Source organism: Hyperolius riggenbachi, chromosome 2 (assembly GCF_040937935.1).
Source record: "Hyperolius riggenbachi isolate aHypRig1 chromosome 2, aHypRig1.pri, whole genome shotgun sequence".
Classification (NCBI taxonomy): domain Eukaryota; kingdom Metazoa; phylum Chordata; class Amphibia; order Anura; family Hyperoliidae; genus Hyperolius; species Hyperolius riggenbachi.
Genome location: NC_090647.1, coordinates 258408802 through 258985517, shown reverse-complemented (window position 1 = coordinate 258985517; position 576716 = coordinate 258408802). Strand labels below are relative to the sequence as shown.

The 576716-nt window shown below is 42.9% G+C and overlaps 2 protein-coding genes across 9 annotated transcripts; both read left to right on the top strand.

Moving 5' to 3' along the window:
* Nucleotides 1–76762: 76762 nt before the first annotated feature.
* Nucleotides 76763–85542, top strand: LOC137544952 (uncharacterized). The gene is made up of 5 exons (XM_068266046.1): nt 76763–76781; nt 78215–78724; nt 78837–79471; nt 79615–80479; nt 85436–85542. The coding sequence occupies exons 1-5, from the start codon at nt 76763–76765 to the stop codon at nt 85540–85542; spliced, it is 2136 nt and encodes a 711-aa protein (XP_068122147.1).
* A 20274-nt stretch (nt 85543–105816) lies between these two features.
* On the top strand, nt 105817–522321 carry CALN1 (calneuron 1). 8 transcript variants are annotated; one of them, XM_068265345.1, is made up of 7 exons: nt 105817–106229; nt 106362–106416; nt 246379–246506; nt 310078–310221; nt 343578–343690; nt 499214–499370; nt 521953–522321. In XM_068265345.1, exons 3-7 carry the CDS (start codon nt 246386–246388, stop codon nt 522078–522080), a joined length of 663 nt encoding a protein of 220 aa, XP_068121446.1. In that variant the 5' UTR covers nt 105817–106229; nt 106362–106416; nt 246379–246385; the 3' UTR covers nt 522081–522321. The 8 variants fall into 8 exon arrangements, with proteins under 8 accessions (XP_068121446.1, XP_068121443.1, XP_068121441.1 ...); XM_068265346.1 differs by lacking the exons at nt 105817–106229; nt 106362–106416 and adding exons at nt 106810–106879; nt 226026–226188; XM_068265348.1 differs by lacking the exons at nt 105817–106229; nt 106362–106416 and adding exons at nt 244369–244397; nt 244977–245036.
* Nucleotides 522322–576716: the final 54395 nt, after the last annotated feature.

The following is a 576716-nucleotide window of genomic DNA, read 5'->3' as shown; positions in this document are numbered from 1 at the left end:
CCAGCAATGTTAACAGAAATGAAATATAAAAGTTACAAACGCCAGTGACAGCAGTATTTACATTTCTGTCCCCACTGATTTTCAGCTAATCACTGCTGTTTACCACTAAATCAGCCTTAGCGTACATACGGATTATGCACAATAACATTTACAGAAATAATTTCAGGTGTTTCTGCTGATGTGGTAGGTAGCACATACAAGGAAACGAAAATCTGTTGTCTTTTCTGGGCATTGCTATTCATTTTTTCTTGGCTGTATATTTATTCCTATGTCTGCTGACTCTAACAGGGCCCTATGGAAATGTAGCGTAAGTGCATCCAAAGCTCAAATAAATGCAGCTGTACGATGTCTAACAAAGGTATTCTGGAAAATTAAATTGCATGCTGGAAGCCTAACTGTGCATTCTAATTTTCAAAACTCGTGACTTAACCAGACAGAGAATGCAACAATATAAACAAGAAACAATGGAAGTAGATACATTGATATGTGAGTGTAATAAGTTATGTAGGTCTCTTATTCTCAATTCTGCTGTTATCTATAAAAGAGTGCAGGCCCCACAGTATATTATTTCAGTTAATTACAATATTATGAAGAGTTCTGTGTGAAAAAAAAATGAAATACAATTACAATATAGAGTTCTTCTTCCCCAGTCCTCTTTTTATAGCACTAATGGCTCCACTCAGATATTTGGTTGCCTTTAGGGCCCTTGCACACTGTGATGGTGCTGTGCGGCAAGTTGCCGCACTGTTACCGCAGCCTAATGAAAGTCTATGGGGAAGTTCATACTTCCCACGTTGCGGTACGCTGCGCCTGAAGTGCTAGCGTGCTCCTGTGGCGATGTGCGTTGGTCCGGAAGTCATGTTAATCTATGGCAACGCAGGGTTCTTTAAACACGTTGGCGTTGTGACATTGTGGCGCGCATGCGTGGAAGTGTATTTTTACAATACTCTTCCATGCACTTCCACACACATGAGACAGGAAGAGACCACAAGCGCATCACTTAAGACAGATGCCAAACAAGGAACACCGTGTACTTATGCGGTGTTCCCTGAAGGCCTGTTTTTGGTGCTGCGATTCAGTAACGCCAATGAGCAGTGTGAAACCAGCCTGTAACCTTTAGCCCTGATGAAGCCTCGTATCTAGAGGTGAACTATGTTGGGATTTCTTTTCTTGCTATTTCCTCTGTCTTTTTGTATTGAAATGAAGTAATGAGAGAGTCATCAGCTACCAGTGAAGAACTGCATAAGGCTCTGGAGAGCGTTCGAGAGTCTATGAGATGTGGGAATGTATGACAGATTGTGTTGTGCATAGAAGGAGATGGTGCCAGTTCTGCAGACACAGATAGCATTACTATTTTGGAGCTCTTAAGAGTTTAGTAGCCAACATCGGCATTCTGATGTAGCTACACTAGTATCAGCCTTCAATATAGTTTAATGGGGAATTGTTCATTCTAGCAATGATGTGACTTATTTTCTATTAGTATTATGTAGTTGACATAATTTGAATATCTTGAAGAAGATTCTCCCTTGGACTCGTTCAGGACCCTCCTGTTGATCTACCACTTGTTCTCATTATATTTAAGTTATTTCTTTGATGAAGAGAGATTTTTTTTTTTTTACTGAAGTACAACAATGCCACCACCCAGTAGGAATAGCCACAATGTATAACCTATGATTTTGCATCTGTATACTGTTGTGAAGCTCTTTCTCCTGCTTCTCCTTCTATATTCTACTCTCCTCTAGGGATGGTCAATGACATGCAGCTTGGACATGGATCAATTGAAAGAAGCCAAGGAGGGATTTGATTGGTCCATTCTCAATAATCCTTGCTTCCCATTGACCTTCCCTACTCTTCTTACCTTTCATTGCCACGATGCACAAGATTTATTCTTCAAGTAAAAATGAAGAAATTGAAAACTTACCGTGTACTTTGAGGGAAAAAATGCCAAAGATAGATACTAATGTGAGTAGAGGGAAACCTCTGGGTTATCCCCCATCCTACTCACCAACACTGATCCTGCACTGGGACCCCATGACCATATTCAGCAAGGGATGTAGTCCTGTCCATGTATGAGCACAGTTGTGCTCAGCAGGCACAATAATGGCCCACGCCTGTCCTGCACACTTGGGAAGTGTTTAGCATGCAGACCAATCCTGTCGAGAGTCAATACAGTGTTATCGTTTTTTTCTCATGTCACTTGGACTTTTCTTTGATCAAGTCAAAATGCTGTTGTGGAACTTTTGTAATGGTTACTTAACTTTTATAGTAAGGGTAGAAATATATAAGGAAATTTAGTTTCAACATTGCAGACTGCAGTACAGCTGGCTGCAGATCTAAGTTTATTTGAATTTACTGTGGTTCCTCTTGTACATTTTGTTTAAAGATCAAAAGCAAGTCAAGTAGAGGCAAATGCCTACTCACACATCCTTCTTTATTATTTTATATATTTTGATATAGTAACATTTTTACATAAGCACTTATTTTAAGAGCATGCCTTTGTTGTAAGCTAATTCTACAATATCCTTGCACTTACTTTTATTAAGAAAAAAACTTTGCCATGGAACAATTTAGCTGTGGGTTGTAAACGGCAGAGCCGTGCTGTGTTAGGTTGCTTAATTTATCTTAGTATTCGATACAAGACTGCAAAGTTACAACATGCTATGTGACAAGTCATCTTGTTGGCTAGAGGACACATTTTAAAACTGTAGCATTTGGCAACTTAATAAACTCACTCACTGCCAACTCAACCGGACAGCCAAACAATTTTCTGGAGCTTGTTAGTAAGTGGGAAAGGAAAACAGATTTCTTCTTAATTTTTTTTTCTGTTTTGTTAAAAGAAATATATATTTTTCAAATGTTGAAAGCCAGTAGCATTTTTGTAGTGATGCAGAATAATCAGGTTCAGGGATAAAAAGACAAAGTATATTTTTATACGGGTTTTGCAGGAGACTGTATTTGCACCATGGTAGATTGGCATAGCAGCAGACTGCAGGTGTGATTTTATTGGATTTTTACTTTATGTACAAAAAGGGAATGTGTGTTTTTGGCCGTTTATACATGTTTGAGATAAACGCTGTTGAAGCAGAGCAGCTCTGCTCAATGAATGAACAATGCTTTATTACATTGCAGAACCTTTCCATTGGACAGTGTCCAAACTGTTTCCTTTGGAACAGCATAAACAATGACTTCATGTAACCCTGAAAAATCAGTGTTCTCTAGGATCCAATTAAAGGAACCTTTAGTGAAAGGGATATGGAGGGTGCCATGTTCATTACACAGATAGCCAGGCAGTCATGGCTACTAGTATCGTATCTGAGTATTCACAAACGGTGGCCACTAACAATACAATTTGCCGAATGATCGTTTAACCATGATTATTCTTATGAATGATCAGAAATGATTGTTTGGGACTACTAACGGACAAAAATCACCTAACCAATCTGATCAGATTGATCAGAAAATTGAATCAATTTCATTAATCTGATTGGATTGGTTAGGATTTTTTTGTCATCCCAAATGGTCATTTCCTATCTTTCATACGAATAGTCATTTGTAAACAATTGTTTGGCAAATTGTATTGTTAGTTGCCACCTTAAGATCACACTTCATGACATGCACCACAACATCATCTGCTTAGAGATGCTATTGTGTATTTTTATGTAAATATTAATCATTCATGACGATGTTCTCAGTGCATACAGGACCGAGGCAGAGGTGAGAGAGGCTCCAGCATCAGGGCGCAGTGTAGGAGGGGGGGTGCACAACTCACTCAGCTATCATTCCCCTATTGTGTTTAAAGAGAATCTGTATTGTTAAAATCGCACAAAAGTAAACATACCAGTGCGTTAGGGGACTTCTCCTATTACCCTCTGTCACAATTTCGCCGCTCCCTGCCGCATTAAAAGTAGTCAAAAACAGTTTTAAAAAGTTTGTTTATAAACAAACATAATGGCCACCAAAACAGGAAGTAGGTTGATGTACAGTATGTCCACACATAGAAAATACATCCATACACAAGCAGGCTGTATACAGCCTTCCTTTTGAATCTCAAGAGATCATTTGTGTGTTTACCTTCTGTCCCCCTGCAGCTCTCATCCACTGAATACTAGTGACAGACTGATCATTTCTTCCTGCAGACAGCTCTGCCCTGTCTGTAATTCCTCAGTATGTGTCAGCCAGCTCCTTTCACAGCCTAACAGAGGAGGGTTTTTATCCAGCTCTCTTCTCCCACTGATAAGAGAGCAGAGATGCTGCTGGCTTATGTAAATAACACACACACTGGAGTGTGCATAGAGAGGCCTGGAGAGGAGTGTGCATAACAGATCAGCATGGAAGAGTTGGCAGCCTTTCAGACACAGGGCGACAAGTCCGACAGGGGAAAGATACATTGATTTATTACAGAGACGGTGATAGTAGAGAGTGCTGCAGTAAGCCAGAGCACATTAGAATAGGTTTAGGAACTTGTAGGATGGTAGAAAAAAGGATGACATTTTTGTTACAGAGTCTCTTTAAAGCAGAGAGAAATAAGAAAAGGGGATACATTGCAGTGACTGGAAGCCAGATAGCTAGTGGTCAAGGTGTTGGTGGCCCTGGGGAGCTTCTTAGTCTAATAGCAATCAGTGTGTGACGGCTGGGATGGGAAGGATGGAGGGGCGCACTTTGGTGTCTCAGCCTTGGGTGCCTGAGGACCTTCTCCCAGTGCATGAATTGTAATGTGGCTTAAAGCAATGCATATAGTTTACACAACATAAATAAGTTGCTTCTTGCATAGAAAACAGTATCCAGCATTCCCATTTATGCATGCTTTTTTATGCAGTGTATTCTCAGAATGTACTATGGCATATTCATTCAATTGCGTCACATTTGCTGTGCGCTGGTGGCACACACAGAAATTGCACTGATATGTCCACCAGTTACCTAGTGCACATTGCTCAAATTAGCGCAACCTTAGTTACCTTGGAAGCGTGTGTTGTGCTAGCAAGTAGAGTAGAGTCAGTGGCGTAGCTAAGCAGCTATGGGCCCCAGTGCAAGTTTTGCATGGGGTCCCCCATATCAATTGATATGGCACACCAAAACCTGCCAAGGACAGCCACAGTGTCAGAGGTACAAGAAGGGGATGGGTAACAGCTTGTTAATGATTACTACCATTCAAAGCACCTTTAGTAGTGATTATTACAAGCACAGGACCAATAAAGAGCTAATACTGCAGTTGAGAGAGGGCCCTATGGGGTCCCTCTGGCCCTAGGTCCCCGATGCGGTCACTACCTCTGCAACCCCTATTGCTACGCCACTGAGTAGAGAGCAGTACCCTAGCAATAAGTGCTTTAGCTAGATAACAAGGGTGGCCCCTTTGCATAGAGTCTGCACTGCAGCAGGGAGCAACAAGCATTGGTCTATACATAGCCAGCCGTGTTGTTTAGTGTAAATGAGCTTTCTTTGAAAATTACTGCAAGTACAGTTGTGGCCAAATTTGTTGGTAAAAAGTAGTCTATTTGTTGAAAATGTAGTTTATGCATACTAAAAATTGATTTGAATCATGTCAAAGATCTATGCAAAGAACCGTAACATGCAGTCTGGAAAAGGTAACCTTGAAACCTGACAGAGCTAGAGCAGTTTGCCCAGGAAGAGTGGGCCATAAACCTTGTTGAGAGGTGCAGACATTTCAGTGAGAATCACAGGAATTGGTTATTTGCTTTTTTGCCTCTAAAAGTTATTTGATAAAATATTGTGTAAAAGGTCTCATTATTTTATTCATACCATTTTCATGTGTGTCATTAAAAAAAAGTGTTCCTTGCGCTTTCAGCTCCAGGCCACCTTAACCAGTCAGATCCAGAAAGTCTCTAGTCCACACCAGGAATTCACAGATTGTGCTGCTCCCTAAAAGGGAGTGTGCAAAGTGATATCTAGAAAAGAAGGAGCGCTCTAAGTGCGTTACCAAGGTGGGACTTTATTTGCGCATAAAAGTATTTACTTACAGGATAGTAGATTAAAAACGCTTATCAGCAGGTAGGCAACCCGCTACACTCCTCTGCAGGCAAGGTTGCACGCGCCGTGGCCAGCAGCAGCGTGTCCGATGGGATCAGGAAGCCCGTCTTGTGAGGCAGTGGGCGGGGCCTAGGATCGTGGTGCGTGTGACGTCATGACGCGTTTCGGCGCTCTGCGCCTTCAGCAGATCATGATCCCATCGGACACGCTGCTGCTGGCCACGGCGCGTGCAACCTTGCCGCAGAGGAGTGTAGCGGGTTTTTAATCTACTATCCTGTAAGTAAATACTTTTATGCGCAAATAAAGTCCCACCTTGGTAACGCACTTAGAGCGCTCCTTCTTTTCTAGATATCATGTGTGTCATTATTTGAAATACTCTGTGGAGTCAAACATCTAAACCAAGTCTGATTTTAGTTATACAGAAAATATACAATAATGGCTGTTCAATTTATTTCACGAACAACTGTGGTTTCTTTTGTGTGTGTAAGATTACTAACAAATTTGGCCCTGTCTGTAGATATCGGTGCTCCACAAGACATTTTGTAATTTAATATTATTAAAAAGTGTCTTTTCATTCCAATTTGCTGTCAGCTAAGAATTTACAAAGTGGAGTAAAACTTAAAATGTGCCTATTTGCAAGTCTGGAACCTGTGCTGTCTTTTATGGGATTACAGCTAGCCTAGAAACTTTTCATGTTTTGCTGCAGGAGTAATTTGCCGCACAGAGTGGGAGTTTGTTACACATCTGTCCAGCAGGAGACCGACAACCTTGCAACAGCTTATGAGCTAGTGGATGGTCTGATGGACGTGCTCCTGGAAATGACAGCAAGAGCTTTAGTAAGGTGAATCCTCTTTGCCAGATATTCCTGAGGCTTGGTCGTAGGAAGATAGTGTTAATGTGCTGGTGATGGAGTTTGAGTTGATAGTAGAACTAAAATTTACCTGAAATTTACATAAGTTAAAAATTAATTGATGAGATAAACAACTGTATCTGTCCTCCTAATAACATGTTTTTTTTAAAGATATCTCCCAGTTTTATTTTATGTTTAAAAACTTAAAAAGTCGATCTAATGTTTTATTGTCTCTGCTTAATGACAGTTTTTCAAGTTTTCCAGAGCTAAAATAATTAACTACTGATTTTTTATTTCTTTCTGTAATGATCGGTGTAACACAGAGAGGGTCTGATTACCGGTGAACTGCAGTATCACCGAGAATACAGAATATACCCGATTATTGGTGATCTGCAGTATCACCGATAATCAGATATATCGACTAACCTCTGGACACCAAGTAACAAGTGAGTGTTTTAGATGCAACAGTATACTTTGAGTACTTCTCCAGAAGTATGTTCCTTCCTCTGGCCTAGACTCTCCAGGGGGGAGGAGCTAGGCTGAGGGGAGGAAGGACAGAGCGAGAGTGACACCCGTGGGAGAGGGTGTCACTGACAGGTCTGTGAACTGCCTCTAACAATAAGGCCAGTTCTCGGGGTCGGCAAGCCAGGTCGTTAACACACGGACAGATAAGGTACAGATACAGGAGGCAGATACGGAATCCAATAAACAGACAGGGTTTGGCAACGGAGTATCAGAATAGCACAGTACAGAATCAGGAGGCCAATACAGAGTCCAGGAACGAGCAGAGATTGGCAACAGGGTAACAGAAATAGCGAGGTACAGAATCAGAGTTCAGAGGAATGGTCAGACAGGCAGAAGGTCATAACAAATAATACAGTTCAATATTCCTATTGCTAAGGTGTGAACTCCTTGATGTCAACACCTTTGGAAACTATGCTAGAACACAGATACAGACAAGGTCTGAGTGCTACCACGTAGTGATCGCAACGGCAGACAACCAGAGAATGACCAGCACCCAGTATATATAGCAAAGTGCTCTCCAGCTCCTCCCCTAAGTGCTGGACCAATGGCAGGTGGTGAAAATGTCAGCTGACCCGCCTTGTCAGCTGACCCTTTTCTGGCTGTCATAAAAGCTCTGCCTCTCAGCGCGCGCCCTTCTGAACCTGTGTGGACTAGCAGTCCCAGCCACACCAGACATGTCTTGCAATGTGACCACTGATTCAGGCGCGGGGACCGCCGCCCCACTCTCTAAGCGAGTGGCGGTTTCCCCGCGTCCAGCCGCAATGCCATCTGCTTTGCCATGCGTACAATCCGCCGCATTCAACGCGGACTCCACCGCTCTGCCCATGCGGCCTGCGGCGGTTTCTTCGCGTTGTGCCGCCATGTTAGACGCGGAAACAGCCACCTCACTCTGAGCCCTTGCGGCGGCTTTTCCGCGTTTCCTCACACTTTCCTGCAGAAATTGTTCTCTTCCAGGCAAGAGTTTTATGGCTTTAATTTCTTAACAGTGAGTTTTATGCCATAGTCTGACTAGGTCCTGACTGAAGAGAAGATGTCACTGAATGTTAACTCTTTCAGAAAAAGAAAAGAAGCACAGCTAAGTTATTTGTATGCTTGCCACTGTACATACACATGTCTATCTCATCATGCCACTTGTCACCTTGTGTACACTTTAAAGGGGACAATTTAGTCTTAAAGGGAACCTTAACTCTAAAAAAGAAAAATGAGTTTCACTTACCTAGAGCATCTACCAGCCCTCTGCAGCCATCCTGTGCCCTCGGAGTCACTCACGGCTCCTTCGGTCCCCCGCCACCAGCTTGTTTTCGTTTTTGCCGACTCTGAGTCGGCGGGCCGCCACGCGTACCTTTTACACGCATTCAAACTGGTGTAGGAAGCTAGCGCAAACATCAACACGTACATTTTTACACATTGCAGATGCAATAGCGATAGCTTCCTACACTAGCGGGAATTTGTGCAGAGGTACACGTGGTGGCCCGCCGACTCCAAATTGGCAAAAACGAAACTAGCTGGTGGCGGGGGACTGAAGGAGCCTTGAGTGACTGGAGAGGGCACAGGATGGCTGCAGGGGGCTGGTAAATGCCCCAGGTAAGTGAAACTCAATTATTTTTTATATAGTTTCCCTTTAAAGGGGAACTGAAGAGAGAGGGATATGGAGGCTGCCATGTTTATTTCCTTCTAAGCAATACCAGTTGCCTGGCAGCCCTGCTGATCCTCTGCCTCTAATACTATTAGCCATAGCCCCTGAACAAGCATGCAGCAGATCAGATGTTTCAGACTTTAAAGTCAGATCTGACCAGACTAGCTGCATGCTTGTTTCTGGTGTTATTCAGATACTACCGCAGAGAAATAGACCAGCAGGGCTGCCAGGCAACTGGTATTGATTAAAAGGAAATAAATATGGCAGCCTCCGTATACCTCTTACTTCAGTTCCCCTTTAAGGAATTGCCTTGGCAATCCTGATATGCAAGCTTTAGTGGTTCCTGATATGGACCCATTTTTACTTTCTGTAATAACCATGAAGGCTTGTTTATAGGATTTAGTTGATTTAAAATTGAAAAATTTAAAATTCTGATGCAGCAGGTCCCCTGTTATTCATGCATACCAGGGCAAAAAAGGAGGGTGACATTGCTACCAACCAGTCATCAAACCTTTACTTAAATGACTTAAACTTTCTAAAGCATCTAGAAGAACTTTTTTCAATATTGTTTAGACTTATATTTCTAAGATCTAAGAGCCAACTGTCTTCCATCTGTGAGTATGCTGGATGAAGCTCCTAAATATTCTGAATAGCGACATTTTTAATATGGGACTGAATTTATTCAGAATGTCAAGCGATTTAACTGTTCTGACCTTAAAAATTCTGTACTTTCCTCCACAAAGAATATTTTTGACAGGAGGAATGTCCTGATGACAGGACCCAGGTGATAAACAGTGATAAATTCCAGGGTCATTTCAGGAGATTCACAGCAGGGTCATTCCAGAAGATTCTCACTGGGGCTCAGACCAATCAGCTTCCTTCACAAGAAATTCTAGAAGAGTAAAGTTTTCTGATAAATATCTATGTTTCCTTTCCAGTCATTCATTTGATTTTATCTTGCTTGGAAATAATATGCTAAGACCAATAGGTACTATGAGTTGTAAAGAGAGGGTTGTCTCTTCCTCTCATCAAGTTTCTATTCTAATTCAGAAAACAAACAGCGATTACAAACAAATCCATCACATAGCATTTATTGTTAGGCCTGTCACTTCCCCTTACCATGCTTCTGTCCTGGCTCCACCATTAACATGTCTATGCACCATTCTCTGTATTAGTGTAGAGGGCAGAATGAAGGTGCTGTACAACATGGTGATCCCAGGCCATCTCCCTGCATGTTGTGTGTGATGATGGGTTGCATCACTTGCGTACGTGCTGCGGAACATGAAGGGGGTCACGCAGAGCAGACCCGAGGCAGAGGTGGTAGAGGCCCTAACCTCAGGGCGCAGTGTAGGAGGGGGGGGGGGGGGCGCACAACTCACTCAGCTATCATTCCCCTATTGTGTTTGAAACAGAGAGAAATAAGAAAAGGGGATACATGGCAGCGACTGCAAGACAGATAACTAGAGATTAAGGTGTTGGGGGCCCTGGGGTGCCTCATAGTCTAATAGCAATCCGTGTGTGACGGTTGAGGTGGGAGGGATGGAGGGGTACACTTTGGTGTCTCAGCCTTGGGTGCTGGAGGACCTTGTCCCGACTCTGGGGTCACAGATCAGGGTTAGTGAAGGGCACAGCAGATTAAGGTTCCTCACATGTAAACTACTGTATCCTAAACATCACAGAAGACGGTCTATCTAAATTTGACAAATGATTCCTAGTAGAGACATTTTTTGCAGCTAAACAGTGTGTGGCCTTTAGGTGGATGTCTCCGATATGTCCCACTCTGGATGATTGGAAATCCAAGGTCAAGGCTACCCCTCCATACAAAAAAAACTTGTTTATAATCATAAGAGGTGTCCTGCTAAATTTCTCCTGAGTAACCCCCGTATGTTGGCTCTAGATTTTTTGTTCAAGTCATGACATCCTCCCTTTGATCTCTGGGTGTGTGCCCCCCTCTTGCACACCTGTCCCCTTTGAAATATAATTACGCTCTATGTATATTAGTCTTCAATGGTCACTCTGCTCCCACCACTATACCTATTCGTCTGATATATTGTAGTATTTGCACCTTATATATTGTCTATGGATCATATAATTTGTTATCATGTTTTATTTATTTGTTATTATGTTTTAATACTATTTGTATGACATTTTGACATTCAATAAAATAAAACCTTTGCTTAATGGCAAAAAAAGGTTCCACAGATGCAGCTCAATCAATGCAGATTAAGGTTTCTCAGATGTGCTTACATGTGATATATATATATATATATATATATATATATATATATATATATATATATATATATATATATATTTTTTTTTTGTTTTGTTTTTTTTTTGTTTTGTTTTTTTTTAAACAGGAACTTTAAGTTCCTGATTTTAGCTCTGTTTCATAATACTAGCATAATATTAACATGAGACTCATCATTGGTCATACTCATCTATGCTTTGTGTGTGCTGGAATTAATAGATGCTATAGAGGAATTATAAGAAGCAGTAGAGACAAACAAAAGTAATGGCAACCTAAAACCAGAAACTGCAAAAAAAACAAAAAAAAAAAACAACCCAAAAGGTAAGAAGCTAAGATTTCAAGCAGGGCCAAAGTTACACTGCAACTAATTTATTATATTGCATTACCACAGAAAAGCATGCAATGTAGATGACGTGCATGTGATATCAAATGGGGCTAAAATCAATAATGGAAGTATTTTATCAAGACCCAATTTTAAGAATTTTCAAGAACACTTCCGTATAAGTACATGAATAGTTCAAGCAAGCACCATGCATAGCTGTCTTTTTAACATTTTGAATTGTTGTAGATCCCCTCCGCTGCTATATTTAGGGCTGTTTCGCTTAACTTAATGTACAACTTAGTGATGCTCCTGGATGACTGCTGAGTTTATACACTGTTATAGATGTGAAGCAGGATTTTTGGGTGAAAGTATAAAAGACAGATTGTCTCTGTAAGTGAGAACAATCTTCTCTAAAGTGAAAAAACTTATAATGAAAAGCTGCCAACTGAAAAAGGTTATTCTTAGATCTCATATAGTTCATTACTTTTTATGCCCACTTTGCAAACTATTCAAGAGTTAACAGCATGAAATGAGCCTTCCCATTTCCTATAACTGCTTTAGCTGCGGCACCAAGTCTGCTCTTAGCATAGTAATCGTCTATAACTGACAGAACATAAAGCTGTAGCATAGGGAATGTTTCACTTGGTTAACTGATTGTTAGGAAGCAGGTAGTACTAGCAAGCACAAAACAACCTGGTAGATAGCAGAAAGCACATAAAGTGGCATACAACTCTGACATAACATTCAATGAAAATGTGTTTTCCTACTTTTTATTACCCATTCAGTTACCAGATTTGCTTTTGTGCACAAGTAATATAGGGCCTGATGCAATTAACTTTTTCTCCTAAGTTTTCTCCCAGGTTTCACAGCTTGTCAATAAAATGCCTTTTAAGCCACCAGCACACAAGAAAATACTCAGAATAATTTTGTCAGTATTTCTTTAATTTCTTTTAGGTACTTTTTCAATTGCACTGCACTGAAAAGCTATTTAAACAGAAGATACAAAAAAAATCTTCTAGGAGAAAACTTAGGAGAAAAAGTGAATTACATCAGGCCCATTGTCTGTTTACAAATTTAAAGTTCCCAAAGTAGAGATTATCTGCTCTGAAAGTTGCCATTGAACTTTCTTGCATAGCTGCTGTTGTATTAATACATTAAAATCTATCACTTTTCTGCTCTCTGCTTCTACAAGAGAGATGACTCTTTTTCAGCACAGCTAGGAATGTAGAAGACAAAGCAGTGCAAATAAAATATAATGTCACCTATTAGGATGCAGCCAGAAGCTGCCCCCTGAAGAACAAAGTGCTGTGTTTAACTGTATGAATGCTGTTCTGCTACAATTTTTTTATAGTAGATTTTATGCTGTAAATAACCTTTTAGAGCAATGAAGAAATGCTGAGTTTCATACCACTTTAATAAGGTTTGATCAGAACAGGTGATTTCTATATGTTCTAACCTACAGATTAGGGTCTATTTACATATGAATGAATGCACTGCATCAGAACAGCCATTCCTTTTTAACCATTTACTGACATCCTAACGTATTAAAACGTCATGCTTACCGCTACTAACAGCAACATGACGTTTTAATACGTCTCGCGTTCCCGCCGATGCTACCGCCGTGTGTGCGCCGCTACCGCCGCTGTTTCCGTGCTGGGTGATTGGGGAAGAGGACCGAACGGTCCTCTACCCAATCGCAGTGCCTGGAGTGAATGGACGTGACCGCGAACAGCGGCTACGTCCATTCACAATAACAGGAAATGTAACAATTAAATAAAGTGAAGAAAAAAAAGTGAACATTTCCTATTAGTGTTCACTAGCGCCATCTTGTGGCCAAAAAGTATATTACACCTACAAAATACATTCATTTTCAAGTACATACAGATCTTAATAAAATTACACTTCCAACCCTCCCCCCTCCCCCCCAAAAAAAACACTTGTAAAAAAAAAAATCAGCTAAAAAAATAAATAAATAGTTGCCTTAGGGGCTCAGCTTTGTTAATTTATATTTTATGGGGGGAAATTAATTTTAATTTATTACATAGGGGCTTGTAATTATGGCCAGAATAAAAAAACACAACAGAAAAATAACACTTCTATTTCAAAATAATATACTGTCGCCATACATTGTGATAGGGACATCATTTAAACTGTTTAATAATTGGGACAACTTGGCAAATAAAACGTGTTTGTTTTATCCACAGGAGAATGTTTAATTTTAAAACTATAATGGTTGAAAACTGAGAAATAATGATTTTTTTTCTTTTTTTTCTGTTTTTCTCATTAAAACGCATTTAGAATAAAAAAATTCTTAGCAAAATGTACTATCCACAGAAAGCCTAATTGGTGGCGAAAAAAACGAGGTATAGATCATTTTCTTGTGATAAGTAGTAATAAAGTTATTAGGGAATAAAAGGGAGGAGCACTGACAACTGAAAATTGCTCTGGTCCGTTAGGATAAAAACCCTTGGGGGTGAACTGGTTAAAAACATTTTTTTTCTATTTGTATCTTATCTGTGTAATCCCATATATTAACCAAGGAAGTACGGTATGTAACAGGCCCTTCTTATTTGTACCTTATAAATCATATTGCATAGATTTGGTTTATTCTCTTGGTATTTTGTGTAGGACGTTGCTGGGTAGCTTCATACAGTCCAGGAAAACACCGGCAAGTTAAGTATCTTCCATCAGTTTTGGTTCTAGTGTCTACAACATGTTTGCTGTAAACCCATTATACTATTGCCTTTATACAGTGTTGCACACAAAGCAAGGGGCCCGCCACAGCACTCCACTATGGCACATTCTAATACACCACTACTAATTAAATTACTTATAGTTACGGTATCTCTGGCCCCATCCACTCTCATGAAAGTCTGCAGCTGTGGAGTAGAGATAATCAGCTCTTATGAAGAATTTCTTGCATGAACAAACCATTCACATGACAGGTGATCAGTATTTACTTCTCTGACTGGCTGGTCATGATCAGCCTACACAGGAAACTAAAGTGATACATGAGCACATAATTGTTACTAGCCAATTGTAAAAGTCCATATTGATCATTTAATTCAGTAGGTCAGTAGCTCTCAGTAGCTTAGTAAAGAGAACTGTTTTCTCATCAATAGGTTGTGGACAAAGATGATCACCTCTATAAGCATTTCTGTTCCTCTCTTTAACTCTACTTTGAGGGGTCAACCGGTGCAGGCTTTTGTAAGTTGTAGAAGGCTGTAATATTTTTTATTTTGTTTTTTATTTTTAGGATGATGGTATGTTTCCCAAACAAAGGAAAGGGTACTTTTGTTTAGAAAAATAAGTTATCTAAATAGCAAGTAGCAGCTGTGAGGCTTTTGTGTTTTAAGACTGGTTAAAGGTACCCTGAGCAGATTGCATGGATATGCATTTAAGTGAATACTTAATAACCTCTTACTTACCGCCTCTGAAGTAAAGCTATCTGTAGATTACATTGGGGTCGGCGACTCTCAGCAAAGTCTTGCTGTGACCCCGGAAGCGGAAGCAGAATCATGCGGTCTGCTCATGCTCCGGCTTTCGTCATTCTCCTCTAAGCCTATCCCTGCACGAGTAGCACCTCATTGTTCTCAGTGCAGGAGAGGAGTTCCGGGGTCACAGCGTGACTTTGCGGAGAATCAGCCCCAATGTAATTTACACTTGATGGACCTGGGGGGGGGGGGGGGGGGTTACAGAGCTTTACTTCTGGGGCGGTGAGGGGGTATTCTTAAGTATTCGTGGGTTGCATACCCATGTGACCTGCTTAAAGAAAACCTGAACTGAAAAATAAAAGTCAAAATAAGCATACATAAGTCATACTTACCCGCGTCCTGTTTGTTCACTGTGATCAAGGGAATTTTTCGTCCTCCATTTTGAAAATGGCCATTACACCATAACAGCTTTCTGGTCAGCACACAGTTAAACTGTAACATCGCTCACTTGAGCCGTAGGGAAACATGGACACATCAGTTCTCCTCCTCTCAGCTATAACTGACAGCAACTGATATGTAACTTACAGCAACTGATACACTTCAGTTCTGACAAAATATTGTCAGAACTGGAAGGGATCATTGTCAGAAGAAAATGGTGAGCTTCTGAGAGGAACTGATGGCAAGGTAACTATGTAATGTTCATTTGAGGTTACCTCATGTGTTTATTTTAAATATTTTTACTCAGTACAGGTTCTCTTTAAGGTCCCTTTAAATATGTTTTTATATATTTAAGGGGGACTCTGCATGTGTATGGCTAAGGATATATATTTTAATAATATATAATATCACTAATATATATAATGACCAGGGGCATTTTGCTGTAACTGTTCAAGGGGCAAATAAATGTAGTTTTGTATGGGCTTTAAACTATTCTTGTGATTACATTTATGCTCTTGAATTTCCTTTATGCCTATCTTCCATGCAATATGTACGGTGGATATTTGGATACTTTGCTGAGATCACTTTAGTATGTCCGCCACACTAACACTAACAAGTGGAGCAGAGGTTCTTGAGTTACATCCTGCGTCTAATGAGACGACCTCCTGCTGACTTTTGTATCCTTTGATTTTACACTCCTTTGAGCATATTTTTCTCACAGAGGAAGTAATAATATCCTCAATTTTTAGAGCCCTTTGCATTTTTTGATGATATTCAAATTATCGTTACATTTTAATAATGTGGTCAACGACTGAATCTACTTAATGTAATAAAATAGTTTTAGTTTTTTTTTGGTTGCAGCATGGCCAGGCTCAGCTACCGTGCATATATTCTTCATAAGCAAAGGGGTTTGGATTTACACTTAAAGAGGAACTGTAACTAAGGATTGAACTTCATCCCAATCAGTAGCTGATACCCCTTTTCCCATAAGAAATGTTTACCTTTTCTTGAATAGATCATCAGTAACGTCTCTATGGCTGATATTGCAATGAAACCCCTCTCACAGTGGGATGTCAGCACTTAGGACCTGACATCACCCTGTGGGGAGCCTTGTTGCATTCTGGGACATAATGGCTGTTTACAAATGCCTAGCAACCACTATCTCTCTGTGCATATGTATAGCTATAAAAAAAAACAAAAAAACTTTTAACTTATCGCATTGTTAGTGAGTGTGGTTATAGATAATGGCAGTTGGTGTTGTCTGTTTTTTTCATGTCTGCCAGTAGTAAAAATGATTATATGCAGGCTGATTGTGGATCAAATAATATGAACAAATTACAGGGCGAATATTGCAAAGTATTGATTTATTTTTTTCCCCTTCTCGCTAATTTTCCTCTTTAACATGGTATCTAAACACTGAAAAATTGCTGATAATCTAATTGGTGAGTTTGTTATCAGAATATGAAAATAGGTAAATGACAAGCTAACCAAACAAATTCACTAGTCCTGATAAATGCATTGTTTTAATGGCCTAAGCCAGGTGCAAGGATATAAATAGATGATCAGTAATGGAGTAAAATCGCATATGATTTTATAATGTACTGTAGGTAAAAGGGGGGGGGGGTTACTTTATTAAATCTTAAAGTAAGGGTGCCTGAAAAACTAAGGTCAACACCCAGAAAGTAGTAAAATGCACCCTGACCCTATGTACCAAACCCCTAGTGCTGACCTTCTTTGCTTCAAACTCAGATACATCAGAGATGGATTATGATTTAATGGGGTCCTAGGCAAGAGAGCTAGTTTTGCTCCTCCTACTTGTAACATGAGTTCAGATAGTAGAAGGGATCAAAAGAGGTGCCAGCCGGGTCCCTGGACAACCACCAGGCCCTAGGCACTTGACAACCACCAGGCCCTAGGAACTATCTAGTGCTTATCTTATACACACACACACACACACAAAATGCAAAACACAAAGAGGAGATCAAGAGAGCAAAATGTCTGAAAGCCAATGTTTTGAATAAGATCTAGAAAAGAAGCTGAAGCAGTGAATACAATTGCAAGAACGTCCAAATGTATGCACATTTTTGCGCACTTGTTAAAAATATGTATGTGGAGATGCCCTATCTGTCTGTTTATAATAATATTTCTCAGCTTAAGCGTATAAACCTGAGACACTGCTAGTGCTGAAAGTGTTTGGTAGAGATCCTTGAGGGTTCTATTTTCCAATTTATCCTTAAATCAAAGGATCAGGGAGGCTCTGGAGACAGAAGCTCTCTATTTCACTGAACATAATTACAGTATTTCTATTCACCAGCTAGGAGGAAGTCTGCTGCTACCGATTCCCAGCACATTTTTGTTTTTAATAGTATAATATCCAGGTCACACACTTACAATTGTGCTCTTACAGTAAAGAGAGAAAGAGGAATACTGAGGCTGCCATCATCATTCTCTAACAAACACTGCCAGTTGTTAATTTACTGGTCCAGAATGAGCATGCAGACTCAACTGGCTCCAGAGCCGGGACAAGGTCCTCCAACACCCAAGGCTGAGACACCAAAGTGCGCCCCCCCATCCCTCACACCCCAACCCAACCTAACTGTCACACACTGATTACTGTTAGACTAAAGGGGCCCATACACCTAACGGTTTTCCCTTCCGATATACAGCAGATTCGATCACTGTGATTGAATCTGCTGTGAAATCGTTGTGCAAACGCAGACGATTGATTTCCTCCTGAAATCAATTGTTCCCGTCGATTCCCATTGAGCCGTCTGTGCGGAAGATATTGCTCAATCGCTGGCGGATCGGGAGAGCGTCAATAGCGTCGTTCGAATGCCCGATTACTGACGCAATACAGCGGCAATACATTACCTGCTCCGGACGGCGCGAGTCCCCCGGGTCACTGTCTCTTCTCCGCTGGGCTCCAGGGCTGCAGCTTCACTGAACTTCCTGTCCCGGCAGGAAGTTTAAACAGGACAGGAAGAAGTAAAGCCTGACGGTCCGGAACCCAGCGACGAAGTGACAGTGGTGACCAGGGGGACTCGCGCCGGCCGGAGCAGCTAATGTATGTGGGGGGGGGGGGGGGGAGCGGCAGTGGCAGCACCACCACAGATTGTGATCAGTTTCATGCTGAAATCGATTCACAATCTGTTTGCAGTAAAGGCAGCCATACGATCCGTCTCTGATCAGATTCGATCAAAGAAGGATCTATCTGTTGGTTGAATCTGATGGCAAATTGACCAGTGTATGGGCCAACTTAAGAGACACCCCAGGGCCCCAGACCCCTCCAACACCTTAATCGCTCGTTATCCGGCTTGCAGTCACTGCTATGTATCCCCTTTTCTTCTTTCTCCTTGCTTCAAACACAATAGGGGAATGATAGCTGAGTGATTTGTGTGCCCCCTCCTACACTGCACCCTGAGGCTGGAGCCTCTCTTGCCTCAGCCGGGCCCTGAATGGCTCTATGCTTCTTGCAGGTGTGTGCATCAAAAACCTGAAGCTCAGTATGATATTCAGGCAGGGGAGCCTCTAGGCATAGGCAGTACAGGCCATTGCCTGGAGTGCCATTGGTCCTGGGGGGCGCCATATTGATGGATTAAGCCCTGCCCCCAAATTAAGCCCACCCCGGACTAAGCCCCACCCCATATGTGTTCTTTTACTTGCTTCTGCTGCATCTACTTAGCGTATGTTGGAGGCAACTGCCACCTCTGTTCCTTGTGCATCCTTCTTTCCCCCTTTGTGCCTCCTTTTGTCTCCTCGTGCCTCCTTCGGTCCCTTGTACCATGTCTGACCCCCGGTTTGTCCTTCTGTCTCCCTTTGTGCCTCCTTATTTCTCCATGTGCCTCCTCTGCCTCCTTCTGTGCCCCTTTGTGCCTCTTTCTGTCCCCCTGTGCCGCCTTATGTCCGTTTGCCTTTATTTGCCCCCTTGTGCTACATCTGCCCCCTGTTCTTCCTTCAGTCCCACTCTGCCTTCTTCTTTCCTCCTGTGCCCCCTTCTGTCTCCATGTGCCTATTCAGTCCCCATGTGTCACCTCTATCCCCTGCGCCTTCCTCTGTCCCCCTGTGCCTCCTTTTGTGCCCCTTTGTGCTATCTTCTGTTTCCCTGTGGCTCTTTCTGTCCCCCTCTGCCTTCTTCTGCCTTCCTGTGCCTCTTTACATCCCCCTCTGCCTTCTTCTGCCCCCCTTTTGTGCCTCCTTCTGTCCCCCTTTGTACATACTTCTTTCCCCCTTTGTGCCTACTGCTGTCTCCCTGTGCTTCCTTCTGCCCCCCTTCGTGCTTTTTTCTGTCCCCCATTGTGCCTCCTTCTGTCCCCTGTGTGCCTCCTTCTGTCCCCTGTGTGCCTCCTTCTTTCATCCTGTGCCTTCTTTTGTCCTTCTTTGTGCCTCAATCTGTCCCCATTGTGCCACCTCCTGCCCCACTTTGTGCCTCCTTCTGCCACACTTTGTGCCTCCTTCTGCCACACTTTGTGCCTCCTTCTGTCCCCCTGTCCCTCCTTCTGTCCTATTTTTCACCTCCTTCTGGCCCTCATGTCTTCTTCTGTCCCCCTGTACCTCCCACTGCCCCTCTGTGTGTACCTCCTTCTGTCCTCCTGTGTCTCATTCTGCCCCCCATTGTGCCTCCTATTGTCCACAATTGTACATAATTCTGTCCCCCGGTGTGCTTCTTGCTGTCCCCGTGTGCCTTCTTCTGTCTTCCTTTGACTTCTTCTGACCCTCATTCCTCCTTCTGTCCCCCTGTGCCTCCCTATGTCCCCCTGTGTGCCTGCTTCCTTACATGTGTTTTCTTTCTGAAATGTATTTTCTGGTAAAACACTGCCGCAATAAGTGTAATTTCTGGTGAAACCCTGCAGCATTACAATTATTTTCTGGTGAAACATTGGCGCATTACGGTTATTTCTTGGTGAAACTGCCGCATTACGATTATTTTCATGGGGGCGCCACAGGTTTTCTCCCCTGGAGTGACAAAATGGCTAGAGCTGCCCCTGTATTCAGGCAACTAGCATTGTTCATAAGGGAATTAAGTTGGCAGCCTTCGTACTCCTCTCACTTTAGGTTCCCTTTAATCATTGTTTTTTTCCAGTATTGATTTTTGTGGATCATTTAAGCATATTTTTTCCACAATAATGCCTCTTGTACATCATCTTATTATCTGTTGCGTGGCACCTATTTAATTTCCCATCACAAAATTATTTGCTGGTTGAATAAAAGTAACTTTATATCAAAATTTGCCAGGGGTATGAAGAATTATGGGCAGCACTGTACATACAGTATATGGTGAAGGCCAGTGAAGTTTCTGCAGTGGAAACTCTCTACTCTCCAACTGCCATAAAACAGGCCATCCTACAACCTTGAATAAATGCCTAGTCCTAATCAAGGTCTTAATCGAACAAAATAACATTAGCCCATAAGGAAAACATAACCCTAACCTAAACCTAATCCTAAACAGACCTTGTGCTGATCACTCATTTACCCCACAACTTGAACTTTCCTGACCTTCATAACCAGATGTTGAGGATGGCAAATCCCAGTAATTGCCTTGATTTGACTCTGTGTTCTGAAAACCATAAATAAAAATTGAATCCAATATAGGTGAAATATTAAGATATTTGCTTTGTAGTTATTAAGCATAAGAATGTAGCTGGAACACAATGATGTATATTTTAGGGGTACATAAAGAAAATGTGCATGTTAATGGGCACTTTTAGTAAACGGATAAACTCTAGGGTGTGCTTGGAAAACATTGACTCTTGACAAATAGAGACCTCATTAAATATATTTGAGAAGCACTGCTTTACAGCACTCCCTTCCTCATCCGGCTATGGGATCTGATATTATTATGTCTTTAAGCAGCCATCAAACTGTGTATAGCGATGCCGCAAGTTCATCGCTTATTTTTCATGCTGGTGAATTACATTAAATGACAGCTGCTAAGAATGTTAACAATGCTTTAAAAAGGGCAGACTAGTGAAATCTGATTTTTATGACTCACACTATAAAAGAAAATGTATTGGGGAAGTAAAATAAGTCAGGACCGTTGTGTTGGAGCTGCTGGCAAAATTAGATCTGGCAGAGCAATGAAATAGAAGCCACAGCATAAGAACTGAATATGTAAATATGCATAAACACACTACAAACCTGAACAATAATACTGAATGATAGTACATTTCTGGTCACATACGGACACATGCTACTTCTCATTTGAAAAAAACCCTTGCAGAGACAAGGATATGTTCATCTGAACCAAGTCATTCTTATTCTTGGCACTGTTTTCAGAACCTAGTCGCTCATCTTCACAGTCTGTACAGACACTTTTCTTAAAGGAGGCCCAAAAATTCCACTGCTGGAAATCCTTTGTGGTAATATTCTAACCACTGCACCGGTACAGAGGCCCTCAGTATGATGTAATTGGGTGCATGCCTCCACTTCCACTGCTTGTAAGTAAGGGTATAATGGGTGAAGCTGGTATTCATTGGAGCCCTGTTATAGAAAACGGGTGGTTCAGAATGGTAAGTAAGGTCTATATCAGATGCAATATTCCTTGTTTGTAACTACAGATGGTCAGTGATATGAAAATACATTTAGTATGTAGCTTTCAAATGGGCAAGTCAAATTCACTTGCTGTCAGTTTTGATTGTCCTAATACAAGCTGCATGCAAGCTGGAATTACTTGAATCTCAATAACTGCATGATAATAGCAGGATGCAATAAATTACATGCAATGCACTACCCTCTACTTATTATGTGTAAGGCTTTATGTACAAAATTCTGCTTATCGCAGTTCATTCAGGGCCAGTTTTAGACTTTTTGCTGTCTGATGTAAACTTGTGAGGATGACCCCCCCCCCCCCAATTTGGAACGATGGCACGGCACCCACACATTTTCACCCTCACTATAGGTAGGTAGCCAGGTATAGGTGCCCCATTATAGGTAGCTAGTGTAGTTGCCCCTAGTATAGTTGCCCCAGTATAGGTAGTATAATTGCCACCCATATAGGTAGTATAATTGCCCCAGTATAGGTAGCTAGTATAGTTGCCCCAGTACAGGTGGTATAGTTGCCCCGTATAGGTAGTATAATTGCCCCTGTATAGGTAGCTTGTATAGTTGCCCCAGTACAGGTAGTATAGATGCCCTCGTATAGGTAGTATAATTGCCCCCAGTATAGGTAGCCTGGAGGGGTAGAAGTCAGGAAGGGGGGGGGGGGCAGCAGACACAGCTGTGGGCAGGGGGATCGGACCTCCCCTTCCCTCACCTAGGTCCCCCCGGTCCTTGCTCCCCCTCTAGCTATTATCGCTATGTATAAGTGTCAGGCAGTGGGCGGGGAAGCAATGACTCACCTCCCTCCACGTTCCAGGCGCTGCATTTCACAAGCTCTTCACTTCCAGCAATGCTGCCCACTGTACTTCCAAAGTGCCCCCCTTCTTAGCTGCTACCCCTTCCAGTGCTCAACTTGCAGTGCCCCCCCCCCCACAGCCAGGTGGTCAGCTATTAACTGAGTGGCGGCAGGCCAGGCACGCTTCCTGGTCCTGCCTGACGCCACCCCCAGACTTCCGCCACCTGAGGAAGACGCCTCACCTGGCGTCGTAGGTGGGATGGCACTGGGTTTACTGCATATACCTCATAGAATGGAGCAAACAGTCCATAGAGGGATGCTTACAATGTGTTATTCCAACAGAATCCGTCACCCTAACTGTTAATGCGCCAATGTGAAAGCACCATTGCAATATTATATAATGTTTGTAATGTGATTATATAGTCCATTGCACAGCAACAGATGCAGTGTAAAAAGGACCCTTAGCCACTTACAATGGAGCAACAAGCGCTCTGATCACTAACTAACAACCATTACAGCGGTGGCATTGCCCATGTGAGTAGGGACTAAGGCTGTTTGATAATTTTTTTTGCCTGAAACTTTATTTCTACTTTTTTGAATCAGTTGACAATTCAGGGTCTAAATCGGTATCCCTCCCCCATCCCCCCAACATCGGTTCCTTCGTCCTCAGAAATCTGCCAAGTCTGATAGTGATCTGCACACTGCTATTGGTCAGAAGAATTTGTTTTAGATGATAGTTATTTAACACATGTACAAAGCTTTACTGTTTATTTACAGTTCTTAATGTTAGCTGACATCTACCATCTCTAACATAAATAAGAAGCCAGAGGGAGAACAGTTGCTGTACAATCAAAAAGAAAACATTAGTACTGAACCTTGAAGTGAAGTGCTTGTAGAAAACATTTTCTTCTTCTAAACTTACCAGAAAAAGACAAGGAAAAAGCACACACTGTTATTTAACTGATTACCATAAAGGCCACTCGATAGCCCAGCTTAAACCTGCGTATTTCACAGATGTGCTGCTAGCAAGCAAAGAAATAAGTGTATTTATTGACCTTGGTGGACCCCATGAGTCTACTTATTTCCAACCTAAGAAAACGTTTGTCACGCCATATTGCGCCAACATAAATCAATGAGAAAGGGCCACATGTGGCATTCCGGTTACCCTCTTTCATCCGCATACACATAATTATAACTCATAATTATGCCTCCATGCTGATCCATTAGCAACTGTAAATTGTGAATGGTTAATTTGCTCCAGCATGCTTCCAGTTCTTTCCTCATTTCTTCTCCTAGATAAACAATTTTTGCCAATATAAGCTAAAAACGGAATCCTATTCCATTACTGTTCAACATTTATAAAACATATTGCACTTATTAATATTTAACCGCAGTTTACAATTTTACACTGTGCTCCCCCAGTCAGTCAAGCAATGTTACTTCCATTATTCAACAGAATCAGATTAGCAGATGCTGCAGAATGTTTCATTACATCGGAAGGTTAGACAATCGTAATCTTGGAGATCCATGAAAGCTGACCGAATTGGTGGCTTGTGAATGGCTTGTATTATCCTAGAGACAGGGGAAGTGGGCAATCATTTCATGAATTAGTTAAGCACTGAGCTTATAGAAACAACCCTTTTCTCATTTCCCAGCAGAGCATTTTATCAGCTCTGCAATGTTTCTGGATAAGATATGCAGGTATTTCTGAATGAAGTATTTTTTTTATGTCAGTCTAGATTAAATCCAGAGCATACAATAGTCATTGTGAAAACCTGTAAACATTAATCAGAGGAAACTTATATCCTATGTATGTAAGGTCTGAGTAAATATTTAATGAAACATAACATGGGAATACATTGTTCCAAAATGACATTTATTGTATTGTACATTTTGTTTTTGCAGTAACAGTATACATATACTGTGTGTATGTGTGTGTGTATATATATATATATATATATATATATATATATATATATATATATATATATATATATATATATATATATATATATATATATATATATTTATATACACAAGCAAAGTTGTCTCCATATGCAAAATATTGATTACTGCTTGTTACTACTTATCATTCTTGTTACACGTTACAGTATTGTATAACATGTTGAAAATAATTCAAGTACATTAAAGTACAACTTAAAGAGGAACTCCAGTGAAAATAATGTAATAAAAAAGTGCTTCATTTTTACAATAATTATGTATAAATGATGTAGTCAGTGTTTGCTCATTGTAAAATCTTTCCTCTCCCAGATTCACATTCTGACATGTATTACATGGTGACATTGTTACTGTGGGCAGGTTATGTAGCTGTTTCTAGCTGTTCTTGCTGTTACAGACAGCTGTAAACAGCCATTTCCTGTCTGTGAACATTGTTACATTGTGGCAGTTTGCCCAGAGTACCGCGGTACTCAGAGCTTCTTGTGGGAGGGGTTTCACCACAATATCAGTAATACAGCGCCCCCTGATGGTCTGTTTGTGAAATGCAATAGATTTGTCATGTAAAAGGGGGTATCAGCTACTGATTGGGATAAAGTTAAATTCTTGGTCTGAGTTTCTCTTTAAGTGAGAGGTAAATGGAGGCTGCCATACTTATTTCCTTTTAAGCAATATCAGTTGCCTGGCAGCCCTGCTGGTCTATTTAGCTGCAGTAATGTCTGAATCACACCAGAAACAAGCATGCATTAATCTTGTCAGATCTGACAATAATGTTAGAAACATCTAATCTGCTGCATGCTTGTTCAGGGTCTATGGCTAAAAGTAGAGGCTGAGGATCAGCAGGATAGCCAGACAACTTGTATTGCTTAACCACTTGCCGACCGCGCACTCATACCGCGCGTCGGCAAAGTGGCAGCTGCAGGACCAGCGACGCAGTACTGCGTCGCCAGCTGCAGGCTGATTAATCAGGAAGCAGCCACTCGCGCGAGCGGCTGCTTCCTGTCAATTCACGGCGGGGGGCTCCGTGAATAGCCTGCGGGCCGCCGATGGCGGCTCGCAGGCTAAATGTAAACACAAGCGGAAATAATCCGCTTTGTTTACATTGTACGGCGCTGCTGCGCAGCAGCGCCGTAAGGCAGATCGGCGATCCCCGGCCAATCAGCGGCCGGGGATCGCCGCCATGTGACAGGGGATGTCCTGTCACTGGCGGCACAGGACGGATAGCGTCCTGTGCAGCCCGGAACACCAGGGGGGCCAGGTAGGAGAGGGAGGGGGGGGGGATTTCGCTGCGGAGGGGGGCTTTGAGGTGCCCCCCCCCCCCCCGCAACACCGGCAGGCAGGAGCGATCAGACCCCCCCAGCACATCATCCCCATAGTGGGGGAAAAAGGGGGGCGATCTGATCGCTCTGGATGCACCCTGATCTGTGCTGGGGGCTGTAGAGCCCACCCAGCACAGATCACAAATAACAGCGCTGGTCCTTAAGGGGGGGTAAAGGGTGGGTCCTCAAGTGGTTAAAAGGAAATACTGTAAATATAGCAGCCTCCACATACCTTTCACTTCAGTTGTCCTTTAAAAACAGTAAAAAAAAAATCAAAAAACACTGTTCATGCTATACTGTATGTCCAAATCCAGAGTAGATCAAACGAATCCTTGTTCCTCTATGTATACAGTAACATATGACTTACAAACAATCTCCTGCAACATAACTGGTTTGTAAGTAGGCTGACCGCCTGTATACACACATGCACACACATCAATTTCACATTAATTTAAAGAGAATCTGTACTGTCCGATTTGTACAATAAAAAACATACCAATCGAGTCACTGTGATCTCCTAGATCCCTCTTTGCCATTTCCAACATACCCCGCCATGATCCTGGCTTTTAATCGCCAGTTTTAGGCAGTGTTTACAAACAAAAAACACGGGCGCTAACCAGGAAGTGATGTTTGTATGTATATATATATATATATATATATATATATATATATATATATATATATACACATAGTGGTTTGCAGAAGTATTCGTACCCCTTGACATTTTGTCATATTACTGCCACAAACATGAATCCATTTTATTGGAATTCCGCGTGAAAGACCAACACAAAGTGGTGTACACGTGAGAAGTGGAACGAAAATCATACATGATTCCAAACATTTTTTTAAAAAAATAACTGCAATGTGGGGTGTGCGTAGTTATTCAGCCCCCTGAGTCAATACTTAGTAGAACCACCTTTTGCTGCAATTACAGCTGCCAGTCTTTTAGGGTATGTCTCTACCAGCTTTGCACATCTAGAGACTGAAATCCTTGCTCATTCTTCTTTGCAAAACAGCTCCAGCTCAGTCAGATTAGATGGACAGCGTTTGTGAACAGCAGTTTTTTTAGATCTTGCCACAGATTCTCGATTGGATTTAGGTCTGGACTTTGACTGGGCCATTCTAACACATGGATATGTTTTGTTTTAAACCATTCCATTGTTCCCTGGCTTTATGTTTAGGGTCGTTGTCCTGCTGGAAGGTGAACCTCAGCCCCAGTATCCAGTCTTTTACAGACTCCAAGAGGTTTTCTTCCAAGATTGCCCTGTATTTGGCTCCATCCTTCTTCCCATCAGCTCTGACCAGCTTCCCTCTCCCTGCTGAAGAGAAGCACCCCCAGAGCATGATGTTGAAACCACCATATTTGACAGTGGGGATGGTGTGTCCTGAGTGATGTGCAGTGTTAGTTTTCAGCCACACATAGCGTTTTGCATTTTGGCCAAAAAGTTCAATTTTGGTCTCGTCTGATCAGAGCACCTTCTTCCACATGTTTGCTGTGTCCCCCACATGGCTTGTGGCAAACTGCAAATGGGACTTCTTATGCTTTTCTGTTAACAATGGCTTTCTTCTTGCCACTTTTCCATAAAGTGCAACTTTGTGCAGTGCATGACTAATAGTTGTCCTATGGACAGATTCCCCCACCTGAGCTGTAGATCTCTGCAGCTTGTCCAGAGTCACCATGGGCCTCTTGACTGCATTTCTTATCAGCGCTCTCCTTGTTCGGCCTGTGAGTTTAGGTGGACGGCCTTGTCTTGGTAGGTTTACAGTTGTGCCATACTCCTTCCATTTCTGAATGATCGCTTGAACAGTGCTCCATGGGATGTTTAAGGCTTTGGAAATCTTTTTGTAGACTAAGCCTGCTTTACATTTCTCAATAACTTTATCCCTGACCTGTCTGGTGTGTTCTTTGGACTTCATGGTGTTGTTGCTCTCAATATTCTCTTAGACAACCTCCGAGGCCATCACAGAGCAGCTGTATTTGTATTGGCATTAGATTACACACAGGTGCACTCTATTTAGTCATTAGCACTCATCAGGCAATGTCTATGGGCAACTGACTGCACTCAGACCGAAGGGGGCTGAATAATTACGCACACCCCACTTTGCAGTTATTTATTTGTAAAACATGTTTGGAATCATGTATGATTTTCGTTCCACTTCTCACGTGTACACCACTTTGTATTGGTCTTTAACGTGGAATTCCAATAAAATTGATTCGTGTTTGTGGCAGTAATATGACAAAATGTGGAAAACTTCAAGGGGGCCAAATACTTTTGCAAACCACTGTATACACACACACGCTTATGTATATACTGTATTTGTGTGTTTATTTATATATCATGTTACAGTATACTACACGTTTGTATTACATAGTGAATTATCTGCACTCCAGTCTGAGATTCTCACAGTTTCTCAGCATGCGACAGGCAGCTCCCTCCCCCCCTCAGCCTCACAAACTGCATCACAGACAAGCTGAAACTGAGAGCAGTCTGTGAGGAGTAAACAAAGCACACAGAGCCTGCAGGAGGTGTGCATAACTTGTATTCATTACAGTAGAGGCAGCCCATCCAGAGGAGGCTTCAACTACTAACCTTTACCTCAAAGGCTCCATCCTTTAGACCAGGTGTTTTTGTGGCTACACTTGTTATGGATGTGACGATTATGATGGCTGCACTTGTTTTATTTATGATGCCTATAATCTGACACCCTTGATTTCACATCCTCAGAGGAAATAAAGGATCTGGCTGTTGGAGGCCACCTTCCCCGTTACTTGTCTAATCAATCTGAAAATTTGTGACCAGAAGAATCTTGTCAGATTAACCAGTAAGCATCACAAGCAGTTGATTGAGGTCAGAGTCACGTAACCTGGTCCTGGTATCCTTTATATACATTACCTGGCTGGTGCGCTGTGTTTTTTTCTGAGCAAGCAGTACCTGATGCCATGTGATGGCGGTGCAGCGCGCCAGCTTAGTTCTCTTCAGTCTGGCCCGTGCAGAGAGTCAGCGTGGGTCACATCAGCGGTAGCCTACCCTGCTCACTTTGGCTGATGTCAGTGTCCCGTCCACTTCTCCTAATGTCTTCAGTGTCCCAGGAGTCAGGACTCTGCTGGCAAATGCGGCCATACAAAGTAGTGATTGAGTAAAGATTAGGGGGTTGGGGGGCCCAAATCGGCTACTTTGCTTTTGGCCCCATGTGGCCTTAATGTGGCTCTGGTCAGCATGGTGCAGAATTAGAATATGTGTACTATAACCCAAACTGGAGCAAGGCAAAGTGGGCCAGTCTCATGAGTACCCAGTACCACCAAAGTAACACTTCATACACCACTTTCACTAATACTAGATTCATTGATAAATGAGGGACTACCTGCCATACTATTCCCCAATCTTCCGTGTCTCCTGTTATATTAAGATCGGATTCCCATGTGTTTACATAGTTATGTCTAAAGTTTAAAGAGGGACTAAGGGCAAATACTTTTATTTTTTTTTATAAACGGTCTCAGAAGGTATTATGTCTGTCTTTTATGTATGTACTGCATAAGAATATGAATGTCATTAACCTGCAATGTCTCTGCTTTTTTTTTTTTTAACCCCTTTTAACATGCAGACCGGTATGGAGTGGTAGAAGACAATTCAAACATTTTTGTTTTCTTTAACATAACCAACAACTACTTGCAGTAGCAGACATGGATTGGTCTACTGTATGCTTGCAATAGACAGCAGAAGAGAGCTAAAAGGCAGTGCTTGGCAAATAAATCTGATTCTCATTTTTGGCAAGCTCAGTACGTCAAATCACTCAACTTGCTCTTCAAGCTTAATGCCATAGCAATCACTAAAATAATGTTACAGGACCACTATCACCAAAAATGTTAGAATTTTAAATACATTTGTGTGCATATGTATGAAATGTAGTTTTCTCTCAGAGTAAAATGCATTATAATTTTTTCCTGTGTTGCTATTGCTTACAGTATGTTGTAAAAGCCAAGTTTTGGACCTGTCCAACTGTCAATAGAGTATGCAAACATGTAGGAGGCTGGATAGTGGATAACATCCTTGTTTATATACTTTCCAGGAAATGCTCTTGCAAAAAATGAAGGAAATGCTAAGACTCCTATGAGGAGATGGACTAGGTAAAAAACCTGTTAGATCTGTGAGACTTTGATTATCTACTGCAAGAAACAGCAACATTGAACTCATTTATTTTGCATTTTAATCACATTTTGAGATAGATGTCCTTCAGTTATACATGCAAGCGTACAGTAGCAATGAAAGGCTAATTCAAAAGAAATGAAAGTATTCATAGAGGAGACATAACTAGAATAGGGTTGTGAAGTTTTTTCCTAGAAAGTTCATAATGTTGAATTATAAAACAGTAACATTTGATGTCAGCTGTTTGCCTCTGAATCTATTACCTGTAAGTGTAGGGAATTGCTTACTGTACAGCAGTGTTTCCCAAACCTATCCTCACAGCTTATCAACCATACATTTCTCAGCTATGTGGATTCTACATACTTGATACATAATTACCCCATCTGTGCATATGGGAGATGTTGATAGGCTGTGAATGGTTTGGAAAACACAGGTATACTTTAACAAATGCTTAGTTATAACATAGTGGCTAGCAGGACAGATAAAACTCACAGAGTTTTAATGAATCAGGCATACTGTAAGCTTCAATACTTGGTGGTGATGAATACACAGGGTACCAATGCTGACTGCCTTACTGAAACAACCCTTGGGCCCATATGTAATTCCCTTTTTCACCTGAGTTTTCTCCTAGGTGATAATTTCACCGCTTGTCATAAAATGCCTTTTTAGCCACCAGCAAGCAAGAAATTACTCAAAATCTGATAGTACGTACTTTTTCAGTTGTAAAATGCTGCAAAACTAGTTGAAAGAGAAGATGAAAATTATCTCCTAGGAGATAACTCAGTTGAAAAAGTTAATTACATATATCCCTTAGAGAGAAAAAGGGCAAAACAGTGGATGTACATTGACTGTAAAATAATATATTCACCAAAATACTAAAAAGAAAGGGTAAAAGAATATAGAGCACAGGGGCATCACTAGGATCCCAGAACATTTGGGGTTGATCCCAATCATAATTAAGCATAATAAGTCAGTGTGCCCCCAAAATGTCAATAGGCAATGCATCCTTAACATGTAACTGGGCAGTGTATCCCCCCAAAATTAAGGCAGTGAGCTCCTCCCCCTTAACTCCTTGGTGGTCAGTGGTAATACCCTTAAAGAGAAACTCCAACCAAGAATTGAACTTTATCCCAATCAGTAGCTGATACCCCCTTTTACATGAGAAATTGAATGATTTTCACAAACAGACCATCAGGGGGCGCTGTGTGACTAATTTTGTGCTGAAACCCCTCCCACAAGAGGCTCTGAATACCGCGGTACTCTGGGCAAACTGCCACAATGTAACAATGTTCACAGACAGGAAATGGCTGTTTAAAGCTGTCTGTAACAGCCAGAGCAGCTAGAAACAGCTACATAACTTGCCCACAGTAACAATGTCACCATGTAATACATGTCAGAATGTGAATCTGGGAGAGGAAAGATTTTACAATGAGCAAACACTGACTAAATCATTTATACATAATTATTGTAAAAATGAAACACTTTTTTTTATTAAATTATTTTCACTGGAGTTCCTCTTTAAGTGAAAAAAACAAACACCATATTCACTTTGTAGTTCACTCACATTCATCAGCTTCTTACACGCTGGGTCTATGCTGAGAGACTTGTAGATGCAGCCTAGTAACGCATATCTGCATCCCCGAGTTGGTCATAGACAGCTTTAGCACGTAGACGCATTGTGTGCTGCGCTATCTCTTGCCTGTCTGCACACAGTCGGTCCCAAAGGAAGACACAAATTTAGTTCCACAAATGCATTGGGGAGACCTCTGCAAAGTATGTATGGGCAGGTGGGACGCCACTGACAACATAAAATGACATGAAAATGATTTGCTTACCTTTTCATGGAATATTGAGTTCTTTTCTGTACACATTTGGTTTGCATATTGATGGCTGCATATATTGCAGCACAGCCCATGCATGGTAGAGCCACTTTTGGTTCCTTATTTTTAAAACAAAAGGCCTCAATTCACTAAGCTTACCTCCTGTCTTTAATAACTCTTCTGAGCGGTTTTACAGTTATCACAATTATATCACCATGGTGATAACTGTAAAACAGCTCAGAAGAGGTATTAAAGACAGGAGTTAAGCTTAGTGAATTGAGGCTAATTGTTTCCCAGTGTGTGTGTGCTCCATTGTTATTACTAAATGTTCTTATTTTTAATGGCATATCCTATGATGAAGCCGCGTGACCTGCTATATTTTTTCTGGACTGACAGGTATTATTATCAACAACATATAGCCAAGTTGAAGACAAGTTATTTTTCTTGTTCTGATGTGTAAAGAAAAAGTACTAGAAATCTTCAAAGGTACGTAGATGGTCTGAATTTTATCAGGGCCATAATTTAAAGGTAAATATTTTTTGAGGGCACACTGGCCTTAAAAATTTACTATAGAGGAGTGTATCTCATCTTTAGCTCTCTAATACTTTAAAGAGACACTCAACTCTCCTAAAAATCATGTTTTTATTTAAAAAATGTGTTTAACATTACTGTCCTACCTAAACTGCCGCATCCACGCAGCTGAAATCTAACTTAACCCCCCCTAATTCCCCCCTTCCTCTCCCACGTAAAATCCACGACTTTCTTGGTTGTGGATTTTGCTGCTAGAGGAGGCAGAGCTATGAGCCGCAGCTCTGCCTCCTTACGCATCAATCAGCCGCGTATCTCAGCCACTCCCCCGTCCCTCTCAGTGAAGGAAGACTGAGAGGGGTGGGGGAGAGGCGGTGATCCGGGCTGATAGACGCGCTGAGAGGCAGAGCTGTGGCTCATAGCTCTGCCTCTCACAGAAGCGCTGCCCGGATTGCCCCCCGGTGAGTTAGGGGGAATTTAGTTAGATTACAGCGGCGGGGATGCAGCGGTTTATGTAGGACAGTAATGTTAAACACATTTTTTAAATAAAAACAGGATTTTTACGAGACTTCAGAGTCTCTTTAAACTGGTCTTGTTTCTGATTTTCCTGAGTAATTTAATCAAAATAATGGGACACGTAATTGTCACAGCTGAGGGAAAGCGGGAAAATGACGAATTCGCCTGCAACAGATGCGCCCCTTGCATGAAATTATGTGCTTAAGGCGTGCTGCAGAATACCCCTTTACATTTTTAGGTTTGCTTAAAAAGAAATGTTTGTTAGTCCAGGCTCTTTACATAAGAAGTCCCTCTTTACTAGGGGAGTCAGCTCTGGTTCTATTTGGACTTACAATTCCCAAAGGACACAGTAATTCTATAGACTTCTCAGACTATATCCAGTTATCATTTTCGCTTTGTATCCCTATTATCTTACTATATCAATCTGTTCATTGTTATATAATTTTTTGACATTTTTCTGTACTCATTTTTATGCATGGATTTTATTATAAAATAAATGATTAAACATCAGTTGTCTAAGTACTTGTGCTGGATAGTGTACTGGTTAAGGGGTCTGCCTCTGACACAGGAGACCTCGGCTCTTTCTGTTCAGGTAGCCTTTTTCTTACAGGACTAGCTAGGGGTTGATTTGTGTATTCACACACTAATTCGAGTGGCATCTTGCCTGATCTCTACATGAGATCGCAGATTGTATTGATTGTACATACAATCGAAGTTGTATTGTGTGTGGACCCACAAACCAATCCAGACAGACACTGGTTGGGTCTGATGCCACTGAACAATGAATCTGCATTTCTGATGCTTCCAGTGACCTCCACCATAAACACATGTTGGGCCACACACAAGGATTATATACAGAACCTTCGAAATAAAAGGATTGGTGGCAACATAAAGGCAGATATAGCAGAATGGCATAATTCGATTGTGGCTGTAGTGTCGAGATTTCTGTATATTTTATCAACATGTTCCTCTCCAAGACATCTATGTGCACTTACGCATCAAAATATCCAAAACTTCACTTCCTTTTTATAGAAGAAAAAAACTCCTTTGCTGCTGAACATAAAACAGCAGTACATTCCAGGGAATGTTTCAAGGTGAGAAATAACAGATGAAGTTGATTTTTTTTGGATTGATGGCCTGTCACTGATAACTTCAATACACTAGAAATACTCTTGGGAAATCAAGGGCAGAAAGCATTCAGGCAATAACTCATAATGACACTTTATTAAACTCACGTATGTGAAAAGAAATAAAATCAGCATGCTAAATCAAGGTAGATTCATTGGTTGTATAGCGGTCACTACACATAAGATTATGGAACCGCTAAAGGTCCAAGTTCAGTTTTAATATTTCTGCTGGTTCGGGAGTTTTGGGCATAAAGGATCACTTTGAGCCACAAGGTCTGTTATCTAAAGTGAAACTATCTATGAACTGTTTGACCCTGGGGCAGATGATGATTTAGTGGCTGATAATAAAATATAGGTGCCAATTTACGACAATGAGGGCAGGACAGGACTCAAGAAAGGAGAAAGTGTTACACCAACCTGACATATAAATAAGACCAATGACCAATTGTTCACAGGCACAGCATTAGCTGTCACACCCTGTTGTCATACAGAGTTACGATACAGCTGGTGTTTTCTCTATAGAGGCACACTTGTCATCATTAATGTAGTGATCTTGGAGTCCTCTTCATTTTTTTTGCCATCAATCAGGTCCTCATGTCAACATAACATTCTTATTTGCTGCAGAAATTTGATGCAGCCCTACCCATAAATCCTCCCCCACCGCTCGCCAGCTCTTCATGTTTCTATTTTTATTGTTCTCCCCTCCTCCAAGTGACACGCGGACTCCTCCCGGCTCTAACCTGCAGCTCACACATGCCTGGCTATTTACTGTAGTACTAGACAGAGGAGAGCGATCATCTGAGCTGCGCACCAGGACAGGAAATAGCCGACACACGCCTGGTAAGCACTTGGAACGCAGGTGGTGACGTCACTACCGGCGGATGAGGAGGGAGACGGAATTGGTGTCTCCCCGCAAGACTTGAATCTTGCTGCGCTTAAGGAACCCTTCCCCACTTCGGGATGGACTGAATGCTACTAGAGAAGACGTCTTCCATATTGGGGAGGTATTTTTTATACACACCCCATAGAGGTATTGTGCCTAGACGTTCCACTATACGATTAACCCCATTACAGTTGGGGAGAAGCACTACTGCTGCTATATATTGCTCTTTGAAATAGACATTCATGAGACTGTGCTATTTTGATCATATTGATCCTATTTTACTTATTGAGCGCCAGGTGCACTAGTTTTTAGCTTTGATTTCTTTTTTAGGGGGCTTGAGGACTGGCCCTGAGTACACCCGGGCTGCTCTGTTTCTACCAGTGCGCGACTGCTCTGTTGTATTGTAAATCACCAATATTCCACTACTGAATTCCAACAGTAAAATATTGGGTAATCTTTACCAATATTTTACTATGACTTAACCTAACCTTACTCTCATACAGAACCCTCCCTCTACCGATTTCTAACCCTGTACCCTCCCCCTACCTAGGCCTAATCTTTAACTTCCCTGGTGGCCTAAACCTTAACCCCCCCCCCCCCACACACACACACACACACACTGCCGCAAAGCTGAGATTTGCAGAAATGTAAGGAAATTTGGGTGCACAGAGGTGCATGGTAAAATAGTAGGCGCTGAGTCTTCCCGCTATGCAAATTGCGGTTTTGCATAGTGTGGAGACTCAGCACCCGCTAGTTTATCGGGCACCTACAGTATGTGCGACCAAATTTCCTTACGTTGCTGCAAATCACAGCTTTTATAATGGGGGGCTATGGCAGTGCCCTTCTTTCTAAACTTTGAAGTAAAGGAGATATTGAAAAAGGGGCTCAGGCTTGAAGGAAAATGTTAAAAATCACAGTTTCCAGAGGACAAATATTTCTTAGCCTTTCACCTAAACAACTGAAAAGCATTAGTCAGCAAGAGATGTCCTTTTTTCTATTATAGGATACTTCAGATATTGCAAACAAATCAGCTCTCAGCCACATATCCAACAGGCAGGTGGGTTAAGCCCCTTCGCCGGCATTAAGGCCACTCTCCTAGTTGGATATGTGGCACCAACAATCTTGTTTATTTTGAGATGTTGTGTTAGCCACTGGTGATCTGTGAGTTTTGAGCCCAGATCCCTTTAAATTTAGCTCTGTGTATTTGCCCAGCCTTGTGAACTCCTCATATGATGGTTATTTTGTTATGTATTGAAATCAATAGAATGCCTCCTAATAGCAAGATAATAAAGGGAAAGAGAGTAGAGGAAGAAGAAAAAGAAGAGGAGGAGTTGGATAAGCAACTAGTCTACCAAGCCTGCCATCTTCATCAGAGCAACACAATTCTTAAATCTCCAAGTTAAAGCATACAGTATGCTGCTTATAGTGGTCAGAATCTTTGAACTTTATCCAAAAGCCCATGTAAATATATATTTATTTGTAATATCTGTAATTGTTCCAGCGCTGACATTTTGTACATTTGTTGGAACTATTTCTTAATGGTTGGGAAATTGTTGGATTACCACTGCAGCTGAATTATTGTCCTAACCAGATTAATCAGATGTACAATATGAGATTTCTTAGGTATTTTCAATTGCAAATGATATCATGTAAAAGGTTGTATTCAAGGTTAAACAATATTTTAACTGTTGAAATATTGAAATTGTCATGTATCTCCAACAGCAAGTTATCAATAAGAATTGCTCCCCCCCCTCCCCCTCACCTCTTCAGCATAGATGTGTTGTATTGGGGAAGAGCAGGAGCTCTTTATCATCTGGTGTGGATTTGATACTTGGTTTCCTGCACTAATGTGCTGACAGACCTTTGATGTAGAAGTGTGAAGACCTCCCACAGAGAGTTCCTCTACAGTACTCAAATATTGGTCAACATTCTTTCATATAAATGTACATTTTTCTCTGAAAAAATGCACTATAAATTACTTTTTCCTATGCAGCTGCCACTTACAGTAGGCAGTTAAAATCTGATAGATCTGTCAGGTTTTGGACTAGTCCATCTTTACATGGGGTTTCTGAATTATTTCTTTATTTACAAAAGCACTTCCTAAACTGCAGTTGCTCAGTCCAACTGACAAAATAGTGTGCAAAAGAGTAGGGAAAGCCGGCTAACACATTTGTATAGATCCTTTCCAGGGCGTGCTTTTGTAAAGATAGAAAGATAGCCTAGAATCTACTATGAGGATATGGACTAGTCCAAAGTCTGTCATTAGACAAAGCACTGGAAAAATCTTCTGATATATGATAGTGCTGTTTTTGTAAACAATTAGTGCAAAAAGATTTATGGGTAAGTCCTCAATCCTTAGTTAATGTGCCTATTTCCTTTGGTTTTGTGAAATTGAGTTCTTACAATCATTTATCATTTTCTGCAAATAGAAAATTGGCAGGTGGTCTGCAAGAAAGGAATAGAATGTCTGGGATGATTTCCTTAAGGCAATTGTGCTTATGAAGTATAGATCGCAGGTCCTTCGAATAAAGTGTGTGCGTGCGTGCGTGCGTGTGTGTGTGTGTGTATATACTGTATGTGTGTCCGTGTACAGATGCTGGCCCTGACATATGAAAGATTGTCACCTGCAACTTGTAATTCCAAAGGGAGAAAAGCAAGATGGAAAATGGAGGAGAAAAGCAATTTCACGGTTTCCTTGGCAAACACCTTTGTTGCCTTTATAATATCTTTTATTTAAACATCTTTTTAAATGTATGTCTTGAGAGGGGATACCAAACTCAGTATAGAGCATAGTTTGCCATACAATCCATCGTTCCTTCCATGTGCCCAATGTACAGTCATTTATTTGCGCTCACTTTAATGTCCAATCACAGCAGTGTTCTGTGTTTAAACATATGTTGTGGTATATATGACACTTTAATGCAGTTCATTAACTGTCATCTGATGAAATAATTTGACAGTTAGTTGCATTGCTATGTCATTTTTCTTCTGTGGTGTTCACTGACCGAGAAAATGGCCATACGTCCTGGTATGTTTGGATTCTGGTCCTTGTACTGATGACCCCCATTATTATACACTGTATTACTAGTACAGGGCTGCATGTACACAGGGAATTAGTGCACAGATTATAATTTGAAACCAATCCTTAGAACAATCCTAAAACTAGTTCAATATCTCTCAGTGCAATTGACAAATTAAGGTAACATTCAGTACATGCTATGAATAGCAATGCCTGTGGGGAAAAAATATGTACCGTATATACTCGCATATAAGCCGACCCCCCAACTTTCACCTCAGATATCAGGATAAAGTGATTGACATATAGGCCGAGGGTAGGACATTGCAAAAGCCACCCCTATATACATTGAAACAATCACTCCATGTAAAATGCAAGAATCACTCCAGTATAACTGGCATAAGGTTTCTATAACCCCCAAATTAATTGCAACAACCACCCAAAATGAAGCTATCGCCTCTTTGCGCAATGCAAGGAACAGATGTCTGCAGCACTGTAATAAGATCTATTAATGGTACCTGTAGGAGCACAAGATAGTATAGTATAGCAGTTATGAGGCTGACAGGCGGCCGTGGACACACACACACACACACACACACACACACACACACACACACACACACACACACACACACACACTCACACTCACACTCACACACACTCTGTACCGCCTACTTTTTCCCTGCTCTCACAGGACAGCTATCCTGCCTGCTTTTGTTCCCCAGAGTGGCCGTGTGTGCAGGATTGCCTAATTTTGTCCCCCCGGGTGGCCGTGTGTGTTCAGGCTTGTCTGCTTTTGTCCCCCTGAGTCGCCGTGTGTGCAGGCTCACCTGTTCGGGATCTGCACCTGCTGGATCCATGGGTGATTGCGCTGGAAAGAGGGACATGAGCTCCTCCACCTGCGCATCCAGCGGGTCCCGCTTTCCCTGCACGTGGGTGGCCAGGGCGCTTGAAGAATCCGATCGGGGGAGCAGAGAGGAGAGAGAGCAGGACGAGTGCTGCACCATACAAATCACTGTGCGCTCGTCCATTCGTCACCGCCGCATCGCGTCACCGTGAGCAGTGTCCCACATATGCTTTGCCCATTGGCTGGAATTGCAATTATATTTTAAATATAGATTTAAAGGTCATTTCTGCTACCTAAAGTTTTATATTCCAACTCAGTAAAACTAAGGCTTATTGAGCTTTGCACATAATGAAACAAATAGCACAATAAATGAAACAAAATGCTACCCCCCCTTTTTTAACCCTCTGGGCGATACAATTATATCGCCAAGGAGGTGGCGCAGCACTATTTTTTTACATTTTTTATTTTTTAAATCATGTAGCGAGCCCAGGGCTCGCTACATGATAGCCGCAGCGGCATCCCCCCACCCACTCCGATCGCCTTCGGCGATCAGAGTAAGCAGGAAATCCCGTTCAGAACGGGATTTCCTGCTGGGCTTCCCCGGTCGCCATGGCGACGGGGCGGGATGACGTCACCGACGTCATGGACGTCGTGACGTCAGAGGGAGTCCCGATCCACCCCTCAGCGCTGCCTGGCACTAATTGGCCAGGCTGCGCAAGGGGTCGAGGAGGGGGGAGCTGCGCGGGACGGCGAGCGGCGGCAGATCGGCGGCGAGCGGCGGCGATCGGAAGTTACACGCAGCTAGCAAAGTGCTAGCTGCGTGTAACAAAAAAAAATTATGCAAATCGGCCGAACCAGGGCCTGAGAAATCCTCCTGCGCGATATACCCCAAGCTCAGCTCGGGATTATCGCTCAGGAGGTTAAAGTAAAAAGTTCATATAGCACCACAGAATATACTGGTGCTTTATAAATTAATAGTAGTAGTAGTAATAATAATATCTTTTGAAGGAAAGCTAAATGTTTGTTTATAGAAAACTGATATAATTTAATATTACTTGCAACCATAACAACAATACACAGTTTGCATCACAAAACACCCCATATCCTCTTTGCATGCACTCTGATCAGTTTATCTGCAGACACCCAATCATCACATTCTGCAAGGTGGTCAGTCAGCTCAGGAGGGAATTGCTTTTCCTTCTTTCACCAAAGTTTAGATTTCCTTTAACTCAAACCATCAACAACGATTACTTTCTTGATCAGTGGATTTTATTTTCTTTATTGTATTTTTTTTAGCTCATCACAACTGTGTCATTCTGTGATCTCTGACTGTTGCTCAATTTTTTCCTGACTGATAGGAAAATGTTGAAAGGTTGACAGGTGGCACGATGATCCCTCCACGTCTTCATCCAGAATTAGGTCATATTCATCATCGATAGTGGTACTTGTATTTCTTCTCTGTGCTCCCATACATTGTAAAAGAAAGAAAGAGAAAAAAATACTACTTGCAAACTTATAGACCTAGTTATAAAATTCATAATTTATGATATGATTCTCAAGGCCTTTTAATTATGTTGCATACGGTTTGTCCTGACTCATTTATTAAGCTCCAAATAGAATAAAAAGATCCAGGTGAATGATGCAAAAAACTATTACTGCCAGCCTGGAAATTTGTCTACAAGGACTGTCCCTTTAAACGCATTACTGGAGACATGTAGCTAGAGTTTTCGATGGATTTGCTCATTTACATTACAAAGGTGTTCGGGGACCTGAACATACTACTGTATATAATGTATTGCTAAAAATGATAATTTTGTTAAGATGCAGCAAAGTATTAAACAAATGCATTGATGATTACATTAAGTGGGTGTTTCTTCATCCTCTACCTGCAGTTTGAACAGTTACCTTATTTTGTAAGTGTTTAGAAAGCTTGCCAAGTACTTAGCTTACATCTGTAGTCTACACCCATGTGAATGAGACCTTCGTTATTTATTTTTGAGGAGTTAGATGCTGGGACTGGAACTTGGAGAGCAGGCTCCAGAAAAAATATCTCTAGCTTCCAGGAGTACTGTATTTTTTGGACTAAAAGACACTCCTGAGTAATAGACGCACCTAGGTGTAGAGGACAAAAAACGTGGAAAAATATATGTACTAAACCTGGTGCATCCATGGTAAAGGGGCATGTTGTGGATTATGCCCCCTTTGTACTTCATGCCCCCTTGTACCTCTTGTGTCTCCCTGTGTCCTCCTCTTTCCCCCTTGTGTCCTCCTTTTTCCCCCCTGTGTCCACCTCTGTCCTCCTTATGTCCTCCTCTATGCCCCTTTGTGTCCCCCTTGTGTCCTCCTCTATGCCCCTTTGTGTCCCCCTGTGTCCTCAGTTTGTCCCAGTGTCCTTGTGTGAATGGGCACAGTACAGGGAGTCCCCAACATTGCAGCGGTTTGGAGGTTAGTATTGGCAGGCGTTCACAAGTCAGGAACTCCCTCCATTTGGACTATAAGACGCAGTGACTTTTTCCCCCCACTTTCGGGGGAGAAAAAGTGAGTCTTATAGTCCAAAAAATACTGTATATCATAAAAATCATATTGTTAAAAATACTACTAGACAACAACTGGGATAACTCACAAAAATACTATGAGCCAGAAGCATACCAGCACAAAGTCCTCCAGATGCCAGAAGATTAATACGAGAACTTCTGAATGCTTGGATGAATATAGACACAAAACTAATGAATATGGAGGTAGTAAAAAGGAGCACACAACGGGCCATATACAATTAACTTTTTCACCTGGGTTTTCTCCTAGGTAATATGTTCACAACTTGAAAAAAAAATCCATTGAAACCACCGGTAAGCAAGAAAATACTCAAAATAATTGTGATAGTACTTTTTCACCTATTTTTTGGTACTTTTTCATTTGCAAAAAATGTTGAAAAATTATTTTAAATACAACATGAATTATCTCCTAGGAGAAAACTCAGGAGAAAAGGTGAATTGCATATGGCCCTATGACTGTATTGCAACTAGTGCATCAAACCGGTCAGAAACCATTAAGACTGGCAAACTCTGATTCTATCCAATGGATTTTTGACTGTAAATATTTACACTTTGCCTTAAAGGACCACTATAGCGAAATTTACAAAAAAAAAATAAATAAAAATCTGAAACTGTAGAGAAAGGAAGTAGTCGAAAGAGAACTGGGTCAATAGATAGTTAATTTAACCACTTGCCGACCAGTGGATTTTACACTGATCGGTGCTGCGTGGGCTCTACAGCCCGCAGCACCGATCAGGAGTCCAGCAGGGCGATCAGACTACCCCCCTTTTTTCCCCACTAGGGGGATGTCCTGCTGGGGGGGTCTGATCGCCGCCGGCCATCTGCATTTTGCGGGGGGGGGCTTCTCAAAGCCCCCCTCCGCAGCCATTTCTGCCCTCACCCTTCTTACCTCCCTCCCTCCCTCTCTCCGTAATGCGCAGGACGGAGTTCCGTCCTGCGCATTGAAGGATAGGCTTCAGCCTATCATATGCCGGCGATCCCCGGCCAATCAGAGGCCGGGGATCGCCGATCTGCCTTACGGCGCTGCTGCGCAGCAGCGCCGTATGATGTAAACAGCGGGGATTTCTTCCCCGCCTGTTTACATTTTGCCGGAGAGCTGCGATTGGCGGCTCTCCGGCTGTTCACGGAGACACCCTCCGTGAACTGACATGGAAAGGCCGCTCTATCGAGCGGCCGTTTCCATGGTAACCCGCAGACGACCAGTTTACGCCAATCGGCGTTAGCTGGACGTCAAGAGGTTAAACAACAAGTGATTTATTTTTTAACGTGAAATTCTGACGGTAAATGCTGTTACTGACCGGTTGTGGATGACTTTCTTGTGGCCATAGGGAAGTCATTATTCATGCTTATTCATTCCTATATTGATAGAGGAGATTCCCCTTTTGTTAAACTGTTAGGCTGTTGGACTATCCCAAAGACATATATAGACAGCTCCCATGGGCACTGTAGTGTAATTGTCGTCTGCTTCTGTGAAGATAAGCAGAAGTTCCAGCATCATAGCAGTTGAAGGGCCCCATCCAGCTTGAGACAGGCACAGCAGCGGACAGCCTCTGCATTCAAAACCTGATGAAGCGTATTGCACATGCCCCGTTCTACTACATGCATATTGCATTGCAGTTCATTGTGAGTTAATTCCTGCTTCTGAGCAACGACTTGGAAATGTGAAAGATTCTTAAAGACCTTTTTAAAGTCATAAATCATTAAAAAGTGCTTTTAACTATAAAATTACTGATCAGTGCAGTCACATGACCCACACTACTGCATTTTTTTGGAGCTCTAATTAGCAGGCTTCCTTTGACACTGTGAGGGAAATGGTTGCCAATACTTTAACCCCCTCTCTAATGTCAGAGGCACTCTTTCCATTTCCCCTCATGAGGGGCAGGTAGTGAAGCCATGCCACTTAAAAAAAAAATACATTTCTAACTTATATTTTACTGTTGAAGGGCAGAGCAAGGGAGAGGTAGAAAAACAATGCTGGAGATGAGCTTTACTAAACAGTATCCAATGCTCAATTTCTGAATACACCACATTTTATGTTTGGGAAGTGTCCATTTAGAATGTCTACTTGAGTATGTATATAGAAAGCCAAGGACCCCTCTCATCCTGGCTATTGCTACTTCAGTCGCCTATGTTCAGGTCGTAGATTCCGGGTCATCCCCATCAGGACCACAAGGCACAGGAACTTTTTTTTCCCTTCTGCCGTCAACCTCTTGAACTCTACCCACGTTCCACCTCCACCCCCTCCTTCTTAGGTTCACAGACTTGGCCCTGTCACAGACATTCTGTCTGCTTGGAACTTATGGCACTGGCTGCCCTCATGGGCTCAGTCCTCATAAACTGTCATCACTAACTGTAGTATCTTGTTAAATGCTTTGTCATGTGTGTGTCTTGTATATTGCACTATGGTCATGTCCTTGTAGATGCTGAGCTCTGTATGTGCCAAACCCAATTCCAGGCATGATCTTGTCATGCTTGGCAAAATAAATGATTCTGAATCTATTACCTAACTTTAATTGAAAAAATGTAATAAATGTGCTTATTCAACAAATGTGATTCTCTGTTATAGAGTTCCCACCATTTTGTTTTCTGAAACTTCTTGTTAGTGGCATTAAATAAAATTACGGCCTTGAAATGCCCTTTACTGAGCTAAATGTATTCATCGATGAAGGCTGCTTCCGCTGGAAATTTTCAAGAGATAATGCTAAAAATACATGGCCAAGCCAAACACAGCATAGCAACTAGTTTTATATTAGGAGGTTAATGCCAGTTGACCTGAAGGAGATGATATATGCTTATTCTTAAAAGTTTATTTTTTAATTTATTTTTTATGCTTTTCACAGTATGCCCGTTCAAATTTGCATTTATTGACTGTGGTACTGGTGTTATTTCTTTCGTTATATTCCAGTTCATCTTTTGCATTTGCTTACATCTGTGAGGAAAGAGATTTCATGTCTTTAATAATATTCCAGTTCACATTTGCCTTTATACACCAGGGATGTGGGGGTGAGGTGAAGATTTTCCAAGAAAAGGTGAATTCTCAATCTGTGAATATTGGGAACTGCACACTTACCAAATAAAAGTGGTCTGGGATGGCAGTTTGGAAGTTCCCTGCCCCCACTACACTGCCAGCTATGGCTGCAGTCATCACCTGTTAATTAGCTGACGAGGCTGCGATGGAGGCAAATTTAGTACGGGCTGGGATGTGCTGTAAACTTTATGCGGTCACATTTTTGTCAGAGAAAATGTTTATAAAGCATGCATGCATGCAAGGCAAATCCTGAAAAAAGCATAATTACCCCTCCCATCCCTATCTCCTAAGCAGGTTGGTATTCCCAAGTGAATTGTGGAACCTGAAAACATGGAGCCCTACTCCCAAAGCAATGGCAGCACACATATTCTATAACATCACAGCACCCTTGTCCTAATGTTAACCAGTTGGGAAACACCAATAGTTAAAACTACGCCGCACTGGCTGCCTACGTCTGATGCAGCAGAGTTTTAACGCCGGCAGCTCCCATGCACGGGACTCAATAGCACGACCCTGCTGGCACACATCTTCCCTACATCAGTCAGGAGCTGTTTTGATTAGTTCCTGACCACCTGATCACTGTGAGCCAATCACAGAAACTGTAAAATTAAAAAAAGGCTGTGGTCCTTAAGGGACCAGAGCATGTTGGTCCCAAATGAGTTAAGTGCAAGAGACTCAGATAGGTATTATAGATTGCCACTCAACCAAATTTATTGGAAAGCATTGCAGGCTCGCAGGAAATGAAGCATGCCTTTCATTTCCTGCAAGTCTGAAAATGTTAGAATGCAAAATGTTGCAAAGAAAAAAAAATAGTACTTGATCAATCTAAGGAGAACCATCACATTACTTTGTTGAGCAACCACACAATTAATGAGAGCAAATTTTTGATCAATGGTTGCCAGCACTGGAACTGTTAGGTGTAAGAAAATTGTACAGTCTACAGAGGTTTCTAGTTTTTTTAATGACTTCAGGTACACTTTAAGATCTTACAAACATATACTGACCATATCCATACTGACCATTTCTTCATTCTCATAGTGAGTTTCCCACACACGCTTATGGTGGAGGGCTATCACCCCTGTTTGGATATAACTGGATAAAACATTTCTACTAACTGAGTAGGTACTAGGGGATGCGGTTTGCTGTCAGGCTTGAGAATAAATTGTTTTAGGGGGATGTAAATGTGCCCTAGTATTCTTTTTTTACTTTTATATTGGCAATATTAGCAACTTGATTGATGCACAGCATCTTCAAAAACAGAGACACCGCAATTGTATTTATTTTTATTGACTTTTATGAATTTATTTTTGCTTATTTAGCATTTTTGTTATGTGTTCTTTCCATTCATATCGTCAGATACCTGAAAAATAAAGAAAAACAGAGAAATGTCTTCCATAAAATGATATATAATATTTAACAATATCTTCTACTGTTACAACCAACATTGTCTTAGACGGTTATATTTTCTTGGATGCCCACATTACTCTTCTTGTATCTCTTGGCAATGATCACCGTTGCCATCCCACATTTCTAAAATACTGCTTAGCCGTTGTTCTCGTGTCACTGTGACAAGTGAATGGCTGTCCAAAGCACTAAAAATCTTGTTTGCTAGCTTTTCTTATGTCACAGAAAAAGGTAAATGGCAATGGGATGTCAATCCTCCCATATTCACAGGCGACAGGTATTTAGTGTTTGTATTTAGTTTTCCTACTTGTGAAACATGGTTGCTTTAATAGCCTACAGATAAAATCCTAAGGCAGCAGGAGAGCATGAGTCATGCGTGACAAACTACAATTAGGATTATGCAAGTAATGTCTTTCCTTTAGTGAAAGAAGAAAATGTTACGGCATTCATAGGAGCACGGAGATTAAAAGTGAGAATGTTAAACATGAAATTGCAAAGCAATGGGTTTCTTTAATTCAGCATACAGGATTTTCTACATGTACAGTGTCAAATGGATTTTAGGGATTTGATAGACATAGATAGTATGATGTTTCATACTCCGAAAAGCAAAGTACAGATTTTTATAATACAAGCATACCAATCGTATTATTTATAATGTGGGGATGAGTTAAAACCTCTGTCAAGTTGTTATTGCTGTTTGCAGACTCAACGCTCCCTCCGTGCATGAGACCTTTCCTTGGCTGGGCAGGCAGGAAACATACTTGTGCATGCCCTCATTTACTTGTTCACGGCTGCGCTCCCGGCCAGAATAAGCCTATTTGACCTTCTGGGTTGAATAGGTATAGAGTGACCCATCACTGGATTGGTGGGCTGGAGAAGGATCTGTGGACTATCCAGATGCTTCCATTAATGTGGTAAATATCTAACTTCTACACTTCAAAAGTATGTTATCCTTCATGTTATGTCCAGTTTTAATCATCTGCTAGTATTATTTAGTGAGATTTTTATGTTAAAGCAGACCTAAACTTTTATAGAAGTTTTGTTCTAAGCTACTTATGCATTAGGCAATGGTAGAAGGCAGCATTAGTATCTGTATAATCCTATGTGCCAGTCAGGGCAGGTTCTAGTCTTTTTTGCTGACTGAAGCAAACATTGTGAAGATGACATTTAAAATTCAGACAGGAGGTCAACTTTTTTTTATGTGCAATTTGTGTTTCAATGTAAGTGAATGGGAAATTCATCCAATAAGAAAGTACTTATTTAGCTTTCATATCCTTTTGTTTTTAGTGTCCTCTGTCAGATTTAGGAGAAATGTGATATGAAAAAGAAGAAAATGATACTTCTGCTGGTTTCCATCTTTACTTACTGTTTCTCTTTGATGCCATCACTTCACCCTTTTCTTCAACCTAATTCAATGTTAATTGTCCCTCCTTACCGCCACAGCGTACTATCCCTTCCACTATACCCAACTAGAAAACAGGCTCTTCTAAGGAAAGGGGGGGGGGGGGGGAGATATTCAATGACCTCCTGGTCATAGTGTTCTTATCTTATCCAAAGTAGGAAATGTTTTGTTATTTGCTTGCTGAGATATGCATGTTACTGTAGCACAACAACAACAACAAACATTTCCACTATCTTGCTGGCACTGCACAGTTCCTGCAAAGGCACCTAGACCAGGTAAAAAAATAAAATAAAAAATAAATAAAAGAAAACATAGAAAACATAGTGGTCCTATTTAGAGTAAAAAATTGGTTTACAAATATTTTGCGGGCCCTAACTATGTTTTGGCAATTTTTTTATTTTTGGATGTTACAACTGCTTTTAAGATGCTTCAAGCAATATAAAACTCTGACATAATATTCAATAAAAAACATGTTTTCCTACTTTTTATATCCCATACAGTTATCATATTTGCTTTTGTGCATAAGTTTTAGTATTCATTTAGAAATTACAAGTTCCCAAAGTAACATTTTTTTTTGCTCTGAGAGCTGACATTGCATTTTATTCATAACTGGTGTATTCATATTGCAATGTACCCAGAAATGCTTTCTGAGTATCTGTCTGTGTTCTGGAATGTCTGAATTGCCCGAGAATGTTTACATTCTTCACTTAGTAAAGATAAGTAAACACAAGATAATGTTATCTCCAGTTTTGATGCGTCCAGCTTTTCCTACAGGGAGCCTGTAAGTCCTGTGTTTAACTAGTTGAATGCTGTTCTAGTAAAAAAAAATGGTGGTAGTATATAATATGCTGTAAATAATCTTTTAGAGCAAAGAAGAAATGCTGGGTTTTATACCACTTTAAAAGGGTATCAGTAATGGCTTTTTCCATATTTGTTTTGGTTAAATCGGATCCGAGATGAAAAACTAACTACAACAAGTAACTTGTCTATATGTCTTATCTAAAGTTTAGATAGTTTACACAGCAAATCTAGCTGCATTCAGCTTCAATAGAATATGGTTATGTCTTCCTGTGATACAAAGACAGCAGTCATGTTGTTTGTAAATATTACACAGAGGCAGGCTTATCTGCATCTTGAGCACTCAGCCTGTGAAAAAAAACGAATCCTCGCTCCTCCTCCTTTCTCCCCTCTGCCTCTGAAATCTGTGGCTAGTAACACCTCCCCCTCCTCCTGCCCAGACTGAGCTCCCATGAGCCCTTGCCACTGTCTAAAAAAATCCTTTTCTATCTGAAAACCAGTGGGCGTGGCTTGTTTAGTTTATAGGGAATTAGAGTATTAAAACAAAAAACAAAAAAGTATTTGGCTTGAGGAATGCCCTATAAACAATAGGAAAGGAACACAATTATGCAATGAGCAAAAGTTCATCTCGGATGCACTTTAACTTTTTTTTCAAACAATTTTGTTTTTTTCATACAGAGCAGTTGCTACATGAAAATTCCAATATGTATATAATGTAAAGGCATTTTAAGTGAACCCGAGATGAAAATAAACTGATGAGACAAAACTGTCCTACTGCTACAAATAACTTTTTTCAATATCTCATGGTTGTATTTTATGTATAAACACTTACAAAGCAGACTCAGTGTTTTATAGTCTGCTGAATTGCAGTGTTTCAAGCAGGGGCGGACTGACCATTAGGGCACTCGGGCACGGACCGAGGGCCCGTGGTCAGGGGGGGCCCGCCACCCGCAAGAGAACCCTGAGCAGGAGGGGAGACAGCCAGTGAAGGAGGGCGATGGGCATAGCAGCGGAGAAGGGGGGAAGTTTCCCCCCCCTTCTCTCACCTTGGGGCCCCCCTTCCTGGCTCTCCCCTCCGTAATCTGCATAGTGCAAAGTAAACAGCTGGAAGCGGCTGACAGCGGGTGGAGATTTACCGCTGTTCAGCCATTGGAGGGATCGCTGATCTGTGTGCAGCTAGTGTGGGCTTGAGAAGCCCAGACTAGCGGCTCACAGATCAGCGCTCCCTCCGGTGGCTGAACAGCGGTAAGTTTCCGCCCGCTGTCAGCCGCTTCCAGCTGTTTGCACTTTGCAGATTACGGAGGGGAGAGCCAGGAAGGGGGGGCCCAAGGTGAGAGAGGGGGGGGGGGGGGAGAAACTTCCCCCTTCTCCGCTGCTATGCAAATCGCCCTTCTTCACTGGCTGTCTCCCCTCCTGAAGAAACTACAAGCCTGGCTGCATATACTGGGGGCACTTACAGACCTGGCTATACTGGGGGCACCTATACACCTGGCTGCATATACTGGGGGCACCTATACACCTGACTACATATACTGGGGGCACTTATAGACCTAGCTACATATACTGGGGGCACCTATACACCTGGCTGCATATACTGGGGGCACCTATACACCTGGCTGCATATACTGGGTAGACCTATACACCTGGCTACATATACTGGGGGCACCTATACACCTGGTTGCATATACTGGGGAGACCTATATACCTGGCTATACTGGGGGCACCTATATACCTGACTGCATATACTGGGGAGACCTATACACCTGGCTACATATACTGGGGGCACCTATACACCTGGCTGCATATACTGGGGGCACCTATATACCTGGCTATACTGGGGGCACCTATATACCTGGCTGCATATACTGGGGAGACCTATACACCTGGCTATACTGGGGAGACCTATACACCTGGCTGCATATACTGGGGGCACCTATACACCTGGCTGCATATACTGGGGAGACCTATACACCTGACTACATATACTAGGGGCACTTATAGACCTAGCTACATATACTGGGGGCACCTATACACCTGGCTGCATATACTGGGGGCACCTATACACCTGGCTGCATATACTGGGGAGACCTATACACCTGGCTACATATACTGGGGGCACCTATACACCTGGCTGCATATACTGGGGGCACCTATATACCTGGCTGCATATACTGGGGGCACCTATATATCTGGCTGCATATACTGGGGGCACCTATACACCTGGCTGCATATACTGGGGAGACCTATACACCTGGCTGCATATACTGGGGCACCTATACACCTGGCTGCATATACTGGGGGCACTTATACACCTGACTACATATACTGGGGGCTCTTATAGACCTAGCTACATATACTGGGGGCACCTATAGACCTGGCTGTATATACTGGGGGCACCTATAGACCTGACTGTATATACTGGGGACCCCTATAGACCTGGCTATACTGGGGACACCTATAGACCTGGCTATACTGGGGACACCTATACACCTGGCTACATATACTGGGGACATCTAAAGACCTGGCTATCTATACAGGAGACACCTATAGACCTGGCTATCTGTACTGGGGACACCTATAGGCCTGGCTACCTATTCTGGAGACACCTGTAGACCTGGCTACCTATACTGGGGAAACTTATAGACCTGGCTATCTTAACTGGGGACATCTATAGACCTGGCTATCTTAAATGGGGACATCTATAGACCTGGTTATCTATTCTGGGGACACCTGTAGATTAGGCTACTTATACTGGGGACACCTATAGACCTGGATACCTGCACTGGGAAAACCTATAGACCTGGATACTTCCACTGGGGATACCTTTTGACCTGGTTACCTATACTGGGGGCACCTATTTTGGGGGAACTGCTGCCAGATTAACTATTTTTGGGAAACTGCTGCTGCCAGATTAAGTGTACTTTGAGAAACAGCTGCCAGATTATGTGTATTTTTGGGGAACCGCTGCCAGATTGTGTATAATGGGGGTACTGCTGCTTCCAGATTCTGTATATTTTGGGGGAACCACTGCTGCTACATGTATTTTTGGTGATCCGCTGCCAAATTATGTGTATTTGGGGGAACCGCTGCTGCCAGATAACGTCTATTTTGGGGGAACGACTGCCATATTATCTGTATTTTGGAGGAACCTCTGCCAAATTGCATGGATTTTTGGTGAAATGCTGTCAGATTACATGTATTTTGGGGGGAAACACTATGGCAGAGTTCAAACTTCCCCGGCAGACCTTTTACACCACTGCTAAGGTCATGTATATTTTGCCCCACCCATGACCACGCCTACATTCTGTTGCGTGACCACACCCATTTTTTGGCACGCTACGCGCGGCGCAGGGGTTTTTGTCAGTGTACAATATAACATATTTACTGTTGTCAATAAATTATTATATCTTAGTCTGTAAAAATATAACGTGAAAGGTGGGAAACACTGGTATGGGGGCCCCATAATCTCCTATTGCCCGGGGGCCCCATGAGTTGTCAGTCCGCCCCTGGTTTCAAGAGTCCCAGATTAAAAATACAAACTATTGACCTTGTTATCTTTCCCTTTGCAGCCAACACATTTCTGCTTCTTTATAGGGGTGATAAGTATTTACAGCTAGAAGACTATCAAAATCCCACATCTGTTCACAATTTGGAATTGATCATGCTCACACCAGCGGTATAGCTAACGAGCTCTGGGTTCCAATGCAAGTATTACATTGCACCCCCCCCCCCCTACAATTGATACGGCACACCGAAACCTGCCAAAGACATCTATAGTATCAGAGTTGCAAGAAGATGATGGAGAACAGTTTGTTAATGATTACTACTTTTTAAAACAGTATTAAATGTAACAGTGTTGTGCCAATTGATCAGCAGCTGCACTTGGAATTGGAGTTTCCAAAAAATCTCCCGACTGCTATATAGTACAGAGAAATGGATATCCAAACAGTGCTTATATTGAATATGCAATATTTTATTCATAAAATCTCACTCCAATAAAATTGCAAATGCAACACTGAACTGGCACAAGATCATTAAACTAGCATGCATAATAAGTAACAATTTATCACATAATCATTAAATTAGCATGCATAATACGTAACATGCTAAAAAGTCACCTCACACATCCTTACACACTATATCACATCCACCTCACCACTGCAGTGGAATTTTTTTTGCATGCAAAAATATTAAAAAATTAACGCTAATGTGGACATTGGGAATGCTGTAGATGTGATATACTTGGACTTTGTAAAGGCCTTCGACACTGTTCCCCACAGAAGTCTGGTGCAAAAGTTGAGGATGCAAGGACTGGGGAAGAGTCTGTGTGCATGGATAGGGAACTGGCTAATGGACAGAAAACAAAGAGTTGTGGTCAATGGATCATACTCAAAATGGGTGACTGTTAGCAGTGGGGTCCCACAGGGGTCAGTACTAAGTCCAGTGCTCTTCAATTTATTTATAAATTGACCTAGTAGATGCAGTAGAAAGCAATGTTGCTATTTTTGCAGATGATACAAAATTGTGCAGAATCATCAACTCTCAGGAAGATAGTGACAAATTGGAACAGGATCTGGATAAAATGGCAATATGGGCACATAAATGGGAGATGAAATTCAATATTGAAAAATGTAAAGTCATGCATTTTGGTCGTACCAATGGTCTAGCACCATACAAAATAAACGGGATACAGATGGGGACATCAAACTTGGAGAAGAACTTAGGAGTACTAATCGACAGCAAGTTAAATAATCGTATTCAATGCCAAGCCGCTGCAGATAAAGCTAAAAATTTTGGGATGCATTGAAAGGGAAATAAAAACTTGAGATGCTAGCATAATATTGCCCGTTTAATTCTCTAGCAAGGCCACATCTGAAATATGAAATTCAGTTCTGGGCACCACATTACAGGAAAGATATTTCAGTTTTAGAGCAGGTGTAGAGACGAGCAACTAAATTGATACGAGGGATGGAAGGTCTCATTTACCAAGAAATTAGATAAACTGGGTTTATTTAGTCTAGAGAAAAGACACCTTAGAGAGGATCTAATTAACATGTATAAATACATCAGAGGGCAATATAAAAGTTTGGCGGATGAGCTTTTCGTCCCTAGGCCTTCACAAAGGACTAGAGGACATGATCTGCGCATGGAGGAAAAACGTTTTAGCCATTTATTTAGGAAAGGGCTCTTTACAGTAAGAGTGATAAAGATGTGGAATGCATTGCCACAGGAAGTAGTTATGGCAAATTCTATATCTGCATTTAAAGGGGGTTAGATGCTTTCCTTGCATTGAAATACATCCATGGCTATCAGAGGCGTGTCTTTAGGGGTGCACATAGGGCACCTGCTATGGGCGCCCCCTTGTCACTCACCTGGGGGGGCGCATCCCCAGTAAGCAATTTAATAAATCACCCCTCCGGTCAATTCAGGCACGCACCTCTTTCCCATGTTGCTGGCGCACCGCCAGCGCTGTTATCTATGCCGCCCGCCCGCCTGCCTGCAGAGGTAGAGAAGATGGAGAGGGACTGTGTGTGACTTGCGTTTACCTGCGGTCCTACCGCTGCAGTGCCCAGCATTTTTGATCGCCATAGTAACTTTGGTGACAACAAGCACTGCCTCACATCCGCGATCCCCCCTCCTGATTGGCCACCTCTGTGCTGCTGGGGATGATGGGGGTGGGAGAGGAAACAGTCCGTGGATGGAGCTGCAAGAGGTCAGATGACATGCACGCCGACTGTAAGCAGCTAGGCTGGTTGGGCTGCGGGCAGCAGAGATCACATCTTGCTGCTGGCTGGAAGCAGTGAAATAATAAAACAAGGTATTTAATAAGTTATAAGTAAGTTACCAGAAGGTAACCAGAGCCGATTCAGCTTGCTCAGAGATTGCTTGTCACTGAGCGATAGACAGCACTCAGCTCACTCTGCTCACCCATTAACATTACCCCATATAACTGGTGCCGTTTCCCAATCTCCACGCTCCTCTCCTCTCACTACAATCTTCACCCAGCTGACTTGAGCCGTCTATTTAGTTAGCAGACAGAACGCGACAATAAGAACACGCCAGCATGAGTGAGACAAGTAAGTTACTGTAATTCACTTTGTGCAGTGCAGGGGGTGGGAGATCCTGGCTGCTGGGAGACACGAATTACACATGGAAGGGAAACTTCTGATATGCAGGTATCCTCCAGACCAGCTGTGACCTGGGGTCAGCTCTCTTCCTTTCACTTCTTTTTTCTAGGCTTTCTTAACCCTTAAAGGTAATATCCAGTCTCTCTCAGTCTCCATTTTATGTGGATTTGTTGTGACACACAGGCCCATATGCAATTCTCTTTTTCACCTGAGTTTTCTCCTAGGTGATAATTTTAAACTTGTCAATAAAATGCATTTTAAGCCACCAGCAAGCAAGAAAATACTCAAAATAATTTTAATAGTACTTTCTCGCCTACTTTTTGGTACTTTTTTAGTTGAAAAGTGCTGGAAAATTATTTTAAATTGAAGATGAAAAATTATCTCCTAGGAGAAAACTCAGGTGAAAAAGTGAATTGCATATGGCCCACAGCCTTCTAGGTGCTGGGAAAAGCCCCAGGTAAGTTAAGGGCTATCATTTTTTTTATATAGCCTGAATATTACCTTTAAGTGATTGTTAAAAAAAACGTTACTTACCTGGGGCTTCTTCCAGCACCTAGAAGCCTGTGTATCACAACAGCACAACAGATCCACAGAAAATGGAGACTGTATATTACAATACACAGTGAGTTTTTTTTTTTCAAATTTAAAAGTGTGAATTAAAAGGAACCTAAATTGAAAAAAGAAAAAGTTTCACTTACCTGGGGCTTCTACCAGCCCCCTGCATCAGCCCTGTGCCTGCTTTGTCACAGATTAAATCTTTCAGCCCCACCCCCCCTACTTAGTTTCATACTTATTGACTGGCCAGTCGATGGCCACTGCACCTGTGCAGCCTTGGCCATGCGGGTCCTCAATCACACTCCCATGGCCAGGAGCGTCCCAGCACATGTGCAGTATGAGATTTTCACAGTGGCCATCCACATGGCTGAGTCAGCAAGAAAGTGGTAGCGAGGGAGCAGAGACTCGATCCCTGACAGTGCAGGCGCGGGACAGCTGCACTGGGCTGGTAGAAGCTCCAGGTAACAAACTTTTTTTCTTTTCAATTCAGGTTCCCTTTAATTCATACATTTGAATATGAAAAAAAAACAAAAAACGGGGGGGGGGGGGGCGGGGGGGAGCGGGGGGAGCGCAATTTCAGTACTTGCCATAGGCGCTATCTTCCCTAGATACGCATCTGATGGCTATAATTACTAGGTAATTCCCAGTGGTGTTGATCCAGGGATTTTATCTGATTGCCGTCTGGAGTCTGGAAGGAGTTTATCCCTTTTGGGGCTAATTGGACCATGCCTTGTAAGGGTTTTTCACCTTCCTCTGGATCAACCGGGATATGTGAGGGAGCAGGCTGGTGTTGTATACTTTATTTACTGGTTGAACTTGATGGACACATGTCTTTTTTCAACCCAAATAACTATGTAACTATTAAAATAAGGAAAAAAATAGAAATAAAAGATGATCTCTAGGGTTTGGCACAGTCAATAGCTTCTTGTTGCTACTATTAGATTTCAAATTGTACAATATGAATATGATGATTGGTCATGTGGAACATCTTACTGTTAATTAAGCTGAAATGGGTTGCAATAAAAAGTGCTTACGTGATTCCAGTTATCCTTAAAATAACTTGGTTATTCCGCTGTTAATACAGAGCAATGTAGCAGTACTTACTCCCTTAGGGATCAGGCGAGATGCAGATGGAGCCGCTTGATCCTGTCCGCCTTGGCCGGCAGCGTGACAGGAGAGACTGGACGCTTTTAGATGGTAAATCAGTGCGTCGGGTTGGCTTGCCCGGCTCCCTCGCGCGGTCACTTCTGTGTTGCAAAGACCAGCAGCCTTAGTCCTAAGGTTGTACTTTTTTAGTTTTTACCCTGATTAAGAGTCTATCTGTAAGTACTCCCTATTCTGAGGAACTTAATCATCTGGAGAGAGCCCCCCAAGGGTGGAAACACTAACCCAAGTGGAAGCGGGAAACTTGAAAGTGGTTGCCATCTATTGCAACCCGCAAATCATGAATATAACACCTAATCTCCATCTTGCAAGGTGTTATTGACAGTTTGCACTATAGGCACCATATATATATATTCAAACAATTAAGCTTTGTAAATTAATAATTTACGGTGCATGTAAAAGATCAAGGGTAGCCTATAAAGTATATTATATAAACTGCCATAAAAAGGGCCTGGACGGTTACTGTCTGTACCACAAGAGCTTCCTCTTGGCACAGAGGTAAAGACTATAAACTAGATACATACTTCTAATCTCATTTAACGTGCAGTGCTACACAATCTTTATCTGCACCTCTCAACCTGACTTGTAGTCAACATATAACAAAGCCCTTTCAAAGGACAAATTCACTGAATAGCTGTCACACAGTTTAAATGGGTATCATACTATATGGTGGTAGTCTATTTACCTATTAAGTGCTATAGATATACTGAATGCAGTACTAAGCAATGCACTGTCCAAACGTTTTATGTATTAATCTGTAAGAGAAAATATTTATATTGGTTCTATTATTATTACTGAGATAAAGACAAATGCACATTATAAATGTTTTGATTCTGTGTAATATACTGTTTTGGTTATAATTGGCAAATTTTAAATGAAAATTATATGTTTAATTACTTATTTTTTTTAGGTAAAATCAATATGTATACTGAATTGTAAAGTTAAATTTAATATGCTGGGTCTATCAGACAAAATCTATTGATCCTGTTTCTTAATCAATACTGATAAAAAATTTAAAATGAGTAAAAAGAGAAACAACAGCTATACAAATGTACGTCCTGTTATTATATAAATATACAAATTTATTATACGATACCCCACAACGGAAATGCTGCATTTCCGTTGTGGGGTATCGTATAATAAATTTGTATATTTATATAATAACAGGACGTCTGTTTTTTTGTGGAGGCTAGTCCACCACTTCCTCCATACATATTTTAAAAATTTTATGAGTTTTTATCCTGCTGGTGCCTCTGTACAACATACATATCCATTGCGTCCACTCCTGGTGGATGGGAGTGCCACCTCCTTTTCTCTATCCTACAGAGAGCGACTTCTTAGCCCTGAGTGAGGACAGGCTTAATCTCCTCACCTGCCTTCATAGTGGTTGCCTGCACGGCAACCCATGTTTGTGAGTATAATTTTTCTCACTTGATCATTTTACCATACTATTCTGACATACTGCACTATATTGGGCTCTCGGTGTCCCGTTTTATTAACAGCTATACAAAGGCTATCAGAGGATGCAAAGAGCAAATGGCAGTACCACTTTTTGACAGTCAAGTAACCAACCAGTCAGAATTCTTGTACTAGTGTGTATAATATGGTAAACAAAATAATTTGGTTATCGTGACTTTCTGGGGTTTACTCCTTGCAATGTTTACTTAATAAGCCTGTAAAAGTGGTATTCCATCTTCTGTAAAAATATTAATAAAAAATACCTAGATAATGAAGTGCATGTGTAGCATGGATGATACATTAGTAGTATATTAGTACATTAGTAGTATAGAAAAGAGTTATCATTTTTATAACATTAATATTACTTTTAAGACTGCATCCGTTTAGAATTCAATCTCTGCTTTGTTTAGCTGAAAAGGATACAGAAGTAATGATACTTTGAACTTTCCTGCAGTAAAACCTCATTATCTTTCTTCCCCTGACGGATATTAGCCTTTTAGCTTTTGTTAACTATTTAGGAAGTAATGAATGTGACAAGTTCTTTTACAAAGATAACAGTTCCTGTTTTTTTAACTCTTGCTTGACTGGTAAACACTAAGGGACTTCTGATAGTTTCCTCATTAGGACTAGTATAATATGTGTATATGTTTATACCCTCATGCCACATAACTTCAGATACACTTTAATTGAGTGATTGCTGATTTCTCAAGATGAGCTATAAAATAGCTAAAGCCTAGCACTGATTACGCACTCACACCGCCTGCTGCACCAGAAGCTGCAGTTTGGCTGTATAATAGCCAAACTCTGCCTACCAATTTACTCAGTTGGCATCCCCATAGTGGCAAATTACAATTGTGGTCTATGGCTGTGCTTAACTTAATAGCTACAAAAATGAATAACTTTATGATTAACCACTTCACCTCAAAGGGTTTTTCCCCTTAAAAAAAACAGAACAATTTTCACCTATCAGCACTCTTTCCATTCATTTGCCTATAACTTTATTGCTACATATCATAACGAAACAATCTATATCTTGTTTTTTTCGCCGCCAATTAGGCTTTCTTTGGGGAGTACTTTTTGCTAAGAATTATTTTATTCTAAAAATGTTTTATCAGGAAAATAAGAATTTTTTTTTTTTAGAAAATTCATTATTTCTCAGTTTGTGGCCATTATAGTTTTAAAATAATACATGCCAATGGAATTAAAACCCACATATTTTATTTGCCCATTTGTCCCGGTTATTGCAACATTTAAAATTTTTCACTAGTACAATGTATGGCGCCAATATTTCATTTGGACATAAAGGTGTATTTTTTCAGTTTTGCGTCCATCCCTGATTACAAGCCCATAATTTAAAAAGTTATATTAACCTCTTGACGACCAGCTAACGCCGATTGGCGTAAACTGGTCGTCTGCGGGTTACCATGGAAACGGCCGCTCGATCGAGCGGCCTTTCCATGTCAGTTCACGGAGGGTGTCTCTGTGAACAGCCAGAGAGCCGCCGATAGCGGCTCGCCGGCAAAATGTAAACAGGCGGGGAAGAAATCCCCGCTGTTTACATGATACGGCGCTGCTGCGCAGCAGCGCCGTAAGGCAGATCGGCGATCCCCGGCCTCTGATTGGCCGGGGATTGCCGGCATATGATAGGCTGAAGCCTATCCCACAATGCGCAGGACGGATATCCGTCCTGCGCAGCCCAGCAAGGGAGAGGGAGGTAAGGGGAGGGAGGGAGCGCACAAAACGCTGCGGAGGGGGGCTTTGAGGAGCCCCCCCCGCTACCCACTAATGGCCGGCGGCGATCAGACCCCCCCAGCAGGACATCCCCCTAGTGGGGAAAAAAGGGGGGTAGTCTGATCGCCCTGCTGCACTCCTGATCGGTGCTGCGGGCTGTAGAGCCCACGCAGCACCGATCAGTGAAAATTCCCCTGGTCGGCAAGTGGTTAATATACCTGATTGACGTACATATTAACAAAGTTCAGTCCCTAAAGTAACTATTTATGTATTTTTTTTGTAATTTTTATTTTTTTTATTAAAAAAAAAAAAAAAGTGTTTGCCAATCAATGGGAGTGTGGGAGGTCAGGAGTCAATTTAAATAGAAAAAACAAGGTAACTAGGGATTGTTTGCTAAAAAAAAAAAAGGGGGGATGTAATTTTACAATTTGGCCATAAGATGTCCTCAGTGGTGTATTCAGTCTCCATACTATTGGTACGGAAACAAAAGGACAACGTAGCTGGGATTTGTGAATGGCAGAGCCATTTGAATAGATGGCTGCAGTCATTCACACGGGGAATTAGATCAATGAATGGGATCTGTTTTCCCATTCATTGATCTAGCGGCTGACGATTGGCAGTAATGAGCGGCGGTACCGAGCACGGGGCGGGGGGGGGGGGAGCGGGGGGGGGGGGAGGGAGGTAGTACCTACACCCCTGCCCAGAGTTGTGGCATTTTGCAGGGGCTTAGTTTACTCTGCCCGGTAGAGGGGAAATGTTTAAAACCAGAAAAAAAGTTTGTCCCAAATGTATGGAGTCTTAGATAAACTGACAAATAGAGCTCTTCCTGGGAATCAGAAGAGGGAGCACACTTTGAGGATAAAACCTGGGTCAAAGCTTTCACATAAAATGGACAGTATCCTGGCAGTTTTAGGGATCACCAGGCTCGGATTTACATCACTGGAGCCTATAGGCACAGAAATCCTGGCACCCTAAATGTCACCCTCCATTAACCTACAAACCCCTCCGAACTGCACTGCAAGTGTGCTGACTTGTCCAGCTGTCACTTCTCCCTTACTTCCCCTGTTCATCTTAGGTAGCTACAGGTGTCCCTCATCATTAGGTAGGCTTAGGGACCTCAGAATTAAGAAGCTAGTGGTGCCCCCGGCAGAGAGGAGATCTCGTCAGTGGAATGCAGAGAGCTGGGTGAGTAGCCTCTCATTTATGATCTGATTGGACTGTATAGGGAAGGAGGGAGGGAGGCCCTAGGGGAGAGGAGTAAGTCGCCTTTCCCTCATCAGGTGCCTGTAGGCACATGCCTTATGGTAAATCTGGCCCTGGGGATCAGAGGTGGGTAGCGCCGGGGTAGATGGGACACTGGCCATACTTGGAACCAGGGTTACCAGGAGACTGATAATCAAGAGTTGGAAGGAGTCTATGCCTCCTACTTTAAATGATCGGGTAGCAGCAATGTTTGCATTCTTCAAGAATTACATTTAGGAAAAGGAGAATCTCATTAGTTAGAGCAATGGAGAAATGATGATTGATAGCAACTAAATTGGAATGCTACAGGCAACATAGACTGTAGGATGATTGGGGCAGGAAAGGGAGAAAGAAAAAAATGTGTACGAATGAAAGATTGCAAAGGAATGAACGCAAACTGAATGGGCTTGAATGAAAAATGAAAGGATGAATGTGTAATTTCCAGAAGGATGAGGGTATATGATCTTAAAGAATGCCTACCTGGGATGGAATGGCCATATATTACCACAAATCTTGTTTGCATTATGTATAATCAGTTTAGACAAAAAATAACATTTGTGCTTTGTGTGTTTGTTTGTTCTTGTTTATGGTTCTTTTTCCAGCTATGATGCCAATTACCCATCTAAAGAGGGAACTGATGAAAACTGATGAAGCCCATTTTAGAGTTGGTTGGGTCCATTTCATCTAGGCTGAGTTGGAAAGAAAAAATATTGAAAGGGGTGTGTGCTCAAATTAACTGGTCTTTCATTAGATGTTTATAAATCTGGCTTGCATGCAAATTTCATGCTGCTTGGAATTGAGCCAACAAGTGTGCCTTCTGTTGGCCCAGGTCCAAGCTGCATCCAATTTACATATTAGCATCTCATTGGCCATCTCTAACTGCCACATGTTTACTTCACTGCAGACTTGTCGCACATGGTTAAAATATTGAGTTACAATGCTAATTATTGCAATTAATTATTTGTTATTGTTGTGAAAATATCTAAAAGCTTGCTTCGTTTTTGTTTTATCTTGCTTTTACTCCTCTCCTTGGATTCAACTTTCCTCTATGATGGCACATGATTTATATCCCAAAATGTAGAATCAAGCAGAACCAATTTAAAGATATCCCAGTAGTGCTTGCTGGGAAAGGATCCAAGTCCTGAGATAGAGGGAGCATATTCTATGGGAATCTGTGTTTCTATGACTGCACATCAACATGATTGTTATTGAATGATCTCTTCAATTCATTAAACACTTGAAAAGTTATTTGCTTAACCTGTTTATTTTTCTTGCAGATACTTTAAAACTGAATTACCTAATTTGATCATAACGTGTGAAGAAGTTCAATGAAACATTGTGCTGTGCAGTGGAATGCCTTGCTGCATCGCATTTAACAAAGCATATATCAGGGCGGCTGTATATAGCTGAAGTAATTCAGAAAATTCTGTTTTGGCTTTAGTAAACATTACCTGTTCAGCAAGTTAGAACAAGAAAGCTAATATTTGGTTTAAGTCATAGGGGTTCATTCATCAAACATTGATAATATTACAGCGCACGGCAATATTACCGTTACTTAGGTGCAAGTACCGCAAGATACACTAGTCGTGGGACCCGCGATACTCCAGCAGCATGCCAGCTACTACATTAATGGTAACATTGCTGCTTGCTGTGTTTGCGCGGCAATATTACAGTTACTTACGCGCAAGTAATGCGAGATACACTAGTCGTGGGACCCGCGATACTCCAGCAGCATGCCAGCTACTACGTTAATGGCAACATTGCTGCTTGCTGTGTTTGCACGGCAATATTACAGTTACTTACGCACAAGTAATGCGAGATACACTAGTCGTGGGACCCGCGATACTCCAGCAGCATGCCAGCTACTATGGTAATGGTAATGGTAACATTGCTGCTTGCTGTGTTTACACGGCAATATTACAGTTACTTACGCGCAAGTAATGCGAGATACACTAGTCGTGGGACCCGCGATACTCCAGCAGCATGCCAGCTACTATGGTAATGGTAATGGTAACATTGCTGCTTGCTGTGTTTGCACGGCAATATTACAGTTACTTACGCGCAAGTAATGCGAGATACACTAGTCGTGGGACCCGCGATACTCCAGCAGCATGCCAGCTACTACGTTAATGGTAACATTGCTGCTTGCTGTGTTTGCACGGCAATATTACAGTTACTTACGCACAAGTAATGCGAGATACACTAGTCGTGGGACCCGCGATACTCCAGCAGCATGCCAGCTACTATGGTAATGGTAACATTGCTGCTTGCTGTGTTTACACGGCAATATTACAGTTACTTACGCGCAAGTAATGCGAGATACACTAGTCGTGGGACCCGCGATACTCCAGCAGCATGCCAGCTACTACGTTAATGGTAACATTGCTGCTTGCTGTGTTTGCACGGCAATATTACAGTTACTTACGCGCAAGTAATGCGAGATACACTAGTCGTGGGACCCGCGATACTCCAGCAGCATGCCAGCTACTATGGTAATGGTAATGGTAACATTGCTGTGTGCTGTGTGTGCGCAGCAATATTACAGTTACTTACGTGCAAGTAATGCGAGATACACTAGTCGTGGGACCCACGATACTCCAGCAGCATGCCAGCTACTATGGTAATGGTAACATTGCTGCGTGCAATGTGATATACACTAGTCGTGGGATCCACGATACTCCAGCAGCATGCCAGCTAGTATAGTAATGGTAACATTGCTGCTTGCCGTGCGTGCATGAGCTTACATTCTAATTGCTACCATAGTCATTGCCTGATGCCCTACCACTGATGTCCTGCCTACCATATTTTGTACTTATATAGCACTGACCACGTTCTGCAACACTTTAGAGTACATAGCCATGTCACTGACTGTCCTCAGAGGAGCTCACAATCTAATCCCCAGCATAGTCATAGTCTAATGTCCTACCATATTATTATGTATTTATATAGCACTGACATTTTATGCAGCACTTTACAGAGTACATAGTCATGTCACTGACTATCCTCAGAGAAGCTCAAAATCGAATCCTACCATAGTCACTGAATGTTAATCTAATTCTAATATAGTCATAGTCTAATGTTCTACCATATTATTATTATATACAGTATTTATATAGTGCTGACATCTTCTGCAGCACTTTACAGAGTACATAGTCATGCCACTGACTATCCTCAGAGAAGCTCAAAATCGAATCCTACCATAGTCACTGAATGTTAATCTAATTCTAATATAGTCATAGTCTAATGTCCTACCATATTATTATTATATACAGTATTTATATAGTGCTGACATCTTCTGCAGCACTTTACAGAGTACATAGTCATGCCACTGGCTGTCCTCAGAGGAGTTCACAACCCCCCCTCTCACCCCCCTCGCCTGAGTCCCCTCCTCTCGCGCTCCCCCTCCAGATATTAGAGTCAGCGGCAGCAGGCAGCAAATGACTCATCCGACTTCCACGTTCCAGATACCATAGCGCTGAATGCCACAGATCTTCTCTGCCTTCAGTGCCGTTCACTGTACTTCCTGATTAGCAGAAGTACAGTGAGCAGCATTGAAGGCGGAAAAGACCTGTGGCATGCAGCGCTCTGTATCTGGAACGTGGAAGTGAGGGGAGTCATTCCCTGCCTGCTGCCACTGACATTGCTAACATATACTGGGGCTGCTATACTACCTATACTTGGTCAACTATACTACCTATCTATGCTAGGACAACTAAGCTACCTATACTGGGGGCAGCTATACTACCTATACTGGGGTAACTATACTAGCTAACTATACTGGGGCAACTATACTAGCTACCTATACTGGGGCAACTATACTAGCTACCTATATTGGGGGCAACTATACCTGGATACCCTCGACTGGGGGGCACCTATACCTTGCTACCTACCTGCCTATACTGAGGGTGAAAGTTTTTGGGCGCTGTACGAGCATTTCCAATCCGGGGGGGGGGGGGGGGGGACAGGTCTGATGACTTCTGATGGTGGCCCTGCGTGGGTGTATCTGTATGTCTGCATCTGTGTGTGTAATGCATAGCAATCATTTTGGAAATGTCCTGCCCTAAATGGGGTGTGGCATGTTAAGGTGGGAGTATGTTAAGGGTGGAGTGTAGGGCATCAGGTTTAATGTGTCTGCAGGCATCTGAGATATAAGGCTTCATTCACACATAAGATGGTTCTCAGCCAAGGTGCAGCACATGACTGGAGCAGGACAGGTAAAGAGAAGAGCAATGACACTTAGAGGAGTTGATCTGGCAGCCCAGATCCCTTGTTGACGCATTGGGGTTGCTGTACACATGCTACATGGGTTGGTGATTTGCACTGCTAGTTCATCTCGTCCAAGCACGGCTCCTGCTTTGTTGTGTCTCTGCAGTTTAGCAAAGTGTCTGCACTGCACTCAGTCCTAAACTGGTCAATCGAAGGATTGGAACTTTAAGTGAACCTGAAGTGTAAATAAAATTATGAAATAGGTATGTGTAGTATGGATGATAAATAGAACATTAATAACAATGGAATAACAATGGAAATGAGTCTTAGTTTTATTTTCATTTGTATGACTTAATTTTTTTAAACTGCTTCAGACTGGCTGCTATTTAGAATCCACACTCTGCCTTGTTAAGCTGAAAGAGAAAGCAAAGTAATGGCCCTTTGAACTTTCCTGCACTTAAACTTTATTAGAAACCTTATCTCCCTGATTCTCAGCTGTTTTATCCTCTATTTACTTTTCAGGAAACCTTACTAAATTCGACAAGCTGTTGACCAGCTCTTTTGCATCAATAGCAACTCTAGTTCTTTACCGCTTGCTGTACTGTAAAACAGAATAGGAACTTCAGGCAATTTCTTATTAGGGCTAGTATTATATTTTGCTATGTTTATCTCATCATTTCACTCCTGGTATGCTTTAAGGATCGTGTGCAGGGGCATAACAATGGACCCTGCAAGGGATGCCTCCACAGGGGGGCTCAAAAGCCACAGGGGGCCCGTGGGGGGAAACGTTTGAGAGACTTACAGCTAAGGGCATGGAGAGAAAAAACGTATTCTGCCCTCGCACCATTGTTATATTGACTGCATGTGTCCACAACACAGATAAGGACTCATACACACTTTGGAATTTGTACACTGTCCCTGCTCCCTAGGGTTTGTAAAAAACATCTGTCTCTCGCTGCTGCAAAGTTCTGATGACTTCATGTACAACCTTACAAACAAAGGAGTCACATTTTGAAAAAAGGTGTAGACTTTCCCTTTTCAGCAATTACACCTAAAGGATTCCTAGATTCTTATCACACACAGGCGAATGACCTTATGGCATCTGATTACTTTTACAACACAGTGGAGTGGAGATTGATGTCTGACTGTTGCTGCCTCATTGAGAGCTTGTTGTCTCAAATGGAGTCCAAGCTCCTGTAATAACAGTATCAATCAGTGACACTCTGAATGTTTTGCCACAGTTACAGTGAATACTATATTGTCAGGCCTGCGGAGCTTACCTCCGCTGCAGCGACCAGCAGCGCGTCTACGACTTCCGGGTCACCTGGGTGTGTTGCCAGAGATGATGTCAGCGGCTCGTCAGCTGGGCTTCACTCGCAGGGAGAGAAAGAGGGTGGATGCACACGCTGTTTGCGTCGCCGGTTTGCGACAGCCGGTCAGCTGACACACAGGGCTCCACCTCCATATGCTGATTGCTGGGCAGGATGGAGGCGTGGTTGCACTCCCACCTCGGGCTATTTAGCCTCACTCTGCCAGTCTATCATTGTCTGTTGTAGCTAACACTTCACTGTGAAGGCTTCAAACCTTAGTCAGATCCGTGTGTGCTTTGAACCGGCAGGACCCCGGGGATTTCACACTAGCTCAGGAATGAATATTTATCATTGTGATTGTATTATTTGACCTCAGCTTTGCTCTTACTACTCTTTTGCCTAACCATTCTGTACCTCTGCCTATCTGATCTGTTGCCGACCTCTGCCTGAATACTAACTCTGGTTTTGCCTAACGATTTTGTACCTTATCTGTCAGATCTGTTACCGATTTGTTGACCACTCTATTATCTAACTGAGACAGTATTGCCTTCTACTGTCTGCAGGCGATTCCCATATTGGGAACCTCTGATACCTGTCTGTCTGCTAGTGCTCACACACTAGCAGATCGTTACATTACAACAGACCAAACGATAATATGGAAGAGCTTTGTAAACAAGTTCAAGCTCTCACGCTGGCGGTTGGTAACCTAAGCGATATGGTAACTAACCAGCAGCAGCAATTGGACACTTTGTCTCGGGCTGTTCGCGGACTGCAGTCACAGCAGCCAGGACAATCTTCTCCACCGGTACACTCGGCAACTGAGTCAAAAATGCCATTGCCAGAAAAGTTCTCAGGTCTTAGAAGCGATTTCCATAACTTCAGGAGTCGCTGTCTGTCATACTTTGAAGTAAGACCCATTTCTTCTGGCAGTGAGCATCAGAGGGTCACGTTAGTTAAAACACTCCTGCAGGGGGCTTCACAGACGTGGGCCTATAATTTACCACCTGAACATGAGGCTTAAAAATCAGTGAAAGATTTTTTTGAGGCTATGGCTATCATTTACGATGACCCCGATATAGACGCCACTGCTGTCATGAAACTGCGTAGTCTCTGTCAGGGACGTAACTCTGCAGAGGACTATGCAGCAGAATTCAGGAAGTGGGCCAGTGCTTCTAGGTGGGAAAACTATGCATTATTGGATCCATTTCTAATGGGCTTGTCTGACAAGGTCTCAGAATTATTAATCGGTCATCCTGAGCCCCGATCTCTAGATGAGGCCATCTCCCTAGCTATTAAAGTTGACCGAAGAATTCGTTACCACCAACACAGCAGATCTCGGTCGTTTCTTCGTCCTCCTGTGTCATCGGCCAGTCCCACCTCTGCTCAGGTTGATGAACTCATGCAGTTAGGGCATGCCAAACTCTCAGACAGTGAGAAACAGAGAAGGAGACAGGAGGGTCTGTGTTTATACTGCGGGGAGAAAGGGCATCTGGTACAGAATTGTATTAAGAAAGCGGGAAACTCCTCCGCCTAGGTTCTGTTGGGGTGTACTCCTAGGCGTCCTTCAGACACCCCAAAATTTTGATAAGTTACTGCTACCCATTAAAGTCTGGCTGAAGGATTCTGAGTTTTCCTCACAAACCTTTATAGACTCGGGAGCGGCTGGAAATGTTATCGATTTCACTCTTGTAGAGAGATGGGGTATTCCTTTAATACCAATGCAGAAAAAACTGTATGTCACAGGAATTGATGATTCTCCTCTACAGGATAAACAACCTATTTCCCAAACAGCTCCACTCACTTGCCAGATTGGCCTTTTTCATGTAGAGGAGATGCAATTTTATGTTCTCAGAATGTCGTCTTGTTCCTTTGTACTTGGCCTTCCCTGGCTACAGAAACACTCTCCTCACTTTGATTGGGGAACTGGACAACTCATGTCCTGGTCTCCATTTTGTCAGAAAAATTGCCTACAAAATTTGCCTTTACATTCTGTTGAGCTGTCAGGAGAGGGGATGCCTAAGCAGTATGTTCAGTTTACTGACGTATTTTCACCTCAATCTGCTGATAGACTGCCTCCTCATCGTTCCTTCGATTGTCCTATTGAGTTACGCCCTGGCACTATGCCTCCCAGAGGTCATATCTACCCCCTGTCTGGTCCTGAAAAAAGAGCTATGCAGGAATATATTAAGGAAAATTTAGAGAAGGGTTTCATCCGCCCTTCTAACTCTCCAGCCGCAGCAGGGTTCTTCTTCGTTCAGAAGAAAGATGGTGGTCTCAGACCATGTGTGGATTACAGGGGTCTGAATAACATCACGGTGAAAAACAGATATCCTCTACGCCTCATTGAGGATCTGTTTTCACAGGTTTCTGGAGCTCAGATATTCTCCAAATTGGATCTGAGAGGAGCTTATAATTTAATCAGGATCAGACAGGGGGATGAGTGGAAGACCGCATTCAATACGCAAGATGGCCATTATGAATACTTAGTCATGCCATTCGGGTTATGCAATGCACCTGCTGTCTTCCAGGAGTTTAACGAGATTTTTCGGTATGTATTGGGGAGATTTGTTATTGTATATCTTGATGACATCCTTATCTTCTCCAAATCTCTAGACATTCATCACCAGCATGTGAGGTTTGTCTTACAGAAATTGAGAGAAAATTTGCTTTATGCTAAACTTGAAAAATGTATTTTCGAAGTCAGGGAGATCCCATTCCTTGGGTACATTATCTTTGACTTAGGTCTGTCAATGGACCAAAAGAAGGTTGATGCAGTTTTGCAGTGGCCTCAACCTCTTGGTCTTAAACAATTACAGTGATTTATAGGTTTCGTGAACTATTATCGCAAGTTTATTCGTAACTTCTCGACCATTGTGGCTCCTCTGACTGATATGACCAAAAAAGGAGCCGATCCTTCTAAATGGTCTGTGAAGGCTTCTCAAGCATTTCAGACCCTAAAGGAGGCCTTCTGCTCTGCCCCTATTCTAATGCACGCCAGTTTTTAGGTCAGCCGAACGCTTACACCGTGTGCATTTTTCTCAAGAAAGTTTAGCTCGGCCGAGCACAATTATGACATTGGTAATAGGGAGCTCTTAGCTGTGAAAATGGCCTTTGAGGAATGGAGGCATTGGCTGGAAGGGGCAGAGCACAACAGACCACACAAATCTTGAGTATATAGAAGGAGCTAAAAGACTGAACCCTAGACAGGCCCGGTGGGCTTTGTTCTTTTCTCATTTTAAATTCATTATAACGTATAAGCCTGGTAGTAAGAATGTGAAGGCTGACACTCTACTATCCAGATGTTTTGAACCTGAGGAGTCTAAACCTGTTACACCTACTAACATACTCTCTGATCATGTCGTTATCTCTGCAACTGAGTTATCAGTAGATTTGCTAGAATCACTGGCTCAATTTCAGACAGAGGCCTCTGCTGGGAAACCTCCTGACTGTTCATTTGTTTCTTTACATTTGCGGTTGTCTGTTCTGAAACACTGTCACTGCAGTAAGATAGCCAGACACCAGAACTCTAAACTTACTCCAGCGTCATTTCTGGTGGCCTTCCATGCGAAATGACTGCAAGAGTTTTGTAGCAGCATGTAGTGTATGTGCTAGAAGCAAAGCTACCAGGAATGCTCCTGCTGGTACTTTGCAGCCTTTGCCAATTCTCAGTTCTCCTTGGAAGCACATTTCCATGGATTTTGTGGTGGATCTTCCTATTTCCCAATGGAAGACGGTGGTCTGGGTTGTTGTAGACAGATTCAGCAAAATGGCACATTTCGTACCCTTGGAGAAGTTACCTTCTGCCAAAGAGTTGTCTGATTTATTCATTGAGCACATTTTTAGTTTACACTGTATTCCCGAAAATGTTGTTTCCGACAGAGGAGTTCAATTCGTGTCTCAGTTCTGGAAAAACTTCTGTGCACATCTTGGAATGTCTTTGTCATTCTCTTCAGGGTTCCATCCTCAGACAAATGGTCAGACAGAGAGAATAAATCAGTCTTTAGAGCAGTTTCTACGTTGTTATGTCTCTGAGTCTCAGGAAGATTGGGTGCAGTTCCTGCCGTTTGTAGAGTTTTCCCATAATAATTTGTTGGATGCCTCATCTAAACTTTCTCCTTTTCAAGTAGTTTATGGGAGATCCCCTAGGTTCTATTTTGCTCCCTCTTCTTCTTCACCCTTTCCAGTCCTGCAGGATTGGGTGGTCAAGATGCAGGAGGTCTGGTCCTCGGTCAACCAGAATTTAAGAGAGGCTGCCGCTTCTCAGAAGTGACAGGCCGATCGCCATCGTTCTCCTCATAAGCAGTTCTCTCCCGGAGATCGAGTGTGGGTGTCCACAAAAAACATTGCGCTGCGTCAGCCATCAGCTAAACTAGGTCCTAAGTTTATTGGTCTATACGTCATTTCTGAAAGGATTAATGAGGTGACCTATAAAGTGTCCCTGCCGGCTTCTATGAGAGGAACCAGATCTTTCCATGTGTCCCTTCTGAAATGCTGATGCTGATACTGACTCTCCTCCCTCTCCTGTTATAATTGATGGTGAGCCTGAATATGAAGTGGAGAGGATACTGGATTCCAGGAGAAACAGAAATTCTTTACAGTATCTAGTACATTGGAAGGGCTATGGTCCGGAGGAAAGATTGTGGATTCCGGCTCACAGACTTCATGTTGATGAGTTAATTTCTGAGTTTCATACTTCTCACCCTGACAAACCTGCTCTGGCGTGTTCGGAGACCACGCCTCAGGGGAGGGGTAATGTTCAGGCCTGCGGAGCTTACCTCCGCTGCGTCGACCAGCAGCACGTCTGCGACTTCCAGGTCACCTGGCTGCGTTGCCAGAGATGACATCAGCGGCTCGTCAGCTGGGCTTCACTCGCAAGGAGAGAAAGAGGATGGACGCACACACTGTTTGTGTCGAACCTCTTATGCCCTTAGGAAGCATGTCAGCTGACAGCCGGTCAGCTGACACGCAGGGCTACATGGGTCCACAACACAGATAAGGACTCATACACACTTTGGAATTTGTACACTGTCCCTGCTCCCTAGGGTTCGTAAAAAACATCTGTCTCTCACTGCTGCAAAGTTCTGATGACTTCATGTACAACCTAACAAACAAAGGAGTCACATTTTGAAAAAAGGTGTAGACTTTCCCTTTTCAGCAATCACACCGAAAGGATTCCTAGATTCTTATCACACACAGGCGAATGACCTTATGGAATCTGATTACTTTTACAACACAGTGGAGTGGAGATTGATGTCTGACTGTTGCTGCCTCATTGAGAGCTTGTTGTCTCAAATGGAGTCCAAGCTCCTGTAATAACAGTATCAATCAGTGACACTCTGAATGTTTTGCCACAATTACAGTGAATACTATATTGTCAGGCCTGCGGAGCTTACCTCCGCTGCAGCGACCAGCAGCGCGTCTACGACTTCCGGGTCACCTGGCTGTGTTGCCAGAGATGACGTCAGCGGCTCGTCAGCTGGGCTTCACTCGCAGGGAGAGAAAGAGGGTGGATGCACACGCTGTTTGCGTCGCACCTCTTATGCCCTTAGGAAGCGTGTCAGCTGACACGCAGGGCTCCACCTCCATATGCTGATTGCTGGGCAGGATGGAGGCGTGGTTGCACTCCCACCTCGGGCTATTTAGCCTCACTCTGCCAGTCTATCATTGTCTGTTGTAGCTAACACTTCACTGTGAAGGCTTCAAACCTTAGTCAGATCCGTGTGTGCTTTGAACCAGCAGGACCCCGGGGATTTCACACTAGCTCAGGAATGAATATTTATCATTGTGATTGTATTATTTGACCTCAGCTTTGCTCTTACTACTCTTTTGCCTAACCATTCTGTACCTCTGCCTATCTGATCTGTTGCCGACCTCTGCCTGTATACTCACTCTGATTTTGCCTAACGATTTTGTACCTTATCTGTCAGATCTGTTACCAACCCGATTTGTTGACCACTCTATTATCTAACCGAGACAGTATTGCCTTCTACTGTCTGCAGGCGATTCCCTTATTGGGAACCTCTGATACCTGTGATACCTGCTCACATACTAGCAGATCGTTACATATATCTTATGTTCAGCATGTCATTGTTGTTCCCAATACAGCATGTGCTCTCATGTAGTAAAATAATATGGCTGTGTGTGTATGTATGTACTGGGAGCAGAGCTGCGACAAAGGACTTGTCGGCTGCAAGGGCTAGAGGAAGCCATGGGTAAGTAGATCTAGGGGAAGCATAGATTGCCTGACGTTTCCTTTAACGCGTCACTCTCCGGACTCCTCCTCCTCACTCACTTCACAGTGCCACTGCCAGCCACTACCACCGGTACTATTTTACTTTCCTTAAACTTTTGTATGGGGAAGCGGGCAGAGGGGGGAGCGCTAGCGGAGGGGGTGGGGGGAATTTCCGACCCCCCCCGCGATCGGGGCATGCTCCCCCCTTATGCCTGCAACCCCATAGGGCCCCCAAAAGCGGGATGTTCGGGGAGTTCGGGGTTCGGCCCGAACATACCGAACATTGCGGCCATGTTCGGCGAACGTTCCCGAACCCGAACATCCAGGTATTCGCCCAACACTAATTGTGGCCAGGAACGCGAAGAATCACTCGCGTCCCCAGCCTGTCAGCTCCTGTCACCGAAACAGGAAGTGGCTGCCGGCGGGGCCAGGAGGATCGGAGGGAGACGGCGAGGGCACCGGACAGCTGCAGCGGGCTATTGGAAGCCCCAGGTGAGTAAAACTCATTTTTTTTGTTTGACTTAAGTGTCCCTTTAAAGAGGAACTGAACCAAAAAAAAGTCACTAAATTGAGTCTCCTTATCCCTTTGAAATGAATGATTAGACACAAAACACTTGTGAAGGGCAATATAAAAGTAGACATATTTGTGCAATACAACTATGAATAAAAGAGAATGGCAGGCTCCATCTTGCAACTCTCTCCCTCCATTTTGCAGCTCTCACTCCATGGGAGGTGCAGAGTCTGATTCTGTGGGCGGTGTTACAGTTGGAGTTAGACATGCCCATTCACGCCCACAGAATGAGATTTGCAGCCCAGTGTCATGAGGTCATCATCAGTCGCCCTGTTACAGGAAAGTGACAGCTGTGGCTTCTGCTGCTGCCCTGCACTATATTGGCACATGCCTTGATAAAGTATTATTATTTTTTCTCTAACTATGCCTCCTGCAGTGTGAGATCGTCTGCTTGTCATCCTGTAGCTCCCCATATATATATATATATATATATATATATGTATATATATATATATTCATATATATATATATATATATATATATATATATATATATATATATATATATATATATATATATATATATATATATATACACACTCTTATATACGTCACTCTTATATACGTCACTCTTTATAAAACTAACCAAATGTACACAAAAAAAATGACAGCCACGCATATGCTTCACTGATATTACTTCACTCTTGCTAATTTCAGGAAAATTTTTTTTTGACAGAAAACAACCCTTTTAGATACACAATCGCCCCCTCTCGTTATCAATTTACATACGTACACCCTAAGAGAGGTTTGGTACTTCACAGTATAAAAAAGACTGAACAGGTTTTTCCCAAAAATCATAAATATATATGCTTCACTGTTAATGCTTCACTCTTTATAAAACTGACCAAATGTCCACTAAAAAAATATGCAAGCACGCATATGCTTCACGGTTATTATTTCACTCCTGTTAATATCAGGAAAAACTTATATTTTTGCCAAAAAGCAACCCACAATCTCCCCCTCTTGCTATTAGTTCACATACACACTAATAGAGGTTTGGCGCTTCACAGTGTAAAAAGGACTGTTATATTTTTTTATTGGATACTTGTTTAGTTTTATATAGAGTGAAGCACTAACAGTGAAGCATATATATGTAGTCATGTTTTTTTCTGGGAAAAACTTGTTCAGTCCTTTTTACACTGTGAAGCGCTTCACTGATATTACTTCACTCTTGCTAATTTCAGTAAAAACATTTTTTTGCCAAAAAGCAACCCCTTTAGATACACAATGGGCTTGATTCACAAAGCCATGCTAACTGTTTAGCACGGGCGTGCTAAACAGTTAGCACGTGAAGTGCTGCTTGTGGACTTTTGCGTGCGCAAAGTGCCGCGATCGCAGACAAAAGTCCGCGTTATCGCACGCAAATGTTCGCGATCGCGGCACTTCACGTGCTAACTGTTTAGCACACCCGTGCTAAACAGTTAGCACGGCTTTGTGAATCAAGCCCAATGTCCCCCTCTCGTTATCAGTTCACATACACAGAGAGGTTTGGTGCTTCACAGTGTAAGGAGGACTGTTATATGTTTTTAGTGGACATTTGTTTAGTTTTATATAGAGTGAAGCATTAACAGTGAAGCACATAAATGTATTCATTTTTTTCCAGGGAAAAACTTGTTCAGTCCTTTTTACACTGTGAAGCACTATAAGCGCTTTTATAAGCACTTTTTAGCCATCAGAACTTTCTGAAAGCTTTTTAAAAAGGGCTCCCATTGACTTACATTAAAATCGCGATCACGGTAAAATCGCTCAGAAAAGTGCTTATAGTGTGTCTGAGCCCTTATGCAGAGAAGGGGAGAAATGGTGAGGAGAGAAAAGCTGAAAGAGAAGGAAAAAGATAGTTAAGTGACAGGACAATATGCTCTGTACAGCACTGCAAAAGATGGCGCTATATAAATCCTATATAATAATAGGCAACTGTCCCTGCGTACAGCAGGGACAGTTGTCTCTGTGTAGCTGGGTCCGTGCTTTTTGCTACTGCGCATGTGCATAGCACGGACCCAGCCTCTCACACACAGGAGGACGGGGCCAGGGAGCCGAGCGGGCGGCGTGTGAGCGGACAGCCGGATGTAAAATCGACAGTGATTTGAAAAGCGCATGGCTAATGTTACCCTATGACTGTGTTCTCACATTAGCGTAGTGATTTTTTTTAAAAGCGCAAACACACTGCATGTAGCATTTTTTGGAGCGATTCATTCAAAAATCGCTCTAAAAATCGCACTCACAAATTGCTAGTGATTGCTATTGTGATTTTGGCGTGCTCTAGTCCAGAAAGAAGAGGTATAGGGACAAATTGAGAATAGCCTGAGATGGAGCAGAGATCTTATCTGTATTGCAGACCCACATCACACAGAGGCTACTTGCTTGTAATGTGACTCCCTGCCAGACACTCACACAAGTCAGAAAGCAGCCCTCCTGGAGTCTAGGGACTGTCAAAAACTTTTCAATTTGTTTAACACCTTATCCAAACATGCAGTCATTATAACAATGGGGAGAGACCAGACAGATTTTTGCCCATGGACCCTCCATGCACAGCTCTACATCATGCTGCCCTCTAATTGCACTTTTATCAGCTAGCCCAGTGTTTCCCATTGCCTTACAACAAAGTTAAGTTTCTAAAGTCCCTCAGCTGGCTGTCAGGATTCTCTTTTCACAGTCACAGAGCCTCCTGATGACTCACTGTGTCAACAAACAAAGCTGCATGGGGATTTGCATAAGCAGGAGAAAATCTCCCATTGATCTCTGGGAGCCTTGCCCAGGCAGAGTAAGTCACAGAGGGTGTGGCTTATCAATATAATTGTATATTATAGTTTATTCACATATTTTATACATATATTGTACTGTTTTTGCCTACAATTTTTAACATGGATTGCAATGCTCTGTTTTCATATTCTGAGTTCAGTTCCTAAGTGTTTTTATCTGCATGGGGAAAACACATTGGTCCTCAGTTTTCCTGTGCAGAAAGCGAGGGGGGTGGGGGGGCCCCATCCAAAGTTTTGCAGGGAGAGGGGCCCATCCAATGTTTCGCAGGAGGGCCCAGTGATGTCTAGTTACGCCCCTGATCGTGTGTATGAGGTATACGTTTCTATCAATGAGGGAAGGTTTTTAATGTGTGGATAAAATGCATCTCTGATCTGTGACAGTTTTATCAAAGCTCGCTATCAAATCCAACACTCAATGCAAAACTCCAATGTCAAAGCAATTTAAGAATGAGAATTTGTATTCTTAGAAACGTCCATGTGTGAATGATTAATCACTGAGACAGCTTTTGGCTCTAGCAGAGGGACTGTAGCGGTCAGTGTAGAGTCTTCCTGTGATCATCGCTCTCAGATTTTTTCCTCCCTTGGCCAAGAATAATCTGATTCTTAATACAGTGTATGTGAAAATGTGATAATCTTTGATCATTGACGACAGATTCTGGGACTGAATTTGTGCTTTTGGCCAGCTATGGTGGAGTCACAGATTTCGGTCAAAGCCACTTCACGTTTCAGATTTGCTTTCTTTCCACAGTATTGCTTTTTGAAATATTTTCTGTAATCATAATTCCATCAAGAGTTACAGCACTGCTTAGATTTGTTTTCTGAAAAAAAAAAGTTATTAAAAAATAGAAATAACGTTTTGCAGATGCAATATGAGCACTAGACATCTTTTCTAGCATAATTACATTGGGACTTCAGAGGATAAGCTGCATACATGAATTCAGCATCAAAACATCTTGTCTGCAAATATATCTGGAAATTGGCTTCATTTTGTTTTTATTTTTTAATTTACGTCAGTTTATCTAGTTATTCTTCACTGTCATGTGAGCTACAAAATCAATCGCATAAGAAGTTTTCCTCTTTGCAGCATTGGTGGCTGGTGTGCGTGTGTGCGTGCGTGTGATTAAAAACTGCCTTGGGTGAGAATTTAACTTGGATCTAGCATGTGTACATTGACCCATTGACATTGCCCTAAAATTTAGTAGGCCAGATTTAGAATGACATTTCCAATGTCTGAATGACAGTCCTGAGCATCTAGCTGTGGGAGGGGTTTCAATATAGGCCACACAGACAGCCCGATGGTCTGTTTGAGAAAAGGTAAAGATTTCCTTTGAGAAAGGTGGATAGGCTACTGATTAAGAAGAAGTTCAATCCCGGGTTAAAGTTCCTCTTTAAAGAGTAACTGTTAGGCATTAAATACAAAATTAATTTTCTAGTGCAGGCTGTTACAATAGTCAAGAGGATGCTAATCAGGCAAATCCAAACTTTAAAATCAATCTTACTGTGCTCCTTCTCTCCCCATGCCCCCAGGCTCTAAGATGGTACGCAGACTAACAGAGACGCAAAAGAGAAGTGACATGCTATGCTGTATCAGCCTGATTGGCCTGAGCCTCTGACACTCACCTCTCTGCGCTGTGATTGGATGCCTGCTCTCCCCTTCACTCTCTATGTTTCAGCCGCGTTAGTGCACAGGGAGGGGGGCCAGAGGTTGTCTCCTGTCACAGTCCTCGACCCCCTCCTCCAGAGGCATGCATCTGCCGCCCGCCGCACGCAGAATTCTCCCTTTTCCCCGTGCTGAATATTGGGGAAGGATAAAGGAGCTGCACACAGACTTCCTGAATAATGGTACCAGGCGCTGCAGTTCCCTTCTATACTCTCTGCACTGCCTCCGGTGGTAGTGCATTGAACAGATGGGAACGCCAGCACTTGGATACATTATTAGGTGAGGCTGTGCCTGCTGCCTTTATCCTCCCCGCTGTGCTCTGAATCAGTGTGGGGAGGAGGGGGAAGCGGAGGGGGGCATTCTTTAACCTGGAGGGCACAAGATGGCCCCTGCTAGGAAAATAATATAAATTTAAGATTAAAAGAAACCAAAACATGGACAGTGCATTACATCTGATATGTAAGTAGAGCAAGCATTTATCTACTTACATATGTATTTTGTGTGGGGGGCATATGATGGCTAACAGTTGTTCTTTAAGAGCTCTTTACTGGGGGTAATTTCAGGATCCGATTTACAGTCTTTTTAATCAAATGTTCTGTCCTGTTCTCCCTCCTCTTTATGCCATACTATTTCTTACTATTTTTTTCACCCCTCCAGGGTCAGAGTTAAAAAAACAAACCCAAAATACCCCCCAAAAAACCTAACAACATAGCACCTAAAACCCCCAAACATCAATGCATACATACACCTGCAATAGAGCTGTCAAACAGGGCAGTATTTGTTTTTATATAATTTTTAATGTAGCCTATTGTAGCAAGGACCTGTTCAGGTGTATTATATCTTACGATTTTGCTGCACACAAATGGAGTATAATAATGTTAAATTCTGTACTTTTTTATATGCTTAAGCAGAGGTGTAACACCAAACCTTGTGGTACCCTTGCAAAAATCTAATGGGAACCCCCCTCTTTACTTCCTAATAGCAAGTGTGTCTAGTATAACATTTCAAGCAAATGAGCCAGTACGGCACCCTCCTATCATTCCTATAGCAAGTTAGCCACTACGGCACCCGCTTATTACTCCTAAAGCAAGAGAGCCAGTACGGCACCCGCTTATTACTCCTATAGCAAGTGAGCCAGTACGGCACCCGCTTGTTACTCCTATAGCAAGTGAGCCAGTACGGCACCCTCTTATTACTCCTATAGCAAGTGAGCCAGTACGGCACCCTCTTATTACTCCTATAGCAAGTGAGCCAGTACGGCACCCGCTTGTTACTCCTATAGCAAGTGAGCCAGTACGGCACCCTCTTATTACTCCTATAGCAAGTGAGCCAGTACGGCACCCTCTTATTACTCCTATAGCAAGTGAGCCAGTACGGCACCCTCTTATTACTCCTATAGCAAGTGAGCCAGTACGGCACCCTCTTATTACTCCTATAGCAAGTGAGCCAGTACGGCACCCTCTTATTACTCCTATAGCAAGTGAGCCAGTACGGCACCCTCCTATCATTCCTATGGCAAGTGAGCCAGTACGGCACCCTCTTATTACTCCTATAGCAAGTGAGCCAGTATGGCACTCTTCTATAACTCCTATAGCAAGTGAGCCAGTACGGTACCCTCTTATTACTCCTAGCAAGTGAGCCAGTATGGCACTCTTCTATAACTCCTATAGCAAGTTAGCCAGTACGGTACCCTCTTATTACTCCTATAGCAAGTGATCCAGTACGGCACTCTTTTATTACTCCTATAGCAAGCAAGCCAGTACAGCACCATTCTATCACTCCTATAGCAAGTGAGCCAGTACGGCACCCTCTTATTACTTCTATAGCAAGTGAGCCAGTACGGCACCCTCTTGTTACTCCTATAGCAAGTGAGCCAGTACGGCACTCCTTTATCACTCCTATAGCAAGTGAGCCAGTACGGCACTCTTCTATAACTCCTATAGCAAGTGAGCCAGTACGGCACCCTCTTATTACTCCTATAGCAAGTGAGCCAGTACGGCACTCTTCTATAACTCCTATAGCAAGTGAGCCAGTACGGCACCCTCTTATTACTCCTATAGCAAGTGAGCCAGTACGGCACCCTCTTATTACTCCTATAGCAAGTGAGCCAGTACGGCACCCTCTTATTACTCCTATAGCAAGTGAGCCAGTACGGCACCCTCTTATTACTCCTATAGCAAGTGAGCCAGTACGGCACCCTCCTATCATTCCTATGGCAAGTGAGCCAGTACGGCACCCTCTTATTACTCCTATAGCAAGTGAGCCAGTACGGCACCCTCTTATTACTCCTATAGCAAGTGAGCCAGTATGGCACTCTTCTATAACTCCTATAGCAAGTGAGCCAGTACGGTACCCTCTTATTACTCCTAGCAAGTGAGCCAGTATGGCACTCTTCTATAACTCCTATAGCAAGTTAGCCAGTACGGTACCCTCTTATTACTCCTATAGCAAGTGATCCAGTACGGCACTCTTTTATTACTCCTATAGCAAGCAAGCAAGCCAGTACAGCACCATTTTATCACTCCTATAGCAAGTGAGCCAGTACGGCACCCTCTTATTACTTCTATAGCAAGTGAGCCAGTACGGCACCCTCTTGTTACTCCTATAGCAAGTGAGCCAGTACGGCACTCCTCTATCACTCCTATAGCAAGTGAGCCAGTACGGCACTCTTTTATAACTCCTATAGCAAGTGAGCCAGTACGGCACCCTCTTATTACTCCTATAGCAAGTGAGCCAGTACGGCACTCTTCTATAACTCCTATAGCAAGTGAGCCAGTACGGCACCCTCTTATTACTCCTATAGCAAGTGAGCCAGTACGGCACTCCTCTGTCACTCCTATAGCAAGTGAGCCAGTATGGCACTCTTCTATAACTCCTATAGCAAGCGAGCCAGTACAGCACCATTCTATCACTCCTATAGCAAGTGAGCCAGTACGGCACCCTCCTATTACTCCTATAGCAAGTGATCCAGTACGGCACCCTCCTATTACTCCTATAGCAAGTGAGCCAGTACGGCACTCCTCTGTCACTCCTATAGCAAGTGAGCCAGTATGGCACTCTTCTATAACTCCTATAGCAAGCGAGCCAGTACAGCACCATTCTATCACTCCTATAGCAAGTGAGCCAGTACGGCACCCTCCTATTACTCCTATAGCAAGTGATCCAGTACGGCACTCCTCTGTCACTCCTATAGCAAGTGAGCCAGTATGGCACTCTTCTATAACTCCTATAGCAAGCGAGCCAGTACAGCACCATTCTATCACTCCTATAGCAAGTGAGCCAGTACGGCACCCTCCTATTACTCCTATAGCAAGTGAGCCAGTACGGCACCATTCTATCACCCCTATAGCAAGTGAGCCAGTACGGCACCCTCCTATCACTCCTAGCAAGTGAGCCAGTACGGCACCCTCCTATCACTTCTATAGCAAGTGAGTCAGTACGGCACCCTCCTATCACTCCTATAGCAAGTGAGTCAGTACGGCACCATTCTATCACTCCTATAGCAAGTGAGTCAGTACGGCACTCTTCCATCACTCCTATAGCAAGTGAGTCAGTACGGCACCCTCCTATCACTCCTATAGCAAGTGAACCAGTACAGCACCCTTCCATCACCCCAATGGCAAGTGTAGCCAGTACAGTACCCTTCTATAACTCCTATAGCAAGTAAGCCAGAACAACACCCTTCCATCATTCATATAGCAAATGAGCCACTACAGCACCCTTCCATCACCCCTATAGCAAGTGTAACTAGTACAGCACCCTTCCATCATTCCTATAGCAAGAGTGGCCAGTACAGCACTCTTCAATAATCCCCAATAGCAAGTAAGCCAGTACAACACCCTTCCATCATCCCCATAGAAAGTGTAGCTAGTACAGTAACCTTCCATCATTCCTATAATAAGTGCGGCCAGTACAGCACCCTTCCATCGCCCCTATAGCAAGTGTGACCAGTACAGCACTCTTCTATCACCCCTATAGCAAGTGTGTGTGGCCAATACAGCACCCTTCCATCATTCCTATAGAAAGTGTGGCCTGTACGGCACCCTCCTATCACTCTTATAGCAAGTGAGCCAGTACAGCACCCTTCCATCACCCCTACAGCAAGTGTGGCCAGTACGACACCCTCCTATCACTCTTATAGCAAGTGAGCCAGTACAGCACCCTCCTATCACTCCTATAGCAAGTGAGCCAGTACTGCACCATTCTATCACTCCTATAGCAAGTGAGCCAGTACGGCACTCTCCTATAACTCCTATAGCAAGTGAACCAGTACAGCACCCGTCCATCACCCCAATAGCAAGTGTAGCCAGTACAGTACCCTTCTACCATTCCTATAGCAAGTAAGCCAGAACAGCACCCTTCCATCATTAATATAGCAAATGCACCACTACAGCACCCTTCCATCACCCCTATAGCAAGTGTGGCCAGTACAGCACTCTTCAATAACCCCCAATATCAAATGATCCAGTACAGCACCCTTCCATCATCCCTATAGAAAGTGTAGCCAGTACAGTAACCTTCCATCATTCCTATAACAAGTGTGGCCTGTACAGCACTCTTCCATCAGCCCTATAGCAAGTGTAGACAGTACAGCACCCTTCCATCGCCCCTATAGCAAGTGTGGCCTGTACAGCACTCTTCCATCACCCCTATAGCAAATGTGGCCAATACAGCACCCTTCCATCTTCCCTATAGAAAGTGTAGCCAGTACAGTAACCTTCCATCATTCCTATAACAAGTTTGGCCAGTACAGCACCCTTCCATCACCCCTACAGCAAGTGTGGCCAGTACGGCACCCTCCTATCACTCTTATAGCAAGTGAGCCAGTACAGCACCCTTCCATCACCCCAATAGCAAGTGTAACCAGTACAGTACCCTTCCATCATTCCTATAACAAGTGTGGCCAGTACAGCACCCTCGCATCGCCCTTCCATCACCCCTATAGCAAGTGTGGCCAGTACAGCACCCTTCCATTATCTTTATAGCAAGTGTGGCCAGTACAGGACCCTTCCATCACCCTTATGGCAAGTGTGGCCAGTACAGCACTTTTTCATTATCTTTATAGCAAGTGTGGCCAGTACAGGACCTTTCCATCACCCCTATGGCAAGTGTGGTCAGTACAGCACACCCGTGCATGTCCATCTCTGTTGTACCTCATACAGTTGGTATTTCCCTTTTATAGGGACTCAGCAACAACAAAGTCCATATTTGGGCAATGATGTCCTTAATATCAAAGCTGAAACTTACCCTGCTGGCATCTATGTATAAGGTTAGCAAAACAATTGTAATGTGGGAGATGTTGTTTTAAAGGTGCATTGTATCCCATTTTATTTAATTTGAAGAGCAAGCAGCAATGTGGGGCCCTCCCTATAACGCATTTTATATTCCTTATCACACATGCAGGGTGGTATTTCCCAGGGCATTTGGAGTCATTTAAAATAGCTCCTGCGAAAAGCAAATTTATTTATGTAGCCTACTGTTTATGGGACAGCTGTGGAGCATTGTTTTGTAATGATTTTTCCATATCCATAGAGGCTGATGAAATCATACTTGCTCCATATCATTAATGGGATACCATTGTTCCATCATAATTAAGACTCTACAGGGACACTTATTTGAGTCAGAGAGTGTATCAATGCAATAAACATATGGAAACTATGACAAGGACATGCTATAAAGATTGCACCAATGGGCAACTAGTGACTACAGAGCTACCCATGACAGTACTTCATATCGGAGACATCTGATCTGTTTGTAACATACCTCATGGCTCAGAAAATTTAATTAACATGTCTTCTCTGCTGACACTTTCTGTCAGTGATGAGCACACTGGGAACTGTCACTGAAGCTGAAGAGCTAATAAATAATAATAATGCATATGATTAATTTAATTAGGAAACCTTTTAAAATAAAAAGTTAAATACTTGTCTGTGTAAGCTAGGCATGCACTATTAGATTAGTGGTAGATCAGGTAAACTATATTTACTTGATGTTGATTGTGTGCCTGGGGTACCACCATGTATCAGTAGGTGTTAGATAAGATTTAATTTGCGATACAGTGGCCAGGTGGGGTGGTTGGTAAGTAATTTGTCAAAAAAAAAAAAGCACCAAAAGCAAATAAAGCACAATGTGCTCATACCCCTACATCCCCATAAAATATGTCAGTTGGCAACTAAAAAAGGGTCCATATTGCGAGACTTTAACAGGGATAAAACACTGCATACATGTAAAAACAATAAAGACTTTATTGGTACATATTTAAAAAAACCACCAACAAAAAACGAAATGGCTCATACAGAAAAAATACAAATAGATATGGGTGAGCAAAAGAGTCCACCAATGCATAACCAAGGTCCTATATCAACAAATAGCATTCAACGTTTAACAGCACAAGGTACTTTTTTAATCATGCAGCAAACCCAGACGGCTGGAGAGTGGAGGTCTTTTTTTTGTTAACCCTGACAGACACCTAATATCAAGCCTATTAATTATTCTATCTTGCCATTCATGTTACAACTACTAAGAAAACAACCTTTCTTCCAACACGCAGGCAATCTAATGCATTTTCTTGGGGTGGGAACAGCCTTGTGCCAAGTTGCAAACAATATACATAAAAGTTGCTTGCAAGCTGCAATCATTTGCATCTCATTGGCCAACTATATTAATAACTTAGTATGTATTTTGTTTTGTTTTTTCATTTTTCCCCCCTACATCTTGAGGTACCTATAGACTACGTTGATTTCCTGCTGATATACAGCAGATTCGATCACTGTGATAGAATCTGCTGTGAAATCGATGACGCAAACGGTGACCGATCAACCAATTTCCATCCGAAATCGATCTATTCAGTCGATCTGTCCAGGCAGAAAATTTTGTTCGATCACCAGCGGGTCGGGAGTGTGTAATTAGCGGCATTCAATTTGGCCTGAACCGACGCAGCAATACATCACCTGTCTGCTGGTGCTAGTCCCCGGGTCTGTGCTTTCCCTTTCTCCAGCTGGTCTTCTTCTGCATCTTCTCTTCACTTCCTGTTCCGTCCTGTGAGAAGGGAAGTTAAAACAGTAGAGCGCCCTCTACTGTTTGAATTTCCGGCTTGTCACAGGACAGGACAGGAAGTGAAGAGGAGATGCAGAAGAAGACCAGCTGGAGAAAGGGAAAGCACAGACCCGGGGACTAGCACCAGCAGACAGGTGATGTATTGCTGCTGGCCGGAGGAGCAGGGGCAGCGAGGCAGGCAGTGGCATCGGCAGCTCCACAGGTTGTGAATCGATTTCATGCTAAAACAATTCAAAATCTGTGTGCAGTGTATGGACAGCCAGTAGATCCCTCTCCGATCAAATTTGATCAGTGAGGGATCTCTATCTGTTGGTCGATCTGGTGGCAATCAACCAGTGTTAAGGCAGCCTAGTGATGATTACAAGTAGCCCAGTAATGTATGGGTAAACAGAGTGTGCACATTATATTTACCTACTCCAGGGCAGCATTGGCTCATCTCAGTTCTTCCCAGCAGTTGCAAACTCTTGGCTTCTGTATCGCATGCTTCTGATACATATCACATGATTAGGTGATGGAGGTATACAGCATAAGAGTGAGCGGCTGCTGGAAAAACTGAGGAGACTTTACTCAGCACTGAAACAGATTATTATTACACTACTCTCTGCTCCTCAGCAACTTTGCAGAAATGCCAAGAGGAGTGGGCCTCCATAGCTCCCAGGTGCCCCCGCGATTGCCTGGGTCACGGCCTGGGATGTAGTTATGCCCATGGGCTACATTCACATTTGAATAACTATTATTATATTTCTAGTGCTTGAAATGAGCAAATAACTTCTATTGTTGTGTAATTATTTAATTATATACAAATTATGTTGATTGCCCCATAGGTGTGTCTGTTTGTATGTATGTATGTATGTATGTATGTATGTATGTTTGTATGTATGTATGTATGTATGTATGTATGTTTGTATGTATGTATGTATGTATGTATGTATGTAGTGGTGCTGCTGCTGGTAAAATTATCCTTGCTGGGGGCACCAGATAGGTCAGAAATGGCTCTGCATATGAAAACTATTACAGTTGCTGATCATCTTTGTGCAATTTCATCTCTAAACATGCACGGGTATACAGGTGAAAATTAGCAGCATATTGAACACTTCATTCTAGCACCTATTGTATATAAAACAAATCTCACTTGAGATAACTTCATACAGACATTAATCTCAAAGAAATGGAATTGATTTTTTAACTGGGTGTCATTATTTTATGTACCTAGTTTTCATTTCTTTTAATGTTTTCTTTTTTTCCTTTCTAGAGCTTCATTGTACCAAACAATTTATGACTGCTGTCCTACTTATGATGAATAGTGTTTTGAAGCTGAACCAGTCAATAAATTCCAAGAAATTAAATGCATCTCATTAGAACATGCTCCTCCCAGTCTATAAAACACTAAGCAGGGTACACGGCTGGCTTCTCACAAGTCTTTTGTAATATATGACTTTCGTGTTCCCAAGCCTTTTATTTTTTTGCTGTATCACTCAATAAGGATTGTCAGACAATATTATGTGCTAAATCCCTTTCAGCTCATGAAATGATTAACAATATATCAATCACAGCTACAGTAGATACACACCTGACAAAATAAGATGCGGCAGGAGTTGTTAAGAAAGCATTTTAACAAGTCAAATCCTTAAAAATGCTGTCCTTTAATTTTATAGACTTGTTTACAGATGTTTCATTTTGCATTTGCGTTGCATTTCTGAAGAACTTTGAATACAGTACATCTTAAATTCAGGGTTTCTGTAACGATCGGTGTAACACAGAGAGGGTCTGATTACCGGTGATCTGCAGTATCACCGAGAATGCAGAATATACCCGATTATTGATGATCTGCAGTATCACCGATAATCAGATATATCTTCTAACCTCTGGACACCTGAGACATGAGAGTGTTTGGTGCAACAGTAATACTTTGAGGAAAGCACCCGTGGGATGGGTGCTAGACAGTAGGGGTAACTGTTATGGATCAGCTTCCTTCCACAGGCCTGATGCTCCCCAAGGGGCGGAGCCAGGCTGAGATAATGGGAAGGACAGAACGTGAGTGACACCAAGGAGAAGTGTCACTGACAGATCTGTGAACTATCTCCTAACAGGAGAGATAGTTTTCGAGGTCGAACAAGCCAGGTCGTTAACACACGGACAGATACAGTACAGAGAAAGTAGGCAATCGAAACACGATCATTGCTGAAAATCTGTATGCAGTGCGTTTGCGAATTGTATGTTCCCATTGTCACATTGTATGATACATTGTTACAACACTTTGCTGATCACTGGTGAAAAGCACTGTTGAAAAGCACCCTTAAGGCCTCATGCACACTACATGCGATTCCGATTTGTGATTTTTAATCGATTTTCACATGCGATTCCGATTTCCGATTTTTAATCGGTACTGCGTGCTGAGTTTTTTTCTCCATTTTTCTTTTGATAGCATCCAGGGAAAATCGGAAGCGCAAATTGAAATCGTAAATCGGATTTGCAATGTGCAGGGGGCCTTAGTGTGAACCAGCTGAGTGCAGCTGTGTTTGCAGGAATAGCTGGGTGAGACGCATGGTTCAGAAAATGTACAAGAACTGGTCCAGAACGTATCACAAAGGTCCTGAGCATACGCTTCACTTTCAAACTCTCCTGAAGCTATCAGCGGCACCATCAGTAACAATGCATCCGTCAGCAGAAGGTGTCCCGGAAATTAAATATTTTAGTTAATTCCACTTTTGCAGGTCAGAGCAGCCAGGTGCCTACAACACAAACGTAACATATAACCAATTAAAAAAATGACACAAAGTTTTTTTTGCAAGTACTGAAAATGTTGGAACATAGTAACACAGAGTGCTATTACAGCCAGTGTGATCACATAAGTGAAAATGAAGTGCATGGTTGCATGCACATTTAATGCACATTGTATGCAGTTTGGAATTGGGCCGATTAAAATCATCAAGAGCAGGGCCGGGCCGAGGCAGAGGCGAAAGAGGATCTAGCCTCAGGGCGCAGTGTAGGAGGGGACACACAACTCAATCAGCTATCATTCTCCTATTGTGTTTGAAGCAGAGAAAAATAAGAAAAGGGGATACATGGCAGTGACTGCAAGCCAGATAACTAGAGATTAAGGTGTTGGGGGCCTGGGGTACCTCTTAGTCTAATAGCAATCAGTGTGTGACGGCTGGGGTGGAAGGGATGCAGGGGCGCACTTTAAAGTCTCAGCCTTGGGTGCTGGAGGACCTGTCCCAGCTCTGATCAAGAGATACATTTCATCGGCTCAGCTCCAAGCTATGTACAATCTGTACATAAATCAGAGTAATTAGCATCTCATTAACAATTCTACTTTATGCTGTCATTCTTTTTAAATTATTATTATTATCATGTGATTCACATCTAATCAGCAAACTTAAAGAACTCTGCGTAGAGAAATAAACACAGTTCATTTAAGTAAACAGGTAAAACTAAAACTGAAATTTTTCACAGAGAACTTTTGCTTTATACTGTATATACAATCACATATCTATGAGAAATGAAATCTCAAATAACTGTCTATTTATGCTCAAAACATAATAAACACTCCCTGTTGTTTACAACGGTTGTTACTTTCTTTATTATGCTGTTTTCCATCTGGTAGCAGAAGCAGCTCTTTACTAACTTACAGGAATAATATAAAAGAATTACTTTGTGACAATATTCTATTCTAGTTGCTTCTGATGTTTTATTGAAACATCCTTTAGGATATGCCATAGTGTAAGTCTTGTGACCTCTCTTTCCTCAGCAGCATTTAGTCACAGTGTGGATGTAGGAATGGTTGTAGACTGAAGTGCCCAGATTTACCAGATAGCATGTATCGGCAATGACCTGCAGGCGCATCCAATAATTTCACAGGCAATACCAGTCAGGTGCATTTTGTTTTAAAAGGACTCATGAAAAACACGGCATTCCACTTATAGTTTTATAGTTGCTTTTCTAAATAGCAGTGTCTAGCTTATTAAAAATAATGTGTCTCCTTAGCTTCTATTAGCACACTTGTTCATTGTCTAGTCTGCTGTCATACCAGGACAATGGTGGCCACCATACATGGATTGAAGTGAATGTCTAATCTGAGCATTTCATCAGATTGAATTGGTAGAAATTGATTATGCAGCACAGTTTAAAAGATTAAATGTAATATTTCTAGATTGTCTGATATTTTTCAAAGAAAATTATTCCGATGCTTCAAATCAGTTCTTTTTAAGTAACCATTAAGTAACCAGTATGAGGGATTTAAAGATGGATTATATAGTGACCGCCTCTGAGGGACTGGTAGTGACAAGACTGTATACATGTAAACCCCGGTGTATGGATGTTAGACAAATGAATGACCCGTCGGTACGAACGCAACAACCTGTGGCGATGACATAACATCGACGCCAAAGACAACAGGGCTGAGAATGCAGAGCACCTCCCGGAGTGGCTAATGGACATCGGAGATGAGAACAGGACAAAGGGGAATGGAAAGAGGCACAGAGGGGGAACAGTGAGGCACAGAAAGACAGGGGGAAGCACAGAGGGGACACAGAGGGACAGTAGGAAGCACAGGGGGGACAAAGAGGGACAGTAGGAAGCACAGGGGTGACACAGAGGGACAGGAGGAAGCACAGAGGCGACACAGAGGGACAGGAGGAAGCACAGAGGGGACAAAGAGCGTCAGGAGAAGCACAGATGCGACACAAAGGGGCAGGAGGAAGCACAGAGGCGACACAGAGCCGTAGGAGGAAACACAGGAGGGACAAAGAGGGACAGTAGGAAGCACAGGGGTGACACAGAGGGACAGGAGGAAGCACAGAGGGGACAAAGAGCGTCAGGAGGAAGCACAGAGGGGACACAGAGGGTCAGGAGGAAGCACAGATGCGACACAAAGGGGCAGGAGGAAGCACAAAGGGGGCAACTGAAGATATTCTTCATCATCAGAAATAAGAGGATGCGAAGAAAAAGGTTTTCAATTGCATTGCCAAGTTGAAAAACAATTTTTTTGGTGAGGATTTGGGCTTTTATGAATTATGTTTAACTCCCTCCCCCATCTTATTAAAAATAAAAAGTCTTCCTCTGTTCAAACTTTTATCCTTCAAGCAGGCTGGTGTTGCTCATAATCACATATGACCACAATCAATTCTGAAAAATTCAAAGAATAACTATATTTCAGCTAGTCAAGCAGTGCGATGTAAGAAGTGATGTATGGTACTGCAGTAAGCTCATCAGCAGTACATCTAAAAGCCACAACCAGGGCCGGTTCTCTCATGAAGCAGGGTGAAACATTTGCATCAGGTGCAGACTTTACAGGGGCAGCATGTTTATACTGTGAGTTTACACTAACAGCATGCAGTCAGAGTAGGAGGAGAAATAATAGGAAAGCAAGGTTTCCTTGGAGAAAAGCAGCGTGTTGTGCTGTGTGAGGAGTGTGAAAGTAAATGAGGAGGGGGAGGCAGGAGAGCAATCAATGTTTCACTTGACTTGAACAGCAGAAGGGAGGAAGTGGCTTTGCTGTCCTGAATGAGGAGGAAAGGAGTGGCCATGGGTGAGCAGTTTGTCAGAATCACAGCCAGCTATTGTGTTGAGTTGCAGAATGTCACATGAGAACATTAAATGAAGCAGAGTACTCTCAAGTCTGCCTCAGGCAGCAAAAAGTCTAGAATTGGCCCTGGTCACAACCCAACTCGGAAAACTATTGTGGGATGCATAGTTTACTTCTACTGCTCCTCTAATTAAATCAGGCCCTGTGACCCTAAACATTCTAGTAAATGTACCAAGATATGGTTGATAAAAGAAATGGATAGTTCTAAAATGGCCACATAAAAGTCTGGAGAAAGTGCATGTGAATCTGTACTACTAGATGTGAACAGTTTATAATTTTCCAGTTCCACCATAGAGAGAACAAACTGGCAGGCACACTAGGCTTAAAAGTCTCACCACATTTACTAGCACAAGCATGAAGTGCATGAAATGCATCCGAGCCACTCTGGCAACATGTATTAGCATTAGAATGTGAAGCCTTGCATGCAGACTAAATTCATATCTGTATAAGCTAGCTCAGAGCAAAGCAATAAAAGCATGCGAGGAGCCATGGAGTTGGCAGTGCAGGATACTTGTGAGACCTAGTGCAGGCTGATGCGGACTGGGTGGAGGCATGGAACACTGGGGTGCTGAGGTGGATCCAGGTTGGCTGCCCTTAGCTTTTGATAGCTTGAACTCCAGTCTTTCCAAAACAACATCCCTTCCATCTACTGCCAATTCGTCCACAAAAAAATCCTTCCACTGGTCTCTTCCTGCCTGCACTGCCTCCATCTCTTCTAGATCCATTTGACCAAACTCCGGAATAAACTCCTGCTCCAACTCATTCATGCTTTCACCATCAACTACCTCTTGTAAAGACATCGCCACTGCAAGCAATGAAATGCAAAAAATAGAAGCATCGATTGAGACAGAGTGGTGCTACGCTCTAATTAACTGCATAGTCCAAGTGCCACAATCCACAGAATAAAGATTCTAAATTCCACCATAGAGAGAACAAACTGGCAGGCACACTAGGCTTAAAGAGAAACTCCAACCAAGAATTGAACTTTATCCCAATCAGTAGCTGATACCCCATTTTACATGAGAAATACAATGATTTTCACAAACAGACCATCAGGGGGCGCTGTGTGACTGATTTTGTGCTGAAACCCCTCCCACAAGAGGCTCTGAATACCGCGGTACTGCTGGCAAACTGCCACAATGTAACAATGTTCACAGACAGGAAATAGCTGTTATTAGCTGTCTGTAACAGACAGAACAGCTAGAAACAGCTAAATAACCTGCCCACAGTAACAATGTCACCATGTAATACATGTCAGAATGTGAATCTGGGAGAGGAAAGATTTTACAATGAGCAAACACTGACTAAATCATTTATACATAATTATTGTAAAAATGAAGCACTTTTTTTTATTACATTATTTTCACTGGAGTTCCTCTTTAAAAGTCTCACCACATTTATTAGCACAAGCATGAAGTGCATGAAATGCATCCGAGCCACTCTGGCAACATGTATTAGCATTAGAATGCGAAGCCTTGCATGCAGACTAAATGCATATCTGTATAAGCTAGCTCAGAGCAAAGCAGCTTTACTACTATTTTACTATTTTCAAGAACTAGATATAGGCCAAATATTACCCACTGACAAGGTTCTGTACATCCAAACAGTGTTTGCCTTAGACATAATTTATGTATATAATATCTGCTAATGTTTTGTGCACCTAGTGCCCATACATCAGACGATGTATAGGCAGATCGACCAAGAGATAGAGATGGCCCGAACGGTTCGCCGGCGAACAGTTCCAGGCGAACTTTCGATGGTTCGCGTTCGCCAGGGAACGCAAACTTTTGCGGAAGTTTGGTTCGCCCCCATAATGCACCATTAGGGTCAACTTTGACCCTCTACATCACAGTCAGCAGGCACATTGTAGCCAATTAGGCTACACTCTCTCCTGGAGCCACTCCCCCCCCCCTTATAAAAGGCAGGCAGCGCTGGCCATTACACTCACTCGTGTACCTGCAGTAATTAGTGAAGGGACAGCTGCTGGCAGACTCTCATAGGGAAAGATTAGTTAGGCTCTTGTAGGCTTGTTGCTCCTGGCTGATTGTTATTGCTAAAATAGCACCCCTCAACAGCTCTTTTGAGAGCTATTGTTCTCCTGATGTGTTTTTTTTTGTGTTGCCCACTGACACTGCATTATACAGCCCTATCTGTTACAGCTGGACCTTGATAATTGCTATTGCTGTGCCAGCCAGACCCTGCCTAACTATCTATACTGGGACACCTACCTATGCCTACCTAACTACTGGGGCACCTACTTACCTATACGGGGACACCTACCTACCTATACTAGAGCACCTACCTATGCCTACCTACCTATACTAGGGCACCTACCTATGCCTGCCTACCTACCTATACTGGGTCTCCTACCTATGCCTAGCTAACTACTGGGGCACCTACCTATGCCTATCTACTTATACTGGGACATCTACCTATGCCTGCCTACCTACACTGGGACTCCTACCTATGCCTAGCTAACTACTGGGGCACCTAACTATGCCTATCTACCTATACTGGGACTCCTACCTATGCCTAGCTAACTACTGGGGCACCTCCCTATGCCTACCTAACTACTGGGGCACCTACTCACCTATACGGGGACACCTACCTATGCCTACCTACCTATACTGGGGCACCTACCAATGCCTACCTACATACAAGAAGATAATAAGATCGTTGCTTCATTGTGGACAGACCAAATTCGATCAGCTAGACACTCAGTCACTGTTGTTCTGTCATTCAGCTACCTCAGCCCGACCATATGGGCTTGAAAACTGCCATGGCCTGCACTCTCGCCATGGCGCGCACCAGTCCAGCATGGCCGTCACTACACAAACAGCTGTTTGCGGTGCGTTACACAGTGAGTTTGGTGTGTCAGTGTGAAGCAGTACTCTAATTACACTCCCTGATTGATGTATACACATGCAAGATGTTTTACAGCACTTTAGGCCTGCAATTTAGAATTCAATGGGATTTCTGCCCTTAAAACGCTGCTTTGTGTCCAATCCAGATTTTTCCCCGGGACTTTTGATGTGTACCCCACTTCCCCATGCCCTCCTCCAGGTGTTAGACCCCTTGAAACATCTTTTCCATCACTTTTGTGGCCAGCATATTTTTTTGGATTTTTCAAAGTTCGCCTCCCCTTTGAAGTCTGTTGCAGTTCGCGGACGTTCACGCAAACCGAACTTTTTGAAAATCGGAGGTTCGGGCCATCTCTACCAAGAGACAGATGTCTCTATGAGTGAATCTGATTGGAGTGAGATCTGTTGGCTGCCCATACACCAGAGGCCAATTCTGATTGATTTCAGCATTAAAGAGAAACTCTAGTGAACATTTTACTGTTGGCAGGTGATATAGCTGCTGCATGGTTTTTGGCAGTTGGAAACAGCTGTAAACAGCTATTTTCCACAATGCAACAAGGTTCACAGACAGGAAACTGCCAAAAGTTTGAACCTTTCTAGTGGGAGGGGTTTCTTGTGGGAGGGATTTTACCACAATATCAGCCATACAGCGCCCCCTGATGGTCTGTTTATGAAAAGGAGTAGATTTCTCATGTAAAAGGGGGTATCAGCTACTTTAAATCTCTTGGGAATGAGCCTAGTGACACCACATCCGCTGCCTTACCAACCCCAGCATTGTCTCCCCAGTGTAAAATGTCTCCCGCTGGCTCCATGCTCCGCCCTTCATCCACTCCACGTGGCTGCCAGGGTAACATGGGGGCAAGTATGTGGATGGAGCATGGAGCCAGCGACGGACACCGTCAGATAAAAGTGTTCACGCATGGTGCACTGGGGGCACATTTTACACTTGGGGGAAAGAGCTGGGGGTTTCATCATGGTAACCCTACATCTTGTAGCATGTCCGATCGATACATGCATCCAATGTCTCCCAGGAAATTGGGCGCATTGTCGACCAGGAATTCTCTTGGCAGCACCCTTTTTCATCTGATTTCATCTGATTTGATTATAATAATCAAATTGGATGGTTGATCAACTCCCAAGTCACCTGATGTATGGCCCCCTTTATCCTTATAACCAGCTGCCTTTAAATAATTTAACAAATATTTGTCAGCTATTTAATTTGTTGCACCTCAATTCTTCTAGAGTAAACGTATTTACTTCTCCAATTACTTTGCCAAATATTAGCCAGTGAATAGGTTCTGTGTACCTAAATACTTGTAAAATAATCTTTTTTCCTTTCAAAATAATTGAGCAAATATTAGCCAGTGAACCGGCTCTGTGTACCTAACTTATAAAATATTCTATTTCTGAATAATTTAGGATATTATCTTACACTTTAAGTAGTGTCTCTGCAAATAAAACGATTTGACTGGTGTCTCCTGAGGAAATAATATATACTGTGCTGTGCAGATACGATTGCAAGTTGCCTCTGGTTCTTTGCATTTGGAAGCAGGGACCCACTTAGATTTTAAAACATCCGTGCTTAATTTGTTGAACTTGTCAAATTGCTACAATGTTGCTGCAAGCTATGCTGTGTTCAGAGGCTGATGACATCTCAGCATGTGCTTAAATTGAGGAAACTATAAGAATAAATAATAGTAATGATCATTATACATGTGTTTAATATTTTACATCGGTTTGTAAGAGAACGTTGTCTACTTATCCATCCTGCATTGCAGGCTAAATTTATCTGAAGCTAAAGGGCTAAAATGGGTTGTGTATTATAATTTTCTTACTGAGAATAACTGCCCTAGACTTCTTACACAAAATAATTAGCTTAGTAGTTTTCAACTTGTAGTAAATCAATACTGAATACTGTATATGGGGGAAAGTAAAGACACACCCTTTTTTCGGAAAACTACCTTTGCAGTTTTCAACCTTTGCATAAGTGCAAAGACTAGGGATGCTCATTCGGATTCCCCGGAATTGAAATCTCCGACTATCCAATCAGAAATCTGAATCTCTGATCATAACTCGAAAATTGGATTTCTACGGAAATACTGCATTACTGCAATTCAGTAATTTTAGCCCAATCACAGAAGTTGAAATCAATGGACAATCGGACAATCCAGAAACACCTCGGAAGTATTTGGCAAATCAGAGAATGCAAAAAAAATGAGAATGCAAAAAATTAACTGCGTGTGAAAATAACTACAGAGGAGGTAACTTAACTACAGAGGAGGTAATTTAAGGAATGAAGAGAAAAGATAACTCTTTCACTGTGTGGTGGCAAGATTTCTCTTACCTTATTATCTCCAGCATGATCTTAGTGAATCCACCACACAGTGAGAGAGTTATCTTTTCTCTTCATTCCTTAAATTACCTCCTCTTTAGTTAAGTTACTTCCTCTGTAGTTATTTTCACTCACAGTTAATTAACAGCCTGTCTTTAACTTTAGAATTCTGGAGTTATTTTAAGGATTGAAGTGTTAACTTAAAGACAGAAGAGTTAACTTTAGGTTTGCGTGAGGTAAAATGTTTCCTGAATACTACATGCCTTATCACCATGGTGATAACTCTAGAAATGTTAAAGACAGGAAATAAGCTTAGTGAATTGAGGCCATTGTGTCATCTGAGGAGCCTCATAGTGTAGCCTGAGGGGTACTCTGCTTCTACCTGTGCCACTGAACCAGCCTATCTCGGAGAAGTTCGGTGAAGAGAGAAGTGCAGTGCCAGCCACAGTATGTTGCATTGCAGACCTGCCACAATGCTTTTCTCAAGTGGTCAGCCATTCCTTTATTGGGTAAAAAAAAGAGGGAAACAATTGTAATATCATTCTGGTTCTTTTTCCCTTTGGAATTTACAATGGACATCCACTTTCATGAGTATATTCCCATGACATATTTTGTTATATCCTCTTCTTCCTTATTTGGTGCTATCCCTCAAATACTAGTGCACTATTTGTGTATTTAACCCTATTAAACGTTGATGTTTTCGGGATTATGCTCCTCAATCTCCATGTGTCTACTGTCTACCTCACAGGTTCTCTGATCTTACCTTCATCATCAGTTGCTCTCATCTTAATCCAAACCCCTTGTGAACCTTCTTCTGGCCCTCCCACAGTCCATAGTCACTATGGACCTTCTTTTCAAGGTTGTCCGTGGTTGGAGACCATTAGAGAACATAACTGGTTCTGTAAATCTGGCTTGAAGTTACAAAAATGTTACAAAAATGTTTCTCTTGGTTTTATCCACTTGTAGTTACTGTTGTGTCCTTTCCCTTCCTGTGTAGTGAATATGTTTTCCCAGCTTGATTTGCTTCTTGGTGTCTTTTCATCTCCCTGGTGTCACCATCATGCTACTTGATCTACTATTGTCTCTCTCTTATGGCCCATACTCACGAGGGACTTTTGTCGCCTCAACACGCGGCGCGCGCGTGTTGCGGCGACAGGTCGCCCGTGAGTATGGGCCGTTGCACGCGCGCGCACCCCGAACTGTCGCCCGTCGCTCATGTCGCCATGCGATTGAAAGTTTCAATCGTATGGCGACAGTGAGTACGCGGACTAGCGACAGCAACCTCCATTAAAGTATATGGAGCTTCCGGCGGAGGGAGGAGGAACGTCGGCGACAGCTTCCGCCTCGCCGCTGGTCCCTCTTCCGCGTGTGTACGCGGAGGGACCTGGCGATGAGCTGTCGCTGGCCTGTCGCCCACACGCTCACGTGTGCTGGCGACAGGCAACATTTGCAGCCCGTGAGTACGGGCCATTACTGTCTAGTGTTCCAGTCTTTTATGGAACACTAGCCTATTCTGTCACAGCACACTATAACCTTCCCCTTTTCCCATGTGCTACTTCTGCACAACCTACTTTCTGCAGCATCCAGCAGTTCCCACTTCCTTTCCCTCAATGACCACTCTGGACCTTATTTCCTAAAGTTCTCCAAGTCTGCAGAACATGGGAGGACAGTAAAAAAACTGAAGTGATCTAGCAAGCATGTGGATTATTTAATCTACTTAATAGTAGGTAATGTTATGGAAGAACCATGAAGAAAGGAAATCGGTTTTATGATTGTGTTTCATGATTCCAATCTAAATAGAATGTCTAGGGACAGCACAGAGAAAAAACCTGGGGTCTACCTATTCATGTGGCTGCAGCTTTTATCCTGCGAGGACAATATTTTTCTTTAATTACTGGGAAAAAAAGAATCTTCCCTTTAGCAGACCACTAGCAGCCAAGTGTGAACCCTACCAACAAAAGGACCAAATGGTCCTCTTTTATGGCAGAGGAAGCCTGAGCACAGCTCCAACCCAGCAGGAGACCACACTTGTTGGAACCTCTCTGGCCATGTTTAAAATAATGGTATTGTATGATTTTTGCCTTTTTTTAGAGATCATGTGGCTTTAACAGTTACTTTTACCTACTTTTGATGGTATTATGGAAATGTGACTTTGCACAGTCTCTACGCTCAGATTAAGCACAATTAAGTACAATCCTTCAGCGCCAAAGGTAGAAGAACTATCGGTTCACTTGTAATAACGTGACACATGTTCACTTTTTTTTTTTGTGCTTGTACATCAAAACGTTGCCTGTATATCAAGTCAAAATTTCACAAAGATGTTTGCTTGTATTGCAAAGCGCTCTTAAACTAAGTTACTCTCAATCCAAGGTTTTACTGTATATTAATTATTAATATTGCATTTACAATAAAAAACATAAAGTCATTTTCTCAGCTGTATACCTGCTTTAAGCAGCACAGAAATAATCCTCTCTGAAGATTTGCTACCTTAAGGACTGTATTGTTTAGCCAGAGCAGAGTGGTTAAAGCAGATCTGAACTCAGAACGTCCTCTCTGCTCTAAAAGATGCACAACAGCATAATGATCTTTAAACAAAAAACATTTCTTTGTTAGACCTGATACAAATCCTAAAATAAATCTGCACTGTTTCTACTTCCTGATTCTTCAAAGCAGACATATTGTTAACAGCCTGTGCTTTCAAATGAGCTTATCTGCCATCTCTGCTGTGGTAGTCATATGGCACGGGAGAGATCACATTAGAACTTGTGATTAGACACAAATGAGGGGGAATTAAACAGACTAAACTCTCTAAATATATACAGTGTGCATTTCTCTAGGTTTTCCTTTTATCCTGTGCAAGATTTCAGGTCTACTTTAACAATTTTCATTCAAAAGTTTAGAACAGTCAGTAGGTCCTCTGTCTTTCACAGAGGTGGCATCAGCCCTGTATCCGAAATATTGTGTGTGTGTGTGTGTGTGTGTGTATGTCACTCGCACACACCCTCCTAATCTCTCTGCTGCCCAGTCCCAGCGGTTTCAGTGCATCGATTGCATCCACGAGGTTGGATGGTCAATGTGTTGAAATACATTAGAAGGCATTGTGGGGTCCGGCCACTAGGGGGTGTGTGACAGGCAATTTAAAAAATAAATAATCTAAAAGTTGGGTTTGAGGATTTTGTTAAAGGACCACGCCAGCAAAAAAGTAGGTTGTTAAAATGTGACAGAACTGACAAGTTTTGGACCAGTCCATCTCCTCATTGGGGATTCTCAGGGTTTTCTTTGTTTTCAAAAGCATTTCCTGAATGGCAGTTTAACTGCCAAAATAGTAAGATACCAGCCAGCCTCCCTACTCACTTGCACACTATTTTGTCAGGGCCTGAGCCCACTGACTCAGTTGTGTCCGCTTTTCAGTTACACATCAATGCTATAGATGCTGAAAAGTGGACAGAAGCAAATACAACTGCGTTAGTGGGCTCAGGCCCTCAGTTAGACTTAGCAACTGCCATTCAGGAAATGCTTTTGAAAACAAAGAACCCTGCAAAATCCCCATGAGGAGATGACCTATTCCAAAACCTTTTGGTTCTGTTGGGTTTCAACTGCTTACTTTTTTTTTTCCTGGAGTGGTCCTTAAAGAGGAGCTGTCAGCCATACTATCTCAGGAAAAAAAACAAATATATAAGTAGATAAATACTTGCTCTACTTACATAACAAATGTATTGCACTGTCCACGTTATGATTCCTGTGAATTTTATAAAGAAAAAGTAGAGAATCCTATTCTAGACTGTGGCGGGATGGTGTAATGGTTAAGGGCTCTGCCTCTGATGCAGGAGACCAGGGTTCGAATCTCGGCTCTGCCTGTTCAGTAAGCCAGCACCTATTCAGTAGGAGACCTTAGGCAAGTCTCCCTAACACTGCTACTGCCTATAGAGCGCGTCCTAGTGACTGCAGCTCTAGTGCTTTGAGTCCGCCAGGAGAAAAACGCGATATAAGTGTTATTTGTCTTGTCTTGTCTAGACAGTTTCCATATTTACTGTGGCTATTTTGAAGCCAGTCATGATGTAATATCTGCCCTTAGTCTTCTCTGACTGATTTGCCTGCCCTTCCCTATAGAAAGTGCATTGTTTCAGCCTGAGAAATTTTGGCCAATCAGAGAGGAACAGAGGTGTGGGAGGGGAAAACAGAAGGGAAAGAGGCTTTAGCCAATCAGGCTGCATTAGTTAAGTCTGAGGGGAAGTAGAGAAACAAAAAAAGACAACCCAGCATGCCCTGCAACTTCTCCTTTGTGTACCAAATTTTCTGTGTACCAAATAAGAGTCATGTAAACTGGGGAATGATAATTTATCAACAAGAAAAGTAATAGTGATTTTAACTATTGGATTACCTGATTAGCATCCTTATTACTTGTTTACCAGATAAAAATAAATAATTGATTTTTTATTTTATGCCCGACAGTTACTCTTTAAAGCTTCCCAGCTTTCTTTGGCCTGAAAACCTTAGTAAATCGGTACTATATGTCAAGCAACACTGATCACAAAATTCCTGCTTTCCAATGTCTTCTGTCACTCCTCTTCACTAAGGAATAGATTCAAATAATCTCTATTATAATTATAATTAGCATCATTACTAACATCCTCAATGGCACCACACAAGTTTACAGCATGTAATAAATACAATTTGCATTGACAGACAAGGACCATACAGACAAGACACAGTTACATAGCTCACCTTGTACAATATACAGTATATTTGCATGAGACAGCAATGTCAAACAGCGATAACAAGGAACAATAGGAGAGAATGCCCTGTCCATATGAGCTTACAGTCTGTATTTGTCTAACTTCGATAAGGAGCAATTAATAAGGGCAGCAGGATTCCAAGGGGCTGTTAATAGACCGCTGTGTATGTAGGAAGGGTGTGTGGTACCCTGTATGTAAGTGAATTCAACAGTGTTTAAGTATTGGTAATAAAGGGCTTGTTTTGATGTACCGTATGTATGCATGTTTTGACCATTCTTTTCAAATCATGATCTGACCATTCTTTTCAAATCAGTCTGCACTTAAACTATACCACCATATGAACTTTTCATGTATGTAGTGTAAAATAGCTAGCACTGTTTTATCCAGATAGCAGTATTAGGTAGCTTTTCTCTCCGAACTCCAGAGAGTAGTAATAGGTAGCCTTTTTGTGTGTCATCTCAACTTCCCATAGCAGTACTAGTTAGCCTTTGTGCCTCCCATCACCCCTACAGTACTATGAGGTAGCCTTTGTTCACCCTCTCTTCACCCTGTTACGGTAGCAGTATTAGGTAGCCTTTGTGTTAACCCCCCCCAGCAGTATTAGGTAGTGTCACCTCCTGTCGATTCCCACTACGCTCTGCATTGATCTCTTGGATGGAGAGCTGGCAGGAGTATTGCTGCCACCCAGTGACAGCTCTAGGTATTGCTGGATGTATCCTGGTTCTCACTAGCTAATTATGATTCTGATTAGCTTGTTGGCGGGTCGCACTTTCTGCCTAAACTCACAATGAGCTGATTATTTCCCAGGAGAGTTATAGTAACATGTGTTTTCTGATTGGTTGCTACTCACATAAAATCTCTTCCTGTTTGAGCACCATGCCTGTGATATAGCTAAACTGCTGGATGTGATTTGGCTTGATTATTGTTATGACACCTGCTTGACCTTTGACTACTTATTAGATTTCCACATGCCTTGACCTCTGCTATTATGACTACGCTTGTGTCTCACCAAGGGATTTGACAGGTATCTGAATCGTATTGTCCCTAGGCCTGATTCCTGGACTCTGTTTATCTTCAGTTTCTTCACTGGTTCTTCTCAGCCTCTGGTTTTATATCTTACATGCACAAGTCCTGGGGCAAGTGAAGTCAGGTAGACATGTTCAGTCTCCCGTTCAAGTAGGGGGTTGAAGATGAAGAGCATGGTGAATATTGCGACATAGTTTCTGAAGAGAAACTGGTGATTGCCCGGAAATCTAACAGGTAGCCTTTGTTCCTCCCCCCCTCCCCCCATGGTAACCTTTGTGCCTCACCTCCCCACCTCTTCACCCAGCAGTATTATTATTAATTTTATTTATACAGCACCAACATATTCCATAGAGCTGTACAATGTACAAAACATGCAACAATGTAGAGCATAGTTACATGAGCAGTTTGAATAACATCACCAATAGTGATAGATGTTCAGTTGATAAATTGCACAGAAACAGGAAACAAAAGGGGGAGGTCCCTGCCCTTTGCACAGAAACAGGAAACAAAAGGGGGAGGTCCCTGCCCTTTGCGAGTTTACAATCTAGAAGGTAGTGGGGTTGAGACACTGGAGAAGACAAAGGGGTTAGCAGATGAGGCAGTGAGATTTAAATTCTAGCTAAAGCGGATTATAAGATTGTCTGAAAAGGTGTGTCTTAAAGGGACACTTAAGTCTGTGGAAAAAAATGAGTTTTACTCACCTGGGGCTTCCAGCAGCCCCCTGCAGCTGTATTGTGCCCACACAGACTCCATCAGATGCTCCTGGCCCCGCCGGTAGCCACTTCTGGTTTCGGCGACAGGAGCCGACAGGCCGGGAACGTGTGTGATTCTTCGCGTTCCCAGCAACAAAAGCACCCTCTATGCTGCTATATGATATATATTCTATGCTATAGCAGCATAGAGGGCGCTATTGTGGCTGGGAATGCGAAGAATCACTCGCGTTCCCGGCCTGTCGGCTCCTGTCGCCGAAACCGGAAGTGAGTAAAACTCATTTTTTCTCACAGACTTAAGTGTCCCTTTAAGGGTACATTTAAAAATTTCCAGGCTTGGAGCATGAGGGATAGGCTGTGGTAGAGAGATCCAAAGTACAGGTGACACTCGTGAGAAGTCCTGGATGCGAGAGTGAGAGGAGGTTACAAAGTTGGATAACAAAAGGGTCTCTTAGGAGCAGAAAAGGTTCCGGGATGGATGATATCTGGAGATAGATAGGGAAATGTATCAAGGGGATAGCCTCCATTACTGGTTTGGTGAGGGACACCTTTGATAAAAAATTACACCTATGTACAGGCTTTTAGCTACAATCACATAAGGGATAAATGTTACCAATCTATCATGATCTCATGATCAGTATGCAGATGACCTCCTTGGTAGTCAGGTAAGAAGTCCATTCTGTTCTATGACAGAGGGTGGAGAGAGGATGAGCAGGGGGGGGGGGGTATGTTTGGTTGCCCAAGCACCCCCCCCCCTCTTTAAATCCCCATAAAAAGGTCCCTTTGGCTGTAAAAACAAAGCTCTGCCTCCAGTGGTGATAAGTCCCTCCCCCTCCCACAAGAAGCCCCACCCACACCAGCAGGAAGTTCCTCCCTATCTGGGACACTTTGGAGTAAAGAGGTGCCATATAGGAGTCCTAGTGTAATTATCCCCACAGCTGTGTGGGAGCAGGTAAAATAGTGTCTTTGACAGCAGTGACCTCTCTCTCCTCCAGCATCCACAGTGACTTCTCCCTCAACCTTGCACCCACAGGGACCTCTCCCTCCACCTAGGAACCATACTGACCTCTCCCTCCACAGCATTAGCACTGCAGTGATCCTGCCTCCCCCAGCACCCGTACTGACCCCTCCCTTCCCCAGAACCTACATTGACTTTTCCCTCCCCAAGCAGCTCCCTTCCTGTCCCTGCAGTATCCTTCCTGTCCCCAGCAGCACCCATAGTGACCTCCTCCAGCACCTAAACTGACCTCTAGCACCCCCAATGACTTCCCCTTCCTGCAGCACCCACACTGACCTCTACTTCTTACTTCTCCCAACATCCACCCCTTCCCCCCATAGCTGGCACCCAGTACTCACACTCACATGACACCAAGTACCTGCACCCAGGCCTGACATTACACCCATAGTCCCCAACCGTCCCGTTTTCGTCGGGATTCTCCCGATTTGGGGGGGCTCTCCCGCTATCCCGGTAAGAGCCCTCCAAGTCCCGGGCGGCTGTCAGTATTGACAGCCGCCCTTAGCAGGAGGAGAGCAGCGCAGTGGAGGGAAAGCAGTGGGCAGCGGCAGAGAAGGGGGCCATCTCCCCCCCTTCTCTCACCTTAGGGTGCTCTCCCTCCCTCGCTCTCTCCTCCGATCTGTGTGTGCGGCAGCGTTTGGCAGCGGGCGGGACTTATCTTCCGTGTCGCTCCATGGCCGGAAGTTCTGGTGCCGCAGCCGCTGCTCTGGTCTGGATCAGACCAGAGTAGTGGCAAATCATCCCGCGCCGGCGACGAGACCAGACGGAGGACACGGAAGGTAAGTTCCGCCCCTCTGCCAGCCACCGCACTTCATTCCGGAGGGGACAGCGAGAGCACCCTAAGGTGAGGGAAGGGGGGGAGATGGCCACCCTTCTCCACCGCTCTCCTTCCCTCGCTCTCTCCTCCTGGAGGGGACGGGACAACACCTGGCTACCTATTCTGGGCACATATACCGCTGGCTATACTGGGGCACATATACACCTGGCTACAATATACTGGGGCACATATACACCTGGCTACAATATACTGGGACACATATACACCTGGCTACAATATACTGGGGCACATATACACCTGGCTACAATATACTGGGGCACATATACACCTGGCTACAATATACTGGGGCACATATACACCTGGCTACAATATACTGGGGCACATATACACCTGGCTACATATACTGGGGACATATACCTCTGGCTACATATACTGGGGCACATATACACCTGCCTACATATACTGGGCACATATACACCTGCCTACATATACTGGGCACATATACCCCTGCCTACATATACTGGGCACATATACCTCTGGCTACATATACTGGGCACATATACCCCTGCCTACATATACTGGGGACGTATACCCCTGGCTACATATACTGGGGACAACTGGCTGTTTGTCATTATGTGCATTTACTGGTGAAAAGCTGTCTCTTCTTATGTGCATTTACTGGTGAAAAGCTGTCTCTTATTATGTGCAATTACTGGTGAAAAGCTGTCTCTCATTATGTGCATTTACTGGTGAAAAGCTGTCTCTTATTATGTGCATTTACTGGTGAAAAGCTGTCTCTTATTATGTGCATTCACTGGTGAAAAGCTGTCTCTTATTATGTGCATTTACTGGTGAAAAACGGTCTCTTATTATGTGCATTTACTGGTGAAAAGCGGTCTCTTATTATGTGCATTTACTGGTGAAAAGCGGTCTCTCATTATGTGCATTCACTGATGAAAAGCTGTCTCTTATTATGTGCATTTACTGGGGAAACGCTGTCTCTCATTACGTGCATTTACTGGTGAAACGCTGTCTCTTATGTGCATTTAGTGGGGAAATGCTGTCTCTCATTTCATGCATTTACTGGGGAAACGCTGTCTGTCATGTGCATTTACTTCATATTTTATTTATGTAACTACATTAGCTGGTATAACTACATTACAGTTAGCCCCACCCACGGGCAGGGTATATGAGGGATATATTTATTAAAAAATATAAGGGCATCAATATTAAAAAAAAAAAATCTTAAAAAAAACTTTATGGTAGGCGTGACTTGGGGGTGTTTAGGGGGTGTGGCTAGGGGTGTGGCCTGTGTCCCGATTTCTAATTTTAAAATGTTGGGAGGTATGTTACACCCAGTACTCACACCTGCACTCAGCCTCCACATGGCCCCCACTATCTGTACCAAGCATCCACTTAACCAGTACCAGCACCCAAAGTATCTACATTCAGAACCCATGTGACGTCCAAAGCCCACCCATAGACAGCACCCAGTACAGGCATGGCGCCAAGTATTTACACCCATGTAACACCCAATACCTGCACCCAGCGCCCACATGACATCCAGTACATGCACCCAGATCTCACATGGCACTAAGTACTTGCAATCAACACCGCCACCCACCTAACACTCGATACCCACCCATAGCCAGAACCCACATGACACTCAGTGCTCACACCCAAAATCCACATGGCACCCAGCACCTGCATTCAGCACCCACATGACAACCAATACCCTCTAGCCAGAAACGAGGAGGAGGGGGTCCTGCGGGGGGAGGGGGGGGGAGTGTTGCAAGCCCCCTTTTATATATTTGAGCACCTCCCACTTAAGGACCCTCTGAACGGCCCTATGGGGGGAGATAGATCAGAGATTACCTCTACTCACACTAGACAGAGCATCACCAAAAATGATCATGAATACTAGGAAATGAAGCTCTAATATGTATGCGAAGCTTCATATCCGCAACATGTAATTAGTGTAAACAGACTAAATCTGAAAAGATTAAGAAGCTCATGGATGTTGTAAGTTTCCTGGCTGGTAAAATGATCCTGTGTCTATATATTGCTTACTGTCTGACAGATTCAGCACGCATATCTGGGTCTCCGAGTGAATCCAATCTATTTCTCTGGCTGAAAGCTTCTTCCAGTCAGTGACTCAAATTTAATCAAAGTCAGGAGATACAATAGAAAATACTAGGATTTTAGCAGGGGGTCAGCAAAGGCACTGCATATATTCCACTTGTTAGCTCTCAAATTAATTAAAAATATGCTGAAAATGACTCAGTATCAGGGGAAACCTGTAGAATAAAAAAATACAATTTGAAACATCATGATTGCTGCAGGTTTCTGGATTTATGCAGTGCTTTTTTTCTGATTATAATGGTGAATCATAAAGCCAAAGCAACCCACAGCAGCTTCCATGCAGTGCACAGGAGACAGATGTGGAGGGTGTGAACATTACACACTAGTTGAAGTACATTTCTACAAATGCATGTGAATGTCAGCTCTTGCTCCTCCTTCTCCCCTGATGAATACAGTTCAGTAGATTCTCACTGTTCACTTCCCCATGCGGCAGGCAGCTATCTGAAACACACATGCTATCTACTATATGACTGACTGTCTGAGCATCACTGAAGCATTCCTGACTTGTAACAGCCTCAGTCTCCCCCCCACCCTTGCAGCTCCCTCTGTGCCATCCAGAGACCTGAACATCGCGCAGTTCTTTGAATTGCCCGCTTCTCTGGTCAGTGATCTCCAGCTTTTGTGTCTCTCACCTCTCTGTGTCCCCCCAGACAATACATCTAGCTCTTCTTCACATAAGAAAACGGCTGAAGGATTATCTCCAGGAGTATGCAGTTGTGGAATGGAGTTTACAGCAAGTGTAACTCATAGTTTGCCATCACAACCCTTGGATGTATGGAGTATTGATGCTCCTTGGTATACAGCTCATGACTGATTGGGACACCTGTCTGACACACGACACACAGAGGACTGGCTCAAGGTAATGGGCAGGAGGGGTCCCAGTGGCAGGTGCCTGGCTTGAACTGAATGCACACCTCTGATCCAATATTTCATCCAATCAAGGGCAAAGGACACTGACCTGGATAATCAGACCAATTTTATTTTTTTTCAGGATCCAAAGAAAAAAAACACTGATTAGGATTAACCAAGTAGCAGAACACAGACAGGTAAGGCATCCATTCCTTTATGACATTGGCATTTATTCTGTTAATAAGGAGGCTGACTGCATGAGACCACATGGAGCTGACGCAAAGGGTTAATAATGGGCTGGTAGGTGCTTTCCAAGTGTTCCAGCCAGAGATCTCCATCCTGTTAGTCCTCAGAAAAAACATGATTTCTTGTAACCTGTTGTCATAGTACTGGCAGGCAGCAGCCAGCGGCAAGGCTGTGCCTTAGGATCTTATGTGTAGACTAGTTCCCTGCTCTTTTAATTAAGAAAATGTGTTTTTTGGCTTGCAGTGTGTAGGTTGTTAGGAGAAGTGTCCAGTAATTTAGCTTTTCGTTATAACTGACCTGTCTGTGGGCTGCAGTGAGTGGAAGTATGGACCTGTTCATCAGTCTGGTTATGGAGCAGGCTTCAGATTGTGAGTCAGAAGCAGCATCAGCCTCCCAGCATGGACTGGAAAAACTGTAAGCATTTTACCCTTATACTTGGCATGCTGGAGACGGGGACATTATGCTCTGCAATACACCTGAGGAATATGTTCCTATCACAGATATAGGGGATCAGTCCTGATGCCACCCCGTGAGTTCCATCATAAAGGCTTGGCTTAGGCAGGCAGCAGACCTTGATGGACAGGTGGCTGAGGCTCCTTGGCGTGTTTTGGAAGATCTGACTGTCCCAAATGCAAATGTGCTGCTGAGGTTGGGGATGGATAATGGAAGGATGAGTTCAGCACACTGCTGGCAGCTGTCTGGAGAGATGGCTTTGGCATTCACAATGATACTGGCCAGTCACCTACATAGCAACGTCCAGTCCTAAAATTGTCAGGCTGTGCATGAACTCTTTGCTCCCCAACATCAGACTGAGCTCATTCTGGCTCTGCTAGGGTTAACAGGCTGCAGTGCGTTCAACTTTGGTACCCTGTGCATGTGAGAGCAGGCAGAGCAGCGGATCATGCGTGACACTGTGATGTTACCCAGTGTACTGGCCAGCCAGGCAGGTGCTGCTGCTTCACTTGCTCAGTATCCTGTGTTGCAGAGCTCTTCGCCTGCAAATTACGCTGATTAAACTCGCCTCACATCCTCTCGTGGAGTTCATTGGTCTTTGAGTAAACGTACGTGTTCAAATCAGTGTGTGTGCAAAGGTAAATATCGGATAATGGCGTGCAATGAAGCATGGCTAGTGTCCTATTAAAAGAGATACTGTGTGTATGTAAAAAAAAGCCCCAGTCCTCCTAGTAAATGACTTAATAAACAGCCAGCCAAATAAATCAATATACCAGATAGTCTAAACTAGATTAGAATAGATAGACCTACTCATCATTGTATTATTATTCGTTTTGTTTTTTTAGTAAATAGAGGTTTAAGGGTCAGATATAATTGAGGGGTGGGTTGTTTTGTTTTTGTACACATTTATACAGTTCAGATTTTACAGTGCTGACTCTTGATTTTAGCAGTCCTTACAGGAAACATTGAACCAATCAAACTACTCACTGTCTGTAAGTAATGATTAGGCTCCAAGCTAAAGGTGCTCACTTATAGTACAATTTTCAGCGAAGAATCACCCAATTGATCAGAAGCATGCGATCAAATTGGCACACAAAAAAACCTCATTGATGTCTACTTTGAACGATTTTAAGGTGATTGTTCAAAGAAAATGTAGTCAATCGCGATAACATTTTTTATAATTGTTTTTGATGAATAAGAAGTTCAGATTGGTTTGTTGATGGTGAAATGATCAATATATTATTACATTATATTTGAGCATATTGTCTAATTTTTTCGAGCAATTATTTGCTAAAGATGTTACTGTGTTGGGCTCCTTAAAGGTGATCATTCGATTTGTAAAAATGTTTTTTATAATCAGTTGTGATGGATAGGAAGTACAGATTGGTTTGTTGATGGTGAAACAATCAATCTATTATAATATTTTATTGTCAATCATTCTTATCACTTGGGTGATTGTTTGCTGAGAGGTATATTGTTAGTGGGCACCTTTAGTCACACTATGTGGGTTGCATAACACTCATGCTATAATGCGGGCGTAACTCAACGCACACTATACAAGTTATAATGTGCATGTTATTAGCATTAGGAATTTCTATATAACATGGTCGTTATCGCGCAGGTTATCCAGGAACACACTGTAGAAAGTACATTTGGATAACATGCTCTTTCAAAACACAATGAAGTCAAAATGACCATACAAATGTATGGATAGTGCATTTACATGCAGCAGTGCACATAGGTTGCATTGCACATCCTGAAAAAAAGGATCACTTCACATCATTGTGGTTAAAGAAACACTGAAGTCTCAAAAAATATGTTTGCCCTACCTAAACCGCCGCATTCCGGCCACTGTAATCTATCTAAATCCCCCCTAACTCGCCCTCCCTCTCCCCTGCAAAATCCACTACTTTCTCGGTTGTGGATTTTGCTGCCCTCTACTCTTCCATGTGAGGCAGGGCTATGAGCTGCATCCCTGCTTCATACGCGTCTGTCAGTGGCGGATCTCTGCCTCTCCCCCGCCCCTCTCAGTGAAGGAAGACTGAGATGGGCGGGGGAGAGGCGGCGATCCGGGCTGACAGACGCACTGAGAGGCAGAGCTACGGCTCATAGCTCTGCCTCTCATGGATGCGCTGCCCGGTTTGCCCCCCGGGGAGTTAGGGGGATTTAGATAGCGTACAGTGGCGGGGATGCGGCGGTTTAGTTAGGGGAATCATATTAAACATATTTGTTAAAGAGACACTGAAGCGAGAATAATTCTCGCTTCAGAGCTCATAGTTAGCAGGGGCACGTGTGCCCCTGCTAAAACGCCGCTATCCCGCGGCTAAACGGGGGTCCCTTCACCCCCAAACCCCCCCTGCAAAATCAACGACCAAATTGGTCGTAAATTTTGCTCTTCCTGGAGGCAGGGCTAACGGCTGCAGCCCTGCCTCTCAGCGCGTCTATCAGACGCACATCGCAGCCTCTCCCCCGCCCCTCTCAGTGAAGGAAGACTGAGAGGGGCGGGGGAGAGGCGGAGGTACGCGTCTGATAGACGCGCGGGAGGCAAGGCTGCGGCGGTTAGCCCTGCCCCAATGCGGAAGAGATTCCGCGATGTACGGAGGGGATTTGGGGGTGAAGGGACCCCCGTTAAGCCGCGGGATAGCAGCGTTTTAGCAGGGGCACACATGCCCTTGCTAACTATGAGGTCTGAAGCGAGATTTATTCTCGCTTCAGACTCTCTTTAAATAAAAAGATGTTTTTTTTGAGACTTCAGAGTTTCTTTAAGTTGCAGTGTGCACACTGTGGCTTGATTCACTAAACCGTGATATGACAAATAGCACACTTTATCAAAGATATCATACCTTATCAAATATATCACACCTTATCAAAGATAGCACACCTTATCAAAGTTAACATGCCTTATAGAGAATAGCATAGCTAGTGCTACAAACTTATGCCTGTTAATTGGCAATGGCACTCATCCTGCCCTGAGCCCCTGCGGGTTTGTAGAGCTCGCTATGCTACTCTGATAAGGTGTGTTAACTTTGATAAGGTGTGCTATCTTTGATAAGGTGTGATATCTTTGATAAAGTGTGCTATTTGTCTTATCATAGTTTAGTGAATCAAGCCCTGTGTGTGCTGCGACACATACAGTAAATCATACAGTCCATTATGTATGCAGAACACCACAACCGTTAATGTGCACATGGTCCATTAACGCACAGCAAGCTGCACGTTATTCTGATGGAATCCACCACTTTGCACTAGTAAGATACAGATTTGAATGTACCATTACGACCTTGCATTGCAATAGGATTATATTGTCCATCACAACATAACACAATGGGCTTGATTCACAAAGCGGTGCTAACCTACTTAGCACGTCTAAAGTCTTAAGGCACGCTAACCAGGGTGCTAAGTAGGTTATCACCGGTTTTCTCAATTGAGAAATCCGGTGCTAACCTACTTAGCACCCTGGTTAGCACGTCTAAAGACTTTAGACATGCTAAGTAGGTTAGCACCGCTTTGTGAATCAAGCCCATTGTATGCAGTGTGAAAGTAACCTTAATGTCCCTACCACAATCTAGGGACAATTTTGGGAGTGGGGTGGGATGGGGCTGTGGGAGGGAACTGGGAAAACAAGGTAGAACCCATTAAATTATGGAAGGAACATACAAAAACTGTTCAGATGTGTAGCATGGTGACTAAGTGGCGTAGATCTCAAAAAATATACTACGATGTTCATTGATTTCCACTTAAAACTGGTTCTAGAATGGGATTGGGACATTAGACTGTGCGCCCTGGTGAATAAAAATGTACATTGTTGTTTATAAACAGCGGTGTCAGTGATATATAAAATACTACTGCTACTAATAATACTAATACCATTTTTGGGTGTAAATTAAGTCCAGGGCTCTAGAGCCACCAGGCCTGAATGCTATATCCACCTACCTGTCGCCTGCCCTGCATCAGTTTTTCATAACAGAAGTTAGGAATCACTCATGCATGTTTTTTTTTTCTGTGCAGTTCAAGGATTTAAACATTTTCCAAAAGGCAAAATGATTCTGCATTCCTGGAGCATTTTATTTAAGGCCGAACATTACACAACATGTCACACCAACAGTGCTACAGCGTGGAAATATGCAGAGAAGTCTATGTACATTTTATACCAGTTTTTGCCATATTTAAACCTTAGCTCCTTTATAACTGATTGCACACACGACTCTCTGGCTGGCACAAAGACACTGAGCATTAAACATATCCCCTTTTTTGCTGCTGAAATGAGTGTGTTTCAGCTTGTGTGGTGTTGGAGACGTTTGGCTCTCTCTGAACGGTTTTTGATTCTTTTGTTTGAAATAGAATCCAGTGAGCAGAGTGCTATTCAATATTTTACAGAACATACACTGGCACCTGAGCTCTGCTTCAGTCTTCATTGCAAGGGGGCTGAGGCGGTACAGGCAGAGAGGAGGTAGCAGCCTGCATCTAGGCAAGAGCTGTTTTTTAGATGGAAATGATTTCCAGTAGATGCTGCTGACCCAGGCCAAGTTCCAACTTGCTTCCTGTAGGTATAAAAGCCACACATCTCAGTGCCAATCTATTGAGGCATCAGCGCTGTTACTCATGCTCTGTGTTGCTTCAGCTGGGAGCCAAAGATGAGTCATCACATTTGGGCACAGTGGCATGCTGATTAAGATGCAGCTTTATCAGGATGAAAACTTTCATCACTGGATTGTGATGTGGCTCTTTGAAATGAAACACAGGTTCCTCAGTGAGGCAGACAAAGACTTAAAGAAGGGATCCCTGAAACCATGGAAATGGCAGACATGAGATTGAATGCGTCATGTCTGGATGACATTGACAAGTACTCTTAAATGCTGTATGCTATTTTAAATGGAAATTTAGAGGAAAAGAAAATCCTCTAATGTAACATAATCTAATTTGAATTTAAGAACGTGTGACTTGCCATGAGTCATTTGCTTTATGTTAGCAATTCTGACTATACACTTATGTCTGACCTGTTGGAACATTTCCATGGAAACATTTAAAATTTTGGTCTGTGAGCGGTAAACCTGGCAATGGTATTTATGGCAAGCGGGCATCATCATGGTTTATTTATATGCCCTATAGATTTTGAATTTACCTATTGAGTATATATAAAACTTTCAGCTACAATATTTAGCTGAAAGTAGTTTTGTTAAAACATTAATACAATGTATCAGTGCTTCACAGGACGCTTTGTAACTTTGTAACATAGGTAAAGATGTTCCTTTTATATTTCAGTTTGCAGCCAGCTATGATTTTTCAGATATAGCAGATGATTCAAAAGTATACTTCCTTGTAAACATGATGCAGATCACCAAAATGGGGATTGGAATTTTTACAGTCAGTGGTTCTTAATCCAGCTCCTGTTTAGTAAGGAGACATTGGACAAGACTCACTAACACTGATACTGCCTACTGAATGTACCCTAGTGGCTGCAGCTCTGGCGCTTTGAGTCCGCCAGGAGAAAAATGCAATATAAATGTTCTGTGTCTTGTCTTTATATGGCTAGATATTCTGTACATGCACGTGTGCATTTAAAAATGTAGCCGGAATTTAGACACCTGAGATAGCCACAAGTACTACAGCTGTACATTACCAGTATTTTAGTGTGAATCAGTGAGTGATTCCGATCAGCAATTTTTACTGATATTTTACTATGGCCTAACCTAAACTTTTTCTCACACAAGCCTTCCCTCTCAATCCCTTACCCCTACCAACTACAACTCCCCCCCAGCGCATACCTAACCCTAAGGGCCCCTGCCAATGCCTAACCTTAAGGAACCCCTCTAAGGATTACCCCCCAGTTGATGCCTGACCACTATTTGTAACCATAGCTGGTATAGCAAGTAGCCCCAGCTATCAAGCTTAAAGAGAAATCGTAACCAAGAATCGAACTTCATCCCAATCAGTAGCTGCTAACCCCTTTCGCATGAGAAATCTATGGCTTTTCTCAAATGGATCATCAGGGGGCTCTGTATGGCTGATTTTGGGGTGAAACCCCTCCTACAGTGTGATGTCAGCGCCTCACAGCACTGAGGTACTGACATCACACTGTGGGAGCCTTGTTGCATTGTGGGCAATAACAGCTGTTTACAACTGCCAAAAAAGCAAGCAGCATCTCCTTCCACTGACATCACCTGCCAGCAGTAAAAATTTCACCATGCGATAAATGTGTAAATGTAAATCAGAGAGAGGAAAGATTTTACAATGAGCAAATAATGACTTAATCATTTATACATAATTATTGTTAAAATTAAGCACCTTTTTATTACATTATTTTCACTGGAGTTCCTCGTTAACTGCTTCGTTCTGTGCACCTAAATGGATCTTTGGATATGAAATTTGCCTGTAGGTTTTTCGGGTACATGTGAATCAATAGACAGAAGGTAACACTGTTCTGATTTAAATGCTTTTAAGTAGTTGTCCTGGAAGGAACTGATGTTTTTTATTTCCACAAAAATTTAGGTATTCTTTAAAATGTTGCTGTTCTTTTCCATGGACGCACAAAGAGTTGAATTTATTCTGTTCTATGAATGAATAACTTATTTATAGTAGAGCAGAAAGCTTTCCACACTTCATATGCCACACTGAAGGCAGACTTTCTACATGTAGTCCTATGTCAATGAATGGGAAGGGAGGAATGCTCCCTAGTGGCAACCTGGAGTAAGGCCCGGTTCACATGGCCGATTGCCAATGGCTTTTCTGTTACCGGGCAGAAAAATGATTGGCATTGGTTCCTGACAGTCCATTGTTGCAGTGTCTTGATGTAGGAAGCTGTGGATTGTGTTACTAAAAGACGTGGATGGTCCCCGGCAGATGTCCATCTGAACTGGCCCTAAAGCTGCTTTTACACTGTAAATCGCAATTCCAATTTGCTATTTTAACTGGATAGTAACATAAGAAGAAAAACACTGAAAAAAACGCAGCTGCAGGACTTTTTTAAATCGCATTAAAAATCTAAATTTTGTGTAGTGTAAAAGAGCCCTGATACTGATGTTAATTAGCAGATTTCTGTAGAATTTCTGCAGCCTGTCTGAAGGTTGTCCTTAAATTTAATGGTGAAGCTTGTTAACTTACTTACTTTCACTGCTTTGTACTCTACACTTGTTACTTAGCCGAATTCTCTCTTTAGAATAGGCTATGTCAGGCACTTGTGTGGTGAGGTGAGAAGATTATATTAAGGCCAGTTTTGATATTTATAAGCAAATTCAAGACTTTTAATTCCTTTTATCACAGTTGTTGTTATTGTTATGAAATAATGCCTGAAAATGCATGCACACAGGGTGATCATATTCCTTCACTCTCTTTTTTAACCTAAATTGGCTAAATTGGGTTATATGATACTGGAAAACAATAAAAAATAACAACCTGTGACAAAACGTGAGAATATACTGCCATCGCCCAGTGGCTGTGATTGGTGTGGGATGAGTGAGTATTACATAAATGCAACGATAACCAGCAGATGACCACACACCAGCAAGTACTAAGGGCTATACACCAGATTATTTAGAAACTAATATTTATTTGGAATAGTGTATATGATATAAAATGCTGACCACTTGAGCATACACAATACAATCAAAACCTACCTAACTAACTAGTGCAACATTACATGGGGCAGGAACTTGGTGGATAAATGGGTGATCTGTTGTTGGAGCAGACCCCACCACCATTGGGAGGATGAGTAGCTGGCAACAGATGGCTTTTTCCCTCTCTTCCTCTAATCCAGGGACGCTCTTCAGCAAAACGGGATAAGGTCACCAGAGCTGCCCTGGTTATAAGGATGCCACCACAGGCAGCAATGATAAAAGCCATGGTTAGTGGCATTAAATGGAAATTTAAATATGATGATGAAATAGCTGGTGCCGGGACAAACCCACTTTTAATTACAAGTAGCCCGGCGCCCACTATTTTATTGTGCTCTTCTATGCACCCTGCACCCACATTTTTATATAATGCCGCTGAACACAACTTTTCTGAATGGAGGAAGTGTTAGGCAATGGAGGAAGTGTTAGGCATCACCGGGGGAGGGGGGGGGGGTTGTTAAGGATTAGGCACCATTGGGGGGAGACATCAGCAGAGGCAGGGTTAAGGGTTAAGCATTGGTAGAGGGAGGGTTAAGGGTTAGGTATCTGTAGAGGGAGTGTTAAAGTGGAGCTGAACTCTTGCACAGGGCAGGAGGAAAACATATAAAAAAAAACACCCTGTATGTATTTAGAGAGTTTAATCTGCCTAGTTCCCAGCAGTCAGATGTCCCTGGGGGTAAGTTGATCCGCTGGGTGGATTGCTTGCGTGATCAGCGGTCGGGGGTCTTCAACCAAGCGCATGTAGGAGGCTCAAGTCTCCTGGGATTTCTCACATCATGGCTCTACTCTGCTACTCTGCACATATGTTTGTGGTGGTGGTGGTGGTGGTGGGGGGGGGGAGTGTTATGTTTTGAGGTTATGCCTCTGAGCTTCACATAAAACTTTTGGATTATGTCCTTGTACTGTACTTTCTAGGAAATATATTTCCAAGTTAGCTAAAATCTTTTCTCTAATGATGAGGTCTATTAACAGGGAATCATTAAGCCTCCAATTGGCTTGAGAGTAAGCTAAGCATTATCTTGAAAAAAAAAAAACTGACGCTCAAAAAGACAAGGTCAGGCGAGGGTTTCCAGGGAATAATAGAAGATGTGAAATTACTTAAATTAACAGCAGAATGGAAAAGATAATCAAGCCTGGCATAAATATCTTAAGTATGCCAATAATGTGAATTATTTGTCTGCTACAATGTCTATTCTCAAAATGTCTCATAGCTACATTTTAAAGAAAATTTAAAAGGATCTTGAGAACACTGTGGCACTAGGGCATCATGCTCTCAAAGCGGTATAAAACCCTGACATAATATTCAATAAAAACATGTTTTCCTACTTTTTATATGCCATACGGTTATCATATTTGCTTTTGTGCATAAGTATTATTATTTATTTAGAAATTATATGTTCCCAAAGTACACTTTTTTCTCTCAGAGCTGACTTTGCATTTTATTTCTAACTGCTTTATTCATGTTCTAACGTAAGCAGAAATGCTTTCTGATTGTCTGACTTTGTTCAGCAGAGCCTTCAGTGTCAGAGAAGTGTTTATTTACATTCCTCACTTGATACAATTAAATACAAGATAACATTATCTAAAGTTCAGATGCGTCCAGCTTTCCAGGCAAAGAACTTCTAAGTCCTGTGTGAAACCCTTTAAATGCTGTTCTAGTAAAAAAAAATGCTGGTTGTATATAATATGCTGTAAATAATCTATTAGAGCAAAGAAGAAATGCTGGATTTCATCCAGCTTTAAATTAAGACTTGTTCTAGAAAACATATCCTGCAGAAAATACAAGTGAGGCTGGGTAATGCTACAATTCCTCAAAGAAAGCCTTATACAATTGGGCATGTAAGGTCTGTGGGTGTACAGTGACTACCTCACTTGCTATCTATTTGTCCATTATTATGAGACTGCTCTCAGCATCCCTATTCATTCTAAATGGCTCATTTGGAAACGTTATGTACTTTTCTGGATAAGTACTACTATAACATCTATAAAAAAGGCATCAAAATATCTTAGGCGATAAACCTCTGAAGAGTGTGTTTGAAACAATATCAAATCAGCCTCTGCTTGTTGTATTCCTTAATTGCCTACCTCCTTTTCAGTTTAAACTAAATCCCTGCACACTATAATTATTGATTATTGAGAAGCTCATGTCACTCCTTCGGTACTTAAGATCCAACTAAATGACACACTGCTGCTTAAAATTGGGGGTATGACAACCAGGAGACATAGTTACTTCCTATTACCTTGTTTGCAGTTGCTATTTATAAAATATCAATACAGTGTTATAGACCACTGTACACCAGCTTGTCCAATATTTCTGCTTGGTTACTGTTGTGGGCATATAAAACAAATTTAACAAAAACTTGACATACAGGAGTGTTAACATTTGCTGCTAGTCATTTGATTTCTGCAGGTACTGAATATGTGCAATGTTGCCTTCTGCTTTGTGTAGAGAATAACTCATGTAGCTAGGTAGGAAATTATAGACATCTTATACATCAGTTGCCTTGACTGCAAGGTTGTACATTTTGAACTGGGAATTTTGAAATTCCCAGCTATAAATTGGAATGGAGAGATATTTTTTAATTACATTAAATAAAAAACCAAAACAAAAAATATTTGTTTGGTGTTATTTTATATTTTTGACAATGTTATAATAAAAGTGGGATTTTCTTTAAATGATTCCAAAAGTCTAATTAGTGAAACAGAATACTAGAGAGGAAAAAGACAAAACCCCTCCTGACAGCCATACAGATGTGATCAGCCATTCTGAACAGTGCTTGTTTGTGGCTGTTGCCAAAAATAATGACTGAATATACGGGGTTACAAATGTTACTTTAGCTAGGACCTAGCCTTTACCCCCCCTTAAGGACCAGCGCTGCTTTTTCAGATCTGTGCTGGGTGGGCTCTACAGTCCCCAGCACAGATCTAATGACAGGCAGAGCGACCAGACTGCCCCCTTTTTTTCCCCACTAGGGGGTGGTTGTGCTGGGGGGGTCTGATCGCTCCTGCATGCTGTGGGTGGCGGGGGGGGGGGGGGGCACCTCAAAGCCCCCTCCACCGCAGGATTCCCCCTCTCCCTCTCCTCCCTCCCTTCCCCGAGAGATCGGAGGCTGCACAGGAACGGATCTGTCCTGTGCAGCCTCTAACAGGCTCCCCGCTGTCATGTGACAGCGATCCCCGGCCGCTGATTGGCTGGGGATCGCTGATCTACTACAACGCTGCTACTGTAGCAGCGTTGTAAAAATGTAAACAAAGCGGATTATTTCCGCTTGTGTTTACATTTAGCCTGCGAGCCGCAATCGGCGGCCCGCAGGCTAATCACGGAGCCCCCAGCCGTGAAATGACAGGAAACAGCCGCTCGCGCGAGCGGCTGTTTCCTGATTAATTAGCCTGCAGCCGGCGACGCAGAACTGCGTCGCTGGTCCTGCAGCTGCCACTTTGCCGACGCGCGGTATGAGTGCGCGGTCGGCAAGTGGTTAAAGGGATACTGTAGGGGGTCAGGGGAAAATAAGTTGAACTTACCTGGGGCTTCTAATGGTCCCCCGCAGACATCCTGTGCCCACGCAGCCACTCACCGATGCTCCAGCCCCGCCTCTGGTTCACTTTTGGAATTTCAGACTTTAAAGTCTGAAAACCACTGCGCCTGCGTTGCCGTGTTCTCCCTCCCGCTGATGTCGCCAGGAGCGTACTGCACAGTCGCAGACCATACTGGGCCTGCGCAGTACGCTCCTGGTGACATCAGCGGGAGTGAGGACACGGCAACGCAGGCGCAGTGGTTTTCAGACTTTAAAGTCTGAAATTCCAGAAGGGAACTGGAGGCGGGACCGGAGCATCAGTGAGTGGCTGCGCGGGCACAGGATGTCTGCGGGGGAGCATTAGACGCCCCGGGTAAGTTCAACTCATTTCCCCCCCGACCCCCTACAGTATCCCTTTAAAGTAAAATTCATTAGGTGTTAAACATATTCTTTCCCCAGCACCCAAATTACCATGGTACCCTTTTTTTGCGTACGCCCATCTGAAGTGTGCTGCTTTTTTCCTGAAGGGCCTCAAATAATATTTTTCAAGAATTACATTTGCATATTTTAGTGCTCTGTGTAAAGTATGAACTGCCTTATAATGCCTCAAGAACGCCCCTCACCTCATAAGAAGCCGCAGGTTGAGGTGGTCCTTGTAATTCTTGGCCAGGGCCCCATTTTGTATAGAAATGGCCCTGGCTGTCTCTTAAAATGAAACCAAGATAACAAATTTGAAATAATGGCTGAAAACCCCTTTCTATAGATCTGAACTGAGGTGATTGCATTTTATTTAGGAGTAGAACATAACGTAAACTGTTTTGTGCTGTCTTTATCATTGTGATGTAGATTTATATAAACATTACTAAAGGTCCAATATTACTTTAGTTACTGATTGTGTGAGTTTGTGGCTAAATGCATAAATGTCCTCAAATTGTTCTATTGACCATATAGTATTGCCGAGGCCGATTGTACCCATTGTCATTTGGAATTCCAGGTGGATGTTATTAAAGGTGTGATCTAAGCATTATTGCTGGCTGGTGCCCGGATTGCTTTTTCTCTTACAAGTATCCTATTAGTGTCCATATAGTATTGCACTGTACATGCAAACTGTCAGCTGACTCCCGCTTTATGAGTCATCCCCAGTCTAAACATACAGCTGTAGTGGGTGTAATACAAAGTCTTTCTCTTTGTGTTGAAAGTAGGCTTCTTGTAGTGCCAGTCATATGTCGGTCAGGATTCTATGTATAACAAAGGAGGCATAGCAGCATACATCAAACAAATGAACATGTCTAGTAATGTAAAGAATAACAATAGCATTAGGAAGAAATGTGTTCTTTGATGGAGTGTGTATATATTACAGTAATCATAAGTACATTAACATCATGAATATTTATTGGAAAGACTTGCCCATGCCCAGAGATGTACACATCATAGAACGATTCGCTATGCATAGAAACTCATTTAAACAGGGCGATTTTACTGGAGCAGTGTTTCATGTCTGATATGCTTTGTGGTTGCCATTCACGTTTGACAGGCTTAATCATGTATGAGAATGACATTTCATTATAAATATTTATGACAGTGTCCGCTGTAATGTTTTGTTGGGTAAAGATGAATTATGTCACGTTCTATAGGTGACAACGTTATTTGTTGGTTGTCTGCACCAATAATTTGAAAAAAAGTACCTTCAGTGTGCTTTGAATATGTTAGTGTTTCTTGTACAGAAGCAGCCAGAAGACGTTATATTTGGTCTTTCAGTCATGGTGACACAAAGGTCTGATAACTGTCCTTGCCAGGTAACAGTAGCTGCTCCTAATCCTTCCTCCTGATTCACTTTGTTAACCTGGAACTATCACAAAAACCACTTTGTGCGATTCAAAAGAACACATCAGTGTAATAAATTACATTGCTATTTCGATTTTTTCTTTAGCTATACATACTGTATTTCTTGTTGGACTAAAACTGTTGTTCCTAAGCACTGACTTCCTTTTTGTACTTGTATGAGAAAGCGCTATAAGGAAGCTCAGGAGATGCTCTACCATTGGAAGTACTCCATTCATGAGTTAGCATAATCATATTTGTAAACAAGGCCAGCGCTACCATAGAGGCAAAGGAGGCAATTGCCCCAGGGCCCCAGAGCCTGTAGGGGCCCCCAGTGGCTACAAGAGGAAAACATTTTTTTTCAAAAAGACCTTATAGTTTTTGAGAAAATCGATTTTAAAGTTTCAAAGGAAAAAAATACACATTTAAAAACCTGCCGACTTTAACGGTTAATAGCAAACCCACCTTAAATGCTAGAAACCCTAAATTTGCAGGATATGTTAAGGAGATCATTGGGAATAAGAGGAAAAACTATTTTTCAAAAAGACCTTATAGTTTTTGAGAAAATTGATTTTAAGCACATCCGAGCAATGTTCACCTCCCATTCATTCGCCTATAACTTTATCACTACTTATCACAATGAACAGATCTATATCTTGTTTTTTCCGCCACCAATTAGGCTTTCTTTGGGAGGTACATTTTGCTAAGAGCTACCTTACTGTAAATGCATTTTGACAGTAAGAATAAGAAAAAAACGGAAACAATTCCTTATTTCTCAGTTTTCGGCCATTATAGTTTTAAAATAATACATGCCTCTATAATTAAAACCCACGTATTGTAATTGCCCATTTGTCACGGTTATTTCACCATTTCAATTATGTCCCTATCACAATGTATGGCGACAATATTTTATTTGGAAATAAAAGAGCATTTTTCCCGTTTTGCATCCACCACTATTTACAAGCTTATAAAAAAAAATATATATAGAAATATTTCATCTTTACATAGATATTTAAATAGTTTAAACCCTTAGGTAAATATTTATGTGTTGTTTTTTTTTTTAAATTGTAATTTTTTTTATTTTTTATTAAACATTTTATGTGGGTATTTTTGGGAGGGGGGGGGGGGGGGGGAGGTAAATAGTGTTTTATTTAGGGAAAAGTGTGTGTAATGTAATTTTTTTTTACTTTTAGATGTAGTTTTAGACTTTTAGATTTTTTACTTTTAGATGTAGCGTACAATGTACGCTTAGAGGGACATAGTCTCAGAAAAAGCGTAGCTTCCGAGAGAAGCTGTCGCTTTTTCAGCGGGGGAGAGGAATCAGTGATCGGGCACCATAGCCCGATACATTGATTCCTGGGCTACCGAATCTGCGGCCGGGAGTGCGCGTGCACGCGCGCGATCGGCCGTGGGAGCGCGCGGGAGAGCGCCTGTCCTCCTTGACGTTTTTATACGTCAAGGAGGACAAAGTGGTTAAAGTTTCAAAGGAAAAAAGTATATTTAAATGCGGTAAATGTCACTTTTAGTAGCAAACCTAAACGGTAGTGTAATTTTACATGTATCAAAAGAAAGAGCAATAAATTTCCTGACGGGGTTTCCAGGGGGTCCAAACGCAGTACGTATGGACCTCCTGGAAACCCCTCTGCAGCCGCATCGCTTTGGCCAGAGATCGCTATACAGCCGCAATATGGCTGTATGAAGATCCCTGGCATTTTTTCCTATTTTCTCAGAGTATTTCCTATTTTCTCAGAGTAAAAATTTGTCAAATCGATTGATCATACTTAACAGAAAATGTCAATCGGGAGCAGTGGTAGATGGGCCGGGAGCAGTGGTAGATGGGCAGCTAAAAGTGTTGAAATGGATTAAAAATGTAGCTATAGTGTCTCTTTTCGATCAGTTTTTGATCTGAGAAGGATCTATCTTTTGGCTGCATCAGGTGTCCATGTATTTGTGTATGGGCTCCTTAACCCATTCGCGTTCCGTCGTTTTCACTTGACCAATGTTCACCTCCCATTGATTAGCCTATAACTTTATCACTACTTATCACAATGAACTGATGTATATCTTGTTTTTTCCGCCACCAATTAGGCTTTCTTTGGGGGGTACATTTTGCTAAGAGCCACTTTACTGTAAATGCGTTTTAACAGGAAGAATAAGAAAAAACGGAAAAAATTCATTATTTCTCAGTGTTCAGCCATTATAGTTTTCAAATAATACATGCCTCCATAATTAACACTCACATATTGTATTTGCCCATATGTCCCGGTTATTACACCGTTAAAATTATGTCCCTATCACAATGTATGGCGACAATATTTTATTTGGAAATAAAGGTGCATTTTTTCCGTTTTCCATCTATCACTATTTACAAGTTTAAAATAAAAAAAATATAGAAATATTTCATCTTTACATTGATATTTAAAAAGTTTAGACCCTTAGGTAAATATTTACATGTTTTTTTTTTATTTACATGTTTTTTTTTTATATTAAACTTTTTATTTAGGTATTTTTGGGAGGGTGGCATGTAAACTATAGTTTTATAATGTAAATGTGTGTTTAGTTTTATTTTTTTTACTTTTAGTTGTAGTTTTACTTTTTGGCCACAAGATGGCGGCCATGAGTTTGTTTACATGACGTCACTCTAAGCGTACAATGTACGCTTAGAGGGACATAGTCTCAGAAAAAGCGTAGCTTCCGAGAGAAGCTGTCGCTTTTTCAGCGGGGGAGAGGAATCAGTGATCGGGCACCATAGCCCGATACATTGATTCCTGGGCTACCGAATCTGCGGCCGGGAGTGCGCGTGCACGCGCGCGATCGGCCGCGGGAGCGCACGGGAGAGCGCCTGTCCTCCATGACGTTTTTATACGTCAAGGAGGACAAAGTGGTTAAAGTTTCGAAGGAAAAAAGTATATTTAAATGCGGTAAATGTCACTTTTAGTAGCAAACCTAAACGGTAGTGTAATTTTACATGTATCAAAAGAAAGAGCAATAAATTTCCTGACGGGGTTTCCAGGGGGTCCAAACGCAGTACGTATGGACCTCCTGGAAACCCTTCCGCAGCCGCATCGCTTTGGCCAGGGATCGCTATACAGCCGCAATATGGCATATCCCTGGCATTTTTTCCTATTTTCTCAGAGTGTGGGAATTTTTTTTTTACCCTCCTTGCCGGTTTTCCCGACCTGAGCTCAGGGTAGAAAAAAGAAGCTATTAGCGGTGATCCCGAGCTCAGGTCGGGGTAGGCATTCCAGAGCTTTACTTGTAGTTGTGGAGTCCCGCGCGCGATCTCGCTGCGCAGCGGGACTCCAGCCTCTCTCCCCAGCAGTGTGGGGTCTTTCCCTGGCCGCCGGGATCCCCCATGTCCCCGCTATTCTTCCGGGGACCCGGCAGCCAGTTGGAGCAGCGCAGCCGTGGTGGTGGCAGCAGAGCGGTGGTGGCAGCGTGACGTCATCAGGGGCGGGGCTAATATTGAAAACAAACTTCTCTATATTAGAGAAATATAGAGAAGTTCGTTTATATGTATATTAGCGCCATCTTGTGGGCAAAGAGAAAACTGCAGCACAGGAGCCCAGGAAGGTACATTTTTTTTTTATTTTGCTGCAGATCTCCCTGCCAGAATGATTTTTTTCAGGTTTTAGGGTCTGAAAGAGTAGAAAAAAATTGCACCGCTTTTAGACCCTAAAATCTGGAAAAAATCAGACCGCCAAGGAGGTTAATTATGTGGGTTCCCCCCACCTGAAACTTTTTAACCCCTTGTCCCCATGCAGGCTGGGATAGCCAGAATGTGGCGCTCCGACCCATTGGGGCTTCACACCCTGACTATACCAGCTGCAAAAAAGGTCCCTTAATGCCGATTTTTGTTCCGGGGTATCTGTTGGGGGGGCCCCCCAGGTTTATTTTGCCCTGGGGCCCCATTGTTGCTTAAACCGGCCCTGCTTGTAAACGTATTTGTATAAGATAGACTCATACACATATGTATCTTATTTTGTAGTCAATCAATGTATTTACCATTCCTGCATACCTATTTGTAATTGTACTGTTAATGTAACTTCTCTTGTTGATTTTTCCATCTTAATCCTAGTACGACATGATTTTCGGGACAATTTTTCCACGTCAAACAATTTTTTTGCGATATTGCATAACATTGTTTAATAAAAATTTGTTAAACAATGTTTCACGATGCAGTCCACCTGCAGCGATCATTTATTTTTAAATGACAGCCTTGTTGGTTGATATTGCAGAGAATTATTTTGATCCCCATTGATTTTCACAGTGATTTGCGTCGTTTGTCTAAATGATCCACGATCGTTCATTTCCGTGGTCAGTGGACATTTGCAGAGCCAGCCAGAAGGATTGGGAAATTATTGTTCGTTGTCAGAAGATACCCAATCCATCTGTCCATGGATAGATAGCTTGACTTTCCAAAGAGTTTTATGTCCAGAAAAGACCTGCTGAGAATAAATGCTAGTGAGCAGATCCTTAGTATTTATGAATGCTCTTTTTTTTGGTTTATTATAGCTCACAAATCTTTACCTTTTATTTTAAGTGTGAATAGCATCTTGAATCTGATTATGTAATGTCTGTAGAGCAGAATTGTCCATTCATTTTGCACAGGGCACAGTTTTGTGGGATAGCATGTGTTTATGACAGCCAAAGAGGTCTGGTTCTGTAGACCTGTACCTGACCCCTAACTACATATAGTTTCAGAGTTCCAATAAGTTCTGTATGCTCTAATGTTCCCATAATACAAGCAAACTGTATGCTCTAATGTTCCCATAATGGTCCAATGTTTGTAAATCAGTGAAGGACCTCTTCCTCAAAACTCAGTCAACATACCAATATTTCAAAGTCTGGAGGGGGACAGTGCATTCACTGTCAGTGATGTGTCCACTTCAAGTGGATGCTACATATATTATTCACCGCCACTTGAAGGAGATAAATTGGCCATGAATTATTATGTACTTTAGTCTAACTCAATCTTAAAGAGAACCTGTACTGAGTAAAAATATTTAAAATAAACACATGAGGTAACTTCAAATGAACATTACAGAGTTACCTTGCCATCAGTTCCTCTCAGAAGCTCACCTTTTTCTTCTGACAATAATCCCTTCCAGTTCTGACAACATTTTGTCAGATCTGAAATATATCAGTTGCTGTCAGTAAAATATCAGTTGCTGGCAGTTATAGCTGAGAGGAAAAGTGATGTACCAGGTAATGTCCATGTTTCCCTATGGCTCAAGTGGGCGGTGTTACAGTTTAACTGTGTGCTGACCAGAAAGCTGTTATGGGTAATGGCCATTTTCAAAATGGAGGACGGAAAATTCCCTTGATCACAGTGAACAAATAGGATGTGGGACAGGAGAAAGACACTGAGGAGTAGACTACATGGAAGGTAAGTATGACTTGTGTATGCTTATTTTGACTTTTAATTTTCAGTTCAGGTTTTCTTTAAAGGGACTCCGAGCTCATCTAAAAAATAAAAGTTGTACTCACCAGGGGCTTTCTCCAGCCCAGTGCTGGTCGGGAGGTCCCACACCGGCGTCCTGGCTCCTCTCCTTCTCCCTGCTCCGGAATGGCTGACAGGCCGCAGCCCGGGCGACACTCTCCCGAGTGTCGGGCTGCTCCTTCCGCATATGACGCGGATTACGTCACACGCTGGCCGCCTCGCGTCATCACGGTGGCCGGCGTGAAAGTACTGCGCATGCGCGATTAAAGCGCGCATGCGCAGTACTTTCACGCCGGCCGCCGTGATGACGCGAGGCGGCCGGCGTTTGACGTAATCCGCGTCATATGCGGAAGGAGCAGCCCGACACTCGGGAGAGTGTCGCCCGGGCTGCGGCCTGTCAGCCATTCCGGAGTGGGGAGAAGGAGAGGAGCCAGGACGCTGGCGTGGGACCTCCCGACCAGCACTGGGCTGGAGAAATCCCCAGGTGAGTACAAATTTCATTTTTTTGATGAGCTCGGAGTCACTTTAAAGCAAATCTGAACTGAAAGATAGATTATTACTTCTAAATAGGGCTTTCCTAGAATTCCACAGTGTGAGCCAGTTAATTTGGGCACCACAGCCCAACTGAAAATTACAGATTAGTGTTAGGAATTTAGAGTTACAGGTTAGTGTTAGACTTAGTTATAGGAGAGCTAGTGTTAGGCTTACTTATTGGACGGTTATGGTTAGGCTGTAGAGTTAGTGTTAGGCATTTGCTATAGTAGAGTTAGTGTTAGGGTATAGGGTAGGGGGAGGTTAGATTTGATAGTATTAGGGAGTACGTTAATGTTAGAAAGCAATGGCAATAGCCACACACAAATTCCTGTCGCTAAGCCTTCTTTAGAATATTGTTAAAAGCGGTATCGTCACCGTAAAAATCAAATTTCAACAGCAACTGGTCTGAGTGTATTAAGTGATAAAGATGCTAATCCTGCATTCAAAACTTTCAAAACTTTTTCTGCTGTTATGATTTGGAATTATCACATACTTAAGGAACACTGGCCCTTTAGTCGTGCCAAAGAATTGCATGCTGGGGGGTATTTTTATCTATAATCTATTCCTCCTCTTCCCTTTATTTCCCTGCCAGCTTCTTATCTGAAACCTAATCCCCTACTCACTTGTGTTTACAAGCAAGGCTGAGGCGACTCAGCGATTGGAGGAGACAAGAAAAAAAGTAAAGGGCAGAAATGACATCACGAGTTAGCCTTAACTGTGGGCAAAAGACATGGCCCCCACCACTAACAGAATTCTCGTCATTTACTAAATAACATTCACTGAAATCAAAACGTGGACAGTATAATACATGTGTTATGTAAGTAGGTCAAGTATTTATCTACTTATATATGTGTTTTTTCCCTGGCATAGTATGGCTGATCCTACTGCTTTAACAATAATCAAAATAACATCAAATCCCAGCACCCAAATTAACACCCCCTTGTTTTTTATTGAATGTTTTTGGTATCTCAACTGCATGACACAGTTTTTTAACGTTTCACAACTTGTGGATTTTTCTGGCTTGTAATTAGTTATCAGTGAGCATTACATTTCAAGTCTGACTGGAGAGAAAGTGTCATTTGCTGTTTCTCCTTAGTTTTTTTTTTTTTGCTAGGTGATATTTACACACCTCGTCAATATAATAGCTTTTAAACAAAGAAGAAAAGGTCCAGTGATCTGGATGTGTGAGAATCATTCTTGAGGAGGATTCACATTGATCAGATCAATCAGCAATGGGTGGAAAGCCCTAGAGGAAAATTCAAGGATACTGTATGCCAGTGCTCACTTCTCTCTGTAATGCAGTGAAATACTGAATGTTCTTGGAACCCTGGCAAAAACATCTTTGAATCTCTCCTCCATGGTGGATTCTTAGTTGTGTACTGAACTGACCAACTGAAGTCCTCAGTTAAAAAAATGTATAGTAAGACAGATACAATTGCAAATTGTACTTTGCTTTATGGTAGCAAAACTACTACAGTGTTACCTGTTTCTGAATCATAGATTTCCCATGTTTGTGCATTCAGACTCATTAAAACTTTATATTTTGCACCTTTTGTCCTTTTGTCAAAGGATGACATTTGAAGGTCATTATGAAAGTGTTCACTGAAAACACCCCTTTGTCTCTTATTATTATAGTTTTATCTTGAGTGTTTTTTTTCTTCTTAATTTGGACCTCTGGATGTGATCCAACAATTCTTACAGTTTAAAGCCTACGTCTATGTAACGATTGTGGAACTTTCTCCGTGATCAGCGCACAACGCGTGCGCTGACACGGCGGAAATCCTCCACAAGCGTATATTTGCAGGCACCCAGCAAAAGGTGCTACGCACCTGTAGAGGGAAATTCCTGTCGGCAGATGGCGCTGGGGAGTGCAGAGGAACCAATCCTCTGTACCTCCACAAGTGCCAGACAGGAATTGTACGAAGCGCAGAACGCAATCGCAAGAGAGGCGATTGCGAATGAGATTGAGCAAAGGGATAGGTTGTATGTGTGTGCGCCAATCCAGTCGCCACCCCGTGACCGCGCACACACAACAGCAGATACGAAATAGGAACGCGATCACGAGAGGTGCGATCGCCAGACGTGACACAAGGCAGATCAGAATAGAATATGAGGGTAGCAAAGGCACAGCAAACACAATAAGGAGATACGGAAAATAACAAACGCTAGCTAACCGCGAACACCGCACTCATTCGCAACAGTGCACGCGGTTATGCGCGATCTCCACGTGATAAGCACAATAGAGACAAGCACGCCTAACTAACCATTAACAGACAAACATGAAACAGAGGACGCGAGCGCTTGCTTAACGGTTACCTCACCGAGCCTGCAGCAAGCGTAGCGGACAAGACAGACACACGAAAACAGGGAGAAACGAGAGATAGGATCCACAGCACTAGCGAAAAGTGGCCAGCGTGATCCAGGTACAGAGTAGCAGAACAGAAGGATCCCCAGCGCTAGCGAAAAGTAGCTAGCGTGATCCCAGAAGACAGAACAGAAGGATCCCCAGCGCTAGCGAAAAGTAGCTAGCGCGATCCCAGAAGACAGAACAGAAGGATCCCCAGCGCTAGCGAAAAGTAGCTAGCGCGATCCCAGGAGACAGAACAGAAGAGATAGCTGGTAGCAACCGCTGCACCAGCTATACTCCAAGAACAGAGATCAGAACCATTTCCTGTCGACCACCTTTGGGGCAGGACAATGGCAACAGGCAAGACAAGACAGAACAGGCAATACAGATAATACAACCTGACTGGGCTAGAAGGGGAGCCTAAAGCAACCCCCAGGAATTAACTATACTAGATAGCAATGGCTGACACTTCAGCAGTGTCCATCAGGAACAGACCATGGAAAGGAAATGACCAGCAAAGCCTTCTGGGAAACATAAAGCTCTTATAGTGCCAGTCATCAAAGAAGGCAGGTAGGGGATTTGCATAACGAATGTATGCAAATTCCCCAGCAAGAGAACAGACCAGAAACTTGCAATGGAAAGACAGGTCTCTGTTCCAGAGACCTGCAGCCCACAGACTAGAGGAATGGACAAACAGCTGTCTGCCTGTGCAGCCAGCTAAGCGGATTATCACAGTCTAGCTATATATTTGTATATCTATAGCTGTTTTAAATACCAGACCACGCATATTCTTATATTTTTCTTCAAGGCATTGATTATTGATCTGATAAAAGAACATAAGATGATTGTGTACTTTCCGAACCGTGTAACATTCAACTGGTCTCGCTTTTAATTATTATATAATTAATTAATAATTACAGTAGAAAAAAGGAATATGCGCACTCTCTGAGTCCTTAATCAGTCATAGCCCCTGTACATAATTTGCACTGTAGTTATAACTTAAAGTGATATTCTACCCACCCTTTGGTGGAAATAACATTGTGCAAAAGACCCTTAGCCACTTCCTGCAAAATAAACATCCTACTTCTGCCCCTTAGGGAAATATGGCATTTATAAAAGTCCAGCAATTTTGCTAAAGCTCACATGCATGCGCACTGTGGGAGCGCACAAGCATGCACATTTGAACCCTTCAGTCCAGGACCTCTATTGCAAAAATGTGTAAAATGTGAAATACACACATATTAAATATAAGTTTGTCCTAGACTAAAATGCACTATATATATATTTTATTCCTGTGGTGAAGGTAGTAAAAATCTCAAAGGTCTGGCAGATTTTGGACTTGTCCATCTTCTCATAGAAGATTCTCAGTATCTCCTTTATTCTTTACAAATGCACTCCCTGGAAAGGATCTATGGAATAATGCTGGCTGGCCTCCCTACTCGCTTGCACACTTTTCTGGCTGTTAGACTGAGACTCTACCATTCAGTATGCTTTCGTAAATAAAAAAATCCCCAATGAGGAAATAACAATACTTTACAAACATACTGTGAATCTGTGATTTGTCCGTGTTTATTTTAACCCTCAACATTTTCTCAAATTTTATTTTTTTCGCTGAATGTAACATCATTTCACATGACCATTTACATTAATCTGGAATGCTCTTTCAATTACATTGCCTGCCTCGAAGCAATTTATTGTGTTCTGATTAAGGACAGACTTGTGGCCTCTGTGTGTAATCTGCGAAGCATTTTACCATTTTAAAGTTAGGACTGTGTAATCATTTCTTTGATTTTGAAAATGTAAACACATCTTGGAAACTCTGTCAAAAATAGCCCAAAACAAAGTACAGCAACCCTAAATAAATCAAGCCCTCATTTGAAATGTAGATCTGTTAATGAACTGCTACTATGGCTTCAATTCATCAAAGGGTGTTCGATAACAAAACCCCAGTCCTTAAAATACCGCATTCGGTATTTACACTTCACTGTGCTAATTCATCAATATTTTCCCATGTGTGGTAGAGGTTCCTTAAGTTACGGAACTACTAGGCTTCAATTCATCAAAGGCTGTTCGATAACAGCAGAGTGGTGCAGAGCAGCTTGGAATGTCTCTGTGTTGTTACAAGCTGATAACAATAGAAGGCATCCAGACATCCCTTTAGATGTAAAGGTGTTATAGTTACTGTTATTTATACTGCCTCTGCTGCTCTGAATCTGTCGATCAGTCTTTCTTAACATTTTATTTATTTGCCACAACGTAGATGAACTTCCTGGAGACATTACAAATGCCATGCTTGGTGATTTCACCACCAGCATCTTTGCATTATCAAACAGGGCCTGAAAGGGTTACACCACCGAAGGGAATCTGGGGATATATTTTGACCCGTTCTCTCTGCTCACTGCCTGGGGGGTCTGAAAGCTCCTGTGGAGAAGCCTGTGTGACCTATCAACGGCACTTGCAGGAGAACAGGGGCTGTTTCTATTGGCTGCCTGCTCCTGCTAATCATGAAAACATTCACACAGAAGGCTTTCGAAGCCTGTAACGACAGGGGAGAGCTTGAGATAAACACCGAATGTGTTAGCGAATGTGGGAACCTTGATGAATTAACATTTGTTGAGCACATGTCGGTAATTTATCTCATTGCTGTGTCATTTCAGCTTCTCATTCGGTAACAGCTTTGATGAATTAACATTTTCTAAAGTGCTTCGTTAAGTCAGCTGTTTTCAGCATTACCGAATGCGGTAATGCTTGATGAATTGAAGCCTATGGCTTCAATTCATCAAAGGGTGTTCGATAACAAAACCCCAGTCCTTAAAATACCGCATTCGGTATTTTACACTTCACTGTGCTAATTCATCAATATTTTCCCATGTGTGGTAGAGGTTCGTTAAGTTACGGAACTACTAGGCTTCAATTCATCAAAGGCTGTTCGATAACAGCAGAGTGGTGCAGAGCAGCTTGGAATGTCCGTGTGTTGTTACAAGCTGATAACAATAGAAGGCATCCAGACATCCCTTTAGATGTAAAGGTGTTATAGTTACTGTTATTTATACTGCCTCTGCTGCTCTGAATCTGTCGATCAGTCTTTCTTAACATTTTATTTATTTGCCACAACGTAGATGAACTTCCTGGAGACATTACAAATGCCATGCTTGGTGATTTCACCACCAGCATCTTTGCATTATCAAACAGGGCCTGAAAGGGTTACACCACCGAAGGGAATCTGGGGATATATTTTGACCCGTTCTCTCTGCTCACTGCTTGGGGGGTCTGAAAGCTTGTGTGGAGAAGCCTGTGTGACCTATCAGCGGCACTTGCAGGAGAACAGGGGCTGTTTCTATTGGCTGCCTGCTCCTGCTAATCATGAAAACATTCACACAGAAGGCTTTCGAAGCCTGTAACTACAGGGGAGAGCTTGAGATAAACACCGAATGTGTTATCGAATGTGGGAACCTTGATGAATTAACATTTGTTGAGCACATGTCGGTAATTTATCTCATTGCTGTGTCATTTCAGCTTCTCATTCGGTAACAGCTTTGATGAATTAACATTTTCTAAAGTGCTTCGTTAAGTCAGCTGTTTTCAGCATTACCGAATGCGGTAATGCTTGATGAATTGAAGCCTATATCTATTTTTGGGAATCTGATGATTATTATTTTTACTAAGCATTTGTGTAGTGCTTACATTTTACACAGAACTTTATAGAGTATACAGAGCACATAGTCATGTTGTTAACGGTCCCTTAGAGGTGCTCACAATCTAACCCATACCATGACATAGACCCGTACACTTGACACATTTTCTGGTTGATTTTCAGCAGATTTGATCACTCTGAATCGGCTAATAATTTGATGCACCAATATGCTGGCCTGATCATTAATTCAATGCATTAAGGCCAAAAATGTGTCAAATCGATTGATCATACTTAACAGAAAATGTAAATCGGGAGCAGTGGTAGATGGGCCGGGAGCAGTGGTAGATGGGCGGCTAAAAGTGTTGCCCTGCATCAAGGAGCACTGCAATGCTGCAGTTCAGTTGATTTTTAATAGGTTTCATGCTGAAATGTATTAAAAATGTAGGTATAGTGTCTCTTTTTGATCAGTTTTTGATCTGAGAAGGATCTATCTTTTGGCTGCATCAGGTGTCCATGTATTTGTGTATGGGCTCCTTAACCCATTCACGTTCCGTCGTTTCCACTTGAGCAATGTTCACCTCCCATTGATTAGCCTATAACTTTATCACTACTTATCACAATGAACTGATCTATATCTTGTTTTTTCCGCCACCAATTAGGCTTTCTTTGGGGGGAACATTTTGCTAAGAGCCACTTTACTGTAAATGCATTTTAACAGGAAGAATAAGAAAAAACGGAAAAAATTCATTATTTCTCAGTTTTCAGCCATTGCAGTTTTAAAATAATACATAATTAAAACTCACGTATTGTATTTGCCCATATGTCCCAGTTATTACACCATTAAAATTATGTCCCTATCACAATGTATGGCGACAATATTTTATTTGGAAATAAAGGTGCATTTTTTTCCGTTTTCCATCTATCACTATTTAAAAGTAAAATAAAAAAAAAATAGAAATATTTCATCTTTACATTGATATTTAAAAAGTTTAGACCCTTAGGTAAATATTTACATGTTTTTTTTTTATTGTAATGTTGTTTTTTTTTATATTAAACATTTTATTTAGGTATTTTTGGGAGGGTGGCATGTAAACTATAGTTTTATAATGTAAATGTGTGTTTAGTTTTATTTTGTTTACTTTTAGTTGTAGTTTTACTTTTTGGCCACAAGATGGCGGCCATGAGTTTGTTTACATGACGTCACTCTAAGCGTAACATACGCTTAGAGAGATGCGTGGGGGACGCTACAGCCAGAAAAGGCGCAGCTTCCGAGAGAAGCTGTCGCTTTTTCAGCGGGGGAGAGGAATCAGTGATCGGGCACCATAGCCCGATTCACTGATTGCCTGGCTAACGAACCGCGGGCCGGGAGCGCGCGTGCATGCGCATGGTTCCTGGACGTAGTTTCTACGTCCAGGAACTAAAATAGGTTAACCACTTTACCCCCCCCAGTGCTAAATTTCTCCGTCCCTCTGCGCACAGCTTCACCCCCAGGGACGGAGAAAGGCGTTTACTGGCTGGGAGTGGGCGGGGAACTCGCGCGCACACTCCAGCCAGCCAGCAAAGCAGGTGACTAATTGGACGTTAGGAACAAGCGTTCCTAAATCCAATTAGACTCGCCGATTGCGAATAGAATGAAGACTGCTTCAAACAGAAGCAGTCTTCATTCATAACAACGTAAAGTAAACAAACGCGTGCGCACACACACCCCCGCTCTGCAGTCCAATGATTGCTTATAGGGACCCCAGTCCCCAATAACCAATCATATTACAGTAAAAAATGAATGGAAGCAGCGCTGCAAGGTAAAAATCGCGCTGGTGTTTCAGGGGTAAAACCCCTCCGTTGTGAAGTGGTTAAAGAGGAACTGTAGTAAAAATAACATCTATACATATAGAATCAGACACGTGTGTGCTGCCATCACTCAAAAACTCCTAGACCAATTTCAACAAAACTTGGTATACAGATCCCTTACTACCTGGAATGATATGCTCTGGGGGTCTCACATCCCCCTGCACACGTGGGCGGAACCGCAAACAACTAGTTAGATTTCACCCATTTTTGTCAATGGAAAAAATGTAAAAGGCTGCCATTCTCACCGTAATAAAGCCAGAGTCCCCATACTTGGCACAGTAGGTCACTTGGTGACAGAGGTTAAAAATTCAGGAAAAGTGGGTGGAGCATAAAACAGCCAATCACATTTCAGCAATTAATTTTAATTAGGAAAATGTAATCTGCAGTCATTCTTAGACTGTTAATCGTAGACTTCTCAAACTTGGCACAGTTGGTCACTGGCTGAATGGGTTTAATACTCAGGAAAGTGGGTGGAGCCTACAGCAGTCAGTTAAATTTCACCTATTGATTTTCAAGGGGAATATTTAAATGGCTGCCATTCCTACACTGTTAATGGCAGATGCCTCAAACCTGCTACAGCCAGTCATTGGGTGACTGGGGATCAAATTCTGAAAAGAAGAGGTGGGGCCACAAACAACCAATCCGATGTGTTTAATTGATTTTAATGGGAAAATTTCAACTGCTTCCACTCTCACATTGATCTCAAGGAACCCAAAGTTCACAAACATGGTCATTGAGTGAATGTGTGTCAAGGTTAGAAAAAATAGTCGGAACCAACAACAACCAAATACATACCCAGGCTATGCCGGGTCTTCAGCTAGTACTGAAAAAAATGCATTTTTTTTTACAATATTAATTTATAGATTATTTAATCAGTGTTTGCCCAAATCGTTCATCTCCCTGATTTATATTCTGAAATTTATCACTGGTGGTGACATCTTTAGTTCTGCCAGGTGATCTGTACGGAATGTTCATTACTTAGCGTTCTATGCACAGAGGGAGATACTGCTTGCTTGGCAGTTGGAAACAGCTGTTATTTCCCACAATGTAACAAGGTCCACAGACAGCAAACTGCCAGGACCTAGGTCCTGACATCACACTGTGGGAGGGGATTCACCACAATATCAGCCATATAGACCTCCCTGATGATCTATTTAAGAAATGTTAACATTCTTGTGCTAAAGGGGGTAGATTGGAATGAAGTTCAATCCTTGGTTAAAGTTCCTCTTTAGGTGTAATCTGATGAATAAATCTGTAGTTTGATGTTAGGAGGCAAGAATGGCGAGAAAAGTTAATTTAAGAAATCTAAAGATGTAAGGAACTATATTTAATAACAAAAACAAAAACTGAAACATGAACATAGTAGCATATATAGTTTAGAAAATAATAACCAACAGTAAATGTATTTTGCCTAATTAAAGTGGCAAAAAAAAGAACAAGTTAGATAGGTACTTAAGTATTATACTGTCTGAAGAGTTTGGCAGTTCCTTGTTTAAGTTCTGTTTGCTCCACTACCAAGATTTAACCCTGAAGTCCTGGCTCTCCATTACACCAGGTCCCGTGTCAGTGTAATGCTCTATTGCCAAATTAAAGGGTTTTGAAGGAGGGGTGTCCCCTGCATCTTGAGAGGTGAAGAGGGTGTACAGCTGGGCTGCTCCTTCGTCTTAATAGAGTCTCCAGCCACGGCCAGTAACGCACAGATAGAGGTCAGGAGGGTGTATAGCTTGTCTGCTCCTTCGTCTTCTGTAATGAGACCTCTGTGACAGAAGACGACCTCCCAGGGGTGCTGATGATCATCTATGTCGGGTGTGTCCGGTACTTCTGCAATCACGCTTTGTGCAGCCAAGATGCAGGGGACACCTCTCCTTCAAAACCCTTTAACTTGGCAACAGAGCATTACACTGACACAGGACCTGGGGTAATGGAAAGCCAGGACTTTCAGCTTTTCAAACAGGGTTAAATCTTGGTAGTGGAGCAAACAATACTTAAACACGAAACGGCTAAACTCTTCAGACGTTATAAAAGGTAAGTACCGTTAGAGACTGGATATAAATGTCAAACAATTATTACTAAAAATCTGTACTTTTCTTTTATCAGTTTGATAACTATACTTGGAGATTTTCATTTTTTCTGATCACTATGTAAGTCTTCTCTAGTAAATCTCACAGCCCATTTGCTGCAGCTCGCAGGGCACTCCGATTGTGTGTGATCTCTGCTATCCTCCAGAGACACAAAGTATCTCTCTGGTGGATACAGATTCCAAAGCTCACTCAGGCAGCTCATACTGCTGCTGTGGGTTACTGCACTTTGAATAATGTGTATCCAATAAAGCCAAGCACCTCCAGATTCTGTTTCCTCGCAACTCCACTGTATCCTGTGTTCCTCCACCTCTTAGATCAGTGATGGCTTACCCTGGCACTCCAGCTGTGGTGGAACTACAAGTCCTATGAGGCACTGCAATAATATGACAGCTCTTAGCATAACTCAGGGAAGCAGAGGCATGATGGAATTTGTAGTTTTGTCACAGCTGTAGTGCCAAGGTTAGCCATCACTGTCTTAGATTGTAAGCTTCGTGCAAGAGGTTCCTCTTCCACTTCCTCTTCTGTGTCATTTTCTCTGATAGCTTGTCTCGCAGTTGTAATTGTGTACATTCATTGGTTTCTGTGTAGTGTAGAAGTATTTTATTGCAGTCTCACAGGGAAAAATGTTATTACTTATTGCTACTCACCGCCCTAATTAAAAAAAATAGTTATTGTAGCCAAACGGAGAAAAAAGTTATTACTTCATGCTACTCACGTCACCTCCCCAATTAAAAAAAAAAAGTCAGAATGTCAAATAACATATAAAGTAAAGTCCTTTGATAAATGTCACCCACTATATTTAGTTTAAACTGTTTTGTGACCACTACTGCACCAAAACTAAATCTTTTGCCTGAACAAAAGTATTTTTCTGATGAAAACCTATGGACATGTTTAGGTAGAATGTTTTGTAGCTGTTTTGCATCTTGGTCCACCAACAGCTGACAACAAAACAACTGTCGATCCACTGCCCTCACAAAAAGCGTGGAATACTCACTCTGACCATTAAGTGGTGCCATACACACTTGGCTAGGGAGCCTAGGCAGCCATTGGACAGAAATATTGTTTTGGATGAAAACAAAATATCTCTGATATTAAGAGGGATTTACTGTCACATACTTTTACCTGCCAGTGTTTATGATTTTGTCTATCCTCTATAATAAAACCCCTTTGTCTCTGCCTCCCGTGTCCCTGTGTGTGTGTGTTTTTGTTGTGTGCATGTGCATGGAGGGACACAGAGACACAAAAGAGCTGGGAGAATGATGCAGGGGGCCAGAAGTGGCGGGCATGTGCGTGCACAGCGTGCGTGTGTGTGCGCGCAGGGCAGGTGTGCATGGGCAGGTGTACAGTGACAGACCTAGCCCGTTTTTAAACGGGCTAAGGTCACTAATTCAATTTCAACACACTGCGCTGACCAATATGAGAGTCTGCTTTATATATATGGTGGTGCGCTTCTTAAGCAATTAAAATTAATACACATATAAAAGTTAGCGCTCCTGCTGTGTCCACAGTCCACAAAATCAATTTGTAAAGTTCTGTATATCCTGTTCTGTGCTGAACTTTATCTCCAGAGAACTAATGGAATGACCACCATCACCTCACCCTCAGAAGTGGGCACTCACCCTTAGTAGATGACCCTCGGCTAGATGGGTACCTCCCTAAAATGTGATGACAATGTGTGCCCTCTTAGACCCTTATTAGCATTGCGTATATGCTCTCCTATGCGTTCTCTCAAAGGTCTAGTAGTCCTTCCTATATACTGAAGACCACACGGGCACCATATCATATATACAACATTTTTATCATTACATGAGATAAACTGACGTATTTTTGTTCTTTTGTTATTAGCATATCCCACTACTTCCTGCATACGACTTGTATTTATCTCCCTACACCCCTTGCACTTTCTACAGGGGAAGAAACCTGGTTGCTGCCACCCCTGTAGTCTTTCTCCTCTACTTTTAGGTTCCACACAGCTTGGCGCTAAATAATTTCTCAAATTGCGGCCTTTTCTATATATAAAATTCGGTTTGGGAGGTAGGATCTGTCTAAGCTCTGTATCAGACGTAAGAATGTCCCAATACTTACCTATTATCCCTTGCACCGTCCTATATTGTTCATTATAGTCAGAGATAAATGCTACTTCATACTTCTTATTTACTCCTCCCCTTTTATTATCCTGCAATAGTTCCCTTCTATCTTTTTCCCTAACATCTGTTAGTTGTGTTCGTAAAAATTCCTCACTATACCCTTTTTCTATAAATCTATCTATCAACACCTGTGCCTGTGAATCAAAATCTTCTACCCCAGTGCAGTTACGTTTTACCCTCATCAGTTGACCTTTAGGGACATTCTTTATCCAACTTGGATGATGTCCACTATGTACTGAAATATACCCATTCCGGTCTGTCTCTTTAAAGTAATTTTTTGAAACCACTACCCCTTCCACTATAGACAGTGATAAATCCAAAAAGTGAATCGTTTCACTATGAGCCTCATATGACAATGTGATATTTACTTCATTTTTATTAAGTGCTTCAATATATTGTGCCAAACCCTCTTTAGTGCCCCCCATATTATAAACAAGTCATCTATATACCTTTTTCAGGTTAGAACCTGGTTAGACCCCTCCTGTGCCAACACCTCTTGTTCCCATTTTCCCATAAAGAGGTTTGCCAAACTAGGGGCAAACCCCGCCCCCATGGCACAACCCCTGTGTTGCTTGTAATACTCACCTCCGTGCCAAAAATAATTTTTTTCCATAGCAAATCTCAAAATTTTCATAAGGAACTTAATTTGATCCTCGGGTATTTCCCTTTTTTGCTTCATAAAATATTCTACAGCCTGAATCCCCTTGTCTTGAGGTATATTCGTGTACAATGAGGATACGTCGGCAGTGACCAACAAGGCCCCGTGCCTGACCGACGTACCCTCAATGCACTGCAATGTGTGTTTGGTGTCCCTTAACACATATGGCAATGATTCCACCAATGGTTGCAAGAAATTATCAAGATATTGTCCCAGCCGATGTGTTAATGAATCGATTCCGCTGACAATGGGCCTTCCTGGGGGGTTCTGCATGTCCTTGTGTATCTTCGGTATTTGATATATAACCGGGATGCGTGGTGCCGAGGGGAGCAAGTACCTAAACTCACTATCCCCCAGGAACCCAGCATCCAACCCCTCCCGTAAGAGTAGTCTAAGCTCACCATAGTACTTCTGCGTGGGATCCCCTTTAAGTTTAGTATAAGTACTCTGGTCCCACACCAATCTGTTTAATTCATTGTTATACTGATCTTTATTTAAGACTACGACCCCTCCCCCCTTGTCAGCAGGACGTATCACCAAGTTTTTTTCTTCTAGTAAAGACCTAGCCACATTCTGTACCCCTGGGTATTTCCTTTCCGGAATAGCATCTATCTCATCCATCACCAATTTTTTGAAAACACCTATCGCATGAAAACCAGTTTCTTGTGGGTTGAAGGTTGAATTATTCTTAAGTGTTGTATGTTTATACTGTGCTGTCCCCCCCAAATGCTGGACAGGTGGATTTATCCTTCCTGTAGGTCCTTCTTTTTAAAAAAAGTATTTCTTTAAATTTAATTTGCGTGTGAATTTTTCCAAGTCTATATACGTATTGAACTTATTTATACCTCTTTTAGGGGCAAATTTAAGACCTTCATTTAAGGTTTTAATCTCGGGTTTGGACAGCCCCACGCCACTAAGATTAAAGATACCCTGGGCTTCTACTCTTTTCTTTTTTTCGAATTGCTTTCGCCCTCCCCTTTGTTCCCCTTCTGGTCCTCTTTTTCCGGGGATTGGTCTGTTGTATCCTTCTATTCCCCAATCCGTTTGATTGTACCCCCTGCTCATCCCTAAAAAAGGCTCGAACTGCACTTCCTGTCTGATGGGGTCATACCTATTTTGAATGGGCACATTATATCCTATTTGTCTGGGATTTTGTCCCCTCCCTCCCTGGCCCGGTGGTCTTACCCATTGTGATCCATCATTATGCTGGGGGTTGTAATTACCATAATGGGGTTTACCCCCTCCGTACCCCCTCCCTCCTCTATACGGGGCCCGCTTATTTCCCCTATACGGTCTTCCCCCACCTCCCATTGGCCTAGGCACATGGTTACCCCCTGGATTATTTGGGTTCCCACCATTATTGATTACCTCCTGCTTAGGGGCCCCTCCCGTTGATGCATTTTCCAATTCCTGTGCCGCCATTTTTTTCTTAATTTGCCATCTGTATGCTTCTTTATTTTTATGAGCCTGATAGTCTCTAAAGAATTTTTTCCTTTTTTCCACTACTATTTCCCGTTCATTTTTTTGGAGAATTTCCATGATTTTTTGTGTCTTTTTGTTATACTCATCTGTGCCCTTCCCAACCTCCAATCTCTTTCTAATAACTTCGATTTTCCCTCCTAACCTTTCCATTCTTCTATTTTTTCTTTTCATCAGTAATTTGACTAGACCCACACCGCATTTATCAAAATATTCCTCCCATTCTGCATCATTTTCCTCACTGTCCTCTCCATCATTGGCTATAAGATCCCACCTCAGTCGCTTAGGAACAATCTGCTCCTTCTCATATATAGCGAGTGTGGAGAGATCCCACCATGTGGATTGTTCTTTAACCATAAGATTCTGCAAACATTTAAAATCATTATCTACAGATGGAATGTGTTCATCCTGTACATTAAAAATATCTTCCAGGTTTACCCGCTTATTCAATCTCATCTCAAACAAATCCATGTCTGCTGCAATGTAAACAATACAATATACAAATTCAATTTCAACACACTGCGCTGACCAATATGAGAGTCCGCTTTATATATATGGTGGTGCGCTTCTTAAGCAATTAAAATTAATACACATATAAAAGTTAGCGCTCCTGCTGTGTCCATAGTCCACAAAATCAATTTGTAAAGTTCTGTATATCCTGTTCTGTGCCGAACTTTATCTCCAGAGAACTAATGGAATGACCACCATCACCTCACCCTCAGAAGTAAGCACTCACCCTTAGTAGATGACCCTCGGCTAGATGGGTCTCAAACGCCTCTGGGATATTTTCAGGCAATCCCTCGCCTATATTGGCTCTTTATACAGTGCTTTATCCGACTTCAAGTCCACAGCATTCACCTCAAATAAAACACATATTCCTTCCCATAGCGTAAAACCATACGAAAAGTTTAATTTATATTAAAAATGCACACTCACATTCCAATAGTATTTTGAAGAGCATGGAGTTTTATAGGGCTCTACCCCTTCACGTTGGCCACCTGGCTGGCTCTCTGTGTCCGCATGGATGACCGTGCTCTGGTCTCCCCGCACGCCACGCCGGCTAACTTCCGCTTCTGCAGATCACGCCCTACTAGTTTCGTCCTATTGGACTCATCAGGAGCATGCGCAGAAGCTTCCGTAAAGCGTATTTATAGCCGCATGCCCACCCCGTTCCTTCCCCAAACAACTAATTAGTTTTGCCGCTGCTTCCGCGTTCTAGCCACCTTGGAGCGCAGGCTTCCAATTAGAAGTATTATACGTACCCTCCCACCAGAGGGACGTATGTTCAACATCCTCACTCCCATTGAGAGTGGAAATGCCTTTTCTAAACAAACGCATATAGCGCTAAAAACCGCTTAAAAAAGACGCATAAAACGCCTAAAAAAACGCTTAAAAAACTAAAAAAGTTTGCAGAAATTAATGCAAAATCGTGGAGCCAGCCATCTGACCCTTATGACATGCATCAAGATTACAATATGCTTATACATTTCACATCATTTCCATCTTCAACCCACCAACTTCTAGAAATACATATACAATCCAGATCTACCGATTTCTCCAATTTATATACACATACAATCCATAATATCAGTGAGGCCAAGTAATTCTAGTATGCAAAATTATAGTGGAGAGAGCCAATCGTGCAATAAACTGAATCCCCAATCCCCAACGTTGAAACTCTCATAATCCTTTCCAACTTGAAAAAACATATATAACCCCCCCCCCCCCCATAAAAAGTGTTTGTATTAAGGGGTATACAACCCTTTATATCTAGTTAGTGTTCAAAAAATGCTCGTCCACTTTATTCTGCATACTTTTATCACCGGACTACGATGTGTTTATACGATCCCTATCAATCATTACTGAGATAACATATAAGGTCAATCTCCGCATTTAGCCCTTTTGGCTTAAGAGAATTAATGTGATGTATCCACCATGTTTCCCGTCTAGAGACCTCTCTAGTCATGTTCCCACCCCTCCAATGTGCATTCACCTTCTCCAAACCACAAAAAGACATTACTGATGAATCACAGTCATGTACCTCCCTAAAATGTGATGACAATGTGTGCCCTCTTAGACCCTTATTAGCATTGCGTATATGCTCTCCTATGCGTTCTCTCAAAGGTCTAGTAGTCCTTCCTATATACTGAAGACCACACGGGCACCATATCATATATACAACATTTTTATCATTACATGAGATAAACTGACGTATTTTTGTTCTTTTGTTATTAGCATATCCCACTACTTCCTGCATACCTGCATACGACTAGTATTTATCTCCCTACACCCCTTACACTTTCTACAGGGGAAGAAACCTGGTTGCTGCCACCCCTGTAGTCTTTCTCCTCTACTTTTAGGTTCCACACAGCTTGGCGCTAAATAATTTCTCAAATTGCGGCCTTTTCTATATATAAAATTCGGTTTGGGAGGTAGGATCTGTCTAAGCTCTGTATCAGACGTAAGAATGTCCCAATACTTACCTATTATCCCTTGCACCGTCCTATATTGTTCATTATAGTCAGAGATAAATGCTACTTCATACTTCTTATAGGTGGCTAGAACGCGGAAGCAGCGGCAAAACTAATTAGTTGTTTGGGGAAGGAACGGGGCGGGCATGCGGCTATAAATACGCTTTACGGAAGCTTCTGCGCATGCTCCTGATGAGTCCAATAGGACGAAACTAGTAGGGCGTGATCTGCAGAAGCGGAAGTTAGCCGGCGTGGCGTGCGGGGAGACCAGAGCACGGTCATCCATGCGGACACAGAGAGCCAGCCAGGTGGCCAACGTGAAGGGGTAGAGCCCTATAAAACTCCATGCTCTTCAAAATACTATTGGAATGTGAGTGTGCATTTTTAATATAAATTAAACTTTTCATATGGTTTTACGCTATGGGAAGGAATATGTGTTTTATTTGAGGTGAATGCTGTGGACTTGAAGTCGGATAAAGCACTGTATAAAGAGCCAATATAGGCGAGGGATTGCCTGAAAATATCCCAGAGGCGTTTGAGACCCATCTAGCCGAGGGTCATCTACTAAGGGTGAGTGCCCACTTCTGAGGGTGAGGTGATGGTGGTCATTCCATTAGTTCTCTGGAGATAAAGTTCGGCACAGAACAGGATATACAGAACTTTACAAATTGATTTTGTGGACTGTGGACACAGCAGGAGCGCTAACTTTTATATGTCGGCTAAGGTCACTAGTTGAAAATAATAACAGCTTAAAAATTCAATTTGTATTTGATATTTCCAGAAAATAGTACCATCATGGTACACAGTACAGATTATTTTAGTTTATATTGTTTGGATAGAAATAGGAATGTCCTTCTATACTAAATGACAAATCTAAAAATTATCTGCATGATTCCTGATTTTTAAGGGTTAAGGTCCCCCCCCCAAAAAAAAAAAAGAAAAAAAGAATCACATTCACTGAATTTGCGAATTACCTTTTGGACTTCCTCCACTGGGGAGGAAAGAGCATGCTAGTTGCCTATAGATAAACTGAATAGGGCCAGAAACAGACACTGCTGAAGCTTTCCCCGGATAGTGGATTTACTGATGTATTTCCAAGCTGTTTCACTAAATCCCACCTTCTGAACATCACCTTTTTTTAGCCAAAGAGCAACAGTGGATGGTAATGGTCCAGGAGAGTTGGAACCTTCCTGATATTTATCACAGCAGATCTGTTCATCATAGAATCCACATAAGACAGTTTGATTAATTTGTTTAATTTTGTCATTAATGAAGCCTGGCAATCTGCAAGTATTTTATACCAATATTTTACAGCATGATTAAACAGAGAAGTGTCATGGCCTGATTCTAGGTGAAAAATGTTTGTCACTTGTTTAAAAAGAGAAATTCCATACCATATCTGTCCTACATTGACATACTTGCTTTTATATACTCTTCTGTTTTGGTAACTACATTGTGTTTGGCAAGCCCATAAAAACCCTACTTAAAGGACCACTATCCAGAAAATATATAACAATTAAAATATATAAAATACATACAAATAAGAAGTATATTTTTTTTCAGAGTAAAATGTTTTTCTTCTATGTTGCTGTCAATTATAGGAGGTGCTCTGAGGGGGTAGAAATCTGACAGAACTGTCAGGTTTTGGACTATTACATCTCATCATGGGGGATTATCAGTATTTAGTTTTTTTCCTTACAAATGCACTTTCTGGAAAGGATCTATGCAGCCCCACACACACTTGTTTGCACACTATTGTGGCAGGTAGACTGAGCAACTGCCATTCACTAGTATTTGTGAAAATACAGAAAACCTTGAGAATCCCCCATGAAGAAATGTGCTAGTCCAAAACATGTCGGTTCTGTAAGATTTTTACTACCTACTGTAAGTGACAGCAACACAGGAGAAAAGTAATTTATAGCTTATTTTACTTTGGAAGAAATGTACTTCATATTTGTATGTGATTACATGTTTTTACATTTTATAATTATTCATGATAGTGGTTCTTTACAGTACACCTGAAGTGAGAGGGATATGGAGGCTGCCATATTTATTTCCCTTTAAACAATACCAGTTGCTTGGCAGTCCTTCTGAGCTGTCTGGCATCATTAGTGTCTGAATCAGACACCTGAAACATGCATGCAGCAAATCCAGTCACATCCGGACCAAATCCGGCCGACATGCGCTGTACATTTCTCTGTACATGTGCTGTTCCTCTCTTTCCCCCCTCCCTCCCTGCAGAGTAGCGAGCTGGCAATTGGCAGGGCTTGCTCACCTACTCACCACTTCCTGCGTCGTGTCTCCAAGGCAACAGGGCGTCACATGACCTGGCATCGGGACCTGCCAGCGTATTATACGCTGGCTGCCAGCGTGTGATACGCAAGCGTGTCATGTGATGTGTGTCACGTGACAGCCTGTTACCATGGAGAAACTACGAGAAAGTGGTGAGTAGGTGAGTAACCCCCTCTAATCACCCGCTTGCGACTCTGCAGGGAGGAGGGGGGTGGAAACAGAAAGGAGGCGGCCAGGAATGTTAGGAATGTGGCCTGAGGTCCGCAGAATGCAGCCTAGGGTGCGCAAAGTTTGCCCAGGCCTGATATATAGGATGAGTTTGAAATACTGTTCAAAGTCCTTGTTACATAAAAGATGACAGCTGCCAGGTTGTCATAGTAATCTCTAAGCTTCTGGGTCCTTGCATAATTAAAACTTAATGTATTAATGTTATATAGATGTATGAGTGGACTCCCATCTTAGTGGGGCAATGGTTGGTGGTATGTAAGAAAACCCAAATGTGTCTTCACTGTTTTCACATCTACTTCAATAACATGCAGGGCTTCACTAGTAGATGGTGAAAGTATGATAGCTCTCACCTCTGCATTGCCATTTGCCTAATGCAAATTCTGATTGTGACAGAGGCTGCAAGCTACTATCTCCTGCCTCAATAAATGTATTTGTAACAATATTTGTGATCATTCAAAACACTCTTTCCTAAACTATAAATATTCTTCAATTACAACAACATAGTTTTTATACATTCCGATGTTCTCTTGTGGCACAGTGGATGGTTTGCTTGAATGCTATTCAAATAAGGAAAGGAAAACATGTACACGAATGTAAGCTTTGTTTCATGTTGTGCTAATTGGATTTCCTGGGAGTTTAATAATATATACACTAAAATTCATGTAGAGATGGAGCTAGTCTGAGGCTTCTGGATGCCTTTTGTACTTTCTGTGCTGTGAAGTTGCCAGCACATTTCTGGGCCTGTGTAACTGTACCTATTAAACCGTTATTTAGCCATTATAATGTAATGTCATAAACATCAAGACTTATTTCTAAAGAAAATAGAGAATCGGCAATATAATCGTTTATCATTAAATTACAGATTAAACTGCCAATAATCCAATCTTCTAGCTAAAATCTTCAAAGCACAAACATTAATCCTGGCTGCACATTGTTTTGCATTTTTTTCTAGTATCACAAATGAATGATTTGTTGTAATTTTGTAGTTACTCAAGCAGGGGGGCATTGCTAGGATCCTAAGAGATCCGGGCAGCTTTTGGCCACGCCATCTGAAAAATGAGTGTGGCCACACACCAGAATGTGGGTGTGGTCATGGGTGGAGCAAGATAAACATGAACTTACCAGTGGCCTAAGTAGGCCTGCCCAGCAAAATGTTGGATGAACCCCACCTCCTTTGATAAGAAAACAAAAATGCAGCATGTCACATACATAGGTGCCACTTAAACATAACTAGGCAGAGATACCGGCTTCTGTGCTGGCTGGTCAGGCTTTCTGCTGGGCAGGCTGGCCTGATGCAGAGTTGTCTGGCAGTCCCCCCATAGCATTCCCTAACTTTTTAGTGGACCCCCTCCCATGCTCCCACAGTCCTCCCATTGAAGCACCTCAGCTCCTAGCATGTCCCCACAGAAGAACCACAGCTCCCTGCTTGCCCCCATACAGGCATCACAGCACCCAGTATGGTACCACAGCACTCAGCATACCTCCATTGATGCACCACAGCACACCCCCATTGATGTGCCACAGCTTGCAGCATACCCCCATAGAGGCTCTATAGCTCTATGGGGGTATGCTGAAAGCTGTGGTGCCTCTATGGTCATCTCCATCCACTCCCCAAGACATCCTCTGTAGCTGGCGATTCTCCCCCTAGCATCCAAAAGTCAGACGCTAGGAGCTATAGCATCTGACTCATTCTCAGACACTAGGCGGAGAAGCCCGGAAGAGAAGTTGTCTACAGAATCTGGAGACCAAGCAGCTGGAGATGAATATTGCCACCAGATGCCTGGGGAAGATAATATAAGAAAAATATCAAAGGCTTGCTCAATATATCAATATCAATACCATACTCCCATATTTTCACTAGAAGCTAATGTCCATAAAGAATGTATTTTTGATATAGTATGCTCCTTTCCAGGTACCTCAGAAAATTCCACCGTAATCCTTGTATTACTTTATGTGCTTTTTTGTATAACCTGCATTGCAAATCTCCCCTGACGTAAATGCTGGCCATTATTTATGTGAATTCTTGATAATCTGATGCGCACTGTCTGTTATTGCATAATTTGTTATTTCCTTTTTTAAATTAAGTATTAAAAAAAGACAAGCATACATTCTTGCCTAGGCATTTCACTTCAGTCTGTGACCAAACTCTGGTTATTGACAAATATCAAAAGTCTTTAAAGAACAACTGTTAGCCATCATATGCCCCCCACAAAAAATACATATGTAAGTAGATAAATGCTTGCTCTACTTACATATCAGATGTAATGCACTGTCCACGTTTTGGTTTCTTTTAGTTTTCAATTTATATTATTTTCCTGGCAGGAGCCATCTTGTGCCCTCCAGGTTAAAAAATCGCCCCCCCCCCTCCGCTTAACCCTCCTCCCCACACTGATTCAGAGCACAGCGGGGAGACTAAAGGCACCAGGCACAGCCTCACCTAATAATGTATCCAAGTGCTGGCGTTCCCATCTGTTCTCTGCACTACCACCAGAGGCAGTGCAGAGAGTATAGAAGGGAACTGCAACGCCTGGAACCATTATTCAGGGAGTCTGTGTGCAGCTCCTTTATCCTTCCCCAATATTCAGCACGGGGGAAGAGGGAGAATTCTGCGGGTGGCAGGCGGCAGATGCAGCAGAGAGGGAGCCCACATGCCTCTGGAGGAGGGGGGCCGAGGACAGTGACAGGACACAGCCTCTGGCCCCCCTCCCTGTGCACTAACACGGCTGAAACATAGAGAGTGAAAGGGAGAACAGGCATCCAATCACAGCGCAGAGAGGTGAGTGACAGAGGCGTCAGCCAATCAGGCTGATACAGCATAGCATGTCACTTCTATTTTGTAAAAAAAATGCATAGTTAATGTGCCCCTGCCCATGTTTGTGTAGTTTCCCCTGAGTGCTGAAGTTTCCTTCAGTATCCTAACATACTGCCAGATCAGCTGATCTCTGAGGTAGACTATCCTTACAGTGTAAATGCTTGTGTGATTGTGGATACAATGTTTGTATTATCTACTGGGACTACAGAATGTAAATATCTAGATCATTATGCTTATACTGGCACTATATATTTATAGGAAATGAGCCACTTGTATTAAATTAACACATCACTTGCTTCCTAGTTATTGAGATCCACAGGTATCCAGGAAAACTGGTCATCAGCACAAAGAAGATATCACATATTGTTGTACAAAATAATGAGAACTTAATTTTCAAGCGAATAATCCAAGGGCAGCACTTTCAAGACCTTACAATTTGATAGAAAGTAAAGAAATTACATCTCAGAAGTAGAAAAGCAGAAATTTAACAGTAATTACAATGATCACAGAGTTTAGTGTGTAATGCTGGCAGGCATACATAAAACGAAATGATGACACACGGGTCATTCTGCTACTTTGTAAGGCTTCTTTCTTCTCTTGGCTCAAGCATGGCAGGCTTCTTAATTTGGCTTTATGCACTATTTTATTTGGCTTTTTCCTGCACGTTAACCACTTCCGGGTTTCGGGTGGTTTTGATGATCTGTGCTGCGGGGACTCTTCAGCCCGCAGCACAGATCAGATAGCAGGCAGGGCGATCAGACTTCCCCCGTTTTTTCCCCACCAGGGGGATGTCCTGCTGGGGGGGTCTGATCGCCACCACGCTGCTGTGCCTAGCGGGGGGGGGGCTCCTCAAAGCCCCCCTCCGCAGGGCTATTCCTCCCTCTGCCTCCTTCCCTCCCTCCCCTCTTCATTATGGGATTTCCGTCCTGCGCCGCCTTAGATAGGCTTCAGCTTATCAGATGCTGGCGATCCCCGGCCAATCAGAGGCCGGGGATCGCCAATCTCCTCTACGGCGCTGCTGTGCAGCAGTGCCGTATGTATGTAAACAGCGGGGAAGATCTTCCCCGTGTGTTTACATTTACCCTGCGAGCCGCGATCGGAGGCTCGCAGGGTGTTCACGGAGACACCCTCCGTGAACTGACATAGAACGGCCGCTCATACGAGCGGCCATTTCCATGGAAACCGCTTCAGGATTCAGGGGCGTACTTATGCGTACGCAGAATCCTGAAGTGGTTAATGCATTGGTTGGGTAACAGCCCATTGCTTGTGAATTCATAACACAACAAGGTTCCAGCAGCAGGCACTCCCATGTATTCTTCAGTGCGAGCTTTCATTAACGAACTCAACATTTCGGAGCCACAATGGGCCCCTTTATTAAGGATAACAATCACAAGCCCATAAGAGAACTGACTCCCAGATTCTTCTCCAGACAAGGGGCTTGATTCACAAAGCGGTGCTAACTGTTAGCACGCCTGTGAAAACCCCCTTAGCACGTCTAAACAAGCATTTCGCGCATAAAACTTTACGCGAGCAAAACTTTATGCGCGTAAAACTTTATGAGCGTAAAACTTTACGCGCGTACTGCACAGAGCACAGGGTGCACCGCGCGAAGTGCCCATTAAAGCCTATGGGACTTAGCGCGCGTAAAACTTTGCGCGCGTAAAACTTTACGCGTGCAAAGTTAGCGCACGATCTGATTGAGAAATCCGGTGCTAACCTACTTAGCACCCTGGTTAGCGCGTCTAAAGACTTTAGACGTGCTAAGTAGGTTAGCACCGCTTTGTGAATCAAGCCCAAGGTGTCTTAATCTACATTTTTCATGGAAAGAAAACAATTCCTTTCAAAACAACTGACTGTATGCGAATATTTTAGCAAACTTTATTATAAAACGCTTATCTCTGTTTATTGTATATCCCAGGGCCGGATTTACCATAAGGCATTTTAGGCACGCGCCTACAGGCGCTTGATGATGGAGGGGTGGCTCACTCCCCTCCCGTAGTGCCTCCCTCTTTCCTTATGCAGAGTCCTTAACAGAGCATAAATGAGAGTTTAGTCACCTGGCTCTTGACATTTCACTGACAAGAGCTCCTTTCAGTCAGGGCACCTGTAGCTACCTATGACTGCTAAGGGAGAAGCCACAGCTGGGTCAGCCAGCTCACTTGCAGTGCAGTTCAGTGGGGGTTTGTAGGTTTCTGGAGGGTGAAGTCTAGGAAGCCAGGACATCTGTGCCTATAGGCTACTGCAATGTAAATCCGGGCCTTGTATAACCTGTAAGAAGAGATTGTGAGAGGGATGATCGAGACAGTGTTAAGAAAACAGTTTCGTAATATCCTCTTTTCTTATATAAATGAAACTAACAGCAGAATACCTAACAGCCTAATAGTGAACAGCCCACTTGTGTTACATTGCTGTGCGTTGGGGGAACTAACGTGCGCCTGTAACGTCTTAGTGTGTAAGCAGCCTTAGTAAACGATGACTTTACATGTTACATTAATCAAACTATTATGTAATCTGTTATTTAAATTAACGTTGTGTTTTCTGTACCCAGATTTTGTAGACCTGAACCATGCTTCCATGCCGCTATAATAACAGTCCATTTCATTTTCACATCTTTATTTCATGCAAGTATTTCATTTGTGTAGGTTGGATTATTTCTTATAAGTATATATAAGTACCACATGTCTGTTCATAGCTAATGTTCTTCAACATCCATCCACTTAAGTTTTTGCTCAGTAAACATGGGACTTCCATGTGAAAAAGACTGGAGGAGGCAAGAAATAATATTTGGTCCAATCTTTGCAATGCTACACTTGTATCTCTCTTACAACAAGAAGACATAGCTAAAAGAATAGCTGTCGAGATTTATCAATATTTTGCGCTTAATGTGAATCACCTTACTCCCACAAGTGTGTGATTAGGGGGATATTAATAAAAGAGGGAAGTAGACTAAAGAGGGGAAGAAAAAGCAACAATTGAGAGCTTAGCAAGGATAGCTAGATGAGAAAGGTAGCATAAAAATACCCGTCCAGGGGTATGGCAGCTGGCAGAAGGAAGCTTGAGTTAGAAGAAGCTATATTGAGAGCCCCCAGCAAGATCTGTATGGACACTGCATTTTGTGGGGCAACCAGTGGAGGGGCAACCAGAGTGGTGGGACAGAGTGGTGTGAGGACAACTGGTGGGAACCAATGTGATGGCAGTACAGGCTGGGGTTCACAATATAATTGGCTCAACCAAGGACACCTGAAGTGAGAGTTATACGGAGGCTGCCATATTTTTTCTTAAACAATACAAATTGCTTGTCTGTCCTGCTGATCCTCTGCCTCTAATAATTTTAGCCGTAGCTCCTGGACAAGAATGCAGATCAGATGTTTGACTGGATTTGGTGCGTGCTTTGGGTGTGTGATTCAGACACTACTGATGCATGAAAGATCGGCAGGACTACCAGGCAACTGGTATTGTGTAAAAGGTAATAATAAATACAGCAGTCTCCATATCCCTCTCATGCCTGTTGTCCTTTAACATTCACGTATGTATGGTATTTGTATTCTGATTTGTTATGTAAGACATGTCTGCCACCCTGATGCTACTTTAATTTATTGCAGTTGATTAGATAATAAAATATTCTGACCAGATATATTTCTTACATTTTAAGGGATAATCAGTAATAATGTATTCTTAGCAGGTGCAGCTCACTCATGGATTGTTTCTTTTGACAGCATTTTTTTTCTCTTCACTGTAAGACATTAATAAAACATAAAGGCATTTTTTAACAAAGTATTTCAGTGTAATAATGCTGTGTGATGAGGAAACAAGGTCGTATATTGGAGAATCCTGGTGGAGCATTTCCATAATGAAGAAATATGCAAAACCATATTGCTGATAAATTTTCTAGACAAGAACAAATTTCTTTGAAAGTCATTGAGAATTGAAAACAGCAAAGGCTGCTTAGAGAAAGGAGCCAACGCCGATTTATGTGTTCTGTGATCTGAATTAGATTTGCTGCTCGTGATATATAGCCAGAAATTATAACCCTTACCACCCACACTATTTGTTTAGAGATATGCAAAAAATAACATCTGATGTTATCCCAGTGGTAAGCCTTAGTATAAAATGAGTGGTCTTTGCCAGAGATTGAACTCAAGCCTAGTTATTGGCTGAGAATAGCTATGTCCTCTGCGCATTTGGAAACTGGTTAGCTTGTCCACCTGGACCAATCTGGCATGTAAGTTGTGTATTTATTTGTGTGCTTATAAGAGCTCCGCTGGGTCCTTTACATAAGTATACAAAGTTGTTTAGTTACAAACACACTACATTAGATTGTGAGCTCCTTCGGCAACAAGAGCACATAAAAAATAGTTTGCTTTACATGCTGTTGCTATATAAATATAGAAAATAAAACAAACACTTTGCTAGTGTATATACAGCAATGTGAATGTAAAAATGTATATGGCTGTGCAGTGTCATTGCTAGAATCCTGAACGGAAAAAGGATGACCATGGCAGGATGTAAGTGGAGCCAACTGTAATGTAATAGTGTAGCTAAAATGCAGTAGGTGCTAGTTTCCTCCCAAAACACAGTTAGGCAAATTGACCCTAAGAGTATTTAGACAATGTTTTCCAACCAAAGAACACAAACATGGTGCCATCCCCCCCCCCCCCCAAAAAAAAAAAACGGTAAAAAACAAACCCCCCACAAAATAAAGCAGAGTTTCTACCATGGTGAGGTGCAATGGGAGATTTGCATCATGGATGTGCAGCTGAAAAATTTGCAGAACCTTTATGATGCTATCATGCCAATATGGAACAAAAACTCTGAGGAATGCTATGAAGAATTGAGGCATTTCTGAAGGCAAACACGGGTCCAATGCAGTACTAGCAAGATGTACTTAAAGAGACTCTGTAACAAAATTTTCAGCCTTAGTTCTTTTATCCTATATGTTCCTTTGCCTGTTCTAATGTGCTCTGGCTTACTGCAGCCTTTCCTAATTGCACAGTGGCTGTGGTATCTCTGTTACATGATCTAATCTGTTTTCTTCTGTCGGCTCTGTCGGGCAAAGGCTGGAATGTGTGGAATGTGCAAGGCTGCTTGTGATTGGATAGAAGCAATACAAACCCTCTGCAGGCCCCCTGCAGGCTCTGTATGACTCACACACTCTGCTTATGTGAGCCTATCACAAGCTGGTTAGTTTGTTTGTAAACCCTGCCTAAAACTGTTAATTACAAGCCAGGTTTGCAGCAGAGAGTGGCAGAAACAGCACAGAGGGGCCCAGGAGAACATAATGAATAGAATGGTATGCTTTTTGCTGTAACAATTTTAGAGTACAGATTCTCTTTAATAAAATTGCAAGTAAAATATATCAATTTTCCTGTCATTGCATTTGGTTTTTGTATTAGCCTGCTATTTAGTAATTATGAGACCCCAAAATGGCAAATGTTACAACACTAACCCCAAAATATCAAATGCAGCTATTAGGGCCATCAAATAATAAATGCAGCAAACGTTAACCACATATGAATGCAGCAAACACTATGGCATGCAAGAAATGCACAAACATGATGCTACATAAGAAATTAAGAAATGCAGCATACATTACCCCCATATGAAATGCAGCAAACACACAAATACACCACATAAGAAATGCTGAAAACATTACACACCTGTGAAATGCAGCAAACATTACACTCCACACAAAAATGCAGCAAACATTACCTCCCATATGAAATGTAGAAAACATGAAACATAGGAATTACAGCAAATGTTACCCCACCTAGGAAATGCAGTAAACATGACACCACATAAAAAAGCCAGCAATCATCACACCCCATAATTAATGCAACAAATATTACACCCCATGTGAAATGCAAACGCAGCAAATAGTACCCCTCGTATGAAATGCAGCAAGTGTTACATGCCATATGTAATGTAGTAAACATTAACCCCCCATATGAAGTGCAGCAAACATGATGGCACATAATAAATAGAGATGGCCCGAAAGGTTTGCATGCGAACTTGTTTGCGCAAACAACGCGAGTTCGCAACGAAATGAGAACTTTATGCGAGTTCGACCTGCCCCCTATACTACATCATTGCGCTAAACTTTGACCCTCTATATCACAGTCAGCAGACACATGGCAGCCAATCAGGCTGCACTCCCTCCTGGAGCCCCCCTATATAAGGCAGCAGCATTGGCCATTTTCTCACTCTGTGTGCTGCTGTATTAGTGACAGAAGGGAGAGACATTGGAGAGATAGGGAAAGCAATAGTTAGGAGGTCTGTTAGCTTGCTCCTTGCTGATATTTGTTGATAAAAAGCACCCCAAAACAGCTCTTTTGAGAGCTAATGTTCTTGTGATGTGTTTTTTTGTGTGTGGCCCACTGACACTGCATATACAGCCCTGTCTGTTGCAGCTGGCCATTGCTAATTGCTATACTGTGCCAGGCCCAGCCAGCACATTCAGTGCTAGTGTGACTGCTGCACATTGTATTATAATACCAGTCACTGCATACCTTTCACTGCACCTGTGTGACTGCACGCTGTTTTATATACCAGTCATTGCATACCTTTCACTGCATCTGTGTGACCGCATGCTGCTGTTTTATATACGAGCAGTCAGTGCATCCATTTTCACTGCACCTGTGTGACTGCACATTGTTATACCAACAGTCACTGCATACCTTTCACTGCACCTGTGTGACTGCACATTGTTATACCAACAGTCACTGCATACCTTTCATTGCACCTGTGTGACTGCACATTGTTATACCAGCAGTCACTGCAGCCTTTTCACTGCACCTGTGTGACTACACATTGTTATACCAGCAGTCACTGCAACCTGTTCACTTTACCTGTGTGACTGCACATTGTTATACCAGCAGACACTGCATACCTTTCACTTCACCTGTGTGACTGCACATTGTATTATACCAGCAGTCACTGCAACCTTTTCACTGCACCTGTGTGACTGCACATTGTTATACCAGCAGTCACTGCATACATTTTCACTGCACCTGTGTGACTGCATATTGTTATGCCAGCAGTCACTGCATACCTTTCACTGCACCTGCGTGACTGCACATTGTTATACCAGCAGTCACTGCATACCTTTCACTGCACCTGTGTGACTGCACATTTTTATACCAGCAGTCACTGCAACTTTTTCACTGCACCTGTGGGACTACACATTGTTATATCAGCAGTCACTGCATACCTTTTCACTGCACCTGTGTGACTGCTGCACATTGTATTATAATTCCAGTCACTGCATACCTTTCACTGCATCTGTGTGACTGCACACTGTTTTATATACCGGTCACTGCATACCTTTCACTGCATCTGTGTGACTGCACGCTGTTTTATACACCAGCAGTCAGTGTATCCATTTTCACTGCACCTGTGTGACTGCACATTGTTATACCAGCAGTCACTGCATACTTTTCACTGCACCTATGTGACTGCAAACTGTTTTATATACCAGTCAGTGCATAATTTTCACTGCACCTGTGTGACTGCACATTGTATTATACCAGCAGTCAGTCAGCCAGGCGCAATTATTTTTCAAAAAAGGCGATACCCACACTGTACCGTGATGTTGAAAGGCAAGTGGTGTCATCTCTGGCACACAGCGTTGGGTCAAGGGGGGTCCATCTGACCACAGGTGCCTGGTCTGCAAAGCACGGTCAGGGCAGGTACATTACTTATACAGCACATTGGGTGCTTTCTTGGATGTGTGGTGGTAGCCGTTTCTCAGGCTCAGACCGAAATCAAACCCTGATTCCCCGGCAGTTACCTATGGTCACCATGGTACTGAGAAAGTAATATGGAAAGTTAATCACACAGTTGAATGAATGTCAGACTTGCCCTCCATAACAGATTCTCATTGAAGGAACTGAACAGACAGCAGAAAAAGTAGTTAAAAAATAGATGTAAGCTTTAACAATGGTAGAGAAAGAACCATCGAAAGTCGATAAGGCAGTCAAACATTACCTGACATCACTGAGGAAGAGTTCAGGCTTTGTAAATTGTTATTTGATCACTGAGGAAGAGCAATCTCACCATGGTGCACACCATTCCAGCACGGCCATCACTACACAAACAGCTGTTGGCGGTGTGTTACACAGTGAGTTTGGTCTGTCAGTGTGAAGCAGTACAATAATTATACTACCTGATTAAATTATACACATGCAAGATGTTTTAAAGCAATTTATGCCTCCTATTTAGTAATGCAATGTGATTTCTGCCCTTAAAACCCTGCTGTGCGTCAAATCCATAATTTTCCCTGGGACTTTTGGCATGAATCCCACTCCGCCTTGCCCCCCTCCAGGTGTTAGACCCCTTGAAACAGCTTTCCATCACTTTTGTGGCCAGAATTAGTGTTTGTAGTTTTATAAGTTCGCCTGCCCATTGAAGTCTGTTGCAGTTCGTGAAGTTCGCAGGTTCGCAAACTTTTGCAGAAGTTCACAGTCAAGGTTCACGAACCTAAAATCGGAGGTTCAAGCCATCTCTAATAAGAAATTCAGCAAAATGAATGCTGTACAAGAAATGCAGCAAACATTACCCCACCACAAAAATGAAATACATCCACACACACTCACTGTATCTGCAATATCTCTCACTTTCCTCTGGCATGCTGGAATATATGGGGGGGGGGGGGCTACCTTGGCTGCAGCCATTAAGAGATCTGGCACTGGGTGGTCTACATAGAGTGACACCCTAGCACCAAGTAGAGGATTGTGATGTGCAGTCCCCCCATTTTAGGGTAGGCACACACTCTAGATTTATGTCTGCTGAATGATAGTGAGTACAGCTCCCCCTTGACCTTGCTTAAGAAGTCTCTACTGCTCTTCCCTTTTGGATCACACATAGACCTACCGCTGTTCTCCTACTGCAGCAGGGTACCTCTCAGTCATCCTTCCTCCTCCAGTCTCCATAAAACACAACAGCCTGACAAGCACTGTGTCTCTATAAAGATTGGTCCCTGAATGTTCCAAGAAAGATCTTTCCTGGGGAAAGTTATTGATAGTGGTTGTGCACCTTCTAAAAGTAGTAGAATATTAAAATGTTCTCTATGGTGTAGCTTTTAAAATGGAACAAACAGATTTTGTGCCTCTCCTTACGCTACTGTATTAGTAGATAGGTTAAATGCCACTCTATCATTTTCCAAGTTTCTATGCTGGACTTAATCCAGGGAAGCTGGCAAATTTCCCTCATGCCTGATGACAGTATAAAATCGGTTCACTCTTCCCACTTGGCCTGTAACATTCTTTGTAATGCCAGTTGGAGCAGAGGCTACAATCCAGTAGCTGATTAGTTGATCAAAATTACAAGAATATTCACATGCCTTCTGTATCTCTGTATTCACATGCCACATTGTATCTCTAAATGGGATTGTTACATAGCCACATTATTCCACTGCTTATATGCTTTTATTTTCTCAAGCAATGCCTGACACAAGGCTGGATTTACACTTTTTGCCTCGATGACTAGGGCCATCTTTCATCTACAGCAACCTCCCACGCCTTCCATGTGCAGCCGTACCCCTTCGTGTGCTGCAGCCTCCGCATTTGTATGAAATGCATGTGCAGCTATTACTGTACAAGACTGCCTGAATCTAAAGAGGCTGTGCTTACTTTTATTTAAAGATTTTTTTTAAGTAAACCTGAATTGAAAATTAACCTTTGAGATAACATATTTTATGTGTTTTGTTAATGGTAAAAAGAACATTGGTAACATAGAACAGAGTCTTATAGTTCTATTTTCAGTTTAAGGGCTTCATTCTTAAGACTAAAAAATAATTATTATTTTTTAAATAGTAGCCATTACAGTCTGATGTAATATCTGCTTTGTTGAGTTGCAAAACAAATGCAAATAATGGCCCTTTGAAATCTGAAGCTCTTAAACCTTTACCAGTATTGTTTTCTCAATCTCTCATCCGGATAACAAGGCTTTTACCTTCTACTTATACATTATTAAATTACATTACATTATTAATTACATTATTATCTATTTAACATTTTGTAGCCCCCCCCCCCCCCCTGTATATTCACAACAGTATCAACAGCATGACCATCATCCCTACCTTTCAGGCCCATTACCTGGGTGTCACCCTGGACTCATCTCTCACCTTCAGCCCCCACGTCCAAAATGTTACCAGAGCCTGCAATTTCCACCGCTGCAACATCTCCAAGATCCTTCCAGACCTCAGACACTACGGAGCATCTCATCCATGCCCTCATTATCTCCCTCCTTGACTATTGCAATGCCCAGCTGTCAGGTCTCCTCTTGAACTGCATTGCCCCCCTTCAATCAGGCATAAATGCGGAAGTTAGACGCATCTCTTCTTCACATCCTCTTATTCCACATCTTCCCATTGCAAAACCCTACACTGTCTCTCCATCTGCTTCAGGATCAGTTTGAGGCAGGGAACACACTTGTCTTTCAGTTATCTGCGCACGGTTTTCTGCGTACATTTTCTGAACACCAAGTGTGTTTCTATGTAGGAAAACGTGCACGGTTTTTCACAGCAGCTAATGTAATTGATAAAAAAAACTGAAAAATGTGCAGAATCATAATGCAGAATGTCAGTTTTTTTTCTGTGTGAAAAACACATTAAGGGTGACCTAGCCCATTGATTAACATGAGTTCTCAGTTTTTCTGTGCAGAAAACGCATACGAAAACTGTCAAGTGTGTTCTCTGCCTCAAAGTTTGGTGCCTGGCCTAAAATCTGTGCACAAGACCTGTGAGCTTCACACAGATATCACATTCTGCTTCAGGTACACTTAAATAAAGGTAAAGCTTTTGCATATGGGACTTGCTTGTTGCTGCCAGGGTTTAAGTGCTTGTATTTATAAGGTGATCCGTGTGATTAATGCTCTGCTTGCCATACAAATGTACTGTTTTGCTTTCTGTCTCTCAGGCTGTTAGAATGAGTTTATTTCCAGTGATACTGCATAGAAACCTGCTCTGGTATTTTTCCTGTCTCTTAACCCTAACTAACAGTAAGGAGGTCTGTCCCTCCAATACAGTCTTTGTTATACTCATGGGAACCTATAAAGTATCAGTGATGTTATGTCACTGTCCACCCCCTTCATAGTGCTATTCCCTTTAGTATTACCCTATATAGTTCTGTCCTTTAAAGGAACACTATCGATTTACATATTTTTTTCAATTGAGATAGGAATTGTTTGGGAAGTGCTGCTAAGTACTGGTGTACATATTTCACCAGCAACCTCTTTGTTTACTGTTATCAAAATACATTTACACTTTACTGACACCAAAACTGACCGCAAAATGAACCATGAGGGGAGGGGAAATCCCCCTCACACTTCATTAGTTAACCCTGTGTATAACTATGGGTGTGTGTGAGAGAAAGCACCCAACAACTGCAGCTTCTGTGTCTGACTGGAGTGTGTGAAGAGAGCAGAGGAAATGTAACTTGTTAACCTTTGTAATTGTCACAGCTTTGATACTGTTTTTGCTTTTAGAGAAAAATACTCTGTGGTCTGATATGCAACACTGGCTGTGCATTGAAGCAGACACCCCTTCTGCAATTGATTTGTCCCAATAAAGCTAAATCCTACCCTCAATAAGTTAAAGCTTTTGCCTCTGATATTTAACATGAAAAGTAGGAAAATGTTTACACTGCTGCTCAGACATTATTTGTACATGCCATTTTAGAGCACTTGAGTATTGATAGTATTCCTTTAAGTGTCCCCAGTATAGAAATGTTCCCCCAGCATTGCCATGCCCCCCCTACCAGTGCCCCCTTTAATATTGTAGTTTGTTTACCCCATGAAATTACCCTTCCCCAGTATTACACAATGCCATCCCAAACATAGCCACATTCCTACCTTAGTAACAATAACAATAACAATAATATTTATATAGCGCTTTTCTCCCTGGGGACTCAAAGCGCTGTGACCCTGCATTATGCAGTCTCAAAGGCTAGGGAAAAGAGGTGAGTTTTTAGCCTTTTTTTAAAGCTGTCCAGAGAAGGAGCCTCTCGTACTGATTGTGGAAGTGAGTTCCATAGAGTAGGGGCTGCATAGGAAAAGGCCCGAGCACCAAATGTTAAGTGTATCCTGGGAATAACCAGCTTCATCTTGTTGGCAGAGCGGAGGGTGCGTGGAGGGGCATAAAGTTCCAATAGATCCGCTATGTATTTGGGTCCCATGTGGTGTAGAGCCTTGAATGTCAGCAGGCAGATCTTAAAATTGATTCTCCATTTTACTGGCAACCAGTGAAGAGTTTGCAGTACTGGGGTGATGTGTGAGCTGCGGGGGGAATTGGCTAGGAGTCTGGCTGCAGCATTCTGTACTAGCTGTAAGGGGCGCAGAACCTTATCTGTAGATCCGATTAACAGGGCGTTGCAGTAGTCTAGGCGGGAGGATACAAATGCATGAACCAGGGCAGGTAGGTCTTCAGCTGGGATTAGGTGTTTTATTTTCGCTATATTTCTTAGATGGAAGAAAGAAGACTTGACGACAGCTGATACCTGCTGTCTGAGTTTTAGATTTCCATCCAGGATCACCCCAAGGTTTCGCACAGAGTCTTTATACTGTACAGTATCTCCCCCAATTGCTAGTTTGAGGTGGTGAGCGTTTTGAACTTTATCCATCATGTGTGGACCACCTACCACCAACACCTCTGTTTTGTCAGAGTTCAGCCTCAGCCAGCTGGTGTTCATCCAATTTTGTAAATCCACTAGACACGCATTTATGGATGCTGATGGGTCTTGGGTGCCAGGCTTGAAGGACAGATACAGTTGTGTGTCATCTGCATAACAATGGTATCCTAAACCATAGTTCTGGATTATTTTGCCCAGTGGGAGCATGTAGACTGCAAAGAGTAATGGTGATAGTACAGAACCCTGTGGAACTCCATAGGCAAGTGGCACTGAATTAGAGTAGTGTGTGCCCAGACATACTTGCTGTGTCCTGCCAGATAGGAAGGTCTGAAACCAGCTAAGAACAGTACCCCTTAGGCCACAGTAATTCTTCAGTCGCTGGATTAGTATTTCATGGTCCACAGTATCAAATGCTGCTGACAAGTCAAGAAGAATCAGAATTGAGCAATCACCCTTGTCCCTTGCAGTAAGTAGATCATTCATTACTCGGACTAATGCTGTTTCAGTGCTGTGCCTTTTCCTGAATCCTGACTGAAAAGTATCAAAGATGTTGTTATCTGTAAGCCTGGCTTCTAGCTGGTTGGCGACTGCTTTCTCGATAACTTTTGATAGGAATGGTAAGTTCGCCACAGGTCTGTAGTTGGTTACAGAATCAGGATCTAGTGATGGTTTCTTCAGGAGGGGTTTTATGATTGCTTTCTTTAGTTCTTCTGGGAAAAGTCCACTTTGCAAGGAGCACTGAGTGATTTTGTGAAGTGCTGGCCTGAACAGCGCTGGGCACTGCATTAAGGATCCAGTTGGGCCAGGATCCAGGTCGCAGGTAGTGGGGAGACTTTGAATGAGAATTCCAAAATCTTCTACACTCAGAGTGTCAAAGACTTGCCATGGTGGTACGGTAGTAGGCATATGCAACGTCCAGTGGTCAATTGATGTTGTTGGTGTAATGCTGGCACGGATGGTAGACACCTTGTTTGTGAAGAAGGCAGAGAATTCTTCACACCTTTCCCTGGAGTATGTGGTTGGGGATTTTAGGCAGGAAGGATTGCAGAGTGATTCCACTGTGTGGAAGAGTTGAGCAGCTCTGTTGTTGGCTGTAGATATTTTGTGCGAGATAAAGTCTGATTTTTTCTTGGTTATTGCTTTTTAGTATTGTCTGAGGTGTTGAACTAGGCTAGATTTGTGCTCCCCAGTCCCTGATTTACGCCACTGTCTTTCTAGTCTGCGCCCTTTCTTTTTTAGATCCATGATGGTTTTGTCAAACCAATTAGCTTTCTGCTTTTTGGTTGCTGATTTGGTGCGCCATGGGGCAATACTGTCAAGTGTTTCATATATCGTGTTGTTGTACTGGGTTACTAGAGAGTTTGGGTCCATTTGACTGTGGAGCAGATTTGTAAAATCCAGGTTGGCAGTTATCCTCTCCGGTGTTAATTTACTCAGGGGACGGGTTTTGATTGTTTCTTTAGGGAGCTGTCCCTCCACTATTACAACAGCATTGTCATGTCTCCCCCAACAGTCTCATCTTTACCCCTTCCCAGTTTCACAGTGTCTCCTTGAGATAGCCATGCTCCCCTCCCCCCCCCCCCCCAACTACAGCAGTGTCCTATTCCTACTTTGTAGAGTACAGTAAGGACATTCAAAAATGAGTTGCATTTACCAGTCACAGTGTGCTGCAGAAGTCCTCTTGTCCTAACTGCCTTGCTCATCAGACAGTTTTCTTCTCTCCTCATGTCTTCCTCTGTGGATATTGCTGTGACAACTCTAGCTGGAATATTGGCATTTTGAAAGTAACATAAGGAGAGTCAGTTAGAGGCCAAAGCAGACAAAACATGTGGATTGCAGCAACATGTGGTAATGGGTATTGGGGAATTTTCACAGCCTTCTAAAAGGGAAGCTAGAGAGAAACTATTTATTTTGCCCCCCCCCCGCCCCCACACACAGACACACAGACACACACACACACACACACACACACACACACACACACACACACACACACACACACACACACACACACACACACACACACACACACACACACACACAGACACACAGACACACACACAGACACACACACACACACACACACACACACACACACACACACACACACACACACACACACACACACACACACACACACACACACACACACACACACACACACACACACACACACATTTGGAATGATTTTATGATTTGTCAGCTGTCATTCAGTGTTTATGTGCTTTGTGTTTACTTCTGAAGTGCTAATGTTAGCTCTCATACTGTAACAAATGGACTGCTTTTTGAGATAATTGGAAGCTCTCATCCTGTTAAACAGTGACTGTTGCATTGACCCTGGAAAACTGAAAGAGGAGCATTTACATTATAGCACAGTCACTGCATCTCTACCAATTCTGCAGTATAAGTGTGCCTATTGTCTGTAAATATCTGAAAATAAGCTTAATGTAGTTATCTCTTCTGTTCATTTGACATTCTAACAAACTATTTCATACTTGCTGCCTTCCATAAGCCAATGCTTGCTATTGCAAGCTGCTTCTAGCAGTTGACCTTGGAAGGCTGCCATATTTATTTATTTTTAATCAATGCCAACTGCCTGGCTGTTCTGTTGATCTTTAAAGGACACCTGAAGTGAGAGGTATATGGCTACTGCCATCTTTATTTCCTTTTAAACAATACCAGTTGCCTGGCAGTAGTGTTGGGCGAACACCTGGATGTTCGGGTTCGCGAACGTTCGCCGAACATGGCCGCGATGTTCGGGTGTTCGCCCGAACTCCGAACATAATGGAATTCAATGGGGACCCGAACTTTCGTGCTTTGTAAAGCCTCCTTACATACTACATACCCCAAATTTACAGGGTATGTGCACCTTGGGAGTGCGTACAAGAGGAAAAAAAAATTAGCAAAAAGAGCTTATAGTTTTTGAGAAAATCGATTTTAAAGTTTCAAAGGGAAAACTGTCTTTTAAATGCGGGAAATGTCTGTTTTCTTTGCACAGGTAGCATGCATTTTGCCGCCATGCAGTCATAAATGTAATAAAGATAAGAGGTTCCATAAACAGGGACCGGCAACGCTAACCCAGCAGCAGCACACGTGATGGAACAGGAGGAGGCGCAGGAGGAGAAGGCCACGCTTTCAGACACAACAACCCAGGCCTTGCATGAGGACAAGAAGCGTGCGGATAGCATGCATTTTGCCACCATGCAGTCATAAATGTAATAAAGATAAGAGGTTCCATAAACAGGGACCGGCAACGCTAACCCAGCAGCAGCACACGTGATGGAACAGGAGGCGGCGCAGGAGGAGAAGGCCACGCTTTGAGACACAACAACCCAGGCCTTGCATGAGGACAAGAAGCGCGCGGATAGCATGCATTTTGCCGCCATGCAGTCATAAATGTAATAAAGATAAGAGGTTCCATAAACAGGGACCGGCAACGCTAACCCAGCAGCAGCACACGTGATGGAACAGGAGGAGGCGCAGGAGGAGAAGGCCACGCTTTCAGACACAACAACCCAGGCCTTGCATGAGGACAAGAAGCGTGCGGATAGTAAGAGGTTACATAAACAGGGACCGGCAACGCTAACCCAGCAGCAGCGACACAGAGCACAATGCTATACAGTGGTGGCTGAGCGGTGTACTACTGTTCCCAGCAGTGACACAGAGCACAATGCTATACAGTGGTGGGTGGGTGAGCGGTGTACTACTGTTCCCAGCAGCGACACAGAGCACAATGCTATACAGTGGTGGGTGAGCGGTGTACTACTGTTCCCAGCAGAGACACAGAGTGGCAGTAAACACAATGCTATACAGTGGTGGGTGAGCGGTGTACTACTGTTCCCAGCAGCGACTCAGAGCACAATGCTATACAGTGGTGGGTGAGCGGTGTACTACTGTTCCCAGCAGAGACACAGAGTGGCAGTAAACACAATGCTATATAGTGTGGGTGAGCGGTGTACTACTATTCCCAGCAGCGACACAGAGCACAATGCTATACAGGGTGAGCGGTGTACTACTGTTCCCAGCAGACACACAGAGTGGCAGTAAACACAATGCTATATAGTGTGGGTCAGCGGTGTACTACTGTTCCCAGCAGCGACACAGAGCACAATGCTATACAGGGTGAGCGGTGTACTACTGTTCCCAGCAGAGAGACACAGGGTGGCAGTAAACACAATGCTATATAGTGTGGGTGAGCGGTGTACTACTATTCCCAGCAGCGACACAATGACTGGGGGACCCTGGCTAGCCTGGCTGGAGAGAGAACTACCCTGCCTGCCTACCCAGAGCTAAACCCACAGACAAATGGCGGAGAAATGACGTGGATCGGGTATTTATTTACCCGAACCACGTGACCCGTTCGGCCAATCACAGCGCTAGCCGAACGTTCGGGTAACGTTCGGCCATGCGCTCTTAGTTCGGCCGAACACCATCAGGTGTTCGGCCAAACTCGAACATCACCCGAACAGGGTGATGTTCTGCAGAACCCGAACACTGGCGAAAACTGTTCGCCCAACACTTCCTGGCAGCCCCGCTGATCTATTTGACTGCAGTAGTGTCTGAATAACACCAGAAACAAGTGTGCAACTAATCTTGTCAGATCTAACAATAATGTCAGGTACACCTGATCTGTTGTATGCTTGTTTAGGGTCTATGGCTAAAAGTATTAAACACAGAGGATCAGCAGGCTTGCCAGGCAACTGGTATTGTTTAAAAGAAAATAAATATGGCACCAGGCACGTGCAGAGGGGGGTGCTCTGGGTGCCCAGGCACCCCCCTTTTTAAAATCAGCAAAAAAGGCCCCTCTGATCGCGCAAAATAAGCCCCGCCCCCTACCGCGGTAAGCCCCGCCCACCCGCGAGAAGCTCCGCCTGAGGCACTTTCAGGTGAAGAGGCCTGGATAGGAATCCTAGTGTGCCATACTGACCTCACCCTCCACCTAGGACCCATACTGACCTCTACCTCCCCAAGCACTCATAGTGACTTCTCCCTCACCCACAGGGACCTCTCCATCCACCTAGCACCCACAGTGACTTCTCCCTCCCCAGCACCCACAGTGACCTCTCCCTCCACCTAGCACCCACAGTGACCTCTCCCTCCACCTAGCACCCACAGTGACCTCTCCCTCCACCTAGCACCCACAGTGACCTCTCCCTCCACCTAGCACCCACAGTGACCTCTCCCTGCACCTAGCACCCACAGTGACCTCTCCCTGCACCTAGCACCCACAGTGACCTCTCCCTCCACCTAGCACCCACAGTGACCTCTCCCTCCACCTAGCACCCACAGTGACCTCTCCCTCCACCTAGCACCCACAGTGACTTCTCCCTGCACCTAGCACCCACAGTGACCTCTCCCTCCACCAGCACCCACAGTGACCTCTCCCTCCCACAGTGACCTCTCCCTCCACCTAGCACCCACAGTGACCTCTCCCTGCACCTAGCACCCACAGTGACATTTCCTTCCCCAGCACCCACAGTGACCTCTCCCTCCACCTAGCACCCACAGTGACCTCTCCCTGCACCTAGCACCCACAGTGACCTCTCCCTCCACCTAGCACCCACAGTGACCTCTCCCTGCACCTAGCACCCACAGTGACCTCTCCCTCCACCAGCACCCACAGTGACCTCTCCCTCCCACAGTGACCTCTCCCTCCACCTAGCACCCACAGTGACCTCTCCCTGCACCTAGCACCCACAGTGACATCTCCTTCCCCAGCACCCACAGTGACCTCTCCCTCCACCTAGCACCCACAGTGACCTCTCCCTCCCCCAGCACCCACAGTGACCTCTCCCTCCACCTAGCACCCACAGTGACCTCTCCCTGCACCTAGCACCCACAGTGACCTCTCCCTGCACCTAGCACCCACAGTGACATCTCCTTCCCCAGCACCCACAGTGACCTCTCCCTCCACCTAGCACCCACAGTGACCTCTCCCTCCACCTAGCACCCACAGTGACCTCTCCCTCCACCTAGCACCCACAGTGACCTCTCCCTCCACCTAGCACCCACAGTGACTTCTCCCTGCACCTAGCACCCACACCCACAGTGACCTCTCCCTCCACCAGCACCCACAGTGACCTCTCCCTCCCACAGTGACCTCTCCCTCCACCTAGCACCCACAGTGACCTCTCCCTGCACCTAGCACCCACAGTGACATCTCCTTCCCCAGCACCCACAGTGACCTCTCCCTCCACCTAGCACCCACAGTGACCTCTCCCTGCACCTAGCACCCACAGTGACCTCTCCCTCCACCTAGCACCCACAGTGACCTCTCCCTCCACCTAGCACCCACAGTGACCTCTCCCTCCACCTAGCACCCACAGTGACCTCTCCCTGCACCTAGCACCCACAGTGACCTCTCCCTCTACCAGCGCCCACAGTGACCTCTCCCTGCACCTAGCACCCACAGTGACATCTCATTCCCCAGCACCCACAGTGACCTCTCCCTCCACCTAGCACCCACAGTGACCTCTCCCTCCCCCAGCACCCACAGTGACCTCTCCCTCCACCTAGCACCCACAGTGACCTCTCCCTGCACCTAGCACCCACAGTGACATCTCCTTCCCCAGCACCCACAGTGACCTCTCCCTTACTCAGCACCCACAGTGACCTCTCCCTCCACCTAGCACCCACAGTGACCTCTCCCTCCACCTAGCACCCACAGTGACCTCTCCCTCCACCTAGCACCCACAGTGACCTCTCCTTCCCCAGCACCCACAGTGACCTCTCCCTCCACCTAGCACCCACAGTGACCTCTCCCTCCCACAGTGACCTCTCCCTTCACCTACCACCCACAATCACCTCTCCTTCCCCAAATCTAGCAGTGATCCTGCCTACCCCAGCACCCACACTGACCTATCCTTCCCCCAGCACCCACAGTGATCTTTCCCTCCACAGAGGCTACCCTCCTGTCCCCTGCAGCACTTACAGGGACCTCACATCCCAAAAGCAGCGCCTATAGTGACCTCTCCCAACACACAGCATCCACAACTACTCCAATAACTACAATGACCTCTCCCAGCACCCACAGTGACCTCCCCTTCCTCCAGCACTCATACTGACCTCTTCCTTTCACAGAACCCACAGTGACCTACCCTTCCACCAGCACCCACACTGACCTCTACCTCCCCCAGCAACCACACTGACCACTACCTCCCCTAGCAGCAACCATGCCATTCATAGCAGTACCCACAGTGACCTCCGACTCCCTGCACCCACCGCAATCCCAGCAATATTCAGCACCCACATTACACTCAACCAGTAACCCCCATTATAGCAAGCACCCAGTACTTGCACCAAGCAACTTTCACCTAATACTTATATCCGACCTCCATATGGCACTTAGTACTTGCATCATTCACCCTATAGCTGGCACCCAGTACTCACACCCACTTGGCACAGTACTTGCACATTATCTGAACTCACATAAACCAGTACTAGCACCCAAAGTACCTGCACTCAGAATCCACATGACACACGATGCCCACCCATAGCTAGCACCTAGTGCAGGAAATGCACCAAGTATTCGCACCAATGTACCTGCACCCAACACCCACATGTTTCATCTGCAGTAGTTCCAGTTGCACTAAGCCTCCACTTGGTGCCCAGCACAAACACCAAACACTCACATATGACATCTAGTACTTGCACCCAGAACTCACAAGGGCTTGAGTAACTGCAATCAACACCTACATGATGCTTGACACCAACCCATACAGCCAGAATGCACATGACACCCTGTGCAGCACCCAGAACCCACATGGCACCCAGCTTCTGCATTTAGCACTCACATGACAACAAATACCCCACTAGCCAGCACCCATTACCCAGATGTTACCATGTACTCACTCCCAGAACCCACTTGGCACTCAGTATTTGCACCTAAGACCCACATGACAGCCTATAACCCCCATAATCAACACCCACATGGCATAGTACTCACACAGCACAAAGTTCCAAAGCCATTATATGCACCTAGTACCCATCCATGGCCAGCACTCAAATAGCAACCAGTACCCACCCTTGGTCTGAACCCATATGAGACTCAGTTCTCTCCCATGGCACACATCCAGACCACACATCGCACTCCCTGCTCACTCATGTCCAACACTCACATGGCTCCCTGTACCAATTAGCACTCACATGGCACCCACTATTGTTTATCGCCTTCTGCTACTCATTCAGCACCCAATACAGCATAGCATCCACTGCAAATAAACACACAATAGAAACTGGACCTTGGTACCCACAGCAGCTTGACACGGACTTTACTTTGGCACATCGGCACCCACTGCAAATTAGCACAAACTGGACCTTTGCGTCTTACCACCCACTGCATCTGTGCACCCACTGCACCTTGGCACTTACTGCAGTTTTGCATCTACTAATGCTTAGCAACCACTGCATATTGGCAACCACTGCTTCTTTGCCTGAAAAGAAGCTTGGGTGCTGATCTAGAGGGATAGAGGTCCCAGTAATGAAAGGTGAATCCATGCCTACATCAGGCTCCACTGTGCCCACACTAATAGTACGCACCTATGACTGCTGATTTGAGGATGGTGGCACCAAAGAAGTTGGTTGGAAGAAGACACAAAGTCTGCCTGATACTTTTATAAAGGTGTGTGTGTGTGTGTGGTGGGGGGTTAAGACTGCCTAGTGCTTTCTGTAGAAGGGGTATGACATACACAATTTAGCACGATTTATCGATTAGGGCCACTTTTTCAAATTTGAGCACCCCCCCTTGAGAATCCTCTGCACGGCCCTGTATGGCACTATTCATATCTCTCTCACTACAGTTGTCCTTTACGGCTTCAGTAGCATCTGATCACACCCCTGGAACAAGCATAAAAGCACTGTGATAAGACTTTAGTCAGGACGACTCATCTTCATCCTCTATCCATGTTCAAAAACCATTTAACTTAAGTACCCCTGAACTGAAGCTCATGGTTCGTGCTTTAAATCATCGTTTATGTGCTGTGTGTGTATCACAGCACCATCCTCACAGTCCAGTGCCCCCTGTGGTCCCCGCACTCCTCTGCCGTAATTTTCAACTGAGCAGAACGTTGATTATGGGTGGGGAGGAAGTGGCAGTTCTCCTCCTCTCTGCCGATCCCTAGGAACTCCTATTTTACTTTCTGTTTATGGTTCCCAATATTAAACTGTGTCTGCTCATAGCCCTCAGGAGAGCTGGTGTGTGAGTGGGCTTCAGGAGATAAAGCTTGAAACCTGTACACTATCTTGACCATTCATTTTTACATACATGTGACCTCAAAATGACATCTACAATACAACATTAATCACACACATACGATTCTACCTAAAAGCAAGGAATCAGAAAATGACTTTTATAAACTAAATGACCATTTTGTGAATTTGCTGGTTTATGCTTTGATTTCCGTCTTTGCAGCATTGGATCAGTCATATGCACACTTCTTTGAAATATAATACTTCAAACCATTGTACTAATGGCTAATACTCTGCATTTGTCACATTCTTTGTCGCCCCTGAGCAACTTTTACAAGTGGAAGAAACTGAGCGATAACACGAGCAGGCCACCTGTTCACAGTGTTCCGTTAGAATTCTGATGTCTTATTTGCAAGCATAAAAATTCAAGTGTTCCTTCCAGATGTTCATTCACATGTATTGAACAGATATGACTATGAATCTGAGACATTGAACGTAATACTTAAACGGCATGCAGTATCCTGTAGCAGAAGGTTATATTTCTGATAAAAAGACATTTTTAGAGTTGCTGGCAGGAAATAGCTTTTTTCATTATGTTTTACACTTTCTTTTTAAGCTGGCCACTAACTGTGCAATTTCATGTTAATTTCATGTTGGTAAAAAAAAAATCTAAAATATAAACATCACTGTATAGTGATGTTCATATTTTAGATTGTTTTTACCAACATGTATCAATCACCTTTTTCAGAATAATGCTGTGTCAGCTGTGCATAGCCAATATTGTTGTCCTGTAATATTTGGTACGGGGCTATAACCTGGGGGTGCAGGAAGTACTCCTGAATTATGCATAGGGTAGGGGTCCCACTGAAGTCTACCCTGCAGTGGGGGGACCAGAGGAGGTCCTGAAATTTACCTTATATCACAGGAGTCAAACTCCAGCAGGGATGGTCGTAGTCAGCCAACTTCACTACGCTGTAACTACGCGTAATTTTACACAATTACGCTTCGCCAAACTACGGCTTCGAAATCAAATATTCGCTTCATATGCAATTCGTAGACTACGCGTTAAAATAAGCAATTACGCGTAGTGTGAAGCGTAGTGTATGCTGATGCTTATGCCCGTATTCAGAAAATTTTACGTATTAATTCCTCTTTAATTGCTTATACCGGAAACTCTTCTATGCGTACATTCCCCTTTTCAATGCGTACATTTGTAAGCATACAATCGCACGGGGAAAATTAGACGCCCGTAACGCATTTGTAGTTCACTACGCAATACACATGTTAACTACGCATAGTGGGCGTAAGTTACGCATAGTGGTACTTCGCTACGCGTAAATTCGTAAGCGTAGTTTTGAATCGGCACCTACGAACTATGGTGCGTAGATGCGAACTACGATGCGTAGATTCGCACTGGCGTAGTTTCTGCTCATCCCTGAACTCCAGTCTTGGAGAGGCATATCCATGCCAGTGGACTGAGAAATGGAGAAATGTCTTCTACTTGATGAACCACACCTTCCCTGATTTAGTCCCATCAAATATTAGGTGTGCCAAAAATTTGTGAAGACTTGTGTGCCTTGCATGGCTATTACACGATACACTTTGCAAAATGTGTGGGAAATATGATAAATACTTGATTAACTAAAAATTTAGTTAGTTTGATCCATCGAGTCAATTGTATAAAATAAATGTAAAAATAGAATTGTGTATGGCCATGATCCAGAAAGGTCAAAAACACTAAAGCTGTTTCACACTGGGCGATTGTTCAGCGATTTGCTGATCACTGGCTATCAGCAAAATGCTGCTGCTAATGCAAGTCATTGCTAGTGTTCACACTGTAGCGATCGCCAGTGATTAGCGATTTGCTGATTGTGCATGCAGCATTTTTGGAGCGATTTTGGAGCAATTGCGTTTCAGTGTTATAGAATCACAAAATGCAATCAATCCTAAATCCCTTTCCTATACAGTGAAAAAACAGCTTTTTGCTGATCACCGGCAATCAGCAAAACGCTACCAAAGTGTCCAGTGTGAACTAGCCCTAACAGATCTACTGTATGTACCAGCTAAAATAAATATATTTGTGTTATTGTGGAAGAACAAGGATAATGTTGGGGAATTGGCCATTAGTGATGTGTGAATATACCTCTGTTTCTTCAATCAATAGTCTGTCAAATAAGTCAAAGTGTTCTGGATTCAGAAGGCATCGAATCCAAATGTCATTGAAGATAATGGGAAAAATATTCTGAGGGATCAGGCCTCTGGAGAGCAACTATACTAGTAAAATGCATGAGTGAAGCATTAAAATCCACCACACCCATCAGATGTCATAGCAACATGTGGCTGTTATAAAAATATGTGGGTGTGAGGGGAGAGGTGCGTCACTGGCAACAGGGATGTCTCCCATCCAATGGGTCCCAAAAAAAAAAAAAAAAGGGAGCAATGTGTGCAGCAATGTAGAGCAGTCATTTTATGCACATGTGAGGCGAATGGGAGAAAGATGCAAATCCTGCCATTTATAGTTTTATGGGATTCCTGAATACTATACACATTACAGTAAGGGTCATATCAGTGGCATAGCAATAGGGTGTGCAGAGGCTGGGACCGCACTGGGGCCTTTGGGCCAAAGGGGACCCAAGGTGCCCTCCCTCAACAGCAGTATTGTCTCTTTATTGGTCCTGTGCTGGTAATAATATTTTCTATGGATGCTTTGAATAGTAGTAATAATAATTAACAAACTGTTCCCCATCTCCTTCTTGCACCTCTGACACTGTGGTTGTCCTAGGCAGGCTTTGGTGTGCCGTATCTGATATTTAAGTTTAAGGGGGCTTAGATGCTTTGCTTGCACTGAAAGACATCCATGGCTACAATTACTAGGTTATTACCAGTGGTGTTGATCCAGGGATTTTATCTAATTGCCATCTGGAGTCGGGAAGGAATTTTTTTCCCTTTTGGGGCTAATTGGATCATGCCTTGTAAGGGTTTTTTACCTTCCTCTGGATCAACAGGGATATGTGAGGGAGCAGGCTAGTGTTGTACTTTTTCTGGTTGAAATCAATGGACGTATGTTTTTTTTTTAGCCCAAATAATGGGTATCCGCACACCTGTGTATTAACGCTGAGTGTGCTAGGGTCAAAAAAGACAATATCTTATGCTAAGAGAAAAGAGGCCCTTTAAAAGAGTACCAATCAGCTGATACTGCAGATTATAGTTACATAGTTACATAGTTACATAGTTATTTTGGTTGAAAAAAGACATACGTCCATCGAGTTCAACCAGTATAAAGTACAACACCAGCCTGCTCCCTCACATATTCCTGTTGATCCAGAGGAAGGCGAAAAAACCCTTACAAGGCATGGTCCAATTAGCCCCTAAAGGGAAAAATTCCTTCCCGACTCCAGATGGCAATCAGATAAAATCCCTGGATCAACATCATTAGGCATTACCTAGTAATTGTAGCCATGGATGTCTTTCAACGCAAGGAAAGCATCTAAGCCCCCTTTAAATGCAGGTATAGAGTTTGCCATAACGACTTCCTGTGGCAATGCATTCCACATCTTAATCACTCTTACTGTAAAGAACCCTTTCCTAAATAAATGGCTAAAACGTTTTTCCTCCATGCGCAGATCATGTCCTCTAGTCCTTTGAGAAGGCCTAAAGTCCTTTGAGAAGGCCTACTATTATCACAAAAAAGTCTTTATTATACAATAAAGAGTCATATTATATAGTTCATGTCTTGGAGATATAGAAAGCATCCTCATATACTTATACCAACACCAGAATAAAAACAATCAAAAACAAGATATTGCACAGCTGGCCAACTGGTCATAATAGCACATCCAATCAAAAAATATATAAATCAATGAATGATATCAATCTCCACTCAGGGTTTTATATAAAGCCCATGTAGTGGAGGAACCCGGGTTCAGTATATAATACAGTGCAACCAACTTACATTACTAGTCACCATAGTACACATAGCAAAAAAATCCATGTGATAATAAATAACCTGATACTAAATAGGAGCAGCCTATACATAAAGTGCACAGCATTAAGAGGTAGAAAAAAGTGTTTAAAAATACTTAGACTGGGTGGAAGTATTCAGGAGCGCAGGGTGGCAACAGGGACGGATCTAGACCAAGTTGCGCCTGGGGCAAGGTCAGGTTTTGGCGCCTAAAGGTCAGGTTTTGGCACCTAAAGGTCAGGTTTTGGCGCCTAAAGGTCAGGTTTTGGCACCTAAACTGCCATTCCCCATACAAATTTTGCCGCCTTTTTAAGAATTCAACATTCTGCGCCTGGGGCAAGAGTCCCGCCTGCCCCCCCTAGATCCATCCCTGGGTGGCAAGGTAGGTAGAGGTTCCCCTCAGGATAGGTCCCACTAGTTCCGCGGAACTGAATCCGCATTCTCAAGGAGAGGAGAGCATCCCAAATAAATATGTAACTATGTATCAATCGTTTTGTATAGATAGAGTACTTGGGTGGCCCAAAACAAAACTTGCACTGGGGTCCATAGCTCCTTAGCTACGCCACTGGGTCATATCTAGGACTCCTCTCAGTGACACTATCAAATAAGAATTATTATAAATGATATATAATATTATATGTAATATATTATATAAATATTATAATTATAAATTAGAGTATGATTCCCAAGTAGTGTTAGTAAATGATGTTAGCCATGCTATGTTCTGCCCTTTAAAACCGCTTATTTCAACACTGGCAGTGGCCAAAAAAGGTTGTTTGCTTTAGCAAGCTAGATGCAGAAAAGAGTTTTACAGTACATGTCTGTCATGGTAACAAAAATAAGGTTTGCAGCCCTCTTGACTTCTGGCTTAAAAAGTACTAAGTGGCACCACCACTTGCATGGTAAATCATTGCAAAGCACAATAATTGTCTTGGCAAACAAAAATGTAAATTATGTTCTTAACCTCTTGAGGACCACAGTGCTGAACCCCTTAAAGACCAGGCCATATTTAGTAAAATTGGCCACTGCAGCTTTAAGGCCAAGCTGCAGAGCCGCACAACACAGCACACAAATGATCCCCCCCCCCTTTTCTCCCCACCAACAGAGCTCTCTGTTGGTGTGGTCTGATCGCGCCCCCACCCCCCAGTTGTTTGTTTGGTTTTTTTACAAATATTTATTGCTATTTATTTTTATTAAATACATGTATTTTTTTTCCTCTCCCTCCCATCCACCCCCACCCCCCGCTTCAGCCTATGAGAGCCGATCACTCTCTGGTGCCCCAGGGGGACAGCCGTGTCACACAGCTGTCCCCAGTACAGCGATGCCGTGCATCGCAGCGCTGTACTTAGTAGAAAGACCGCGGTTTCACCGTCTAACAGTCTCCTGAGCGGCGATCGTCGCTTGGAGACTGAAGGTGGGGTGAGCTCCGCCCCCCAAGCAGGAGATGCGCACACAGCCTGCGCGCGATCTCCTGCAGTAGCCGGCCCCTCGGGCTGCCGTCGCGGTTACGCCCATTGGCGTGACGTGGTCGTTAGGTAGTTAAACAGCATGACTACAAATATAAAATCATGCTAAGATGTTTGTTTCATTGTTATTTTTTTTTTTTATTAATCAATGATAGCACTAACTTGTTGCAACGTGTCAGAGACAAATACAAATTTGTTTGCTTACTTTTTTCTTTTCATTTTTTTATTTCATTTTACCAAGGTAACATTAATTTGTTTTGCCATGTCAGACACAAAAGTTATTACAGACCACCTTTGTAACTATAAGTAATTCTATATTAAATTGTTTGCCTTTCTTCTCAAACAATGGTAACATAAAATTATAATGGAAGGCAAATGTTAACTGTTAAATGTAGTAGTCCAACTGTCTGCCTGTTCTAGACCGATATTACCTGTCCACTTATAATACAATGCAGAGCAGTGAACACAGCTGTGTACTGCTTTGCTTTCACATCTTTTATTCTCCTATGTGCTCTCGTTCACACTGAGAGCAGTAAGGTCTGGCACATTGCCAAACAGTGGTGCCAAGCAATTTGTACTTATGAGAACTGTGTAATGTATGCAGGACTCTTACAACAAATTGGAATGTTTAATGTAATTTTGCCACTGTGGTTTCCCATGATGCATCACTTCTGAATATGCAAACCACCTCTTTCTGCTGCACACCCAGAACCGCTGGTGTATAGTGAGCCTATAGCTTATAAAATGTTCAGAGCCACATCAATCTAACATACATACAGCCAGTTTTAGATGTTTTATTGTTCCTCATCAGTGCATGGCATGAAATGATATGGCTCTATGGGTTGGGGCTTGGACCAGTACTAAGGACTACTCTTAGTAGATTGCAATGTGACAGTACTATGCTGACTATACAGCACTTGTACTTGGATGGTGCATGGTTTGGTATACTGCAGATGTAGTACAATAAGCACTAAGCAATGATGAACAGTAAAAGGTGGCCTATGGTTGGTTGTACAGTGCAGACAAACAGCACTGATGCTGAGCACCTCATCTAATATGCTGCAGTGGCAAATATGGTAGAATAATTCCCACAACACAAAGCAACAAGTATTAAACATGGTTTATAAAACAGCTATACTCTATAGCCCCTGCCTGCCAATTTCTACTAACTAGCAAGTTGAATATGCCCAACACAGAAGTAGGAAAATAAATGAAGAGCAGGGCATCATGGAATTTCATGGATGTTCTGTTTCAGCATTCCTGGATTGGAATCCCAATATTCAGAGAGAATTTTACTTTTATCTAAAACTGAACAGCAACAGTATTGGCAGGCTCTTAGTTAGTTATCAACTAAAATGGATGCAAGGTTGCTATGGAGGGGAAGATGTTGTCATGTGACGTGCCAAATGAACCTCCACAGAGTGTGTGGTGCTTTTTCAGGCATGAGATACACTGGCTGGGTATCTTTTGCACCAATAATAGTTGCTATCATGTGAACTGTCTGGGAATGTCCCTCTGCTGTTGCCTTCTGGTGAGAGGTTGTGAAGAGAGGTGTGGCATGAAATGGATCAGAGAGAGGTTATGAAGTATGATTTCTATTTCTATGTGTAGAGGGACATATTAGGAAGGAGGACATAATGACATAACATGAACTACTTGTAGGTGGTACATGGTAGGTGGCCTCATTCTGAGAATTTGGAGGCCATTGGTAGGTGATCTCATTCTGAGAAACTGGAGTATAAGGATGACTAATATTCACTATTGCACTCCACAAACAATAGGATGGTTTGGTTGCCTGGTACTTTGCAGGATTAAACTTGTCACAGATGGTAAGCAGACATGAAAATTGCCACCAGTTGAAAAATGGTTAGGAACAAGCTCAAACCAAGCCTGCTAGCATCAACGACCATGCAAACATCTTTGTACAAAGCTTGTATAAAGTGATAACAAAAAACAGTGAGCCTCAGAGATCTGCAGTGCTGCATATAATGCCCATCACTGCATATACAGCAACTTGTCACAGGGGGAGACCCACACAATGAATTAGAGGTATATATTTAGTAATCTCAGACATTGCCATGGCTCCAGGACCTTCCAATCAGGCAGCCTGTTTCTCTCCATCAGAATTTCGAGCAATTACTATAAATACAAACAGTGAGCAACATGAAACTAGGACGCCAGCTCTGTTCATACAGTGTGAAGCTACTCAACAAAGCAGCTCTATATACAATTCACCCCCTGGGGAATGCAGACCTGACAGTGACAATCACAGCACTGGTATGTGATAGTAGCAAGTCAAAATCATTTTTATTTAGATCTTTTTTTTTTCTTTAATGCGATCTTAATGAAACACCATCTTGAAAGTGGAATTCCACAATCATATGAAAAAAAATTCTATAAATCAATGTCCATGCTAGAGTCTTTTATTGTAATTGCATTAAAAATTAATCTTTTCATTTCAGTTTTATAAACAACTATGGATTTTCATAACTTACTGTACACTCAAACCAGCACTTATATGCAACCCTGGCATCGGTGTATGTTTGCCCTTAGCAGTATAGACTACCCAGAACTTCCACTATTCCCACATAAGTAATTAGCTGATAGAGTAGGAGCTCTTGTTATTTGTTTTCACCACCTGGACTATTCCAGTGATCACCAGCAGGCGCTTGCACTCCCATCTGACTACTGAAAGAGCACAAGAACGGCTGTATGTTATACGCACATAAAAGGAAGAAAGAAAAGGTGGGATAATGCTTACCAACTTTTATTCTAATAATCAGAATTGAACTGAATGGACTCCTACTTACTTGACTAAAGTGTCGCCTGGCTGGCCACTCCCCCAAATGTAAACTGTCCCCCCTGGTGCCTGTGCATCAATCCGATGACCGCCATTGCTGTGAGCACCACCACAGGGCTGGACGAGCACCACCTGGTGCCACTCGGGGGTGACGCTGGAAGAAGCCTGGAGCTGCGTCAGGCAGGACAGGTGAGAATTTTACACTTGGGGGGGGCAGTGGCTGGGCGTCTGTCATGTATGTCAGTCAACGGGATATCATGATCAAACACTTCGGACCAAGATTTTTCAGCATGTCCGATCAACATATTCGACTGACTCCACCCCGAAATCCATTAAATCATTGTTCGATTGGACGAGCATGTTATGGCACTAATTTTCATAGGATTTGATTTATCATATCGAATGGTCGGTCAGACTGAAAAATCTCTACATACTTGGGTACCTCTAAAAACTGAAATACAGAAGAGGGGCAGTTCACAGTGGTCAGTTGCTTTGCAGACTAAATCTGTATGTCAACTCACTGCCCATACCAATTCTATGAGGCTGTTCACAGTACTGCATTGTAACAGATCACATTATTCTAACTCGCTGCATACAGGCTTTGTATTAAAGTCTATATCCAGTCTCCATTGCAGTTCACAGTCATTATAATGCGGGCATTATGCAACTGGCCACTGTGAACCTAGCCTAAAATCCCTTTATTAATTATGCCAGATAGTGGTAATCTGAGTATTGCAGTCTGCTTCCTTTAGATGCAGGTTTCAATGTAGAATGAGTGACATCATGGGTATTTCAATGGGTCATCATGTGATCTTAGGAACACCAAGAAAGGTAAGTAATTCAAGGAAGTTTTCTTATTTTATTACCTTTTATATCTGACCTAGAATTAGCACACAGCTACAGCTAGCTAATACTTTTATGTTGCTCAGGGTCTTGGTTTAAAAGGAGGTCTATTATTTGTTTTTGTTTACATTCCACAGACAGCAACTAAATAATATCTACAACGTAATTCACTTAATATAAACCTTTTTGTGCAACTAACTTAATAAACTGTCTGCAGATTGATTTACATTAGTATGTAAAAAAAAATGAAAGTCGTTAAATATTTTGAGGACAAAATGTCCAGTACCAGATCTTGATTGTACCAATTTACATAATTTAATGTCAAGTTGTATTGGTCACACAGTCTCAGACATTTGCATTAATGAGACTCTTTATAAGCTCTACATTTACGCTAATAAATAACAGCATATGAAGTGACGTTAAACTAGAAAATTATATTGAATTACTTTAGTTTAATTAAAGCAGAATGAACATAAAAAAATAAATTGAGTAACCAGCATATATAGTAGCATTTTTTTAAAGTAAACCTGTAAAGATTTAAAAAAATTAGATGGCATTGGGTGTTACAGATTTATTATGTATTATTACTACATATTATTATTATTACTACAGATGTATAATTACTATTTTTATAGTACTGACATCTGCAACGCTTTACAGAGTATAAAGTCATGTCACTAACTATCTGTAACGATCGGTGTAACACAGAGAGAATCTGATTATTGGTGATCTGCAGTATCACCAAAATACAGATATATACCTGATTATTGATGATCTGCAGTATCACCGATAATCAGATATATTACTAACCTCTGGACACCTGAGAGATATGAGTGTTTGGTGCAACAGTAATACTTTGAGAACAATACCAGGAAGACAGGTACAAGGCAGTAAGGAATACTGCTAGAGTAAGTACCTTCCAGCAGCCTGAGACTCTCCCGCAGGGAGGAGTCAGACTGAGAGAGGGAAGGACCAGAGCGTGAGTGACACCAATGGAGGATGTCACTGACTGATCTGTGAACTATCTCTTAACTGGGGAGATAACTCTCGGTCGGACAAGGTCGGACAAGCTAGGTCGGCAACACACGGACATACACAGTACAAAGACAGGAGGCTGATTTGGTAATCCTAAGGCAAGCAGGGTTTGGCAACAGAGTATCAGATATAGCGAGGTACCAAATCAGTGAACAGAAGAGTGGTCAGGAAAGCAGAAAGTCATAACAGTTAATAAACAATGCCTAGTCTTGGGTGTGAGCTTCGTGATCATCAACACCCTGGAATTAGTCTGACATATAACAGAATGGTAACACAAGTCCCTAATCTTGGGTTTGAGGTCCTTGATCATCAACACCCTGTAACTAGTCTGAGGTATAACAGAATAATAACACAAGTCCCTAATCTTGGGTGTGAGGTCCTTGATCATCAACACCCTGGAACTAGTCTGAGGTATAACAGAATGATAACACAAGTCCCTAATCTTGGGTGTGAGGTCCTTGATCATCAACACCCTGGAACTAGTCTGAAGTATAACAGAATGAGAACACAGATTCCTAATCTTGGGTGTGAAGTCCTTGATCATCAACACCCTGGAACTAATCTGAAGTATAACAGAATGATAACACAGATTCTGACAAAAAGGTCTGAGTGCTTCCACGTAGTGATCGCAACGGCAGACAACCAGCGAATGACCAGCACCCAGTATATATAGCCCAGCGCTCTCCAGCGCCTCCCTTAAGTGCTGGACCAATGGGAACTGGTACAATCATCAGCTGACCGGCTTGGTCAGCTGACTCCCTTCTGGCTGTCATAAAAGTTCTGCCTCTCCCTTCTGAACCTGTGCGGACTATCAGTCCCAGCCACACCAGACATGTCTTGCGTACCACCCGCCGCGCTGGACGCAGAGCCAGCCGCACCGCTATCAAGGCATGCGGCGGTTTCTCCGCGTTCAGCCATACTGGCAGATGTAGGCCTAGGCGTGCAAACCGCCGTGTTGGACGCAAAATCAGCCGCCTTGCTCTGAGTGCACGCGGCGGCTTTTCCACGTTATCTCACAGTACCCCCCCCTGAGGAGTGGACTCCGGACAGCTCCTACCCAGTTTCTCAGGATATAGGGTGTGGAACTCCCTCTTTAATTCATCCGCATGCATGCGGCACTCAGGTACCCATGTTCTTTCCTCAATGCCATAACCCTTCCAGTGAACTAAATACTGTACTGAGTTCTGTACAATACATGAGTCTAAAATCTTTTCCACTTCATACTCAGGTTGGTCATCCACCATCACAGGGGGAGGAGGAGTGGAATCTACCTGCACTGCTGGCTTAAGCAGGGATACATGGAATGATCTCACACCCTGCATACTGGCAGGAAGATCAATGGCATAAGTAACATTGTTGATTTTCCTGGTTACCGGGAAAGGACCCACGAATCTGCTAGCTTGGGTGAAGGCTGTTTTAGGGCCAAATGACGAGTGGACACCCAGAACAAGTCTCCTGGCCGAAACTCCCACTCTATGGAACGTTTCTTGTCAGCTTGTCCTTTCTGACTCTGAAAAGCCTTCTCTAGATTCTTTTTCACCATTCCCCAAATGTTTTTAAATGACTTTTGCCAAGCCTCCAGAGCTGGAAACGGAGTAGAGGCCACTGGCAATGGGGAGAACCTAGGCAACCTTCCTGTTACCACCTGAAATGGAGAGAATCCAGAAGAAGAGCTTTTCAAATTATTGTGTGCAAATTCTGCAAATGGCAAGAACTTGACCCAATCAGTCTGTGCATCCGCCACATAACACCTTAAAAACTGTTCCAGAGATTGATTAATTCTCTCGGTCTGACCATTGGTCTGTGGGTGGTAGCCCGATGAAAACGACAGTTCCATGCCCAACTGATGACAGAATGCCCTCCAAAATTTAGAAACAAATTGGACTCCCCGATCTGACACTATATTTTCCGGAATACCGTGTAGCCGGAAGATATGCAGGATGAAAAGATCGGCCAACTCCTGGGCCGAGGGGAGTCCTTTCAGGGGCACAAAATGGGCCATTTTACTGAATCTGTCGATTACCACCCAAATGACCGACATGCCCTCAGACTTCGGGAGTTCGCCCACAAAATCCATGGACAAATGGGTCCAGGGTTCCCTCGGGGTGGGTAAAGGCTGCAATATTCCCACAGGTGCCTGACGGGAGGGTTTACTTCTTGCACATACTGCACATTCTCTCACATACTCCTTGCAGTCAGTTGCCAATGAAGGCCACCATGCACACCTAGCAACAAGATCCTGTGTTCTGGTGGCACCAGGATGTCCAGCATTCTTGTGGGAGAAGAACATCTGCAAAATCTGGAAGCGGAATGGCAACGGTACAAACATGACCCCTTTAAGGACTTAAAGTTTCAGTCCAGTTCCTCCAGGTCTCTGTGGCTGCCAACACCACTTTCTGTGGGAGAATAGTCTCTGGGTCTGAGGGCTGTGCTGTCTCTGGCTCGAAACACCTGGATAAAGCGTCTGCTTTAATGTTTTTACTACCCGGGGTATACGTGATTATAAATCTGAATCTCGAGAAAAACAGTGACCACCGAGCCTGTCGGGGACTCAATCTCTTAGCCCCCTCGATGTATTCCAAATTTTTGTGATCAGTGTAAACTGTAATCGTATGTTCTGCTCCCTCTAGCCAATGACGCCATTCTTCAAAGGCCAATTTAATGGCTAGGAGCTCCCTGTTGCCTATATCGTAGTTTTTCTCTGCGCGTGAAAATCTACGAGAGAAATAGGCACACGGGTGTAACCTTCCCTGCAACCCAGAACGCTGAGACAGCACAGCCCCTACCCCAACCTCTGAGGAGATGTCAACGTGTCTTAAAATGGGTGCAGTACAAAACAATTCCTTCAGGGTGGAGAAAGCAGTAAGAGCTTCGGAGGTTTAGTATCTGCCCCTTTCTTTGTGAGACTGGTAAGGGGTGCGATGACTGTGGAGTACCCCTTTATGAAACTTCTATAGTAGTTAGCGAACCCCAAGAATCTCTGGAGAGCTTTCAGACCCATGGGCTGAGGCCACTCCAGAACAGCAGAGACCTTGGCAGGGTCCATAGAAAGGCCTGAGGTAGAAATTATGTACCCCAGAAAGGTGACAGATGTTACCTCAAAAATGCATTTCTCCAATTTGGCATATAACATGTTTTGTCTTAGCTTGTGCAACACAAATCTGACATGATCCCTATGCTCTGAGAGGTTGGCTGAGAAGATTAGTATATCATCCAAATATACTAGGACAAATTTGCCTAAAACCTCTCTGAACACCTCATTAATGAGTTCCTGAAAGACGGCCGGGGCGTTACAGAACCCGAAGGGCATCACCAGGTACTCGTAATGCCCATCGGGTGTATTAAAGGCCGTCTTCCATTCATCGCCCTCTCTGATCCGTACCAGGTTGTATGCACCCCGCAAATCCAATTTTGAGAAGATCTTAGCATTGGTGACCTGAGTAAATAAATCGTCTATCAAAGGCAATGGATAGCGATTTTTTACTGTGATTTTATTCAGGCCCCGATAATCAATGCACGGCCGAAGGCCTCCGTCTTTTTTCTTTACAAAAAAGAAACCTGCACCAGCAGGCGACCGGGAAGGGCGAATGAACCCTTTAGCTAATTTTTCACGGATGTATTCCTGCATGGCCAATTTTTCGGGCCCAGATAAATTGTAGAGATGACCTCTAGGGGGCATACAACCAGACCGGAGATCAATAGGACAATCGAAAGGGCGGTGTGGAGGAAGTTTATCGGCCGATTTAGGAGAAAACACGTCTGCAAACTCAAAATACTGATCTGGCAATCCTTCCACATGAATCTTGGTCTCACCCAAGGTTACCTTCGCTAAACAATGATGAAAACACTGGGAAGACCAGCTCGTTAGCTGACCAGTGGCCCAGTTAATCTGAGGTGAGTGAAGTTGTAACCAAGGCATGCCAAGAATGATCGTGGAGGTTGTCATACGTAACACACACAAAAAAAAAAACTTTCCCTATGCAACACCCCGATAGTGACCCCCACTTCTGGAGTCTGTGACAGAGGACTGTTACCCTGCAGAGGGGAATCATCTACTGCAGTAACCTGTATCTGTGGTTCTACCGGGGTGAATACCCAATTTTTTTGCAAATTCAAAATCCATAAAATTAGCCGCTGAACCTGAGTCAATGAAGGCTTCAGTGACTTCAGACCTATCTTCCCACGAAATAGTACAGAGAAGAAGCAAATGTTTATCATCTAGGGGTAAAAATTGCATGCCTAGGGTATTACCCCCGACTACACCTAGGCAGTAGCGTTTCCCGACTTCTTAGGGCAATTCTGTACTCTATGACCCCCCTCTGCACAATAAAGACAGAGACGCTCAGAGATTCTGTGCTTCCGCTCCACTTGAGACAACTTTGACCGACCAATCTGCATTGGCTCCGGTGGAGGTGAAGCGGGTGGAAGTGGAGTCACTAGGGGAGCAGAGTGGGACACCATTCTCACATGGTATTTACCCCGGGTCTGTCTCTGATATCGCAGCCGGCGATCTATCCTGATGGCCTATGAAATGGCTTCATCGATGGACTTAGGTTCCGGCTGACTTAACATAAGATTGGAGACCTCGTCTGACAACCCTGATAAAAAACAATCTAAAAGGGCAAATGTGTCCCACCTGGCCGATACTGACCATCTCCTAAATTCAGCAGCATAATCTTCAACCGGACTCTTGCCTTCATGTAAAAGTTTGAGCTTCCGCTCAGAAGTCGAGGCAATGTCTGGATCGTCGTAAATTATAGCCATAGCTTTAAAAAATTCCTCTACAGAGGTCAGGGCCTGGTGACTGGTGGGAAGGCTATACGCCCAGGTCTGAGAATCGCCAGATAACAAGGTTTTAATAAAGGTAACCCTTTGGACCACAGTTCCTGAAGAATTAGGTCTTAACTCAAAGTATGATAACACTCTACTTCTAAAATTTCGGAAGTCAGATCTGTGACCAGAAAATTTTTCAGGTACAGGCATACGTATGTCTGTGCTAAGAGGAGATCGCACATCCTTCACTGCCGTCTGGAGGGTTTGTAAAGATCCAGACAAAACGTCCATTACCGTCTGGTGACTGCCCAGCACTATATTGATGTTTTCCACAAAAGTGGTAAGTGTGCCCAGACGGCTGGTGAGTTTGTCCATTTGCATTTTTTGGTCTGCCGTTCTGTAACGATCGGTGTAACACAGAGAGGATCTGATTATTGGTGATCTGCAGTATCACCAAAATACAGATATATACCTGATTATCGATGATCTGCAGTATCACAGATAATCAGATATATTACTAACCTCTGGACACCTGAGAGATATGAGTGTTTGGTGCAACAGTAATACTTTGAGAACAAAACCAGGGAGACAGGTACAAGGCAGTAAGGAATACTGCTAGAGTAAGTACCTTTCAGCAGCCTGAGACTCTCCTGTAGGGAGGAGTCAGACTGGGAGAGGGAAGGACCAGAGCGTGAGTGACACCAATGGAGGATGTCACTGACTGATCTGTGAACTATCTCTTAACTGGGGAGATAGCTCTCAAGGTCGGACAAGCCAGGTCGGCAACACACGGACATACACAGTACAAAGACAGGAGGCTGATTTGGTAATCCTAAGGCAAGCAGGGTTTGGCAACAGAGTATCAGATATAGCGAGGTACCAAATCAGTGAACAGAATAGTGGTCAGGAAAGCAGAAAGTCATAACAGATAATAAACAATGCCTAGTCTTGGGTGTGAGCTTCGTGATCATCCCCTAAGTGCTGGACCAATGGGAACTGGTGCAATCGTCAGCTGACCGGCTTGGTCAGCTGACTCCCTTCTGGCTGTCATAAAAGTTCTGCCTCTCAACGCGCGCGTCCTTCTGAACCTGTGTGGACTATCAGTCCCAGCCACACCAGACATGTCTTGCGTACCACCCGCCCGCGCTGGACGCGGAGCCAGCCGCACCGCTATCAAGGCATGCGGCGGTTTCTCCGCGTTCAGCCATACTGGCAGATGTAGGCCTACGCGTGCAAACCACTGCGTTGGACGCGGAATCAGCCTCCTTGCTCTGAGCGCACGCGGCGGCTTTTCCGCGTTTCTCACACTATCCCTCAGAGGGGCTCACCACCTAATTCCTATTCACTACCATAGTCATGTGTCCATTGTACAGTAGTTTAGGGCTAATTTTAGGAGAAGCCAATTAACCTATCTGTATGTGGGAGGAAACCTGAGGAGACACCTTTTCAACTGAGTTTTCTCCTAGGTGATATTTTTAAACTTTTCAATAAAATGCCCTTTCAACCACCAGAAAACAAGAAAATACTCATGGTAATTTTGATATTAATTTCCACCTACTTTTTGGTACTTTTTTAGTTGAAAAGTACTGGAAAGTTATTTTAATTTGAACATGAACTCGGGTGAACTTTAAATAGAAGATAACTCAGGTAAAAAACTGAATTGCATATGGCCCATGGGGTCACTATCAAAATTATTTTGAGCATTTTCTTTCTTTCTGGTGGTTCGAAAAGTATTTTATTGACAATTTGTGAAAATGTTACCTAGGAGAAAACTCCGGAGAAAAAGTGAATTGCATATGATATGAGCCATGGGGCCATATGCAATTCACTTTATCTCCTGAGTTTTCTCCTAGAAGAAAATTTTTCATCTTCTATTTAAAATAACTCTTCAACATTTTAAAACTGAAAAAGTACCAAAAAGTTGGTGAAAAAGTACTATCAAAATTATTTTGAGAGTTTTCTTGCTTGCTGATGGTTTAAAAGGTATTTTATTGATGATTTTAAAAATATCACCTAGAAGAAAAGTAAGGAGAAAAAGTTAATTGCATATGGGTCAATGGGGGCCCATATGCAATTCACTTTTTCCCCTGAGTTTTCTCCTACGTGATATTTTCACAATTTGTAAATAAAATGCCTTTTAAACTACCAAACAAATACACAAAATCACCTACTTTTTGGTACTTTTTCAATTGCAAAGTGCTAAAAAGTTATTTTAAATCGAAGATTACAATGTATCTCCTATGAGAAAACTCAGGAGAAAAGGTGAATTGCATATGGCCCATGGAGAGAACAGACAAACTGCCACTAGTTATATGAATCCAAGACATTCTGGCCCATATGCAATTAACTTTTTCTCCTGAATTTTCTCCTAAGTGATATTTTTAAACTTGTCAATAAAATGCCGTTTAAGCCACCAGAAAGCAACAAAATACTCAAAATAATTTTGATAGTACTTTTTCACTTATTTTTGGTACTTTTTTAGTTGAACAGTGCTGGAAAGTTATTTTAATTTGAAGATGAAAAATGATCTCCTAGGAGAAAACTCAGGTGAAAAAGTGAATTGCACATGGCCCTCTGACTGTTGTCACTTGTTACTTTAGTTCCTGGATGTTTGTGACAAGCCACACCTCCAATGTGACAAGTGGTGATCAATGAGATGGCAGTAATTAGAGCTTGCATAGAAACTGAAACACATCTGAGTAACCACAAACCAGGCCTGGATTTACATCACAGGAGCCTATAGGCACAGATGTCCTGGCACCTTAGACTTTGCCCTCCATGAACCTACAAACACCTGCCGAACCACTCCACAAGTGTGCTGGCTGGCCGAGCTGTCACTTCTCCCTTAATTCCCTGGCCTGTAACAGGTAGCTACAGGTACCCCTTAGTATTAAGTAACAGGAAGTACCTTCAGTATTAAGTAGCTAGAGGTGCCCCTGACTGAAGGGAGATCTCATCAGTTGAATGCCGAGAGCTGGGTTAGTACACTCTCATTTACACTCTGCTCTTTGCATAAGGAAAGAGGCACTAGGGGAGGGGAGGGAGCCGCCTTTCCATCATCAGGCGCCTGTAGGCCCGTGCCTACAGTGCCTTATGGTAAATCCGGCCCTGCCACAAGCACATGTGAACATTATGGTGCCCTATAATGGCAAAAGAAGTACTATGTATAAAAAAGGTAAAATCTAATTGTATGCAGATCTGTTTAAATTAAATACTGGAGTATGCAATTCAATCACCTCAGAATTATTTCATTTAAAGCTGTACACTACAGAGCAGAAGGGTAAATCAAATAAAAACATTATGGAGGGCAGTTTAGCTATGAGCAAGCGAAGTGATGGCTAAATCTATATATCTATGTATCCTTTTATCAGTGAACATACTTTACATAGACCTTATACTTTGAGTGGGCATTCTGCATCACAAAGTTCATTTTCTCAATTACGTGTCAAATTTATTATGCAATGCTACAAGTGGGCTGATGCACAAAAGTGTAGTAATATTGCTGTGCATAGGCAGCGCACAGCAATATTACTGTTACTACTGGCAGCACTATACTGTGAGTTATGCTATTGTAGAGACCTGCGATACTCCAGTAGTGCCAACATTGCTACAGTAATTCACGCTACTAATGGCCAATAACATGTGTTACCGTAGCAATGCTCCTGCTACTTGTACCACAGGTGGTCATGCTAATAGAGTAACTCGCAGTACAATGCTGTTGGTATTAGTCTGTGCACAGCAATATTACCGCACTTTCGTGCATCAACCCCAAAATCATTAACAATCTGTTTTCAGCTTCAAATTTTTCCAGTCTAGTTTACTTTTTACAGTTTTTGTCACCCTTCTTATATTTCTGTAATGAAAATGTGATACCCTGTAGCTTTAGGGCAGTGGTGGGCCATTTGTTATACAGAGGATCTCAGCTATTGCTGCTGTCATCTCAGAAGGTTTGTGCACTGATAAGCAAACTTGCCTCCCAACAGAACTGAAAATCTACAGTGGTACAATAACCTGCTTTTATGGCTGCCGCGTTACAGCTAGAAGCATAGAGAGGAGATTTATTCATCTTTCTACAGCCATATACCTCACCAAGCTGGCTGTGCTGGATGTCACATGGCAGGGCCCCAGCTTTATAACTTTCCTCCACACTGTCCCTTTCACATGCTGTATGGAAATAAGAGATGCCCCGTAAAACTTCTTATTTTTCTTGCTAGTCCTGAGATGTAGCACAAGATGCAAAGCCTGAGATAATCAATTTCAAATCAGCTGCTACATGAGCAGCAAATGATTTCCAGTGAATATGTGCATGTAAAATGATGCAGAATAGGGCAGCAGCATTATATCATTGAGCATCATATCAATTCCACTTGATATTAAAGCCTGACTGACAGAACGTAATTCATCAGAAGACTATTGTTGCTTAGCTTATACGCTTTCTGGATCATTCCTGTAAAGTTACCTGTGGTCATACTATAGAATTATAAATTATATACCAATACTGTTCTGCTCAGTTGTGCATCTGCCAGTCTGGCTTCATTATGGAACATTAAAAATCACTCCTTATCCAATCATGTTTTTGAGAATGGAATAAATGATGTACGTTAAAATCAAAGATCATTTACAGATAGAAGGAAGTTAATTTGAAGTGCAGAAATATAAAGATACTATGATTTGAAACTTTGGAAATCTCCAGGGAAGCACATTTCAAAGTACAATCATTTTAAGCTCTTTACGACCACGTCATGCTGATGGGAGTGAACGCGATGGCTCCCCCAGGACCGCCTAACGCCGATTGCCGTCAAGTCCTGGGGGCGTGTTTTGCAGGAGATCTTGCGCCCATCTCCGCTTGAATGAGCGCCGCTCCGTCATCAATCTCCCAGCAGCGATTGCTGCTAGGAGACTGTTAGATGGCGAAACCGCCATCTACTTACAATGTACAGTGTGATCTAAGGCAGCGCTGTACTGGGGACAGCCCTGCAGGGCCGGCCTGAGGCAGAGGCAAGAGAGGCTCCAGCCTCAGGGTGCAGTGTAGGAGGGGCGCACAACTCACTCAGCTATCATTCCCCTATTGTGTTTGAAGCAGAGAGAAATAAGAAAAGGGGATACATGGCAGTGACTGCAAGCCAGATAACTAGAGATTATGGTGTTGGAAGTGTTGGGGGCCCTGGAGCGCATCTTAGTCTAATAACAATCAGCGTGTTATGGCTGGGGTGGGAGGGATGGAGGGGCGCACTTTGGTGTCTCAGCCTTGGGTGCTGGAGGACCTTGTTCTGGCTCTGCAGCCATGTCAATCGGCTGTCCCCTCTGGAGGCACAGGAGCGATTGGCTGTCATAGGCTGATGCCTATGACAGCCGATCACTGTCATTGGCTAGCAGAGGGGAGGAAGGGTGGGGATAACAAAAAATAAATAAAAAAATTGTAAAATTTATTTGAAAAAAAAATATAAAAAAATTAACAAACATCCCTGCAGCAATCAGAGCCCACACAAAGGAAAGCTCTGTTGGTGGGCAGAAAAGGGAGAGGGATCACTTGCGTGCTGTGATGTACGACAATGCAGCGAGCCCTTAAAGCTGCAGTCGTCTAAATTGTAAAAAATAGCCTGGTCACTAGGGAGGTGTAAGCCTATGGTCCTGAAGAGGTTAATAATGGTCTTGACCCAGGAAATATTAAAAGCACTTCAATTTGTTAAAACTTTCTTCTCCTCGGGATCAGTGGAAAACATAATTCAGAAAAGACAAAGGTCGGGATTCCTTCCCATATCTACCCCGTCTTTCAGCTAAAGAAGCATATCCCAGCCCTGAAATATGTGAGACTAACACATGGTAGGTTGTACACTGCGCAGCATTATCATATGTGACTCACTTGTTGGTTAGCACTGCTTTAGGGCCTAATTACATTTTCTTTTTATCTAATCATATCTAAAGTAGTCTTTTGTATTCTGAGAAGTTTTGTTCTGTAAAAGATATGCATACTACTATACTCATTAAAGAGACTCTGTAACCTCAAAAACATCCCCTGGGGGGTACTCACCTCGCGTGGGGGAAGCCTCCGGATCCTAATGAGGCTTCCCACGCCGTCCTCTGTCCCACGGGGGTCTCGCTGCAGCCCTCCGAACAGCCGGCGACAGACCCGACTGTAAAATCAATATTTACCTTTGCTGGCTCCAGCGGGGGCGCTGTGGCTGCTCTCCACTCCGAACTACACGGAAATACCCGATCTCAGTCGGGTCCGCTCTACTGCGCAGGCGGCGGAAACTTGCGCCTGCGCAGTAGAGCGGACCCGACGGCAATCGGGTATTTCCGTGTAGTTTGGAGCCGACCGCCGTCAGAGCGCCTGCGCAGGAGTCGGGAAGGTAAATATTGACGTCATCTTTCACAGAGGGCTGCAGCAAGACCCCTGAGGGACGGAGAACGGCGTGGGAAGCCTCATTAGGATCCAGAGGCTTCCCCCACCCGAGGTGAGCACCCCCCAGGGGATCTTTTGATGTTACAGATCCTCTTTAAAAATATGTTTAACAGTCAGCCATCCACTTTTGGTGTAAATAATTCATTTTTGAGCAGTTAGCACTTTAATTTTCTAACGTTCATAGTTTTAGTTGTTTCCTTGCTCTAAACTCTAGTACATGCCAGGCCAAATGTTACCATTTTGTGGTTGCTGTTCCCTAGGTGCTCCTAACTGGTTCATTTATAATTAACAAATATACAGAGCAGATCCCTGGCTGGCTCAGCCAGCATTTGTGGAAAGTAACTGTCTTAAGGTGGCCACACACCATACAATTTTTAAAATATCTGTTCAATTTAAGAATTGCAATCAATTTTTCTGACTGATTGTAACATTTCAAAAATATGACCAATGTACCACACACCTATGTTAAATTTTTCCCCAATTATGATAGAAATGATTGGGAACGCTGAGAAAATTACTAGGGTGTGTATATTAATAAATTGACAAACACACACCATACAATCTTTAGAAGAAATTGAAGAGAAATATCTGGCATTCCGGATCGATTTAAATCGAAAAAAACGGTAAATCCGATCGGATTTTTCAGTCGAATGAAAAAAAGCTTTTGATTTTTTCGAGAGATACGATCGTTTTTATCGAATTGCTGTAAAATCGGATCCTTTTATTGTATCGTGTGTGGCCACCTTTAGTCTGTCTATGCTTCTACCACAGGTAGTAGCTTCAACTCCCCAGTTAATGCATGAATAGTTAATATCAGCCATAACCCCATGTACTGTATGCTTGCATCGGAGACCCACTGAAGCATTGAGCAGGTCAATTTTGCAACCATCCCTGTCCCGCTCTGAAAGGGGTGTGTGTGTGTGTGTGTGTGTGTGTGTGTGTGTGTGTGTGTTTTGTCAGAATGACTAGTGGAGAGGGTGCTAGAGGGCCCAAAATAATTTTGCTTTTGTGCCAGAGGGGCTATTGTTATGGTCCTGCTGACATATTTTAGTTTCCTCATCCTTGCCTACCTCTGATTCAGAAATCTATGGTCAGGTAGCGTCGAAAAAAAAAGAAAAGTTTTTTTTATTATTAGTATTATTATTGCATTAATAGTGTCCCCTAAAGAAATTTGCATAGATGTGAAAATGGTGCTGTGGTTATTTGGGCGCTGGTGATAGCTACTAATAGAATATAGGTAAAATTACTATAGGATATTCTCCGATTGAGCAATGGGTAAAATATTTGTAATTTTTAGTGAAATTTTAATACCTCTACCTCTATGTGAGAAAAAAATCATACTGCGCATGTGCAGGACGCTCCCGGCAATGTGAGCAGGAGCGAGGATGCGCGTGGCCGGGGCTGTGCAGGTGAATTGGTCAGCGACTTTAAAGTCAACAAAAACAGAAGTGGGGACCTGAGGATTGTTTTGTCCTAGTGCGAGCACAGGAGGTCTGTGGGGGGCTGGTAGAAGCACCAAGTAAGTTTAACTCTTTTTTTTTTGTAATTGCTTACAGGTGTCCTTTAATCCTAGTCTCACTTGAACCATCCCTCTATTAATGCCTAACCCTAACTGACTTCTCCCACCACAGTTTCAGCTGCTATAGCCACAATTAACATTTTACCAAAGCACCGCAGGCACACAAATTAATTGTTTTGAGAAATGTACTCTTATTCCTTTCATTTTGGGACCGTCATCAGTAAATATGAGGACTCTGTCCAAAAGTAACACAAACAGCTGTGAGACTTTGTAGCATTTCTAAAACTTCCCTGAGGTGTCTAACGGTGTATCCTGTATTTTTACTCTAGTTGGCCTGCTCTGATATAGAACACTATATTTTCTACATTATTTGTCATAGAACACTATATTTTTATATGTAGTAAGTACTTCACATTGCAGGGATTAAATTCCACCTGTCACTGGAGAAATAGGGAAGCTGCTATTACTGACCTTTATAACAATACTACTTGTCTGGCTGTAATACTGATTCTCTGGCTATAATACCTTCTGAATGAATCACCTAGAAAGATTATGATGGTTAGCTCTGTTAGATTTATGTATGGGATAATCTGCATACTTATGTTATGTTAGTAAATGTAGAAAGTATTAGAACCAGAAGATCAGCATTATATTAGCAAGCCAGTCATAAAAGATTCCAGAATTCTCTTATGACAAATGATTTTTCTGTGACCGTACTACACAGATACAGATTCAATCAGATTGGCACAGCTAAAGCAGTGTAAGATGTCTTATGATTTATTTTCTACTATATATATAGCAGTATCAAGGCATACTGTATATCTAAAAAAGGCACTGTAACGATCGGTGGGCGCAGAGAGTATCTGATTACCGGTGATCTGCAGTATCGCCGGAAATACAGATATATACCAGATTATAAGTGATCTGCAGTCTCACCGATAATCCGATATACAAACTAACCTCTGTTCGCCTGAGTAGAGTGTAGTGTTTTGGTGTAACAGTAACACTAGGAGGCCTAGGCCTCAGTGCAGCAAGGAGAACTGCACGGATTCCTTCCGCAGACCTGAGCTCTCCAAGACGGGAGGAGTCAGACTGACAGTAGGAAGGAAAGTCTGAAAGTGACACTCAGGAAGAAGTGTCACTAACAGGACTGGGAACCGCCTCCAATCGTGAGGTCGGTTCTCGAGGTCAGACAAACCAGGTCGTACACACACGGACAGATAAAGTACAAATACAGTAGGCAAAGGCGGAGTCAAAGTACAGGCAGGGTTCGGCAACGGGGTATCAGATATATCGGGGTACAAAATCAGGAGGCAGAAACAGAGTCTAGGAACGAGCCGAGGTTCGGCAACAGAGTATCAGAAATATCGAGGTACAAGGTCAGAGTTCAGGAGGATAGTCGAGGCAGGCAAAAGTCATAACATATAATCACAATCAAACTAGTACTTTAGCTATCAAATATCTATCTAAGTGTAGGATTACAGCTCCAGCTGGTCCCGGCACACTTCAGGATCTGACTACGGATCTGGGTGCTCCCACGTATGTGATCGCACGCCAGACAAAGAGCAAGTGAACAACCAGCAGTATATATACTCTAGGACCTTTCCAGGACCTCCCTAATTGCTGGTCCAATGAGAGCAGTGGAATTTGTCAGCTGACCCAGCTGGTCAGCCGACACCCTTCTAACTGCTATTTAAACTCTGCCTTTCTGCTCGCGCGCGTGTAAGTCTGAATCTTGGTGGACTATCAGTCCCAGCCACACCAGTACTGTCATGCAATGTATCTAGTGCGGGGGCCGCCTCTGATGCGGATGCAGCGTTTTTTCCGCGTTGTGACGCCATGCTGGACGCGGAAACAGCCGCCTCACCTTGAGAGACGGCGGCATTTCCGCGTTTCCTTACAGTACCCCCCCCCCCCCCCCCCCCCGAGGAGTGGACTCCGGACAACTCCTACCAGGTTTCTCGGGATGTAAGGCATGAAACTCCCTCCTTAACTCGTCTGCATGCATGCGTGAACCCGGTACCCACTGTCTCTCCTCAATGCCGTACCCTTTCCAATGTACGAGGTACTGTACCGAATTCTGTACCATGCGTGAATCCAATATCTTTTCTACCTCGTACTCAGGTTGGTCATCCACCACCACAGGAGGAGGAGGAGTGGGACCCACATGGACTGCTGGTTTAAGCAGGGATACGTGGAAGGACTTTACCCCACGCATGCTGGCGGGAAGATCAACGGAATACGTAACGTTGTTGATCTTCTTGGCCACTGAAAATGGACCCACAAACCTGGGGCCCAGTTTATCTGAGGGCTGTCTCAGGGTTAAGTGACGTGTGGACACCCAGACCAAGTCTCCTGGCTGGAACTTCCACTCCAATGAGCGTCTTTTGTCAGCCTGACCCTTTTGACTCTGGAATGCCCTTTCCAGATTACTCTTCACCTTCCCCCAGATGACTTTAAATGCCCTGTGCCAGGCTTCCAGGGTTGGAAACGGAGAGGAGGCAACTGGCAAGGGGGAAAACTTGGGCGATCTCCCCGTTACCACCTGAAAAGGCGAAAATCCGGAGGAGGAATTTCTCAAGTTATTTTGAGCAAATTCTGCGAAGGGCAAAAATCTGACCCAGTCGTCTTGTGCCTCCGCAACATAACATCTCAAAAATTGTTCTAGAGACTGATTTATCCTTTCAGTCTGGCCATTAGTCTGTGGGTGGTAGCCGGACGAGAAAGACAGCTTCATGCCCATTTGGTGGCAAAATGCCCTCCAGAATCTAGAAATGAATTGGACTCCCCTATCCGACACTATGTTTTCCGGAATGCCATGCAGCCGGAAAATGTGGATGATGAACAGGTCGGCCAATTCCTGAGCCGAGGGGAGTCCTTTTAAGGGCACGAAATGGGCCATCTTGCTGAAGCGGTCGACTACCACCCAAATGACCGACATGCCTTCAGACCTGGGGAGCTCACCCACGAAATCCATGGACAAGTGGGTCCATGGCTCACTCGGGGCGGGCAAAGGCTGTAAGGTACCGACAGGTGCCAGCCGGGAGGGTTTACTCTTAGCACATACTGCGCATTCCCTAACAAATTCCCTGCAATCAACAGACAGGGAAGGCCACCAGGCACACCTGGCTACAAGATCCTGTGTTCTGGCAACTCCAGGATGTCCAGCATTTTTATGTGCGTGGAACATTTCAAGGATCTGAAGACGAAAGGGCAAGGGAATAAACATGACCCCTTCAGGCTTCCCTTCCGGGATGTCCTGCTGGAAGGGGCTCAACGTCTCCTTCCAGTCTTCCCAAGTATCAATTGCAGCCAGCACCAATTTTTGCGGAACAATCGTCTCAGGGACGGAGGCCTGTGCTGTTTCTGGCTCAAAGCACCTGGATAGCGCATCTGCCTTAGTATTCTTACTGCCCGGGGTGTACGTAATCACGAATGTGAACCTTGAAAAAAACAGGGACCATCGAGCCTGACGAGGGCTTAACCTCTTAGCCCCCTCGATGTATTCTAGATTCTTGTGGTCGGTAAAAACCGTGATAGTATGCTCCGCTCCTTCTAACCAATGACGCCATTCTTCAAAGGCTAGTTTAATGGCTAAGAGTTCCCTGTTGCCTATATCGTAGTTTCTCTCTGCTGGAGAGAATCTCCGAGAAAAATAGGCACATGGGTGCAATCTACCCTGTAAACCTGAACGTTGAGACAGCACAGCCCCCACCCCGACTTCTGAGGCGTCTACCTCAACAATAAAAGGGAAGGAAGTGTCTACATGTCTTAGTATGGGTGCTGTGCAGAACAGCTCCTTCAAGGTCGAAAATGCCTGTAGGGCCTCAGGCGACCAGTGAGTAGTATCCGCCCCTTTCCTAGTGAGACTGGTGAGAGGTGCAATAACGGTGGAGTACCCCTTTATGAACCTCCTATAATAGTTTGCAAAACCCAGAAAACGTTGCAACGACTTTAACCCCACCGGCTGAGGCCACTCCAGAACAGCGGATACCTTGGCAGGGTCCATAGACAGGCCCGAGGTGGAGATTATGTACCCCAGAAAGGCGACAGATGTAACTTCAAAAATACATTTTTCCAACTTGGCGTACAGCAGATTTTGTCTCAACTTGTTTAGCACAAATCTGACATGGACCCTGTGCTCGGAGAGGTTGTTGGAGTAAATTAGTATATCGTCAAGGTATACAAGCACAAACCTACCCAACACCTCCCTGAATACCTCGTTAATCAATTCCTGGAAGACGGCTGGCGCATTGCACAACCCGAAGGGCATCACTAAGTACTCGTAATGCCCATCGGGTGTGTTGAAGGCCGTCTTCCATTCATCGCCCTCTCTAATGCGGATCAGGTTGTATGCACCCCTCAGATCCAATTTCGAAAAGATCTTAGCGTCTGTGACCTGCGTGAATAAATCGTCTATTAATGGCAACGGATAACGATTCTTCACCGTGATTTTATTTAGGCCCCGATAATCGATGCAAGGTCGAAGACCTCCGTCTTTTTTCTTAACAAAAAAGAAACCGGCCCCTGCAGGCGAGCGGGAGGGGCGAATGAACCCCTTGGCCAGATTGTCACGGATGTACTCCTGCATAGCCACCTTCTCTGGTCCAGACAAATTATACAGGTGACCCTTAGGGGGCATACAACCGGCACGGAGATCGATGGGGCAATCGAAAGGGCGATGAGGAGGTAACCTATCAGCAGCCCTGGGACAGAATACATCCGAGAACTCGGAGTATTGCTCGGGAACACCCTCCACATGTACCTTGGTCTGACCTAATACCACTTTTCCTAGGCACTGTTGGGAACAGAAGTCTGACCAACTGGTTAATTGTCCTGTCGCTCCAATTGATCTGTGGCGAATGAAGCTGCAGCCAAGGCATACCTAGGACAATGGTGGAGGTGGTCATATGTAACACAAAAAAACGTAAACTCTCCCTGTGCAGTACCCCAGTAATGACTTACACCTCTGGTGTCTGGGACAGCGGACGGTCCCTTTGTAACGGGGAGTCGTCCACGGCAGTAACCTGGATAGGTGGTTTTACTGGGGTGAGAGGAATGTCCAACTTCTCTGCAAATTCGGAACTCATGAAGTTAGCCGCGGAGCCTGAATCAATAAAGGCCTCTGTGGCTTCAGATTTGTCCCCCCATGTAATCGTACAGGGGAGGAGCAATCGTCTTTCTTTCAGGGGTGCGAGCTGGGCGCCTAGGGTGTCACCCCTTATCACTCCTAGGCGGTAGCGTTTCCCGGCTTATCCTTATTAGGCTTAATGAGACAGTCTCGTACCCTATGCCCCCCTTCACCACAGTATAAACATAGTTGTTCCGACAATCTCCGTCTTCTCTCCACTTGGGTCAATTTAGACCGACCGATCTGCATCGGCTCAGGTGGAGGCAAGACCGGAGATGATGAGACAGAAGGAGACGGAGTTACTAGGGGTGCAGCGGGAGGCACTGTGTAAGAGGTCGGCCTAAGCCGATGACTGCCCCTAGTCTGTCTCTGATGGCGTAGCCTACGGTCGATTCGAATGGCCGATGAGATGGCCTCGTCGACTGTTTTGGGTTCTGGTGGGCTTAACATTAGGTCTGAGACCTCATCTGACAACCCAGACAGGAAGTAATCTAACAGGGCATAAGTGCCAAACCTGGCCGTAACTGACCACCTACGAAATTCGGCCGCGTAATCCTCGACTGGACCCCTGCCTTGCCGTAAAAGTTTGAGCTTCCGCTCAGAGGATGCAGCAAGGTCAGGGTCGTCGTAGATTACGGCCATGGCCTTAAAAAATTCCTCTACCGAGGTCAGAGCAGTATCGGTAGAAGGCAGGTTGTATGCCCATGACTGGGAGTCAATAGACAGCAAAGTTTTAATAAAGGTGACCCGTTGGGTCTCAGTCCCCGAGGATCGGGGTCTCAACTCGAAATACGATAACACTCTACTCCTGAAATTCCGGAAGTCAGACTTGTGGCCGGAAAATTTATCAGGTACAGGCATACGTATGTCAGTACTAGGAGAGGATCGCACTGAATCGACTGACGTCTGGAGGGTTTGCACAGAGCCTGACAGGACATCAATCATAGTCTTGTGGCTACCCAGCACTTGGTTGATGTTTTCCACCGAAGTGGCAAGTGCGCCCAGACGGTCAGTATGTGCGTCCATTTGCATTTTTTAGGTCTGGCGTTCTGTAACGATCGGTGGGCGCAGAGAGTATCTGATTACCGGTGATCTGCAGTATCGCCGGAAATACAGATATATACCAGATTATAAGTGATCTGCAGTCTCACCGATAATCCGATATACAAACTAACCTCTGTTCGCCTGAGTAGAGTGTAGTGTTTTGGTGTAACAGTAACACTAGGAGGCCTAGGCCTCAGTGCAGCAAGGAGAACTGCACGGATTCCTTCCGCAGACCTGAGCTCTCCAAGACGGGAGGAGTCAGACTGACAGTAGGAAGGAAAGTCCGAAAGTGACACTCAGGAAGAAGTGTCACTAACAGGACTGGGAACCGCCTCCAATCGTGAGGTCGGTTCTCGAGGTCAGACAAGCCAGGTCGTACACACACGGACAGATAAAGTACAAATACAGTAGGCAAAGGCGGAGTCAAAGTACAGGCAGGGTTCGGCAACGGGGTATCAGATATATCGGGGTACAAAATCAGGAGGCAGAAACAGAGTCTAGGAACGAGCCGAGGTTCGGCAACAGAGTATCAGAAATATCGAGGTACAAGGTCAGAGTTCAGGAGGATAGTCGAGGCAGGCAAAAGTCATAACATATAATCACAATCAAACTAGTACTTTAGCTATCAAATATCTAGCTAAGTGTAGGATTACAGCTCCAGCTGGTCCCGGCACACTTCAGGATCTGACTACGGATCTGGGTGCTCCCACGTATGTGATCGCACGCCAGACAAAGAGCAAGTGAACAACCAGCAGTATATATACTCTAGGACCTTTCCAGGACCTCCCTAATTGCTGGTCCAATGAGAGCAGTGGAATTTGTCAGCTGACCCAGCTGGTCAGCCGACACCCTTCTAACTGCTATTTAAACTCTGCCTTTCTGCTCGCGCGCGTGTAAGTCTGAATCTTGGTGGACTATCAGTCCCAGCCACACCAGTACTGTCATGCAATGTATCTAGTGCGGGGGCCGCCTCTGATGCGGATGCAGCGTTTTTTCCGCGTTGTGACGCCATGCTGGACGCGGAAACAGCCGCCTCACCTTGAGAGACAGCGGCATTTCCGCGTTTCCTTACAGGCACCATGAAAATTTAAGCGGTGGCAATTAAAGTGGAATATTGGTAAAATTATCAATATTTTACTATTGGGCAATGACTGATATTTTATCATTGGTAAACCTAATCCTATTCTCACACACCCTCACTCTATCAATGCCTAAGGCCCGGTTCACATTAGAAAAAATGAGCCAAACGCATCCGGTGAGTGGATCCAGTCTCCAATTCACTGTATCTGGATGGCTCTGTGCACATTGACAAATGGATTGTGAAAACTGATCTGATCACTAATGGATCGGATCGGTTTTCACTGCATTTGTCAGCAAATACATACCTAATGTCAGTGGCAGAGGCTTCCTCTTTTTGTGCTGTGATTACACAGAGCAAGACTAGTCACATGATGCGTTATGTAGTCACATGACACGGAAGAAGACAGATGCCTCTACCGCCGTCCTTTAGGTATGTATAAGAGGCCCGGTTCACCCACACTCACCACCTGCCTGGCTGGTGCACCCTCCATCACCCTCCCGCCGCTCAGGTCTGCGTCGCCACATCCCCCCATCCCCCATGGAACAGTCAGTTTCTTCACTAGTGTGAAGAAACGTTCTGTTCCCCATTGCCCCAATGCAACAGCATTTTTTGTCTGGTTCCATTTCGCTGGGCAGAACGGTCCGGAAAATTAGGACCTGCAGCATGTTTTTGGTCCGTGGAATGGAACATAAGGAACGTATCCGTACCAAAGGACGCATGCGAACGGTCCAATAGGTTAACATTGGATCCTTTCTCATACGTTCTGTTTGTACAGTATACATTCCGGTTACGCTCCATAAAAAAACGCAGATGTGAACCGGGCCTTACCCTAACCACCCTGCCCCCTCCCCACATGCTGCTGATATCCACTAAAAATGCCTTCTGCACATGTCTGCCTCACCCAAAAATGAGAATTATCGCCTGCCTCTGGCAACCGAATTACACCCTGGACGTTTCTATAGCTACGATAAACATTGCAGTCAATGCGGCATCCATTTGACCAAAGTGGTACTGGTGCCCAAATTACCTGTTATGGTACTAAGAGCCTTGCAAGAACATCAGTTTGTTTAATGACATGACTCACAAACCTTTAATAGCACTTAAAAGGTACACGTAGTGCCAAGAGTGTACCCCCTGCATACTACTGAAATGTGAGGTTGACCACCTATCAAAACCACCTAAGCCACTGAATGGGTCCTAACAGCCGCACACAAACATGAACATAAACATGAACTTAGATCAAAAGTTCCAAGGTATGATAATGACCCAAGTCAGAATTGTATGGAACTGAATTAACAAACTGCAACTGCACTTAAATATGCTCAATGAAAATGCATAATGATAAATCAATAATGATGATGGAGATATATGACAAATTAAGCCACAATGCATGAATGATTAAATAGTAACATACCCAGGTCAGAGTCAGAACAAGCATTAGGGCGGCCGCAGGTAAGGATGGGGAGAAGAGGACAAAGCGCTTTTAAATGTTTATAATCAAATATTGTGATTAAGGCTGGTTTCACAGTGGGACGTTACAGGCGCACGTTAGAGCAGCCTGTAACGCAGCCCACCGCACGGCAATGAAAAATCAATGAGGCTGTTCACAGTGCGGACGTTGCGTTACATTGTAACGCTGCGTCACAAGACAACGTACTGCATGCAGTACTTTGGACGCGGTTGAGCCGCGTTAGACTGCTTGCACATGCTCAGTAATGTTGGGGAGGAGCGGAGAGCGGCCAGGCACATGGCTAATTATTATGCACTGCACGTTGTGACGTGCAGTGTTTACATCCTGGAGCAGACGCTCTGTGCGGCGATTGGCCGGCGGGACCACGTGATGCCGCATGCGCACAAGAGTGTGCATCACGGCATCACTGACGCCAGAGTGAGCTGCACAACGCGGCTCACTCTGACGTCCAGATCCAGCACCACCAGGCGTTGAGTTAGGGGGACGTTATGCGACCTTAATGCCCCCTCTAACGCAACGTCCTGGTGTGAAATTACCCTAAATAAATATTTATACTTTTGCATAATTTATTGGTGATGCAGCCATTTTGTCAGAGCTTCTTTCTTTACTTTTCCATCTGCATGCAAAGGTTCTGTGGCTTGCCCACCTATCATTGCTATTTCTTGTGTGTGGATACATACTGTATTTGTTTTGTTTAATTATATGAGTGTCATGCAGGGTACTTTTTTTGAGTTTCTTTCTTTTTTTTTTTTCTTTAATTTTGTGGTGTGAAGGAGATCTAGTTAGTTAAGCACAGTTATAGAACAAATACAGGTCCTTCTCAAAAAATTAGCATATTGTGATAAAGTTCATTATTTTCTGTAATGTACTGATAAACATTAGACTTTCATATATTTTAGATTCATTACACACAACTGAAGTAGTTCAAAGCATTTTATTGTTTTAATATTGATGATTTTGGCATACAGCTCATGAAAACCCAAAATTCCTATCTCAAAAAATTAGCATATCATGAAAAGGTTCTCTAAACGAGCTATTAACCTAATCATCTGAATCAACTAATTAACTCTAAACACCTGCAAAAGATTCCTGAGGCTTTTAAAAACTCCCAACCTGGTTCATCAATCATGGATAAGACTGCCGACCTGACTGCTGTCTAGAAGACCATCATTGACACCCTCAAGCAAGAGGGTAAGACACAGAAAGAAATTTCTGAACGAATAGGCTGTTCCCAGAGTGCTGTATCAAGGCACCTCAGTGGGAAGTCTGTGGAAAGAAAAAAGTGTGGCAGAAAACGCTGCACAACGAGAAGAGGTTACCAGACCCTGAGGAAGATTGTGGAGAAGGACCGATTCCAGATCTTGGGGGACCTGCGGAAGCAGTGGACTGAGTCTGGAGTAGAAACATCCAGAGCCACCGTGTACAGGTGTGTGCGGGAAATGGGCTACAGGTGCCGCATTCCCCAGGCCAAGCCACTTTTAAACCTGAAACAGCGGCAGAAGCGCCTGACCTGGGCTACAGAGAAGCAGCACTGGACTGTTGCTCAGTGGTCCAAAGTACTTTTTTCAGATGAAAGCAACTTTTGCATGTCATTCGGAAATCAAGGTGCCAGAGTCTGGAGGAAGACTGGAGAGAGGGAAATGCCAAAATGCCTGAAGTCCAGTGTCAAGTACAGGTCAGGTGCTTCTGCCGCTGTTTCTGGTTCAAAAGTGGCTTGACCTGGGGAATGCGGCAACTGTAGCCCATTTCCTGTACACGCCTGTATCTGGATGTTTCTACTCCAGACTCAGTCCACTGCTTCCACAGGTCCCCCAAGGTCTGGAATCGGTCCTTATCCACAATATTCCTCAGGGTCCAGTCACCTCTTCTCGTTGTGCAGCGTTTTCTGCCACACTTTTTTCCTTCCCACAGACTTTCCACTGAGGTGCCTTGATACAGCACTCTGGGAACAGCCTATTCGTTCAGAAATGTCTTTCTGTGTCTTACCCTCTTGCTTGAGGGTGTCAATGATGGCCTACTGGACAGCAGTCAGGTCGGCAGTCTTACCCATGATTGCCGTTTTGAGTAATGATCCAGGCTGGGAGTTTTTAAAAACCTCAGGAATCTTTTGCAGGTGTTTAGAGTTAATTAGTTGATTCAGATGATTAGGTTAATAGCTTGTTTAGAGAACCTTTTCATGATATGCTAATTTTTTGAGATAGGAATTTTGGGTTTTCATGAGCTGTATGCCAAAATCATCAATATTAAAACAATAAAATGCTTTGAACTACTTCAGTTGTGCGTAATGAATCTAAAATATATGAAAGTCTAATGTTTATCAGTACATTACAGAAAATAATGAACTTTATCACAATATGCTAATTTTTTGAGAAGGACCTGTACATTTAGAATTGAATTTGTGCAGCTTTGTTTTCTGGATAGCTGTCATAGCTGCCTATTTCCACAGCAGAACAGAGAGAAACTTGCATAGAATAAACCAGCTTGCAATCCTTGATTTTTGGGGATGTTCACAAAACTCCATTATACAAATTTACCAAACTTTTTTTTTTTTTTTTTACATCTGATGAGAAATCTGAATTTTGACCACAGGTCCAGGAAGGCAGTATATGGTATAATATGCAAAAGGGGCATGGTGGCGTAGAGGTTACTCGCCTTGCAGTGCTGGGTCACAGTTTGAATCCCTAGCCGTTCTGCACAAAGTTTGTATGTTCTCCCTGTGTCTGTGTGGGTTTCCCCCAGACACCTCACATCCTAAAAACATACAGGTAAGTTAATTGGCTTCCCCCTAAAATTGGACCAAGACTACGATACATACACTGCAAGATACATACATAGACATACTCTGAACAGCGTTGCGGAAGATGTTGATGCTATATAAATACTAAATAATAGTAATAAGAAGATTATGAGAGGCTTGCTTAACCAGTTAAAGGTGGAAAATAGTCAAAAATATCAAAATGGTCAGTTAGAAGCATAAAGCTGCAACAGCAGTCTGTGGCGGTATGAAGAGTGATCAGTGAAGCTAGTCTGATCTAGATGAAAATTGGATATCTTGCTAATCATCTTGCAGTTCATTGGTGTCACTAGAAACAAAAGTCCTGAGATATTGCAATCTGTCTATGCACAGGCAGGAATCCCAGGAGTAGGTCAAAAGAGCAGGTGCACCAACTATATATTGCAAAATCAGTCACAACTATCTCATACACACTATTTATTTATTTATTGCATTTATAAAGTGCCAACATATTATTTAAAGGGGCACTATGGTTAAATTCTTATTATATTATCATTTAATATAAAATATGTGCAATTGTAGTAATGTGTAAGACTTGTATTGTGGCTAAATAAAACTCTGCTTCAATATTGCTTTACCCTAAATCAGTTCTGAAGTCCCGTCGCCAGAGAAAGCTAAGTGACGCTGAACTAGCACATTCCATTCTGCAGGAGGAGGCTGCCTTATCAGTCGTTTCATCTGAAGTTGTAATCTCCCCCTTTGATGTATCAGGAGAGGTTTCACCCAACGTCTAACTGCACATTAGTGCTGTTACAGCTCCTCTGATCTGCCATAGGTCTCAGGACAATGACGTACGACTCTGATAAAAATAATGCTCCCCGCTGAGGCCCCCCTTCAGAGACACAAGCAGGACACTGGCTACACAGCACTTGCGTGTGCTGAATCAAGACGCTGGAATCCTGTGCATAAGAGAAGCTGGTCTCCATGGCAACTGACAACAAGTGGTGACCCTGCCTGTGCCAGCTTCTCTGAAGGGGGGCCTCAGCGGGGAGCATTTTTTTCATCAGAGCCGTAAGTCATTGCCCTGAGACGTACGGCAGATCAGAGGAGCTGTAACAGCACTAATGTGCAGTTAGACGTTGGGTGAAACCTCTCCCGATACATCAAAGGGGGAGATTACAACTTCAGATGAAACGACTGATAAGGCAGCCTCCTCCTGCAGAATGGAATGTGCTGGTTCAGCGTCGCTTAGCTTTCTCTGGCGACGGGACTCCAGCACTGATTTAGGGTAAAGCAATATTGAAGCAGAGTTTTATTTAGCCACAATACAAGTCTTACACATTGCTACAATTGCACATATTTTATATTAAATGAGAATATAAGAAGAATTTAGCCATAGTGCCCCTTTAAAGTATTTTAACAAAATGCAGCTTCATATCTATTTTTAATTATTCTATCCTTTTTCTGTGTTCTGCTTGTTTTAATTTGAATTGCCCAGAGCTTATATGAACTTGCAAGCCACTGAGGTTTCTAATTGATACAGACCAGGGCCGGGCCGAGGCATAGGCTGGAGAGGCTCCAGCCTCAGGGCGCAGTGTAGGAGGGGGCGCATAATTCATTCAGCTGTCATTCCTAATTGTGTATGAAGCAGAAAGAAATAAGAAAAGGGGATACATGGTAGTGACTGCAAGCCATATAACTAGATATTAAGGTGTTGGGGAGGTTGTGGGCCCTGTGGCGCCTTTTAGTCTAATAGCAATCAGTGTGTGACGGCTGGGGGGGGGGGGGGGGGGCGCACTTTGGTGTCTCAGCCTTGGGTGCTGGAGGACCTTGTCCCGCCTCTGATACAGACAAACAGACCAATGTTAAACCTTGGCAGGAACTCCAGTTGTCCTAAAGCCAGGCAGTGGCGGCTCCAGATTCAGAATTTTGGGGGGGCTCGAAAGGGGCACAATGGCTGGCTGGCGGGGCTCAAGAGGGGGGTGACAGCAGTGGGCGTGGTCATGACATGTGGGCGGGGCTAACTGTAATGTAGTTGTACCAGCTAATGTAGTTACATAAAAAAAAATATGAAGTAAATGCACGTAATGACAGACAGCCTTTCAATAATAAATGCACGTAATGACAGACAGCCTTTCACCAGTAAATGCATGTAATGAGAGACAGCCTTTCAATAGTAAATGCATGTAATGAGAGACAGTGTTTCACCAGTAAATGCACATAATGAGAAACAGCGTTTCCCCACTAAATGCACATAAGAGACAGCCTTTCACCAGTAAATGCACATCATGAGAGACAGCGGTTCCCCACTAAATGCACATAAGAGACAGCCTTTCACCAGTAAATGCATGTATTGAGAGACAGCCTTTTACCAGTAAATGCATGTAATGAGAGACAGCTTTTCTCCACTAAATGCACATAAGAGACAGCCTTTCCCTAGTAAATGCATGTAATGAGAGACAGCCTTTCACCAGTAAATGCACATAAGAGACAGCTTTTTACCAGTAAATGCACGTAATGTGAGACAGCGTTTCACCACTAAATGCACATAAGAGACAGCCTTTAACCACTAAATGCACGTAATGAGAGACAGCCTTTCACCACTAAATGCACATAAGAGACAGCTTTTCAACAGTAAATGCACATAATGAGAGACAGTATTTAACCAGTTAATGCACATAATGACAGACAGCGTTTCCCTAGTAAAAGCATGTAATGACATACAGCCTTTCACCAGTAAATGCATGTAATGAGAGCCTTTCACCAGTAAATGCATGTAATGAGAGACAGCGTTTCACCACTAAATGCACATAAGAGACAGCCTTTAACCAGTAAATGCACGTAATGAGAGACAGCCTTTCACCACTAAATGCACGTAAGAGACATCCTTTCACCAGTAAATGCACGTAATGAGAGACAGTGTTTCACCACAAAATGCATGTAATAAGAGACAGTGTTTCACCAGTTAATGCACATAATGACAGACAGCCTTTCACCAGTAAATGCATGTAATGATATAGATGTCTCCAGTATATGTAGCCAGGGGTATGTGTGCCCAGTATATGTAGCCAGGGGTATATGTCCCAGTATATGTAGCCAGGGGTATATGTGCCCAGTATATGTAGACAGGGGTATATGTGCCCAGTATATGTAGCCAGGGGTATGTGTGCCCAGTATATGTAGCCAGGGGTATGTGTGTCCAGTATATGTAGCCAGGGGTATATGTGCCCAGTATATGTAGCCAGGGGTATATGTGCCCAGTATATGTAGCCAGGGGTATATGTGGCAAGTATATGTAGTCAGGGGTATATGTCCCAGTGTATGTAGCCAGGGGTATATGTGCCCAGTATATGTAGCCAGGGGTATGTGTGCCCAGTATATGTAGCCAGGGGTATGTGTGCCCAGTATATGTAGCCAGAGGTATATGTGCCCAGTATATGTAGCCAGGGGTATATGTGCCCAGTATATGTAGCTAGGTGTATAGTTGTCCCCAGTATAGGTAGGTAGGACTTACCATAGGTGTCCCCAGGCCAGGAGGGGTGGAAGCAGAGAGAAGAGGAAGACGTGTGGACACGGCAGAGAAGGGGGCCGTTTCCCCCCTTCCCTCACCTTGGGGCTCCCACTCTCTGCCTTGCTCCCCCCTCAGATATCAGCGGCTGGCTGGTCAGAAGACTTCCTCTCTTCCCAGCGCGGGAGAGAGAGAGATCGATCTGTGCGCCACTACTCTGGTCTAGACTAGACCAGAGGGGCGCACAGATCAGCCGCGCTGGGAAGAAAGTGAGTCTTCTGACGTCAGCCGCTGATATCTGAGGGGGGAGTGAGGCAGAGAGTGGGAGCCCCAAGGTGAGGGAAGGGGGGGAGGCGGCCCCCTTCTCCGCCGCTGTCCACATGGCTTCCTCTTCTCTCCGCTTCCACCCCTCCTGCTGCTCGGCAGCCCTGCAGAGGGGGAGCTTTTGCAGGGGCTGACAGCTTGTAAGCTGGGGCTTAAGCCTGGGTAAGCCCCAGTGTAGCGCCGCCACTGAAGCCAGGTCTATTGGTCAGTTGAAAACAGATCAAACAGCTCTGCTTTCACAAATACCTTTAAATCCTGGGCTAGGAGAGAATGGCAGTGCAGTCACTTGGCAGGCACATCACTGCATTGCATCACCAAAAGCAAGCAATACATAATCAAGGATGCAGTCCACAGGTTCAGATTTGCATTTGATTCAGTGATGACCAATACACAGGCGCCAGTCCACAGCACCCAAAATACTCGCTGGACACCCAAATGATCTTCTTCACACTATAAGCACTCATTATATCACCCCAATTCTTTTTGGACGCCAATGCTGTGAATTAACCTTTTGTTCATCAACAGCTATTTGCTAGAGATCGCTGCATATCCGTTTATAAATTACAGAATTACCATTGTATGTGATGCTCACTGCACCTTTTCTTAAATGTGCAATAAAATAGTTTTCCTTCCATTTCTGTGTCATTGCTGCTTATTGTAGCAACTATATATCAGACTAAACTGTTAGCCCATTATGATTTAAGTTGGTTGTTAACAACACACACTTCTAAAGTGGCTATGCAACTTGTAGAGGGTGTTTTTACACAGTCTTTTATACACAAAGTATACAGGTTCCTTGCATGCCCTAAATACGTAATGTTGCCTGTCTGTGGGAGTTTTTTAAAAGAGAATTTTTTTTTAAAATGCATTAAGCTTAAACTAAAACTAATTTGTATGATCTGGACCATTTTAATCAGTGCCTTCAGATTTTTAGTGTTGGTAATTGAATGATTTAACACTGAGAAAGGTGCCACTGCTAAAATTGTATAGCTTCAATAATTGCATATATTAAAGAGTGGCACTTGATACAAGTAGGAGTAACAGAGTTTCCATTAAAATTAAATTGAATTCAACTATATGCTCATTTTTATTCTAAAATAAAATTCTGGAGAGATGAAGGAATGACATAATGATGGGCAGGCCATGAAAATAAATTGCAGTAATGAAATTTAAAGACAGATAAATAAATCAGCCCAGCATATAGCAAAGTCGAATGAATAAAAATACTTAGTGTTTTACCTTACAAAACGACACATTTTGAACGTTTATTGTACTTCATAGCAATGCTATCCTAATCCTGAGTTGTTGCAGTCAGAAATCTTATAAGCTATTGTCTTTTCATGTAACTGTATTAGCAAATTCTCATTTTCCCAGTGAAATGCTGTAGAATGCGTGCATGTATGACTGACACCGAGCCTTGTGATTCCTTCAGAGTTGTCTTGTCATATGTCGTAGGTCTCTTGGGCCCTGATTCAATTCACTTTTTCTCTAGAGTTTTTTCCTAGATAATATTTTCATACCTTGTCATTAAAATGCCTTATAAGCCACCAGCAAGTAAGAAAATGCTCAAAATAATTATGATAGTACTTTTTGCTACTCAATTGCAAAACTGATGAAAAGTTATTTTTAAAGAGAAGATTAAAAATCTTCGAGGAGAAAAAGCTAATTGAATAAGGGCCATAGTGTCCCCTCTCTGGTGTTCTGGCTTATCATTGTATTGTCCATTCACAGCTGTGGCATATGCCTACCATTGCTTAGTGGTTGATTTCACTGCATTTAAAAAGACATTCATTCACTTTATTATAATTACTAGTGGACTTAAGCCCGTTTAAAAACGGGCTAGGTCTGTCACTGCGCATGCGCCCGCCACGCATGCACATTTCCGCTGTGCCCGCCCACTGTGCGCACGCAGTGCCCGCCCACCAAAAGGTGCACACGCCGCGCCCGCCCGCCACACGCGTGCACGGCGCGCCCGCCCACCAGCGCACACCGGCCCGTCCGCCCCTTTGCCCGTCATCACTCTCTCTCTCCCTCAATGTCTCTGCGTCACACACAGGGACACGGGACGCAGAGACATTAGGGTTTTATTGTTTTTGTGTTGTTGTTTTGTATGTATCCCAATGCCTTCTGCTTTTCAGTAACGGTTTGTGGTGGCTTGAAGTGATTTTTTTTGCATCCATGATGTAGGTTATGCCATGATACAGATTCACCAGTAATTGGACTTTCCAAATATACCTATGTTTATACTCCAATCACTTCTAATTCTTTCCCTATTCACCAGTGCTCTGTATTTAATTGAATATGAAATTGTTTTAGAAATACACTGTAGCTTTACAGACACGCTGTTCAGCTCCAGAATCGTGACCTAGCAATGTGTTCATCTCTATTGAGGGGGACTGGCAGAGGGGGCTCAATTACAAACATATTGTTGGATTTGTTTGAATTTCTCTCAGGGACTAAGGTAATTGGGGTACAGTGATCACACTTTGCAGATTTAGTACAGGTAGTCCAGGGACATCAGGGCAGGGACACGCCTAGGGACCATGCTTTAGATTTCTGTCTTTTCTGATCAGGAGGGATACTTATGTAACTGCAGTAGGTATTTTTCCTTTAAAGTTGCAGTAGGTGTTTTTCCTTTAAAGTTAATTTAAATAATTTTGTGGAGATCTGTTTCCACTTTGACAAAAAATACTTTATTTCCACTGACTGCTGTAGAAGTAAAAAAATAATAATTCAACTATTACTCTACAGAGTGACTTTAAGCCTGTATTTATGAATAAGCTAGCAGTACTGGATGCACAGTTTGGCTATCAAGGATGTAAAGGATTATTTTCCAAAGTCTACAACTGAACTGGAAAACATTAGAAAAGAGGATGCAACCCTTTATTTTGGTGATACACACTGTAAAGGATGAAAATATTCTGTTTCATGGAGGTAAAACTTCCCTTAGATGAATTTGCTATATTCGGAGTATTTGAATACTTCAGTGCAGCCTATCTAAGTGGCAATCAACCCCATACATACATATACAGCCTTTTACTCTCTTAGCCTTCAGAAGCGGGCACCGCGGCAGCATGATCAGGTAGAAAGCAAAGTATCCACAGACTATCGAGCTTCCACTTATGCCACAATGATACAAAAGCAATTACATTGTATTCTGACCTGCATTATCATTAAACAGATACTCAATGGCAATTTCATTTAAGCATGATTATCATTACTATCTGACACCGCTTGTATGGATTTATTCTATTAGTTTTATTAGTATTTAAATTGGAAATGTCCTCTGGTAGTCTGGGTTCTCATTTCTACACCCAATGCAAATGAAGAAGCCCATTTCCATCTTATTATCTCCCATTTAAGTCAGAATTCACAATTTAGGAATAGGGAAAGGTTAAAAAGGCAAAGCCTGCTTGGTTGTGCTGTTGTGAGGTTGTGTATGTTAATATGGAAATAATATTTATACCGTAAGCAGCCACAAGATATATAGGCAAGTATTAAAGGTGACAAAGAGCTGCTATGGCTTGACACTTTATCAGTGAGGCCCTGGAGTGCTGCTATGCTAAACAGTCACCTTATTACTAAGCAGGAACTCATTTAATGCACAGTACATTTGACATTTTCAAATTAATAGAAATCCAAACAGCAGATGCCCAGCCAGTTGGAATTTTCTGTAAATTTGCCTGTGCGAGATTCTGTGGCCAACTGCTACAGGAAGCATGGTCTAATATGAACAAACAGCACTTTAAGTTCTGGTGTATACAAATAACTGTGTGTGTGTGTGTGTGTGTGTGTGTGTGTGTGTGTGTGTGTGTGTGTGTGTATGATAGACAGTTAGATACTATAGATAGTACTGTAATCTAACTTGCATCTGTCAGATTGACATCTTTTCTCCACTGCATCACTAATGATGTGACTAAAGAACACTGGTAACTGTACAACAATACTGTGAACCACCCCATCCCAATCCCTTCCACCCATATGTGATGCTACTACAACTAAGGGATTTCAAATCTTGTACACATACATAACACATGCTTAAAGTGGGATTAAACTCAAAACATCCGCTCTGCTCTAATAGATTAGCCACAGCATAATAACCTCTAAGGAAAAAAATGCCTTCATTACAGTTTTTGTTAATCCTAAAACCCTAACGTTTTGCTTGGATTCACTTCACTAAAAGCACGGAAAGGGTTAAGCCTAAGCCTTTGTTTATGCAGGGCAGAGAGCTGAGGTGGCACAGCTCACACACTGCTGGCAGCTATGATTCACAGCTGCTGATAACAGCTAATTAATTGATGCTCTGATCTAGCTAAACAAGCACAGAGCTCAGTTTAGTGAATGTATTCAGCAACCATGTATGAAAGAAAGACCTTTCATTGTGTGCTGTACTAGAGTTTGGTTTCGCTTTAAATAAAGGCGATGATTGTGTGGAGAAATAGCCAGAAGATATTGTGTGCCAAAAATAAAATAAATCAAATGTTTCCTTAAAGGACATCCGAAGTGAAAAAAAACCCTGATGAGATAAACAATTGTATCTATCCTGTAGGTAATATCAAGCGCTCCACACCAATATAACTCGCTGCTAGAGGTAAACTCCAATCCACAATGGAACCACAAAAATGCAAATCTGTATTCCTCAGCGCTGAGACATCAACCTCTTCTGTTGTTATAGCCTGTAGTCACCCAGTGCTTAAAATACACAGTGTCCACCACCAAGGGACAAACCACAAGCCAGGCTAAGTAGTTTCCAACAACAGGGGGTTACAATCTTTATTCGGCAATTTTCATAAAAACATTACTTACATTGTGGGTCCATGCAAGCTGGACCCGAACTGCATAAAAAGCATATAAGGTATTTGCACTGACAGATGTCAAAGTGCACCTTATCACACCATTCAATGGTCGATTTCACAGAGATAGCCCGTCTCTCCTTCCCTACCAGGTTTCAGCCTTATGCCGTCATCAGGGGATATGGAGAGCAGGCACAAGTAGGGCTATTATATAGTGAATAGTAATTACCTTAAATGGAGTACATCAGTGTTCCCATCCACACCATCCCTGTAATGTCCATAGGATCCATTAGAAAGACCTCATTGGAGGAACGGTGTCATGTGACAGCCTTCCCCAACCTACGTGATAGGCCAGAAACTCACACAGCCATGATTGGACCCCACACGGTCAGGTGACAGTGTGACATCACTCTCATACAAGTATTGGTCGCCGAAAGATCAGCTGACCTACTTATAATGTCTGGCCAGCAAGACATACATATGTATGGCCAGCTCTTTATAGGACTATTAGGGGAATATGACTGTAAATGTGGTGATGCGCGCTAATGATGCGCGCGCATCCGCATATTCAGCACACAACATTATGGGACGCTTCCTCTCTAATGCGGAAGTGCACGCGACCAGTGCGCGCGCATCCGCATACTAGCGTAAAGCATTATGGGGAATGTAGTCTCTGATGCGCTGATGCACGCTGACGATGCGCGCGCATCCGCATCTCACACTTAGATAGCATTTATTAGAGCATTGTGGGGAATGTAGTCATAGGTGCAGTAGTGCGCGGGATCAGTGTGCGCGCAACTATCAATCATATTTATATTCTCCACAGGTTATACACATAGAATAATGAGTATAAAAATACTTAAATAAAATACAATTATAACAGTGCTTAAAACAATCTATATGTCATGTACACTTACGTGACCATAATTATGTTAGTGCTGCCATCTAGTGGAGAATCAAGTTTTTACCTCTGAAACATATATAGGCACACAAATTACATTACATTCTTAAAATTATGTTCACGAATTATCAATAAAACAATTAACACTAAAATCAACATTCAGTCCTCTCGGTTTCAAAGTTTTCAGTTTATAAATCCATTGGTTTTCTAATTGCAATAAATCTCTATCTTTATTTTGTCCTCTCCACTTATTAGTCACTTGATCAATAATACAAAAATTCATTTCACTAGGATCCTTATTGTGATGTTCTTTAAAGTGGTTCGGGACCGAATGATCTACTTCACCTTTCTCAATATTGTGCACATGTTCATAAATCCTCCTTTTCCCTTCACGTTCTGTTTTTCCCACATATTGGAGTCCGCAAGGACACTCCAACAAGTACACCACATACATACTTTTACAATTAAAGAATTTCTTTATATTAAATATTTCTCCAGTGGCATTACTTTTAAAAGATAGTTGTTTACGTGGTACGTTTTTACATGTCCTACAATTATAACACTTCTTACATTTGTAATATCCGTCCAAGGTTAGAAAGGTCCGTGGTACTGGTTGTTGATTAAAAGAATTAGTTAAAATATTTTGCAGATTGGACGCCTTTTTGAATATCACTCGTGGTTGGTTACTCACCACCTCCTTCAAATCCGGATCCAGGTGTAATAGATGCCAATGTCGTGTTAATATTTTTTTGATATCATTATATTGCTGATTAAAATCTGTTATAAATGAGATTTCAGTTTGCCTTGCTACACTATTTCCAGTAATCTCAGTTTCCATACCTTCAACTCCTATTGCACTATTCCCATGTATGATGTCATATCGATTTTTTGTGGCAATTTCTGATCGTACCCGTTGTAGTTCATCGTTATCATATCCCTTTTCGATAAATCTATCTATCAATAGGTCTGTCTGTATATTATAATCACTCAATCTAGTACAGTTTCTAAAAATCCTCAAAAATTGACTTCGTGGGATTGATTTCAACCATGTGGGGTGGTGACAGCTACCTTGAGGAATATAGCTGTTACGATCAGTTTTTTTAAAATAAGTTTTAGTATTAAAATTGCCCTTCTCATTTGTAATCACTAAATCCAAAAAATTGACATTCATAGTGCTATATTCACAATTAAAAACTAGATTATCATTATTAGTATTGATAAAACTTATAAACGTCTCCAATGATTGCACATCTCCCTTCCAGATAAAAAACACGTCATCAATAAAACGTTTCCATAAAATCAAGTCTGAGTGTTCTCTTTCATATATGTATTGCTCTTCCCATCTAGCCATAAATAAATTGGCCAGACTGGGTGCATACCTCGCCCCCATGGCTACGCCAATCTTCTGTAAATAAAACGTTTTTTCAAACCAAAAATAGTTGTGTGATAATGCAAAGTCTAAAATTTCCATTAAAAAAGAAATCTGGGCGTTACTTAAAGTGTCCTGTGCCTTCAAGTAGTACTCCACTGCCCTTAGTCCTGCGTTCTGTTGAATCACTGTGTATAAAGAAGAAACGTCAGCTGTTACCAAAATATGTCGTTCTCCACACTGTACATCCTCAAGAATTTGAATTAGATGTTTGGAGTCCTTTAAGTAGGAAGGTACCTGCGTAACAATAGGTTGCAAGAACGTATCAATAAATTGACCCAGTCTAGCTGTTATTGATTGTATCCCGCTTACAATTGGTCTACCCGGGGGATTTTTACTGTCCTTATGGATTTTTGGGAGGCAATAAATTACTGGGGTTCTGTAAAATGAGGGTACCAAGTATTTTGATTCCTTTTCTGTCAAAATTCCATTGTCTGTACCCTTCTTTACTAATCCCTTCAGTGTTTCATAATATTTGCTACCTGGGTCTGTCTTTAACCTCTCATACGTTTTACAATCTTCAAGTAAATCCAGCACCATTCGCTTATAGTTACTAGTGTCCATGATTACAACACCACCGCCTTTGTCCGCCGGTTTTATGGTGATTTGTTTATCTTTGGATAAAGTGCTTAGTGCTTCCTTAAAATGCCGATCAGTTCTCACTGCTTTCACTGGCAGTTCTTCAATATCATGCAAAACCGCTTTTTTAAAAGTGTCTATTATGCCATTATTGGCGCATAAAGGGTTAAAAGTTGATTTGTTCTTTAGGCCGCTATATAAAAAGGGTCTATTAACACTCAGATCCACTGTGGATGTTGTAGGAGCATTCCTGCTACTAAAAAACTTCTTTATGTTCAATTTTCTGACAAATTTATGGGAGTCAATATACAATTAGAATTTATTCATAGGTTTAGGTGGGGCGAATTTTAGGCCTTTATCTAGGACCATTAATTCATGGTTGGATAGTTCCTTACTACTAAGATTATAAATCCCCTTCCCTAGTACGCTTTCTGTTTTTTGTTTATTCCTCTGTTTTCTATATCCTCCTCTGACTCCTCTCCGTCGCGACTTTGTCTTTTTCTGCGTTCCTTCAAGGGTCCTGACTCTAAAAAATCCCCATCATTAATATCAGTGTTTTGTCCCGGGTGTTTTGGGATTTCTTCAGAATTCTGGCCTATCACGTAGGTTGGGGAAGGCTGTCACATGACACCGTTCCTCCAATGAGGTCTTTCTAATGGATCCTATGGACATTACAGGGATGGTGTGGATGGGAACACTGATGTACTCCATTTAAGGTAATTACTATTCACTATATAATAGCCCTACTTGTGCCTGCTCTCCATATCCCCTGATGACGGCATAAGGCCGAAACCTGGTAGGGAAGGAGAGACGGGCTATCTCTGTGAAATCGACCATTGAATGGTGTGATAAGGTGCACTTTGACATCTGTCAGTGCAAATACCTTATATGCTTTTTATGCAGTTCGGGTCCAGCTTGCATGGACCCACAATGTAAGTAATGTTTTTATGAAAATTGCCGAATAAAGATTGTAACCCCCTGTTGTTGGAAACTACTTAGCCTGGCTTGTGGTTTGTCCCTTGGTGGTGGACACTGTGTATTTTAAGCACTGGGTGACTACAGGCTATAACAACAGAAGAGGTTGATGTCTCAGCGCTGAGGAATACAGATTTGCATTTTTGTGGTTCCATTGTGGATTGGAGTTTACCTCTAGCAGCGAGTTATATTGGTGTGGAGCGCTTGATATTACCTACAACATAGACTATCTTGTTTCCATCTGTATCTGAGCAGCCTACGCGACACCTGTGCGCCTCCAAAAAATGGAGGTGTTTGATTTTCTGGACACTAGAGCCTATGATTTAGACAAAGTGTTTAATCAGGAAGCTGGCAATAATGATTTAGAATCACATATGAAAACATTGGGCTTTATTTCTGAGAAAAAATTAGCATTATGGTGGGAAGTGGTCTCTCTAGAGAGACAAAGGAAAGACGGCTATATCCCACGTAGATTAAGGTGGGACTTCTGCCCGAATGAGCAGGAACTAAAGTATGTACCTCCTGAGGAATGGCAGCAATTTTTTGACAGGTGTGGCAAAGAATTAATTGATATGTTGCTAATAGCAAAGAGGAGGAGAATGATTGATTTAAATAAAAATATTGATGAAATGAGGACTAAATTAGAACCTGTAAGTGAGCTGGAGGATTTTAAAGGAATGTCCAGTGACTTACACTATCACCTCAAAAAAGTAGATGACGAATTAAGAGGTAAAAAACAAAAGAAATATACACGTGATTATACTGACTATAGTAACAAAATTGCATACAAATGGCAACAAACAAAAGAAAAACCAGTTGAAGTGATAGAAACCACTGAGGTGAGTGTGTTGAAAAATATGAATAAACCAATCGAACTACCGTTAAAAACACAAAAAGGAAAAGGCATTCCACCTCCAAATATCCCACGTACTCCAACACCAGGGTATAATCCAAGGAATCCAAAACAGCATTTTTTCCCCAAATCAACCCATACACCCTATCAGAATTTTAGACCCTATTGGCAGAAAAAGCCATTCAACCCAAATCCATATGACCGAAAAAAACATTTCCAACACAATATTCCCCCTCCGCCTATACCACCCAGAAATAAGGTATATAGACCTCCCCGTAAACAATTTGGTTGGCGACCAAAACCTAGGTATGACACAAATAAAGTTTGGCAAAACCCGACCATTCCTATTTATAACCGATTTAGTGCCCTAAATTCTGAAGAAATCCCAAAACACCCGGGACAAAACACTGATATTAATGATGGGGATTTTTTAGAGTCAGGACCCTTGAAGGAACGCAGAAAAAGACAAAGTCGCGACGGAGAGGAGTCAGAGGAGGATATAGAAAACAGAGGAATAAACAAAAAACAGAAAGCGTACTAGGGAAGGGGATTTATAATCTTAGTAGTAAGGAACTATCCAACCATGAATTAATGGTCTTAGATAAAGGCCTAAAATTCGCCCCACCTAAACCTATGAATAAATTCCAATTGTATATTGACTCCCATAAATTTGTCAGAAAATTGAACATAAAGAAGTTTTTTAGTAGCAGGAATGCTCCTACAACATCCACAGTGGATCTGAGTGTTAATAGACCCTTTTTATATAGCGGCCTAAAGAACAAATCAACTTTTAACCCTTTATGCGCCAATAATGGCATAATAGACACTTTTAAAAAAGCGGTTTTGCATGATATTGAAGAACTGCCAGTGAAAGCAGTGAGAACTGATCGGCATTTTAAGGAAGCACTAAGCACTTTATCCAAAGATAAACAAATCACCATAAAACCGGCGGACAAAGGCGGTGGTGTTGTAATCATGGACACTAGTAACTATAAGCGAATGGTGCTGGATTTACTTGAAGATTGTAAAACGTATGAGAGGTTAAAGACAGACCCAGGTAGCAAATATTATGAAACACTGAAGGGATTAGTAAAGAAGGGTACAGACAATGGAATTTTGACAGAAAAGGAATCAAAATACTTGGTACCCTCATTTTACAGAACCCCAGTAATTTATTGCCTCCCAAAAATCCATAAGGACAGTAAAAATCCCCCGGGTAGACCAATTGTAAGCGGGATACAATCAATAACAGCTAGACTGGGTCAATTTATTGATACGTTCTTGCAACCTATTGTTACGCAGGTACCTTCCTACTTAAAGGACTCCAAACATCTAATTCAAATTCTTGAGGATGTACAGTGTGGAGAACGACATATTTTGGTAACAGCTGACGTTTCTTCTTTATACACAGTGATTCAACAGAACGCAGGACTAAGGGCAGTGGAGTACTACTTGAAGGCACAGGACACTTTAAGTAACGCCCAGATTTCTTTTTTAATGGAAATTTTAGACTTTGCATTATCACACAACTATTTTTGGTTTGAAAAAACGTTTTATTTACAGAAGATTGGCGTAGCCATGGGGGCGAGGTATGCACCCAGTCTGGCCAATTTATTTATGGCTAGATGGGAAGAGCAATACATATATGAAAGAGAACACTCAGACTTGATTTTATGGAAACGTTTTATTGATGACGTGTTTTTTATCTGGAAGGGAGATGTGCAATCATTGGAGCCGTTTATAAGTTTTATCAATACTAATAATGATAATCTAGTTTTTAATTGTGAATATAGCACTATGAATGTCAATTTTTTGGATTTAGTGATTACAAATGAGAAGGGCAATTTTAATACTAAAACTTATTTTAAAAAAACTGATCGTAACAGCTATATTCCTCAAGGTAGCTGTCACCACCCCACATGGTTGAAATCAATCCCACGAAGTCAATTTTTGAGGATTTTTAGAAACTGTACTAGATTGAGTGATTATAATATACAGACAGACCTATTGATAGATAGATTTATCGAAAAGGGATATGATAACGATGAACTACAACGGGTACGATCAGAAATTGCCACAAAAAATCGATATGACATCATACATGGGAATAGTGCAATAGGAGTTGAAGGTATGGAAACTGAGATTACTGGAAATAGTGTAGCAAGGCAAACTGAAATCTCATTTATAACAGATTTTAATCAGCAATATAATGATATCAAAAAAATAGTAACACGACATTGGCATCTATTACACCTGGATCCGGATTTGAAGGAGGTGGTGAGTAACCAACCACGAGTGATATTCAAAAAGGCGTCCAATCTGCAAAATATTTTAACTAATTCTTTTAATCAACAACCAGTACCACGGACCTTTCTAACCTTGGACGGATATTACAAATGTAAGAAGTGTTATAATTGTAGGACATGTAAAAACGTACCACGTAAACAACTATCTTTTAAAAGTAATGCCACTGGAGAAATATTTAATATAAAGAAATTCTTTAATTGTAAAAGTATGTATGTGGTGTACTTGTTGGAGTGTCCTTGCGGACTCCAATATGTGGGAAAAACAGAACGTGAAGGGAAAAGGAGGATTTATGAACATGTGCACAATATTGAGAAAGGTGAAGTAGATCATTCGGTCCCGAACCACTTTAAAGAACATCACAATAAGGATCCTAGTGAAATGAATTTTTGTATTATTGATCAAGTGACTAATAAGTGGAGAGGACAAAATAAAGATAGAGATTTATTGCAATTAGAAAACCAATGGATTTATAAACTGAAAACTTTGAAACCGAGAGGACTGAATGTTGATTTTAGTGTTAATTGTTTTATTGATAATTCGTGAACATAATTTTAAGAATGTAATGTAATTTGTGTGCCTATATATGTTTCAGAGGTAAAAACTTGATTCTCCACTAGATGGCAGCACTAACATAATTATGGTCACGTAAGTGTACATGACATATAGATTGTTTTAAGCACTGTTATAATTGTATTTTATTTAAGTATTTTTATACTCATTATTCTATGTGTATAACCTGTGGAGAATATAAATATGATTGATAGTTGCGCGCACACTGATCCCGCGCACTACTGCACCTATGACTACATTCCCCACAATGCTCTAATAAATGCTATCTAAGTGTGAGATGCGGATGCGCGCGCATCGTCAGCGTGCATCAGCGCATCAGAGACTACATTCCCCATAATGCTTTACGCTAGTATGCGGATGCGCGCGCACTGGTCGCGTGCACTTCCGCATTAGAGAGGAAGCGTCCCATAATGTTGTGTGCTGAATATGCGGATGCGCGCGCATCATTAGCGCGCATCACCACATTTACAGTCATATTCCCCTAATAGTCCTATAAAGAGCTGGCCATACATATGTATGTCTTGCTGGCCAGACATTATAAGTAGGTCAGCTGATCTTTCGGCGACCAATACTTGTATGAGAGTGATGTCACACTGTCACCTGACCGTGTGGGGTCCAATCATGGCTGTGTGAGTTTCTGGCCTATCACGTAGGTTGGGGAAGGCTGTCACATGACACCGTTCCTCCAATGAGGTCTTTCTAATGGATCCTATGGACATTACAGGGATGGTGTGGATGGGAACACTGATGTACTCCATTTAAGGTAATTACTATTCACTATATAATAGCCCTACTTGTGCCTGCTCTCCATATCCCCTGATGACGGCATAAGGCCGAAACCTGGTAGGGAAGGAGAGACGGGCTATCTCTGTGAAATCGACCATTGAATGGTGTGATAAGGTGCACTTTGACATCTGTCAGTGCAAATACCTTATATGCTTTTTATGCAGTTCGGGTCCAGCTTGCATGGACCCACAATGTAAGTAATGTTTTTATGAAAATTGCCGAATAAAGATTGTAACCCCCTGTTGTTGGAAACTACTTAGCCTGGCTTGTGGTTTGTCCCTTGGTGGTGGACACTGTGTATTTTAAGCACTGGGTGACTACAGGCTATAACAACAGAAGAGGTTGATGTCTCAGCGCTGAGGAATACAGATTTGAATTGTATCTATCCTCCTACTCCTAAAAATGACCTTTTTTAACTATCCCACAGTTTTATTTTATATTTGAATCTACTTTTTAAGTTTTTCCTGCTTCATTGTCTCTGCACAATGACACATTCATTGAAGTATGTCACAGCTAAAATCTATGAACTAGTCACCATTTCTTTCTCTTTCCTGCTCTCATAAGCTATTTACTGCCAGGAAACTGTTTTACGGCTGTCATTTCTTAAAAGTGAAGGTTACGCTATAGTCCAAGTCGGTCCCGACCCAGTAAAAAACTTGCACATCTGATGTTTAACTTTTTAGGCAGAGAAAGAAAAAAAGTAAACAGCGTAGTCGTTTATGTGTCGGGCACTGTACATACATGTCTATCTCATGATGTCACCTCGAATGTCCTTTAGGGCTAGGGTCACACTTGGGAAAAATCATGGATGACGCGAAAACGTCCACAAAATTTTTTTTTATAATGGTTCCCAATGCACAATTGCAGTGCACTTATTTGCGATTTTCCTCCCTAAGAAAGAAGAAAGCAGACAATGTTACTTTTTATCACAAAACTTGTGCAATTCCCTTTTGCTGCCAGCCAGCCTTTCTCAGCTAGCTGCCAGCTAATACTGGTGATTTGGCCATGGGAAAATGCTGCAATTTTTTCACGGCTGCAAGTTTGACCCTACCCTAACAGATTAATTGAAAGTGGCTCTTACTTTCCTATACATCTTAAAAGACAAGAGGGTTTGTGCTCACCAAGCTGACTGACTCATACTGGCAGCAAACATAGCCTCCTTTCCCCCTCCTGAGTGCATTGCGTGAGAGGCACTCTGAGCAAACACAGGCTTGAAGCACTCCCTGCAGTGCTCCTCCTTCTTAGTGGTGCTCCCAAGTCAGTTTTGCAGATTTGTATAATGACAGAGATGAATACAATTTATACTGAGGTAGGGACTCTATCCTTTGGGGGGCGGGTGGTGGCCACTCTGGGGAGGGGGCGTCTGCACTTCTCAGGTTCCCTCCCCTGATGAAGCTGCAGCACTTCTGAACAGTGAGAGGGCTTGGTGCTCTGCTCATGCTGCTCCCTTTTCATGGGGGCAGGGGGGACCTACTTGTGGCACCCTTGTTAATGTGTAAAATGTTAAGCGTGAACCTTGCAGGATGATACAGTGTGGTATAGTTAGTTTAAGATGCTGCATATTCTGGCAAGCAAAAGAAAATTTGCACAATCTGTGCCCTTAACTGAGCCGAGAAGGCAAAGTTTGCAGCCAGTATGAGTCAGAATCTGCTTGGTGAGCATACATCCTCTTGTCTTTTCCAGTGTTGCATTTCTCTCTCCTCCCCCCCCCCCACCGTGTGCAGCTGCAGTGCTTCAGAACAGGGAAAGGGCCTTCATGGAGGCATGAGGGACCCTCTCCTTGCTCCTCTGTTAATGAGCAAAATGTTTTGCATGGACTGACCCCTGCAGGGTGTTACAGTACTGTTTAGTTAGAAATGATGTGCAATTATTTTATGTGTATCATACTTATGTAGTGTATATGTGGACATTTGTCGAGAAAGTCTGTGCCAGTCAGAGATTTCTAACTTTGACCATTGTTTTATTGTAAATTCATCAAATGAAATAAACACTACTTATGAAGTGGGTGGCATGGTGGGATGCTGGATAAATGTGAGTATGTTCTCTCTGTATTTGTGTGGGTTTCCTCTGATTGCTCTGGCTTGCGAGTTATGCGCACGGTACTTGCGGTAGTGCAGGTTAGTGTGTGCTGCTAACTTACGCACGCTCCCTCTAAGTAATGGCCACTCCATTGAACCCGCCATGAGCGCCGGCACGTCCAGTGGTTTTAATGGACATGATCCCCGCACTTTGATTTGCCCAATAGGCTGCCTGCCACTTGACAGACACAGAGGGAGATATTGCTTGCTTGGCAGTTGGAAAATAGTTACTTCCCACAATGCAACGAGATTCACAGACAGCAAACTGTCAGGACCATGGTCCTGACATCACACTGTGATGATCTATTTGAGAAAAGGTAAAGATTTCTTATGGGAAGGGAGTATCAGCTACTGATTGGAGTCAAATCCTTGGTTTAAGTTCCCCTTTAACCATTTTCGCCTTTTGGTCATGACTGTCACATCCAAAAGGCTGCTGCTGTGCTACTGATACCCTCTCCCATGCCGCCCCCTATTAGCCCGGAGATCAATGAATGGGAACATAGTTCCCATTTATTGATCTAAGTCCCAGGTAGAAAGACCGACAGCTTCTTTGAGAAACCGCAATCTTTCTGAAGAAAAAAAAAGTTTCCCATCCTCCTTATACTAAACAAAAAAAAAATTGACTGTGGCCATCTTGTTGCCAAATAGTAAAACTACATCTACATACATTTTTTATGAAATATACACACATTATTACATTTAAAATTAACTGTTTACCTCCCACACCAAAAATTACCCAAATAAAATTTTTAGTTAAAAATAAAATTACAATAAAAAAAGAAAAAAAAACATAAATAGTTACCTAAGGGTCTGACCTTTTTTCATATGCATGCGAAGAGGGTAACATTTTTTAAATTATAAGCTTGTAAATAGTGATGGATGCAAAACTGAAAAAAATGCACCTTTATTTCCAAATAAAATATTGGCTCCATACATTGTGATAGGGACATCATTTAAATGATGTAATAACTGGGACAAAAGGGCAAATGAAATACATAGGTTTTAATTATGGTAGCATGGATTATTTTAAAGCTATAATGGACGACAACTGAGAAATACTGAATTTTTTTCCATTTTTTCTTAATATTCCCGTTTAAAATGCATTTAGAAAAAAATAATTCTTAGCAAAATGTACCAATTAAAGAAAGCCTAATTGGTGGTGGAAAAAACAAGATATAGATCAATTAATTGTGATTATTAGTGATAAAGTTATTTGCATATTAATTGGGAGGTGAAAATTGCTCAGATGCATTAGATGAAAAACGACTGCAGACTGACGCGATTAAGTAAACGGCAGCTACATAATTGTGTATGTCCAATTCCATTAGGCCACTATAGGAGATGGCAGGAAAGCTTGAAACACACTTGTATTCTTCTACAGCAGGGATAGGGAACCTATGGTTTGGGAGCCAGATGTGGCTCTTTTGATGGCTACATCTGGCTCACATACAAATCAGTAGGGGTTGATTAACTAAGCATTCGCTAAGCTACACTGCTCAAGCAGCGCAGCTTAGTGTGGCAGCACAAGTAACATTTTCAAAGTAGGAACGCTACTGCTGTAGCATGCACTACTAACTTACTTGCACTACCCCAAAACAAACGGATGCTCCAGTTGTTCCAGGTCCAGTGACTTTGTAGGATGAGATCCCCACACTTTGATTGGCTCAATAGGCTGCCTGACAGGCATCTTTGTGGGCATCTTGTCCTACAAAGTGAATCAACCCCCAAGTCAGCTAATTGTACAAGTATTTCTCCTGTCTGGCTCTTGGGGAAATTGCTGATATTACTGAAACCCAAGACACTTCCACTGCCTGGCGGATCAACTGTATACACATCACCATGGCAACAGGAACGTGAGCCCTACTGTCCCAGTTTGAAACATATTGTATGGCTCTCACGAAATTACATTTTAAAATATGTGGCGATATGGCTCTTGCATACAAAAAGGTTCCTGACCCCTGTTCTACAGTATATTATTCCATTCAATCTAAATATGCACATAAATATAATACAGTACAATTGGGAAGCTGACAGCAGACAAGCAACTGTTAATGCTTAAAATGAGTGCATGTAAATTATGTATTATCCCATGAGAACGCAACATATCAACAAGCAATAACGTAAGACATAGGTGAAAGCAAATGCAAGCTCATATCATTCCATCATGCACATGTGTGGGTGGTTTCATCCCAAAATTGTACCAAATGTGATTTTCCAGTACTTTGCCATTTCAGGGCACTGTGAAAATCAATGTAATCACAGTGCCCTATTTCCAGTGGTACGATTCAATGTGAATAGATTTTTACTCAGACGCAAACACATTATTGGCCTCAATTCACGGAGCTTTATCAAACACTTTATCAAACGTTTGATAATTTACCTCATGGGAATAATCTAATTTTGAATTCACTAAAGTGTTATAGATTTATCGAATGTTTTACCGATGAAATGTTCAATAAATATATAACACCTTAGTGAATTCAAAATTAGATTTTACCCATGAGGAAAATTATCAAACGTTTGATAAATTGTTTGATAAAGCTCTGTGAATTGAGGCCAGTGTATTTATCCTGTACTTGCATTGTCAATGAAAACACACACAAAAAAATGCATAGCAAATACAGTACTATGGTCTTCTTGTGATTTCACAAAGTAACATCCCCTCATTTTCCCCCCTCATTGGAGATTGGCAATTTGCAAATGACCCTTGATGAATGCATGAAAAATGATGATGCAACGCATATAAAATGACATTGCAAACCACAATTGCAGTGTGCTTGCAACCATGATAGCGATTTGCAGTGGGAAACAGCCTTTGAAGTGCCTAACTTGCAAAGACACAGGCCTGATTCTCTCTCCATAAAGAGTTGCGCAAAGAATCACTATAAACTATACAGCTGTCAACCTGCAACCTTGTCGAGAACTTAGCTCACTGTTTTCCTAACCTATTTACTCATCAGCCTGCAACCTTGGCCAGGAACTCAGATTAATTATTAATTATTTGTTGACAGATGCGCTTTTTAAAGCATGATACCATCAGACAGCCATATCATCACGGTTTAAACAAAAGTTATGAGCACAGATGTAATTGTAGCAGAGTGCATTATGATGTTGCCCAGGGCCAGCACTTTTTTCTTCAGTTTGGGCAGAAGACGATGAAAGGTCTACAACAAGGTAGTAAACAGGCACATATCTGCCAGTTATTGATGTCCTGCATGAGTCTGCACAGCATGAGAGCAGCATTTTGCTGAATGTACTGTTCTTGTAGTTACTACAACCTTCTGCATTTGACGGCAGCTTGCTGGTGGCTAAATGAACCAGCATCAGATATTGGTCTTTCAGTACAGACTCAGGTGAGACACATACTTCTCCTAAGTCACTTCTCCTAAGTTTTCTTCTTCACACCTTATCGATAAAGTGTCTTTTAACCCACCAGCAAGCAAGAGATTACTGTATATACTCGTATATAAGTCAATGTGGGGTCTGCTCAACCAGCATTGTTAAATGTTTTATTGTAATATATGTAGTATTCAAAAAAGCTATTAGAAGAGCCAAAAGTGCAGGGTAAATGAAAAGGCAATAACAAGATGCATAAAATCCTGAATAAAGCTCTGGCTTCCCATGTGTGCCTAACCTTAACACCCCTGGTAGGGATACATGTAAAAATGGCACCGACAAAGTCAATAAATGGCTTACTGTGGTCCTGAACAAGTCTAGGCAGTGTTAATTACTATTCCCCCTCCAGGCCACCATGGATAGTGGGGAAATACGTAATTCAGCTGCCAGCTATTGCTGGTGGACAAATTATACTGTTTTTAAGCAATTTGGGCTCTGTCTTTCGCCCGCGCCCAAATTAGCTTCTGAGCGCTGCTATAGCCGTAATTATCATATTACGGTCTATAGTGCGCCCAAATTTGCCGGCGTCAAATTGTTCTGTTTCGCTTTGTAGTGCCCAACCTTAATCCCTAAGGACCACTTCCTAATCCTAACACTAAAAAACTCCTGCCACAAAGCTGCATTTAGCAGTAATAGATGGAAATCAGTGGCTGCAATTGGCATAGCAGGTAGCCCCATCGCCCGCTATCCTACATGCTTGTTTGAGGTGCATGGTCCAGACATAGCTGAAGCCAAAGAGGTCAGTGGGGCCGCCAGGCAACTGGGATTGTTGAAAAGGAAATAAATATGGTAGCTTCTAACTTCAGGTGTACTTTAACCACTTGAGGACCACACTGGTAAACCCCCTAAAGACCAGACACATTTTTACTAAAATAGCCACTGCAGCTTTAAGGCCAAGCTGCAGGGCCGCGCAACACAGCACACGAGTAATCCCCCCCTTTCCCCCCCACCAACAGACCTCTCTGTTGGTGGGGTTTGATCGTCCCCCAAGTTATTTATGTTTTTAAATAAATATTTATATCGTTATTTTTATATTATTTTTTAACTTTTTTATTTATTTTTATTTTTTTACAAATCCCTCCCTCCCCTCAGCCGGCCAATCCTGGTGATCGGCTGTCATAGGCTTCTGCCTATGAGAGTTGATCACTCTCAAGTGCCCCAGGAGGACAGCCGTGTCACACGGCTGTCCCCAGTACAGCGCTGCTGCTGATCGCAGCGCTGTACTAACAGAAAAGCTGGCAGTTTTGCCATATAACAGTCTCCCCAGCGGCGATCGCCACTTGGAGACAGAAGGCGGGGTGGAGCTCCGCCCCCCGAGCAGGAGATGCGCGCACAGCCTATGCGCTATGTCCTGCAAACTGCTGCCCCAGGACTTGACGCTAATTGGCGTTAGGCGGTCCTGGGGCTGCTGCCGCGGCCACATCCATTGGCAGTCCTGTAGTGGGGCAGTCCTGTAGTAGTTAAAGTAGCAGATAACTAACTAAAGGGTTTAAATACTGAATCCAAAGCACTATATACAGGCAGCACCCTACTAATAAGCATGTTCTGTTGAGGAATGTCGTTTGTAAGTTGAATTTGTTAGTCATTTCAGTGATGTATTATACATACTGGTACTTGCGGATTAATGATTTACTTTTGAATAACCCAGTTTTTGGACTTACAGTATAAAAATGTTTTTGGCTGTGTCTTGTTGTTGTTATCAATGTGCCTTCAGCAACTTACAAACGTTTATACAATAATGTAACATATATTAGCAAAGATGTGTTATAACAAAAACAGCACAGTACATTTTGTACACAAGGACAACTTTGTACGGAGGAGGTTAGTGGATATATAGCATTGAACATGTCTAAATATTTACAACATACTTTTTTTTAGGTTTTCTAAAAGGGTACTTAAACCCATGGAGAAAAAATAGATGCCAGATCCTAGAAGCCTTAGCGCCCTTTTACACTTAATCAGTTGCTCTCAGTTAAAACTTAAAGGGAACCTTAACTGAGAGGGAAATGGATGTTTCATGTTAAACAATACCAGTTGCCTGGCAGTCCTGCTGATTTCCTAAAATGCTTATTAAAATCAGCTGTTTTCTGCTTTACCGAATATGTTCATCTTACTAACATTATAAATGTGAACGTTTGGATGTTTGTTACTCAATCAAGCAACTATGGCTGAACAGATTTGAATGAAATTTGGCACACACATAGTACATTACCTGGAATCAGGGGAGGACTGGCCAGGGGGGAAGGGGGGAGATTTCCCTCCAGGCTGCCTCTCATTTAATGATTTAGGGCTGGCCAATCCACCAACCCCTTCAATCATTATTATCCAATCGCATTAAAAGCTGTGCCTCCACAAGCATGCCCAATCAACAATTTGACTTATTTCGGGTGGAAAGTAGTTGAATGTATCAATCTGAGATGGTGGGAAATCTCTGGCCGATTTGGTCATGAAGTGCGATAATAAACTATGAACATGATGGAAACCCCGGCCATTGTCCCTTAAAAGGTATTATGTGCCCCACGGTGCCTGTGCATTTATACTTTACCTGTCATGCTGTCCCTCTAGTATCCTTGCTGTTTTTCTGCAGTGGCAACCCAAGTGTGACGTCATTTGGGCTGGGGCTGCCGTGAAACTGGGCCTCTAGTTTGTGTTTTCCCTCCAGGCTAAAAGGTCCCAGTTCTCCCCTGCCTGGAATAACATATAGGATACTTTTTACCCCGAAAACCCAAAAGTGGGTGGAGACAAATACAAATTTCACTGGGAAAATGTAAACTACAGCCATTCTTATATTGTTAATTGCTGCCATTCTTGCACTGGTAATGGCACAAGCCTCAAACCTGGTACAGTTGGTCATTGGGTGACTGGGGTTCAAATTCAGAAAAGGAGGTGGAGCCACAGCCAATCAGATTTGTTTCATTTCAATGGAAACTATTGATGCCAAAGACCGCAAAGCTCACAAACTAGCTCATTGAGTAATTGAGTAAATGTGTGTTAGGTTTAGGGTCACAAAAAGTGGGCAGAGCCAACACCAGCCAAATACATACCCGGGCAATGCCGGACCATCAGCTAGTGCTTACTAAATTGAAGCCTATAAATTGCTAGTTACTGCATAAAATTCTGAAGTTTAGAAAAAGTTATATATTTATATATACAGTACATACAGTGCTGCCCATAATTATTTACACCCCTGGCAAATTTTAAAGTAAAGTTACTTTATTCAACCAGCAAGTCATTTTTGATGGGAAATGACATAGGTGTCTCCCAAAAGATAATAAGACGAAGAGGCATTATTGTGGGGGAAAAAATACTCATCTTTTATTTACATTTGAGCAAAAAGTGTCCAGTCCAAAGTTATTCATACCCTTCTCAATAATCAATAGAAAAGTCTATTACAGAAATCAAACGCTTCCTATAATTGCAGACCAGCTCTTTGCATGTCTCCCCAGGTATTTTTGCCCATTCATCTTTAGCAATGAGCTAGAAATCTTTCAGGTTGGAGGGTCTTCTTGCCATCACCCTGATCTTTAGGTCCCTCCATAGGTTCACAATTGGATTGAAGTCAAAACTCTGGCTGGGCCACTCCAAAACGTTAATGTTGTTGTCTGTTAACCATTTCTTCACCACTTTTGCTGTGTGTTTGGGGTCATTATGCTGAAATATCCACTAATGCCCAAGGCCAAGTTTCTCTGCAGACTGCCTGATGTTATTGTTGAGAATCCTCATGTATAGCTCTTTTTTTATGATGCTGTTTACTGTGATTAGGTTCCCTGGTCCATTGGCTGAAAAACACCCCAGAGAATTAGGTTCCCACCACCATATTTGACAGTGCTGATGGTGTTCTTTGGGTTGAAGGCTTCTCCTTTTTTACGCCAAATGAAGGAAACATCAATGCGACTAAACATTGATGTGACCATAACACAGAAGACCAGAAGTCTTCTTCTTTGTTCTTTGATGAGCATATGCAAAGGCCAAGCGAGATTTTGTGTGCCTTATCTGGAGAAGTAGCGTCTTACTTGGTCTGCATCCGTGGAACCCAGCAGTGTGCAGTGTCCATTGGATTGTTTGCCTTGAGACATTGCCACCAGCAGAGCCCAGATTCACCAGGATGGCCTTGGTGGTGATCTTTTTCACCTCTCTCACAATCCTGCTGGCCAACACAGGTGTCACTTTTGGTTTCCGACCACATCCTCTGAGATTTCCCACAGTGCGGAACATCTTGTATTTTTTAATAATACTTTGCACTATAACCACTGGGACTTAAAAAAATTTAGAAATTGCCTTGTAGCCTTTTCCTGACTTGTGGGCAGCCACAATGTGCAGCCGCAGGTCCTCACTGAGCTCCTTTGTTTTAGCCATGACAGTCCACAAACCAACTGCAGAAAGCTTCTGTTTTTTACCTGTTAGGTTTATTAAAACAGCTGTCTCCAACAGACTGTGACAGTATGAATAATTTTAGACTGGGCACTTTTTGCGCAAATGTAAATAAAAGCTGAGAAATGTTTTTTTCCCACAATAATGCCTCTTGTACATTGTTGTATTATCTTTTGGGAGACACCTATGTCATTACCTGTCAAAAATTACTTGCTGGTTGAATAAAAGTAACTTTAAGTTAAAAGTTGCCAGGGTTTTGAATAATTATGGGCAGCACTGTATATTGAATATATATTACAATGATTTTGGTAAGTCCTGACAATTGGCATCATACCTTAACAAACAACTCCAGTATAGAGGCAGCAGCAGCCAGACATTGTGGGCAGATTGAAACAGCAGCTATAATGCAAACATGATTTACTCCTGCATGAGACATCCTAACTGTAACAGCAATTGCTAACATAAACATGCCTAGTGCCAAGATGCCAGCAAACACAAGGCATCAATACATTTTAGAGAAGAAACTCAAAAGACAGGTAGATAATAACACCTCAGGTGGGCAATATATCCAGCATTTACAGCCAATGTGTATAATTTGTTTGCAGAACTGCTTATAATTAAAGTACACCTTGCACCAGAAAAAAGTTTTAAACAAATCAATGGACAGGATACCCATATTTGCAGATAAAAATCAGTGAAGGACATCTGCTTAAAGGAATACTATCAATACCCAAGTGTTCTAAAATGACAATGTACAAATAATGTCTAAGTAGCTGTGTAAAAATTTTCCTACTTTTCATGTTAAATATCAGAGGCAAAAGCTGTAATTTATTCAGGCGCGGAGCTAGGGGGGGTCGGGGTAGGACAAGTGCCCCGGGGCGCCGGGTCCCCAAGGGCGCCCAGCTGAGCTTCGGGGTTTTTTTTTTTGCGGGGCTGAGGGGAGCAGCGCAGAGAAGAGAGAGAGCTGTGCGGACGGTGGGGAAGGGGGGCCATCTCCCCCCTCCTTTCCTCACCTTAGGTGCTCTCTCTCTCCCTCGCTGTCCCCTCCAATGTCTGTCCGGTGGCTGGCAGCGGCGGGCGGAACTCACCTCCGTCTCGCTCCAGCGCCGGCCGGAAGTTCGGGTGCGCAGCCGCTGCTCTGGTCTGGACCAGACCAGAGTAGCGGCAGATCCATCCGGCGCTGCGACGAGACGGAGGTAAGTTCCGCCCGCCGCTGCCAGCCACCGGACAGACATTGGAGGGGACAGCGAGGGAGAGAGAGCAGCTCTTCCTCTTCTCTGCGCTGCTCCCCTCCTGCTGGGGAGGGGGACACCTGGCTACCTACTCTGGGCACCTATACCTCTAGCTACCTACTCTGGGCACATATACCCCTGGCTACTGGCTACCTACTCTGGGCACATATACCCCTGGCGACCTACTCTGGGCACATATACCCCTGGCTACCTACTCTGGGCACATATACCCCTGCCTACATATATTGGGCACATATACCGCTAACTACATATACTGGGCATATACCCCTGGCTACCTACTCTGGCCACATATAACCCTGGCTACCTACTCTGGGCACATATACCCCTGCCTACATATATTGGGCACATATACCCCTAACTACATACACTGGGCATATACCCCTGGCTACCTACCCTGGGCACCTATACCCCTAGCTACCTACTCTGGGCACATATACCCCTGGCTACCTACTCTGGGCACATATACCCCTGCCTACATATATTGGGCACATATACCCCTAACTACATATACTGGGCATATACCCCTGGCTACCTACCCTGGGCACCTATACCCCTGGCTACCTACTCTGGGCACCTATACCCCTGGCTACCTACTCTGGGCACCTATACCCCTGGCTACCTACTCTGGGCACATATACCCCTGGCTACCTACTCTGGGCACATATACCCCTGCCTACATATACTGGGCATATATACCGCTGGCTACATATACTGGGCATATATACCCCTGGCTACATATACTGGGCATATATACCCCTGGCTACATATACTGGGCACATATACGCCTGACTATATATACTGGGCACATATTATTCTCCTGGCTACATATACTGGGCATATATACCACTGGCTACATATACTGGGCACATATACCTCTGGCTACATATACTGGGCACACATACCCCTGCCTACATATACTGGGCACATATACCCCTGGCTAACTGTTCTGTGGACATCTCTACCCCTGGCTACCTGTTCTGGGGACATCTATACCGCTGGCCACCTATTCTGGGGACATCTATACTGCTGGCCACCTATTCTGGGGACAACTATAGACCTGGGGCTACCTATTTTTGGGGAACCACGTCAGATTGAGTGTATTTTGGAGAACTGCTGCCAGGTGAGAGGTGTCTACCATATTAAGAGGGCATTCTACCTATTTATGTGAAATGCTGTCTATTTATGTGACTCATGACTGCTGAATTTGTCTTTTTGGGGGCCTCATGGTTACTGAATTTGTCTTGTTGGGGGCCTCATGATTTGTTGGGGGCCTCAAGATCGCTGAATTTGTCTTGTTGGGGGCCTCATGATTGCTGAATTTGTCTTGTTGGGGGCCTCATGATTGCTAAATTTGTCTTGTTGGGGGCCTCATGATTGCTGAGTTGGTTATGTTGGGGGCCTCATGATTGCTGAATTTGTCTTGATGGGGGGGGGCTCATGATTGCTGAATTTGTCTTGGAACATGCTGGAAGGTACATACTGAGAGAGGGTGGGTGAGCGTGAGCCTGCTAACCTCCATATACATCTGGCTCCACCCATAACCACGCCCACATTTATTATGTGACCACGCCCCTTTTTGGCGCGGCGCGCCGCAACCTTGACTTTGGGGGGGCGCATTAATAGTCTTTGTCCCTGGGCGCTGAAAATCCTAGCTACGCCTCTGAATTTATTGAGGGTAGGATTTAGCTATATTGGGACAAATCAATTGCAGAAGGGGTGTCTGCTTCAATGCACAGCCAGAGTTGCATATCAGACTACAGAAAGCAAATATCAAACATATCAAACTCTGAAAGCAAAAACAGTATGAAAAGCTGTGACAATTAGTTGCATTTCCTCTGCTCTCTTCAGACACTTCAGTCAGAAACACATAACACTGCAGCTGCAGCTGTTGGGAGCTTTCTCTCTGTCACACACAGAGTTACACATAGAGTTAACTGAGCAAGTGTGAGGGGAATTTCCCCTCTCCTCATGGCTCAGTCAGCCGTCAGTTTTGGCATCAGTAAAGTTTGAAAGTATTTTGATAACAGTAAACAAAGAGGTTGTTACTAAAATGTATACACCAGTACTTAGCAGCACTTCCCAAACAGTTCCTGTGTCAATTGAAAAAAATATGTGAATCGATAGTATTCCTTTAAGTGAAAAGGCTCAGGATGGATGGACACTAGGATGGACTGGACAGGTTTAAGCCTCTTTGATAGTCAACTGTTTCAGCTTACATACGGTGGCAATACACAGCAGAAGGGGGCTACATGGTTATGAAATCTGCCTGTTTTGTGATTAGGGCTGACATCGTTAGAAAGATTTCATATCCCATGCAGGAATTCAAAGGGAAAAATGCAGCTGAAAGCAACTATGGGAATAACATGAGTGAAAACCTAGTGTGGTCACCAAGATGGTAATAAATGTCACAGACGTCTGAAGAAAACATTAAAGAGGACCCGAGGTGTGTTTTAAGAATGTTATCTGCATACAGAGGCTGGATCTGCCTATACAGCCCAGCCTCTGTTGCTATCCCAAACCCCCCTAAGGTCCCCCTGCACTCTGCAATCCCTCATAAATCCCAGCCGTGCTGTGAGGCTGTGTTTACATCTGTAGTGTCAGTCTCAGCTGCTCCCCCGCCTCCTGCATAGCTCCGGTCCCTGCCCCCGTCCCTTCCCTCCAATCAGCAGGGAGGGAAGGGATGCAGGCGGGGACTGGAGTTCTGCAAGAGGCGGGGAGAGCAGCAGACTGACACTATAGAGATAAACACAGCCAGCTCTGACAAGCTGTTTGTCAGCAGCGTGGCTGTGATTTATGAGGGATTGCAGAGTGCAGGGGGACCTTAGGGGGGTTTGGGATAGCAACAGAGGCTGGGCTGTATAGGCAGATCCAGCCTCTGTATGCAGATAATATTCTTCAAACCCACCTCGGGTTCTCTTTAAGAACAGGATTGCTTGAAGCTACAAATGCGTGAATAAACAGACACTGGTGGTCAATCTGTGTATTAGATTCTAGGTTCTCAATGTGTGGTATGCTTATCCATGGGAGTACTTCTGATAGTTCCAGGGGGTACTCGGGCTTGATACACTTAACCAAGAATAACAAATTTAGAGTTTTAGAAAATGATAAGTCTTATTTACACAACACCAAATTACTATGTAGCTAATTGAAAGCAATAGTAAATGCTTGGAAATTGTTTAGAACCAATTACCATGTACTAGTTTAAATATCTATTTGTCAAGGGGTACTTGTGATAATGTTTACTATGCTAGGGGGTACTTTGTGAGTACAGGGTTCTAAAAAGAGTAAATACCAATACAATGTTGAGAAACACTGTATTAAGAGGCCCATACATTTGCAGACCAACCAACCAATCGACCATCCAATTTGATTATTATAATTGAATTGGATGAAAATTGGTGCTGCCAAGTGCATGCCTGACCGACAAAGCGACCAATTTCAGGACAGAAATTGGCTACATAGTCGATCGTGCATGCTGGAAAATTTCGGGCCGAAGTTGGTTGGTTGTTTGCGCGGCGGTACGGTGGCCGAATAGCGAACGAGCAACGAGATGACGAAACCCCCGCTACTGCCGCCGCAATGTATAAATGTATGTAGTGTGTGCATTTATACATTACCTGTCCAGTGTCGGCCTCCACGTGGTTTCCGTCCATCTCGTCGGGTTCCGCATACACGCTATGCGCTGCCGGCGTGTATGCGGCTGTTACCCGGCGAGATGGACGGTCACCGCGCGGAGGCCGACACCGGACTGGTAATGTATAAATGCATACACATTGCATACATTTATACATTGCAGCGGCAGCGGCGGGGCGAACGCGGCGGCTCAGCCGATTCCCTGATGTTTTTATGCTGAAATTGAACGGGAATCGGCCTGTAGTGTATGGGCAGATTCGATTACAGACAAATATATCTCTAATCAGATTCGATTAGAGATAAATTTGTCTCTTGGTCGAATCTGCCCATAATCTTCTAATGTATGGGCACCTTTAGACAGTTTTTCTTCCCTGTTAGTCCTGTCACTGGAATTAAATTAGGTACCTAGTGGATTCTTCAAATCAAATTAAACTCTAAGATTACATTGCTGGTCTGTTTCGAACATGATGTGGCCGCTGTTTGGCTACTGTGTAAATTTAGAGGACATGTATGTTTTATGGTAAGAGAGGTTGATGGAGGAATGCTCTGACTTCCATGTACACAGGGCTAGCTGATTTCAGGTTCCCAGTAAGGCCCAGAAGGGTCTTGTTTTACACTTTGGATGCAAAATTGGACTGGCAAGTCTCTCTAGTATGCAGCCATTGGCCCATATTCAATTCCCCTTTCTCCCGAGTTTTCTCCTAGGTGATACATTTTCATTTTCTCTTTAAAATAACCTTTCAGCATTTCACAATTAGAAAAGTACCAACAGTAGTAGAGAGAGTACTATTAAAATGGTTTTGTGTATTTTGTTGCTTGCTTGCTGGAGGTTTAAAAGGCATTTTATTGAAAAGATGTTGAAATATCAGCTTGGAGAGAACTAAGGAGAAAAGGGGCGTTGCACATGGACCATTGTCTTTTAATAGTGTGTCCACAGGTTTGCGTTACAGGACCGCTATTGTGAAAAGTTTTCAAATACAGATGTATTTGTCCCAGAGTAAAAGGCACTAGCTATTACTTTTTTCCTATGTGCCTGGCACAGCATGTAGTGGAAATGTAAGAGATAAAATGTTGGCCTATTCCATCTCTTTATAAAGGGCTCGATTCACAAAGCAGTGCTAACCCAGTTAGAGACTTTAGGCGTGATAACCATTGCATCACACTGGTGAAAAGCCAGTTTAGGCGTGATAAGTTTAGGTGTGATAAGTTTAGGTGTGATAAGTTTAGGCATGCTAAGTTTAGATAAGTGTAGATAGCGTGCAAAGTCCCGCACGCAAAGCAGCGCCATTAAACTCTATGCAAAGTGCACCAGACTTTGCTAGCGCAAAACTTTTGATCAGCTGTGCACTGCGGTGCTAACGCAGTTGGTGCTTAAACTTATCATGCCTAAACTTATCACACCTAAACTTATCATGCCTAAACTTATCACTCCTAAACTTATCACACCTAAACTTATCATGCCTAAACTGAGTTTAGGCGTGATAAAGGGCTTTTCACCAGCGTGCTAACTGTTAGCACCGCTTTGTGAATCAGGCCCAAAGGATTCTCTGGAACTCCTTTATTTTCAAAAGCACCCCCTGGATAGCAGTAGCACAATACAACCTCCAGAATAGTGTACGTAGGAAGAGGCTGGCATTCCAGCACCATTATAAAGGTCATTTACAGAGAGTGCTTTTGAAATGAATAAAGAAAATACTGGAAATCCCTTGTGAGGAGATGGACTAGTCCAAATTCTGTCAGATTTGTTCTAGCTACTGTAAGTGACTAGAGATGGGCCAAACGGTTCGCCCACGAACGGTTCCAGGCGAACTTTGGGTGGTTCGCATTCGCCAGCGAACGCAAACTATTGCAGAAGTTCGGTTCGCCCCCATAATGCTCCATTAAGGTCAACTTTGACCCTCTACATCACAGTCAGCAGGCACATTGTAGCCAATCAGACTACACTCCCTCCTGGAGCCCCACCCCCCTTATAAAAGGCAAGGTTCTCCGGCCGTTTTACTCACTCATCTGCCTACAGTAATTAGTTAAGGGACAGCTGCTGACAGACTCATCTAGGGAGTGCTTAGTTAGGCTTGTTAGCTTGCTCCTGGCTGATTATTATTCTTTATATAGCACCCCACCACAACTTCCAAGGAATTGTAGGATTTCAAAAGCCAGCTCACATACATTGGCTGGGAATTGAACCCAGGTCTAGTGCTTGGTAGGCAGCTCTCCTCACCGCTATACCACCACAAACACTACATGCTGAAGCCAGCCTAGCATGTACCATTATGATATATCCAAGAGAAAAATTAGCTTGTTTAGGAATTTGTAGGATGTCAAAAGCCAACTCACATACATTGGCCAGTTGGTGGATCATAATGGTACATGCTAGGTTGGCTTCAGTATGTAGTGTTGGTGGTGGTATAGCGGTGAGGAGAGCTGCCAACCAAGCACTAGACCTGGGTTCGATTCCCGGCCAATGTTTGTGAGCTGGCTATTGAAATCCTACAATTCCCTGGAAGACAAGATCCTTCTCCGGAGGAGGAGGAAAGGAGGAGAGGAGGAGGAGAGAAGGAGGATTACACTTCCTGATGTTGTAAAGCAGTGTAGGCCTGCAATTCAACATTCAATGAGATTTCTGACCTTAAAACAGTGGTTTGTATCAAATCTAGGTTTTTTATTTAGACTTTTGACATGTATCCCACTTAACCATGTCCCTGTCCAGGTTTTAGAGCGTTTGAAACATCTTTTCCATCATTTTTCTGGCCACCATAATTTTTTTTAAATTTTCAAGTTTGCCTCTCCATTGAAGTCTATTGCGGTTCATGAAAGTTTGCGCGAACCAAATTTTCGCGGGAGGTTCGCGAACCGGGTTCTCGAACCTAAAATCGGAGGTTCGGCCCATCTCTGCTAGGCATAATTTCATTTTTGGAACATGCTAGGCTGGCTTCAGCATGTAGCATTGTAGTGTGTTGTGTTGGTGGTATAATGGTTAGGATAGCAGCCTACCAAGTGGTAGGCCTGTGTTTGATTCCTGTCCAATATATGTCAGTTGGCTTTTGACATCCTACAAATCCCTAAGCAAGCTAATTTTTCTCTTGGATATATAATAATGGTACATGCTAGGCTGGCTTCAGCATGTAGCATTGTAGTGTGTTGTGTTGCTGGAATAATGGTTAGGATAGCAGCCTACCAAGCGGTAGGCCTGGGTTCGATTCCTGGCCAATGTATGTGAGTTGGCTTTTGACATCCTACAAATCCCTAAGCAAGCTCATTTTTCTCTTGGATATATCATAATGGTACATGCTACGCTGGCTTCAGCATGTAGTGTTGGTGGTGGCATAGCAGTGAGGAGAGCTGCCTACCAAGCACTAGACCTTGGTTCGATTCCCGGCCAATGTATGTGAGCTGGCTTTTGAAATCCTACAATTCCCTGGAAGACAAGACCCTCCTCCTCCAGAGGAGGAGGGAGGAGGGAGGAAGATTACACTTCCTGATTGTAATGATCTGCTCAGCTGTCTGCACAGGCAGACAGCTGTTTGACCATTCCTTAAGTCTGAAGGCTGCAGGTCTCTGGAAAAGAGACCTGTCTTCACTTTGCAAGTTTCAGAGTTGCTCTGCTGAGGAATTTGCATACACTTGTCATGCAAATTGCCTACCTGCCTCCTTTGAAGGCTTGCAGTATAAATACCTTGTTCTCCCAGAATCCTTTGCTGGTCATGATGGTTTGTTCCTGCTAACACCTGGAGTGTCAGCCTTTGCTATCGTTTGCTAAGAGTATCTTAGAGTAATTCCTGGGCACTGCACTAGGCATCCCTTCTAGTGCAGTCAGGTTGTATTATCTGTTTTGTCTGTGCGATTGCACGGTCGCCAGCGGTTAACGATTGTGAATCGTTCTGTCTTGCGATTGTCTTGTCGCCAGCAGCGGTTGACAGGAAATCGTTCTGTCTGTCTGGGAGTGTAGGCCAGAGCTGCGGTTGCTACTGGCTGCTCCATCTGTCTGGATTGCATTTGCCCTAGTGGTAGTGGCAGTGCTTCCTTCTGTATTCTGCCTTAGGGGTGCTAACCAGAGAAGCGGTTGCTACTGGTAGCCCCATCTGTTTGTCTGTCTGGATCACATCCGCTCTAGTGGTAACAGCGGTGGTTCCTTCTATTTCCTGCCTTAGGGGTGCTAGCCAGAGCAGCGGTTGCTACTGGTAGCACCATCTGTCTGTCTTGTCTGGTACGAACGCTTGCTGTAGGCTCGGTGAGGTAACTGTTTAGCAAGCGTTCGCGTTCTCTATTTTGTGTTTGTGTTTCATTGGTTAGTTAGGGTGGCACGCTTATCACTAGGTGCCTAACGCGCGGTGATTGTGCTGAAACGCGTTCGCTGTTGCGAATGAGTGCGGTGTTCGCGTTTAGCTAGCGTTTGTTATTTTCCTTGATGTTCTGATCATTGTTGTTTGCTGTGCCTTTCTTGCTACACTTGTGTTCTGTCTTATTCGATCTTGTGTCACTATTGGCAATCGCCACTCTTGCGATTGCGTTTCCACTTCGCTTCTGCTGTTGTGTGTTCACCGTCGCTGGGTGGCGACTAGATTGGTGGACACACATACATCCTGTCTCTGTGCTCTCTCTCTTTAAGGGTTATCTTGCCCTGCATTGCTTCCCCTCGTACAATTCCTATCTGGCATCTGTGGCAGTACAGACACAGAGGGGTTGTTCCTCTGTTCTCCACAGCTCCATCTGCCGGCAGGAATTCCCCTCTACAGGTGCATAGCACCATTGCTAGGTTCTCTCAGATTATACGCTTGTGGAGGATTTCCGCAGTGTCAACGCGCATCCTGTGCACTGACCACGGAAATAATTACACAATCGTTACACTAATGTTGTAAAGCAGTGTAGGCCTGCAATTCAACATTCAATGAGATTTCTGACCTTAAAACAGTGGTTTGTATCAAATCTAGGTTTTTTTTGAGACTTCCAGTTTTTAGACCGTTTGAAACATCTTTTCCATCATTTTTCTGGCCACCATAATTTTTTTTGAATTTCTAAGTTCGCCTCTCCATTGAAGTCTATTGCGGTTCGCGAAAGTTCGCGCGAACTGAACTTTCGCGGTGGGTTCGCGAACCTAAAATCGGCGGTTTGGACCATCTCTATAAGTGACCACTACATTGGAAAAAAAGACATCTGTAGTGCACTTTACACTGGGAGAAATGTTCAGCTAATACATATGTATTTTACATTTAACACATTTTGTGGTAGTAGTCCTTTAGGTGTCTTTGTGGCTAGGAATGCTTTAACTGTTTTATTGTTGCAAAATATGTACTGGATTGTTGAGTAGCTACAGTATACAAATTAGTATGCGCGCATCCTTATTCACACTCCGAAGTGGTGCTTTCATGACTTTCATGAGCTGTATTCAGGCTTCCGTCTCCTATATCAGTGTTGTTGCTCATGTTTCCTGGAGGTAGTAAAATTTAGCCAGGTGTTATTAGTGCAAATTAAGCAATCAGTTACTGTATATTCTGTCATCACAACCAACAAATGCATAAACCCTAAAGTTACTGCTGATTGCTTGGCAGATCCAATTAAACACCTGCTCAGGCCTAGTTCAGCAAATCATTAAAATAATTATATCCATAAAAAGAATTTCTAAGCCTCACATTTGTTGTATTATTTTCTCATTGCTCATACCTTTGCAGATGTTTTGAATTTCAACAAGCATCCTGTTCTCTACATATATTACTGCCAATGTGGGGAACTGGCATTAATGGTTAGTTATCTTTCTTTGAAAGGTACAGATTCCAATTTTATAACATTTTATTTACAACACAACCCAGTCGGTAAGTATGCTGTCCATATACAAGCTCATTGGCCTTATAACATGTTTGAAGTTAAAATATGCTAATTTTAATAATAAATACAAAATGTGTAAGGGGGGAACTGCTCAGTCTGTGCTGCCCAGTCAGTCAGAAGCTTTATTTGTATTAAAAAGGAACTCCAGTGAAAATAATGTAATAAAATGTACCATAAGTATGTATAAAGGATTTAGTAAGTGTTTGCCCATTGAAAAATCTTTCCTCTCCCTGATTTGCATTCTGATATTTATCACATGGTGACATTTTTATAGCTGGCAGGTGATGTAACTGGAAAGAGATGCTGCTTGCTTTTTTGGCAATTGGAAACAGCTGTTATTTCCCACAATGCAACAAGGCTCCCACAGTTTGATGCCAGTACCTCAGAGCTGTGAGGCCCTGACATTATTTGTGGGAGAGGTTTCACCACAAAATCAGCCATACAGTGCACCCTGGTTATCCGTTTAAGAGAAGGAATAGATTTCTCATGGGGGTAGGGGGTGGGAGTATCAAGGGGGTAGCGGCTACTGATTGGGATGAAGTTCAATCCTTAGTCACGGTTTCTATTTAAGGCAAAATGAAAGGAAGAACTGATTGCCTGCTGTGTGGCAACACATTACAATGGCCTCAATTTACTAAGATCATGCTGGAGATAATAAGGCAAGAGAAAACTTGCCTCCACACAGTGAGAGAGTTATCTTATCTCTCCATTCCTTAAGTTACCTCCTCTGTAGTTAATTTATCTCCTCTGTAGTTAATTTACTTCCTCTGTAGTTATTTTCACACGCAGTTAATTAACAACCTGTCTTAAACTCTGGAGTTATTTTAAGGATTGAAGAGTTAACTTAAAGACAGAAGAGTTAACTTTAGGTTTGCCTGAGGTAAAATGTTTCCTGAATACTACATGCCTTATCACCATGGTGACCACTCTATAAACGTTATTAAAGACAGGAGATAAGCTTAGTGAATTGAGGTCAATGTCTCAGTCAGTTCCCTCATATATTGTGATAGATGATTCCCAAAGTGTCCCGCTCCAGTATGAATTTGTATCTACAATTTACATGCTGCACTTGTAGCAGTTATGGTAACTATCTGTTCCATGTGGCTTTTTAGCTATGACCTATAGTGTATTTATAAGCATGTATGGATTATTTTTTTTCTTATAGGGGGGGAGGGGGAGGTGTAGGAATTATGGAGCAAGCATGCGGACAGAGGAACAATATTATGTGACTTCCATTTGAGTGCAGTATAATCTAATTTAGTAAATGTAATAATGATCGTAAACTTTGGGAAATCACTCATTAGGACACATGGCACATACATTATTTATTTGATATTAACAAATGAAGACACTAAGGGCCTTTTCACTACAAGCGAATTCGCAATGCGAATTTTTGCATCCAAAATGCAACAAATGTTTGTGAATAGAGCTATTGCCATTCAATGGGAATTTGTGGATGCAATGCGGTAAAAATGCTGCATTTTTTTCGCATTCCGTGGCAATCTGGATGCGATCTGGATGTGAACTGAGGCTAATGTAAGTCTGTGGGGCCGCATATATTCACATTACAAACCTGGAAATTCGCGTTCCGAATGCGAATGTATCCAGCATGCACAGCATCATTTCCTCACCTTCTAAAACCCAACATACACAGGAAAGGCGTACACGGAAGTTAATTAATGCTAATGGGCGTACACGGAAGTTAATTAATGCTAATGAGGTGCTGGGCATGTGATGTTGCTAGACAGTTTTAAAGGGGAACTGAAGAGAGAGGTATATGGAGGCTGTCATGTTTATTTCCTTTTACACAATACCAGTTGCCTGGCAGCCCTGCTGATCCTCTGCCTCTAATACTATTAGCCATAGCCCCTGAACAAGCATGCAGCAGATGAGGTGTTTCAGTGGTTCAGACTTATAAGTCTGATCTGACAAGACTAGCTGCATGCTTGTTTCTGGTTTTAATCAGATACTACTGCAGAGAAATAGACCAGCAGCGCTGCCAGGCAACTGGTATTGATTAAAAGGAAATAAACATGACAGCCTCCATGTAGCTCTCTCTTCAGTTCCCCTTTAAAATCACAATTTGATTTTCTTGTGAAAAATGCAAATAAAAATGCATGCGTTTTTAAATTCACAATGCGCAATTTGCAATGCGATTCGCAATGCGTGCTAGTGGAAATAGGCCCTAAGCTTTTCTAATGAAAGGGAAATTGATGTTCCTAAAGGGAAGTTCATGTTCCCAGTTGCTTGGCAACAAGGGTCATCACATCAGGACATAGTCTGTGTATTAGAATAGAGGTTCAGTGCTGGTTGTCTCTGGACTTTAAGTGATTTTCCTGCCATGCTATGTAGAAACTTTACTGTTTAGGTACAAATATGTGTCCTGTACGTTACTGTTCAGTTTAATTCTACTGAAAACAAGTTCTTCTTAGGGCTCGTTCCCACTATCGCGAATCTGCATGCGTCCAACGCATGCAGATCCGCACATGTAATGCAAGTGGATGGGCCTGTTTCCACTGTAGCGTTGTTGAGGTGCGTTTTTTTCAGCGTGAAAAAAACGCACAAAAGAGCCAACGATTTCGCCTGCGTCGGGAATCCGTGCGAATCGCCGCTAATGTATTTAATAGTAAAAACGCATGCGTTTGTTACATGCGTTTTTACCCGCGATTTCGCGTGCGATTTCGCACCTTTTTCAATTTCATTTAGCCCTGGCAGTGTCATGGTTAATTTCGCATGGCACCCTGCCATGCGAAATCGCATGCGAAATCGCGGGTAAAAACGCATGCGGAAACTTATCCGCATGCGTTTTTACAAGCGTCGGAATGCGGCCGAAATCGCGTCGCAACAGTGGAAACAAGCCCTAAGTGAATCTTTATCAAGCATCCATATAGTTTGCAAGGCCTTGATTTGGTAAGGGTAAAGAGTTTAAAGAGGCATTTTACTGAATATACCTTCATGAATAAAATTGCTATTACTTTATAAATAACGTAGTCTGCGTTTGCCCATAGTAAAATCCTTACCCTGATTTACATTCTGAAATGTATCACAGGTGGCAACATTTTTACTGCTTCCAAGGTGCATCATTGCGTAATGTTTGTCTGTGTGTTGTGTTCCAAAGTTAGCAGAAATAACACCTGGTCTTTCCAAATTGTCAAGGCATTCAACTATAGTCATGTTATCACATTCTGGTAAATCATCATATTTCTCCAAGCCCTCCTTAATGAATTCCGTAATGAATTGCTTGTGACTCTATTTCCTTGTTCCTTGTACAACAATCCTACATTTGCCAACCCTTACTGATTTGCATCTTGTGGAGTCTTTTGAGTGCGTTTCTTTTGGGAGTGTCTGCTTTATATAGTGAAAGGTCTATCTATCATTCCGCATTCTATTGCCAATTGATTTTACTTTTTTTACATGTATACTGTAGCTGCCTGGACACTTTATACATTTACTTTTTATGAACTGTAACTAGGGCTTGTTTTTGAGTAGGTTTTATATTTCAAGCATCTTCAAAAATCCAGAAAAATCACGCCATGGCTTATTGTCAGGGTAAGTATTATTTTGGGGAAACAGAGTAGCTTGGAATCACTATGTGAATCCTTCTTGTCTTATTGTGGTTTCAGTACATTTTCTTCTATAATCTATGATTGGGATTTCTTCCTGAGCATGGTTCGTTGCCATCCAGCCATTAGTAAATCATTCTCAGTGTCTTATGTAAAAGGAAAAGATTTTACAGACACCGTCTATAGTATATACCATCCAAGCACTGACACATATATGTAGTCTACTCCAGCTCTCTCATAAATCGCTGAGTTCATTCAATTCATTATTTTTTTCTTTTTGTCCCCAAATCCACTTTACTCACTGAACACATTTGTGATTTGAAATTTCATTGAAACAGAATATGACCTAATTGTGCTTATGTCTTGTCTGACTCCATTTACTTTATGACCTTTAAGAATCATTTTTAGTAACAGTAATGTAACAGTGATTTGCATTTATATGTATGAATTATGACTTAATTATATAAAATGGGAAATGAGTTTGAATTAAAAGAGTATTAATATTTTTTTTTATAATGTATTCCTTAGCAAAATGTATATTAACCAAATAGGAAACTTTAGGGTTTGGTATTTACTAAAAATCTTTTAATTCAGCACTTATTGAGCAGAGGGGAAGCCAGCTTAAAGTGGACCTGAACTCCTGCACGGGACAGAAGGAAAACATAAAGAAAATGCACCCTGTATGTAATTAGAGAGTTTAGCCTGTCTAATCCCTCCCTTTATCCATGACTAATCACCACTGTAATTTGATCTCTTCAGCTGTGTCAGCTCAGGAATCTCCTCTGCCTCAGCAGAGCTACTAATTGATAAACACAGGATGTTAACCCTATGTTTGCTTCCATGAAAGCCGGAAGTAGACACCCTGTAGAATTATCGCAGGCTTTGTATCAGCTGTAACAAAGAAATGTTTTTCTGCAAAAGTTATTATGCTGTTGCTTATCTTTTAGAGCACAAAGGAATTTATGAGTTCAGGTCCGCTTTAACAGATATTCTTAAGTGCAGTGAGAAAATTGGAACTTTGTGAAATAAATGACCTTATACTTCCTGCACTGTTCTCTCTAATCCCTGTGTTAGAACATTTGTTCTTTCAACAATCACATTGATTTTTTTTATAGATAACCACTAGTGACTTCAAACCAGAAAGATTTGTTTGTTAACCGTAGAATTATCAAGAGTTCTATATTTTCACTTGATAAAAAATGTAGAAAGAAATTTAATGAAGAGAAATTCAGAAATAAAGCATTTTTTATGTCATTGTAGTATTGAATAAATGAATTCATGAATAATGAAATATTATGGTAACCTTTTGCCTCTTTCGCTAACTGAAGGAAGAAGATGCCATTCCATCATGTGACTGCTGGCTTGTTGTACAAAGGGAATAACTATTTGAACCGATCACTTTCTACAGGAAGCGACAGTGAGCAGCTTGCCAACATCTCAGTGGAAGAACTAGATGGTAAGGTTAACAGTGCTAGTGGCACTTATTCCCATAAAAAAGATTACATTGCGATTTCATGTTTTCCTTTATTTTCTTGCTATGTTATATACTGTATATGCAGGGAAAGACAACAGAGAAGGGAAGTTCACCTAAGAGGATGAGTTAATAGCATCAGCTGAATGGCCAGAACACAGATATGACTAGGCCCCGTACATCTAAAAAGGGCGGTGTGGTAATTTGGGCACCAGGAAAAGCTGCTGGTAAAATATCGGTAAAATTACAGCTATTCTTCTATTGAGCAATGGATAATATGGTAGTACTGGTAACTTTTACTGATAGTTTACTATTGTTAAACCTAATCCTACTCTCACTTGAGCCCTTCCTCTATCGATGTACAACCCGATGTGTAACCGACCCGACCGCCGCAATCTCTGCCAATAGCACCACCTTCAACTCCAAAATTCACCCTCCACTGATATCTGCTGGGCAGCACTGTAGCCACAAATTAACATTGAGGTTTATGTGGCACCTATTTTAGCAAAGGGCCGCCATCGCCCAAATTGCCTGTGTCAAACTAGGTCTCTGTGTAGGCAATATCAGTTAAAGCAGAGCTTTAACATGCATATTCATATTGCATCATCCACATTTAGGCTTACACAAAGTGCAATGTAAATGTACCAAATATAGCAGCCCCTGTGGTGTGGGATTTGGGAACTCATGTCCTGAAAGGTATGTCTGTGACGTAATAACCATAATAGTAATATCAGAACATGTAGGTCTGGTGAAATGTGTCTCTGATAAGCTGCCACAACTCGAAAAGAAAATCCCTGTTGTAATATCATGTCAGCCAGTTACCCTGATGTGTGTTGGAAGAGAATAAGATTGCAATCTTTCCAGGTTAGTCCTTCCAATGAAGATGTTTTAGATCACTAAACAGGACTCATTAACTAATTCTCTGTAAGCTGATTTGTAAGCAGCTGCTGGCTTTCATTGGCTCACATACTTAGGCTTCTGAGATCAGGAGAAACTGGCATGTTCGGAGGTTATGGCTTGCATGCTGATTCTTAGCTTTCAGCAGTGTCTGAATCATACACCTGTCTAATGGCGTGGGATGTATTTTGGGCCCGTTCAGATCTAAAAAATCAAAATGGGAGCGCCTTGCGCTTCCATCTTGCGCAAGTGATTTTACCACGATTAGCTGGATACTTCCGTGATTCCAGAGCGATCGTGGTCAGCGCTTTGTAAGCACTGTACCACGATCGCTCCAGAATCACCTCCAAAATGCTGCAAGTAATGCGTTTACGATTGGCGCTATACGCAAAACACCCGTAATCAGCGTCAATTGCGGCAGTGAGAACACTGCCATAGGGAAACAAGGGCCCACTAATCGCGTAAGTGCGAATAGGCCCTAAGGCTACGTTTCCACTGTAGCATTGTGTCTTCACATCTGAAAAGATCATATGCAATTTTCCTTGAAATGAAAAAGAAACGCATAGTATTTTATATGTTTTTATGTAAATGTTTATGTGTGATTTTATTTTTTTTATTTTGCAATGCCCCGAATTTACTATGTTCTTTTACCTAGTAACAACAATACAAGTTCCTTTTTCTGGTAAGAAAACCGATGCTAAAATCCATATTATTGTAACAACTAGGTCCCAATTGTTATACTATATACTTTCCAGGTCTAAGACTTTATATTGACATTTTAAACACGAAATCAGAGTTGGGAAGAAAAACTAGATCAATTCAAGTTATAAAATTATCAAAAATATTTATTTATAAATCCATGATAAAAAGTGTGTTATTAAATAAAATTAGACCTCAGCACAAACACCAGGGGAGAAAAAACCATCAAGCTGATATCCACCAAACTAGCCACCCGGTCCCAAGCTGGAAAATATCTATGATTCGTCAGTCAAATAAATGGTATAACCATGGTTATTTCAATAATAAATATACATATGTGTATACACAATAGAATACATCTGCACTCTTTTATAGCCTTAAAGAAATTCCCAGTAATCAATCCAATATTGGTGTCCCACTCTTTGCATATTTTGCCATAGTTGTTGCAAGGTTTAATAGATAAAGAAGTATACAGTTCCACTAGGATTTCTCCTTGCGAGATGAGCACCTGAGGGGATATATTGATTAAGCAGTCAGGGATCCACCAGTATATGATCCCTATATGGAATTGTCCATGTTTGATTTATTATTGCTGGAATTTTCCTCTGCAGTGACCAGTCAGATCTAGTCCACCAGAATAGCTCCTTACATAGGAAAGTAGCAAAGGTCCCAGGATTTCAGACCACATATGTTAGTTGTCACTATATTTGTTCCTCTATGTTGGTCAAATGGAATTAATGTCCGCCAGGAATAATCCTTATGCAGTTGCGACCACAAGAGGACAAAACATTCATCAGAGATATTGCACCTGGATCTTAAATCACCACCTGCGAGTCACCATATGTCAGGCAAAATCACATAATCAGCACATGCTTAATATGACACATTTCCATCTTAGTATAGTATATATTACTTGTACAGTCTGCCAGGATTTAATCCTTGTGCAGCAGCATCCCCCAAAGACAGATCACTAGGGGGGTCTCTATTGGGATTTTCCTCTAAGTGCAAAAGAGTGTATATATCAATATGTAAGGAGCTATTCTGGTGGACTAGATCTGACTGGTCACTGCAGAGGATCAAACATGGACAATTCCATATAGGGATCATATACTGGTGGATCCCTGACTGCTTAATCAATATATCCCCTCAGGTGCTCATCTCGCAAGGAGAAATCCTAGTGGAACTGTATACTTCTTTATCTATTAAACCTTGCAACAACTATGGCAAAATATGCAAAGAGTGGAACACCAATATTGGATCGATTACTGGGAATTTCTTTGAGGCTATAAAAGAGTGCAGATGTATTCTATTGTGTATACACATATGTATATTTATTATTGAAATAACCATGGTTATACCATTTATTTGACTGACGAGTCATAGATATTTAATAGCTTGGGCCCGGGTGGCTAGTTTGGTGGATATCAGCTTGATGGTTTTTTCTCCCCTGGTGTTTGTGCTGAGGTCTAATTTTAATTAATAACACACTTTTTGTCATGGATTTATAAATAATTATTTTTGATAATTTTATAACTTGAATTGATCTAGTTTTTCTTCCAAACTCTGATTTCGTGTTAAAATCCATAGAATGTGAAAAATATAATTGTGTAATATGGATTTTAACACGAAATCAGAGTTGGGAAGAAAAACTAGATCAATTCAAGTTATAAAATTATCAAAAATAATTATTTATAAATCCATGACAAAAAGTGTGTTATTAATTAAAATTAGACCTCAGCACAAACACCAGGGGAGAAAAAACCATCAAGCTGATATCCACCAAACTAGCCACCCGGTCCCAAGCTGGAAAATATCTATGATTCGTCAGTCAAATAAATGGTATAACCATGGTTATTTCAATAATAAATATACATATGTGTATACACAATAGAATACATCTGCACTCTTTTATAGCCTTAAAGAAATTCCCAGTAATCAATCCAATATTGGTGTCCCACTCTTTGCATATTTTGCCATAGTTGTTGCAAGGTTTAATAGATAAAGAAGTATACAGTTCCACTAGGATTTCTCCTTGCGAGATGAGCACCTGAGGGGATATATTGATTAAGCAGTCAGGGATCCACCAGTATATGATCCCTATATGGAATTGTCCATGTTTGATTTATTATTGCTGGAATTTTCCTCTGCAGTGACCAGTCAGATCTAGTCCACCAGAATAGCTCCTTACATAGGAAAGTAGCAAAGGTCCCAGGATTTCAGACCACATATGTTAGTTGTCACTATATTTGTTCCTCTATGTTGGTCAAATGGAATTAATGTCCGCCAGGAATAATCCTTATGCAGTTGCGACCACAAGAGGACAAAACATTCATCAGAGATATTGCACCTGGATCTTAAATCACCACCTGCGAGTCACCATATGTCAGGCAAAATCACATAATCAGCACATGCTTAATATGACACATTTCCATCTTAGTATAGTATATATTACTTGTACAGTCTGCCAGGATTTAATCCTTGTGCAGCAGCATCCCCCAAAGACAGATCACTAGGGGGGTCTCTATTGGGATTTTCCTCTAAGTGCAAAAGAGTGTATATATCAATATGTAAGGAGCTATTCTGGTGGACTAGATCTGACTGGTCACTGCAGAGGATCAAACATGGACAATTCCATATAGGGATCATATACTGGTGGATCCCTGACTGCTTAATCAATATATCCCCTCAGGTGCTCATCTCGCAAGGAGAAATCCTAGTGGAACTGTATACTTCTTTATCTATTAAACCTTGCAACAACTATGGCAAAATATGCAAAGAGTGGAACACCAATATTGGATCGATTACTGGGAATTTCTTTGAGGCTATAAAAGAGTGCAGATGTATTCTATTGTGTATACACATATGTATATTTATTATTGAAATAACCATGGTTATACCATTTATTTGACTGACGAGTCATAGATATTTAATAGCTTGGGCCCGGGTGGCTAGTTTGGTGGATATCAGCTTGATGGTTTTTTCTCCCCTGGTGTTTGTGCTGAGGTCTAATTTTAATTAATAACACACTTTTTGTCATGGATTTATAAATAATTATTTTTGATAATTTTATAACTTGAATTGATCTAGTTTTTCTTCCAAACTCTGATTTCGTGTTAAAATCCATAGAATGTGAAAAATATAATTGTGTAATATGGATTTTAACACGAAATCAGAGTTGGGAAGAAAAACTAGATCAATTCAAGTTATATAATTATCAAAAATATTTATTTATAAATCCATGATAAAAAGTGTGTTATTAATTAAAATTTTAGTCAGTTTTTTCACGCATACAATTTTATGCAAAAATTCACATAGGATGGAATCTAGCCCAACCGCAGTCATTGATTTTCATACAAATATGAATTTTTTGACTGAACAATTGCACAATTGGAAACCTAGCCTTAGTGCACCTAATCATATCAGTGGGGGCAGCCAAGCAAAGCGCATTGTATAAGAGAAAATAATTATGACAGTCTCCAAATCCCTTCTCCTGCAGAATCACTTTAAATGAAAACAGTTTAAACTGGCCAACCAACAAAACTCCTCAGACAAGGTCAGTGCAGTTACAGGAGAGAGTGAAAAATTAGATGAAAGCACAACGCCACTGATAAAACTGTTAAGGCTGGCAGATGTTCTTGGACTGGTAAAAATGAAATATTTGTGCATATAAAAGACTTAAATCAAGAACTCAAGGGTACATGTTCATGAACTGAATTTTTAGATTTGAAGGTTGTACGTGGCTAAGCCTTCTAGGTAGATGTGAACATGCCGTGTCTAACATTGATGGGGTGATCTAATCAGGATATGATGGGTAATTTTGATTCTGTCATAACTTCATGAAAAAGAAAGTGACAGTTTTTGCCTTACATTCATAATTATGTAAATATCAGCGCATTGTCATTCATCTATGTGTAAAAAGAGAAGGGGGAGGGTGGCAAGGAGTTCTTCACTGATATAACTACACACCACAATATAACTGAGCTCTAAGGCTCCCTGCCGTTTTACAGACACATTTAATGTGGTATATAAAAAGACCCATAATCTCTAGAAGTTTCTGTACATGGCCTTTTTTTCCTTTAACAGGCCTTACTTGGAATTCCTGAGATTTTGGTGCTTTCTGTACCGATATTACTTTAGGCCCATTGTTTCCCGCTGTGCTTATGTTTACAAATGCCTAGGGATGTAATTACAGGGGACACTGTCATGGTTCAGGGTGGCCACATTTGTTATATCACGCCTGGCAGATTCGGGTCACCATGGGGGATGGGGATAGAGGCGTGTATCTGGGAGGAGTGCATCAAAGTTTTGCTGGGGGCGGTCCCATGTTTTGTCTGCTGTGCTTTAGCAGAGTTAAAAAAGTGAAAATATCCATTATTTCAATTAACACAACTTTTCAAATGAGTGTCCTCTGTATACGCTTGGCAAGTGTCACATGGCTTATTTTTCTCGGAGCTTGCTAACTTTTAAGTAGTAAAATTGTATTTGAGTTTATGCGACTGCTAAAAAACTTATGCTCAGAAAAAAAAGTGCAAGCCCCTCCCACACAAGGGGCTGACCCCAGGCTTCTTTTACACTGCAAATCACAATTCCGATTTCTGATTCCGGTTTTTGATTCCGAGTTTCACTAGATGCTAGCAACACAAGAAGAAAAACACAGAAAAAATGCAGCATGCAGTACTTTTTTTTTTAAATTGCATCAAAAATCTGAATCACATGTAAGATCACATCAAAATCTGAAATTGCAATCGCATGTAGTGTAATCGCATTGCAGTGTAAAAGAAGTCTGAAGGTCAGCCCCTTTTTTTTGAATAATCATGGCCATTGTCTTCAGCGAGGGGGTGAGTCGAAATGATGTTTCAAATATCATGTGACTGAATTCATCAGTCAAGGACCCGCAGCAAGAAGGTAAGCCATTTTGTAAACTGCAGTGGTGTGTTTTTGTTTATTTGAAAATGAACTATTGCAGGTTACAATTAGGCAAGTATATGCAACGCGCTGCGATGTACAATGATTCAGGATAAAGTGTAAATTGCTCTTTTTTTCATTAAAAATAGGCACTTCTGTCATTTTAAAGGCCGAGGCTGCTCTAGACTGGACTGATTTCTTTATTTGATTCTTGTTCTGCCGTAAGGATTAGTTTACATTGCATTCCTTTCTGCAGTTTAACTCTTTTTTTTTTTTCACACGGATAGCACAAGGACATTTCAGAAAGAATTATTGTCTCTTCTGACTGCTCAAATCACGGTGCTGTATTGAGAGGGAGAAAAAAAAAAACATGGAATTTATTAAAGCGGAATTCAGACACTGAGGAAAAATTCCTTTAGGTAGAAAGCAGTATATTCACTTTGTTAGGAAGGCACCCTCTGCCTTTTGTCTTTTTCCTTAACAGGCTTCTATACCTATGTGACATCCATGTCTTTTGTGTAGCAATCAGCAGTGGTGATTTCCCAGCTGTCCACCATTCCCTACTCTTTGCAGGAAATCTGGTAATCTGCACTGTGGGATGGGAAGGTAAGAGGAGCAGCTTTGGGGCCCGTTCTCACTTAGGCCATTAGTGGGCATTGACTGCTAATCGCGAAGCGTCGGTGATTGCTAACGCTTTTTAAAGCGCTAGCGCAATGTTAACTATGGCTGGCGATTCACAATTAACGCTAGATACAAAACGCGGTACGTGCAGCATTTTTTAGCGTTTTTTGAGGGATGGCGATTGCAATGTATTTCAATTGCGAATCGCGATCGCTCAAAAACCATGAATATTTCCAGTGATTTTTACGCGTTAATTATAAAAAATTGCTGCCGCAAAACGCTAGCGCTATTTGCTAGAGTTTTACGTTTGTGAGTGAGAACGGGCCCTTAATGTCAATTGCTATCTTACCTTTCCCATTTATTTAGTGACCGAAAGCAGAGGGATTGGTGGCCTTAAAGTCAGCAGACACTTGCCACAGTGGTGCGGCGAGAAAAGTCACTTGGAAAGCAAAGAAATAGAGGACAGATTTATAAGCTTTTCTCTCTACAGGTACTCTGTCCCCCAGAGTGACAGTTTAAGCTGTAATTGCATTCCATGGGCTCAAATAAATTAACTCCACTGGAAGAAAAATCTCATGTTAACATGCACCAGTTATTTATGTAAAATCAGGCAATTATAAGAAACGAGAGGCCCACAATGGTTACAGTCAGCTTATTATAAATTTGACAATGCTCCGCCAAACAAATATTAAAGCTGAACCGCAAGAAAGCATAAAAAAAACTTAATTTAATTCAGCCATGTATTTATTCAATCCCTAGTTTCACATTTTTTAAATGTATTTGTGAATGAGGAGAGGTTGCCCCAGTTGTTGAGAATGAGGATTAGGCCTGGTTCACACTGTACAGATGAAAAAGTGATCCATGGAAAAACTGATACGTGGAACATGTCAGTTATTAAAAGGCATGAGTTTTTCATCTGGGACCCTCCATTTTGTTAGCAAGTCCATTGCTCCGAATGGCAGGCTCCCCAACTTGCAGTCCATTTAGCGGAACAAGCCAAATGGATCCGTTCTAATGGAGGAATGTGAATCGATCCTATTGTTCAACATAGGATCCGTTCACCTCCCATTTGGATCTTGTCTGTTTAGTTCTGCTAAACAGACCATTTTTAATGCCAATGTGAACCAGGCCTAAGAACAACTGTGAGTAGTGTTGCTGTCTACCTTCATAAAGCAGTAATCTTTCCTGAACATTGTGTATTTGAGAGTGATCGAACTATACAGCTGTGTTGGGGGAAATTATTTAAGCTATCCCATAATGCCCCGGACTGCTGCAGCAGCAGCCAATCAGCTGCCACTGCCAGGGATGATAGGGACATGGAATCCGATGTGAGAAGAAAGATGTCAGTCCACATAGACCCTAAACACATTCATTGTAGCCATTTGTAGTCATCCTATTACAAAAAGAATGTGAGTGATACTAATTTGAATATGGTTATCCAACATCCATTGTATAATAAAATATTTACTGAGCTCCCATGCATTGTTTTCTACTTTTCCTGCAGCTCCCTTTGGCTTTCCAGCATCCTTGCACAGCCAGCGTGACATGTGATCCGATGTTGGTCAGGTGGACCTGGAGCTGTACACAGAGGACGTTGGAAAGCCGCTAGGAGCTACTGGAAGGGTAGAAGACAGTGCAGGGGGCTCTGTAAATATTTTCAACAGGGGTGCAGTGGAGGGCGTTGTGCTTTTCTCCAACCGGCAAGCACATGTATCTGACATCAGGCATTCCCCGTCTGTACCAGATACAGGGGACTTTTTGGTTTTACTGAGCAATGAAATAAAGCATATAAAGCATTTTGTGGGACAGACTTCTTCAGGCATGAGTACCTGTAATCACTATTACATACTGCAGTATTCTGACTCTCCCACTGTAAGGGAATGATCTTCATTAAGGTATGAAGGCTTATCTACAGTATGGATAATCATAGATGCAAAATACATGGACATGGTAAGAAAGTTGATAAAGTATGGGGGTAATGGCTACCATTAGACCAGATTGACATTTCAGTTACATTGCAGTACTGGAGTGTTTTTGTGTACATGTATGCATAAGGCAGATTATTGTTTTATCTGTTTATCTGAATGGCCTCTAGACATATTGTAAAACTACCTTTATCAGCATATTATCTTTGGATTCCAGAGATAAGATATGACTTTAAAAATAATATGTGTCTCTTTTGTGAAATACAGCACACTCAGTACAACCCTATTCATTTTGATTGTAGGGTTGAGGTTCTGTTCCCACTACAGTGGAGAACGTACATTTTTTGTCCCTTCACTGCTCATTACAAACTGGACAGTAACCTATGTTGTGCATAGGAGCCGTTCACACTTGTCCCTCTCCAACGGATCCATGCAATAAGCGACCTGCACTTCTGTGCAGTCCGCAATAATCCCGGACAGGTGGATGCATCTGCATCTGCTCCGGGCTACGCAAATCCCAGCTGCTCTTTCCGCTTTATGCAGTGAATAAGTATGGGGATCCCCATTGGGCTGCAAAAGACCAATCGGGATCCTCAGCAACAGTGAGAATTCTCATTGGTTCATGATGAACCAATTAAAATTGGCCTAATGCTGCCTATGGTTAGCCCCTTGCTTCTTCTGACCTTCAGGCTATTTTTAGAGTGGGACCAAGTGGCGGCGAAACAAGTGAGCGGCAATTGCTTCGGATGGCAGGCGGACGCAGAGTGGAAGAACAATGCATGGAGTGCATCCGCGTAGTTGATGCACTTACCATGTCCATTTTGCATCCACTCTAGTGGGAACACAGCCTTATTCTTGCACCACACTTTATCCTTCTTCTATGCCATAGTGTTTAATTATGCCTTAGATGTTCTTTAGCCTATTACATACGTTAATCAGCTCCCTTATCAGTGATAGCAACCATTTAGAATGGGCACAAGTTGTTGTTTTTTATAGCCAAACGGAGAAACTCAATAATAATACATAAATCTATCACACTGTAACTACAAAGAAATGCAGGCAGAAAACCCCCAAAGAAAATGCTGCTATTTAAATACCTGGGAGCGCAGCACATTAGAAGAGAGAGAAAAATCACATGTTCCTGTTGTGTTTCGCTTGCAGCAAACAGTAGTTAACAGTTGTCAGCATCACTGAACTGAAGATAGTGGCACCCAGATGCTCATCTATCTGACCGAGTTATGTAAGGACAAATGCAATGTGCTTCATCTGGCTGAGCAAATCAGTCTAACAAACAGCCAGCGTTCTTTTTAACTTAATCATTTGCCTTATGTAAGGTTTTGTTGTGTTGTGCTTTTAACATTTACACGTTTCTGTACAAAGGTTATACAGTACGTGGCATACAGCAGCGAAACATTAACCCTCCAGATTAAAAACAAATTTAATAAGGATTAATTCAGTTTAAGCGGCCACACAATTATGGCTGGTGATTCAGTGCAAGAGGGGTTTTCATGTAATTGTGGCCTAGTGGGAATAAATAATTATCATCAGAAAAATCTGCCTCATTTTTGCAGTTGATTATAAAGAAAAATGCGTTATATAACAACATACCCCGGGTCATACTTGTACCTTACGTCAGGTTAATACAGTGAACATTTTCATATTCAATAATAATTATGCCGTTTTTATAGTCAACATGCACCACAGCTTTATTTTAAAAGCAAACAACATTACGTACTTTCGCATTGATGTGCAGCTAGCCATAGAGGAGTTTAGCAACCCCACTATCATTAGAAAGCAGGATTACTGAAAATGTTACATCTGTCCCTAAACACAGATTGCAGTGCATGAGCCTTAAAGCTGAATTCCACAAATTATCTGTACACAGTAAAGACCCAGTTATCAGTTTTGTATGAGTTTTCTATGGCTTGGTTCACCCATAAAAGGTGTACATTTCTGGGACAGTCCAGTGCTCTCAGTTTTGTACCAGTTTTCTATGGGTGTGTTCTGTCCCTGAACAGAGATTGGAGTGCATGAACCATAAAGCTGAATCCCACAAGTTATGTATATTCAGTAAAGACCCTGCTAACTGGAATTTGACCATCTGGAAATCTCAACTACCCGGAGGTCGGTAGGGGGAGCTATGGGGGAGTTCCTTTTGCATTTTGCAGAGTAGGGTACAGCCGAAGCAACTTACAAAACCTCTGGACATTTGTTTTTCTCCACTCCTGCAGCTGCATGCTGCTCTGCTGTATTTTCTTCTGGCTCCCAACATGTCAGCTGACCCATATCAGGTCGAATGCATACTTTAGGAACTGTGCCAAGAGGATGCAGCAAAACAGCTGGTAGCTGCAGAAAGTATTATTATTATTTATTATTATTTAGTATTTATATAGCGCCGCCGCCGACATCTTCCGCAGCACTATACAGAGTATATTGTCTTGTCACTAACTGTCCCTCAGAGGGGCTCACAATCTAATCCAATTAACAATTAACAAGTGAAGAGGACTGGCGCCCAGAGGTTTTGAGGTTTTATAAGAAGTGCCACCTATGCGCTGCTCTGCACTTCTTGTGGGTGGGAGGTGGTGGTGGTGGGGGGTTAGTTTTAAATTTAAGCCCAGTTGCTTGACTTCTCAAGCAACCGTAAAGAACACGTATCCAGCAACAGGCTAATCCTCCAACAAACGAATGTAATAATGTTCCCACTTTGCCAAAACACCATCCATAGTCACCTAGAAGTGTCCTCAACTTTTTTAGGTCATGCCCCTCCAATTGGTGGAATATAGAGGAGAGCAGTGGCTGTAACAACAAACTCACTTTACAATTAGTGGCACGGGGAGGCGATGGACAGCACAGGCACCTTGATACGCCCAGCAATGACACCTAGAGCTTAAATTATAGCAGCAAACATTGAGACCTCATTGATGGAACTTCAAGAATCTGCATGGCTTCTGCATGGGTCTGCCTTTACACCTCTTACCATGTTTCGCTAACATCTCTATTGCTCGGATATCCCCAATCAGGTATTTGAGTTATCACAAATTTGACTCACCCACTTACAAATTAAACTTGTGATCACCATCACAAATAGAAACAGATACCCGACTCGAGTGTGGTCAAATAACTGCATGTAATCACGAGTCGGGATTCGTGATTATAAACCTGCCGACTTTAACGGTTAATAGCAAAGCCCCCTTACATGATAGAAACACCATTTTCTTGCAGGTTATGTTAATTTGCAGGTTATGTTAAGAAGAGCAGTGGGGACAAGGGGCAAAATGTCTTTTTCAGAGACCTTATAGTTTTTGAGAAAATCGATTTTAACGTTTCAAAGGAAAAAAGTATACATTTAAATGCGGTAAATGACAGAAGATGTAGCAACAATGAAAAAAGTCCTTTATTGTTCTAAATTAACATAAATACTTACCTGTACCTTTAAGAAAATGTTCCCACGCCAATATCCTCAGAAAAGGTCCCACACTAAAAAAGGTCCCACGCCAATATCCTCTATCTTGCAATCTTCTGTTACATCTTTATTGAAGATGTTCGCCGGCCGCCACCACACACCGCGCAACACCACAGACAGCTTTACTATAAGTATAGCAGAGCTGCATCGCTCTCTGCCCCCTGTGGCTCCTGGCTTCAGTTTCCTCTCCGCTCACCGCACAGATATCGTCCTTCTATGATGTCACCCTGGAGCAACCATAGCACATCAGGGTGCTAACAGGCAGCTTCAAGCTAAAAAAAAATGATCTGAGGCTGCTACTGTCACCCAACAGTGTTCCCTGAGTTGAACTGCTGAGGTCTGGTGGCTCATAAGAAACCAACCATTGTGGTGTGTATATATATATATATATATATATATATATATACATTAGCAATAAAAAGTATGTGAATCCTTTGGAATTACATGGATTTCTGCACAAATTTGTTATAAAATGTGATCTGATCTTCACAACAACAGACAATCACAGTGTTCTTAAACTATTACTACACAAATAATTAAATGTTTCCATGTTTTTATTGAACACACCATGTAAACACTCACAGTGCAGATGGAAAAAGTATGTGAACCCTTGTATTTAATAACTAGTTGAACCTCCTTTGGCAGCAGCAACTTCAAACACACGTTTCCTGTAGTTGCAGATCAGACGTGCACAACGATCAGGAAGGAAGCAGGAAAAAAGGACTCCAGGGGTAGTGGGCAAAAATGGCGCTGCAATAGACTCTAATGCAATTATCGTTAATACGACGAAAAAAGCTGAAAAACGGATGCCCGATAAATATCATTAACAACATTAGAACATTAAAGTTTTTTTTAAATATTTTATTGTTTTAGAAGCTTGCAATGTTATAGTTTTAGTCATATTATTTTGTTTGTATGTACAGATTTTGCATTATCAAAGATATTATCATTTTTATGTGTAAAAGGGTGTTTCTGCAGGGGGAGTGGTTAGGGTTAGGCAAGGTAGGTATTCGATACCAAAGATTTAAAATAGCTAGCTAAGACTATTGTTTATTTTAAAGGAAATCTGAAGTTTTAAAAAATGTGCACAGTTTAACTTACCTGGGGCTTGTTCTAGCCCCCTGTAGTTCTTCTGGTTCCTCATCTTCCTTCCGCTCTGATACCCGCAGCAGCTGTGCAGTGTGCACCTCTGAAAGCTGCATGCGTGCCGTGGATCCAGGCCACGTGCTTCCTCGATCATGCTCCTGTGGTTGGGAGCATGCTGTGCTTGCACAGTCCATAAAAATTGCAAGCGATCACGACTCGGGGCATGCGACTAAGTCGACAGTTTTGGAGAAGCCCAGCTGCTACATATATTACAGCGGAATGACAGCAAGGGAACAGAACTACTACAGGGGGCTAGAAGAAGCCCTAGGTAAATTAAACAGTACAATTTTTTTCCACTTAATGTACCCTTTAAGAAGAGTGCTTCTTCACTGCCTCTCTTTTGCTTTGCCATTTTATAAACAAGACACCGGTGGATAATAGCATACTCTGCCGACCATACTGTACTGTATAATAGAGTCTGACAGGGCTACAGTAGTGTCCTTCACGCTTGTCTAAATCCAAGCGTTTGTAGGAAGCTAATAGAAAGACTAGTTTACAATGCTTATACTTGATTTATTTAGTGATATTTGTATTAGATACAATCATAACTGGATTAAAGTGTGTTTTATTTTTCTTTATCTAGGCTTTAGCTTTACTGGTTATCCTATCAGTTGGCTGATGGTGTAATGGTTAAGGGCTCTGCCTCTGACACAGGAGACCAGGGTTCGAATCTCAGCTCTGCCTGTTCAGTAAGCCAGCACTAATTCAGTAGGAGACCTTTGGCAAGTCTCCCTTACACTGCTACTGCCAGTAGAGCGCGCCCTAGTGGCTGCTGCTCTGCTCTGGCGCTTTGAGTCCGCAAGGAGAAAAGCGCAATATAAATGTTATTTGTCTTGTCTATCAGTCACCTTTTGTTATTATTGCTTGCCTGAGGTAATCTGTACCAGTATTAATTACACACTGCTGTTTTACACCTTTCCTGGCTAATTTCCATTGCTGGCAGAGAATAGCACTGAATTTAGCACATGTACATTGGGCTTGTAATGTGAAAGGCAGCAGCAAAAATATTAGTCACTCTATAGCAACAGTTTCAGATGTACTAATAGCCTAATATCTGCCACAACTGTGAATTGAATAGATTTAGTTTCATGAATGGTTTTCTTGAGGGCATGTATAGCTTTTTGTGGTTCTGTCTTAATTATGTGAAACTTTTACGTCATAGTGAATATGCAGAGTTACAGATTGCACAGCAAGATCATGGTGAACCAGAACTCCTAGGAGTGTCTTATGCTAGGTACACACTATGAGATTTTCTGGCAAATTTACTGTCAGATTGATGATTATCTACAACATGTCCGATCTGATTTCCGATCGATTTCCGAGCATTTTCTGATCAATTAGTGATGAGCAGAAATTACGCTCATGCGTAATTCGTATCGTAATGCAACATTTCGGAGGAATAGCGTAATCAATTTCATAGTTAATTCTTCCCATTCGTAATTACTCATTTATTTATGTGTAATTTCAGGCCGACTTTGGCAGTAAATAGAAAAGCCCCCATACATGCCAGTGCTACGAAAATTGTTGTATATAATAAGAAGAATAGTAGGTACAAGTTATAAAAAGATTTGTTCAAAAAGACCTTGCAGTTTTTGAAAAAATCGATTTTAAAAATACAAAAAAAATGTTTTTTAAACTGTCATATCTCTGGGTTTAAAAATCGTTTTTCTTTGCATTGTTTGACTTGTACTCACTATTCTCCTTAACATATGTAGCCATTTTGGTAGTAATAGCAAGTATGGAGGCGTTGCTATTCACCGCCAAAGTCGGCATGAAATTATGCATAAATTATGTGTAAATTCATGCGTAATTATGAATGAATATACAAAGTCAATAGCATTACGAATCCCTAACTACTTGTATGCATAATTGCAAAAATGTACTCAAAATTTCGCACAATCGTAATTAGCAGATTACGATCATCACTACAATCCATTTCTTGTTGAAGTGAGCAAAAAACAATAAAAAATAGATCGGAAAATTCTCGGAAGTTGATTGGAAATCAGATCGGACATGTTGAAAAAAAATCGATCTGACAGTAAATCTGCCAGAAAATCTCATAGTGTGTACCTAGCATAAAGGTGTGTGTGCACACATAGCGCCAGTCAGGGATCAGGAGCCAATCCCCTAGGGCAACATCTCTGGCAGGCCTGCACAGATGCATGGCAGCTATGTAGCTGACAATGCAGTCCGTTGCTAGGGGGTGGAGGGACAACGGAGCTGCGTGTGTGTGATGCCAAGCGGTAAGTGGGGGAGCGTAGCACACAAATTGATTGGCAGTTGTGGGGGTGAGTTGATCCGTCGAGAGGATCACTCATGGGTTGGGGGTCAGCGGCCACTATACACACGCCTGATGGCTGAAGTGGTCATTATTAGTGATGGGCGAACACCTGGATGTTCGGGTTCGGGCCGAACAGGCCGAACATGGGCCAGATGTTCGGCATGTTCGGCCCGAACCCCGAACTCAATGCAAGTCAATGGGGACCGGCCCCCCTATGGGGTCGCAGGCATAAGGGGGGAGCATGCCCCGATCGCGGGGGGGGGGGGGGGGGGTCGGAAATTCCCCCCACCCCCTCCGCTAACGCTCCCCCCTCTGCCCGCTTCCCCATAAAAAAGTTGGCGTAAAGTTAAATATTACCGGTGGTGGCTGCTGCAGTGGCTGGCTGGCAGTGGTGTGAGTGAGGACTAGGAGGAGGAGTCCGAGTATGACGCGTTGAGGCCAGGCAGCAGGCGGTTCAGCGGTAGTACCCTTGTGGTACTTCCGCCCTTTCTCTGACCTCACGTCCTCTACGTGATGACGCATACGACGGTACGCGTGAAGCGTACCCTCGTATGCGTCATCACGTAGAGGACGTGAGGTCAGAGAAAGGGCGGAAGTACCACAAGGGTACTACCGCTGAACCGCCCGCTGCCTGGCCTCAACGCGTCATACTCGGACTCCTCCTCCTCATTCACACCACTGCCAGCCAGCCACTGCAGCAGCCACCACTGGTAATATTTAACTTTACGCCAACTTTTTTATGGGGAAGCGGGCAGAGGGGGGAGCGCTAGCGGAGGGGGTGGGGGGAATTTCCGACCCCCCCGTGATCGTGGGCATGCTCCCCCCTTATGCCTGCGACCCCATAGGGGGGCGGTATTCGGCCGAACAGGGCCCTGTTCGGCCGAACAGGGGCCCTGTTCGGCCGGGCATTTAGTAGTTCGGGCGAACCCGAACGGTTTGGCCGAACACCATCAGGTGTTCGGCCGAACTCGAACATCACCCGAACAGGGTGATGTTCTGCAGAACCCGAACAGTGGCGAACACTGTTCGCCCAACACTAGTCATTATCTGTGCCCTAGTCAGGCGTGTGTATGGGCCTTTAGGGGCTAAAAAGGACCCAAAAACCCTCTTACTAAAAATGCTATCCAAAACAGAAATTTGCCTTTTTAAAACAGAAGGTATTTGCGATTATTCAGGTTGGAGTGAGCAAATAACCCCTTTGTTGTCCCTGTAAGCCTTACACACTCCTAGGAGTTCTGGATCACCATGAGCTTGCTGGGCAATGTGTAATTCTAGGTGTTTAAAGTCCTACCTCATAGAGCTATATTAATCCATACCATGCGCTGATGAGGGCCAACCATTCTGAAACAGTCTGTATGCATGTTGAACTAGTGTGGCTCTGTACAGTTAAAGAAAATCTGTAGTGATACAAATACCTCTGGGGGATACTTACCTGGGGGAGGGTAGCCTCTGGATCCTAACAAGGCTTCCACAGTCCTCCTCTGTCCCTCTGTTCAATTTCCGGGACCCCTGAAGAGCGCAATGTAAATTTTTACCTACCATGATCCTGCGCAGGCGCACTAGCGGCTCTCAGTTCGGATTAAGGCGGAAATAGCTGAACCCGATTGGATCCGCTGTATTGCGCAGGTTCGAGCCCTTTGCCCCTGCACAGTGGAGCGGATACAATCGGGTCCGGGTATTTCTGCCTTACCCAAATGAAGAGCTGCTAGTGCGCCAGCGCAGGATCACGGAGAGGTAAATATATCATCCCTTGTCAAGCTTGTTGGGGGAGGTTTTGTGGGAGCCAGCGCTGGATTCATCTAAGCATCAGAGGTCGGGGAAACCTCATTGGGACCCTGAGGCTTCCCCCTCCCGAGGTAAGTATCTCCCAGAGGGTGTTTTTATGTTACATAGTCTCTTTAAGATGGCACATCATTGCATTCCAGCTGTTCCGGAGGTGTGTTTGGCTTAGATGGACAATATTAGCGTCATGTGTATGGTGGTGTTAAGTTAGGAACTTACAGGGTTAGTTAGGGTTAGGCAGAATGTAGCGGATCTTTTTTTAGGCACTTAATACAATACAGTAACATTATGGGGGTGTTAGGGTTTGGTAGTGGTGGTGGGGTGCGTGTGTATGTGTGTGCATGTGTGTGCATGTGTGTGTGTTTTGGGGGGGTGTTAAGGTTAACCCATTCGCGTTCCGTCATTTTCACGTGAGAAATGTTCACCTCCCATTCATTAGCCTATAACTTTATCACTACTTATCACAATGAACGGATCTATATCTTGTTTTTTCCGCCACCAATTAGGCTTTCTTTGGGGGGCATATTTTGCTAAGAGCCACTTTACTGTAAATGCATTTTAACAGGAAGAATAAGAAAAAAATGGAAAAATTCATTATTTCTAAGTTTTCAGCCATTATAGTTTTAAAATAATACATGCCTCCATAATTAAAACTCCCATATTGTATTTGCCCATATGTCCTGGTTATTACACCATTAAAATTATGTCCCTATCACAATGTATGGCGACAATATTTTATTTGGAAATAAAGGTGCATTTTTTCCATTTTGCATCTATCACTATTAACAAGTTTAAAATAAAAAATATATAGAAATATTTCATCTTTACATTGATATTTAAAAAGTTTAGACCCTTAGGTAAATATTTACATGTTTTTTTTTTTATTGTAATGGTTTTTTTTTTATTTATAGTAAACATTTTATTTGGGTAGTTTTGGGAGGGTAGGAGGTAAACAATAGATTTATAATGTAAATGTGTGTTAATTTTTTTTTTTTTACTTTCAGTTGTAGTATTACTACATGAGTTTGTTTACATGACGTCACTCTAAGCGTAACACACGCTTAGAGTGACGCATCGGGGAGGGAACAGCCAGAAAAAGCACAGCTTCCGAGAGAAGCTGTCGCTTTTTCAGCGGGGGAGAGGAATCAGTGATCGGGCACCATAGCCCGATACATTGATTCCGTGGCTACCGAATCCGCAGCCGGGAGTGCGCGTGCACGCGCGCGATCTGCCGCAGGAGCACGCGGTAGCGCGCATGGTTCCTGGACGTAGCTTCTATGTCCAGGAACCAAAATAGTACCTACAGGAAGGTCATGGTTAGGCACTTATAGGGGAGGATTGAAGTTAAAATATTTGCTGGGTAGTGGATAGCATGGCCGGGCCGAGGCATAGGCTGGAGAGGCTCCAGCCTCAGGGCGCAGTGTAGGAGGGGGCGCACAATTCATTCAGCTGTCATTCCTAATTGTGTTTGAAGCAGAAAGAAATAAGAAAAGGGGATACATAGCAGTGACTGCAAGCCAGATAACTAGATATTAAGGTGTTGGGGAGGTTGTGGGCCCTGTGGCGCCTCTTAGTCTAATAGCAATCAGTGTGTGACGGCTGGGGTGGGAGGGATGGAGGGGCGCACTTTGGTGTCTCAGCCTTGGGTGCTGGAGGACCTTGTCCCGCCTCTGGTGGATAGTAGAATATAGGTAATTTAAATGACGCAATGCTTACTTGGAGAAGAGAAGGGGATTTGTCTTGTCATATTTTCCTACATGTTACTACAGTGAGGACACATTCTGCCTAAAAGCTGTTTTTTCTTGTTTTGAAAAATTAAGAACGGCATGCCTGGCGGTGGATAATGTCACACTTTGCAAAGTAGTGTGCAGCGGGAGTGACTCATAAATGCTCGAGGTGCTGGTCTTCATTCTTGTAGCTTCCAGTGGCTTTGTGACATCCCCATACAGCTCCCCAGCGTGTCACCTGACACACATCAGCTAATTGGAGCCATGCGGGGAGGATGCCGCAAAGCCATCGGAAATTACAGGAGTGAAGAAGACTGGCGCCCGGAGCAGTTTTATTTTTAATGCTGGTTGCTTGACTTCTCCAGCTACCAGCAAGAACACATATGTTGTATCAGGCAATCCCCGACTGTGGCGGATAAATGAGACTCAACAGTACAAAAAGTATAATGAGAGCTATATATACATTTAGCTAATTAAGGACAGTGTAACGAATACTTCCTTATTTTCTCATGTGTTACTGCCAGGGGCGTAGCAATAGTCATAGCAGCCAGAGCAGTTGCTATGGGGCCCTGAAAAATAGGGGGCCCAGTCAGTACTAAATGTATTCAACATAAACTTTCTTGTGTTTCTCTACCCTCTGTCTTTGCCGCTTTGCCCATAAATGATGTGCATTGTTAATTGCACAAGACTGTAAATTGCCCAATTAACTCATATCCTTAGTGTAGGAGCAGGTGGCAAAGAGAATCTGTACTGTCCAATTTGTACAATAAAAAAACATACCAATCAAGTCACTGTGATCTCCTGGATCCCTCTTTGCCATTTGCATTCTTTGCCACCACAGTACCAGTAGAAGAGCCATATGCAAATGATTAAGCTTTCATATGTATCAGTTCACATGACACGCAGTTTTGGTAAAGACTGTATCCTGGAACTGCATAACTGCATAACTTGAATTTGTCGATGGCAATCAATTTCCCCACATGTTGGATAGTGGACACCAGGTGAGTAACATCCAATGATGCAGGGTCGGACTGGGCCACAGTAGTACAGTTTTTTTCCTCAGTGGGCCCCGCCTCTAGGTCTCTGGTGGCCCTCCCTCCTTGTCTGACAGAGCTCCAATTGCTGCCTGCAGCACAAAAATTCTCTGCTCAGTGCTGTAATCACTCATGCTGAGAGCAGTGGTGTAGCTAAGGAGCTGTAGGCCTCGATGCAAATTTTACAATGGGCCCCCCCAAGCACTCTATACATAACAATTGATACGACACACCAAAACCTGCCAATGGCAACTACAGTGCCAGAGGGCAAGAAGGGGATGGGAAATAGCTTGTTAATGATTACCACTGTTCAAAGTATCTATAGAAGTGATTATTATGCGCACAGGACCAATAGAGAGGTAATACTGTAGTTGAGGAAGGGCCCTTTGGGGCCCCTTTGGCCCAAGGGCCCCGATGCGGTCGCAACCTCTGCAACCTCTGGGGTCGCAACCTAGTAGGACACTACTTTATATTGAAGGAGGGAGCAGTGTCTATGAATTACAATGCTGCTAAGATCATGTACATTTGGCCCTGTCCATGATACATCATGACCATTCCCACCTTCCGGTGCATGGCCATGCCCTTTTTTCACCGCAATCATGGGATGTGTGGGCCCCAGGTTGAAATTTCTTTGGTGAGCCCCCAGTGTCCCAGTCCGACCCTGCAACGATGTGTAACATGATAGGTTGCAGCGACATCAGAGAACACGCAGAAGAGGGAGTGGATCAAACAGGTATATGACTGAGCAAGCATATCTGCAGATTTGCCAAATAGCTCATCAAGACCTGTTTGAAACAGAAAGTAGCATCTGAAACAGCTCACAATGACCAATGGTTGCACTTTGGACTTTTACTTGTTTTCAGAACCTGTCAGATTTCCCAAATTCTGGCAACATTTCTGGTGCCATATTGTTTGAAGAGTTCCTACGAGAAAGGCAGCAAATTGGATTAATAATGGGATTATTAACCACCCTGGCGTTCTATTAAGATCGCCAGGGCGGCTGCGGGAGGTTTTTTTTTAAATAAAAAAAAAACTATTTCATGCAGCCAACTGAAAGTTGGCTGCATGAAAGCCCACTAGAGGGCGCTCCGGAGGCGTTCTTCCGATCGCCTCCGGCGCCCAGAATAAACAAGGAAGGCCGCAATGAGCGGCCTTCCTTGTTTTGCTTACATCGTCGCCATAGCGACGAGCGGAGTGACGTCATGGACGTCAGCCGACGTCCTGACGTCAGCCGCCTCCGATCCAGCCCTTAGCGCTGGCCGGAACTTTTTGTTCCGGCTACGCTGGGCTCAGGCGGCTGGGGGGACCCTCTTTCGCCGCTGCTCGCGGCGGATCGCCGCAGAGCGGCGGCGATCAGGCAGCACACGCGGCTGGCAAAGTGCCGGCTGCGTGTGCTGCTCTTTATTTGATGAAAATCGGCCCAGCAGGGCCTGAACGGCAGCCTCCGGCGGTGATGGACGAGCTGAGCTCGTCCATACCGCCCGGCTGGTTAATGGTGCATAGTAAAGATGGAAGTACACTAGTCGATTTGCCATCAGATTCGACCAACAGATAGATCCCTCTCTGATCGAATCTGATCAGAGAGGGATCATATGGCCACCTTTACTGCAAACAGATTGTGAATCGATTTCAGCCTGAAACCGATCACAGTTTGTGGAGCTGCCGCTGCTGCCGCTCCCCCCCCCCCCTGCATACATTACCTGTTCCGGCCGGCGCGAGTCCCCGCTGTCTTCTTCTCTGCTCCGGTTCCGCTCCGGCTACTGAACTTCCTGTCCAGAGGAAGTTTAAACAGTAGAGAGTGCTCTACTGTTTAAACTTCCTGCTGGGACAGGAAGTTCTGTGTAGCTCTGGAGCCCAAAGCGGAGAAGAAACGGTCTGGAGCCCGAAGTGGAGAAGAAGACCAGGGGACTCGCGCCGGCTGGAGCAGGTAATGTATTACCGCTGTATTGCGTCGGTCGCCAGGCATTCGAACGCCGCTAACGACGCACTCCTGACCCACCGGCGACCGAGAAAAATCTTCCGCACGGATGGGTCGACGGGAATTGACGGAAAGCGATCGATTTCGGACGGAAATCGATCGTTCTGTCAGCGGTGTGCGTGGCGATTTCACAGCCATTTCGATCACTGTGACCAAAACGGCTGTATGTCGGCAGGAAAATCGTTAGGTGTATGGGCCCCTTAAGTTAAAACCACTGGTTAGCAAGAGAAGTGCATCTAGCTTTATGAGATCTGCACCCCAAATAATTTGTTTTAGGAGAGAATTTTTTTTAATTAGCGAAGCATTGCCTTTTGGGGCTGATATTTGATTGCATATGAAAAACCTATACCCTGACTCTAAGCTCTTATTTTAGTCTGCCTTATTAATAGAACTATACATCTGGCACCAGATTAGTTCTGCTAATGACTGCAGTGAAATCTTATCATGGTGGAAACAGGACTCAAGAAAATGTTTCCATTCATCATTGCACATACAGTGGAAGCGTTGTTCGGTGCCTAGTTTATTTTTGTAAAGACTTATATTCCCAGTCCTTAGTGAATTTACGCTTAGCATTTTCTTCAGCTCGAGCTGTCAGACTTTGGGCAGCCTTGCTCGACTTCACACCTATTAATGTATAATTCCGGACTATGAGCACTTGACTGCTATCTTTTTTTCTCCAATGTCCACTGACTATATCCTTTAATCCAGTATCACAGGGACATTTACAATTTCCTCTCAGGGTCTTTCAGATATGAATGTTTGATTAGTCATTTTAATCATTATGGAATTAATATTGAAGTTTTCACATATGCTGGTAGGCATAAATTATATATATATATTCTTTTTATTAAAGTTTTATAAGACATAGATCTTTAAGCTCAGCCTCATACAGAATTAAAGCTGTTTAGTCTACTGCACAAGTGGAATTATTCTCTGCTCCTTCACTATCTGAGTGCCTGCAGAAGATAAATGATAATATAAAAGACAGCTCTTTTGATAGTTCACTGGTCTGTTTCTTACTAGAAATGGAATTAGGTTTTCTCTTCACAGATCAGACTTTTTACTTTAAATGTGAAATTTATTTATTGCCTTGACAAATAAAGCCATCAGAAAAGTGATAATTACCACTGTGTAGTTTTAAATTGCGTTATAATGAGATTTCATCATGTTCACCTCTGTCACATGTAGTCTGTGAACATGATCACATATTGAGAATCTAAGCCTAGGGCAGCTTTATAGATTTCATTTTCTGCATAATGGTCTCGGATAAGATTGATATTAAGTTATGTATATGGAAATACAGTTGAAGCCCAAATTATTACCCCACCCGTCAGGAATTATGGAACACTTCCCAATGTTTGCAGCATTGATTAACCTGGATATATTCAAACATTCTCCAGTGCTATTAAGGCGCTTTTGGTATGTTTGATATAAAATACATGTTTAGATGTGCTTTATATAAAATAAAGTAAGAATGGGGTGGTCAAAAATATTATTCCCATGTGAATGTTTGCTTTCAAAACACACCTACAGTATTTAACTATCGGCTTTGAAACCACATATGTGCAGTCACTTGGTTTCCTGACAACACCTGCAGTCAATTGGCTTCTTAACAACCCCAAGGAACAGGACACTTGAAAACATGAGAGGGACTACTGTTGGTCACTATGCTAAAGACAAAGGAAATCAGTCTGGAGCTCAAAAAGAAGACATTATAGGCTCATGATAAGGGGGAAGGCTACACTGCCATTTCCTAGCGATTCACAGTGTCTACAACTGCTGTATGTTGCATCATTGCCAAGTACAAGGAGGAAAATTCTGTAAGAAACAAACCTGGCCGTGGCCGTATGTGCAAGATTTCTAGAACTCTAGAGAGGAAAATAGTCAGAGATTTCAGCAATTATCTGCAGATATCTGCCATGAGGATTGTTGCTGACCTGGCCTCTTCTGGAGTTGATGTTTTAAGGAACACAGTTGTGAGGGCTCTTCATTGTGGTAGGCTTCAGGGCCAATGTCTCAGAAGAACCCCTGTACTCAAAAAGCGGCACATCACAACCTGATTCAGTTTGGCCCGTGAACATTTAAACGATTAAGATGAGTTTTGGAAGTCTCGGTTTTGGTCTGATGAGACTAAACTGGAACTGTTCAGGCACATGGTTCTGAAATTGTGGCAATGAACCTGTATGCAGATGGGTGATGAGTTGGGTATTCTAAGAGTGGCATAGCTACAGGGTCATTGGTCTCAGTGCAAATTTTACATTAGTCCACCAACCAGTAGTGTATGTATAATAATTGCATGATGCAGACCACAGCCTTAAGTTTACCGTAGAACGAGTCGTTTTAAATTGTTGATAGTCCCACCTCCTGTTACTATAAAGGAGAGCTAGTCTGTTGATACATTTATACCAGAAGAAAAGTGATCAGACCACCACTCATAAGACTTATAAGAGTATAAATATTTTTTAAAGATCAAAAAAAAATCATAAATGTATTCCCCTTTAAACACCAAACCCCTTTAGGGTTTGTTCACACTACAAGAGCTTTTATGAGCGCTTTGGGATTTTAAAAGCTCTTGCTAATGTTATCCTATGTGTGTGTTCACACTGGAGCGATGTGATTTTGTAAAAATCCCCCATAGCATTGCATTAGCAAGAGCTTTTCAAATCTCTAGCACTTGTAGTGTGAACCAGCCCTTAAAGGGATACTGTAGGGGGTCGGGGAAAATGAGCTGAACTTACCCGGGGCTTCTAATGGTCCCCCGCAGACATCCTGTGCCCGCACAGCCACTCACCGATGCTCCGGCCCCGCCTCCGGTTCACTTCTAGGATTTCAGACTTTAAAGTCTGAAAACCACTGCGCCTGCGTTGCCATGTCCTCGCTCCCGCTGATGTCACCAGGAGTGTACTGCGCAGGCACAGACCATACTGGGACTACACAGTACACTCCTGGTGACATCAGCGGGAGCGAGGAGACGGCAACGCAGGTGCATTGTTTTTCAGACTTTAAAGTCTGAAATTCCAGAAGTGAACCGGAGGCGGGGCCGGAGCATCAGTGAGTGGCTGCGCGGACACAGGATGTCTGCGGGGGACCATTAGAAGCCCCGGGTAAGTTCAACTCATTTTCCCCCGACCCCCCTACCCCCCTACAGTATCCCTTTAAAAAACAAATACTGAGCATACCATCAGGAACACTCCCAATTATTTCACCACTTGCTCTACCAACACAAACTAAAATGCATACTTTGATCAGCCAATGATATATCGCTAATTGTATGTCTGTGTCCCAGGCAGGATATGAGGATAAAGGCAACTGCCGCTTTTTTAAATTATGCTGTGTCTATGGTGGTTTCAAAGTCCTTTGTAATGTTTTGCTTTTTACCTCACCTCGGACCATCACCTCTCAGTATGCTTTATTCTAGTATGTTTAAGCAGCATATACTTACTGTAAACGGGCCTAACTCATTTCGATTGGTAAGTCCACATCCCCCTTCCAGTGGGTAGAATGCTATTAAACAATACTCAAGTTCTTTCTAACTCACCACTCTGGTTATGTTAAAATTATTTTGAGTATTTGTTTGCTTGCTGGTGGTTAAAAAGGCATTTTATTTTCAAGCTGTGAAAATATCACTTAGGAGATAAAGTGAAAAAGTGAATTGCATATGGCCCCAGGTGAAGAAAGCAAAAGGCTAACAGATTAGGCTGCGAAGCTCAACATCTGATGCAGATATGAATGTATGTCTACAGGGTACCCTATACTAAGTTACATGAATGTCTGTAGAAGTGCATTCGAATGTTTCCATTCTAGGAGCATAGCAGACATTTTCTGGAAGAGAATTCAAATGAAATTTAAAATCTGTGAGAAGCTCTGGGCTCAAAAGTGAGAAGAGGTCACAAATCTGAAGGATAGAAGGGTTTTATGGGAGGATGCAAGATTATATCAGAAAATTAGAGAATACGTTTAAGGAGGGGATTTAACTTGTGAAGAACTTTTAACTTTTACGTTTTAACTAGATCCTTTCAGTAATTAGTGGCCAGTGGTGGGGCTGGCAAGGAGTAGTAGCATCAAATTTGATCAAATAATGCTGCGCCCCCTAGATAAAAAAATAATAACATCAACAGTCAATCCCCTACTGATCACCACAGGCTTAGCTGCCAATAAAGTCTCTAAAAGTTCCAAGTAACAACTGGAGTCGCTGTGTTGAATCCTCTTAAGAAATCTTGAATCACATAAATCCACTGCGCGCTACCATATCAGATTTTTACCACCAATTGACAGGTGGAATTCAGGCTCAATTTGTGGTACTCCAGGCTCATCAGTAATCCACATCCATAGTGTCATAAAATTAGGTGTTTATTCCTCAATAAAACACATTAAAAACATTCATAGCGTAACATGTATGTTCAAATAAAACCACACTGTGCCTCTCGCGCCCGAATGCACTTACAAGCTCCAAGATGGATGTAAAGTATTTCACAGCGGCAGAGCTGTTAGGTCTCAAGTATCAGATGCGAGGTTCGTCCGCGGCGTCCCGCTTGATCGATCCCCACGACCACCAGCCTGCCTGGATTTCTGTGCTGTGTGTCAGGCGTACTGGCTCCGCCCTACGCGTTTCGTCATACGACTCATCAGGGGCCCCACCGCCTAATTTTATGACACTATGGATGTGGATTACTGATGAGCCTGGAGTACCACAAATTGAGCCTGAATTCCACCTGTGAATTGGCGGTAAAAATCTGATATGGTAGCGCGCAGTGGATTTATGTGATTCAAGTAGTAGCATCAAATGAGGTGTAAAAAAGGTGCATGAGTTGAGAAGGAAAAGTTCAGTAGGGATTGCAGAGGTGCCAGTCTGTTTTTTAGTAGGTCACAATGCAGGATGTTAGTAAAGACAAATAATGCTTAGGGATGAATGAAGGAAGAAATTAATTTACGAAACATGTTTGAGATGGTTGTAGTAGGAGGCAGTTAATAATATGATATGTGGCTTAGATGAGAGCTCAGAGTCAAGTATTACTCCAAACAGTAGGCATTAGGAGTTAAGTTTATTGGGGTGTTTGTTTTTTTTACATTTAGAGCAACTAATGTTGGGGAGGAAATGGTGGAAAGATCATAATTACGGTTTACTCAAATTAAGTTTGAGGGGATGGGATTACATGAATGAGGAAACAGCAGATAAGAAAGTTGGGAGCTGGAGACAGTAGTGTACAGCGGTCAGGAGATGAGTGAAAGATTTGGATGTTATTTCAGAGGTGATACTGTAAACGAAAAGAGTATATTAATTGTTCAAGGCCATGAACATAGATGGAGAAGAGGAAAGAATCTTGTGTGGTACACTAACAAATAACAAGAGAGGAGAAGGAGTTAGTATTCGAGTTGAAGAATGTCTTCTGAGGTAGGGTTCCTAGTAATGAGAGAGTCTAGAGAAGCACAGAATGGCTTACAGGCAAACATTACTATGGCTCAGAGTCTGCATGGCTTTGGCCCTCTAGCTATGGAAATACCAGTCACTGTCAGGTTTGTTGTGATATTAGTATTCAATGGATGGTGCATGAAGGGTTAACAAGAAGAAAATCGAGCAGAAAAAAATACTGGTAGTTTTATCACAGTGCATTAAATCACTGGGCAAATTGCAGAAAATTCTCAGTGTTCATGAAGCTTACTTTACATTGGGGGCCACTTGTAGTTGTGTTTCTAATCCAAATATATTTTTAAAGAAACAGCACACACACCTTTAAACACATACATTTCTAAAAAGCTTTGATATGCCTGTCTAGCATTCGTGGAGGAGAAATAAATATATACTTTAACAGAAAAGCATTAGTTAAATCAATGTGGACAGTAATGTCTGCCTGGGTTAAGTGTGCTGTGATGTATACTGCCTTACTGCCAAATGCCAATGTTTGTATTATGGCAAAACGGGAGCTGGATGTGGTTCTGCATCATGCACCACTTTCATTTTGTGGTATGTGACTTTCAGTATAAAGGCAAGTAGAGATTTTGTAAATAAAAAAACAAAAAACTAAATAGGATAGTTTTACATCAGTGGTCAAGCAATATTTATGAATTAACAATGCTAACTGTTTGCTCTAAGTGTGGTTAACAATGCTTGAATATTTGTATTTTTATAGAATCAACTCTTCTTTGGTTCTCAGTAATGTGTGTTAATTCTGATTTACTAAATGTCCTACCCAGAATGACAAGCATATTTGAATTTTGATTGCAATGACCTTTCTTTGTATTCACTTGCAGAGCCGGAATTTATAGCATAAAGCGGCATAAAATGTCTTTAAAATTACTGAGTAAACTCTGTGAGATAAGCTGCTTTCTTTCATTGCCTGTGATTGCTGATAACATCTGTGTACCTAACTGTTCTCTGGAAGAATATTGCACATTGGAATAAAATATGTACTGCATTCAGCACATTCTGAATTTTTTTTTTTTTTTATGGAACTGAAGCTGTCCATATATATTCTGTTTCTGTACTAGTACAGTCAATTATTGCAGCTAGTGATGAAGAAAAATAGCAGTTCACAAATGACTGATAAGTAGTACAGAACAGTGTATTTGTTGATGGTTGGGGGTGGGGGGCACTAGATTGTGCTATACTCTCTATGTACCCTCTGGGCTGAGGGAATAAAGGAGGTGGATAGAAGGAGGCACAGAAAGATGCAGAAGTAGGCACAAAGGGACAGAATGAGGCACAAAGGGGACAGAGGGAGGCAGAGGTGACAAAGAGGGACAGAAGGAGTCTATATGGAGACAGAAGGAGGCACAGGTGGCACAAAGTGAAAGAAAGCAAAACGGAGGGTAGAAGTAGGCACAAAAGAAGACACAGGATGCAGAGGTGGTACAGAGGGACAGAAGGATGTACAAAGGGAGACAAAAGGGGCAGAGGTGGCACAGACGGGACAGAAGGAGGCAAAATGGAAGACAGAAGGAGGTACAGGGGGGCAGAGGGAGACACAGATGGACGTACAAGGGGGAGAGGTGTCCCAGGGGATAGAAGGAGGCACACATGGAGACAGAAGTAACAGAAGGAAGCACAAAGGGGGACAGAATAAGGCACAGTGGGACAGAGGGATGCTCAGGGGGACAGAGGGACTGACACAGGGGCAGAAGTGGCATAGTGGAGGCTATCTGAACCTGGAGGCACAGTGGAGGCTATCTGAACCTTGTGATGTCTGCTCTCCAAGTATCGGCGATGCTGCTGATCTTCAAGACACTGCTTCTTGCTGCTGCTAGAGATGGCTCGAACCTCCAATTTTAGGTTTGCAAACCTCGAACGCGAACCTCCGCAAAAAGTTTGGTTTGCAAGAACTTTTCGAACCGCAATAGACTTCAATGGGGAGGCGAACTTTGAAAACTAGAAACATTTATGCTGGCCACAAAAGTGAAGGAAAAGATGTTTTAATGGGTCTAACATCTGAGTTTTTGCATGGATGAGTGGGATACACGCCAGAAGTCCCTGGGAAAAATCTGGATTTGACGCACAGCAGCGTTTTAAGGGCAGAAATCACATGACATGCTAAATTGGAGGCCTAAAGTGCTTTAAAACATCTTGCGTGTATACATCAGGTAGTGTAATTAGTGTACTGCTTCACACTGACAGACCAAACTCACTGTGTAACGCAGCGCACATAGCTGTTTGTGTAGTGATGGCCGTGCTGGACTGGTGCGCACCATGACGAGAGTGCAGGTGATGCCGGCTTTCCAGCCCATATGGTCACCAGGCTGAGGTAGCTCAATGACAGAACAGTGACTGCCCAGCTGATCAAATTTGGTCTGTCCACAATGAAGCAACGACCTTATTATCCTGGGTGTGCCCCCCCCCCCCCCCGAGACACTCATATAGCTGTCGGTCATTGCTTCATTATGATACGCAAGCCCCTTTACCGCAGCAAGGTAACGATCTACGAAGGTGAATTGACACATGTACATGCCTTTTGATTTGTTGTTGCAGCTGCAGTGCAGTCAGAAAAATTAGGCAGGCATGTACACGCACCAGAAAAATTACAATTCAGGAGTCCGCCTGGAGTCCTGGACCCTGTTGGTGGTGGTGGAGAAGGCAGTCAAACGGCCTGCAGGCAGAGATGCTGTGTGGGGACCGACTTAGTCATGGGGCAGGCAGTCACACGGCGTGCAGGCAGAGATGCTGTGTGTGGGGACTGACTTAGTCTTCAGGCGGGCAGTAGTCCTCCGGGATCCATGCCTCATTCATTTTGATAAAGGTGAGGTACTTAACACTTTTGTGACCTAGGCGACTTCTCTTCTCAGTGACAATGCCTCCAGCTGCACTGAAGGTCCTTTCTGACAGGACGCTTGAGGCAGGGCAGACAGAAGTTGGATGGCAAATTGTGACAGCTCTGGCCACAGGTCAAGCCTGCGCAGCCAGTAGTCCAGGGGTTCATCGCTGCTCACAGTGTCTACATCCACACTTAAGACCAGGTAGTCAGCTACCTGCTGGTCCAGGCATTGGTGGAGGGTGGATCCTGAAGAGCTAAGGCGAGGCATTGGACTAAAGAATGTCCGCATGTCCGACATCACCATGAGATCGCTGGAGCGTCCTGTCCTTGCCTGCATGGACATTGGAGGAGGAGGATTACTGGCAGTGGCACCTCTATTCTGTTGTGCTGTGACATCACCCTGAAATGCACTGTAAAGCATAGTTGCTAGCTTGTTCTGCATGTGCTGCATCCTTTCTGCCTTCTGGTGATTTGGAAACATCTCCACCCCTTTGTGCCTATACCGAGGGTCTAGTAGCGTGGCCACCCAGTACAGCTCATTCCCCTTGAGTTTTTTCATACGGGGGTCCCTCAACAGGCTGGAAAGCATGAAAGCCGCCATCTGCACAAATTTGGATGCAGACGTAGTATCCATCTCCTCTTGCTCTTCCTCAGTGTTGTCAGCTAAGTTCTCCTCCTCTCCCCAGCCACAAACAATACCATGGGAATGTTGAGCAGCACAGCCCCCTGCGACATCTGCTGCGGTTGTGCTTCTGCAGCCTCCTCCTCCTTCAAAGAAACACCTTCCTCATCATCCGAGTCTGCCTCCTCTTCCCCACACGACTCTTCCTCCTCCTCCCCCCTCTGTGCTGCCGCAGGTGTTGAGGAATCATCTGCTTCTGCTGAGAATTGATCCCACAACTCTTCCTCCTGTTCCTGTTCACACTCCTCCCCAGCTTGATCCACCACTCTACGCACGGCACGCTCCAGAAAGAAAGCATATGGGATCAAGTCGCTGATGGCGCCTTCACTGCGACTCACCAGGTTTGTCACCTCCTCAAACAGCCACATGAGCCTGCAGGCATTTCGCATGAGTGTCCAGTACTTCGGCCAGAACATCCCCATCTCCCTAGAGCATGTCCTTTGACTGTAGTTGTAGAGATACTGTTTGACAGCTTTCTCCTGTTGTAACAGGAGGTTGAACATCAGGAGCGTTGAATTCCAGCAAGTCGGGCTATCGCAAATGAAGCGTCTCACCGGCAATTTGTTTCTCAGCTGAATATCGGCAAAGCGTGCCATGGCCGTGTAAGTCCTGTAAGCCTGGGTACTTAGACACAAATCTTTGAATTATGAGATTCAGCACATGTGCCATGCAGGGTACATGTGTCAACTTTCCCAAATTCAAAGCCGAAATGAGATTACTGCTGTTGTCACACACCACGTTGCCGATCTCCAGTTGGTGCGGGGTCAGCCACTGTCCACCTGTTTGTCCAGAGCAGCCAGGAGAGCTGCTCCAGTGTGACTCTCCGCTTTGAGGCAAGAGATGTCTAAGATGGCGTGACACCGTCGTACCTGGCATGCAGCATAGGCCCTGGGGAGCTAGGGCTGTGTAGTTGGAGAGGAGATTGCAGCACCAGTAGAGTTGAACTGCCACTTAGCCATGGAGGAGTAGGACAACAGCGAAGAGGATGTAGCAGGAGGAGAGGAGGTGGCAGCAGGCCTGCCTGCAAGCGGTGGAGGTTTCACAACTAGGTCCACTGCACAGCCTCGTACTCCCTGCTTGCCAGTAGTCACCAGGTTGACCCAATGGACTGTGTAAGTAATGTACCTGCCCTGACCGTGCTTGGCAGACCAGGCATCCGTGGTCAGATGGACCCTTGACCCAACGCTGTGTGCCAGAGATGGCACCACTTGCCTTTCAACTTCACGGTACAGTTTGGGTATCACCTTTTTTGAGAAATAAGTGCGGCCTGGTATCTTCCACTGCGGTGTCCCAATGGCCACACATTTTCGGAAGGCCTCAGAGTTCACCAGCTGGTGCGGTAACAGCTGGCGAGCTAACAGTTCCGCCAAGCCAGCTGTCAGACACCGGGCAAGGGGGTAACTGGCAGATATTGACTTCTTCAGCTCAAAGATTTCACTGACTGACACCTGGCTGATGCTGTGTGCAGAGGAACAAGAACCACTCAAGTTGAGAGGCGGAGTGGAGGAGGGTGGCTGTGATTGTGAAGGTGCAAGGGAGAAAGCGGCTGAATATGATCCACCTGAAGGAGGAAGAGGAGAAGGAGGGTGGCTTTGCTTTTGTGTGCTGCTTTTCCTCAGGTGGTCTTCCCATTGCAGTTTGTGCCTTTTCTCCATGTGCCTTCATAATGCAATTGTCCCTACGCGGGTGTTGGCCTTTCCACAGCTCAATTTTTGGTGGCAGAGAGAACAGATGACATTGCTCTGATCTGAGGCAGACACACAAAAACATTTCCACACCACTGAGCCCAGGGGTGTTGCCACTATGGGGGCATCAGCAGCTGACGTTGAAGGGCATGTTGGCTGGCTGTCCATAGGTGGTGATACATGGCGCCGGACACTGCCACTAGCTGTTTCTGACGACGAGCTCCCCCTGCTTCTTTCAGGAACTCGTCTCCTCCTACTCCTCTCTGACTCCCCCTCTGAACTATCCTCTTGGTCATCTTGTCTATGAGAATCCCACGTGGCATCCATATCATCATAATCATCATAATCATCCTCACCAGCTTCGCTTGCCTCAGACACCTCATAAACTGTACTTCATCATCCTCCTCCTCACACGTTACGTCCATAGTGTCACCTATCTCAGACATATGAGGTGGTGTAACTTGCATAGCGCCTTCATCTTGTTGTAACAATAATGGCTGTGAAACAGTGAATTCCCCACCAAATAACTCCTGTAAAGTGTCAAATGCAGTGGATGTGGTGCTTGTAGTAGCGCTGGTGGCAGCGGAAGATGAGGTGTTCTGTGTTAAAAAGTCAACCACGACCTGACAATCTTGGGAGTTGATGGGACGTGCCTTCTTCAGAACACTATACTTTGGGCCAGGGCCACACGAAATCACGTCAGCACGACCTCAAACAGAAATGCCGGGTGGCCTGCCTCTGGCTCTGCCTCTGCCTGTTGTTTTGTCCATATCGGGGGGTGAAGTGAAAGGTATGCACTGACTTGACTAATACAATGTGCAGTCACACAGGTGCAGTGAAAGGTATGCAGTGACTGGTATTACAATACAATGTGCAGCTGTCACACAGGTGCAATTAACAGGTATGCACAGACTGGTATATTACACAGCGTGCGGTCACACAGGTACTGTGAACAATTATGCAATAACTAGTATTACAAATGTGCAGCTATCACACACACAGGTACTGTGAACAGGTGCAGGGACTGGTGGTATATAACACTGCATGTGCTCACGTAGGTAGGTAGGTAGGTAGGTATGTAGGTGCACTGAACAGGTGGGTATGCAGTGATTTTGTATTACAAATGTGCAGCTGTCACACACACAGGTACCGTGAACAGGTGCAGCAACTGACTGGTATATAACACTGTGTTCACTCACGTGTGTAGGAAGGTGCACTGAACAGGTGGGTATGCAGTGATTGGTATTACAAATGTGCAGCTGTCACACACACAGGTACCATGAACAGGTGCAGCGACTGGTAGTATATAACACTGCGTGTGCTCATGTAGGTAGGTAGGTGCACTGAACAGGTGGGTATGCAGTGATTGGTATTACAAATGTGCAGCTGTCACACACACAGGTACCATGAACAGGTGCAGCGACTGGTGGTATATAACACTGCGTGCGCTCACGTAGTTAGGTAGGTGCACTGAACAGGTGGGTATGCAGTGATTGGTATTACACAAGTGCAGCTGTCACACACAGGCAGTCACTGAATGTGCTGGGCCTGGCAGTGGCAGTGGCACAGTAGGAATTAACAAGGGGCCAAGGTCCAGCAGCTGCGACTGACTGACAGGGCTGTATATGCAATCACAAGAACAACATTAGCTCTCAAAAGAGCTGTTGAGGATGAGGAGTGCTTTTTAGCAATATGTATCAGCAAGAAGGAGCAACCTAACAGGCCTAACACAAGAGCCTAACTAAGCTTTTCCTATGTCAGCAGGTTCTCTCCCTTCTCTAATTACTGCAGCCACACAAGTGAGTGAAAAGGCTGACGCTGCCTGCGTTTTATAAGGGGGGGGGGGGGGGCAGCTCCAGAAAGGAGTTTAGCCTGATTGGCTACCCTGTGTCTGCTGACTGTGATGTAGAGAGTCATAGTTGACCCTAATGATGTAGTATAGGGGCGGGTCGAACTCGCATATAGTTCGAGGTTCACCGCGAACGCGAACCACCAAAGTTCGGTGAATACGTTCGCGGTCGAACCGGTCGGGCCATCTCTAGCTGCTGCACACACGCAGCAGAAGCTGGTGATCGAACCCCTGCGGGATGGAGCTCCTGTGGGGGGGCTTTTTAGGGGCTGAGTTATGTTTGGAGGTGAGACTTTATCTTGGGACATGGTGCCCCCCCCCCCCCCCCGGACCAATGGCACTCCAGTCAAAGGCCTGGAATGCCTTTGTTAAAAACAAACCTGCTGACAGCCTCCTGTGAAAAAGTGGTTGGAAAGCTACTGAAGATGTTAAATTGAATTTGTGTTTGAAGCTGAAGGAGCCGTATTGATGATAGAGCATGGATATTAACAGGGGCTAATAAGATTATTATAGGGGTGTTTTATTAGGTTTCTAAAACTAGATATTAATCCACCAAAGAAGCAATAAATACCGTACTTTTCTGACTATTAGACGCTCCTGACCATAAGACACACCTAGGTTTAGAGGACAAAAACCATGGAAAGAAAAATATATACTAAACCTGGTGCATCCATGGTGAAGGGGCATCTTGTGGATTATGCCCCTTTAATACCTCATGCCCCCTTGTACCTCCCTGTGTTGTCTCCCTTGTGTCCCTATGTGTCTACCACTGTCCTTCTCTGTGCCCCGTTGTGTTCACATTGTGTCCTACTCTATGGCCCTTTGTGTCCCCCTGTGTCTTCAGTTTGTCCCCCGTGTCCTCCTCTGCATGGGCACAGTACAGGGGGTCCCCAACATTGCGGCGGGTTGGAGGGTCATATTGGCAGGCGTTCACAAGTCAGGAACTCCTTGCATTTGGACTCTAAGACTCAGTGACTTTTTCCACCCACTTTTGGGGGAGAAAAAGTGAGTCTTATAGTTCAGAAAATACAGTAAGTACAGTAAAGTGTATATTGGCCGATCCAATGTATCAGCAGCAAAAAAACCAAGCATGCTTCAATATACATACTCTGTGTTCTACCAAAAAGAAGATTGGCACCTCTCCAGTCCCTACTAAACTCGGCTGTCCATCTCCTTCACCTCTCCTGCTGCTCCTCTGAGGCAGCCCCTCTCTGCCAATCTCTCCATTGGTTACCAATTACTCAAAGGATCCAATTTAAACTCCTTTTACTTTCCTACAAAGCTCTTCACAAGTTTTCACCTTCGTACAGTTCCTCATTAATCTCCAGATACCATCCCACCCAGAACCTTTGCTTCTCCCAGGAGGCCCTCTTATCCTCTAGCTTGGTCACCTCCTCTCACTTCCGCATCCTGGACTTCTCATGAATGTCCCCACCACTTTGGAACTCTCTTTCCCAGCATGTTCCGAGCCTGGAAACCATTCAAACGTGCTCTCAAACACACATTTTCAAACAAGCCTATTATTTTCTGTTGGCCTTATCCGCTAACTCCTGTGTCTCCTTCCCTAGTGTTTTCACTCCACTACCCTACAGGTCAGTATTTCTCAGAACTGTTCTCATGACCCCCCCAATGGTGCATGTTTTGCAGGCAACCTCACCTATGCACAGGTTTGGGTAGTTAGTGTATCAGCTACATGGAATCCACCTAGCTGAGACATAGGTGAGGTTGCCTGCAAAACATGCACCATTCTGGGGTCACGAGGACAGGTTTGAGAAATATTGCTCTGGATTGTAAGCTTGTAAAGGCAGTTGGGTCTTCCTATTGTTTCTTATTTTGTTGTAATTTATCATATGAACTTGTACCAATTTTAGTGGTACCTCAAACCACACATTACCTGTGTATGTATTTGCACTTGTACAGTATTTCTGGAAGTCATGATTGTTCACTGTTTTGAACTTCCCATGTATCCATATTCCCCCATATTTGCTTTATACTATATACAGTGCTACAGAAGATGTTGGCGCTATATAAATAAAAATAATAATAATACATGGGTTCTACTACCATGAGCAATCTCACTGAAAGAGACAATTTAGCTTGTCACTCAGCCCCACCCCCCCCCCCAAAAAAAAATGAAAAATTGAAAAACTCTTGTGATCCAATTCTATGATTAGTCCAATGCTTCCAAGTTCTGTGATTGGACTAAAAATACCGAATTGTGGTAAATCGAATTTCCCAACTACTGAAATTTCAATATACATACATACATAATATACATACACACACACCAGGCTTCCGGGGTCCTGTTTATACCAAGTCTCACGTAATTCCTCAGAGGCAGGCTGGAACTTTTACATCAGCAGAGTCTGCAGACAAATGCTGTCTCGCTTAGAAAATGGCCAGATAAGACAGAGGACATTGCTAAAGGAAAAGGTTGGAAATGGTTTTAAAATATTACTGCTTATTTGGTAGTCAGTCAAAAGCAAGCTTAAGGGGAAAAAAGAATGATGGAAGGCTTCATCTGCTGTAATGTGCTGTAATTATGGCATTTCTGGTGACAGGCACACTTTGTGATACAGCGAATATAAAGGAAACATGAAAGATGAAAGCTATGTTTGGATATTGAGACTGGAAGGGTACAGTGTATTAAAAAGGACAAGAAGCGAGCAGATGGACTTTTGTAGAGGGCTGCTTTGTATGATACTTTACATTTTATTGAAAAAAAAGAAGAAAAAGAGAAACACATTTTTAATAAACAGAGTGAAAGGAATTCTTTCCTTTCCCCAACTGTGTCTATTCTGCCCACTGTTTTTACAGCAACAAATCCAGCATATTTCTACCTTCCATCCTAATTTGTACTACTGATGTAATAAAATGTATGCTTAGAAAATGTGCAATAATTATTATTCATTGGTATGGGGATCTGCTAAACTTTTATGTGTTGAGCTTGAGTGGGCAGCATCCTCTTTTCTAATTTGTTGTCTATACAAGTTTGCAGTTTGCATCCCTCTATTTCTTGTAGAGCATGAGATGCAAATTTTTTGAGCTTGTTATTGGGCCAATTGAATTTGTTAGGCAGTACAATTGATTAACCCAATGCCATGCTGCACACAATTTACATTAAATTTGCAAGCTAGTCCAAACAAGTAGGATCTCATTGATTGTCGCTATTGATTGTTATATTGTAGCTTTTATTATTGTTAAATAATAATAATAGCAATTAATAATTTATTCCCCGCAGGTCTTTCCGGATTTTAGGGTCTAAAAGCGGTGCAATTTTTTGCCGGCTTTTAAACCCTAAAACAGGGGTGAAAAAAATCACACCGCACATCTGCAGCAGCCTCAACACTTACTCACCTCCCTGGGATCCAGCGCTGCAGTTTTCTCTCCGTCCTCTGGGTGGAGCTGTAACCCTGTAGATCGTCGTCTTTCGTCATGACAACAAACTGCGGTGAGAACACCCGAGGGATGCAGAGACTCGGAGGACAGGAAGGAGAATGGCTGCCGGCATCTGGATCCTCTGGGAGGTGAGTGTAAATGCCCGCTGCGTGCTATGCTCTGCACAGCCCTGCTGGCGACTACCACGAGTCATGCTCGGTGTTACCGCTCCTGGCTTATTTTTTCCACCCCGAGCCTGACTCCTGATAATCGCCAAGGATGTTAATAATGGTACACCAAAAACAGGTTTAATTTGGACATAGAAACACAGCTGTAATTTGGCAAGGCTAGCTAATATGCATTTTCACTGCATCTTGAGTATGTATGTACCATGAAGCTTCGTACTCACCACCTGACAGTGACATCCCCATGACAACGTTCATTAAGTGACACCTCTTCCTGCTCACAACGTCATGTGACTACATGACAGGCGTTAACAGGAAGTAAGCGATTGCGGTACTTTGCACGGAGTTGTCTGGGACCTTAACCACTTCAGGACCACAGTCTTTTCGCCCCTTAAGGACCAGAGCCTTTTTCTCCATTCAGACCACTGCAGCTTTCACGGTTTATTGCTCGGTCATACAACCTACCACCTAAATGAATTTTACCTCCTTTTCTTGTCACTAATACAGCTTTCTTTTGATGCTATTTGATTGCTGCTGCGAGTTTTACTTTTTATTATATTCATCAAAAAAGACATGAATTTTGTCAAAAAAATGACTTTTTTAACTTTCTGTGCTGACATTTTTCAAATAAAGTAAAATTTCCTATACATTTGAGCGCGAAAGTTATTCTGCTACATGTCTTTGATAAAAAAAAAAACATTCAGTGTATATTTATTGGATTGGGTAAAAGTTATAGCGTTTACAAACTATGGTGCCAAAAGTGAATTTTCCCATTTTCAAGCATCTCTGACTTTTCTGCGCACCTGTCATGTTTCATGAGGGGCTAAAATTCCAGGATAGTACAAATACCCCCCAAATGACCCCATTTTGGAAAGAAGACATCCCAAAGTATTCAGTGAGAGGCATGGTGAGTTCATAGAAGATTTTATTTTTTGTCACAAGTTAGCGGAAAATGACAGTTTGTGACAAAAAAAAAAAAAAAAAAAAAAAGTTTCCATTTCTTCTAACTTGCGACAAAAAAAAATGAAATCTGCCACAGACTCACTATGCTCCTCTCTGAATACCTTGAAGTGTCTACTTTCCAGAATGGGGTCATTTGTGGGGTGTGTTTACTGTCCTGGCATTTGGGGGGTGCCTAATTGTAAGCACCCCTGTAAAGCCTAAAGATGCTCATTGGACTTTGGGCCCCTTAGCGCAGTTAGGCCGCAAAAAAGTGCCACACATGTGGTATTGCCGTACTCAGGAAAAGTAGTATAATGTGTTTTGGGGTGTATTTTTACACATACACATGCTGGGTGGGAGAAATATCTCCGTAAATGACAATTTTTTTATTTTTTTTACACACAATTGTCTATTTATAGAGATATTTCTCCCACTCAGCATGGGTATGTGGAAAAATACACCCCAAAACACATTATACTACTTCTCCTGAGTACGGCGATACCACATGTGTGGCACTTTTTTGCACCCTAACTGCGCTAAGGGGCCCAAAGTCCAATGAGTACCTTTAGGATTTCACAGGTCATTTTGAGAAATTTCGTTTCAAGACTACTCCTCACGGTTTAGGGCCCCTAAAATGCCAGGACAGTATAGGAACCCCACAAATTACCCCATTTTAGAAAGAAGACACCCCAAGGTATTCCGTTAGATGTATGGTGAGTTCATAGAAGATTTTTTTTTTTTGTCACAAGTTAGCGGAAATTGATTTTAATTGTTTTTTTTCACAAAGTGTCATTTTCCGCTAACTTGTGACAAAAAATAAAATCTTCTATGAACTCGCCATTCTCCTAACGGAATACCTTGGGGTGTCTTCTTTCTAAAATGGAGTCATTTGTGGGGTTCCTATACTGCCCTGGTATTTTAGGGGCCCTAAACCGTGAGGAGTAGTCTTGAAACCAAATGTGGCAAAATGACCTGTGAAATCCTAAAGGTACTCATTGGACTTTGGGCCCCTTAGCGCACTTAGGGTGCAAAAAAGTGCCACACATGTGGTACCGCCGTACTCAGGAGAAGTAGTATAATGTGTTTTGGGGTGTATTTTTACACATACCCATGCTGGGTGGGAGAAATATCTCTGTAAATGACAATTATTTGATTTTTTTTACACACAATTGTCCATTTACAGAGAGATTTCTCCCACCCAGCATGGGTATGTATAAAAATACACCCCAAAACACATTATACTACTTCTTCTGAGTACGGCGATACCACATGTGTGACACTTTTTTGCAACCTAGGTGCGCTAAGGGGCCTAACGTCCTATTCACAGGTCATTTTGAGGCATTTGGATTCTAGACTACTCCTCACGGTTTAGGGCCCCTAAAATGCCAGGGCAGTATAGGAACCCCACAAGTGACCCCATTTTAGAAAGAAGACACCCCAAGGTATTCTGTTAGGAGTATGGTGAGTTCATAGAAGATTTTTTTTTTGTCACAAGTTAGCGGAAAATGACACTTTGTGAAAAAAAAAAACAATACATATCAATTTCCGCTAACTTGTGACAAAAAATAAAATCTTCTATGAACTCATCATACACCTAAAAGAATACCTTGGGGTGTCTTCTTTCTAAAATGGGGTCACTTGTGGGGTTCCTATACTGCCCTGGCATTTTAGGGGCCCTAAACCGTGAGGAGTAGTCTTGAACCCAAATGTCTCAAAATGACCTGTGAAATCCTAAAGGTACTCATTGGACTTTGGGCCCCTTAGCACAGTTAGGCTGCAAAAAAGTGTCACACATGTGGTATCGCCGTACTCAGAAGAAGTAGTATAATGTGTTTTGTGGTGTATTTTTACATATAACCATGCTGGGTGGGAGAAATATCTCTGTAAATGACACATTTTTTTATTTGTTTTACACACAATTGTCCATTTACAGAGAGATTTCTCCCACCCAGCATGGGTATGTGTAAAAATACACCACAAAACACATTATACTACTTCTCCTGAGTATGGCGATACCACATGTGTGACACTTTTTTGCAGCCTAGGTGCGCTAAGGGGCCCAACGTCCTATTCACAGGTCATTTTGAGGCATTTGTTTTCTAGACTACTCCTCACGGTTTAGGGCCCCTAAAATGCCAGGGCAGTATAGGAACCCCACAAGTGACCCCATTTTAGAAAGAAGACACCCCAAGGTATTCCGTTAGGGGTATGGTGAGTTCATAGAAGATTTTATTTTTTCTCACAAGTTAGTGAAAAATGACACTTTGTGAAAAAAACAATAACAATCCAATTTCCGCTAACTTTTGACAAAAAATAAAATATTCTATGAACCCATCATACACCTAACAGAATACCTTGGGGTGTCTTCTTTCTAAAATGGGGTCACTTGTGGGGTTCCTATACTGCCCTGGCATTTTACGGGCCCAAAACTGTGAGTAGTCTGGAAACCAAATTTCTCAAAATGACTGTTCAGGGGTATAAGCATCTGCAAATTTTGATGACAGGTGGTCTATGAGGGGGCAAATTTTGTGGAATCGGTCATAAGCAGGGTGGCCTCTTAGATGACAGGATGTATTGGGCCTGATCTGATGGATAGGAGTGCTAGGGGGGTGACAGGAGGTGATTGATGGGTGTCTCAGGGGGCGGTTAGAGGGGAAAATAGATGCAATCAATGCACTGGGGAGGTGATCGGAAGGGGGTCTGAGGGGGATCTGAGGGTTTGGCCGAGTGATCAGGAGCCCACACGGGGCAAATTAGGGCCTGATCTGATGGGTAGGTGTGCTAGGGGGTGACAGGAGGTGATTGATGGGTGTCTCAAGGTGTGATTAGAGGGGGGAAATAGATGCAAGCAATGCACTGGCGAGGTGATCAGGGCTGGGGTCTGAGGGCGTTCTGAGGTGTGGGCGGGTGATTGGGTGCCCGCAAGGGGCAGATTAGGGTCTAATCTGATGGGTAACAGTGACAGGTGGTGATAGGGGGTGATTGATGGGTAATTAGTGGGTGTTTAGAGGAGAGAATAGATGTAAACAATGGATTTGGGAGGTGATCTGATGTCGGATCTGCGGGCGATCTATTGGTGTGGGTGGGTGATCAGATTGCCCGCAAGGGGCAGGTTAGGGGCTGATTGATGGGTGGCAGTGACAGGGGGTGATTGATGGGTGGCAGTGACAGGGGGTGATTGATGGGTGATTGACAGGTGATCAGTGGGTTATTACCCGGAATAACAGATGTAAATATTGCACGGGCGAATTGATAAGGGGGGGGTCTGAGGGCAATCTGAGCGTGTGGGCAGGTGATTGGGTGCCCGCAAGGGGCAGATTAGGGTCTAATCTGATGGGTAACAGTGACAGGTGGTGATAGGGGGTGATTGATGGGTAATTAGTGGGTGTTTAGAGGAGAGAATAGATGTAAACAATGGATTTGGGAGGTGATCTGATGTCGGATCTGCGGGCGATCTATTGGTGTGGGGGGGTGATCAGATTGCCCGCAAGGGGCAGGTTAGGGGCTGATTGATGGGTGGCAGTGACAGGGGGTGATTGATGGGTGGCAGTGACAGGGGGTGATTGATGGGTGATTGACAGGTGATCAGTGGGTTATTACCCGGAATAACAGATGTAAATATTGCACGGGCGAATTGATAAGGGGGGGGTCTGAGGGCAATCTGAGCGTGTGGGCAGGTGATTGGGTGCCCGCAAGGGGCAGATTAGGGTCTAATCTGATGGGTAACAGTGACAGGTGGTGATAGGGGGTGATTGATGGGTAATTAGTGGGTGTTTAGAGGAGAGAATAGATGTAAACAATGGATTTGGGAGGTGATCTGATGTCGGATCTGCGGGCGATCTATTGGTGTGGGGGGGTGATCAGATTGCCCGCAAGGGGCAGGTTAGGGGCTGATTGATGGGTGGCAGTGACAGGGGGTGATTGACGGGTGATTGACAGGTGATTGACAGGTGATTGACAGGTGATCAGGGGGGATAGATGCATACAGTACACGGGGGGGGGGGGGGTCTGGGGGGGGGTCTGGGGAGAATCTGAGGGGTGGGGGGGTGATCAGGAGGGAGTAGGGGGCAGATTAGGGACTTAAAAAAAAAATAGCGTTGACAGATAGTGACAGGGAGTGATTGATGGGTGATTAGGAGGGTGACTGGGTGCAAACAGTGGTCTGGGGGGTGGGCAGGGGGGGGTCTGAGGGGTGCTGTGGGCGATCAGGGGGCAGGGGGGGGGGAAATCAGTGTGTTTGGTGCAGACTAGGGTGGCTGCAGCCTGCCCTGGTGGTCCCTCGGACACTGGGACCACCAGGGCAGGAGGCAGCCAGTATAATAGGCTTTGTATACATTACAAAGCCTATTATACACTGTTGCAGCGGCGATCCGGATGCCAGTAACCCGCCGGCGCTTCCGAACGGCCGGCGGGTTACGGCGAACGGGGGGCGGAGCCAGTCCCCGGCGGCTGATCGCGTCACGAATGACGCGATCGCCGCATAGCCACTCCCGCAGCCGCCCCCGCCGATGGGCGTATTGCGGTCGTTTGGGCCCGGACTTTGCCGCCGCCCATCGGCTGGGGGCGGTCGTTAAGTGGTTAAAGATCTGATCCGCTGTATCCGTTGCTTAATGATGCGTGATTGCTGCAGAGGGCTACATCGTTTCACATGCTTATGTTAAACGATGTTGCCCGACATTGGGTAACATCGCCAGAAGAATTGCCAGGTGAGTATGAGGCTTAAGAGCAGTTGGGAATGGTCAAGGCTGATTCATCAGCTACTGGTCAATTGGTGTTTAGCATTCTTAGTAGCTCTCAGTTTTATGTGAGCCCTTTTCCTGATTTAGATGCAGAACTGATTCTGTGTTAATAAAAAGGGTTCAAGTGCTTACAAAAACATGTTCTTCTGAGCTGTAAATATTTTCAGAAAATGCAGATTTTTTTATTCTTTTGTTTTCACATTTAAGTTTGCAGGTATGTTCATTCCACTACAGACCTGCATATGAGATGGGCTGCAGAAACTCATTGTTAAATCACTCATGTATACAGGGCCCAGGCCCCTATATAATATACAGGGCCCAGGGCCCTATATAATATACAGGGGCCTTTTTCTCCTAGGTGATATTTTCACATTATCATTCCTTACCTTATCATACCATACCTTTAAAGCCACCAGCAAGCAGCTTGTCACGTAGTCTGTATACTGTGAGTACTATTTTGTATTCATACCTTTGCAATACTGAGTGTGTTTATCTCGGCTTAGTTTTTACTATTGTCACACTTTATTGCTTTTCCCAACCCTCTAGCCCACGATTTCTTTAGCATATTTTGTGCTTTTCATATTGCTGTGATTACTTCAGTGAATTACATCAGTGCACATATAACTGTGAACTACAGTATATCTTTTGACCCATTTTTGGTGTATGCTAAAGTGATCACTTACCACTGTATCTTTAAACAGTTGTTTTCTCTATATTATTGAATTGTACCATTACACAGACAGTGTTGTACTAATTTGCAACCTGTGTTGCTTATTTCCCTGTTTTTTGATAATACAAAAGGTCATAACAACTAGCTATAAAAAACATTGTTGAACTGATATTCAGCTAGTTATTGCATCACAGCAAGCACTTTCAGGCACCCACAGCAGTAAGTTTGTGATTTTTTTAAAATTAAAAAAGCGGTACCTAGAGATACACAACAGTCAATTACATTTTACCGCAGTAAGACGTTAAAGTGAATAAAAACTTCAAACGTTAGTTTGTAGATGATATGCTGGCAAGCAACTACAGTGAAGTTTCAGTTAGCAGACTGGTGGCAAGACCTTTCAGAGCAATGGCTGACTGTTGGTCTTGCTCCAGGTGACAAACCCAACTACAGTGAAGTTTCAGTTAGCAGACTGGTGGCAAGACCTTTCAGAGCAATGACTGACTGTTGGTCTTGCTTCAGGTGACAACCCCAACTACAGTGAAGTTTCAGTTAGCAGACTGGTGGCAAGACCTTTCAGAGCAATGGCTGACTGTTGGTCTTGCTTCAGGTGACAACCCAAACTACAGTGAAGTTTCAGTTAGCAGATTGGTGGCAAGACCTTTCAGAGCAATGGCTGACTGTTGGTCTTGCTCCAGGTGACAAACCCAACTACAGTGAAGTTTCAGTTAGCAGACTGGTGGCAAGACCTTTCAGAGCAATGGCTGACTGTTGGTCTTGCTCCAGGTGACAAACCCAACTACAGTGAAGTTTCAGTTAGCAGACTGGTGGCAAGACCTTTCAGAGCAATGGCTGACTGTTGGTCTTGCTCCAGGTGACAACCCCAACTACAGTGAAGTTTCAGTTAGCAGACTGGTGGCAAGACCTTTCAGAGCAATGGCTGACTGTTGGTCTTGCTCCAGGTGACAAACCCAACTACAGTGAAGTTTCAGTTAGCAGACTGGTGGCAAGACCTTTCAGAGCAATGGCTGACTGTTGGTCTTGCTCCAGGTGACAACCCCAACTACAGTGAAGTTTCAGTTAGCAGATTGGTGGCAAGACCTTTCAGAGCAATGGCTGACTGTTGGTCTTGCTCCAGGTGACACACCCAACTACAGTGAAGTTTCAATTAGCAGACTGGTGGCAAGACCTTTCAGAGCAATGGCTGACTGTTGGTCTTGCTCCAGGTGACAACCCCAACTACAGTGAAGTTTCAGTTAGCAGATTGGTGGCAAGGCCTTTCAGAGCAATGGCTGACTGTTGGTCTTGCTCCAGGTGACAAACCCAACTACAGTGAAGTTTCAATTAGCAGACTGGTGGCAAGACCTTTCAGAACAATGGCTGACTGTTGGTCTTGCTCCAGGTGACAAACCTTGGCTGGCTGTATGCCAATTCCGTCATCAATTCAGTTCCTCCATCCACCTCCACAGGAGTTACAATGGTTACGCAACACTCCACTTATGCTGTGCAAAAAAAACAAAACAAAAAAAAAAACATCAAGTGGAGAAGGATATCCTGCTATGATAATGAAGTAGATGTTTGGCTGAAACAGTCAACCAAATGTATTATCATGTATGTGGGTGCCTTTATGCCTAATACACACGGTACGATTTTCTGTGCGATAGATCCGATAGATAAAATCCATCATGTACGATATTGCTCCCGATCGTTTCCGTGTTCGATTTCTCATAGCGGTGAATGGAAAAAGATAAGAAAAACGAATGAAGATAAGCGAATCGAGCGCAAAATCGAGTGCGCAGAATCAAGTGCGGAATCGTGCGGGAAAAACTATCAAGTCGCAAAATTGCATGGAAAATGTTACCGTGTGTACCACAGCATTACTTTCTAGTAGCCATAATAACTACTTGTCATCCTGATTCAGGGAGGAGGTAATATGCTAACGCTACCAGTATACATTTTACTTCATGCTTCAGCTGTTTCCCTTTATACCAAAGTGAAATGTCTAATCTATTTCAATTAAGTGATCAGCGGGGTGGTGTAATTCTCATTGTTTTACAATAGCTATGGAGCTCCTATTTCAATGAAATTTAGCAGGCGTCATATACAGTTCTTTTAAAGTTACCCACACAAAAGCAATGTTTTAACACAATCATGCTCCATAATAATGGAAGAAAATAATGCCCTCTTGATGAATGTTTGATTTATTGCTTGAATATTGATTATAAAGTCTCTCTTTAACTAGTCAGGTGACGTGGGAACACAGGCAAGGGGGGAGTGCACAGTATGTGATCTATGATGGCAAAGCTGGTGGTAATAGCAGTACGTTAAACATTACATTGAATTTCTGTCAAAGTCTAAACTTATATAGAGCTGTGCACCAAGCAAGAGGCTGATATCATAGAGATATCAGTTATTTGTCTGATCTACTGTACATTGCAGAGTGTGTGGCTGCCCTTGTGTATGCATGTATTTCTGGCACTTCTTGTGGTGCCGTGCAGAACACTTAGGCTTTGCACTGGTACATTATATCAGCAAGTTTCCTATTAATCACGTGGTTGGGAAAAATGAAAGTTTTATTTTTTTTGCCACTGTTTTCTCCTAAGCTTTTTCTCTAGTTTTTGTTTTTCCTGTTCAAGTAATATGCAAAGACAGTAAAAAGATTTACAGCACTAATCAAGGAGTGCCAAAGAGCAGATTTCCATGTTCTGCTGCTAGGTGGTGCTGTTGTTGGTAAAATTCAGCATAACATCACTCTTGTCAGATTATAGTGCCCTGCTAAGTTCGGCTCTACCCTCCGCTGCTGTGCCACATAAGGTAAATATTATGTGTGCGCATTTGAGCTTTCTGTAGAGGCACCACTGCTGGATCTGGTCCAGCATGGAGTCAACCTATGCGGATCAAAGTCTGAAACTTTGATCTCCTTCAGTCCCAAGGTGTGTCAGGTAATAATGATATTACGATGGTGCTCGTGCAGGATGGGGGGGAGCGCTGCAGCATGTGAGCTGGTGCTGGCCCTGCCCCCTCCCCCTGATGCTGGGTTGCCTCATGGCTCTTGGATGCCAACAGCAATTTCACAATTACCTGGTCCCCCCAGCAAGTGTTGGGGGGGGGGGGGGGGGGTTCATGGTGATCATGAAAATGAATTATAGAAGGTTAACAGCAATCAATAAATTGCTCCCTTACTTGACATGATGAAGTGGCATTAAGGTCCATGAACTGTCTAGTCAGTATGCAATAAATTATTTTTTAAACCATTTTTTTGCCATGTTTGTTGTTGCTGGTAAGGAAGTTGGGAACCTGAGTTTCTGAGTACCCATTCTACTATTTTCTTACGTCTCCCACTTTGTAATTGCTTATTACACTATACTGGGCTTCTGGTGTTTCTGTGTGTTTTTAAAGGCTCTTAGCAACCCACAACCTCTCAATACAATTATTTATAACAAGACAAATAAACATTTCATTCAATGTAATGTCATTTGGTAGTGGTGGTTTATTCGCAGTGTTATTTTTGGCTATAGATCCACTTTATATTCCTCAATACCATGGTATCATGGGAACTATGGAACCAGGATGTTTATATAAAAATTATGGTTAACACATTATTTTACAAAAAATGTAGTCGCCAGTGTAGACTATAGTGCCTTCTTTCATGTTAGACATGCATTCATAGCTATTATATGTTTTTTAATTTGCTCTTACTTTTCTGTAACTAGCATAATGATCACCCAATTTTTAAACAGGGATTCTTGGAAATGTCTTCAATAAAGCACTGGCTGTGTTTATTGAATTGCATTTCCAAGTATGGGAATTCCACTGCTGAGTGCTGGTAATAACAACAAGGGTGATATACCAGAGTCTGATTAAACATAATTATCACTTGGAATATCAAGATATGTGTCATTTAGCCAAGCTGTTCTGAAAACTGATCCAAATGTGACATTAAAGTAAGGTAAAATGATGGATCTGCATCGTTATGGAAAGTACTTCCGATCTGTGATTTTTTTTTTAATCTGCACATTTTCCACACTCTGCGATTACAGTACCCACTTTTGTAAGTCACACTATAATCATATTGATGTCTACTTTAGATATGTTACAATGTAGATTTATAGATTCAAAACTTTATTAGAAAAATAGAAAAATGGTGACACAGATTAAAACATCAGTTTGTAGATATGTAAACATTTACCATTATTACAAATAACCAGTTCCCCACCACTGTGTCATGTATTTGCACCCCTGTGGACTTCACTTTAACAGGGGTGTAGATACACATATCTGGCTGTTTCCAGCAGAGCACACGCATAGATACCACCACTAAAATTAATCTGTAGATCTCTACATTTTATTAACCAGCAGTACGTTTTCCTATACCTGGAACAACTGCTTTCATATTCTGGTCACAAATCTGGTGAGCGCAATGTCATGTATTGGTTGACATTAATTCAGAATTGCTGTGAGCAGGACAGGTCACAGAAGCATCTCAGTCTTTAGTCTGTACCAACTGTGTAATATTTCATAACATACATACTGTAAACAGATACCAATGCTGATGTATTTGATGTGAACTGGCAACATATTAGATAAAGCATTATGCTGGGTGCAGTATGTTAGTTGTCTTGGGCAAAAAGTAAAAGTTTTTCTTGGCAATCTTTACAGCAAATGCAGGCAACCTTTTTTTTTTTTAATTGACAGGTAGTGTAGAATGTCCTGAAATGGAAACTAAGGCAGTGTATTCACTTTTAAGATATACATTATCTACTCCAGTTAGAAGATAAAGGATATGCTTTAGCTCAATAAAGTATCTACTCAATAGGCAAAGGCAGTTGACAGTACAAATATATTGTTAAGGATAAGCTTTAAGAATTCATCTGACCTGAATGTTGATGGGGAAAAGGCTCGTGGCTGGAATTTTGATTACATTTTCACCAAGGAATGCTGTTGTTCTGAAGCTGCTGTAAGATAAAAAAAATTACCACACCTTCTACTAAGGAAAACTAGAATATAGTACAAATCTGCAAGCTGCCTTGTGTGCTAAGGAGATTATCTATAGATATGGATCCAATAATTACAACAGATATTAGCCAATCACAACTCTAAAGCTGTGTACAGATGCTACATTTTTGTTGTTCATTACTGCCTTTGGCAAAATCTAGCATCAGTACTGTGTTTCCTATCTGCACTAACTCCATTATGACCACTATGAAAGACTTATTGTTTATCATCTTGTACTCATACTCTGCTTATTGTCTAACCTGACTTTCCATAGTACAGAACAGGCTTGTCTGCTGTATCATGTATGTGCAGGGTTCATTCATATGATCAGTAATGAGTGTTTGATTGATAGTACTTGTATATTGGTATGAGCCTTAAGACAAAGTGCCACACTGTTAAATATGGCACACCATAGAAAGTACCACATCATAGAACAATAGGATCAGTTGGCCTCTAATGTGGGATTGGAGTCTTGGACCAGAGTTGGAATCCAAGCTCAAGCTAGTTCCTACAACACTAAAGAGTCTTTGAGCAAAGCTTCCTTATGATCCTGGTTGCCTGTGGAGCATGCCATAAGTACTGCAGCCCTCAAGTGTTTTAAGTCTGTCAGGAGAAAAGCGTGGTATAAATGTTCTGTGTCTTGTCTAGAAAAGACTTTGACTATGAATGTAAATTGTTCCTTCCTGTCCTACCATTTCTTCTTCACAACACAGTTCATGGTGAGAACATAGCTGTAAGAATTAGAAGATCAATAAAATGTATAAAAATTCAATATATTCATTGATAGTTAAATTCATTCTAATGTTCACATTAGTACTGTATATGTCTATGTATTATTGTGCTCCGAGGGATTGGAGTTTTTCTAATATCTAAATGACTGCAAATATTCACCTTAATTACATATTTGCAGGGGGGATATTTTTGTAAGCATCAATTAACATTATGTTTGTACAAGACGTTAAATATGTCAGCTGATGGTTTCACATGAATGACACTGACTTAATTAACTGTAATTCAATGCCTTTATTCATCTATTTGCTCCATTCACTTTATTACACTATTCTGCTAACACCTACTTCAACCCTGCCAGTCGGAGTCCCATTATGATTGCATATGTGGCTGCAATGTGTATGCCTACTAAATGACTTCTAAATGACCCACAGCCATAAAACTAAATTGTACCGCAGGCTGGCTCATTCAATATTTATTTTGATAGTCAATGCATTACCCAACGCTATGCTGTAATTGCTATGCTGACTTTAAGACCTAATTCCTGTAGCTTTAACACAAAGTGCAATCAGTTTTCTTGTTTTCATTGAGTGATTATTTATGTACGTAAAAACTATAACACTAAAATCACGGTGCTAAAGGTACATATTCTTAGAGTGAGTAATGCTAATTATGCTTACTTGTACCAGGGAAAATGCAAATGTTTTACACACACATCTAGTTAAGGCATGAAATAATGCAGCATGAAAAAGGGACTGAGGAGAAAGGAGCTGAGGAGTCTGAGAGAAGAAAAGAAGGCCTCACTGCAGCATGGTTATCACCCACTCCTATCCAGATAAGAACCCAGGGGAACCCTTCTCTCAAGAGACAGACAAACAAAAGTTTGCTTTCCTAAAACAGAAAGAATTTGCGATAATTCAGGTTGGAGTGAGCTTGAGATGTCTCCCAGAACAACACTGCTGAATATATGCAAATTAACCATTGTACCCTTATAAGCTAAACACACCTCCAGAACCGCTGGAATGCAATGGTGTGTCAGCTTGTTAATTTGTACAGATCCATAATAATCCAACATGCATACAGACAGTTTCGGATTGTTTGATCCTCATCAGTGCATGGCATGGATTAATTTGGCTCTATAGAGTAGGGCTTGTAACACCGAGAGGTACAGACTAACCAGCAAGCTCAAGAGACAGCAATGAGAACACAATTACCCTTGCACATGTTTGAGCCTGCAGTTTATCTACACTTGCTAGCCTGGACCTGGCTGGCAGGAGCCATTTTATATGGATTACCCTTCACCCCACCAATTCCATCTTTGAACATAATCTGCCACTTGGAACCTAGTATAGAAAAGAGAGTGGGGAAATGTCTTTACACCACATTCTGTTATTGTAGCTTAAGCTAAACCTGCATGGGACCATGGGACATTATTTCCCCATTTCAACTGCCTTAAAGGGCCCCATCCCCTTCAACAAGGTGGACAGCACCCGCATAAACAAATGATAGCCTTGAGTGAGCCTTGATACAGTTCCTTGGGTACAATTCACAATTTCCTCCAACTCATTTTAAATAAAATCTTCTCTTTGTTGAAATCTACTAAAAATAGCTCTCTTAAATATTCAGGACATGTTTACAAGACAAAATGGCTCCTGCCATAAGGAATCTTAAGCTGCTCAACAGTTAACTATAACACATACAGTAGCATCTTTATATATCAAAACACACCGTTTACTAACCAGTAATTTAGGTTGATTCACATCACAAAGTTTTTTTTTAATTAGCTTTACTTACTTATTAACTCACAATTTATCTCTCCTTAACCGGTTCAGCACCGCAGTCCGAAAATCTCATGCATCCGAGCAACGTTCACCTCCCATTCATTCGCCTATAACTTTATTGCTACTTATCACAATGAATTGATCTATATCTTGTTTTTTCCGCCACTAATTAGGCTTTCTTTGGGTGCTACATTTTGCTAAGAATTATTTTTTTCTAAATCTATTTTAACAGGAAGATTAAGAAAGAAATGAAAAAAAATCATTATTTCTCAGTTTTTGGCCATTATAGTTTGAAATTAATATACGCTAGCGTAATTAAAACTCATGTATTTTATTTGCCCATCTGTCCCGCTTATTACACCATTTAAACGATGTCCCTATCACAATTTATGGTGCCGATATTTCATTTAGAAATAAAGGTGCATTTTTTCAATTTGCGTCCATCACTATTTATAAGCTTATAATTTTAAATAATATAATAACATATTCTCTTGACATGCATATTTAAAAAGTTCAGGCCCTTGGGTAACTATTAATGTTGTTTTTGTTTTTGTTTTTATTGTATTTTTTATTTTTATTTTTAATAAAAAAAGTGTATGTGGGTAATTTTTGGTGTGGGAGGGAAACTGTTAATTTTAAATGTAAAATATATATTTTTTTTTATTAAAAATGAATTGTGGTGCAGTTTACTATTCGGCCACAAGATGGCCACAGTGAAAAAAGTCCTAGATGCGAACGATTTCGCATCTAGGAACTTAAAAGCAGGGGAAATGTTTCCTGGGGGCAGAAATACCGCGCTCTCTGGAGAGAAAGCGTCGGTATTTCTGCGGGGAAGATAGATCGGTGAATGGGAATTATATTCCCATTCACTGATCGGGGGGCTAGCGGCGGGCAGCGGGAGCGCGCGCGGGGGCGCGCCCGATCGCGCGCACGAGGCGGCGGCAGCAGCAGTGCCTATCTGGACGAGGAAGCTCGTCCAGATAGGCCGAACTGGTTAACTGACCAAATTCATGATTTATCTCTCTTTATCTTTTTATCTCCTAATTTATCTCTCCTTATTTGTTTATCTCATGCATATTAGCTTTCCTTATGGTAAAGCTTTGTGACTCAACCTCATTACCACCACGGCTTACTATTAAGGGGCCCATAGACTGGTCGATTTCAGCCATCGATCGATCGATTCTATAGAATCGATTGAATGATCAGAAATCAATTCTTTCAAATCAGGTAAGAACCAAGCTGTGGCATAGGCACAGGTAATAATTCATGTCTCCCCTAAGAGGTATCTTAAGGCAGAGCTAATGTAAGTAGCAAACTGCCTTTTTCCATCAGGTCTAATCAATCTCAAATCGATTGATTGGCTGATTTGAAAGAATTGCTTTCTAATTTCAAATCAGTACATACACTTCTGCATATCTGCATGCTTATCTCAAAAAGATTGTTAGAACTGACAGCTGAAAACATACTGGTACAAATTTTTTTTATTCCCATTCAGTGAAATGAATTCTAAGACTGCATAGCCATTTTCTATGTATTGATAGAAAAGAGAAAGTCCCAAACCATTAGAGATTGACTTACATCAAAATGAGCATGTTCCACTGTGGAAAAGGTGGGATTTAACCACTTAATGAATGTCATACAGTATATTTACACCCCTGCAGACTTCATCTTAGCTCCAGGGCTGTAGATATACGTATCTCCGCTACAACCACAGCTGTGTGCGTACTCATTCGTGCGCATGCTCTTGTGCTTGTTTGCTTTGCCTCCCATTAGTAGGAAGATCAGTGAATAAGAATGCAGGCATTACTTCTTGTTAGCGTACTACTAGTAGTACACTCAGGAAAGTAATGAGTGAGGACATCTTGTGGCCAAATAATAAAATGACACCTACATACATTTATTTTAATAAAAAAACATACACATACTCTTAAAATTAACTCCTTACCTCTCACAATTTTACTATTTGGCCACAAGATGTCCTCACACATTTTCTTCCTGCCACGTACTAATAGCAAGTGAACAGGAAGTAATGTGTGCAAGTGTAACTTAGTTCATTACACCGACCGCAGGTATCTCATTGTTGCTGGCGATCATTGACACCGGCACTTTGATTAGTGAATAGGATCTGTGATCCCATTTACTTACCTCCTGGCTAGCGGGTGGCGGGAGCGAGCGGTGGCCGTCCGTTGTAATAGACGTATATATCTACACCCCTGTGTGGGAACTGAAATACTGTGGGACGTAGATATACTTATCAAAAGAAACTGCGCTCAGTGTCCTGAAAGTTGCTAGTCCAGGCAGCACACTATAAAGAGAAAATGTTCCCACAGTAATCCAGTCGGAATAGCAGCGCCCACACAGTCCGTTATTGCCTTCTCAGGACCTTTGAAAGTAAGCAGAGTACAAGGAGGATGCCCTCATAGCGAGTAAAGCCTTTTAACACAACACCCCTGTGCTCAATAAGGTAGTGCTGAGATGAACAAGGCTACCACCGATAGGATAGGAGGAATGCACACTCCCCCCCCGTTTTTCCCTGCTCACCAGATCACTGCTTGGCATACAGCATGTCAAATCCCATAAGTTGGTTTCTAAAGGCATAGAGAAGACAACCTCTCATAGTGTAATAAGTTTTAATAAGGCACCCAGGCCCCGCTAGAATCCACGTACATAAAAGATTCTTGGTTAAAAGCAAAGCATAATTACACATCCAGTAACGTCTCCGATCGCCTCCTGCGCGTCCCCGGCCGAGATCCTCTGTACAGCGTGCGTGCGTCCCCCAAGCTCCGCCCTACGCGTTTCGTCACAAATTGTGACTCATCAGGGGCTGGAGTGCGCACGGGTCCCACCGCATTAAATATGCGTAGCCAAACCCACCCCTCGCAACCCTGCCAACCAGCCTGAGCACTAACTGGAGCCTGGATGACGCAGGAGGCGGGCGGCTCACATGATCTCGCATCCCCTGCATCCCTCCCAACCAAATACCCACCCCGCAGACATAATATTGTAGTACATACAGTTGCATATTACACATTGCGTGGCTGCCAGCCCTCCCTCCACTCCATAATGCTCCCAAACTAGTATAGAAATATAATCTTTAAAATCATAGAACATAGACAAATCTTGCTAGCGTCATATGCACGTATTTGCTACCTAGTGCATGGCATATCATACAACACACCTCATCTGCCAGCACTTAACATAGGCATAAGCTGTCCACGGCTTTCCATGTAAGCTAAATGCTAGCTCCTCCTATTAGCACTGCACCTCTATCCCTCCCCATACTCCATGTATATGATTGACCAAATATTTACGGCAAAACTCTACTTCAAAGTGAGATAAGCTAGTTATTGGACAGAAAACAGTTAATATCGACTTCTATATTTAAACCTTGTGGAGTCAATGTGTGTAAGTTATAAATCCATTTCGTTTCCATCTTACATAGCTCACGGAGCCTATTACAGCCCCTCCAGTGTGTATTTAATTTCTCTATGCCACAGATTTGCATATCACTCGGATTGCATGCATGTTGTTTTTTAAAATGCGCAGATACACTGTGGTTCTCATGTCCACTTTTGGCCTTGTATATGTGCTCTCCTGTTCTCTCCTTTAGTTCACGTGTGGTGCGGCCCACATATTGGTATCCGCACTTACACCATAGCAGGTACACCACATACTTAGTTGAACAGGTGATGAATGACCTTATCTTATACTGTTGTTTTGTTACAAAAGATTCAAATTCGTATTTCACACGTTTATTGTTTACATTAAGTTTACATCCCTGACACCTCCCACATGGGTAAAACCCTGGTTTCTGCCAGAGGTTATCCCGTTGTATACGTGGAGGGTCCACACAGCTTGGGACCAATTTGTCCCTCAAATTGGGAGCCCTGCGATATATAAATGCGGGTTTATTAGGTATAGTTCTGGATAGCGTTTGATCACACATCAGCACCTGCCAATGTTTTTTAACAATGTTCTCAACTTCCCTGTGCTGTAAGCTGAACTCACTTATAAAGGCGGTATTGGGTGATTTGTTGACTCTTTCCTTATTACCCCTAATAAGTTCATCCCTTTGCATTCCTCGTACCTGTTCCACCGTCCTATCAAGTGCAAGCTCATTATACCCTTTCTGCAGGAACCGTTTTTTTAGGACCTCAGCCTGTACATCATAGTCAGAAATGTTAGTACAATTTCTATGCACCCTTATCATCTGCCCCTTGGGTATGGCTCTAACCCAATTTGGATGGTGGCAGCTGTCAACTGGTATGAAGCCATTTCGATCAGTTTTTTTAAAAAAACATTTGGTTTTCAGCTCATTATTATCCACATAGATATTAAGATCCAAAAAATGTATCTCAGTGTTACTACACTCCAGAGTGAGCTGTATATTTGATTCAAGGCCATTGATTTCACCAATAAAGCTCCTAAAGTCAGATTCCTGACCATTCCATACAATTAGAAGGTCATCAATAAAACGCCACCATGCAATTATATCCTGACCACCCTTTGCTATGGCTTTCTCCTCCCATAGCGCCATGTATAGGTTAGCTAGGGAGGGAGCGAACGATGCCCCCATCGCACAGCCATATTTCTGCGCGTAGAAGTCGCCCTTGTACCAAAAATAATTGTTCACCAGCGCGAACTTCAAAAGTTTCAATAAGAATTCAATTTGTATATTTTGCATTTTACCTTCCAACGACAGATAGTGTTTAACAGCATCAATCCCCCCCTGGTGGGGTATATTCGCATACAAAGAGCTTACATCCGCCGTCCCTAATAGCGTATGATCATTGACATTAATGGTTTGTAATACCTGCAATGTATGGGTGGTATCCTTTAATACATGTGGCAATTTTCCCACCAACGGTTTAAGGTACTTATCCAAATATATACCCACTCTGTGGGTGATTGAACCAATGCCACTTATTATCGGTCTCCCTGGTGGATGTACAGGATCCTTATGCACCTTAGGGGTTTGATAGATAATTGGTGTGCGGGGAGCTGAAGGGATAAGATACTTAAATTCATGATCCGACACCAGCCCTTCGTCAAGTCCTTCACGTAGTATAGAAATAAGTTCCTTTTTATATCTTTTATATCTTTGCATATGTACTCGGGTCAAATACAATCCTATCTAATTCACCAAAATACTGCTCCTTGCTTAACACCACAACCCCCCCCCCCCCCTTATCAGCCGGTCTGATGACCAGATTTTTTTCTTCAAGTAAGGTTTTTGCTTGTTGTTGAAAACCCGGTATATTTTTGTTGGGAATAGCCTCTATGTCCTTCAACACTAGCTTTTTGAACACTTCTATGGCGTTCTGACTCCCATTATTTTGTGGGTTAAATGTGGAATTATTCTGAAGACTTGTGAACTGATATTGTGGGCCACTCACCGCCTTTTGGCTGGGTCCCTCTTTATCCAAAAAATACCGTCTTAAATTAATTTTCCTAACAAATTTATTAACATCAATATACGCGCTGAACTTATTCAAATTTTTTGGGGGGGCGTATTTGAGCCCTTTGTCCAGGGTCCTCAATTCCCCCTTTGTAAGTGCAGTGTCACTCAAGTTAAATATTCCTTCCCCTGCTATCTCCTTCCTCTTTTGTTTTCTGTATCCTCCCCTACACCCCCTTCTGCCCGTCTTTTTCTTGCCTGTCCTGGCGTGTACATATGTTCCTCGTCCCCCCCTCCCCATACCCCATATTGTGGCCCCTCCCCAAAAAATGATCACTGTTGCCTACATAGCTATCGTTTTCTAATCCTTGGAACTAAATGGGCACCCCATATTCCCCATTGAATTGTGGATTCCGAAGGCCCCTTCCCCTCCCGCCCCTACCCCCCGTGGCGGGGTGAAACCCCCATATGCCCCTTGAGGCTGAAATTCCCCATTCCTCAGTCCCCTTGGTTGGTAAACAGGATTGGGATTGAGGTTACTGGGTCTTGGCCCATATGGGTTACCCCTCGGTGTCTGGTGTTGGCCTCTCGGTTGTGGTTGTCCCCGGGGTTGTGGGGTTGGCTGGATTGGAGTGGGTTTGGGTTGCCCCCTTCCCCACCTCCCTGTCCAGTTCCACCTTCACTTTTCTTTTTCTGCTGCCATTTGTATACATTCCCATTGCTATATGACTCCACATCGCGTGTATATTGTTTATGTTTATCTGTCACAATCTCTTTTTCTAATTTGACTAGTGATTCCTGAATATATTTGGACCTACCAATATATTCCTCAGATTCCTTATATGGTTCCAATCTTACTCGTATCTTAATTTACTCGTAGATATACTGCCATGAACGGCATTAGTGGTTAAAACTACAATGGCCGAAAACTGAGAGATAATGATTTTTTTTCCCCATTTTTTTTCTTATTATTCCCATTAAAATGCATTTAGGATAAAATAATTCTTAACATAATATACCACCAAAAGAAAGTCTAATTGGTGGCAAAAAACAAGATATAGATAATTTTGTTGTGATAAGTAGTGATGAAGTTATTGGTGAATGAATGAATGAGTGAAAGGAGCGCTGAAAGGTGAAAATTGCTCTGGTGCTCAAGGGGGAAAACCCCTCAGTGGTGAAGTGCTTAATATAACACAACAGAATCCATGGGAATACCATTATCTAGCTAGTTCTTAGCTTTTTTTTACCTAGATGTCTGCCCAGGATCATACATACATACAATAAACTGCAAAGGAACAGGAATGCAAAATAGGATAAGGATAGAATGATTATTTAACTGTGTAAGGACATGTAGTAGAATGTAGTAAATTATTCAGGATACCTACTTTTACATTGATTACCCTAGTTTCAGCATCAGAAACGATTCAGTTCTAAAACCAGTAGCAAATATACCTGCTCTCCCAGAATGCTCCGGGAGGAGAATTCCACATAGATAAATATCACTGGGAGATCAGGGCAACATATCAATATACAGCTATATATATATATATATATATATATATATATATATATATATATATATATATATATATATATATATATATATATATATATATAATATATATATATATATATATATAATATATATATATATATATATATATATATATATATATATATATATATATATATATATATATATATATATATAGTGTTTTTGATGCTGAAATCTGGAAAATTACCTTAAAGTAAACCAGAGACCTGGTAAAGTAAGGATTTGATAATTACCCAGGGCTTGTTCCTGCCCCATAAACACCTCTGAGTCTGTGTCTACTGCACATGCGCGGGATATCCACACATGCATTGCACAGAAGACCCAGACTGAAGCGACTGAGCCCTTTACCGGGGCTGATTGCGGTTGAACGGCAGACCGCGGGAAGACGGCGAGGGACTCAGACGTGTTTATGGGGCGGGAGGAAGCCCCGGGTAAGTATCAAATCTTTTCTTTACCAGGTCTCTGGTACACTTTAAAAGTTGGTGTCCTGAATAATTTGCTGCATTCTACTATACATCACTACAGGGCCTCTTCAAGCTGTAATCAGTAAAGTTCCTCTTCAAAGCTGCATTATAAATCCCTCTAACAATATTAAAATACAAAGGCAAAAGTGCTTCCTTTGTTCACTCTTACCAGCAATTCACTGCAGAGAGCTATAAGACAAATACATTTGCTGAAACATAATTTTTACAATATCATAGAACTGACAGCTACCTTTGCTCATTATAGAGAAGTTGCACAAGATAACAAGATTCTGTAAATCTTGAAAATTAATCTAAATTTCTGCCAGATATTTTTCTAAACCTGTAATAAGTGCATCACTTGTAACATTGTCATCAATATCATTTAAATGAGGATGAATGTGTTGTTCTCTCTAGTCAGTAAGTACTGTATACTTGTGTTTCATTACTCCCAGTCACTGTAATAATGCTGTCTCAGATATATCTAAAAATTAAGCTGTGTAGGAGTATTAATGGTGTATCAGAGATATATATTACACACTTTTCAAACTCCCTGACAGAAAATCATTTTGTCAGTTAAATGAATGCAACTGGTTACTAAATAAATATAGTCCAAAAATGCCGCCACCTAAGTATGCTTACTTTTAAATACACTTTGCTTTTCTCTCTCCATGTATCAGTTAACTGAATCTAAATAAAATGATTTATCATGTCTGATGAAGATGCGTATTTTAGCCACTCAGGGCCTGTTTTCACTTGTGCCAGTGTGTGACGGCACTTGCTGTGATGTGAGAGAATCATTTCTATCTCCGTAGCCCTGCCATGCAGACCTATACACTGGGGGAGATGCTATTCATTTTATGGCAGTATATTTTCTGCAGTTTATCATAAGTAGTACTGAGTTGTTAGCTGTTTTTTAGTACTGACACCTCAGCACCATATCATTCAAACATTATTCCAATTACCCTAATAGTACCCATACATGGTACAGTAAAAACATTACATTTTCCTGTTTATTTGACCAAAACGATTGAATCGAATTAAAGTCAAAAATATATATTTTTTCGATTAAGAAAAACGACTGATTATCCTGTATTTTCAATAAAAATCTGATCAGACATGTTGGAAAAATCTTTATATTTGATCTTACGAAATAATTGAATAAAATTATCTAATTGAAAAAAATAAAAACATTGTACCATGTATGGGCACCATTAGAGTAACCCGGAGACTGATCTTATTTAGCTGTTGCTAGGAAATTAAGTCTAACCTCTAACTTCACCTATAAGTTAATGCCTAACACTAGGGTCCACTTCACACTATGGGCTTGATTCATTAAGACAAATAGCATGCCTTATTGGAGTTAACACGCCTTATCAGAGATAACACGCCTTATCTGAGTTATCACTCCTTATCAGAGATAACACGCCATATCAAAGTTAACACACTTTATCAGAGTAGCATAGCAAGCGCAATGAATTTATGCCTAATTGGCAATGACGAGAGCTCCACTCGTCCTGCCCTGAGCCCCTGCGGGTTCGTAGTTCTCGCAATGCTTCTCTGATAAGGTGTGTTAACTTTGATAAGACATGTTAACTTTGATAAGGCATGTTATCTCTGATAAGGCATGTTAACTCGGATAAGGAGTGTTATCTCTGATAAGGTGTGTTAACTCGGATAAGGCATGCTATTTGTCTTAGCGATTTAAGCCCTATGTAACACTGGTGGTGTGGTATTATACTGCAATGCAAGGCCAGCTATTTTGTAGTGTTGATTAAAATTAATGCAATCCATGGGTCAGAACTATTTCATACAGATTAACAGAACATAAAATTGTGATGTGTTTGTGCATTGCATTTTACCACAGTGCAGTGCCCATGGCGTTAATGGACCCTAACCATAACCTTTACATTATAAAAATGGTTATAACATAAGATTTCACCCTTACCTTAAGCTGACCCAAAACTGACCTAAGCAATATAAAAAGGTTTAACATTAACAGAATGTACTTAGGGCCCACGCTTCTTCTCCTATGTCTGGTTACCTCTGAATTACCTGCTCAGACAAAAAAAAACCTCCCAGAAATCCCAAATGTTCCACAAACACTTGGTATATGCAATAAAGTAAACTTGAAAGGCTTACCAGACATTAACAACCCACTTTATAAGGTTGTAAGCTCAGCATGTGTTAAATCTGCAACAGATTCCTAGTTCCAAACAGCGAGATCACAGATCTTAAACCATCTCCTCTAGGTCTAAGTGGATAGAAAGACACCAGATAAGAGTAAACTCCCCTCAGATGATATCCCACAATTGTGCGGCAAAGATAATAAATGCAAGGGAGAGAACATCTAAGTGTAGCTTTTTTTCATTCATAAATAAGGTAAAAATATATTAAAAAGTTCACTTACAAGAGGGGACCCGAATCACAGGGTTTTCCTAAAATCAGAAGAGTGTTCAATATAAGATCCCGGGTAAGGGAGTAAGGGTGCAGTGTGACTAAGCTACACTTAGATGTTCCCTCCCTCGCATTTATTATCTTTGCCACACAATTGTGGGAGATCATCTGGGGGGAGTCTACTCCTATCTGGAGCCTTTTTATTCACCTTGACCTAGAGGAATTGGTTCCATTCATACAAATATGAATGTTTAATTAATGGCACACATTGCTCAGCACTGTCAGTGCCTGTAAGTATGTTCAGTGATTTATTATAAATCCAATGGCATATTATGCTTGGAAGAACAAAGAGAAATCGAGAGCCCGATATGGTGTAGTATTGTTAAGTTGGTTGTGGTTAAAAGCAAAATATTTAGATATACTCACAAACATGGGTTACCCATAGGCAACCACTTCAAGTGCAGGTGGGGAGTATTAGAACCTGACCCCACTCAGGTTTTTAAGATGTCGCTCTCTGTAGATAGGAAATGGGGTAGCACCCCTCCACCGAGGGTGGACTCAAGATTTCAGCAAGGCTTGGTGTACAGAGGCGCCAGAGTAGAATAAAAACGTTTAAAAACCGTCTAAAAAGAGGGGGATGTTCAGGTGGACTTACCTCCCTCAAAAATATAAAACTCAATTGAGTCACAATATATCAATACAAAAATATTTTATTGAACTCCACTTAGTGCAACGCGTTTCGCAGGTGTGGTCCTGCTTCATCAGGCAAACAGGAGTATAACTCAATGGGTCTAGATGCAGAAGTGAGCGCCTCTGCATCTAGACCCATTGAGTTATACTCCTGTTTGCCTGATGAAGCAGGACCACACCTGCGAAACGCGTTGCACTAAGTGGAGTTCAATAAAATATTTTTGTATTGATATATTGTGACTCAATTGAGTTTTATATTTTTGAGGGAGGTAAGTCCACCTGAACATCCCCCTCTTTTTAGACGGTTTTTAAACGTTTTTATTCTACTCTGGCGCCTCTGTACACCAAGCCTTGCTCCAATGGCATATTAGTTCATTACTGGTTAATAAAAAAAAAGCTACAGGCTGCATGACTTATATTAACATAAGGCATAAGCTACAGTAAATACATATGAAATTAATTGAGGTTTTAGATTTTTTTCTGCACAAAATATTGCTAACCTATAGGCTCCAATGAGCATGCATAGTCTCAGCTTTAGCTTTAACAGGGTGAGGAATAGTGCTGCTACAATTAAAAAATATAAGCTACCGTAAGTAAATTAAACTGTTCTGTCAAACAATTTTCCTGTCTTGTGTTTTTTTTCCCTCTCAAACATGTTCTTATCTTAATCAACAGAGAAAAAATGAGCATACTGTAAACTGCTTCAATCTCTTTTACAACAGAAATCCGTGAAGCCTTCCAAGTGTTGGACCGAGATGGAAATGGTTTTATTTCAAAACAGGAACTTGGCATGGCAATGCGATCGTTGGGTTACATGCCTAGTGAAGTCGAGTTAGCCATCATTATGCAGCGCCTTGATATGGATGGTGAGTATCAGTGATATCCAAAAGGGATGACAGAATATCACAGTACAATATAAATCTGTCTTTATTAATTCATTGCAAAATATGAAAAGTAGGTTTATTTGTATGTATACTTGTTTTTTAAAGCTGACTGCTAAATGAACACATTTAGATATACCAATGTAGCAAAAAAGAAGAAGGAGGTGCACAAGGTCCCTGTAATGGGTTACTCCGGAGTGCTCAAAGCCCAACAAAACAGTTCCACCAAGCCAGTATTGTATAGATACAAGCGGCTGGGCACATCCAGTAAAAAACAAACTTTATTTGTATCCAGTTAAAATGTGTACATCCACAGCAGCAATGCAGCAGGAGAGAGAGGGGTTATCATGGAAAGAGGTCGACAGCTGTTTCGCACCCTGCAAATGGGCGCTTCGTCAGGACAACAAGAGCCCCCCAACATCCCCCCTTAAGTACAGTACTTACGGAAATTGCAGATCAGATGAGGAGGACGCCATGCAGGGCGCACCTATGGCGGCCGCAATCAGCGCTTCCTGGACGCCCAATGCGTTCCACCAAACGGAAGCGCGGACCGGAAGTAGTCATTCACCTCCCTGGGCCAATGAGGAGTGAGCGCGAGTAAAGCTCCACTCGCGCATATGGCTAGAGCTGGCCAGTAGTAGGGAACCGCCCCCAAGTAATGCCATTGGCTACACCACTACCTACCCCTCGCCCACAAACCAATTGCAAGGGGCACGGACCACAACAGCAATCCGCCCCCCCCCCCCCCCGCAACTAGGAAGTAGCAAACAAGCGTACTTAGCAACAATGTATGGTCTTGCCTATTGACAGCAAAGCTGTCTCTACATGTCAAAAATCTGTTTGTTTCATACAGCCAAGGCATAAAGCAGGTGGAACCACCCCCACAACATAATATATGAGGCTAGATATCCCACTGACAGTAAGGACTGTCAAAAAATGGCAACAACTAGGTGGACACTACCTGACACTTCATGGTTGATCCCCAAGGGGACGGTGCTGCTGCGTCTGGCCTCCTCCTCCTATGGTTCTGCATAAAGGTCAAGATAAAGGGGAAAGGATACACATTTAGATATAATTCAATCTGTCCTAAAGCAGGGCAAAATAAGCAAAATGTATTGTAGGGTAAAACGTTACGTAACCAAAAGTACTCTCTATTTACAGTAAAACTGGAAAAGACAAGAAAAAAAGAAAGCCAAATACCTGGCTGTCCTACATCAATTTTTTCCTTAAAGAAAACCTGAACTGAAAATTAAAAGTCAAAATAAGCATTCACAAGTCATACTTACCTTCCATGTAGTCTACTCCTCAGTGTCTTTCTCCTGTCCCGCGTCCTGTTTGTTCACTGTGATCAAGAGAATTTTCTGTCCTCCATTTTGAAAATGGCCATTACCCATAACAGCTTTCTGGTCAGCACACAGTTAAACTGTAACATCGCCCACTTGAGCCATAGGGAAACATGGACATTACCTGGTGCATCAGTTTTCCTCTCAGCTATAACTGACAGCAACTGATATTTTACTGACAGCATCTGATATATTTCAGATCTGACAAAATGTTGTCAGAACTGGAAGGGATTATTTTCAGAAGAAAATGGTGAGCTTCTGAGAGGAACTGATGGCAAGGTAACTATGTAATGTTCATTTGAAGTTACCTCATGTGTTTATTTTAAAGATTTTTACTCAGTACAGGTTCTCTTTAAACCGTGCGTGAATCATACACCTGAAACGAGTATGCAGCTAGTGTAGTAAGACTACATGGAAGACTACAGGTAGTAAGACTGAATACTTAACACTTAATCTGCATACTGTGTCAATGGCTAAAAGTATTAGGTCAGAAGGACAACCAGGCACTGTATAACCAGTTCGGCCTATCTGGACGAGTTTCCTCGTCCAGATAGGCACTGCTGTTTTCCCTGCGTGGTGCCCGTGCGCGCACCCGCCGCCCGCCGCTAGCCCCGTAAAAAAATACAATAAAACAAAAACAACATAAATAGTTACCCAAGGGTCTGAACTTTTTAATTGTCAAGAGAATATGTTATTATATTATTTAAAATTATAAGCTTATAAATAGGGATGGACGCAAATTGAAAAAAATGCACCTTTATTTCTAAATGAAATATCGGCACCATAAATTGTGATAGGGACATCATTTAAACGGTGTAAGAACTGGGACATATGGGCAAATAAAATACATGTGTTTTAATTACGGTAGAGTATATTAATTTAAAACTATAATGGCCAAAAACTGAGAAATAATGAATTTTTTCCGTTTTTTTCTTATTCTTCCTGTTAAAATGCATTTACAGTAAAGTGGCTCTTAGCAAAATGTACCCCCCAAAGAAAGCCTAATTGGTGGCGGAAAAAACAACATATAGATCAAATCATTGTGATAAGTAGCAATAAAGTTATAGGCGAATGAATGGGAGGTGAACGTTGCTTGGATGCATGAGATTTTCGGCACTGCAGCGCTGAACCGGTTAAAAAGAAATAAAAATGTCAGCCTCCAAATCTCCTCTCATTACTATGTCACCAGCTCTATGCATTTCTTCAAAATGCTATTTCTCTGGAAGTATTGCTCATTTAGACTAGCAGAATTCAATGAAAATAGTCTCAGTTAAACAGGGAGAGATCATAGCATGCAGCAGACAGACATGCACTGTTACCAGGCAGAGGTTGTGACAGGCAGTAGGCAGAGCAGAGGATTGGATATGAGACAAGGTCAGTACAAATTGTGTCAAAAATACAATATCAAGCCAAACGTAAAGTACCGGTACTAGCATGGGTCACACATATGGATCGAATCAGAACAGAATTGCCTACTCTCCGAAGTGGGCAAAATACCTAACTTAGGCCTATGCTCAATAATTAGATGTTGCTGTGGCATATGCCATTATTATTTGAAAATGCTTCCGCACCCCCCCCCCAAGTACATCTCTGTAGGCAAGGTAGCTTTGTCCTGCATACAATCCCCATCAAGGCAACAGTGCCATGACCAGGAAGGTGGATGAGCATGGAGACATGTGCCTGAAAGACACCTAGGCGCTAATCAAGGCATTCTTTACATTTTCTTACTTGCGCTGGTAGCAAGAGAAGGGAGAATATGATTAGTTGCTAGAAGAGGAATGCAAAGTTTCCTACAGTCAGACACTTAATACATGACACCTGTAATATATGTGGGTGCATTGAACATGGCATGGCAAACTATGCAGAAGATTTACTGATCTCATTTGTGACACTGACAATGAGATAACAAGAAGGTGCAACATCAAGCCTGATTGTTACTGTACTGTATCTGTAGTCAAAATCAGTTTAGAGTATTATTCTCATTTCTGTGGAAGAAAGCTCAATACATGCACTTCAATAGCCTGTTTCAATTCAAGGAGGAATTTGCATGTGTGACTGCCATATTGTCTAGCCTATGGTTATCCTTCACAAGCCTACTAATGAATATAGCTGTGTTATTTTCTGATGGTGGGAAAGACAAAAACTGCTAACAACTCATGAAGGCTGGAGATGAGCATCGCTTACTGATCTCGCATGGACAGGTGTATTCAGCCAAAACCAAGATATAAAATTAGCCTGAAAAGTGTAGAAACTATATTTTATTTCAGAAAACTTTCATGTTTTTATCTAATCTCATGCCTTGCCTATATATTTTCTGGATGCTTTTCCAAGGAGAGATGGTCATGGTTTGTAATTTATCTCACAAATGCCACTGCCTGACAACCTTTTGCATTTAGAGACTAGAACTGCATACTAAGCAGTGATATATTGCTTAAAATGCCAGTGTATAATGAATTCTCTAGCCATATTATGTCTTTGCATGCTAAATATACAATTATTCATAAGAAGGTGGACTTTGAAGAAGCTAAAGAAGATTTTGCAAATCTTTCCATCTCTGAAGGGTTATCAAAATACAGATCTTATATACTGTTAATTCTGACATTTCAGGAAACTGTACTATCAATACAAGGCAATGTATACTAAGGCATGAATAGTTGTATGATAATAATGAACATCAAACCTTATTCACTCTAACTGACTGACAGTGGTTGAGTTCCAGGATATTCTCCAGTTGATTTTTCATCAAGGCATATTTGGTTGGCTAGGCTAGATGTTTATTCTGAAATTTGGCACCTTTCACTAGAGATGGCCTGAACGGTTCGCCAGCGAATGGTTCCCAGCGAACTTCTGGAGTTCGTGATCGCGAAGAACCGCGAACTTTTCCGGAAGTTCGGTTCGCCCCCAAAGTGCATCATGAGGGTCAACTTTGACCCTCTACATCATAGTCAGCAGGCACATTGTAGCCAATCAGGCTACACTCCCTCCTGGAGCCACTCCCCCCTTATAAAAGGCAGGCAGCATCAGGCTTTTCACTCACTCGTGTGCCTGCATTAATTAGAGAAGGGAGAGCTGCTGTGCAGAGACCTATAGGGAAAGCTTAGTTAGGCTCTTGTAGGCTTCTTAGCTTGCTCCTTGCTGATTCTTATTGCTAAAAAATAACCCCTCAACAGCTCTTTTGAGAGCTAATCTTGTTCTTGTGATCTATTTTTTGTGTGTGTGTGTGTGTGTGTGTGTGTGTGTGTGTGTGTGTGTGTGTGTGTGTGTGTGTGTGTGTGTGTGTGTGTGTGTGTGTGTGTGTGTGTGGCGCCTACTTGCATTATATACAGCCCTGTCAGTCAGTCGCAGCTGGCCTTTGGCCCCTTGGTGGTATAATTACTGCTGTGCCAGGTGCACATTATAATACCCATCACTGCATGTACCTACTACCTGTTGTTCACTTCAGTGCACCCACCTACCTACGTGAGCGCACGCAGTGCCACTGTGCCTGTCCATTACCTGTCTGTGTGTGACAGGTGCACATTGTAATACCCATCACTGCATATACCTACCTGTTGTTCACAGTGCACCCACCTAGCTACATGAGCGCACGCAGTGTCACTGTGCCTGTCCGGTACCTGTCTGTGTGTGACAGGTGCACATTGTAATACCCATCAATGCATATACCTACCTGTTGTTTACAGTGCACCCACCTAGCTACGTTAGCGCAACCTACCTACCTGTTGTTCACTTCAGTGCACTCACCACGTGAGCGCACGCAGTGTCACTGTACCTGCTTGGTACCTGTGTGTGTGTGACAGGTGCACATTTGTAATACCGATCACTGCATATTATTATTATTATTATTTATTATTATTATTTATTGTATTTATATAGCGCCAACATATTACGCAGCATATATCTACCTGTTGTGTTCAGTGCACCCACCTACCTATGTGAGCACACGCAGTGTCACTGTGCCTGTCCGGTACCTGTCTGTGTGTGACAGGTGCACATTGTAATACCCATCACGGCATTTACCTACCTGTTGTTTACAGTGCACCCACCTAGCTACGTGAGCGCACGCATGGTCACTGTGCCTGTCCAGTACCTGTCTGTGTGTGACAGGTGCACATTGTAATACCCATCACTGCATATACCTACCTGTTGTTCACAGTACACCCACCTACCTACGTGAGCGGACACAGTGTCACTGTTCCTGTCCGGTACCTGTCTGTGTGTGACAGGTGCACATTGTAATACCCATCACTGCATATACCTACCTGTTGTTCACAGTGCACCCACCTACCTATGTGAGCGCACGCAGTGTCACTGTGCCTGTCCGGTACCTGTCTGTGTGTGACAGGTGCACATTGTAATACCCATCACTGCATATACCTACCTGTTGTTCACAGTGCACCCACCTACCTATGTGAGCGCACGCAGTGTCACTGTGCCTGTCCGGTACCTGTCTGTGTGTGACAGGTGCACATTGTAATACCCATCACTGCATATACCTACCTGTTGTTCACAGTGCACCCACCTACCTATGTGAGCGCACGCAGTGTCACTGTGCCTGTCCGGTACCTGTCTGTGTGTGACAGGTGCACATTGTAATACCTATCACTGTATGTACCTACCTGTTGTTCACATCATTGCACCCACCTACCTACGTGAGCACACGCAGTTTCACTGTATACTGTACTAGCCCATTGGGTCAACCTGCCCAACCGATGGCAAGCAGGGAGTATGTGCTTGTGTAGCGGACCAACTTGTGACACTTCCACGGCTTGCAGACAGGCCTCCTGTCTCCTCCTCTCCCCCTGCTACATCCTCTTCACTGTTGTCATCCTCCTCCTCCTTGGCTGAGTGGCAGTTCAATTCTACTGGTGCTGCGATCTCCTCTCCAGCTACACAGCCCAGGCTCCCCAGGGCCTATGCTGCATGTCAGGTACAACGGTGTCACGCCATCTTAGACATGTCTTGCCTCAAAGCGGAGGGTCACACTGGAGCAGCTCTCCTGGCTGCTCTTAACAAACAGGTGGATCAGTGGCTGACCCCGCACCAGCTGGAGATCAGCAATGTGGTGTGTGACGACGGCAGCAATCTCATTTCGGCTTTGAATTTGGGAAAGCTGACACATGTACCCTGCATGGCACATGTGCCGAATCTTGTCATTCAAAGATTTTTGTGAAAGTACCCAGGCTTAGAGGACATCCTGAAGCAGGCTAGGAAGTTGTGTGGGCATTTCAGGCTGTCTTACGTGGCCATGGCACGCTTTGCCGATATTCAGCGGAGAAACTCGATAGCCCGACCCGCTGGAATTCGACCCTCATGTTCTTTCGCCTGCTAGAACAGGAGAAAGCCATCACCCAGTACCTCTACAACTACAGTAGAAGGATACAGTCTGGGAAGATGGGGATGTTCTGGCCCAACAACTGGACATTCATGCAAAATGCATGCAGGCTCATGATGAGGTGACCAACCTGGTAAGTCACAGTGAAGGCACCATCAGTGACTTGATCCCGTACGTTTACTTCCTGGAGTGTGCCATGCGTAGAGTGGTGGATCAAGCTGTGGAGGAGCGTGAACAGGAACAGTTACGGGAGGAAGCGTTGTGGGATCAATTCTCATCAGAACCAGATGTTTCCTCAACACCTGCGGCAGCACAGAGGGGGAGGAGGAAGAGGAGGAAGAGTCATGTGGGGAAGAGGAGTCAGACTCGGATGATGAGAAAGGTGTTTCTTGGAGGCGGAGGAGGCGGTGGGAGAAGAACAACCGCAGCAGGCATCGCAGGGGGCTTCTGCTGCTCAATGTTCCCATGGTATTGTTTGTGGCTGGGAGGAGGAGGAGGACTTACCTGACATCACTGAGGTAGAGCAAGAGGAGTTGGATAGTACGTCTGGATCCAACTTTGTGCAGATGGCGTTTTTCATGCTTTCCAGCCTGCTGAGGGACCCCCGTATAAAAAAACTCAAGGGGAATGAGCTGTACTGGGTGGCCACGCTACTAGACCCTCGGTATAGGCACAAAGAGGCGGACATGTTATCAACTCACCTGAAGGCAGAAAGGGTGCAGCACTTGCAGAACAAGCTGGCAAGTATGCTTTACAATGTGTTTAAGGGTGATGTCACAGCACAATGCAATAAAGGTACCACTGCCAGTAATCCTTCTCCCATGTCCACGCAGGCAAGGACAGGACGCTCCAGCGATCTTATGGTGATGTCGGACATGCGGACATTCTTTAGTCAAACACCTCGCCTTAGCCCTTCCATATCCACCCTCCATCCCTGAGGGCTACTGCCTGCCCGAAAAAGTCAGTCCCCACACACAGCATCTCTGTCTGCACGCCGTGTGACTACCTGCCCCAAGACTAAGTCACTCCCCACACAGCACTTCTGCCCGCAGGCCGCTTGACTTCCTTCTCCGCCCCCACCAACAGGGTCCAAGACTCCAGGTGGATTCCTGAAAAGCTAATAATAATAATAATTTTCCTGGTGCGTGTACATGCCTGCCTAATTTTTCTGGCTGCAGTGCAGCTGCAACTACAAAACAAAAGGCATGTACATGTGCCGATTCCCCTTCGTGATCATTACCTTGCCGCGGTGAAGGGGCTTGCGTATCACAATGAAGCAATGACCGACGGCTATATGAGTGTCTGGGGGGGGGGGGGGGGGGAGTGGCACACCAAAGATAATAAGGTCGTTGCTTCATTGTGGACAGACCAAATTTGATCAGCAGTCACTGTTGTTCTATCATTGAGCTACGACAGCCCGGCGACCATATGGGCTTGAAAACCGCCACGGGCAGCACTCTCGCCGTGGTGCGCGCCAGTCCAGCACGGCCGTCACTACACAAACAGCTGTTTGCGGTGTGTTACACAGTGAGTTTGGTGTGTCAGTGTGAAGCAGTACTCTAATTACACTCCCTGATTGATGTATACACATGCAAGATGTTTTAAAGCACTTTAGGCCTGCAATTTAGCATTCAGTGTGATTTTTCTGCCCTTAAAACACTGCTTTGCGTCAAATCTAGATTTTTCCACGGGACTTTTGGCATCTATCCGACTCCGCCATGCCCCCCTCCAGGTGTTAGACCCCTTGAAACATCTTTTCCATCACTTTTTTGGCCAGCGGAAGTATTTCTAGTTTTCAAAGTTCGCCTCCCAATTGAAGTCTATTGCGATTTGCGAAAATTCGCGCAAACCGAACTTTTGCGGAAGTTCACGAACCTGGTTCGCGAACTGAAATTTGGAGGCTCAGGCCATCTCTACCTTTCACCCAAGATAAGGCCAGTGCTGCAAAATCTTCATGGATTGTCACTGCGATTTGAGTAGTTTTGACCTCAAATTTTGCAAAATCATAATTTTGCATTGAAATTCACAATTATACTGCAACATTGTAATATGAAATGTCCAGAAAATTCATAATTCATTTCACTCGTATTATTCCTAATTTTGCAATTACATCTTGGGAACCTCCTATAAGAGTGTCAAATAAGATTGAGGGACATCTATGACTGTAGGTATATATATCGAGGGCCAACTGTGACCGCTGGCATATATTGGAGGACACCTATGACTGCAGGTTTATATGGATGTTCACCTATGACTCCTGCCATATATCGGTGATCACTTATTAATGTCGGTGGATATTGGGGGACACCCATGGCTGCTGATGTATATTGGGGGACACCAGTTAATGCAGATGCATACTGAGAGAGAACTATGACTGATGGCGTATATTGGGAGACACCTATGACTGCTGGCAGATATTGGTGGTTGGCTGGCTGCCTAATAGGGATGGATGAGTGACGGCCTTGAGCATGCTCTGTGGATGCTTCTGGCTTGTGTTAATGTAAATAAGCTATTTTATTCATTAAGCATATTCATTAAGATTCCTCTTTAATTATGCTTGCTGTACATTATGGTACATTTTTAATTAGACCAATGCATTTCTTATTGCAATGCTGAAAAGTTTTGATTTGCATTCTTCGCTCAAAACAACCAGACCTCAAGGGCTCTTTAACACGGACAATGAAGATGTGACTTAGAAGACATCACAAAATTGCATTTAAAAAATTGTTTAATATTCAGCCTTTGTTAAAGTGAAACTCCTCTTGTATTGAGAATAAAGCATCCTCTTAATTTGAGAAATATACATTACAAGGTGAAATGACAAACCTTATTGTAGCTTCTATACATGTTTTTGTTCATATAAAACACAGCCATTCCATAATGTTGCTTGCAGAAATTGACAGGTGGAAGTGTTAAAGTTTGCTGCCAGAAACTGAAGTGTCAAAAGCAAGTAATACTGGCTCTTTTTCAGCACTGATTACTCAGTAAGCAAGAGGAGAATCTATAGGCAGTGTATTTTGTAACCAAGTTAATTTAATAACATAACATTCAAGAAAAGAAACAAAAACTTGTGGAGCAGTTAAATAAAGGACCGCTATTGCGAAATATTGTAATATTAAAAATGCATGTATACACGTTCTTATAGGAAGTACATTGCTCCCAAATTAAAATGCAATATAAAGTATTTTTCACCTATGTTGTTGTCAATTACCATAGGTGGATTTGGACTAGCCCATCTCCTCATAGGGTATACTAAGTATTTAATGTACTCTTTACAAAAGCATTTCTTGGAAAGTATCTAAACAAAGATGCCAGCTGACCGCATACATGAAAAAAAGGGCGCAGGGGATTGCCGCTAGTAAAATATTGCTAAAGTTAGCGATATTCGACTACTGGATTTTGATTGTAAAATATTGGTAATACTTACCAATATTTTACTATGGCTAAACCTAACCCTGGTGGTGCCTAACCCTAAGACCCCCCCTCTGGTGGGGCCTAGCCCTAAGACACCCCTGCCGGTGGTGCCTAGCCCTAAGACCCCCCCAGTGGTGCCTAAACCTATTCCCCTGGTGGTGCCTAACCCTAAATCCCCCTCCTAAAGCTAACCCCATTCCACAAAGGCACAATATATATACGGAGCACCTGATATTTCGTTATCCGTAAGCCAATTTTGTTTTCTGCAAGCCTGTCTGACGAAATTGCCCCCTCTTGCCACTAATCTATCCGCTAAAATGTACCTTCATAGCTGCATATTGCAGCTATTCTAAAAGCTGTGCGCCCAACTTTCCCTTTCATGCAGCAAAATGCAGCTTTTATTTTATGCACCTATGGAGGCGCCGTTATTTCTGAAGCGGCTCCTGCACCCTTTTTCCTACTTTGCAGCCTCCCTACTCATTTGCACACTGTTTTGATAGTTGGACTCAGATGGAGAAAATGCCATTCAGTAAGTGCTTTTTAAAATAAAGAAAACTCCCAGGAGGATATGGACTAATCAAAAATCTGTCAGTTGTTGGACTTTAAAAACTTACTGTAATTGACAACAACATAGGAAAAAGTAATTTTAGTGCATTTTACTCTTGGAAAAATGTACGTTTTATACAAATGCATACAGATGTAGATGTAGTTTAAATGTTACATCATTTTTACAATAAAAGTCAAATTTCACTTTGAAAGAAACCAAACGCTTTGGTGCAGATCAAAATCAATACATTTCCTTCAACTGCGGTGATAGTAAGAAATAATCACACGGCTCTATTGCCAATGTGTGTGCCATTATCATAGGCATTAATTCTGCAGCTACATTTAAAGACTTTATTTCAACATCCTTGTTGCTAACACTAGTCCTCAGTAGATATCAATTTCGGTGAGATTAAAGGTACTTAGCAATGTGCATTAGCCCATAAAAAGTGCTTGTATTAGATCAGTGATATTTGGGTTTAGTTTGTTGCTATGGGCTACTGCACTTTGCATATTTGATGTGCTAATTACATATGTTTGATTTAACTCTGAACATTTACTGTGACACATTGCATAACGCAAATGAAATGCCCACTTGGTTATTATATCGTATGTTTTATAAAACAGTGGCATTTTTTCTCATTATAATCAATGAAATCATGTATGAGAATTGAGAAGCATTTCACTTGATTCATAAGAATTCTAAGCTAGTACTTTACAAAGCGTTTTCCTGCAATAGTCTAGCTGTGCATGCTAGTGGAATTGACTCATCACTCAATGCGAGCCCCTGGAGTTAAAGATGTCCTTTCTAAACTGGTTGACATATCATTACAGAGTCTCTGCTTGCAGTCTGGGGTCAAAATACATCAATACAGCTGCACAGACACACTGCACTGTTTTCCAAGTGGTAATGTATACATTAGTGTCAATGGGCAACTGTCAACGAAATTACACATTTGCTTTTTGTAGCTCTCTAGTAACAAGGATAGGAACTGATTGTGTATGATATATTCCCCTGCCTGACAGACTCCCTGAATGAGCAGAAGATAGACTGTATCTGCAAAGCATGATGGATATTAATTACTTTAGGATGACATTCTATTACACATTGAGCAGACCCTAGACACTGTAACTGGCAATGAACTAGTGACTTTTTATCACATGGGGCAGTTCATAAATCAGCCCCTGAAAACAGGATTGGATGTGATCGAAGATTTGTGCTGCTCTGTCTCTGAGTATTTACGTCACTGAGTTTGAGGTCTTATGATATAAAGTGGCAATGTAAATTTGGAAGTGATAAAGCAATGCAGACAGAAAAAATAATGCTGGAGGGACTCTGTTAAAGGGAATCTGTGTGAAAATAAACTTATGATATAATGAATTGTATGTGTCGTACAGGTAAGAATTAGAACATTAGTAGCACAGATATGAGTCCCATATTGTTTCCAGGAAGAGTTAAAAAATTCAGATGTTATCTATGCAAAAGAGCTTCTCTGAGCTCTCCAACCCAACTTGGGTCACTGTTTTCTGGAGCACTTATACATCAAAGACAAGTCAGAGACAGATTTAGATAAGATTTTTACTGCACAAAAGTTGAGAGGTTCATTAGCTCGGCTTGTTTTATAGTTTAAAATACAGGGGCCATATGCAATTCACTTTTTTACTTGATTTTTCTTCTAGGAGATTATTTTTCATTTTCGATTTAAAATAACTTTCCAGCACTAAAAAGTACCAAAAAGTAGGTGAAAAAGTACCATCTAAATTATTTTGAGTATTTTCTTGCTTTCTGGTGGCTTAAACGGCATTTTATTGACAAGTTTAAAATTATCACCGAGGAGAAAACTCAGGAGAAAAAGTGAATTGCATATGGGCCAGAGTGTGGCTTGTAATTGAAAATATGACAGAATTATGCAATGTTAAAACAAAAATTATATATCTAAAAATTAAATTAAGAGACTATTTTCTTTGCTACTAATGTTCTATCAATTATCAGTGCTACACATACAAATCATTACATCGTAAATTTTTTTTTTTCACTTCATTGTCACTTTAATAAGTGGTGGTTTACAATCTTGCTGCACTTCTTCTGTTTATATTTTGAACGTTTCACTTTGGAGCCTATTTACCTGGTTCCGGATGCAGGTAATTAAAATCGAAGCCTTGTTTATGGCGTCCCAGGGCGTAGATTACATTTCCCTTCCCTTCAGAAAAAACACTCAGTACTAACTGGGTTGAATTTAAAAGTATCTAATAATTTTCTGAGGTTATCAATAATTACATTTACTGATGAAAGTATCATATAGGGAAGCGTTGTGACAGGAACACAAGTAAAAACAAAAAAAATAAAGATGTTGTAACATCTTTTTTGGGCAGCACGGTGGCGTAGTGGTTAGCGCTCTCGCCTTGCAGCGCTTGGTCCCCGGTTTGAATCCCAGCCAGGTCAACATCTGCAAGGAATTTGTATGTTCTCCCCGTGTATGTGTAGGTTTCCTCCAGGCACCTCAGTTTCCTCACACATCCCAAAAACATACAGTTAAGGTAATTGGCTTCCCCTAAAATTGGCCCTAGACTATGATACATGCACTACACTACACGATACATACATAGACATATGACAGTGGTAGGGACTAGATTATGAGCCACTCTGAGGGACAGTTAGTGACAAGACAATATACTCTGTACAGCGTTGCATAATATGTTGGCGCTATATAAATACTTAAATAAATAAAAATAAATAATAAATAAATCAGCAAAGAAAGAGAGGGTCTGAGTTCAGCCAGAGAAACAGACAGTTTCTCTACTACAATGTATTTAAAGGGGCACTACAGCGAAAAACTGTAAAATTTAAAATATGTGCAAACATATACAAATAAGAAGTACATTTTTTCCAGAGTAAAATGAGCCATAAATTGCCTTTCTCCTATGTTGCTGTCACTTACAGTAGGTAATAGAAATCTGACAGAAGTGACAGGTTTTGGACTAGTCCATCTCTTTACAGGGGATTCTCAGGGATATATTTATTTTCAAAAGCACTTAGTGAATGGCAGTTGCTCTTTCCAACTGCCAAAAAACTGTGTAGGGAGCAGGGAAGCTGACCAGCATCATTGTTTAAATCCTTTTTCGGAAATATAATAAAAGCCTTGCTGAGAATCCCCTATGAAGAGATAGACTAGTCCAAAACCTGTCACTTCTGTCAGATTTCTACTGCCTACTGTAAGTGACAGCATTATAGGAGAAAAGTAATTTATGGCTCATTTTACTCTGGAAAAAAATTGTTTGCACATATTTTAAATTTTACAGTTTTTTTTCGCTGTAGTGGCCCTTGAAATTACGGGTTTAATATCTGCTCCAATCCAGTATGAAAATTGCTCCTGTAGCCTTGATATATACAAACATTGTTATACTACATTAGTTGTATCTACTATTTTGGAACAGAAATCTTGTTAAAAGGCTTTAAAGGTAAAAATCCATTTTTGTTGTTAAACTGTCATAAACCTATTTTCCAGAATGTTTCTGCACTAAATTGGTGCTTTGAGTCCGCAAGGAGAAAAGCGCAATATAAATGTTATTTGTCTTGTCTTGTAAATGTAAAGTACTTAAAGGACCACTCTCATGAAACATTATATTTTCAAACACCCCCACAGTAGTTATAGCAACCATACAGAATATTGACAGTGTCATTTATTTCAATTTCTAGCATGGCCCTTTAAAGATCCATATGACACTGTATACTGCACACGTCAATCCCTGCACTCCCGCTGACGGACTTCTGTATCTATAAATCCATCACAGGGGAAGCCTGGTCAGAAACTAAGTAACTGATGGTATAATCCTTCTCTCGGCCCCAGTCTTTCCCAACTGCCATAAATTCTCCTGCTATCTCTCGGCTGACCAGGTCCCCGCAGCCCCCACTCTCTGCCCAAGAATTCAGTAGATAGCTTTCAGCACAGCGCAGACATCGCTGTGCAATAAGATGCTCTCGCTAGCTCCTCTCCCCTATTCAGTCAATGTAAACACTGCTGCTGTGGCTGCATCTAATGACGCTTTTTTACAGGACTGCGCGTCATTAGAAGCAGACAGAGCAGCAGTGTTTATGTCAACTGAATATGGGAGAGGAGCTGGACGATGTGGGGATGTTTGAAAATATAATGTTTCGTGGGAGTGGTCCTTTAACTCAAATTACATTTTTGTTTTAAACAGTGGCAACAGTACTCTGTATGGAGTACAAATTGACAATGCATACACTCTAGCTATCTGCTTTTAGGCAATTAGGTGCTCAGATTTCATGTTACTTAGGGGCTGATTCACAAAGCGTTTCTGCTGAATTATCTAAATGTACTCTTATTAGCTCACCATTTTTCTTGCCTTAAATTACTTAACTCATGGTTTATCTCTTCTTATTTGACTTAACTCATGATTTATCTTATTAAATCACAATTTATCTCTCCTTAAGTTACTTAACTTGTAGTTTTTCATTCCTTATTTAACTTAACTCATGATTTATCTTATTAACTCTCAATTTATCTCTCTTTAAATTATTTCACTCATGGTTTATCTCTCCTTATTTAACTTAGCTCATGATTTATGTCTCTTTAACTGACGTAACTCATGGTTTATTTCTCCTTATTTGACTTAACCCATTTTTTATCTCTCCTTATCTGTTTTATCTAACAAATTATCTCTCATTATTTAATTATCTCATGCATTAGCTCTCCTTACAATTAAGGTGAAAAATAAGTAAACTTTGTGAATCAACCCCTTAGTTTCAACATGTGCATTGACTAAACTCTTTGATACTCCTTTCTTCCAGGTGAAATGCAGTGGAATTGCTTTACATCCACATAATACAAAATAAGCAATCAAACTTTACATCCACATAAAGCAAAATAAGCAATCGAAAATAAGGTTTGCCCTTAATCCTTGCTTTACATTAAGATGAGCTGATTATTATTTTTTTTAATTTGTGGGTTTCTCTCAAAAAATGTTAAATTTTCTTTAAAATGTCCCCTTCCAAACCCTAGATGTTGCTGTAATTTGAAATTTTGGATTTATATCACAGAAGTCTATAGGCACAGATGTCCTGACAACTTTGACTTCGGCCTCCATGAACCTACAAACACTGAACCACACCGCAAGTGTGCTGGCTGGCCTTCTCCCTTACTTCTCTTGCCCATCATAGAAAGCTACATGTGTCTCTCAGTATTAGGTAGCCAGAGCTAACTTCAGTATTAGGTAGCTAGAGGTGTCCCTGAGGGAGTTCTGGACAGAGGAATGCAGAAACCTGAGTCAGTTACTTTTCATTTACGCTGTGCTTGGGATTATGCATGGGTAAGAAGGCATTTGGAGGGAAGCTGCCTTTCCATCATCAGACGCCTTTAGGCATGTGCCTACAGTGTCTTATGGTAAATCCGGCTCTGCAATCAGTAGAGTCATAGGTAGAGATGTTGTAAAGTCTCTCTGTCCTTCGCAGGTTTGGCTACAGCTAGTTAAACCAGTTTCTACTTTGGTCATCCCAGTACATTTGATTAACAGTGAGTTCAAGAAAACCTGAGGTGGCTTCCTAAGAATGAAATCCACACACAGAGGCTGGGTTTTCCTATACTTCCCAGCCTCTGTTGCTATCTCAACCCCCCCCCCCCCCCCTAAGTTCCCCCTGCGCTCTGCTATGCCCTCATAAATCACAGCCGCGCTGTCGACACGCAATGGGCTGTGTTAACCTCTGTTGTGTCATTCTCGCCGCTCCCCCCGCCTCCTGCATAGCTCCGGTCCCCACCCGCATCCCTTCCCTCCAATCATCACGCTGCATGTCAACAGCGCGGCTGTGATTTATGGGGATAGCAGAGCGCAGGGGGGACTTAGGGGGATTGAGATAGCAACAGAGGCTGGACAGTATAGGCAGACCCAGCCTCTGTGTGCGGATTTCATTCTTAGGAAGCCACCTCGGGTTCTCTTTAAAAAAATGCAATGAATTTTCCATAAGTCATGAATGGAAAGATCCAGTGTAATCCCATAATATGTAACTTAATATGTAACATAATAGAATATGATTTTCAGATAACATTATATCAAATTCTCAGTTGAGGATTGAGAGAAGATTGAATTTACATTGTAGAAGTTTAAAGAGAAACTCCGACCAAGAATTGAACTTTATCCCAATCAGTAGCTGATACCCACTTTTACATGAGAAAAATAATGATTTTCACAAACAGACCATCAGGGGGCGCTGTATGACTGATTTTGTGCTGAAACCCCTCCCACAAGAGGCTCTGGTACCGTACGGTACTCTGGGCAAACTGCCACAATGTAACAATGTTCAGACAGGAAATAGCTGCTTACAGCTGTCTGTTAAAGCCAGACCAGCTACATAATCTGCCCACAGTAACAATGTCACCATGTAAAACATGTCAGAATGTGAATCTGGGAGAGGAAAGATTTTACAATGAGCAAACACTGACTAAATCATGTATACATAATTATTGTAAAAATGAAGCACTTTTTTTATTACATTATTTTCACTGGAGTTCCTCTTTAAAGCAAGGATTAGAACCACTTTATCTGAGATTGATTTCTTTATACTGCTAATATTATATGTATAGATTATACAGTACTCAAACTAATAAAAAGCACATCCACTATAGACAGTCTTCTTAGAAAGGAACAGGTCCAGCCTCCTAGAAGTGTTCCTTTCTGCCATCTGTTCCTTTTTCTGTGTTGTTGGAGTATAATATTGTAAAGTATCTGAGACACATTTCAAGCAGTAAATTAGGACAAAGTTACTTTTTTCACATTTCATGCATGGCAGCAGGTTTCTATATTATGGATATGATATGTAGTGTGATTTTTTAGGCAGATATATACCATTTATGGAATTATCTTGAATGATGTAATATAAGGCAGAACTCTAGGCAACACATTATAGATAGCTCCAAGTGTGGCAATATTAATATGTTTTAAAAATGCAATGATGGTATAACAAAATTAAACAAAATATACATCAATATGATTTTTTAACATAAGAAAACTAGACTAACTTGCTGGTGTGTAGCTCCCATAGTGTCATTTGGTCTGGGATATGACATTTCCCAGCCTGTTGCATTGCCCCGTGGGAAGTCAATATGACAGTGAATGTCCTAATGTTTCTTCCCCTTAGTTTTTTTCAATCTCATATTACTGTGTAGCCCCAGTTTACCTCAGGAGTATTAATAGGTGAGTGACAACTGACTTTACTGCTGAAGACTTCTTCTTTTTTCGTTTTCTGGTGATAATATGTGGGTTAGCTTCCAGCTTTAGGCCTTGTACACACCTGTGAGACATGTCGCCAAGCAGGGATTGTAACTAAAAATCCATCAACCGACATTACAGGCCCAAAGCTGTACAGTCATGTAACTAGCCTGTAGGCTACAAATGTGTTCTGCTGCTTTGCAGGAGGTGGGAGGTGCATGAGCTGCATCACATGGTGGGCAGGGTGAGTATTGAGCATAATGCGCTCACTCAGAACTTTGCCAAGTCAATCCAGCAGGCTGATCAATAGCTGAGGGATCTGGGGCATTGAGAGGCTGCCTACACATGCTAGATTATTGGCAGAAATGTAGTTATTGGCCGCCTTGGCAGAGTTTCATCTGACATGTGTACACAGCTTTAGGCAGGAATTCAACAGCACACGTCATAGAGGGTAGGGAATTGGAGAGAATAAGGCAGATTATTAAATCCCAGTACCAACCACAACATGAGAGCTGCCACTGCTACTGCAGCTTTCAATTGTGAGGAATACAGTAGGAAGGACTGCTCTGCCTCTGTTACCTTGGCAGAGGTGGTGGAAACCAAGTAGCAAAGGCTGACACACAGGTAGAGATGAAATCCGCGCACCCGCAGGTATAAAAGTCCAAGGGTTTTTATTTCAGACTCACAAATACAGCAAAAACGGCTAGGCTAAGAGTCTGAAATAAAAACCCTTGGACTTTTACACCTGCGGGTGTGCGGATTTCATCTCTACCTGTGTGTCAATTGTGTGTCAAAATCACACGGTTCTCAATATTAACTTTTTTTTTTTGCTTTGCAGACTGACTCACACAACCAACAACTTGTAACTGCTCTGTGAAAGATAACATTGCAACAGTTCAGAAACAATATAGGAAAAAATAAATTACTGAGATGCATAAAAGATCAACCCTCTGTGTCAGAAAATTGTGGAACCACCTTTTGCTTTAATTATAGTCCTGAATGTGGACCTATTGTAACTACACACACCCTTTAAAAGACCACCATCGTGAACATTTTTAAAATATAAAATACATGTGTTTGCCTACTTAAAGAAAACCTGAACTGAAAATTAAAAGTCAAAATAAACATACAGAAGTCATACTTACCTCCTGTGTAGTCTACTCCTCAATCTCTTTCTCCTTTCCCGCGTCCTGTTTGTCCACTGTGATCAATGGAATTCTCCGTCCTCCATTTTGAAAATGGCCATTACCCCATAACAGCTTTCTGGTCAGCACACTGTTAAACTGTAACATCGCCCACTTGAGCCATAGGGAAACATATACATTACTTGGCACAGCAGTTCTCCTCTCAGCTGTAACTGACAGCAACTGATAAATAACTGACAACAACTGATATATTTCAATTCTGACAAAATGTTGTCAGAACTGGAAGGGATTATTGTCAGAAGAAAATGGTGAGCTTCTGAGAGGAACTGATGGCAAGGTAACTATGTAATGTTCATTTGAAGTTACCTTGTGTGTTTATTTTAAATAACTTTACTCAGTACAGGTTCTCTTTAAGAAGAAGTACATTTTTCCCAGAGTAATATGCACTATAAAATTACTTTTCTCTTATGTTGCAGTCCCTTACAGTAAAGATCTGACAGGTGTTGGACTAGTTCATCCCCTCTTGGGGATTTTCTCCTTTATTCTATACAAAAGCAATGCCTGAAAATGATCAATAAAAAGATATTGGTCAGCCTTCATAATCATTTGCACTCTATTCTGGCAGTTGGACTCAGAAACTGGCATTCAATAAGTGCTTTTTATAATAAAAAAACGCTGACATTACCCCATGAGCAAGATTGATAAGTTCAAAATCTATCAGACCTGTCAGCTTTTTACTGCTTACTGTAAGCAACAGAAACATAGGGAAAAAGTAATTAACAGTGCATTTTAATCTGGCGGAAATTTACACCTTGTACACATGTTTTAATCTTTTGCAATTGTGGTCCTTTAAGTGCTGCCATTGTACAGTAGATGCTGCTAATTGGGTTTATAAAATGCCTACTAAGGACTGTAAGGTTACCTTGAATATACTTTTGCTACAGCTTAAATTTTCAGTCTTTTACACCACTTAAATACTTTCTGCCTCATTTGCTTAGTGGTCCTCACCTTCTATAATTTTATTGCTCATTTGAACTTTATACAAGTAAGACTTTAATAAAAGGTAACTGTATTTTATTATTGGCAGATACATATTTCTCACTTAACGAGGTAGAAATATGAATCAATAAATTCATCTTTGCATCCTTTTAATGTTTAGACTCTAGCTGTAAGGATTTGGTAATGTAGTTACTCATTTTTTCTTTAAACTTTTTCTAATGATAGGTACTTTTTACCATCTAGGGGTGAGGGGAAAAGCTTGCCTCGTTAACCTAAGCTGGCCGAGTAAATAAAAGCCACTAGTTGTTTATAAGTGTTAATCAATCAACTGCCAGCTAATCCATCAGCAACTAGTGGCTTTAACTACCTGATGACCACTCCAGGTCAAAGGGCGTGGCCGCGATGGCAGCCCCAGGACCGCCTATTGCCAATTGGTGTCAAGTCCTGGGGCCGGCTACTGCAGGAGATCGGCTACTGCAGGAGATCCGCCCCGCCTTCAGTCACTCGGGAGAATTTTAGACGGCAAAACCGATGTCTTTCTACTAAGTACAGCGCTGTGATCTGCAGCAGCGCTGTACTGGGGACAGCCATGTGACACCGTCAGACCCCACCAACAGAGAGCTCTGTTGGTGGGGGGAAAATGGGAAGGGGATCACTACTGTGCTGTGTTGTGCTGGCCTTAAAGTTGCAGTGGCCAATTAAACAAGAAATGGCCTGGTCTTTAGTATGGTTTAGGACTGTGGTCCTGAAGTGGTTAATTTGCTAGCAGAGCTTGCATTTCTTGCATGAGTGGAGAATTACATGACACTTGGAGATTTTTCCACTCACCACTACTTATTGCAGAAAAAAATGTGTTTTCTGATTTAATTACATTTCACAATGTAATTTATTTCTACCTAGATTTTTTTCCCCCTCAAACCTCATTGAAACCATTGCAAGACTATGGTAAATAAATGGGGTCAGTATACAAGGCATCTTTTGAGATGTCCTTTTTTATTTCCTTTGTTATTTGCATTCTGAAATAATTAACAATTGTTTCTTTGACCTTCTGTTTTTTTCACAGAAAATATTTAGGGTAATTATTCAAAGTTGAGAACTACTATTATCTGTGGTACTTTGGCAATTAAGATAGCATAGAACTATGTTCATTTTTTTCTGTTTAGAAAGCTGAACTTTACCCTTTTGAATGATATTGCTTTAAATTAGACTGCTTGAAATTGTAAATGAGCTTCTAAGTGTAAATATAATGGGCTCTATTCACAAAACTTCTCAGAAATGACTTATTTATCACCTAATTGATAAAATAACCTTTCAGCACATTTACAAGTAAAATAATCACTATAAGTAAGTTGCTAAGTTGTTCTTGATTAACTTAATTTCAGTATTACTTTTCTTACTTTAATTATATTATATTTTTGCTTTTTGGGAGCTTAAAAAAGTAATATAGATAAGGAGAAAAAAGACGAAAAGCTTTGTGAATCATGTCCAGTGTGTTTGTTTTCTTAACCCCTCTTGGTATAGCTGGCAGATGTCCATTTTTTGTCTTATTGTCCAGAGATTATGGGTTATCTGGAAAGATGTAGTTAAGGTGTTCATTGCAGAGTTTTTATCATTTATAGTTAATTGTTCTGTGGATTCAGACTAATGGCTAAATATATGCCGTCCAATCCTAGTCCAAGTGCCATTAAGAGTAAGTGTAAAGTGTATACTGTAGTGAAATAAAGTAAATACAGTTACCAGTGTGGCCAGTGAACCACAGTGCTATAGAGCCTTCTGGGGTACCTTAATAAGAAATTGTGTATTGTGTATTGCGCCAAGACCAATGCCTTATTGTGAAACTAGCCTAAGGCAATCTGAAAACTTTCATTCGTTTTTCTGATGATCAGAATTCTTGACCCTTTATATATCGACACCAAAGTTTTTAACTTTGTATATACTGTAGTTCATTATGAGTTTTGCTACAGTTTTGTTCATTTGTATCTGGGATGTATGGTTATTTGGTTCCATTTAATCATTGGAGAAATTACTGCGTTATTATCTGAATCACCTTTATTCATCAAGTATGCTGAATGACGTACACTTTTACAACATAAAAATGCAAAATGTTATTAATGGAGGCATGAGAAGCATGTATTCAGAGCAAGGGTACAAGCAAGAACTCTAACAGCTAGGGTATGGGGCAAGTTCTTCACGAGTGCTTGGAAATAATGCTGACCAAGGAACTAAAGTGCCTCAATCAGGCTGACCTGGGATGGGGGACTGGAGTTCAGTAGGAGAATTGCCTGGGGGAAGAAGATGCTCCTGCACCTGATGGTTCTGTAGGGGATGGCATTCTGGCAGTGTGAAGGAGGTCTAGTGTAGAGATGGCCCGAATGGTTCTCCGGCGAACGGTTCCCGGCAAATTTCAGTGGTTTGGGTTCGCGATCGAATGCAAACTTTTCTGGAAGTTCGGTTCGCCCCCATAGTGCATCATGAGGGTCGACTTTCACCCTCTACATCACAGTCAGCAGGCCCATTGTAGCCAATTAAACTACACTCCTTTCTGGAGCCCCACCCCTCCTTATAAAAGGCAGACAGCATCAGGCCTTTCACTCACTCGTGTGCCTGCAGTAATTAGTGAAGGGATAGCTGCTACAGACTCTTATAGGGAAAGCTTAGTTAGGCACTTGTAGGCTTCTTAGCTTGCTCCTTGCTGATTCTTGTTGCTAAAAAAGCACCCCACAACAGCTCTTTTGAGAGCTAATCTTGTTCTTGTGATCTATTTTTTTTCTGTGTGTCCCACTGACACTTATGTTGCATAGACAGCCTTGCTAATTCCTACTGTGTGTGCCACTGCCAGGCCCAGCACATTCAGTGAGTACTACCTGTGTGTGTGACAGGTGCACATTGTAATACCCACTGCATATACCTACCTGTTGTTCACTGTGCACCCACCCACCTACGTGAGCGCACGCAGTGTCACTGTGCCTGTCCGGTACCTGTCTGTGTGTGACAGGTGCACATTGTAATACCCACTGCATATACCTACCTGTTGTTCACTGTGCATCCACCTACCTACGTGAGTGCACGCAGTGTCACTGTGCTTGTCCGGTACCTGTCTGTGTATGACAGGTGCACATTTGTAATACCAGTCATTGCATAATTGTTCACAGTACCTGTGTGACCGCACGCTGTGTAATATACCACTCCGAGCATACCTGTTAACTGCACCTGTGTGACAGCTGCACATTGTATTGTAATACCAGTCACTGCATAACATTCACTGCATCTGTGACTGCACATTGTATTATACCTGGCAGTCAGTGCATACCTTTCACTTGAATGGATGGCAGACTTGCCCTCTATAATAAATTCTTTGTTACAGGTAGTAAAGTCTATCAGTGTCATATACAGCAGGGCCTCGAAAGTCCTCCTGTATTGTTATTTTTGGTAACTACCTCGGGACGTGCATGCCATGCCTGCTGCCTTCCTTGGATGTGTGGTAGCCGTTCCTGCTCCTTTGCCCACAGTGGGCCTGCTGCCTTCCTTGGATGTGTGGTGGTGGTAGCCGTTTCTTAGGCTCCCACTCCAGACCAGAATCAATCTAGGATTCCCCGGCCATTACCCGTGGTCACTATGCTACTGAGAATGTACCATCTAAAGTTTCACACAGTTGAATGAATGGCAGACTTGCCCTCCATAACACATTCTCGTTAAAGGCAAGTGGTGTCATCTCTGGCACACAGAACTGGGTCAAGGGTCCATCTGACCACAGATTCCTGGTCTGCAAAGCACAATCAGGGCAGGTACATTACTTATACAGCAAATGGGTCCTTACTTGGATGTGCGGTGGTGGTAGCCAGTTCTCTGGCTCCCACTCTGGACCGGAATCGAACCCTGATTCCCCGACCATTACCCGTGATCACTCACAATGGCAGACTTGCCCTCCATAAAAGATTCTCGTTGCAGGTACTGAACAGTAGAGATGGGCCGAACCTCCAATTTTAGGTTCGCGAACCGGGTTCGCGAACTTCCGCGGAAGGTTCGGTTCGCGTTAAAGTTCGCGAACCGCAATAGACTTCAATGGGGATGCGAACTTTGAAAAAAAAAATAATTATGCTGGCCACAAAACTGATGGAAAAGATGTTTCAAGGGGTCTAACACCTGGAGGGGGGCATGGCGGAGTGGGATACATGCCAAAAGTCCCAGGGAAAAGTCTGGATTTGACACAAAGCAGCGTTTTAAGGGCAGAAATCACATTGAATGCTAAATGACAGGCCTAAAGTGCTTTAAAACATCTTGCATGTGTATACATCAATCAGGTAGTGTAATTAAGGTACTGCTTCACACTGACACACCAAACTCACCGTGTAACGCACCGCAAACAGCTGTTTGTGTAGTGATGGCCGTGCTGGACTGGTGCGCACCATGGCGAGAGTGCAGGTTTTGGTGGCTTTACAGCCCATATGGTCGCCTGGCTGATGTAGCTGAATGACAGAACAGTGACTGTCCAGCTGATCAAATTTGGTCTGACCACAATGAAGCAACGACCTTATTATCTTTTGTGTGCCACCCGAGACACTCATCTAGGCGCCGGTCATTGCTTCATTGTGATATGCAAGCCCCTTCACCACGGCAAGGTAATGATCACGAAGGGGAATGGGCGCATCTACATGCCTTTTCTTTTGTTGTTGCAGCTGCCCGCAGTGCAGCCAGAAAAATTAGGCAGTCATTTTTATTTATTTATTTATTTATTTATTTATTTAAGTATTTATATAGCGCCAACATATTACACAGCGCTGCACAGAGTATATTGTCTTGTCACTAACTGTCCCTCAGAGAGGCTCACAATCTAGTCCCTACCATAGTCATATGTATGTATCGTGTAGTGCATGTATGGTCTAGGGCCAATTTTTTGGGGGGAAGCCAATTAACTTATCTGTATGTTTTTTTGGGATGTGGGAGGAAACCGGAGTGCCCGGAGGAAACCCATGCAGACACAGGGAGAACATACAAACTCCTTGCAGATGTTGACCGGGCTGGGATTCGAACCGGGGACCCAGCGCTTGCAAGGCGAGAGCGCTAACCACTATGCCACCGTGCTGCCCATGTACACGCACCAGAAAAATTATTACAGCGGCCGCTGCTAGCAGCGGCCTAAAAAATTCAGCAATCCGCCTGGAGTCCCGGACCCTGTTGGTGGTGGCGGAGAAGGTAGTCAAGCGGCCTGCAGGCAGACATGCTGTGTGGAGGGACTGGGAGCGACTTAGTCTTCTTGGGGCAGGCCAGGCAGCCAGTCACACGGCGTGCAGGCAGAGATGCTGTGTGTGCGGGGACTGACTTAGTCTTGGGGCAGGCAGCAGCCCTCCGGGATCCATGCCTCATTCATTTTGATAAAGGTGAGGTACTTAACACTTTTGTGATTTAGGCGACTTCTCTTCTCTGTGACAATGCCTCCAGCTGCGCTGAAGGTCCTTTCTGACAGGACGCTTGCGGCAGGGCAGGAGAGAAGTTGGATGGCAAATGGGGACAGCTCTGGCCACAGGTCAAGCCTGCGCACCCAGTAGTTCAAGGGTTCCTCATCGCTGTTCACAGCAGTGTCTACATCCACACTTAAGGCCAGGTAGTCGGCTACCTGCCGTTCCAGGCGTTGGTGGAGGGTGGATCCGGAAGGGCTACGGCGAGGCGTTGGACTAAAGAACGTCCGCATGTCCGACATCACCATGAGATCGCTGGAGCGTCCTGTCTTTGACTGCGTGGACACGGGAGGAGGATTAGTGGCAGTGGTACCTTGCTGGCGTTGTGCTGTCACATCACCCTTAAAGGCATTGTAAAGCATAGTTGACAGCTGGTTCTGCATGTGCTGCATCCTTTCCACCTTCCGGTGAGTTGGTAACAGGTCCGCCACTTTGTGCCTGTACCGAGGGTCTAGTAGTGTGGCCACCCAGTACAGCTCATTCCCCTTGAGGTTTTTTTATACGGGGGTCCCTCAACAGGCAGGACAGCATAAAAGACGACATCTGCACAAAGTCGGATCCAGTACCCTCCATCTCCTCTTGCTCTTCCTCAGTGACGTCACGTAAGTCAACCTCCTCCCCCCAGCCGCGAACAATACCACGGGAAGGTTGAGCAGCACAAGCCCCCTGCGACGCCTGCTGCGGGTGTTCTCCTGCCGCCGTCCCCTCCTCCTCCTCCTCCTCCTCCCCCAAAGAAACACCTTGCTCATCATCCTCTGAGTCTGACTCGTCTTCTGCACACGACTTCTCTTCTTCCTCCTCCTCCCCCCTCTGTGCTGCCGCAGGTGTTGAGTAAACAGCTGGGTCTGATGAAAATTGGTCCCATGCATGTTCCTGCCGTAACGGTTCCTGGTCACGCTCATTCACAGCTTCATCCACCACTCTACGCACAGCACGCTCCAAGAAGTAAGCGTAGGGAATTAAGTCGCTGATGGTGCCCTCACTGCGGCTCACCAGGTTGGTCACCTCCTCAAACGGCCGCATGAGCCTGCATGCATTTTTCATCAGTGTCCAGTTGTCGGGCCAGAACATCCCCATCTTCCCAGACTGTTTCATTCTACTGTAGTTGTAGAGGTAGTGGGTGACGGCTTTCTTCTGTTCTAGCAGGCGGGAGAACATGAGCAGGGTCGAATTCCAGCGAGTCGGGCTATCGCAAATGAGGCGTCCCACCGGCATGTTGTTTTTCCGCTGAATTTCTGCAAATCGTGCCATGGCTGTGTAAGACCGCCTCAAATGCCCACAGAACTTCCTGGCCTGCTTCAGGACATCCGCTAAGCGAGGGTACTTTGCCACAAATCTTTGAACAACTAGATTCATGACATGTGCCATGCAGGGTATGTGTGTCAGCTTCCCCATATGCAAAGCGGCAAGCAGATTGCTGCCGTTGTCGCACACCACGTTGCCTATCTCCAGGTGGTGCGGGGTCAGCCACTCATCCACCTATTTCTTAAGAGCAGCCAGGAGAGCTGCTCCAGTGTGACTCTCCGCTTTGAGACAAGACATGTCTAAGATGGCATGACAGCGTCGTACCTGGCATGCAGCATAGGCCCTGCGGAGCTGGGGCTGTGTAGCTGGAGAGGAGAACTGCCACTCAGCCAAGGAGGAGGAGGACAGCGAAGAGCATGTAGCAGGAGGAGAGGAGGTGGCAGGAGGCCTGCCTGCAAGCCGTGGAGGTGTCACAATTTGGTCCGCTGCGCCCTGCTTGCCATCGTTCACCACCAGGTTCACCCAATGGGCTGTGTACGTAATGTAGCGGCCCTGCCTGTGCTTGGCAGACCAGGCATCCGTGGTCAGGTGTACCCTTGACCCAACGCTCTTCGCAAGAGATGACACCACTTGCCTCTCAACTTCACGGTGCAGTTGGGGTATGGCCTTTCTCGAAAAATAAGTGTGGCCTGGCATCTTCCACTGCGGTGTCCACCAGCTGGTATGGTAACAGCTGCCGAGCTAACAGTTCCGCCACGCCAGCTGTCAGACGCCGGGCAAGGGGGTGACTGGCCGAAATTGGCTTCTTCTGCTCAAACATTTCCTTCACGGACACCTGACTGCTGCTGTGGGCAGAGGAGCAGGAACCGCTCAAGGGCAGAGGCGGAGTGGAGGAGGGTGCCTGTGAAGGTGCAAGGGAGAAAGCGGCAGAAGCAGATGATGCACCTGAAGGAGGAAGAGAAGAAGGAGGGTGACTTTTCTTTTGTGTGCTGCTGCTGCTTTTGCTCAGGTGGCCATCCCATTGCTGTTTGTGCCTTTTCTCCAGGTGCCTTCGTAAGGCACTTGTCCCTACGTGAGTGTTGGCCTTTCCACGGCTCAATTTTTGTTGGCAGAGCGAACAGATGGCTTTGGTCCGATCTGAGGCACACACATTAAAAAATGTCCACACCGCTGAGCCACCCTGGGATGTGGGCACTATGGGGACCTCAGCAGCTGATGCTGAAGGGCAAGTTGGCTGGCTGTACATAGGTGGCGATACATGGTGCCGGACACTGCCACCAGCTGTTTCTGACGAAGAGCTGCCCCAGCTTCTTTCAGCAACTTCTCTCCTCCTACTACTCTCTGACTCCCCCTCTGAACTGCCCCCCTCTTCATCTCCTCTATTGGGAACATACAGAGGATCCCTATCATCGTCATCATCGTAATCATCCTGCCCAGCTTCGCTTGCCTCAGACAAATCCAAACATGCACCATCAGTAGGTCCTTCATCCTCCTTACACGTTACATCCATAGTGTTGCCGGGTAACTCAAATATATGAGCTGGTGAAAATTCATCTGGCTGTAACAACAATGGCTGTGCATCAGTGATTTCAACACTAAATAATTCTTGCGAAGTGTCAAATGCAGCGGAAGTGGTGCTAGTAGTAGCGCTGGTGGCTGAGCAAGATGAGGTGTTCTGTGTCGCTAAATACTCAACCACGTCCTGACAATCTTGGGAGGTGATGGGACGTGCCTTCTTCCGAGCACTGTACTGTGGGCCAGGTCCACACGAAATTACATTTACACGACCTCGCGCAGACCTGCTGGGTGGCCTTCATCTGGCTCTGGCACTACCTCTTTCTCTACCTGTTTTGTCCATATCGGGTATGCACGGAGTGGTATATCACACTGCGTGCACTCACGTAGGTAGGTGGGTTCACTTAACTGCACAGGTATGCGCACTGATGCGGTGGGTTCACTGAACACAACAGGTATGCAGTGGCGGGTTCACTGAACACAACAGGTATGCAGTGGCGGGTTCACTGAACACAACAGGTATGCAGTGGCGGGTTCACTGGACAGGTATGCAGTGGCGGGTTCACTGAACAGTACAGGTATACAGTGGCGGGTTCACTGAACACAACAGGTATGCAGTAGCGGGTTCACTGAACAGGTATACAGTGGCGGGTTCACTGAACAGAACAGGTATACAGTGGCGGGTTCACAGAACAGGTATGCAGTGGTGGGTTCACAGCACAGGTATGCAGTGGCAGGTTCACTGAACAGGTATGCAGTGATGGGTTCACAGCACAGGTATGCAGTGGCAGGTTCACTGAACAGGTATGCAGTGATGGGTTCACAGCACAGGTATGCAGTGGCAGGTTCACTGAACAGGTATGCAGTGATGGGTTCACAGAACAGGTATGCAGTGGCAGGTTCACTGAACAGGTATACAGTGATGGGTTCACAGCACAGGTATGCAGTGGCAGGTTCACTGAACAGGTATGCAGTGGTGGGTTCACAGTACAGGTATGCAGTGGTGGGTTCACAGAACAGGTATGCAGCCAGCCAGGAACAAGTTAAGCCTAACTAATCTTTCCCTGAGAGACAGTCTGCAGCAGCTCGCCCTACTCTCACTAACACAGGCAGCACACGAGTGACCGTAATGGCCGCCGCTGCCTGCCTTATATAAGGGGGGGTGGGGCTCCAGGGGCTAGTGTAGCCTAATTGGCTACACTGGGCCTGCTGACTGTGATGTAGAGGGTCAAAGTTGACCCTCAAGGTGCATTATGGGGTGAACCGAACTTCCGCAAAGGTTCGCCAGCGGGACGCGAACGCGAACCACCGAAGTTCGCGTGGAACCGTTCGCCGGCGAACCGTTCGGCCCATTTCTACTGAACAGCCAGCAGAAAATGTAATTTAAAAAAAATAGATGTAAGCTTTATCAATGGTAGAGAAAGAACCATCGAAAGTTGAAAAGGTAGTCAGACATTACCTGATATCACTGAGGAAGAGCAATCTCGCCATGGTGCACACCAGTCCAGTACGGCCGTCACAACATAAACAGCTGTTTGTTGTGCGTTACTCAGTGAGTTTGGTGTGTCAGTGTGAAGCAGTACTCTAATTACACTCCCTGATTGATGTATACACATGCAAGATGTTTGTTTTAAAGCACTTTAGGCCTGCAATTTAGCATTCAATGTGATTTCTGCCCTTAAAATGCTGCTTTGCATCAAATCCAGATTTTTCCCCGGAACTTTTGGCGTCTATCCCACTCCGTCATGCCCCCCTCCAGGTGTTACATAGTTATTTTGGTTGAAAAAAGACATACGTCCATCGAGTTCAACCAGTATAAAGTACAACACCAGCCTGCTCCCTCACATATTCCTGTTGATCCAGAGGAAGGCGAAAAAACCCTTACAAGGCATGGTCCAATTAGCCCCTAAAGGGACAAATTCCTTCCCGACTCCAGATGGCAATCAGATAAAATCCCTGGATCGACATCACTAGGCATTACCTAGTAATTGTAGCCATGGATGTCTTTCAACGCAAGGAAAGCATCTAAGCCCCCTTTAAATGCAGGTATAGAGTTTGCCATAACGACTTCCTGTGGCAATGCATTCCACATCTTAATCACTCTTACTGTAAAGAACCCTTTCCTAAATAAATGGCTAAAACTTTTTTCCTCCATGCGCAGGCCTTTGAGAAGGCCTAGGGACAAAAAGCTCATCCGCCAAGCTATTATATTGCCCTCTGATGTATTTATGCATGTTAATTAGATCCCCTCTAAGGCGTCTTTTCTCTAGACTAAATAAACACAGTTTATTTAACCTTTCTTGGTAAGTGAGACCTTCCATCCCACGTATCAATTTTGTTGCTCTTCTCTGCACCTGCTCTAAAACTGCAATATCTTTTTTGTAATGTGGTGCCCAGAACTGAATTCCATATTCCAGATGTGGCCTTACTAGAGAGTTAAACAGGGGCAATATTATGTTAGCATCTCGAGTTTTTATTTCCCTTTTAATGCATCCCAAAATTTTGTTAGCTTTAGCTGCAGCTGCTTGGCATTGAGTACGATTAGACCCCTTGAAAAATCTTTTCCATCACTTTTCAGGCCAGCATAAGTGTTTCTAGTTTTCAATGTTCGCCTCCCCATTGAAGTCTATTGCGGTTCGCGAAAGTTCGTGCAAACCGAACTTTTGTGGAACTTTGTGAACCCGGTTCACGAACCGAAAATCGGAGATTCGGGCCATCTCTAGTCTAGAGATGGCAGAGATGAACCTAGGAACTTTAGCGCAGCACAGATTACTCTATGGAGTTTTTAGTTGTCACTATTTTTTGTGCCACATTGCACTATCCAAAATAATCATGTTATATTGTAACGATAGGTGTCAGCAACCAGAGAGAGAATCTGATTCTTGGCGATCTGCAGTATCCCCAAGAATACAGATACACCTGACTACTGGAGATCTGCAGAATCGCCAACAATCAAATATGTCTAACCTCTAGACACCTGAGTGTGTAAGTGTTTTGGTGCAACAGTAACCTTTGGACCACCGGGGTAGCAGGTGGTCCAATAAGTAGAGAAGACTCTACTGCAGTCAAGGACACCTGGAGAGGGAGTCCCTGACTGATAAGGAGCAGTGTCCCCTCTGTAGAGCAGGGGACCCCTGCGGAAAGGCTGGACACCCTGCAGGGGGTGACAGCCAGAAGGTCAGACAGGCCGGGTCGGTAACAGAGTATCAGATATGCAAAGTACCAAATCAGAGATCAGAAGAATAGTCAGGAACGCTACAGGTCATAACAGATATCAGAACAAGGCCTGGTCTGAGTCCGTGATCTCAACACCCTGGAACTATGCTAGAGAATAACACAGATGATATACAGTATTCCTAGTCTGGGGTGTGAGGGCCGTTATCTCAACACCCTGGAACTATGCTAGAGAATAACACAGATGATATACAGTATTCCTAGTCTGGGGTGTGAGGGCCGTGATCTCAACACCCTGGAACTATGCTAGAGAATAACACAGATGATATAAAGTATTCCTAGTCTGGGGTGTGAGGGCCGTGATCTCAACACCCTGGAACTATGCTAGAGAATAACACAGCTGATATACAGTATTCCTAGTCTGGGGCGTGAGGGCCGTGATCTCAACACCCTGGAACTATGCTAGAGAATAACACAGATGATATACAGTAACTGGCTAAGTGTGGATTCCCAGGACCTCCTGGTTCCACCACACTGAAGGATCTAACTAAGTTCTGAGTGCTAACACGTAAGCATTCGCAACACCAGACAACCAGCAACTGAACAGCAAGAGATATATATATAGTAAAGCGCTCCACAGCGCCGCCCAGCTCCCATCAACCAATCACTGACTGAGCAGGGATCAGCTGACCGCCCTGATCAGCTGATCTTCCTCCTATTGGTATAAAGAGCTTGTCTTGCAGCGCGCGAATAGCTCTCCATCTGTGTGCACTACTAGGTCCAGACAGCCCAGACACATGTTGCTGCGGAGAAACCACCGCACTGGACGCGGAATCCGCCGCCTTACCGTCAGAACACGCGGCGGCCCCCACGCCATTCCTACCATGTGCACCACCAGTTCCAGACAACCCAGACACATGCTGACACGGACAAACCGCCGCATCAGACGTGGAATCAGCTGCCTTACTGTCAGAACATGTGGCGGCTTTTCCGCTATTCATCACATATATACTACATACTGTGTCTAGTACTTCCTTTTATGTTTCTATATCTTGCTATCTGGTCATACCTGCAAAGATAGTATTCAGGGTTCCAGCACATTTATCTGCCGTCCTTTAATAATAAAGCATCATGCCATGTTGCAGGACATGTAAGTTCTTGCCAAAATTGGAAATAATGTTAATAAAAAAAAAGGTTCAGGTTAAGGTAGACAAGAAAAGGCAAATACCATTTATATTGCGCTTTTCTCCAGGCGGATTCAAAGTGATTGAGCTGCAGCCACAAGTGTGTGCTCTATATGCAGTAGCAATGTTACTTCTTGCTGAAAAGGTGCTGTCTTACCGAACAGGAGAAGCCAAGATTTGAACCCAGGGCTCCTGTGCTAGAGGCAGAGCCCTTAACCAGTACACTGTCCAGCCACTATCCAGAAGACGGGACTGGTCTGCTCTAATTACATAATGTTAAATAGATGTGGGTCCAGGTAAAGCCAGTATAATGTTCTAAAGCAGCAGTTTGCAACCCGTGTGTTGTGACCCATTTATGTGTCTATTTCCTAAAACTGCAGATTTCTTAGACTATAGTATTGTTTTATGCTTCATTCTATCCCTTCACCACTCCTCTCTATAGGCCAGATTGACCTTTTTAAAATGTTTGTTTTAATGTGGGACTTAAATGCAATATTTTTTTACACTGAAACACTTGTAATTGTATGTAAATAATATATACAGCAAAAAGTGGCAATGTGTTTCTCATACTGTTTGGTAGGTCAAACCAACATGCGCCATCAGCTGAATTTGGGACAGTTGTATCTAAATATTATGGTAAATTAGGTAGTGGATACACAATGACACAGACAGTTCTGACTTTGTCCCTGTTAGGGTAAACATCACTGCTAATCTTCCCAGTTTAAGCCACTCTAAGAATTTCATACAGTATTTTATATTCTTTCATTTAGGTGATGGCCAAGTGGATTTTGATGAATTTATGACAATTCTTGGTCCCAAACTTGTATCCACAGAAGGTCGGGATGGGTTTCTTGGAAATACAATAGATAGTATATTTTGGCAGGTAAGTGAGAAGATTTTTATTTGATGTAATCAGTAGGAATGTTTCAAAGTTTACCATTACTGTGTATAATTCATGATGTAGAGAGCTGTGATTTTAGAATGGTTTAATTACACTAGCTTTACCTTAAAGTGCAGGTGGTGGCACTTTAGCTTGCATGCAGATTTAATGCATACAAGATGCAGCTTGGAAATGGGCTCGTCAGATGTTGGTAGGCCCAACATCTCCATACTACATATAATTTGTATTAAATTTGCATGCCTTTCAGAATTATACCAATTTATTTGATCGTCTCTATTACATCATATTGAAATGATTATTACTATTTGCATATCTTTTTAGATTGATTTGTAGTTCAAAAAATGATTTGATAGGAAGCATTGGTCTAACAAAATACTTTTGAAATTATAATAACAGAAAATAGCAAAACATTTTAGCAAAGGTTATCCACTCAAGTCAATAAAGGTGCAGGAATGTACATTTAATAAAGTCACCAGGTATAAATGACACTAGGTAATGCAGATCGTAAAATATTGGTAATATTTGCTGAAATTCTACTATCCCGGAATCCAATTAGTAGAATATTGGTAAATAGAGGCCATTGGTTAAAATGAAATACAAGTATGGGAGCCTCCCTAAAATTTTCAGTACAGGATCACTGGAAAGCATACTTAACATAAACAAACCAAGCTATCAGTAAAGTTACACGTACACAACTGAGATAAATATTACTTGGAGAATCTTCTGACTACTTTGGGTGACACTTTACCGATAGTCATTGTGCAAATATGCTGGGCAGGTGGGAAGAAAACAGAGGGTGAAGAACCTGAATAATCGCCAATACCTTCTGTATTTAAGAAGGGACATTTCTATTTTGCATAGCATCTTAGTAAGGAGGCTTTTTGGTCACTCCAAGGAGTTCTGGTTCACCATGAGCTTGCAGGGAAATCTGTAGCATAACAGTGGTCATCTTAAACAAGAATAATTGGCTGAGTATTATGCAACATAATGGATCACTGAAGAGGAAGAAAATAATGTTTGTAGACTCCGGAACATAAGCTAAAGTGACTAATAAAAGATACCTCTCACTAGTTTCAATGTATAACAATAATGTCCTCCTGGCAGGTTCCATTTGTGCCTGTGCTTTGCAAAGTACAAACATAAACCCACTTCTCTCCCACACCCCCTTACCAAGATACCATGTCCTAGCTTTTGCACCAAAGTAGAGGATAGAATTTGGTCACATACTGTAGGTAAGGAGCTAAGATCCTTACAACTCTGTGCTAATAGGGTCTCACCTGCTTTTAGGACCTGACCCCAGAGTTATGTAAGTGAAAACACCAGAAACACTGCCTTACTATTAGATTGACCTGCCCCTGCCTGACATCATTTGTATATATATATTACAATTGTTTCCAATAAACAAATCGCTTGCTGTTTATTTGCACTTTATATGTAGTTTTGTTGGCTGCAGGCATTGATCTAAAAATGTATAGACAATCTAAAAGGTATATGAGTAATACTTTAATAACAGATAGCTGTATTTTTATTATTGGCAGATATATAAATTCTCACTGAGCAAGATCGGAATAAATACATTTACCTTTGCATGCTTCTCATGTTTAGACTCCAGCTCCAAGGCTTTGGTAATAACCAGAAAGCACTTAGCGAGCTCCACCTCCTACACCTATAACCTAATCTCTACTGTGGGTATGCTGCAATAGTTCCAATGTTGCACTAACATATATTTAGTAGTAGTGCATTGTGGGTAACCACAAATGTTCATTTATAACTGAATTATTGCAAATTTCCTTCTGTTTTAAGAAGGCAATTACACCAAGCTTTGCTTTTTTAGTAGGAGGGCTTTTTGGTTCCTTTTATCCCCCTATACATTCCTAGTAGTTTGGGTCACCCTGAGCTGCTTGGTTGGGCTGAGCCCCTGATGAGTCGGATAACGAAACGCGTAAGGCGTCGCTTCCTGCTAATCGGCAGGAAGCAACAGTGCAAGAGGGATGATTTGATGTGGTTAGACAGGGTGTTGATTAGTGTTGTTCAGCAATAAAAGTATTTAGGGGTATGTTATGTCTTTCAGTAATGGATATGTATACTTGTGTGTGTAACAAAAATTATGAATACTACTGTAATGAAAAGCACTGTCCTTTTGGCTGGATAGCGTACCGGTTAAGGACTCTGCCTCTGACACAGGAAACCAGTGTTCAAATCTCAGCTCTTCTTGTTCAGTAAGCCAGCGCCTATTCTGTGAGGAAACTTTGGGCAAGACTCCCTAACACTGCTACTGCCTATAGAGCACTCCCTAGTGGCTGCAACTTTGGCACTTTGAGTTCGCCAGGAGAAAAGTTAAATATATAAATGTTCTATATCTTGTCTATTGCATCATGTAGAACAATATAACAATGTCGTAGATGATATCTTTTGAGTGGATGTGCTTTAAAGAGGAACTCCAGTGAAAATAATGTAATAAAAAAAGTGCTTCATTTTTACAATAATTATGTATACATGATTTAGTCAGTGTTTGCCCATTGTAAAATCTTTCCTCTCCCAGATTCACATTCTGACATGTATTACATGGTGACATTGTTACTGTGGGCAGATTAAGGAGCTGTTGCTAGCTGGTCTGGCTTTAACAGACAGCTGTAAGCAGCTATTTCCTGTCTGAACATTGTTACATTGTGGCAGTTTGCCAGGAGTACCGTACGGTACCAGAGCCTCTTGTGGGAGGGGTTTCAGCACAAAATCAGTCATACAGCGCCCCCTGATGGTCTGTTTGTGAAAATCATTATTTTTCTCATGTAAAAGTGGGTATCAGCTACTGATTGGGATAAAGTTCAATTCTTGGTCGGAGTTTCTCTTTAAAAGGCAATGAAACAGAGACACGCTTTCTTTTATAATTGTAGTATCTGAACAGTAAACAAATTTTAATCATGTTATTTGCGGATATTCAAATCCGTTTTGTAAAGTGGATAAAATATTGGAAAATGTCCGGAACTGAAATATGCAGTGTGGAAACATCAAGCATATTTGCCACTTGAGCTACCGATCTCTGTTACATCTAACAATATCTGCCTTAGGCCTCGTTCACATCATTTAGCGCAGATGGCTGTGCGATTGGAACGCAACGCGTCCGATCGCACGCCATCTGCGCTCCTATGCGCTGCGCTGCAGATCCCATTAATGAATGGGATCTGCGCTGCGATTCCCAAAAATGCGTGCAGCACGCGATAGCGCAATCGTGCTGCCACGCAGCGCATATGATGGGAACGGTAGAAGGGCTGTCTATGCCCTTCTACCGTTCTTGCGTGTCGCACACTATACGCGCTGCCAAAATGCGGACGGCAACGCGTATAGTCTGAACGAGGCCTTAATTGGCTGCAGGGACTAGCTCTACACAATTTATCAGTGGAATTTGGCTGTAATGTACTGACACTTTATGGCTGCATGCATCTGCTTATAACCTTGCCAGTAAGCTGGGCACAGGGTGAGCCGAATGATGGCTCATCCTGCTGCCGCTTAAATTTCTGGCGGCCTGAAATATTATCCCTCCTCCCAGTCGTAGAAACTCGGAGGGACAAGTAATTTGGGGTCCGGCGATAACCAGAACCCTAAATTACCCTTGCGCCGGGTGCACACTATAGCATTAGTGCTATAGTGGCACCCAGCTCCAGCGCTTGATGCTGAGTGCTGTGCGCTGAAATTAGCTGCTTCCCTGTCATGTGCTTTACACTTGTCATGTGCTGCAATGTCTGCATCAGCTACAAGTGAGTAATCAGAAAAGGGGTTTTTCATTGGCTGACTACATAGTCTAGAGGCATCGGCTCCTGCAAGGCTTCCACTAAACTGTAAGGGCCTGTTTCCACTACATGCAGATTGGATGCAGAAAAACTGACTCCAATGAATGCCTATGGGAAAATCTGCATCAATAAAAAATCGCGTTTAGTGGAAACAGGCCCATAATCTTTCATTGGAGTCAGTTTTTCTACATCCAATTTGCGTGTAGTGGAAATAGGTCCTAAGACTTCCACTAAGAGTGCTGCTGGCATCTGGATTCTTTTAACAGTTTTCAGGATTTATGGATCTTGGGGCACCTAAATGACATACAATGTAACAACTATCGCTTTTAGTATCAGGTGTCTGGATATGGGAGTGTCTGAGTCTATTTCGTTCAGTGTAATTATGGAAAAGATGTATTTAATGCCGAAGTGAACTCTTCCAAGCTAGGGATACTCTAGCATATCTCAATAACCCAATATTGGTCTAGCAAATAAAAGCAACCTGTTAAGTTAGCTGGCAACTGTGTTAATTGATCAATTACCAGTTCATTCATCAGGAACTAGTGGATTTAAATTGCTAGCACAGCTTGCTTTTATTGCATGAGTAGAGAGCTGTAACCCATAAAACTCCTGATTTACTGTACGAATAGGGTCCCACCTATGCTCAGAATTTAGCTTTTAGAACCTGACCCCATAGATATGTACCAGTAAGTGAAAACACCAGAAACCCTATCTTACAATTACCTTAATATTTTGATATCTTTTATTTTCAGTTGTGTATATGTTTTCATCATTTTATCTAGTTTCCAAGGAATTAAAATTGTTTGTATTACTCTATTTTAAGCAAAGTAAATGGAAATAAGCAAATCACTTGCTGTTTGTTTACACTCTATGGGCCAATCCAATTCACTTTTTCTCCTAAATTTACTTTTAGGTGATATTCTCACATCTTATCAATAAAATGCCTTTTAGGCCAGCAAACAAGACAATACTCAGAATAATTGTACAGTTCTTTTTCACCTTTTTTGGAACTTTTTCAATTGCAGAGTTCTGAAAAATTATTTTAAACAGAAGATATTCCCTAGGAGAAAACTCTGGAGAGAAAGTTAATTGCATATGGTCCCAGAAGTGAAAAAATCTTCCGTAGTAGCTAAACTGACTGAGCACCTTAACCCCCTTGGCGGTATGAAAAATACCGCCAGGGGGAAGCGCAACAGTTTTTTTTAATTTTTTTTTTTTTTTTATCATGTAGCGAGCCGAGGGCTCGCTACATGATAGCCGCTGCTCAGCGGCATCCCCCCAGCCCCGCCGATCGCCTCCGGCGATAGGCGATCAGGAAATCCCGTTCAAAGAACGGGATTTCCTGGAGGGCTTCCCCCGTCGCCATGGCGACGGGGCGGGATGACGTCACCGACGTCAGCGACGTCGGGACGTCATTGGGAGACCCGATCCACCCCTCGGCGCTGCCTGGCACTGATTGGCCAGGCAGCGCTCGGGGTCTGGGGGGGGGGGGGGCCGCGCGCCGCACCGGATAGCGGCGATCGGGCGCGCGGCGGCGGCGATCGGGGTGCTGGCGCAGCTAGCAAAGTGCTAGCTGCGTCCAGCAAAAAAAAAATTAAGCAAATCGGCCCAGCAGGGCCTGAGCGGCACCCTCCGGCGGCTTACCCCGTGTCACACACGGGGTTACCGCTAAGGAGGTTAATAGAGAGTAGTAACAGGGGGCCATATGCAATTCACTTTTTCACCTGTGTTTTCTCCTAGGTGGTATTTTTAAACTTGTCAATAAAATGCCTTTTAAGCTCCCAGAAGGCAAGAAAATGATTAAAATAAGTTTGATAGTAGTTTTTCACCAACTTTTTGGTACATTTTTAGTTGAAAAGTATTGGAAAGTTATTTAAAATCAAAGATGAAAAATTATCTCCTAGGTGAAAACTCAAGTGAAAAAGAGAATTGCATTTGGCCCTAGGTGCTTTATGCACAAAACTGCTCAGAGTGTTTGAAAATTGAGTTTTAGGCATCCCATTTATTAGTGCACTGTTATCCTGTTGTCCTGGTAATACATTTTGAATCCTCTGTCATGCGTGGAAAATCAAAACTTGCTGCATACTGAAATATACAGGCTTATTTTTCTAACTTAACATTAAAAAATGGCTATCATTACACCAATATTTATGTCATATAATTTGTTTAGATAAACATTTAGTATGGAGGCTGCCATATTTATTTATTTTTTCTCTTAAATTCTTTATTATTACAAAAATATTTAATTTACATAGTACAAAAAGAGATGTTAACTAATTCATTAATAATACAGTTCAGTACAATTTTATACCCCCACCCCCCTGCAATAACAATAACAGGCCCATTGCCTTGGACTCCTCAGCTTGTTAAATGGAGTTTGAAATTCCTCCCCTCTCTCCATGTCACCCATTTCTCTCTTATAGCTTCCTCCTTCCTTATATTATACTCTATCCTTCTCAGTCCATAAAAAGTACCTATTTTCATCTACCAACTATACCATTCTTCGGGGTCTATCTTGGTAGAGGAAAGAAAAAAGAAAGAACAGGGTGGGTCCAACCCCACGTCCTGCATGGCGACATCAGTGGAATTGGGGGGGGGGAACAAAATCCCACAGAGTTCACAGGGGTCAGATTCGTTGCTCCGAAAAATTTGAGGATGAGGTGGAGGAAAGACAAGGTTAGAAGAGGAACCAAGAAAGTCACGAAGTCCAATGTTCCTATCATAGCTGGCAACAATGGCACATTTTCTTACATACTGTAGCCCATTTAAATCAATCCAATTTACTCCCAACGTCCCATCCCATGTCGCGACATCTCACTAACCCTTCGTCTCCCCCTCTTCATCTCCTGTATTCTTCAGAGTGGACAAATTCTACCCATCTCTATTCTCTGACCTTCCCTTCTTGTATATTAGCTTTGAAATCTCCTCCATTCTCTGGGTATGTATTATTTCATTGGACCTCTCTAAGATGGTCAGGGCCACTTGTGATTTCCAGTGCCTGCAAATCAAAATCCTATCTGCATTCCCCAGATGCATCCCCAGTGCTCCTCTGTATCCCTCTGTGATCCCCTGTATTCTTTCCAACTATCGATGTTTAGGTGCAATAGGTGAACCCCTGGGTCCTCTGAGATGGGAACTTCTGACAGTTTATTCAAATAATATTTTACCCCTTTCCAATATTCCCCCAATCTCTCTCATCCCCACATGATGTGGAGCAAATACCCTCCTTTCTCCCAACATCTCCAGCATTTGGGATCTGACCCCCATATCTTATCTTAATATATAATACCATCCCATAGCAATTTTCTAACTAGATTCCTGCACCCTGGTTAACATAGATGCTCTGTGGGTCATTGTAATCATCCTACTCCACTGTGCTTTGGTTCGGGTTGTACCTAAATCCCTCTCCCATCTGCTTTTTTGACTCTCGGAGGGGTTGCACCCCCCCAACCCCAGGCCAGCATATATCATCGCCAGAACACCCTTTCTTTGCTCCCCACTCCAACAGAGGTTCTTGAACTGTGTCAATTCCCTTGAGAATGCATCTTTTATTTATTTTTTAAACAATATCAGTTACCTGGCTAATAGGAAGTGGTTGTACACTTTGAAAAGGGAAGCACAGAGACAATGGGAGCCCAAATAGCACAATATGTCGCCAACACGAGAATTATGCAGAGAAGTAGAAATAGTAGAACTCACTGGGGCTCTACCTGCTCGGCTATGTTTAGTGTTTGCCACTATTATTTGGCCTTAGGAAATGGCCTGACAAAGAAGGCTCAGACCCACGAAAGGCTTTGCCAGTGGATAATAAATGTCATTTCTATATGAAATTGTCTTTATTGAGGTAATACACCTCCTTTTTCCACTTTTAGTTGTACTTTTGGGTGCCTCTTTATCCCCCTGCAGTTACCTGGCTGTCCTGCTGATCCTTTGCCGGTAAGACTTTTAACCATAGACCCTGAACAAGTATGCAGATTCAATGTTTCTGACAACATCCGCTACATACTTGTTTGAGGTGTGTGATTCGGACAGTCCTGCAGCCAAAGAGATCAGCATGACTGCTAGGCAACTGGTATTGTCTAGAAGGAAGTAAATATGGCAGCCTCCATATAACTCTTGCTTTAGGTTCCCTTTAACTTGTAAGAAAAAATGTTAAAATAATATAAGGAAGGTTCATCAGATATTTTGTTTCACAATAAAATAAAAAAACAAAACCGTATGAATTATCTGATATTTAATTTGGGTTACATATTACAGAGGTTTTTTATTGTCAAAAAGTTTTTGTAACGATCGGTGTCAGCACACAGAGAGAATCTGGTTATTGGTGATCTGCAGTATCACCAAGAACACAGATATATACCTGATTATTGATGATCTGCAGAATCACCAATAATACAAGTATAACTAACCTCTGGACACCTGATGAAGTGTAAGTGTTTGGTGCAACAGTATATGAGCCTGGATCACCTGAGGAGCAGGTGACCCTAGACCGTATAACGAGTATCTCCTAGTTAGGGTTGGAGATAACCAGAGAGCCAGTGATTCCCTGAACTGCTGGGAGTCAGACTCTACTGCAGTCAAAGGACTCCTATGGGATAGAGTCCCTAACTGGATTGCAGAGAGGTCCCTCTGAGGGACAGGGAGTCCCTGCAACTACTGGACACCCCACCGGGGGGGTGTCACAGGTAGAAGGGTCGGCCAGGCCGGGTCGGCAACACACGAGCAGATAAGGTACAGAGACAGAAAGCTGATTCGGTAACCAGGGACAGGCAGGGTTAGCAACAGGTAATCAGATATGCGAAGGTACCGATTCAGAGAGCAGGAGAAGGGTCAAGAGAGCAATAGGTCATAACAGATATCAAGCAGAGGCCTAGTCTAGAGTGTGAGGTCCGTGGTCTCTACACCCTGGAACTGGTCTAAAGAATAACACAGCAATGACACAGTATCCCTAATCTTGGGTGTGAGGTCCGTGGTCTCTACACCCTGGAACTGGTCTAAAGAATAACACAGCAATGACACCGTATGCCTAATCTTGGGTGTGAGGTCCGTGGTCTCTACACCCTGGAACTGGTCTAAAGTATAACACAGTAATAACACAGTAATAACACAGTAATCTGGCTAACTGTGAATTCCCAGGTCCACCTGGTTCTAACACACTGAGGGATCTGACTATGGTCTGAGTGCTAACACATAAGCATTCGCAACGGCAGACAACCAGCAACTGACAAGCAAGAAGTATATATAGCAGAGCGCTCCTCAGCGCCGCCCAGTCCCATTCAGCCAATCACCTACTGCGCTGGGATCAGCTGATCCCTCTCCTATTGGCATAAAGGGCCTGCCTGTTAGCGCGCGCGCGTAGCTCTCCATCTGTGTGCACTACTAGGCTGAGACAAACCAGACACATGCTGCTGCGGAGAAACCGCCAGTCTGAATGTGGAACCAGCCGCCTCGCTGTCAGACCGCACGGCGGTGTCTCCGCAATCCATTACAGTTTTGCTGCTATTGAAAATTTAGCTAAAATGTCAATTTTTAATAAGCAGCAAAGTCCCCGTTATCCAAAATAAAGTCAACCAAAAGTCTTAACTAACCAGCATGCCTGTGGGATAACGAGGACTGCACTTTTGGGGTGTTGCGGGGGGTTTTGGAGGCATTTTAAATACTTACCAGGACTCAACAATGTCTGGCAGTCTCCCCATACCTCCCTGTGGGCTGCTAGTTGCTTTCGGGCGTTGTTCGCAGATGCCGGCTTGTCACATGACCCAATGTGGGTCATGTGACTTGCCGATTAGCATGCACGGAGGACACCAGAAAACCACTCAGAGGTGCCCATGAAGAGGTATGGGGAGACTGACAGACATCGCTGGAGGCTCGATAAGTATTTACAGTTGGGACGTTTGTGTTTTTTTAGCCGGTTGTGTTGTGTTACATGCAATGGAATAATTTTTATCGTATTACATTTATAATGTAAAAAGTAAAGTATAATTTTTTTCTTAATGTTGTGGTGAGCTAGGTGATGCTCAAACCCAAACATATTTATACTTAACCTTTTGAGGTCCAGTGGTTTATACCCCCCCCTCCCAGTGAGCGAGCACACGTTCCTTGCTAATCCCACCCCCCCCGCACTTTGACACAGTTGGGCGGTCCCCAGAGAGTCACTCTCCCACCGCCCATTGATGTTAGGAGGTCGGGAGAGGGTTAAAGAGGAGCTGTCAGCCATACTATCTCAGCAAAAAAACACTTCTGTAAGTAGATAAATACTTGCTCTACTTACGTAATATATAAATTGCACTGTCCATGTTTGGATTTCAGTGATTTTTATATAGTAAATTGACTGTGACTGTGTCCAGCTTTAAGCCAATCCTGATGTAATTTCCTCTTTTACTCCTTTTCTTCTCCTCTGTCTGATTCTGTATGCAATGCTCACCCTCCTCCCAGTCTTCATACACTCCCACATATGTAAATCCCACCCAGGACCCCGCACCCGCATTACAGAGCGCATACCCACCTCCTCCCCACAGCATAACAGAGCAGCCCTGCTCCCCCCACCGCTGCGCACCCCCCATCCTCCCCACAGCACCATGGAGGGCAGCAGGGAGGAATAAGGCAGCGCACACAGACTCACCTCCTCCTGGTTCCATATGAAGGCGTTCCTGCCTGTACTCTCTGCACTACCTCTGGCCTGTACTTCCTGCTTTGGGTGCTAGAGCCCAAACTGATAAGCAGGAATTACAGGGCGGCAGTAGTGCAGAGAAAATAGACCGGAACTCCATCGCCTGGAACAGGGAGGAGGTGAGTCTGTGTGCGCTGCTTTTATTTTTCCTCACTGTGCTCCATAATGCTACCAAGAGAAGGGGGATGCGGAGGAAGGGAGGCGGACAGTGGCATACAAACTGCAGGAGGGGGGCAGAGGACAGGGACAGAGGACAGGTGCTGGCCCTCCTCCCTGCACCACAGTAGCCTGCTGGATCCGACCGGCATGGTGGAGTGGAGGAGAACAGGATCTCCGAGGGCACGGGCTGGGCTGCAGGGAACCAGGGCTGCAGTATAGGCTGATGAGTCTGGCCTATCAGAGAGAAACAGAGGTGTGGGAGGGGAAAATGGGAGGGAAAGAGGATTCAGCCCATCAGGCTGCATTACTTATTACTGATGGGAAAAGGGGAGGAAAGTTAAGAAGAAAAAAACAGCATTCAATGCAACTTCCTTTGTCCATCAGTGTACGAAATAAATGGCAGCCAGGGGACCTGGAGAATGATATTCTATGGAGAGGAAAAGTAAGATTGATTTTAAGCTTTTGGATTGCCTGGTTAGCATCCTTACTACTTGATTAACAGATAAACATAGATAATGGATTTTTGATTTCATACCTGATAGTTACTCTTTAATCCAAATCTCAAAAGACCCTCAGCTTAGGGAAATGGCAATTCATCCCTCTGTTTTAATTGTGTGATGCTGTAAACAGTTGATATGATTTGTATAGGAATAGTTTTATATTCACAGATTGCTGTATATTCAGATACCTGTGTACTTTTGTTTTATATCAAAGTACTTTAACTCCCTATATTTGTTCATCACTATTTATTGCAGCTACATAAAATATGCCCACCTTAGAGCACACAACATAAATGGCCGTAAATTAAACTAGTGTGAAGTGCTTGCAAAATGAATTACTTCACTTTTTATTCTTCATATTTGAAGAATAAATATAATTATAAGATTATATAAAGTTTAGAATTATGGTGGCCTAAAAGGTTATTTACAGTCTGGGCAATGTTATCTATACCTAATGCACAAAGCTTAAATGTATAACAGCAATTATTAAGGTAAGGCACCATTCTATAATTTAGGAAATTGAAGAGAGACATTACGTGACTCCTTTCACATTTTATAAGGTTACCTAGTGGCAGGAGTCCATTTCAGCACCAACTTGTTAAAATGTCAATTAACCATAAAACTTGTTTACTGCTGCTTACTTTGTGAAAGCTATTTTGTCTGGCATGGCTGATTTTTATTGGCTTGGCATATTAGCCCCTGAGAAGGCTTTATATACAGCTGACACACAGGAGCTTAAATCTATCTATCTATCTACCTATTTATCTATCTATCTATCTATCTATCTATCTATCTATCTATCTATCTATCTATCTAGTCATGTTATATATAAACATATAACCATTTTTAAGTATAAAGACATAATGCATCACCGTGAAAGCCTACAAACTGACAGAAAAGAATGAGATGATAAAAAATATGATTAAGGTATATGATACTATCATTATGACCAATTTATTGTCCTGTAAGTCTATCTTTTTCCAAACTGTAAGGTTGGTGTAGTGCTTTGCATTATATTTGGTTCTGAGAAATTGAATAGTGTGAAGAATAGTCTATTGTGTGGAAGTCTTGCTGTTATTTTCAAGGTTAAAATAGAATAATGTAAACGTACATCAGTCAGAGCAACTCCAGTTTCATATGTGATTTTGTATTGCTTGAATGAGATAGGCTGGATTCAAAATAAAAATTTAATGACCTTATTTATAGGAATAACATTTTCTTTAGCATCAAATTGACACTGGTTGGCAAGTCCTAGAATTTAAAGGGACATACTACTTTTGTTGAGAAAAAATGCAATATTTTCAGGTTAGCTCTTAGTTTGGTTGTATAAATTGCAGGTATTAATGGCAAATATATCTCATCCCAATACGTGATAAAAGCTATGAAGATGGGGAAGTTTTTCAAAGCAATATTTCTCTAAGTTTAGTGAGGTGTTGGTACGTGCTATGTGCAGATTCTTTAATTCCCTTAAAGAAGGTAAAGTTTTACCCAAAGAGGTGCAAGAGGCGCATATAACTGTTATTCATAAGAATGGAAAGGATCCTGCTTTGTGTCAAAGTTATAGACCTATATCATTGTTGAATCTGGGCATAAAGGTTTTTGCAAAAATTTTAGTTGAGAGAATCAAGCCATGGTTGTGTTTTGTAATTAAAAGAGATCAGGTGGGATTTCTGCCAGGGAGGGAGAGGAGGGATAATGTGGCAAAAGCGATGGCATTATTTAGGTGGTCGTCAGTGAAGGGAGTTCCTATGATGGTCTTGTCGACGGATGCAGAGAAGGAATTCGACAGGGTGAATTGGGACTTTATTTTGTCTACTTTGAAGTTTGTGGGATTTGGAGAAAATATTCTAAAATTGGTAAATGCACTATATTCTAATCCAACTGCGAGAGTTAGAGTATATGGTGCCCTGTCGGATGCCTTCTCCCTGTCCAATGGGACGAGACAGGGCTGTCCTATGTCACCTATTATATTCATTTTGACGCTAGAAGATTTCTTATGTACGGTTAGTAGGTCGGGGAACATTAATGGGATTAAGGTTGGGGAAGAGGAACATAAGTTATCTGCTTTTGCTGATGATATTATTTTATATTTCGGAACCATTGGTGTCATTGCCTAATTTGATAAAGGAGATTGAGAGATATGGCATTTTTTTTCGAATTTTAAGATTAATATGACTAAATCTGAGGCGCTTAATGTGTCTTTGATGCCAGTGGTTTTGAATGTAGTTAAGATTAATTTTTCATTCCCTTTCAGAAATGATGCCATTAAATATTTGGGGATAATGTTACCTAGTGACTTGACCAAATTGTATTCCCTTAATTACCTTCCGTTATTGGGCTCAATTCAAAAAGATTTGGAAGGGTGAAGTGGGAGGGGTTTTTCATGGTTTGGGTGTATAGATATTATTAAAATGAATGTGTTGCCTAGGATAGTGTTCTGTATGTCCATTATTCCAGTTTGTGTGCCTGCAGTTTTTTTTAGGTCCCTGAGATCAATTTTTATTAGATTTGTGTGACAGAAAAAAGCTGTGAGATTAGCATATGAGATCTTGGTCTGTCCTAAAGAAAAGGGGGGATTGGGGCTTCCTGATATGAGGTTGTATTATAAAGCTTGTGTATTGGTAAGACTTTTTGATTGGATGTATGGGGGAGGTGTGAAAAGTTGGATCAACATTGAAAAAGAACTGGTTGGAATGGATCTGGCAAACGTTTTCTGGCTCCCAGGAAAGTTTAGGGATTTACCAAAATTGACTCCCTCCTGGATCAGAAATGTATTTAAGGTATGGTATTTGACTAATAAAAAGAGTGGTTGGTCTGAAGGAGTTTCTCTTTTGTCCCCTTTGGAGGGATTCTCTTTTTTTCCGCTGGGTAAGGACAGGGGTTTTTTTGGATTATGGGGGGACGGAAGCGGTGTAACCTTGAGAGATATAGGGCTTGATTCACTAACCGGCGCTAAGCCAGTTAGTGAGCCCTATCACTTAGTGGGCGCAAACCACAGCACTAAGTAGTTTGCGCCCACACATCACTCTTAGTCCCGCTCAGCACAGCTGGCTGGTACTAGTGCGTGGTGCGACGATAACGTCACACCCGCTGCCCCTTAAACGTCGCACCTGGTGCACTGAAAACAGCGCATTGGGTGCCCGCTGAAGCAGCGCATGAATGCGCCATTATGGAGGCACCCGATGCGCCGTTTTTGTTGCACTGGGTGCGACGTTTACAGGGCAGCGGGTGCGACCTTATCGGCACACCGCACACTAATACCAGCCGCGCTGTGCGCGCACTGAGCGGAGTTGTGCGTGAAGTAGCTCTGAGTGGCTGTTAGTGTGTGGAGAGCTACTTATGGGGCACTAAGAGGCTTTTTACTCCGGCGTTAACACTTAGCACTGGTTGGGGAATCAAGCCCATAGTGTGTAATGGAAAGATTAAGACTGCGTGAAGAATATGGTCAATTTCCATTTGATTTTTGGAGACATACTCAATTGAGGCACTTTTTTGGCGGAAATGGAGAGGGATTTTTGTATTAGAAATGAGTTATCTGAATTTGAAAAATTATTTGTAAAGGAGGCTCCTCCCATGCATCTGGTATCGTTCCTGTATAAAGAGTTGAATTGGATGGGTGGGGGAGAATTTCCAAACTATTTAACTAGGTGGGAGGAGGATGCTGGCGTCTCTTTAGATAATATCCTAAAGAGGAAAATTTGTATTTTGGCACATGCTACATCTGTTAGTTCTGGAATAAAATAAATTAATTTCAAACTATTAACCAGATGGTATAGAACACCGGATAGGCTGGCTGTGATGTTTCAGGGGGTTAGTGATGGTTACTGGAGAGGTTGTGGGGCTAAGGGAACATTATTTCATCTGGTTTGTGAGTGTCCAGCTATTTCAGGATTTTGGAAGGGGGTATTGGATTGTATTGGGAGATTGTGTGAAGAGTTAGATGATTGGGATCCTGTGAAAGTATTGTTACATGGAACTTCTATGTCTGTTAGTAGATACAGAAGATTACTTTTGCCTCAACTTCTGATTGTAGCTAAGCGTCTAATTCCAGTCAAATGGAGATGCCAGGGTCCTCCTACCCTTAAAGAGTGGGTAGATAGGGTTAACGTGGTAAAAAATATGGAGAATTAGATTGCTTTACAACAAGATAGGCTAGAAGCTTTTAATGTTATATGGGGAAAATGGAGTGAATTTCAAGATACTAGGGAGTATGGGGACATAATGGAGATGTAGGGGAAGGAGCCTCCTGAAGACAAGGTGGAGTGTATCATGTGGAGGAGAGGTATCCTTTAGGTAAATATAATGAGAAGTGGATATCGTATCTTATTTTTTGTCGGGATGCTTGTTTTGTGGATTGGGAGGAGTGGAAGGGCGGGGTTTTTCTTTAGGGATATTTTTTTGTTTTGTATTATATTTTGTGAAACTACGAAAATTGAAGAAGAGAATATTGTAACTTGGCTTGTTGGGAATGTTAATTATAGTTGGGGATGTTTTCATTTTCTTCAATAAATTATATATATATAAAAAAATAAAGGTATATCTAGACAGGCTGCAATACCATCATCATGGGAGATGTTGGTGTACAGGGACTCCACGTCCATTGTGGAAAGAATGGTCCCATCAGCTGGGCTGATGGCCTCCAGTTGGTTCAGAAGGTGATTGGAATGCTGTATGTAGTTGGGTTTTTTACATCCTGCTTTAACTGATGGCTAACATGGAACAATACTCTACTGCTACTAATACATCAAAGAGTGAAGATGCATTTCATTTTCTAAATAGCAGTAATTCTGTAACTTTATAGCTACTTAAAACTCACACACATACACACAAAGATGTATTTTATTTTGGCCAAAAACACTTTCTTTGGGTGATGTATTTTATGTATTTACTTTGAAAAGCAAGAAAAATATTCTTTTTTTTCGGTTTTACTAAATATAATTTATTGGTAAATCAGTGTTACTGCAGATGATTCAGATGAAAAACACAAATTGTGTTTTGCTACTAATACTATTTTTACAATAGTTATATTACGTGTCTGGTACAATGTACAATAATGATACAGTATTTGTAATGAAGATATAGTTTTGTGCATTGTGTACTTTTTTCTCCTTGTACTGTAGCAAGCAATACCATGAATACCTCCCTGCTGCAGTGATGTCTTAGGCTAGGTACACACCATACAATTTTCTGTTAGATTTTCTCTAATTAATGCTAAGTATACACCATACAATTTTCTGTTAGATTTTCTCTTAGATTTACCTGCCAGATAGCTTTTTTCCATGTTGTAGGTAAATCTAACAGAAGAATCTAACAGAAAGTTGTATGGTGTGTACCTAGCATTAGGGTGCTAACCCTAGTCACTTCAGTCCCTATATGTCTATCTCTGGTATGCGCTTCTCAGAGCTAAGTAATATTCTTATTACATATATCTAAACATCACACATTCCTATATAATCATAGTCTCTATTGCACCGTAAAACGTCCTTGGGAAAATTGACAATGTCCCTTTAAATTCTTAGACATCAGTAAACAGCATGACCATCCACCACGACAGCAATGTCATATACACTATACGCTCACCAGACAACTTGGCTGACCAGATTAAAAATCAGGAACAGCGCTTGTTGGGGTTCCACCCCTTACACACTGGCAGACTGCAACCTCCAATCCTTAAGATAAAAAAGACAGAAAACTCCACATAGCGTAATACTGTTAATCTTTCCAGACACCTCTTGTGCTCAAGCATGCAATTTGAGTGAAAATAATCCTCCACCAAAATACTTTGAGCAGCTCACCAGATACAATGGCTGACCCTCTCTGGAACCAGCAAATTGCGTTTTAGTTTTTGAGAAGTTTTTGAGATGCCTTCAAAATCCCTCAGCACCTTAAACTCAATCAAAGATCTCCATAGCATAACACCGTTTATTAAAAGTAGATAAAGTTTAAAATTACACTCACAAACAGCTGTTCAAAATGCGCATATCTTAAAATCCACGTGGTGCTGGAGTCTCACACTGCATCCCAGACTCCGGAGTCTAGGGCGAGAAGTGAGAGTGAGAGTATTTTGTATACTTAACTTGATGTATCTACTGTGAGGTGATTAAAAATGAAATGATTCGCAATAGTGGTCCTTTAATAAACTGTTCTCATCCTCCTGCTTACAACCCTCTGTCACTGCAGCTGTTTTTGGCAGATTTTGGTGCTCCATATAAATTACTTTAGAGGGACCCAATGTAATTCTTGCACTAGGGCCCCCAGCTACTTATCTATGCCACTGACCATATACCGTATATACTCGCAAGCAAGCCGACCCGCATGTAAGCCGACCCCCCCACTTTTACCCCAAAAAACAGGAAAAAATGATTGACCCTCATGTAAGCCGGGGTAGGAAACGCTGGCCGCGTGATCCCCCCAGTATGTCCCAGTATAGCTAGTATAGTGCCCAGTATAGGTAGGTAGTGCTCAGTATAGCAAGTAAAATGCCCCAGTATAGCTAGTATAGTGCTCATTATAGCTAGTATAGTGCTCAGTATAGCTAGTATAGTGCTCATTATAGCTAGTGAAGTGCCCCAGTTTAGCTAGTATAGTGCTCAGTATAGGTAGGTAGTACTCAGTATAGCTAGTAAAATGCCCCAGTATAGCTAGTATAGTGCTCAGTATAGCTAGTATAGTGCTCAGTATAGCTAGTATAGTGCTCAGTATAGCTAGTGAAGTGCCCCAGTTTAGCTAGTATAGTGCTCAGTATAGTTAGTATAGTGCCCCCAGTATAGCTAGTATAGTGCCCCCAGTATAGCTAGTATAGTGCCCCCAGTATAGCTAGTATAGTGCCCCCAGTATAGCTAGTATAGTGCCCCCAGTATAGCTAGTATAGTGCCCCCAGTATAGCTAGTATAGTGCCCCCAGTATAGCTAGTATAGTGCCCCATTATAGCTAGTATAGTGCCCCATTATAGCTAGTATAGTGCCCCCAGTATAGCTAGTATAGTGCCCCCAGTATAGCTAGTATAGTGCCCCCAGTATAGCTAGTATAGTGCCCCCAGTATAGCTAGTATAGTGCCCCCAGTATAGCTAGTATAGTGCCCCCAGTATAGCTAGTATAGTGCCCCCAGTATAGCTAGTATAGTGCCCCCAGTATAGCTAGTATAGTGCCCCATTATAGCTAGTATAGTGCCCCATATAGCTAGCATAATGCCCCAGTATGGGTGGGTAGGTGCTGTCCCTCCCCGCTCCCCCTGCGGCCGCCGCTGCTGCTATTACCTCAGGCGGCGCCGCTTCCTCTATCCCCGTCCTCCTCCGGTAGTAACTCATTCACAGCAGCGCGCCTCTCGCTGCTGTGATGACGAGGAAACCATAGAGAGCGGCTTCCTGTAGCGTGATGCCGTTACTATGGGAACCGCTCTCTATGGTTTCCTGCGTCATCACAGCAGCGGGGGGCGCGCTGCTGTGTGAATGAGTTACCGGAGGAGGACGGGGATAGAGGCAGCGGCGCCGCCTGAGGTAATAGCAGCAGCGGCGGCCGCAGGGGGAGCGGGGAGGGACAGCACCTATCCACCCACCCACACATGACTCGCAAGCAAGCCGACCCCCCAACTTTTGGCCCACTTTTGGGGGGTCAAAAATTCGGCTTGCTTGCGAGTATATACGGTAGCAACATTATTAATGAGAATTTATTACCAACTTTATAGAGGTGACATTGTTGCAGGATATGTAATAATATCAGTGCTGTGTACTTCTCCAGCACAAGTCCATCATTCGAAAACAGACAACCTTTTCTGTTTATTTCAGTTCTTGCATCACTGTATTGCTCTGGGAGGGATATGGTGTCAATATTGCAGGTGACAAGGCAATAGTAGCGTAGGTACACAGCCTTTAGACACATGTAAAGTGCTTCAGTTTGTGGAGCGTGAGGTAGTCTTGGATACAGGAGAGCATGCTATATCCGCTGTCCAGATGCTGTAAACAACTCATTTTGGCAACAACTTTCCATTACAATCTAAAATTTGATCATGGACCATCTGCTGTCTCGCAATTTCAGCTAACAGGTACAATAAAATGTTTTTTTCTCTTTCTCTTCAGTAAAGATCATCATTGATATCTCACTACAGAATAAAGATAGTAAGTGTAAATACAGATAAACTTACAGTGACCCAAATACATAGGCACCAATTAGTAGTTTATGTTCCATGCTAATTAGGCCCTTAGTATCCGTAATTCAGCAAGCACAATAATCAATTGTAAATATGTTGATTGGGGTCATTTACAATCTTGGTAACCCAGAAGGACAAGTGCAAAATGAGCCTTGTTGATTGTTTGATTCTGTTTATTTGAACTATAAAAGGTAAAATGAATGTAGTAAATGTATGACACAGTAATAGTACATGTAAAACAACACCTAGGATCATGTAGTAGTATATACACAGAAAAAATATGTTCCATTAAAGGATTTGATGTACTAACTAAGTGTACTAACAAGTTTGAATGCATGATGCAGAAAAGCATGATCATATGGATCATCTATTATTAATCCATCCATGTGAGTTGCGCATGTCAAAGTTATGTACCACCGGTGCAATTCTGTATAAATTACAGTGGTGTAGCAATAGGGGATGCCAAGGTTACGACCGAACCAGGGCCCCTGGACCAGTGGGACCCGCAAGGGGCCACCCCTTCAACTGTCTTTTTATTGCTTTTTATTGGTGCTATGCTAGTAATGATCACCTCTCTGTGTACATTGGTAATTCTTAGCAAACAGCTTCCTTACTCTAAATACATCTTTGTGACACTGCAACTGTCCTTGATAGATTTTGGGGCTCCATATCGATAGTGTGCTAGGGGCCCCATGTAACATTTGCACTGGGGCCCCAAGCTCCTTAGTTACGCCACTGATAAATTAAAAAGTAAAAGTAGGCATCACTCATGCATTTATTACACTCGCCTGGAATCTGTGTTTGTAGCTTTACACATGCAAAACTTTACAAACCGCAAAGGGAAAAAATAACAAACCTTGATTTAAATACTTACTGTATGAATTGGTATTTAAAACTCTTCAAAAATCTGTGCACAAAGCCAGATGTTACAGCACAATGCTGATGTTTGAACCCTTATATGTTGTTGTGTGCTACTTACTTACTGTGATGTTCAAATGTAACAATTGTTATTATCGTAAGAAAACATAATTTGAACCACTGCTCTAATAAATAGGGACATTCAGATTGAGTACATTTGAAATCGGCGCCGGTAGACTTGGGCACAGGATACAGCGGTGTATAGCTGATCCTGCTTCTGCACAAGTCCGGGCCGATTTAATTACTATTCCCCCTCCAGGCCGACATGGATAGTGGGGGAATGAAATAATTCGGCTTCCAGCGATTGCTGGAGGCCCAATTATTATGTTTATAAGCAACTTCGGCTCCGTCTTCTGACGGAGCCGACGTTACTCACTGAGCGCTGCAATAGGAGTGATTCCTATTGTAGTCTATGGAGGCGCCGGCTGCGCCCAAATCTAGCAGCGCTGAAAAGCACTGCTCCGTTCAGATTATCCTTCCTATCCCTTTCTGAGTTTTATTGCTAAAGCACACTGGTGTCTTTTTAACTTTTAACTGGCAATCTTAAATTTACCACACACTGGCTTGTAAGGGATGTGTCAAGCCAAAGATCATTGCATACCATAACTGACCTTGTGAAACTAGTTAGCATGTATTTAAATACAAATCTTTTGTTGGGCTATGACTGGGTTATATAAGACTATAGTGAGGGCTGCTAAAATGTTAGTGAATTAGTGATCTTGTGACAGCAGTTATGTGCATGCATCTGCAATCATATTTTGCTATGAGTTTATTTAAAGTTTTAATTGTGTGTGTGTATACATGACTACAATCACATGACCACCACTTCTCACTAACCTTTCAGAAGACAAGACCTCTATTGAGGTCAGATATGACCCAGTTTAAAATAATGAGCCATGCCGCCTAATAGCAGAGAGTTTTTAATAAAACCCAGACAGTTCTGGGGGATCAATGATGACCTCCAGCCTGGAAATGGCTTAGTAAAGAAGGCCCAATGATTTCCATGGGCTCTAAACGGCAGAGCTGACATTTTTCCATTTGTAAGCCCTTAAAGGTGACACAAACCCTTAGTGGGTTGTTTACAAAGATGGATAAGCCTTTTAACATAAGTCTTTAGCTCCACCAAATGCAGCCATGCTAAGAACTAGCTTGACCTTAAAGGGACACTTAAGTCAAACAAAAAAAATGAGTTTTACTCACCTGGGGCTTCCAATAGCCCCCTGCAGCTGTCCGGTGCCCTCGCCGTCTCCCTCCGATCCTCTTGGCCCCACCGGCAGCCACTTCCTGTTTCGGTGACAGGAGCTGACAGGATGGGGAGGCGAGTGATTCTTCGCGTTCCTGGCCACAATAGCGCCATCTATGCTGCTATAGCATATATCATATACCATATAGCAGCATAGAGGGTGCTAATGTGTCTGGGAACGTGAAGAATCACTCGCGTCCCCAGCCTGTCAGCTCCTGTCACCTAAACAGGAAGTGGCTGCCGGCGGGGCCAGGAGGATCGGAGGGAGACGGCGAGGGCACCGGACAGCTGCAGGGGGCTATTGGAAGCCCCAGGTGAGTAAAACTCATTTTTTTTGTTTGACTTAAGTGTCCCTTTAAGTCTATTGCAAACTGGTAAAAGGTCAGCTGGGTTCCTGCATCAAAACACAGGAACAGTATAACATTATTGATGCTATTCTAGACACCATATTAATATGAGTAATACATAATCAACTTTACCATCATACAGTTGCTAAAGAGCAAAGTGGCACATGCAACATCCCTTTTCCTAATTGTAGTATTGTATAATGTGTAAAATCACTTAGTTCCTTGATAACACTTTTACTGTAACCTAGGGAGACATGACTTAATTTTCTCACCTGGCAGGTGTTGCTTTTCATTAATGCCAGTAAAAGCCTCATCTACTGCTGTTGTTAATCTGTGGCCAGGAATGAAGATGTAGCTTTGCTAGATGTGAAACTGAAGTAGGTAAATTGTCCTTTCCTCATAGTTCAAAGTACTATTGACATTCCTAAGTTTAACCTCTTCCTTGTACAATTTTTTTCCACAAAACCTTATTATTAAAATGAGAGCTGTACTTATTATGTAGATAAATGCAGTTATCCATTTAACCACCAGAGTGAACCATAAAAGCAACTAGGACCTCTTACATAGAAAGATCGGATAGGTAGATCTAACCTATCTGGCCTGGAACACTTTATATGATCAATTAAACAGTAAGTGAAATCATTTCTCAACTAAAGAAATAGGGAAGATGGAGTTTGATAACCTGACTTTATAGCAATTATTATATTGTATATGCTCCCATTTACTTTTATGCTGTGCTATGGGAGGCAAATGGAGAACTTGGGTTTATTCTTAAGTTCCTTCTTATGGCCTATCCCACTTGTGACACCCTAGGCATTCCACCTCTGTTCATTGTTGTATCACTCAATGGGGTTGATTCACTAAACCATGCTAACGCATAGCACGGCTGTGCTATGTGTTTAGCACGTGTTGTAATGCGCGTATAGTTTTAGCACACGCGCTAACACATTTTTTCGTGATTTAATGCCCGCTCTGCCATAATTACAATGTACAGTATCACGCTGTACGCGCAAAATAAAATAACACGTGCGTGCTAAAATTAACACACACACATTAATTAACGTGTATGTACACGGATGAAATTTCCTAACAAGCATATATATAAAATAGCACGGTTTGGCACATATTTGTATACTGCAAAGGTAATCCTATTGGCTACAGAAAATAGTTTTACCCATCAGAGTCAACTATATTAACAAGTTTTTCATTTTACAGGTGATATACAATATATACAATATAACTAAAACTGAATCGTTATTTTTTGATGAGAATATGTATACATAAAGGCCTGATAAGTATTCGTACATCATTAGAGAGTGCCACTCATATGTATATGTGTGACAGAGGTTATTGAAATATTGTCACTGATGCCATTTGGGAGGAAGGGTACTTAGTGCACACATGGTATACTCTGAATTTTATTAAAGATGTGAATATCCTGCATTAATGATGAGTAACTCTGATTCAAACGTTTATTAAGTCAGTTGCAACATTAGAAAATCTAAATGCATAGATTAAGTTATAATCCACTTAATAAGATCTAATTACAGTAACGTGATTAAACAATAAAAAAAAAAAATATTTCAAACAATTTAATTTAAGATGTGAGATGTTGCGGTAAAAGATGTTTTAGAAAACAGATATAGCACATAAGTCAAAGTGTTAATTAAATGCTCTAGATATGATCTCTGGTTACTAACTGATTAAATTGTGACCAGTCACCACCAAATTAACACATTTAATCAAGTGCGGAGGAAATTTGCTATGCATGTATTGACTTTCTTTAACATCCAACATTCAAACCAAATATATTGTACCAGAGAGACTGAAATCAATGAGCAAGATATGCCTATTTAACACCATTCAACAAAACCCTTGATTACCACTAATAATTCAGTGTCTCAAGGAAAGGCTGTTCCAAAATGTAGAATATTAATAGCGCTAGTAGCACAGCAAGCTTTTGAAGGGTTTCATTTGCAATAGTTTAGACATTTTTATAACAGTAAAAAATTCCGCAATGCAATAAAAAGATATCCTAAATGTAAAACTACAAAGCATAAAGACACTTCTGAGACTGAGGAACATTCTGAAGTAAATTGTGCACGATATTATGGAACACCTAATAAACAAACTAAAACTAATAAAGAAGCAAACATATTCAGATAGATGTTTCTGTTGTTAAATAAGTTAATTTATATTAAAACATGAGAAGCTTTGCTTGGATATGCAGAAGACACAGAGGATGCTGTAAAATATAATAATAATCATTTTAGGAACAGAGATTGTACGATACTATACTAGTTGTATGTATTTTCAATATATAAATGTGCAAAATCCAAAACCAGTTGAATTCCCACAAATCTGAAGACTGAAGCCCCTTTTACACTGTTGTGGTGTGATTGTTAGACGATCACACTCCAATGGTACTGACAAGTCACACCATGCGGTAACGCTGAATGCAAATAAATCATTGAGGCATACTTTACATTGAATGACACAGCACAAAAATGGTACATTATCCCAATATCACCCTGTGAATAGTGGCCGAGACTGATCTACGGAAGTTCATTCATAAGTACTATAACCAGCATTTGAACCCCAGTCACCCAATGACCAACTGTAGCAGGTTTGAGGCATCTGCTATTAACAGTGTAAAAATGGCAGCAATTTCAATATTCCACTTGAAAATCAATAGGTGAATTTTGATTGGCTATTATAGGCTCCACCCACTTCCCTGAATATTAATCTGGGCAAAGTTTGGGAACCCTGCCATAAACAGTGTAAGAATGGCTGCAGTTTACATTTTCCCAGTGAATTTTTTTGGCTCCGCCCACTGTTTGTAACCTTGACACACAGTCACTCAATGACCAAGTTTGTGAGCTTTTGGGTCCTTATCATTAATTATTTTGTATTTTCCCATGAAATGAAACAAATCTGATTCTCTGTTTGTGGCTCTGTCCCCTTTTCTGAATTTGAACTCCAGTGACCCAATTACCAACTGTAGCAGGTTTGAGGCTTGTGCCATTAACAGTGCAAGAATGGCAGCAATTTGAATATTCTCCTTGAAAAGCGACATGTGATTTTTGATTGGCATTTTTAGGCTCCACCCACTTTTCTGAATATTAATCCCAGTCACCTAGTAACCAGCTGTGCAAAGTTTGCGAACCCTGCCATTAACAGTGAAGAAAGGCTGCAGTTTACAATTTCCCAGAATAATCTGTTTTTAACTCCACCCACTTTTTGTAACCTTGACACACAGTCCCTACTCAATGACCAAGTTTGTGAGCTTTTGGGTTCCTGGCATCAAAATTGTGTGACTGGAAGCAGTTTATCCAGCAAAGAAATCTGGCTGTTTGTGGCTCGACCCCTTTACTGAAATTGAACCTCAGACACTTAACGACCGACTGTAGCAGGTTTGAGGTCTCTGCCATTAAAAGTGTAAGAATGGCTGTAGTTTCAATATTCCCCTTGAAAATCAATAGGTGAATTTTTATTGGCTCTTCTAGGCTCCACCTACTTTTCCAAATATCAATCCTAGTCACCCAGTGACCAGCTGTGCAAAGTTTGAGAACCCTGCAAATACCAGTGTAAGAAAAGCTGCAGTTTACATTTTCCCATGAAAAAAGTTAGTTGTTTTTGGCTCCACCCACTATTTTTAATCTTGACATACAGTCACTTAATGACCAATTTTATGAGCTTTGGGGTCCTTGGCATCAATAAGTTGCATTTTACCATTGAAATTAAACAAATGTGATTGGCTTCAGAATTTAAACCCCAGTCTCCTAGTGACTGACTGTAGCAGATTTTAGGCCTCTGCCATTAAGAGTGTAAGAATGGCAGCAATGTAAATATTCCCCTTGAAAATCAAAAGGTGAATTTTGATTGGGTGCTGTAAGCTCCACCCACTTTCCTGAATATTAGTCCCAGTCATCCAGTGACCAACAACTGTGTCACCCACCCACCCAGTTTGAGAACCCTGCCAATAACAGAATGGCTGAAATCAATCTAACAAATCTGATTGGCTGTTTGTGGCTCCACACCTTTAGTGAATTTGGACCCCAGTCACCCAATGACTGACTGTATGAGGTTTGAGGCCTCTGTCATTAACAGTGTAAGAATGGTAGCAATGTGAATATTCCCCTTGAAAATCAATAGGTACATTTTGATTGGCTGTCGTAGGCTCCACCCACATTTCTGAATATTCATCACAGTCACCCAGTGGCCAATTGTGTAAAGTTTGGGAACCCTACCGTGTTAAAAAAATTTAGTTGGCACCGCCCACTTTTTCTAACCTTGACATACAGTCACTCAAATATCAAGTTTATCAGCTTTGGGGTCCTTTGTATCAATACTTTGTAAATTCCCATTGAAAAATAAACAAATCTGGCTGTTTGTGGCTCCGCCCCCTTTCTGAATTTTAACCCCAGTCACCCAGTTACCAATTGTACCAGGTTTGAGGCATCTGCTATTAACAGTATAAGAGAATGGTAGCAGCATAAATATTTCCTTTGAAAATTAAAAGGTGAATTTTTATTGGCTGTTGTAGGCTCCCCCCACTTTCCAAAATCTTAATCTCATTGGCCCAGTGACCAACTGTGCAAAGTTTGAGAACCCTGCCATTAACGGTGTAAGAATGGCCGCAGTTTATTTTTTCCCAGTAAAAGTTGTTTTTGGCTCCGCCCACTTTTTGTAACCTTGACACACAAACACTCAATGACCAAGTTTGTGAGCGTTCAGGTTCCTGGCATCAAAAATGTGTGAATGGAAGCAGTTTATCCACCAAGGAAATCTGATTGTCTGTTTGTGGCCCCACCCCTTTAGTGAATTTGAACCCCAGTCACCCAATGACCGACTGTAGCAAGTTTGAAGCCTCTGCCATTAAAAGTGTAAGTATAACAGCAGTTTAAATATTCCCCTTGAAAATCAATAGGTGAATTTTGATTGGCTGTTGTAGGCTCCACCCACTTTCTTGAATCTTAATTGCATTCACCCAGTGACCAACTGTGGCAAGTTTGAGAACACTGCCATTTTTATACTCGTGAATGCCTCTGCACCAATGTTCAGATGTGGGATGTGCTGCGATCTACCCTGGAGTCACAGGTCAATCATCCAAATTCCATAGGATCCGCACCATCCAATATTCAAAGTTTTATTAACTCTTTAAAACATACTACAAAAATATAAAATGATCAAAAGTGGGTCTGTGCATAGTGATGACGCACAGGAGTTTCGGGCCGTAACAGGTCCTTTCTCAAATCGTGACCAGCCCACAATGTTCTCAAGTTCATAAACAACTCTTATTTAAGGCCTCCAGGAGGACCACAAAGAAAACTGCCTCATTTACATAAATGCATATTCATTCGTTGCAACAGCCAATCAGGTCATGAATAGACTACATTCAACTATTTATCTATACAATGGGTAAGTACAACATCCAGTGTCTTAATCTCATCATTCCCTCAACAGTATCACCCCATTGTACGCCATGTAATACTCACCCTAATTGCCTCTCGTGTAAAAACACGAGAAAAAGCCGAGCAGGTTGCTGGATCATTGTGTCCAATGGCGTGCCTGCCTACTGCGTCCGCCGTAGGACTGCCGCCAATCCGTGTGTAGCCTCCACCCAGCTCCACCTCCACATGGAAAACCAATAGCAGTAATAGTAGGCGTGTCAGCTCAGACCGTGTGAGCCGACCAATGAGGAAACGCATAGCGAGCCGTGCATGTACTCTCTAGGTCATGCGTTATATGCCAGGGCGCCATAAGAGCCAATGGCATTCTCGCCGACAACGTCCGCTCCCTGTAGTCGTAGTGTCACGTGGTAGCCGGGGTCACATGATTACCACGGCCAATCCATATGAGGCCTATAGCGTCCGCATTTACAAGTGGACCGCCGCCGATGCTTTAACAGCATCCAGATCGGCAACGCCCACATCGCCCCAATGTGACTAAACCTGTCACTCAAAACCATTCTCACGTGCCATCATAGGCCAATGATCGCGGAGCTCAATGTCCGCATGTAAACTAAGGCAAAGTAACCCATCCATCATGTATGGGACCTGAGCAGCAACCAATACGTGCCCCATCAGACAGCCCATATCCACCACAGCCACAGCCGACTCAAGCACCGCCCATATGTAAATTAGCCATGCGGAGATGGAGACAGGCAAAGACACCCACGGACCAGATCTAGGCTCCCACAAGATAACAGTAGTACAGCATGATAAACATCCATAGGATCAAATCAAGACCCTGGAATCTTAACCTTAAATCTACAAATTAGCAATTGTCAACTTAATTCCAAATATGCACAAATGGGAATATCTAAGCACCATATCAAATAACAGCAGTTAAATCATAGTCCCTGTTGAGACCCTTGGGTTCCCAAGTCTCCAATTTATTAATCCAAAAACACTCTCTCAGAGCCAATAGTTTCTGTCTATCTCCCCCTCTTCTTGGGTATGGTATCCCTTCAATCACCTGGACCCGTAGTTGTGAAAGAGAGTGATTCTGTTCACAAAAATGGTTAGATACAGTCAAGTCTCTATTTTTATTCCTAATGTTGGATTTATGTGATGATATACGGTCCTTCAGGGGTTGGGTAGTCTTCCCCACATACCCAAAGCCACAGGGACATTTCAATAAATAAATAACATAACGGGAGTCGCAATTATACAGACCCCTAATTTTATATTTAGTCCCTCGGCTGGGGTGGGTAAAGACATCCCCTTTGACCATATAGCTGCATAAATGGCAGTTCAAACATGGATAACTGCCACTCCTTTTGGCAGTAATCCCTTCTGTGGGACCCAGGTGATTGCGCATCAGTTTGTCCCTAAGTGATGGAGCTCTTTTGTAGGAGAACAACGGATAATCGTGAAACTCCTTTACTGTTGGAAGTCCCTGTCTCAGGATAGGCCAGTGCTTATTTATTATACGTGCAATTCTATCTGATAGTACATTGTATGTCATAACACATGGAATCCTTTCTAGTGTCCCCAATCTAATCTCACCCCTCTTCCCGCCCATGTGGCCACTAGATTTAAATTTAAAGCCGTCCCTCAAACAGTAGGGAGGATATTTTCTCGCCAAAAATTTGTATTTCATCTCATCTAGGCGCTTATCTCTCAAATCCGGATTCTTAACTATCCTGGCTATACGTTTAAACTGTCCCTTAGGTATGTTATAAATGGTGTGAGGTGGATGAAATGATTGAAAATGGAGGATCGAATTCCTATCTGTTTCTTTAATAAACAGGTCAGTTGTTAACTTACCCCCCTCCTTCATAACTATAGTGTCTAGAAAGCTAACTCTCCGTTGGTCAGCATGGACAGTGAGTTGTATACAGGGACACTTCTCATGTAGCTCCAGAACAAAAGCATCAAGGCTCGAACGTGGCCCCCCCCAAATCAAAAAAATATCATCAATGTACCGTTTCCAAGTTACGGCAAATTTACAAAATAGATTGCTGGAAAAAACAAAAGCCTCCTCATATAAACCCATGAAGAGGTTAGCATAAGAGGGGGCCACGTTCGAGCCCATCGCAGTGCCTCGACACTGCATGTAAAATGTGGATTCAAATAGAAAATAATTCCTTCTCAGAATCAATTCTAGTAATCGCATGACAAAGTCCCTTTGTGTTTTATCAAAATTGGAATATAGCATCAAATATAATTCAACTGCTTCCAATCCCCCTTCATGGGGTATGGCAGTGTATAAGCTACTCACGTCCATGGTGACCAATAGAGAATTTTCATCCACCTCACCAATGTCTGCAACAACTTCAAGGAACTGTTGTGTATCCCTCAGGTAGGAATCCAGATTAATCACCAACGGTCTCAATAGCCTGTCGAGAAAAATTGCAATATTACAAAATATGGACTCAACACCCGATACTATCGGGCGGCCAGGTGGATTACATAAATTTTTGTGAATTTTGGGAAGGGTGTATAGAATGGGAATCCTCGGGTGTTCTTTAATCAGAAATTTCTGAAGATCTTTATCAATAATATTCTTGTCTACTGCCTCATCCACTATTTTCCTGATTTCAGAATGTATCGCTGGGGTAGGATCATAATTCAACTTTTCATACACCTGAGCATCACTCAGTTGTCTCAGTATCTCCTCCCTGTACTGCATGACATTCATAATGACTACCGCACCACCTTTGTCTGCTGCACTAATTCTAATAGCTTTATTATTGGACAAGGAAAAAATTGCTTTACGTTCCTGTAAGGAAAGATTATTATTCACACATTTGACTTTCTTAGATTCAAAATCGGATCTTAGCAACCTAATATCAAAATTAACCTTCTCCATATACATACTGATAACCCCATGTGAGGCAGGGGTGAAGTTACTCTTATTTCTCAGATCCCAATTTTTTAATTGTATACAGTCACTGGTTTCTTTACACTGAGAGTTCATATTCCAAAAGGGACTGCTACTGAAAAAATGTTTCAATTTTAATGATCTAAAGAATTTTGTCAGTTCCAAATCAATATCAAAAAAGTTGGGAAAGTTCGTAGGGCAGAAAGATAGTCCTCTATTCAAAAGTTGATGTTCTGATTCATCGAGGACATGAGATGAGATATTGACCACCAAGTCTACCGGTGTTATCTTCCCTTGCTCAATCTCATCTTGTACTCCTCTTTCCCTTTCCCTCTGTTTTTGCCTTTTATATCTCTTTCCTCCCCTCCGCTTAGATTGTCGGATTGTCCGGATGGATCGTCCGACCCCAAAAAATCTGAGGATGATGGATCTCCCTCCTTGGGTATGTGAGGTTTAGGGTTTCTCTTAGGATTCCTCGGTTTACCAGGTCTCGGGTGCTTAAACTGTATTTCCCCCGGACCTCTTTGCCACCTATAAACATACCCACCAGAGTAATCTTGAGAGTCTCTATGATACTTTCCTCGTTTTATTTCCTCTAGGGAGGCCTCATGTTTTTTCATCATCAGGGTCAGCTGTTCTCGATATTTCTCGAAATCCTCTCTCTCCATCAACTCACCCAATGTAATTGTCAAAGCGGAGATTTGTTTATCCATAATCGGAAGTTCTTTCATAATCTCTTCTACTGTGCATAGCATTGCATCAAAGGATGCATACACACGGATTGGCGGCAGTTCTACGGCAGACGCAGTAGGCAGGCACGCCATTGGACACAATGATCCAGCAACCTGCTCGGCTTTTTCTCGTGTTTTTACACGAGAGGCAATTAGGGTGAGTGTTACATGGCGTACAGTGGGGTGATACTGTTGAGGGAATGATGAGATTAAGACACTGGATGTTGTACTTACCCATTGTATAGATAAATAGTTGAATGTAGTCTATTCATGACCTGATTGGCTGTTGCAACGGATGAATATGCATTTATGTAAATGAGGCAGTTTTCTTTGTGGTCCTCCTGGAGGCCTTAAATAGGAGTTGTTTATGAACTTGAGAACATTGTGGGCTGGTCACGATTTGAGAAAGGACCTGTTACGGCCCGAAACGCCTGTGCGTCATCACTATGCACAGACCCACTTTTGATCATTTTATATTTTTGTAGTATGTGTAAGGCTTGGTGGTGTATTCTCCACAGTCAGCATGCAACGCATGAGCTGACGTGGAGGAGGTACACACACTAGCACCAGTATAGTGGAGGGGAGGACTGACTCCAATAGGAGATTGTGGCGCACAGAGCCGGTGCAGATCTGACAGCCACAAACAATGCTTTCGTTATAACGATCAGCGCAAGGTAGCGCTGAGCGCATAAACCAGAACTGAGGAGATCAGGACAGGTAGACAGAATGAACGCTTGCTAGCTAGCGGCTACTTAGCGACAGCAAGCGTCCAAAACCAGACAGACTGGAATGAGGCAGCCAATGCGATGCGGCGATGGCGTGCCTCACAAAGACAGGACAGGACAGTCAGAAAATAGCAGGATTAAGATAGATGAACGTAACACAGATAAATATACAATAAGTATGTTTTCCTAGCGTATTACAATTACAGCTATCAATGAAACTATTTGTAACGTCTGACTAACATATGTATATATCGGCAATGAACCGATATATGACATAAGCAGGAACGCTGACTAGGAATAGAGTAACACAGGGAACAGGACTCAGAAGGATTCGCTATCTCTTCGCAGAGATGAACGCAATCCACAAACGGTAACAGAACAGGATTCAGAAGGATTCGTTATCTCTTCGCAGAGATGAACGCAATCCACAAACGGTAACAGGACAGGATTCAGAAGGATTCGTTATCTCCTTGCAGAGATGAACGCAATCCACAAACGGTAACAGAACAGGATTCAGAAGGATTCGTTATCTCTTCGCAGAGATGAACGTAATCCACAAACAGAACCAGGAGCAGGGTAACTACCTCAGCACGGGTGGTCACGGTACGCGCAACCTACCAAAACATGCTGGAAAACTGACTAACTGAACACAGGATATAAACAGTTCGTGTACGTATACATCAGCGACACTGATGTATCACGTAACACAAATACAAGGAAAATAATAAACGTGCTGGTATGCATATATATTGGCAATGAACCAATATATGATGCAAAACCAGCAAAGTATCTTTAGAACAAGAAACACCATCGGGGGCTAAAGCGACAGCAAGGCAGGCTTAAAGAGAATCAAAAGCTTAAAAACGACTTGTCATAAAATAACATCAGTGATAAAAATATATAGATCTATGATAAAAATAAATACTAATTCTTTCTGCAAGGTAATGAATTCTATTCATTAGCCCTGAAGCCACGCCCCCGTCTCAATTTCGCCCCTGGCGATTTCTCCTGGCCAGCGCGCACAGCATTTTGGGATTGCTGATGTCACTGGCAATCCCAGCTATTGAGTCCGGCTTCATTTGCAAAGTCTCGTGAGATGACGCATGGTAAACACCTGCATCACCTCACGAGCGAGAGACACGGAGGAGCGGCAGAGACCAGGAACCCAAGCTGAAGCTGCTGCATAGCGGGGAGAGACAGGCTGAAACAGGGAGAGAGGCTACTGGCTGCACATCGGGGAGAGACAGAGGATTTAGAGACGGCTGCAGGAGGATGACGTCATCAGTCCTTCCTATCTGCACGGGATTTCCCAGGCACATTTACATGAAGGGGAGGGCAGAAGACTGGAGGGGAGGACAAATGCTGGAGGGGAGGCACAAAGCTGAGAGGTGTACTGTCCCTGGCTTCAGCGTGAGAAGCAAGATGGCGGTGCTGCAGCAGACACACATGTGAGTCTATTCTATCCACTATGATATACGAGATGTAAACTTTATATGTTTATTTAACTGTATAAAGTGCCTAGACTGCATATCTGTATTGCCATTCAAACCTTTTTTTGGCTGCAGGTAGTCTTTAAGCTGAAGCTATGAAAACCCAAGGAAACCCTGCAGGAAGCAGATCTTTATACTGAGGTCATCCAATGGGAGCAGACATGCAGATTCCCACACAGGTGAATGATAATCAGTCACAAGCTGACAGCAGGGAAAGACAGACAAACCTATGCAGCTTGCATGGAAAGACATCAGAACTGCCTGAGCTGCAGCACTACTTCCAGCAATAGCTGCTGCAGCAGCGATCATTACAGTACCCCCGCCTTTAAAAGCGGATTCCAGACGCTTTTCAAAACTGAAATTTCCAACAAAACAGTCTGACTGATAATTCATGATGACCGGGACAGCCCGGCAAGACCGAATTCCAGAATCAGTCCCCACAAGACTGGACCCATCAGAACCAGAACCTACAGAACCATGCCCATCAGTACTACAAGCCCCAGTGTGACACCCATCAGAACCATGATTTCCAGAAGAAAGCCCTCCGAAACTCCCTGAGCGATACCCACCGCCTTCCAGGAACAGTTCAGAAACGCCAAAGCCTTTGCAATGCCCACCGGTACTGTCTTTACCAAGACAAAACCCACTGTTGAACCAGTCCAAGGCACCAGGACAAGTTTTCTCAGAGACCTCCCAGAACACCTTGAAGCTCCAAAGAGATCCCCATAGGTCAGAATGCCCCTTAGGCTCACATGGAGAACTATCAAGAACCCCTATGGAACCTAGGGCAATTCCCGAGTCAGGGCCACAAGGACAAACATCAATATCAGGGCTTTAAGGGACCAGAACCATCTCTGGGCATGCAGGCAGACTGGCAACATCAGAACATGTTCCCACTAAGGAAGCATCAGAGCACGCTAACACCTTAAACACACTTGGGCATTCTGGCACACAAAGAACATCTGGGCACACTGGCACAAGAGAAACCTCTGGGCATGTCAAGGAACTGTGAGCCTCAGGGTCAGCCAAGACAGGACCAAAACCAGGACTGGCCAAAAAAAAATCATCATGACTAGACTTCGCAACTACTGGATTTTTACACGAGAATGCAGGATCAGACTTAGATGTCGCTGATTCCAGCAAAGTCAGTAACAAATCAGATTCAGGGGCACTAACAAGACAGGACAAATCTTCTGATGTATGCACTGAACCAGATAGGGACTCCACAACTACCTCTGGACTGGACAGAGACTCATCTAATACACTGGATTGGAGCTCATGAGGCGCTGCAGAACAAGTCAGCATTGCAGCAGCCCCCACTGGACTAGGCAAAACTGAGGAATTCCCTGGACAGGAAGGGGACTCTGGAACCTCTGCCACAGCGGCCAGAGAACCAGAATCTTTCAGGATACAGGGCTGGGTTTCAGGAACACACATCAGACCGGACTGAAATTCTGAGATTTCTATTATTTTGACCAGAGAATCAGAATTATCCATGTTACAGGGCAAGACTTCTGAAACATTCAGAGGACAGGGCTGGAGTTCCTCGGCTGTTACAACACTGGAGAGGGACTCAACATTGGTTAAATCAGACTGTGTACAGGGCAAGGTATCTAACACAATTGCTGACGAGGACAATATTTCAATGGCTTCTGCTTTGCTGGGCAGAAATTCACCAAGTTTTATTAGAGCAGACTGTAATTCCAAAACAGCTGCTAGACAAGTGAATATTACTGCAACACCAACTGAGGTAAGCAGTGCCTCAGACCCTTCTGCTAGAGGGTTTGAAATATCCAAAGTACTGGGTGAAGCATAAGACTCTGCGACCACAGCTTCACTGGACAGGATCACTGAACAGTCCATATTGCAGGGCAAAACCATGGAAGCACCTGCTGGACAGCATAATGATTCTGTGACCTGAGTTTCATTGGAGAGATCTACTGCACAATTCATGGTACAGGGCAAATTTACTGGAAGATTTTCTGAACAAGGTAATAATTCTGCGATTTCAGGTTCACATAGCAGATGCTCTGAGCTATTCATGAAACTAGAGCGAGGTGTAGAAACAGGAAGATCAAGACACAATGTTTGCGCATCTGAATCACCATTCATTTGTAAAATTGGAAAATTCAGATGCCGGGGTTCTGATGTTTCTAGACGGAATTGCTGGGACTCGGAAACTGATGTAGTGCATCTATTGGCATCTGCTGGATCAGACAGGAGTTAAACTTTATTAACACAGGTAATTTCTGCAGAAGTGTTTGCAGAGACAGGCAAGATTTTTCTGGTGTCTGTTTCACTAAACAAAGAGTCATGAGTACTGGCTAGGCTGGACTCGGAAGTCAGCAGGACCTCTGAATTCTCTGCTGAGAAATTTGCGCAGGGCAAGGTTAAGAATGTATCAGTGGCTTCTGTTTTACTGGGAAGTAACACTGAGTTATCCATGGTACAGGGTGGAATTGCAGGAACTTCAATTTCACACAAAAAGAGCTCCGAATCACCTGCTGAATCAGCCAAAGGTGCTGAAGCAGGCGGGTCAGAACGCCAAATTTGCGAATTCGGAGTCACATAAAAATCATCCAAAATCAGTTCCCACACATCAATCAAGGGAGCCACACAATCATACCTACACACACCAGCCTCTATTAGGTTATAGGCTGACTTAATGCATGCGTTCAATACCATTTCACTTTTTGCACTGTAAAATTGACAAAATGAACTTGAATCATTCTTCCATTCACAGACCAGGGCTTCCATCTCTCCCCTCTCGAATGGAGGATCCCATGCATACTTAACAGGCAGATCATGGTTTGCAGATATGATTGTGGCAGGCACATGTATAGGGTTAATTAGCAGGTGATTGGCAGATTCCTTATTCTTAAGAATCTCCAATACCTGTAGCAAGTGTTGAACTGTAGTGTATGCAAACTTCCCTTGGTTCACAAATAAGTTGATTTGTTCAATACTCTGTAATATCTCATCATAATCATACTCAGATAATTCTTTTAAACAAAAATCTTTATTTTCCCTAGCCAGGGAGGAAAGTTCATTAGTAGTTTCATAAGTCCATTTAACTCCCCTGAAAGACAATTGCATTTCATTATCTGTTAATGGCAGAATCTCATTATAGGTCTCAGTCGCTAAGGATAACGATTCTGCAGATTGGACACGTTTCTTAGAACGTTTGCGTTTTGCCTTTGACCTTGCGGTTTTTGGTGATTTATTCAAAGCTGCAGGAAAATTATCAGTAACACTTTCTGCTTGCTGCTCATTCTTGCAAGCAATTGAAGGAGCAGCTGATTGGCCTGCTGCCAGGAGTTCATTAAGAGAAAAAGGCAATGGATCTATGCGCAACCAGTTATGGATCACAAACGCTAGAAATTCCAGCGGTCTATCTTTCAAATCGGAATGATTGAGAACATCAAATGCCCACTGGAATAATTCCCCTTTAAACAAAATATAACTTAGTTGGAGTGCCCAGGTTGAAACAGGAGTCGCTTGGAGATCAGGATTGGTCAGGAACCTGGCACATTCAGAGAAAAACTCATTTTCTGTTTCAGAGCTAAGTTCTTCAAATTTCTTAAAGGAACAGGAACCATAATTAACAGTGTCATACTTTCTGGGAATCCCCCCCACAATGGGGATTGGTAATGGGGTTTTCATAATGTAAGGCTTGGTGGTGTATTCTCCACAGTCAGCATGCAACGCATGAGCTGACGTGGAGGAGGTACACACACTAGCACCAGGAAACAGGCTATCCCTAGTATAGTGGAGGGGAGGACTGACTCCAATAGGAGATTGTGGCGCACAGAGCCGGTGCAGATCTGACAGCCACAAACAATGCTTTCGTTATAACGATCAGCGCAAGGTAGCGCTGAGCGCATAAACCAGAACTGAGGAGATCAGGACAGGTAGACAGAATGAACGCTTGCTAGCTAGCGGCTACTTAGCGACAGCAAGCGTCCAAAACCAGACAGACTGGAATGAGGCAGCCAATGCGATGCGGCGATGGCGTGCCTCACAAAGACAGGACAGGACAGTCAGAAAATAGCAGGATTAAGATAGATGAACGTAACACAGATAAATATACAATAAGTATGTTTTCCTAGCGTATTACAATTACAGCTATCAATGAAACTATTTGTAACGTCTGACTAACATATGTATATATCGGCAATGAACCGATATATGACATAAGCAGGAACGCTGACTAGGAATAGAGTAACACAGGGAACAGGACTCAGAAGGATTCGCTATCTCTTCGCAGAGATGAACGCAATCCACAAACGGTAACAGAACAGGATTCAGAAGGATTCGTTATCTCTTCGCAGAGATGAACGCAATCCACAAACGGTAACAGGACAGGATTCAGAAGGATTCGTTATCTCCTTGCAGAGATGAACGCAATCCACAAACGGTAACAGAACAGGATTCAGAAGGATTCGTTATCTCTTCGCAGAGATGAACGTAATCCACAAACAGAACCAGGAGCAGGGTAACTACCTCAGCACGGGTGGTCACGGTACGCGCAACCTACCAAAACATGCTGGAAAACTGACTAACTGAACACAGGATATAAACAGTTCGTGTACGTATACATCAGCGACACTGATGTATCACGTAACACAAATACAAGGAAAATAATAAACGTGCTGGTATGCATATATATTGGCAATGAACCAATATATGATGCAAAACCAGCAAAGTATCTTTAGAACAAGAAACACGATCGGGGGCTAAAGCGACAGCAAGGCAGGCTTAAGCTGAAGCTATGAAAACCCAAGGAAACCCTGCAGGAAGCAGATCTTTATACTGAGGTCATCCAATGGGAGCAGACATGCAGATTCCCACACAGGCGAATGATAATCAGTCACAAGCTGACAGCAGGGAAAGACAGACAAACCTATGCAGCTTGCATGGAAAGACATCAGAACTGCCTGAGCTGCAGCACTACTTCCAGCAATAGCTGCTGCAGCAGCGATCATTACAGTATGTTTTAAAGAGTTAATAAAACTTTGAATATTGGCGGATCCTATGGAATTTTGAGAACACTGCCATTAACAGTCTAAGAATGGCTGCAGTTTACATTTTCCCATTTAAAATGAATGGCTGAAATTTGATTTGTTTTATGCTCCACCCGCTTTTCCTGGATTTGTAACCTCGGTCATGAAGTGACCACCTGTGCCAAGTGTGGGGACTCTGGCTTGATTACTGTGAGAATGGCAGCCTTTTACATTTTTTCCATTGACTTGAATGGGTGAAATCTGATTGGCTGTTTGTAGCTCCGCCCACGTGTTCAGGGGGGACGCGAGACCCCCAGAACATATCATCCCAGGTAGTAAGGGATCTGTGTACCAAGTTTCGTTCAAATCGGTCAAGCCGTTTTCGAGTGATCGCGGCACATACACACACACACACACACACACACACACACACACACACACACACACACACACACACACACACACACACACACACACACATCCGATTTTATATATATAGATTTATAATATCTTCTATGGTTGTAGAATGTAGACACAACATATGGATACAAATTCAGAGTTCCAATTCGCATAAAAGACTGTCTGACACGACCAAAGAGCCGCTTCCTCACAGGCACACCATATACAAAACGTCAGCAATGGACCCAAGGCAAAAGTTTCCCGCAATCTGTTTCCTGTAGAAAAACTGTATTCAATGGTGATTCCATGCGCAGCATGGACTGCAAGTTCATTCATAAGATTAGGAAAAATCCAATCAAGCAAGTTGAGGGCTGAAGCAGGAATTAAAACTTAATGGGTGTTCCAACTCTCTCATTGTACAAAAATAAATACTGTAAATACATACTTTTTTAATGTTGCTGTTCCTATCCATGTTGAAAAGATTAACTGATTTCCTGTCAGAGCAGGAAGTGGTGGAAGTTCTTTTAAAATCATTGCATTTGGGAATAAAATCCCTAAAGAATTTATTAGTTGTTTTCTCTCTATCCAAATAAAAAAAAAATTTCCTTGTCATAAAATAAATTAAAGTGATGTTCATAAGTAACATTCAAACATAAAGTTATGACAGCTGTAGAGTCCTTTTTAAACAAGGCAGCCATTTCACTAATGATGTAGTACTGTAACTTTGTCCACTTTGAAGTAATCTTCAAACTTATATCTCCGCTATCTGGGAGAGGTGACAGTGTCATTGAACTGTGCTGAGTTTTCGCAATCTCCAAAGTAGTCATGCCACAAGAGTTCACTGCACGTCTCCTTAGAGCTCATCAACATCTGCTCATGCATTTTAATTACATTTCTTCTGTTAAAGTACACCTGTATAAAAAATTAACATTGTAATAAGGTGGACACTTAGGGCTGCACTGATAAGGGCTTACATGTCTTTGTAGCAGAGACTTGTAGCTCTCCACACTATTTATCTTTGCAGCTACAGTACAAGTTGCTGGTAGTGTGCCATTCTTACCATTAAGGGGCCCATACACTCAGCCGATTTTCTGGCCGACCGATCGATCCAGATCGATCGATTGATTGCAAATCGGTTGGCCAATCGACCGATCGATGGCCGATTTTGATCGATTTCGATAGATTTCCATCGAACTGGCAGGGTGGAAAATTTAGATCGATCTGATGAGAATGCTTATCTTTTTGCATTGGCCTTAATGGAAATCTGATGGCAAAAAAATGCCATCAGATCGAATTTCAATAGATTTCAAACTGAAATCTATTGGAATTCTATCCTGGTAAAAAATGTTCTAAAAACACATCAGATAGATCATCAGATGCATTTCTTATCTATCTGCTGCCAATCTGACGAGTGTATGGGCACCTTTAGTGTTGTTCAAATGTTTTGCTGATTAGGCAAACTCCAGTTTGGCAGTAAGGTTATTCAATGACATGCAAATATTTTCTCCTTGCAATCAAATGTAATGTCAATTATATGTAGATTGAAATTGGACCAATCAGAAAAACTTCCTCTCAACTTTATTGGCAAGTATAAGCTGCATATAATTTGCATGACATTTGAATGCAAGGATACATTATTTGCATCTCAGTGATCATCCCTATATGACTGGAATTGGTAATTTTAAGGGTATAACTCAAAATATGCGTGGGTCTAAGTGGATTTGCAGACTGCCAATAAACTGACAGCGGCTGGTTCATTGATGTACGTTTCTAAACTCTGCCTAAACCCTGAAAATGTCTAGTTCCAACTTCCAACCGTACAAATATCTGACCATTTTTGAACTGAATTATACAGATTTGATGCATTTTTTGAGCAATACTGCTTATCAGATGCATTGAAAAACATTTAGCAAAAAGCAGTTGGAGATTTCTGACTGCTACATGTCACTTGCATTGCCTTAGACATAACTTTCTTTTCAGAGAGACATAGCAACCTCAGAAGCCTGGTTACTTCAATATTCAAATCTCAGCTTCTCCCCTTCTCCTATCTTGAGCCTCTGTAATGACCCTTACTTTACTAACTAATGCTGAAGCTTTTAGGCGTTGTGGCAAGGCCATTCTAGTGTTTAGAAAAGATTGACATTTGTACTTTAAGGTACCCCAGCATTTCTTACGGCCTTGATATTAAGAGAAAAAAGTAGAAGCACATGTGGACAGCCCTATACTATAGATTAGTATGGTCAGCATGATGGCATAGTGGTTAGCACTCTAGCCTTGCAGCTCTGGGTCCCCGGTTTGTATCCCAGCCAGGGCACTATCTGCACAGAGTTTGTATGCTCTCCCCTGGTCTGTGTTGGCTTCCTCTGGGCACTCCGGTTTCCTTCTACATCCCAAAAACAACAATACAAACACTGCACAATGCATACATAGACATATGACTATGGTAGGGATTAGTTTGCGAGTTACTCTGAGGGACAGTTAAGTGAGAAGTTGATATACTATACACAGTGCTGTGGAAGATGGCGGTGGTATATAAATAAATTATAAAAATAATAATAACATATAGAAAATTATTATTTTGGACAACTGCCAACTGTGGATAAGGCTATCAGTAAATGTATCCATACCAGATATTTAGCACTAAATAGCTTTTATATAAAGGGATACTGTAGGGGGGTTGGGGGGAAAATGAGTTGAACTTACCCAGGGCTTCTAATGGTCCCCCGCAGACATCCTGTGCCCGCGCAGCCACTCACCGATGCTCCGGCCCCGCCTCCGGTTCACTTCTCGAATTTCAGACTTTAAAATCTGAAAACCACTGCGCCTGCATTGCTGTGTCCTCGATCCGTATTACGTTACTACTAGTGTTGCTATTCAGTCATAGTAAAATTCTCCCTAGTAGATAGATCACACAATTAGGGAATGACTGAATTGAACTATGACGTTGATGAGAAAGTTCTGTAAGCTATGTCACATTGCCCAGGGCCATAGTAGCAGCCAATCAGCATCCAGGGTAGAGGAAAGACACTGGAAACCGTATTTGTTGCAATTAATTTTTTTATGTGGGATTTTTTATTCCAGTTATAACTTTTTTTTAGGTTTTTTTCCGCCATTATAAGCATATACTGTAAAGCTCCTATGTGACAGTATATGGCTGATGACAGATACTCTTTAGAGACACCAAGGGTCTGTTCAGACACCTGGGCCCATATGCAATTAACCTTTTCACCTAAGTTTTCTCCTAGGAGATTATTTTTCATTTTCTATTAAATTAACTTTTCAGCACTCTGCAATTGAAAAAGTACCAAAAATTAGGTAACAGAGTACTATCAAAACTATTTTGAGTATTTTCTTGCTTGTTGGGGGTTTAAAATGCATTTTATTTACAAGTTAAAAAATATCACATAGGAGAAAACTCAGGTGAAAAAAGTGTATTGCATATGCCCCCTGGTGTCTCTTTTATTAGTACTGAACTCCATCACACTTGTTGTAGCACAACACACTGCTGGGAACCATGAATTGCCAAGGAGCACACTTTTTTGATTACATTGCTGCAGATCAAGGAGATTATAGATATGAGGCAGCATCTCATTTAGTTCAGCATCCTGATTATTCTCGCTCAGCATCCTGTATGTAAAATGACAGGGGGGAAGGAGGAGGTAGTCACGTGCATTAGCAGGTGGAGGTGGAATTTACAATTGCTGATGACAGTAACCGGGCAAGTGGAGTGCCCTCGGAGGTGACCGGGCAAGTGGAGTGCCACTCAGGGGTACACAGACAAGTGGAGTGCCACTCAAGGGTAAACAGGCATGTGGAGTGCCAGTCAGGGGTGACTGGGAAAGTGGAGTGCCAGTCAGGGGTGATCGGGCAAGTGAAGTTCCACTCAGGGGTGTCCGGGCAAGTGGAGTGCCACTCAGGGGTGACTTGGAAAGCGGAGTGCCACTCAGGGGTGATCGGGCAAGTGGAGTGCCACTCAGTGCTGACTGAGAAAGTGGAGTGCCACTTAGGGGTGGTCCGGCAAGTGGAGTGCCACTCAGGGGTGATCGGACAAGTGGAGTGCCACTCAGGGGTGACTGGGAAAGTGGAGTGCCACTCAGGGGTGGTCTGGCAAGTTGAGTGCCACTTAGGGGTGACCGGGCAAGTGGAGTGCCACTCAGTGCTGACTGAGAAAGGGGAGTGCCACTTAGGGGTGGTCCGGCAAGTTGAGTGCCACTCAGGGGTGACCGGGCAAGTGGAGTGCCACTCAGTGCTGACTAAGAAAGTGGAGTGCCACTCAGGGGTACACAGACAAGTGGAGTGCCACTCAAGGGTAAACAGGCATGTGGAGTGCCAGTCAGGGGTGACTGGGAAAGTGGAGTGCCAGTCAGGGGTGATCGGGCAAGTGAAGTTCCACTCAGGGGTGTCCGGGCAAGTGGAGTGCCACTTAGGGGTGACTTGGAAAGCGGAGTGCCACTCAGGGGTGATCGGGCAAGTGGAGTGCCACTCAGTGCTGACTGAGAAAGTGGAGTGCCACTCAGGGGTGATCGGACAAGTGGAGTGCCACTCAGGGGTGATCGGACAAGTGGAGTGCCACTCAGGGGTGACTGGGAAAGTGGAGTGCTACTCAGGGGTGGTCTGGCAAGTTGAGTGCCACTCATGGGTGACCGGGCAAGTGGAGTGCCACTCAGTGCTGACTGAGAAAGTGGAGTGCCACTTAGGGGTGGTTCGGCAAGTTGAGTGCCACTCAGGGGTGGCCGGGCAACTGGAGTGCCACTCAGTGCTGACTGAGAAAGTGGAGTGCCACTCAGGGGTGGTCTTGCAAGTTGAGTGCCACTCAGGGGTGACCGGGAAAGTGGAGTGCCACTCAGTGCTGACTGAGAAAGTGGAGTGCCACTCAGGGGTGGTCTGGCAAGTTGAGTACCACTCAGGGGTGACCGGGCAAGTGGAGTGCCACTCAGTGCTGACTGAGAAAGTGGAGTGCCACTTAGGGGTGGTGCGGCAAGTTGAGTGCCACTCAGGGGTGATCGGGCAAGTGGAGTGCCACTCAGGGATGACTGGGAAAGTGGAGTGCCACTTAGTGGTGACTGGGAAAGTGGAGTGCCACTTAGGGGTGGTCCGGCAAGTTGAGTGCCACTCAGGGGTGATCGGGCAAGTGGAGTGCCACTCAGGGGTGACTGGAAAAGTGGAGTGCCACTCAGTGGTGACTGGGAAAGTGGAGTGCCACTCAGGGGTGGTCTGGCAAGTTGAGTGCCACTCAGGGGTGACCAAGCACATGGAGTGCAACTCAGAGGTGACCGGGCAAGTGGAGTGCAACTCAGGGGTGACTGGGAAAGTGGAGTGCCACTCAGGGGTGATCGGGCAAGTGGAGTGCAACTCAGTGTTGACTGGGAAAGTGGAGTGCCACTCAGGGGTGGTCTGGCAAGTTGAGTGCCACTCAGGGGTGACTGGGCAAGTTGAATGCCACTCAGGGGTGACCAGGCAAGTGGACTGTCACTCAGATTATCCCAACAAAGGACAGAGGAAGCACTATAGTTTTAAAGCTTACAAAGGTAAATGTTGCATATGACAAGCATCTGCAGATGCAAAATAGGAGTAGTGCCAGTCTGATTTTTTGTCCTATAAAGTGACTGTCAGCTAATGTGTTAGTGTACAGAGAGAGATGAAATGTCATTATGAGTTTGCCTAAGCTGCTTAACACTGTGCTGACCTACTCCATAAAGTAAAATAGTATAGGTTCACACCCAAAATAGTTTTAGCTAGTGAAAAGCAAAAAATTGATGATTATTTACCTAGGAGTTGACTAATTAACCAACAGCTAGAGATTTTTTTTTGTTTTGACTCATTGGAATCTCTTTTTTTCCCATGTTAGTGGAGGATTGAACAAGACTTTTTTTATCATCACTAATTCGTATTAACAATAGCAGGATGTTTTGAATCAAAATGACACAATTTATCGGCTAACTTAAAAGAAAAAGAGTACGCTTTTAGCTAGTAGGCCTACATGAATGGAATCTGTAGAAGACTTATTAGCTGAAAGCTTATTCTTTTTCTTTTAAGTCAGCCAATAAATAGTGTCCTGATTCAAAACATCCTGCTTTTACTCATGACTAACACAGTACAACACTCTACCACTAATTCATATTAGAGGCTGTGACTATTTCTGAGCAGCTTATTAGTAGAGATGGGCTGAACTATTTTTTTCTGATTAAATAATTTCATTTGATTATTCCGTTAGATTGAAAAAATCACATCGTTCTTTTCGAGGTACCATACAGAAACATTTGATTTGTCAGACAATTGAATATTCGAAGATTATTATGTCCGATCGGATTTATAGAAAAAGGGGATAATCGTTCATTTTTCTTGATCAAAAAAAATTCCTTTTGACTTTCATTCAATTCAATCATTTTGGTTGGATAAATGGGAAAATTGTATAGGCATGCCATTTTCTTTTAAAGTGGACCTGAACTCTTGCACAGGACAGAAGGAAAATATAGAGAAATGCACCCTGTATGTATTTAGAGAGTTTAGACTGTTTAATTATTCCCCTCATCACGAGCTGTAATTTGATCCCTTACCCCAGAGTCAGCAGGCACATAGCAGCCAATCAGCTATCCCTCCCTCGTAGACCACACCCCCCCACTATAAAAATGCTAGCACAGCAGCCATTTTACACTGTTTCTTTAGCTGTTGTGAAGGAGTGTAAGGACAGAGCTGTGCTGCTGCTAGGGAAAGTGGTAGTTAGGCCTGTGTTCTGCATCCCCAGTGCATTTTCTTGCTGCTACAGTACTAATTCACCATCTACATAACCCAAAGAGCCCTTCTAAGGGCTGTGTTCTGCTATTGTGATATTGCTGTTCAGTGTGTCCACACAGTGCACTTCAGCTGTTGCAGACCGGTGCAGTCAGTGCTTAGTGCTACATAAATTTACCCAAAGGGCTGTTTTTCTTTTTCTTGCTATTGTTATATTGCAGTTCTGTGTGCCTAGTGCACACATTAGCTGTTGGAGACAAGTCTGCTAGTCCTAGTAGTGCACCGATCATAACCTAATCACCCTTCTAAACCCTGTTTTCCTTTTTCTTGCTATTGTTATATTGCAGTACTGTGTGTTCAGTGCACGCGTTAGCTGTTGGAGACAGGTCTGCTTGTCCTAGTAGTGCACTGACCATATACCAATAATCCTTCACCACTACTTCTGGCATCTAGTATCCACTACTGCCCTGCATGAGGCCTCACTGGCAGGGCCTATGAGTTGATTATTGCATATAACATAAACCTATCTGTCACCTGACCTGTGCGAAGTGACCGCCAGTTAAAAAAACAAAAAACAAAAAAAAAACAGATCCACTACTGCCCCCTATATAAGTCCTCAGCCTGACCATAGGAGCTGGAAAACCGCAATGCGCTCCTGCGAACGTTCGCACAAGCACGGCAGCCACTACACACCACTACACAAAGATTTCCACCAAGAGGACTAACTTGTACGTCCTGGAGGTGTCAACTAGAAAAAACAATGATTTGCTCACCTGATGTTATCACTAAAGCTCTTTGAGGTTGTTTGCGGTGCATTAAACACAGCATTTCATCTGTCAGTGTGAACCGGGCCTAACCCTTACACTACCTTATTGCCGTGCATGCACGCCGGATGTTTTAAAGCACTTAATTCCACAAATATGGGAATGTACTGTGATTTCTGCTCCTTATAGTTTAAAACACGACATAATTTTTGGTGGGACTTTTGCCATGTATCCCCTCCGGCATGCCACGGTCCGGGTGTTAGGCCCCTTTAAACAACTTTTCCATCACTTTTGTGGGCAGAAACAGACCCTATAGGTTTTAAAATTTGCCTGCCCATTAAAGTCTATTGCCGTTTGCCCAGTTCGCCCGTTTGCAAAGTTTTGCGGAAACTTTGCGTTCGCGTATTGAAAATGTCATGTTCGCGACATCAATAGATAGTAAGTGATGAGATATAAAAATGATAACTTATGCCTAAACAAATCTGAATATGTATTTACAAAATAGAGAAAACCGAGAGCCCAATATGGTGTAGTATGTTGTTAGCAAAGGGTATATAATTGGTGAGAAAAGAAATACTCACAAACATGGGTTACCATTCAGGCAACCACTATAAAGGCAAGTGAGGAGATTAGACCTGTCCTCACTCAGGGTTAAGAAGTAGCTCTCTGTAGACACGAAAAACAAAGGCATCTCCCCTCCACCAGGGGTGGACACAATATCAATATAATAGACAGAGGTGCCAGCAGGCTAAAAAATGGATAAAATTGTTAAAAATTGCTTGGGGGAAGTGGTCGGCTTACCCTCAAAAAGCAAACATGATATACTGTCTGAATAATAACAATCACATTTATTATACGGTACCCCAGAGGTGCAACGCGTTTCGCAGGCCGAGCCCGCTTCATCAGGAAATAAATGGGGACAACAGTAAATCGGCAGTGACAGGTATAGCCCCTCAGATATGGAATTAGCCTAACAGATATTTATGTCTCAAGGGATAGATAAGATATTGTTACCTTCAGTAGCAGGTCATTTGTAAACATCGTCATTCATAAAAAGATAATTGCTATGTAATATTGAGAAACACTGTTTTAAAGGACACTAAAACGAGATAAAATATAGTACATTTTATTTTGCTGAAAATACGTGTGCAGAATTCTGAATGATGCATACTGATTTGAATTCATATCATTAACGTCTGTTAACAGAAAGCTGAGAATAAAGGCTTACTACAATGCCATTTCAATGACTAAGAGTCATTGTACACATAACTTCTAAAGCAGTTGCCTTTTTATGCCATAAGATGACCAGAGAAGTGGATTTGTATGCAGCTATTGATTTTATTCAGTGAGAGCAATTACAACAAGCTTTTGTAGGGCAATATCAGTCATAGCCAGTGCTCTATCGCAAGTATTTGCCATGCTTTGAAACTGCAGAAAGAATCAGTTGCATGTGTTAATGGAGCTCTTTTGTGCTTAGAGGTGCTTTGTCCTTGTGCTAATTCTTGAACTCCAGATATAAGTCATTTAAAGTAAACTTTTCATTTTTGCCATTATGCTTTTACAGAGATAATCGTTTTTACAAAACATGTGTAACTTTATTCTATAAGCAATGAGCATGCACAGATTGACCAAAGAACATCTCATATATTTACACTAATTTAGGGCACCATTGATGGAAGGCTCTTACCATTTAAAAATGGGTCAAGCAAATACAACTGATGTCAATAATGTCAGTAAACAGTGCTGAATATAGGATATACTCTAATGCATTCCAACAACAGCGATTAAAGGGACAAAAATTGAGCAGGAAGGAATGCGGTGTCATACTGAGAGCATTGTCATCAAGGTACCCTGCAATCATTTCTGAAATGCAGTGTGTTCAATTCTACTGTTAAATAGCCTGGCTGACCCAGGCTGTCCCTGCGACATTAGAGCATGATGCAAACAAAGTTCTGTCTTTGCCATGTCAATTCTGGTTCCATTCAGCCCTGACCTGCTGCCAGCTAAGCATACAGCTAAGCAGTGTGCTATCCACAAGACCTGTGGACAGGAGCCCCATACTAATAATGTCCAATTTGCTGATGCAGAACTGTCAGAATGTGTATAAGCCAGGAAACGATGCAAAACAACATCTCCATCTCAAAGGGCTTACTAATAACTTCTGCTTTTTACTGTAGAAGGTTCATTAGCACCAAGCAAATTACAAAAGCAAACAAATGCAACAATATCATAGCATAGTAACATGGATAATGGAAACTGACACATAAAAAAATGTCCAGTCATTAAAAGCGGAATAAAACATAAATAGTATTAATTCTACATGCTAGTAATTCCCATTATCTATAATGGCTACTGCAAAATATTCTTAAAGAGGAACTGTAGTGAAAATAACATAATTAACAAAATTCCTTGCTGTTTTACAAATTTCCTTTATAGATTATTTAGTCTGTGTTTGCAAATTGTAAAATCTTTCCTCTCCCTGATTTACATCCTGAAATGTATCACAGGTGGTGACATCTATAGTTCTACCAGGTGATCTGTACGGAATGTTTGTTACTGAGAGTTCTTTGCACAGAGGGAGATATTGTTTGCTTGGCAGTTGGATAAAGCTGTTATTTCCCACAATGCAATGAGGTTCACAGGCAGCAAACTGTCAGGATCATGGTCATGATGTTACACTGTGGGAGGGGTTTCACCGCAATATCAGCCACTCAGACCCCCCCCCCCCCAATGATGATCTATTTAAGAAAAGCTTAAAGAGAATCCGAGGTGGGGATCGTACAAAGAAATCTATACACAGAGGCTGGGTCTGGCTATAGTGCCCAGCCTCTGTTGCTAGTTGAATCCCCGCTAAGTCCTCCCTGCGCTCCGTTCTCCCCCATAAATTACAGCCGCGCTGGCGACACGCAGCGTGTCGCAGCGGGCTGTATTTACCTCCCTAGTGTCACTCACGGCGCTCCCACGCCTCCTGCAGAGCGCCGGTTCCCGCCCACGTCCCTTCCCTCGTCGCTGATTGGAGGGAAGGGACGTGGGCGGGGATCGGCGCTCTGCAGGAGGCGGGGGGAGCGGCGTGAGTGACATTAGGGAGGTAAACAATGCCCGAGAGCACGGCCGTAATTTATGGGGGAGAGCGGAGCGCAGGGGGCACTTAGGGGGGATTCAACTAGCAACAGAGGCTGGGCACTATAGCCAGACCCAGCCTCTGTGTATAGATTTCTTTGTACGATCCCCACCTCGGGTTCTCTTTAAGATTTATCATAGGAAAGGGAGTATTAACTACTGATTGGAATGAAGTCCAATTCTTGGTTAAACTTCCTCTTTCAATCCTAAAAAGAGTTATTCTAGTATACTAACACACTGGGACTATTGGTTGATTTTACTTGCCTGACTGTAGTGTTATTATTATTATTACTAATTAGGGCTGTACATTGACTGAAATAAATAAATAAAGGATATAGATTAAAATTGTGAAATAAAAAATCCCATAATCATAATACAGGAGGAGCAGAAAAGTCTTCTCTGTTGATCTTAAATGCTTAGAGAATTATGAAAAATAAATATCTGAATCCACTTCAATCCAGCACAGCTCTTTTACGAACAAATCCACTTTCACGCGTCGACTCCTACCGTTAGTGTGTTGTCGCTTGTACTTGGCCAAGGTGTCAGAAGGATACCTTCTAGCACAAAATTTGTTTCTTATCACGCTCAATCACTGTTCCTGAATGCATGGATCATCCACAATCTGTGTGACCCTATTATATTGACTAGTGGGGATATGTTTAGGATGAAAAGAATTATAATGTAAAACAGAATTTCAGTCAGTAGCCTTAACAAAAAAGGTCAGTTCTCAAGGAATTTCTAAACTTGTAAATGTTACTGTGTTTATTTTGTGAACTGGATATTGGTCTTTCCTGATTGGTTGGGTCCAGATTTCAAATAGACCTTTGACCTATGACAGTAAGTGGGAGGGCAATCTGGCCATTTGTGTGAAGTTCCCCATCAGGTCTGCTCATTTGCATGCCTGGTTCTGATTGGCTTATTTATAGTTCATGTTACACTATATAAGGCTGATGTTGTGCATTCTTTGTTGTGCTGCGTGGCGTGAACAAGAGCCTTAGTGGCTCAAAACAGCAAGCTGTAGCCACTTGGGCAGCATTTTAAATGTAACTTTGTACATGTTTATCATACAATAAAGTAGATTTGTTCATAAAAAAGCTATGCTGGATTGAAGTGGATTATGTTTGGAGGCCTGTTTATACACGGGTGAATCCCTGAAAGCTCCAACAACCTGGTCATTTGAGTGCTTCTCCAACCCTGTGTTCTGTTAAAAATATCTGTAACAACCTGCATAAGTGTGCCCCTTGCCCATAATAGTATAGTAACTATACTCCCCAAGACTAGCAATAAATTTGCAATTTGGCAAATAGAGGCTGCTATGCATTCTGTAGCTACGTGGGCCCTGGTGTCCATGGCCAGATGTCAATGGTGGGCCTGGTGAAGCCCTGTGGCAGCCCCCCCAGGGGGCGAGTAGCAGCACTGGAGCATAGGACAAATAAATAACCTCTCTGGGCTCACCAGAGATCTACAGTCTCCAGGATTCCCCATCTCCAAGACCACCTCACTCTCTCTCGTTATGATACATGATGAGAGACGGAGCTCTAATCATAGAGATGGGGGTGTCCAGAGAAGATAGATTGTCAGTGGAGCCTGGAGAGTTAAGTCACTTGTCTTATGCTCCACTGCTCCTACTCCTTCTGTCCTGTGCAAGAATTCAGGTCCACTTCAAAATAAAAGGTAATTGCAATAATTCAGCATTTCTCAACTTAATTCAACCTCCGCATTTCTCAGGTAATTTTTCAATTTGCCCCAAAACTCGGGCTGTGATATAGATTTTGGCCCATTAGGTGATTGAATTTGACACCCCTGTTCATAAGGAGGAGGGGAAATAGAAACATCTACTCAGCAACAATACCATCATCAGGCTTCTACCACTCCCAGGATTACATACATTGCCACAAAGTACCTGCACACAGGGTTTATACAGCGGTAAAATTGCAGTGTGCAGGAAGCACATGGCAATTTTACCAGTATTTTCACCAAGTAGGTTGCATAGTAAGAACTTGCGTATTGCATGTTACCATGAAAATGTATGCTTTATGTGGGTACAGTAACATGGGGCATGATAATTGCACGAATCATGCTACCTACCTGACAGGAGTACTGGTGAAATTGTCATGCTATCCCTGCTTAAAGGGATACTGTAGGGGGTCGGGGGAAAATGAGCTGAACTTACCCGGGGCTTCTAATGGTCCCCCACAGACATCCTGTGTTGGCGCAGCCACTCACCAATGCTCCGGCCCGCCTCCAGTTCACTTCTGGAATTTCTGACTTTAAAGTCAGAAAACCACTGCGCCTGCACGCCCGTGTCCTCGCTCCCGCTGATGTCACCAGGAGTGTACTGCGCAGACACAGACCATACTGGGCCTGCGCTGTGCGCTCTTGATGACATCAGCGGGATCGAGGACACGGCAACGCAGGCGCAGTGGTTTTCAGACTTTAAAGTCTGAAATTCCAGAAGTGAACCAGAGGTGGGGCCAGAGCATCGGTGAGTGGCTGCGCCAACACAGGATGTCTGCGGGGGACCGTTAGAAGCCCCGGGTAAGTTCAACTCATTTTCCCCTGACCCCCCCTACAGTATCCCTTTAAGTCCAATGTCTGCAAAAAAAGCTTTGTTTTCTGTACTTTCCAGAAACTATAAGCTATTCTGCTTCATTTTTTCAGTAACTTACGGTAGCTTCTATCTTTCCCAAAGCAGAGTTACGTAGTCGATAGTCACATTGCTCTAGTCTTGCAGATATGACCTTTGATGCAGGGATAAGCTTTTATTTTGTATTCAGATTTTCTGCCCTGTTATTGGCCATAGAAAAAAAAATAAGCAGAAAAAAAATTAATTCTTTTTGACTAACTGCTCTGCTGATATCACAGCTTTCTCAGGGACTCCATTTTACTGCATCTAATATATCAACATGCAAGGTTGTTTATGTTTACTAATAGCCTGGGATTTTTTATCTAAATTGCTTTTTCAGCTATGACAAGTATAAGAAATGAACATATACAAGTACAGCACTAAATTCATAGTTTGTAATTAATAATACAATGATGGTACTTTTTTCTTTTTACTTTCTTAAACTATATACTCCTTTGTAGATGCTGGAGTTCACTAAGCACCCCCAAAGTGTGGATAGCATTATCTCAAGTACTCCTTGGCACAAATATACTTTTTAGAAGTATCCTTTAAATCAAAAATGTGCCTCAGTTAAGTTCAGTTTGCATACATTTTGGTTTCTATGTGATTAGGATTCTGTTTTGGTCTCTAGAGCATTTGTGCAGCATCTTAATGCAATAAAATACATGGATCACCACATAAGTGAAGAGCATCAGGCTATTAAAAAAATGGTGAGAATGTTGACAGTGATGGGGAGTGGGTCATTTTATACAGCTTCAAGGGCAAAATGTGAGCAACATAAAGCCTTCCATCCAAAGCTGCAAATGTGGTGTAGTTTTAACTCTCAGCGGTCCCAAAGCAGTTAAATGCTCTAGGCATAGATTCATTCACTCCTGAACAGCTCGCAGAAAACAATGTACTGGTGAGCAGTGGGAATACAGCAGTCCAGCCATACTGGAAAAAGTGGAACAGGTACAGAAATGTTCAACAAAGCTTGTGGAAAGAGGCTTTCTTGACCATTTACAGTAGTGTTTGTAACTCTGAATAGTTTGTTGGAAAGTTTTGATCCACAAAGCTCATCACATGGGGTAGGCAAGCCACATGTGCGAATTTTCCAAGACATTGGGATGCTAGCACTTATGACCTTGCCTGATGGGAGGTTCTGCTGGGTTAGCCTATACCTTTGCCAGAGCTATCATACCTGCTCCTTCTTGGTTATTTTTACCATGTTGTCATATTAATATAGTCTACAAGGATCAAAACAGATGGTGCGATCCTGCACTAAAAAGTACAGTATAATGAAGATATAGCTTCTTCTTTTAAAAACACACACACACACACACACACACACACACACACACACACACACACACACACACACACACACACACACACACACACACACACACACACACACACACACACACACACACACACACACACACACACACACACACACACACACACACAGTTTCAGTAAACAACCAAAATATGTTCAGACTATCTGTGAAACTGTCACTGAAAAGACAATGTTATGCACTACAATTTATGATGCAAATTTGGAAAGTGATATCTTGTAGTGATGACAGTTTTAGTCACAATAACAGCTGGTATATAAAAGGATTTGCAGGTTTGCAAACAGCTACAGCTGTATTATATAGAAGTAGGAAATAGACCCTGTCTGCAAACCAATCATTCCTCTCCAATCGAAGTACCCTATTTCGACCGTCCACAGGCAACAATAAAAGTATTATCTTCTCCAGTCCTAGTACTACACTATCTATCACCTTACAACAGCATGCCTGCAGTTACTGCCATTCTATTGATGACTGGATATAGCGCTGAGGATTACAGTGAGATTTTCTTTGGGCCAGAGTGAAAGTTGGTTAGGTAGGGGAGGGGAATCAAGTAAGAATTAGGTTACGATAGGCGATTGTACAATATTGGTAACAATTCCGAAATTTACCACATTTTGTGCACACAACTAAATTTCAGTTTCACCGTTCTCCATCATTTATTTTGCTACATTCTGCAAACAGTGGTTTCACTGTGCTCCATAATTTCTAGACACTGTTTTTATGTGTATGCTAATGGGAGGCCTGGTAGAGCTTACCATGCCGCCCAAATGCAGACAACCAAATTCCAGTAATATCCAGCTTGTGCTTGGACTGAATGACTGATGTTTGGGGTGAACTTAAGGATGACTTGAATTTGAGTCGTGACGGGGTGGCCATCCCATGTGCTTTTTTAATGGTAAACTTTATATGATAGTTTAATCTATTCTAATAAAATTTGATACGCTAATTGAAACATTTATCAGTTTTTTTGTGTGCTGTTTTCAGAAACTGTTGATTGGGCTCTGTATGTTCCACGTTTTTTATTCCACTGCCAAATTTATGATTATGTGACTTGAATTTGGATATCAAAACTGACCAATAAATGCAGCACAATGTTTTGTAAGCATGTTTTTAGTTAACTACATATATTTCTGCAGTTTTGCTCACATTTGATGTATTGTTTCCTAAAACTCAACCTTTTTAAGACAAATTCAGTTTGACAAACAAAGGTTACCCCTGAAACCATTAGAAATACCCCCTTGGATGCAAATATATGGTATGCTGAAAGCATCGCCTACATATTTTTATAGGTAAGGTATATCACATCATCACTGGTTTTTGAATAACCTTCGAGCTTCCCTAGCTATCATCAGTTGCATATATGGAAAATACATTGCTAGTGTATACCACTTTTAGTACATGACCCCATCTCCTGAATCATCTTTTAAGCGATCTAATAGTTTGATTTGCGCACTCTGAAAGATAGTTTGATAAAAATGATCTTTTGATATTCTCAGCAGAAAACTTCTGAGCCCTGTCCGCTGCCCCTGATCTGCCATCTGTCTTTTAGATGATATGGAAATACAGCCCTTTATTATGAGTATTTTAATCATCCAGAGATTTCTTTTGAATCAGTAACCCTTTGAAGATTCTCATGCCTGGCATGTTGTAGTCTATTCACAGTTGTCAAATAATGTATTTTGTTTACGTAGTTATAGTAAAGCAATTTTTTTTAATGCATGCCTTTTAACAATTCAAGTACTCTTATTTGTTTTGTTTTTTTTTACTTTTAGGCAGTGAATATAAAGACGAATTAATATGTGTTAAATTAGTATTTCTTACTTTCAAATACACTTTTGTTGAGGGTCCAAAAGCTGGCAACACTTTGTAGATGGTATCAGACCTAAAAACTCATGCTATCATACATTGCACTTGATGCAAGTGTGAACATGAATAGCAAGCTATGGATTGCATTGCTAGTTCAATAGACACAGACCTCTGTCTGATTTGGGGAAATACTAGCGATGAGATTGCAAGCTGTATTTAGGGCAATGTTTGTTCTAGTCAGAGGCTAAAAGAGACACGTAGACACAACATTATTGTCTAGTTCAGGTAGAAATGTAAGGTTGAGCAGCAGTCATCTAGTCTGTACATATATTTAGAGTTCTAGCTGTGAACTTTAATTTATTGTGTCTTTGTTAATCCAGATCATAGGATAACCACAAAAAAAGTCAGTTTAAACTAGACTTTCTGTTTTTATGCTAGGAGATGATTCAATCACTGTTAATTCACGTACCCTTCTTTGTTCAAATGAGATGGAAGACCCCAATCTATAGATTTTTATGAATAGGTCAGTCACCTACTCCAAGCACCTCAATGTCTGTAGCTAAACTGAGATGGATAGGATAGTTGTATATCTAATTTGAGTTGTGACAAGTAATCTTAATATTGGTAAACACAATGTACTAGTTATTGGCAAAGGGGCTAATTCAAAACATTCATGGGCCATGTGGTGACTATGAGGCAATATTGGTTAAAGGGACTCCGAGCAGTGCAGAAACTATGAAAACTATAAACCAGTGGTGCTCAGCTGAGCTCGAATATTCGAGTAGCTCGAATATTCGAGCTCTTTTTCAGCTATTCGAGCTCGGTATTCGAGCTCCGAATAGCTGCAGCTATTCGAATGGGCTATTCGAGTAAACGCGAATAGCCCATTCACTATTCGAGCTATTCGAGCAAACGGCGCTATTCGAGCTCGGGTACCGAGCTCGAATAGCGTCATAGCCCAGATTGATGTCCTTAGAGCCAATCAGAGGGCTCCCAGGCCCTCTGATGGCAGCCAATCACAGAGGGGGACCCTGGCCAGCCCCTACCCTATAAATAGCGGCCGCCATGTTAGGTTTCTCCGTCCTTGCCTGAGACTTGCATAGAGAGAGAGTTGCTCCTTTGTGCTTTGGCTTAGCAAGAGCTCTATTGTGGTCATTTACCTAGCGTTTTTGCTCACATACACCTCCTATACACACCTATATTGTTGTTAGTTAGATAGACATTGTATTTTAGTTAGTAGCTTTTGTGTTACATAGACAGAGACAGCTGCTGCAGGCAAGCTTACAGCTTTAGGCCTCAGGGCCTGCCTGTGTGGGCAGCTGTTCTCTCCTGTCCTCTGTTAGTATATTTCTCTCATCTATACCAGTATTTCTGCTGTCCTTTACTACTGATTGATTCTGTATTTAGTATTGTAGTTATACTGTACTAGGACACTCACTGTCACTGTTCATAGGCTAAGGCTAAGGCTACTAGCTCCTGCGTGTGTGCACTCACTGTCTTGTACACACACACTCTATTTCCTTCTGATTACTGATTGATTATTGTAATTAGTTGTACTTACTGTTACTACTTACTCTTACTGTACTATAGGAGTCTAGGACACTCAGTCACTGTTCATAGGCTACTAGCTCCTGCGTGTGTGCACTCACTCACTGTCTGTGTACTGTAGTGTACACACACACTCTATTTCCTTCTGATTACTGATTGATTATTGTAATTAGTTGTACTTACTGTTACTACTTACTCTTACTGTACTATAGGAGTCTAGGACACTCAGTCACTGTTCATAGGCTACTAGCTCCTGCGTGTGTGCACTCACTGTCTGTGTACTGTACACACACACTCTATTTCCTTCTGATTACTGATTGATTATTGTAATTAGTTGTACTTACTGTTACTACTTACTCTTACTGTACTATAGGAGTCTAGGGCACTCAGTCACTGTTCATAGGCTAGCTCCTGCGTGTGTGTGTGTGTGCACTCACTGTCTGTGTAGTGTGTACATACTACACACACTCTATTTCCTTCTGATTACTGATTGATTATTGTAATTTCTAGTTGTACTTCCTGACTCTTACTACTTACTTACTGTAGTAGGGACACTCACTCAGTCACTGTTCATAGGCTAGCTCCTGCGCGTGTTTGCGCGTGCGTGCACTCACTGTCTGTAGTGTACACACACTAAATTTACTTGTGATTACTACTGATTATTGTAACTTCTAGTTGTACTTCCTGACTGTTACTACTTACTTACTGTACTAGGGACACTCACTCAGTCACCTCACCCACCAACCCACTCCATTAAAGTACCCCACTTTTAACCCGCCCTTTTAAAAAACTTTTGTCTTTACGCCCAAAACATCGAAGATGTCTGGAAGTGGCAGCCAGCGCGGTTTGGGCAAGGGGAAGGGCAGCAAGGGAATCAGGAGGAGAGGGAGCAGCATTGTGGCAGGCCGCGGCCGCACCACCATGCACAGTTCCGCAGCAGCAGCAGCAGCGTCAGTGGCTAACATTCCTCCCATAGCCACTGGCCGTGGACGCCTTGGGCGCCGCCCAGCAGGAGCATCTGCAACTCACGCTGCAGAGACACAGCAGCAGCAGCGTGTAGCACCTGCTCCGATTTTCCTCCAGCCGGGTCGGAAACGTCCCATTGAGGAAAAGCATGCAGACACTGTGGTGCAACTCATGACGGAGGATGAGCAGCCCGCCATCAGCTCTGCATCCGAGGCCTCCACCCTCACCACCACCACCACCACCACCCCTGTTCGCAGCAGCCGCCCAGCAGGGTCTGGGGAGGAGGCCAGTTCACCGTCACAAGTCGGCGACCTGTCACTCAGCAGTATTTTTACCCCAGGCACCATCAGGGTATTGTCTGCTGTTGTTGGCGATTTGGAGGAGGAGATGCTGATGGGCACTTTGGGGGATGAGGGATTGGACAGCAAGACTGTGGCGACAGTCAAGCAGCCCATCCATGCATCAGGAGAGAAGTTTGGGGGGTCATCATCCCAGCAGGACATGTTTCAGGAGGGGGAGGATGATGATGACCCGGTGACAGACAGAGACTGGGTGCCACCACCTCCAGGGGATGTCGTCCTCAGCAGCTCTGAGGAGGAGGAGGAGGATGCGCTTGTGGGCCTTGCAAGGAGGCGCATCATTGCAAGCATTGGCAGCAGTAGGCAGGTCCCACAGCCTGCTGGTGTCTCAGGCTCAGCAGCAGCAGCAGCAGCATCTGCCAGTACCACCACCAGCCGCACCCAAGCCCCCCCCCAACCACCACAGGGAGACAGGCGGCAGCAGTGCTTCCATGCCGTAGGGGGATGTTTCTGTCACCAATATGGCGATTTTTCACCATGCCCACTGTGTACAGCAAGTACGCCACTTGCAACCACTGTCAGCGGAAGTTGAGCAGAGGTGCAGACCCCTTAAAGTTCAGCACCAGCTCGCTCATCAACCACCTTGCTGCGAAACATTTCCACCAGCATGAGGAGTTCCAGAGGCTGAAGGCATCTGGTGCTGGCAGTGGCACCACACCCATCACTGCACAGCCTTCAGCTGCAGCAGCAGCAGCACAAGCAGCCACCCGCCCTCCTGCTCCTCCAGCAGCACCAGCAGGAGTGCGGAAACGCACTGCTCCTCCCCCCTCTGCAACTCCTGCCGCCGACACTGAGGCCTGTTCTGGCAGCCAGTCCTCAGTGGCCTCCTCCGCTGTGTCTGCTGATTCCCGTGCCAGCAAAAGGCCACGCCAGAGCCTTTTGAGCGAGTCCTTCCAGGGGGTGGTTAGGGCTCTGCCTCCCAGCAGCCGTCGCGTGCGGCAGCTGAACGGCTTGCTGGCACGGGCCATGTGCTCCCAACTCCTGCCGTACACGCTCGTGCAGGAGGGGAGCGACATTCGTGCGCTGCTTGTTTGCGCAGCCCCAGACTGGCAGCTCCCCAGCAGACACTTCTTTGCCCGCAAGGCCATTCCTGCACTGCACCGCTTTGTGATGGCCAATGTGGAGCGAGGGCTGGAGCACGCAGTTGGTGAAAGGGTCCACGTCACCATGGACTCCTGGAGCAGCCGCTTCGGGACAGGCCGCTACCTGTCCTTCACTGTCCACTGGGTCAGCTTGGTGGAAGGGGGTGAGGATGGGAGAGCAGCAGCGGGCACAGCAGCAGCAGCAACACAGTGGGTGGTGCCACCCCGCAGGGTCAGGGGAACTGCAGCAGGTTCCTCCGATCCTCTGCCATCCTCCGGCACACCTGGCCAAACCCCCCGCCTCAGCAACAGCGTGAAGGCCCGCCACTGCCAAGCGCTGCTGCACTTGGTCAGCCTTGGGAAGACCAAGCTGACGGCAACCCATGTGTTGGCCAAACTCCAGGAGCAGGAGAGGATTTGGCTGACCCCCAGAGGCCTCAGAGTCGGAGAGGTGGTGGCCGACAATGGGGCCAATCTGGTTGCCGCAATAGACAGGGGAAACCTGACCCACATCCCCTGTCTTGCCCACGTGCTGAACCTGGTGGTGCAGAAGTTCTTGCGCACCTACCAGGGGATGGGCGAACTGCTGGAAACGGCAAGGAACGTTGTGCGTCACTTCCGGCGCTCGGCTGCAGCCTGTGCGAGCCTGGAAGACGTGCAAAAGGAGCTGGATCTGCCACGCCATCGGCTGATCCTTGACGTTCCGACTCGCTGGAACTCCACCCTGGCGATGTTTGAGCGTCTGGTTGAACAGAAGCGCGCTGTCAAACAGTACCTTGCCCTGGCCACTGTTTCCGCCGCTCAGAGAAGGGACAAGACCAGCATCATCCCGTCCATCGTCCCCGATGATGACTGGAGGCACATGCAGCAGGTGTGCTTAGTGCTGGCTCCCTTTCTGCAGGCCACTAACATGGTGAGCAGGGACCATGCTATGGTCTGCGAGTGGGTGCCCCTGGTTTGTCTGCTGAACAGGGCCCTCGATGCTTTGCTGGAACAGGGAGCGGCAGCCTTGGACCAGCAGGAGCGGCAAGCAGCTGCACAGTCCACCTCTGAGGGGGAGGAGGAGGAGGACTTGGTGGAGGTCCCTGGCCTTGCTGCTGATGAGGGGGAGCAGCACAGTGCAGCTGAGTTGGTGCGGGGGTGGAGAGAGGATGAGGCTGACGAGGCAGAGGAGGAGGATGAGGACAGCAGCACTGCCGTCGATGTGCCAGCAGACGTGGCCCGCCTCTTCCCAATGGCAGCGCACATGCTGACGTGCCTGCGCAGGGACCCCAGGGTGATCCAGATGAAGCAGAGGGAGGACATCTGGATCAGCATGATGTTGGACCCACGCCTCAAGGGGAAGTTGAGCCAGTTCCTGCCGCCTGCAGGAGGAGACCCAGCGCAACAAATAAGGAGCTTGCAGCAGGCCCTTGTTGAGCACTTGGAGGAAGCCTTCCCCCAGCCTTCCACCCCCACTGTCCAGCAGCCAGCACAGAGGCAGCAGCAGGTGCCTGCATCCAGCAGCAAGCGCCCCATAGACCTGCTGTCTCTCAGCCACGAGCTCTACAGGACTGTAGAGGCTCCGGCAGCAGTGACTAGAGAGGAGGTGCATGCAGCAGCATCCTCCACCGGTCACAGCCAGCGCCTGACCCGCATGGTGGCTGACTACATGGGGTCCTACAGCGGGCTTGACAGCGATGCCCCTGTTGATCCCATGGAGTATTGGGTCAAGCGCCTGGAGATCTGGAGCGAGCTGGCGCAGTACGCCCTGGAAGTGCTGTCCTGCCCCCCTTCCAGCGTGCTGTCCGAGCGCTGCTTCAGTGCAGCTGGTGGTGTGGTCACCGAGAAACGCTCACGTCTGTCTCACAAGTCTGTGGACAGACTGACGTTTCTCAAGATGAACCAGGCGTGGGTGGAAGGCGAGTTCCTGGCCCCTGTTGTCGGCGAGAGGGGGACATGAACTGGCTAAGAACCATCGTTAATGTGCCTTACCACCCTTTACCACCTCCTGGCTCCTGCTCACTAAGCCAGCCTGGTTCACTTTGACTATTACGTCGCCTGCAGCCACACATTTTACACCTACAGTGGGCTGCTGTGTACTGCCCTTCTGCTGTCTGTCTGTGTTTCCCACTGCCAGGGTACACAGATTTACCTTCTGCTGCCACTCTGCCACCAGCTATTACGTCAAACAATAGCTATATATCTGTGTAATTTGTTTTACAAACAAAACCAAAAAACCATAAAAAAAAGGTTTAATTTTTCTGAGGTGCCCGGGTTGAAAACTGTGTTGTCCCAGTTGTGTATTGGACACGATGTGGGCTGCACGACCGCTGTCTGGGACCTCCTGTTGTGTTCATTTACGGCCTGGTATCAACGCTAGGTACCAGGGCTATTATGTCACGCTGCCTGCCTGCTGCCACACTCACACTACTCCTCCATTCCTCCTGCTGCTGCTGTCTGTCTGTGTTTCCCACTGCCAGGGTACACAGAATTACCTTCTGCTGCCAGTCTGCCACCAGCTATTACGTCAAACAATAGCTGCACACATAATTACTCCTCCATTCCTCCTGCTGCTGCTGCTGCTGTCTGTCTGTGTTTCCCAATGCCAGGGTACACAGATTTACCTTCTGCTGCCACTCTGCCACCAGCTATTACGTCAAAAAATAGCTATATCTGTGTAATTGGTTGTAAAACCAAAACTACAAAACCATTACAAAAAAAAAGGTTTAATTTTTCTGAGGTGCCCGGGTTGAAAACTGTGTTGTCCCAGTTGTGTATTGGACACGATGTGGGCTGCACGACCGCTGTCTGGGACCTCCTGTTGTGTTCATTTACGGCCTGGTATCACCGCTAGGTACCAGGGCTATTATGTCACGCTGCCTGCCTGCTGCCACACTCACACTACTCCTCCATTCCTCCTGCTGCTGCTGTCTGTCTGTGTTTCCCACTGCCAGGGTACACAGAATTACCTTCTGCTGCCAGTCTGCCACCAGCTATTACGTCAAACAATAGCTGCACACATAATTACTCCTCCATTCCTCCTGCTGCTGCTGCTGTCTGTCTGTGTTTCCCAACGCCAGGGTACACAGATTTACCTTCTGCTGCCACTCTGCCACCAGCTATTACGTCAAAAAATAGCTATATCTGTGTAATTGGTTGTAAAACCAAAACTACAAAACCATTACAAAAAAAAAGGTTTAATTTTTCTGAGGTGCCCGGGTTGAAAACTGTGTTGTCCCAGTTGTGTATTGGACACGATGTGGGCTGCACGACCGCTGTCTGGGACCTCCTGTTGTGTTTATTTACGGCCTGGTATCACCGCTAGGTACCAGGGCTATTATGTCACGCTGCCTACCTGCTGCCACACTCACACTACTCCTCCATTCCTCCTGCTGATGCTGCTGTCTGTCTGTGTTTCCCACTGCCAGGGTACACAGAATTAGCTTCTGCTGCCACTCTGCCACCAGCTATTACGTCAAACAATAGCTGCTCACATAATTACTCCTCCATTCCTCCTGCTGCTGCTGTCTGTCTGTGTTTCCCAACGCCAGGGTACACAGATTTACCTTCTGCTGCCACTCTGCCACCAGCTATTACGTCAAAAAATAGCTATATCTGTGTAATTGGTTGTAAAACCAAAACTACAAAACCATTACAAAAAAAAAGTTTAATTTTTCTGAGGTGCCCGGGTTGAAAACTGTGTTGTCCCAGTTGTGTATTGGACACAATGTGGGCTGCACGACCGCTGTCTGGGACCTCCTGCCTGCTGTGTTTATTTACAGCCCTGGTATCACCGCTAGGTACCAGGGCTATTATGTCACGCTGCCTGCCTCATTGACTGCCTGCTGCCACACACTCATCCTCCTCCTCCTGCTGCTGAATTTACCTCCTGCTGTCTGTGTGTTTCCACTGCCAGGGAGCACATACAATGGCGCTTCCAACATGCGTGCGCCACCAGCTATTTGTTACGCTCAAAAATAGCTGCATTTCTTTTAAAAAAAAAATTGAAAAGAGAAATAAGTGAAGAAGAAGACGATATAGAAGAAGATGAAGAAGATGAAGAAGAAGAAGATGAAGAAGAAGAAGAAGAAGAAGAAGGAGAAGAAGATGAAGAAGAAGAAGATGAAGAAGATGAAGAAGATGAAGAAGAAGATGAAGAAGATGAAGAAGAAGATGAAGAAGATGAAGAAGAAGATGAAGAAGATGAAGAAGAAGAAGATGAAGAAGAAGAAGATGAAGAAGGAGAAGAAGAAGAAGATGAAGAAGAAGAAGAAGATGAAGAAGATGAAGAAGAAGATGAAGAAGATGAAGAAGAAGAAGATGAAGAAGAAGAAGATGAAGAAGATGAAGAAAAAGAAGATGAAGAAGAAGAAGATGATGATGAAGAAGATGAAGAAGATGAAGAAGAAGAAGAAGAAGACAATATAAAAGAAGAAGAAGAAGATATAGAAGAAGAAGATATAGAAGAAGAAGATATAGAAGAAGAAGAAGAAGATATAGAAGATAAAGAAGAAGAAGAAGAAGAAGAAGAAGAAGTATATACAGTACTGAACAAAATTCTGGACACAACTTCTCTTTTCACCTTTTTTTTTTAAAGGAACATCCCCACATAATCACTTGCTGTTGTTACTTGGAAAAAAAGATGTTTCTTGCATCATTCACCCTCAAAACAAGTGTAGGAAGCTATTTAAGGCCAATTCGAATAGTCAGCTCGAATAATGAGCTCGAATACCGACTCGAATAGTGAGCTCGAAGTCCGAGGTCGAATCGAATAGTAAAATTTATTCGACTCGAATATTCGACTGACCTCGAATAATTTACTATTCGAATTCGACCAAACTCGAATTTTGAAAAGGGGTATTTGAGCACCACTACTATAAACACATAAACCGCTGCCCAACACCTTTTAGTTTTCAATATTTTCGTGATCGAAATCGCAGCAGCCGCGATTTCAATCGCGAAAATAGCGAAAACTAAAAGGCGTAGGGCAGCGGCTTATATATCATTGGAAAGAGGAGAAAGAGAGCTTCAAAATGGTATGCATCTTTACATAGTTTCTGCACTGCTCGTAGTCCCTTAAAGGCTGGCTTAAATCTCCATGGGCTTGATTTACAAAACGGTGCTAACTTTAGCACTGGCCCTTAGCACGTCTAAACTCAGTTGAAATGTGAGAAGTAGTGATCGTGCGCAAAGTACCGCACAAAGTTTTGCGCGCGCACTGCACAGAGCGCAGGGCGCTCCGCGCGAAGTGCCCACTAAAGCCTATGGGACTTAGCGCGCGCATAGGACTTTGCGCGCGGTACTTAGCGCACGATCTGATTGAGAAAACTGGTGCTAACCTTCTTAGCACCCTGGTTAGCGCACCTTAAGACTTTAGACGTGCTAAGTAGGTTAGCACCTCTTAGTAAATCAAGCCCCATGTGTACTACTAGAATTTCAGAGGTCCAGGGTAAAAAAAAGTATTTTGAAATTTCAGAGTAGTTAGTTTTGAAATGCCACTTATAAAGAGAGCTGCCATTTATAAATATAGCTTTCCTGAGTTTGTAACTTCACTAGAACTTTACTATTTGAATCCATCCTTCACATAAGTAATGCTATTTTTTTAAATGTATTGTTCTGAGCAGATGTTTGATAGCAACATTTTCTTTCTTGATGTGAGATTTTACCAGTGAAAAATGCTGCCACAGCTAGTGCTTTATGTTTACAAAAGAATTTTTATGAATGATGGTTTGAGAGGAAGGGGACATATCGTACTTCAAATGTGGCATAATTATGTTTTCAGCATAAATACACAAATCAAGTGCATTTTTATTACTATGCAAACAAATTGTCAGCAAATGATTTGTTTTTGTTTGATTCTTTGTTCTTTAGCAAGATTAAAACCGTAGATCTGAAGTGTAAACACTTAAACTGCTTTATTATGCAGAAAACGGGGTAGAGCATTTTACTGCTGATTAGTTATTGCCATTTTGGGAGTCAACATTAGTTTTGACAGCATACTGACTTAAATGGCTAAACTTTTGTATACTGCAAGCGGTTTAAATATGTCTTTTGAATTAATTGCATGTCACCAATGGCCTACTAACACGTTTGGATGGGCCATAGCTATTAGCTCAACAATGATCTGCAAATCTGTCCTTTTCTTGAAATAATTGTGAATGATAATGAAAGGAAGTTGCTAGAGATGCCATGGCAATTACTTTCAAGAGGAAGAAATATGGATTTCAATTGGATTAGGTGAGATAATCATATAAACTGTAGAACTTAATTTTAGAAATATGACTTGTCAAGAATGGATAGAAAGGACTACCAGTATTTCTTAAACCTAAGCAGGCAATTCCCCAAACCCATTTAATGGTTGAATTGAAAATGATCATATATTTTTCAGTCAGCCTAATGGACCCTTACATGCCTTTATGTAGCTTTAGCCTGGACTTAAAAGGTCAGCAATCTCACTGAGAACTGTGGACATTGTCAAGTCCCCCATCTATAAACATGTAATTCTTGCTCTTCTTGAACTGTAAGTCTTTGTATCATTTAACCAGATCATAATAGGGTTGATACTACTTTTTTCTCTTTGTATCCATAAAAACATGAATGCCACCCAATAATAAAGCAACATTTTAAAACAACTTCTCCGTGATGAGCATTTCCAGTGCTCAGAATTTGGTCTGATCCACAAAATATGAATGCAAAAAATGTTTGAATGCAGAGCACTGCATCTAGGAAAGTGGTGTTAGCCTTTGCAGCAAGGTAACCTCAAAATGCAAGGATATAGACACATATCAAAGAGAACTAATAATAATAATAAAAAAAAATGCATAAAGTCTCTGTAATATATCTAAATTTCTTTTCTTTGTCAAGCTTTGTCGACCTAGGGAGGAATGGGCTGCCTCTGTTGTAATAGGGACAAGTTATGCATGCCCCCTCCAGGCTCCGTGTGCTTTGTTCATTCCACACAGACAGCATCCCTGCTCTCAGTTACAGCTTGTCTGTGATGGAGTTTGTGAGGCTGAGGGGGGAGGTAGCTGCCTGTCACATGCTGAGAAACTGAGAGTCCCAGACTGAAGTGCAGATAATTCACTATGTAATAAAAACTTGTAGTTTACTGTAACATGAGATATATATATATTATACAGTATATACATAGATAAATATATATATCTATATATATATATATATATACACATACACACATATTAGTGTGTGCGTGTGTATATATATATATATATATATATATATATATATATATATATATATATATATATATATACATATATATATGCAAATATACATCACTTCCTGCTTAGCACCCATGTTTTTTGTTTTGTAAACACTGCCTAAAACTGTCGATTAAGGGGGAGCAGAGCAGGCGCTCGATGTAGTAGAACGCACACGACTTGAGCTCCCGAGCAGCATTATTATCCGAGGCTAATCTACAGTACCAAAACTTCCTGGACGTCCACCATCTGCCTGCTATTAATCCCAGGTATTGCTGGACTTTGCTCCGATGGCTACTACCCGCAAGAACAAGCCGTACAAAGCGGACAAACTCGCTCAGTTCCAGTACGCTGAGGGAGGAAGACAAGATGGCGCCGGACCTAGCAAGGGCGTGGAGGATGCAACAAACGGCTCTGACAGCGATACAGAACCTCCTACGCTGGTCCCACTAAGAGAAGACGGAGAAGAACTCACCTTAAGTAAAGTATATGAAAATCTTCTGGCAGCCATAACGGAGACCAAAACCTCCCTAACCTCTAAAATCGAGGAGATGAAGGTAGAGGTAGGCCTCATCCGGGAAGACATGACGAAGTTACGGCAGCGAACTACTGAAGCCGAACAAAGGATTTCTGACTTGGAAGACACAATGAAACCAATACCCAAGCAAATCTCAGATACTGCAACTATTGAGAAGCTTGACGATCTTGAAAATCGTCTGCGACGAAATAATATTCGTCTGATAGGCCTACCAGAGAAAGCGGAAGGAATGAATCCGGAGGCATTCTTGGAGAAATGGGTGAGAGAAAACTTGGGATCTGAAGATCTATCCAGCGCGTTTGTCGTGGAAAGAGCCCAGAGGATTCCGGGAAAAGCACCGCAACCGGGCGCTCCTGCCCAACCATTGATTGCCCGATTTCTTAATTTTAGAGACCGGGACACAGTACTGCGACTGGCAAGAGAGAAAGGGGACATAACATTCGAAAATGTCAAGATACAGATCTTTCCGAATTTTTCATTAGCTCTGCAGAAACGCAGGGCAACCTTTATAGAAGTCAAGAAGAAACTACGAGATAAGGGTGTGAACTATTCTATGGCATATCCAGCTAAACTCTGAGAGATCCATAATGGTAAGACCCATTTCTTTGAAACGCCTAAAGGGGCTTTGGACTTTGCAGTCAAATATCATCTTGTTTAAATGGGATTGCCCCTACTTTGTTCCTAACTGTCGGAGACTAACTTTGAACCTTTTCATGCCTGTATAGGACACAAACACCCACAGTGTCCTGCTTTTCTATGCCTATGCTGGTAGTCTATCTAATATGGCCTAGAAATTCACAAAGAAGGATGATCTGGTACTTTATATGAAGTCGCATACACCTTAAACAAGACTGCTGTCTCTCTGTACATACAACCGGGTTTTAATTACAGCCTTGGCTGCATGAAAATCACAGGACACAATTAAAAACTGTTAGCTTAAAAACAATCATACCTGGCCAGGATATGCGCGCTTTTATCTATAAAGGGACCAGATCTGGTTATCAGCAAAGTGTATTCGCCCAGCCGCAGCCTATGCAGAAAACACAATGCCACCAAGGTCTGTTTGTCCTCACCCACCACCTGTACACCACACACACTGTGTCAATGTGACTATGCCGGCTTCACTATGGCCACCATGCTAAATGACTACAGTTCTTGATGGCCTTTAACTTCCACAGATAAGGAGGGCCGCTATGGCAGACAACTTGCGGACTGACGGATCAAACAAGGCATTAGGCGTGCAGGGACTTGCAACTTGGAGCAAACATTCAATCACTGCTTCAAGACTTCTTACAGCTCAACAGCCTGTTATACTTGCGCAGATAGACGGTAGGCTCCTGCCTACAAGGCTTTCCCATTACCGCAGTGCACTGGGTGTTAGAAACTTCCTCTGCCGCTTGAGTTGGCTATTTCCTCCATCCGTGTAGGCCTCAGCGCTGTCAGCATTATGTTTTGCATAGGAGCTCGGTCAGTGTATGCAGCGTTTCATGTGGGGACACCGCGCGCGCATTCCGGCGGTAGCCACGCCCACCGACGCGTTTCGCCCCGCCCACGGGGCTTTCTCAAGGTGTTTGAGTGGCAGCGGCTTCAGTTCTTCCCCTTTTGTATTACGACATCCCAGCTCACGCCCACACAGCTTACAGGCTGCATTTACTTCATGTATACTCCACACATATGAAAGCGGGGGGGCCAGATGTATTTCAGAAGACACATCACTGTATTCAGATATCATCTTGTCAGATATATAAGTAGAACTTTAAAATCATTTTCTGTTATCATATTGCAAATCTCTTTATGTAGATATAGATCAATCAACGCATATATGTGTACATCACAAGGATACTGTAGAACATGATCTCTTTACCCATAAACTGCAGATCATAGAAAGTATGACAGGTTAAGGTCAGTGTTGAGGCCTTTTGGAGCAAGTGTCCCCAGACGATAGATCCAGGTTTGCTCGATTTTATACAATTCTCTTTCTATATCTCCACCCCGAAAAGGGATATGTTGTTTTATAATTCCCTTAAACACCAGACCATCAGGTTTGCCTTCATGGTAGTCCAAGAAATGCTTCCCCAGGGGGCTATCGAGGTCCCCATTCCGAATATTACCAATGTGATCACCAATTCGTCTGCTTAATCGATTTTTTGTCTTCCCTATATACAGTAAGTTGCAGGGACATTTTATCGCATACACGACACGTGTCGAGTTGCAGTTTATATCGGCTCTGATGTCAAAGACCTTGGACCCGTCAAAGTTTGTAAACGTTTTACTTCTGTCCACATACTTACAATTGACACAAGATCCACAGGGAAACATACCCTCCCTTCTAGGATATCTGTCCAACCATGTAGCAGGTTGTGTGGACTTGAACTCCGACCTAACCAGATGGTCCTTTAAATTCTTCGCCCTGCGAGCCGTCATATACGGTCTTTCACCAATGCCTCGTTTGATCTTTTCATCTAGCATCAACACGTGCCAATGTTTCTGGAGAATTCTTTGCAAATCATTCCAATGCGGACCGTATTCAGTCACAAATCTTATAACTTCCTTTTTCTTATTATTATGCTTTGGTGTTCCCCTCTTATCTTTTAACATCAACAGAGACCCTCTGTCCTTCTCGTTTAGTTTCACCACTGCCTCCTCAACAATTCGTGAGGGATACCCTCGTATATTAAATCTCTGTCTTAAGTCGTCCACTTCTCTGTGAAAGTCATTATCACTCGAACAATTTCGCCTTATTCGTGTAAATTGGCCATTTGGAATGGCCTTCTTCTGTGTCGGAAGGTGAAAACTTGTATAATGCAATAGTGTGTTGCCAGCCGTGGGCTTACGATAAGTACTTGTGACTAGTTTCCCGTCTTCTTTTTTAATCAATAAATCCAAAAAAGACAACACCTCTCTATCACACTGATATGTTAACCTTATATTCCTTGAGTTGCCCTGTAGCTCCTCAACAAATGAGGACAGCTGTTCTTCAGTTCCCCGCCAGACCAGGAGCACGTCGTCTATAAATCTTAACCAGAGCACAACGTTATTCTGGAAGACATCCAATGGGTATACATCATGCCGCTCCCACAAGCCAAGATGGAGGCAGGCGTAGGCCGGAGCGCAGGATGCCCCCATTGACGTGCCCCTGATCTGGCGGTAAAACCGACCATCGAAGGCAAAACAGTTATACGTCAAGACCAGCTCAAGGGCTTCACAGATGAACTGATTATGTTCTGGGGCCTGTGGAAAATGCTCACTCAGGAAAAAGGACACCGCAGCCATTCCTACGTCATTGGGGATTGAAGTATAAAGTGATTCCACGTCTATACTTGCAATTATATCCTCCTCAGATATTCTAACCGTATCTAATACCTGCAGAGCATCACCTGTGTCCCTCACATATGATGGCAACTTTTCAACCATGCCTTTCAGCTTGAGGTCCAGGTACCTGCCCAGTCTCTCTAAAGGGCCCTCGTTGCCCGAGACAATTGGGCGGCCTGGGGGGAGGGTTGCATGTTTATGTATCTTCGGTATCGTGTAGAACACCGGTATTCGGTATGTTTCCACACGACAAAATTCAAACTCATGTTTTGAAACTACCCCCATTTCACGTCCACTATCTAACAATTGATTGACCCTATTTTTTATTGCTGGAAATGGATCGGATCTCAACCTGCAGTAGGTCTCCTCATCACTCAACAGTCTCAGGCATTCCTGCCTGTAATACTCGGTAGACAGTATCACTACATTGCCACCTTTGTCACTCGGTTTAATTGTGATGTCAGGTAGATTTTTTAATTGCTCCAGAGCCTGCTCTTCACCTGACGTTAAATTTTTTCTCATGATTGGACGGACTCCAATGTACCTTATTGAAATCTCTACATACCAATTCCTTAAACGTTGACAAACGATGTATTAGGGGAGGCATATATGTGGATCTAGTTCTCACGTCAACTGGTAATGGATTGGACGGGCCTCTATTTGTGGACTCATTCTCATCAGTGCCAGCCCATGTCCCCCAACCTCCTTCATCAGTCAAGCTCTCCAGGGCTCTCAACGTCTCCCGATCATTTAAACTGTCTAATCTAGGAATGTCATCTACTTCGCTTTGAGTCATGGGTTTGTCGCCACCATATGTGAGGGAGAGCTGCACCCTTCTCAAGAAAAAACATAAATCTCTGTAAACTTGAAATGGATCACCATTACTAGCTGGTGCAAAAGTTAGACCACGGGATAGAAGCGAGTAAACCTCCGGCTCAAATTCGTGAGATGAGAGGTTTATGACATTGTTTGTCTCTACCGATTCTGTTTCCTTGCTGGTTGCACCCTCTTCTCCACCTGTTCCTTCCTCTCTTTCCCTTTCCCTTTCTGTTCCTCCTGTCTTAAAATCCCCTTTGTCTTTTCTTTTATTTCCACCTCTTCCTCGTCTCCCTCGTTTTCGATTTCTGAATCTTGTTCTAAAAAAACAATCGATTTACCAGACGGGTTACTACCTTGAGGTCCCCCTGCATTTGGACTACGATTTCTAGATCTATGCCTACTCATTGACCGATTTCTCGGTCTTCCTCTATCACACTGAAAAAATTCCCCTTGATTCCAGCTAGCTACATCCTCCTGAAACTTAGCTTGTTTGTCCTTTTTAATTTTCTTTTGAGTTTTTTCAACCTCCACCTTAAGCTGCTGATTCAATTTCTCAAAATTCTTTTGATTACTAAATGGTTCCAACTTGCTTCTGCTAGTTTCGATCTGGGATTTAAGCTCATCATTCTGAATCGTTTCTTCATCTACTATCATTGCCATAATCTGTATACCCCTTCTAATGCAACTCTCTTTCCACAAGGCCATAAACCTCTCAGTTTTTAAATGCTCAGCCGGAACGATTCGCTCCCGAATGCCCCATGGTATAACCTGTGCCTTAATGTAGGATTTAAGGATGGAGATATTCCATCTCCTTCTAAGGGATTTGAGCACTAACCGCTTATGCTCTCTGAACAATGGAAGTAATGCACACCAAAGCATAATAATAAGAAAAAGGAAGTTATAAGATTTGTGACTGAATACGGTCCGCATTGGAATGATTTGCAAAGAATTCTCCAGAAACATTGGCACGTGTTGATGCTAGATGAAAAGATCAAACGAGGCATTGGTGAAAGACCGTATATGACGGCTCGCAGGGCGAAGAATTTAAAGGACCATCTGGTTAGGTCGGAGTTCAAGTCCACACAACCTGCTACATGGTTGGACAGATATCCTAGAAGGGAGGGTATGTTTCCCTGTGGATCTTGTGTCAATTGTAAGTATGTGGACAGAAGTAAAACGTTTACAAACTTTGACGGGTCCAAGGTCTTTGACATCAGAGCCGATATAAACTGCAACTCGACACGTGTCGTGTATGCGATAAAATGTCCCTGCAACTTACTGTATATAGGGAAGACAAAAAATCGATTAAGCAGACGAATTGGTGATCACATTGGTAATATTCGGAATGGGGACCTCGATAGCCCCCTGGGGAAGCATTTCTTGGACTACCATGAAGGCAAACCTGATGGTCTGGTGTTTAAGGGAATTATAAAACAACATATCCCTTTTCGGGGTGGAGATATAGAAAGAGAATTGTATAAAATCGAGCAAACCTGGATCTATCGTCTGGGGACACTTGCTCCAAAAGGCCTCAACACTGACCTTAACCTGTCATACTTTCTATGATCTGCAGTTTATGGGTAAAGAGATCATGTTCTACAGTATCCTTGTGATGTACACATATATGCGTTGATTGATCTATATCTACATAAAGAGATTTGCAATATGATAACAGAAAATGATTTTAAAGTTCTACTTATATATCTGACAAGATGATATCTGAATACAGTGATGTGTCTTCTGAAATACATCTGGCCCCCCCGCTTTCATATGTGTGGAGTATACATGAAGTAAATGCAGCCTGTAAGCTGTGTGGGCGTGAGCTGGGATGTCGTAATACAAAAGGGGAAGAACTGAAGCCGCTGCCACTCAAACACCTTGAGAAAGCCCCGTGGGCGGGGCGAAACGCGTCGGTGGGCGTGGCTACCGCCGGAATGCGCGCGCGGTGTCCCCACATGAAACGCTGCATACACTGACCGAGCTCCTATGCAAAACATAATGCTGACAGCGCTGAGGCCTACACGGATGGAGGAAATAGCCAACTCAAGCGGCAGAGGAAGTTTCTAACACCCAGTGCACTGCGGTAATGGGAAAGCCTTGTAGGCAGGAGCCTACCGTCTATCTGCGCAAGTATAACAGGCTGTTGAGCTGTAAGAAGTCTTGAAGCAGTGATTGAATGTTTGCTCCAAGTTGCAAGTCCCTGCACGCCTAATGCCTTGTTTGATCCGTCAGTCCGCAAGTTGTCTGCCATAGCGGCCCTCCTTATCTGTGGAAGTTAAAGGCCATCAAGAACTGTAGTCATTTAGCATGGTGGCCATAGTGAAGCCGGCATAGTCACATTGACACAGTGTGTGTGGTGTACAGGTGGTGGGTGAGGACAAACAGACCTTGGTGGCATTGTGTTTTCTGCATAGGCTGCGGCTGGGCGAATACACTTTGCTGATAACCAGATCTGGTCCCTTTATAGATAAAAGCGCGCATATCCTGGCCAGGTATGATTGTTTTTAAGCTAACAGTTTTTAATTGTGTCCTGTGATTTTCATGCAGCCAAGGCTGTAATTAAAACCCGGTTGTATGTACAGAGAGACAGCAGTCTTGTTTAAGGTGTATGCGACTATATAGAGATTAAGCTGCTGGCTCCTTGCTTGTCAAGTGGTACAAATGGTATATAGGGGGAGGCTCTCCTTTATTAATTGTGTTAATCCAGTGGTGTAGTAGGATGAGACACCCAATTTAAGCCGAAATTCGGCAAAGCGACTGGCATGCATGAATATCATATGAACACACCTTTTTAACATGTATTAGTTTCAGAGTCATGGCCTGTAGGTTGTCATTTGATTAGAATTGTAGAGTGGAGATCATCACACATATAGAAAGAGATGGCGTATGTTATAAGCGATGATATTGAGGACAATATCGACAGTGCATTTCTAGTAGAAACGAGTGACATTGAATCTATAACAACCAGTGAGGATATCAAGAAGGATGCATTACTTCCATTGTTCAGAGAGCATAAGCGGTTAGTGCTCAAATCCCTTAGAAGGAGATGGAATATCTCCATCCTTAAATCCTACATTAAGGCACAGGTTATACCATGGGGCATTCGGGAGCGAATCGTTCCGGCTGAGCATTTAAAAACTGAGAGGTTTATGGCCTTGTGGAAAGAGAGTTGCATTAGAAGGGGTATACAGATTATGGCAATGATAGTAGATGAAGAAACGATTCAGAATGATGAGCTTAAATCCCAGATCGAAACTAGCAGAAGCAAGTTGGAACCATTTAGTAATCAAAAGAATTTTGAGAAATTGAATCAGCAGCTTAAGGTGGAGGTTGAAAAAACTCAAAAGAAAATTAAAAAGGACAAACAAGCTAAGTTTCAGGAGGATGTAGCTAGCTGGAATCAAGGGGAATTTTTTCAGTGTGATAGAGGAAGACCGAGAAATCGGTCAATGAGTAGGCATAGATCTAGAAATCGTAGTCCAAATGCAGGGGGACCTCAAGGTAGTAACCCGTCTGGTAAATCGATTGTTTTTTTAGAACAAGATTCAGAAATCGAAAACGAGGGAGACGAGGAAGAGGTGGAAATAAAAGAAAAGACAAAGGGGATTTTAAGACAGGAGGAACAGAAAGGGAAAGGGAAAGAGAGGAAGGAACAGGTGGAGAAGAGGGTGCAACCAGCAAGGAAACAGAATCGGTAGAGACAAACAATGTCATAAACCTCTCATCTCACGAATTTGAGCCGGAGGTTTACTCGCTTCTATCCCGTGGTCTAACTTTTGCACCAGCTAGTAATGGTGATCCATTTCAAGTTTACAGAGATTTATGTTTTTTCTTGAGAAGGGTGCAGCTCTCCCTCACATATGGTGGCGACAAACCCATGACTCAAAGCGAAGTAGATGACATTCCTAGATTAGACAGTTTAAATGATCGGGAGACGTTGAGAGCCCTGGAGAGCTTGACTGATGAAGGAGGTTGGGGGACATGGGCTGGCACTGATGAGAATGAGTCCACAAATAGAGGCCCGTCCAATCCATTACCAGTTGACGTGAGAACTAGATCCACATATATGCCTCCCCTAATACATCGTTTGTCAACGTTTAAGGAATTGGTATGTAGAGATTTCAATAAGGTACATTGGAGTCCGTCCAATCATGAGAAAAATTTAACGTCAGGTGAAGAGCAGGCTCTGGAGCAATTAAAAAATCTACCTGACATCACAATTAAACCGAGTGACAAAGGTGGCAATGTAGTGATACTGTCTACCGAGTATTACAGGCAGGAATGCCTGAGACTGTTGAGTGATGAGGAGACCTACTGCAGGTTGAGATCCGATCCATTTCCAGCAATAAAAAATAGGGTCAATCAATTGTTAGATAGTGGACGTGAAATGGGGGTAGTTTCAAAACATGAGTTTGAATTTTGTCGTGTGGAAACATACCGAATACCGGTGTTCTACACGATACCGAAGATACATAAACATGCAACCCTCCCCCCAGGCCGCCCAATTGTCTCGGGCAACGAGGGCCCTTTAGAGAGACTGGGCAGGTACCTGGACCTCAAGCTGAAAGGCATGGTTGAAAAGTTGCCATCATATGTGAGGGACACAGGTGATGCTCTGCAGGTATTAGATACGGTTAGAATATCTGAGGAGGATATAATTGCAAGTATAGACGTGGAATCACTTTATACTTCAATCCCCAATGACGTAGGAATGGCTGCGGTGTCCTTTTTCCTGAGTGAGCATTTTCCACAGGCCCCAGAACATAATCAGTTCATCTGTGAAGCCCTTGAGCTGGTCTTGACGTATAACTGTTTTGCCTTCGATGGTCGGTTTTACCGCCAGATCAGGGGCACGTCAATGGGGGCATCCTGCGCTCCGGCCTACGCCTGCCTCCATCTTGGCTTGTGGGAGCGGCATGATGTATACCCATTGGATGTCTTCCAGAATAACGTTGTGCTCTGGTTAAGATTTATAGACGACGTGCTCCTGGTCTGGCGGGGAACTGAAGAACAGCTGTCCTCATTTGTTGAGGAGCTACAGGGCAACTCAAGGAATATAAGGTTAACATATCAGTGTGATAGAGAGGTGTTGTCTTTTTTGGATTTATTGATTAAAAAAGAAGACGGGAAACTAGTCACAAGTACTTATCGTAAGCCCACGGCTGGCAACACACTATTGCATTATACAAGTTTTCACCTTCCGACACAGAAGAAGGCCATTCCAAATGGCCAATTTACACGAATAAGGCGAAATTGTTCGAGTGATAATGACTTTCACAGAGAAGTGGACGACTTAAGACAGAGATTTAATATACGAGGGTATCCCTCACAAATTGTTGAGGAGGCAGTGGTGAAACTAAACGAGAAGGACAGAGGGTCTCTGTTGATGTTAAAAGATAAGAGGGGAACACCAAAGCATAATAATAAGAAAAAGGAAGTTATAAGATTTGTGACTGAATACGGTCCGCATTGGAATGATTTGCAAAGAATTCTCCAGAAACATTGGCACGTGTTGATGCTAGATGAAAAGATCAAACGAGGCATTGGTGAAAGACCGTATATGACGGCTCGCAGGGCGAAGAATTTAAAGGACCATCTGGTTAGGTCGGAGTTCAAGTCCACACAACCTGCTACATGGTTGGACAGATATCCTAGAAGGGAGGGTATGTTTCCCTGTGGATCTTGTGTCAATTGTAAGTATGTGGACAGAAGTAAAACGTTTACAAACTTTGACGGGTCCAAGGTCTTTGACATCAGAGCCGATATAAACTGCAACTCGACACGTGTCGTGTATGCGATAAAATGTCCCTGCAACTTACTGTATATAGGGAAGACAAAAAATCGATTAAGCAGACGAATTGGTGATCACATTGGTAATATTCGGAATGGGGACCTCGATAGCCCCCTGGGGAAGCATTTCTTGGACTACCATGAAGGCAAACCTGATGGTCTGGTGTTTAAGGGAATTATAAAACAACATATCCCTTTTCGGGGTGGAGATATAGAAAGAGAATTGTATAAAATCGAGCAAACCTGGATCTATCGTCTGGGGACACTTGCTCCAAAAGGCCTCAACACTGACCTTAACCTGTCATACTTTCTATGATCTGCAGTTTATGGGTAAAGAGATCATGTTCTACAGTATCCTTGTGATGTACACATATATGCGTTGATTGATCTATATCTACATAAAGAGATTTGCAATATGATAACAGAAAATGATTTTAAAGTTCTACTTATATATCTGACAAGATGATATCTGAATACAGTGATGTGTCTTCTGAAATACATCTGGCCCCCCCGCTTTCATATGTGTGGAGTATACATGAAGTAAATGCAGCCTGTAAGCTGTGTGGGCGTGAGCTGGGATGTCGTAATACAAAAGGGGAAGAACTGAAGCCGCTGCCACTCAAACACCTTGAGAAAGCCCCGTGGGCGGGGCGAAACGCGTCGGTGGGCGTGGCTACCGCCGGAATGCGCGCGCGGTGTCCCCACATGAAACGCTGCATACACTGACGGAGCTCCTATGCAAAACATAATGCTGACAGCGCTGAGGCCTACACGGATGGAGGAAATAGCCAACTCAAGCGGCAGAGGAAGTTTCTAACACCCAGTGCACTGCGGTAATGGGAAAGCCTTGTAGGCAGGAGCCTACCGTCTATCTGCGCAAGTATAACAGGCTGTTGAGCTGTAAGAAGTCTTGAAGCAGTGATTGAATGTTTGCTCCAAGTTGCAAGTCCCTGCACGCCTAATGCCTTGTTTGATCCGTCAGTCCGCAAGTTGTCTGCCATAGCGGCCCTCCTTATCTGTGGAAGTTAAAGGCCATCAAGAACTGTAGTCATTTAGCATGGTGGCCATAGTGAAGCCGGCATAGTCACATTGACACAGTGTGTGTGGTGTACAGGTGGTGGGTGAGGACAAACAGACCTTGGTGGCATTGTGTTTTCTGCATAGGCTGCGGCTGGGCGAATACACTTTGCTGATAACCAGATCTGGTCCCTTTATAGATAAAAGCGCGCATATCCTGGCCAGGTATGATTGTTTTTAAGCTAACAGTTTTTAATTGTGTCCTGTGATTTTCATGCAGCCAAGGCTGTAATTAAAACCCGGTTGTATGTACAGAGAGACAGCAGTCTTGTTTAAGGTGTATGCGACTATATAGAGATTAAGCTGCTGGCTCCTTGCTTGTCAAGTGGTACAAATGGTATATAGGGGGAGGCTCTCCTTTATTAATTGTGTTACTTTATATGAAGATGACTTCCAATTTACATACACATGGGAGACTGAACAGAATTAACCCTCGCTTTATCCTTAACCACTTTCCGACCGCCTAACGCACAGGGGCGGCCGGGAAGTGGAGCCCTTAAGGACCGGCTCACCCACAGAGGCGGCGGTCCTTGTAAGGGCATGGGCAGAGCGATCGCGTCATCCGTGACGCGATTCTCCGCCGGCGCCTGTCACCGCTCGCCCGCCGCAACATCCCGCCGGCTATACGGAAGCGCCGGCGGGATGTTAACCCCGCGATCGCCGCATACAAAGTGTATAATACACTTTGTAATGTTTACAAAGTGTATTATACAGGCTGCCTCCTGCCTTGGTGGTCCCAGTGTCCGAGGGACCACCAGGGCAGGCTGCAGCCACCCTAGTCTGCACCCAAGCACACTGATTTCTCCCCCCCCTGCCCCAGATCGCCCCCCTAGTACTCCTATCCATCAGATCAGGCCCAATACAACCTGTCATCTAAAAGGCCACCCTGCATATGATCGGTTCCACAAAATTCGCCCCCTCATAGACCACCTATCATCAAAATTTGCAGATGCTTATACCCCTGAACAGTCATTTTGAGACATTTGGTTTCCAGACTACTCACGGTTTTGGGCCCGTAAAATGCCAGGGCGGTATAGGAACCCCAGAAACTGACCCTATTTTAGAAAAAAGACACCCCAATGTATTCTGTTAGGTGTATGACGAGTTCATAGAAGATTTTATTTTTTGTCAAAAGTTAGCGGAAATTGATTTTTGTTTTTCTTTCACAAAGTGTCATTTTTTACTAACTTGTGACAAAAAATAAAATCTTCTATGAACTCGCCATACACCTAACGGAATACCTTGGGGTGTCTTCTTTCTAAAATGGGGTCACTTGTGGGGTTCCTATACTGCCCTGGCATTTTAGGGGCCCTAAACCGTGAGGAGTAGTCTAGAAAACAAATGCCTCAAAATGACCTGTGATTAGGACGTTGGGCCCCTTAGCGCACCTAGGCTGCAAAAAAGTGTCACACATGTGGTATCGCCGTACTCAGGAGAAGTAGTATAATGTGTTTTGGGGTGTATTTTTACACATACCCATGCTGGGTGGGAGAAATCTCTCTGTAAATGGACAATTGTGTGTAAAAAAAATCAAACAATTGTCATTTACAGAGGTATTTCTCCCACCCAGCATGGTTATGTGTAAAAATACACCCCAAAACACATTATACTACATCTCCCGAGTACGGCGATACCACATGATTGGCACTTTTTTGCAGCCTAACTGCGCTAAGGGGCCCAAAGTCCAATGAGTACCTTTAGGATTTCACAGGTCATTTTTGTTTCAAGACTACTCCTCACGGTTTAGGGCCCCTAAAATGCCTGGGCAGTATAGGAACCCCACAAATGACCCCATTCTAGAAAGAAGACACCCAAACGTATTCCGTTAGGAGTATGGTGAGTTCATAGAAGATTTTATTTTTTGTCACAAGTTAGCGGAAATTGACACTTTGTGAAAAAAAACAATTCAAATCAATTTCCGCTAACTTGTGACAAAAAATAAAATCTTCTATGAACTCGCCATACTCCTAACGGAATACCTTGGGGTGTCTTCTTTCTAAAATGGGGTCACTTGTGGGGTTCCTATACTGCCCTGGCATTTCAGGGGCCCTAAACCGTAAGGAGTAGTCTAGAAAACAAATGCCTCAAAATGACCTGTGATTAGGACGTTGGGCCCCTTAGCGCACCTAGGCTGCAAAAAAGTGCCACACATGTGGTATCGCCGTACTCGGGAGAAGTAGTACAATGTGTTTTGGGGTGTATTTTTACACATACCCATGCTGGGTGGGAGAAATCTCTCTGTAAATGGACAATTGTGTGTAAAAAAAATCAAACAATTGTCATTTACAGAGGTATTTCTCCCACCCAGCATGGGTATGTGTAAAAATACACCCCAAAACACATTATACTACATCTCCCGAGTACGGCGAAACCACATGATTGGCACTTTTTTGCAGCCTAACTGCGCTAAGGGGCCCAAAGTCCAATGAGTACCTTTAGGATTTCACAGGTCATTTTTGTTTCAAGACTACTCCTCACGGTTTAGGGCCCCTAAAATGCCTGGGCAGTATAGGAACCCCACAAATGACCCCATTCTAGAAAGAAGACACCCAAACGTATTCCGTTAGGAGTATGGTGAGTTCATAGAAGATTTTATTTTTTGTCACAAGTTAGCGGAAAATGACACTTTGTGAAAAAAAACAATTCAAATCAATTTCCGCTAACTTGTGACAAAAAAATAAAAACTTCTATAAACTCACCATACTCCTAACGGAATACCTTGGGGTGTCTTCTTTCTAAAATGGGGTCATTGGTGGGGTTCCTATACTGCCCTGGCATTTTAGGGGCCCTAAACCGTGAGGAGTAGTCTTGAAACAAAAATGACCTGTGAAATCCTAAAGGTACTCATTGGACTTTGGGCCCCTTAGCGCAGTTAGGCTGCAAAAAAGTGCCAATCATGTGGTATCGCCGTACTCGGGAGAAGTAGTATAATGTGTTTTGGGGTGTATTTTTACACATACCCATGCTGGGTGGGAGAAATACCTCTGTAAATGACAATCTTTTGATTTTTTTACACACAATTGTCCATTTACAGAGTTATTTCTCCCACCCAGCATGGGTATGTGTAAAAATACACCCCAAAACACATTGTACTACTTCTCCCGAGTACGGCGATACCACATGTGTGGCACTTTTTTGCACCCTAACTGCGCTAAGGGGCCCAAAGTCCAATGAGTACCTTTAGGATTTCACAGGTCATTTTGAGAAATTTTGTTTCAAGACTACTCCTCACGGTTTAGGGCCCCTAAAATGCCAGGACAGTATAGGAACCCCACAAATGACTCCATTTTAGAAAGAAGACACCCCAAGGTATTCTGTTAGTAGTACGGTGAGTTCATAGAAGATTTTATTTGTTGTCACAAGTTAGCGGAAATTGATTTTTATTGGTTTTTTTCACAAAGTGTCATTTTCCGCTAACTTGTGACAAAAAATAAAATCTTCTATGAACTCACCGTACTACTAACGGAATACCTTGGGGTGTCTTCTTTCTAAAATGGGGTCATTTGTGGGGTTCCTATACTGTCCTGGCATTTTAGGGGCCCTAAACCGTGAGGAGTAGTCTTGAAACGAAATTTCTCAAAATGACCTGTGAAATCCTAAAAGTACTCATTGGACTTTGGGCCCCTTAGCGCAGTTAGGGTGCAAAAAAGTGCCACACATGTGGTATCGCCATACTCAGGAGAAGTATTATAATGTGTTTTGGGGTGTATTTTTACACATACCCATGCTGAGTGGGAGAAAGATCTCTGTAAATGGACAATTGTGTGTAAAAAAAATTAAAAAATTGTCATTTACAGAGATATTTCTCCCACCCAGCATGGGTATGTGTAAAAATACACCCCAAAACACATTATACTACTTCTCCTGAGTACGGCAATACCACATGTGTGGCACTTTTTTGCAGCCTAACTGCGCTAAGGGGCCCAAAGTCCAATGAGCACCTTTAGGCTTTACATGGGTGCTTACAAATTAGCACCCCCCAAAATGCGAGGACAGTAAACACACCCCACAAATGACCCCATTTTGGAAAGTAGACACTTCAAGGTATTCATAGAGGGGCATGGTGAGTCCGTGGCAGATTTCATTTTTTTTTGCCGCAAGTTAGAAGAAATGGAAACTTTTTTTTTTTTGTCACAAAGTGTCATTTTCCGCTTACTTGTGACAAAAAATAATATCTTCTATGAACTCACTATGCCTCTCAGTGAATACTTTGGGATGTCTTCTTTCCAAAATGGGGTCATTTGGGGGGTATTTATACTATCCTGGAATTCTAGCCCCTCATGAAACATGACAGGGGGTCAGAAAAGTCATAGATGCTTGAAAATGGGAAAATTCACTTTTTGCACCATAGTTTGTAAACGCTATAACTTTTACCCAAACCAATAAATATACACTGAATGGGTTTTTTTTTATCCAAAACATGTTTGTCCACATTTTCGCGCTGCATGTATACAGAAATTTTACTTTATTTGAAAAATGTCAGCACAGAAAGTTAAAAAAATCATTTTTTTGCCAAAATTCATGTCTTTTTTGATGAATATAATAAAAAGTAAAAATCGCAGGAGCAATCAAATAACACCAAAAGAAAGCTTTATTAGTGACAAGAAAAGGAGCCAAAATTCATTTAGGTGGTAGGTTGTATGAGCGAGCAATAAACTGTGAAAGCTGCAGTGGTCTGAATGGAAAAAAGTGGCCGGTCCTTAAGGGGTAGAAAGCCCTAGGTCCTCAAGTGGTTAATGGTTATATGAAAGCTTTTAATATATGTCACCAGTAATATAAATAACTGAGGTGTATGTCCGGAAGATGTTGGTTTAAAGTTAAGCTGCAGGGGACTCTCCTACTGCATACCCCCCAAGTGGAGTAATCCACAATTACAGATGTTAAGCTATATACCTATGTGCTTCGTCTATAAGTTTCTGCTACATGCTACTACTAGGCATGCTTTGTATAAAGTTAGATATCACCCCTGCATGTTGCAGGTGGCTGATACACAATGTTCCCTACTGGCGTCTGGGGTGGAGGGGTGGGGGGAGATTACTGGGACAGTCAATATGGTCAATGAGTATGTTAAAATGAGTTAATGTATGGGAGCAGAGTCTCTGGGAGTGTTAACCCTATATATAAATCTAAATGGGTAAAGCGATTAAAATAATGTCATGGAATACGCGAGGGCTGGGCACTTCTATGAAGCGGAACTTAGTGTTTACGTTTGTAAGACAGTATGATCCAGATATTTTGATCTTACAAGAGACACATCTACTAAAAGAGACCTCTGTAAGAGTGCAGAGACCTTGGGATGGTCTTATCATTCTTACCATACCTCTAATTTAAGAGGTGTCTCAATTTTAGTGCATAGGCGTCTGCAATGGGAATTACTATCCATCAAATCTGAAGCAAAATGGCAGATATGTATATATCCAGGCAAACGTGGATACTGTGCCGTTTAAAATCCTAGTGGTATACTTACCGCCTCTGGCTTCATTGGAAGTGCTCAGCCCAATTATTTCATCTATGTTAGATGATGGGCACACATCAGTACTATGTATTGGAGATTTTAATATGGTAATGCATAACCAAATGGATAGAATATCCTCAGAGACAGGGGGGAGAGGGCACACAAGAAGTAATCTTGCAACATGGGCGGTGTCACTGGGTTGGTCCGATGGATGGAGGTCTTTGAACCCAAATAAATTGGCATATTCCTGTTACACCCCGGCTCAAAAGTCATTCTCACGTATAGACTTGGCGTTGGTGAATTCGCTTGCTCTTCGGAATTGCTCGTCTGAAATCCGCTGTATTTTTAAATAGAGGAATATCTGACCACTCACCTCTTCTCCTGACAGTTGAAATTAGTACGGAACACACCAGACCTGTATGGAGATTGAATCCTTTTTGACTATCCTAATTTCCAATACCAGATAGAACCACTGATCAAATTACAACTTTTTTATGGATAATATTTCTTCATCTTCTATACATACTGTAGGGTGTGGGATTCCTCAAAATGTTATATGAGAGGATGTCTACATGCTAGTATTTCATATTTCAAGCGAACTACTAATGAAAAAGAAGAAATGCTTTTAACTACATGTACAGAATTGGAGCACGGGTATGCTAATAGTCCATCGGACCAGTCCAGAAGGGCATGGCTAATAGCCCAAAGAGAATTTTTCTCAAAACAAAAGTTTTTTGAGTCAGGTAATTTCACTGGAAAGCTGCTAGCACAGATGGCACATGGACATAGGGGATCGTCAGTGATTACTGGCATAAGTGGGGGAACGGGTCGGTTGGTTAGTTCTACTGCAGACATACTAGGAGAATTTGTCTCCTTTTCTTCTCAACATTTTTTATTAAGAGCGATAAATGTGTACAATCATACGGATGATATGGGGTACAGTCATCTGCATACATGAACTGGTACACACATTTAGAACATTCACAGTGTGTTATATGAAATGAACAGTAAAACATAAATGCAAACATTAACTAACTAGAGTACAGGACAGCAGAACCTTCGCGTCAGCATTCACTGACGCTTGTCAGATGGTTACAACCTAGTTATGCTTACTGCCTCACTAAATGGCAGTCTCTACAGAATGCTTTTACTATAAATGGGTGTCAGTAGCACTACGGCCTCTATTACCGGCACCCTCAATGGTGTCCTTAGGCTAAACTTTAGTTGGATAGATTAAATGAAAGTCCATCAAGCAGTGGCGGGCTGTTATAAAAATGATATGGCCGTGAACACCAGAGTGGCTAGGTCACATTCATTCCAGGAAATGGGGCAATCCAAGGGGTTGCCTCCCATCCCTGGGAGTCATCGAGGATAGCCTTCATCCAGTCAAAGCATAGAGCATTGCTTAAGTTTGCTCTAAATTGCGCTATTGGCAGGGATGGGGATCTCCACGAGCTTGCTATAACCCGTTTTCCCGCAAGACATATGTGCATAAGTAATTTATATTGGTGGGAAGATATTTCTGGTGGGCGCATACCTAAAAGGGCTATTTCAGGAGCTTGGATATCTTAACTTTGATAGTAGAGTAGATAACTTGAAATATTCTGATCCAGAACCTCCGGGCCTTCGGGCAAGTCCACCATATATGCAAGAGGGTGCCCTTCTGGCCACAGCCACGGAAACATAGCCCGTTGCATTTCTTGTCAAACTTGGAAATTCGGTCTGGAGTGAGATAATTTGTCTCCTTTTATACAGAATAAGGCACCAGGCCCAGACGGTCTTCCTGCAGATTATTATAAAAAATACAGAGATAAATTAGCCCCAGAATTATTAAAAGTTTTTTTAAATATCAATGATGCCCAACAACTCCCTCCTAGCTGGAACGAAGCCACCATTATAGTATTACTCAAGCCAGGTAAAGACCCGCTACAATGCGGGTCATACAGACCTATATCTCTGCTCAACGCAGATTATAAAATCTTATGTAACTATGTAACTATGTAACTAATAGACTGGCCAAATATATTCTAGATATTATTCATCCAGATCAAACCGGATGTATGCCCGGCAAGAGTACATCAATAAATATTAGACGTACATTAATACACTCTCGTATTAATGTACTCTCGTGCGCTGACCACGAAAACGATTCCGCAAACGTTACAACCCACTAATTGGAATTCTTAAGACACAGGGTGCCCAGGGACTTGTCTCCTATTTATATACTCATCTGCTGAATACAAAAGTCACTAAACAACCTTTGCCAATCTTTGCCAAATGAAACCAATGTAGAATTACAATTACAGACGATGAACAAGAAAAAATTTTTATGTCAGTAAAACAATCGTCTCTGGCTGCCCACAACCGACTTATACAACTCTATATTATACATCAGGCTTACTAGACTCCTAAATCAATGTTTTTGAAACATCTCAGAAATAATGCAAATGGCCCAAAATGTAATGTACAAGATGCTGATTTTATGCATTTAATATGGTCATGCCCAATGGTACAGACTTTTTGGTCCCAGGTGATTAGAATTTTATCTACTGTTTCTGGATTTTCGATAGACCTGGAACCGAAACTCTGTCTGTTCGTTATTATGAAATTCGAAGATGGCCAACACTACCATAGAATATTTTTATACGAAAATTTGTTTCTAGCCAGGAAAGCAATCATACTCAAATGGTTTGCCCCTGATCCTCCTCCAGTAAGCCAGTGGAAAAAAATTAGTGACTGAGACTATACAGTTTGAAAAGATCTTATACTTTCATTGAAAGTGTCCACAAAAATACAGTATGATTTGGCAAAATTGGTTGGATTCAACAAACACAGCCGAAAAACCCAATGGCATATATTGTTGATTGTACCTGGGGCCGCCTGCCCCACCTCTAGACGCCAAAACACCTGTTAATAGATAAGTGCAACACGTTGTTGTACCCTCTGATAGTTGTAGGATAATAATTTTATGTGAGAATTGGAAGAATAAGAAGTGTAAGGGTAAAAGTTGAAGAGAAATATTGGTTAGTATCCTATCTATAGAAATGTATAATATCTCAGCAACGGAATATGGAAATTGACATTACTATAATCTCGATTGTTGTTCTGTATTGCATACTATCTAGACTATTAGCTCCTGTCTGATACAACAGTAGATGTTTTATTTGTATTCCACTTATCCATAATTTAAAAGCTGTATTGTTTTATACCTTTTTATTCAATAAAATGAATTTTTAAAAAAACCCTGGCGATTAAAAGCCAGGATCGCGCTGGAAACAACAAAGATGGATCCAGGAGAACACAGTGACTCGATTAGTATGTTTTTTATTGTACAAATCGGACAATACAGATCCTCTTTAACTAACAACCTAAGATGGGGGCAGAACACCACCAAAATTCAGAAGTAGGCACAGCTGAAGTTATTCTTCCTGCTGCTACTGAAAAAATGTGCTATGTCTCTGGCGTGAAGCTCCCCCGACAATCCTTCTGCAGCAAATCTCGCTGACAGGCAGAGAGCGGGGCTGCAGAAAGATGGTGCCTAAAGCCCTGTACTGGAGACACAAATAGTCTCTAGTGCAGGGCTTTGGACGCCATCTTTCCGTAGCCTTGCTCTGCCTCTCGGGAGACTGCAGGCTGCGTGGAATTAACTGGTGCGGCGTCTATTAGAAGCCACGGCTAGTTCAACACCTGGCTGGGGGGGGTCCCACAATTGGGCAGGCAGCAGCGCTCCCACTGCACACGGCAGGCAGGCCCCAAAGGGGCCCCGAGCCCCCCTGCAGCTGATGGGGTTGCATCCCCTATAGTTACGCCGGTGCTGTTACAACACAGAGATGTGAACAGGCCCATAGAATTATATGAGTAGTGAGCAACTGAGTACTCTGAACTAGCCCTTAAAGTTACCCAATAAATGGTATCATCCAGATTCAAAACTTCCTGCTCTTGAATGTTATGTTACGCAATAAAAACATGATATTTGCCATATAGATTCCATTAGTAGTTTAGTGTAGAAATTAAAATAATTATTGAACCAGCTGTGAGAATCCAAAATTGGTATTTTTAGGGAATATAACAGAAAAAAGATGAGTTGTTGCCAATGAGTCCAATTAATATATTTTAAAATAGTGTGCATGCATGGCAAGAACAGGTTGTACAAATTGACTGAGCTGCTTTGGCACAAATTAAACATAATTTAGCCAAAAGCAGCAGCACAGAAGACAGCAGTTTTACAAAGAAAAAAACATTCATGGTGTCAGTTGATTTTTGTCTTATGATTATTGGCAATAACTTAGTATGCTTTTAAGATTATTAAAATATTAAACTCTGCCTCATGCTTTAATAAATAATAGAAGCAGTTAAGATTGCTCTCCATGTTGGGTTCAAACTTGCTAGCTATGTGTAATCTCAACTTCTTTTCATCTCTTTAGACACAAAAACTGTTTGTGCACTAATTACTAAGGGCTTGATTCACAAAGCTGCGAAAAGCCCATTAGTGCATCTTAAGTAGCTTTGAGCATAGTAATAGCAGCGCAAAGCTACATCGCGCACAGGACCACCCACATCACGCGCAACTGGACAGTAATAGTGCGCGGTGCGACGATAATGTCGTACCCGCTGCCTTGTGAAAACAGCGCATCGGGTGCTTCCAAGATGGTGCATTGATGCACCATTTTGGGAGCACCCGATGCACCATTTTCATTTACAAGGCAGCAGGTGCGACGTTATTGTCACACCGCGCACTATTACTGTCCAGCCGCGCTGTGCGCGATGTGGGTGGTCTTATGAGCGCAAACCACCAACGCTGTGGTTTTCACCCACAAAGGAACCCCTCCCTTCCTTTCATATTGCCGGGACAGAATCCGGCAAACTGGTGGAGTAGATGGTGCCTGGAAAAGGAGGAATTGCTAATGGCTGAAGGGTGAAAAGCATGCACTGAAATGCTCATAGGCTTGAAGTAGTGTTTATTATCTTTGTATGTGTCAGTAGTGAGTAGTGCAACTAAATATTTTGAATTCAAAAAAATGTTTGGTTTTGGTCCGCTTTAACCTCCTTAGCGGTATGCCTGACACTGTGTCAGGCATACCGCTCCGTGGCCCCAGGAGTCCCCCATAATTAAATAATTGTCCCAAATGACTGTAAACCCTTTAGCTAGCACTAGGCTAGCTAGTAAAGGTGTCGGGGCACCCCCGGATCCCCCGCGATCCCCCACGATCCCCCCATTTATACATTACCCCCTCCTGGATCTAGCGATCGTGCAGCCTCCCTGCACAGCTCCGGTCTCTCTATGGGGAGAATTGGGTTTGGGCATGATGTCATGACATCGGCGACGTCATGACGTCATGTGCGATCCTCCCCATAGTGAAGACTGGAGCTGTCCGGGGAGGCTGCGCCGATCACTGGATCGAGGTTGGGTAATGTATAAACACAAGATCAGCGGGGATTGGGGGGTGCCAGACACCTTTACTAGCTAGCCTAGTTCTAGCTAAAGGGTTTACAGTCATTTGGGACAATTATTTTATTATCAGGCAAAAAGTAACAAAAAGTTACTTATTATTTTATTATCAATTATTATTATTATTATTATTACTTATCATTATTATTATCTTACAATTATTTTATTATCAGGCAAAAAGTAAGTTAAAAGATGGCCAGGAATATTAAAGAGCACCTGAAGTGAGAGGGATATCGAGGCTGACTTATTTATTTAATTTTAAAGAATACACATCACCTGGCTGTCCTGATGCTCTTTTGCCTCTAATACTTTTAGCCATGGACCCTGAACAAGCATGCTGGTCAGATGTTTCTGACAAAGATTTAATGAGAATAGCTGCATGCTTGTTTTAGGTGTGGGATTTAGACATTACCTGAAAGATCAACAGGACTTCCAAGCAACTGATATTGTTTAAAAGGAAATAACTATGGCAGGCTCCATACCTCTTGCTTTAGGTTCTCTTTAAAAACTCCTTTAACTAATAGAAATAAAAAAAAATGTAAAGATACAAAATTCACGCTGCTCTTTTTTTTTTTTTTTTTTTTTTTATGCTGCTCATTTTTAGTGACTAATCTAGTGAAAACTATGCCCTTATTGGCAATAGGTTTGATAAGTTTGATTGTGTGGTACTCTTTTTTCTTCTTATATTGTGGCTTTCCAGGGTTTGTGAGGTAAAACTCAGAGTCTACTGAAAGAAGGTATCCAACAAAGTAGATACTATCCAGGTAAATCTAGAGTGGGAGCTTTATAAGATGTACTCAGAACATACCGTAGGATCTATAGACAGAAATTTTCTGACAAGTATTGCAGGATCTTATGAAAACACCCACATACAATAAAAAAGGCTATTGGATTTCAACATGGCCAAAGATACACTTTAAAATTATGACTGGTGTCCTTTTTTCCACCAAATCAGAAATGTTAGGATTTGAATTAAAAGACGATGCTTTGTAATACCAGTGAATTTATGTTCAGCTGGATAGTGGAATTAAGTTGGCTAGCAGTTATTTATAAGTTGAATGTAGGCAGTTTAGAATATGGAGGTATTTCAATGCTGTCACTGAATTCTAAGTAATACTTGGGTAAAACGTTTTTTGTAATTTCAATCACTTTGCATGTTTTGTGAATTGGCAGAACTCATCTTTTATCAGCTTAGCCTGTCAAAAGTCAGGCACACATTTGTCAAACCATGTGATCCTTACACTATAAGACACATAGGGCCATATGCAATTCACTTTTTCTCCTAGAGGAGATACTTTTTCATCTTCTACTTAAATTAACTTTTTAGCACTCTGCAACTGAAAAAAGTACTAAAAAGTAGGTGAGAAAGTATTGTCAAAATTAATCTGAGTATTTTTTTGCTTGCTGGAGACTTAAAAGTCATTTTATTGACAAGGGCCCATATGCAATTCACTTTTTCACCTGCGTTTTCTTCTAGGAGATAATTTTTCATTTTCAATTTAAAATAACTTTTCAGCACTTTTCAACTAAAAATGTACCCAAAAGAAGTTGAAAAAGTACTATCAAAATTATTTTGAGCATTTTCTTGCTTTATGGTGGCTTAAAAGGCATTTTATTGACAGGTTTAAAAATGTCAACTTGGAGAAAACTAAGGGCTGGTTCACACGGGCGTCTGCTAAGCTTTTGCTTGGCATTGCGTTCAAACGCCAGCGTTTAAACGCCAGCGTTTAAAAGCTAGCTTTTGAAGGCTTTTGAAAAGCGTTCAAGGCTAGCAGTTCTGGTCTCTGCTATTGTTTCCTCACGTTTACTGCCTCTGAAAGCAGCATGTTGCTTTTGAGACTAGACGCAACGCTGGGATCTACTGCCAGGCTTTCATGAAAGCCTGCAAAAGCCAGCTCTAAACGCTCCCATTCACTTGCATGGGATGGCAGTAGATCCCAAAAAACGCTGCGTCTGAAACGCTGCGTTAAACGCCACAAAAACGCCCGTCTGAACCAGCCCTAAGGAGGAAAAGTGAATTGCATACGGGCCAAGGTGTGAAAATGTTACCTAGGAGAAAACGTATGTGAAAAAGGTAATTGCATATGGCCCATGGACTTCAGGTTATCATTATTTTGTATTCAAGTAGCGTCAACATTTTCCAAAACATGGTACGCAGTACAAAAAAGTAGTTCAATGTTCAGTGCAATCAGAACATTTAACAACAAAGTACAAAACATACATCATTAATGTCTGGTTTAAAACATCTGCAATACTGATACTTGTTCATTAGGTTGCTAACTGCTATAAATGTGTCCATGCACATAGCAATTTCAAAGCAATCTTTTTTTTCTTTTTCTTTAAATTATCATTTTTCAGCAGTCAAGCTTAGAACCATTTTTAAACCTATTCATAACCTTTCAAGCATGAGTAACTGGAAACAACTGTATGCCAGCTGTGGACATTTGACATCTTACTAACTTTTATTCACCAAAGGAGGCAGCAGACATATCAAGGGTATTTAAAAAAATATATGTAAACTTGTACCACATTTACTGGCCATTTCAGAATAATTAAAAATCATACAATCCCTTTATGATCTCACAGGTGTCCATGGCTTATAGGCAGTTTTTCAGATTCCCAGAAACCTGTATAACTGTCACATTATGTTAAATCTTGCTCCCAGTTATGTTGTAATGTTACCATTTCTCTACACTACCTTCCTTTAATGTACCTGTGAACTGAGAGCGGGGTTTACATGACACATATAATGTTTTATATGTGGTGCTGTTTATAAACAATCAGCTCCCACAGCGCATACACGTTGCAACTCTTTTGCACACTGTGAGCGGTGACAAAGTTAAATTGGGAGCAAGCATAAGGTGGGTAACTATGCTGCAAGGGGGGGGGGGGGGGGGGGCGCAAACCAGTAGTGATGGGGCATTCTTAAAGAGACACAAAGAAGCAAAAAAAATGTATGATATAATGAATTGGTTGGGTGATACGGATAATTACTAGAATTTTAGTAGCAAAGAAAATATTCTAATATATTTATTTTCAGTTATATAGTGTTTTTTATACATTTCAACATTCTCTAATATTTGCAGATTAGACACTACTCAGCAGTCTAAATAGGTTCAAAAGTTCACTAGCTTGCTCTGTAAAATCTTCTCTGCAGAGGAAAAAAAAGATACATAGAGCTTGATTCACAAAGCCGTGCCAACTGTTTAGCCAACTGTTTAGCACGGGTGTGCTAAACAGTTAGCACGTGAAGTGGCGCGCGCGCAAAAGTCAGCGAACGACACTTCACATGCTAACTGTTTAGCACACCAGTGCTAAACAGTTTGCACGGCTTTGTGAATCAAGCCCCTTGTCTTTTAAAGCTTATTATCTCAAGTGACTGGCAGAGTTCTCTGCGACTTTGAAAGTTGTGGAGCTCAATGGCTAATTTGTATAGATAACAACTGCAGTTTCTTAGCTCTTCCTTTACTGGAAACAATATTAGACTTGTGTCCCTGTTGCTAATGTCTTTTTTCTTAGCTGTACTACACATGTAAATCATTATATCATAATTTTTTTTTCGCTTCAGTGTATCTTGGACATCTAGCCTTAGATAGATACAGATCTATCTATCTAAGGCTCGTACCCATGTCACGACCGTTTGCACAATTTTTTCCTATGACCAGTGATTTTTTTGCATGATCAGCAATTGTTTCTGTGATCACATGATGTAGGTACATACGCATGATTAAACAAATTACTTTTGTGGCACGTGGTGATTAAGACTGTCACATCAGATCTTTAACCACTTTAGCTTTTTGAACGTAGCTGCTACATCCAAAAATGCATGCTGCACATAGGAGCTACGTCCATTTAAAAAATGAAGTTGGACCACGAGTGCCGGGGTGCACAGGGCCGCCCGTTAGCCCGTTCCCATTCATTGATCTAAGTCCCAGTTAGAACGATTGCTGGCTTCTGTGTAGAAGCCCGATCGTTCTGCTACACATCCCCTCTTCACTTCCTGTAAGCATACATTGTACGCTTACAGGATAGGAAGCCAAAACAAAAAATGACTGAGGCCATCTTGTGGCTAAATAGTAAAACTACATCTGCATCCATTTTTTTAATGACTACACACACACACAATTACATTTAAAATTAACTATTTACTGCACACACACCCAAAAATACCAAATAAAATGTTTAATTAAAAAAAAATTACAATAAAAAAACAAAACAAAAAACAAAACATAGTTACTTAAGGGCCTGAACCTCAGTTTTCAGCCATTATAGTTTTAAAATAATACATGCCTCCATAATTAAAACTCACGTATTGTATTTGCCCATATGTCCCGGTTGTTACACCGTTAAAATTATGTCCCTATCACAATGTATGGCGACAATATTTTATTTGGAAATAAAGGTGCATTTTTTCCATTTTGCATCTATCACTATTTACAAGTTTAAAATAAAAAAAAAATATAGAAATATTTCATCTTTACATTGATATTTAAAAAGTTTAGACCCTTAGGTAAATATTTACATGTTTTTTTTATTGTAATGTTTTTTTTTATAGTAAACATTTTATTTGGGTAGTTTTGGGAGGGTGGGAGGTAAACAATAGATTTATAATGTAAATGTGTGTTAATTTTTTTTATTTTTATTTTTTCAGGTGTAGTATTACTTTTTGGCCACAAGATGGCGGCCATGAGTTTTTACACGCATCGGGAAGGAGACAGCCAGAAAAAGCACAGCTTCCGAGAGAAGCTGTCGCTTTTTCAGCGGGGGAGAGGAATCAGTGATCGGGCACCATAGCCCGATACATTGATTCCTTGGCTACCGAATCGCACGCGCACGATCGGCCGCGGGAGCGCGCCGTAGCGCGCATGGTTCCTGGACGTAGAAACTACGTCCAGGAACCAAAATAGGTTAATATGCATGTCAAGAGGGTATATTACTATTATTTTGTTATAAGCTTGTAAATAGCGATGGACGCAAAACTGAAAAACATGCACATTTATTTCCAAATAAAATATTGGCACTATACATTGTGATAGGGACATAATTTAAATGGTGTAATAACTGGGACAAATAGAAAAATAAAATATGTGGGTTTTAATTATATTAGCATGTATTATTTTAAATCTATAATTGCTGAAAACTCAGAAATAATGATTTTTTTCCATTGTTTTTCTTAATATTCCCGTTAAAATGCATTTAGAAAAAAAAATTCTTAGTAAAATGTACCACCCAAAGAAAGCCTAATTGGTAGTGGAAAAACATGATATAGATCATTTAGTTGTGATAAGTAGTGATAAAGTTACTGGCAGATGAATGGGAGGTGGAAATTGCTTAGATGCATAAGGCGAAAAAACACTGAAGGCTGAATTGGTTAAGATACTCAATGACTTCCGGGCAAAGTGCTGCAATTGTTTGATCTCACATTCTCACCCATCGTGTACCGTCACGTGTCCCGATTGTAGGAAGATGGATCAGGAACGCTCGTTCTTCGGGGGGCGTTGCTGTGAAGTTCCCTGATCCATCTTCTGTCGTCTTCAGGCAAGTATTCAGCTTTATGGATGGACTGGGCGCATTCAGAGGAGTAGAACTGCCACTTCCTCCCTGCCCACAATCAACATGCCTCCCAGTTGAATGTTTTGGCGTGCAGTACTGGGACCTCTGGGGGTAATGGACTTTGAGAACGGTTCTGCGACATACAGTATGTCACAGCACCACACACAAAACAATATTCATAGCATGGTTCTCCATTCCATGCCACCATGCAATGTCCTGTCAGTCAAGATAGGCACTAAGTAGATGTTTTAAGTTGCTGTCTGTGTGTTAGTATTTGTAATTTTGGTACCCGCTGTCTCTAATGTGAAGGAGTTTGTGCCCGTGTGTGTCAGCAAATATTCTTATTTTTCTAAAATAAAAATTGTTTATTATTAGTTTACATAGGCACAAACAGACCCAGGAGCACCAATCCACATCAATGTACCTTGGTTACTAAGTGTTATAAACATTTGCCATGCTAAATATAATTGTGTCTAAACAAAACAAAAAATATTTTCAATTATTCAGCTTTAAGTGATGAAGAAACATCTCTCATGATCCATCACTGCTGAAAGTGAAAATAATTTCATTCGCCCCCTAAAAGCTGGTGTGCAGTGTGCCTATAGCCTATTCATTTTACAGAGCAATACTAATCCAACATGCATACCTCTCTGTTTAACTCGTTGGTCCTCATCAGTGCATTAGTGCAAGGCATGAATTCATATGACTTTATTAGATAGGGCCTGGAAAATAGAGTGTTACAGACTATCTAATTAGTTCTGGGTGGGCCAGAACCACTAGGATATTGTAAGGCACCAAAAACTACCATAAAACATTGAAAGCTTTATTTTTGGTCCCTTACAGAATATTAATGTGTATGAGTGGTATAAAGATTCACAAAGTAAGATTGTGTAGGTAAGTTGCATTATCATTATACCATTTATGACAAAGCAACAGGTACACTAAGCAATCAGAGTTTCAGTAGGATAGGCAAATTGAATGACAACCTCCGTTTTCTCACTTCAGCCTTTCTTTAACATTGTATTGCTGGGTCAATGAACTTTTATTCCCAACAGCAGTTAGGTCTTTAATAGCAGCTTTAATTCTGAGAGTTGGATCATTACTTTACTCTCAGAGCAATTTTTCAACTGCCACTGACATGCAATGTTGTGAAACCATATTGACCTATCATTAAACTGTCAGAGCCATAACCGCACAGGGAGAAGGTTGCATTGCATTTTTGTCTCTCTGGGAATAAAAGAGAAAATCTAAAAAAAACCATTAAGCTGTGTTTAACTACCTTTGATATGTGTGTGTGTGTTTTTTCAGTGAAATGAATATGGTGTTTATGTATGCCAATGAAAAAATATGACTTCAATACCTTAGGTTTAGCCATAGGCCACGTACATTAGTGTCATTTTTAAAAGGATAGTTATTCTATCAGCCATTAACCACTTCACCCCAGGGGTTTTTACCCTAACGGACAAGAGCGATTTTCACCTATCAGTGCTCATGTCTTTCATTTGCCAATAGCTTAATCACTACTAATCACAATGAAATGATTTATATTTTGGTTTTTTTTTTCACCACCAATTAGGCTTTTGGGGTTGATATTTGTTTTCCGTAATTACTTTATTTTCTATGCATTTTAAAGGGAAAAACAAGGAAAAAAATACAAAAATACACTATTTCTCCAATTTCATCCACTATAGTTTTAATATAAACACTGCTACTGTACATAAAACCCACACATTTTTCTGCCTATTTTTCCTGGTTATTACAAGATATGAATTATGTCCCTAGTACAAGGTATGGTGACAAAATATTATTTGGAAATAAAGGTGTATTTTGTGTATGTTGTGTTTTTTGTTTTACTGTTCTCACATGCAGGCGTGCACAGTGGCAGAAGTACTGCTCAACTTATAAAAGCATCCTGGAGTTGTTAAGAGGCTCCAGCAGGACATTTTAACCACTTGAGGACCTAGGGCTTTCTACCCCTTAAGGACCGGCCACTTTTTTTCCATTCAGACCACTGCAGCTTTCACGGTTTATTGCTCGCTCATACAACCTACCACCTAAATGAATTTTGGCTCCTTTTCTTGTCACTAATAAAGCTTTCTTTTGGTGCTATTTGATTGCTCCTGCGATTTTTACTTTTTATTATATTCATCAAAAAAGACATGAATTTTGGCAAAAAAATGATTTTTTTAACTTTCTGTGCTGACATTTTTCAAATAAAGTAAAATTTCTGTATACATGCAGCGCAAAAAATGTGGACAAACATGTTTTTGATTAAAAAAAAACCCATTCAGTGTATATTTATTGGTTTGGGTAAAAGTTATAGCGTTTACAAACTATGGTGCAAAAAGTGAATTTTCTCATTTTCAAGCATCTATGACTTTTCTGACCCCCTGTCATGTTTCATGAGGGGCTAGAATTCCAGGATAGTATAAATACCCCCCAAATGACCCCATTTTGGAAAGAAGACATCCCAAAGTATTCACTGAGAGGCATAGTGAGTTCATAGAAGATATTATTTTTTGTCACAAGTAAGCGAAAATGACACTTTGTGAGAAAAAAAAAAAAGTTTCCATTTCTTCTAACTTGCGACAAAAAAAAATGAAATCTGCCACGGACTCACCATGCCCCTCTCTGAATACCTTGAAGGGTCTACTTTCCAAAATGGGGTCATTTGTGGGGTGTGTTTACTGTCCTGACGTTTTGGGGGGTGATAAATTGTAAGCACCCCTGTAAAGCCTAAAGGTGCTCATTGGACTTTGGACCCCTTAGCGCAGTTAGGCTGCAAAAAAAGTGCCACACATGTGGTATTGCCGTACTCAGGAGAAGTAGTATAATGTGTTTTGGGGTGTATTTTTACACATACCCATGCTGGGTGGGAGAAATATCTCTGTAAATGACAATTTGTTAATTTTTTTTACACACAATTGTCCATTTACAGAGATCTTTCTCCCACTCAGCATGGGTATGTGTAAAAATACACCCCAAAACACATTATACTACTTCTCCTGAGTACAGCGATACCACATGTGTGGCACTTTTTTGCACCCTAACTGCGCTAAAGGGCCCAAAGTCCAATGAGTACCTTTAGGATTTCACAGGTCATTTTGAGAAGTTTCGTTTCAAGACTACTCCTCACGGTTTAGGGCCCCTAAAATGCCAGGGCAGTATAGGAACCCCACAAATGACCCCATTTTAGAAAGAAGACACCCCAAGGTATTCCGTTAGGAGTATGGTGAGTTCATAGAAGATTTTATTTTTTGTCAAAAGTTAGCGGAAAATGACACTTTGTGAAAAAACACAATTAAAATCAATTTCCGCTAACTTGTGACAAAAAATAAAATCTTCTATGAACTCGCCATACTCCTAAGGGAATACCTTGGGGTGTCTTCTTTCTAAAATGGGGTCATTTGTGGGGTTCCTATACTGCCCTGGCATTTTAGGGGCCCTAAACCGTGAGGAGTAGTCTTGAAACGAAATTTCTCAAAATGACCTGTGAAATCCTAAAGGTACTCATTGGACTTTGGGCCCTTTAGCGCAGTTAGGGTGCAAAAAAGTGCCACACATGTGGTATCGCCATACTCGGGAGAAGTAGTACAAAGTGTTTTGGGGTGTATTTTTACACATACCCATGCTGGGTGGGAGAAATACCTCTGTAAATGACAATCTTTTGATTTTTTTACACACAATTGTCCATTTACAGCGGTATTTCTCCCACCCAGCATGGGTATGTGTAAAAATACACCCCAAAACACATTGTACTACTTCTCCCGAGTACGGCGATACCACATGTGTGGCACTTTTTTGCACCCTAACTGCGCTAAGGGGCCCAAAGTCCAATGAGTACCTTTAGGATTTCACAGGTCATTTTTGTTTCAAGACTACTCCTCACGGTTTAGGGCCCCTAAAATGCCAGGGCAGTATAGGAACCCCACTAATGACCCCATTTTAGAAAGAAGACACCCCAAGGTATTCAGTTAGGAGTATGGTGAGTTCATAGAAGTTTTTATTTTTTTGTCACAAGTTAGCGGAAATTGATATTAATTGTCTTTTTTCACAAAGTGTCATTTTCCGCTAACTTGGGACAAAAAATAAATTCTTCTATGAACTCACCATACTCCTAACGGAATACCTTTGGGTGTCTTCTTTCTAGAATGGGGTCATTTGTGGGGTTCCTATACTTCCCTGGCATTTTAGGCTCCCTAAACCGTGAGGAGTAGTCTTGAAACCAAATGTTGCAAAATGACCTGTGAAATCCTAAAGGTACTCATTGGACTTTGGGCCCCTTAGCGTACTTAGGGTGTAAAAAAGTGCCACACATGTGGTACCGCCGTACTCAGGAGAAGTAGTATAATGTGTTTTGGGGTGTATTTTTACACATACCCATGCTAAGTGGGAGAAATATCTCTGTAAATGACAATTGTTTGATGTTTTTTACACACAATTGTCATTTACATAGAAATTTCTCCCACCCAGCATGGGTATGTGTAAAAATAAACCCCAAAACACATTATACTACTTTTCCTGAGTACGGCGGTACCACATGTGTGACACTTTTTTGCAGCCTAGGCGCGCTTTGTTTTCTAGACTACTCCTCGCGGTTTAGGGCCCCTAAAATGCCAGGGCAGTATAGGAACCCCAAAAGTGACCCCATTTTAGAAAGAAGACACCCCAAGGTATTCCGTTAGGTGTATGGCGAGTTCATAGAAGATTTTATTTTTTGTCACAAGTTAGTGAAAAATGACACTTTGTGAAAAAAAAACAATAAAAATCAATTTCCGCTAACTTTTGACAAAAAATAAAATCTTCTATGAACTCGTCATACACCTAACAGAATACCTTGGGGTGTCTTTTTTTCTAAAATGGGGTCACTTGTGGGGTTCCTATACCGCCCTGGCATTTTACGGGCCCAAAACCGTGAGTAGTCTGGAGACCAAATGTCTCAAAATGACTGTTCAGGGGTATAAGCATCTGCAAATTTTGATGACAGGTGGTCTATGAGGGGGCGAATTTTGTGGAAACCGGTCATAAGCAGGGTGGCCTTTTAGATGACAGGTTGTATTGGGCCTGATCTGATGGCTAGGAGTGCTAGGGGGGTGACAGGAGGTGATTGATGGGTGTCTCAGGGGGTGGTTAGAGGGGAAAATAGATGCAATCAATGCACTGGGAGGTGATCGGAAGGGGGTCTGAGGGGGATCTGAGGGTTTAGCCGAGTGATAAGGAGCCCACACGGGGCAAATTAGGGCCTGATCTGATGGGTAGGTGTGTTAGGGGGTGACAGGAGGTGATTGATGGGTGTCTCAAGGTGTGATTAGAGGGGGGAATAGATGCAAGCAATGCACTGGCGAGGTGATCAGGGCTGGGGTCTGAGAGCATTCTGATGGTGTGGGCGGGTGATTGAGTGCCCTAGGGGCAGATAGGGGTCTAATCTGATAGGTAGCAGTGACAGGGGGTGATTGATGGGTAATTAGTGGGTGTTTAGGGTAGAGAACAGATGTAAACACTGCACTTGGGAGGTGATCGGACGTCGGATCTGCGGGCGATCTATTGGTGTGGGTGGGTGATCAGATTGCCCGCAAGGGGCAGGTTAGGGGCTGATTGATGGGTGGCAGTGACAGCGGGTGATTGATGGGTGGCAGTGACAGGAGGTGATTGATGGGTGGCAGTGACAGGGGGTGATTGATGGGTGGCAGTGACAGGGGGTGATTGATGGGTGATTGATGGGTGATTGATAGGTGATTGACAGGTGATTGACAGGTAATCAGTGGGTTATTACAGGGGAGAACAGATGTAAATATTGCACTGGCGAATTGATAAGGGGGTGTCTGAGGGCAATCTGAGCGTGTAGGCGGGTGATTGGGTGCCCGCAAGGGGCAGATTAGGGTCTGATCTGATGGGTAACAGTGACAGGTGGTGATAGGGGGTGATTGATGGGTGATTGATGGGTAATTAGTGGGTGTTTAGAGGAGAGAAGAGATGTAAACACTGCACTTGGGAGGTGATCTGATGTCGGATCTGCGGGCGATCTATTGGTGTGGGTGGGTGATCAGATTACCCGCAAGGGGCAGGTTAGGGGCTGATTGATGGGTGGCAGTGACAGGGGGTGATTGATGGGTGGCAGTGACAGGGGGTGATTGATGGGTGATTGACAGGTGATCAGTGGGTTATTACAGGGAAGGACAGATGTAAATAATGCCCTGGCGAATTGATAAGGGGGGGTCTGAGGGCAATCTGAGCGTGTAGGCGGGTGATTGGGTGCCCGCAAGGGGCAGATTAGGGTCTGATCTGATGGGTAACAGTGACAGGTGGTGATAGGGGGTGATTGATGGGTAATTAGTGGGTGTTTAGAGGAGAGAATAGATGTAAACGCTGCGCTTGGGTGGTGATCTGATGTCGGATCTGCGGGCGATCTATTGGTGTGGGTGGGTGATCAGATTGCCCGCAAGGGGCAGGTTAGGGGCTGATTGATGGGTGGCAGTGACAGGGGGTGATTGATGGGTGGCAGTGACAGGGGGTGATTGATGGGTGATTGACAGGTGATCAGTGGGTTATTACAGGGAAGGACAGATGTAAATAATGCCCTGGCGAATTGATAAGGGGGGGGTCTGAGGGCAATCTGAGCGTGTAGGCGGGTGATTGGGTGCCCGCAAGGGGCAGATTAGGGTCTGATCTGATGGGTAACAGTGACAGGTGGTGATAGGGGGTGATTGATGGGTGATTGATGGGTAATTAGTGGGTGTTTAGAGGAGAGAATAGATGTAAACGCTGCGCTTGGGTGGTGATCTGATGTCGGATCTGCGGGCGATCTATTGGTGTGGGTGGGTGATCAGATTGCCCGCAAGGGGCAGGTTAGGGGCTGATTGATGTGTGGCAGTGACAGGGGGTGATTGATGGGTGATTGACAGGTGATTGACAGGTGATTGACAGGTGATCAGGGGGGATAGATGCATACAGTACATGGGGTGGGGGGGTCTGGGGAGAATCTGAGGGGTGGGGGGTGATCAGGAGGGAGCGGGGGGCAGGGGGGGGGGATACAAAAAAAATAGCGTTGACAGATAGTGACAGGGAGTGATTGATGGGTGATTAGGGGGGTGATTGGGTGCAAACAGGGGTCTGGGGGGTGGGCAGGGGGGGTCTGATGGGTGCTGTGGGCGATCTGGGGCAGGGGGGGGGGGAAATCAGTGTGCTTGGTGCAGACTAGGGTGGCTGCAGCCTGCCCTGGTGGTCCCTCGGACACTGGGACCACCAGGGCAGGAGGCAGCCTGTATAATACACTTTGTAAACATTACAAAGTGTATTATACACTTTGTATGCGGCGATCGTCGGGTTAACATCCCGCCGGCGCTTCCGTATGGCCGGCGGGATGTTGCGGCGGGTGAGCGGCGCCAGGCGGAGGCGGAGGATCGCGTCACTGATGACGCGATCGCTCCACCCATGCCCCTACAAGGACCGCCGCCATTTGTCAATACGGCGGTCCTTGCGGGGTCCACTTCCCGGCCGCCAATTGTATATACGGCGGTCGGGAAGTGGTTAATACGCCTGCTTGTCTTTAAACGACCACTACCGCGAAACACTTAGTTTTTAATCACCCCCATAGTAGTTACATCAATGATAGAGAAGCTTCAGTGTGTACCGTATTTTCCGCCGTATAAGACGCACTTTTTCTCCCCAAAAAATGGGGAGAAAAAGTCCCTGCGTCTTATACGGCAAAGGCAGGGAATCCCCGACTTATGGATGCCCGCCGATACGAACCGCCGACCCGCCGTCATCGGGGATTCCCTGCCTTGCCTGTGTCTGCGTTCCCCCTTGCCCCCGCTTGTCTATTCCCCCCTCCTGTGTCGCCGGGTCCCCCCCATGTAAGAAGCGGCAGAAGCTTACCTCCTCCATCTTGCCCACGGCGATTGAAGACATCCGGCTCCTGTGTTCGGTTTCCTCTAGTGCCGGCTTGTAATGACGCGTCATTGATGACGCGTCATTACAAGCCGGCACTAGAGGAAGCCGCACACAGGAACCGGATGTCTTCAATCGCCGCGGGCAAGATGGAGGAGGTAAGCTTCTGCCACTTCTTACATGGGGGGGACCCGGCGACACAGGAGGGGAGGATAGACGGGGGGGCGTGGGGACACCTCACAGCGGGACACCTCACAGCGGGACACCTCACAGCGGGACACAGAATGGAGGAGGACACATAGGGCTGACAGGCTGCTGACACTTAGGGGGCTGACAGGCTGCTGACACTTAGGGGGCTGACAGGCTGCTGACACTTAGGGGGCTGACAGGCTGCTGACACTTAGGGGGCTGACAGGCTGCTGACACTTGGGGGGCTGACAGGCTGCTGACACTTAGGGGGCTGACAGGCTGCTGACACTTAGGGGGCTGACAGGCTGCTGACACTTAGGGGGCTGACAGGCTGCTGACACTTAGGGGGCTGACAGGCTGCTGACACTTGGGGGGCTGACAGGCTGCTGACACTTAGGGGGCTGACAGGCTGCTGACACTTAGGGGGCTGACAGGCTGCTGACACTTAGGGGGCTGACAGGCTGCTGACACTTGGGGGGCTGACAGGCTGCTGACACTTAGGGGGCTGACAGGCTGCTGACACTTAGGGGGCTGACAGGCTGCTGACACTTAGGGGGCTGACAGGCTGCTGACACTTAGGGGGCTGACAGGCTGCTGACACTTGGGGGGCTGACAGGCTGCTGACACTTGGGGGGCTGACAGGCTGCTGACACTTGGGGGGCTGAAAGGCTGCTGACACTTGGGGGTGACAGAGGGACACCTGGGGGTGACAGAGGGACACCTGGGGGTGACAGAGGGACACCTGGGGGTGACATGGGGACACAGGAGGGCACCATTTGAGGGAGGTCATGTACAAGACGCTCCTGGAACATGGATGCACCAGGTTTAGTTTATATTTTTTTTTCCCTGGTTTTTGCCCTCTAAACCTGGGTGCGTCTTATATTCCGGAGCCTCTTATACGGCGCGAAATACGGTAATTATTTTCATGTTCTTGCATGTACCTTTAAATATTCACATATCACTATGTCCTGTAGTGTCAGCCCAGGCACTAAACGCTGAGGGATTTCTGCAAGTAGAAATACAGCATAGGGGAAGCCTCTTCAGGTAAACTAACTGTCATTGTAATCTCGCCCCTCCTCCCCCTCCCTCGCCCTGCTCTCCATAAGCCCAGCCTGTGAAAACTCACGCTGTCACCTCTGATCATCCAGCGTGGTTACTTCAACTTTAACCACGCTGGATGATCAGAGGTGACAACGTGAGTTTTCACAGGCTGGGCTTATGGAGAGCAGGGGGAGGAGGGGCGGGATTACACCGACAGTTAGTTTACCTGAAGAGGCTTCCCCATGCTCTATTTCTACTTGCAGAAATCTGTCAGCGTTTAGTGCCTGGGCTGACACTACAGGACATAGTGATATGTGAATATTTAAAGGTACATGCAAGAACACGAAAATAATTACACACTGAAGCTTCTCTATCATTGATGTAACTACTATGGGGGTGATTAAAAACGAAGTGTTTCGTGGTAGTGGTCCTTTAAGTGGTTAAGTGAACAGCTCAGAATGTTATATGTTTAGATTAAACTCTGACAAAGGAATATCATTTATTCCATGCTCACTGTTTCTTGTCTTTTGTACATTAAACTTTCTAACACAACCTTAACATATAAAATGTAGTGTTTTAAGTATAAATGTTCACACGCTTTCATAACATTCCAAAACACAGTAGATTAACCCAGTCTAGCTATGACTGCTCGTATTTCTTTTGAAACAGTTTGTCCCAGAAAGAAAAAGATATTAAAACCAAAAATCACAATGTCATAGAGTCCCTGTTGTCCAACAAGATCTACATAAAAAAGTCTACAAAGTAAATAATTGTTATGTGCTTCAAACTTTAGCCCTTCCCCCAGCTGCTCTAGGGAGTTCTGCTCCAATACCCCATATTGCTGATAATAGGTGCAATAAACACTTGGCTTACTTCTCCTCAAGTGTGTAAACAATATCAATAGGCAGACTTCAGAGTAGACTGAACACAATGTCACTTTCAAAACATCTCTGCAGTTAAGTTCTGCAGTGTCTGGTTGCTTCGGTGTGCCTGGAAGTCCTCCTCTGTGCTTAGTGTTTCTCTTCTGCTGGCATGAGCTCTTATATACAGAAGCACCTTTTGATAGAATAAACAAGCACAGTCACTTGCTGGTGTAATACAAAACACTTAACCACCTTGGCGATAATGACAAGCTCATTTCGTCCATTACCGCCGCGGTTGATTTCTCAGCCCCTGGAAGGTCTCTTTACACCAAATTTTTGGAGGGGGGTGTAGCTAGCACTTGGCTAGTTACATCACCCTTCCGAATGGCGCCGGCATGCTCTGATCCCCCCGATTGCGCTGTTTTATACGCGCTGACGCAGCCTCTCCATAGCCTCCAGGGGTCGCTATGGCGGCGATCAGACCTGTGCATGATGTCATGACGTCGATGATGTCAGACGTCATGCCTGATCGTCGCCATAGCAATGCCTGAAGCTATGGCTGAAGTCTCGGCCATTGCGGGATCGCATCCAGGTAAATATTGCCAGCGGCAAGCGGAGGGAGGGGGACAGTGGCGGGGGACTTGGGGGCAAAGTGTAGCTTCTTCTTCTTCATCTTCTTCATCTTCTTCATCATCTTCTTCTTCATCGTCTTCTTCTTCTTCATCATCTTCTTCATCATCTTCATCTTCTTCTTCTTCATCTTCTTTTTCATCTTCTTCATCTTCTTCATCTTCTTCTTCTTCATCTTCTTCTTCTATATCTTCTTTTTCTATATCTTCTTTTTCTATATCCTCTTCTTATTATTATTTTTCTATTTTGTCTTCTTCTTTTTCTATATCTTCTTCTTCTTCTATATCGTCTTCTTCTTCTTCACTTATTTCTCTTTTATATATATTTTTTTAAAGAAATGCAGCTATTTGTGAGCGTAACAAATAGCTGGTGGCGCACGCATGTTGGAAGCGCCATTGTATGTGCTCCCTGGCAGTGGAAACACACAGACAGCATGAGGTAAATTCAGCAGCAGCAGCAGGAGGAGGAGGATGATTGTGTGGCAGCAGGCAGTCAATGAGGCAGGCAGCGAGACATAATACGCTGTGTGGTACCTAGCGGTGGTACCAGGCCGTAAATACACAGCATGAGGTTCCAGACAGCGGTCGTGAAGCCCACATCATGTCCAATACACAACTGGGACAACACAGTTTTCAACCCGGACACCTCTAAAAATAATATCACAAAGTATTAATAAAAAAATATATATTTTTTTGTTTTTTTAAAGAAATGCAGCTATTTTTGAGCGTAATAAATAGCTGGTGGCGCACGCATGTTGGAAGCGCCATTGTATGTGCTCCCTGGCAGTGGAAACACACAGACAGCAGGAGGTAAATTCAGCAGCAGGAGGAGGAGGATGAGTGTGTGGCAGCAGGCAGTCAGGTAGGTAGGCATCGTGTCCAATACACAACTGGGACAACACAGTTTTCAACCCGGGCACCTCAGAAAAATTAAACCTTTTTTTTTTTTTTAATGGTTTACTTTTTTTTTACAGCAAATTACACAGATATAGCTATTGTTGGACGTAATAGCTGGTGGCAGAGTGGCAGCAGAAGGTAATTCTGTGTACCCTGGCAGTGGGAAACACAGACAGACAGCAGCAGCAGCAGCAGGAGGAATGGAGGAGTAATGAGAGTAGCTATTGTTGGACGTAATAGCTGGTGGCAGAGTGGCAGCAGAAGGTAAATCTGTGTACCCTTGGCAGTGGGAAACACAGACAGGCAGCAGCAGCAGCAGGAGGAATGGAGGAGTAGTGTGAGTGTGGCAGCAGGTAGGTAGGCAGCGTGACATAATAGCCCTGGTACCTAGCGTTGATACCAGGGCTGTAAATAAACACAACAGGAGGTCCCAGACAGCGGTCGTGCAGCCCACATCGTGTCCAATACACAACTGGGACAACACAGTTTTCAACCCGGGCACCTCAGAAAAATTAAACCTTTTTTTTTTAAATGGTTTACTGTTTTTTTTTTCTTTTTACAGCAAATTACACAGATATAGCTATTGTTGGACGTAATAGCTGGTGGCAGAGTGGCAGCAGAAGGTAATTCTGTGTACCCTGGCAGTGGGAAAGACAGACAGACAGCAGCAGCAGCAGGAGGAATGGAGGAGTAATGAGAGTAGCTATTGTTGGACGTAATAGCTGGTGGCAGAGTGGCAGCAGAAGGTAATTCTGTGTACCCTGGCAGTGGGAAACACAGACAGACAGCAGCAGCAGAATGAATGGAGGAGTAATGAGAGTAGCTATTATTGGACGTAATAGATGGTGGCAGAGTGGCAGCAGAAGGTAAATCTGTGTACCCTTGGCAGTGGGAAACACAGACAGGCAGCAGCAGCAGCAGGAGGAATGGAGGAGAGTAGTGTGAGTGTGGCAGCAGGTAGGTAGGCAGCGTGACATAATAGCCCTGGTACCTAGCGTTGATACCAGGGCTGTAAATAAACACAACAGGAGGTCCCAGACAGCGGTCGTGCAGCCCACATCATGTCCAATACACAACTGGGACAACACAGTTTTCAACCCGGGCACCTCAGAAAAATTAAACCTTTTTTTTTTTAAATGGTTTACTGTTTTTTGTTTTTTTTTTACAGCAAATTACACAGATATAGCTATTGTTGGACGTAATAGCTGGTGGCAGAGTGGCAGCAGAAGGTAATTCTGTGTACCCTGGCAGTGGGAAACACAGACAGACAGCAGCAGCAGCAGGAGGAATGGAGGAGTAATGAGAGTAGCTATTGTTGGACGTAATAGCTGGTGGCAGAGTGGCAGCAGAAGGTAATTCTGTGTACCCTGGCAGTGGGAAACACATACAGACAGCAGCAGCAGCAGGAGGAATGGAGGAGTAATGAGAGTAGCTATTGTTGGACGTAATAGCTGGTGGCAGAGTGGCAGCAGAAGGTAAATCTGTGTACCCTTGGCAGTGGGAAACACAGACAGGCAGCAGCAGCAGCAGGAGGAATGGAGGAGAGTAGTGTGAGTGTGGCAGCAGGTAGGTAGGCAGTGTGACATAATAGCCCTGGTACCTAGCGTTGATACCAGGGCTGTAAATAAACACAACAGGAGGTCCCAGACAGCGGTCGTGCAGCCCACATCGTGTCCAATACACAACTGGGACAACACAGTTTTCAACCCGGGCACCTCAGAAAGATTAACCCTTTTTTTTTTTTTTAAAGTAAATACAGGCAGCAGGGGCAGCTATTGTTTGACGTAATAGCTGGTGGCAGAGCGGCAGCAGAAGGTAAATCTGTGTACCCTGGCAGTGGGAAACACAGACAGACAGACAGCAGAAGGGCAGTACACAGCAGCCCACTGTAGATGTAAAATGTGTGGCTGCAGGCGATGTAATAGTCAAAGTGAACCAGGCTGGCTTAGTGAGCAGGAGCCAGGAGGTGGTAAAGGGTGGTAAGGCACATTAACGATGGTTCTTCCGGCAGCCAGTTCATGTCCCCCTCTCGCCGACAACAGGGGCCAGGAACTCGCCTTCCACCCACGCCTGGTTCATCTTGAGAAACGTCAGTCTGTCCACAGACTTGTGAGACAGACGTGAGCGTTTCTCGGTGACCACGCCACCAGCTGCACTGAAGCAGCGCTCGGACAGCACGCTGGAAGGGGGGCAGGACAGCACTTCCAGGGCGTACTGCGCCAGCTCGCTCCAGATCTCTAGGCGCTTGACCCAATACTCCATAGGATCAACAGGGGCATCGCTGTCAAGCCCGCTGTAGGACCCCATGTAGTCAGCCACCATTCGGGTCAGGTGCTGGCTGTGACCGGAGGAGGATGCTGCTGCATGCACCTCCTCTCTAGTCACTGCTGCCGGAGCCTCTACAGTCCTGTAGAGCTCGTTGCTGAGAGACAGCAGGTCTGTGGGGCGCTTGCTGCTGGATGCAGGCACCTGCTGCTGCCTCTGTGCTGGCTGGACAGTGGGGGTGGAAGGCTGGGGGAAGGCTTCCTCCAAGCGCTCAACAAGGGCCTGCTGCAAGCTCCTTATTTGTTGCGCTGGGTCTCCTCCTGCAGGTGGCAGGAACTGGCTCAACTTCCCCTTGAGGCGTGGGTCCAACATCATGCTGATCCAGATGTCCTCCCTCTGCTTCATCTGGATCACCCTGGGGTCCTTGCGCAGGCACGTCAGCATGTGCGCTGCCATTGGGAAGAGGCGGGCCACGTGTGCTGGCACATCGACGGCAGTGCTGTCCTCATCCTCCTCTGCCGCCTCATCCTCTCTCCACCCCTGCACCAACTCAGCTGTGCTGTGCTGATCCCCCTCATCAGCAGCAAGGTCAGGGACCTCCACCAAGTCCTCCTCCTCCTCCCCCTCAGAGGCGGACTGTGCAGCTGCTTGCCGCTCCTGCTGGTCCAAGACTGCCGCTCCCTGTTCCAGCAAAGCATCAAGGGCCCTGTTCAGCAGACAAACCAGGGGCACCCACTCGCAGACCATAGCATGGTCCCTGCTCACCATGTTAGTGGCCTGCAGAAAGGGAGCCAGCACTAAGCACACTTGCTGCATGTGCCTCCAGTCATCATCGGGGACGATGGACGGGATGTTGCTGGTCTTGTCCCTTCTCTGAGTGGCGGAAACAGTGGCCTGGGCAAGGTACTGGTTGACAGCGTGCTTCTGTTCAACCAGACGCTCCAACATCGCCAGGGTGGAGTTCCAGCGAGTTGGAACATCAAGGATCAGCCGATGGCGTGGCAGCTCCAGCTCCTTTTGCACGTCTTCCAGGCTCGCACAGGCTGCAGCCGAGCGCCGGAAGTGACGCACAACGTTCCTTGCCGTTTCCAGCAGTTCGCCCATCCCCTGGAACTTCTGCACCACCAGGTTCAGCACGTGGGCAAGACAGGGGATGTGGGTCAGGTTTCCCCTGTCAATTGCGGCAACCAGAATGGCCCCATTGTCGGCCACCACCTGTCTGACTCTGAGGCCTCTGGGGGTCAGCCAAATCCTCTCCGTCTCCTGGAGTTTGGCCAACACATGGGTTGCCGTCAGTTTGGTCTTCCCAAGGCTGACCAACTGCAGCAGCGCTTGGCAGTGGCGGGCCTTCACGCTGCTGCTGAGGTGGGGGGTTTGGCCAGGTGTGCCGGAGGATGGCAGAGGATCGGAGGAACCTGCTGCAGTTCCCCTGACCCTGCGGGGTGGCACCACCCACTGTGTTGCTGCTGCTGCTGTGCCCGCTGCTGCTCTCCCATCCTCACCCCCTTCCACCAAGCTGACCCAGTGGACAGTGAAGGACAGGTAGCGGCCTGTCCCGAAGTGGCTGCTCCAGGAGTCCATGGTGACGTGGACCCTTTCACCAACCACATGCTCCAGTCCTCGCTCCACATTGGCCATCACAAAGCGGTGCAGTGCAGGAATGGCCTTGCGGGCGAAAAAGTGTCTGCTGGGGAGCTGCCAGTCTGGGGCTGCACAAGCAAGCAGCGCACGCATGTCGCTCCCCTCCTGCACGAGCGTGTACGGCAGGAGTTGGGAGCACATGGCCCGTGCCAGCAAGCCGTTCAGCTGACGCACGCGACGGCTGCTGGGAGGCAGAGCCCTAACCACCCCCTGGAAGGACTCGCTCAAAAGGCTCTGGCGTGGCCTTTTGCTGGCATGGGAATCAGCGGACACAGCAGAGGAGGCCACTGAGGACTGGCTGCCAGAACAGGCCTCAGTGTCGGCGGCAGGAGTTGCAGAGGGGGGAGGAGCAGTGCGTTTCCGCACTCCTGCTGGTGCTGCTGGAGGAGCAGGAGGGCGGGTGGCTGCTGTTGCTGCTGCTGCTGCTGAAGGCTGTGCAGTAATGGGTGTGGTGCCACTGCCAGCACCAGATGCCTTCAGCCTCTGGAACTCCTCATGCTGGTGGAAATGTTTCGCAGCAAGGTGGTTGATGAGCGAGCTGGTGCTGAACTTTAAGGGGTCTGCACCTCTGCTCAACTTCCGCTGACAGTGGTTGCAAGTGGCGTACTTGCTGTACACTGTGGGCATGGTGAAAAATCGCCAGATTGGTGACAAAAACAACCCCCTACGGCCTGGAGCCGCTGCTGCCTGTCTCCCTGTGGTGGTTGGGGCGGGGGCTTGGGTGCGGCTGGTGGTGGTACTGGCAGATGCTGCTGCTGCTGCTGCTGAGCCTGAGACACCAGCAGGCTGTGGGGCCTGCCTACTGCTGCCAATGCTTGCAATGATGCGCCTCCTTGCAAGGCCCACAAGCGCATCCTCCTCCTCAGAGCTGCTGATGACGACATCCCCTGGTGCTGGTAGTGGCGGCACCCAGTCTTTGTCTGTCACCACATCATCATCATCATCATCATCCTCCCCCTCCTGAAACATGTCCTACTGGGATGATGACCCCCTAAACTCCTCTCCTGATGCATGGATGGGCTGCTTGACTGTCGCCACAGTCTTGCTGTCCAATCCCTCATCCCCCAAAGTGCCCATCAGCATCTCCTCCTTCAAATCGCCAACAACAGCAGACAATACCCTGATGGTGCCTGGGGTAAAAATACTGCTGAGTGACAGGTCTCCAACTTGTGACGGTGAACTGGCCTCCTCCCCAGGCCCTGCTGGGCGGCTGCTGCGAACAGGGCTGGTGGTGGTGGTGAGGGTGGAGGCCTCGGATGCAGAGCTGATGGCGGGCTGCTCATCCTCCGTCATCAGTTGCACCACAGTGTCTGCATCCTTTTCCTCAATGGGACATTTCCGACCCGGCTGGAGGAAAATAGGAGCAGGTACTACACGCTGCTGCTGCTGCTGTGTCTCTGCAGCGTGAGTTGCTCCTGCTGGGCGGCGCCCAATGCGTCCACGGCCAGTGGTTATAGGAGGAATGTTAGCCACTGACGCAGCTGCTGCTGCTGCGGAACTGTGCATGGTGGCGCGGCCGCGGCTTGCCACAATGCTGCTCCCTCTCCTCTTGATTCCCTTGCTGCCCTTCCCCTTGCCCAAAACCGCACTGGCTGCCACTTCCAGACATCTTTGATGTTTTGGGCGTAAACAAAAAAGTTTTTTAAAAGCTGTTGCACTTGATCACTTACCAACAAACAAAAATCCCACAATGAGGTACCTTTCCAGCAGTAAAAATGCTGCCATCTGTGCTAAATTTAAGAATGCAAGTCAGGCTGAGGGAAGATCTTACAATGGACAAAAATGGACTCATTCATTTATTAAGTAACATTTTTTAAAGCCATTTAATTCATTAAATTCTATTTAGTAAGATCCTTTTTGAAGCCATTCTTAAGATTATGGACTGAGAATGGGATATCATTAAAGCTCAGGCATCTCAATACAGTATGAAGATAGTTACCAGATACCAGTACTCCATTTCTTGTCTGAATGAGGCTTAATTCGCATGATATTGGAAGTATAGCATATCAAACTTTTTGTGCTCCTCACCCTTGTTAGCACTTTATCCATAGGTGGACATTGGCTTATGGGGTACCCCAATTTTAATGTGTGGCGAGTGCCAGTGTGGTCTGTATGACAGCAGGGTTTATAATTGACAACAGCACTGTTGCTTTTTAGCTTCATTGTTCCTTTTGATCAGATGATCTTGTATTCATATATTAGCCAGTAAAGTTTTTTCACTTTGCACACACCGCTTTGTCCTTAGAAATCTTTTTTTTTTGTTTGCTTGTACAAACATGGTTCAGGACAGATACCCAATTTGGGATGGTGATGCTTATTAATTTATTCATGTTCCATGCAATCCCCCTTTTCCCTTCCCCTGTTTATTTAATAATTTACAAATATTCCACTACTTCATTCATATATTAAAATATCAGTAGTATTTTACTATGACCTAACCTCTCCCTACGCTCACACAGAATCCTCCCCTGGTGATGCATAACCTTAAAAGCCCCCCGGTGGTGCCTTACGTAAACCCCCTTGTGGGCAACTAACCTTAAGCCCCCTGGAAAGAACTAACCTTAACCCCTCTCTGGAGGCAAGTAACCCCCTGGTGGTGCCTAGCCTTACCCCCCCCCCCATGGGCAACTAACCTTAACCACCCTGGTGGGCAATGAAACTTAACCCCCCCTTCTGGACAACTAACCTTTACCCCTTATTCTAACACCATTTGAACATGATGAAAACAAAGGTTGTGTGAGATAATGTCTGCATACCTGTTTGTATACTGTAGATGAGCATATAATAGTTTGTGCGTTAACTTAGTTCAGAATTGAAAAAGTTGACCATACTTGAGTAAGAACTTAAAAATATATGACTTTTTGAGTGAAAGTATAGGTCAATATTTTAGAAATTATAATTTGCAACACAAGGGTCAAAATGCACATTAATTGTTAATAACTAGTTATTTAAATCCGTATAGCTTGAAAATGAATGTTTTTTATAAAAAATTATATTGTTTGTTTATATTAACACAGTGTCCATTTAAAAGCAATATAGTTGTTTTATATTTACACTGCACCTTTTTATACAGTTAGCGCCAACAGAGAAAAGGTTTGTATTGATGTAAATGGGGCACCCTTTTTAATAGGCGCCATTATTGCATGTCTTGATCCATACACCTCATGGAATTAAAACTGTTAAAATGACAAACCACACAAGCCTTTATCCATCAACTATAAAAGAATTAAGTCTAAAATCAGTATTTATGCCATTTGGAATCATATATATCAGGTAGTAAATCCACTCTCCTCTTTGTGTGTGTTTACAGTATGGGTACCCCTCCACGATGGTGTAATCAGAAGCGTATCAATAGGGATTTCAGAGGTTGCAACCGCATCAGGGCCCCGAGGGGCCCTCCCTCAACTGCATTATTGGCTCTCTATTGGTATTGTGCTCATAATAATCACTTCTATAGATGCTTTGAATAGTAGTAATCATTAACAAACTGTTCCCCATCCCCTTCTTGCACCTCTGTCACTGTGGTTGAGCTTGGCAGGTTTCGGTGCGCCGTATCAATTGTTACGTATAGAGTGCTTGGGGGGCCTCAATGTAAAACTTGCATCGGGGGCCCACAGCTCCTTAGCTACGCCACTGGGTGTAGTAGACACAAAGTCTAACAATTCATCATCACAGTTAAATAATCTAAAAGGCTCAGATTTTGTATTAACATTTCTCTCTACACCTGTCTCAGACATTGTACTATTTCCTGACTGCTTATACTGATAAATGCAATAAACTAATCATAATAAATAGCACTCAACACAATAGAACAGAAACAAATATATAAAATATATTAAAGAATAATTACTGTATGTATTTTACTGTATAAAATGTGACAGATAAAAAACTGTATAAATGTGACAAACCAAATTGGCACTCATTATAAAATATATGACAAAATATATACATAATTTATACACATAAGTAATGCAAAACAATATTTCAAGCAACAGCTGTTAGAGCACAATAATTTGTAATGACTTTTTATGCAAGAAATTCTAATTATTATTTATGTAGAAAGTCTAATAATTAGTAACATCTGCTGGTAGGATTGTGTAATACTTATGAGCCAGCTGTTAACCCGGAGTTCTTCTCTGATCCATAAAGGTCTTTAATTGCTTTACCGGCTATATTCCTGCATGCATTATAATTTTGCTGTTCCATACCTGTAATTCTTATCAAACGTACAGAATAGCAGTTTTACTGTATGACTTGCACACTATCAAAAGGGACCATCTTAGTATCAATAGTAGCAAAGTATGCATAACAGATTGATTCTAAGAAAAGTTTACATAGCTGGGTTGAAAAAAAGACACCCATCAATTGAATTTAATCAGATATTATGGTACAATAATAAACGGCACCCTCACATATCTCTACTGATCCAGAGGAAGCGAAAACCCCTTACAAGACTTGGACAAATTAGCCTTAAAAAGGAAAAAAATACTTACTGACTCCAGATGACAAAAGGTGTTCATACAATTTAGGAACATAAGTAGTAACAACATACAAAAGTTTCAGCTGCCACTATGAATTTAGACCTTTTTAGACCTTTATAATACTTTATACTGTATTATGTCCCTGGAGCTGAACCTGGAGGAGAGTTTAAAGTGAAAGGAATATGAAGGCTGACATATTTTAATTCCTTTTATTTAAACTTTACACATTTTTTTCTGTACAACATTTGCATATATATGTGGAAAATGTGTAAATGATACACAGTAGCACAATGTGATTAACAAAAAAATAAAAAGCACATGGTATTTGTAAAAAAGCAGCAAGCCAACGGTTTTTAAATAGCCATTAGAGGAATAGGCATAATGTGAACTGCATAGGAAATGGCTCAGATAGGGAAACAAGAGGAGGAGTCGGCACTACAGCTCTTTCTGCGTGGCATGAGGAGCAATGGCAGGATGGCAAGCCTTCTGATCCTTAGGTACAAACAGCGTGCTCAGACTGGGAATGTACAAGGGAAGCAGGTTGAGATAGGAAATGGAATAGTCGGCACTTGCTGTGAACTGTAATTTATTCAAAAGGAGGTAGCATATCACATCACATTCATGGGTGCAATAGAGGTAAACATACCATATGGAAGGCTGCGCGGTGATGGTGGGTGCTGGGCACAGATGAGCCTAGGCTCATCTGTGCCCAGCACCCACCATCACCGCGCAGCCTTCCATATGGTATGTTTACCTCTATTGCACCCATGAATGTGATGTGATATGCTACCTCCTTTTGGCTCATCTGCCTAGGCTCATCTGTGCCCAGCACCCACCATCACTGCGCAGCCTTCCATATGGTATGTTTACCTCTATTGCACCCATGAATGTGATGTGATATGCTACCTCCTTTTGAATAAATTACAGTTCACAGCAAGTGTCGACTGATCCATTTGCTATCTCATAATGTGAACTGCATAACAGCAAGAGGCACCCCAAAAACTCGTGCTTTGGCAGCCACCCTTTTGCCGATTGTTTCCCAATATGTAGGTTGGTATTGCTCAGGGTGGAACAATAACCTCCTCCATTATTTAAAGGAAATCTGAAGCAAGAGGGATCTGAAGTGATAGGGATATGAAAACTGATATACTGTATTTATTTCCTATTGAACAATGCAGATTGCCTGGCTATCCTCTAATACTGTTAGCCATAGACCCTAAACATGCATGTAGATAACATTTTCTGACCCAAGCCTGACTGGATTAGCTGCATGCTTGTTTCAGGTGTGTGATTCAAACATTTCTGTAGCCAAACATCATCAGTACAGCAGTACAGCCAGGTATTGTTTGAAAGGAATTAAATACGAACACGTCAAATACAGCGCAGGAGATTTGCGTGCAGCCAGCTCCACCATAGACCGTAATAGGAATTACGGCTATAGTGGCACACAGTGAACAACTTCGTCGTCATCAGAAGATGGAGCTGAAGTTACTGTAAAACACTGTAATTCAGCCACAAGCAACAGCTGGCAGCCGAATTACATCATTCCCAACCATACACATAGACCTGGAGGGGGAATAGTGATTAGCGCCGCCGGGACTTGTGCAAGAGCAGGGTTAGCCCTATATCGGCTGTATCCTTCGCACAAGTCTTTCGGCGGAGATTTCATAGGTACGCATTAAATATAGCAGCCTCTTAACCCCCTCACCTCAGGTTCCCTTTAAGTGTAACAGATGCAAGATAAATTACACTAAGCAAATACTTTGCATGGCAGATAAAAGCAAATGTATGCTACTTTCTTGATCACACATATATGTATATATAAAATGAAGTATCCCTTTTGACATAATGCACACTGCTAATAGCAATACCTACCGGTCAAGATGGGGCATTCTCAAAAGTTAACCCTCATGGCACTGCAGCAAAATGATGTAATGTTGCGACACACCATTTTTAATTGTTGGTTAGGCTGCACAACAATTTTACACTGACTGCAACTTACAGTATGTGGATAGTGTATATCTTTTATTGTTCTATTATTGGTATGTTAACTATTTTTAAAACCTAAAAAGGATGATAATATAAATATCCTTATATCCAGTTTGGGATGGCTCAGTATCTTGTGTGATACAGCAATCTGGAATATTAGTCCAAGAAGTAAATGCAATGCTCAAACTAAATTTTAAACTCATCTTTCAATTCCCTTCTGATCTCTGTGTGATTGTAAATGTGGCCACTAATTTAATTCACATGTCAGGCGTGCCCAAAATAAATGATGGCTTTCTTTTTAATACAAAATCTAATTTATGGAGAAAGTAAATGCTTCATCTGTTTTTTGAAAGGCATAATGTATAACTTTCAGGTGACTTAGAGTAACTTAATTTAGAATGGACAGATGGTTGAAGTTACTCAATCTATGTCAAGCTTATCAAATACTGTGGTAAATTTCTAACAAATATGACAGCATTTCAGAACAGTGATAGCCTCCATTATTTGATTAGTAGTTAATACAGCAGATATGGAATAGTAATGCACAATATATCTTCCTGGACTAGAATAATTCTGATAAAAGCAGCAAAAAAGAAAGAGAAGTAAGCCACAGCTTTATGCAGCATGTTGACCCCTCCCCCTTCCCCTAGTACCTCCATGGTCATCCCAACCTCTAAGAGAAGCTTCTCTTTGCCACTTCTCTTCTTGTTGACATACTCTCTGAAACTTTTTTATTGCTTGTATCCAGAATAGTTTATCTAATGCATCAACAGTTTTTGAAATGTAGAATACTAGTCCTGAAGCCTGTTTCATAACAGGTGCTAGGGAACTCTGTACACATGCACACCAATGACTCCGGTGCACCGTGCACAACCATGCAGATGGGTCTACGACTGCGTACTCATGGCCTCAAGACCCTTCTGGTTGGGAATGAACGTGAATAGTGACTCCACGTCCAGACCAACCAGAAGCCAGTTCTCCTCAACATGCACGCCCTCAAGCTCTGCAAGAGCCGCCTATATATCCATAACAAACGACAGTAATTTTTGTACAATATCTTTAATCTTTAAGTCAATGAATTGGGCGACCCTCTCAAGTGGACCTCCATTTCCCGACAACCTTGTGGATTAAATAGTGACATGAATCTAAAAGTATTTCTGTGAATGAAAGTGATGCTGTATTCTCAAAAAGGGCCACAAGATGGCGCTCATCAATAACTCACAGCTATTGGTATACAATAATGAATATGCAGATTGGTCAGGTGGCGATATAAAAGCTACGAACTGCCCAACCAGCATCATACACGTGTGAAGAAGCCGATAGGTGAAACGCATCACATGTTCCTGACGTCATCAAGCTGATCCTCCCGTGCCTCCACTCTCTTCCTGTAGGCTGTGCAACCGGGGGTCACCATCATGCTAGCTTTGAAAGTGTATGATGCCTGGAAAAATGGATGGACTTAAGCAGCAGCAGGCCCTTTGAAGTCCTAATAGGGCACGTGAGTACCGGCGTATGCCGGCAGATTTACAACAGCGCTAATTGCTGGAGCTGATCCATTCGCACTCACAAGTGGTGAGTTGTGCTTTTTCCTGCTGGCTGTGTCCTTATCTATTAAAACTGTTCACATCTAAATGTCTGAGGGTTTGACATATTTATGCCTGTAATGAGAGCGTATTCTTTTTGAGTAAGAGGCGTGCATTGTGCACACGGGCTGGATTGAAGATAAGCAAATTTGATGGCTGTATGTAGTTGACGCTGCAGGAGTATCTTTAAAAGGGCCTGAAGAGGATTAATACTGGTATCCGTGTATTTATAGGTGCACCTATATGAGCTCTTGGGATAGTCCTGTATCTTATGTCACTATATCTATGAGAGTTTTAATTGATTTTAGAAATTGTATGTTATAGCTGGTTTTTGATATGCTTAAAATGAAAGGTTTATACTAATTGGTACCTAGGCTCCCTATATTTAATTCCCTTTGTAATACAATTTATATACTATAGCTGAGACAGTGTGATATATAAGTAGTTGATATCCTGAATACATTTTGTGTAATATTACAGCCCATCTTCCTTTTAGGCTAGGTTCACAGTGGGATATTGTGTTGTGCTCCTGTTTTAATAGGAACGCAACAGAACAAAAAAGTTGTACCACACGTTATGGCCACATTACGTTGCATACAGTGAGGTAAAGTGAAGCATACAATGAAAAGTATGCTTCCCTGTATCTGTTAACATGTGCGTTTAGTAATTAAAGAGGAACTGTAAGCTCAAAATAATTTATTGCCAGCAGGTAGCCTATACCTAATTTATAGATGAAAACCCAGTATTTTCTGCTAGAAATCCAGCATTTTGCTGGAATTACACCTTTAAGTAGGAAGCCACGCCCCCTCATAAGGCTGCTCCACGGCTGTATATTCATTAAGCTTGTGCGCACTGCCTTCTGGGTAGTGACATCATGGGTTGCTAAGGGGGAAAAAAACAGCAGTCCTCACTGTCATCAAGGTGGGACATGTGCACGAGGCAGAAGAAGTTTATCTTGCAGCCTCCGATGGGATGATTGATCATCCCTCTCTGCCCTGTGAAGCTGCCGCTGCCACTATCAGGTCAGCGATATGTGTTTAACTCTCCTCATCCCAGCTGGAATCCCTCTTGTCAGCTCTTCCTACAGCCTCCGATGATCTAACTCTGCCTGCATGTCGGGTGAATGCACATGACATGCAGGCAGAGCTATAAGATCATCGGAGGCTGTAGGAAGAGCTGACAAGAGGGATTCCAGCTGGGATGAGGAGAGTTAAACACATGTCGCTGACCTGATAGTGGCAGCGGCAGCTTCACAGGGCAGAGAGGGATGATCAATCATCCCATCGGAGGCTGCAAGATAAACTTCTTCTGCCTCGTGCACATGTCCCACCTTGATGACAGTGAGGACTGCTGTTTTTTTTTCCCCCTTAGCAACCCATGATGTCACTACCCAGAAGGCAGTGCGCACAAGCTTAATGAATATACAGCCGCGGAGCAGCCTCATGAGGGGGCGTGGCTTCCTACTTAAAGGTGTAATTCCAGCAAAATGCTGGATTTCTAGCAGAAAATACTGAGTTTTCATCTATAAATTGGGTATAGGCTACCTGCTGGCAATAAATTATTTTGAGCTTACAGTTCCTCTTTAAGTCACTGCAGCAATACATTACCATAATGCAACATGTCACACCAAAATGATAACGTTGCACTGTGAACATCACATAGACTTATCATTGCAGTGTGTCATTCCGCATTGCAATGCATCCCTAACATTGCTTCTTAACATCCCACTGTGAATGTAGGCTTGTTAGCCTTAGTAGAGCAATTTAGAAGAAGGTGGATGCTATACTTTGCAAGGTGGAAGAGTAAGTGCAGTCACTGTAATAATTTTTAAATTCATTTTTAATACATTTTTAAATGAAAATGCTACACATAACCAATATGCCCCGTGGGTAAATGTGACTTTAGGTATGATAGTAATGCTACAAGGTATGGTCCAACCGATCAGCCAGCAGAAGATGTGCATAGTAGAGTTTGGTCAAGGACAAACAGGAAGCTCAGAAATGGAATTGTGGCGGTGGTGTATCTAACTATCTAACAGCTGTAAAAGACCAGGACACTGAAACTGTGGGAACAGCACCAGTGTCCTCTTTGTTGAACATGCCATACCCATGCTTGCTTCTATCCAGGCCATTGTATTGCATGAGGTAACTTTTTCATTTAGGTCATACCATTTAAAATGACTTAGTTTTAAAGACTCTGACCTCAGTGATTTTGAACATTTTCAAGTTACTCAGTCTCCAAAAGCACATTATATGAACCCAGATATGCTCTGAAATAACAAGCAACCCCCCCCCCGAAAAAAAAAGAAAAAAAAACACGATAACTGTGCACATCAGATAGAGATAACACTGGTATCCAACACACTAGAAAACGTTTTCAGTGTACGATAGATTGAAAACTTGAAAACTGTGTGATTTGAAAAAGAAGGGTTTCCAGTGCGTCCTCACATTACAACACGTGCTGGCATTCCATCTCTCATAATCCTCACTGATAAGGAATTACAGCCTTAAAGTCTTTCCTGGCAGAGCATAGCTTCTGAGTTAGAGAGGTAGAAAAAAAAAGGTCAGGAGTTGACATATTTAATCTTCTGGGACACCAAAAGACTGTGTCAGCCATATGAGATAATACAAAATTAACATACTTTTTTTTAGCTGATACATAGAAAATAACACTGTGGTATTCTAAAAAAAAAAGTCATTTTAAAAGTGTGATGATAGATACAATTGTTTATCTCACCAGTTTAGTTTGTCTCTAGTTTGAACCTCACTGGGAATATGTGCCTTTACCTGCCAATTGGGAAGATCTGGACCACTTCTCACTTGACTTCACTTTAACCTTTGATACATTTCAGCAGATTAATTCTTTCAGAGCTACTGAATGTTATGACATACAGACAAAAGTTAACTTTTGACTGTGTATTTTTATATCACAAGCAATTTTCCACTGTCCAGCTCACTCCAGCCACACCATTGATACCACTAGTTTGTGAAATGTTTGTTTTATGTTTTCTTAATTTATTTTCATGACCATATTTTTTTCTTGTCTCTGTAAATCTATAATGAGTATTTATTTTTCTTTATTACTTACTGCTAACTACTCCTTATATAGTCACTCCAAAACATGAAGAAACAAAAAAAATGTCCTTGAAGCACAGAGAAGGAATGGAATAAGCAGAAAATGACAAAGCTCTCATTATACATCAGTGTAGGTTATTACTGCTCTACATATACCTGCAGTTCTGCCCAATTTATTTTTGCTATTTTAAGGAATTTTAAAAACCTGAAAGCCTTCTGGCTTTTACTCAGTATTTCCAACTTTTGTGTATGTCACTTTCAATGCCTTCCGCAGTTCATCCACCTCATTTAGTGTGTGGAATTCAGGCTAGAGCAGACAAGGCGGACGATTCCTATTTTAGATAAGTCTTCACAGGGCATCTTGAGCTTGCCTGTTAGCTGCTTCTATGGAGACCTTTTTGGAGAGCAAATGGGAATTCAGAATGTATTTCCAATTAAAACTTGCAAGCTCATTCCTTGGAGAATATTCTGCAAGATGGAGCTTAAATTAAAGATGTAAAGATCGAGTTAGACGTTAATTCATTTTCATTTGGAACAAATCCAGTTTTCTAGTCCAGTTGGGATGGAGTCTTCTTGGAAATCTCTGCAGTATGCCATGATCCTGCAAATTCTAATTCACATTTCCATAAAGTCATCATTACAAATAAGCAGCGTGATAGCACACATTATTTTTCGGTCGGATAAAATATGAACATGACAGCCATGGCTAACATCATATAAAGTGTAATCTCTAAGCCTTTTGTTGAAAATGCATCGGGAAAAAATGTGAATTACATATGTATTCATACATGCTGTATATGAAGTACATTTGCCCCAGTGCTGTAAGGGAGTGCTGATGAAAAAAAAAAAGAAATACTGAGAACCCCTCATGAGGAGATGGAGGAGACCAACACCTGTTAGTCGGAGGGACAGAGCTGTCAGATACTGATACCACTTACTGTAGCTTAACTAAGTGATAGCTACAAAGGAAAACATATGATTTATAAGTAATTTATAATGCATTTTACTCACAGACAAACTCTTCTATGAATGTGAACATGTATTTGAAATTTTAAAATTTTTCATGACAAAAGTCATTTAAATCAGGCTTGTTAAAACTGAGCTCCACTGATTTTACGATGAAAAACATGATACATATGGTAGTTAGAATCTTTTTTGTTTTCCCTTAAAGGGAACCTGAGCAGTGATTAAAAATGAAATTGGAACTTACCTGGGGCTTCCTCCATCCCACCAAAGCCTGCAAGGTCCCTCAGTATCCTCTGGGTCTCCTCTGTGGTCCCGCTGGTGAGTGCGCAACTCTGGCAAAAGTCACGCATGCGCAGTACAGGGACCTGGCTGTCCATCACCTGTGGCGTCATCACATGTGTCGCTGTGAGGGTCCTGTGCATGTGAGTTGCAAGACTGTACCACGCATGTGCAAGACACTTACGGTGGCATCTACCGGAGCCGCCAGCAGGACCACAGAGGGGACCCAGAGGACACCGAGGGACCTCACGGGCTTTGGTGGGCTGGAGGAAACCTTAGGTAAGTCCTGATTTCATTTTTAATCACTGCTTGGGGTCCCTTTAATGGCATTGGGATATAATAACCCCTGCCCCTCCATTAAAAAGTTATTTAAGGCCACAAAAAGGCATCATACAAATAGCTGCGCTGTTTTTTACTCGGACAATTTTAAAATGGTTTGTGAGAGGGAGAGTGCCACTGATTCCAGTTACAGCCCTGCTAGGATTGCATACTGGTCTGGATAGTAAATATATGCCCACTCATTTACCTTCGGTAATGTGATAAGGCTAACACTCCGTTTTCTGCAATATCCAATCATGTGAAGTTCTTATTTTTTCCTAATTTTTTCTATATGTTACAGAGGGAGGGGTTATACTTGACAGTGCTGAAAGCAAACTTTTTTTGTTCGGTAAGTTTTGGACACAATGCACATTCAACACTGGAGGAAGAGATGATTCCCATTGGTCCACCCAGTGAGCCAATAGGGATCCCTGGTGGAAGGTATGAAGATGCTTCTGCAGAAAGCAAACTTTTTTGCTGCAAAGTTTTGGACACTATGTACATTCATCTGCATTTAACATGCACTTTTCACAGCAATACCTAATGATTATTAATGAGAAAATGCACACAATGCGCAAAATGACGCAGCACTGCTATTCATGGTCAAGGCGCACTTCCCCAACTCTGGTGCCCAGGAGGAGGTGGGGGTGCATATGTCCTATGGAGCTTATATTGGAATCAGGGAGAACCCTTTCATAAGAAAACCCCCAGAATTCCAGCCCCTACCAGGTAAATAGGTGTAGAGGGTCACTTTTGACCCTAAACCTATTTAGTATTACATAGAATAATAAACTTTATTAGGGAAATAAATACTTCTGTAATCTTCCGTTTTTCATCTGACACTTCTTTTTTCTTTTACTTTTTGCTTCTTTTTTCTTGAAATCTGGCTTTTGAGTGGAGAGCAAGAAGAAGTAATGGGAAGTGATTGTGGCAAGAGAGCCTGGTATGCATGCAACGTCTGGTGTGTGGCAGGGAATCTTTGAGGGTCTAGTAGTGAGGAGTGTACACATATCTCACAGGGGAGCAAGGCAGCAGTGCCCTGATCCTGGAGGACAGCACCACAGCACAAAAATTGCTCCCAATTGCCCAGCACACAGGAGCATTAGCTAGTATTTGATAGTAATGCTCTGAACGGTCTGCCATCGCACACAATTGCTGGTAATCCTCACGCAATGGTCAGGCGATGAGTAGCTTGCACACTACAAGGTACTTACAGTATCACTCTGAATTGGATATGGCCCTACCACTGCAAATCAAAACTGCAAGCCACTTATCCATCCTACTGCCTATAAGTCTACAATATTTTTCAGCGGAAGCTTATGCAGTTTATTTGAAAGCGGAATTACACTTTTGTTGAGAAAAAGACAATGTTTGTAGGTTGACTCTCAGGTTTGTTCTACAGTATATATTGCAATTACAAGTGGAAAACATATTATTTAGCTTGATTCATTTGCTTTTATATGCATTAGGATAATAAAAAAATACATGATTTAACCTTTTCCCAAATTTCTATATTCATCCAGAGTTCAGGTTTACAATCAAAATTACTTTTGTGTGTAGTGGACAAAAGCTGAGATGCAGCAGAGTTTCTCATAAAGCTGTACCTGTGTATTTGGCATTGGACATTCTCCCTTTGTAATGAAAAAGGCTGACACATAATTTTAACAACCAGCAATAACAAAGCAACAAAGAAGAAATCAATTGAACATTTACTTTGCTGTCTCTTCTTAGTAGCCTACACAGTCAGCTATATGCTAAAGGTTGCTGACTGCAAAATGTTGGTTTATAGTTTCTTACATAATCAATTAAGACTTATTTTAGTGAGTAAAAATGAGAAGTTTGTATCAATTATTAATTATCCTGATCCTAGACTATTCTAGTTCATCTTACATTTTCAGTGATAGTTTCAAAGCCTTTCAGATGTGAAATAGTAGCAGAGTACTATAACGTGTTAGCCAGCATTTAAGGCAGAAAGTTTAAAATCAAGTAATACCTTATATTGGCTAATTTAAAATATTTAAAGAGTAAGCTTTCAGTTCAAAAACCTACAGACTCCCAAGCTGTGTGCTATATAAAGTAAGCTTGAAAAAGTAATCTTTATACAACTGAACATGAAAAAACATAAAACACTTTCAACTTATTTATGGCAAGTAGATAAAGCCTCTTGAGAACTTCTAATATACTTTGGAAAGTCTGACTTGACATAACACGATTGTGAATCCAGTATTCCTTCATAGAAGTCAGTTAAAACAAAGTAGATACAATATTATTTATGGGGTAGAGAGATGTGTTACTTAAATTCAACCAAATTCATGCACACTCAAGAAACATTACCTTCTATTCAATTCTGGAACTACAGTTGAACCTCTATATCAAGTTTATCTCCCACATCAATCTATGCATCTTTGACTTGGAATCAAAAGGGAAGCTGTGTCCCCAGTCACAGAAATGTGTCACTCAAGCTGTGTCCCCATTGACTGTGAATCTGTGCATTATATATTCCTATCCAGTCTGTGGGATATTTGTCAACAAGGTAGCTAAATTAGAGACTTTATTATCTTCTGAAGAGCCACCCCGAGGTGTAGAGAGCTATAAAAGAGCCATATAATTACTAGTAGTAGGAGGGCTTTTAGAAAGAAGGACTACTGACAATCCTCAGGTCATAGCAGAACCAGTTAAACCCTACAAGTCTTCTGCACTGCCACCCAAATGTTATCACCATTGATAGTAATAATAGCAAGGCGGCGGGAAGGGGGTCGGACCCCCCTCCTTCATCTATTTCCCCTTATCCGTGCTCTCAGTTACTTTTGTTAAAATAATTGCCTGCGGTGAGCAGGGAACACACTCACCTCCTTGTTCCACTGATCGCTGCGTCACTTCCTTTCTGAAGTGAACAGAGAACAGAGGGCGACATTGCAGGAAGTGAAGCAGTGAGCAGTGAAACTCAAGGAAGTCAGTCAGTTCCCCACTCACAGCAGGCAATTATTTTAACAAAAGTAACTGGAGGGAGAGCACGGAAGAGGGCACCCAGGTGAGGGAGGGGGGCTCCGACCCCCTCCCCGCCGCTTTGCCCGCTGGCCCTCTTCTGGCTTGCTACCCCTTCCAGAATGGTGGCATGGCCAATGAATCTTTTAAACAGACTGGAAACGTGCTGCAAAAATGCAGCATGGATCAGTTTTTTTGCCTTGCATGTTCTGTTTTTTGAAAAATGGAATTTGGACCATGGATTGTGTTCTGCAACCACATGTAGTGTGAACTGAGACTTATACAAATATGCTAGGCAGCCTTCCTGCTCGCTGCACACTTTTTGGCAGTTGGATGAGGCAACAGCCATTCACTAAGTGCTTTTGAAAATAAATAAAACACTGAGAACCCCCCCCCCCCCCCCCAATGAGGAGCTGGTCCAAAGCCTGTCAGATCTGTCAGATTTCTACAACCTACTATAAGTCACAACAACATATGAGAAAAATAATTTATAGCTCATTTTACTCTGGGAAAAATCTACTTCTGTAATTTGTATATGTTTACAGGTACTTTAAATTTTACAATTTTTGCAATAGTGGTCCTTTAAAGAGAACCTGTACTGAGTAAAATTATTTAAAATAAACACATGAGGTAACTTCAAATAAATATTACATAGTTACCTTGCCATCAGTTTCTCTCAGAAGCTCACCATTTTCTTCTGACAATGATCCCTTCCAGTTCTGACAACATTTTGTCAGAACTGAAATATACCAGTTGCTGTCAGTTATATATCAGTTGCTGTCAGTTACAGCTGAGAGGAGAAATGATGTGTCCATGTTTCCCTATGGCTCAAGTGGGCGATGTTACAGTTTAACTGTGTGCTGACCAGGAAGCTGTTATGGGGTAATGGCCATTTTCAAAATGGAGGACGGAGAATTCCATTGATCACAGTGGACAAACCGGACACAGGAGAGGAAAAATACATTGAACAGTAGACTATACAGGAGGTAAGTATGACTTGTGTATGTTTATTTTGACTTTTCATTTTCAGTACAGGTTTTCTTTAAGCAAAACCAGTTGCCTGGCTATCCTGCTGATCCTCTGCCTGTAATATTTTTAGCCATAGACCCCTAACAAGCATGCAGCAGATGAGGTGTTTCTGACATTATTGTCAAATCTGACAAGATTAGCTGCATGCTTGTTTCTGAGGTTATTCAGACACTGCTGCAGCCAAATAGATCAGCAAGGCTGCCAGGCAAATGTTTAAAGGACAACTATCATACATTTTTTTTTTAAATAACCCAAAACACATAAATATAAAGTACATTTCTCTCAGAGTAAAATGTGCTATAAATTATTGTCCGATGTCACTTACAGTAGATAGTAAAAATCTGACAGGACTGACAGGCTTTGGACTAGCCCATCTCCTCATGGGCAATTTTTAGGGTTTTCTTTATTTTCAAAAGCACTTAGTGAATGGCAGTTGCTTAGTCCAACTGCCAGAAGAGTGTTCAAACACGCCCACTGGCATCTTTGTATAAATATTTTCCATGGAGTGCTTTTGTAAAGAATACATTTAATACCGAGAATCCCCATGAAGAGATAGACTAGTAAAAAACCTGTCAGTTCTGTCAGATTTCTATGAACTACTGTAAGTGACAGCAACATAGGAGAAAAGTAATGTATAGCTCCTTTTATTCTGGAAGAAACATACTTGTTATTTGTATATGTTTACATGTATTTTAAATGTTACTATTTTTTGTGATAGTAGTCCTTTAAAGATAAATACATATATTCTTCCATATATAATACCATATTCTTATATATACATTAGGGTCTGCTTACCCAATTGACCATAAACAAGCATAACATGACATTAAGAGACTTGGGTACAGTGTAAATGGAATACCATGTCATATACAAAATGACACGCACACCAGCATAAATGTGTATGCAAAAATATTTTTGTATTAACTTAAGGCTGACTAGCCAAGGAAAAGTACTTCAATATGTGTACAGAAACACTGACAAGGGATCCATATGGGTTAACAATGGTACATAGACATTACATCACATTTGCACAATAAGTAGTCACAGCAGCACATATGAAAAACACAGACATGGTAAATCCCTGATAAACAGAGGAGGAGGAATAGATAGGCCACAATTTAACATATAACAATGTTGTTTTGAGGCAACAGAGACTCTTGATCATGGGCACAAAAATCAAAATAGCAGTACAGCAGAGATGCATCTGAAGCATGTATGCAGAGCGGAGTAGCCTCAATATTCTTTGCACTTCAGTTATCCTTTAATGCAACAGCAATAATATTTCTAAAGGATTGGTGACCCAATAGGAAATTGTTTGCTAACTGAACACATTTGATTTTGAAATTTGATTCAGAATGACAAAATTGTAGTTTATGTCTCATACATAGGTAATTACACATATGCACGGTTAGTCTTGCTTTGATATAAGATCTTTTAATATAAGTTAACCTTTAAAAAAAATAACATCTGCACAATAAAATCTAGCTCTTGTGCTATGCAATTTATCTAGTCTATGTTGAATATAAGTACGTATAGTGAATGTTTAATTGTTGTATGTAATGTTGTTGCATCCATTCTCCAGATATCTCTTTTATCAGTCCTTGATTTCCAAGAAGCCATTTAGATGAAAATAATTGTTTGTTCCACTCTTCTCTGTCCTTATATAACCCAGAAATTATTCCATAATCTGTTCATGAGTGTATCATGTTCTGGGACAACAAGTCCTATGTTTTTTGTTTTTTTTTATGTCTAAGTGTTCTCTTATAAAAAAGAAGAAAAGAGAATTGCCTAGCCATTTTACAAAAAAGTACATTATATAACAATTTATTTCTGTTATATTTTACTATTCTAATTTTAAGTGTCCCCACTACTTTGGTAGTGGTTAATTAGAATGAGGAAGAAAATGTACTAAATATGTTTTGTTTTGGTCTTCTAATAGAACCATGGCCATTTGTTACGTGCCACCTTGACAAATGGATTACAGAGTCTACTCTTAGCCTCGTTAGTAGTTTATCAGCTTTATAGTGAGAACAAGTTTATTTTAATCTATCTTATGTAATACTGTTATCCAAGATAAGAAAGAAAAGTGAAACGTCAATAATGCAGCAACAAAGTCTAAAAATAATAATAATAAAAAACATAAATGTGTAACGAAATTAGTTACTGTAGGGAACTGCACATCATTGCTCATGCTAAATGTTTAAATTAAATAGTAAAGTATTTAGCTCAGCTCTACAAGTGTCTATTAATGGCTTATGTATTATCACTATTGCCGGTATTAATAAATATGCTGAATTTCTCTTTAAAGCTGAAATCCAGATATGCCTGTTGTTACAGTTATTTAAAAAATCTCAGAAATGAATTGAGTTGTTACATTGCATTTCAGTATTATTATTTTTTGGGTTTTTATTTTTTGGCATAGAGGTACTAGCTGTAATACTAGTAAAGTAACCCTGTATTAAGAGAGATATGAAGGATGCCAGACTTATTTCTTTTTCAACAATGCAAATTGCCTGCCTGTCCTGCTCATATTCTGATGCTAAAAATTGAATCCACTGATCCAAAATGAGTATGCAGATCATGTGCTCTGGCTAAGACCTAATCACAGTGGCTGCATGCTTCAGGTGTGTGATTTCTACACTGCTAAGCTAAAAAGATCAGAATGACAGTCAGGCAACTGGCGCTGTTTAAATTAGCTCTCTCTACAGGGTCTCTTTAAACCCAGACTAGCATACCCTAACCCAAACTTTTACATGTAGCCTAGCAGCAGTTAGCTAGCTAAGCTATAGTTAAACCATACAGACAATTGTTAAAGTTTAATTATCTGCTCCTCCAACACATGCATGAGTTAAGTTGTCAAGATTTGCAGAAACACATAGGCCTCAATTCATCAAGACTTATCGAATTGGTTAATGACAGTTCGGTAAAATACCAAATTCGTTAAGTTTATTTCAGGATTCATCAAATTTATCTACAGCTGTTAGCAGTGATGCTCGGATACCCCTTTTTATTATTCGAGTTTGGTCAAATTCGAATAGTAAATTATTCGAATTCAGTCGAATATTCGAGTCGAATATTTTTTACTATTCGATTCCACCTCGGACTTCGAGCTCACTATTCGAGTCGGTGTTCGAGCTCATTATTCGAGCTGACTATTCGAATTGGCCTTAAATAGCTTCCAACACTTGTTTTGCGGGTGAATGATGCAAAAAACATCTTTTTTTCCAAGTAACAACAGCAAGTGATTATGTGGGGATGTTCCTTTAAAAAAAAAAAGGTGGAAAGAGAAGAGAAGTTGTGTCCAAAATTCTGTTCAGTAGTGTATATACTTCTTCTTCTTCTTCTTCTTCTTTATCTTCTATATCTTCTTCTTATTCTTCTATATCTTCTTCTTCTTCTTCTTCATCTTCTTCTTCTTCTTCTTCTATATCTTCTTCTTCTATATCTTCTTCTTCTTCTATATCTTCTTCTTCTATATCTTCTTCTTCTATATCGTCGTCTTCTTCTTCTTCTTCTTCATCTTCTTCTTCATCTTCTTCTTCATCTTCTTCATCATCTTCTTCTTCATCATCTTCTTCTCCTTCATCATCTTCTTCATCTTCTTCATCTTCTTCATCTTCTTTTTCATCTTCTTTTTCTTCATCTTCTTCTTCTTCTCCTTCTTCTTCTTCTTTTTCTATATCTTCTTCTTCTTCTATATCGTCTTCTTCTTCTTCACTTATTTCTCTTTTATATATTTTTTTTTAAAGAAATGCAGCTTTTTTTGAGCGTAATAAATAGCTGGTGGCGCACGCATGTTGGAAGCGCCATTGTATGTGCTCCCTGGCAGTGGAAACACACAGACAGCAGGAGGTAAATTCAGCAGCAGCAGCAGGAGGAGGAGGATGATTGTGTGGCAGCAGGCAGTCAATGAGGCAGGCAGCGAGACATAATAGGCTGTGTGGTACCTAGCGGTGGTACCAGGCCATAAACACACAGCATGAGGTTCCAGACAGCGGTCGTGAAGCCCACATCATGTCCAATACACAACTGGGACAACACAGTTTTCAACCCGGACACCTCTAAAAATAATATCACAAAGTATTAATAAAAAGTATATATATTTTTTTGTTTTTTTAAAGAAATGCAGCTATTTTTGAGCGTAACAAATAGCTGGTGGCGCATGGTGGAAGCGCCATTGTATGTGCTCCCTGGCAGTGGAAACACACAGACAGCAGGAGGTAAATTCAGCAGCAGGAGGAGGAGGATGAGTGTGTGGCAGCAGGCAGTCAATGAGGCAGGCAGCGTGACATATAGCCCTGGTACCTAGCGGTGATACCAGGGCTGTAAATAAACACAACAGCAGGTCCCAGACAGCGGTCGTGCAGCCCATTGTGTCCAATACACAACTGGGACAACACAGTTTTCAACCCGGGCACCTCAGAAAAATTAAACCTTTTTTTTAATGGTTTTTTTGTTTTGTTTTCACAGCAAATTACACAGATATAGCTATTGTTTGACGTAATAGCTGGTGGCAGAGTGGCAGCAGAAGGTAATTCTGTGTACCCTGGCAATGGGAAACACAGACAGACAGCAGCAGCAGCAGGAGGAATGGAGGAGTAATGAGAGTAGCTATTGTTGGACGTAATAGCTGGTGGCAGAGTGGCAGCAGAAGGTAAATCTGTGTACCCTGGCAGTGGGAAACACAGACAGACAGCAGCAGCAGCAGGAGGAATGGAGGAGTAGTGTGAGTGTGGCAGCAGGCAGGCAGCGTGACATAATAGCCCTGGTACCTAGCGGTGATACCACGGCTGTAAATAAACACAACAGGAGGTCCCAGACAGCGGTCATGCAGCCCACATCGTGTCCAATACACAACTGGGACAACACAGTTTTCAACCCGGGCACCTCAGAAAAATTAAACCTTTTTTTTTTTTTTTTTATGGTTTTTTTGTTTTGTTTTCACAGCAAATTACACAGATATAGCTATTGTTTGACGTAATAGCTGGTGGCAGAGTGGCAGCAGAAGGTAATTCTGTGTACCCTGGCAGTGGGAAACACAGACAGACAGCAGCAGCAGCAGGAGGAATGGAGGAGTAATGAGAGTAGCTATTGTTGGACGTAATAGCTTTTGGCAGAGTGGCAGCAGAAGGTAAATCTGTGTACCCTGGCAGTGGGAAACACAGACAGACAGCAGCAGCAGCAGCAGGAGGAATGGAGAAGTAGTGTGAGTGTGGCAGCAGGTAGGTAGGCAGCGTGACATAATAGCCCTGGTACCTAGCGTTGATACCAGGGCTGTAAATAAACACAACAGGAGGTCCCAGACAGCGGTCGTGCAGCCCACATCGTGTCCAATACACAACTGGGACAACACAGTTTTCAACCCGGGCCCCTCAGAAAAATTAAACCTTTTTTTTTTTAATGGTTTACTTTTTTTTTTTTTTTACAGCAAATTACACAGATATAGCTATTGTTTGACGTAATAGCTGGTGGCAGAGTGGCAGCAGAAGGTAAAATCTGTGTACCCTTGGCAGTGGGAAACACAGACAGACAGCAGCAGCAGCAGCAGGAGGAATGGAGGAGTAGTGTGAGTGTGGCAGCAGGTAGGTAGGCAGCGTGACATAATAGCCCTGGTACCTAGCGTTGATACCAGGGCTGTAAATAAACACAACAGGAGGTCCTAGACAGCGGTCATGCAGCCCACATCGTGTCCAATACACAACTGGGACAACACAGTTTTCAACCCGGGCACCTCAGAAAAATTAAACCTTTTTTTTTTTTTAAAGGTAAATACAGGCAGCAGGGGCAGCTGTTGTTTGACGTAATAGCTGGTGGCAGAGCGGCAGCAGAAGGTAAATCTGTGTACCCTGGCAGTGGGAAACACAGACAGACAGACAGCAGAAGGGCAGTACACAGCAGCCCACTGTAGATGTAAAATGTGTGGCTGCAGGCGACATAATAGTCAAAGTGAACCAGGCTGGCTTAGTGAGCAGGAACCAGGAGGTGGTAAAGGGTGGTAAGGCACATTAACGATGGTTCTTCCGGCAGCCAGTTCATGTCCCCCTCTCGCCAACAACAGGGGTCAGGAACTCGGCTTCCACCCACGCCTGGTTCATCTTGAGAAACGTCAGTCTGTCCACAGACTTGTGAGACAGACGTGAGCGTTTCTCGGTGACCACTCCACCAGCTGCACTGAAGCAGCGCTCGAACAGCACGCTGGAAGGGGGGCAGGACAGCACTTCCAGGGCGTACTGCGCCAGCTCGCTCCAGATCTCCAGGCGCTTGACCCAATACTCCATGGGATCAACAGGGGCATCGCTGTCAAGCCCGCTGTAGGACCCCATGTAGTCAGCCACCATGCGGGTCAGGCGCTGGCTGTGACCGGAGGAGGATGCTGCTGCATGCACCTCCTCTCTAGTCACTGCTGCCGGAGCCTCTACAGTCCTGTAGAGCTCGTTGCTGAGAGACAGCAGGTCTGTGGGGCGCTTGCTGCTGGATGCAGGCACCTGCTGCTGCCTCTGTGCTGGCTGTGGCTGGACAGTGGGGGTGGAAGGCTGGGGGAAGGCTTCCTCCAAGCGCTCAACAAGGGCCTGCTGCAAGCTCCTTATTTGTTGCGCTGGCTCTCCTCCTGCAGGCGGCAGGAACTGGCTCAACTTCCCCTTGAGGCGTGGGTCCAACATCATGCTGATCCAGATGTCCTCCCTCTGCTTCATCTGGATCACCCTGGGGTCCTTGCGCAGGCACGTCAGCATGTGCGCTGCCATTGGGAAGAGGCGGGCCACGTGTGCTGGCACATCGACGGCAGTGCTGTCCTCATCCTCCTCCTCTGCCTCCTCAGCCTCATCCTCTCTCCACCCCCGCACCAACTCAGCTGCGTTGTGCTGATCCCCCTCATCAGCAGCAAGGTCAGGGACCTCCACCAAGTCCTCCTCCTCCTCCCCCTCAGAGGTGGACTGTGCAGCTGCTTGCCGCTCCTGCTGGTCCAAGGCTGCCGCTCCCTGTTCCAGCAAAGCATCGAGGGCCCTGTTCAGCAGACAAACCAGGGGCACCCACTCGCAGACCATAGCATGGTCCCTGCTCACCATGTTAGTGGCCTGCAGAAAGGGAGCCAGCACTAAGCACACCTGCTGCATGTGCCTCCAGTCGTCATCGGGGACGATGGATGGGATGTTGCTGGCCTTGTCCCTTTTCTGAGCGGCGGAAACAGTGGCCAGGGCAAGGTACTGTTTGACAGCGTGCTTCTGTTCAACCAGACGCTCCAACATCGCCAGGGTGGAGTTCCAGCGAGGTGGAACGTCAAGGATCAGCCGATGGCGTGGCAGCTCCAGCTCCTTTTGCACATCTTCCAGGCTCGCACAGGCTGCAGCCGAGCGCCGGAAGTGACGCACAACGTTCCTTGCCGTTTCCAGCAGTTCGCCCATCCCCTGGTAGGTGCACAAGAACTTCAGGTTCAGCACGTGGGCAAGACAGGGGATGTGGGTCAGGTTTCCCCTGTCAATTGCGGCAACCAGATTGGCCCCATTGTCGACCACCACCTCTCCGACTCTGAGGCCTCTGGGGGTCAGCCAAATCCTCTCCTGCTCCTAGAGTTTGGCCAACACATGGGTTGCCGTCAGTTTGGTCTTCCCAAGGCTGACCAACTGCAGCAGCGCTTGGCAGTGGTGGGCCTTTACGCTGCTGCTGAGGCGGGGGGTTTGGCCAGGTGTGCCGGAGGATGGCAGAGGATCGGAGGAACCTGCTGCAGTTCCCCTGACCCTGCGGGGTGGCACCACCCACTGTGTTGCTGCTGCTGCTGTGCCCGCTGCTGCTCTCCCATCCTCACCCCCTTCCACCAAGCTGACCCAGTGGACAGTGAAGGACAGGTAGAGGCCTGTCCCGAAGCGGCTGCTCCAGGAGTCCATGGTGACGTGGACCCTTTTACCAACCGCGTGCTCCAGCCCTCGCTCCACATTGGCCATCACAAAGCGGTGCAGTGCAGGAATGGCCTTGCGGGCAAAGAAGTGTCTGCTGGGGAGCTGCCAGTCTGGGGCTGCACAAGCAAGAAGCGCACGCATGTCGCTACCCTCCTGCACGAGCGTGTACGGCAGGAGTTGGGAGCACATGGCCCGTGCCAGCAAGCCGTTCAGCTGCCACACGCGACGGCTGCTGGGAGGAAGAGCCCTAACCACCCCCTGGAAGGACTCGCTCAAAAGGCTCTGGCGTGGCCTTTTGCTAGCATGGGAATCAGCGGACACAGCAGAAGAGGCCACTGAGGACTGGCTGCCAGAACAGGCCTCAGTGTCGGCGGCAGGAGTTGCAGAGGGGGGGAGGAGCAGTGCGTTTCCGCACTCCTGCTGGTGCTGCTGGAGGAGCAGGAGGGCGGGTGGCTGCTGTTGCTGCTGCTGCTGCTGAAGGCTGTGCAGTGATGGGTGTGGTGCCACTGCCAGCACCAGATGCCTTCAGCCTCTGGAACTCCTCATGCTGGTGGAAATGTTTAGCAGCAAGGTGGTTGATGAGCGAGCTGGTGCTGAACTTTAAGGGGTCTGCACCTCGGTTCAACTTCCGCTGACAGTGGTTGCAAGTGGCGTACTTGGTGTACACTGTGGGCATTGTGAAAAATCGCCAGATTGGTGACAAGAACAACCCCCTACGGCCTGGAGCCGCTGCTGCCTGTCTCCCTGTGGTGGTTGGGCGGGGGGGGGGGCTTGGGTGCGGCTGGTGGTGGTACTGGCAGATGCTGCTGCTGCTGCTGCTGAGCCTGAGACACCAGCAGGCTGTGGGACCTGCCTACTGCTGCCAATGATTGCAATGATGCGCCTCCTTGCAAGGCCCACAAGCGCATCCTCCTCCTCCTCAGAGCTGCTGACGACGACATCCCCAGGAGCTGGTGGCACCCAGTCTTTGTCTGTCACCGTGTCATCATCATCCTCCCCCTCCTGAAACATGTCCTGCTGGGATGATGACCCCCCAAACTCCTCTCCTGATGCATGGATGGGCTGCTTGACTGTCGCCACAGTCTTGCTGTCCAATCCCTCATCCCCCAAAGTGCCCATCAGCATCTCCTCCTCCAAATCGCCAACAACAGCAGACAATACCCTGATGGTGCCTGGGGTAAAAATACTGCTGAGTGACAGGTCGCCAACTTGTGACGGTGAACTGGCCTCCTCCCCAGGCCCTGCTGGGCGGCTGCTGCGCACATGGGTGGTGGTGGTGGTGAGGGTGGAGGCCTCGGATGCAGAGCTGATGGCGGGCTGCTCATCCTCCGTCATCAGTTGCACCACAGTGGCTGCATCCTTTTCCTCAATGGGACGTTTCCGACCCGGCTGGAGGAAAATAGGAGCAGGCACTACACGCTGCTGCTGCTGCTGTGTCTCTGCAGCGTGAGTTGCAGATGCTCCTGCTGGGCGGCACCCAAGGTGTCCACGGCCAGTGGCTAGAGGCGGAATGTTAGCCACTGACGCAGCTACTGCTGCTGCGGAACTGTGCATGGTGGCGCGGCCGCGGCTTGCCACAATGCTGCTCCCTCTCCTCCTGATTCCCTTGCTGCCCTTCCCCTTGCCCAAACCGCGCTGGCTGCCACTTCCAGACATCTTTGATGTTTTGGGCGTAAGCAATAAAGGGCGGGTGAAAAAGTGGGGTACTTTAATGGAGTGGGTTGGTGGGTGAGGTGACACTAATCACTAAGTGATTACTAGTACAGTACTAATACAAAATACAATAATTCAGTAATCAGTAAGTGTGAACAGTGAACAGTGAGTGTGTCCCCTAGTACACTAACTAGAAAATACAATAATCAGTAGTAATCAGATTCAGTAGAAGGAAATAGAGTGTGTGTAGTACACTACAGACAGTGCACGCACACACACACGCAGGAGCTAGCCTATGAACAGTGACTGAGTGTCCCTAGTACAGTAAGTAGTAACAGTAAGTACAACTAGAAATTACAATAATCAGTAGTAATCAGAAGGAAATTGAGTGTGTGTACTGTACAGACAGTGCATGCACGCACACACGCAGGAGCTAGCCTATGAACAGTGACTGAGTGTCCCTAGTACAGTAAGTACAACTAGAAATTACAATAATCAGTAGTAATCAGAAGGAAATAGAGTGTGTGTACTGTACAGACAGTGCACGCACACACGCAGGAGCTATGAACGAACAAACAGTGACAGTGAGTGTCCTAGTACAGTTACAGTATACTACAAAATACAATCACTCAGTAGTAAAGGACAGCAGAAACACTGGTATAGATGAGAAATAAACTAACAGAGGACAGGAGGACAGCTGTGCCCACACAGGCAAGGCCTTGTGGCCTAAAGCTGTGTAAGCTTGCCTGCAGCAGCTGGCTGTCTCTATGTAACACACAAGCTACTAACTAAAATACAATGTCTATCTAACTAACGACAATATAGGTGTATATAGGAGGTGTATGTGAGCAAAAACGCTAGGTGATTGACCACAATAAAGCTCTTGCTAAGCCAAAGCACAAAGGAGCAGATCTCTCTCTGTACAAAGTCAGGCAAGGACGGAAAAACCTAAAATGGCGGCCGCTATTTATAGGGTAGGGGCTGGCCAGGGTCCCCCTCTGTGATTGGCTGCTGTCAGAGGGCCTGGGAGCCCTCTGATTGGCTCTAAGGACATCAATCTGGGCTATGACGCTATTTGAGCTCGGTATTCGAGCTCGAATAGCGCTGTTTGCTCGAATAGCGCGAATAGTGAATGGGCTATTCGAATAGCTGCAGCTTTTCGAGCTCGGTATTCGAGCTCGAATAGCTGAAAAAGAGTTCGAATATTCGAGCTACTCGAATATTCGAGCTCTGCTGAGCACCACTGGCTGTTAGCGAGCATTCGGTAATAATTTGTTAATCATTCGTTAGTGATGCGTTAAAACGGAAGAAAGTGCAATTCATGAAAATTAAAGTGGGCGTGGTTTAGAGTTACATTTAGGATTAGTTATCTCCGTCTCTGCTCTGTCGTTATTCCTGTCAGATCATTGCTGACAGAGAAGATGGAGCCATTTGAAGTGGTTATTTATCAGCTGAGAGTGATTCAAAGGTGCAGAAGGGCAAGAATAAGGTCTAGAACCATATCAATTTGCAAGAGAATAGATTTATAGACATCTGCATTTCTCTTAAATCATCTTGTAAGAGAACACAGGCAGTGCCAGGGTTAACTAATTTGCTAGCTGCACTATATTATATATAAGGCTCCTATCAAGCTGTAGCTGGTGAAATTGTGGGACCTTGCTGTGAGGACCTGTTCAAATCGATGGAAATTGTGGGATTGTCCCAAGCCACTTCCAGAATCCTGGTCCAGGTGTTAAGCCCTATTCAGAATGTTGCTACGTAGTGTTCAAAGGACTGTCTTTTTACCCACAATTCCATGGGAATTTTATGGCCTTGTGTTAAATTACAGCTGGAAAATGGAAATATCGACACGTTACCGAATGTTTACCGAATTGTTATCGATATTTAACCGCATTCACACCGAATGTGAAAAAACCTTGATGAATACAACTAGAAATCGATAAACTTCGAATTCGGTAATTTAACAAACTGGAAAAAGTTATCTCAAAGACAATGATGAATCGAGGCCATAATCCCTACATATTTTTTTATTTGCAGATTCTGTCTTGTGACCTTTGTGTATGTTTGCAAAAGGCAGATCATTTCACTGGAAGTATTTTGATTACATTCCACAGGCTTGTGTGCTGCTTTTCTATTCAATCTATCCAGGGGCTACAAAATCTACAAAAGCTGTAGATTTATTGCAAAGAAAATACTATAGGACCAGTAAGCAGCACCATTCAGTTAATAATTGCAGAATTAAAATAAACCAGTAACATGTTATTAGATTTCCCCCTGGCCATATAGAAAGTTGCATAGCCTTATTTCTGTGACTGGAGATTTGAACTGCCCCATACCTCCATTTTTCAGTAGGCCAGACCGGGCCAGCTTGACTAAGCTGTTCTGGCTGCCTTCTCACTTTTCTTTTTTTCCTGGCAGCTGCTTCTAGCCCCTTCTTTTCTCCTCCATGTCCCCTGATGTATATGCATTCAGACCATGCTGTTGCTTTATGGGTTTGTATGATAATTTAATCACAAGTGACACATAAAGGAACAGTCTGATCTACCAGACTGTCCAATCACTTCTTCCCTGACCTCTGCTCCAGTTCAAGGTCAGGTGAGCAAGGTGCATGGGAGGAGAGGGCAAACCATGCACACTGTGGCATACCTACCATAGGGCTGCAGGTGCTCACAACACCGGATGTAGCCATGGCTAGGGGTGTACTTCCACTGTGTACTTCCACCTGGGACATTTTCTCATAGTTTGAGCAACATTCTAGAAAATAGCAGCAGGCAGTGCAGGGGACTGTACTACTTCCTGTACTAGATGTAGCAGTCCTCCCCCTTCCTGTCCCATGGGCAATGTGTCTCCTCTCCCTCTACACACATCCTGCAGTGAATGAATGGGCAGAGCAGCAGGGTGAGTAGAGAGAAAAATTGCTGTACTGCAGCTGGGACATTAGCAGGGAGAGGTGGCTGGATGTGTTTAGTGCTTCAGAAGTTGCCTTTCATTAGTAGTCATGTGCACTGGCTGCTGTATTACCAGAGTGCCAGAGTACCAGAGTGCCCTGGACTATCTGTCTGTAAATAATCAGCACCGGGTGTCAAAATCCCTAGGTATGTCACTGCATGCACATCATCTCTGATCAGTAGGTTGCCAGTGTTCAGAGGTCAAGGATGGATAGCAGCTTCCAAAGCAGCTGCAGCCCAGTTAAAGGGTGCAGAGCATTGAAGAAAATAATTTTGCTGCTAGGTATGCATTGTAAACATGTTCACTTTGAAACTTCCACTTTGAGAATTTCACTTTAACCCTCACTTTGATAAACTTCACTGCTAACAATGACAATTGACCCCAACACTAACTTTCACTGTTAAAGTGATACATAATGTTAATGTCATTTGAATTATTGCTAGCTCTAACCTGAGATGACCCTAAACCTAGCTTTAACATTGTTCAAGCTCTCATTCTATCCTCCTGCCTACCCTAGCCACTCTTCAGGGTGTCCCTCCAATCTAGTGTCTGATGTCCACTTCAACCAACCAATTTCATAATATAATTTTTGCCAAGGGCATTGTGAAGGCTAATTCTATGTGACCATTACTCGGAGCTGTAGATCAGCAGACCTTGATGTCCTACACTTTGTACACCATTTTTATACAGTTAATTTATTTTGCATCTTACTGCTTCATGCATGGATTGTACTGTGTTGTTTTTAAGAAACTTGATTAAATCAAGTGAATTTCATGCACTATTACCAGTGCATCTGTGCACTCTTTTCTGATCCACATTTTGTGAAATCACTGATGAAAATCTTCTCTATGTAAACAATTGTTAAGTCAGTCATTTCTACACAGGCTCCCTTAGGACCTTTTATAACTTGAAGGTCACATCATCTGGTAAGTTTGACCCCTAGTGTGGGGTGCGGTGACAGTTTTACTATAGGATAGTACCCTTTCTATAGATAGATTTTTAGGTAGAGGCCTAAAGAACAGTGTTCTCCTTTGGCATTTGGGAATCGCAATGTTTGACCATTTCTATCTATAAATAACATTTTTGTGTTGTACATGTGCACTGCTCCTCCCTCTTTCCTTCTCCATTGTCAAAAACTTAAATGACAACTGTAACAAGAGGGTTATGGAGGCTGCCATATTGATTTCCTTTTAAGCAATACCAGTTGCCTGGCTATCCTGCTGATCCTCTGACTATAGTACCTTTACCCACAGCCCCTGAACAAGCATGCAGCAGATCAGGTGTTTCTGACATTATTGCCAGATCTGACAAGATTAGCTGTATGCTTGTTTCTGGTGTGATTCGGACTCTGCTGCAGACAAATAGATCAGCAGGGCTGCCAGGCAACTGTTATAGTTTAAAAGGAAATAAATAGGGCAGCATCGATATTCTTCACACTTCAGTTGTCCTTTAAATTATTTTCTGACTGAAAATGTGTGTATTCCTTATGATTTCAGTAGACAAAACAGCTTGAAGGACGTTGGATCATTCCTATACATCCAACTACTAGCTAATATGTATGACAAGCTTACACTACAGAAGTCCATTTTTGTGTTTTACTTACCTGTAGTCAGTTATGCCTTATTTAGATATGGGTGATTACTTGCACATTGTCACTACTTTGCATTGCTTTATTGAGTACGTAAATTTAGCTCAGTGTTATATTGGACAGCTGTCTGTATTTCTTGCAATATGTGCAAAGCATAGCTTTCATCTTTACTTTGAAACAGATACTAAAATAGTTGGATGCACTTTGAGTTTAACATATTTAAAATGAGTCACCATCTAACTCTGACGTTAGCAAGGTTTTGTTTCACTGCTGATTCCTTTTTTCTCACAAACTGTTGGCAGTTTTCCATTTTTTCAACAAAAGATTCCAAGAGAGAGCACAAATGACTAAGGATATTCGAATAGCGCATATCACAGAGACGCTGTCACCATTTTATTTAGTGCATTTTTTAAGCCATGATATGTAAAACATTATTGGGAAATAAAAATAAAGTCATGAAGTAAAGGAAATATATAAGAAAAAAAATGCTGAGACACATTTCTTTGCTGCTTTTCAATGAATATGAAGGCAGCATGGTGGCTAAATGCAGTGCTATGGCCCCAGGTTCAATACTTGTTTAGATATGATCACTTGATTTCACAAGGCTATTACCGAAGTACAGAGGAAGTTCAAGGAGAATTTATCATAACTGTTAACTTAAATTTGGCCCGCATAGGCCAGTAACAGGGCAAGTTTAGGGAATATTTGGGGAGTACAGTACATATGCATTTGCTGCCCAGTGAGTTATGTGCAGGGTGAGCTGAATGACTCACCCTGCTGCTGCTGAAATTCTGGACGACGCTAAATACTATTACCCCTACAAGTCATAGCAACTTTAAGGGAGAAGTAATTCAGGGTTTGGCTGTTACCGGCAACCTAATTACACTGTATATCTTGCTGTGCCCCTATAGATGTAATAACATTACATCTATGGCAGCCGCCGGTAAGGCGCAGCACGGTAGTGAGTGTGCACCCAAATTACCTGCTTCATTATTTTGTTGCCTGCAGCAATCACAAAGATCCCAGTATTTCCCTGCCCTCTGGATGCTATTGTGATGCTATTAGCAGTTTGTACAGTACGTGGGTGAGCCTTTAGAGAAAAGCAAAGGTACTGTTTTGCTGCCTCATTGCCAGCTAAGCCACTTATTGGCCACATATTCCCCGTCAAAAATTCCTGCCATTAGGAATGAGTAGAAAAATGTATGTGTAGTGCCTTACTTACCTGTGATGTGGAATCCATGTTAGCAAAGGAAAGTCATTAGCTGCTGATCAGGTAACTGGCAGCTAAAATGTTAACACAATTTACCAACTACTGTAATTGGCTAGCAGCTAATTGCTTTCATTTGATTGCAGATGCATGTACCATTCATAACAAGAGATTTTTCCTAAATAAAATACCAGGTGCTCATGTGTATATTTAAAAACAGGGGCGTTGCTGGCCCCAAAGATCAGTGGCACATGCCATCGGTCTTTTCAGCGGTGCCCCGAATGTCCCCTAAACAGTGGCAGGCAGTGGGCGGCAGTACTCACCTCTGTCTGCTTGGTTTCCACATTCCACAGTATGTTCCGTATTTCCCACACAAGGCCTGTTATATTCTACCACATAACAGCAGGCTGTTTTATAGTCCACAGTTGCTGGAACATTTAGACCCTTTCACACTTTTAACATGCCGTTGTGATACGAATGCTCTTCAATTGCACCTCAATGGCCACCATACAGTGAGGCATAGTTTATAATTAAAGTATTCCTAATTTCTGGGCTAAATGCGCATGATACACTGCAACTCTTGCATCATCCTGACAGGACACACAGCACCACAATCAGTGTGACAGCCCCTTTGGACTATCACTATTTCTGTGATGGGATGCCATGCTTTTGTGCAATGCAAGGCGAGGCAATACATTAAGTGTGAAAGGGGCCTTGTTGTATCCCTACTTTTAGATCTCTGAAGATGTCATAGTAAATCAATACTCATGCACTATAGCCCTTAAAATCTACAGGAAATTCCGGGAAATATTTTCAATTGTAAAAAAGAATTACAATTTCACAGATATTCTAATTGTTTCCTACATTGGGGAAAAAAATTCATTGCTACTTGTGTCCTCAACTAGAAATATGTCACTTTCTTTTTGCTCTTAGTGACTGTGCAATCAGGTTGGTAATGCTAAACTATAACTCCAAATAAAACCTCAGCCTATTCACTATATCCAAAACGAAGGTAAAAAAAAAAAAAAAACTAAAGTTGAGTCACACTTTAATTTCATACTGGAATGTGTTCAAGGCTTTTTCCAGCACATAACTAGCTGCAAGACACACAGCCAGCAGTTCAAGGGCATTGATATTGGGTGTAACAAGACAAAATGTAAATTTGTGTGAGATGCACCTGGGTTGTTGCAGCATCTGTGACATAGGTAAAGATCATTTGGAGAACTTGTGGCTGGTGCTATTTTTACTCAATCAGCGTGAAAAGCTATTAGCCTCAAAAATGGAGGTCACTAAAACAGATGGATGGACTTGCAGTAATTTGACTGTAACACTGCTCAAAGTGTATTATAATATGCACGTACCCTCCCATGATGTCATTTCTTTCCTGTTCAGTGTTTTGGTTGACATAAAGTACACTGGGTCAAGAAAGTGGAGTGTCCTAATTAATCACTTTCAGGATTTGATTGTTTTGGCAGCTCAAAAATTATCCCTTTGAAATTAATATAGAAGAAAAAGGAAAGTAATTCATCCTCACTTTCATTATGTAAAAGAAAGGAAAAACACAATCGAGAGCCCCCAATAGTGTATTATAGATGATAAAGGAATGACAAGGTAGCAGCAAATAGAAATATGCTCACAAGTATGGGTTGCCGGTTTCAGGCAAACACTTAAAGCACTTATGGGGATATTAGGCCTGTCCCCACTCAGGCTTAAAAGTCGCTCTCTGTAGAAGGAAAGAAGGGGTATTCACCCAGGTGGATAACAATAATTGCAATGGAAACAGAGGCGCCAGCAGAGTAAAAATTGATTATAGGTAAAAACTAGGGGTGGGACGACGAATCCGGCGAATCCACGAATCCCTCGAATATTAGGAAATATTCGAGATTCGTGGATTCGAATCCCGATGCCATTTTCCACTATACGAATCCGCCGAATCCCGACGCCGCATCGCCGCGCATCCGCCGCTCGCACTCGTCCTCCTCCGACCTCCTCCGACCCCCCAGCGCCTCCTCCGCTCGCCCCCCCCCCCTGCCCGCATCCACTCACCTATCCATAGCGGAGCGCAGAGCGGCAGACCTCTCGCCGACTTCCTGGTTCCCCCTAGTGACCGGCTCTTACAATGACGTCATTAGTAAGAGCCGGTCCGGCCACTAGAGGGAACAGGGAAGTAATGAAGAGGTCTACCGCTCTGCGCTCCACGGGAAAGGTGAGTAGATTATGCAGGGGTGAGCGGAGGAGGCACGGGGGACGGAGGGGGCAGTGGGGGGGTTGGCGGGGGAGGGGGGTTCTATCTACCTACCTACCTACCTACCTACCGACCTAACACTATCCCTACCTACCTACAGGCCGCTATACCTACCTACCTACAGGCCCCTATACCTACCTAAAGGCCCCCTATACGCACCTACCTGCCTACCTAAAGGCCCCTATACCTACCTAAAGGCCCCTATAACTACCTAAAGGCCCCTATACCTACCTACCTAAAGGCCCCTATACCTACCTACCTACCTACCTAATGGCCCCTATACCTACCTACCTACAGGCCACTATACCTACCTACAGGCCTCAATACCTACCTACCTACCCACCTACCTACAGGCCCCCTATACATACCTACCTACCTAAAGGCACCTATACCTACCTACCTACCGGACACTATACCTACCTACAGGCAACTATACCTACCTACAGGCCACTATACCTACCTACCTACCTACCGGCCACTATCCTTACCTACCTACAGGCTGCTATACCTACCTACCTACCTACCTACAGGCTGCTATACCTACCTACCTACCTACCTACAGGCCGCTATATCCACCTACCTAAAGGCCCCTTATACCTACCTAAAGGCCCCCTATACGTACCTACCTACCTACCTAAAGGCCCCTATACCTACCTACCTAAAGGCCCCTATACCTACCTACAGGCCACTATACCTACCTACAGGCCTCAATACTTACCTACCTACCTACCTACAGGCCCCCTATACGTACCTACCTACCTAAAGGCACCTATACCTGCCTACCTACATACTTACCTATACTTAAGGCCCTATACCCTGCTACCTATACTGAAGGTCCCTTTACCTACCTACCTACCTAAAGGCCCCTATACCTACCTACCTACATACCTACCTATACTTAAGGCCCTATACCCTGCTACCTATACTGAAGGTCCCTTTACCTACCTACCTACACTGAAGGCACATGTACCTTACTACCTATACTGAAGGCCCCTATACCTACCTACCTACCTATACTGAAGGCACATATACCCTGCTACCTATACTGAAGGCACATATACCCTGCTACCTATACTGAAGGCCCCTATACCTAGTTACCTACCAATACTGAAGGCCCCTATACCTTGCTACCGATACTGAAGGCACATGTACCCTGCTACCGATACTGAAGGCCCATATACCCTGCTACCTATACTGAAGGCCCATATACCCTGCTACCTATACTGAAGGCCCATATACCCTGCTACCTATACTGAAGGCCCATATACCCTGCTACCTATACTGAAGGCCCATATACCCTGCTACCTATACTGAAGGCCCATATACCCTGCTACCTATACTGAAGGCCCATATACCCTGCTACCTATACTGAAGGCCCCTATACCTTGCTACCTATACTGAAAGCTACCAATATTGAAGGCACCCATACCTAGCTAGCTATACTGAAGGCACCTTTACCTCGCTACCTATGCCTGGGTACCTATACTGCGGGCAACTATACCACGGATCGCACAATTTTTATGTGCAGGATTCGTTAGATTCGGGATTCGAAAGGTTCGAGATATTCGAGAACCTTTTTAGATTCCGATCCGGATTCGGATTCGAGGAAATTGTGGATTCGTCCCATCCCTAGTAAAAACAGATAAATGTTGGGGGGCAAGGATGGACTTACATCCCCAAAACCAAACAAAGACAAAAGACAAAGACAAACACTTAAATAGCGCTTTTCTCCTGGCGGACTCAAAGCGCCAGAGCTGCAGCCACTAGGACGCGCATTTTAGGCAGTAGCAGTGTTAGGGAGACTTGCCTAAGGTCTCCTGCTTAATAGGTGCAGGCTTACTGAACAGGAAGAGCCGAGATTTGAACCCTGGTCTCCCATGTCAGAGGCAGAGCCCTGAAACAACCACTATGTATGCTTTAAACAGGATTTAATTTGTACTCCAGAACAAATGCAATGCGTTTCATGGGTCTCTAGTCCGCTTCCTTAGGCAATAATAAAGACAGGAGTAACTCAGAAGTTGTGTAGCCAAGTACAGCGCCACAGAGGTGAGAGAGGCTCCAGCCTCAGGGCGCAGTATAGGAGGGGGTGCACAACTTACTCAGAGAGAAATAAGAGAAATAAGAAAAGGGGATAACTAGATAACTAGAGATTAAGGTGTTGGGGGGGTTGGGGGCCCTGGGGTGCCTCTTACTCTAATAGTAATCAGTGTGTGATGGCTGGGGTGGGAGGGAAGGAGGGGCACACTTTGGCATCTAAGCCCTGCCTTTTTGTTTTTAGGGTCTAAAAGCTTATGAAAAAAATTACATGGCTTTTAGACCCTAAATCTGGAAATAATCATAACACCAGGGAGGTTAATCCCAAAAGGCCAAAATGTGCAAATTTATCCATATATTGCAATCTTTAGGAAATACATTCCATATCAAAATGTGACATATGTAGAACAATGGTTAACATCGAGGCGACAACAACTTGTTTCGGGAAAGACCCTTCATCAGGCCTCCATATGTATTGATTCAAATCTGTATCTCAATTGCACAACCACATAGACATAGACACACATAGACAATAAGCCAGGAAAAAGCCACTCAATCCATCTTTGACTAGAGAACCGCATACAGCAGAATACCTCTAGTCCAGGGCTTTTCAACCTGTGGTACGCATACCACCAGTGTACTTTGCTGTTGGCCAGGTGGTATGCACCAGGTTTGCCTGCCTGCAGCTTTTCCTGGCCCCATCCTGCCTCTTTAAAGTTCAGCTCCCTCCTTGCTGTGCTGCCCCTGTCATACTTCAGACCTCAGATCAGCGGAGAAGAGACCAGACATCACTGCCCACTTCCTGTATTTGATGTATACGCGCTGTCACTCTGCACCATTTGCCTGGCTGTCTCTTCACCGTGGCCGGGTTACCACTGATCTGAGGTCTGAACTATTCAACAAGGCAGCAAAGCAAGGAGCGAGCGAGGGGGAGCTGCATTTTTGTGGTGAGTCACCGCCCAGCTCTGAGGTGGCGGGGGGGGGGAGGGGGGGCTACCTATATTGAATCTCTGGATCCTAATGAGGCTTCCCCCTTCCTCCTCAGTAGAAGGGATCCAGCACTGGGACCCCCTGAAGAGCTCTTTGTAGTAATGCTCGCATGTGCAGTAGCGACTCTCCGCTCTGGTAGAAAAAGCCAAGCCCTATCGGATCCATCTACTGCGCAGGCATGCTGGTGAAACTTGAAAAACTTTAGCCAATTAAAGTGGTACAATTAGTGAGAAGGTTGAAAAGCCCTGCTCTAGTCAAAGATGGATTGAATGGCTTTTTCCTGGCCTAATGTTGTCCTGATGGTCTATGTGGTTGTGCAATTGAGATTCAGATTTGTATAAATACATATGGAGGCCTTATAAAGGGTCTTTCGCAAAAAAACAAGTCGACATTGTTGCCTCAATGTTAACCATTGTTCTACATATGTCACTTTTTGATATGGAATGTATTTCCTGAAGATTGCAATATATGGATTAATTTGCGCATTTTTGCCTTTTGGGATTAATGAAATGTTTTGTACTTTTTTGCATATAAACTTTCTAGAGTTTCGTTTTTTATACTATATCCTTATACTGGTATACATATAGACTTATACTTGAGTCAATAAAGAAATTCCAGCTTAAGAGAGTTGAATATTGGAGTCGACTTATACACGAGGTCAAATTGTATTTGAGTATATACGGGAGTCAGTGTTTGCCCATTGTAAAATATTTGCTCACCCTTAAAGGGGTTCTGGGCTAGTTAAAAAGTAAAAGAAGCTGACACTTACCTGGGGCTTCTATCAGCCCCCTGCAGCGGTGATGTCCCACGCCATCCTCTTCCGATCTGCCGTTCCCCGCCGCCGGCACCGGGCATTAGTCGTCTGACAACAGACGAATAATGCACGCTCCCATTCACGCCATCGGGAGCTTAATGTGCAGGTGCAGTATGAAGTTTTCTTGTACTGCGCCTGCGCAGTAAGCTATGATGACGCGTGCGGAAGCGAGAGCTTGGCCACGCAGCCGCATTGTAATCACTAGCGTGATTACACGGGAACCAACGGCGGGGAATGGTGCATCAGGAGAGGATGGCGCGGGTCATTACTGCTGCAGGGGGCTGATAGAAGCCCCAGGTAAGTGTCAGCTCATTTTACTTTTTTAATTACACAGAACTCCTTTAATTATCACAAATAATGACTTCTTTACTGCTGGTAAGCTTCATCTCTGCAGAATATTTGTTTGTTGTTTTGCTCCGAAGTAAGCAGAAATAGCACCTGTTTTCCCAGGGTGTTCTTGGGGAGAAGGCTGTGTGACGTCATAACCTTGGCTAATGTTGTTTTGGTGCTCTGTATGTCATTTTGGTGCTGTTTTTAGTTTGTTTTGTTATGTTATCCCGTTTCAATTAAATATGTATTCTTGAGTCATAGTTACTTGCACACTTGACACAATGCCCCCTGTCCAGTTAACTTTTCTCTGGAGTTTTTTCTCAAGAGATCATTTTTCACTTATAACCGAAATTACTTGTCAGCCTATAGCAATTGAGAAAGTACTAAAAAATAGATTTAAGACTAATATCAAACTTATTTTGAACATTTATTTTCTTGCCGAGGCTTAAAAGTAATTTATGGAGAATATAAAATCAAGAACCTCAAAAAGTGCGCTCCTCAACTCCTAATATCTGCTCTAAACGACTTGGATCGCTCCTGTGCTGAGTGTGTGTAGCACTCTCTCAATATAGTATATAGGGTAATTGACAGGGCGCTCTACAGTATACTTCAATTCCAATATAGACATGAAAAGCGCTTTACAATGTAGTAATGTCCATCAACATTGTATATGCTGTTTAAACATAGAAACATAAAAACATAAAAATTAAATAAAAAAAGGTAAAAAGAAAAAAGACAGTCCCACATATCTTCCTCCAGCTCTCTCAAGGATGAAGCTTTGCACTTTTCCTGACACATGTAATTACATATGCGCTCACCAGAGATGCCAGCTGCCCCTCTTAGGATCAGCCCAAGACACTTTTGGCCCAGCCAGCAACTCCTCGATATTCAGATATCCTTTCCTCTCACCTAATTGCTCCAATCATAAGAAAAAACTCCAATAGTGTAATACTGTATGGTAAGGGTCAGTAAATTCCACCAGTGCTCCCAGTTCACACAGCGGCACCCAGTGCTCCACCGCCAGAGATCAATAAAGCCTCTCACCGTATTGCCTGGCTGACCCAGCACAGACCAGCAGTAATCACTTTATAGATGACATCAACCTTGCTTCTTACAATGACATTTGTCCTAGGGCTCAAAGAGGGCCAAACATAGTGTAAAACCTTCTTTATTAAAAAAAACTTAAAAGTAGTGCACTCACAATATAGTACATTCAAATGCGCATATCAAATGTATCCATCGAGCTCGTTCAGCGTCCCTCGCTCCTTAGGCCACGCCCAACTAGTTTATGGAGAAAAAAATAAGTAAACGAGGACCAATGTGTAAGACCATTTTGCCCAGATATAGCTTTCTTCTCCTTGTAGCTGGGAAAGGAAAGTGAACAGCAATTTGGTTTAAAAAGAGCTGGTAAATTTAGTTTCAAAAACTGAATTTACCCTATTATTGGCACGATGCTTTAAAAGTCAGTAAGGCTGCTGTACCTGGAGCATAAATTACTGCCAGTTACCACAATTTAGTGCACCCTGCGTTGAGGTTTGATTCATTATGTAATTTACCAGAAGAGAAAGTAATGATAGCTACTAATAGTTATAAATTTATCAAAATTCTTTATTGAAAAAGTCTGAGGTACACAAGGTGTAAACACACTGGTGCTTTCACCCACGACTAATTAAAGAATACAACTTTGTCTTAATAGAAACACAATTTCTTCAGCCACACATGCTGGCTGATCACACAACCTGAGAATACATTTCCATGCAGGCTGACAGCCCCACAACAGCTCATTATAAGGAAAAGAATTTACAGAGCATTTGATCACCTGGACCTTAAATATATTTGATGGGTGCCTCTTTTTGCATATCATCTACTTTATAAGCTGTGAATAGCCAATTCAGTAATATTCCTTGCAAAAAGTCTCTAAGCTCTTTTAAAATACCACTCCCTTCTGACCAATTAAGGCTACGTTCAGAGCTGTGCTGCATAAAGGTCGCATTCTAATGTGGCTTGCTGCACTGCAATGCACTACCTATGTGACGTTCACAGTGTGGCAGGTATAACGGCACACGGCATCATAACACATACCATGTATTACTGAAAAATGCACGCATTAACAGTAACAGTAAAGCATACTTTTCATTGACTGTGTACATCACTGTATATGACACAACCCATGGAAGACGTGCGGCACCACCTCTCGGTACCACTTTCCTGATCAATTGCATTCCGGCTGTCATAGGGAGCACAATGCAACACCCGCTGTGAACATCACTATGAACATAGCTTAATCCTGTTAACTAGAGTTCTATATGATGAATAGAGATGGCCCGAATGGTTCGCCTGGCGTGTAGTCCGCGTTGATTTCAGCTATCCGTGTCCGGTGCGGGTAACGAACACATGGCACATTCGACCCGCTCCCTATACCTCGTCATTGGGCTAAACTTTGACCCTCTGCATCACAGTCAGCGCAGCAGACACATGGCAGACACATGGCAGCCAATCAGGCTGAACTCCCTCCTGGACCCCCGCCCCTCCTTGCATCGGCCATTTGCCGTCTGCTGCTGCTGTTTTAGTGAGAGCAGGGAGAGACATAGGGAGATAGGGAAAACGTTAGTTAAGCTGTTAGCTTGCTCCTCGCTGAAATTTGTTGCTTAAAGCCAATAGGTACCACTGTAAAAATAAAAAAGTCAGATACTCACCTAAAGAGAGGGAAGGCTCGGTCCTAATGAGCCTTCCCTCTCCTCTCCCGGTGCCCTTGGTGCTGCGCTGGCTCCCCCGTTCGTGTCCGCCGCCGCAGGGACTTTGGAGGTCTTCGGGAGCACTCGGGCGTCTGAAGACGGGCCGTTCCATACTACGCACGCGCGAATGCGTCATAGAGGGTGCGCGCGCATGCGTAGTATGGAGCGGCCCGTCTTCGGGAGCCCGAGTGCCCCCAAAGGCTTCCGAAACATCCCTTCGGCAGCGGAAGTGGCAGGATTTGACCGAACTGGTCGAATACTGCTACGGGGGATCCTGCGCGAGTACGGGCACCGGGAGAGGAGAGGGAAGGCTCATTAGGACGTAGGATGTATGTGTGTATCACTGACACGCATAAATACTGCCCTGTCGCAGCTGGGCCCTGCTGTACTCTGTGCCAGGCCCAGCACACTATATTATATCAGTGCATTTCTTACCACTCTATTTGTGTGATTTAACTTACTAAAGCATAGCTCTCCTTGTGGGTGACACTGCATAGATACAGCCCACAGACAGTTGCTGCCTGCTTGTATTTGTAGTCCTACTCCTACCACTGTGTCTACAATATAGAAAGTCACAGCAACAGGCACTACAATCGCTAGTGCGTTGCGGGTTAATGTTTTGCTGGAGGGACTGGGTACTAGATTGGGTATAAAAGTCACAAAAGGTGCGCGCTCAAACCCATAGAGGAGTACAAGACAATATGTGATCAAAAGGAGAAAGCAGCTTGGCACATGCAACTTCTTTGTGTATAAAAAGCAGCTTTATTCTCTCAGGCTGTAGCAATATAAACAATGCTTTATGCTTCCATAAAAGATTCCTACCCGATCTAGAGGCTGTGGGGTGAGGTGGGAGCGATGGACCGCCTAACGAACGTTTCGCTCACCTGACCGTCTTCAGAGGCACTGCGCACCCTGTTCCCCACAGGCCTTTTGTTAAAGAAAACCTGAAGTGAGAAGTATATGGAGGCTGCAATATTTATTTCCTTTTAAACAATACCAGTTGCCTGGCTGTCCTGCTGATCTCTTTGCCTGCAGTAGTATCTGAATCATGCACCTGCAACAAGCTGCAGCTAATCCCAACAGATATCAGCCAGAAACATCTGATTTACATGCTAGTTCAGGGTCTATGGCTAAAAGTATTAAATGCAGAGGAGCAGTAGGACTCCCAGACAACTGGTATTGTTTAAAAGGAAATAAATATGGCAGCCTCCATATCTCTCTCACTTCAGGTTCCCTTTAACTATAAGAAATAAAACAAAGCATAGCAGTGGTACACATTACATACTGTAATTATGAAAATAAGCATTGTATACAACTGAAAATAAGTTTTGCGATAACGCAGTACCCAAAGTAAACAGTAAAAGTCTTTTTACACAAAACAATTATTTCTTTATTAGCAACAAGTAATCAATATTATATAACCATATCAGCATCCCATCTATTAAAAGTAGTTTGGCTAGCATAATATTATAATTTTTTTCACAAGAAAATTTAAAACGAGCAAGAAAAGAACATCAAACTGAGCAACTGTATACAGTAAATGACTTAGATTTGACTGTGTTAAACTATTTGGACAGTTACACAGGTAACATTGCGGTATCCTTGCCACAAATAAAAATAGTATACAACCATCTGCAATAGTATGACATAGTATACCTTATGAGGAGGCAAAAAAGTCTTACCGTTATCTGACTTGTCATACATTGTGTATATATATATATATATATATATATATATATATATATATATATATATATATATATATATATATACTGTATATATATAATATATAAATATATATAATGCACAGAGGATCAATAGCTGGAAAACCCTCAATGGGTAGATGTGTACAAGGCAAACAGATGATTCCCCGGGTCCTCGGTACCATACAACAACAGTCCACAAAGTTTGCAGCACTCAATTGCTCTTTATTTGAGCCAACCAGTTACAATGTAGCAACGGTTTTGGGTGTGTCCCCCCTTTGTCAAGCTAACACAATTAGGAAGTAAGAAGTATATATACACCCATACAGGAAGTGACCTCATGGTTGCCTGGATACAGGCCAAACATAAACAATACAAATGAAAAATTGCATAAACCAATGCATCAATCCACACTTATCTGTGTGTATAAAATAAACAGTCAATTCTAATGGTTTCCAGGCGATCCAAATCAGTGTAATCCAGTGGTGACCTGCAAATCACAGAAACAAATGCAAATCATAGTCCCTGTTTAGACCAAGAGGGAAGAGAGTCCCTAATCTGTCTATCCAAAATACTTCACGTTGTTTCAATGTAGTGATCCGGTCACCACCTCTCCTGAGTTTGGGAATATGATCAATGATCAGGAATTTTAAATCAGTCTCCCTATGTCTCTTTTCCAAACAGTGTCTACCCACAGGCAGTTCACTTTGCACACCTCACACCGAGCTCCTATGATGTGCAATACAATCTCAAACTTTCTGTGTCATCTCACCAATGTAATATAACCCGCACGGGCATTGCAGCAAATATACAACATAAGAGCTCTGGCACGTGAGGAAATGGTTGATCTTGTATCTCCTGCCCATGTGACCATACTCAAAAAACTGACCCTTGATAATGTGTTGACATTCACTGCAAGTCAGGCAAGGGAAACACCCGACGCGTGGTGCACCTAAGAAAATGGCATGCCCCCTCCTCTATGGAAAGAAGTTGGATCTCACCAGTTTCTGTCCAATCGTTGAATTCTTTCTATATGCCAAGATCGGGGGAGAGGCAAAATCAGCAATCTCAGGGTATGTATTACTCAAGATATGCCAGTGTCTCTTAATAATAAATTGTACTCTCTTGGACTGGCCATGATATTGACACACAAACAGGATCCTCTTGCCAGAATCCTGTGTCAAGTGTGAAGCAGGTGGCGAGTCGACCCAGACTCAGTCATCCACTCTGCCTCACACAAGAGTTCAACAGGATACCCCGTCTCCAGGAACTTACCAACCATCCGCTTCCTCTAGACAGTGGCCAACTCAGTATCAGTTACAATCCTGTTGACCCTTAACATTTGGCTTTTGGCCACTGAGTGGAAAACAGCAGATGGGTGTAAGCTCTCAAATTATAACAATTGGTTCCGATCAGTTGGTTTGTGATGTATGTCTGTTGTCAAAGAAGGACCAACCCACACCACCAGAGTGTCCAGAAAGGACCAGCTCTCCTTCTCATATGCAATGTCAAACCCAATATTTGGATGGAACTGATTCAGTTCCTCATGGAAGGACAGGAGGGATCCAACATCGCACTCCCAAACCGAAAATATATCGTCAATAAAACGCCACCATACCTTGCAATGTTGTCTGAATGACAAATTGGGATACACATATCGACTCGAAATTGTGCATGAATGCACCCGCAAAGAAAGGGGCTTCTGTTGCTGTAGGAAGACGGCAACCTTAAATAAAATATAACTGTTCTGTAAAACAAACAGTTTTTCAAAAAATATAATAATTGCGCATCATCATATATATCACTATCCCTTATCAGTTTCAGTGCCGCTCGAATTCCCTCAGACTGAGGAATCGAGGTATAAGGGGATTCTACATCCCAGCTGACCAACCAATATTCTTTAGAGGAGTCAAGTGTGAGATTTGAAATCCTACCTAAAAGTCACTGGTATCCCTTAGGTAAGCAGAAGTCAATTTAACCAGTGGGGCCAAGACTTTATCCAACATAGTTGCACTAGAGGAAAAAATGGATCTGATCCCAGCCACTATATATATATATATATATATATATATATATATATATATATATATATATATATATATATATACAGTTACAAATTAAATGCATTTTATTTTGAATTTAACTACAGATGAACAGTCCTACTTTTGAAGAATAAAATATACATGAAGTTTGGTTTGCATTTTTATGTCGCATACTCAGGGTTCTTGGTTTTTTATTTACTATCTAAGAAAAGTATGCAACTTTCTAGTGATTGATGAAGCATGGCAGATTGGCTAAATAAGAAAAATACATTCTGGCAACAGCATTCAATGCCAAGCAACTGCTACAAAAGAAAATAAAGTCATTTGATATATGAAGGGAGATAAAAACAAAAGATTCAAGGATACCATTGAAAGTGAATAAACCTAGGAAGATTTTAACACTAATAGAATTTCGTTCTGAGCAACAAACTGTAAGATTTGGAGGGAGTTTAAAAACATATCCCTTAAATAGCTAAAGAGATGTCAGCTATACCTGACTTATAATGAGTGACATTTTAGGAAAATTGATTTTATTTGCCTTGAAAAAATACTTGAAATGTATTAAGAAGAATAATACATGATTTAAAAATGGATATAAAGAGATGTCAAATTAACTTATTTACCCAATAAAAAGTGATACAGGAAAGATCTGACCATAAAAATAGTCCTTCAGCAAGGACTTGACGTGACCAAGCATTCCAAGAAGACCTGAAACGGCCGTCGTGCACCCCCCTTTGTGCTCACGCACCCATCTACTCTCTCACAGCATGTACCACAGCTGATACTGCATGGATTCTTCACAGTGTTTGCTACTGCAGTAGTGTCACCACAATAAATGCTGCTACTTACTCACTTCCTTGTACTCAAGAAGCTTGATAATTAGGCCAGTAGTTGGTGCTTTAAATTAAAATAAATTATGATATGTAATGTTTTCATGATTAAAAAGTAGAAAGCACCTCTTTAGAAATCTAATTTTTAGTGCTAAGTGAAATATATTACCCCCCCCCCCCCCAAAAAAAAAAAAAAAAAGATCACAGTAAATTCAGTTTAAAGTAGCATATTAAAACACATTCTAAAGAACATATCTAACACATGAAAAATCTTTACAGTTTACAATAAATTTAAATCTCTAACATCTTCAAAGATTTTATTTCTTCATACAAAGAGCATATGAGCTTATGCCATGCTATTTTAATTGTGTTGTTTATTTTATTTTCCACAGTTTGATATGCAACGAATAACACTGGAGGAACTAAAGCACATTCTTTATCATGCGTTTCGGGATCACTTGACAATGAAGGACATTGAAAACATAATCATTAATGAGGAGGAGAGCTTGAATGAAAACAATGGAAACTGTCAGACGGAGTTTGAAGGAGGTATGGTTATTGCATATTTTTATTCTTTAAATGTGTCTTTTTGATTTGCTGGTTTGTGCTCTCAGAAATATATGGATACAAATATAAAAAGTACTCAGACATATCTTAAAGTATGAATAACAGAATAAAAATACATTATTAATTTGTGGGAGGGAAAGGTGTGTGTGTGTGTGTGTGTGTGGGGAGGGGGGGGGGGGGGGAGGGTAAGAGAGCTGTGCGACAGTGTGAGCATTTTCCAGTCTTTGGTTACGATACTGTTCAGTAAGCCAGCTAACATTCAGATAATGTTTTTTTTTCCTCTTGAAAATTCAGATATTGTTGTCTATTTAAATACATCATTATTCATCATAATACATTTGCATTGGTAAAATGTGACCTAGAGTGTTCATGTGTGATGAGTGATTAGTACCAAGGGAATGGGAATGAAAAATGAATACTAAATTATTAACAGTGACTGGCTGGCTAGTGGTTTGGAATGTCAAGCAAAGAGTGCAATACAGATGTTATGAGAGACTTCTGATGTAATTAATGGTGATACATTATGGTTCTTGCATTTTGAACACATGACAGCAATAACCTCATATTGTATATGTCTTTGTATTTGGCATTTTAAAGGACAACTGCTTCTCCCTCTTTTCTTCTCCTTGCTATCCTGCTGAACCGCTGCCTCTAATGTGGTATGGTAGAAGTGTCATGACACCCTGGAGAAAAGACACAGGAAACACAAAAAGGATGGGAGCGTAATACATTTTAGTATAAAGTCTATACGTGGTATAATTAAAACTAGTCACAAAGGCGGGTTGCAGAGGGGCAACCGACTGCAAGAAGCAGGTGGAGACCATAAACCCGAATCCACTCGGAGTGGTCCAGCTGGACCTGGTGGCGGTCGCTCTCTTAGGAAAGTCTGAACCCCTCCAACAGGATATGTTGGGGATATGTCTACTAGAGGCTCCCTATGCTAATTAAGTTTTTCCATTTGGCACTGTTATTGGCCTGAGGAAGTGGGTTTAGACCCGTGAAAACGTGTTGCCTGTGCTTAATAATAAACATCTTTTGTTGTTACAAAGATGTTATTTGAGGTAAGCTACCTCCCTTTCTTTTGTTTTTATTTGTTTTTCAAGAATTTTATACACACCAGGGTGCTCCTTTCACCCATATTGTGCTCTGCCTTTAATACTTTAACCATAGACCCCGAATGAGCATGCAGCAGATGTTTCTGACATTATTGTCAGAACTGACAAAATTAGCTGCATGCTTGTTTCTGGTGTCATTCAGATACTGCTGCAGCCAAATAGATTAGCAGGACAGCCAGGCAACTGGTATTGTTTAATAGGAAATACATATGGCAGCTTCCCTATCCCTCTCACTTCAGTTGTCCTTTAAGAGAGCAATAAAGTTGCCTTGCTCCCTGTGTGCACGGCAACTTTTTTTTTTCAGTTTACTGTATCTGGCCCATGGTCTTATTTCACTTATTTTCACTTAACAGTAGCAGTAGAGTATTGTACCACGTTAGCCATGAGAAAGTAATACGTTTTATATCAGGATGATACCATTTATTGGCTAACTTAAAAGAAAAAGTAAGCTTTCAGCTGATAAGCCTTCCTCAGACTCAGCATACAGGAACAGAGTCTGAAGAAGGCTTATCAGCTAAAAGCTTACTCTTTTTCCTTCACATTAGCCAATAAATGGTATTATCCTGATTCAAAACTTCTTGTTTTTACTTAGTGTCATGATCTCCTAAGGAACATTGTTATTAATATTAATAATACTATCCAGCAGTGGCTGGATAGTATTATGATTAAGGCTAGGTTTCCACTGCTGCAAATCCAAGCCGATTCCCCACCCACAAATTTGGATGGGATTTGGCAGCCTATTGAAGTCAATAGGAAGCATCCGAATTCGTGGACGGGGAAAATTTGACAGGCTGCAGCATATTCTCGCGTCACCCGGCCAAATTCCATAGCCGTGAATAGCACGGTTATCGGAATTCGGCTGTGAGACGCTGGACAGCTGTGCCGGCATCGTATCTCTGAAGACACATGTCGAGCACAGTGGAAACGTAGCCTAGGGCTCTACCTCTGACATCGAAAACCTGGGTTCAAATCTTGACTCTTTCTATTCAGTAAGCCAGCACCTATTCCGTAAGGCCCCTTTTACACTTAATCAGTTGGTGTGCGTTAGTACGCGTTGGTACGCGTTAGTATGCGTTTTTTTCTATAGCAGTGCATTGGGAAGAAGATTTCAGTTAAAATGCATTAAATGTAAAAGGTGCCATAGGAAAACATGGGCATTACTTTGAAAATCAGTTTTCCTTCCGTTTTAACTGAGAGCAACTGATTAAGTGTAAAAGGGCCCTAAGGAGTTCTTGAGCGAGACTCTCTAAGATTGCTACTGAGTGCGCTCTAGTTGCTGCCTCGCAAGTGCTTTGAGTTTGACAGGAGAAGAGTGCTATATAAATACTGGAATTATTAGTATCTGTTGTTATTTTGCTGTTGTCTTGAAGGAAACACTAACAATTCGTCCCTATAAAACAATGCTGTAGAAGAAATCCAGCAAAAAATTATTGGGCAGATGAAAAGGCACACTTAAGCTGTATTGAGAAAGAAACGAATAATCTGTGAAATTTGGACTTTTTATATGAAGAAACAGAATGTACCTAAAGGTTAGGAATAGCGCAGATGTAACTTTCCTGCTTCTGCATTGTTGATTGTATTCCCTTATGTTATCAGTAATGTTAATCGCTGAGTTTACTACTCTAAACTAAATAGTGTCCTTCTGGAATCCAGATTGTGATTCAGCCATAGTAATTCATTTTCCATCTTCAGTTAAATCCGTTCTAGAATTTTGGCATATTGTTCATGTAGCACAACCTCACAGTGGGACTCACAGGCATAAATTCTGAAAATCATTAGCATATAAATACACTTTGGCAAATAAAAATCATCACAGAGTTAAAGGAAGAAAATAGAATGTTTACGTTTTATCATTCTTCCTGAAATCGTGGTGTGAACCTGTGAGGACAGAGATCTGCAATTAGTGCCTTTCACACTTGGTATTGACAAAGTAATTCCCAGACATTTATAAAGTGCTTAATGCGCCAGGTATTGTCTGGAATGATTGCCAACTGTGAGGTGGCAAACTTTTTATATAATTAGAAACTTGAAGAATGCTTTAAAACATTTCCTAGAGTTTTTTTAAATCATTCATTTCAGCTCAAATAAGTACCAGTATTTTATTAATGTATTTCTTTATTAATTAAAAAACAAAACAAAACTGTGTAGCAGCCTTTTTCCAGACTGCTTTAGCCTCTTTAGCCACTATGTAGTTTGGCTGTCCAGGAAAGTGGAGCCTAGGAGCATGGGTGCTTTACCTATTTGCCTCTTGCTTGAACCCACTCACATGGCTTTTAACCCAGAAGAGAAACTTGTAGGGGATGAGAGGGGAAAAGGTAAGGAGGAGGGGGGCATAAATCTCTCTTGCACATCACATTAGTTTCAATGCTATCTGGTTGCATCATTAGAAAGGAAGTGACCTAACAGCCACCCCAAACAACCAATACGGCGCTCGCGCATCACACGGACACTTTTAAGGTTGACTGTTCTTTAATGACCTGAGGAAGCGGGCCTGGTCCCATGAAACGTGTTGTCAACAGTATAAATATTTTTTTAATAAAGGCTCCCTGATATATCATTCTTGCGAGTCTTCTGTAAAGGTAAGAAACCTCTCTTTCTTTTTTTATTAATATATAGACATCAGTTTTTAAAAATCCATACTTTTTGTGCACCTGCTCACAACCCTGTTCCTGAGACAATATATTAGCTAAAGTCAGACTTGCATTTCTTGCTTAAACCAGATTTGTATAGTTAAAGCAAATGGGATTTTTTGGATTTTCTAGTTAAAGTATAATGAAAGCACAATAGAGTGCTTACATCACGTGTGTCCTTCTTTTACCTGCTTGATTTTTCTGAAGATCAGAAATATTGGTTGGCAGAATGAGATGAATAAAAGCTTTCCATGTCGCATTTGTGAAATAATGGTTTTTATTGTTTACACATCCATCCTAAAAGCTTCTCGATTTTAATAGAAATTGTTATCCATTGTTCTGAGGCATTTATTATTTTTAAGAAAAAAATTGATTTAATTAAAAAGCAGGATTCCATTATAACATCTGTAAACATAACCAGTTAACAGCGTTGTCTTCTGTTGCAAGGGGAGAAAAGTTAATGTACAGCCCAGATACTTATGTCCTCTTATTTTCCTTGTAAGAGCACAATCCTAAACAGAATCCACGCCTAGATACCTACAATGAGTCCATTTAGAAGTGCCACAAGTTAAAACGGGTGCAAGATGTACATGATAGTAGTCCCTTGTCACCCATTCAGACTTGTATGGACAGAATTTGGACTCCAGCCACATGGAACTTTAAAACCTGGTTGACACATTGATTTTTGATTGGCCAGTTTACCACCTCCATATAGTATGAGGGCCAATACATTTTGAATACTATGAACACTTTGTGTAGGCAAGCTCTCATACTACATGGGAGTACAGCAAGGTTTCTTAACATTGGTACTCACCCCAGGCAGAAGCTGTAGAAAAGTGGAGGGCAGAGGATGACCAGGAGGCATGGCAGATGTCAGAGGCTTGAGGATTACTGCTGGCCAAGGCTGAGGGTGATCATCAGCCATGCCAGAGGTCAGAAGTAAGAGGGTGGTTGTAATCCATGGCAGAGGTCAGAGGGTGGTTGCCATCATGCCAGAGATCAGAAGCCAGGGGTTTTTCATAATCCACGCTAGAGGTCAGAAGCCAGGGGGTGGTCAAAATCCATGCCAGAGGTCAGAAGCCGGAAGGTCAAGAGAGCAAAGCAAGAAAAAAAATGTGTACAGCAAAATAGTGAAAAAAAAATTGTTGTAGTCTTTAACGACCATTGGTTTAACCACCCCTCTCTTTCAGACCTCACGGTTGTCATAGCTTCTGAATGGATGGTACTCAAAATCAGTACATGCCTTTTGTCCTTGTACTTAACAGCAAGTAGCTCTGCGCTGCAGTTAATGTAGGACCCCCCCCCCCCCCCATCCCCATTTAGTCTTTTGCTCAGTACCTGTGGTCGCAGGCCCTTTCTGTTTGGCCTTACAGTACTGCAAGCTGCTGTCTTGGCAGAGTAAAAATACTTGAACAGTGGGATGCTGGAATAATAATTTTCCAAGTACAAGAGATACTTTAGGTATATTGTAAATATTAGCGGTCAATTTATGTTATGTTTTTGTATTTTTGGTCATCTCTGCTACTTTTGCTGTATGTGATTTTATGATGTTCCTTCTGCTGTATGTTGACTGTTCTCTCTGCTGTATATTGAGTGTCCTATCCTATACTTTAACCCTTGCTGTGCCAAGTCCAATTCTGGGCATGATCCAGTCATGCCTGGCAAAATATTTTTTTTTCTCATTCTGAGGTGGATTAAATGGTTGATAAAGCCCACCATAATTTTTTTTAACCTGCCCCCCATGTAGGGAGGGCATCAAGCAGGCTGTATCAGGCTTCATTTGTGAATTTTGAAGGCATAGATATACTTTGTCCTGCTTTGGTAAAAGTTATCCAACTTTACACCATATCAGGATCTTTTATTGGATATGTATTGTTTGATCCCTATCCTACCATGTAAAGGGATTAGGGATTCATAGATGGCAGTTTGTCTGGCATGTAATTGTCTGAAAAGGACTTATTCTGATGATCAACTAGGGGCCTTAGTTTAAAATGTCTGTCATGGGCTGGGTCTTCACGGGGAACATTGTTAGCATTATCATTGAAATGTAAGCTGCTGAGCAGGATTTCATAACTGTGTCTGGTCATTGCTGCTGAATACATTGGGGAAAAAACTACTGGATCCTTTGACCAGTACTAGGATTGACTTTCAACATCCCCATGTTGAAAGTCAATCCTAGGAAAACTTTTAGTGTAGGGGCACTTGTGGTGCTCCACTTTTCTGCGAACAGTGAGGTTGTATTGGTCGCTATGCATTGCTGGGCATAAATGTTAGTCTGTTCACAGATGTATAGTCAATAAATGCCTCTGTAATAAAAAGATGGAAAAAGTGAAGTGCATATTGGTGGCATCTACTAAGATGCCACTTCTGGCTGAAAATGGAGGGACATTTGGGGCCTCCATATTTAAAGGTAACCACTCTGGGTGACTGAGTTCTCATGATAGCCCTTGCCTGTGCCTTGATGGCCTGTACTGCCTTGGCCTAACTGCCCTTTGACTTCTCTGATTGCCATGATTGCTGGTAGTAGCAACACTGCCCACTTTTCTATAATATGGTAGGCGTTGGTCCTTTGCTTTTGAGGTTAGTGTCACTGTTGGCATGATCAGTGCCCCTTTCCTGCACCTCTCTTCTGGAGGAAAAACGTTTTAGCCATTTATTCAGGAAATAGTTCTTTACAGTAAGATTAAAATGTGGAATGCATTGCCACAGGAAGTAGTTATGGCAAATTCTATATTTGCTTTTAAGGGGGGATTAGATGCTTTCCTTGCATTGAAAGACATCCATGGCTATAATATATATAGCCTAGGAATTACTAGGTAATTCCCAGTGGTGTTGATCCAGGGATTTTATCTGATTGCCATCTGGAGTCAGGAAGGATTTTTTTTCCCTTTTGGGCTAATTGGACCATGCCTTGTAAGGGCCTGTTTCCACTACACACAGATTAGATGCAGAATGGATGCAGAAAAACTGACTCCAATGAATGCCTATAGGAAACTCTGCATCAGAAAAATCATGTTTAGTGGAAACAGGCCCATAGACATTCATTGGAGTCAGTTTTTCTGCATCCATTCTGCTTCCAATGTGCGTGTAGTGGAAACAGGCCTTAAGGGTTTTTCGCCTTCCTCTGGATCAACAGGGATATGTGAGGGAGCAGGCTGGTGTTGTACTTTATTTTCTGGATGAACTTGATGGACGTATGTCTTTTTTCAACCCAAATAACTATGTAACTATGTAACTATCTTCACTGATTTTAAACACACCAACTAGTTTACATAGTAAAGCAACAAATCTATCTAGTGTTTTAAGGTACAGGAAGTAAGGAGAATCATTTTTAAAGGACATATAGACTACAAAAGTTTTTAACCATTTACTAATGACATCACCACCCATAAAGCCCAAAACATTTAACACAGTGGCCAGCAATATGCCAGGCATGCATGATACATGGCCTTCATAGAAATTTAAACTTGCATGTCACCATGCAGAGTTTGGTGAAAAATAATTTCCATCCTCTGTTTCTTTCCACTGGTGCCCCATTTCGGTGCCAGAATAGATCCAGGACAGTGTCCACATATTTTCACATTCCTCCACAACTTCAATGCATTTTTATAAAAACTCACACTTTTGTGAATATTCAGTATATCTGTAAAAAGATTTTAGTGCATGTAAAACACTTTTTTACTAGACAAGTAGTAGAAGACAGCACCCAACCATCCAGATGCAACATGCTTTTGGTCGTTGTCCCTCTGCTTTCATGAACAGCAAGCAGAATTTACAAGAGAAGAGACCCAGCACCGTCTTCAAATGTATTTCAAGCTCTTTATTTTTTAAGCATCAAAGGTATTAAAAAAAAGTCCATGCGACATTTCGAGAGGAGCCTCCTCTCTTTTTATCTAGCCAACAAGCCCTCTCTTTATCCATCCGACAAGCCCCCCCCCCCCCCCACACACACACACACACGCAACACACACACGCAACACACACAAAAAATTTCAACATTTGACTACTTTTTTAGATGAGTTACAATTTTCTGCATTTAACATAACTGATGTAAGAAGCTGCATTTAGGTTTACAAAGTCTGCGATGGATAAGGATAACTGTACTTGTACTTTTATTTGTAAATACACTTACCCTGTCAAGCTCTACCGATTAAAATATGAAGCTGCATTGCAGAATAGACAGTAATCAAAAATTCAGGCATTTGCTATGTGAAATTATTTGCTAATGTTTTTTCTCTGTTTTGTTGTAATGTACATTTGCACTCAATTTATGTGTTATGCGGTCTCTCATGATCTCTTATATTTATCCGTTTATACATGACTCCTACTCAACAAACGTGTCTTTCTGAAGTCCTGCTGGTGTGATGGATTATTTCCTTGGCCCAAAGGTCTTAGGTTAAAATGATTTTGAATCTCCTTTTTAAGCTATAATAAAGGCTTTAAATAACATGTCAGATGGTGTAGTGATGGAAGACCCTGTATAAGAAGAATGACAAGGTTTGATATGGATGGATGGCATATGTCTAGCAACTTTAAAGCACATGGGGTAGTGCTTGGTTGGTATTAAATATTTTTTCTATAGTCAGATGGTGGTAAGGAAACTGCTTTCCAGATGATCAGTAAACCTAGAAGGAAAGGTAACACTGTAATTATTCAAGCACAATGAGGCTTATGTGACATTGGTTATTTAGTAATCTTCAACAGTACACATGTGTTAACCACCCTGGCGTTCTGATTAAATCGCCAGGGTGGCTGCGGGAGGGTTTTTTTTTAATAAAAAAAAAACTATTTCATGGAGGGCGCTCCGGAGGCGATCTTCTGATCGCCTCCGGCGGCAAGAAATAACACGGAAGGCCGCAATGAGCGGCCCTCCGTGTTTCGCTTCCCTCGTCGCCATGGCGACGAGCGGAGTGACGTCATGGACGTCAGCCGACGTCCTGACGTCTGCCGCCTCCGATCCAGCCCTTAGCGCTGGCCGGAACTGTTTGTTCCGGCTACGCTGGGCTCGGGCGGCTGGGGGGACCCTCTTTCGCCGCTGCACGCGGCGCATCGCCGCGCTGCAGCGGCGATCAGGCAGCACACGCGGCTGGCAAAGTGCCGGCTGCGTGTGCTGCACTTTATTTGGTGAAAATCGGCCCAGCAGGGCCTGAGCGGCAGCCTCTGGCGGTGTTGGACGAGCTGAGCTCGTCCAGACCGCTCAGCAGGTTAATGCAGACACACAAGATGGAGATGCAGAAAGGTCTTACATAAATACCTATGCCATTACAGGCAAGGTATAAGAAATAAAAAAGAAAATAAGTCACCAAAAGTAAAATTTAGATAACATCTCAAGCATGCACATTACACCTACTACTGGTAAATGGTCAAATTCTATATAATAATCGCTCAGTCCTGCGTCCTCCCGTGTCCCTGTGTGGTGATCCTGTGTATCTAATACTTTTAGCCACAGCCCCTGAACAAGCGTGCAGATCAGATTATCTGACCAAAGTCAAACTGAATTAGCTGCATGCTTGTTTCAGGTGTGCTATTCAGCCACTATTGCAGCCAAAGAGTTCAGTAGGACTGCCAAGCAACTGGTATTGTTTAAAAGGAAACATCCATATTCCTCTCAGTTTAGGTACCCTTTAATGTCAGATTTCCATCAATTTGGTAGGCTCTCCAACCTAAAAATAAATTATGCTAAATTTGGGGTACTCAGCATCAATTTGCCCAGTAAAGTTTTTGAGAAATGTCAACAATCATTTCCCTTACAGTGGGACCCTGAGTGAATTGTCTATCTGGAAATTATGTTGCATCTTCTCCAGCTCAATTACACACATCTAGATAAAAACTGCTAAAAGCTACTGGAAGATTGGGGTAATATTAGGTGCCTCTCGTGGTTTGGGCTGGTGGCTGTCATAAAAATGTCAATGCTCCCTAAATGTCTTTATATCAGTCAGGGCATACCGATTCAACTCTCAAGTTTTTGGTTTAAAGAATGGAAGTCAGCAAATGTAGATATCCACACCACCTCTCTGGATAAATCTTGATTTATTAATAAGAAAAAGACATATGTATTAGTCTTGCCCTGTAGTTCTTTTAAATATGTATGTATTTTTCTAATTAATAAACAAAGATTTATCCAGAGAGGTGGTGCGGATCTCTACATTTGCTGACTTACATTGAAGTCCCTGTGGTATCCAGGGAAAGTATTCTGCACACTTCACCCCCTTATTGGGAGGTTGGCAAGTGAGTGTGACTTTGCCTACTGGAAGCTTGTTTTAAAGAATTGCACAAACAGATAAACACTTTCATTTCGGGGAAGGAGAAGCCAAGAGTTAGTGTTTCTACTCTTAGAAGAGTTGAAGCTGATGGTGGTGTGGGTCTTACCAATTTTAATAACTGCCACCTGTCAGCACAATTAGCTAGGATAATTGACTATGCAGCATATGATAGCAAAAAGGTCTGGGTCTCCCTGGAACAACAGTTCACTGAAATTGGTCTTGGTGATTTCCCCTGGAATAAAACTAAGCCCGAACTAGGTAGGAACTGGGGGAACTTATGGCAACCCTTAACGGGTTCTGTGTGTGCACTAAGAAACTACCCCTTTCTCACCAAACAGGGCCTATGATACCTTTATTGCACAATACCAATTTTATACCAGGTGTGAGTGAAGGCTAGGTGATTGTGCTTTCCCTCACTCCCATAGAGTGGGAGATTTTCTAAGCAAGGTCAACCTAAGCTCATATGACAGCCTCACAATTTCCCACTTTATAAGCTCTTAGGGCACCGTAGAGAACTTGCGGAGTCCTTACATGGTCTTTGACACAAAAGGTCTGCCCTAACCTACTACATTTTCAGACAGAGTGGCACTCTGCCTTGTGGAAACAGTTTACCGAAGCACACTGGGAAAGATGTATCTATCAAATTACAAGATGTCCCTAAATGTTTCAACACATTATAAATGTATCACTTCCTGGTACAGGACTCCCGTAAAGCTACAGAAGTTTTTTTCCATCTGTACCAGATACCTGTTGGCGGTGTCAGAAAGCTACTGGTGACCTATTGCAACTTATCTACTCCATGGCACCTCCAAATTATCAAAAAGCTACAAGACGTCCTTACTACCACATTTGATAAACACTCTTTGTGTGCTATTATTCCAGCTCTCTGGAAGTCCACATCTTCAACCTTGAGGCAGTGGTTCCAGAGAATTGAGAAACTGAGGGAGGTCAAAGAGTTAATCATAATATCCAATTATAGAGTGGGTAAAATCACCCAGATGTGGGCAGTGTGGTATAAGTTTAAGGACTCACTGGAATACAAACAGGCTATGAGTATCACCATTTAGAATATGGGTTACATTGACATGGGTTGGGCTACATCAACTTCCCTGAAAAAGTGGGTGAATTCCAGTCTGAAATGGCATATTTCTCTGGATTTAAACCTCCAGAGAAAATTCATAGTGTCACTACTGTATATTTATGATTCTCACTATGTTTGTAGTTAATATTTTCTTAAATAACCACATGTATTGTTATGTTGTGATGATGTCAAATTACGTATACCATTGTACTAGTGTTTGTACCAACTTTATGATCTATTTTACTATGGAAATGTTATGTTTTATATTGTATTTTGTTTTTAAAAAATGTTCAAACAGAAATATCCCCAGGCCCAACCACCTTTGCTACCAGGTAGATTTTACTAGAGCTGCAAAACCTTTGTTTTGCAAATTAGTAAGATTCTGTTTTTACACTGAAAATAAAAGTTTGCTTTCTTAAAGCAGAAAGTATTTGCAATAATTCAGGTTGGAGGGAGTTCTGAGATGTCTCCCAGTGCATCACTGCTGAAATATGCAAATTATCCATTGTTGTCCCTGTGAGCTAACACACCTCCAAATCCACTGGAATGCAATGATGTGTCAGCATTTTAATATTACAGAGCCACACTAATCCAACATGCATACAGACTGCTTCGGATTTGTTGATCCTCATTAGAGTTGGGCCGAACCTCCGATTTTAGGTTCGCGAACCGGGTTCGCGAACTTTCGCGGAACGTTCGGTTCGCGTTAAAGTTCGCGAACCGCAATAGACTTCAATGGGGATGCGAACTTTGAAAAAAAAAAATAATTATGCTGGCCACAAAAGTGATGGAAAAGATGTTTCAAGGGGTCTAACACCTGGAGGGGGGCATGGCGGAGTGGGATAGATGCCAAAAGTCCCCGGGAAAAATCTGGATTTGACGCAAAGCAGCGTTTTAAGGGCAGAAATCACATTGAATGCTAAATGACAGGCCTAAAGTGCTTTAAAACATCTTGCATGTGTATACATCAATCAGGTAGTGTAATTAAGGTACTGCTTCACACTGACACACCAAACTCACCGTGTAACGCACCGCAAACAGCTGTTTGTGTAGTGACGGCCGTGCTGGACTGGTGCGCACCATGGCGAGAGTGCAGGTTTTGGTGGCTTTACAGCCCATATGGTCGGCCTGGCTGATGTAGCTGAATGACAGAACAGTGACTGTCCAGCTGATCAAATTTGGTCTGACCACAATGAAGCAACGACCTTATTATCTTTTGTGTGCCCCCCGAGACACTCATCTAGGCGCCGGTCATTGCTTCATTGTGATACGCAAGCCCCTTCACCACGGCAAGGTAATGATCACGAAGGGGAATGGGCGCATGTACATGCCTTTTCTTTTGTTGTTGCAGCTGCCCGCAGTGCAGCCAGAAAAATTAGGCAGTCATGTACACGCACCCGAAAAATTATTACAGCGGCCGCTGCTAGCAGCGGCCTAAAAAATTCAGCAATCCGCCTGGAGTCCCGGACCCTGTTGGTGGTGGCGGAGAAGGTAGTGAAGCGGCCTGCAGGCAGACATGCTGTGTGGAGGGACTGGGAGCGACTTAGTCTTCTTGGGGCAGGCCAGGCAGCCAGTCACACGGCATGCAGGCAGAGATGCTGTGTGTGCGGGGACTGACTTAGTCTTGGGGCGGGCAGCAGCCCTCCGGGATCCATGCCTCATTCATTTTGATAAAGGTGAGGTACTTAACACTTTTGTGACTTAGGCGACTTCTCTTCTCTGTGACAATGCCTCCAGCTGCGCTGAAGGTCCTTTCTGAGAGGACGCTTGCCGCAGGGCAGGAGAGAAGTTGGATGGCAAATTGGGACAGCTCTGGCCACAGGTCAAGCCTGCGCACCCAGTAGTTCAAGGGTTCCTCATCGCTGTTCACAGCAGTGTCTACATCCACACTTAAGGCCAGGTAGTTGGCTACCTGCCGTTCCAGGCGTTGGTGGAGGGTGGATCCGGAAGGGCTACGGCGAGGCGTTGGACTAAAGAACGTCCGCATGTCCGACATCACCATGAGATCGCTGGAGCGTCCTGTCTTTGACTGCGTGGACACGGGAGGAGGATTAGTGGCAGTGGTACCTTGCTGGCGTTGTGCTGTCACATCACCCTTAAAGGCATTGTAAAGCATAGTTGACAGCTGGTTCTGCATGTGCTGCATCCTTTCCACCTTCCGGTGAGTTGGTAACAGGTCCGCCACTTTGTGCCTGTACCGAGGGTCTAGTAGTGTGGCCACCCAGTACAGCTCATTCCCCTTGAGGTTTTTTATACGGGGGTCCCTCAACAGGCAGGACAGCATAAAAGACGACATCTGCACAAAGTCGGATCCAGTACCCTCCATCTCCTCTTGCTCTTCCTCAGTGACGTCACGTAAGTCAACCTCCTCCCCCCAGCCGCGAACAATACCACGGGAAGGTTGAGCAGCACAAGCCCCCTGCGACGCCTGCTGCGGTTGTTATCCTGCCGCCGTCCCCTCCTCCTCCTCCTCCCCCAAAGAAACACCTTGCTCATCATCCTCTGAGTCTGACTCGTCTTCTGCACACGACCTCTCTTCTTCCTCCTCCTCCCCCCTCTGTGCTGCCGCAGGTGTTGAGGAAACAGCTGGGTCTGATGAAAATTGGTCCCATGCCTGTTCCTGCCGTAACGGTTCCTGGTCACGCTCATTCACAGCTTCATCCGCCACTCTACGCACAGCACGCTCCAAGAAGTAAGCGTAGGGAATTAAGTCGCTGATGGTGCCCTCACTGCGGCTCACCAGGTTGGTCACCTCCTCAAACGGCCGCATGAGCCTGCATGCATTTTTCATCAGTGTCCAGTTGTCGGGCCAGAACATCCCCATCTTCCCAGACTGTTTCGTACTACTCCAGTTGTAGAGGTACTGGGTGACGGCTTTCTTCTGTTCTAGCAGGCGGGAGAACATGAGCAGGGTCGAATTCCAGCGAGTGGGGCTATCGCAAATGAGGCGTCTCACCGGCATGTTGTTTTTCCGCTGAATTTCTGCAAATCGTGCCATGGCTGTGTAAGACCGCCTCAAATGCCCACAGAACTTCCTGGCCTGCTTCAGGACATCCGCTAAGCCAGGGTACTTTGCCACAAATCTTTGAACCACTAGATTCATGACATGTGCCATGCAGGGTATGTGTGTCAGCTTCCCCATATGCAAAGTGGCAAGCAGATTGCTGCCGTTGTCGCACACCACGTTGCCTATCTCCAGGTGGTGCGGGGTCAGCCACTCATCCACCTGTTTCTTAAGAGCAGCCAGGAGAGCTGCTCCAGTGTGACTCTCCGCTTTGAGACAAGCCATGTCTAAGATGGCGTGACACCGTCGTACCTGGCATGCAGCATAGGCCCTGCAGAGCTGGGGCTGTGTAGCTGGAGAGGAGAACTGCCACTCAGCCAAGGAGGAGGAGGACAGCGAAGAGCATGTAGCAGGAGGAGAGGAGGTGGCAGGAGGCCTGCCTGCAAGCCGTGGAGGTGTCACAATTTGGTCCGCTGCGCCCTGCTTGCCATCGTTCACCACCAGGTTCACCCAATGGGCTGTGTAGGTAATGTAGCGGCCCTGCCCGTGCTTGGCAGACCAGGCATCCGTGGTCAGGTGTACCCTTGACCCAACGCTCTTCGCAAGAGATGACACCACTTGCCTCTCAACTTCACGGTGCAGTTGGGGTATGGCCTTTCTCGGAAAATAAGTGCGGCCTGGCATCTTCCACTGCGGTGTTCCGATGGCCACAAATTTACGGAAGGCCTCAGAGTCCACCAGCCGGTATGGTAACAGCTGGCGAGCTAACAGTTCCGCCACGCCAGCTGTCAGACGCCGGGCAAGGGGGTGACTGGCCAAAAGTGGCTTCTTACGCTCAAACATTTCCTTCACGGACACCTGACTGCTGCTGTGGGCAGAGGAGCAGGAACCGCTCAAGGGCAGAGGCGGAGTGGAGGAGGGTGCCTGTGAAGGTGCAAGGGAGAAAGCGGCATAAGCAGATGATGCACCTGAAGGAGGAAGAGGAGAAGGAGGGTGACTTTTATTTTGTGTGCTGCTGCTGCTTTTGCTCAGGTGGCCATCCCATTGCTGTTTGTGCCTTTTCTGCAGGTGCCTTCGTAAGGCACTTGTCCCTACGTGAGTGTTGGCCTTTCCACGGCTCAATTTTTGTTGGCAGAGCGAACAGATGGCTTTGGTCCGATCTGAGGCACACACATAAAAAAATTTCCACACCGCTGAGCCACCCTGGGATGTGGGCACTATGGGGACCTCAGCAGCTGATGCTGAAGGGCAAGTTGGCTGGCTGTACATAGGTGGCGATACATGGTGCCGGACACTGCCACCAGCTGTTTCTGATGAAGAGCTGCCCCAGCTTCTTTCAGCAACTTCTCTCCTCCTACTACTCTCTGACTCCCCCTCTGAACTGTCCCCCTCTTCATCTCCTCTATTGGGAACATACAGAGGATCCCTATCATCGTCATCATCATAATCATCCTGCCCAGCTTTGCTTGCCTCAGAAAAATCCAAACGTGTAGGTCCTTCATCCTCCTTACACGTTACATCCATAGTGTTGCCGCGTAACGCAGACATATGAGCTGGCGAAAATTCATCTGGCTGTAACAACAATGGCTGTGCATCAGTGATTTCACCACCACTAAATAATTCTTGCGAAGTGTCAAATGCAGCGGAAGTGGTGCTAGTAGTAGCGCTGGTGGCTGAGCAAGATGAGGTGTTCTGTGTCGCTAAATACTCAACCACATCCTGACAATCTTGGGAGGTGATGGGACGTGCCTTCTTCCGAGCACTGTACTGTGGGCCAGGTCCACACGAAATTACATTTACACGACCTCGCGCAGACCTGCCGGGTGGCCTTCCTCTGCCTCTGGCACTACCTCTTCCTCTACCTGTTTTGTCCATATCGGGTATGCACGGAGTGGTATATCCCACTGCGTGCACTCACGTAGGTAGGTGGGTTCACTTAACTGCACAGGTATGCGCACTGATGCGGTGGGTTCACTGAACAGTACAGGTATACAGTGGCGGGTTCACTGAACAGAACAGGTATACAGTGGCGGGTTAACAGAACAGGTATGCAGTGGCGGGTTCACTAAACAGGTATACAGTGGCGGGTCCACTGAACAGAACAGGTATACAGTGGCGGGTTCACAGAACAGGTATGCAGTGGCAGGTTCACTGAACACAACAGGTATGCAGTGGCGTGTTCACTAAACAGGTATACAGTGGCGGGTCCACTGAACAGAACAGGTATACAGTGGCGGGTTCACAGAACAGGTATGCAGTGGCGGGTTCACTGAACAGGTATACAGTGGCGGGTCCACTGAACAGAACAGGTATACAGTGGCGGGTTCACAGAACAGGTATGCAGTGGCGTGTTCACTAAACAGGTATACAGTGGCGGGTCCACTGAACAGAACAGGTATACAGTGGCGGGTTCACAGAACAGGTATACAGTGGCGGGTCCACTGAACAGAACAGGTATACAGTGGCGGGTTGACAGAACAGGTATGCAGTGGCAGGTTCACTGAACACAACAGGTATGCAGTGGCGTGTTCACTAAACAGGTATACCGTGGCGGGTCCATTGAACAGAACAGGTATACAGTGGCGGGTTCACAGAACAGGTATACAGTGGCAGGATCACTGAACAGGTATACAGTGGCGGGTCCACTGAACAGAACAGGTATACAGTGGCGGGTTCACAGAACAGGTATACAGTGGCGGGTCCACTGAACAGAACAGGTATACAGTGGTGGGTTCACAGAACAGGTATACAGTGGCGGGTCCACTGAACAGAACAGGTATACAGTGGCGGGTTGACAGAACAGGTATGCAGTGGCAGGTTCACTGAACACAACAGGTATGCAGTGGCGTGTTCACTAAACAGGTATACAGTGGCGGGTCCACTGAACAGAACAGGTATACAGTGGCGGGTTCACAGAACAGGTATGCAGTGGCAGGTTCACTGAACACAACAGGTATGCAGTGGCGTGTTCACTAAACAGGTATACAGTGGCGGGTCCACTGAACAGAACAGGTATACAGTGTCGGGTTCACAGAACAGGTATGCAGTGGCGGGTTCACTGAACAGGTATACAGTGGCGGGTCCACTGAACAGAACAGGTATACAGTGGCGGGTTCACAGAACAGGTATGCAGTGGCGGGTTCACTGAACAGGTATACAGTGGCGGGTCCACTGAACAGAACAGGTATACAGTGGCGGGTTCACAGAACAGGTATACAGTGGCGGGTCCACTGAACAGAACAGGTATACAGTGGCGGGTTCACAGAACAGGTATGCAGTGGCAGGTTCACTGAACAGGTATACAGTGGCGGGTCCACTGAACAGAACAGGTATACAGTGGCGGGTTCACAGAACAGGTATACAGTGGCGGGTCCACTGAACAGAACAGGTATACAGTGGCGGGTTCACAGAACAGGTATGCAGTGGCGGGTTCACTGAACAGGTATACAGTGGCGGGTCCACTGAACACAACAGGTATACAGTGGCGGGTTCACAGAACAGGTATGCAGTGGCGTGTTCACTAAACAGGTATACAGTGGCGGGTCCACTGAACAGAACAGGTATACAGTGGCGGGTCCACTGAACAGAACAGGTATACAGTGGCGGGTTCACAGAACAGGTATGCAGTGGCGTGTTCACTAAACAGGTATACAGTGGCGGGTCCACTGAACAGAACAGGTATACAGTGGCGGGTTCACAGAACAGGTATACAGTGGCGGGTCCACTGAACAGAACAGGTATACAGTGGCGGGTTGACAGAACAGGTATGCAGTGGCAGGTTCACTGAACACAACAGGTATGCAGTGGCGTGTTCACTAAACAGGTATACAGTGGCGGGTCCACTGAACAGAACAGGTATACAGTGGCAGGTTCACAGAACAGGTATACAGTGGCAGGATCACTGAACAGGTATACAGTGGCGGGTCCACTGAACAGAACAGGTATACAGTGGCGGGTTCACAGAACAGGTATACAGTGGCGGGTCCACTGAACAGAACAGGTATACAGTGGCGGGTTCACAGAACAGGTATACAGTGGCGGGTCCACTGAACAGAACAGGTATACAGTGGCGGGTTCACAGAACAGGTATGCAGTGGCAGGTTCACTGAACACAACAGGTATGCAGTGGCGTGTTCACTAAACAGGTATACAGTGGCGGGTCCACTGAACACAACAGGTATACAGTGGCGGGTTCACAGAACAGGTATACAGTGGCAGGATCACTGAACAGGTATGCAGTGGCAGGATCACTGAACAGGTATACAGTGGCGGGTCCACTGAACAGAACAGGTATACAGTGGCGGGTTCACAGAACAGGTATACAGTGGTGGGTCCACTGAACAGAACAGGTATACAGTGGTGGGTTCACAGAACAGGTATACAGTGGCAGGATCACTGAACAGGTATGCAGTGGCAGGATCACTGAACAGGTATGCAGTGGCAGGATCACTGAACAGGTATGCAGTGGCAGGATCACTGAACAGGTATGCACTGGCAGGATCACTGAACAGGTATGCAGTGGCAGGATCACTGAACAGGTATGCACTGGCAGGATCACTGAACAGGTATGCAGTGGGCTGAGGGCTCACTGAACAGAACAGGTATGCAGCCAGGAAAAGCTAAGCCTAACTAATCTTTCCCTAGAGACAGTAGAGACAGACAGCAGCTCGCCCTACTCTCTCTAATGCAGGCACACGAGTGGCCGTAATGGCCGCCGCTGCCTGCCTTATATAAGGGCGGGTGGGGCTCCAGGGGCTAGTGTAGCCTAATTGGCTACACTGGGCCTGCTGACTGTGATGTAGAGGGTCAAAGTTGACCCTCAGGTGCATTATGGGGCGAACCGAACTTCCGCAAAACGTTCGCGTGCGGCACCCGCACGCGAACCACCTAAGTTCGCGCGAACCACGTTCACCGGCGAACCGTTCGGCCCAACTCTAATCCTCATCAGTGCATGGCAGGGATTCATGTGGCTCTATGGAGTAGGACTTGAAACACCCAGAGGTGCAGACTACCCAGCAAGCTCATGGTGAACCAGAACTCATTGGAATGTGTAAGGGGCTATAACTGTACACTGTTACAATATGTGAAATTCTGAGTTTGCAAAAAGATTGTCAGATTATATTATTTCATTATATCAGGGGCGTTTCTAGGGTCCTTGGAGATCAGTGGCACCTGTGGGCACCAGGCGGGGAGGTACATGCGGCGCAAAAAATGGGCGTGGCCATGTGGTGAGTGGGCGTGGCCATGGGTGGGGCCAAATGTACATGAACTTAGCAGCGGTGTAAGCTACGGATAACGGGCCTGCCCATCGAAATATTGGACGGAGCCCCCTGTCCTTTATTTCGATCATTTACAATCAGTATAGGCATAGATCAAAGATGTATACGCACATACAATTTTGATTGGTCAATCACTGACCCCCAATTTCCCACCCCCGTGCAGTAAGTGGGCCAACAGACAATGAATTTTATGAACAGAGCTAAAATTGGCTAATCAAAATTGTATGTGTGTACCAGGCTTTACAGCTAATACTGTACATACTGAAAGTAGCAGGGATCAGCATACAATACAGCTGGTTTACAATCAATAAAGGCACAGAGTAACACCTTACACTGTACACACTGGAGGTAAATCAGCACACAGTGCAAGCACTAGAGAACAGCGTATACTGTACATACTGTAGGCAGCAGAATTCAGCACACTGCAGCTAGCGTGCCAAAAATATGATGATCACGTTGTGCGGCGTGCTTATCGCGCCGCACCAAAAAATGGGTGGGCCAAAGACCAGAATATAGGTGTGGTAACGGGTGGAGACAAATTTACATGAACCTAGCAATGGTGGGACATCAGATTAGGACAGTGGTGGCGAACCTTTTGGAGGCCGAGTGCCCAAACTGCAACCCAAAAGTCAGTGGCAACAGCAATTTAAACTAAATACTGTAAAAACGTTTTAACTCATACATGCACATTATGGAAAATCCAAGTTGAAAATAAACTGTGAAGATAAACAATTTCATCCATCCTACTCCTGAAAAATGTATTCAATTTTTTAGAACCTCCCAGTTTTATTTTCTGTTTTAAAACGCTAAAAAGGTAGGTTTAATGCTATTGTCTCATATGATAAGGATTCAGCTTTTCCCATAGTCTCGCAGTTAGCAATCATGTGACCCCCAACAAGACATATTCAGCAATCATGAGGCCCCCAACAAATCAGGAGGCCCCCAACAAGACAAATTCAGCAATCATGAGGCCTCCAACAAATCATGAGGCCCCCAACAAGACAAATTCAGCAATCATGAGGCCCCCAACAAGACAAATTCAGCAATCATGAGGCCCCCAACAAATCATGAGGCCCCCAACAAGACAAATTCAGCAATCATGAGGCCCCCAACAAATCATAAGGCTCCCAACAAGACACATTCAGCAGTCATGAGGCACATAAATAGACAGCATTTCACATAAATAGGCAGAATGCCCCCTTAATATGGTAGCCCCCCCAAGTTAGGTAGTGAGTGACAGGGACCCCCAGGTTAGCTAGTGAGTGACAGGCGCCTCCAGTTAGGTAGTGAGTGACAGGGACCCCGATAGTGAGTGACAGGGAGCACCTTTAGGCAGTGAGTGAGTGACAGGAAGCCCCTTTAGGCAGTGAGTGAGTGACAGGGAGCCCCTTTAGGGAGTGAGTGAGTGACAGGGAGCCCCTTTAGGGAGTGAGTGAGTGACAGGGAGGCCCTTTAGGGAGTGAGTGAGTGAGTGACAGGGAGGCCCTTTAGGGAGTGAGTGAGTGCCAGGGAGCCCCTTTAGGAAGTGAGTGAGTGCCAGGGAGCCCCTTTAGGAAGTGAGTGAGTGCCAGGGAGCCCCTTTAGTGAGTGAGTGCGTGCCAGGGAGCCCCTTTAGGGAGTGAGTGCGTGCCAGGGAGCCCCTTTAGGGAGTGAGTGCGTGCCAGGGAGCCCCTTTAGGGAGTGAGTGACAGGGAGCCCCTTTAGGGAGTGAGTGAGTGACAGGGAGCCCCTTTAGGGAGTGAGTGACAGGGAGCCCCTTTAGGGAGTGAGTGAGTGACAGGGAGCCCCTTTAGGGAGTGAGTGCATGCCAGGGAGCCCCTTTAGGGAGTGGGTGCGTGCCAGGGAGCCCCTTTAGGGAGTGGGTGCGTGCCAGGGAGCCCCTTTAGGGAGTGAGTGAGTGACAGGGAGCCCCTTTAGGGAGTGAGTGCGTGCCAGGGAGCCCCTTTAGGGAGTGAGTGCGTGCCAGGGAGCCCCTTTAGGGAGTGAGTGAGTGCCAGGGAGCCCCTTTAGGGAGTGAGTGAGTGACAGGGAGCCCCTTTAGGGAGTGAGTGAGTGACAGGGAGCCCCTTTAGGGAGTGAGTGCGTGCCAGGGAGCCCCTTTAGGGAGTGGGTGCGTGCCAGGGAGCCCCTTTAGGGAGTGAGTGAGTGAGTGACAGGGAGCCCCTTTAGGGAGTGAGTGAGTGCCAGGGAGCCCCTTTAGGGAGTGAGTGTGTGCCAGGGAGCCCCTTTAGGGAGTGAGTGAGTGCCAGGGAGCCCCTTTAGGGAGTGAGTGAGTGCCAGGGGAGCCCCTTTAGGGAGTGAGTGACAGGGAGCCCCTTTAGGGAGTGAGTGAGTGACAGGTAGCCCCTTTAGGGAGTGAGTGAGTGACAGGGAGCCCCTTTAGGCAGTGAGTGAGTGACAGGGAGCCCCTTTAGGGAGTGAGTGCGTGCCAGGGAGCCCCTTTAGTGAGTGAGTGAGTGAGTGAGTGACAGGGAGGCCCCCCCTCTAGCCGCCGCCGCTCCCCCCCTACCTCTCAGCAGACCTCAGGATCAGCGGCGACCCGACCAGATGTACGAGCGGGCGCTGGACGCACCAGCTCGATATGCGGAAGTGATGTCACTTCCGCATATCAGTGCGGGCGCTGGGTCCTAGCGCCCGCACGATTGGTCGCCGGCTCGCCGCCTGATCCTGAGGTCTGAGACTGTCAGTGACGCGGCGGCTGGAGGGAGCCGCTGAGTCTTGACAGAGGGGGCGGCCGGGCGGAGATCCGTGGCACCCCAGGAAAGATTGGGGGCACGTGCCCCCCTAAAACAGGGCTAGCGACGCCCCTGCATTATATAAAACAACTGGACCTTGATTCACTAAACCTTGATAACTCATATCATGGCCGTTTTTGCACGCATTTTCGTGTTTGCGTGTGATCGCGAATTTGCAAGTGCAAACGCAAATTTTCGTGTGCGCAAAACAATATTGTTTGCATGCGAAAATGCACAATTGCGCGCGCAAATTCTCGATCACGCACAAATGTGAAAATGCATCTGAAAACGGCCCTGATATGAGTTATCACGGTTTAGTGAAACAAGCCCATTGTGATATGTAATTTTAATGAGCCTTTATAGTATTTACTAGAAATGAAATACTTATTATCCTACTCTTAATTCTTTCTAATAGTTTATCTAATTTTGCATTTCTTTTTTTTTTTGTATTTTCCAGTACATTCCCAGAAGCAGAACAGGCAGACTTGTGTACGGAAGAGCCTTATATGTGCATTTGCTATGGCCTTTATTATAAGTGTCATGCTCATTGCAGCCAATCAGATCCTTCGGAATGGCATGGAGTAGTTCCTTTACCATAGCACTGTGAACATGAATAACCATGCATGCGCATGCTTAGGTGAACATTTTTCTTAATGAATATTTAATGGGAACTGCTGCGAGAAGATTTGTTCTGCAACAATACAAGGCGAGCAGTGGTGAAAAGGCTCGCGGAACAATTCAACCTTCTCGACAGGGACACAAAAGGGCTGTCTTAATGCTTTAACAGTTTTGTTTCCAAATGCAATAAACCCACAGGAGTTCTGAATTATTACTTTAAAGTTATTTGTATGTGTTCATAGACTCCTATGAACAGTGCCAGGTCACAAAATCCTTGTACAGTGTGAAAACGTTGCCGTCTTTTAGACTTAAAAGCCTCACAGAAACCTGCCAGCAAAATAAGCTTGTCTTGTGTATTGAAGTAGCCCAGTTTTCTAAAGAATGACAGTGCAGAGTGATGCTGGAAGGTGGGTGAGATTAGCTGGACATATCACTGGTCTGGTCTAGGGATACTTGTTTACTGCTCAACTCTGGTAGTCTGAATCCCATTTACTATGCAACCTAATGATGCTGAATGGAACTTTGATAACCAGAGGCTGAATCAGAAATTGCTCTCTCTTTTGAATGGTCATGACATATGTCCAGAAAGCCCCAGCCCCAGATATGGCCAGAAATGCATCATGAAAAAGCTTTCAGTTGAGATGCGTATAATGTGAATTGAGTTAAAAGGAAACATGGACCTTACCTTTTACATCTGTTGTGCTTTTAGTTATACAGCCATGGCCAAAATTGTTGACACCCTTGACATTTTTCCAGAAAATCAAGTACCGTATTTCTCACAGAAAAGTATTGCAGGAACACATGTTTTGCTATACACATCTGCATGTGTGTATTGGAAAAGGCAGCCTTTCAATAGGAGAGACCTGGAGAAGTTTGCAAAGGAAGAGTGGTCCAAAATTCTGGGTAAGAGGTGTAAGAAGCTTATTGATGGTTATAGAAAGTGACTGATTTCAGGGATTTTTTTTCCAAAGGGTGTGCAATCAAATATTAAGTTAAGGGCACCAATAATTTTGTCAAAACCATTTGTGGAGTTTTATGTGACATTATGTCCAAATTGCTTTTTTTACTTTTTTTTGTTTTTGGTTTCATTTTGTTCTAATACACACTAAGGGAATAATAGCAAAACGTGTCACTGCAATACTTTTCTGTGAGAAATTCTTGATTTTCTGGAAAATTTTCTGGGACGCCAACAATTTTTGTCATGACTGTAACTGAAAGCAATGGACAATGGAGTGTAAATGGAGCCTCAAGACCTGCTTGTCTTTATCCACATGCCGGACTTAAACCTTGGTAGTGAAGTTGCTATGAGAGTATGGGAGATATGATTAGAACCTTGCCTAAGATTTACTGTTTTCTGTTTCCCTATCTGGGAAAAAATTTCCTCACCCCTGACTTGACAAAAAGTGGATAATTTGCTCAAACAGGAATAAAGAAAACAGCACAGGAGAGTATGCTTTACATCTGTGGAGGTGATGGCAATTTTCCCAAATGGAAACAAAGATAAACAATTGAAACTGAGGAAAATTTCTAATGCATAACCATGCTCCAAACCTAAAAAAACTTTTTTGCGTCCAGCCCAGGAACAGTGTTCAGAAAAAGTATGAAAGTGAATGTGTACGTTCAAAAAAATAATACGTTAGATACTTAACCACAAAGAGGGAAGCCTCTGGATGGTCCAGAGGCTTCATGTGTCCTCCTCGACCCCACCACCACTGGCTGGGACCCTCTTCTTGTTCATAGCTGTGCTCCCCTTTGTGCACGTGTGAGTGCAGCTGCACCTGCACAGTAGCATGAAGCCACTGATGACCGCAACCACAGGAACATATCTGTCAAGCTCTTATCGGATATATTCAGAGGGACCCTGCACATTGGCGGTGGGCTTGTGGATGAAACAAGAAGCCTCTGAACCATTCAGAAGCTTCCCTCTACGTGGGTAAGTATCTTAAATTTGTTTTTTTAACTTACAGTTTTCCTTTAAGGTATGCTTTACACTACTATTTTTTAAAATGACCATTGGCATACATTGTGTGCCCATTTATCGAGTAATCTACCACACAATTTATTGATTTTACAGTCTATGAACTCTCATGAAATGTAGTGTTATGTTACGTGTGTTAACAAGTTTTGGGAGTAAATATCTGGTATCTGTTATCCAGAAGGCTGAGAATAACCAGACCTTTTGATAAGTGACTTCTCATAGTCAGTCTAAATGTGCAAAGCACAACTGCCAATTTTCAGCTAATTATAATTTACAAATTACTGTTGATAGCTTAGACCACTGTGATCTCATGATAAAATATATCAAATGTCCTTCTATGGGTTTTTACAATTTCTTTCCTATTTTTCTTTCTCTTTAACACTGTCCTGCTAAATAAACAGATGATGTAACATCCATTTATGTAAACATGATGTAAAGTTTCCATTTATCAGTGGTCCATTGAAGCATGGCAGTTGTAAGCATGGCTCAGCTGTACCTGCAGGTAGTACTCATTGGGCTTGATTTACTAAAACAATGTCAGAAATTTCAAAAGATGAACCAGTGAGGATATGTAAATCTAGACTGTAATTTTTTATTTGTTTACTATTAGGTGATAAATGCTTGTAGCCCTTGTTTGGCCATAGTGGAAGCTGAAGGTAAGTTAGTGAATAATCAACTGCGTAACTTAAAGGGACTCCGAGCAGTGCAGAAACTATGGAAAGATGCATATCATTTTAAAGCTCTCCTTCTCCTCTTTCCAATGATATATAAACCACCGCCCTACGCCTTTTAGTTTTCGCTATTTTCGCGATTGAAATTGCCGCGGCCGCGATTTCAATCGCGAAAATAAAGAAAACTAAAAGGCGTAGAGCGACGATTTGTGTGTCGCCAGAAAGAGGAGAAAGAGAGCTTTAAAATGATATCCATCTTTCCATAGTTACTTGTATTACACAGGACGACACTTTCCCCAGTGTCAGCAGCTCCATGTTGGATTATTATGGCTCTGTACATATTAACAAGCTGACACATCATTGCATTCCAGCGGTTCTGGAGGTGTGTTTAGCTTCTAAGGGTACAATGGTTAATTTGCATATATTCAGCAGTGGTGCCTGGGAGACATCTCGAGCTCACTCCAACCTGAATTATCGCAAATTCTTTCTGTTTTAGGAAAGCAAACTTTTGTTTTTCTCAGCAGCTCCATTCAGCAGAAAAAGTCGGCCTGTGTAATACATTGTAACTATGGAAAGATGGATATCATTTTAAAGCTCTCTTTCTCCTCTTTCTGGCGACACCTAAATTGTTTCCCTACGCCTTTTAGTTTTCTTTATTTTCGCGATTGAAATCACGGCCGTGGCATTTTCAATTGCGAAAATAGCGAAAACTAAAAGGCGTAGGGCAGAGGTTTATATCTCAATGGAAAGAGGAAAAAGAGAGCTTTAAAATGATATGCATCTTTCCATAGTTTCTGCACTGCTCGGAGTCCCTTTAAGTCTAAAGCATGTGGCCCTAGTAAGTACTTTTTCCCCCTGAATTGAGTCTGTCCTATCTTTATTCAGAAAAAAAAAAACCTCTTCTATTGCAAGCAACTAAAATACATACTGTTAGCGATGACATCATATGACATCTTTATGATGTCATATGATACAAATGAGGGTGTTCCTAAGTACTTAACAGGCTTCTTATTCTTTTTTTAATTAATCTCATCTGGGTTTCCTGGATCTTCAAGTGGAAATGCTTGGGGATGGCTGAATATACCTTAGTAAATCAGGTCCCTTGAGTTTTCCTAGCTCAAGCTCATAGAACTGATTAGACAGAATGTGTTTGAATTTGACTGATGATGTCAGTTGACAGACCTATCCCCTGTAGGATTCACCAAGGTTTGCACACATTATACGCATAAAAATGCCTGGAAAAAAATGCACGCTCAATGGTAAAGGCATTGTGCATTTTTGTATGGATTTTTGCATACACACAGCCCATTCCCTACCGTAAATGGTACTGCAGAAAAAGGTACAAAATCATCCTTGCAGTGTGTGTGTTTTTTTTAACTCACTATTTAAATCCCATATGATGAGTACAGTGCAATGATATACACTGGACATACATTCATTAGAGGAAACAGATGCAAAATTGCAAAAAGAAAGAAATCCAAAAACGCATTTGGTACTGACCGTAAAGGTTATGTGCAGTTGTAGTATATCATTGTTTAACTGGCTAGGCAATTAAAAAAATAATAGGGGGCCTTGCTGAAGAAGAAGAGTGCATGGTAAAAAGAGTGTAGCTATCTACACAATAGAGATTTTTCAGTTAAACACATTTTTATCCGCGACCTGTATAAAAAGGCCCACAGACCAACCATTGATATTTAAAGGGACCCTGAGCAGAGGCATAAAATTAAAATGTGGACTTACCTGGGGGCTCCCTCCAGCCCCCTGTAGCTTTCTAGGTGTCCAGTATGTTTCCTGGTATCCTCTGGGTCCCTTCTGTGGTCCTGTTGGCAGCTCTGCTAATCATGCCAGTTGCAGTAAGGATCCTGTGCATCTGTTGTTCAATCTTTAGAGAACTGCACAAGCACAGGACGTTTATGACGACCGGTGTGATGACGCCCTGGGTGTGTGCAGGGGCTGAGCATGCGGGACCACCTCAGCCAGAGTTGTCAGATTACCTGAGCTGCCATCAGGACCGAGGAAGAAATCCAGAGGATACCGGGAGACCTCGTGGGCTATGGGGGACTGGAGGGAGCCCCAGGTTAGTCCAAATTTTAATTTTATGCCTCTGCTCAGGATCTCTTTAATGTGTAACTTTAGTGGAATACTTCTAACTGAATATAGGGAAACTACAATACTGAAATCTTCACAAATATTCAAATTCTGTTTTCAGTTCACTCCTTTTGATCATGTTTTTTTTTTTTAACATACACCTTGCTGGGACCTATTCTTATTATCTTAAAAAATAGCTATATCTCTTTGGTTGCCAGGAGTTTAGCTTGTTTATTTAATTTTCAGGCAGTAGGCAATACTGAAAAGCCCTCCAGCCACCCAGAACAACTGAGGAGATTACAAGGTTCCCTCAGGTGAGCATGGACCATTTTGTGGTATGACAGAAGCCAGTTAAACATTGATCCATACTATAAGTGCACAAAAATATTTTAATAATTAAGCAAGACAGCTTCTGTCTTCTCTGAATCTGACACAAGGGACACAATACATAATCTATGTCATAAGGAAAGACATGTTTTGTTAATTTCTGAATAATATTAGTCTGGATAACAGATCCCACCCCTGGTTCTGCATAATATACATAAGGGTAAGATGCTGATACTGTAAATCCTGGGGAAAATGTTTTGTTCTTGTATATTTTTTGTTCTTAATGACTAAAAGCAATAATAACAAAGGCACAAAATGTATTGAGGTAAATCCAATTTAGCATTGTTATTTGGGTAGGTTGTTGATCATTTTATACAGTCAATATTTTGATTGCTAAGTCTGCAATTATTATTATTAGACATATTCATCCTGCATCCCTAGTATGTGGATGGTGTGACCCTGTACTGCTCATGAAAATCCTTGAACTTTCCACCTTTTATCCATTTAATGGATTTTGAAGAGCCAAAGCCATATTAATATTTTTGCACTTCCATGCCAAATGCATCCATTGCTGGAATTGCACTTTGCATTTATGCCTATTAAATCATGTCATTTCATCCAGCCATTTATCAATGTGAAGGCTGATTTGCATTAACCTATATCTAGTCTTTCTGCTCCTCTCATGAATTTAATATTGTTGTTCAAGTTTAAGAAGACCATTAGATAGATATACTAAATTACATCAGCTTTGCTTTGGATCAGTGAACTAAGCGAGGCAATGTTGAAAAGTTACTATAGATAATAATTTGTTAGCAGGATCAGGAAACCAATGTGAAATGTAATAAAAAAAATTAGGAAACAGATGTATCTATTACTCAAAAAATAATAACCCACCATTAAATCATACAAAAAATAATTGTAGTATACATAAGCATAAACAATACAACATTTTATTTATTTAATTTTATTTAAAAATCCAGTTTAATTTGTGGAGATGAAAAATGAAAAATGAGACACATGCACATTCCTAAATGAACAGCTAAGAGAGGGACCTCTTTCCAGCAATAGAATGGTATATATTTATTTATTTATATATACAAGACAGTGAAAATGGATTTTTTTAGGATACATAAAGTAAAAAAAAAAAAAAAAAAGAGAGAAAAAAAGCTAGGACTGTAAATTCTAAAGAATACACTTAAAACATTAAATTAAATTCTTGACACATTTTATGGTCATAGACAAACTTCATGAGACGACTTGAAATGTGCTGTGTCAAAATCAAGCAGAATGCAGCAATTGGGAGTTAAGTGCATTATCGAGACTATCAGCCCCGAATAGGCTGACACTTAGAGAAATAGTAAACTTTGATAAGTAGAATTAAGTATTTTAACTAATCTGTGCTTAGAGTATGGAGGATGCTACATTTGTTACGGCTATGAATATAAGAACCGTGCTTGCTCATCCATTTCTAAAAGGCCATTATACATGAAAGGCTGGCTGTAGCTACTTGATATATCATGCTGGAAGTTAGACCACATTCACACTGACAATTGTGTTCTGTTCCCTGTAACAGCAGGAATGCAACACAATGGATCAGGAACCTGGCGCTACACATTACCCGCACATTGCATCGCATAAAGTTTACAGTTCAATGGAACGTATGCTTCACTGTGACCCTTAATGTGAGCATTTTTTTTTACCATGGAACATCCGGTGATAGTTTTGCCGCACTGTAAATGTTTCATAAGTGGGGCATTGCAGTGCAGTAAACCACGTTATGTATCGACCGTTGCACTGCAACACAGCACTGTGAATAGGTCCTAAGGGAAGTATTTTATTGCCATAAGTTAGAATAACCCTTAAAGTAAAACAATTATAGTTTCTAGTGTACCAGTACTGCTTACTGGGATGACTTAATGTAAAGCACTGATAAAACAAAACATAAAACGTTAAATACTGTATATATTACCTCAAAGACCTAATAAAGTGCAGGGTCACCTGTTTCAGTACTTTTTTCAAAAACTTTCAGCCAAGATTTGCAAATGTTATCAGAAACTACATCATTATTTCAGGGGAAAAGCAAAAAGAGATACCCTTTAATTTCTGGTGGAAAAATAATTCCACTGGTTAAAGCACCATATCTAAAGAAGGTTGCATCTTATGAAATGCATTTGAGTTTATTCTGGTGCAATCTAATCATCTATTAAAAATGACTAATGGTGTATGTGGGGGCATTATCATTAAGGACTATGGATACCAATGATACTCTTGGGTTTTTCTGATCCTGTAAAATGACTTCATGTTTCTCTGCTCTTATATGACCATGTGGAGCACTCATTAAGCCTTATGTTTCCCACAAGCTCTTTTGCTTTGCCATAAAAACGGATATTTGAATACCAAGCATTGTATGCATTTTAATAGAACTCAATCACACATAACAATTTTTTTTGATATTTAATAAGTGAAGTAACATTTTTACATTAAATCAGTAATTGCCTGAATTATTTTTTTGTAGGTACAGTTGTATTGAACAGTTACCTGTGTTTCACCACCATAGAGTGCTTTATATGAAGTTGTCTGCAGAGGTGGCTGAGACATTAATTAAAATCAGATGGACTGATTTTCTACAGCTGTCTGCTTGTCAATACCAGCATGATTATAAAAAGTAAAATTGATTTCTCCATTGTCTCAGATTGATCCAAAATGTTGTTTTTCCTAATCGTTAAAAGTGTCACCTTGAAATACACTTTTCATTGCGCAGCCATGAGCGCTGTCACGTAGACCTACTGTTTGTAAAATTGCTCATCTGATCATGTGACTAAAAGCAGTCTAAGCCACTTTCTGGTACAAAGTATGCTGATCAGAAAAAAACAGAGACATCAGAAGACCTGGGGCCTTATGCAATTCACTTTTTCTCCTGAGTATTCTCTTAGGAGATAATTTATCATCTTCGATTTAGAATAACTTTTTAGCACTTAGCAATGGAAAAACTACCAAAAGGTAGTAGAAAAAGCACTATAAAATTATTTTAAGTACTTTTTGGTTTGCTGGTGCTTTGAAAGACAATGTATTAACAAGTTTGAAATGATCATCCAGGAGAAATCTGAGGAGAAAAAAGTAATTGCATATGGGCCATGGTCTCCATAGTTGGTAGATGGACGTATCATAGGTATACAGTAGGAAAAAGGGAGCATTTTTAGAAAGAGGTCAAGGTGGTAACCTCCGTAATGGTCTAAAGACTAGTGCACTTTAAACATTATGCCCACACATTTAACCACCAAATGCCTCTGTGCCATATCAACCACATCTGAATAAGCATAGAGAATATGTATTTATGTGAAATTATTATATGTTTTCATTGCGGAAGCCCCCGCATTGTTATTCTCTATTCTTAGTCTGCAAACATCTGAATTGTTCCTGTGAATGAACAAAGCTCAAGCTTCTCTAGAAGTACATAAAGAAATACACTGAGTGGCTACAACTGTGCTTACATAGTACAAATTTAATGGCAGATCCCGCTGCTAACTGCTGATTTCAACACTGACATTACATTTGGCATTCAATCTTTTTTCATTTTGACTTCTCTGTATAGTATGTCTATAGTTAACATATAATAAAGGACATATTTACATGCCTTACCAACAATAGCTTTGTAGTCCATATAGATTTATTTCTCTTTTGTTTGTTTGTTCCCCCCTCTTTTTTCATTGTAGACAATCAACTAATTGCATGTGATTGTGCTGAAAATAAGCAGGGTGCTAAATGTTAATGGATGTTTGCTCAGAAAGTAACCATAGGAGGTGAAAGGCTGCCAATGCACTGCAATTTACGAAACAAGAATAGACTTTCAAGTCATTGACTATTTATTTTTCAAGGAAAATACGTATTTTTAGAATTAAAGTTTGAAATAGATTTTACATTTAAAGGGAACATGGTAAGGGTCATTGTAGGATTGTAAATCAAAACGTGAAGCTGGAAAGCCAGCTGTTCGGACAGAGTGCCTGTTAGCTCTGCACATGATAGGGTAACAATCAAAACATGCTAACTGTAAATGTGTGCTCATCTCACCATAGGAAGGGAAAGGTGAAGCAGGAGGTTTTGGCACTTAGCGCCAAGCGCTGAAGCTGGGCACTGCTATAGCACTAAAGCTATAGTGTGCTCCCCAAGGAAGAGTAATTAAAACTTGTATGCAAAGTGAATACACCCAATATGTATGTGTGGCTCCTGACACTTCCATATATTCTAATCGTGTTGTCTGCTTCAGTTCATTACACTTTGCATTCAACCATTGCCCATTGTTTCTGCAGTGCTTCATAGTATAATCTACAGGTTTTCTATAACATGGAAAGTGGTCTAGTGGTATAGTTTACAGGTTGCTAAGGACAACCCCATGCATTAGGTATAAATGATAATGTAAGGTTAGCCATCAATATTTAAAGATGATCATATTTGGGACATTTATCATCAGGTTTCTTCCAGGATGGAATAATCACGCTTTAACTATTTGCTAGTCATATGAATAAACACATTAAGTAAATAATGGTTTGTTTGTACAATAGCTTTGGCAAGTGTGCAAAACATCTGTCTGTTATTCCTAGCTAAATCTATTAAAGATGAATTGTGGTGTACAAAGCCAAACTTTAATTCAAGGCACCATGAGCAAGATGTAAAGAGAACCCAAGGCATCAAACATGTAAAAAAGTAAACATTTACCTGGAGGATACCGAAGCTTCTCAAACTGTCCTCTGCCACTGCCTGGGGCCCTCTTTAACATCAAGGCTGCACCTGCGCAAGCATGGCTACACCTGCACAGTAGCATAGAGCCACTCATGCGACTCCGGTTTCATGTGCAGGCATGGCCGTACTTATACAGGCACAGTACAGCCACACTCATGCCTGAATATGCGCATGGTTCTGAGGTTCCTACGGGGCAGACATTTTCAGGGGGGAGGTCCACGCTCAGTGACGGGGACCAGAGAACTGCACTGAAAGCCTCTATGGGATCCAGAGGCTTCCCTCTTCTTCTACTCAAAATGATCATACAGAACCATGGAAAGGGGGTAATCCGACATGGTAGACATGTGGTTTGACCAGAAAGAGGTGTTACATATGCTGAATGGGGCATTAACTGGGCAAGAGGGGGCATGATTTGGCTCTTATCCAGAAAGTCCGACAACATTCAGAAACTGGTGGAACTCAAAAATGTTACAGCAGCCATGTAGTGACAAAAGGCAGGGCTACTGGTTTTTTTTACAGTAATTGTTGGTAGTTTCATCAACATTTTTTTTTTTACTTCTGGAACCTAGTGAGCACTTTTGTTATGAATGACACTTTGAGAATACACATCTCCGGAATACTGATAATGTAAGTGGTTTCAGAACTGCTTTTATTGTTTGTTCTTTATTCAACAAGGTTATCTCTTTGCATCCAAAATGCCATGCCTAGCTAACATTAGTGAATCTAGAACTTGTGCTAGAATACCCAAGACCTGAAACAGAAGTAAATTACAAGAACATAGTGTAGAATGTAATTTGAGACAATGATAATGAGTAATTTGCATTATATTTATATGTACGGTACTTGTAAATGTATCGGTAAAGTGGAAAGGGTAAATCTAATTTCTTTAGCATGACTTTCCAACAAATAGAATACACAAGGAACATTGCTAGACTGCAAATCGCCTTGTAGCTTTCCAGCAACATCACAATCCATTTCTCCCTGTTGTGCCTGATGCACGCTGAACAAGGTCAGGAATGGCTGAAAAGTTTAGCATTGTTTGTGAAGCTCTTTTTAGGTCAGCTGCCACAAATGCTGGGGAAGATAATAAAATATGGATACAAGACAAGCAAAGTAGCCTATATATTGCACAATATGCCTCTCACTACCAGTGATATTCTAGATTTTCAGCACAATATCTTGCTAGCTAAATGTTAAAAATAAACGGAGTAAATATAGTATAGTATAGTAATACATTTTTAACTGTATATAATCCAAGACACATATGCCAGTGCTGATTGGATACTAAAACGTGACCAAGAATTGAACTTCATCCCAATCAGTAGCTGGTACCCCTTTTCCCATGAGAAATCTATTCCTTTTCACAAAGGGTTCATCAAGGGGCGCTGTATGACTGATATTGTGGTGAAACCCCTCCCACAGGAAACTGTGAGGGACATGGTCCTGGCAGTTCCCTGTCTGTGAACCTCATTGCTTTGTGGGAAAAAGCTGTTTACAGCTGTTTCCAACTGCCAAAAAAAGCAAGCAACAGCTACTTCCAGTGACATCACCTGCCAGCAGTAAAAATATCACCATATGATAAATGTCAGAATGTAAACTAGGGAGAGGAAAGCTTTTGAAATGGGTAAAAACTGACTGAATCATTTATACATAATTATTGTAAAAATGAAGCCCTTTTTGTATTTTATTTTTTTACTGGAGTTCCTCTTTAAGTTACTTTAACTACTCTTACAGAAAAAGTCACCATATGTAAGGGCATATTCAGCAAATGCCAGTAAAACTACCATGCACAGGCAGCACACTCAACCTTTACTGGTACTTATGCCAGTTATGTAGCATGTGTTGTGCAATTAGGGCCACCTGTGTTGCCTGTGTATGGTAATTTTACTGGCAGTTGCTGAATATGCCCCATACAGTGTCTAAAATCAATATCCTGAGCTCCCTGTAACAGAAATATTTATAGAGCACTTCTAAGGTTTTCTATTTTTTGTTTTGAATCGAAAAAGCTTTACTTTATTTTCCTCAAGCTGTGGTCACATGTTATAGAAAGCTGCTTACTCAGTTGCATGCTGGCAGAGAACTTTTCCATCTGTTAATACCTGAATTTCTCTCCTAGCATGTATTTAATTGGCAGTTTCAGGTAGGCTTAAGTATGTTGCCACAGCTCAGGGAAAGAAATGATAGTAATGCATCTTGGCTTCAATACCTAAACAATTTTACATTGCTACAGAACTTGTATTTTTGACTCAAGGGCAATTCACCTTTTCACTTGAAGAGGAACTCCAGTGAAAATAATATAGTAAAAAAAGTGCTTCATTTTTTACCATAATTATGTATAAATGATTTAGTCAGTGTTTGCTCATTGTAAAATCTTTCCTCTCCCCGATTTACATTCTGACATTTATTACATGGTGGCATTTTCAGGCTCCCTGCACACTGCAAATCCGTTTTCCAATTCCGATTCCGATTCCGTTTCCGATTCCGATTCCGATTTTCCCTGAATACATTCAACAGAAAAACGGATCAAAAAACGCAGCATGCAGTTAAGATTAAAAATCTGAATCGGAATCGGATGTAAAAACAGATTAAAAAGCGGAATCGGAATCTGAAATGCATGCAGTGTGCAAGAGGCCTTACTGTGGGCAGGTTATGTAGCTGCTCCTAGCTGTTGGCTGTTAGAGACAGCTGTAAACAGCTAATTCCTGTCTGTGAACATTGTTACATTGTGGCAGTTTGCCCAGAGTACCGCGGTCCCAGAGCTTCTTGTGGGGGGGGGGGGGGGGTTCAGCACAAAATCAGTCATACAGCGCCCCCTGATGGTCTGTTTGTGAAAATCATTATATTTCTCATGTAAAGGGGGGTATCAGCTACTGATTGGGATAAAGTTCAATTCTAGGTTGGAGTTTTCTTTAAGATTTCTCCTAGAAGATAATTTTTCATCTTCTGTTTAAAATAACTTTTCAGCATTCTACAGTTGAAAAAAAAATCTTAAAATTAGGTGAAAAGTACTGTCAAAATTATTCTGAGTATTTTCTTGGTTGCTGGTGGCTTAAAAATACAAACACCTTTTTGCCTACTTTTTGGTACTTTTTCAATTGCAGAGTGTTGGAAAGTTTTGTTTTTTTTAAAAAAGTTGAAAAATGATCTCCTAGAAGAAAACTCAGAAGAAAAAGTTAATAGCGTATGGGCCAATATGAGGTATATGCAATCCTCAGCAGTAAACATTATATCAGTAGGAAAAGCACATAATGTTTGCTGGGCTTTACTAAAATGAGGACGTTTTGAATTGGGATGATACCATTTATTGGCTAATTTAAAAGAAAGAGAGTTTAGTATTTTCTTTTAACTTGGCCAATAAATGGTATCATCCTGATTCAAAACTTCCTGCTTTTATTGATGACTAACGGTACAATACTATATTGCAACTACTTTACAAAAATTAGGTGACGTTCAATAATTTGCATTAACCACATTCCATTTGCATAACACGCTATGTAGGTTGTGTAAAGCCCATTTTGTGTGCATTACCTGCACATTTAAAGTGTACCACAGGTTAGTAAATATATGGTCACTGACACCAAGGTCTGCTTACAGTACAATATAGTATCTGTACTATTTTTGCGTTTTGCCTTCTTAAAACAGATGATACTTGTGATAATTCAGCTTTAAGTGAACATCTGTGGTTACCCACAATGTACCACAACTGAATATGCAAATTATCTCTTTATGCTCCTGAAACCAGGCTTATATCCAGAACTGCTAGTGTATAGCAAGCCTATTGCTTTACATTTTACAGAGCCACATCAGCAGATAGCCTGTTTCAAACTTTAGGTCCTCCTCAGTGCATGGCAGGGATTGATATGACTCTATGGAATAGGGCTTGGACCAGTACAACAGAGTAACCAAGCAGCTTGGGGTGACCAAAAACCACTAGGAAAGTATAGGGGACTTAAAGAGACCAAAAAGCCCTCCTACTAAAAAGCAATGCTTAATTGATTTGCCTTCCTAAAACAGAAGGTACTTGCGATAATCCAGCTTTAAGTGAACATCTGTGGTTACCCACAATGCACCACTATATGCAAAGCTATAGGCTTGCTACACATTAGCGGTTCTGGATGTAAGCCTGACTTCAGGGGCATAAAGAAATAATTTGTCTATTCATTAGCGGTGCATTGTGTGCCCATTTTTCCATGAGAAAGGCAAAATGAGTATATGATGAAAAAATATTTTGTAAGATGTCACCTGTATTAAAAACAGCAGATCCAAACAATTAAATAGCACATATATAGCTTGCTTTATTAACATGCTATCTTAAACTTTTCCTGTAAAAGTTGACCATGACTATACCCTTTCCATCACCCAAGACACCCTATTGTTCCTTAGTTCAATGTGCTGCCCGGAGCAAGTGGAGGCCGTGGACAGGTAATATGTAGAGTGCACTGGGCATCGGGGAGGGGGCACATTAAACATTGGGAGGGGCAGCGAGGGCTTTATCGCGTTTGTCGCTCTTCCCGATAACGCTTGCTGTTCCTGCCATGCACCTGATCGAGGAAGTCGGCCCTACTTCTTGCACCATTTCTGACCGATTAATGCAACCAAATTCGTCCCGAAATGGTTTGCATTGTTGATCGGGCATGCACTTGGTAGCACCAATTTTCAACCGATTTCGATTATAATAATTAAATTGGATGGTCGAGGGGCTGCCAAGTCGCTTGATGTATGGCCACCTTAACCTCCAACTCCTTCATCTTGTGCTGCCTATGTTTTAGAGATTTAGTTCATTCTGCGTATTAAGAGTACAGAATGTAAGCCAAATTGGAAAACCAATGATAGATTGCTGAAAACACAATTGGGGTGTTAACTTACCTTACTAAAAAAAATGTTCAGTTTTATTCATGTCATTGCTGTGGTAATGCATTGTAGAATACATTACGTGACATTAACAAGCATTACATAGCGTATGCACATATGCATGCTGAAGCAGTACATTTTTAAATTGACCAACACCTGCTAGTAAACAGAGCTGATATACATTCCATTCATATCCATTTGCTTGTCAGACATAATGGAGTCCAGAGCAAATTAGGTCATTTCTAATTACAAACCTGTCTGGCTATCCTGTGCCACCTGCTGGAAACATAGTAATGATTTACAATGTCTGTATATTACTAGCAGAGCTCACTTAATGTTTTCTCCAGCATTACAGATTATATTCTGTTTTCCTTTTGTATGCAACATGCAGCATATTCACTGAATTTGACAAAATAATGATAACGTGAGCTGTTAATGGATTTCCAAAATATTTCTTAACACTTTGAACTACAGATGTGTTTCTTGCAGATTTCAGAATACATTGCTTACAGAGATGGGTCATCCTATGCAATGTTCTATAATCTGCATCAAATTCAGCCAGGTAATAAGACTTATTCAATTAATATTTTCTCATAGGAGATATTTTTTCATCTTCTCATAAAAAAACAAACAAAAATAAATTTTTAGCACTTTGCAATCGAAAAAGTAGCAAAAAGTAAGTGAAAAAGTACTGTCAAAATAATTTCTGGCAGCTTAAAAGGCATTTTATTAATAAGGTGTGAAGATACCTAGGAGAAAACTCAGGAGAAAATGTTAATTGAATAGGGAGAATTTTAGTAGTTGATACAGTGATTTTAGGTAGCAATGGTATGCAGCCTCACCTTCGTCAGAGTAGAACACAGATATATACTTGGTCTTTATTAGAAATGGTTTCCTTGTAAGTAGTAAATGTATGTAACTTTTACAGGGGCCATAGTAGAACACGCGGAGGTGTGCTGAGATGTTAGTGCAATATTGTACAATTAGAGTGAGGTACATACACCTACAGTGGTAATTTATTTGTAGTAAATCCAAGTTGTACCATATTTCTCTGAAAAAAAATGTTGGCACTGGAGACTTTTATTATGGACCTATATATGGCAGTATTCCTTGTGATTTTTCGCCACAGGAATTTTCTTTTTCGATTTTTCGATATTTTTTTTGTGTGAAAATACATTGTTTTTGCAATATGGCGTAGATTAGCCGCAAAGCAAAAAATCCTTATTTTCCTGCAATAACTTTATTTTAGCACAAAAACACAAACAATCTTTTATTATATTGCAAAAATTCAAGACAAATGTAAACATAATTAAACTAATTAAATATAACTTATTACAAAATTATTTTCATTGGCATGTTCTCTCAAAAGTCAAATTTAACATTATTTTCATGAAAATGAATGCGAAAAGAATATCAGCATTTTTGCTCGTCACTGCTACACTGTATGAGATAATATTTAAAATCATATATTTTTAAAATGAACTGCAATAAACCTAATTGTCCAAAAAAGTAGCCTCTTGAGAAGGTTTCTCCTGCGGAGAGTATTTGCAATGGGCAAAAAGAAAGCAAGTAGACAATGTTAGAAACTACAAACAAGCATGCAATGGTGTCAGGCCACTTCAAGTCAATTCCCAGTGAATGCCACATGAAAGCAAAATGACTAATGAGTGAATACCTGTCCATATGAATTGACCTGAAGCAGGAGCCAGACTGTTGTTAAGTGGCTATTACAAAGTAATCAAGAAATAGCAACACAAAACAAATGAAGTTACACGCTTTAATGTTCTTCACAAAGCAAAATTTAGCATGCAACAAAGTATACTTGAGAGATAAAGACTAGGTTTAAAATGCAATGTGTAGTGGTAAGCAATGCATGTGTGAGTGTGACATATTAAACTTGCTATCCAGCCTATATTACACACTGAACATTTCCTCTTCTCCTATAAAGTTATAATTACCTGACAGGTCTTCTTGTTGTGAATCAGTCCCAGACCTCTGTGGCCACTGGCTTCTGGTCCATAGCCCCGCCCCACTGAAAATGGCATCAGATTTTCTGTATCTAGACTAAGGAGAACATGAGGGCAGTTTTCAACAGGAGCTACATGTCTTGGAAGCTTTAATAAACCACCAGCAGCACTATAAGCAAAGGGGAACGGGTGACTTGGGAAGGATCGTTTCAATGCTCTTTCTGCAGTGACATGTATGCAAACCAAGGTCTTAAGTAAGAGGCCATTTTTGCCGCCCCTCCCCCCCCCCCCCAAAAAAAAACAAAAACATCTAAAACAGATTTTTTTCATTGTGCAAAAAATAACACATTTCAGTTTATCACTATAACATGCAATATATCATGTGTTTTATTCTGAAACAGAAGATTTATATTTAGTATCTGTACACTTATTTACAGAAAAGTCCTAGCTTTCACAAATACACTGGTTGAAAATGATCTTGGGGCTCAAGTATATTTTTGTCAGCCTTAATGAGAAATGTAATATTGATTTAGTGTGTCTTTTTTGTTTAGACATTTCTTTTAGTCATTAATTCAATGAAATGGCAACTAAGCACAGACTTGAAGGGGAGCATGTAAATACTTACCAATTTCATATCCTAGTTTGATTTGCTTAAAAAGATTAATTAATTATGGCGATTATGCAACAACATCTTAAAGGTTGCATAACAACAAGGGGTATCAAATAAAAAGACAAACAAACAACTCCATAGCTATTTGAATTATGCTCAGCTATGTTGCTTTATGGTAAACTTCTTTTAAAACTCTATAATCTAGGCTGAGCATAGGATAAAATAATACCTAGACTGTCTGCAGTGAAAACTGCACGTCTAAATGATGGTCAGTGGCTTTAGAGAGATGGCATACTGAAGAAATATGCAAATTATGTCCTTTTTTTTGAAAAGTCAAGCCTCTCTTTTAGTACTCAGTATGAAGGGAGTATATATATATGTGTGTATATATATATATATATATATATATATATATATATATATATATATACATATATATATATATATATATATATATATATATATATATATATATATATATATATATATATATATATTTCTCCATCAATAACACGCTTTATTAATTATTACATTATTAATAGTATTTTATTTTTTATTTCTTGCTGCCATCTCTTAGTAGGTACATCTATAAGATCAGACTGGTTTTGGACTACTCCACCTCCTCATGGGGGATTCTCAGTTGTTTTTTTATTATACAAAAGAACTTGCTGAACTGCAGATGCTTAGTCCAACTGTCAAAACAGTGTGCAAATTAGTAGAAATCTTTGTATAGAAACTTTCCAGGGAAAGCTTTTGGGAACAGTGAGAATCTCCTATGAGGAGATGGACTAGTCCAACATCTGTCAGATCTGTCAGCGTTTTACTACCTACTGTACATGACAGTGACATAGGAAAAAAAAGTAATAGTATGTATAAAAATAATAATAGTTATAGTGCATTTTACTCTGTGACAAATATCCATTTTATATGTTTGCATTTTTAATTTTACACTTTTATTGTGATTGTGGTTCTTTTAGGGATTCTCATTTTCCACAGATGTCAGCAATACATCTCTAGAACTACTGACAGTTTTGACTAGAGTTGCTTGATAAACCAAGACTCATGGAGAATGATGTGAGCAGTTTGATCAGGTGATAGATTTCGAAGGCTCTGTTTTACGGGTCATGATGATATGCTAAAGCAGGGAGTGACCACTGCAAATCAGAACCTTACAAGTCTGCCATCTGATGAAATGTAACCCTTACTTCTCTATTAATTCTAAAACTAGTTTTGACGTACATTTTAACATCTTGATAATAACCTCTTGCTAATTATTTTTTTATCACATGATCATCAATTATTACCCAGGTTTGCATTAATGCTTTTATGTCCTTTTTCTGTTTCTGTTACAAAAGAAAGTACTGTACTTTGATTGAATAATTAAGAACTCCTGCTTCAAAATATGTAAAAATGAAAAAAAGAAAAGTAATATATAGCACATGTCATACATAATAATACATGTTGTTATCTACCATTTCATATATGTAAATCAGCGTTTTCCACTTGTTGTTGCCTCCAAGGGAAGGGGAAAAAACCCTTTGAACTGATTGCCAGCAACACAGCAATGTGTGTTTCTTTTCTTACTAACTTCTACAGAGCCTTATTACCCATAGTACCCTGTGTGGCAGTCTGTGAACTTAGAAGCAGGATAAGCAACAATACTTGACCTACTTTCCCCCATTGTACTTAGCCAAACGGTCAGTGCCTGTTCTTGTTTCAGAGCTTTCAGAAGTCATATAGTGGCTGCTATGGGTTTAATAACTCTTTATGTAAATTGTGATTATATATGGTGTAAATATGAGTTATAATAAAATTTAGCATGCAACATGTAACTGAACATAAATATATATATATATAGATGTATTATATATATTTAAAGTATTTCAGCATATAAAGAAAAAAAGACTGCCATATGTACTGGAAAATTTACTATAACCAAACTTTGTGTAAATATAGAATATGTAAAAAAAATAATTTTGTCATTATTTCTGAAATAGAATAAAGTTTCTTTTCTTTTTTTTCTTTTGAGTATTGTCTTTCTTTGCTCTTAAGGCTTTTGATCTTAAAGTGTATCTGAAAGGAAAAAGATTGCCCCTAGGGGATACTAAGGCCCTATTTACTTACTTAATCAGTTGCTCTCAGTTGTAACTGAAAGGAAAACTGATTTTAAAAGTAAGTCCCATGTTTTCCTATGGTACCTTTCACACTTAACGCATTTTAACTGAATTTTTTTTCACAATGCATTGCTATGGAAAAAAATGCGTACCAATGTGTACTGAGGCGTCCTAACGCACACTAACTGAGTGTAAATGGGCCCTTACTGTACCCCGAGAGGGGAAAGCCTCTGGATCCTGAAGAAGCTTTTCCTGTCAGTAGAGGGGGAAACCCAGCTTGTTGGCGCTTGTTGCCACTCCTGCACAGGCTCACTAGCAGCTTTCCTTTGGGCTCCTGCGGAAAAAGCTTAGCCCAATCGGGTCTAATTTACTGCACAGGCGCAAGCCGCCTGCATCTGCACAATAGAGTGGACCCGATCAGGCTTGGCTATTTCTAATGGAGCCGCTAGTGTGCCTATGGGGGCAGGCCACTACCATTGTTATTGTTTTCTTTTGGGGGGGGGGGGGGGGCTGCCAATGCTGGAATGGAGGGACGGAGAAGGACAAGGGAAGCCTCATTAGAATCCAGAGGCTTCCCTCTGCTGAGGTAAATATCTGTTTTTTTATTTAATCACAGGTTTTCTTTTAAGTCGTTTCACAACCATGGGCATGCCTGAGTACAAGCACAAGTGTGAACTGCATGTAACCACAGGTGGATTTATAGTGGATTTAAACTTTCAAAATCAAAGTGCTCCCCAGGTAGTCAGTTCTACATTTGTGATAGATAAACATAAGAAACGAACGTTTGCAGACTCTTTGCAAATGTTTTTATGAAAGTTTGTGAACCGAACGTTCACAGCGGACCCTACTGACTTAAATGACAGGCGAACTTTAAAAACTTTCAAGGCATATTTGTAGCCACAATTTCTTTTAGAAATGTGACAAAACTGTCCAAAAACACAGGCAGTGGCATGGTGGAGGGGGATCAATGACAACATTTTCCCCCAAAATACTAACTCTGCACTTCAAAAACAGTGATGCTATGTAAATGCTTTATGAGACAATGTCAGGTGACAGTTCATTTTCAAGCACAGCACGGTCACTCAATCACTTTATTGTGGCCAAGTGTGGTAAAAATGCTTAATTGGGTGTCCTGTACTACCTGACTTATGGATAAAGGGTTTAAAAATGGCTTAATGTTAAAGTATAGCGTGAACGCGAAATTGTAAAGTTCATGTTTAATGTGAACAATTGTTGTTCGCCATGAACTGTCCGCTGGAGAACATGTTAGTCCATCACTATTCTCAGTAGATAGTAATCAATAAAAATGTATAAATCTGGAAATCTACCTCTGAGCACTTCTTTATATAGCCCAAAAAGGCTGGGTGTAAGGAGGAGGATGGCTAGTGCAGTGCAAAGAAGAAATACTAATGGAAAACAAATACAATGAAAACAATACTTCTCGTCCTGCTGCTCCAGTTTTCTGTGTGTTTGTTTTTGCTTTCCTTGTCTGTCTCTCACACACCAGTGGTCAAAAAGGTAATAAGAGAAGATTCTTTAGTTTTGACGACATTTCACAGAATACATTGCTGGTTAATAAGTTCTGTCATCATCTCCACGAGTACACTCAGGGGCGTATCTACAGGGGTGCACATAGGGCAGTTGCTATGGGCGCCCTTTGTCACTCACCTGGGGGGGGGGCGCATCCCCAGTAAGCAATTAATCGCCCCTTATTAGGTCGGGTCAGGAGAGCAGCACGGTCTGCGTGTGTGTGCGGCTGCCACAGCTTGCCCATTCACCTCTCGGTTCCTCCCTGCTGCCGCCAGCGTTTGTGGTCGCGGCAGGTCGCCATAGCAACGTCGGCTCCGCTCTTCCTCCACTCCACGTGCTGTCTCTCGTCATCATCGGCGACTCCTCCTCCTGAGCGGCTTGCTTCTGAGTGCACTAGCGCAGCAGTGACAGTCCTCCCCACTGCTCTCCTCTGCCCCAGCGTCTGTCCACATGGTATTGGTATCCGGGCGGCTGAGACAGAAGTATCAATTCAGGCCTCCTCCGACCTCCGTTCTTCCCTTAGCAAAACCATTCCTTGTATCAGTGCGTCTCTCTCGCCAATGACTAGGAGAGAGGCAGCTGGATGAGTCCGCCCCCACACATCTCCGTACACATTACAACAGTAGCCTGCGGGTGAGTGTGTCCAGCATGGTATGTCTTATTATCCTCCTTGTTCTTGTTCTCCCACGGCCAGCTGGGGGGAGAAACAGCAGGAGAGGTGATTTGCCCGGAGAGGAGAGTTGGCACTTTGCTCTGCTTGTGAAGTGTCACTTGTCACTGAGCGACAGATAGTATTTTATTACAGTTGAGCAATATAGGCTCACTCCGAACAACTGGTGCAGTGTCCTAATCTCCCCTCCTCACTATAATCTTCACCCAGCTGATGTGTAGGCTGTTTATCTAGCAGATAGTACCAGACAGTGATAACAGCATGAGTGACTTAAGTTTATTAACTTTCTTTCTGCAGTGAAAGGGAGTGGGGGCTCCTGGCTGCCCAGGGAAGGGAACCTTCTGATATGCAGATCTCTGACCAGCTGTGACCTAGGGTCAGCTCTCCTACTGCCACTTCCTTTTCTGGGCTTGATTCTTAAAGGGATACTTAATTAAGCCTGTGTTAAAAAAAAAATCAGTTTTACTTACCTAAGGCTTTTACCAGCCCCCTGCAGCTGTCCTGTGCCCTCGCAGTCACTCACAGATTCTCCTGTCCCCCACCGCCAGGTAATTTTGTTTCGCCGACAGACCTGGCCATGCGTAACCTTCTTCGTGTTCCCATGCCTGTCGGCAAAAACAAAACTAGCTCGGGCGGGTGACAGGAGGATCTGTGAGTGACTGCGAGGGCACAGGACGGCTGCATGGGGCTGGTAGAAGCCCCAGGTGTGTAAAACTGTTTTTTTTTTTTTGCGCGGGCTTAAGTATCCCTTTAAATATAAAGCTTTACTTACCTGGGGCTTCTTTCAGCACCTAGAAGTCTGTGTGTCACAACAGCACAACACACAGAAAATGGAGACTATATTACACCACGCAGTGAGTTTTTTTTCAAATTAAAATGTGTGAATGAAAAGGAACCTAAATTGAAACAAACATAAAAAAGTTTCACTTATCTGGGGCTTTCACCAGCCCCCTGCAGCCGCCCTGTGCCTGCGTCATCACAGATTGATCCTCCAGTCCCCTGCCACCACTTAGTTTCGTTCTTGCCAACTGGCCAGTCGATGGCCATTGCGCCTGTGCACCCCTGGCCGCATGTGTCCTCAATCACGCTCCCACCCCTGGGAGCGTCCTGCGCATGCGCAGTAAGTGATTTTGACAGTGGTCATCCACATGGCTGAGTCGGCAAGAAAGAAACTTAGTGGCAGCGGGGGTCCGGAGACTCGATCTATGATGGCGCGGGCACAAGGCAGCTGCAGGGGGCTTGGTGGAAGCCCCAGGAAAGTGAAACTTTTTTTTTGTTGCAATTTCAGTTCCCTTTAATTCACACTTTTTTATTTGGGAAAAATAAATCATTGGGGGGGGGGGGGGAGTTGGTGGGAGATGTTGGGGGGCGCAATTTCAGTATTCGCCATAGGCGCCATCTTCTCTAGATACGCCTCTGAGTACACTGATTTTCTTTCCCATCTTGTACCCATTTTCCTGAGAATGCTTAACGTATATACTCGTGTATAAGCCGACCCGTGTATAAGCCGACCCCCCAACTTTTTATCATAATAGAGGGGAAAATGATTGATCTGAGTATAAGCCAAGGGTAGGAAAGTGGTAGCCCAGGATTGCTTGGGTGGTTGAAATTATAAGATAAAATGTTTACTGACTCCTATCAAACTCAAGTATCCAGCTGCAATATAAACTCTTTTCCAGCTCACCTTCACTCAGTTCTCCTAGCCCTGCTGTAGTTCATGCGCATCTGCATAACTGAGCCCAAAGAATGGTAAGCTCTTTTCCACATTCACTTTTACTAGGCTCAGGAAAAGAAGAATGCTATAATCTATTGTACCTGCCAGATTCAGTAACCACCTAGACTGTGAGTAGTGTATGGAGAGGACATTGTTGCTATACTACTATTTAGATCCAAGACAAGAACTGTATATGCTATGCCCTGCCTATATATATTTCATATTGCTCTATATTTGCTGATTACTTTGCCTGGTTCCCTTGAGTACATTTTTTCTTATTCCAGGTAGCCACAATTTTGTACACATGTAGTCCATTGACAGGGCTGATTTCCACTGGGAAAGAAAGACAGGTCCATTACACTTCAGCAACAGTGTATAGGAGTGCATTATGGGTTTCACTTTATTGTAATGCACCTCTCACTACATCACTTTATGCGCCTCTAATCACATGCGCCAGTGCTGAGCGTCATAGGAAATAGACTGTGACAGCGAAACTAAGGAGAAATTTCAGCGGCGTGGACCGGTAAGCTAACAATCTGCTGTGCACACTCTGCTATACCGGGAGGAGGAGTGGGGCACCGCTGACACTCACATGCCGCTCCAGCCTGGCAGGGAAGGGTAGCGGACACTTATGCCGCGGGCACTCGGAGGGGAGCTACAGCATGTATTCTATTGTACATACATGCTGCTTTGGCCTGGTGGGGGTAAGGGAAGCTGACACCTATGCCGGGGGGAATTGGGAGGGAGCTGCAGCATATACTGACTTGTGTATAAGCCAAGACCCCCACTTTGGGACCACTATTTTGGACCCAAAAACTCAGCTTATACACGGGTATATACGGTATCTTGGTTCCTTGGCAATGTTGGCATCAACATGTTTCTGTAATATCCTTGTATGTTGCCTTCTCTCAACCTCTGGATTGTTAATGAATGTTGCCTCTAATTTTACCTTAATTATTTACCATGCCTGGACCCGGCCATTACTATAAACTTGCAGCTACCCTTAGAAACCTATTTCAATGATCACCAGCTAAGACTGGGATATGCACATTCTAGGGTTACCCTAATTCCTAGTTACAGCTAGCACAGTTTTGATGCCTGTGACAGCTGACCTCCAGGGAAGGGAAATAAATAATTCAGAAATACTGAACACTTCATGCTATTCTTGTTAATCCAGTGATGTAGTGCACTGTGTGTGGTACTCTGATCAAAACAAAAGAAACTGCTCATCTGGAGTACCTTTGATGCCATGACATCTGATTAAGTCTCATTCAACCCAACCGATGTCTAATGAAATGATGGCAAATTATCCATGTCAACAAAATTGTGGCCCTTAATATTTCCTTACGTAATAACTACCTTAAGACTGGGCATTGATTGGATATTTATTTGGTTGTTGTTGTTCCCGGCCACTTTTCCTAAGCTTGATGCAAAATCACTTAATGATGATGTTTGTGAGCTTTGGGGTCCTTGGTATCAATAATGTGAGATTTGAAGCAGTTTAAATTTTCCAACTGAAATCAAGCAAACAAATCTACCAGCTCTGTAGAGCAAAGTTTTTATCATTTCTAAAAAAATAAATAAATAAATCTATATCATACATCTATATAATTTCTACCAAGTAGCTGAAATAATGTACATGAACATTTACACATATGGGAGATTCCACATCAGGTCAAGGAGATTAACTGACAAAATAGGATTTAAAAATCCACATGGACAGATGATTACTGGGCTGGGCAATCTACTGTATATTACAGTAGTAGGCAAATATCAGAAAGCAGCAGCAGTGGCAACAACATTCAGAAGGAAAAGTCTGAAAGACAGAAGTACCAGTAAAAGTAGAAATGATTCCTGCAGTTTTAGACAAGCTCAGGGCAGTGACTCGTAACCTGGTAGAGTGCCTCCAACACATCCCAGGAAGAAGTGTAGTGCTAAGAACAGCTAAGATACTCTCTCTTACTACAATGCACTAGGGAACAAGAAATGAAAAAAGGAATTTACATGCAATGAGGCTAATCAGTGTATGTTGGCACAAAATGGCTATCAGTTGATTGCAACTTGACAAGGCTGATTAAATGTAATTTAGCTCATTTGCATCCGTAGCATGAAATGATTAGCAAAGACCTCAATATTCAGATTTCTAAAACCACTGAAAGTGTTAGGCAGAGTACATCTAGTTATTTGGCATACCACTTATGCTCATGCTGTGCCAATACAGTTGTCTGCAGGAATTACCAAGGTGACAAGGTGAGGTAGATCATCTATGAGGATAAAACTAATTCATATATAAGTATCGTACTAATAATATAGATTAAAAAAAACCAGAAAAGTTTACCTATGCCTTATCCCATTTACTAAATATTTGGTACACTGATATTTGAAAGAACTTATTCTGAGGGTGTGATTTAATCATAATGGTTGCCAGCTTTATGGGCTGGCAATTGTTTAACTTATGCAAATAAAAATTAACATAATGCAAATGAAAAAAAACCTTATGTCCAAAAATCTGCTTACCTGGCCTTGCAAAAAAGAAGTTGCTTTAGCTTCTTGTTATCACACCTCTATTCCTTGTTTTCTTCTAATTCATCTATTGATTTTGGAGGCAGGAGCCATTTATTCTCTTAATAAACACAGTATAGTGCACTGACTGGTGTTTTTTTTTAACAATTTTCAAAACATTAGTTTAATAAATTATAAAAGATCAGGATAGGCTTCCCCTGCCTCTTTTATCTCATTTTGCCACATGCAGGCTGGAACTGCAAGAATGGCTCAACCAGTCAGTGTCTGCCCGAACAATATAAGCCTGCATGGTCTGTGACATGGTAAAGACTCTGTCAGAGGGGAAGAGACCCCCACTCCACAAAGCCCCCTTTTCCATGTCGATAACAAGGGGCAGATTCCTAGCTGATACAGAGGGGGGTGTAATTACTCCTGTGCATGTCAAGTTAGGGCCTGGGGCCTTGTGGTTGATCCTGGATGTCCATTTTAATGATGAATGGCCCTCAATCTGCCCACTCCTGAAAACTAAAGTGAAAATAAAATGGTTATTGAAAAATATATTTCCTTTCTCATCTGCAGCTTTCCTTTTCCTTCTATCATCTTTCTTTACAGCTGTCTACATATTCAGCTGTCTACATATTTATGTATACTTCATTCTTCTGTGTACCTGCATCCTGTTATGTCATCTTTCTCGGCATACTTTTGTATACATTTGTCTTTCTCCGGTATTTTCATCTGTACATCTCCATTAAACATATTTTCTTTTGTTATTTTTTCCTGTTGTTCCATATGCAGAACCTCCTACTGCATTTCTGTCCCTGCCAAACTACTGCCATAATTCTAAAATGGAGCTCTGTTTTTGAATCTTCCACCAGTGCTTCCCATTGGTCCATGATGTAGATAAACGAAAATACTTCCTGAGGAGGATTCCCATTTGCTAGATCAAAGGACCAATGGGAAGTTCCAGCAGGAGTCTCAAATGTGCTTTTTGGCAGGGTAGCCTTCTCTCTAATATTGCATAAACTATGGCAAAAACATTTTTGAATCTGCTGCTGGGGTTTCCCGATGATCTCTGACCAATAGAATTCCTTGTTGCAGAGGATTCCCATTAAATATAAAGGAATATTTTGATTGTCTTTTACTTCAATTATAAATTATATTCAAAATTATTTGGAGTATTTTCTTGCCTGCTGGTGATTTAAATACATTTGTGACAATATCACCTAGGAGAAAACTCAGGTGAAAAAGTGAATTGCACATGGGCCTAGGTTTGAAGTGAGAATGAACCATATGGATAAGGCAATTTCTCATGATTACCCCCTGTTTGCGGGGTATTCACTATTTATTAAGACCTGTGAGCCATAATGTAGAATTCATACCTCCTTGTCCCTCTGATTTATCCACTAGCTTCAAGGGAATAGAATTAACATCAATGCCATATCACTTAAACCCGGATTTATATGGCCTAAATTGGCCATCATAAATCAATGCACTTTTTCTAATGGATGTATTACTTAGTAAGGGTTTTAACAGAAAATCAATATAGAGGCAGCAATAATTGGAAACTGCATGGTCCTTTTCAGAGTACTATTTGTTATAGATACCTACAGCCCCATAATACATTAACCAGACAAATAACATTAAAACTGTAATGATTGTGGAACTTTCTCCGTGATCAGCGCACAACGCGTGCGCTGATACAGCGGAAATCCTCCACAAGCGTATAATTGTAGGCACCCAGCAAAAGGTGCTACGCACCCGTAGAGGAAAATTCCTGTCGGCAGATGGTGCTGGAGAGTGCAGAGGAACCAATCCTCTGTACCTCCACAAATGCCAGACAGGAATTGTACGAAGCGCAGAATGCAATCGCAAGAGAAGCGATTGTAAATGAGAACGAGCAAAGGGACAGGTTGTGTGTGTGTGCACCAATCTAGTCGCCACCCCGCGACCGCGCACACACAACAGCAGATACGAAACAGAAACGCGATCGCAAGAGGTGCGATCGCCAGAAGTGACACAAGGCTACAGCAAGGCGGAGCACGAGAGTAGCAAAGGCACAGCAAATCATACAATGAGGAGATACGGAAAATATCAAACGCTAGCTTACCGCAAACACCGCACTCATTCGCAACAGTGCACGCGGTTATGCGCGGTCTCCACGTGATAAGCACAATAGAGACAAGCACGCCTAACTAACCATCGACAGACAAACATGAAACAGAGGACGCGAACGCTTGCTTAACGGTTACCTCACCGAGCCTCCAGCAAGCGTCCGTAGCAGACAAGACAGACACACGAGAACAGGAACAAGCGAGAGACAGTATCCACAGCACTAGCGAAAAGAGACTAGTGCGATCCAGAGAGGCAGAACAGAAGGATCCACAGCACTAGCGCGAAGCGAGTGCGATCCAGGGACAGAGTAACAGAACAGAAGGATCCACAGCACTAGCGCAGGATGCTAGTGCGATCCCAGGAGACAGAACAGAAGGATCCACAGCGCTAGCGAAAAGTGGCTAGCGCGATCCCAGGAGACAGAACAGAAGGATCCACAGCGCTAGCGAAAAGTGGCTAGCGCGATCCCAGGAGACAGAACAGAAGAGATAGCTGGTAGCAACCACTGCACCAGCTATACTCCAAGAACAGAGATCAGAACCATTTCCTGTCGACCACCGCTGGGACAGGACAATAGCAACAGAACAAACAAACAGATAAGCAATCCTAACTGCACTAAGGAAACCTGCCTAGTGCAGTTTTCCAGGAATTACTCTAAGCTGATCTTCAAACAAAGAGCATGGCTGACACTCTCCAGAGTGTTTCACAGGAAGGAATCCATATGAACAGCCAAGCATTGTGGGAAACACATAGTACTTATAGTACACGCCTCCAATGAATGTGGCCAGGCAATTTGCATGACAACGTATGCAAATTCCTCAGCAAGCACAGGCTGCAAAACTAACAGAAGCTCTTCTTTCCAGAGTCCTGCAGCATGCAAACCTACACAATGGTCAAAAAGCTGCCTGCCTGCACAAGCAGCTGAGCAAATCATCACAAAAACATACATAAAAATAATGTAGAGGCTCAGTATATATCAATACATGGTCCGTCACCGTCACATGTATTGTAGAACTGATTCACAGTGTCACAATATCAGAGTTCATTGTCTTCTACATGATGAATGATATCACTGTCTGCAAAGCAGAGGATGATCTACAATAACCCTTAGAAGATGATTGCTCATCAAGGAGCTAGTTAAATGTGTCATCACCAGATTCTAAAATCAACTTGTTACAGTAAGTAGATGTTGAAGACTATGACCATATTTAGTGAAAGATTTGATGAATATCAGTAATTCAAATAAAATTGTATCATTTCTGTTATTTTTGTTTTTCCCTACTCACATATCTGTAGTAATGTTAGAATATCCAGTGTGACATTCTGTGCCTGTTTTGCTCAGGTTCTCCAAGAATGGAAAATGCTAGAGAAAACGTAGTCATCCTACAAACCTGGCCAGGTTTTTTTTAATTAAATGTCTGCTGAAAGATTGCAAATGTTTGCACCTCACTTGAGTTGTATCAGATTACAAATGGTTTGTTAAACATTTAGTAAAATGGTAGCCATGAAGTAGTATTGCTAATCAATGGTGCTCAAATTAAAACTAGAATAAAAACGAATTACAGCAGCACAGGGAAAGGTGGCTTTGTGTCATCACTTGCCAATACCCACAGTAGTAATCACTATGGGAAGAAAACCAAGCAGGGAAGCCAAAACATATGGAGTCAGCTTTAGCTGTGTATTGCCAATTGCCAACATCCAAACTAAGCACTGGGGGTGGTGGTGGTGGGGTGTATCGGAGGTAAGGATGGTTGGACAGATCATAGCTAAAAATTGTACAGATGAAAGTGGTCTTGACATTGTCTGTAGGGCTGCATTAGAGGGGTGTAGGAGAGGACTGACCACTGTGGCATTGGCTACGGTGTTGTGCAGAGCAGTATCAGATACACAGTATACATATAACCCAGTGCCCTATTGTATTGCCCCACTTATAATATCATTTGCAATGTTGTAAGCAGCATAATTGCTGTGTGCTAAAATTAATAAGGCTAAAAAATGTTATATGCTGCTTCCTGTTATTTATCCCAACCTCCCTACCCATAGCCTTTGCCCCATTTGAAAAAAAAAACGAATGGGTGATGCTTGTCAGCAATTTAATAATATTCCCCCTGAACCCCGCTGTTAGTTTAACCACACCATTTTATAGACACAGACATTACAAAATAAAATAGACTGACTATGAAAAAGTTGGCAATGATCAAGAAACGGTCAGTCCAGTAGACAATCATGAATACCGTATTTCAAACACTGAATCCACCATAAAAAATACTTTTAAACTGTAACGATTGTGGAATCGTCTCCGTGGTCAGCGCACCAGACGTGCGCTGACGCGGTGGATTTCCTCCACAAGCGTATTATTGCGGACACCCAGGCTAGGTGCTATGCACCCGCAGAGGGCAATTTCCACCGGCAGATGGCGATGTGGAGTGCAGGCGAACACAGCCGCTGCACAGCCACAGATGCCAAATGGGAATTGTACAGATCCGGGACAAGGTACAATCAGGCAGGGCTGGATAGCCCACAGGGAACAGAGCAAAGGGACAGAACCTATGTGTGCCCACCAAATTAGTCGCCACCCAGCGACGGCCAACACACAACGGCGGAAACGAAGTAGGAAACGCAATCGCAAGAATGGCGATTGCCAATAGCGACACAAGACTGAGCAGGACAGAGCACAAGGGTAGCAAAGGCACAGCAAATCATACAAAGAGAAAAATAAAGAAAATAACAAACGCTAGCTGAACACGAACACCGCACTCATTCGCAACAGTGCACGCGTTCGTGCGTGGTCTCCGCGTGTTAAGCACAACAGAGACAAGCGCGCCTAACTAACCAAAGACAGACAAACACGAAACAGAGAACGCGAGCGCTTGCTTAACGGTTACCTCACCGAGCCTACAGCGAGCGTTTCGAATCAGACAAGACAGACAAACGTGAAACAGGAACTAGGCAGAAAGGATCCACCGCTCTTCCGTCAGAGCAAGTGTGATCCAAGCAGAAACACAGATCAGAACGATCCACAGCCGCTACCACTAGCGGTTAGTGCGATTCAGGAAGACAGATCAGAAGGATCCACAGCACTAGCGAAAAGTGGCTAGCGCGATCCAGGTACAGAGTAGCAGAACAGAAGGATCCTGAGCGCTAGCGAAAAGTGGCTAGCGTGATCCCAGAAGACAGAACAGAAGGATCCCCAGCGCTAGCGAAAAGTAGCTAGCGTGATCCCAGGAGACAGAACAGAAGGATCCCCAGCGCTAGCGAAAAGTGGCTAGCGCGATCCCAGAAGACAGAACAGAAGGATCCACAGCACTAGCGCAAAGAGACTAGTGCGATCCAGAGAAGATAATAACAGAACAGAAGGGCCTACCAGTAGCAACCGCTGCTCTGGTTAGCACCCCGCAGACAGACAGAACAGGCAATACAAATAATACAATCCTAACTAGACTAGGGAATCTGCCTAGCGCAGTCCCACGAATAACTCTAAACTAATCTTCAACGAGAAGTAGCATGGCTGACACTCACTAGGAGTGTATACTACATAGCAACGGCTGACACTCCAGCAGTGTCCATCAGGAACAGACCATGGAAGGGAAATGTCCAGCAAAGCATTCTGGGAGCAGAATGCTTTTATACTGCCAGTCATCAAAAGAAGGCAGGTAACGGATTTGCATGACTAATGTATGCAAATCCCTCAGCAACACAAGCAGCACAACTGACAGAAGGTCTCCTTTCCAGAGTCCTGCAGCAAGCAAACCTAAACAATGGTCAAAAGGCTGCCTGCCTACACAGGCAGCTGAGCGGATTCTCACATAAACACAGTAAATACCCCAAACCATTCTGAATGGAGAATTCCAGAGACATTTCCTTGCAATAACTTATTTTTCACATTTATTCTCTCCCTAAGAAATGTAATATATTGGACAAAAGTTTCAGTGGACAAACAGAAAGCCTAGCATTAAAAATACTAGTACTGTCTTTTAACCCCTTAAGGACCACGGTCTTAAACTCCCCTAATTACCATGCTATTTTTTTTACAATTAAGGCCACTGCAGTTTTAAGGGCTCACTGCAGGGCCGCACAACTCAGCGCACAAGTGACCCCCCCCCCCTTTTATGCCCACCAACAGAGATTTCTGTTGGTGGGCTATGATCACTCCTAGGATTTTTTTTTTAACAAATATTTAGTTGTTTTTTTTTTTAACAAATTCACCTATTTTTTTTAATGTATCCCTCCCCCCGCCAGGCAATCAGTGCAATCTCCGCCCCCAGGACTTCATGCCAATCGGCATGGAGTGGTCGGCAAGAGGGTAAAATGTCTTAATAAATATAGCATCATGCAACCTCTAGTTAAATTCCATGTTGAAATCCCCACAAGGTAATGTTTATCTGCCCATTGTTTTCTTTGTTTTTTTCTGAAAGTTGAAAAATAATGGCAGGTGTGTTTCTACTGTTTGAAATACGCTGTCATAATCAAAGAATAAATTCTAGGCAAAAACAATGAAATAAACCGAAGTCTGATTTATTTGTTCTTAACAAAACTCAACCAACATATAGAACCATGAGGACAGAAATAATATTTCTTTGAACCACACTGACCTTGGCTACCAAAAGCAAATATGACATTTTCAAATAGTTTTGAAGGTGGAAAAGGAAAGTCTATAAATCATTTCAGCTTATAGCTTTCAATGAAACATTATGGATAACTGCTAGTGCTTACATGTCTTCTGTCCTGTTCCTGGGTTAATATTATCTTAACATTCTGCCTGATTGTTTCATTACAGAAGCCCAGAAAAAGCTAAAGTCAAATGTTGCCTGCAAAAGCTTTTAGAATGAAACAGGTCAATATGACAGGTACAATTCAGAAAGACTATTCCAATGTATGCTAAAAGGTTTCTTTTTTTTGGCTTTCATGAACAAACCATTTTGTTTGAGAATTTCTAAGGATAACTAGAAATGGGACCGTAAAATCTGCAAAAAATATATTTGCTGCAAATATGCACAATATATCAATAAAGAAAGTATTAAGCTGGGCACCAGTGCTAGTCTTTCTTCAATGCTTTTAATCCATTAGGTACATACAGTATAAGCATAAGAAATGCAGGAAGTGATAAAGCGGCCTAACAGCCCTTTCACAGGACTACAGGCTTCATCAGAGGCTAAAGGTCATGCTACAGAGAGGTACCCCCACTACATAGAGAGATTATAGTGTAGATTAACTCACCAAATCACCATACAGTTCCCAGTCAAGCGACGGGATGAGACTGGACATGCTCCTACTGGGTACGCCTCTTGGCTGCAGAAGCCAATCACAGTCCAGGGCTTTTGCTTGATCAGCACGTGGTTAGCCCAGGGCTGGTCAAGTGTGCGGACATAGCATGTGGGGGAAAAAAGTGTGGTAGATTTTGCCAACACAGCACACCAGTATTCATTCAAACAAAGTGTATTTAGTGGTTGCAGCCGCTTACCACTCCCTGTCCCTGCCTTAGATATGAATCATTGAGAGACAAAAGGGGAAGAGAGACCTGGCCAAAAGGCCTTGTAGTCTAAAGGTTTAAGGGATAGGACAGTAGGTAAGGGGAAGCTGTGTATGAGATGGTAGAAATGGTGATCAGTGGCTGGTAGGAGAGTATGCCTGCCTGAAGAGTTGAGTTTTCAGATTGCGCCTAAAAAGAGTAAGCGTGGGTGAGAGGTGGATGTTTTGAGAGAGAGTGTTCCAGGGGAGGGAAGAGGATGAAGAGAAGTCTTGCACGTGGGAGTGTGAAAAGAGGAAGATAAGAGAACATTGTTAGTAGAGTGGAGATTGCGTGTGGGATGATATCTGGAAATACGTTTATTCAGATAGAAAGGAGCTAGGTTGTGGAAAGCTTTGTAGGCGAGGGTAAGGATTTTAAATTGGTGGATGAGTCGTGCAGCCACTAGCGTCACTAGCTAAGTGCGGGGGGTGCGATCCGCACCTCCAGCTCCAGCCAGCAGGGGGTGCAACAAGCTCCTAGCTGAAAAAATAAGAATACTTAAGATTGGCATCATCCTGAACTACATTTCCTTCCTGCTCCTAGCTCCAGCTCCTGCCATGCCGACTGCAGAGGTGAATCAGAGCTCTGATAACAGAGTTATCAGTGTAGCAAGGAACTTCAGCAAGCACCCTCCTGCAAGAGGAGAGTGAGCATTTCCAGCAGCCCCTCCCTCAGGAATGTGAGGATGAGAAGAGACACAGACATGCAGCAGGGGTGACAGTGCTGTGTGAGTTGCTGCTTGTGCGTATGTATTGTGTGTGTTGTATGTCTGCACATGTATGGAGTATCAGTGTATAAAAGTATGGTATGTGTGTTTATAGGAAAAGGGTATGTGTGCCCACTGCCTGTGTTGTATGGTGGAGTATGTGTGCCTGGCTATGTGATGTGTATATTAGCAGGAACACACACTTATTTCCATAAACACAAACCATACTTTTATACACTGTATATGTACTGTAGTTGTGTAGAGAGAGAAATAATGTTTCCCCAGCATAAACTTTATGAGGCCCTTCCCTCCTTCTTTGTGTCCAGTGCAGCAGCCCTCCACACCATAGCAAGAATTGCCAGTAAACCTATGGTGACCAGACCTCTTTACCTGTGACAGGTTCTGGATCCAGGTTCCCCTGTTCCAGGCTAAAATTTGTCCCAGCCGGGGGACTCTGTGTGGCCGCATGCTCTGCTTCCTGTCCACCTCCTATCCCCCCACTCAGTGTACAGTGTGACCAGTAGAAAAAAAAATGCACAGCAAGCTTTAAAACGCATTAAGTGTAAAAGGGCCCTTACAGTTGCTGCCCCTGTGTTTTGGGAGGAAACTCGGGGCACTGCTTTAGAGTTACGTTATCACATTACAGTTAGTGCCGCCTAAGTCATGTAATTACCACACCCATATGGCCACATCCATTTTGACCATGGTGTGCATTGCATGCTGCACTCACTGTTTTTTTTTTGGGGGGGGGGGGGTGTATGTAAATTATCCGCACCGGGTGTCAAATAACCTAGCTACGCCACTGCGTGCAGCAGAGTTCATGATGGACTGTACCGGGGCTACATGGTTGGTAGGGATGCTGCAGAGCATGGAGTATCAATATTCTAGTCGTGAATCTGGGCATGCACCAGAAGTTTGGTAGTGTCCTGTGTGAGAAAAAGTCGAATGCGGGGGATGTTTTTTAGGTGGAGGCAACAAGAGGAGGATAGTTTGTCAATGTGTGATTTGAATGAGAGAATGAGAGTCCAGTGTTATACCTAGGCAGCCAGCCTGTGGGACAGGGGTTTTTGAAGTGCCATCAACTGAAATAGTGATGCAAGACAGGGGCATTACATTGTGAGGTGGGAAGATAACCATTTCAGTTTGGTCCATATTGAGTTTTAGAAAATGGGAGCACATTAAGTGTATGATTGCACTAAGACAGTCAGGGACACGAGCTGTTAAAGTATCCAAGTCAGGTGCTGAAATGTAGATTTAGGTATCGTCAGTGTAAAGGTGATATTGGAAGACAAAGGAACTGATGAGCTTACCGAGACCATGAGTGTAGATAAAGAAAAGGAGAGGGCAGAGGACTGAGCCTTGGGAAACTCCAACAGTGAGGGGTCGTGGAGAAAAAGTGGTGCCAGAGTGGGACCCTCTGAAAGTCCTATCTGTGAGGTAAGAGGAAAGCCAGGAGAGACCAAGACCCTAAATGCTCATACATGAGAGGATTTGGAGAAGGAGAGGGTAAACAAATCAACAATATATTAAAAACAATCCCACTCAATAATGCCACTCCCACTTAATAATGTGAATAGGAGCTTAGCAATAGGTAAAGGGCATATAAATGACAAAATCTCATCAGGCACATTAATTACTAAGCATGGGCAGATCTAATCCAATCCCAATTACACATTCTAATATTTTTCTAAAAAGCAGTGTAATTCATTATGTGCATTAAGGCCCAAGCATCTGCAAGTTTTTGTCCTCCTGTCTGAGCAATTTCTCATGATTACCCCCTATTCGCTATTTTTAGACATGTGAACTATAATGTAAAACTCATACTTCCTTGTTTCATATGATTGATAAAGCATCCTGTTCCTTTTTTTTTTTTTTTAAGGAATTTACATGCTCCTGATTTTGTGCATTATTGGCATGTACTCATACCACTAAAAAACTGATTACAGGAGCAGAGGACCACGTAAAAACATCAACCGACAGTGAACAAAATCTTTTATTAAGAAATTCTCCCCCGCCCAGTGTGATACATTACCCTGGTATAACCTGGTTTCAACTGACACATTTAAAATTACCTGGCGATTGTGAGCGAGTTAGCCAGCCCCTCTGCCTCTGTTCCTGCATTTGTTCATAGGAGATAGGTCAAATATAAAGGGAACCTTAGGAGTTTGGTCATTATCGGCCTCTTTTTTTCTTTTTTGCTCCCACTTCTCAATACTTAGTTTCTCTCTCGACCAAACATTGGCTTTTTTGAAGGCACCGCCGCAAGTGAGAGTGGGTACCCCCGAGCCAGAAATCTCAGGCCAAAATTGTGACTGTGCTGGAGAAAAGCAGCATTTTTGCTGTTGTTTCTTTTTACGTGGACAATTGGGCTATAGGAAATGGAATTAATAACATGATCTGAGTGGAAGCTAGAAAATAGAAAATAGAAAATTGCTGTTTGTAGCTGTTGGTTTTCAATACCCCGTGGTAAGTAGTTTCCCTCCCTCTGAAAATATCAATAGATCCAAGAAATTCAATACTTTCAGCTCCCCGAACCCCCGTAAACCTCATATTGAAATCATTGGAATTCATCCAAACAACAAAGTTATCAAACGGTTATTTACCACCACATCAAATCAGGAGGACTTCATTCATATAGAGCAGCCAAGCTGCCAAAAAATATTAGCAAAGGTTGGGACTATAAACATCCCCATCGCCACGCCAGAGGCCTGCCTGTACCAATGATCGTGAAGCAGAAAAGCATTATGTGACAGGATGAACTGCAAACATTCCCCAATGTATGCTGCCCATTCCTCATCCTTACCACGGTTAATCAAAAATTTATTGACATTCTGCACTCCCAATCCTTGGATATACAAGTATATAGGCTTTCCCCATAATTAGAGGCCAGTCTGTATTCCTCCCGGAACTCCATCAGAGGCAGCTTTTTCAGGATGTCCAAAGTGTCAGCCAAGTAGGAAGGAATTTTTTCCAAAAAGGGTCTCATGACATAACATAGTTCAGGAGCTTTGACAATGGTTCAGTAATTGCTCCTCTGGCAACCACGAGGCCTCTCTAAATTTTTATGGACTTTTGTTGGAGCTGCAGAATGTGTGCATTTCTCCAATTCAACTTCCCCGATGGGTAGCAGCTCCCTTCTTTCATGGACAGTTAACAATTTATTTCATATCCAGAAGCATTGTTGCAATACCATCTACCACATGCTGTACAGCCCCCATATGCAGGAGAAGCCTCCATATCATCTAAAACAGCCATATGCAGCAGTGCCTTTTCAATGTGCAGCCCTTTGGTCTAAGAAGAATTTACTTTTTGTAAAAAAAAAATTCACATTTTCCTGCAAAATCTTATAGAGGCAAGTAGCTTACACTTTTCTCATCTCTGATGACAAATTACTATCACTTGTAAAAGGGTGTATGTGTAGAACGGACCTGAGAGGGATATGGTAGCTTCCATATTTATTTCCTTTTAAATAATTCAAATAGTAAAATATTGGCAAATATTACTGATATTTTACTATAGCTAAACCTAATCTTACTACCACACAGAACTTGACACCCTTCAACTCCCCTTTGATGCCTAACCTTAAAACTCCCTTCCTGACACTTAAGTTTAAACCCTCATCTGATCACAACCCAACCTCACAACGCACACCTAACCTTAAAGAGAAACTCCAACCTAGAATTGAACTCCAACCTAGAATTGAACTTTATCCCAATCAGTAGCTGATACCCCCTTTTACATGAGAAATACAATGCTTTTCACAAACAGACCATCAGGGGGCGCTGTATGACTGATTTTGTGCTGAAACCCCTCCCACAAGAAGCTCTGGGACCGCGGTACTTTTGGCAGTTTGTTACAATGTAACAAGGTTCACAGACAGGAAATAGCTGTTTACAGCTGTCTCTAACAGCCAAAACAGCTAGAAACAGCTACATAACCTGCCCACAGTAAAAAGGAAAGATTTTACAATGAGCAAACACTGACTAAATCATTTATACATAATTATGGTTAAAATTAAGCACTTTTTTTTACTACATTATTTTCACTGGAGTTCCTCTTTAACTACACCCCCCCCCCCCCCCAGCTGCAAACAAGCCTGAAAAAAACTAAAAAAAAAAACCTATATATCATTCACCACCAATATGGTAAATATCAAGTGCCCATAAAAACAGGTAGATATCTGGTGCAGCCATAGGCCCCATGCAAATAAAATTTATAGCAGCGGTACATATTTTCTGCTATACACAATATGTGTATGGACGCCTATGGTGGTCCACAAACTTTTGGGGCTCACTGGTGCCCACATTTCCTGCTTCCGCTACTAACATAACCATAATAGTTATGAAAACTGTACTCAATTTGATGAGCAGTTATCAAGCACAGCAGCATACAGAATAACAATCACACACAAGTCCAGATGACAGCATAATCTACCCAATATGGACAGATATACATTGTAATGTGAGTTTGCCTTGGCTGAATGCAAACTGAGGAAAAAGAGATAACCAGGCTCGGAGCTTAAATATTCTTTATCCAAGAAAACTAAACAAATTGCTCCCAATGGGGAGCCTCAGCATTGTGTTGCCCTACAATATTACCATATCATTTCACTGGTGTTTACACATCCTTTGAATGAATACTGCCATGCCACGTTGCCAAAATTTGATCACGCTTTCTTCCCCCACATGCTATGTCCACACATTTGACCATCCCTGGACTAATCACATGCCCTGGACTAATCCCGACTGGCTTACAAAGCAGCTGGGAGATAGCCTGCAAAATGCTGTACCAATGAAATCTGTGCAAAGTAAAATGCAGTTAGAGCCTAACACCCCAGTTTGTTATTCAGTAAAGCTCATGGATATTTGTTGTGAGCAGTGGCATATCAATAGTGAATACAGAGGTTGCAACTGTTAAGATTTAAGTAGGCCTCAGTTATTTGGACTGAGTTTTAGGTAAAAGGCTTGTTCGCAGAGTATACCTTTAAATAGAGTTTCTCGTGATGCAGGCAGAAGCATCTCAGTGTCTGCTTGAAGCAGATGATACAAGCAGATACTGAGAAGATGTTCCTAGTCCAAGGTCTTAGGCCTACCCTGCCCCAGACAAATGGACTACGGGAAAAATCATCATAGGCCATATTTATAAAACATAACATTCCTGCAACTGGGACAAGGGGGCTCATAGAATATTAATTGAGTAGGTGTGTATCATGACATCACAAGGGATCTGAACCAATCATAGATGGTTCAGATGATGACACAGTTAACTCTTTCCTGGTCAGTATTAAGGTTCATGATTTGCCAACAGAGGGCACTCTTACTTTCATGCTCTCTATCTACTGAATGGAACCCTAATTACTTTCCTTTATTTATGTAATCTGATATAATATATGCTGTACATAGGTAGTCTAGATGTAACGTAGTATAGACATAAGATGACCTGATTACCTTCAGCAGGAAGGTAATCACGAAGCTGTAACGCAACGCAAGAATCTGCTTGACTAAGATGTAACGAACTGTTTCTGTATATCTGTTGACTGAATAAACAACTTGGAACTTGGAAGCCTAAAAAAGTTCTATCTCCTATAATGCTTGCTGTGAGGAGAATCGAGTCAGGTCACATTCTGTGAGGCGCACCTCTAAGGGGGTGCTGGTGCCGGAGCAAAAGGTGATTTCTAACAGCAACCACACCAGGGCCCTTGGACCAGAGTGGCCCACTAGGGGCCCTCCCTCAACTGCAGTATTAGTTCTTCAATGGTGCTATACTGGTAATGAACATGTCTGTATATGCTTTGGATATTGGTAATCAATAACAAACAGTTCCCCTCCTCTGCTTACACCTCTCATACTAGGGTTGTCCTTGGAAGGTTATGTTGCACCATATGCATTTTTGTGCATAGAATGCTTGTGGGGCTAGTGTAAAACTAGTGTAAAACTTATACTGGGGCCCAAAGCTCCTTAGCTACACCACTGGTTGTGGTATAGGGATGACTGTTGTTCACTGGGATAAATACTTCCATCTTACTGACTAGTAGAGATGGGCCAAACTGTTCTGCCAGCGAATAGTTTGCAGCAAACAAGAGGTGTTTGCTGTTCGTGTTGAATGCAAATTTTCTTTAAAAAATCACATTCACATTTTCCCCATAGACTTTAATGCAGCCGCCAACTTCAGCGGTTAATAGCAAAGCCCCCTTACGTGCTAGAAACACATATTTTGAAAATTGATTTTACATTTTTATTGGAAAAAATAATACATTTAAATGCAGTGAATGACACATAATGTAGCAAGCCTAACAGTAGTGAAAATTTGCATATATCAAAAGCAATGAATTTCATGCATTTCCGAGGATTTTGGCGTGGGAACATTTACAGGTAAGTATTTCTGTTTAATCAAGAATAATAAAGGACTTTTTTCATTGTTGTGTTTTTATTTAATTTAAACTTTTGTGTAAATGGGTAAGGGGTACCCCAGGGGCGTTTCTAGGGTCCTTGGAGATCGGGGGCCCCTGTGGGCACCAGGCGGGGATGGGCGTGGCCATGAGGTGAGTGGGCGTGGCCATGAGCGGGGCCAAATGTACATGAACTTAGCAGCGGTGTAAGCTACAGATAACGGGCCTGCCCATCGAAATATTGGATGGAGCCCCCTGTCCTTTATTTAGATAATTTACAATCAGTATAGGCATAGATCAAAGATGTATACGCACATACAATTTTGATTGGTCAATCACTGGCCCCCAATTTTACCACCCCCGTGCAGTAAGTGGGCCAACAGACAATGAATTTTATGAACAGAGCTACAATTGGCTAATCAAAATTGTATGTGTGTACCAGGCTTTACAGCTAATACTGTACATACTGAAAGTAGCAGGGATCAGCATACAATATAGCTGGTTTACAATCAGTAAAGGCACAGAGTAACACCTTACACTGTACACACTGGAGGTAAATCAGCACACAGTGCAGGCACTAGAGAACAGCGTATACTGTACATACTGTAGGCAGCAGAATTCAGCACACTGCAGCTAGCGTGCCAAAAATATGAGGATCACATTGTGCGGCGTGCTTATCGCACCGCACCGAAAAATGGGTGGGCCATGGACCAGAATATAGGTGTGGTAACGGGTGGAGACAAATTTACATGAACCTAGCAATGGTGTGACATTAGATTATGACAGTGGTGGCGAACCTTTTGGAGGCCGAGTGCCCAAACTGCAACCCAAAAGTCACTTATCTATCGCAAAGTGGCAACAGCAATTTAAACTAAATACTGTACAAACGTTTTAACTCATACATGAACATTATGGAAAATCCAAGTTGAAAATAAACTGTGAAGATAAACAATTTCATCCATCCTACTCCTGAAAAATGTATTACATTTTTTAGAACCTCCCAGTTTTATTTTCTGTTTTAAAAAGCTAAAAAAGTAGGTTTAATGCTATTGTCTCATATGATAAGGATTCAGCTTTTCCCATAGTCTCGCAGTTAGCAATCATGTGACCCCCAACATGACAAATTCAGCAATCATGAGGCCCCCAACAAATCATGAGGCCCCCAACAAGACAAATTCAGCAATCATGAGGCCCCCAACAAATCATGAGGCCCCCAACAAGACAAATTCAGCAATCATGAGACCCCCAACAAATCATAAGGCTCCCAACAAGACAAATTCAGCAGTCATGAGGCACATAAATAGACAGCATTTCACATAAATAGGCAGAATGCCCCCTTAATATGGTAGCTCTCAAAGTTAGGTAGTGAGTGACAGGGACCCCCAGGTTAGCTAGTGAGTGACAGGCACCTCCAGTTAGGTAGTGAGTGACAGGGACCCCGATAGTGAGTGACAGGGAGCCCCTTCAGGCAGTGAGTGAGTGCCAGGGAGCCCCTTCAGGCAGTGAGTGAGTGCCAGGGAGCCCCTTTAGGCAGTGAGTGAGTGCCAGGGAGGCCCCTTTAAGCAGTGAGTGAGTGCCAGGGAGGCCCCTTTAGGCAGTGAGTGAGTGCCAGGGAGGCCCCTTTAGGCAGTGAGTGAGTGCCAGGCAGGCCCTTTTAGGCAGTGAGTGAGTGCCAGGGAGGCCCCTTTAGGCAGTGAGTAAGTGCCAGGGAGGCCCCATTAGGCAGTGAGTGAGTGCCAGGGAGCCCCTTTAGGCAGTGAGTGAGTGCCAGGGAGCCCCTTTAGGCAGTGAGTGAGTGCCAGGGAGCCCCTTTAGGCAGTAAGTGAGTGCCAGGGAGCCCCTTTAGGCAGTGAGTGAGTGCCGGGGAGCCCCTTTAGGCAGTGAGTGAGTGCCAGGGAGCCCCTTTAGGCAGTGAGTGAGTGCCAGGGAGCCCCTTTAGGCAGTGAGTGAGTGCCAGGGAGCCCCTTTAGGCAGTGAGTGAGTGACAGGGAGGCCCTTTAGGCAGTGAGTGAGTGCCAGGGAGCCCCTTTAGGCAGTGAGTGAGTGCCAGGGAGCCCCTTTAGGCAGTGAGTGAGTGCCAGGGAGCCCCTTTAGGGAGTGAGTGAGTGCCAGGGAGCCCCTTTAGGGAGTGAGTGCCAGGGAGCCCCTTTAGGGAGTGAGTGAGTGCCAGGGAGCCCCTTTAGGGAGTGAGTGCCAGGGAGCCCCTTTAGGTAGTGAGTGAGTGACAGGGAGCCCCTTTAGGGAGTGAGTGACAGGGGGCCCCTTTAGGGAGTGAGTGACAGGGAGGCCCCTTTAGGTTGTGAGTGAGTGACAGGGAGCCCCTTTAGGCAGTGAGTGAGTGACAGGGAGGCCCTTTAGGCAGTGAGTGAGTGCCAGGGAGGCCCTTTAGGCAGTGAGTGAGTGCCAGGGAGCCCCTTTAGGCAGTGAGTGAGTGCCAGGGAGCCCCTTTAGGCAGTGAGTGAGTGACAGGGAGGCCCTTTAGGTAGTGAGTGAGTGACAGGGAGGCCCTTTAGGCAGTGAGTGAGTGACAAGGAGGCCCTTTAGGTAGTGAGTGAGTGACAGGGAGGCCCCCCTCTAGCCGCCGCCGCTCCCCCCCAGGTAGTGAGTGACAGGGAGGCCCCCCCTCTAGCCGCCGCCGCTCCCCCCCAGGTAGTGAGTGAGTGACAGGGATGCCCCCCCTCTAGCCGCTGCCGCTCCCCCCCCCCAGGTAGTGAGTGAGTGACAGGGAGGCCCCCCCTCTAGCCGCCGCCGCTCCCCCCCCAGGTAGTGAGTAACAGGGAGGCCCTCCAGGTAGTGAGTGAGTGACAGGGAGGCCCCCCCTGTAGCCGCCGCCGCTCCCCCCCAGGTAGTGAGTGAGTGACAGGGAGGCCCTTTAGGTAGTGAGTGAGTGACAGGGAGGCCCTTTAGGCAGTGAGTGAGTGACAGGGAGGCCCTTTAGGCAGTGAGTGAGTGACAGGGAGGCCCTTTAGGTAGTGAGTGAGTGACAGGGATGCCCCCCTCTAGCCGCCACCACTCCCCCCCAGGTAGTGAGTGAGTGACAGGGAGGTCCCCCCTCTAGCCGCCGCCGCTCCCCCCCCAGGTAGTGAGTGAGTGACAGGGAGGCCCCCCTCTAGCCGCCGCCGCTCCCCTTTACCTGGCAGTATAGTCAGACCTCAGGATTAGCGGCGACCCGACCAGTACCAGCAGGCGCCAGACGCACCCGCTCGATATGCGGAAGTGATGTCACTTCCGCATATCAGTGCGGGCGCTGGGTCCTAGCGCCCGCATGATTGGTCGCCGGCTCGCCGCCTGATCCTGAGGTCTGAGTGACGCGGCGGTGGCTGGGATCCGTGGCACCCCAGAACAGATTGGGGGCACGTGCCCCCCCAAAATAGGGCTAGCGACGCCCCTGGGGTACCCTATATTTATTTCTGCTGGAAGGGGGGTGGGCATCTGGGGGTCCCCTTAAAGGGGACTCCCAGATGCCACCATGAAACCCTCCTGGGTGGTGTTGACCCCCACCTCCTCCTGGGGCACCAGAGGTGGGGGAGAGCCCCTCATCCATGGATTGGACAAGGGCTCTGGGGGGAGGGGGAGACTTGTCCGCCCCCGTGACCCAGAGCCGCTCATACCATGGACCACGCAGGCTGGTATAGTTCAGGGTGTGAAGCCCCACACGGGGTTCTGCATTCTGACTAGCCAAGCCTGCATGGGGCACAATGGGTTAAAAACACTCGGGAGGGGGGATCCCACGTCATTTTTTTTAAATTTCCCACACTTTGAACATTAAAAAAACATGTTTCAAAAAATAGGTAAAGTTGCCACTTGCCAGAGATCTTTATACAGCCACAATGCAGCTGTATAGCGATCCCTGGCCAAAGCGTTGCCACTTCCGCAGGGTTTCCAGGGGGGTCAGTACACACTGCATACGGACCCCCTAGAAACCCCATTATGAAATTCATTGCGCTTTCTTTTGATGTATGTAAATTTACACTACTGTTTGATACATTATCTGTCATTTACCGCGTTTAAATGTATTCTTTTTTTTTGTGAAACTTTAAAATTGATTTGCTTAAAAACTATAAGGTCTGTTTGAAAATTTTTTTTCCTCTTGTACCCACTGCCCCCCTCCACCTACCCTGCAAATTTGATGTTTCCCGTAAGGGGGCTTTGCTAGTACAGTAACCGTTAAAGTCGGCATTTGAAATTCGCGAACCTAAAATTTTATATTACACCCATCTCTACTGACTAGACGGGAGACTAGCTTAGTTTCAATGCAGGAAAATGTTATTGAAATTGCATACAAAAAAAATCACAATTCAAGCTTATTTCTATTTGTGGAAAGTATCTTTCAGCTAGCTATGCTTAAAGGACAACTGGAGTGAGAATAATATGGAGGCTGCCATATTCATTTCCTTTTAAACAATACCGGTTGCCTGGCAGCCCTGCTGATCCATTTGGCTGCTGTAATTTCTGAATCACACCACTGAAACAAGCATACAGCTAATCTTGTCAGATCTGGCAATAATGTCAGATAATGTACAGATGCTGCATGCTTGTTCAAGGTGTATTGCTAAAAGTTTTAGAGGCAGAGTATCAGCAGGATAGCCAAATAACTGGTATTGTTTAAAATGAAATAAATATGTCAACCTCCATCTACCTCTCGCTACAGTTGTCCTTCAAAATTATTGTGATGGGATATGAATTAAAGAAGCTACTGTTCTGTGTGTAATTCGTTCGCTCACTAGATTCTGGGGCGGGTAGGCGCGGAATGTGGGCATGCGAGAATGCTGCAGATTTTCTGATCGCTCCGTACCACCCCAGAAAACAAGCACGCAATCCAAACTGTTCCATTGCCATGCTTTGGTTTCAGTTCAGCTGCGGTGCAATGCGGCTTTGTTGCTGCATTGCACTGTGTGTAGTGGAAACGGGCCCTAAATTAGCTTTAAAGTGAAGCTACATTATTGCTGAGAAAAGGTCACTTCCTAAAGTTCACTTCTATACATTACAGGGGTTAATGGTAATTCTTACTTTAGCTTGCTAATATTCAAGCATATTAACCACTTCACCCCCTGAGCACCACAGCAATTTTCACCTTTCAGCGCTCCTTCCATTCATTCGTCTATAACTTTATCATTACTTATCACAATGAAATTAACTATATCTTGTTTTTTCCACCACCAATTAGGCTTTCTTTAGGTGGGACATTATGCCAAGAATTATTTTATTCTAAATGTGTTTTAATGGAAAAATAGGAAAAATGTGGGAAATAAATTAATTATTTTTCAGTTTTCGGCCATTATAGTTTTTAAATAATGCATGCTACTGTAATTAAAACCCATGAAATTTTTTTGCCTTTTTGTCCCGGTTATAAAACCGTTTAAATTATGTCCCTATCACAATGTTTGGTGCCAATATTTTATTTGAAAATAAAGGTGCATTTTTTTCAGTTTTGCATCCATCCCTAATTACAAGCCCATAGTTTATAAATTAACAGTGTTGTACCCTCCTGACATAAATATTTAAAAAGTTCAGTCCCTAAGTTAACTATTATGTATTTTTTTAATTGTAAATTTTTATTTTATTTTTAATTACAAAAAAAAAAAAATGGGGAGTGTGGGAGGTAATGAGTTAATTTTTTTGTGTATAAGTAATTCATTTGTATGTGAAAAATGTTTAGGGTGTAGTTTTACTATTTGGCCACAAGATGGCAACAGTAACTTTTTGTTTAATGCGACCTGCAAGCGTCCTTCCAGACGCTTGCAGGAAGTACTAGGAGGCTTGGAGTTTGTTTTTTTCTCACAATGATCGCGCTGCTCAGCGGAGCAGCAGCGGATCATTGCGGGGCTTAGATCAACGAACGGGAATGGATTTTCCCGTTCATTGATCTCCGGGCGAGCGGCGGGCGGTGTGTTTACCGGCGGGAGTGCGCGCTAGAGCGAGTGGGAGTGCTGGCAGCGGCGGGAGCGCGGAAAGTACGGATTTCTCCGTCCCTGGCAGTTAAAGGATGGAAAAAGGGACAGAGAAATTCATACGGGCGGGGGTAAAGTGGTTAATAGTGTATGTAAAACACAGTGTCCATGTTTGCTGCCAGTCACTGGACTAGCGCAGGTACTGAAAAATAATACCAAGCTCCTGCTTTGTGCAGCTAATTACCCTATTTTTGGACTATAAGATGCACGCCCCCCCAAAAAATGGGTGGGGGAGTCAGTGTGTCTTATAGTACAAAGGTGTCCCTCCACAATCATCTACCTTTTCAGCGCCGAGCCCTGAGTCATCCGATGATTCCACTGCTTTACACACTCATACTCTGTCCATTCTGCTTTGCTAGTGCCCTTTTGTCATGCATGGTACAGTGTTCTGCCAAGCTTTTTCCTTTGCTCCATGTACACCCTTGTGTGCATCGTGCTGGAGCAGGCAATCCTAACATGCTGATCGTTATGTGGGCGGGCAAGAAAGTGCTGTGAAGCTCATGTTAATACAAGTTCCAGTAGCCAGAGATGCTGCGCTATGGAAACTTCCGGTGCATGGACCCGGCGAGATTTGTGTGAAGCAGAACAGCTCTGACACCCCACCTGGACCTACCTCCAAACCCACTGCCAAGCTCATCATCTTCCACCCGCACTCCTCCCGGGACATTAGCTGTCCACTTCTGACCATAAGATGCACCCACTTTTTCACCCACATTTTGGGGAAGAAAAAGTGTGTCTTATGGTTCAAAAAATACAATATACAGAAAATTTGTTGGTTACATTTAAGTAAAAATAAGAATGTATCTTTGACTCAAATGACTAAAAAAAAGTGGCAAATGTTATATTTCCTGTCTGAGCATCCAGCTCCTGTCTGAGCAAACACCTTTATGGTACCACTCCCATAACATAGGAATAAATTGCATGGATTTCATCTTTGTCATTGCTTCATCATAATTTTGCCTGCCAGTTCACATACAAAAATGCTCTCAGTTAAAGTGAACTAAAAATCTGAAAAAACTGAAATCACAAACTTTTGCTTGTTCTTTTAAAACAGGTTGGGTAAGATATTATATTACCTATCTTTTTTAATTAACATAACTAATGTAATTTAATGACAGTATGTTTGTTTAGGCTGAAGTCTCCATTAAATTTTTTGCAAGAACAGTGGTCCTCAAACTAAGACCCGCGGGCTGAATGCGCCCCCCCGAGGCTTTTTCACTGGCCCCCAAATACAAAATGTATAACTTGTAGATGTGGCCCACTGCACCTTTAAATATCGGCGGCCCGCAAATAGAAAAGCTGTGCTGGCACGACCCATCCACATACTGTAGAAGCCAGTAAGCAATCATTCGCTAGTTTCCAATCCAATACTGCATCAGGTGACACTGCTGTCGAACTGGACGGCAGGTTGTCACCTGGGTATGTTTCCCTGCCTGGTGCACAAAGATGTTCTTCGGGCACCGTATAAATGAATGGCTGTTGCTGGGAGTTATCCTCCGGGCATGATTGAGGGAATCGATACCTAGATTCAAATTAATGTTTTTCAACATCATTTTATCTATTTTCCGGCCCCTCAGCAGTCTGAATTTATGTTGACCTGGCCCTTGACTGAAATAGTTTGGGGACCCCTGTGCAAGAGGAATGATAAAAATACCCATGAATTTCTGCAATAGATTGTTGTCTTAGGATTTAAAATACTTCACATTTATTTTATCACTTTTTTTAAAGTTATCGTTTTTGTTGTATATCCAAATAAATAGAAAGATATAAGCTTCAATGATATAAGAGTTCAATGTAGTTGTAGAAAAATGCATGGTTCATGACAATATATTTGCAATTCTTTTGTAATATAGCACCACCATGTGGCCAAATTTCTCATGGATTTTTTTTAGCAAGAGATAAGCATTTAAAAGCATTGTCTTATGTCATTCTTGGTGAATTTCATAACAGAAATAGACATCCTTTAAAGACAAACATGTTTGACTTTCTAAACTCTCCAAAATCCATTTGTGTTGCTTAATATCCTTTTTCTTAAACAATGTGCATGATTATGGGTTTTTTTGGCGGGGGGGGAGGAAGCAAATAGATTTTAGTTTTTTTTTAACAAGAGGGGGGAGTAGTGGCAGAAAGAGACACCCAAAATTGGGGTTAGAACCCTAACTTCAACAAAACTTCTTGGGCTGAAAGCTTGCCACACACATCCAGTCCAGACCAGTCACTGAAAAGCCCATGCAACATGGCCATTGGACCCAAGATTCGATGGGTAAAGTCATAATCTAGCTCTTCCTCCCCATTAATACTACAAAACCTGCCAGTAACCCAACCATACATTCAAATGTATTATTCCAAACAACCTCCATGACCCCCTATATAAATATATATACATGCTCCACAATAGAAGTCCAACAGCATCATGGGATTACAAGCACCACATCCGTTGCATTTAACACTTCGCAGGAGTTAATTGGGGGGGGATTAATTGCTTCACAGCCATTATTGTTACAACCAGATGAAGGCGCTAAGCAAGTTACACCACCTCATATGTCTGAGTTAGGCGGCAACACTATGGACATAATGTGTGAAGATGATGAAGTACCTGCTGTTGGTGCAGTTTTGGAGGTTTCTGAGGCAATCGAAGCTGGGCAGGATGATTATGATGATGACGATGACACGGATCCCACGTGTGTTCCCAATAGAGGAGTTGAACAGGGGGACAGTTCAGAGGTGGAGTCAGAGAGGAGTAGGAAGAGACGAGTTGCTGAAAGAAGCAGGGGAACTCACAGTCAGAAACAGCTGGTGGCAGTGTCCGGCGGCATGTATCGCCACCTGTGTACAGCCAGCCAACATGCCCTTCAACGTCAGCTGCTGATGTCACCATAGTGCCATCACCCAAGGGGGGCTCAGCGGTTTGGAAATTTTTTAATGTGTCTGTCTCAAATCGTAACAATGCTGTAACGATTGGTGTCAGTACACAGAGAGAATCTGATTATTGGTGATCTGCAGTATCGCCAACAATACAGATATATACCAAAAAATTCCACGAAGCTGGCACCACCAAATGTAGTAAAATAGCTCTTTATTCAAACGTCATTAAAATGACATTCAGTCAATGATCAAAAATGTAGCAATGGCGACAGCCCGCTGTTTCGAACTTGACGTCCTTTGTCAAGCCATACTGCTATCACTAAACATAAAACACACCTCCTTTAAATAGTGGTCAGTTACACAATCAACCAATGAGTTTGAAATCGCAACATCCAATGAGAATGCCTGACAGGGGGTGAGGACCTGATGGGGAACTGCTCTAAATCATGTGATCCATGGTAGACCAATAGGAACGCTGGTCGCGTAACCGAAATACGCATGCGGACAAAAATACGCATGAAAATACGCATAAAAGCTTCCGGAACGCAAAAATGACGTCAACGCGTGTCGTACGCATAAAAATTTACGCATGCGTCACCGGATGCGTACATTTACCAAAAAAGTATCCTAGGCCTCTCCCCAGTGTGGCCAGCTTAAAAAGTCCTAAAGCCTCACAAAGGAAGCATGTGATTAATCATAAAGACAAGCCCAGTTAAGGCCACATCAAAGAGGAAACAGTCGGCCCACACTGTGGAGAGCACCAAATTTTGGCAAAAGAGGGGGAAGGAAAGAAAGGGATGGAAGGCAAGGAAAAAGGGAGAGGGAGGGGGAAGGAGGGGGGGAAGAGGGAGGGGGGGGGAGGAGAGGAAGGGGAAGGAGAAGGAAGGGAGATGGAAAGGAAGGGAGGGGAAGGAACTGGTCTCACCATAGATCATAAAAAAACCAAAATACATAAAAACATCAGGTAAAAATAACAACCCCTGACGGCATCGCCAATGGTTTACAAAGACAGAAGCATAGGCCAACAAGATCACGGCCAACACCCTTGAAGCATCAAAATTAAACACAAAAACTCAAATCATAATCTCGATTCAAACCCCCTCGACCCATGACCCCCAGGCGTTTAATCCACCAAGCTTCTCTACGTGCTAGTTCTTGTTTGCGGCTCAATTTACCTCGCCAATCAAGGGGAACACTATCGATTACTTGGACTCTCATTTGTGAAATGTTATGCCGTGCCTCTGTGAAATGACTGGACACTGTCTGGGTAGAATCCTTGTTACGGATGGCAGTCTTGTGACCCGACATCCTAACTTTAAGAGGTTTGGTCGTCATCCCAACATACCCAAGACCACATGGGCATACAATCAAGTAAACTACATAACTCGAGTCACAAGAGTACCGTCCCCTAACAACAAATCTTGTACCTCTAGAAGGGTGAGTGAAAGTACCACCTCTAGTGATATGACTGCATAAATGACAACTAAGGCAGGGATAGGTACCTTTCTTAGCATTATCAGGAAGCCTGTCCCTTGACACCCGGTGATGAAAAACCTTATCCCTGACAGTGGGGGCTCTCTCACATCTCTTATCCCAGCAGGATGTTTATAGGCGAATTGATGAGGATCCATTGAGTCAGATACAGTCTCGTATTAAATGCATATTAGAAAAAGCTAAAACTAATGGTCTTATTGATGATGCTTTATATGCTTTTCTCCAACAGGACAGGCCAAAGACTCCCTCATTTTATACCCTTCCTAAGATACATAAGAACCCACGCCGGCCACCGGGGCGACCCATTGTGGCCGGCGTGGGTTCTGTGTTTGTGCCGTTAGCACAATATGTTGATCGTATCCTGCAGCCTATTGTGGTTTCTGTTGATTCATACATCAGGGACACCAGCATGTTCCTCGACAGGCTTCACTCTATTGGTGAGCTTGGTGAGGGAGCATTGCTTGTCACCCTTGATGTGGAGAGCCTCTACACCTCCATCCCCCATGATGGAGGTGTAGAGGCGGTCGATTGGTACTTGATGCAACAGTCAGATTTATCCAGTGCACAACGTAATTTCATTATTGAATTATTGAATGTTATTTTGAGATTTAACTATTTTTCCTTTCAGGGTTCCTTCTACATACAACAACGGGGGACAGCCATGGGGTCGAATGTGGCCCCTTCCTATGCTGGTTTATTTATGGGTTTATACGAAGTAAGTTTTGTTTATACCCACCCACTCTTCCACCAGCACGCTAAGTGCTGGTGGCGTTATATAGATGATATTTTTTGTTTGTGGGAGGGGCCACATTCGACCCTAATTGAATTTATTGGTTCTCTTCATTCTAAATGTCCAACCATTAAATTTACTGAGCATAGCAGTAAGGAGGAGGCTGTGTTCCTTGATACCCGGATTACCTGTACATCGGGTAAGGTAGAGTCAACACTTTACGTAAAACCTACTGATAGAAACTCTCTTTTACACTTTAATAGCTTTCATCCAATTGGCATCAAGAATGCTATTCCTTCTGGCCAGATGACCCGTGTTTCGAGGATTGTATCCGACCCTATCAAACGAGAGGAACAACAAGAGGCCCTTAGATCTAAATTTAGAGCAAGAGGATACCCCTCTGATACTCTTTCTGATCAGCGTAGACGTGGTAAGAGACAACCAAAACAACATCGTATGCCATTTGTGTCTACCGTTAATACTTGTAGTGAAGCTATAGGTAAGGCCATTCGTAAACATTGGCACCTCTTACAAGGGGCCTTCCCACGTATTCCCGAGTTCCGTTACCCTCCTCTCTTGTCTTTTAAGAGAGCCCCCACTGTCAGGGATAAGGTTTTTCATCACCGGGTGTCAAGGGACAGGCTTCCTGATAATGCTAAGAAAGGTACCTATCCCTGCCTTAGTTGTCATTTATGCAGTCATATCACTAGAGGTGGTACTTTCACTCACCCTTCTAGAGGTACAAGATTTGTTGTTAGGGGACGGTACTCTTGTGACTCGAGTTATGTAGTTTACTTGATTGTATGCCCATGTGGTCTTGGGTATGTTGGGATGACGACCAAACCTCTTAAAGTTAGGATGTCGGGTCACAAGACTGCCATCCGTAACAAGGATTCTACCCAGACAGTGTCCAGTCATTTCACAGAGGCACGGCATAACATTTCACAAATGAGAGTCCAAGTAATCGATAGTGTTCCCCTTGATTGGCGAGGTAAATTGAGCCGCAAACAAGAACTAGCACGTAGAGAAGCTTGGTGGATTAAACGCCTGGGGGTCATGGGTCGAGGGGGTTTGAATCGAGATTATGATTTGAGTTTTTGTGTTTAATTTTGATGCTTCAAGGGTGTTGGCCGTGATCTTGTTGGCCTATGCTTCTGTCTTTGTAAACCATTGGCGATGCCGTCAGGGGTTGTTATTTTTACCTGATGTTTTTATGTATTTTGGTTTTTTTATGATCTATGGTGAGACCAGTTCCTTCCCCTCCCTTCCTTTCCATCTCCCTTCCTTCTCCTTCCCCTTCCTCTCCTTCCCCCCCCCCCCTCCCTCTTCCCCCCCTCCTTCCCCCTCCCTCTCCCTTTTTCCTTGCCTTCCATCCCTTTCTTTCCTTCCCCCTCTTTTGCCAAAATTTGGTGCTCTCCACAGTGTGGGCCGACTGTTTCCTCTTTGATGTGGCCTTAACTGGGCTTGTCTTTATGATTAATCACATGCTTCCTTTGTGAGGCTTTAGGACTTTTTAAGCTGGCCACACTGGGGAGAGGCCTAGGATACTTTTTTGGTAAATGTACGCATCCGGTGACGCATGCGTAAATTTTTACGCGTACGACACGCGTTGACGTCATTTTTGCGTTCCGGAAGCTTTTATGCGTATTTTCATGCGTATTTTTGTCCGCATGCGTATTTCGGTTACGCGACCAGCGTTCCTATTGGTCTACCATGGATCACATGATTTAGAGCAGTTCCCCATCAGGTCCTCACCCCCTGTCAGGCATTCTCATTGGATGTTGCGATTTCAAACTCATTGGTTGATTGTGTAACTGACCACTATTTAAAGGAGGTGTGTTTTATGTTTAGTGATAGCAGTATGGCTTGACAAAGGACGTCAAGTTCGAAACAGCGGGCTGTCGCCATTGCTACATTTTTGATCATTGACTGAATGTCATTTTAATGACGTTTGAATAAAGAGCTATTTTACTACATTTGGTGGTGCCAGCTTCGTGGAATTTTTTGTTACTGGGTCACCTGGTACTGTGACCATGAGCTAAGGCACACAGAGGTCTTCTTGCATGGGTGCTTCTCCATTTTTGTGAATCGTACAGATATATACCCGATTATTGATGATCTGCAGAATCACCAATAATACAAGTGTGACTAACCTCTGGACACCTGATAAAGTGTAAGTGTTTTGGTGCAACAGTAGGCTGTCTCCTGTGTGGCGGGAGACGCAGATAACAATGAGCATGGACCACCTGAGGAGCAGGTGGCCCTTGGCTGGGTGTGAACTATCTCCTAGGAAAGGGGATAGAGATAACCTGCAAGCCAGTGATTCCCTGCAATACTGGGAATCAGACTATACTGCAGCCAAAGGACTCCTAAGGGAGAGAGCCTCTGACTGGGCTGCCGAGAGGCCTCTCTGAGGAACAGGAGGTCTCTGCAGCTACCTGACACTTGGCTGGGTAGTGTCACAGGTAGTACAGACAGACTGAACACTCAAGGTATGAGTAACAGCCAGAAGGGTTGGCCAGGCCAGGTCGGCAACACATGAGCAGATAAGGTACAGAGACAGAAGGCTGATTCGGTAACCAGGTACAGGCAGGGTTTGGCAACAGGTAGGCAGATATGCATAGGTACCAAATCAGAAAGTAGGAGAGAGGTCTAGAGAGCAATTGGTCATAACAGATAAAGCAGAGGCCTAGTCTAGAGTGTGAGGTCCGTGGTCTCAACACCCAGGAACTGGTCTAAGGAATAACACAGCAATGACACAGTATTCCTAAGCTTGGGTGTGAGGTCCTTGGTCACAACACCCTGAAACTGGTCTAGAGTATAACACAGCAATTACACAGTATTCCTAAGCTTGGGTGTGAGGTCCTTGGTCACAACACCCTGGAACTGGTCTAAAGTATAACACAGTAATGACACAGTATTCCTAAGCTTGGGTGTGAGGTCCTTGGTCACAATACCCTGGAACTGGTCTAAAGTATAACACAGTAATGACACAAGCGTAATCTGGCTAAGTGTGAATTCCCAGGTCCACCTGGTTCTAACACACTGTGGGATATGACTATGGTCTGAGTGCTCACACGTATGTATTC

Coding starts and splice junctions, on each gene's coding strand:
- LOC137544952 (XM_068266046.1), top strand. Junction 78,725..78,836: donor TTCTATAACTCCTATAGCAA/GTGAGCCAGTAC, acceptor TTACTCCTATAG/CAAGTGATCCAGTACGGCAC. Junction 79,472..79,614: donor CTCCTATAGCAAGTGAGCCA/GTACGGTACCCT, acceptor TTACTCCTATAG/CAAGCAAGCAAGCCAGTACA.
- CALN1 (XM_068265340.1), top strand. CDS start 106,791: ATGGACCTGTTCATCAGTCTGGTTATGGAGCAGGCTTCAGATTGTGAG. Junction 246,507..310,077: donor CTCAGTGGAAGAACTAGATG/GTAAGGTTAACA, acceptor CTTTTACAACAG/AAATCCGTGAAGCCTTCCAA. Junction 310,222..343,577: donor GCAGCGCCTTGATATGGATG/GTGAGTATCAGT, acceptor TCTTTCATTTAG/GTGATGGCCAAGTGGATTTT.